Source organism: Venturia canescens, chromosome 6 (genome assembly GCF_019457755.1).
Source record: "Venturia canescens isolate UGA chromosome 6, ASM1945775v1, whole genome shotgun sequence".
NCBI classification, from domain to species: Eukaryota; Metazoa; Arthropoda; class Insecta; order Hymenoptera; family Ichneumonidae; genus Venturia; species Venturia canescens.
In genome coordinates, this window is record NC_057426.1 from 12,326,503 (window position 1) to 12,786,411 (window position 459,909).

General features: G+C 40.0%; 39 protein-coding genes and 3 long non-coding RNA genes across 103 annotated transcripts; 20 read left to right on the forward strand and 22 right to left on the reverse strand.

Annotated features, from left to right (window-relative positions):
- Window positions 1-20,598: 20,598 nt before the first annotated feature.
- LOC122411826 (chymotrypsin-1-like) lies at window positions 20,599-23,879 on the reverse strand. Its single transcript, XM_043420874.1, has 4 exons — window positions 23,454-23,879; window positions 22,985-23,298; window positions 22,264-22,524; window positions 20,599-22,111 (listed from the first exon to the last, which is right to left on the reverse strand). The coding sequence occupies exons 1-4, from the start codon at window positions 23,590-23,592 to the stop codon at window positions 21,944-21,946; spliced, it is 882 nt and encodes a 293-aa protein (XP_043276809.1). The 5' UTR covers window positions 23,593-23,879; the 3' UTR covers window positions 20,599-21,943.
- Window positions 23,880-23,965: 86 nt separating this feature from the next.
- LOC122411828 (chymotrypsin-2-like) lies at window positions 23,966-36,581 on the reverse strand. Its single transcript, XM_043420878.1, has 5 exons — window positions 36,052-36,581; window positions 25,004-25,404; window positions 24,603-24,913; window positions 24,253-24,510; window positions 23,966-24,170 (listed from the first exon to the last, which is right to left on the reverse strand). The coding sequence occupies exons 2-5, from the start codon at window positions 25,047-25,049 to the stop codon at window positions 24,024-24,026; spliced, it is 762 nt and encodes a 253-aa protein (XP_043276813.1). The 5' UTR covers window positions 25,050-25,404; window positions 36,052-36,581; the 3' UTR covers window positions 23,966-24,023.
- On the reverse strand, window positions 26,026-30,127 carry LOC122411825 (chymotrypsin-2-like). Of its 2 annotated transcripts, XM_043420872.1 has the most exons (5): window positions 29,841-30,127; window positions 29,103-29,413; window positions 28,397-28,654; window positions 27,627-28,314; window positions 27,244-27,383 (listed from the first exon to the last, which is right to left on the reverse strand). In XM_043420872.1, the coding sequence occupies exons 1-4, from the start codon at window positions 29,893-29,895 to the stop codon at window positions 28,168-28,170; spliced, it is 771 nt and encodes a 256-aa protein (XP_043276807.1). In that variant the 5' UTR covers window positions 29,896-30,127; the 3' UTR covers window positions 27,244-27,383; window positions 27,627-28,167. The 2 variants fall into 2 exon arrangements, with proteins under 2 accessions (XP_043276806.1, XP_043276807.1); XM_043420871.1 differs by lacking the exons at window positions 28,397-28,654; window positions 29,103-29,413; window positions 29,841-30,127 and adding exons at window positions 26,026-26,442; window positions 26,725-26,979 and having other exon boundaries at window positions 27,064-27,383; window positions 27,627-28,114.
- On the reverse strand, window positions 30,245-34,283 carry LOC122411827 (trypsin-6-like). Of its 3 annotated transcripts, none has more exons than XM_043420876.1 (4): window positions 33,954-34,283; window positions 30,934-31,244; window positions 30,600-30,854; window positions 30,245-30,473 (listed from the first exon to the last, which is right to left on the reverse strand). In XM_043420876.1, the coding sequence occupies exons 1-4, from the start codon at window positions 34,009-34,011 to the stop codon at window positions 30,309-30,311; spliced, it is 789 nt and encodes a 262-aa protein (XP_043276811.1). In that variant the 5' UTR covers window positions 34,012-34,283; the 3' UTR covers window positions 30,245-30,308. The 3 variants fall into 3 exon arrangements, with proteins under 3 accessions (XP_043276811.1, XP_043276810.1, XP_043276812.1); XM_043420875.1 differs by having other exon boundaries at window positions 30,934-31,247; XM_043420877.1 differs by having other exon boundaries at window positions 30,934-31,241; window positions 33,954-34,282.
- stmA (Protein EFR3 homolog stmA) lies at window positions 34,729-43,065 on the forward strand. 2 transcript variants are annotated; one of them, XM_043420869.1, is made up of 15 exons: window positions 34,729-35,080; window positions 37,254-37,330; window positions 37,709-37,824; window positions 38,003-38,165; window positions 38,377-38,529; window positions 38,732-38,838; window positions 38,965-39,108; window positions 39,191-39,269; window positions 39,390-39,525; window positions 39,620-39,891; window positions 40,221-40,393; window positions 40,626-41,186; window positions 41,323-41,422; window positions 41,816-41,971; window positions 42,052-43,065. In XM_043420869.1, the coding sequence occupies exons 1-15, from the start codon at window positions 34,999-35,001 to the stop codon at window positions 42,202-42,204; spliced, it is 2,472 nt and encodes an 823-aa protein (XP_043276804.1). In that variant the 5' UTR covers window positions 34,729-34,998; the 3' UTR covers window positions 42,205-43,065. The 2 variants fall into 2 exon arrangements, with proteins under 2 accessions (XP_043276804.1, XP_043276805.1); XM_043420870.1 differs by lacking the exon at window positions 34,729-35,080 and adding an exon at window positions 36,959-37,111.
- Window positions 43,066-43,913: 848 nt separating this feature from the next.
- Window positions 43,914-46,387, reverse strand: Fkbp12 (peptidyl-prolyl cis-trans isomerase Fkbp12). The gene is made up of 5 exons (XM_043420879.1): window positions 46,237-46,387; window positions 45,986-46,041; window positions 45,707-45,754; window positions 45,289-45,475; window positions 43,914-44,471 (listed from the first exon to the last, which is right to left on the reverse strand). The coding sequence occupies exons 2-5, from the start codon at window positions 46,020-46,022 to the stop codon at window positions 44,414-44,416; spliced, it is 330 nt and encodes a 109-aa protein (XP_043276814.1). The 5' UTR covers window positions 46,023-46,041; window positions 46,237-46,387; the 3' UTR covers window positions 43,914-44,413.
- A 971-nt stretch (window positions 46,388-47,358) lies between these two features.
- Window positions 47,359-62,854, reverse strand: emb (exportin-1 emb). Of its 4 annotated transcripts, none has more exons than XM_043422123.1 (13): window positions 62,720-62,854; window positions 59,573-59,817; window positions 58,440-58,985; window positions 56,587-57,312; window positions 56,127-56,361; window positions 55,786-55,949; window positions 55,525-55,659; window positions 55,027-55,170; window positions 54,529-54,675; window positions 54,158-54,406; window positions 53,391-53,643; window positions 52,675-52,925; window positions 47,359-52,122 (listed from the first exon to the last, which is right to left on the reverse strand). In XM_043422123.1, exons 2-13 carry the CDS (start codon window positions 59,768-59,770, stop codon window positions 51,976-51,978), a joined length of 3,195 nt encoding a protein of 1,064 aa, XP_043278058.1. In that variant the 5' UTR covers window positions 59,771-59,817; window positions 62,720-62,854; the 3' UTR covers window positions 47,359-51,975. The 4 variants fall into 4 exon arrangements, with proteins under 4 accessions (XP_043278058.1, XP_043278060.1, XP_043278059.1 ...); XM_043422125.1 differs by lacking the exon at window positions 62,720-62,854 and adding an exon at window positions 61,773-61,805; XM_043422124.1 differs by lacking the exon at window positions 62,720-62,854 and adding an exon at window positions 61,504-61,753.
- Window positions 57,679-58,445, forward strand: LOC122412533 (uncharacterized). Its single transcript, XR_006261375.1, has 2 exons — window positions 57,679-57,789; window positions 58,254-58,445. It is a non-coding gene; the product is annotated as an uncharacterized lncRNA (long non-coding RNA).
- On the forward strand, window positions 62,837-76,512 carry Rab3-GAP (Rab3 GTPase activating protein). 4 transcript variants are annotated; one of them, XM_043422118.1, is made up of 19 exons: window positions 62,837-62,955; window positions 67,754-67,824; window positions 68,083-68,148; window positions 68,255-68,365; window positions 68,797-68,878; window positions 68,959-69,085; window positions 69,201-69,402; window positions 69,633-69,969; window positions 70,213-70,641; window positions 70,894-71,273; window positions 71,536-72,502; window positions 72,694-72,788; window positions 72,899-73,147; window positions 73,225-73,398; window positions 73,635-73,816; window positions 73,992-74,213; window positions 74,386-74,676; window positions 74,797-74,949; window positions 75,175-76,512. In XM_043422118.1, the coding sequence occupies exons 1-19, from the start codon at window positions 62,843-62,845 to the stop codon at window positions 75,325-75,327; spliced, it is 4,404 nt and encodes a 1,467-aa protein (XP_043278053.1). In that variant the 5' UTR covers window positions 62,837-62,842; the 3' UTR covers window positions 75,328-76,512. The 4 variants fall into 4 exon arrangements, with proteins under 4 accessions (XP_043278053.1, XP_043278054.1, XP_043278056.1 ...); XM_043422119.1 differs by lacking the exon at window positions 62,837-62,955 and having other exon boundaries at window positions 67,612-67,824; window positions 67,900-68,148; XM_043422121.1 differs by lacking the exon at window positions 62,837-62,955 and having other exon boundaries at window positions 67,612-67,824; window positions 67,900-68,133.
- On the reverse strand, window positions 76,284-79,941 carry LOC122412532 (acylphosphatase-2). Of its 2 annotated transcripts, XM_043422126.1 has the most exons (4): window positions 79,791-79,941; window positions 79,539-79,703; window positions 78,649-78,775; window positions 76,284-77,002 (listed from the first exon to the last, which is right to left on the reverse strand). In XM_043422126.1, the coding sequence occupies exons 2-4, from the start codon at window positions 79,603-79,605 to the stop codon at window positions 76,888-76,890; spliced, it is 309 nt and encodes a 102-aa protein (XP_043278061.1). In that variant the 5' UTR covers window positions 79,606-79,703; window positions 79,791-79,941; the 3' UTR covers window positions 76,284-76,887. The 2 variants fall into 2 exon arrangements, with proteins under 2 accessions (XP_043278061.1, XP_043278062.1); XM_043422127.1 differs by having other exon boundaries at window positions 79,539-79,854.
- A 2,131-nt stretch (window positions 79,942-82,072) lies between these two features.
- Window positions 82,073-99,891, reverse strand: fusl (fuseless). 2 transcript variants are annotated; one of them, XM_043422129.1, is made up of 7 exons: window positions 98,550-99,891; window positions 98,114-98,322; window positions 96,496-96,732; window positions 95,852-95,990; window positions 88,289-88,441; window positions 84,120-84,470; window positions 82,073-83,022 (listed from the first exon to the last, which is right to left on the reverse strand). In XM_043422129.1, the coding sequence occupies exons 1-7, from the start codon at window positions 99,057-99,059 to the stop codon at window positions 82,855-82,857; spliced, it is 1,767 nt and encodes a 588-aa protein (XP_043278064.1). In that variant the 5' UTR covers window positions 99,060-99,891; the 3' UTR covers window positions 82,073-82,854. The 2 variants fall into 2 exon arrangements, with proteins under 2 accessions (XP_043278064.1, XP_043278065.1); XM_043422130.1 differs by lacking the exons at window positions 95,852-95,990; window positions 96,496-96,732; window positions 98,114-98,322; window positions 98,550-99,891 and adding an exon at window positions 92,197-93,728.
- A 3,685-nt stretch (window positions 99,892-103,576) lies between these two features.
- LOC122412179 (START domain-containing protein 10-like) lies at window positions 103,577-110,983 on the reverse strand. 2 transcript variants are annotated; one of them, XM_043421548.1, is made up of 7 exons: window positions 110,639-110,983; window positions 110,070-110,237; window positions 109,579-109,726; window positions 109,244-109,396; window positions 108,538-108,662; window positions 108,332-108,454; window positions 103,577-108,215 (listed from the first exon to the last, which is right to left on the reverse strand). In XM_043421548.1, the coding sequence occupies exons 2-7, from the start codon at window positions 110,223-110,225 to the stop codon at window positions 108,111-108,113; spliced, it is 810 nt and encodes a 269-aa protein (XP_043277483.1). In that variant the 5' UTR covers window positions 110,226-110,237; window positions 110,639-110,983; the 3' UTR covers window positions 103,577-108,110. The 2 variants fall into 2 exon arrangements, with proteins under 2 accessions (XP_043277483.1, XP_043277482.1); XM_043421547.1 differs by having other exon boundaries at window positions 110,597-110,980.
- A 997-nt stretch (window positions 110,984-111,980) lies between these two features.
- Pgm2a (phosphoglucomutase 2) lies at window positions 111,981-119,371 on the forward strand. 7 transcript variants are annotated; one of them, XM_043421612.1, is made up of 11 exons: window positions 112,408-112,562; window positions 112,920-112,986; window positions 113,076-113,161; window positions 113,448-113,704; window positions 114,151-114,613; window positions 114,885-115,072; window positions 115,450-115,627; window positions 115,907-116,130; window positions 117,177-117,282; window positions 118,389-118,615; window positions 119,093-119,371. In XM_043421612.1, exons 3-11 carry the CDS (start codon window positions 113,084-113,086, stop codon window positions 119,193-119,195), a joined length of 1,824 nt encoding a protein of 607 aa, XP_043277547.1. In that variant the 5' UTR covers window positions 112,408-112,562; window positions 112,920-112,986; window positions 113,076-113,083; the 3' UTR covers window positions 119,196-119,371. The 7 variants fall into 7 exon arrangements, with proteins under 7 accessions (XP_043277551.1, XP_043277547.1, XP_043277545.1 ...); XM_043421609.1 differs by lacking the exon at window positions 112,408-112,562 and adding an exon at window positions 112,592-112,833 and having other exon boundaries at window positions 112,920-112,992; XM_043421611.1 differs by lacking the exon at window positions 112,408-112,562 and adding an exon at window positions 112,764-112,833.
- On the reverse strand, window positions 119,360-123,879 carry LOC122412379 (minichromosome maintenance domain-containing protein 2). The gene is made up of 10 exons (XM_043421852.1): window positions 123,693-123,879; window positions 123,298-123,565; window positions 122,412-122,656; window positions 122,153-122,321; window positions 121,204-121,330; window positions 120,765-121,017; window positions 120,220-120,391; window positions 119,993-120,122; window positions 119,700-119,827; window positions 119,360-119,617 (listed from the first exon to the last, which is right to left on the reverse strand). The coding sequence occupies exons 1-10, from the start codon at window positions 123,877-123,879 to the stop codon at window positions 119,389-119,391; spliced, it is 1,908 nt and encodes a 635-aa protein (XP_043277787.1). The 3' UTR covers window positions 119,360-119,388.
- Window positions 123,880-124,721: 842 nt separating this feature from the next.
- LOC122412233 (uncharacterized) lies at window positions 124,722-133,250 on the reverse strand. Of its 3 annotated transcripts, XM_043421649.1 has the most exons (10): window positions 132,838-133,250; window positions 131,891-132,135; window positions 131,182-131,736; window positions 130,473-130,710; window positions 130,069-130,262; window positions 127,267-129,979; window positions 126,281-127,164; window positions 125,641-125,882; window positions 125,224-125,473; window positions 124,722-125,134 (listed from the first exon to the last, which is right to left on the reverse strand). In XM_043421649.1, exons 3-10 carry the CDS (start codon window positions 131,692-131,694, stop codon window positions 125,009-125,011), a joined length of 5,160 nt encoding a protein of 1,719 aa, XP_043277584.1. In that variant the 5' UTR covers window positions 131,695-131,736; window positions 131,891-132,135; window positions 132,838-133,250; the 3' UTR covers window positions 124,722-125,008. The 3 variants fall into 3 exon arrangements, with proteins under 3 accessions (XP_043277584.1, XP_043277582.1, XP_043277583.1); XM_043421647.1 differs by having other exon boundaries at window positions 126,281-129,979; XM_043421648.1 differs by having other exon boundaries at window positions 126,281-129,979; window positions 131,182-131,771.
- Window positions 133,251-133,430: 180 nt separating this feature from the next.
- On the forward strand, window positions 133,431-175,800 carry LOC122412708 (frizzled-9-like). Of its 10 annotated transcripts, none has more exons than XM_043422451.1 (8): window positions 135,920-136,133; window positions 136,279-136,493; window positions 136,569-136,748; window positions 171,769-171,988; window positions 172,117-172,295; window positions 172,739-173,023; window positions 173,612-173,816; window positions 174,823-175,800. In XM_043422451.1, exons 3-8 carry the CDS (start codon window positions 136,701-136,703, stop codon window positions 175,413-175,415), a joined length of 1,530 nt encoding a protein of 509 aa, XP_043278386.1. In that variant the 5' UTR covers window positions 135,920-136,133; window positions 136,279-136,493; window positions 136,569-136,700; the 3' UTR covers window positions 175,416-175,800. The 10 variants fall into 10 exon arrangements, with proteins under 10 accessions (XP_043278389.1, XP_043278390.1, XP_043278393.1 ...); XM_043422452.1 differs by having other exon boundaries at window positions 136,579-136,748; XM_043422453.1 differs by having other exon boundaries at window positions 136,279-136,347; window positions 136,579-136,748.
- Window positions 175,801-176,591: 791 nt separating this feature from the next.
- On the forward strand, window positions 176,592-183,490 carry Usp16-45 (ubiquitin specific protease 16/45). Of its 3 annotated transcripts, none has more exons than XM_043422443.1 (13): window positions 176,592-177,073; window positions 177,207-177,367; window positions 178,233-178,417; window positions 178,507-178,714; window positions 178,855-179,022; window positions 179,099-179,320; window positions 179,441-179,703; window positions 180,206-180,426; window positions 180,508-181,105; window positions 181,260-181,554; window positions 181,680-181,949; window positions 182,193-182,368; window positions 182,706-183,490. In XM_043422443.1, exons 1-13 carry the CDS (start codon window positions 176,983-176,985, stop codon window positions 182,776-182,778), a joined length of 2,931 nt encoding a protein of 976 aa, XP_043278378.1. In that variant the 5' UTR covers window positions 176,592-176,982; the 3' UTR covers window positions 182,779-183,490. The 3 variants fall into 3 exon arrangements, with proteins under 3 accessions (XP_043278378.1, XP_043278380.1, XP_043278379.1); XM_043422445.1 differs by having other exon boundaries at window positions 180,206-180,411; XM_043422444.1 differs by having other exon boundaries at window positions 180,209-180,426.
- Window positions 183,491-183,554: 64 nt separating this feature from the next.
- On the reverse strand, window positions 183,555-238,064 carry LOC122412707 (endoribonuclease rege-1-like). Of its 3 annotated transcripts, none has more exons than XM_043422446.1 (6): window positions 236,331-238,064; window positions 188,503-189,218; window positions 187,963-188,248; window positions 187,542-187,881; window positions 187,136-187,430; window positions 183,555-186,845 (listed from the first exon to the last, which is right to left on the reverse strand). In XM_043422446.1, exons 1-6 carry the CDS (start codon window positions 236,916-236,918, stop codon window positions 186,500-186,502), a joined length of 2,571 nt encoding a protein of 856 aa, XP_043278381.1. In that variant the 5' UTR covers window positions 236,919-238,064; the 3' UTR covers window positions 183,555-186,499. The 3 variants fall into 3 exon arrangements, with proteins under 3 accessions (XP_043278381.1, XP_043278382.1, XP_043278383.1); XM_043422447.1 differs by lacking the exon at window positions 236,331-238,064 and adding an exon at window positions 234,251-234,423; XM_043422448.1 differs by lacking the exon at window positions 236,331-238,064 and adding an exon at window positions 200,689-202,441.
- A 181-nt stretch (window positions 238,065-238,245) lies between these two features.
- On the reverse strand, window positions 238,246-243,293 carry LOC122412710 (fatty-acid amide hydrolase 2-like). Of its 3 annotated transcripts, none has more exons than XM_043422462.1 (7): window positions 243,155-243,293; window positions 242,306-242,514; window positions 241,944-242,170; window positions 240,024-240,742; window positions 239,636-239,794; window positions 239,235-239,417; window positions 238,246-239,152 (listed from the first exon to the last, which is right to left on the reverse strand). In XM_043422462.1, exons 2-7 carry the CDS (start codon window positions 242,488-242,490, stop codon window positions 239,063-239,065), a joined length of 1,563 nt encoding a protein of 520 aa, XP_043278397.1. In that variant the 5' UTR covers window positions 242,491-242,514; window positions 243,155-243,293; the 3' UTR covers window positions 238,246-239,062. The 3 variants fall into 3 exon arrangements, with proteins under 3 accessions (XP_043278397.1, XP_043278395.1, XP_043278396.1); XM_043422460.1 differs by lacking the exon at window positions 243,155-243,293 and adding an exon at window positions 242,891-243,124; XM_043422461.1 differs by lacking the exon at window positions 243,155-243,293 and adding an exon at window positions 242,720-242,810.
- LOC122412714 (uncharacterized) lies at window positions 240,965-241,743 on the forward strand. The gene is made up of 3 exons (XR_006261424.1): window positions 240,965-241,086; window positions 241,189-241,406; window positions 241,509-241,743. It is a non-coding gene; the product is annotated as an uncharacterized lncRNA (long non-coding RNA).
- Window positions 242,112-245,825, forward strand: Chmp1 (charged multivesicular body protein 1). 4 transcript variants are annotated; one of them, XM_043422464.1, is made up of 4 exons: window positions 242,112-242,248; window positions 243,802-243,852; window positions 244,542-245,007; window positions 245,279-245,825. In XM_043422464.1, the coding sequence occupies exons 1-4, from the start codon at window positions 242,179-242,181 to the stop codon at window positions 245,391-245,393; spliced, it is 702 nt and encodes a 233-aa protein (XP_043278399.1). In that variant the 5' UTR covers window positions 242,112-242,178; the 3' UTR covers window positions 245,394-245,825. The 4 variants fall into 4 exon arrangements, with proteins under 4 accessions (XP_043278399.1, XP_043278402.1, XP_043278401.1 ...); XM_043422467.1 differs by lacking the exon at window positions 242,112-242,248 and adding an exon at window positions 243,296-243,426; XM_043422466.1 differs by lacking the exon at window positions 242,112-242,248 and adding an exon at window positions 243,324-243,605 and having other exon boundaries at window positions 243,789-243,852.
- A 13-nt stretch (window positions 245,826-245,838) lies between these two features.
- On the reverse strand, window positions 245,839-246,902 carry LOC122412713 (uncharacterized). Its single transcript, XR_006261423.1, has 3 exons — window positions 246,776-246,902; window positions 246,522-246,691; window positions 245,839-246,403 (listed from the first exon to the last, which is right to left on the reverse strand). It is a non-coding gene; the product is annotated as an uncharacterized lncRNA (long non-coding RNA).
- Window positions 246,903-251,956: 5,054 nt separating this feature from the next.
- On the forward strand, window positions 251,957-253,992 carry Ist1 (IST1-like protein). The gene is made up of 4 exons (XM_043422572.1): window positions 251,957-252,388; window positions 252,513-252,957; window positions 253,053-253,244; window positions 253,476-253,992. The coding sequence occupies exons 1-4, from the start codon at window positions 252,120-252,122 to the stop codon at window positions 253,650-253,652; spliced, it is 1,083 nt and encodes a 360-aa protein (XP_043278507.1). The 5' UTR covers window positions 251,957-252,119; the 3' UTR covers window positions 253,653-253,992.
- A 44-nt stretch (window positions 253,993-254,036) lies between these two features.
- Obp59a (Odorant-binding protein 59a) lies at window positions 254,037-258,724 on the reverse strand. 3 transcript variants are annotated; one of them, XM_043422577.1, is made up of 5 exons: window positions 255,942-256,086; window positions 255,436-255,698; window positions 254,965-255,154; window positions 254,450-254,683; window positions 254,037-254,156 (listed from the first exon to the last, which is right to left on the reverse strand). In XM_043422577.1, exons 1-5 carry the CDS (start codon window positions 256,005-256,007, stop codon window positions 254,130-254,132), a joined length of 780 nt encoding a protein of 259 aa, XP_043278512.1. In that variant the 5' UTR covers window positions 256,008-256,086; the 3' UTR covers window positions 254,037-254,129. The 3 variants fall into 3 exon arrangements, with proteins under 3 accessions (XP_043278512.1, XP_043278513.1, XP_043278511.1); XM_043422578.1 differs by lacking the exon at window positions 255,942-256,086 and adding exons at window positions 257,302-257,443; window positions 258,606-258,724 and having other exon boundaries at window positions 254,119-254,683; XM_043422576.1 differs by having other exon boundaries at window positions 254,119-254,683.
- On the forward strand, window positions 256,518-259,343 carry LOC122412760 (probable ATP-dependent helicase PF08_0048). 2 transcript variants are annotated; one of them, XM_043422574.1, is made up of 4 exons: window positions 256,518-256,617; window positions 257,312-258,048; window positions 258,823-259,029; window positions 259,165-259,343. In XM_043422574.1, exons 1-3 carry the CDS (start codon window positions 256,600-256,602, stop codon window positions 258,983-258,985), a joined length of 918 nt encoding a protein of 305 aa, XP_043278509.1. In that variant the 5' UTR covers window positions 256,518-256,599; the 3' UTR covers window positions 258,986-259,029; window positions 259,165-259,343. The 2 variants fall into 2 exon arrangements, with proteins under 2 accessions (XP_043278509.1, XP_043278508.1); XM_043422573.1 differs by having other exon boundaries at window positions 258,823-259,343.
- A 143-nt stretch (window positions 259,344-259,486) lies between these two features.
- Window positions 259,487-264,616, reverse strand: LOC122412758 (1-acyl-sn-glycerol-3-phosphate acyltransferase gamma-like). Its single transcript, XM_043422570.1, has 7 exons — window positions 264,393-264,616; window positions 262,397-262,646; window positions 261,911-262,083; window positions 261,530-261,691; window positions 261,016-261,354; window positions 260,430-260,649; window positions 259,487-260,255 (listed from the first exon to the last, which is right to left on the reverse strand). The coding sequence occupies exons 2-7, from the start codon at window positions 262,575-262,577 to the stop codon at window positions 260,167-260,169; spliced, it is 1,164 nt and encodes a 387-aa protein (XP_043278505.1). The 5' UTR covers window positions 262,578-262,646; window positions 264,393-264,616; the 3' UTR covers window positions 259,487-260,166.
- Window positions 264,617-265,265: 649 nt separating this feature from the next.
- cpb (F-actin-capping protein subunit beta) lies at window positions 265,266-269,354 on the forward strand. Its single transcript, XM_043422575.1, has 4 exons — window positions 265,266-265,831; window positions 266,273-266,484; window positions 267,792-268,164; window positions 268,697-269,354. Exons 1-4 carry the CDS (start codon window positions 265,829-265,831, stop codon window positions 268,928-268,930), a joined length of 822 nt encoding a protein of 273 aa, XP_043278510.1. The 5' UTR covers window positions 265,266-265,828; the 3' UTR covers window positions 268,931-269,354.
- A 2,992-nt stretch (window positions 269,355-272,346) lies between these two features.
- eEF5 (eukaryotic translation elongation factor 5) lies at window positions 272,347-280,003 on the reverse strand. Of its 3 annotated transcripts, none has more exons than XM_043422579.1 (4): window positions 279,914-280,003; window positions 277,976-278,271; window positions 276,798-276,932; window positions 272,347-276,666 (listed from the first exon to the last, which is right to left on the reverse strand). In XM_043422579.1, the coding sequence occupies exons 2-4, from the start codon at window positions 278,249-278,251 to the stop codon at window positions 276,595-276,597; spliced, it is 483 nt and encodes a 160-aa protein (XP_043278514.1). In that variant the 5' UTR covers window positions 278,252-278,271; window positions 279,914-280,003; the 3' UTR covers window positions 272,347-276,594. The 3 variants fall into 3 exon arrangements, with proteins under 3 accessions (XP_043278514.1, XP_043278517.1, XP_043278516.1); XM_043422582.1 differs by lacking the exon at window positions 279,914-280,003 and adding an exon at window positions 279,784-279,907 and having other exon boundaries at window positions 277,976-278,269; XM_043422581.1 differs by lacking the exon at window positions 279,914-280,003 and adding an exon at window positions 279,361-279,473.
- A 491-nt stretch (window positions 280,004-280,494) lies between these two features.
- On the forward strand, window positions 280,495-281,118 carry LOC122411941 (proteasome assembly chaperone 4). The gene has a single exon (XM_043421065.1). The coding sequence runs from the start codon at window positions 280,671-280,673 to the stop codon at window positions 281,067-281,069; it is 399 nt and encodes a 132-aa protein (XP_043277000.1). The 5' UTR covers window positions 280,495-280,670; the 3' UTR covers window positions 281,070-281,118.
- A 669-nt stretch (window positions 281,119-281,787) lies between these two features.
- Window positions 281,788-389,778, forward strand: LOC122412007 (midasin). The gene is made up of 16 exons (XM_043421215.1): window positions 281,788-282,023; window positions 282,257-282,492; window positions 283,037-283,279; window positions 283,364-287,193; window positions 287,339-287,440; window positions 287,750-288,131; window positions 288,395-288,770; window positions 289,084-289,935; window positions 290,033-290,161; window positions 377,405-377,552; window positions 377,748-377,971; window positions 378,493-378,704; window positions 379,269-380,263; window positions 380,530-388,636; window positions 388,822-389,062; window positions 389,492-389,778. Exons 1-16 carry the CDS (start codon window positions 281,943-281,945, stop codon window positions 389,672-389,674), a joined length of 16,341 nt encoding a protein of 5,446 aa, XP_043277150.1. The 5' UTR covers window positions 281,788-281,942; the 3' UTR covers window positions 389,675-389,778.
- Window positions 291,242-354,139, reverse strand: LOC122412008 (uncharacterized). 3 transcript variants are annotated; one of them, XM_043421216.1, is made up of 10 exons: window positions 353,730-354,139; window positions 332,929-333,526; window positions 331,061-331,684; window positions 303,366-303,567; window positions 301,440-301,692; window positions 300,255-300,509; window positions 298,819-298,932; window positions 296,516-296,698; window positions 294,952-295,260; window positions 291,242-294,614 (listed from the first exon to the last, which is right to left on the reverse strand). In XM_043421216.1, exons 3-10 carry the CDS (start codon window positions 331,068-331,070, stop codon window positions 294,438-294,440), a joined length of 1,503 nt encoding a protein of 500 aa, XP_043277151.1. In that variant the 5' UTR covers window positions 331,071-331,684; window positions 332,929-333,526; window positions 353,730-354,139; the 3' UTR covers window positions 291,242-294,437. The 3 variants fall into 3 exon arrangements, with proteins under 3 accessions (XP_043277151.1, XP_043277152.1, XP_043277153.1); XM_043421217.1 differs by having other exon boundaries at window positions 332,718-333,526; XM_043421218.1 differs by lacking the exon at window positions 332,929-333,526.
- Window positions 389,779-395,021: 5,243 nt separating the features above from the next.
- LOC122412727 (transmembrane protein 70 homolog, mitochondrial) lies at window positions 395,022-396,907 on the forward strand. 4 transcript variants are annotated; one of them, XM_043422508.1, is made up of 4 exons: window positions 395,022-395,413; window positions 395,594-396,024; window positions 396,146-396,502; window positions 396,664-396,907. In XM_043422508.1, the coding sequence occupies exons 2-4, from the start codon at window positions 395,911-395,913 to the stop codon at window positions 396,856-396,858; spliced, it is 666 nt and encodes a 221-aa protein (XP_043278443.1). In that variant the 5' UTR covers window positions 395,022-395,413; window positions 395,594-395,910; the 3' UTR covers window positions 396,859-396,907. The 4 variants fall into 4 exon arrangements, with proteins under 4 accessions (XP_043278443.1, XP_043278444.1, XP_043278445.1 ...); XM_043422509.1 differs by lacking the exon at window positions 395,022-395,413 and having other exon boundaries at window positions 395,502-396,024; window positions 396,146-396,355; XM_043422510.1 differs by lacking the exon at window positions 395,022-395,413 and having other exon boundaries at window positions 395,508-396,024; window positions 396,327-396,502.
- A 132-nt stretch (window positions 396,908-397,039) lies between these two features.
- LOC122412716 (dentin sialophosphoprotein) lies at window positions 397,040-402,105 on the reverse strand. 5 transcript variants are annotated; one of them, XM_043422476.1, is made up of 7 exons: window positions 402,011-402,105; window positions 401,019-401,294; window positions 399,899-400,755; window positions 399,167-399,795; window positions 398,046-398,922; window positions 397,441-397,899; window positions 397,040-397,365 (listed from the first exon to the last, which is right to left on the reverse strand). In XM_043422476.1, exons 2-7 carry the CDS (start codon window positions 401,044-401,046, stop codon window positions 397,186-397,188), a joined length of 3,030 nt encoding a protein of 1,009 aa, XP_043278411.1. In that variant the 5' UTR covers window positions 401,047-401,294; window positions 402,011-402,105; the 3' UTR covers window positions 397,040-397,185. The 5 variants fall into 5 exon arrangements, with proteins under 5 accessions (XP_043278411.1, XP_043278413.1, XP_043278414.1 ...); XM_043422478.1 differs by having other exon boundaries at window positions 401,019-401,281; window positions 402,011-402,087; XM_043422479.1 differs by lacking the exon at window positions 402,011-402,105 and adding an exon at window positions 401,810-401,989 and having other exon boundaries at window positions 401,019-401,281.
- A 751-nt stretch (window positions 402,106-402,856) lies between these two features.
- LOC122412721 (coiled-coil domain-containing protein 6) lies at window positions 402,857-406,734 on the forward strand. The gene is made up of 6 exons (XM_043422500.1): window positions 402,857-403,362; window positions 403,542-404,082; window positions 404,244-404,379; window positions 404,456-404,583; window positions 404,668-404,777; window positions 404,860-406,734. Exons 1-6 carry the CDS (start codon window positions 403,141-403,143, stop codon window positions 405,037-405,039), a joined length of 1,317 nt encoding a protein of 438 aa, XP_043278435.1. The 5' UTR covers window positions 402,857-403,140; the 3' UTR covers window positions 405,040-406,734.
- A 139-nt stretch (window positions 406,735-406,873) lies between these two features.
- LOC122412728 (protein GET1-like) lies at window positions 406,874-408,183 on the reverse strand. 2 transcript variants are annotated; one of them, XM_043422512.1, is made up of 5 exons: window positions 408,048-408,183; window positions 407,522-407,687; window positions 407,334-407,401; window positions 406,983-407,177; window positions 406,874-406,952 (listed from the first exon to the last, which is right to left on the reverse strand). In XM_043422512.1, the coding sequence occupies exons 1-4, from the start codon at window positions 408,117-408,119 to the stop codon at window positions 406,989-406,991; spliced, it is 495 nt and encodes a 164-aa protein (XP_043278447.1). In that variant the 5' UTR covers window positions 408,120-408,183; the 3' UTR covers window positions 406,874-406,952; window positions 406,983-406,988. The 2 variants fall into 2 exon arrangements, with proteins under 2 accessions (XP_043278447.1, XP_043278446.1); XM_043422511.1 differs by having other exon boundaries at window positions 406,874-407,177.
- A 228-nt stretch (window positions 408,184-408,411) lies between these two features.
- On the forward strand, window positions 408,412-410,314 carry LOC122412722 (EARP-interacting protein homolog). 2 transcript variants are annotated; one of them, XM_043422502.1, is made up of 7 exons: window positions 408,412-408,549; window positions 408,661-408,708; window positions 408,808-409,036; window positions 409,158-409,369; window positions 409,465-409,646; window positions 409,763-410,071; window positions 410,151-410,314. In XM_043422502.1, exons 2-7 carry the CDS (start codon window positions 408,667-408,669, stop codon window positions 410,311-410,313), a joined length of 1,137 nt encoding a protein of 378 aa, XP_043278437.1. In that variant the 5' UTR covers window positions 408,412-408,549; window positions 408,661-408,666; the 3' UTR covers window position 410,314. The 2 variants fall into 2 exon arrangements, with proteins under 2 accessions (XP_043278437.1, XP_043278436.1); XM_043422501.1 differs by lacking the exon at window positions 408,412-408,549 and having other exon boundaries at window positions 408,566-408,708.
- l(1)G0004 (lethal (1) G0004) lies at window positions 410,314-411,653 on the reverse strand. The gene is made up of 3 exons (XM_043422504.1): window positions 411,301-411,653; window positions 411,103-411,192; window positions 410,314-410,973 (listed from the first exon to the last, which is right to left on the reverse strand). The coding sequence occupies exons 1-3, from the start codon at window positions 411,454-411,456 to the stop codon at window positions 410,446-410,448; spliced, it is 774 nt and encodes a 257-aa protein (XP_043278439.1). The 5' UTR covers window positions 411,457-411,653; the 3' UTR covers window positions 410,314-410,445.
- A 174-nt stretch (window positions 411,654-411,827) lies between these two features.
- LOC122412726 (mitochondrial fission regulator 2-like) lies at window positions 411,828-414,743 on the forward strand. Of its 2 annotated transcripts, none has more exons than XM_043422505.1 (5): window positions 411,828-412,187; window positions 412,643-412,837; window positions 412,923-413,068; window positions 413,137-413,365; window positions 413,496-414,743. In XM_043422505.1, the coding sequence occupies exons 2-5, from the start codon at window positions 412,644-412,646 to the stop codon at window positions 413,641-413,643; spliced, it is 717 nt and encodes a 238-aa protein (XP_043278440.1). In that variant the 5' UTR covers window positions 411,828-412,187; window position 412,643; the 3' UTR covers window positions 413,644-414,743. The 2 variants fall into 2 exon arrangements, with proteins under 2 accessions (XP_043278440.1, XP_043278441.1); XM_043422506.1 differs by having other exon boundaries at window positions 411,828-412,023.
- Window positions 414,744-419,991: 5,248 nt separating this feature from the next.
- Window positions 419,992-450,064, forward strand: LOC122412715 (uncharacterized). 6 transcript variants are annotated; one of them, XM_043422470.1, is made up of 13 exons: window positions 419,992-420,302; window positions 421,844-422,888; window positions 441,039-441,096; window positions 441,322-441,602; window positions 441,702-441,765; window positions 442,221-442,316; window positions 442,506-442,606; window positions 443,213-443,344; window positions 443,453-443,626; window positions 443,763-445,730; window positions 445,796-445,937; window positions 446,166-446,702; window positions 446,887-450,064. In XM_043422470.1, the coding sequence occupies exons 2-13, from the start codon at window positions 422,250-422,252 to the stop codon at window positions 446,928-446,930; spliced, it is 4,236 nt and encodes a 1,411-aa protein (XP_043278405.1). In that variant the 5' UTR covers window positions 419,992-420,302; window positions 421,844-422,249; the 3' UTR covers window positions 446,931-450,064. The 6 variants fall into 6 exon arrangements, with proteins under 6 accessions (XP_043278405.1, XP_043278409.1, XP_043278408.1 ...); XM_043422474.1 differs by having other exon boundaries at window positions 419,992-420,193; XM_043422473.1 differs by having other exon boundaries at window positions 419,992-420,114.
- A 1,329-nt stretch (window positions 450,065-451,393) lies between these two features.
- On the reverse strand, window positions 451,394-454,979 carry wcd (U3 small nucleolar RNA-associated protein 18 homolog wicked). The gene is made up of 7 exons (XM_043422484.1): window positions 454,461-454,979; window positions 454,136-454,372; window positions 453,804-453,984; window positions 453,446-453,631; window positions 453,171-453,362; window positions 452,919-453,087; window positions 451,394-452,388 (listed from the first exon to the last, which is right to left on the reverse strand). Exons 1-7 carry the CDS (start codon window positions 454,829-454,831, stop codon window positions 451,925-451,927), a joined length of 1,800 nt encoding a protein of 599 aa, XP_043278419.1. The 5' UTR covers window positions 454,832-454,979; the 3' UTR covers window positions 451,394-451,924.
- Window positions 454,980-455,033: 54 nt separating this feature from the next.
- Window positions 455,034-456,424, forward strand: Rfk (Riboflavin kinase). The gene is made up of 4 exons (XM_043422514.1): window positions 455,034-455,319; window positions 455,550-455,698; window positions 455,825-455,927; window positions 456,015-456,424. The coding sequence occupies exons 1-4, from the start codon at window positions 455,226-455,228 to the stop codon at window positions 456,131-456,133; spliced, it is 465 nt and encodes a 154-aa protein (XP_043278449.1). The 5' UTR covers window positions 455,034-455,225; the 3' UTR covers window positions 456,134-456,424.
- A 118-nt stretch (window positions 456,425-456,542) lies between these two features.
- LOC122412730 (40S ribosomal protein S11-like) lies at window positions 456,543-458,570 on the forward strand. Its single transcript, XM_043422513.1, has 6 exons — window positions 456,543-456,680; window positions 456,868-456,983; window positions 457,414-457,539; window positions 457,682-457,887; window positions 458,135-458,268; window positions 458,479-458,570. The coding sequence occupies exons 2-5, from the start codon at window positions 456,972-456,974 to the stop codon at window positions 458,256-458,258; spliced, it is 468 nt and encodes a 155-aa protein (XP_043278448.1). The 5' UTR covers window positions 456,543-456,680; window positions 456,868-456,971; the 3' UTR covers window positions 458,259-458,268; window positions 458,479-458,570.
- Window positions 458,571-459,909: the final 1,339 nt, after the last annotated feature.

The window sequence follows — 459,909 nt, forward strand, 5'->3', positions numbered from 1 at the left end:
AAGAAAAATCCTGCGAATGTTTGTAGCGAATCGATGGCTGCGCTAAAAAAAATGAACACACGCGACGACTGATTTTTGGTGGCACTTGAAACATTAAATATTTTCATGGGATTAAGAAAAATTGTGAATCGAAAAATGTAGAGTTGAGGTGAAACGCCCCATGGGGATGTATACACGTATACAAAGCGCACTGTAAAGTGCACGAGTGTACGAAACACTTACCATCGCCTGGTGTTATATCTGTAGAGAGTATGAATATTATGAGCAAGCATGTTATACCCCGTCGGCTCGAAGCTCAGGAGTAAAGAGAGAGGAGCCAGATCTTTCGCTTCATCTCGCGATTCCTTTCGTTTCTTCTTTGCCTTCCGAGACGAGATAATCGAGAAAAAACTAGCTCGATATCAAAAATCGTCATACGCTTCATTTTTTCCAATATTTATTTGCAGGTAAGTTTCCTTCGATTATCGATCCTCCCGATATCCGAAGCATGCTTTTACTTCGGAGCCAATGAGCCATTTTGAGACGTCGAATGAAGTGCAGCAGTTTTTACGAACCCAAAAGAAATAATTTACTAACAAACAACTAGAACGAAATATTTTTCTTTAACACGTTTGAGTTTTATCATAAAATTTAAACAGTTTCAACAACTGTAATGAATTACGATGTACAAATATAATTGGACGATTTTTCACAACCACTCGAACCAACCTTCTCCAATAATTTCTATAATTCAAATGAACGAAAGAGAATAAATTGAAGAAAGATATAATAATTCATTTCACTGGGACTGACGCAGGAAGATTTGTTCTTCAATATCGCATAAAACTATACTTACTTATTCGTATATCTCTGCTTACCTACAGCAGCGATTTCCTTTAACGATTTCTTTATCTCCCCCCTCCTCTCGTCTCCAGGACTGTCGTGCATCATCAGCCGAACGTATACGTATATAAGCATGGCAAAATGCGGCTACCATGAACGTAGATCACGCATTTGCCACGCTACCACATATCACACCCGAGCGCACGTGTGTGCCGGAGCACACACGTCGTTGCATCTCTTCGAGGTGTCTTCGGGTACGACTGCATTCAAAAGAAAGAGAAAAGCGAGGATCTCGCGACTTTTGTCCGTCTCTTTCTTTCAGCTGCATCTCCACTCATCAAAGGAAGCAGAGAGCGTTTTGCCACGCTACTGGGGTAACTGCTCTTCTGTGTATTTATCGACAACTGAAAGTCCGAAGGGCTTATCCGACATAATTCAGTGTACAAAACGATCGAGGTTAACTCCTTTTAATTTGTTGCACTTTATAAATTATCACGCGCGATGCACTCGAGTGAAACCATTATTGGATTCCGGATCATGCTTTTTTCGGGTGGGAATAAAACGTTGGAATGGCTCAGATTTGAGCAGTTGAATATATCGAGTTTGTAAACTTCGAATGATAATATGGAGACGGATCAATTCGACTACAGAGCTTTGCATGCCGAAAATAAATAAAGTACAAACTTCAGAGTTCGAAGCACGTTATTCACAGCGAAAATGGAAACGGTAGAAAAGTGAAATAAAACGTTGGAACTTTATTCTTTTTATTTTATTAATTAAAAATGTGTTATCAATCTAATGAAATATGGAGAATCGTTAAAAATCTGGGGAATCAATTGAAAATATTCTGGTCAATAAATTTCGTAAATGAATTCAGGAAATTAATGAAACAAAAATGCACTTTACAGCGCATGCGCAAATCGAACGTTCTAAAAATAATGACGACGCAAATCGGTGTTAAGTCAAGCTGGGAATAAAAACTTTTATTCCTTTTTTGGAAAAAATATAGACCAAATTGCAATATCGAGAGAAAAAATCATTTTCACAATTTCCATCGTTTTTGTTCCGCTGCCCCATTTTGCCCCGACGTTTTCTACATGCGCCTTGTATGTCGTCCTAATTTCGATCGAATTCGATTTATTACCAACATTTTAACACATAAATTGGCTTGTGCATGTGATTTCGAATCGTTTCCAAGAAGGCGTGACGTTTTATTTTCCAACGCGAGAAATCGCGTTTCGTCGTGCTGTAGAGCGAATTGAGGAGAGAGAGGGTGGAGTCGCGAGAGAGTTGGAGAGAGAGAAAGTCCGGGACATTAAGCACGATGTCGACGCTAACGAAGCCTCATTATTTATTTTCATTCAGAGTTCTCCGCGTCTCTTTTTTTCACATCTTCCCTTATTCTCGTTCCCCATAAGAAGCGCTTCAGTCGTCACTTGAACACTCGCACGTTTCAGTGTGTCGTTAGTGTCTTTCGGTGCGCGGATTCTCGAAAGGAAGACAAGTTGCGTGTGTCCCGTTCACCCGCGAACGATTTGTCGATCGCACAAAACTCATTACGATACGAAAATTCGAATTTCGCGTCAAAAAAGAAGAAACCGGACGGCCGAAAAGAGAAATCCTCTCTCAATAATTCCAACGGACAAAAGTAAAAGGAAGTTCCTCGCGGGAAGTTCAATTATCATTGCAAACAATCATCGATTCGAAAGGATCGACCGACTCACATACCAACGATAAATTACAGGCATTATTTATTTATTCGAACAATTTGAATATTTACAATCTATTTCCATGTAGTATTACGATTTGTAAGTGATCTATATGTGTTTGCTTGGAGTGTAGACCTCCCTGGTAGCACGTGGAAAGCCTCGGGGCATCTCGGAGTCGTCGGTAAGCCGCCAGCATCACCGCGCGATCGAGAGCTTTGAGATACAGAAAGAAAACACGGTCTCGGCAAAACTCGGTGCCACGGGTATTATCCCCGGTTGTATACGTCACGCCCACTGCAGAACTCTCACCCCATAACGCTGCGTATTCCTATAACACTAATTTACCTTTTTGCATGCATTAAATCGATGAGACAACTGCGACTTTCGTTTAATTGAAAAAAAAAGACAAACGCGAACGCGTTTGTCGAGGTCGAAGTTCCGTGTTATTTTATCGATTATTATGATTCTCTAATGACGTTTTCACGAGATCATTAGCAATTGGCTTGGCTCATTTTCATCAACTTGCCCGTAGGGCTAAAAGACGGGAGTTGTGCGTTTCAGTGCGATCAGCGAGTGGAGGGAATTCCTTTGTCGCTAGTTTCCTCGGAAAGTATGATAATTGTCTTGACCAATTTTCGGCATGACTTTCCACATACGCCGGGCAGTAAGTCAGAATTCGCCGCGAACTTTTTTTCGGTTATTTAACTTTAACGTTAGGCAAAGTTTGAACATTTGGTAATATGGCCAAGTGTGTCAACTCTACGTAATATGAAGAGACGCGGCAGCGGCTCGGGGCCAAGTATTAAGAGAAAAAACGAGAGTGTATGAAAGAAAAACCAGCGCGAGCCCTGCCGCACTCTTGTATACGCGAACATACCGATTTATGACGTCACAGCGTATTTCATATCGTTCTCACGGATAAACTGTTGCGGTTAAAAATGTGAAAATTGGTGACGATCTTTTGTCGATTTTTCTCTTTCAATTAGTCTTTGTTGCAAGTATAAACTCTTTGTCTTTGTCGTAATCAGAAAGACTTGAGTATTGAAGATATGCGCGAACAATTCGGTGTCGAGTTGACACCGGGCCGGTTTTTCTCATTAAAAAAATGATGAACTCTACAAAGTGTGAAATAAAATAATGTTTTAAAAAAACATAAAAACTCCCGACTGAAAAACTCCTTCGCTGAAGAAAAAATAATAGTGAACTTTAAAAAGTCTGAAATATAAAACAGACGTCAGGATTTTTGAAGTTTACTACTATTTTTTTCTCAAGTGAAGGAATTTTTTATATTGATACGACAAATTCGACAAGTTTTTCCTCGGTCTTTATGATTACTCGTGCGCCCAATGTATTTTTTTTCAACTAATTATTTCGAGATCGACATTAACCTTGAAAATGCGATGTAACAAGTAAACACACGAATTCCGTCTGTGAATGTCGGGGCCGGGGAATTCAGAGGACGATTTCGTTAGCTAGCTTTGGTAGAAAAAATAATGTAGAGTGTGACGCGTATGCGAAGAGCTGCACGCGCGTGTGTATCTGTGTCTCGATCTCTCGTTCTCTCATAATTAGGCTCGAGCACACACCCCGGCACTCGGATAATTCGTAGCTTCGTTATGGCACATAAGTTTAATCTTTTGAAATAAATTTGCCGAGTAAAAAAAGGAGAGGACGGAGGTCTCTTTTATCTCGTTACAAATGTCATCGCCGGGGATCTTCCTCCTCGCTTTTTCGTTGTCTCGTCCGTTCTTCGTTAGTATACGTTACTTTTTGTAATTGTTGCTGCACGTTGTTTCGTTGTTCGTAACCACGTAGCTGCTCTCGCGCGTCCGCGGTTTGTTCACAATCCGCGAATATTTCTCTCGCCTCGTGACCTTTTCAATCCGAAATTATTCGGTCATGTCTCTCGTGAATGGTGGTACGCGGGATCACCGGCGAAGTGTGCGAGGGTAGATTGTACTGTTACGTCGCGTACCTTCACTCCGGAATAATATAAATTCCTGAGCATCAACGTGTCGATCTTTTTTTTCTCCCTCTCGATCTCCTCCCTCTCGCTCCGTTCTTCCTGTTCCCCTCTCTCGCCATCCTTCTTTCACGCTCCTATAAAAGGTCTCGATCTTCTTGCAAACGGCGAAGAAGCCTCGCGAGCATCTGACAAGCCAGACGCTACCGCGAGAGCTCTCCACCAATATGTGCGCACAAAGAGATCACCGTACGCAGAGGGACACCTTGATTGACGCGAGGCTCTATGTAACAAAAGTTCCTTGACCCCCTCCCCTCCCCGGAGCCCGACGCCAACGTCGCGCACACAATGATCCCAAATCGAGTCGAAAATTTATGAGCAACTTCATTAAACGTCCGCTCGCGTATGCACGTGCTCCGCGACAAGCGACACATTTGGCTCAGTGACGCATCACAAATATGCAGCCTAGAAATTCGTGTCGCACACGCGCCTTTTCAATCGAACGGAGGCAACTCGCGTCGCGCTCGTCACTGCATTACGAAATTTCACTGGTGGCACTTGAATCTCATTTTTGAGCGGAAGGTGAGAGTTAGGATCATGGAAATTGGTGGGACGGTCATCGTCCTTAATTGCTGAGGATGTAAAATGTTTTTTTTTTTCAATTTTCTAATTTTTTACTCGCTAGTGATTGAAAAAGAAGATTTTATTATTCGAATGCGTTCGACTCTGGCTATTGTTCAACTGATCATGAATTGAAACATCGATATATTCGAGGGTCTTTTTTTGATTGGTTATTAAACGGAAAATTGAAAATTTGAGTGAAGGATTCGACGGATTTTTCGTTTATTGATTATCGGTATTCATTTATCGCATAATTAGCCTGTTGTGAATCAATAGAATGAATTTTTTGGAAGAAATCAAGAGTACGATATCGCGTGCACGAAACGTTAAATGGCTGGACGCGTACTAAAGAAATGAGAGGGAAAGAGAAAAAAAGAGAACTGCGAAGAGAGTTTGCCCTCTCGCGATCGTGTCTCGCCCGCGAAACGAACGTTTAATGGAATATCGCTCCGACGGTTTTACTCTCTAACGTCTCGGGTCCATATGCACACCCCTCCGAGGGCACAGGCGTGCATGTGTGCTTGTTTCGCGGTGTGCATTAAAGAGCCTCCCTTTCTTTTCGAGCTTTAGTATCATTGGCGGCAAATTAAAAGCGGAGCCTCAAAGCGACCGAACGAAATTGAAAGCCGCCACTTCAATCTCCTCTCACACTCTCTCTCCCTCCTTCTTATTTCTTTCGTTTTTTAATGGATCTTACAATTCGCATGATCGTACCTTCTGCACTTTGCTCTTCTGCTCCGGGTCACTTGGACCCTTCAATAAACTTCCCAAACTATTCCTCCTTACTTTTCCCACTGCGGCGTTCGAATAAATCAAAGCGTGCGCAATCGACTTGCGACTCGATCAGTGTACAAGCGATAGATCCAAATGAAGGAGCAAGTTAAATAAAGTTTCGTAAACTCCCTGAAACTTTTCCGCAGTAGTTCGTAACTTCGAATCGAAAAAAACGATTCCAAACAATCTCGCTTAACCCTACACCTCATGTGCCTCTTTTCATACCCTCAACCTCATGACCGGGGTTTGAACGCACCCCACTCTTTTTCTGCCTATAAATCCGGTCCTACGATGCTAAACTGACTTTATCCTACACCATTTTCTTCGTTTTTTTATAACGAAAAGAATGATGTACGATAAAACTAATTTCAATTGAATTTATATATTAAAAAATCCGTCGATAATCAGTCGATAATGTCGCTTGTTAGGACGGGAGCGTAGTTTGAAGTTCGCGTGGGGTGTGCTCACACCCCAGTCATGCGAACTCAAAAGAATTCGAAATCTACGCGATCCTTTGAAAAATTCCGAGCACAAAATAACGCGACGAGAAAATAATCCTCACGGGGTATAATCCACGTGCGTTTTCATTGACGAACGAAAGATATAATACGCGTGATACTGAAGAAGAGGAAGGAGCGAGTTGTTGCGCATAGAAATTCCAAAGACTATCAGTTTCAGAGCGGGGCTTTGAGTGCATGCATCAAAACCGTTACGGCGCGCGTTTATTCTCATGAGACGAGCTGGCGAGGTGAGTTTATCTCGGAAGTACGAATTAGACGCTTCCATCTTTCTCTCCGCGCGCGTCTCCTTCGCTCTATCGTTCTTCAGCGCTCGCAGCCTCTCCGATATTCCGTGTTAATTTTAAATACGCGCATTTTGACCCGACCCAGTGACTCTGCGGCGAATGTTGAGCGCCCGCTGGCGAGCTCTTCTTTCCCTCTTATCCTCACAAGGAAGAGGAAGATTGTAATAAACGATGGGAATACATGCCCGATACACGGTGCTACGCAAAAGGGGGCGAACGGAGAACATCTGCTTCGAGAGACGATCGAGCACGCGGGCATATACATATAGTTATTGATAGGCTATTTGTATTAATTCGTATATATATATACATAAGCATGCACTTTATTTATCTGCACGTAAGCGTACGCAGATAGATATGAATGTTGTGTGTATTTTCTATGAGAACCCTTAAGAACTCAGCCTCCCCTCTTTTGATTTATAACTCATTATGGCCGTACAAGAATTACTGGACTCGTCGTTTCGCCGGTCCGCGGCTCTGCACTTGTCGAAGTAACGGAGCATGCGATATTATATTTCCTTCCCCTGCTCTCCGTCCCTGCTAGAGACCCTTTCCTCTGTACGGCGTATTCATTGACTCGGTAATGCACAGATACCTCTGGTAATCGTACAAGAAACGTGGCTAATACGTATAATATTCCACGACTGTGGCCACTCTTTTGCATACGTATTCGTATGTGTATGGTGTGGAGCTGCGCGAGGTGTACTTTGCATCCGCGCTGGGCTCCGGGCGAGTTATAAGCCCAGATTCACCGCAAAAGATTGTCCGGTGAAGTAATCTCAGTGAGATTCTCTTTATCCAATTTGTTTTGACATGGCTTGATGGAAGATTGTTTGATTTGTTTATAAAATTTATTCGAAATGCGTCTTGGAAGGTTTTGAGCGGAATTGCTGCGCGGCGGCGTTTGGAAATTGATTTTCATCTTCGCGTCGAGCTTTACGGGTACAATTAATGCGCTGATTTATATCCGATTCAAGTACGACGGGGTTTGAAAGCGAGTTTTAAAAGTGAAAATGTAGAGGAAAAAGCAACGAGATTTTTATCACGATTTTTTTGCCTGCGATCCTTCGTGATATCGATTTCTATCGATATATTTATTTCAAGCGCACCGCCGCGCACTCTCGCTCTCTCTCTCTCTCTCTCTCTCTCTTCGGGCTTGTTTGAGCAGAAAATTCTCGGATGAAAATTACAAAGATTAGAGGGAGAAGAGATCTCCTCCGGAGGACATAAATCCTCGGAATCTTGCTCCCTCAGTTTCTCTCGAGGGTGCGAGAGAGCGTAGCAATCGTAAGCTTTTGCCTCACGTGCCACGGTAATATATACACGTATACGGATCGAGCATTTATGTGTGCGGGGCTGTGTCCGCTGATGCACACGCTACGAAGCATATACAAATGTTATAGAAAGACTGGTTCTCTGATCCAGATTATGGAGTTGCGCGAGAGAACTCTGCGCCACGGAGCTCAAGATCCGCCGATCGGGAGTAATGATCTAGGACGATCGAGATGAAAGATCTTCTCCTGCGCTGCAGATTCTCCCCCTACTTTTTCCAGAGGCAGAACGCGACTGCGGCAGAGTTCAATGATTAGTTTCAACCCTTCAACGATAACGTGGACGAGAAATTTTACGCAGAATCGTTCGACTTGCAGATACCCGAGGATCCTTAACATTACAAAACCTCATTCTTGAAAAATATGATGAAATATGAATGAATGAGTAAATGATTGACTATTCAGCAGATCACGTTCCTTCTTTGAATTCGTAACTCGAAAATATATATTTCGATATTTTTTATTTCGAATGGAATTTTAACAGGCCAGACAAATGTCAAAAGTTCATATTTTCGAATTCAAAACGGAGAGCAGTTGTTTTATAGACAGGCCACAATATAAAGTAGAAAGAAATTGAAAGTGAATTTTTCGAGCCTGCAAAACTTAGATTGCAGAATAGCGATATGGCCTGAAAAGGCGAAAGTCAAAATGGCGATGTTTGAAATTGGAGATCACTGGTCTGACTAAGTGAGCGAGTGAGACGCGTGTATTTTGAGCTCCTCTGCATTTATTTCTTTTGATCGGTCGACTTTCTAACGTTTCGTCATCATTTTGACAGTTCGACTTTTTGGTCTTTCAGTATTTCAACCTCAGTAATATTTAGTCTTTCGTTATTACATTTCCGAAATTGTGAATATTCACAGTATTGCTGATTGTACTATAATTTATGAATCGAAAGAGCGTGATAGTCGAATTTTCGAAAAATCGATATTTCAGTCGTCCTTCTATGGGCAATCGCGTTACATTCTATTTTCGACGTAAGCGTGCTTCTACCCTGTAGTTTCTACTAAAGTTCTGTCCGAATTGATCTGTCTCCGTACATTATCATTCGAAGTTTATAAACTCGAGATTTTAGTCATCCTACCGTTTTATCCCCACCCATCCACGATAATAAGAGAATTTGCTGTTACACGATTGAATATTTCGAACATTCTCATAAAACTGTTTTATCCTTGGTAGTCAGAATGCAGCGGTACCTCTCGTTCACTACGCATCCCTGCGTCTCGTATAATATGCACACGAGCACGAGATTCATAAAAGAGGGCGCGCGTGCGTGCGTAAAATGTGTAATAGAGGCGCTCACGCTCTGATCTACGATCTTGCTAGAGCGGTCTATAGATCAACGGTGCAAGCCGCACAGTCCACGGCTCTCGTGTGTTCAGCAGCCCCCAAGTAAAGTTCGTACATATATGCACTTTGGCAATTTGAACGATGATCGTGAACGGACAAATGCATGGCAGACTGACGAACCATGCACGTGTGTGCATACAATGAAGCGATCCGCCGTCCGAACTCTCTCTCTCTCCCTCGCCCTTTATTCCTCTCTGCTTATTTCTCTTTTTCTCATCTCTACGTTCCTCTCGCGAGATCTAGTCTGCCAAGCAGCAATCACCAGGAGCAAGAATCCCAGATGGATCTTCTGATGCTCCTGCTAGATCAAGCTCCGGGATTAACTGCATCTCCGCGGTGTGGAAACCAACGTTTTTTCCCTTTTTTCCTCTCTCCTCTTCCCGTCTCCCTCCCTGCCGCCCCTCGCTTCCAGTTTATCCCTGTACGAGCACATCTTCTTCAGAAGTGTTTCAACTTGAAGCCCCAACTCCACGCAAGGGGGCCTCCACACTCGTCCTGGCGAAAGAACATGGCGAAAAGTTGAATTTTGAATTTGAATTTGAATTTGAATTTGAATTTGAGTTTTGAATTTGAATTTGAATTTGAATTTGAATTTTGAATTTGAATTTGAATTTGAATTTGAATTTGAATTAGAATTTGAATTTGAATTTGAATTTGAATTTGAATTTGAAATTGAAATTGAAATTGAAATTGAAATTGAAATTGAAATTGAAATTGAAATTTGAATTTGAATTTGAATTTGAATTTGAATTTGAATTTGAATTTGAATTTGAATTTGAAATTGAAATTGAAATTGAAATTGAAATTGAAATTTGAATTTGAATTTGAATTTGAATTTGAATTTGAATTTGAATTTGAATTTGAATTTGAATTTGAATTTGAATTTGAATTTGAATTTGAATTTGAATTTGAATTTGAATTTGAATTTGAATTTGAATTTGAATTTGAATTGAATTTGAAGAAAGAGAAACAACGTGAGAAGGGAAGGAGAAAAAGAGTTTTCTATACTGAAGCAGAATCACAGATTGGAACCCGAGCTCCCTGAAGAAGTCTTCGGGCGCAAGGACGACGAGGAGCTTTACGTAAGGGGAGCGTTACTAAATTTTCGAATTTCAGGACTGTGAATTTGAATTGTTCAGACGCACGAAAGAGGGAAACTCCTTCTCGGACTTTTGTCCTTCATGAAAAACTTCCCCTCGAAGTAATTATTGAGGATGACATTTCGATGAAACGATATTCGAAGGTAAAAGCTCGAAAGGATTTGCTCTCAACGACTTCCGGTCGGTTTCTTTTCTACAATATCGATTCCAGCGACCTGCTCCGAGTCCTCACATGCCTCTACCCACACGTACATTTTCGTGTGCACATGCACGGGTCCCTGCATATTGAGAAATTTAACGACCGGGACGTAAAGAGGAAGTTCATTAATTGATCGAGCATCGGCATTCGATTATGCACATCTTTAATCGCGTACGCAGAAATCCGTAAGCGAACAGGAAACAGCTCTCATTGTTAAGCGAAAACAATTATTGAAATATTTAACGCGAGGTGCGATGCCTAACCTTCGCAATGTTTTCCTCGCTCGATCCACTAATAAGGCGAGTTTTGCTCATTATCGCGTACCAGAAATACCATTTTTCTTTTCGATATCCTGCTCTCTATGCCGGATCATTAAAACGGAATAACGAACCGTCGATGTGTGTCTAATGGAGAATAAAAGGTCGGAAAGATTTCCAGGATAAATTCTTAGCCGTACGAGTCAAATCAATCGATCGAGGCTAATGCTGCAGTTTGCAAAACTCGATTCATTGTATCGAATGATATTTTGTCTCGTTCAGTTATTTTGTCTCAATTGAATCAATCACACGCGTGTTTGTCGAGTTCGGAATCCGCTAAATCATTCAATTTATCCACCTCACTTCCTCGTCGTCGCACGACGCAGTCTTAGAAGATGAAAAATACTTTTCCAGCTCGACGGACACGCGCCATCTAGATTCCGCAATTTTAACACCGAAGTAGAACGGCAAGAAACGGTTTATGGAAAATTGCTGATGGATAGCACTCTCGGTCCATCCTGACGTGACCATTAACGTTTAATTGTCGCAGAGTCCTTGACGACGAACACGTCGGCGATGCTGTTTGGAGGAGAGCCTATCTCGAGGGCGTTACGTTTACGAAATAAGCGTCGAGGACGTTTTCAGAACGCGCAGAGACAAATTATTCAACCGAAAGTTGTAAAAACTCGTATTTATTAAACCTCTTGGCTGAAAATTCGACGAAAATGGTTGAAAAAAGCGACGACGAAAGGCAGCTCGACGACCGGACGATGCTCAAGCGCGTACGAGATTAAGACAGTAACAGAGCACGAGCTACGTGTAACACGAGCCGTAAAAGTTGCGTAACGAGGATCTAGCCAGGAGGTTAATGAGAATCTCAAAGGAAACGGGACTCGTTTATTATCTGCAAATACGAACCGCACTCCACTGCACACACACATAAATCTCACGTCAATGAAAAAGAAGAAATATGCATGCACGATTCTTGAGGACGATTGCAGCGAAAGAACACATCGCTGTTTCTCAATAGCTCAAATAAGCCAACGAGGACTCCGAGAGACCTTGCTTTCCTCCCACGTCTCTTCCTTCCTTCGTGACATATATAATTTTTTATTCTCTTCTTCGATCCAGCTTTTGTCTACGAGAGCTGCATGTGTACACAGGCACTTTGAAGACGTAACGAGTGTTATCGGTAACCCAGACGTTTGGACGACTCCGCCACTAGCACGCCATGTACTTTTCCATAGTCTACATACCCGTGGATATCTGTACAGATATACAGCTCGAAGCAATAAATCAATTACTCGATAATATAGCAAGAAGATCGATCGATTCTTTGAGCAGTACGTGTGTGTACACGAGGCTTAAGGTGTTTTAGTAGCAATACAAATGCTCCATGTAAACCGGAGGTTGGTCGAAAAGGATGTACACGAAAGGAGCACGAAGTCTCTGGGAGAGAGAAAGAGAAAGACGAAAAGAGGAGGGGGAGAGAAAGAGAGCGAGATGTGGTGGTTGATATCATGCTTGATTCCTAATACCAACGTGAATAATCCGCGTCTACACGCTTGTAAGCTGCCGCGACCGTACGCTGATAGAGGCTGTGAGTACATAAAAGTGGCTTTACAGTAATATTGCTTAGTTAAAGAGTGCAAGAAGGCTGTAAGAGAATCGAGCAATCCCGGCTAGATATTCACGATCCATGAGTCATGAGAATTCTCCCATGCTGTCTGCTGGATCCACTCGCTCGCGGAGATGCAGCCCCTGCGCGCAATCCCCGCAGTCGAGAAAATATTCCCAAGTGCACCGTCGCACGCGCATTTTGCCAAGACGCGAAACGAGATCTTCGTCTCGCTCTTCTTCTTCGTTTTCCTTCCTCTCTCTCTCTCTCTCTCTCTCCCCGTCTTTAGCTACATCCCATCAACGAGCAATAGCGATTCCTCCTGGCTCCGTGGATCATGATGTTTCCTTGAAATATCCTCGTCAGCCAGAGGATGAAGCTGTCATTGGAGCCAAGTCCTGATGAAACCACCTCGGGTACTAATCTCCCGTTGTTTTTAGAACGGGAGTCTAGCCCCGCCATCGAGGATCCTTTCATCGTCCGCTTTGATATCTCCGTTCATGAAGCGGCTACGGTCCTCCGTGTACGGAGACGAGAAGGGGGCTTTTGTGCCAGAAGTATACTGAATTCGCCCTCGGCTTATTCGTCTGCGTTCAATCAAAGCTCCGTTTCTAATGCCGACGAAATGAACTGCAAGTTTCAAGCTCGAAGGCATTACCCGTTGAAAGTTACTTTTTTGTTGTACTCCTCCATCTTCCACCAACTTTCATCACACTTTTCGCCCAGCCTGGGACAGAATTTCTTTCCTCTGATACAAACTCCATGGACAGTTTACCCAAAACGTCAAAGTTTTACGGATCGTTAAAATTCAGCGGAAAAAGCTCGTTGCGCAATTCATCTTGGAATTTTCGAAGCAAGGGATTAATATTTCAGCAGTTCTTGGAGCAAAATATATATTCGAACGAAACGAAAAAGAAATGATAGAGATTCAAAGTTTTTTGCTACTTCACAGTACGAGTTAGAAGCGAATTTCTTTCGCTGAATAAAAGCTTTGCAATCGGCCGAACGAGTCTGGAAGCGTGAGGATATCGGATACACGTTCCTGCCCGTTGGCACATGTTCTGCGCTGTTAAATAGCAAAATAAAACGCATGCGTGCGCGCTCTCGAATGAAACGAACATCGCAATTTAAGCGTGCCAACAATGAGTTAAAGATTTTCAGCTCCAGAATACAAATGGCTATAATCACGGATCGATAGATCATAGAATACCGATAAAAACTAGGACATAACTGAGGGCCCGTGCGCGCATGCGCGCGGCCCGAACTGCGGCGCCCTCTCTCGGTGGCGTCCCCAACTCCGAGGCTCGCGGGCGTCGAATTCCATACGCGAAAGACCTTCCCTCCTCAATGCATTTATTTTTTGATGTTACACACACTGAAAATATTCTAGGATAAGAATCGAAAGAGGCGCACTCGTGTACACGGGCGTGAACACGGTACGGGTTGTGCTCGGAACGTCCGGGGAACGAGACGTAAGTATACGGACAGGAAGTGTATACCAACCTCTATAGACAATGACGATTGGAAATTTGTTGGCTCGCTAAAAAGGAAGAACATTCCATTCCTATTTGAAAACGATTATTTTTATGAATGCGATTGCTGCATCTCCGAGAATCTCGATGGAGCAAACGACGCAGAAGAATGTATTCAACTGAGGATAACTTTCCTCCCCATTTTTTTCCGCTTCCTGCTCTCGTGCTCCATTAGAAAAATTTTCTCCGGCACCATAAACTTGCCGGCGAAAAAGATTCGGAGGTAAGACGCGAAGATTTTTAACGAGTCGATTTTTCACGCGTTCGTGAGAGTACCAACAGCGGAGTTCGAAATGAAACGTTGTCGAGGCTCGAAAGTAGCGCGCATTCTTATTGTTCCTTTGTGGCGTGTTGCACTCATTTACACCGACCCCATAAGTATTATATCTGCGAGCATCGCTCTCTCGCTACTTGCTCTTCTCAAAACGTTTCACGAATGCGCATATACGATTTTAAGTCCGCGTGAATGCTTCCTCATACTTACTCTGGGCTCTCAACGTCGTCGTGCTTCGACCATCGTATGCATTATTCAAATTGCCACGCCGACGCCCCGCCGCCGGCACGTATCTCTTGCGAACGCCCAACGTCGATACACTTGATACGCAACTATACAAAAAGGTATTAAGATACGCATTACTTCAGCATAAGAATCTCCCGCGAGGCCCATTGAATTCAATCTAACTTTCAATTGCCTGTGCTTCAATTCTATCGCGTGCACTTTTTTCTTTCGTTTCTTTCGTACTTTTCAAATAGCTACTGAAAATATCTTGAACGACTTGAAGTGAGTTTGTGTACGAATACAACGATAATGGAGAAGACACATTCGTCTCTACTCATTAAGTCATGCTTTAGAAAGTCAAAAAATCGATTGTTTTCGGGACTGTTTTTGGACTGACGGAAATGACTCGCCGCATAGCGCACTTTTCGGTACGGTTTCAAGAATATTTAAAAAGTACAAAAACATTTGTTTTATGTGGGAAATAATAATTTGTTCATGATTTATGCGCAAAGTCGGATTGCGGGAGTTTCTCAGCTGCGTACAATGTGGAGATTATAATTATTTTTTGCAACAAAATTTCCAATGTTTTTTTTCCATTATTCATAAATTTTTCTTCCACATGAACCTATAAGAACCCGAAAAAATTGCGAAATTCTATATTTTTAGCGAGTTCGAATAAAAACGCTTAAAAAAAGAAGAATATTATCACTTCAACGCGCTTTAAATATAGGACACAAAAAAAATTCGCAAATTTTTCGGGTTTTCATAGGTTATTCATATGGCGAAGGAAAGTGCATGAAAATGGAAAAAGAATTTGGAGCATGACGTTTTGCAAGCTGTTTTCGTTATTTATGTTGAATTTAAAAAAATTTTATTTTCTATCACCCAAAAAGGCTGATCAGACTTTTAATCGGATGTCTCCAAAGAATTGTGACAACGTGCGTACAAAAACGTAACGATCCCACTCAATATACAAGAAGATCAGTGGGCTCTCATCTTTCTCCTCCCCGCCCCCCCCCGCCCTTTTCTCTCTTCCTCCCAGTCCCTTCTCCTTACCTTGTATGCTTGTCCATCCTAAATCACTTACATCGCTATTATCCAACGTGGAGCTCTCGCGCGCGTGTATGTAATTACCTGAAATTATCATTACTCATCATCAATTCGTGTTGCGCGGGCCCTTCTTCCCCTCTCCTTTATTCTCTTTCCTCTTTTTCTCTCTTTCTCTTGCTTTCTGTTGGTCTCCCTCAACCTCTGGCGAATGCTTCTCGTTTCTCGTTCGGCCTGGTAACGCGGTACGCGCGGGAACGCGAAAGCGCGTATCGAAGCTTAATAGTATGGCGTCGAGGAGGAGAGGAGATCGAGAGGCTTTCTCGAATGCACCGAGAGAGATCATTGATCGTTGTCACGACGAGAGGGATATGGAAAGTGATGCACTCTCTTCTCCCGACAATAAGTATACGCTCTTTCGATGTATCCACTAGCAGTTCAACGTCGCATCGCCAAATTTATTATCTCAGCGAATATCTCTCGTTAATTATATCAATGACTAGGATATTTATGAAGCTTCCATCGAATACAATTTACATGCACAACATTTTTGCTCGGTTCTGATGATGAAAAATTTTCATTCAAACCCCTTAATGATCGTTGAAATCGTTCGATTCGTTGGTCCAGAGACGATTTTTCTTCAGGATATTCAGTTTGATTTCTGAAATGTACGAAAATGATGTATTGTACGACGCCAGTCGAGGCATTGTCGATTTGGCATGAAAATTCCCCTACGTCAACTTTTCGCTGTGTCCGCAATCTCTTCGCACACACTCTGGAACTCGTGAATTATCCTCATACCCGATGTATGCGCCGCGAAGCGATCCTATCGATCGATCGATCGAAACTCTACATGCACGTAGCCTCGTAGTCACTCGGTTTCTTCTAACCTTCCGGTTTTCGCGTTTCCATACACGCGTGCAATCGCAATATCAAGTCGCGAGACACACAGTCATGCGCTGGAGTCTTGCCTGCGACTTGGTCCGAGTTTCATTGCTGTAGTAATTCAAACGATACCGAAATAAAGTTAAACTCCGGTAGTAAAACGAAATCCATGTGGAAACCTCGATGTTTCCGGACTCAATTTTATTCATGACCGTTCAAGATTTCTTCGATAAATTGGACTCGATGAACCAGACACCGGAGCTGCATAACAGGAGCGACGATTCTTTACCTCCATGCGATTCGGAAGTTGGTGGTTTTTCTATTTTTTTAAGGCATTGCAGCGTACACTTTCAGCGGGCGAAAAAACGCGATTTTCTTGAATTTTTTTCGACAAGAAAATAAATGTTTATTGAAAAACTGTGAACGACATTCATTAGTGCATGTGTTCATGTACTTGTACGATTTTTTTTTATCAAAAAATTTCTCAAAATGGTGCAACCCCAGCTGTATTCCAGTAGCACCTTGTTTTGAGCATCAGCTGCGATGGACATGATAACTAAAATACTATTAATCCGATCGGATTGTAAAAATTTTGATTGAAAAAAAATTGCGACAGTTTTAACAAAAAATTCATTTTTCGAGGTGCTAAATTTTCGGTTTTTCGTTACAACTTTGTTTCCAACAAAATACGAAATCCTTCGTCCAGGCCCTGGCTAAAATTATAATAAATAAGTGGTATAAATTTGGTATGGGTCGGATCAATGGTTTTTTAGTAATCGTGTCCACAGCAAAGCTACTTTCCAAAAAATACCCACAGCTACGAATCTAATGCTCCGATTTTTATAAAATTTGGTGAGAATATTCTTCATACATTGTACTCGAGGAATATCTAATAAAAAAATTTTCGATTTTTCGACCGATCACAAGTGTGTATAAGCCTTAACAAAACTTGCCAGAGGCATGTGACTTTTAATGAATTTAACAGGAAACGCTGTAGCATCGATTGCTTTTGGGGCTGGAACTCCATCGGAAGCTCACTCGATTCGATTTCGATTACTTATTTAAGTAGCAAACTGCTGACTCGTAGACAAATCTTTTTCCCCTTACAATCGATGAATCCTGTTCGCTTTTTCACTCCCACTTCTCTTTCCTCGTCTCCCTCTCTCGAGCCACGTTGAATAATGAACGAAGGGCTATTTGCCTGGAGATACACCGTGTGCGCTCTCGATTGGCTATACCGCCGGCAAATACTCTCGCAAAATACATCCTCGCTGAAGAGAAACGAAAAAAGCGAGGGAAAGAGAGCGCGATCTCGCGACTTCGACAACTGCACTTTATCCTCAACGCGTACGGACCTCTACGACGCGAACATTCATGCACATTTATAAATGCAGAAAGAAAAATGGGAGACAAGGGAAAAGGAACAAAGTGAGAAACAACCACGTATCGACATGGTAAATTGCATGCTCTTGAAATACCAAGAAAAAGAGAGAGAGAAAAAAACAGAGAGAACGAGAACGATGAGAAAAACTATTTTGAGTATCTCTCGAAAATCCTTTTAACTTTTCATTATTTCCGATAGAAAAAGGATATGAACAAAGATTAAAAAGACTCTGCGCACCTGATGCAAGCACACTCGCGTAAAACCGTAAATACATTCGTAGAGAATTAAGGTACTCCTTTCGCATGACCGTGTTTTTTGATAGCACTCGAAATTTGGACTCTGATTCATAACCTCTGAGCTCTGAGAAGTCACGCGGCTTATATAGAAAAAGCTTCTGCTTCTGCCATTTTTCCGACTTTTATCGTTAATGTCTCTTTTAAGCATTCGGTAACCCTTTATTTTTATCGTCGCTATGGATTCCTTACATTTTTTTATAGCTGTGAGAAAGTTTGTACCAGGAATTTATAATTATTTAGTACATGAATTATTGAATAAAAATGTAGTGATGATGGAATCTCCGTAAGCTCCCGTATAAATTTTACGACTTTTGAAATTATAATTCTTCATTAAATAAATGTTCGATAACCCGAGGTTAAATTTCGCCGATCTATTCGCATGCACTTTTAATTTACTGTTATTTAAAATCAGTTATTTGTAGAATATTCTGGTTCGTGGAAGGAATACCTCAAAATATAAACGTATTGATGTATGAATTATGTTGAGAGCGTTGCGATGAGTGCGAGATGAAAGGAACTTCAAATATTGTTTCATAAAAAGAGAGAAAGCGAGAAAAATAAAAGAGGTTACGCACAGTCGTGACAGAAACGCGCCCGTCAAAGCATCATTTTTTGTGTCGTAATTAAAGAATGTTCTTGTTCCAATAAAATACAGTCGATCGACATTCTTTACTCCAATTTATTATCCCAGAAATTTGTAATAGAAACGAGTACAGTGACCCGAGCGATTTCTTTCCCGAGCGCATAATCGAACAGAATCTACCAAAGAATCGTTAGCACACGCGCGAGAGTGTCTCAATTCAGAGCGCGTTGAATCGCTCTCGATATTCGCCAAGAATCCAGCGACTTCCTGCGGACATTAATAACTCGAATTTTAATTCCAGAGAAGCGCAAGAAAAAGAGAAAATAAAAAAATAGGGCCATTCCCCTCGCGGAGCTGCTCGTTTTCAGGCCTTTTTCCTACTCCTTTTTTCTCTCACTTTTCTCCCCCATGCATTTCCTCGCGCTCCGTCTCTAGCCTATTGGCATACAGCTAAATTGGCATTCACAGCTTGTCGAATGCGTGCCGCCGCTCCGTTTTCCTGCCTCGTATGTACCTGCGTGTGCGCATGTACATCGCGCTCCGTACGACGATAATAGTCCAACGCCTGTATTAATACGCCAACAACTGCTGCATTGATAGACTGTATCGTGTTTGAACATTCCGCTGATTTAATTGCCTCTCATATATCCGCGCGCACACGCACTCGCCTTCCAATTTAAAAGTAATCCGCGCGACGAGAGTACCCGCAGCGCACATCGCATATACTGTTTAACAATAAATAATGCAGGTGCTCGGCAGTTGATTAATCGATTATTAAATTTGTTTGTCACGTCGATGAAAAACCCATCCTCGATTCAGTGAATCGCGTTTTTTTTTTTAAACTTCTGCAAATGTCACATAATCGAGGATCTTTTACTGAACGCATGATGTGTCCGCACGAAAATCAATCTCAATTCAAGAGAACTTTCTGTCTGTGGATGCTGGTCAATGGGACTTTTTGTTGGGCTGAACAATTTATTCATTTACGATTCTGGCTAATGCAATAAGCAATGTTTATCAAGGCGTTTTGTCTCCGTAGTGAGTTCATCGTTTGATTTTACATTTCATACAAATTTATATACGCACAGCTTTTTCCATAGCCTCGAAAGGTTAATCGTGGAAAGAGACGACGGTTATTGATGTATTTCACTTCGATTCATTATGTCACGAACATATCCATATAATATGCTAATGGAAAGTCTGCGATTGAAACTCTGACACACGTTTTAATTAATGTAGGATCTGTTGGCATACAGCAAAAATAAATAATCGATGAAAAAAAGACAGGGAGAAGGAAAAGGAAAGGAAAACACGTTTTTTGTTTGAGCCTTTTTTTAATTAAATTTATAATCGAGTATGGCATTGGCAAAAATCCCGAGTCGAGTAATAATTGCGTCACTATATTCGTTCTTATTTAATCAGCTCAATTTCACCTTCTGACATTTCGCACGAAATTTTTCGAGCTCCTTTCGCCAATTTTTGTTATTTTTAGTTTTTTTGACATAAACATATACGCATGTGTCAAGGCATTTACATAATTCGGATTGGTATGCTTACCGAGTTTATTCGTATGCCGATTTCTAGAAAGGTATAATATTGCGCGCTCTCTTGCTACAACTCGAGAGCGAACCGGACCCGTTTGAGGCGCGATATAAGTGACTGAATTTTACGATCGATTATCAAACAGCTCGAACTAATCCGGCGAAGCGTGAATTTGAAATATTTTACTCCATTTTTTTTCGTTCCAGCTGTCCAAATACGCTTTCGCCGAGTATTTGTCCAGAGGAAAAATCGATAAATTATGCATTGTTTCGGGCGCTATTATAAATTATTCATGGAACGCGGTTGAGGGAAAAAACAATAAAGCATAATAAGCATTTATGAATTTTTATTCACTGCCGTTTTCTCCGTCGTAAAGTACGCCGCACATTTTTCTTCCAGGCTCGAAACTTTTGTAAACAGCTGTCGATTTGATGCTTTTCTGCCATCGAATTGTACACGCAGTCCACGAGGAATAAACGCTGCCATTTTTATCTGATGCTCGAGGATGAATAACGTGCATCGCGTTCACGTCAGTTTGCACCTTATTCGGGAATGATCGTCGGCTTTCTCTTCTCAATATTTTATACGAAGATTTTACGAATTAAGGCTGCAATGTACCGAAACTGCACGATCGAGAGCACATGCTACTTTGGATGCAGCCAGTAAGCGTACAGCCAATTGCTGCGCTCTCCAATTTATCCCAATTTCTCGAAAGATAAAATCCCCGGAGGAAATTACACTCGTGAGAATCAACGAAATTCTCTCGTGTGCTGTTGCATCATGAAATATCGTATTATTACGTTGCTTGACTGATTCTCCTCCTTCACTAGCATTCGTCGTTCGCAGTTATAATTCCTGTGAAAATTATCACGAAAATTACCGTCCCTGAAAATCACGTTATTAGCGACAAATGTTTGTTCGACTTTTATTACGATTTTGACCAAATTTTAAGCATTTTCGAGACCGTTTCTTCCATCGATCACCGAAGCTGTTATCGTCGATTTATTTTGTCAGAATATATTGCTCAACCGACGAGCTCGAGGACAAAACCATTAAGAATTCAACGTCGCGACGACCGATTTGTCAAAAAATTTATTTTTGGCGCGCTCATGACTTTTTGCGAATATTTTACATAACGAGAAAACCACTTTCACATAATTCAGCGATTTGGAAGGAAAATATCGGTGAAATATTATGCTGAAGATCGTAAAATCATCGAACCGGATGAACTTCGTATCTGTCGTTGACAACATCTAATTAAAAATTTGATTATTGGTCTCCCCGAATAATCACATTGATGGCGATCGTGAGTAGAGTGACGTTGAAGCACTTCGACTCGTCACGGGTCAACCAAGTTGTTTGCTTGCGCCACGTACACGCGACTGAATAATGCCGAAAACGAGTGAATCGAAGTGCGATGTTCCATCGCGCGTTTCACACTGCGTTCTTCGCGAGTTGAGGTGAATTCAAGGTTTTTAAAACCGGAGATAATCGCATTGATTCGATTTTTTTCACCCACTTTACGCAAATTGATATTGTTCATTCAAAATTGCTATTTTTTTCGTTTAATGAGATGAAAATTTATTAATCCAGAGTCAGAGAACAAAGACAAGAGTTTCCGTAGCCTTAAATCCTTCTGGAATTGTAAAAACCCCTGCTCAGGCCTTCCAAAATCCAGTCATAGTAGTGATGCACTTCGGTGTAAACGTCCGGCAATCCGATCGCGCAGGGATAGTACCAAGACACGATTCCGATTAAGGTGTCATTGAAAACCAGAGGACTGCCGTCGTCGCCCTTAAATAATTGTATAATTAAAAAACCAATTAAAAAAAAAATGAAACAGAAAGTCAATCGTGAATCGATAACGAGCCCGGCTCGAGTGAAACAATTCAGTCGAATAAAAGAGACTGAAAAATCATTGGAAATCCAATATTTCGTCAACCCACCGAGCAAACTCCAGAAAAACTGTTTCTGAAGCCACAAATGTTGTCTTCGCCGATCTCATTGAGTTTGTGAAGTTTCTGGCACTCGTTGTGGGTGAGAACGGTCATGTCGGATTTTTGAAGTATCTTGGAATAATCGCCGTCTGGAAAATCATCGTAGCCCATGCCCCATCCGCTGACTGTACCCACCACGTGGTCGACCGCGTCGCTCTCAGGTAAAACGACCGGGGCCTGGTAAGTGTTCACGTCCATGTCACCGACGAGCTTTATTGGAAGAAAAGTAAAGTGAGAAATTTCGTTTGCAGCTGAGAGACTCGGCCCTGTGCAACGACGAGCAACGATTCCATCGTGAATAAAATTCGCGCTCGGACCGTTAAACACGGCGTGATAATCAACGAGTCATTGAATACCGACGAAAAGATAAATTCGATTCAATAACTCCTGGTTCGTTTAATCGGGCATTAAATTGCTACGAATCGCTTGACGCGCTCGAAGCGCTTGACACGATGAGGATCAAAACTGAAATCACGAAAAAAGTCGCTGATCGCGTAATCACTCGGATTTGAGAAAGAAAGATGAGAAAAGGCCCTGGAATCTTGAAGCCCTCGGACTTTAGCGTTGGAAGGCCGAACGTCACCCAAACTGAAAGGATCTTGTACCATTTTTACACTTTCAAAATGTAACAACTCTGGGAAAATAATTCAATTCACAAAAAATAACGCACCGTTATCATCGCAATGTCGTGGGCGTACGAGCCGTCGGGGTTGCTCGTATAATTCTCGTGAATGTCGATGTCATCGACTTTGAACACTTCGCCACCTTTCTCAAGATTGTTCGATCCAGTAACGACTGTTAACGCATCGTAAGGAACTTCCACTTCGTAGAGACAATGCGCTGCTGTTAAAATGTGTCTCGTGCTCACGATGGCGCCGCCACAGTGATGTCTCCCGTTCAATCTCAGAGACGCTTGGAAAACTATCTCTCCAGGGGCTGCGTCTGATCCGTCGATCAAACGTTGTGGCGCTCTTGCAGAAACGTCTGTTCAAGTGAACAACACAATTTTTAAGACTCGAACAATGAACGTTTTTCTATCACAATTGAGCACCAAAAGATTTTCAAATAGTCTGGGATATTATTTTGAGAATTTTTCTGAAAACTACGATTTTCAGGCTTTCGCAATTTTAAAAACTCACCAATTATTGCAACGCTTGCGATAACGAGGAACGCGAAAATCGACGGCCGGTTTAAGGCCAAGTGCTCTCGCGCCATGGCACTTCGTGTGACGAACGACCAACTTTCCAATTTCTTTTGCGGGATCAAATGTGCAATCATGTTTTATATACGGGCAGAGGGGTCGAATCACTGGGCGTTTAACTCCGCAGCTGGCCATGTTGACTCTCGTTCAGATCGATTAATATAACGTCGACGTGTCCTCGACCCAGTGCACGAACAAAAACGCTCTTTGCTTTTACTGGTTTTATCATTTTTCCAGTAAGCTTCTTTTTGGTTCTTATCGCTAAGAGACTTTTCTCGGTTTTAGAGATTGAACATCCTGCAGAAGAATTTCTTCTCCATCGAATGAAGACTCAACGCAGAAACGTCGCCAATCGAGTTTTTTTCGTAACCTGAGCAAAAAGATCGATTCGAAAATCAACGACAACCCGTGCAGTGATCGTTACATTTCCATTAATCGTTGAAACCCGTTAAATAATTGTTTATTGTCGATAAAACGATAAATACATGGGCATAGTACATCAGTCATTTCACAATTTGTTCGTGACGCTTTTAATCCAATCGAGATACTCGAAAACCCTGGTAAACACGTCCGGGTAGCCCAGGCCACATTTGTATACGAAAGAAGCGATGCCGATGACCTTTCCATCGTAAACCAGCGGCCCGCCACTGTCGCCCTACAAACAAGCGTTCGTTCGCAATTTCTTCAACAGAATTTCTTTCGGGTGAAAAGAAAATTTACAAAAATGATTGAAGTACCGTGCAAAGACCGGAGCCCCGTTTGAAAACAGCGCAAAGTTGACCGCTGTGGACCTGCAGATTTCTGGGCAAAGTGCAAGAGCCTTTAGGAACGACGCGCAGTTCAATTTTCTGAAGTTTTGCAGGTATTTCATTTTTGGGGTTCGGATAAATCGAATCTCCCCATCCACTTGCGACGGCCACCACATCGCCGGGGTCAGCGCTCGTCGGCAATTCGACGGGCTTCGTACGCTCGTTGAACTCGACGTCCTCAGTTAACTGCATTCAAGAATTTTCGTACTTTGATATTGATTCGAACACTCGATGGAAAATGCTCACTGAAATCGTTGGGGAAACCAACGAATCCTCACGGTCAGGATCGCGATGTCATTCCTCCAGGCCGAAGGGGCATAGGAAGGATGCTTCCAGACTTTCTGAATGTTATAAGCGACCCCATCCCCAGAGAGAATGTCATTCGTTCCGGTGACGACGATCATCTCCTTGGTTGGATCGACGGGCAAATCGTGGACGCAGTGAGCAGCAGTCAAAATATGCCTCGAGTCGATGATGCTGCCCCCGCACAAAACATTTTTCCGGACTTTCAGGCCAACCTGATACGGGAATTCGCCCTCACCCGCTTCCGATCCACCGGTTATTTTCTTCGGGACTTTTCCATCGACGTCTGCAATTCATTAAGGTTAAATTTAGCGAGAATATTCAGCGAGAACATGACCGTTTGCAAGAAGAGAAAAACGAGCTTGCTCGCACTTACTTATCGCTGCAATGAGCAGTCCTGTGAGGCAGAGCAAAATTGACATTTTGGTGGAGGATAAATTTGAACGAGAATTACTTTGGCTGCGGTTGCTTAATGAAAAGAATTATAAGACCCTAATCCTTATATATAAGAACCTCTTGTTTCGTGGAAACGTTAAACATCTGGAATTATTTAATTTGTCATTATTTCAATATTGTTACAAATGATCGAGAGTTTACTCGCCTTATGAAAATCGCAATTCACCTCCGATTCAAACACTCGTTACGAAACAGTCACAGCTGTTTTTAGAGTTTTTCGTCGATAAGCGGGTCGTGTTGATGGAAACCTTCCACATTTCACCCAATATGAATGAATGCAGGCGACTTTTCTCCTGTGCATATACAAAGTACACCGAAATCCTGCACAAACGATTGCACAAAAGAATCAGCATTATTGTATCCTACGAATTCACAATCGACTAAAACCATCCAGGCCCATCTATACCAACAGTAATTAAGGGCTATGGACAGTGTAAACGTTGGAATTTCAAGTGCCTTGTTTATTTCATAAATAAAAATTGGTTGGATGGATTTACATAAAACCTTGTGCTTTTTTATTCAAATGATAGCCTTTTTTCTAAACAATATTTTGAAAATCCCCTGCGTCGTGCAACAGCTAATGACATATATTTTAAGAATCTTTTTGGTTTTTTATCCTCAGATGTTCCATCTTAGAGATTTGCTGTCAACGCCGCGATTCAAGGAGTGCCATTTTCAACACATCATTCGACGAAAACATACCGTTAAAAAATTGCTTTGCAATATTTTCCAGTACTTATTCTGAGTATGTAAAGGAAGATAAATTTTTATTTATTGAATAAACCAAAAACACTTAAAACTCCAACGTTTACACTGTTCATAGCCCTTCATGGACTATCAAATGAAACGAAAAGCTGCAACGATGCTGTAATCGTTTTGTTCGGCTCACATTCGTTCCAGGGAATTCCTACGAAGTGATATTTCCTTCGACACTTTGTTCGAGCAGTTCTCATACAATTTGTAATTTACGTTATGAAACTTGACTTGTTCGGTTACACTCAAAAAACAAAAACAAAAGCATCCCCGAAGGCATGTTCGGTTATGTGTGAATGTAACACGGGCTCGCAGTCTCGAATGTTATTTCTGAGGAATTACGGAGGTTCTGGTACCAAGAATACTTCTTCTGTTGCTACAAGCACGAGTATGTTCCTTTATTCACATAAAACGTAAAAAATTCGAGCATAAGAATACTTCGGAGGGTCCTGCTACAGTTTATGTTTGCGCCATAACTTGGTGGATAAAATTTACATAAGAGTAGACTCTGGTGAAAACGTCAGGGACACCTCTGGCACATGGCAAGACGAACGAGGCGATTCCAACGACGAAACCATCGTAGACTAAAGGTCCACCACTGTCACCCTGTCGAAAAAAAAAAATTAATGAGAAACTGGACTAAGGTGATCAAAACCCTCCATTTTGAGTGGCCTAAAATGGAGGTCAACGAGCTTTCAATGAAAAACTTTGGACGAAAATCAAATAAGAAGCATCGATTAATTGAGATCACGTTTGATTAACACAGATTCGAATTCAACTGGGAGTTAAAAACCAGGCCAATTAGTGGCTCGTCGGAGCGTCGCCGCGTGAAGTTCAAGAATTTTCCACAGACTCGCTTCAGCGAACTTGATGTTCATTCAAACTCACGGAGCAGAGGCCAACTCCAGCAGTTTCGTAGGCACACAGATGAGTTTCAAAGATGTTGAACCGGTTGCCCTGGAGCCTGCAATCCTCGTTGCTCAACGTCGTCATTGGCGTTTTTCTGATGTTCAGAGGCCGGAGCCCTTTGGGATGTGACATGTCGCCCCAGCCGCTTGCAACGCATCTTAACTTCCCAGGCGTGTTTTCTTCCGGCAAACGTACCGGTTTGGTGAACATGTCGAAAACGATTTCTTCTGTCAGCTATGAGCGAGCGAAGCACCGAATTAAAAAAACAGCCACACTCTAAAAAGTCAACGACGCTTTTCTATTTCGTGGTACACTCACGGCTATAACTGCGATGTCGTTCTTCCACGCATCCTCCGATCTGTTAGAATATTGCGGATGAACGTTGACCGATTTAATCGCGTGAGTTTTCCCTGCCCCCAGAGCGATGGCGTTGGTTCCAGTTACGATGCTCATCTCCTTCAAAGGGTCGCTGGAAACCCCATGGAAGCAATGAGCTGCCGTAAGAATATGGCGGCTCCCAATTATCGAACCTCCACATATTTGCTTGTTTTTCTTGAATACCGCTGCCGAGTATGGGAATTCGCCGATGTTTGCATCCTCACCGCCGACTACACGACTCGGCGCTTTCCCATTTGTACCTGAAGAAATTCAACGATCGTTGTACCCTCGTCAAGCGTCGGATTGAAACGTTACCAATTTTTCTGGGACTTCCGGGACTACCAATTTCATCGTTCACTCGACAGGAGTTCGAGCATTTCACCTCTTCGAAGCCAGCATGAAATGACTGGAGTCTGAATGAGTAACCGTTCCAGCAAAACCCCAAAAATATATAAAATTGAGATATTGCTGGACAGAATAATTCACAGCTGGTCACTTCTTACCTACAAAAACACTGAGGATCGTAGCTGCGGAAAGAACTAGTTGTGAGAAATGCATTTTTGTCCTCATCTGCCTGACTGGATGAAAACCAAACGCGATAATGCGCAGTTTACTCGAGATGCTACGAGCATTTATATACGGTCCATTCCGAATTTCGTATTTATCCAACGCACTTGCGTTCCTCCATTCCATATTGCATCCGCTTGGGCGATGAATGTTTATGCTCGATATTCTTCCGAGGTTACGATAACTGGACGTAACGTAATTACGCGACGATTCGATGCTCGATTTGCCTCCAGAAAGAACTCGAGCCCGCGGCATCAGCGGATATTTTTTTATTTAGATTGCTCATTTATCACCCGAAATTTTGTTTACACACTTTCGGGTGTGAGATCGAATATTTCCCGTTGAAATTGAGCGGCTATCGCAGCAAGAGATTATGACGCTTGGACAAACCGACGATTTTGTTTTTCAGTTTTATTACTCCACGAAAATTGACGATATAAATGATAAAATGAAAAAACTATTGCTAAATCGCTGGAGTTAGTGCAGTTTGATGGCTTTATCAATCCAATCGAGGAAGTGATAAACGCTGGTGTAGACATCCGGCAAGCCTTTGGCGCAAGGAACGTTGAAAGAGACGATGCCAACCAACTGATTGTTGACGACGAAAGGACCACCACTGTCACCCTGAAGGTAAAACCACCACGCGAAATTCAAATAAAAATCGTTGGAGGAGGAAGCAGTAGTTTTTAAAGGAAAAGAAACCAACCTGACAGAATCCACGTCCCGGCATGCCGAGGCTACAAATCTGTTGTGGATGAATCTGCGCCATTCCAGCAAAAAGGCTGTGGCACTCGGAAGCGCTTATGGATTTAACCTGGAGCTTCATGAGATCCTCCGCAGTCACGAGAGCACCGGGAGCCAGGTAGCCCCATCCGGTCACCGTTCCCATCATCCCGCCGGGCGTCGGCAACTTTGGCAACGCAACTTCCCTTTGGTTTGCATCGAAGTGCATATCCCTGGCCAACTTTAGACAAAACGTTAATTCTTTTTATACACGCGCCGAACACTCGGTCCGTTGCATTTAATCAAAATCCAATCTAATCCGTTCAAATCAATCGACCCAAACAAATGGATTCGATGAGATCGAAATCTAAAACGAACTTATCGAAATAAGCTACGACGAAGCTGCGGAAATTCAGCGATTTTTAAAAATGAAATGAACAAATAATCGAAAATCATTTATAAATATTGAGAGAGATGAAAAATTATTGCGGATTAATATGATAAGATAATTGTTTGCTTGATTTTTAATGAATGAATAACATTTTTTTTGTTTATTCGTCATGAAAAATGAATGCTCGTGACGTTTTGCTGATTGTATAACCGCCTCTTTGTGCATTCCGAGAATGGCTGGATACCGAAATTTCGATCAAGATCAATAAATGGCTGACGAATCGAATTTTTATAATTACCTGAACAATCGCAATGTCATTCGGGATACCGACAGGTCCTCTGACCCAGAGGGGATTATACATAACCGACTTCACAACGTGAGTTTGGCCGGCTCTACTCTTTACCGATCCGGTTACGACGACGATATTTGTATAGGGCTTTGTTGTGACCCCAACGACGCAATGAGCAGCGGTAAGAATGTGACGTTTGCTAATTATCGCTCCACCGCACATGTGTTTGCCATCGATCCTCAACGAAACTTGATACGGAAATTCACCAGGAGCGGCTCTTTGACCACCGATTATTTTTTTCGGTGGCAAAGCATTCGTCACTGGATTCGAATGGAAGAAAAATGAACGAAATTTTTGTAACGCACTAAACGTGAATGGAATAACCAAGAAATGGAAAAAAACGTGCAATTCAAATGTGCAATTCACTGCATTAAAAAACGGGTTTGCTGGCCCAACGAAATCTTGGGAACGAATCCCCAAGGAATCGTGGCGAACAAATTGAATTCTCGGTTCGTCAAAACTTTTGTCGATTCAACAATTTTGCTGTCGTGTTTTGTTGTCGGTTGTTCGAACCATTCGTTCGAGCCACCAAATTGACGGCTGGAATCAACCGAATTTTCGTGTTTGAGTCGACGAATTTCGTTTTGTCCGTCACGGCTCGTCGATCCGACAAAAATATTTTTGAATGAGCGATTTTTTGTTTTACTGGACAATAATAAATCAAACACCCAGATAAAAATGCTTCACCTGTTCCTAAGAAAACAACGGAGGCAATCAGTAAGAAACCATATCGAATAACCATCTTGAATCCCGGATGAATTTCGATTGTACAATTGTAATAACGAAAAACACTTCGCTCTTTTTATACGAAAATTTTCCACTTTTATCTCCGGCTGCAAGCCAGCCAAATATTGACGATTCGAGATAAAAATCTCTTGCCATGATGTAGTGAGGAAATGTCTTATTTAATTGTCGCAATCTTTAATTGGTGAATTGCGTAAAAACACTGACGATATTCTTAAACACTCAAAACGTTTTTCACCTGCTCCTTTCTCTTACGAGCTAATTAATCAACGCTCTGACAGTCGTTCTCGCAAAATCGAAGTATCGCAGAGTGGGTTGAGGATACTTTCCATAATTTTAACGTCAAATATCAACTCTTAAATTCTTTATTCACAGAGAGGAAGGGGAAGAAAGCGAGGGAAAAAGTGTTCGTCAAGCTCCATCCGGAACGAGCCCACTTTGTGTCTTCTTTCGTATGAAATCGACGTATCTGTAGACGTTGGTGTAGACGTCGGGAAATCCCAAACCACATGGAATATTCCACGAGGCTATGCCCACGAGTTTTCCATCCTGGACAAGCGGTCCGCCACTGTCACCCTGAGACAACGGAATATATGTTAAAGGGCAAGCCCGATGATAGAGACTGATAAAAAACAATGCTGCATTCGAGCTGTGCATTCCGCTGGGAAAAGTCACCGTAAATTTTCAAAAAAGTGGACTCACCTTGCACAAACCGATGCCTTTTTGCTGAACTCCACAGATTTGATTTTCCAGTATTTCTGCATTTTTTATGAGCTTTTGGCACGGCTCGCGCGGCCACAGAGTCGTCTCGAAGTTGCGGAGGTCTTTGGACAGAAACGGATTTTCGGATTGGGTACGACCGAATCCGCTGACGATTCCGGTTGCGTTAATCCGGGGCTCTGACTCGGGCAAATCCACTGGCATTTGTTTCTCGTTCACGTCGAGGTCAGTGAGCAGCTGTAAAAAATGTGATTTTGTTCCCTTGAAAGTAAATGAACTCGCGGAAATTGGACGTTGATTTCGCCTAATTTCTTACAGTCAAAACAGCCACGTCGTTTTTCCACACGGACTCAAGCCCATTCTTGAATCCTTCGTGGTAATCGACGCTTCTAACTTTACTCGGAGTTCCTCCAGCCAAAATATCGGAGCCCGTGACCACCGTCAAATCTTCGTAAGGCTCGGAGAAAAGCTCCGCCACGCAGTGCGCGGCGGTGACAACGTGCCTCGGACTTATCAATGCGCCTCCGCATATGTGATAATTCTCGTACCTCAATGACGCGTAGTACGGCACATTTTCTATGGCCGTGGGTTGTGCGCCTACCAAGCGCCGGTATCGAGCTCCAGCTGCTTTTGTTTTTTTTTGTTGGCATAAAAATCGCTAGTGACCAATAACACATGGAAAAATGCTTTCTTTATCCAACAATTTCGAACTTTTCTCAATTATCATTATCATTTATAATTATAATATTTATAAGAATCCATTCATTCAGCTTCATTTATTTTTTAAATTACTGTTATGAATATTACAATTATTAAATTAAATAACTGTGAAAAATTATGTATCGAAAATGGAGGTGTGCTACACGCATACACACTAGGATGCTTGAAAAGGATATTTGATTTTATTTTCTCACTCTTACCCCCTCAGATTTTAGTATTCGATATTAAAAAATCGTATCAAAAAATGAGCCCTCTAACTAATTTCTTAGGGGTAGCTAATCTCACTTGAATTTCCCGTTTAATTAAGGAGTTTCGGTACAGGCAATACAATGTTGCCATGCTAAACCATGCTAAAAACATAAAAAATTTCAAAAAGTTTAGAATTTTATAAAATTTGGTGAACATATTCTTTAGTGCCAAATTTGGCAATACAAATTTTTTAAGATTTTTCTTCTACACAGTTATCGAGTAATTGATCACTAAAGTTCACGTGTATAAGCATAGCGTTTTCATATATATAGGTATACATTCCGGGCATAAGAAATCTGCTTTAATGCGTAATTACTCGATAACTAAGTAGAAGAAAATTTTGAAAAAAATTGTGTTTTTGCACTTGATGTTGAACAACATTATCACCAAGTTTGATCAATTTCTTAATATTTAGACTTTTGTAACGAAACTCCTTAACATGGGGAAATTTTACTTTTCGGCAAAAGTGAAAATACTCGTAAGCTACTTAAAATTTTTGCGATTTATGCGTAGTACATTGAAGCTTATTCTTTAAGCTTTCCAAAACCTTACGATAGAGCATAATTATCAACTACTGTATAACAGGCATTACAGCCACCTGAAAAGTAAATTTTTTTTTACTAGCAAAAAGATATCGATACGTACCAAAACTTATATAAGAGTAGCTCACGAGTGTTTTTACTTTTGCCGAAAAATAAGATTTCCCCCAAGCTATTTAAACGGGTAATTCGAGTGAGATTAGCGGCCTCTAAGAAATAAGTTGGAGGGCCCATTTTTCCACACGATTTTTTTTTTTCATCGAATACTAAAATCGTAAGAGCGTGAATAAAGAGGGGGTAAGAGCGAGAAAAAAAAATCAGATTTTTTAAAATGAAGCATCCTAATACGCACACGCGCAGAAAACAAAAAAACAATTTAGCTTTTTTCTTCCCAACTCCATAAAATCTCGGGAAACGTGCTTATTGCGGGCGTGCTTATTGGGAGGTCAGACGTATCTCGATTTCGAGACGGTGAATAATCGGCATATTCCGCCAGAAGTTTAATGCTGTCTTAAACTTTCTGTTTGAAAATTTTCATTGTGCAATGTTGGAAAATAATTTTTCCATAAGATGCGCTTGAACTCCCTTAAGGAGGTTGGATCACGAAATCAAAATACTAATCAGAATGCGAGAAAATTTCGTGAACGTTCTTTGGCATCAAGTATACAAATACAATTTTTTCAACATTTTTTACCACCTGGTTATCGAATAATTGAGCCTTAAACCGAAGTTCTTATGCACGAGATGCATCACTGTATATAAGTAAACTCTATGCTTATACACGTGATCTTTAATATTCAATTACTCGAGAGCTATGCAGAGTAAAAAAATCTAACTAAATTTATATCGTCATTTATATTTTGAGATTTCAGAACAATGTATAAAATCGTGAATAAAATCATAAAAATAAGACCTATCTGTCAATGTAAAAATTTGTATGTGGCAAGGTATGCGAGTGTGAAAGCTGCGTCATATTTAAAGAAAACAAGATACCTAGAGCAGTGCAAATCAATGGATATGCCCTCTAAACCAAAACATTGTAACAAGACAAGACAACTATTTAATGCTATATTGATAGCAGCTTATATTTAAGGAGGGTGGCTACACTCGTCAAAATGATAAGAAATTTATCAAATTTGGTGATAATGTTCTTCAACATCAAGTGCGAAGACACAATTTTTTTCAAAATTTTCTTCTGCTTAGTTATCGAGTAATTACGGATTAAAGCAGATTTCTTATGCCCGGAATGTAAACCTATTTATATGGAAACGCTATGCTTATACACGTGAACTTTAGTGATCAATTACTCGATAACTGTACAGAAGAAAAATCTTTAAAAATTTGTATTGTCAAATTTGGCCGTAAAGAATATGTTCACCAAATTTTATTAAATTCTTATCATTTTGAAATTTTTAATGTATTTAACATGGTTTAGCATGGCAACGTTGTATCGTCGGTAGCCACCCTCCTTAACGCTGGAAAAGTTATAATAAAAAAAAAAATGTATATTTTTAAAGAATACATTTACCAAATTTCATTAAATTCGTACAATTTTGAAATTTTTCATGTTATTTTAACATGGTTTAGCATATGACAACATGGTATCGTCGCGATCCAGCCTCCTTAAAGGAAGAGGTAAGAGGAAGCCTGAATAGAAATCCGTCAAAATGGGGAGAACGGAGATGAAGAGCGCGCAGTGGAAGAAGCAGGAGAAGGGCAAATATGGCAAAGGATAAGAGAAGGTGAAACAGCAGTGGTGGAAAATACAATAGAAAGGATAAGACGAGTTGAATTCAAAAGAATTCTTGAGTAATCTCAACGCACTTACCCCCGACTGCGAGGAAAGCAACGAGAAAAAGAATCTTTAAAGCGCCGACTGCGTTCATTGCAATTCCACCAGGAACGTGTGTAACTGGGAAGTGGATTGAAAAAAATGCTCTTTTATATAAGGCTCGAGTGCGCGGTTGTAGTTGAGCGTTAGTCAACTCAGGTGGCACTGTGAATGGTTTTTCTCGTGATTCATCGCACACGTATCAATTAAAACTTGCGCTCATTTGTATAGAGTGAAGCATCGCGAGTATGGCCTTAAAACCGAAAGCAAATTCGGTCGAAAAAAAAGCATTACGAACGAGAAAAATGTATTTTGACAGTTAAAAAAGTCAAAACAGAAAAAGAAAAAAAGAAAAAAGAAAAAAGAAACTTCGTCGGATTCGTTTTTTCATTTTTTAAAATAAATTACTTTTATCAATGATCTTCAAAGATATTTTTTAATGGATTTTCCATAATAATTTGTAGCGTAAAACTTTTAGAATAAAAAACTGGCAAAGTCCGGATTCTGGAAAAATGTTCAAACTCCTCATCATCCCGAAAGTTCTCCCTTAATGAAAGCCACGTGCCGCTCTCAGAATTCCTCATGCGAGGGGGGAAAATAGTGTTTGTGAGCCTGCGAAGAACAGTCTTATCTCGCTGGAGAATTTCTCTCGATTTCAACCTCGTGGGGATGTTCTGCACAGGCGCCTATTTCCTCGCTGACGTAACGCTGAAACTGATACGGAGGGCGGCCTGAGGGGTAAATCCGTTGTGCTATGCGGGTCAGTAGAGCACGGGCGTCTCGACGCCGCCGTGGCTCGCTTCTTCCGAAACTATCCTTTTTCGTAGTAATCTCCGAACTCGAGAAAAATGAATTGCAACGTCTGCCGAGCATCAGTTTCGACAGTTCTTCCATCGACGAAAACTCACGGACAATTGCGCCGAAAAAATAATGCAAAACGACTATTTAATTGTTGACGCCATTTGTTAGTTGTACGTTGAAAGTGTTGTTCACGATTGTTGAAAAAAAGATCTTAAGTAGTCACTTTTTTACTCGATTTATTATGGCACTTATAAAGTGTTGTTTCGAAATCGATGCTCCCGAAGTTTTCGAAACTGTCGTTAGAAAGTGCACCGACCCCGGCTGTGAGTATTTTATTTACTTTAACTCTGACCACAAAATATTTTTCACGTTAATATAGCTTATCGCATTCGTTATGGTCTTTCAGGAGAATTCATTAATTTTGTTGACTCAATAATACCGAAGAAATGTGCACCGAACGTTTTTGAATCACCCGCGTTCAAATTGCGTTCCCATTCGCGTAGGAGGGCAATGTCTGATCAATCGTATTGAAATGTCTCAGTCAATTTGTCGTGCGGCCTCTGGCACTTCTCACGTTGAGGCTTCAATGTCAAACGTGAACGTTGAGATTCGAAGAATGTTTTTATCCAGCAGCTTTTTGTATTTAGTTATTTATCGTAGGATTTTATCACTCGGTTTACTATCGTCTTTTGTAATTCACACAAATACTCGTTCACATGTTTTCTGATGGAAAAAAACATCGACGAACGACTCTCAAAAACAATGGGGATATCGCACCTTTCGATGCCTCGATATATTGTTGACTCAAATAAATGTATGCACACAAGAAAATGGCTCAATGTCAGCACCTTTGCTCGAGCATACATCATCAGTAAATAAAAAATACATTAAACGAGCTCCGAATCGACTTTCGAAGTCTTATCTCTGCAGCTGCGTTATGTCAGAAAAATGAGCGAAGCAAAGTAGGCTAATAAATAATACAAATAGCTATTAACGTGAAATATTGTGGATGAACGAAGGTCCGAGCTCGCGCACGATTATTGATTAATGAATTTTGTTTATATAAATTGTCCAGTGATGAAATTCATTGATTAATTGTCGATACGTTTGAATGGTCGTAGTTGAGGTTATAAAAGCTAAATGTTTCGAAAGTAATATTTCGAAATAGGTTAAAGGAGTTTCGAAAATTAAATTTGAAGTATTTCTCAAAAGGTTCGTCACAGATTAAAATAATGAACGTTGTGCTAAACGATTTTTTTAGTTTGGAATGCAAACTTTTGTGGGAAGAACTCACGCTACTGGCTCGTGTTGACTCGAGCGATATTTTCCAAAAGTAGCCAAAACGTTCAACCAACAATTTTCACTCAGTACCCTCAGTACGATTGACGAGATAATTGGATGACGGTTTTTTTATTAAAAAACTTTTTCAGGAAATTTCGATTTTTTTTAGGTACAATCTCTGTTTGTGTTTCGTCAACTGAACACATGAAAAAAATTTCGAGAAAGAACGATACAAAGAGTAATATACTGATGTATGCATCGATCTAATGAAACGTTCTGATTAGGAACGATTTATGAGATACACTGTATTTATGGAACTATTCATCACTGTCCTTGCCACCGGTTCCCGTCTGAAAAATAGAATCTCTATATGCAAACAAGTATAAAATTCATGTGGTTCAAATATGCCTTTGTAAACGTTCAGAATGTATACAAACCCAGTGGAGGGGTTTTATCATGGACGATCTTGAAAGATACATTCGCTGCCATCTACCAAAAAAATTTGAATTTTTATTACCGACGGTAGATAAAAACAGAGATTAAATCCTTCGCTTTCGTATATATATAAAAAGAAACCTGATGTGCTCTTACATATATTTATATATGAATGAAATGGATATATATGAAATTGAATGACAGTCCGAATCAAGTATATCGACTCACGTGTCGATTCTACATCTCATGATTTTTGTATTATTTATTGAGATTTTTTTTCGGAATAAAATGGTCTGTTTAGTATATTAGTCAATTCATTTTTGTTTTTGATGATTCAACTTCGCCGCCACCATTTTTGCAGTATACTGACTGCATTAGCTGAAACGGCTGAAACAGAGTATGCTGTGCTGTGCAGTCAATAATTGTGGCCAGGCCCCTATATATATAGGAGCCATGCATCAGTGTTGCGCATAATCCCAGAATTTTCATATCCAGAAGACTCAGAGCCTCGATGGGAACATCAATAGTTCAAAAATAGACTGAATGTAATGAAAAAATAAAGAAGTAGTGTAGCAAAGGTCGTTCCCTTGTATTTTTTGTGCTTGTGCTCCGAGTGACGTGACGTTCCATCATGTTCGGTAAATTTAGTTATTTTGTTATTTCTTGTTTTTTTTAATTTGATTCACTTGTTGAAAATTCATTTTGCAAGGCTACAAAATTCCAGCTGAGCAAAGTATTTAGATTCCTCTCTCTATGTATATTCGTTTCGACTCTTTTAAGGCTGTTGCTGGTGCTGTTCGGCCTTACGACCGAGGTACAAACGACTCGTTGACAATATATTTCCAGTAAATCCTCAGGTATGTGTTCATTATTTCAAAAATTTAAAACAATTTCATAATAAAATAGAAAAAGCAACAATTTGTTTTTTCTTTATCATAAATCTGTAAACTTTCAAAAAAAAAGTTGATTCGTTTATAAGATCTATGGATCTATCAAAAATTAATACTTCTAATTTTATACAGAAAAACACCCAGATGATAAAAAATTCTTTCGATTTTCTTTGAGTAGAAAATGAAAAAGAAAATTTTATCAAAATTTCTGTTGACCATGACATTGTAATGAAATTATATTCCAATTGCTGAATTACATAACTCTAATAGACTACGAAGTTAAGAAACTATAGAGTACTGAAGTTCTTATCAAAGTGACTGACATCTTAATTACAACCTTTGTAGGATGGCTTGGTCAAAAACAATATGGAAAAATTGACGTTCTACTCGTTGAGCAGCCCAGAAAAGCTGGATCGAATCGGAGAATATTTATTCCAGCGGGCATCCAGAGATATTTACAGGTTTGAAATAATAATAGCATTGAATAAAAAGGATGTTTCTATCATTTCACAATTAATAAATTTTCAAATGAAATACTGATTCAGTACTTTTTCCTTCATTTGTTATGTATACCTCAATAATTTTGCATTTGCAAATGAACTAGATAATGAATTAATTTATTGAATCTTTTGTCAACAGGAGGAGAAATGGTTTTGTAGTAATTGCAATGGAAGCGATGGATCAATTATTAGTGGCATGTCATGCTCAAACGTTAAACCTTTTTGTGGAAAGTTTTTTAAAGATGGTACAGAAATTGCTGGAATCGACAGACCCGCAATTGCAAATTTTAGCAACTCACTCGGTAAATTTCTTGGCAATCACCAATCAGATCCGTTTGCAGACTGGCATGAATTTTTCCTACTTAACGGACTGACAAAACAGAGTGTTCCATTAAAAAAAACGTAGCACCCCGACTGGCTTGAAAACACTTTGCTACATGAAGATTTATAAGTCAGCGAACTTCTGCATTCAAACGATTAATTTAAGTTGAAAAAATTGCTTACAACTTCCAGTTTGTCAGATTTGCCAACATCGAGGAGGATACGCCATCTTATCACACACGTTACGATTTCTTTGTATCAAAATACTCTGCAATGTGCCACTCCAACAACGACGAGTTGGGAATCCGCAAGCAGATTCGACTCGCCGGCATACAAGGGTTGCAGGTAAATGCTTTCTTCTGAGATATCAAAATTCAGATATCAAAATAAAAATTGTTATTTTCTATATAACATTTGATTTTTACCTTCATTTTTGAAATATGCAAGAAATTTTTGAGTAGTGATGAAAGAATAAAATGTTTGCCTTACCAACAATGGGAATTTCATTATATTTTATTTCCTTGATTATTTTTTTCCTGTTTCTTAGGGTGTCGTAAGAAAAACCCTTTCCGATGATTTGGTGGAGAATATTTGGGAACCCGTACACATGGACAAAATTGTTCCATCATTACTGTACAACATGCAAAATGCTATGTGAGTTTCAAAAATATAATCCCAAAAATTTATCAGATGAACAACAGCAAAGGCATATCTCTCTATTCATTTTCTCGAATTGTCTTGACATCAAAATTCTAATTTTTCATGTTTTACTTTCTGAAGGTACGCCGGGAAAGAAGATGCAACTCCCGAAAGTCCAACCGAGGAAAGATCGGATCCTCCTCAATTTGCAGAAACTTGTATGCGCGAACTTGTCGGACGTGCATCCTTTGGTCATATTCGTTGTGTAATAAGACCAGTATTAAGGTAGGTCAAAGACCAATCTTTTCATAGCTGTTATATTTTTCTTTATCGCTAATGTAACATTTAAAAAAACATAAAATTTCAGGCATTTAGATAATCACCAGCTGTGGGTTCCCAATTTCTTCGCAATTCATACATTCAGGATCATTATGTTCTCCATTCAAGTAAGTCTCATGCAACATAACGTTGAATTTTTCGTTCCTGCAAAATAACATGAGAAACTGCAATACTTAGAAAATAATCTCTCCACGATTTTTTTTCTAATTTATTTCATTATCTTGCAGTCGCAATATTCATATACAGTCGTTGAAGCATTGATGACCCATTTAGACGATCATTCCAAATCGTCTCCGAAAATACGGACTAGCATTGCAGACACGTTATCGAAAATAATATCGATTGCTGCAGGCGAGAGTGTTGGCAAGTTTCAAAAACTAAGAATCTACTATGACTTTTACTTCCTTCAATTAAAACTGAGCCAGCAATTGACCTTTTTTTATATTTAATTTTTCAGGGCCTTCTGTGCTGGAAATAATAAATTCCTTGCTCTCTCACCTGCGCATCAGCGTAACAACGAATCAGTATTCTAGCAATGACGAACAGTTGTATCAAGAAGCTCTGATAAACGCTCTTGGAGAATTTGCCAATCATCTTCCGGATTATCAAAAGATTGAAATCATGATGTTCATCATGAGCAAAGTTCCGTACAGTCAACCTGATCGCATTGTTTCGGTGGGCAAAGGAGATGTATTGTTACAAAGTATTCTCCTCAAGTCACTCTTGAAGGTAAAACTTGCATGCCGATTCTTTAATTCAATTCTACATGGATCCGTTACTCACTTGTACGCATTGGGCCTCCAAGAACCGATGAGCCTTGGATTTAGTTTTCCAAAAATTAATTCTATCTTAACTCTATTTTCACCTTGCAACTTTTCCTTAAAATCAAATCGTTGCGACGAAAATTTATAGGAAAAAATGAAAATGTAGGAAGATTTTGATTGATTTCCTTGAAGATTTTTCGCAAAGATCGCAACCGAAAACATTGCGTTCCCTCATAAAAGATATTGAAATACATGAAGTGATACTTAACGTTATGATTGGTTTTTGATTTCCAGGTTGGCACAAAATATCAAACAATACATTTGAACACGACATTCCCACCGAGTTTCTTAGAACCACTACTGCGAATGTCCCTCGCACCGGACGCCGAAATGAGACTTTTGGTCCAGAAAATCTTTCATACTCTCATCGACAGACATCGTAATATCGATAAATTGGCCGTTCCATCGTAAGTATTTTTTAACACGAAAACTCGAAAACTTACAGACTTTTTGAAGAAGCATCTCACTTTGTGATATTTTTCATTTTTAATCTCTTAAACTTGCTTGAAAAATTTTCAACTACTTTTCACTGCGCATTCAAAATGTAACTGACTATAATTAAAAATTCATTCGGTCTCAAACGAAAATTGCATACTTTTGCGATATCTCACTGATGGTAATAATTGTCTTTTATTTCAGAGTCAATATGTCAGAGTTGGACCTCGTGATCGAGAAATCCTCACGTCCTGATCTTATATTCATCCGTAAACACGGTCCTGAAATATATTTAGCTCTCTACGAATCGTTAGAATTACCAAGCAATACGGTTGACAATATAAAAGCAATATACACGACCCTGGCTCTTTTGGCAGTGGAACTAGCATCCGAAGAGACTGTTCTCGAGCAGTTACGATTGGTCCTGAGCCTCCAGGATCTCGCTCTTACGAGCGGACAGATAACACCGACCCTGAAGTTCAATTTGCACGCAATCGTCGTGAGTCTTCTCGTCCTTATATCTTACGTTTGCAACATCACCTCGCTGATGGATTATGCCAATAAAATCGTTGACGGACGTCGCAAAGAAGGCAGTCATCTTTTGCCAGCGTTGAGAAAAAATTACGAAAGCGAGTTGCCCACTCGTTTCTCACCGGCACTCTTGATCGACCAAGCTACTGTAACCGAATGCTTGAAAAGTGCTGGACTCGATACCGGCAAATTCCAGCAGGGCTCTGGATATAGCAGCAACTCTTTGCAGCATAGGTATTTCCTGAATATAATTCAGTAAAGACAAGTTTGTTTATTACCGGTATTGTGACCAAAATATTTCAAGTTTTGTCAGGTGTTCAATTATTTTATGTAAAATCACAATTCTTCTGAATGTTTTCTGGCTCCACAGGCATTCGTGGGTTGACAGCGCAGGTCGCAGTTCCATGGCGGACATCAACACTGGAAATACGGAACTCGACAGCGGTGGATCTTCGCCCGGAGTACAAAAAGTATTTCCTCAATTAGTTTTCTCCTCCTTCGATATACCTACGTTCCTACTCTTTCAATCCCTTCCAAATTCCAATGTAGGTTCTCAAGTTATGGGTTATGGAGAAATTTTCCAAATGGGTTCCTGCCCAGTCGACGAACGATATGAAAACCAGCAGCTCCTCGATTGACCCGAACATTCACGTTTATTCAAAAGACCATCCAGTCAGTTTGCTTACAAGAAATCCTCGAAAACGAAGTTTCTCTTTTATATTGATAAAGTTTGAATATTGTTAAGATTCCCATAATCGTAATTTTCAATTTGGAATTTCTTTCGAAAATCCTCAGTTCCGTATTTCTTTTTATCGGTGACAAATAATTTAAACGATTCTTTTCTCTTTTTCTTTCTTACTCAGAAATTACCAGGGGAAGAATTGACTTTCGATAGTATGAAGAGAATTTTGACAGAGTGTAACAACAACCAAATTCAGGTTGAAGAGAAACGCGTCGAGCTGTCCGAGTGTTTCAGAAATGCGCCGTTCCAGGATCTCGTTACGAAGACCCAACCGAAAGTAAGAGCTTCAATTTCAAAATTATAATCTGTGATAATAGACGAGAGTATAACTTAAAAACAATATTTCCATCTTTATAGCACGATGTTCTGCAGACGAAACTTTCGGATATCTTCAATTCATTGACGATCGAAACGAGAAATATATCGCAGCAAGGAATTCAGCCAATTGATTCAAAGCCCAGTCAAATACCCTCGTACGAACTGCACTTTCCCGAGTTATTCGTTTACTAAATCATTTTGCAGATGATTCCTTGTGCAACAACGCTCATTTATGTAGACGGGAAGACTCAGGACCCACGATTTAGGTGTAAACATAATTTCAGGATTCCAGAAGTTAACTAAATTTTGAGAACTTGCGTTTTGCTCGCGCATCCTGCCCAAAGCGTTGGAAGTAGCGCTAAATGACGTAGAGTCCCTCGTGTAAAGCATAAAATATTCTACGATAATGTTTTTCACAACATTTTCTTATATCAAAAAACTTTAGCTCTTGGCGGATTCGAAAAATACCGACAGAGCTTTATTGTTGGACATAAAAAAATGTCATAAAAAGCTTTTTTGTAAAAAGGTTTATGCTCCTTCAATTCGGTCCCTTCGAGTTTTGCTTCACTACCAACCGTCTCGTTAGTATGAGCGATAGAAAAACGCCAAATCTCTAATTTTTGCAATTAATATCTGATCAAGAGTCTGATCGGTAAACATCAATAAACTTCTCGGCTCGGATTTCGGCCTTGAATTTATATCAAAACTGATGAACGTCAATTTTTGGGTCATCCTGTAAATATTTATTCCGAAGATACGCTAACACGCGACAGTAAAAGTATTTTTTCGTTCGCATTTTGTGTCTGAATTGTTACTGCACACACTTTAACTCGCGATGGTATTTTTATATTTATATGATTTTATAGTGATGAACAAAGCCTTACACATGTTACTTTAATTTATTGCTTACCGCCTTCATGGTTTTTCCCCTGTAAAAAAGGCCTTGTCGGGAAATTGAATCATTGTTAAACAATTATTTAGATGATGTGCTTTACGTGAAGAAAACAATAAATACCGTTGAAAAATCGATCTAGAAAAGATCGATTAATTGTAGGATTGAATTTTTTTATGAAAAAATCCACCAACTTGCGGATGCCGTATCCGAAGTCTTTCCAAAACAAACCATTTCCATCATTTGCCCCAACTAATTAAAAAATTACTTTAAAAAGAACCGTCAAGAATTTTACAACACTATGCGTGCAAAATTTTACTTCATTTTTGTGACTAATACTTAAAATTCTCGTCACTGATTAGAAATTAGAATTTTATATTGCTCTGATTAAAACAAAGCGTCTAAATGATTGTACATATTTTTGTAACAGCTTACGTGCAAAATCTGTATTTATTTTTCACTATTATTTAACATTTTTGTAATAGTTGAAAAATTATCGTTTCAATTCGATTATGTTGATCTATTTAAAATTTGAGTTCGACAGTTAAATCTTCTAGCGACTGAATGAAAAATCTTGGAATTCCGATAGTTAGGAAGGAGCACGTTCGTTTATAGAATTTCACTGTTAGGTGACATTAGCAAAGTTGAAAATATGATATAAACTTCTATTTTGAAACACGAATAAATTGCAATGTTTAAGATTCGAATGAACAAAAATTCTACTATACAGACTTCGCCTTCAAAAGTTCGAAAGTTCGTTGATAACTGCAAACATTTATGATGTTTTCTCCCAGCTGCGACTGCTGCAACTTTTGCAGCTTCTAATCTTTATGTAAAACGTATATGAAACGATCGCTGGATGGGTCAGCAAGGTTTGTTTGGCTTCACAAAAGGAAAAATGCGATAAAGCTGTCATCGCATGATCGTCACAAAGTTTCTATATACAAATAGATAAAGATGAGGGATATTTTTTTGACATGAGATGAAATACATTGAATGCAAATACAACTTGTGTTTTTGATATTTAATCATTGCTGTAATTCAATCGCTCAGTGGGTTATTAAAAAAAATGAAAAACAAACATTTTACAAGTTCAACACGTAGTAGAGATACATGGTGTAGTGTAATTTCGAGTTGTGGATTTATATATATATAAATATCGAGAAGTAGAATATAGTTTAAAAAATTGGCGCCTTAAATTTGACATCAATATTGAAAAATGTTCCCGTGACAGAGAGGGTTTTGAAAATTTCTTTAGTTTCATTGGTTTTTGTTTCTTTGCTTGTTCAACATTATTTTGTATATATAATTAAAGAACGAGCGATTGAATCAAGTTTTCATGTGTACATTGTGCCGTATTTTAGTGATTAACGATAACCAATGATTTTTAGTCACTCGAAAATGAATTCATCAAAAGCGATTCTTGGGTTTTTTATCTCTTTGTTTCTTGTTTGTTTGTTTTAAATGCACGTAGTTTGGTCAGTTTGAAGGGATGCTCGCTCAGAACTCTCATGGCTGAACCTTCAGCAGCTCTACGTCGAAGATGAGAGTAGCATTTGGCGGGATAGTGTGCTTCTGTCAAGGAATCCAATTTTCTCTTTAGTTTTATTAACATATACTCGATTAAATTAGAAAAGTGTGAATCGCCAAATTTCTATTGCATTATCTATTTTAGTTTCATTGTTAGATCCAATTTATGCTGGTATCAAACGCAACTCAGAAATTTTTCTGTTCACAAGTTGCGATACTGAACTGCTCATTGTTTCTATACTTTTGCAAATCAACCGAGTCTTCTCCAATTTTCAATTCCATTAAATTCAAATACTAATTCTATTTCGAACATCTGTTATTTCAAGATACAAGATGATTATGACTATTTAGAAAACTTTTATCATTCTGGGTGGCAGTCAAATCACAGTTATTTTATTTTGAACTTTGGCAAGAATTCCAGCACATTGTCTACAGTGAGAAGACTTCAAACATAATTAAATGAAGAAAAATAGAATTGAACATTGGTTAATTGACAATCAAAAAGATAAAGAATTGAAAATGAATAAGGAAAAATTAAGAAATTTGGTACTGATAAATTTAAAAGTTGTCTATACATTTAAAGACAGTTATGGAAAAAAAATTCACGATGCTGAAGTTTCCAACGTTGGAGTTCAACGAAATGATCTAAAAAACTATCCAATAATTCCAGTAATTCTTCAATTTATTTCCAGTCGAATTTGTACTTTGTATTTTTTCAATCTACACAATTATGATTCGTGAAATAAAAAACTGATGGATAAATCATTTTATTTTCATTCATTTCGTTGGACTCCAACGTTGGAAACTTCAGCGTCGTAAAAAATTCAACATCTCAGAATAGCAGTAAAGGATATATTCCAGGATGGCCTCGACTGCCGTAAGCAAAATCGGGCGAGCAGGTGAGTCGGGCTCGTTGGCCGACGCACATTTGTGCTACTCCTTGATCCCAGCCTTTGATGACTTCACCCTTGCCAATTCTGAACTTGAAAGGAGTGCTACGATCTCTGCTGGAATCAAATTGCTTTCCATTCTCCAAAGTGCCTGAATTCAAAAATGAATACATTTTATTTTCCATTTAGAACCAGAAGAAATTCGAGTTAAATATTAAGCGAAGACATCTTATTAAAAAAAAAATCACATTTACGACTGAATGAAGTTAAATTTATTTTTTGTCATAGAAAATATTTATTCACGATCGAATGAAAACGGACTGTTTCCTTCGGATGAAATACTTCAATTCACGATCGCGAACGAAAAATTTTTTCAACTCACCTGTGTAATGAACGACGACGGTTTGTCCGGTTTTCGGGTAGGTTTGTCCTGTATAAGAAATGGGCCGTTAGCAATATCGTCCAGTCAGGAAGAGATTTAGAATCAACAAAACGAATGTTTTGGAGGTTAACCAAAGAAAAGAGAGGATCTTTTTTGAACGCGCACTTTGGTGCACGAGATTAAACAAAAAGAAAACGAAATGGTAGTGTTTCGTTGTCAGGGGAAAATTGAGTTGGATAGAAAACATGAGAATGTAAACTTTGCAATGAATATAATTACCGTCCCCGGGAGAGATGACTTCTACATCCACGCCCATTGCTGCTTATTGTAGTTCTCTGTGGAAATAAACAAATTCACAAATAATCCGGTTACAAAAAAGCTGAGGAAAGACGAATAGAGTACAAAGTGTGAAGAAAATTGTGCGCAGAATTGATTATCGCTGAAACTTGTGTGTATATTCATCAATTTACTTGTGCGAAAAAAATGCCTATCAAATATAGATATATGTTGGAAATAACGTGAATCTATACCTAAAGAGGATGCGACCGAAATGCGGCTTGCTTGAAAAATGAGGTTTGGCGAGACCACAGTCACACGCACACCACACACGTTACGATGAAAAAGAAAATTCAACTGGAAAAGCCACCGCCAGGATCGCTATTGTATAATCGTACTTCCGGTTGGGTAACCGTCCGTACCTACCGGCCGATCGCGCTATATACGCGCTACGCGCGTTTGTATACCAGCGTATACATATATACACATTGAGTTTCACCTGCGCTGTTTACGTGCGTCTTTTTTTTTCTCAATTTTCTTCGAACACTATTGAAATTAAATTTGAAATAAGTTTTCTGAATCTCCTAAAAAGAAAAAATCATTGTTCACTGTCCCCAAATATTGAAATCCGTCTACTAAGAACTATGATTCTTGCGTATATTTAACAGATTCGCTACCGCGTCTAATATCAAGCTACTCCTGCCCCGCTTTTGATTCGAACGTGCATTATTGCTAAAATCCCTAATTATATTCATAATTCACGAATTCAATGAGTTCGCCCGGTTCGCACCAAAGCTTTTGTATCTGTCAAAAATGTATTGAGTTGTCTGGTAAAGGGCAAGATCTGAAAAAGTTCATCTGTCGTTGAAAATTTGAAAAAACCTTACGAATAAGTCGTAGAAGCCAAATCGTTCGACAAGAAACATAGACTACGTTTACACGGCCTTATTCCGGTTTAGTTGTGTCAATATAGATATACAAAATGCATATCTGTCAATATATATAAATATACCCGTCTGTATATACAAAACCGGAATAAGAGAGCCGTGTAGACATGGTCATTGAAACAGCGATGTCGCATGAAATTAGAATTGCATTATATGCTGGGGCTAACGTCTTTTTGCTGTTAAAATATGAAAAAACTTATTTTCGCTATACTGACAATCGCACATATCGATGTTGCGTGTTGATTTGTGATTACCGTGATCGTGCAGTCGTTGGTCATCCCTTGCGACGAGAGAACTTGCGTAAAATTTGAAAATTTCAAGGCTTGGAAATGGAGAACTCGTTTTAAGCTGCTCATATGAGATTTATAGATACGAAAATAACAACAATGAAGACCGATGTGAAAATGGGAAATCGTGCAACGAATTTCATTGACGTTGTTATACTTTTATGCGTTTTTTTGTTTTCTTTTTATTTTATTAGTAAGTATTATTAAACTCTTTACATACTTTTTCGTTTTTCATAGTAATGATCATAACTGATAGAATTCCTTAACTTATACACCCACACACTCAGACATACATGACACACTATTCCATATAACTCTGTGTACCATCAAACGCGTACACGATCTTTGAGAAAAAAAACATTCGTTAACCTAATGCCAGTGTGTTCTGAATCCGTTGGGCTTGGAAAAAATTATGTCAATAATAATCATAAGAATAATAATTATAATAATGATGACGATTCACATCTCCCTTTATCATCGTCAAGTCTCTCTGTAGTATCGAACTGTAAATTCTACCACGTGCTCACATACGTAGACAAAGCTGCATTGAAATGATAGGATTGGAGGAAAAGAAGATCCGAGTTAGCAAATTGATTTCGGTGTATAATTGATTTTAGGAAAATTTTATGTCATTAAACGTTCTCTGTTCACCCTAATTGATCATTTTCGTCGAAATATCGATTTTCAATCGAACGAATTTGTATCGAAGTTTCTTTTTTTATCTTTCAATTGATCAATGTTGCTCCAAAATAATGAATTTATTAATCAAATATTCAAAGTTTATTGATGAAAATACGATTTTACTATTCTTCTAAAAATTCAAATGTACAAAATGCTTGAAAAAAATCTTCGACGAGAAGTCGTCGGAGAAACATAAAAATAGAAGCTTCCGGTTCAACGTGTCATACGTTTTCACTGTATTTGAGAAAAATTTTTAAGATCAGTCGTTCGTTAATACTTTGAATGCCTCGTATAAAACTGCTGCCTCTCTACTTTTAGTATGTTTTTCCCCATGTGTTAACGTGTATCCATTGTTGCTTTCGTCTATATTTCTTTCATAAAAGCCGAGCAGCTCATTCTTTTGTTTTTCCCATGTCTATCTATGGCATAAACATTTCATACGCATCATATTTTTCTTACTCTCTCAGCTGTGTACTCATTAGCCACCGGCCAACATTTATTTACATTTCACATTCTTCTTCATTTTTCTTGCTCTCTTTCTCTCTCTCTCTCTCTCTCTCTCTCTCTCTCATACACGATCAAACTCTTCACATTGTCAATCGTTGTGTAAGGTAGTAAATATCGTATCAACGTTTAAATTCATTAAAATATGTGATAGCCCGTGAATTACTATGATAACTAGTCGATAAAACAACGGGGATTTTATGGATGATAAGAAATAAAAAACGAATACAGTTGGGCGATTCGACAATATGCCACCGTAACCAGCAAATATAAAGGCATGTTTTGACGTTTCAAGTAAATTACATACTCACCCGATAGAATCACGAGAACGAGGGGATTGCCACCACTTAAATTATGAAAAAGGGTCAAAAACGTAGAAGAAATGAAAAAAAAAAAAAAAAAAAAAAGATCGAATGGGTTGCGAACGAATATTTAGCTTACAACAGAGAATTAACATAACGACGTTGCTTTTGTTGGGTTTTCTTTTACTTTTGTTTTTTTAAATCTAAACCCACGAAAGAGCTTTGTTTGCCAGTGGCTCGTAACCGCGACGCAGTCTCGGAGTCGCATGATGCCCAAAAAATTGGTAATGGCTCGAAACCGCGAAGGGTGAACTACTGACAAACTACAAGTACAGTATTGTATAAATATATTCCATAGAGTAACCAAAGCGCGAGAGTATCACTATCTTAATGAAAAAAGAGACCTAGATTTCACAATTTGTCCAACGGAAAAAGAGAGATCGGGAAAAATAGGCGACGAGAGGTATTTTTTCATGAACGAAGTTGATTAAGAAAACAAAAATGGGGTAATTATACGCGAAATAATGGAGAGAGAGAGACAATAAGAAATTCTGTTTAAATGATTCGACTCGATCCCACGGACAATCGTTTGATTCCAAATGGGAACAATCGTGTGTCGAAAGGAAAGACAAAAATCCTGACATAATGTAGTACAAAAGTCAATAAACTAAGAATTTCTTGGCTCTCTGTGCCAGTAACTATACCGATTTTCGTACATTATGATTCACCCTTGAAATATATTCCAATAATCAGAAACCGCATTCGCGGCTCGGCGCAAAGTATTTAAAAAAAGCCATTACGAATCCTGCCGCACCCTTGTGCACTTGAATATGAAGGTTTTCGTACTCGTCATCAATCTTTACATTTACATTAATATACATAATTTTCCATGGTCATTTTATACACGGAGTACTCAAAAATACCATCAGTTTTTCACTTTTTCAAAGTGATCCGATTGGGCTAATAATAATTTTATGAGAATTCAGACTCGGGATTCCTGACACGAAAGATGTCAGGAGCTTCGATCGAATCTCACTTTCCGTGACGCTCACTTCTCTGAAAATTCTTTCAAATCTGTCTCCGCCCAGAAACTTTGCATGGAAATTTAATTGGAACAAGCAATTGTTTTTGAGACTTTTCATGGCATATTCGACCAATCTGTGTTCAGATGCCACGAACGAAATTTACCCAAAAGATAAGTTTCCCATTCGTGTATCTCTATGAATAATTTTTTTTCTACTCTGCGAATCGAAATTCCTATTATAAAACTTTGTCTAACGGAATCGGCGTATCAAAGTTTAAGGAAAATCGTCAATTGTTTGTATCGCCACGTCGGTATACCCGAAAAAAGGCTGAATCTTCAAATCCAAATGTACTCCATGTATAAAATATTTTCAATTGAGAGTGTTGTTGGTGAAGGGAGGCAAGCTCGAATCTGAGAGCAACTCATATCATCTCCGAAGTGTTAGAAGGATATTGAGGTCATCATCGGTCAATCAAAGATTAAAGATAACTTTTTCAATTCATAATCGAAATTATTATTATTTTCAATTCTAACAATCGAGACTGTATCCAATGAGTGATCAAGATGGTTATTAATGAATAACCAATTTCATCTTAATCATCAAGATTAACTTCAAAATTACGTATAACAAGTGATTTTGCCAATCTGGATGTAATTTACAGGAAAAGAAAAACGAAGAAAAAAAAGAAAAGAAAAAGATTATCCAACGTTGAGATGTTACCCGTTCGATGAGGACTCACGTTTAACGACAATGGACATACATACTTTATGATACAAAATTTCGCTCATGTTAAAAAAATACACACGCATACACACAAAGTCCCTTTATGTATTCTCTTGCACTCTCGTCCCTCACGAATAGTCAGCGAAGACGAAAATCGAAGTTTTGCGACCGTTTGCGTTGTCAAAAATGGGGCAAAAAGTAAACGAAAAACTACAAGCGAAATTTGTTTCAAGTTCTGAGAGTGAATCAACGTTGAAAAACGCTGTTTCTGCCAGATTACGAATCATCAAGTACCATAATTGAAAGAAGAAAAAGGCGAGCAATCCACGAGTTTGTATTTCTTTTTTTAACGTAATTCCCGTACTGTTTTTCCTTATTTCAGCTCGATAAATGCTACGCTCCCCACTAATGATATATATTTATACATATATATATATGAAGCACCCTTCAGGATATGAGAATTAAAAGGAAAACCATTTGATGGATGCGCATTTTGTTTTTTCTGCCCTCTTCCTCTTCTCGTGTCTCATAAGCTCGGTTTGTAAAAGTAAATTGGCAGCTGTATAAACGGTTAATCAGTAACGTATGTCTATCTCTCGTTCGCTCTTTTGTCTCGTGCTCACTGGTTCATCTCGCTTTCATCGAATTAAGGAGTTATTTGAAGGAAACATTGAAATACAAAGGTCGCATCACAGATACCGACTATCGTCAGATGTACATGAACATGAATGTTCAAACGGAGGTAACTTTGATCCTCTCGTAAACGCACAATCGTTAGTTTGGGACAATCGTGTCTATCAATCATCTTACCAAGTACAAAAAATTCATCTGCCCTTCCAAAATATACGATTTACTTGAAAATAAAAAAAAAAAGAAGAATCAGTTTATTGGCAGTATACCTCTCTCATCATCAATAGCTTGGTACTCTACTGTTTTTATATCGCGTTACTTGTTGTTCTTTTTTTGTTTTTTTTTTGTTTAATTTTCATATCCGCGTACTTGTAAGGACTAATTTTCCATAAGAAACATAGTCTTTCTAGGGTACATTCAAACAGCATTATAAAGCAGGCACTCACATTTTGCACAAACATAAACTTCGTTTTACTCTGCTTTTTCATGCTCATTTTAATGGATTTTGTTTAAGGTTCTTCTAACTCTTATAGCAATCAAACAGTCACCACGTTTCGGGCTTACCTCCTGGTCAAGGGCATTTATATTTTACACTCGTTGGGCTTTACTTCAATGTTTTTCTCTTTCTTTTTTTTTTTGCTTTCCTTTGTTCTCTTTCTCTCTCTCTTTGTTCTTCGTCGTATCATTAATGCCACGTGTATCGGTATAGTGGTATAGTCTTCGTGTTTATGATTGAATCTTTCGTTTTACGTTGCGATTGTGATTCTCGTGGATTTAGTGGTGAGGATGCTTGCAGGCAAAAGGATACGATTGTATCTACGACGTTAGTTCGCAAATAAACGCACGTAGTTTTGTTGTTTTTTCCGTAGCTTCTTTGTTTATATCGATGTCGATTCAGTCCTGCATCTCCTCGGGCATCTCGTGAGGATTTAGAATTCCCGGTACCGCCAATTGTTCCTTCCTCTTCTGTCTCTGCGCCTTTTTTTGAGCAGTTTCACGCTCGTCCAAATAAAGGTCTGAATCATCCTCTCCTGTATACTCCTATGGAATAAATTCAGTCATCGTTATTTTATTAAGTATTTTCAAGATGGTACTTGAAATTTATTTTCATTACTGTCGTAGGAGAGAATAAACATGTTTGTACAGCGAAAAGGAAATTGGGAAAAATCAGAATCAATCTGGCTGAACTTTTGGCATTGGAATGCACCGAAAGGTTTCATAATTCGGAGAAATCGTATGAGCCGTTACTCTCTTATTGTTCATGTTTGCCGATTAACTATATCGGAGATTTAAACGAAATCGTTGGATATTTGCGAAGAACTGCCGCGCGAAAAGTAAACTTATTCAAACGTCTTTTACAAAAAAAGTGACTTTTCTACACGAGATTTCAAATAATTCGAGATTTTTAGTCTCCCCAATCAAACTACGGTCCATATCATCCGGGAATGAGTATAGGAGTGTGAACCAGTTACGGTTCAGATTTCGAAAAAAGAACTAACGGACGTGGACATTTCTTTTCAGCAATGTAGACACGAAAAACAAAAAAATCGACATAATTGATGTCAAGTATGAATAGAAAAAAGTTCGACTTACTCGAATTTCGACGAGGAAGTCTCTGAGATGTTCTTTGAAGGCGGGAATGTCCTGATCGAGATTAAACAATCCTTGCACCGTTATTTTTATTTGACTGTCCGACAAATGTGGGAACGCTGCTTTGAGCAATCTCGCAACGAACTCTTGAACGTACAGGGTATTTTCAGGTAAAGGACCAAGAGGCACCTGAATCCGATTCGATTCGACAAGTGTAAACATGTGAGCCAAAATTGTCGCGTGCATCGTTAAACCTGTCAAAAAGTAATAGAAGGGTTTAGGCGTAGAATAACGATATATAACATGAGTCGATAAATATCAATTCTTCCGTGACACACTGCATCAACTTGACCCAGACTAATTTTTCAGTGTTCATTATCCCTGCCCCATAGAAAAAATTCTAACATTTCGTTCTGCGTGATTTGATAGAAATCACCAGTTCCAGGTCTATTTTTTCAACAAATAACATGTAGCGTGATCACATAATAAATTGTTGAAATGAAATAAGTTTGAAACAATTCAATGCGGTCTTCCCCGGATATTCAAAGTGCGCACGTATCGAAGAACGCTTAGAGCGTACTTCTAATTTTTTGTGAACGAGGAGCTTCTAATCATCGGTGAATAGAAAATGCTTTGAGTGAAGTTGAGTCAACAAATCACTACGACAAATAATGTCGAGGAAAAATTAATTAAAATGGTTTTTTTCATTGGGGAATTACCTGCCGTATGCGACGTATCTGTCACGACACTGAATATGTGTTGAAGAATGTCTGTAAAGTAAGTTTGATAGAAACTCTGTGCTGCTTGCTCGTGTTGTTCAATATTCTGCAAAAGCTGGTGGAGAATTTGCAAACCGGTGTCCGCTACGTTTCTCATCGTGTGTTTAAAGGCCCATATTATGGAATCGAGAACCAGCTTAAATTGAGCAGGGGGTATCGAGAGAAACGCAGGGAAACAGTGCCCATTGACTGCCTAAAATAACCAAAAAGTTTCATTAGAAAAACTGTCAATACTTTTAAGAATGTTAGTTTTTTCGATTAGTTTTAGAATCGTTCGAGCCCTTGGTCGTAAAAAATATATGTCGATATGAAAACCGACCCCAAAAAAATGCTCTAAAGATTAATCAATTTATCAAAAGCGAATACTTTAGAACATGTTATCTTGGAATACTTCTAATATTCGTAGTAAATTATTCACAATTCGCCATTTTTAGGCAGTTTGAATCGAATTCCATGTGTCTCAATGTAAGAGCCCTTTAAGATGAAAAAGTAATAAAAATGCCAACATATTCTTTCAAATGAGAAAACATCCATTGAGATCGATGAAAAGTATGATAAAACTCACTTATTTTAGGAAACATTCATTGAGATCAATTAAAACAAGGTAAAATTCAATCATCTCTGAGATATTGGAAGTTTTAATCGCAATGATGGAATCAGGAAATTATTAATATACTGTTAAAATTCATAGATTTCTTGGATCGTACCTGCAATAAGAGGAAGAAGTTTGTCCTGTGCTCGGGGAATTCTTCGAAGTCCTTGTTTATCATCTCGAGGGTGCACTCGAAGACAGCGTCAAATATTTTGGGCACTTCACTCGTAATGTGTTCTTGTAACTTGTTAACAATCGTTGCCATTGCGCTGAGAACTTCAGGCTCACGGGCACAATGGACATTCGTCTTTTGGTAGTCCAATAACACAGCGTCAAGCAACGGTGGAATAAAGTTTTCCAAGACCTGAAAATTAATTTGCTTATTCAATTCAAGCTTATTCAATAACGTTTTCTATCACTCAATGATAAGTTTTTAATCATTTCAATAGAACAAGTACATAAATCTTTTGACAGCTCAGAACCTACCATTTCATGATCATTTGATCTACTGACCCAGTCCGATATTAACTTCAACGTTTCTTTTTTTACAACCCTCATACTCTTGATTAGTGGTTGATTCATCACTGTTTCGCCGTTTAAAGCTATCGCAGCACTTATGTTCTCACTCATAACCTGTGAAAAAAATGGTATTGAGTCGAAAAACGATCAAACGAATCCCGAAGGAATCGAAATAACACAATGTGTTGCCAAAGCACGAATCAAATGGAATCGTTTTTCAATAAATCTGTCCATTCTTTAGCTCACTTACAACAACATTGAGCAAGACTTTTAATAACAAATATTCAATGATTTGCGACATGGATTTGCAAGAAAATAATAAAATTCGATTCGTTTCAGTAAGAGTTTCAATAAGAATATAGAATAAAATGTAAATAATTTCGAATGAAAATGTAATGTCCAATTTAAGGTGATCTCTCAGTTGTAAAAAAAGAAGAAAATAGGAAGAATAAAAAACAGACTCACCTTATAAACATTCAACATGTCCAAATATATCCTTCCCAATTGCATGACATACGGATGCCCGAGGGCCTTGCACGCTCTTACGTTAGTTTTGAGAATACTCGCTAGTTGCTGAATAGCCTCTTGATCCTTCAGAACGTCGACGTTCTATGGTTTCCATCGAATAAAAAAAAAAAAAAATAGTTCTATGAACATTTGTGAATGATTGCATAACCATAAGCAATTTAAATAAATTGATTGAGGATTTAACGTTTACGTGGGCATGATTTTATCAAATAAATAATTGGTCTCCGGTAAAATTTGAAAACTTGTGTTTTCAATCTCCGTTTTTTAAAGAAAGGGCTCTACAAAATGGCGGTGTTAGAAGTAATACAACAATGATGCATAAATTGTTGTTGAAAAATTTGTGCACAATCATTTGCAAGTATTACGATCGTTTATTCGGTTGCCACAACAAAAGAATAGTTTCACAGGAAGAGCCAAGTTTTTTTCACTAAATACCTTGGACGCTTGAAGGATAATGTCGTCCCAGACTTGATTAGGCAAAACCATGTATTTCTCGATTAAATATTGCTGCGCGACGGCATCGACCTCGGCACTGATCATGTAGCCGACAGCTTCGTAGAACGTGTGAACCTGTGGGGATTAACAAAATTCAGACGCTTCAGTACACAAACATAGGTAAAATATAATGCACAGATATGAAAACGAGCGTCACCATAAAGAATTATTATTGAAGTGAGTAAATGCGTCATGATATACCTGCTGGATTTGCAGATCACAGATTATACTGCTAATGGTAGGGAGAATATTTTCAATGAACGGCATAACCTCGCCGACCTGGGTCATAACAAAGTGTCGCCTGCACTTCATTGCGATTTTAATAAAGGTATCGCAAGCCATGTCCTGAACACCGTCATGAGTCTCTGCAGCAACAGCAGCAGTTACATAGTCAGTATTTGCATTTTTATTTCGATCGTATAGCTCATATTTTCAATCTCTTCGTCTCGTGAGATCAGTTTCGACGCATGTGGTATAAACATTAAATAAAAACAAAATTGTGCAAGGACTGTTACAAAATTAGTAAGGATTAAACCTCTCACCGTGCATAAACTCAAACAGTTTATTTACAACTGTCTTCAGGAATTTCCAGTGAGCTCGCAAAAAGCGTGGATATTGTCCAACGACATACATGATGTTACTCGCAATTATAGCCTTGTTGTCTTTCCCTTTTTTCTGCTCGCACAAACCCAGTAACTCCTTGATAACCGTAACGAGGAAACGTTTCTCATCCTCTTCGTGCATCGCTCCGGAGATACTGCCGATTGCCCAGCACAGCTGAACCGTGAGAACAAAAACGGTTTCGGAATTACATGATTGTGAATAAACATTTAAACTAGTTTAACATTTCCCCACGCAAGCGGTATTCGGTTAAATAATTTTTCTATTTTAAATTGTTTTGCTTTCGCGCACAAATGAGAAATTTATTATAATAAAATATTTACATTTATCTATGCTATTCGGGTATTATAATTAAAAAAACGTGACAAAACGTGAAAATACCGTGTTAAGATTCTTCCAAGACCATTCCAAGCCGTTTACTTGATTCTGTAATTTTTCTGTCATGACTCGCTCTGTATCGACATAATCAAGATGCGTCAGATAAACGAGGGTTTCTCTCATGTTCTTGTACAAGTTAATAGAATCCGTGTCCTTCATGAATTCTCGTACGACTTCACCATTCTCATTTTCCACGACCAAAACTTCTTCGGGCTTGGCCATTCGGCTTATCATGATGTAACGAACCTTCGTCAATACAGGACAGTAGAATTCTCTTCTCTGCGGTATTGCCAGGCTGTTTTTCGGCATGAACAAACAAGGTGAATTTTGTATAAACGGATTTTCCTTGTAGAGATCGGCGGCGAGACTGTTCCAATATTCCAAGCATATTTTGAATATTTCGACGTCCTCGACTTCGGATATCAGTACGAGATAATGCAACGCTTTTATTAGAACTTCGTGCAACTGTTTCTTCTCGACCAATTGACCGTGCTCCTTTAGATAAGTGCAAAGGAACATAGCGAGGTTTTGAATGAATTTTTGCTCTTGATCCTGACCCATCGCGTAAGCCTCGCGTATGTTTGTCTCGAGAGACAACATTTGTTCCAATTGTTGCATCGTGTTCACGAACAAGAGTACGAACATCTCGTCGTAATTCGGGACGGTTACTGCTGCTATTTCCGTGAGACATTTCAACGTCACGTTTCTGAAGATTGGAACGTTCAAGAACTGCAAAAAATTAAACGTGTCAACGTATCTCCAACAATTTGAAAATCGATTATTTGGAAATGTTTATCGGTTAATGAACTTTGTATCGTTCGGACTTTGTATACAAATAATCATGAATTTCCTTAACTTTTTAAACTGTTCCATTTTTGCCTTAAGCCGTCTAAATTCTGGTTACGAAACGAGCGCGACCGATTTATTTATCTAAATCATAAGTGGTGCATTGTAACTATAAAGTATTCACTGCCATCAACCAGAAATACAGAAATCTGCTGTAATAAATTTTCCATCCCAAAAACACTTCAAAATTTTCGATACTAATAATTATTAACAAAAGCTGGCATTTCAGTTGACAGGACGTTATAAAAAACTGCAAGCTCGAAAAAAATTTGATGACGTTCGCTTTGATATCAGGCAAGCTCTCACTCAATTTTTCTCAAACAACCAAAGTGGAGTTGTACAGCATTGTACCAACAAAAGGTTAGTTAAAATTTCTTCAACGAATTCATGACATTTTTCAATAAAACTAAAAAATGATTTCAAGAGATATTATGCTGAGAAAATTATCTATCAAATATCGGACATTTAAAAACCACAATTGTTAAAAGAAAATTGTCTAGATTAGTATATTGTATTCTATATATTACAGAAAAAATATCTTTTTGAGTTCGATGAAACTCACAATGTCTAAAGTACGCTCCATGAATAATGTAGTCAATTTTTAATAAACGCAAAAGAATTGGAATCATGACAAAAAAATTAATAAATTATATTGCTTCGCCTCTTGTATTTATGTACAAATGTGGGAAACTTGAATCATTTTTTCCAAAATATTCCCCTGAGAGTTTGACATTAGTTTCTTCCCTTATCTATCATACTTTTTGAGGAAAATACATTAGAAAAATAAATAATCAAACTGGAATGTGCTTTCCTGGTTTTTACAGGACGGTTCAAGTTCCGAGACCAGAAACTAAGTCTCGCATTTTCACGGGAGGCCAACATAGCAGCATTAGTGCTTTTGAATATTGAATACTGCTTCTACATCATGGACTATCTCGTAAATGAAATGAGCAAAAATGGAAACTTTGCTCAATAATTCTTAATTCTAACTTAATAAAAGTATTGATTACCTTAAATATCAGAGTTGTAATGAGTTTTGTTTCGAAAATGTATCCGAGTGGAATCCAATTCAGAAACCTAAGTAGCGTTTCGAGGGTAACAGCAACGAGGCGGACGTTAGGCGACATGTCCATTACGAACTGACAGAGCTGAAATATCTGTGAGAATTCACTGCACATTGTGTCCTTCAAATGTTTAGCTTTGCTCTGCGTCATTTGTCCAATTGAAAAATCAAAAACTTCCTCCGACAATAGTTTAAGTATGGCCATATTGTTCTGACATAGACTCTCGTTGGTCTTGCTCGCTCCTACGATGTCGCGTATGAAAGATTCCCAATTCTTTGGCCACTCGCGCTTTAATACTTGGACGAGCGTCATATTTAACTTGTTCAAGTAAACCTGCGACGCCTCCATTGTTTTGGGATCGCTGCTCGTGTTTATAATCAGGCATACTATGTACTTTTTTATACCTTCGCACTGATTTCGCGGTAGTACTTTCCATCGCGTCTTGATCACTTGCTCAAGAATTTGTAGGGCGTAGAATTTTGTGCTTTCATTCTGTATGTGAAATATAAAAAAAAGAACAACCAACATATTACGACGTTATTTAAATTTTCAACATCGCTTAATCAATACTTTTCATCTCCATTTCCGTCAACAACTGTGCTTCCAAATTGATTCAATTGTCATTGTTGCAAAAAAAAATGTGTACGGTGTGCAAAATTTTCATCACTTTTCTCAGATGACGCAAAAGTTTGCTACGTTCGAGTCTAACGAAATGAACGAAAAACAAAACCTCATAATTCTTCAATTTTTCACTCCACGAATTATTTGTATAGATTTAATAAAAACTATGAATTGCAAACTAGATGGAGAAAATTGGAGAATAACAATTTTTTTTTTAATTTCGTTGAACTCCAACGCTGCAAACTTCAATGTAATTTTCTTCGTAAAATTACTTCTTTTCCTTCATCATACTCGAAGATATACTGCTCGTTTTTTACATTCAAGTTAATCAGAAAATTTGTGGTGTCTGTTGAGTGAAAATCATTCAATTTTGATTTATGGGTTTTCAATGCAAAAACACCATTTTTATATTATTTTTGTTTCCACTCTCATGCCTTTTTTAAAATCCAAAAGCTTACCTGCGAGTACTCCAGTATGGTGTCAACTCTCGTCCAAGCATCAGGGTGCTCTTTGAGAGATGTGAGAACTTCCTGAGCGAATCTTTGCTCTTCGCCGACGCCGTCATACATACAGGTCACCATGCTGTCGAGTAGCGTTATATCCAGCTTCTGGTTGAAATCCAGCAGCTTGGATGCTTGCTCCGTCAAAGCTGTCATTATGCTGAATTTGATAGGATTTTTCCTCAGATATTCGCACACTCAATCTGGAAAAAATTCACAAAATAGGAAATAAAATGAGTAAAGTTTGGAAGCCATATGTTGAAAAGTTTAAGAAACTCTGAAAAAATGTTTGGCTCGATAGTGCAAAGAGATTTTTTTTAAATACAGCTGCAGTGTAGGTGATCTTGTAAAAATTTTGTTTTAACTTTTTGAAAATCCAGACTCCTATTATGCTTTCAAAGAAAAAATTACTAGTCTTAAAAGAAGTTTTAGCAACAAGAAGTCGAATGGAACCATTTCACTGCTTAAAACACGATGGTATCATCCAAATCTTTGCAACGGTTGTTTAGCGGTAATAACATAACGGTATAAGATTTTTCATTTGGAACTATATGAGTTTGTAAAAAAGTTACTTTACAACTATTTGATAGAATCAAAAAGCTTTGTTAATGTTTTGAGAATGTCTTTTGTAAGATAGAGCTAAACTGATTAAATTTTTTTTAGTAAGTCTCTTAGCCAGAAAATTTTCAGTAATGTGTCATTTGTGTTTTAAGTAAAAAAAATAGTTAGGCGTGAATTAAGGTAGCGCATGAAGAATCATAGGCTCAAGAGAGATTTGGATATTTTGGCCCGCAACAACAATGAAACTGGTGAATATTCTAGAAAGTTATTCTGCATTTTCGAAAACTGGGTCTCTGAAATGTGGCAACAAAACTGTGGATCTAAAAAAGTCAGAGTCATGGTTTTTTAGGTCTACCAAAAAGATATAGAAGAAAAAGAGAAAAAAACAGGCACCGAATGGGAAGCGTCTGCCGAAAAATGTTCGCCCGCCGTTTTAACCTACATTTGACAATCACCTCGACGCGAAAAACAGGTTATGTTCGCGATGTAAAGAAACTCTACTCCTACAAAAGACGAGAGAAAAAAGAGTATTTTTCCAGTTATAACACAGTCGAAATTCAATATCCGCGTGAACTTTACAATTTCACAAAAGTTACGAATTATTCAAATAATTTACGATCGTATCAATCTCCTGTGGAAATGAATTTTTTTTTTCATATCCTCAAAGAGAACCTAGCGAGGTTACAGCAGAGCGGCGGTAAGGGGGGTTCATACTCAACGTTTTGCGTCGCTGGGCCAATTTCCCTAATCCATGTAAAACTACATATCTAGCGTGAACGTGGGACAAGCGAATTTTTGATTTTTTTTACGGTTAAAAAACGTACCGTAATCGCACACCTGCCAAATACACACATACGCACAGATTCACGGCTCTCGGCGGTAAAAAAAAAACCACAACACATATATACCGATTATTCGTTTCACACGCACCAAGGGTGAAGAAAATACACGCGATGTTTGATTTAGTTCCCGGATCAAATGTGTCGGGGAAATAATTCACGAAAACGCGTAACGAAAAAAAAGGATCAAACACACATTCGACGAGCTTCCCGCGCGCGAGAACAACTCTCTTCGGTTCCCTCGCTTCACACACTCGTCGTTTTCTCTCGTTGTCGTCTCTCACTCACTCTCTTTCTGTCGCGTACGCACACACACAACACACATCTACGCACACGCACACACACTTGCTTCTCACTCGTTCTCTCTTTTCACGGAACTGCTCTTTCGCCGTTTGTTCGTTCTTCCTTCAATCTTTTTCCTGATCGGCACCGATGGGCGCCGATATGTGGATAAACGCGTATACATTCAGCGAATATTTGAATACCCACCGAGAGTGAACGCGTTGTCTCTCTCGTTCGCTATATATCTTTCTCCCGCACTATCACACGATTTCATATATAGGTGTATATACTATCCTTCTCTATATAATTTTTATTATCCTTGTTATATATTTTATTTGCCCACTCGGCCGTCCCTAGTATTCCTTTTATTTGTTTGTTATGTTACTTTTCAACAAAGAGAGAAAGATAGAAAAGAAGAAGGAAGAAAGGTTGCTATCGAATGTGTGTAAACGCGACGATCCACGGATATATTACACCTTTCCTACGTCGTTCTCGGCTGTTCGGCCTAAAATCCAACCGATCCAACCTACAAAGATTTTCGAAAATAATAAACAAGATGGCGGTCGTAACATTTTACACACACACACACACAAGCACAAGAACACGAAAGATCTCATCAGCGTGAGAGAGACAAGCCACGAGATTGGCTCTAACGCGGTATTTCGACCAATCACGGAGAAGATAAGCGGCAATTTTTCCTTGACGACACACGCACGACTTCTTGACGTCACGTTAAATACACGTGTGTGTACTCTGTGTACTGCCATTTTTTCATCTCGAACAATATATTTCAACAGTGCTAGCTATTCAATTTTCTTTTTTCTTGAGAGCTAGACACTTCAAAACGGTTTTTTCTTCTCATATTTACCACTACAATGTTTCATTCTGCCGTCCATCCAACGCGTTTGTTTTATCAATTCATTGGTCCAACTACCAACCTCCGTACAAAATACTATTTTCTCACATTTATAACCACGCTTCTTCGCAATCAAGTTTGTCCAAGTACCATTTATGAAGATTGAACTTTAAGATAAATGATGGTTCAAACCAAATCGCAATTGAAGTCAATGTTTATTGATATAGGCAAACATATTTAGGTTAAAAATTCAATTAGTAACAGCTTAATCTGACTGGTCATTTTTCATTACAAGTATTAAAATATTGGGCATATCGCGAAATCAATTTTGAACCCAGGGTTTATACTCGATATGTGTAGACGACGTCGCGAAGCGAACTCAAATATTTATCATTTCAAACTTTCCATGGCAATTCGATATTTGTTTGTTATCAAAGTTTATGTTGTAGTAACGCTATATGGTGATCATCGCAACGACGTGACTGACAACGATGCACGAAGTGTCTACGCAGCGATATATACACACCGCACTATACGTTACGAACGTATTTATAACGTAATACTCACAAAAAGCTGATAAACGTTAGATGCAACTTTTAAAACGGCATTTTGTATTTCATTCCTCGCACAATATCATTTGTGATAGAATAAATACTGTGTGGCCTTAGATATACGATATTCCGAATTGTTATGGTTTTCCACTTCCCGCCTGCTGACTTAACCTCTCTTTTCCCCCACTCTTTGTCTGTGTATGTTGAAAGGGAGGGAGCAAAATTTCTACACGATCTTTTGTCAGTGGCGTGTATTTGTGGCAGCACAGGCCCTCTCGAGCACAGAAGCAGCGAGATTAGCCGGTAAAGAAGAGAACGAGAAATGGTTAGATGGTTACCGCCTCAGCTGTGGAGTTAGTCGGTGCGAGAGCGGGAAGCCGAATTGGTGTGTTTTTGTAAGAGATAAAATAAATGTTAATTAGTGTTAAAAAGGCCTCTCTATTTCTTCTCCCGTATTTCCGGTAGAGATTAGGACCTAAGTAACCACAGTGGTGACCCCGACGAAGAAGACGCAACAAAAAATAGCAATAGAAAAGAGTAGTGTGTTCCCGCGCAAAAACAGCGCAACACATGGGTTGTGGCGCCGAGTCATAACCTCTTTTTCAGACATTGAGAAGCGATTAGCGCAGAACAATTTTTATCTCACTCGCAGCGCATTAATATCCTAGCGCATTCCGAGATGAACAATTTGGTACATACGCCAAACCGGAGGCTAGACGGACTTTCGCACAGCACCACCGCCCGGAACACAGTTCCGCAAAACGCGGCCCCTCCGCAGAGCACGATCCCATCGCCGGATTCACACGGCTCGCAAACACAAGACGATCCCCTGAATCAGTCTCTCATTGATTTTGAAGGAGCAGATCTTTCAAATTTCAACAACGACAACAACAATCAAGTCATGGACATCAGAAGTGCTCGGTTGGAACCCTTTTGGGTCCATGCGCCGAAGCTTTGGTTTATGTCAGCAGAAGCGTACTTTCAACAACACAGAATAACCTCGGACACATCCAAATTCAACGCAGTTGTCACGCATTTGGGTTCAACCGTGATGCTTCAAGTCTCGGACCTCGTAGAGGATGCACCAGTAAACGATAAGTACCTTACAATCAAACAAACTCTTATTGAACGGTTCTCCGACTCAAAACAAAAACAACTCAACAGGTTGTTAACGGAGATGGAACTGGGCGACAAAAAGCCATCGCAGCTGCATCGAGAGATGAAGAGACTTGCGGGCGATAGCCTCTCCGCTGAAGCCCTGCGTACCCTTTGGATGCAACGTATGCCATTTAATGTGCAATGTAGTCTCGCAGCGTATGAGGATAATCCGCTGGAAAAATTAGCTGCAATAGCAGATCGCATGACAGAGCTCACACCATCACCGCACAATCACAGTTTCGCTGTCAATGCGATACACAAACCATCGGCAGGCGGTACGGCAACAACCGACTACGGTCAGCGATTGGGACGTCTCGAGAAAGGCTTAGCAGAAGTGACAGCGTTACTAAAAAAGAATCTTAGCGTGTCCAATACAGGAGCTAAAGACGAGGAGAGTTCCAGGCAAACACGCACACGAGCAAGAAGTCGTTCCAGAGACGCAGCAATATGTTTCTTCCATCGACGTTTTGGGCCAGCGGCCAGACGATGCGAAAAACCATGTGTTTTTGGTCCGACACCATCAGCAACAGCAAATACAGCGCCACAGGAAAACTAAACATGCCGCCGTCAGTCAGCTCGGTCAGCGACGGCATTCCTTTACAGTTCCGGCTGCACATCACTGAAAAACAAACGGGATTGCGATTTTTAGTAGATTCGGGTTCCGATGTTTCCATAATCCCTCGTCACAGTATAAAAAACATCTTGAAAGCGGGAGATTTCAAGTTATACGCTGCAAACAACTCAGAGATACGGACTTATGGAACTAAACTGTTCGTTCTGAATCTCGGTCTGCGTCGAGTTTTTAAATGGCATTTTATCATCGCAGAGGTGTCCCGCGCTATTCTGGGAGCAGACTTCCTGTCGCATTTCGATCTCTTGATTGATTTGAAAAGGAAGCAACTCGTCGACAACACGACGGGTCTCACATCTCGTGGGAACGTAGTGAAAACGACAGAGTACGACGTGTCGACCATCGACCAACAAGCAGATTACAAAAACATTCTCACTGACTTTCCTGACGTCATCTCGGCCTCAAAACCGCGCACAGGTATCAAACATACGGTCGTGCATCATATTGTCACGGAAGGGCCACCGGTAGCTTCTCGTCCACGACGCCTGGTCGGAGAGAAGCTGGTTGCCGCACAGAATGAGTTTAAATACATGATGGAACAGGGATGGTGTCGACCGTCAAACAGTCCATGGCAAAGCCCTTTACACTTGGTGGCAAAAAAATGCGGAGATTGGAGACCATGTGGAGATTTTCGACAACTCAACGCAAAGACTATCCCAGATCGCTACCCAATCGCGCACATCGAAGATTTCGCAAACAAATTGCACGGAAAAACAATTTTTTCCACCTTGGATCTCGTTCGAGCGTATCACAACATTCCGGTCGCCGAGGAGGATATACCGAAGACAGCGGTAACTACACCTTTTGGGTCTTTCGAATTCGTCGTAATGCCGTTTGGATTGTGCAATGCTGCGCAAACGTTTCAGCGGTTTATCGACACGGTGCTGCGGGATTTAGATTTCGTCTATTGCTACATTGATGATATACTTATTGCCTCAAGCAGTGAGGAAGAGCATCAGCGACATTTACGAGCCGTTTTCAAACGCTTGTCAGATTACGGGCTCACGATCAATCTTGCGAAGTGTGCCTTAGGAAAGTCAGAAGTGTCCTACCTGGGCTACACAATTTCGGGAGACGGCACCAAGCCACCGAAAGAACGAATACAAGCCATCGTTGATTACAAGAGACCAGAGACGATCATCGAACTCCGCAGATTCTTGGGCGTGGTAAATTTTTACCGACGTTTCATTCATCGGGCAGCCGACATGCAAGTGCCGTTAAACGAATATTTAGTCGACTCGAAGAAAAACGATAGACGAGCAGTAAAGTGGACGGAACGATCGGAAAAAGCATTCGAAGAATGCAAGAAGAGCATCGTAGAAGCAGCATTGCTCACACATCCTACAGAGAATGCACCCCTTTTACTCACTTGCGACGCATCGGATGTTGCGATTGGGGCAGTTTTAGAGCAGCAGGAGCAAACAAGCTGGCGACCTTTAGGTTTCTTTTCGAAGAAATTAACCGAAACCGAAAAGCGTTATAGCACCTACGACCGGGAATTGCTTGCCATCTATAGCGCAATCAAGCATTTCAAGCATATGATCGAAGGACGAAATTTTGTGGTGAAAACTGATCACAAACCACTTACCTTTGCGTTCGCGCAGCGTCCCGACAAAGCTTCCCCTCGGCAATTGCGGCAATTGGATTTCATTGCACAATTCACGACGAAAATCGTGCATATCGCGGGATCCGAAAATGTAGTAGCGGATGCTTTCTCTCGGTTAGAGGAAATAGACATGCCGGTCATCATCACCACTCAGGAGCTACAGGTGGAACAAGAAAAGGACGACGAACTTCAACAGCTTCTTCGCTCCTCGACTTCGTTGAACATGAGCAAACATGAAATTAACGAGCGCGAGTCGCTATACTGCGACACTTCATCAGGAAATATACGCCCCTACGTTCCAGTCACGCTTCGGAAACGGATTTTTGACGCGGTCCATGGACTTTCATATCCAAGCGGACGCACAACAAGCAAAATGATTAAAGAAAAATTCGTGTGGCCAGGGATGCGCAAAGATATTTTGCAAATGGCGCGTACGTGTCTGCCTTGTCAAAGAGCCAAAATACAACGACACACGAGAAACGCGGTAGGTAAGTTCGACACACCGGATAACCGATTTGACCACGTGCACATCGATATCGTCGGTCCGCTACCGCCATCACAGGATTATCGATATATACTAACGATGATCGATCGATTTTCTCGATGGCCCGAAGCAATACCTCTACGAGATATCACCGCGGATACGATAGCCACCGCATTTTATGTGCATTGGATTGCGCGCTTTGGCCCGCCTCTGACGATCACGACTGATCAGGGGTCGCAATTCGAATCAACACTTTTCAATGCACTAGCTAGACTCGTGGGAGCAGAGAGAACACGAAGTACAGCGTACCACCCAACAGCGAACGGTATAATAGAGCGTTGGCATCGATCGCTCAAAGCGGCGCTCATGTGCCACGAGTCGTCGGCATGGGCAGAAACGCTTGCGACAGCGCTGTATGGGCTTCGCGCCTGCTACAAGGAAGACCTGAAGGCGTCCGCCGCCGAACTGGTGTACGGTACACAGTTGAGACTGCCAGGAGAATTTTTCGGAGAGAGAAACACAGCGGTTGGAAATCCACAAATTTTCGTAGAGAAGTTCAGGTTGCAGATGCAACAGCTTCGCGCTACTCCCACGGCACATCACTCAAAAAAGAGCCTGTTCGTGCACAAAGATCTGCATACTTGCTCCCATGTTTTCCTGCGCGAAGACAGAGTCCGCCGACCTTTGGAGCCTCCATATTCGGGACCATATGAGGTCGTGGAGAGAGTAAGCGATTACGTTTTTACCATTAAGGTGAAAGGGAAAAACATCAACGTCTCAACAGAGAGATTGAAACCTGCATTCACTATCAATCAGCAAGAGCTGGATATAAACTTCAACGCATCAGAAAAACCTCCGGTGATACCGGACAGAGCTGTCAAGACGTATCCAGGCAAGAAGAAAGTCAATTTTGTGACGCCTCCGCTCGGGGGGGAGTACTGTGGCAGCACAGGCCCTCTCGAGCACAGAAGCAGCGAGATTAGCCGGTAAAGAAGAGAACGAGAAATGGTTAGATGGTTACCGCCTCAGCTGTGGAGTTAGTCGGTGCGAGAGCGGGAAGCCGAATTGGTGTGTTTTTGTAAGAGATAAAATAAATGTTAATTAGTGTTAAAAAGGCCTCTCTATTTCTTCTCCCGTATTTCCGGTAGAGATTAGGACCTAAGTAACCACATATTTACTTCGCCATTTTCTATAACGGAAATTTAACTCTACTTGATTCTACAGTGCAGCTTGACAGCTACCGTAAGCAATCGTATAAAATTGTAAACGTCAAACAATAATTTTTAAAAATTTAAACAATGATAGTAATATTGGCAGGAACATTGAATAACGTTGAGAAAAAAGTTTGAGTGCGCTAGTAGTAACGTCCATTGTTTTGCACCTACCAGCTGTTCTCTGCCTCGTCTGCTATTCTCCAAATCGAAATGGTCTAGAGAGGCTTTCAATTATTGTGAATTGGTAAAAAAAATATACGATGAAAAATGTCCTGTTTAATAAAAGGGATTGCACATCTAGTTGATCCACAAGACGTCAAGGAAAAGTTACTCGCAGGTGAAGATGTCAAACGTAAGAACCAAGAGAGTTGTCTGCTACGAGTTTCCTTTGTTTTTTCCTTCTTATTCACAATTACGGATATAAAGTGTTGTATATACGAATTTATTGTTGTTTACAGTTGATCATGTTCCCAAGGATGAATTGCCATTGCAAGACACACTCATATCTTTGTCATCCACCGGTGACATTATGGCAATGGCGATCAATACAAATATTGTCGTTTTAGCCTGTGAGTAATGTTTTTTTTTTTTTATTTTTTATATAATACTCATCTTCTGTTCGACTTCTCATTCTTCTATATATCTTCTCTTATGTTTTTTTAATTTTTAAAAATTTCGATTTCTAAAAAACGACTTTTTCATTACATGATTTCTTTAAAAAATATCGAAACATTTCTGTCTAGATTCATAAACTGAAGGCTGGATTATATCTGGTTTATGTGTCTTGACAATTATTAATAAGTTATTCTTTACTGACACATGCAACAATAATTTTATTTATTATTGTTATAAAAAAATGTTCACTGCGATTAATTTTTGGCATAATCTGGCACTATTTTGAAATGTCGAATTAACTCTAGTTGTTTCCCTATAATTGCATTGAACGCGACAATAAAAATCAATTGAAGAATGTCATTATGTTTACTATTCTGATTTTTAGCCAAATGGGATTCGCAGGAAACTGGAGAAGTAAAAAATAAATTTTATACAATTTGGAATGAAAGTTTGGGCATTAAGGAAAAGTAAGTTAAACCATGCCTAGTGTTAATTATTTCCAACACAATCGGTTTTCTAGTAAACCAATTGAACAATATTGTTGCAGCGAATGGATTACGAGTCTCGCTTGTCTTCCACTCATATCCCTGGCGAAAGCTGGTGCAGTCAACTCTCCTGACTGGACTTGCATTGTCGTTGGTTTCAACACTGGTTTTCTTAGATTCTATACAGAAGTAAGATTTCATTCATTTTATCAGTCTTCAAAATAGCATTAATTCGGTGTTAATATTATTTGTCCCACACTCTGGAGTACAGGATGTTTCACTATCTTTATTGCATACGTTGCAGACAGGTGCTCTCTTGATAGAGGAACAACTCGAAAACGAGCCAATTCTGGGAATAAAATGTCAATCTCATTCGCCTCCTCGTCACGTGGGTCAACCAGGAATCAGTGAAGAAATTCACATTCTTTACAAGAGTGTTGTATGCGTGCTGCCTGGATTCGCTCTATTTTCGACTCTCAGAGCATGCAGAAATCATTTGGCAAGAGGTATTCATTTGTGAATATTCATGACAAATAATGTTTCCAAAGGAGATAGATTCATTGCATAATTAATATTTGCAGAACTTTCAGTTTACTTTTATTCTTCATAAAAATGAATCTGTGATCTGATTTTCTTTCTAAAATGTTTATCGATTTAACAAAAAGAACATCCGCAGACATAGGAGTGCTTTATTTATTACTCATTTACCTATTCCTTGTTTTTTTTTCTCTAACAGTTCAGGCAAATTGCAACGACAAGCGTCCAGCATCGAACCTTGCTTATAAAAAATGGGGTTTCAAAGATCAAGACATAGTAAACGACTGTCAAGTAATTGGTACGACAGCCGTGAACACATTCGATCATCTGATGACTGCTTCGATTTGTGGAGGATACAATGCTTCTTATCGCTCGAGTCCTCCACAGCATAATCTGATAATGGCTGTGGGAAAACGACCGTTCATAGGTTTTCATTACGCTCTCGAAGGTGGCGCGGCACCGGTTTTGTCGGATGTTGCTCTCGCAATGGCCAATACCCTTGCAAATGCCATTGGGAAAATTGGAACTGCCGTTCCGTGAGTACAACAAAAAATTAGGACTTCCTTTTTCCTTTATTTTTTATTTTCAATACAATCATTTTGCTCTACTATCATTTTTTCGTGAGCGCGAATGTACAACTTGAAAATTTTCAATTCTTTTTTTACTCTGGAATTTTCGACTTTCTCAATATAGAAAACTCGTTGTTCGAAATCGAAAGAAAATCAAAAATACAAATTACAGTAATGTAAATGTGATGAAAAAATGGTTTATCATTCCAGTTGGTTTCGTTCATCATCCAAACAGTCTTCGATAAGTGAGAAATCTAAAGGACCGGAGAAAGAACCGGCAGAATCCATGACTTGTCGTTTCGGATTGAGCGATGTAATGCGAGAAGGAGACTGTCTGGTAATTAGTCCGAACAAAGCTCTTTCTGTCGTGAACGACGCAATGGGACGAGTCATCCTGGTAGACAACAAACGTGGTATAGCTTTGAGAATGTGGAAAGGTTATCGAGACGCTCAGTGCGGTTGGATCGAAGTTTCTGAGGATCATCATCGCACAGCCAGCGGTCACAAAGTGCATGCCAAAAATCATTTAAGAACTGCACTATTTCTTGCTATTTACGCTCCTAAAAAAGGCATCATTGATATTTGGTCCATTCAACAAGGTGCAAAAATCACCACGTTTTCAGCGAGCAAAAATGGCCGGTATAAAACCCAGTTTTTTCAAATTTTCAAACTACTCTCAAGTTTATTCTGTAGACAATAGCAATTCACTCACTTCTAAAAAATGTCTCCCCGTCAAAATATTTTCTAGATAACTTTCATTATCTTTTTACTCCTAAAATTCTTCTGATAATTATTTGAGGCATAACTTTTGTATGTAATTTATAAGCCTAATTGTAGAAAGATATCGACCGATTCTAATGAGTGGGCTATTTTGATCGCTGCTTTTTACAGGCTCTTGTACACGAATTACGGTTTGTTGGGCTTAAACGACGTTGCTCTATCGTCAGAAAATCGCGCCCAGTACGGTTGTGTCTTCATCGACCCAATCGGTGGATTGAAAGAAATTCTCGTGCCGTTTCACTTCGCACTGAGCAGCAAAAATGGCAAGAGAGCTCGCGATATACATCTGCTGAAAAAATTGAAAACATTCATCAGAGAAGAAGATTTCGATGACGAAAAACTGATCGATCAAGTCACTGAAGTTTGCACGGAGATAAAAACGAATGAAATAAGATTACAAATCTTAGAGATGCTCATGCACAGCAAACACGTTATTCCAGAAGCTTTACAAGTCGCTGCTACTTACTTCCTTGGTGCATTGTCAAAATACGGTTAGCCCTACAAATTGATTAAATCTCTATTTTTGATTCGTGCCCAACATACTTTTGTTTACGGTCGATCAAGTTTCTAACACAATTTTCAATCTCTCTATTTTATTTTGTTTGGTTTTTCGTATAAATTTTTTCATCCACCTGCTTTGCAAGAGTAGAAACACTTATTTTGAGTATTATCGTGATTAAAAAAGCCTCAATTTGAAGAAGCCACTCAATTTACTGTTTCAACATTTTATAACTAACGATAAATTCTTTTTAGATGAAGCGGAGTTTGAGCCAGTCGTAAAAACTCTCCACCAAATGGCAACGCATTTGGACCGTGCAATAACGTTCTACAAATACACGAGATCTCAATTCGATCGTCCACCAGAGTACAATACAGTGGCTTCCGAGATAATACCAGACGCGAAGCATTTGTCACGTTTATTGTCAACATCGGAGTCGGAGATTGAACGAGTGTTGAAACTGTCCAAAACTTTGAGCGAGTTTGAGAGTACGAAGCCCAAAACGAATCGCGTGACTTTCAAAGACGATGGAAGCATGTTTTTGGAATTTCTCTCTTGCTTCGATTTTGGTATCCAAAATTCTCTGAGTCTTCAAAAACTTGTTAACGATGAGAAAAAATATCAAATTTCGTCGTTGATATATCAGGGCTGGATGTACTCGAGCGACTCGACGATTCAGTGGAAAAAAGCTGCGGAAGCAAGCAAAATTCGTTCGCGAACGATGATGCATTTGGCGCTCACGTATTGGCTTAACAAGAGACCCGGGGCGCCTTTAGAAATCGAAATCAAACGGTTCACTCACCTTTTACACGCAATATGCGAATTGGCCAACGGCGAAGAACAAATTTGTGTCGAGTACAACGAAATTTCTTCCTGGTGGAGCGATGTACGTTTCACTCTCGCAGAGTCAAACAAACCTTTTCAAGCACTGACCGCCGCTCTTGCTTGTCGAGCTGTGGCAACAAATTTCCAAAGATCCAAAGATTCCATGGGCAAAAAAGTCACTGATGACAATGGTAACGAACGTGATGAAGATCTCGTTAACAATGCAAATGTTAGTGACAAAACACCCAATCCTCCAGTTCCCGAAGGCAATTCTTCGCCGGAGGATGAAATGTTCAGCTCAGCGAGTGAGTGGGAAAACATGAGCAGAGACGCTTGTCAATTCACAGAACTTATCGCGAGTCTCGAAGACATCACTATTTTAAACGCTGTTCTAAGGTCAGCATCTTGTTTCTATTTTGCTAACATTCGGAACAAAAATGTTCTGCGTCGTTTAACCTTTAAAATGAACAGGATGACTATATTTTCCATTTGATCATTTAAACGCTTTTCGTATGCACCAATGACGAAGGAGTTATTTTAAAATGAGAATTCGATGGGGTTCATTGTATTTTTAATCATAATTTCAGTCAGCCTCCACTGTCAGATGAAACCACACAATTTTATGCTCTGCCATTCGAAAAAATGGATATATCTCTGGCTGCGATTCTCGGCAAAGGCAGAGGTGAGGAAAAAACATCGTAAATTGCAGTTGGTTATATAAATTGCGTTAATTTTATTATACGAATGTGTTAATTTTTTAAAAAATCTCGATCAAACGAACAAATTTTGAAGGTTCCGTTTCCGAGACCGTTGCAAAATGGCTTTCTGCAGCTGCGGTCGATCCAGCTAGATTAATTGACACAAGAGACGTGGAATTCGATCAAATGCAAAATTCTGTCGATTCCTTACAAGCAACGGGAACTCTCGACGAAGCAGCTGCCGTCGATATTCCAAAAGATGAAGAGCTCAATTTACTGAAAGTCTCGGTAGAAATCGGAAGCGAAGCAAATACTGACACAACTGCTCAGACTCATATTTTAGGTAAAAATATTGTTTCAATAATATTTTCAAAACGTTTCGCCGGCTCTTCTTTGAAAAAACGATATTCTATTTTGCAGAGAGAATTTCGATGCTCAAACGTCATTTCCCGTACAGTTTAACAAGCAGTGTCTTACTCGCTAATTTGTGCTGGGAATTTGTAATGGCGTGGAGTCGCGATGTTACAAATTTGGAAGCCCTAGAAGCAGCTCTTGCGGTTTTACGACAAATACCGATGAAGCCGATGCGTCAGGGTAATTTTTTCCTAGAATTTTCGAATTTTCGAATTTCAAGTACACAAATGAATTAAAGTCTGGGCGAATTTCGTACGATGAGAATTTCAAATTATCAACAACACATTCAAAAAAGTTTCCTAAATTATCTTTGGAACTAACGACCCGAATTGCAAAAAAATGCACCACTGATTTGTTAAATTCTTTCAATTTGGTAAATATCGAATTTTTTTTTAATTACTCAACCCATGAATCAGGGGTCTGCTGTCTGTTGTGGACACTGCACGTGAAACGGAGAATGCAAGCTGCTGCGAAGCTGATGAACAAATTGGGAAAATTGCCAAAAGAAAGACTTTGTATGCAGGACACTGGATTGTCGGATATTCAGCTCACAGTGATGTTACAACATTGCGTCACATTTTTGGACATTTTTCTCGATGTATGTTCAAAATATTTAGTACTTATTAGAACAATAGTTGACCATTCATTTCTTACTTAGTACAACGTGTACAATTAATACGATGATCGAAAATGAAAAATCAACAATTTCATTAACTTTTTTCAATAAGCTTGATTCGGTGGTATTCTAAAAACCAAAAAATAACGATTGATAGGCAGAAATAATGGAAGAAGAAAGGAATTGCACGGTGAAGTTCGAGGAAATTTGGGAAAGTCACGATGTCGGGCCCCAGGCATTTGCGACACTGGCGATTTCCCAAACGCCAGCGTGGTACGAACTAATTTTACTGCATCTGCAACTCGCTAACGTTCTTCACATGATGGCACATTTCAACATAAAGCTAATGAAGCCGATGAACAATCTTTTTGAAACCGTGGTAAGATATTCACTGAAAATTACAGTTTGAATGTTACAATCAGATGGAAATTACTGGCAATACGTTCGAACGCCGAGCGAAAAATATTTTAATACTCCATCAAACATTTTTAACATTCAAAAGTTCGTGAAACGAATCCCCATGAGTGAATGAATTTCATTTTTTTTTGCAGACATCTCGACACTTTTTTCAAGATATCACGGACAAGGTTATACTCACGTGGTATCACGACGATAGACGCGACAACATGAGAATCGAATTCCTCTGTAGGGTCATCACAGCTTCGATGGAATCGATACATCAAGAAACGAACGAAGGAAACGCATTGAGCTCTAGAGAAGCGATTCATTGGATGAGCAAGTGTCAAACACTCGCCTCAATATGGAAAATAAACAACGACAAACTGAGAATGCATCAAGTCTGTCAATTATACATCAACGGCTTCGATCGATTAGCCGAGGAGGTAAAATGCGATGAATTTAATTTGAATTTTTCTGACTTTAACCCGCTCGATGATTTTTCAATTGAAAAACTTTGTACATCTCCACGGATATTTGAGTAATTTCTAAAATTTGATTCGAAGGTCGTCACTGCCGTAAACGATACAGAATCCTTAGGTGCTGATTTACTACCGATTGCTGGACGGAGAATGATGGACTATCTCTCCAAAACACCGAATCTCCTTGAGGAAGTCTCCAGGATTAGCCCGAACCTAACGCAATATCTGGAAAGCTTAGTGAGTCTTCTCGAAATCTTTCATAACTTCCTAAAGTATGTTTTATATTTATCTTATTCCAAATTCTCATATAAACATTTCCTGTTTCTTCACAAACAAAGCTTAATCGTCGTTTCAATAATTATGCCCAGTTCTTCTAGTTGAACGAAGTTCAGGGTATCCGAGGAATGACAGAATACCAGAAACAAAATAATAAATAAGAATGACAATGACTTTTATTTCCAGAACCTGACGGGAATGGTGATGACCGGATCGTCGAATGAGGACACGGTCCAACTGATAAACAGGATATCGCGATATTTACCGGAGACGCACAGTCATTACCACTTCGCTCAACAGATGCTCGATGCAACGTTCATTTACGCCGGAAAGACGTGATGAATAATAGAAACACACAAATTATAAAAACAAAAAAAACACGGATTTGCTCTCAATTCTGTGATAAGCGTGAACGATGTCATCCTTGGCGATACAACGAGAGAATTCCATGTCGTGAGAGTACTCTAAGCGATAGGTATTCTCTCTGTAGAGTTTAATCAAAAGAAAATTAGAAGCAGTTCGTTTGAAGAGGTGAGGAAAGATATTGTGAAGTAAAAAAGTATTTGCACAGTCTCCGTTATCGGCAAGACTCTTCGAAACGGAAGATTTTTTTGATTATCTTTTTCAATTAATTTTTGGTTATTCCGAAGATCATCATTTGAACAAAGTCCATGGAATTTGGGCTCAATTTTCTATGTTCATGTTTTCTATGATGCGCCCCGAAGAGTCACAACCTTGGCTGCCCCTCGGTCGGTTTGTGGCAAAGAAGTATGCTTCAAACATTCTTCAACATACTGCCATTGTAGAAATATACAAAATGTCAAATGAAATTGATTTTAAAAACTATTAATACCCTCGATTTTGAAAAATAAGAATGTTTCTCAATAAAGATAGTTTTGTCGATTTGATGTTTTGAAAAACTGCTTTCGAAGGTTTCGAACCGAAAATATGCCTGTCAAAGATAATATTTTTTATTTCTAACACAAACAATATCTTCGTCACAAGAAATGCTGAAAAAACTGAAAATTTTCAGTTGGTATCGATGCGTCGAGGGTTGGTAAATTTTGTTGGTCTCAATCCGTCAGTAAACTGTCACATTAAAAGTCCAGATTTAAGGATAAACTTATAACCGTAGGCTCTCGAGAGACACAAATTCTCAAAAGCAATTGTTAATTTTTGGAGATCATTTTAAGACGGGCGAGAAAATGTGCAAATACTTCGTTATCCGATCAATCAGAAATCGGCATTGGGATCTACGAATCATCCTGTATAGTCAATATTTAAAAAAATAGCAATTTTGTTGTTATTTCATTCACTACTCGTCGTTATATTTACCTTTATGTACATATCTATTCATACATATGTAATTACATACATAAAATATCGTTAATTGACCAATCAGTCGTATACGCGTTTAATCGTTGCGGAGCTACGACATTTTTTTCGTGAATTTATTCAAATTTTCAATAATAGTTGTTCAATAACACGTATATATATATTAAATACATGAATATATATAGAAAATTTCAATGAATTAATGGATTAATTACAGTGGGAACCGAGGGGTAGATCCGTTTTCATTTAAAGTGCTCTCCTCCGTATCACTCCTTCCGCATTATCTGTTATTTCTGTACATTATAATGAAATTTACACTATATACTTGTTTTTATCGCAGTGTGAGAGTCAAGTTTACTTCTGGCTGGTTCGGAGCCTCGAGAAAGACAAAAAATGGTCTTTTGTGGATTGAGGCTGAGACGAGCAGCTGTTCGATTGGGATTCGTCGACGTTTCGCTGCCCGCACGTCCTCGTCGGGCATCATCCTCCTTTCACGCATCATTTCGATCGGATCGATTGAGCTCATCGTTAAAACCAAATGAGGAGAGGTACAGTGGTATCGCGTCAGAAACGTATGGCAAATCCTCGATATCCGAGCCTCGCTATTGATTCGATATTCGTGAGTTCGCAGTGATGAATTTCGGAGCCTGGACTCCCTATGGTGGTCAGCCAATGCTGCCTGTGAAAAAGCAAGTTTTTATTATCGATGGACAAATCGAAGTTGTGATCGCCAAGAGTCTATTTTCTATTTTCATGCCTTTAAGCAATAGAGTTTTAGCTTTTCTTTTCAATGACAATTCACATGTTTTATCTTCAAACGACATTGACTACAAACGTCGTTTAAAACACAGACAATCTCTTTATTTGATCTTCCGGATTATTTATTTGTAGCGACTTTGGCAGAAGCGATAGCCAAACAAGATATAACTGCAAATACTCTTGTATTGTTCTTGAAATATCTCGAGATCACTCAGCGCGAACTTCCAATTGGGGACAAGCCAGGCAATTTGATTTGAGATAGAGCCAGGGGAAGCCGTTTCGTCGGTCAACCTTGAGCGGCTAAAGATTATTCACTGAAACACCTAACGCTTTAATGTTTTCTTATGAATCGGCTGTTATCAAATGTCGCTACATTCATTTTATTCGTTGTACAAATTGTCAGTCTGCGTAACTCTGCAGTGGAAATATACCAGCCGTACGATCTTCTATCCTGACAGAAGACAGACCACTGCTGGAAAGTCAGGCGTAGCTCATGAGAAATCGCACAAATAAAAATTTTGAATATTCGCATTCGGTGAAATTCATTCAAAGTTTTATACTCCAAACAAATATTTGTTCGATCTTCGCGATTATCAGTAAACGAGAAAGTTTTGTTACACTATGATTCGATTTCATGAAAAAAAAGGTTTCGAAAAATGACTGTTTTTGGCCGTAAACCAAGAAATTTTGGCTTCAGAAGGCTGTTTTCGGTAAAAAATGTTCATCTCTCCAAAAACCGATCATTTCGTAATCTGTCACGAGCCAAGGAAAGTTTTGGTACTCGTTTCAACACAAAACGATTAAAAAGTGACGTTTTTTTCCCGAGTCATCGTGGGAAAAGAACAGCAAGTATGCAATCGTTTCAGGCATCGTAGATCGGGATACAGATGTTGGAGAGAAAACAGAGATGATGATATATTTTAAATGGATCAGTGGGACCCCGACCCAATTCCCTTGGAAATAACTGTGGCACAATTGAATACTTTACTTTCGTTTACGTGCAGCCTACTCGAGATTGTTTTTACACGATATAGATATGTGTATAATATTCTATGTATGAAATTAAATTGAAATTATTTTTCAGCCGATACGTAATCGAAAAAGAAAAAGGGTGCAAAGGAAGAAACGCCGAGTGCATCGTCATCTTCATTCATGAGCGTTCCTGTCCGTGAACGCTTGACGTTTGCGACCACGTTGACTTGCATCTTTCAAAGCGATTCGAGGACTGCTTGGTGAACGCGAAGGAGAGGAAAAGAGAGAGAAACGCTGCTCGTCCACCGGCTCATTACTTCATTAAAGTTTGCTATTAAAGTCAGTCTTTGACCTAATGGCTTCGACCTAACGCTACAACCATTTCGGAACCGAGGCCACGTTTCGCAGTCAGTATCGGTACGAAAAGATGTTCCTCGTTGTTCTCTTTGAAACACCTCCAGATTCGTCACACCATTTATTCCAATGCGAATCATATTTTATTCAACAAATTATTACGGGATTTCAGCACGAAAAGTTATCTTCGTCGACTTATTTCTTTCTCTCTTCGCTTCATGCGGGAAAAAAAACACTCACATTTGCTCGACGTAGGGTTTGGGGCCCTGCATTTTCCCCATTATCGTTCCACAAGGACTATTTTTCACCCAACCAACGATACCGAGCTCGTTACACAGGTCTCTCGTAAATTTTGGAAAATAACAGCCTGTAAGTTAAAAGTGACATCTCTGTAGTAGCAACGTACCTGAAGGAAGAGACGGGGAAACAATTTTTTTTCACCACACTATTCGTTCGATCAGGAAAAAAGTTTTTATGAAAAAAAATCTCGAGTATCCTCTATCCAATTGCGGATAATTGGATATTGGATTATCGTAGGATTTCAATATAATCGAAACAAAGATAGAAACTAGTGGATCGTGAAATTCATTTATTTGACGTTTGCTTTGAAATTTTCATTTTCAATCGATACGATTTTGGACAGCTCCATGTTTGCATACATTGAACAAAGACTCAATCAACATTTCAACAAATGAAAGACAAACGACAGAAACATTTGGAAAGTTTCGTGTCACTCAAATTTTTGTTTAAAAAAAAACGAATCCGAATTTGTCATGCCATCTCTCGATGAATTGATTATGTAAAATCGGGAAAAATCAAGGTAGGGATATTGAACGGCGGAGGAGAATTGTCTCGAGTCGGCTATAAACGACTAAAATGTCACGATCCTGTCGATTTCACTCGAAGCGTTTATTAAAGTTTGGCATGATTCTTTGAAACAATCGAATGAAAAAAGAGAAACAAGGAACTGAATAAGGGGACAAGTGTCGACCGAAAATTTTTCAAAGTTCACTAAAAATATGAGAAATGAAAGTTTTTAAGCACTTTCCGCTTCGTTAATGCATTCGTTGGTTGTTCCATATTGAAGCAATTCTTCCTGCCGAATTATTTTCCCTCGAGGGAAAACTTACCCTGAACTTTGCCGAAAACTTCAAATTCGACGGAAAGTAATTCCGAAAGTGGATCACCTTCTGCCATCCTTATTCCTAATTAATCGGGAGGTCACCTTCAAAAAGTCACCCACCACCGCACAACCACCAGCACTAGCACTTTCCAAAATTTGGATATCTTTGCTCCTGAATTAGGAAAAAAGGTTCGTGAGAAAAAGAAAACTTGTACACTCGTCTAAACCGATCTTGTTTTTTTCTGTTCTTTTTTCGTACTCCTGTCTCTCGTTCCTCTCACGTCGTTGTCGTCTCTGGTGTTTCCTACTTGTGCTCGATTAGCCTCATCTTAACGTCGATAGTAGTGTAGCCGAGCTGTGATTCTCATTTTGCACTACGACATCGACGAGCCCCAAATAGAATGCCCCACTCGCGGTCATAGGGCCAACAGGCCATTGGCGATTGATTGGCAATCGATCGCGAATATTCAACCTCTCATCATCCTACACGAAATTTTATTTTCTCTACTTTTCCTCGTAAGCGTATCGCCACTCTCGTTGTCCCCAAAAATTTAGCTAACTCGAGTTTTCCTCTCATTTTTTTCGATACCGTCGAACTTCTTGATGTGAAACCGATTTCATTTTTTCGTGGTCCATCGCGACAAAATTTGACGTGACGTTAGTCCATCCTTGTTTAACTATTCGAAAACGCCAAATGCGTCGATCCTCCGACTAGAAACGCGCACACACAATTTTCGTTTCATTTTCAAAACGACACAATTGCTTCAACGTACGACTGCCCTGCGGTCATTTCTTTCAACTCGATTACGGAGTTATTTTTTGGTAGATTTTAATCAACTGAAATCGAACAAATGTCAAGGAATACAAACTTCCATAAATATAAAACAGCATACGTAATTTCGTTAGACCGAATCTCTTCCCTGAGGATCAATCGGCCCCGGAAGGCAAATACATAAAATCTTCGAGCATGATACAACTAATTTATTATTTTTCTTTATCAGCAGTTTTAATTTCTATTCCATCGAAATAGGAAAGTTCAATAGGCGTATAAAAATGATGTATTCGATGAATATTTTCGGTTCGCGTCACTACCGTTGACCGCGGAATGTCGCACTTTCATTAAAAAGACGAGAAGAGTCTTCAAACTTGACTGAGAGTAAAAATCTCTCAAAAACAAACCTCCAAATTATCCTATTCGATGGGTTCACCCAAAAATCCAAATTTTCTGTACAAGATTGAGAAATCCACCGGAGCACAAACTTCGATATCAGTTTGGCCCGGAAGAATGATTGGAGATCGAAAAAAATCGATCGCGATGCCGGAGAAGCTTGCGGAATAATCTTGAACGGATTGAACTTGATTGTCTGTAGAAATGAGGGTATTATATATAGCGACGAAATATTAAATGTAGGCCAGAAGGGCGCCCGCTCATTTTCCGAACTAAGCACTTCCCATCGTATGCTGTAGACCGCCATTGTACCGTCATTATTCTAGTTAATTAATTATTATTACGTCGTGACGTAGGATAATTGCCGTACAAGAGGACAAACTATCTGCAGTTTGTCACAGGATGCGGGGGAGAAGGTTACGCCAATTCATAAATGAATCTCCCACTCTACTTATCGGGTGCAACCCTATTACCATTGTTTGTATCCAAGGTCTTCGCGTCGTCAGACGCGGAGGAATCCGATACACTTTTAGCTATTTTCCACCTGTCTCGATCCTCCGATTCGTTCCTCGATCGTCTTAAATCGTGTATGAAAATTCAATTCTGTTTTTCAGTTAGGAGTAAATCAAAGTGAAAGTGGCTTCAAAGTGTGGTGAACCAAAATTTAAGAATTTCCATATTTTCTGTTTCTGATGATTTTCTTTCGTTTTTTTCAATTTCAATTTCTTCGATTTCTTCGAATTTATAGGATCTGACATTTAATAATCAAGTGAACGAGCTCAAGTTCGTTTACTGACATTCATTTGGACCCATCTTTGGTTGAGAAAATGGAAAATTGTATCAAAACTTTGAATCGAATTACGTTTTCTTCAATTACAATTAAAGCGTTGAGTTTGGAATGTCTCGCAAAAAATATCGATTGACTGAACTCTGCCACCGCGTTGACCTACCGGGTCACTATGACCCGGACTGCTTCGTCCGACTGTCTCTGGCAGTTCTCTGATCAGTTTTTATTGAAAAAAAGTCTGAATTACATTTCTAACATTTCTCAAGATATGTGCGTTATGAAAAATCGAAAAAACGAAACCGAATGATTTCTAAATGTGATTGGAAATTTCGATATTTCGGACAAACGAGAATGTTACCAAAAAAAATCAGACTTTTCCATTTTCAACGTGCATGACCTTAAAAATCGAGAATCTGCTGACGAAAGATGACATTTTTCGAGCAAAGAGACTCGAGCACTGCGAAACGTTTGTTGTAATAACCCAGAGATTATTCGTGAGCTGCTGGACAACGCGAATAAAAATATTAAAAAACCCTTGTAAAGGAAACTTTGTAAGGAGAGGGAAGAGAAGAAAAAATCGAGCAGAGACTTTGAAACGATGAAATTTATTTGCTCAAACGTGACAATTAGTCGACAGCACGTAGCGCCGCAAATGCTTTTGTATCTTTCGAAATATTTGAATATCTTTCGTTGAAATGGGAAAACAAACTTTTCGTAAATCAACTCCATAAATAGAGGCGATTTGTTGAATGGCGTCGTGCGTTATCGACGTACCTAGGTACATAATCTTATTTCGTTTGGCCTAAAAATAATTGAATCTGTTAGGAATAACTGATTAAAATGTAAATATATCGATAGGTTTAACATTGTTGGTGCGTTTTTTGTTGTCTTTCTTAAAAACTATAGACCGGCGCCAGCGCGTGCCTGCCCGCGATTATTATTTACAGGAGCACTGTTATTCTCAATTCAAATTTACCGGACCGAAGTTCTCCGTTTATCATTGCTTTTTATTGAGTCGGTGGATTTTGTTCAGTTATTGCAATGCACTGGCTCGCTCGGGAACACATTCGCGCGGGCTTCGAAGTCTCCTCTCTTTAGTTTTCGTTACTTTTTACCGCAGCGTGCAAAACTATTGACACATGCTTTCATTTGAAAAAATAATTTCCTCCCACTTTCTCTTGCTGCTGCTGCTACTGTTCGTTTCACGTCGAACGACACTTTTTCACTGTCTTTGGTAGCTTACTGTCAGGTACACCACGATTGTCAGTAACGCGCGTCGTCTCTTCCTCACTGTCGGTCACTTTCATTAAATCCCAATGAACTTCATTTTAATACGTTTCATTTGTTCGCTCTCGTTTTATTATCTTCTTACACAAATGACTCGGGATTCGCTGGAATTATCGTCGGCATCGCGTTCGTACGGTTCAACAGAGTCTCGCTCTCAACTTCTTTCTCGTTTGCTTCGTTACGAGGTTGCGGTTCCTTGCTCGATGCCACGAGGTTTTGTCTTCTCGCCTCTTTTTTCTGGCGTTCGATCTAGAAATGGAAGAAAAATTTATTCACATTTTTCATTGCTTTCAACCTCAAATACAAAAACAACACAAATTTTTAAGCTAAAAGTACAGCTAAAAGTTTGGTACTATTCCTGAGACCATTTTAATAAGGATTGGAACGCGGTTGAGATTTTTGCTTCGTTCACTCATATAATTGATGGGGATTCAAGTTATCCACTGTAGTGGAAAATAAAAATGAAAGATTTTCTTCTATGAGTAAACTCGATTGTTCGATTGTGCGAAATCATATATTTTTTTTCAATATAAATTTCTCGTTCCCTTCGGGATTGCATATTGGAATGTCAATTCAATAATTTCTATGGTCGCACAACTTTAAGGTAGATCATGCCCAAAGAATCGTATTTTATGGGTATCTAAATTGGGTCGATTTTAATAAAAGATATAATAACTTTAAATTCAGGTCAGAGTTATTAATTCGAAATTGTAAATACGCTTTTCCAACTCATCTTTTGGCGAATGAAATTATAAGCCATTAATTAATGGGGGATCCGTCACTGACCGAACCCGAAATTTCATTTTGAGAGCGCATAAGGAAAACACAAAGGGAAATGGATCAAGAAAAAAGTGTTAATAAGAAGACAGAAGGCTATGACAGGAATGACCAAAGCCAAGAAGAAACAAAATGCCGAAATAAGCAAATGTGAGGTTATCGAGTGCTCATTACCAATTTCGTTCAATTTTTAACGATTATTACTAATAAGACAATGGCCTCGAATTTTTTCCCAGCCCTTTATTATAACTTTATTGTTATTGTGCACTTTTTCATAAACTTTCTAAGAAGCGTTCTTTCGTAATATAGAAAGATAAACGATTTTTTATGCACAGTCCCTATTTCATATTTAAACACGTTTATCTCAATAACGAATAATACGAATCCTTTAAAATTTGATACGCGTGTCAGTCGACTAGCCATTTAGTGTAAATTTCAAGACTTCTTCAAGGGAATTGTTTCGTGCACGGACTAGCTTAATTTGATCGTTACTCAACGAATCAATCACGATATTGTGTTTCGAAAAATCTGTTAAATTTTTAATTCGATTTATTATTGAAGTAACGTACTTTGAAGAAGAGTCGTAGATAGTGACACGGGAAGACGACACATCGACCTTCTTCTTCCTCAGCGTCGATGTATACACCACGCACGAGAATGGAATTACTACAGTTTAGAAGTACGAGGAAGACGAAACAGCCGACGTGAGTTATCCAGCACGATAATTCAAGGTTATCTGGTAGTAGCCACAGATCGAGAACGGTCCATATACCTCGCCACACGTTTACAGTGCCGAGGAAGCTCAGCAGTAAAAAAGCATCAGCTGCTAGAAGACGAGCGAGACCTTTCAGTCTCGCACAAGTGTATCTCATCAATGGTTGCAGGCAGAATGTCACGGCTACTATGATGTATCCTATGACCTGTAACGAGAACGACTCCTCTTATTTCGTTTCGTTGTAATCAACAAAACTCAACGAAACGATTGTTGCTGTGATCTGAAATCCAATTTTTTCATTAAATTCTCAGGATCGAATAGAGTGAAACTTGGACAAGTCTTTTTTCACAATATTCGTTCACTATTTGATGGCATTTTCAAAAATATACATGAAAAAACGAAGTAGGGGCTCGAGGCAAAATATTTAAAAGAAAGCTCCAGCGCTACGATGAACCTCGCGAAGTTACAGTTTTTGGATTAGGCTTCGGAGAGGTTTTTACAAAACTATGGGAAGAAGGAAAAAAATGAGAGAAAAGATCGTTCATCGCAGTTGATCCGCCATGTTGGCAAGAAACAAATGTTCTTTCTGGTTCTCATGCGATTGATTATAACCTTGATAATAAAGGTTTAAAATACTTTGGGTTTTTATTATTCCTCGGTTGCGTCCAGGACGCTCTTCGCACTTTCCCATGCACAGTTTTCCTGAATCCCACTGACTGAAATGGCAACGAATTTTTCTTTCTGACTTTCCGGCTCAAAAACCACCTCCCAAGGCAGCGCTCTGTGCAGAAGTAATTATTTCCTGGATTTTTATTTCGCGTCTGATTTTGTCTCCAAGTAGTAGAATCCATTTTTTTCTATCGGCTTGAACAGTCTTTGGACATGTTCGCAGATGTGAACAAAACATTTGCCAGCTTATCCTGTCCTTAAGGAAGTTGAGGCATTAGAATGAAAATGATGTCACCGCTTTTAAACCGTTTGCATCTTATAAAGTGAAGTGTAAAAAAAAATCAGTTAAATTTTCAGACAGTTTAGGAGCGTCGTTGCTGAGAAAAATCAATAACAATTTGGGCCAAATAACATGTAATCTTATGGAAGTCAAGACACATTCGGTGATATCTCCGTTAAAAATGATGCTAAAAATATGAAATTTTTTGGGCAACATGAGCAAGGCTTGCCGAATAATGTCAATTTTTTCAGATTTATTAGGAGATTTGCTGAGATTATATTAATAATAAACTGTTTTCCGTGCAGTTTTTTGAGGCTAGGATCGTCACTGTTCGTGTTTTCGACTGAGCTTTCACCAGTTTTTCGTCTTTTTTTCCCCAACTTTTCTTTAACTTTTGAAAGGTACAGGTCATCACTTTTGGGTAAAAAAAATGACTGTACAACCTCAACTTCCTTAAAAAATAGCAGAGCGAGTAAAATAATTCTCAGTTACGATTGCAGCCAGATCCTTGGAAAGATTCCAAATGAATTCTTCGATGTTTGAGAAACGATTACTTACATTTGGACAAGTCAGATTTGCCAATGGCGCATTCATGAGGCTCTGGAACTTAGCAAAATAACTTTGCAAATAAATATTTGATTGAGCAATGAAAAAATACCTATTCGCGTTGATGCGTAAGCGTAGAAATGATCTAATTTTTGGAGTGACCCCTAAAAATAGAGCTCCCATGATTCAGGACGTAATTCGCGCGTGTGTCTCAAGTTCAATGTGACTCGATTTAAAAAAATGTTCTCGCGCCCACGCTCGTGAGCCGAGTTTCTTGCGGAGGCCTCCGAAAGACAGTGTACACACTCAATTACATTCAACCTACTTGGACAGTCTTGAAAGGACATCGTGTTATTTGATAATTGCTTCGCTGCAAATGGATCATTGCACAGTGCTGAGTGACGAAGCGATAAAAATTCGTGGAAAGGAAATTCCACCGGCACTTTTAGTAGGAAAGGCTCAAACGAAAATTAATCTTCCCGGGGAAGAATTTTGCATCGAAAACAGTCGAGCTTATTCCCTCCAGTTTTCGTTGGCCCTCGTCCTGTTGCAAAACGTCCTGTTGCTTCGTTGTCAGTTCTGAAGACTACAATTGGCATAATCTGTGCTGGGTGACGTAGCAAACAGCGGATGGTAAAATTGGCCGAACCCTCCCGAGGCTTTCTCCTTCTCGGGCTCACCGAAATAAGCACGCCGTCGCTCGAAGATCGAAATAAAGAATCTCCCGCCGAGGCGAAACCGCAGGAGCAAATGATTGCGGAAAAAGAAGAAAAATCGATCGCTGCTACCGGGTAACGGCAAAAACAGAGTCCACCGGGGTGCGCACAGCAGCACAAGCCCTCCGTATCCGGAAGAGTCGCTTCGGTGATATTTCATAATGGCAGGGCATTTCGTATCGCTTCTCTCTCTCGCGCCCTTTTCCCTGTCTCTTCCTCTCCCGCACCGATGGCCCCGAGTCAGCACAGGAATAATGCGTGCGGCCTTTCTGGCACGTGGCTCGTTTCCGGTCAACGCATCGTCGGGAGTGAGGTCACGTACGTGATATATGAGTAATAAGCGTTGTTTAAGACAAGTCGTTTGGATTCTTTGAGAAGAGCGTTCGTCAGTCCTCGCCTCGGCCGAAGCTCGAACTCCTCTTTATGTGTTACAGTGTCAAGTTCGTTGAATTTTCAATGTACCATTCTGTGGATCAATTCTCCCAAGCTGACGATAAAAGAGTAACTCTCGGTACCGAGGTTTTTTCGCAGTTCAACAAATCCTGGTTAACTTCAAAACTTATTTATCGATTGTCATTTTAAAATGAATCGTTAGCAATGAAATGGAATTTCGATGCTCTCCGAAGCTCCCTTTTATCGGAAAAATCATATTTTCGTTTTATTTTTATATTTTCAAAGAGTGATGAAAATTTTGCGATGCTTTAGCGCACAGCTTCATCGACTCGAGCTCACCCCGCGAGTGGAGCATTTTGATCCGAAAGCTTTTGCCATCGCTCGCAGGAGGCGAGGATTCACTCAAAAGTTTGGTAACAAAGTTTCTTGGTTTTTTTGACACCTCGAACCCGGTCGTGGGGACGAGGGCTTCTTTCTGCTACGTCTGACTAAGGGAGGCTCTAAGGGCAGAGGCTCTTCGAACACGTGAAAATGACCGGAAGGACATTCTCGTTTCTTGAGAATTTTTAGAGCCTGACAGCTCAGAAACTGGTTTTCAGCACTCGGGCAGGCTGTACTCTTGTAAATATATCAGCTGTGTGTATATGCTATATAACGACACGAGTTGCCCCGGCGTATTGAGATACGGGTCAGTCGTGCGCCTCAACAATCATGCAATTGGCGAATATTCAATTATATAATCGAACCATTAGGTTACTAAACGTGTTGTACTTTGTGGATACTCGTGTAACTGTGCACGTGTAGAGGAATTTCGTTGGCGGATTCGAATTTTTTAGTCTCCTGCGCTCTCGGTTTTTTCGAAGTAAAAACTCCTGCATGTCGAATGAAAAGGTTTTTGAAAAACTCGAAATTCATCAATGCTTTTCGGACTGACGAAAGATTTTTTGCTTTTTCTTCTGGCACGGACCTTTGTGGAGTTGGTTGCCTTTTGGTCAATGATTTGGAGCAACTTTTTAATCCTAAAATGTGATCATTCAATCAGCGCTTGGAGCGTACCTTCATTTTTTTTCCAATGGGAATATTTTTGTCTCAACTTGGTTTCCATTCGAACAAAGATCAATGACATAGATTTACTTCTATTTGTTGGTAAGCCAAGGCTATCGTAATCGATTTTATTGGGACAACACCGAGCGTGAGTCATAAGTGAACGAACCCCGAAAAAAAGAACACGAAATGATTTCTTAACCGAGTTGATTCAACCTCAAATTAGTCTGGCACTGACAAAAATAGCTTGAAAAATATACTCAAGTCAATTCGTCGTCGCCGCTATTCATCGATGTTTTTCGCTGGCTAAAATAATCGTTTGTTATTCGCTGCTTTTTTTTAACGAGTTCAACGCATGGTCTTACAGACTCTTACCAATGAACCGATCGCAGAGTATTCACGATTCTCCGGAAACAAATGAAGCTCGAAAAGCACCCAAGCTCCTCTCCAGACGAACACCACGAGACTGCCAACCACTCCAACACTGAATGCACAATCTAATATGTACAGAGACCAATCCCTCGTATTCTGTAACAAAAAAAATCAAAGTCACGTTGCAATTATTCTGATCTTTTCCCACATATGCAGAATTCCACGAAGGCATAATCATCGATTCAACTTTTTGTCTCTCTCTTTCGAGAGAGACCAAAAACGTTTTGACAAACGTTCGCAACCTCTTGCTCCCAGGAAAAGAATAAAAAAAGCTCAACGAAAATCTTTAGTGAATCAAAATCGTGGGATTGCGGAGCCAAATCTTTGGGGTTTAACCCACCACAAAAGTGTCACCAAAAAACAAAGGATCGAGCGAGGAACCACCAGATAAAATCAGAAAAGACATTAAGGCAGAATGGGCGGAGGGGGCAGCCGAATCGAAGGCCGATCGGTCCGCTGCAGAACTGACTGAGCGAATGAGCGAAATAAACACCGAATCAATCATGATTTAACATTTTTAAATTACGTGTCCGAGAAAGGTAAAGGTCATTGTCTCGCCCCCTCGTTTTTGGTCGGCACTCGTAAGCCGAGCCCTTAATCTTCCCGTCATCTTTTAACGGTCGACCTCCCATAATCCCAGATGTAGCTATTTGTAAAACGCTCACGAATGTTGACCTCTTTTAAATCTAGTAGAAGTGGTTGTTCAACCAATCGACCCCTTCTGGGAAGCCGTGTGGAAGCTACGAGAGAACAAACTGTGCGAGGGACACTTGAACTTTCACTGGAGCCTGATAATCCAGGCTGCAAAAGCACAAACGCATTTGCCACGAGTTCGGGACTCGAATTCTCTCATTTTTTCAAACTCTTCTCCCAACGCTCGAGAGCGCAAAAAACGTGAAAGATCCCTCGAAAATGAATCCATCCACGAAGTCGAAGCCTCGGTGAATATTCGTCGCGAATAACTGATTTTAGCTGATTACAATTTATCGGGATACGATAGTAAGAGCAATATGCATTGAGATTTAAGCACAGACATCATTGTCGTCGGTTAAATGCAATTAGCTGTTCCATATTCCTTAATTAACGTCGGATTTTGCACATTTGAGTTATGAATCGCGTTCGATGTATGCAAACACGCATCATTTTGCTGTGACATTACCAGCAATATTGCTCGTATTTGCATATTTCGTGCACACACGTAAAGACGAGCTTATGAGTGTATCAATGCAGGATTACGGAGGTAGTGGGTGCGACGATCGAGGGAGATAGCCGGAAACTTCTCTTATACCACAGTATAATAATATGGAACACATGACGCGCGAGCCTGCGAGCCCAGAGACTCGGCCTGTCGTGTCAAAAGAGTTTCTCATCGATACGTACGAAAATCGATTGAAAAATAGAGGCACGTCGGGGCGTACTCGCACTCGAAAAATGAAAAAAAAAAATGCTTCATGTAAATTTGGGGGTTCGAATAATTGTTTGACGTCAAATACTGTCGTGGGTGATGCGGCAGTGTCAACTGAATTTTCAGTGCGCAAGCGATCGCTAAGAAAATCGGTGATTGGAAGTTTTGACAGTTGAAAGGCACTCGACGTCTTCCCATTCGATGGATTTTTTTGGTTAAATCGTCAAATTCGAGAGCACATTCTTCGTGTGCAGACACGGACACTTTTATATATCGTTCATTTTTCGAGCGAGAACCTCCAAAACGAAAGAAAAGTTGCTCCTTCTTGTATAGATTTGTGCAGAAGTAAGAAAATGGATTAATGAATAAATCTATTTCGGGTATCATATAAAGATGTGGAACGTTGTTTATTTCTGTGACCTTGTGACCCTTCTTGATTGAATTCATTTTATTTTGTGAAATACGAACCCATAGAACGGATCTGCGTATCAATTTTTAAATTTTTCGAACTCCGATTCTTGGGGACCAATCGAGTCTTAGTAAAAATGAAAAATTTCAGTAACCATCGAGCTTGGTAAGGATTTTTTCGATTGTAATTGAATTTTGGTAAAAATTCTGATCTTTTCGTAAAAAATTCGTACTTTTCTCAAGTTCACTCCTAAGAATTTTTATCCAACTTATCGCGAGTTCAATGAATCCCTCAATTGTCTTTTTCTTGATTGAGGATTCCTAAAAAAAAGGGTTTTTATTTGAATAAAGTTCAAATGAATTTTCATGATTAAACTGGAGATGCGATGAAGCGACAGAAAACAAAATCATCATTCAACACTGCCTCGAATGAGACGAGAAAATTAAGTGTGTGGCATTTGAATGTCGTCCCATTAGAGAAGGCATAAAAAATTATAAATTGGAAAAACATTCTTCACAATGTTTGCCGCAGCAGTTTATTTGCTCCCTCCATAAAATCGAGTTCCCAATTATTTATTCTTTCGTGTCAAGGTTGTTGACCGCCATAGAACGCGATGCATGACAGTACGTAACGGCACCACGACTCTGCGCAGCTCTCGGAATGACAGAGTTCCGAAAAAATAGTCACGATGAGAAAAATGCTTCTTGAAATTTGAAATTGACACAAAGCGTTTCAGCGAAACAATTTTACGTTAATTCGCTTCTTTTTTATCTTTACGACGTGTAAGTGAAATGTACATTCGTACAAATCCTGCGCTCATGTGTGGTCTCTAGTAGTAATAAATTTTCTGTTAACGTTGATTCTAAAAGCTTTTTCTGGGAATAAAATAACAAGATGATAAACCAATAAATTCCGTCGTCGCATGAAAATGGAAATTAATCGCTTTTTTCCTTCTTCATTCCTCAGAAGAGAATCATTTGTTTTCACCGAAAAAATGACGTTCGAGAAATCACCTCGAAGACTAAGTTTCGCTTGTCACCGTTGACTCGATTAAAAAATTCGATTACAATTATGAACTTTTCTGTTCTTAAAATAATGATTGAACCGAATTAAATTCGTTCTCGTAGGCAAGGCAAAAAGTTTCTTGAGTAGAAACGAAATTCTGCCGGAGCGTTTAGTCAATTTTTATCCCCTTGAAACGTGCAGGCAATAAATTCCAAAACCGTGAGATCCGAGCGATGATTTATTGCCCCGTGTCTCAAGAAATCTCTTTGAAAAAAGTGTCGTTTTAAGGCCATCGAATACTATTTCGAAACATTGTACCAGCCCCACGCAAATTTCAAAGCTTCGTGGAGTCGATTCTTCGGTAAATCCTTTCTAGTTTTGCGCCACAAATAACCGTTCGATTCTCCCCGGACTATACGAACCCTTTCCAAGCGTTATTTCTCTCCAAGTTTTCGCGGTTGCAGTAGCAATTTATCGAGCGTTCCTCGACTGAAATACGACGTTGGAGTTCAACGAAATGAACGAAAAAAAGATTAATAATTCATTATTTTTTTATTTCACGAATTATTGATGCGGCTTGAAACATGACGAATTGGAAATTCGGCAGGGAACAAAATTGGAGATTTACTGGAATTATTTGAGAGTTTTTTTAGACCATTTCGTTGGACTCCAACGTTGGAAACTTCAGCGCCATACTGAAATCCATCTCCGAACTTCGTGAGTTTATCATCTCCATATAGTTGCCATTGAAGGCGTCACTCTCGATTCGACTTTTCCGAGTGAACCGTCAACTGAGCCATAAACTATAAATCCCCGAAATCGTCCAATTCTTCGTTCTTCGCCAGAACGGACGCATTCCCATTGATTTTTCTGACGATCCCCGCTGAGGTTGGTCCCGAAAACAAGTGTTTACCAGGCCCGCGCAGGACACAAATACTCCCACGCACAGAATCGATTGAGAAACGTTTTGTGGGAGAGCAAAAAAAGCGATTGACCAGAGGGGTGTGTGGGTCGAGACGGTTTTGTACTCACATTGACACGAAACATGGTAGGAACTTCGAAGTATCCAGCGGGTGAGTCGAGGCTGAGTGAGAAAGGTGGTGCGGAAATATTTCTAACAGTTCTCATGATGGCGAGCGCGAGTAAGCTAACGGCGGTGGTGGCAAAGACAGTGCTGGTAGTTTGTTCGGTATAAAGATCGAGAGCTTGCCACGCGCCTCGCCAGGCGTTAACGCAGCAGAAGCCAAAAACGGAAGTGTAGATTCTCGATCCGATGTAGTAGACGAGCCGGTGTTTGTCGGGATGTAAAAATTCATCGAGGAGATGTTGAATAAGATTGAAGATGAAGAGGCCGGTGAAGCCGATTAGCACGGAGGAGACGTAGCTCAATACTCGATCGCCAGGATAAATGTACATGTCGGATAAGCCCCACGTGCCGCGCCAGTAGCCAACGACGGCGGGTGCAGCGACGGTTGCTGAGAATACGGCATCGAGAATAGTTAATATTGTGTAATGAAATCTGCTCGATGTTGGGCCAGGATCAAGACCGACAGCGGCCATGCCAGCTCCGCCGGCTCGGAGTTCGACCATTCTCCAATTTTTTTTCTTCTCTTCTTCCTCCTCCGGGCTGCTCTCAATACCGAGTTTCTTTTTAACTTCTGCACAGCTCATTGCTATTCATCTTTCCAGAGCTTTCATCGAGATCCACTATCATCGTCTGTTCATAAGTTAAATTTACGTATGCGAGTGTCCTCGGTCGATGACGGTATTTTTACATCATTTTATACTAAAGAAAAGTCTCTGCGATGTTTCCTTCCCATTCCTTCGATCGGCGTCGAGTTGACTCGTTATTCCGATGATTTATCACACAAGAAATGACACTGCATTCACGCGCACTCGCGTTTAATCGAGCACCCGCGACTTCCTCTGATTTTTATCCTTCTTATCGCGAATCACACTTTCCGATAGAAATTTTCAGGCCTTTGCTTCTCTCCAATACTCCCCGAGTCTCTCCCCCGGAAGTGCGGTGTGTCTTCCGTCTATTCCGATGGTACGATCCGTCTAGTAACTTTGTTTAGCGAGGAATAAGTTCGTGGCAAAAGTGGCAGCTCGAGCCGACGTACCGTCAACGGGGACCACGCTGCAGGACCAGCTCAGGAGTAGCCTGACCGAGCTTCCCATCGTATCGCGACAAGAGTCGATCTCCTGGCTGACGAATTCGACGGTACGCGTGCTGCCAGGATTTTTCCGTCAAGACGGGGCTTCGTATTTTTCTCGTAACTTTGGCTTGAACGGGGTGCGCAAAATCGATCGCATAGTTCGCCTCTCGTCGGTGCAGCTCCGTGCTTCACCCGGCGATCAGTTACGGTCCAGGATCATTTTGGGTTCGGACGCTGCGACGAGCAGTCCCGAGCAACTTTTCCGAGGACGGGGAAAACGATTCGAACAAATCGACTGGAGCCTCGGGACTCGCGACTCCAGAGAGAGAAAGACCCGAAAAAAACGAAATGGAAAAAAAGGGAGCAGAGACGAGCGACTCGCCACGGATCGGCCAACGAATCACTACTGAATCCCCGTGTCGGACCAGCTCTATCTTTTATCAACTGTTCGAGCTGCTGTACCAACACCATTGCAAATGGTACACGCGACGGTGAACGACATCATCGCTCAGAGGTATACATGACGGCTGTAGCAAAGGACAGAAGAGCGAAGGACCCCTCTACCCTTCGGTACCCCATCTCCAATTCCTCCCGGTAAATCTCATCCACATACACGTATCTTTATTAACGTGTATACACGTCTCTCGTAATCTCCATCTTCGTCGTTTTGTACCTCTCCGTCTAATACCAGAGGATCCTCTATGTGTCATTTTTTTACTACCTATAAAGCCCAAACTAACTCTCTGTACGTACATGCGAAGACGTGTGCGTACATGCTCGCTTCTCTACGAAGCTTCGCGAGGCAAACTATCCTCCCACACGTCCGAGCCTCCATCAACCAGTGTTTGTTCACTTTGCGTATGTGTTATCGTTTGAAGCTACTCTATACCGCGTGTTAACACGTACCCCGAGCCCGAAACGGGCATCGAGTTTGTTTTATTCCTAACCAACGCGGAGCATTACCTTTAAGTCGATCGAAACCTTTTGCCGCAGAATAAGTTCCGACTGAGCCGGGCACGCGAGGAAGCGCTCGGAATTCGACGGAGAGTACTCCAATCCAAAATCCCATTCTTTGAACATTTCGAGGCTTTTCCTTGAGGAATCCGAGGCATTCTGGGCACATTCGAGTCGCTCTTTGTTCGAGGGGGGACACGGGATTCGTTCGGAAAATCAGATGAAATTTGGCAACTCGAATAATTTCTCTATTTCGGTCGAAATTCTCGAAAATTCATTGCATTTTGCTCGGATTATTTGACTTCTGTTGAGGTACTCGATGCCCCGAAATGGTTTCGCGACGCACGTGACGCGATTCGGTGATCACGGGCGTGAGCAGTTTTTCGTGGTACAGTTGAGACACGGAGGAAAAGAAAAAATGAGGAATCGACGAGTTCATTTCTGCCGCTGCTGTTCAAAGTTACTTGAAGAACGGATTTTTGAACAGTTTTCGAGTAAGTCGATCCACGAAGCTGCTCAATTCCCCATGAGCAACGTGTCGAGCACTGGTCTCGGGTTCAGTGTCTCTGCAGCAATGAACCAAGGTCGAAAGTTTGCTTCGCTTAATTTAATAGTGAGCAGAGATGATTATTTTTGCAGGCATCAAATAATTTTGGCTGCACCTCAAAATTTCGAGTGCGAACTCATTTTAAAAAATGGTGGAATGATGAAAGATCCTCGATGGTTCGCATAACTGAAAGCGATTCGTGGCTGCTCGGGCAATGAAAAACGGCCGAAAACTGGGAGAGTAACTACTCGATCGAAGGAGGAAAAGGGCAATTTCGCAGAGACCCATCGAGACCGAGGGCGAAAGACGAGCTTCTTGCAAATATGATTCTTAGCTAAGTAGCTCAAAGCCCAAACGGCTACCTTGAGCCATGATTTTTTTGAGTGGCGTTTCCTGCCGTTATATTCCTTGCCTTTGTTGGTCCAAAGTCGACACTAATCATCACCTTTTTGTCACCCAATCAAGCTCCGGTTTCAGCAATCTTCTCACCTTGACTCGCCACTTTTATGCTCGTTCAGTGTATCGAGATCGTTAAGCGTACTAAAGAAGCTCGGGGTGCCCTATCGCACCGGTACACGCGTAAGCACGATTGAAAATCTGATACGATAATATCTCGTGTCACACACCATTAACCATTAGCATTTATGAAGTTGTTCCTTAATTCTTCGTAGCGGCTGGCGCCAAAGAGCCGAACCACGTTTCTTCTGTGGATCCGTTTTATCATTTATTTATGCTGTGAGTATCACCCCCAATAAAAGGATCACGAGTTTCTTAAGTCATTCGCTGGTTTTTCACGTACGAATGATTCGATAATTACGCGGCTTCGAGGGAGTTTCCTCCTTCGAGACGATTATGAGATAAACATTTAAAAGTGAAATATGTTCGGACGACAAATGAAGTTCCTTCCGGGATTCATTACGAGCTGTTTTGAGAAAAATTTTCAAATGCCTGATGAAAAAGTGGGAGATCGCCACCGTGTGATTGTCGCGGGTGGAGGAAGATCGTGACAAGAGAAATCTGTACTCACCACGTTGTATCTCGTCGGAAAATGAAAGACGCGCTCCGGTCGATCGATTACTACGATGAAGGGTGGCGCTAGAAGATTTCTAAAAGACCTCAAAATCACGAGACCGGCTGCAAAAATGATGGTGAAGGAGTTCGAAACCCTGCGGCAAAAATCATCGATTTTTAATTTTCACTCGATCGAGTGAAAACGAATAAATATTCATAATAAAACGACTGGAAATGTGGCAAATAATTGAATTTATTTCTGAATTGGATACAAAGATTTTTGACGGATTGATTGACCAGTGTTTTTTTCTCAAAAGAAGCGTTTGTGTGCAGTTTCAAAAATGAATCTCAAAAGAAAAAAGATGAAAATATGTACTTGGTAAAATAATGTGAAATCTCCAGACAGCTCTTCGTCGATTTTCTACTCCAAAACGATCTTATCGCCCGTGCAAACAACTTAATGACGCGTTATAAATATTTTCAAGCGCCGTTTTTATTGTCTGAGCGCATTATTTATTCTACAAATATCGCGTTCGTCTCGCAAAGTAGATTAAAGGCCAACATTCCCGTCTAAAAACACTCGAGCGATGGGGTTTAATACTTCTTCACAGCACGTGCATTGACGTTTCATTAGTTCGATGGTATTCCGAGCTGACTCACCAGATATTGGTGCCGCAATAACGACTAAAAATTTTCCAACCACCTCGCCAATGGGCATTGCAGGCGATGCAAAATATGTATATGTACATCAAACGCACGAGATCGTACGCCACACGTCCGGCTGTACCGTGATTTATTCGCAGCTTTTCAACGAAACGCCCGTGAAGACCGTCTCTGCCAATGGCAAAAAGTACGTGCAGACCGGTGCCAACGATGAAACAGAGCCATTCTGAAAAACTACGAATACAAGAAACTCGTGATGCTGAATCAGAGCCGAAATCATTCGCAAATTTGATATTTTTAATTTTTATCTGTCTGGATTAATTTTTACGTGGATTTTCATTTTATCGAACCATCAAATCTTTTTCGTCCCATAAACTATCTGTTAGCAACAATTTTTGTGGGGTAAGCATTCGTCATTCTACGAAACGATGTTTTTTCGCGGGATTTATTGGTCGAAATCTTGCCACAACAAATTTAATTCCCGATCATTTGGTCAATTGTTTGCAGCGTCTCGTTCTTTCGGGTTCACAACGGAAGGAAGATATTTTTTTAACTTATAAATGACTTCACAGGATCGGGAAGATGATAAAATGCAAATAAATTGGGTTTCTGTAGCGCTCGTCTTACTGAAATGCATTTATTTTATCAATTCTTTCAATGCTTCGTTGAAAAAAAAGTTCAAAGCAAAATGTTTTTAAAAAATGACTTTGGTGCCCTACCAAACTGGAATTTTCAAAAGTGTGACAAAACTTCCATGAAACTTCCGCTCTCCATTTTCCCCTGCAAACTATTTTCCACTATTTTTCTACTTGTACACTCAAGAGAGTAAAAAAAACTCGAAATTCTCGACTATCAGCAACAACGAACAGTATGTACCAAGCCGAACGATTTAATCATTGAAAGAGCAGACTGGCAGTGCGATTTGTTGATTAAACCGACGACTCAGACGTCGTACAAATCACTGTCGAACTATATACAGATATGAATATGTATATTCGGTTGTAACTACAAGGATACGCAAGGAAACAGGTGTATTTTTTGATCGATAGATCCTGATATGTATATTGCAACAACGAGGTGAGTTTCGTTGTGATTAATATCCGGTTGTATCAATTTTTCATGGTTTTTTTTTCTCTAATTTACGAAAATAAAAACTCGACGAACCGTAAATGGCGACGCAATTTTTTCTTATCTGCAGCATAAACATGAAAGTATTTGATATTATGTTAAAATATATTCGATAGAAATGAGTCAGATGTTTTGTCAGTGTTTTCATTTTTTCGTGGGTAAATTTAGGAACATTAACGTCTGCTCAATTTGAAAAATTTCTCATGGAAAAGTTTGGCATCTAAGAATTGCTGGTATGAAAAGTTTGAATATTTAAAAAAATTTCTCAAAACAAATCTTACGAAAACAGGCAGAAAGATTTTTGTCTGATTTTTTTTTGGCTATTTGTTTTTTTTACAAAATATTTTTTTTAACTAGTTTTTTCAATATTGGCTAAAAGAAATTACCGTAATTTTTGTAAAACGATGAAGTTTACTGTTTGAGAATCTTTTCGGATTTGCTGAAATGCTTCGTCACGATGTAAAATTCGTGAATAAGAGCTACTTACTATTCGTTGTAAATATCCATCATGGTCCAGATGCCACGCCACTGTCCAATCACGAGCGGACCCACAACGAAAAGTGATAGCAAAGTGTCGACGAACGAAATGGCACGTTTCTTCTCAAATTTTCGCGGACTTTTGCCAGGCTTTTTCACCAGCTCTTTTTCACCATTAGGGAGGTCCGTTTTGGCGACTCTCGTCGACAGATCATCGGTCTAATTAAAACAAAGAATTTGTGTTTTATTTAAAAACGTGAAAATCAATATTTCATTGAGCTCGAGATAATGGACTGAATGAAAGTTACCATTCGAAGCTGTTGACTGAAGTCTCTTCAGATAAAATAATAATTTAAGGGGTGAAAACGATTGATTTGTTTCTCCCGAAACGATAAATTTCGACAATCGAAAGAATATTTTTAAGGCAATTTTGATCTGGTACTCACACTTTCCAGACCGCTGCTTTTACGTATGAAAATACTTTTGATTTTGTTATTAAAGAGTCCTGAAGATTCTTCTTCGTTGTCAAACTCAAAACTGTCGTCTTCGTCCATTTTTTCGCTTTCTTCGATCTCCATTTCGGTATTTTCGTTGGAATTTTTCTCGTTGACGTTGCATACATTCCCGTCCGTTTTGACCGTGTCGACGATGACTTTCTCGTCCGCGGATTGAATGATTTCATTGATTTTATGAAGATTATCTCGCGGAATCTCGTCACGGTCGACAACACCCTTCGTCAAGCGAGATTCTTCCTCGGTTTTCATTTTTTTTCCAATCACAACAGCCTCCTCGCTTTCTGATAGCGACACGTTTGCGGAACTCGTTTTAACGGATTCTTCAGTATGTAAAAATTTAGCGCGAAATGCATAATCAACGAGTCGCACGAGCGAGGATCCGATACCCTCGCGATCGTTGGGCAAACTCTTCTCACTCGTCTCAATTTGTTCGATATACATAATTGACTCTCGTCGAATCTCCAACGATTGACGCTTCTTCGATTAACGAATGTTATATTAATTGGCTTTTCCCAAGAAGCTGCCCTTGAGGGGATGCAAATATACGAGACGGAGGAGTCTGGGTTATTGAATTATGCGCTACTGCGCATCTTGCAATTGTAATTGTTGATTAAATTGCGGAAGTAAAAAAAGGCGACGTTAAAATTCATCGATCAACGATAATCAATGATTTTCTCAGCACTATCAGCGTTTTCTGTGTCTCCTTTGCAACGCATTTCCACGACGACGAGCATGGAAATTTCGTTGGTTATACGATATCATTCGATCCGATGCATTGAGGAGCCAATCGATTTATTGCCTCTATCAAGTTCGTGCAAAATTATAATAATTTACGTCGCGGCTCAATTAGGCATCTCGAACTGAAACTCTAAATCTAATTCCTCCGATTGGATTACTTCGTTAGGCTAATTCCAAGGGAAATAACTTGCCCTCAAGAACTTGACTGACGGAGAGCTTCACAGTTTAAAACCGGACATGATAATTTCAAATTTCAATCATAAAAAAAACTATCGTTCACTCAAAACAAACATTCCAATGGAAGTTTTACTGATCCGATAAAAATCTCAAATTCTGTGTTATCTGAATAATTGAGTTGTGATTAAGTGCCATGGCAAACAAGCGAAAGGTAAACTTTACTGGAAAGTGTGCAGAGACCAACTGAAGTCGTGACTTCCTTTCGTTATTCTTGATATTTTGCGATTTTTGATTTCCGCAATCTGCCAGAAATTGGTGACGCCAATTCTTCACTATTTCACGCGGGATCGAGTATCAAACTGTTAGAATCAAACAAGTGCCGAGGATTCAAGAGCCTCCGGTATAACGAGGCGGTTACCTTGGGCCACGCTTGCGCAGAATCATTTGGCTAATCCAGTGGGACCGATATCAGTGTCGTGTTAAGTCTCTGTATCATTAATAATGATGGTTATAAGCAGTTGGAAGGCGAGACGAATGATCCCAGGGAACGCGGTAAACCGAGGAAGCGCGTGGCTCCCCCCAACTTTATTCTTGCTTTAGCGATGTTTCGAGCTTTTTTTTACAGCGGGGATTGAACGACCCTTAAATTACGACGACTGACCAAGAATCAGTCAATTTGTGCAGCAAAAATGATCGGACCGTGAAAAATAGTGCTCGTATGAGAAACAGGAAGAAACCAGCAATAAAAATACCTGAGAACTGAATTTTTTACAGGGTGTCTAATTTTGACCAGAACAGAAATTTCATGACTTTTAAGGCTTTTTAAGTCAAGGAACAGGAATTTTTCATGACTTTTCTTATGGTTCTGATACTTTTTATTCATCTTTTAATTATAAAAAAATTCAATAAAAATAACAAAGAAATGATATTTTATTTTGAAATAAAGAATCTTTTTTTCTTACAAACTATTCATTCGATATTCGTTTTTATATCGATGATGAGTATTGACGAACCAGACATTGTCGCCACCCCGCGAATTTTGAAATCATGTTGAAGAAAACCAAAAAATCGACAATGACAATGAGCGTTGCAGAGATCTTAAAAAATCAGGTTGTTTGGTCATTTTTCATGACATTTAATGATTTTTTCAGGTCCGAGTGTAATTTCATGACATTTAAGAATTTTCATGACTTTTCAGGTCGTTAGACACCCTGTTTTTAACACATTTTTTATTTTCTTTTTGCACCAACATCGATGACTGGGATCTCTTGAATGAAGCAGCCTCGGGAGCGGTCAGCACTTGGATAGGTGACCGTGTAACCGTTCTCAACTGATCAGCAATTCTTAAGTAAAGAAAAGTCCTCATTGGAACTCGGGACTTGAGTCGATGAGTGAGACCCAAGTGAAGGAGGATGGATCACGAAATCAAAATAATCACAATTTGATAAAATTTGGTAATACCATTCTTTGGCATCAAGTGTAGAAATACAATTTTTTTCAAATTTTCTTACCACATGGTTACCGAATAATTGAGCGTTAAATCGAAGTTCTTATGCACGAGATGTATAACTGTATATATGTAAATTCTATGCTTATACACGTGAACTTTAGTGTTCAATTATTCATCGAGAGCTATGTGGTAGAAAGATCTAAAAAAATTTATATCGTCTTATATATTTTTAAATAATACATATACCAAATTTTATGAAATTTTTATTATTTTGAAGTTCTTAATATTTTTAACATGGTTTAGCGTGGCAACATGGTATCGTCGCGATCCACCCTCCTTAAGAGGATGGATCAGTCGGTATATCGCAACCGTTAGTGCGAGAGAGATAGCTGCGAATTTCGAAATCAAAACTCTTTGACGCAGTTTGACCGATTAAAAAAAGGCTCTGTCAGTCGATTTTTGCCATCGTTCTGCGTAGGCTGACGAAGCCTTTTTTTAATCGGTCAAACCGTGTCAGAGAATTTCAATTTCAAAAATTCCAAGTGAGGTTAGTCGACTGATCCATACTCTTAAGAATGTGAAGTCTTCAGTACCGAATTGGAACGCGGAAACTCGAATGGGGTTTTTTGCGACTGACACTTTTGATGAAATTCCCTATTCGAGTACAATAATTAGAAAAAGTGGCATTTGGAACTCAATTTGGGTTTCACTCGCCCATTCAAGCCCCGAGTTCGGAGTTTCAATTGGGAATTTTTAGAGGGACTCTAGTGACTGCGCATAAATCACTGGAATTTTTAAAAAATGGCATGTGCATCGACCGGCGTTTTCAGTTTCCCTTATAAATAAACTCTTAAATGAAAAAATCGAACAAAATTGTTTTTTCTCTTTGGTTCATAACCATGTGAATAAACATTTTTATAAGAAAAACCGGTTTTTTTTTTAATTTATAGTTATTTAGTTGTAAAACAATTGGAGAGTTTGTCCACTCTACTTCAAACTTCTAGAAGCAATGGGTTCATCCACATCATAAAAATAAAAAGCAAAGAAAAAAAAAAAGAAACAAAAGTTTTCTAGAAAAAAAATAAAAAATTTGACGTGCGTACTTTTATTTTTCAGAATTTGATGTTCATATAAAGGAAATAGAATTCTCCCTAAAGTCGCTGCTGGCAGAAGCATATGAGAATTTCTTTGCCAAAATTGTTTCAGAAATTCATTCGTCTGAAATCTGAAAAACCATGTACGCCAAATTTTTGTTCAGAAGCTAAAGATTTTTTTCTCAATTTTTCCAGAAAAAATGAAAACAAATAGTTCTTCATGTGTGAAGAAACAAAATGAATATTATTATAGACAAGGTTGCGACTTTTTAATACTCGGCGTTATTTTTTCCACTTATAAAAGTTTTTGCTGGGAATATCATTTTTTTTTTTTTTTGGAGAAGGACAAACTTCGTGATCCTTCGGAACTCGCGAAGTCGTAGTTTATGCGTATTTTAACGAATTCGCGGTTTTTCGCTAATTTATTCGCGGTGTCGCGAGGTCTCAGATGAACGGGGTCCGTCGTATCACGGTTCTTTCGAACTCGCGTAGTCTTTTATGCGTATTTTAACGAATTCGCGGTTTTTTGCATTCATCTCCGCGGGAATCATGACGGATCTGAAACTTGTCATGGTTAAATTGAAATTCTGATCGTCATACTCGGGTGGCTGGGCGTGAGAAGAACGCGTTCTCCTGTGGAAGGGGTACGAAAAGTAGACACGCATTTGTGTATTGTTGAAGAAAATTTTCGATCGTGAAATCCACCCGCCTAACTCTTACGACTACAAATTGACCCATTTCCGAAATTCGCAACAAAAAATTTTTATCTTCCGAATCATATTTTCTTATGGGATTTTCATTTTTTTTTTTATCCGGCAAATTCTCTACAAATAACGACCACTTCAATTCCACAAGTCAGAGGAATTCGCCCAATCTCGAGGTATACGTACGCTGCCCGTATTGGCTTGCTTTTTTTTTAATACTCGACTACTATTTTCAATACTTGGCCTCAAGTTTCTGCAATGTTTCTAGATTATACAATTTAACCGCGCAAATAATGCGAGAATTTCTCAGCAGTTTGAAAAATTTATTGCAAGTACGATCATTGGGAATCGAGTGCTAGAGATAAGGAAGACATGTCGTTATACGACGACGTAGAGGAAAAAAGTAGGTTCGTAGCGAGACCAGCATTCTATCTCGTTTAATGAGCAAGTTATGCTTTATCGAGTTTGTTCGTTTATCAATGAATACGATTTTCTAACGGAAATTATGAATCGTTCAGGGATCGATTATCGACTAATTGACTTCATTAATACAGTAAGAGATCAAATAGCACGTGAGTGATTGTTTTCGTAAAGTTCGTACTATTTCATCAGCTTTTGTCAGAACGGACTCACATTCATTTATGGGAGGATTGAAAAAGAATTGAAAGAAAAATCTTTTTTGGTATCCCTTCGACAAGATTATTCCATATGATAAAAATACAAAAACAAAACAAAACGATTTATATTGTTGCTTTTTTATGTTTGATATTAATAATCAACAGGCGAAAAAAACAGTTGAACTTTTTAACAATGCAATATATTTCGTAAATAATACTATTCGTAATATATACAATGTGCCATTATTCAATATAAAATAAACGCCGAATTTAATGGCCCTTGTTATCCCATGAAAAATTAGGGAATCACGTTTAAAAGACATTTGCAAGAATGTTTGATGTCGTGCTCCGATCGGAAGTCTTATCCTCAAAAACAATAGGCATTTATGTATTTTTATGTATGTTTTCGTAAATTAGAGTCATAGTCTCTCTTACGTGGACTAGAGATTGAAACGGCGTACGTACATTAATGAGGCATTTCACAACACTGTAACATCCTCATTTTATCAGGCTCCAAAGTCATCGTCGATACATGAGGCTCTGTTACTTGCTCGGTTACAAAAATCGTATAAAATTCTGCAACTGGAAAGCAGAAAGGCTTCAAACTGTGTTCCAAAATATGGAGAAAAAATCAAATCGCCATTTTCAATGGTCCCAAAATCATTGAAATTTTGTTGGTGAAGAGAAAATCCAAATTTTTGAAAAATTTTTTATTCAATGTTTGAAGAAATTCAGGATTTTCGTTAATTTCAAGTCGATTTGAGAAATTCCTTTAATGGTTTTAAAACTTTTTCGATTGATCGATTTTCATAAGAATAACAAGCGATGCGATGAGCACTCTGACTGCAGTTTGACTGAAAAATGAAATCAATCAGCTCGTGAAACTTTGTACGATTTTTGTAAGGAAAAAGCACGTCTCACTTATTTTCACGTTTTTCTGGAAAGCCCTGCAAATTCGGATGGCCGAAATGTCGCAGTTTTATATACATTACAGTGATTCGTCATCGAGTCGTTTCTCACCGGGTTGGACAGACTTCATTTTGCAAAAAATCTCTATTGAGAAGTAAAGAAGATCAAGATTGAGAGATAAAAACAAGTGAACGAATTCCCTCGACTAATAAATTGTCGAGATTTCCAGTTTTTCAAACGTCTTTATTTTGAAAGTTTGAAAATTTCTAAAACGTCAAAACCTACAAAACTAAATTTCATGAAAAATCTTAAGTATTCAGAAAAATTTTACAATATCATTGATTTTTTTATCATTTTTATAATGAAAAAAAAAAAATTCTGATCGTATAAATCGAATGACTGTAAAAGAGTAAACTTATCGTGATTCTTGGCACGAATCTTAAGAGAGTTGCCATTATCGAGTCAGCATTGAATTTTGGAATTAAGCATGTCGCGTGTACTTGAAAAAAAAGAGAGGTCAAAATCACACGAATGAATGTAGCAATGTATATAAAATTACGACATTTTTTTATAATTTACTTAGATTTCGATATAATTGTTATAATGAATAAATACCAGATCGTTTAGGCTTATGTGCACTGTACAGCGCGGTACAGTTATTAAACGTACTTGTGTGTATACATAATAACAAGAACGAACAGCAATTAAGGCGAGCCACGAGACGATTTGCTGCTTTTTTTGTATTTGTTTTTTTTTTTTGGTTTTTCAATATTCTTGTTTTAACAGCTAACCTTACAGCGTTTGCAGTGCAAAGTACAAAACGCGAATAGGCAACGTAGATAGTGTGTTCGAGATGAAGTTTCGAGTCCCGACAAACTTTATTTGGGAATTTGATCAAAGTCCTTGGCTCTCTGTAATAAATATTTCATTGAATAAAATGACTCCACATTCCGGAGTAGAAGAGGAAAATTGAGACTTTTATCCATCAGACAATGTCTCGTCAGTAAAAAGATATTGAGATTGACAGTTTAAGGAGTGAGTTGCAAATCGCAACCTTAAGTATCGATGAAAATGATAAATCAGTGCATTTCAAATTCACATATCAAGTCTGTCGGTTTCAGAGCAAAGAGGTCGCTGAAATATCGAAGTAAAATCTTCAGGAGTCATGTCCAATAAAATCAATTTTCAAAATACGTTCTACGGGTTTCAAACGTTTGCCCAGCAAATATCCACCGAAAATCGATGCCTTAAAAATTTTCGTGGATCATAAGAGCCAAATAGATGTCAGAGTCCAACTCGGGCATCGATGTTCACTTGAAATATTTCAACTCCTCGGAAAACAAAAGATAAAGCGATTCTTAAACAAAGTTTTTGAGGCGTTCTAACTCAAACGCGATCTTTCAACAGTTTTTTCAATCATTCAATCAAATCTATCAATTGACAGAGTGTATAAAATACGTTCGATAGTGCACACACCACTTTTTTAGTTGAAAAAAAAAAAAATCAAAGGATGTGTTAAAAAATTCTTTGAAAATTGATAAAAACCTTTTTTTTATTTGGTTTTAGATGACAATCCACGTGATAAATGCCATTTACCCTTGGCTTAGTAATGATACTTTCTTCATTTTACATTTTAAAATGTGTATTAGAATTTCCGATGCACGTGATTCTTCGTTAGATCATGAATTTCATGAGAAAAACTGTTGAAAGCACTTTGACGAGCCATGACCTCACGAATGATTCATCTTAAAATGCACACGAGCGAAGCTATGAAAGTTAGTTATAAGTCTTATGGATCAGAATTGATAATTTCGTACAAACACTACCAAATGGACAGATGAATAAATCACTCCGTTATACAAAGGAGGACAGAGCTCAGATTTTACTTTCATAAGATGGTAACCAGGACCTTGGTAATAAGGACCTTTTCATTGAACCTCGTTCAGTCACAATTTCTTCATTTTTTTAAATTGTATGCACAGCCCAAATTTTCAAACTTGCATCACGAAACTGTCCAAAGAGAGTACTGGAATCCACACTTAATAAAATTTGTTTATACTAACGCTTCATTGTTCATCTAAAACGAAATTTCTGGATGAAATAGTGGGAAGATATTGCAAGAATAGTGGAATGTTTTTCTCCTAAAAATTCTAGACAAAATGTGATCGTTTCGAAGTTAAATAGAGTTCTACGTCACTCAAGTTGGTGCTGAATTATAACAACAAATTTGTGCAAATTTCAATGGACTTGTCAGATGAATTGATGGTTAATTCGAATAGCAGCGTGCGGTCAATCGAGAAAAATGTTAAAAGCGTTACAATTTTGTAAGAGCATCAATGAATAAATACGAAATTCCAGAATTCTCGTGTATCTTCTTAGAAGAGCAATTCATATTTTTCGAGCGATTTTTTTTTTTTAACTCGACTAATTTAAAATGAATTTATTTGTTAGCGGAATATTTTTTGGCAAACTTGACTCTCAAAAATGAATCAATAAAAATTATTAAAAAATCGAATGCGAAGAAAAAATCAGTCGAAAAATAAGAATTTTTCTTCTAAAAATCTCCACCGGAATTTGACATTGTGAAAATCGATCGTCAGCAGCTGATGCTTTTTCAAATCTGTCTTCATTGATGTTTCTTCAAATTGAAGACACGGCATAAGAAAAATAATCTTTCGATACTTTCCAATAGTCCATCACGAAACCTCAAATAAAAGTGTTGTGAAAATTCAGCACTCATACAATTGGTGCAAAAAATTGAAGAATAAATAATACAAAAAGTATTGTAACTATGAGAAGATTAATTAAAATATTTTCACAGGGTGACACGGACTCTTACAATAGCCTATGATTTATGTTGAAAGTTATAACATTTTTTTCTTCCAGTGTAAAATTGGCTTCATTTATGCGGCGGAGCACCATTTACGACCATTAATGAAAATGTTTTAATGGCATTAAGCAGTATATCAATTAATTATACCAGTAGGAAGACGATAAAATGTCGTATATCAATAACGAATCTATTATTTCTGTCAACTCGTTTTGTTTTTTTCCTTTTTATCCAAATTATCAAACGTGATAATTCAACTGATCCGATGATAAATCGGCAAAAGAGTGCACGAGCGTATAACGATGTTGTAATATGAACGTAATTATCATAAAAGTATTTTTTATATTCCGTAACGCACGCAGACCACTTGCTTCTTTCTCCTGATAACAAACAACTTATCTCCAACGAAATCATTGACGAATATCGAGAAAATCAAAGTGTAATTGCTCGGTTCAGATTCTTTTGCCATAGCATAGAATGATATATTTTTTTATTACTTCCTTCGAGCTGTAGAAAGTCGAAAAAGTATACTTTGTTTCCAACGGTTGAAACAACATTTGATCTTATTCGCAAACAACGAACTTAGAATAATTCAAAACTGTCAATGATCTCTTTAGAGAAACTTTATAAATGATTGTGTCATCGAAAAAAGAGATACGAACCTCACCTCACTACCTAATCTTACATGAAAGCCGGTTCTTTGTGTAATACTACATACGAAGGGTTGGTTTTCATGTCTATATACGTGTGTACTATTTGAATCGAACTTTTGATGCCCATAAAAATGCCTTTGTCATCTTTCTCACTCACTCGGTTTACCAGACTAGAACGAACCCCACTCGCGCTATTCTCAAAGATTAACCAAGCGATGTTTTCTTTCGTAAAACCCCTGGGTCTTACCAAAGTTTATATCCGAGTGGAAAAAACAAATTCTACCAAATGTTTTCTACAAGAAACGTGAAAGAGCCAACGATTAATCACTGTCCATACTCATAATATCCTTGTGCGAAGATTCTCTGAAATCAGACTCGTCCACGTACATGTTCTTCATGTTTCGCTCAGCCACTGACTGAATGCACTGAAAATAATTATGAGCGTTTACTGATATGCTTTTTTTTCGTAATCTCCGAGCAAATCCTGATTTCGAAGATTATTTAAATATTTGTCTCGCTTTTTTCGCCACTCAATACTCACGTCCTCAACTCTTATCCGAGGAGCTGTTATCTGCTCGGGCGAGTGCCAAGGTCGATGATTTGGATTGTTCTGCTCTTTCCAATCAGGATAACCGATCGATGCCTTGTGTAATCTTTTTACCATCTAGAACCAAAGCCTTTTTTCATTTACATCTTCATCTAAACCGTCACAAATATTTTGCTATTCCTCTCCCTCTCATTCCTCACCTTCGGAGCTAAGATTTGGGTCACTTTGTTCACCAGCCAAACAGGCAGTTTACCGTGTGGATCTGTATGCGAAACGTAACCCAGCTCCGAGCCATCTCCGTTTCGAGAAGGTCGGACAATGTACCCTTGGAAAAACATTCATTCATTTTCCATTATTTCAGGTTTATTCTGTATCAACGAACTTTTCAAAAATGTCATTTTTTTATGTCCAACATAGGAATCAAAAGTATAAATAAACTCAAATTATTAACCACTTGAGGAATGAATTTATTTAAACATATGGACAGTAAAAATCGTGCTTTTGTAAAAATCGATTTTCATTAATAAAACTATTATTACAGCGGACAAAAATTTGTTGATACATCAAAATTATCACCATTTATGAGTGGATAACATTCACGAGGGTTTTTACCATTGGAATTAAAAAAATGGTCAGTATGGATTCCTCAATATCACAACATACGAAAAGATAGTGAGCAAAGGGAAATATTTTTAACGCAATGAAGAAAACTCACTAGTAAAAGTTGAAACGGGTTCTATGATTTAATTAGACTACGATCAATGAGTTCAAATTTTTTGTAAGTGAAATTCATTGGCAGTTAGTTTTCTCTTGTTCTAAATTCATTTAAATTTTCAATACACATGTATGGGAAATTCTCCCATACACATGAAACAAAATATGTGAAAATATTTTTTAAAATCTCACCTGTGAGATAAGACGTTGCCCTCACATAATGTTTCCGTGGAGGATAATCTTTGTGAAAAACGGAATGATTAAGAATCAACTGTTCCAAGCCGGTGTCCAGCCAAGAGCGTTGAAGCACAAAATCACGATTTTTCAATGGAGATGGACAAGCCACTGAGAAAAAATTGAATGCTCAATATACATTGGATCCACATAAATTAAACAAAGTTCGAAAACAAAAAGGACAGTTGAATTTCAAAATAAGTTTGTAATTGATAATAATTGTTAGAGGACTTCAAAATTATTATTGATGTTATGAACCAATCTTGCAATTCTTGAAAATGTACTATACTCACTTGAATAATAGCCAATATCATTATTAGGATTGAAAAAACCTATATCTTTGGATTCGATCATGTGAGTGTCCCATACTTTTCTATATTCCGGGTCATGTAAAACATCGTACAATGTTTCTGGCATGACATCAGAGAACCTTGTTCTTATCTGTGAATGCAATGTTTTAATTGTCATGAATTGTTGTTGCCATTCCAGATTGAAACGGATTGTATTCTAAATGATCATTTTTTCATTATTCTGAAGACTTTGGATGTAAAAATATTTGTGATTTAGAATTTAACTAGTAGGTTTTTTTACAAACTCAGAATATTTGTTATAGTATGGAAAAATTTGAATATCCAAATATGTATCGATAGTGTGAGGCAATCTTTCAATTCGAATTATGCTCTACATTAAAATATTCAACTCAATTGGAAACAATTATTTTTGACGACGATCCCTGTATTGTCTGGAAACAGCATAAATGCTTGAATTTAGACAAAAAGTTTACCTTGATCATACGAAAGCTTATTCCCGGCACTGACTTTGTCCAGACGGACAAATCTGGTTTGTTATAATCCAGTCTCCAATCGTTGTTGTCGTCATAAAGGCGCTTCAATTTTTCAAAATCATTATCCTCTGCAATCTTTATAACACCGATATCCATTTTACTAAAGATCTAGAATCAAGAAGATTGAAAAGAATGACTCACTACTTTCCTTATGTTAAGCAAAAATTTGAATTTTTTCTTAAATTGTCATATGAAATTGGTATATATATTCGTAATATTTTGTAAGTTTTTCTTGATTTATCGTATTAATATAATGTATTGATGAATGGACAAATCTCACAATTATTAATAATACATATTGGATTTTCTCGCGACTATATATGTACTGTAAATTCCATTACGTATGGAGAATTCAGAGTATTTGATGTGTACAAGGATAACAATCGTTGAGCACAACGATCCATTGTTTGTGAAATGCATGATAATGACAAAACTTGGTTTTGTGATTAAAATTAGTTGATACAAACCGTCCAGAACAATATAATAGTGCTACGATCTGGGACACGTACACACCGCACTGACAGGTACTTTGAACGAACACCACACTCCACACGCTCCAATCAAATAATAAACAGTGGCCGACTCATTTCGAAAATATAGGGACGGAGGGAATGATATGTCCCAAAATTTCAACAAGGTAATTTGGCTTTCCGTAGCGAGCAATGCTTTAAAGAATTAAAGTTCGACAATGCCGCTATTTTGAGAACCATGACTCTTCCTTCAGGAGGTCAAGGAACACTGATGCTTGCCAACTGATAACTGATTCGCACGACCACGACTGTGGACTGTGTCGTATCGGTCGAATCTCGTGTTTCATACTATAGCACTGTTGTGCTGACCGGTGCTGCTGCTGGACAGCAATTATCGGAAATCCTCGTGTCATGTCCAGACGACTTTTTTCATTTTTAAACACGAATTTTTTTATTCACCCAGTTTTTTCTGAACCACTGCCAAGAATAGTACAAAACATCTTTGAACAAACATGCATGAAGCTATGAGACACGACTTATGTATACTCATATATCGATATTTAATAAGTCTAGTCTATCAAAATTTCATAAAAATTTTATCGAATGACCTGCTTGTCAAAAGTGTCGCGTTTGTCCAAAATAAGTTATCATCAATTTTACGCTACCGATTTTCCCGTAATCATCAAGAGACTCGGTAGAGTCTCGGGACAAGTACATTGATTGAATTTTCTTCTCATCACTTCCGTATTTTTGTACAACGCTTATGAAATTTTCAAAATATTCTCTAGTATACTTTTTCGATAAATGATTCAATTAGGCGACTTTTCCAACTCCCGGGTCTCTCGGTAAAATTTATCTACTCATAATCAAAAGTTGTCAGTCGATGCGCTATCATAAGGAAAAATTTACCTAGACCAGGAAGACCAACCAGCCTCTTGTGTAGGCAGGATGTCAACTCGACACCGAGCAACTCTCACCACCGCATTGTTCGGGTGTATATATAGATAGACGTGAATAATGCAGTGGTGAGTTGCCCGGTGTCGAGTTGACACCCTGCCCTTGTGTAATATAAAATGAATTAGCAGGGTTGGCGGGGTAGCAGAGCTCAAAGATTCCCGCGTTGATACATGATTGCGCCGCATTTTGGTATTCACTGCCGGTACTGCTAGTTTATGGGATCATTATATTTATTCATATACAGTAGATTAAACCTCTACGTGCATATATGCAGGACTGTCAGTAACTTGGAGAGATAATATCGAAATAGGGCCATGATATGATTTTGGCCAGCCTCGGCGAGATCGCGAAATAAAAAGAGCTATATAGTCTGGACTGTCTAGACATAAAAGAAAGAAGAAAAAAGGTCTCACGTACGCAGAGATATAACAAGAAATTCGAGTATGTAAGTGTGTTTAAAACCTTGAAAAAATTATTAGTACATATCATGTCAGTAAATATATATATAGATCTAATACTCATAAGATAAAACAGTTTTTCTCCTACGCAGTTCAAATAGTCTCCGCCACTATGGTGGTGCAGCCGGTAAGAACAAAAGACATTATTGATCATTCTATATATTTATGTCGTCAAATATGGAATCAAAAAATCAATAGACATATTCCAGTTTTGATGTCCGCTCAATTTTTTATGAATATTATAAATACAAAAATACATATAGAATTATTTAAAAGTAAAACTGAATCACTGCTTTCCCGCCAATTCTATAAATCCGTATCATCACTATGCCCACTTTGCGAACTGTTTTGTGAGGCTATCTACCTGTCAACCAATCTGCGGGTATAGTTTCGTAGCGGACACGGTAGCGGATTTTGATGCAAGTGGTTTATCAGTATATATATCGTATCACTTGACGTTAGTTAGACCGCGCAGACCGGTGCGTGAGAAGTCGAATATAAACAAAGACTTGTCAGTTGTCAGCTGATACGATTTTGACGATAATTAGGTACAAACACTTCTGTGTCTATTTTTTTTAAGATAAATCTGTACATTTTTGTCATTCGTTTTGATATTCGATCGTGAGCATTTCGCTGAAGTTACGTCAGTCAACATATATTGATATCGTGTTTGTGTCGTAAATGATGTGAAAAAATCGTATGCTGGATGCTCCAAATCCAACGCCAGATAATCGAATCTCTCATCTTCGTCCTACACGTATAAACATCGTCGAAATACTATTCACCAGCCTCGATTCACTCACTTCCATCAAACAGAAGGTCAAACTACGCGAGATAAATGACATCAAATTATTTTAACTCTCTCCTCTCGTTGCTCAATAACGAGAGAGCATTTTTCGTTTCAGGCAGCGTTTGACTTGTCTGCTTCCACAACTTTAAAATATAAATTGAACAAGCGCACACCTCTACAGTGTAATAGTAAACTAAATAATAAAATCTGCTCAGACAGAATAAAATTGCAACAACTTTTTGTAGTTCCCAATCGTTTTGTGTTATTACAGAGTACGGTATGGCACTCGATGAACTAGTGAAGACTGGAAATACGACTCTCGACGAAAAAATCAACGAATGGCTGGCCTGGAATAGGGTATGATATTAAGACTAATTGAATATTGTAGGTGACCAAGTTTTTTTTACCAATTCGAAAATGTTTTCTTGTGTAAGTGAAGCAAATTTGTTTTCATGCGTAAGTTAAGTCAAAACAGATCAATATTAAAATATTACTTTGCACAATTCTGAATTGGTTTCATTCATTAAGGTCCGATGAAGGTGTACTAGCTACTTAAACTTAATTCAAATTCTTTTGAGCGGGATTGCAAAATGAGTTCAAAATAATGGTGGTACGTTGTTTAAATTAATCAACAAAATTTCAGGACTCTGAAGCTGACAAAGAAGTGAGAAAACTTGCAAAGGATGGAGAAATCAAAAAATTGTCCAATCTCTTTCTCAAAAGAATGGAGTTTGGTACAGCAGGCCTTAGAGGTAAAATGGGGCCTGGCTACAATCAAATGAACGATTTGGTCATCGTTCAAACGGGTCAAGGTCTTCTAGAATACCTGTGCAACAGTTTATTTGATCTGGAAAATAAAGGAGTCATAATCGGATACGATGGCAGATACAATAGCAAAAGGTACCCCGAACAATAATGAACAAAGAATATTATCAAACTAATAAATAAGAAGATATTATTTTGAAAATTTCTAAATGGAATCATTGACACACACATTGGATATCATCATTAAAATACATCACATCATACAACAAAAGTTAGCATGTACGATAGGAAAAGTTGGGAAGATACAATAAAAAATTCTTTCTCAAAACAACGAGAGTAACTAAAGAACAAAAAACGAATGAATTTTCAGAAGATAGAGAATTTTGAATGAAACATTGTCAAGTCAGAGAAATAATCGTTTAAAATAAGACATTTCTGCTTTTCCTATTAGCCACTTAAAAGCAGGTGAAATATTTGTTGGATTTGTTTAGATAAAATGTTGTGGGTGGTATTTGAATTGAAAATATGCCCCTTTCTATTCTTATTCTTTTATTAATGAAATATTTGAACTCATCATCTAGGTACGCAGAACTAACGGCAGCAATTTTCATAAACCGAGGTATTCGCGTTTACATGTACTCCAAAGTATGTCCAACACCGTTTGTGCCATTTGGAGTATCCAAGTACAAGTGTGCAGCTGGTATCATGATAACAGCTTCGCACAATCCCAAAGAAGACAACGGCTACAAAGTTTATTGGGAAAATGGAGCTCAAATAATTTCGCCATACGACAAGGGAATACAAAACTGTATTCTGAAAAATTTGGAGCCTCGGGACAGCTCTTGGAAACTAGAAAATGTTTACAATAGCCCGCTCTACCGGGATCCTCTAGAAGACGTCATGAAATCATACTTTCCAATAATCAAGGATAATACTTTGTATCCTGAAGTCAACCAAAATACAATTCTCAAATTCACCTACACTGCTATGCATGGTGTCGGGTACAATTATATGGTTGCTGCATTCGATAACTCCAATTTCAAGGTACACGCTACTCGTATCACTAAAATCTTTTTTTTTAAAGAAAACTCCCCTCTGTTGAGTCGAAAAATTCGATATTGAGTACTAAACTTTCCTTTTACAATTTCTAAAGATAAATACTGAAATAGTTGAGTATGTGTTCAACAAAGTAACGTTTATATTTGGGTGAGCGAATTTTTGAAAAATTGTCCTTTTTTTTGACTGGTTGCTATTTCTTCTTTTTCCAAAAATATCTTGTATAAATTCGACATAATGATTTTGTTTTAATTTTCAGCCTTTCATTGTCGTGGAGGAACAGAAAGAACCGGATCCCGAATTTCCTACAGTCAAATTTCCAAACCCCGAAGAAGGCAAAAGTGCTCTCGATTTGAGTATCAAAACTGCAGAAACCAATGGGTCAACAATAATACTCGCAAATGATCCTGATGCAGATCGACTCGCGTGTGCCGTCAAAACTTCCAAGTGCGTCAATAACGATGAAATTAATAAACGATTCGTTTCTTAATACCACGTAGAACACACATTGACAGAAGCAGCCCTTCGATTGGTTGTTTAGAAAAAGGATTAGAAATTTTGAATTTCAACAATTTCACAATTAACGACAAACAAACAAAATTTTAACGAAGGAAAAAATGGGAATCTTTTTCAAATCTTTAATGAATATAAGATTGAAAACAAAGAATTTACTCACGAATATTGCTCTCATGATGGTTCTAGCGTTGGGATATTTGACATCAAAAGTGTGTCAAGAGAGAGTTAAAAAACCCATTAAGATTGAATGACAAAAAGTTCAAAAATCTTTTACTTCGTGTATACTTTTATTTTGTTGAATACTTTAGGGACGAGTGGCACGTTTTAACTGGGAATGAACTCGGGGCATTATTGGGTTGGTGGATGTTGCATACGCACCGCGTACGATGTCCCGATGCTGATTTAGCAGACTCTTACATGTTGGCTTCGACAGTTTCGAGTAAAATACTTGCATCCATGGCTAAAAAGGAAGACTTTCAATTTGAGGTTTGTAAAATAGTTCAAAAAACAATCCGATAAAATATGACGATGTTACATTAAAAAATCGAATTTACTTACAAATTATATGCAGAACCTGGTACACAAAATCACAAGAAAGAAATATCATATGAGAAATTATAACTCTTGGATCAGTTTATCATCGAAAAAAAGATAACGAAACTGAATTTTTGAAATATTTGTACAATTGTATATGTTGCTTTTACACGATAAAAAAAATTCTTCTATTGAATGATTTTGAGAACATAAATTTTCATGAATTTCAAGGAAACTTTGACTGGATTCAAATGGTTGGGGAACAGAATCGTCGAGCTAATGAAAAATGGTAAAAACGTGTTGTTCGCGTTCGAAGAAGCGATTGGTTTCATGTGTGGGCCCAAGGTACTCGATAAGGATGGCATAAGTGCGGGTGTTAGGGTCGCAGAAATGGCTGCTTATCTGGAAACTATGGGGCTCACGCTTATCGACAAACTGGAAGAAATATATAACGAGTGAGTCGGAATCGTTAGTTTTCTATTTTTACGTACATTTTTTTCTATGAAAAACATCTCATATCTTCATAATCAGAAACGTTTTCGTTAGTCTCTGCGACTGTTATTCGAGTTACCGGATCTTTCAAAAAATTTTGTCCAACCACTCTTTTGATGGATTCACATTTTGCCACCTTTTCTCTGGTAAATATTTCTCAGTGTCCGAGTTTTCTTTCTGAAAAGTTCTATTCAATGTCTAACTTATGATACTTTCGAACGTTTCGACGACTGTTTATTTTTTTTTGTTCGTTTTTGGAGCAAGGCATTAGGAGACCGAAAAATTTTTCCGTTGCGCATACACTTCGCTCGTAATTGAACAAGAACCCATTTGAGCGAAGTAGTTTGAAAATGTCTACGTATATCTTTTTCGTATCAGGTCTAAACCGACTATAACAATTTTTCGGAATTTTCCTCGAGGTAGTTATTAGGCAAAAAATACTTATCAGAAAATTAATGGCCGAAAAGGGTATTCAAAAAAACTTCGAAGATGCAAAGATCCAAAACATTGTCAATGTTGTTCTCACGAGATTTCTACTCATAAAAGTGATGATCTGATTTAATATGAAATTGATTTCCTCTCTAAATCATACATTTTTCTTCAGTCTCTGACTGCTTTCACAATTCCCTTTCACAAGTCCCCTCATTCGTCACCTCTTTTATAAATGAACTCATTACGGGGCTCAGACAAGAGTATCGATGCTTGTTGACTCGAGTTCACATTAATTATCATTTGACCAGAGACCTCCTTGGTCAATGAAACATATTTACAAAGTAAATATTTGAGAGAGACAACTTAAAATAAGTCGAAGTTTGGATCCTTAGAACTAAACGATAAATTTTCTTTTCTGTCAAACTGAAAATTTACTTGAAATTTAAGGCGGCGAAAATAATTGAGATTTTTGTAAAAGAAAATGTCAGTGCGGTCGAAACGATAGGCGTTGCATTCCGACGATGCAAACTTAACTACCATTCTAATTTGTAAAACTAATGACTCTTTTTCTTTGTAGTTATGGACGTCACATAAACGAAAACTCATACTGGATATGTCACGAGCCCGAAACGATTAAGGCCATCTTCGAGAGATTGAGAAATTTTGAGGGAGTTCCAAACACGGTATACCTTCAATGATCTTATTCTGTTTCCATCGTATTTTGATTTTATTTCGTAATAGCTCTGGAATCGCGAGCATAGATCGCCTTTAGATTACAAGGTCGTCTGAGAGCGTTGTATGATATCGCAACGTACTTGTCTACCAGCCGCAATGAAAAGGCATTGAAGAGAGAAAGGAAAAGTGTGCGAGCGAGACAGAAAAAAGCGAGCTCCGACATAGAATGGCATTTAATTCCCACCAATGCTTTATCTTGTGAAATTAAGCATACAGCCAATCCACGATAAAGCTGCGATGACGAAGCAACCTGCGCGCATTCGCTATTTTAAGTAGTGGTAGTGTCGTTGTTTTTCTCCGTACGACGCGACGTTCCCAGTTTAATTTTTACATTTTCCTTTGACTTCGGTATCGCTTTCGGAAAATTTCGGTATCGATTGACATTTTGAAAGGCCAATGTACGTGCTTAATTAGCTAATTACTTCCTCGAAGATCAACAGAAAACACGTCGGCATACAATTTCATATTCGGAACGACAGTCTCGAATTTACGCTGATACAATCAACGGAAATAATTCACTCCGTTCAACGAACAATGTGATTCAATAAAATTCATCAAAATTACTAGTTTGACGAGATCTACGCGAATTTTGAAACATGTCGAAAATCACGAGTGGCTATGAAAAACTCGCGAATATGTTTTTCACAACTTTGACACTTTTACCTTCGCTATTACTCGGTTTACTTGTTATACCCGTTGTAAGGTCCCTGTATTTTCTCACACCGTTCTTTGAAGAAGTTTCGCCTCTTTCGGAACCGTAAGCGATCACTCGAATATTAATCATAAATATTTCTTTCCATCAATCGTTTTTAAATAAAATAGTTAATGGTCGAAGCTCAGTCGATAGACTAAAATTTAATAAATGTTGAGAGAATAGAGAAATTGATTTTCCATTGATCGTTACGAATCAATTCAATTTGAAAATTTTATTTTTCCTATATTTACTCTCGTGTTACAGTAATAATATGCGTTTTAAGTAAATCAAATTTGATCTTTTCTTTTTATAAATCTTAACGTGTTTCTATTGTCAATTTTTTCTTTACCTTAATTGCAGTATCCAAAGAGCATCGTTGGAGGAAAATATGTGATAAACGGAGTGAGGGATTTGACGAGCGGTTACGACAATACGAAACCCGGAAACAAAGCTGTACTACCAATATCGAAAACCAGTCAGATGATCACGTTTAGTTTCTCAAATGGTTTAGTAACAACACTGAGAACAAGCGGTACCGAGCCTAAAATAAAATATTATAGCGAGTTATGCGGAACGCCTGAACAACAGTGAGTCGAAATTTCTTTCCATTCGTTTGACCTCTTTTTTCCTTGTCTTATCAATATTTCCAAAAAAAACCTTGTTGCAGTTGCTTATCGTATTATTGCGCTATCGCAATCTTATCGAGTGTCATTTGACAGCATTTACTAATGAAGATATTTCTAACTTTACTCGACTATGTAATATTCAACATGGTCCGTTCCCTTGTTTTTTTTTCATCTTTTTCTCGACAAAATGGATTTAAAAAAATTCACTTATTTAATTTTGCACGTAGCGATTCCAATTTATCTTTATTAAAGCCATTCTGTTGTCTGAATTACCCTTTATAGAGTCGACTTTCGAGATAGAACCACAATTAATAATAATAATAATAATAAGTTTATCAATAAGTTTTTTGAGTATTGACGAATGATAGCATGAAAGATGGTGAAGACTTTTTGGCATCAATTGGATTTTTGTAGTCTAATTTTTGCTTCGATTTCCAGAGATTTGCAGAAACTAAAGGACGTTTTGAAGGAAATGATAACAGCGATCGTCAACGAATTTCTTGAGCCTGAAAAGAACTCTTTAATTCCTCGAAGTCCATGAATATAAGGTTAAAAAAGTGAACCGATTAAAAATTCGTTTTTTAAATGAATGTACTTTTTAATTATGTGTAAGTGGCATGTAAAGTACTTTGCACTTTTGTATTGCTACAAGCAAGACTCGTATTTATCTCGGTAATTAATATAATATGCGAAATAAAAAATCAATATGAATGAAAATCTTCTGCGGAACCTTCTTATTTTTGGATTACGCTAAGTACGTACAACGTCAACCAAGCTTTGAACGACTCCATTTTTTGACCAATTTCGTTGACATCGTCACCCATAAGGGGACGGAGAGTCGGAACTGGATAACCGTACAAAAAACACAGCGATTTTTCGTACAGATAAATTATTATCACGACGTCGTCGTACGTTACTTCGGTACGCAAAGAAAGTTTCGCGTGAGCTTGAGCCAAAGTTGTCCTAAAAAGATAAACAAACAAATAAAGAGCCAGATGCGACCCTCGATTGATCAAACGTAATTTGGACGATTCAAAAAACTTACATCAACGAAATCGACCGGGACGGAAACGTGTTTGCTCTCCATTTCATAGAAACGGCGTAATAATCCTCCAACAATTCCATTGCAGCCTCTTCCATTTTGACCTCACGTCCGTTCACGATTCTCAAAAACTTTGTATGAAAATGAAATGAAAACAGACTATTGTCAGTTTCTTTGCGGCCAAGATTATTATTCATTTGAACATAAAAGTGAATTCTTTTTCTACGAAATGTCCAATGAGTTTGTCGAAACTTTTTTTCTAAGTCTAAATATCTTGAAAGTAAAGGTAAAAAAACCTCGATCATTTGATTCATTGGTACTTTTCGTGGATTCGTCGCACCATCATTAAACATCAATTCGCAGCTCTCGATAATGGAATCATCTGTATCTTCATCAACATCGGCCAAGAACGGTACACCAAACATACTGCAAACGAGTTGAGAGTGAAAGTACATGAATTTCATAGAACTCCGATCAAAACTTAAATATTAATCAATACCTAACAATAGCTGGACATACTTACTTCATAAGGTCCTGTGGAATCGGTGAATTCGTTTGACCATTATTATTTTCACATTCCAAATGAGTCCAAATTGCAGTTTTAAGAGGTAGCGGCGATGAAAGGAAATTAATTTCATCACTGTCAGTCAATTTCATATTTCCCTTTGATTTTATTATATAACCATCATCCAGGGCTGACATACATGAAAGAAAAAATTTCAATTGTAAATTCAGTTTTTTTTTAACCAACAAAACGAATGATTTTCTTCTCCGTTCATAAGCAAGAATATTCACAAGCGGTAAACATATCTAATGCATGTAATTAGATTGCTCGCATAAATGACTGATGGTGACTTTCATTATTTATTAAGATTCAATCGCAGGGATTGAATCACGAACAAGTTTTACAGAATATTCATATCCAGGTAAAAAAATATTCAGAATCGAAAAAATATTTTTTTCATGAATGATGAATGGTATGTGTGGCTAACATGGGGGTCCGCCTAAAGTTTTGAGAGCTCTAATATTTATTTAAAAAAAAAAAATTAAAAAAAAAATATTCTGCACCTTTCAAAATATCATCTTGCTGGTTGGTTTTGAGGCTGTCCCAATCGCCCACAACGTAGACCCCTGTTTTCGCTCTAAGGAGTGCCTCGCTATGAAGCCAAGTGCGTTCATCACTCGTTGCGACATTTGCATGAACAGGAAAATTCATATAGACGTTCCGATTTGCACAATTTGCTGCATATTGTATAACATCTTCCTCTAATTCACCAATCTTGGGACCAACGCAAAGGACTGATGCATATGTAGCGTTTCCCTTTTGGAAGTTTAGTATCCAAGTAAAAAGAAGAAAAAATTGTAAAATCAAGCTTTTCATTTTCTGTTTTGATGACAAGAAAAACTTGTATAAAAAATTTGATAATTTAATAAATCATCTTTCGTAGAATTTTCTTTCAGCAAAACTCATCTTTCGGATATTTGTCAGTTTGAATAAAAACCTTACCACACTAGCCAAACTCAATAGCAATCCCATCTTCAAAGACATTGCAGCATGCTTTCTATAAACTCTTGAACCAAATTCAAGGGAAAGAGCCCTAACGAAACTCCAAGGATCCTTGGGTCCAGTTTCTCTGATAATATTTTATTAAGTAAATCATCATTCGATTCAATTTTCTAATAGTTTCTCAGATATAGTTGGTGAATTACGCATACAAAGTTTGAAATAATGTCAGAGTGAGATTGACCGAATGGAAAATAGAATCTCAACTTGTTTATTTTGTTAATTAATGTTTATTTTATTAAAGAAAAGTACAGAAGTTTATATTCTCACGGCAAATATTACGTTTTGCTGCAGTATACATGGTCACAATTATGTAAACAAAATTTTCACATTCAACGTGATCATTGATATTCATGGAGTAAAAAAAAGCAACAAAAAATTTAAACGTGTTACTTTGAAGCAACTGTTCTCGACTCTGTCTCAAAAGGACTCGAAGACTAATGAACGGATTTCAGTTTCTTTCTTCCCTAAAATGCGTTGTTATAGTGGCTAAAGTTGTGTATAGTTGAAATTTTTAGAAATATTCTTTTTTGACATCATTGAACAAAAAAAGATCAAAAAATCGAAAAAATAATAATATCCATTTACACGGTATAAAAAAATTGAAGCCAACAACTACATTTTAATAGAAATTAAGTTCAAAAATTTTTTTGAAAAGATATTTTTTTCACTGTCTTGTAAAATCCTATAATATTGTTAACTAATATTATTTCTCAGTTCATGGGAACATTCTTCACAAAATCCTTGAGTAATTATTTGAAATATAGTGAGAATATTAGCAAAAACAGTTTTTCGTCTACCACAGCATCATTTTTTTTCAATGAATCATAGATCAACTGAGCGACAGCATGAAATTAAATAAAAAATGTGAAGATAATTTGATCGTTCTTACCCGAAAGACATCCAAAGTGTTCGAATACTTTGTGGCAGAGACGTAAAATCAATATCTCCCTTTACGAAGAAACTTGTTTTCCTCAAACCCCATATTTCATACTCGGAGACATCATGACGTCCCCAAATATCATACATTTCTCCAAGCTCTAGTTTATCAATCAAAGGATCTGAAAAGATAATCAAAGAATAATGTGATGTGCATGATTTTTTTATTTCTTCTGGTAAAGTTATCATCAAATTGATTCATTTATAAAAACCTGAAATTGAGCAGCACAATGCAGTATGAAAAGCTTTTTCATTGCGACAATTGAATGCCTCAACTGTAAAAAATTTTGCCAGAACCCTTTGTATCACTCCACGTCCTGCAGGGTCTTCGTAACATTTTTTCTCACAATATTTACACTCAATGGGTGTTATATCAAGCGCTGATTCTTCTCGTGATATAGACTTTCCCGAATGTCCATAACAATGAGGATCAGAACAATGATACAATGAACAAATTCTAGAGAAAATGTAAATAAATTGATGTAAAAAAAATTTGCAAAGCTTGAAATGAATACAAAGATGAAATAAAGGTTATCTTTTTGGATGGTCATAAAGAGTATTCAATTCAATCACAATTATAAGAAATGACTTAATACTAAGTTCATTTATGGTTCAATTATGATCGAAGAACATGCGGAAACAAAATTAACCTATAAATTAATATAACCAAAAATATACACATTTTGCCACGAAAGTTGAAAAGAAAATACAATGTAAAAACATCTTGAAGAAACTGCGTATGATCATAAACTGTATGGATGACATGAATTAATTAAAGTCAAGAGCCAGCAAATTATTGGATTGACGACAAATATCTTCCTTTTGCTTCATGCTTAACACAATAGCTATATTCTTCTATTGAATTTAGTGATTCTTGTAATAAAAATCTAACAGTTCTCCGTCGAATAAAAAATGAAGTCATTAAAATCGTCCGAGAGCTACGAGAGAACGCTGCAAAACAGTGTGTCAACATTTTCGTGTAAAGAGATTTAGTCGAATAATTTTTAAAGTCTCCAAAGGAAATCATTCCAATTTTTGTTTGAGGATTTTACCGAAAATTTTTCACGTGCTATAAATTCAGAAAGCAGAAAAATTTACGTGAATAGATTGTCCTTGTCGGAGCGTGAAACCGTCACACTCGTGAGAACATACTGTCGGAAGTAACTCAGGCAACGATCAACTTTTGATGACAAGGTTTCCCCGTTTGCGAGGGCACATGAAAATTGACAGCGTAGAATCAATTGTACCGAACTTATCGGTGGCAGTTTCTTCCGATGTAAATGTTCTCCGAGATAATCGTTTAAAGCTTCCCGAAAAACGCGGCGTCCTTCAATTGGATAGTCCACGATTTTTTTGTACAAAGCATCTGCGATTCGATCGTTTACCACAGTGATGTTAAAAGATTAGCGCAAAAAGTGGAAATCTCAAGAATTGTTTTCGTCGAGCATAAACTCAATGGGGACATGAACGGTGATTAGGTACAGAAGACTCACCGGAAAACACTGAAAGAAGATCAAGATTTATTTCCAAATCGATTATTAAGGGGGATGATAACGAAGAAATAGAAGCTCCAGAATTGTTAAGCGAGTGTTCCTCGGCGATAGTTTCAAATTTACACAAAACTTGCAATTCTTGCATGAATTCCAAAGCGAAGGATTTCAGCTGACAACAACTCATCATTTTTACTCAAACTTGGTTCGTCCCGGTTTGAATATACTCACGAGATAATAAAGATTCGAGCCATATTCGAGCTCAAATTCTAGGAATTCCGGGCAACGCGATTGGAGCTTCAAATTCCAAGTATTTTTCGCGAAGCGATTCGAGCTAAGGGGAAAACTTTGCCGTGCAAGGGGAACGGAAACTAGACATACATATATATATATATATATTGTTGAAGAAAATTTTCGATCGTGAAATCAAACCCCTAATTTTTACAACTGACTCGTTCTGCCTACATTTTTTTTATTTTTAATACTTGCCGTCAAGACGCTGCCGCGTCTCTATTAGTTAACAATATCGATCCTCGAGGGTTGGAGGAAATATTTTCCCCTCCCCTTTTCCCTCACCGAGAAAGTTCTATTTTCGAGAAAAAATAAATCTTCATTGAATAGACTGATTTTTTAAAGGAAAGCAATCTCCGACGACCATACAACCAAAACTCAAGTCCACGGAATGACCAAAACTCAAATCCGCAAAACAATGGCGCCTCAACAATTTAGAACAATCATGCAATCACGAAACGTGCTCGGGAGCAAAACGCTGAATCGCGCTATCATTCATATATTGAGCATAAATCTCGTTTCTCAATAACAGGAAAAGGGCAAAAATAAAAATGAGTTTTAACCCTTCGATAGTCGCGCTCTCACACATTTTTTTAAGGTACAGCAGGAGAACTACCTTGAAAAATGGGAGAATTAAAATTTTTTTTCTACTTGTCAAACAATTAATATACTTTAAAATAGTGATCAAAAGAATAAAAAAATCTGGAAAAAATATTATTTTCTTCCGAAGGGTCAATGCAGTTTCGTATTTATAGAGATGTATTTAAGTCAATTATACACTTAATAACAATAGTATTGTACAAAAAACAGAAAATGAAAATTCTATCCTAAAAAAGGCGATCATCTCTTCTCCAGCACTAATATATGCACCCATAAAAAATATATATTTATTTTACAATATTTACACGACTGAATGAAACAAAATAAAAAAAAGGCACAATAGTGAGTGTTTTTTTTAAATTTGTTCTTCAATCACGTTGTTGTTATTTCGATAACGAAAGAGGAAAAGTGTATCCTTTCCTTAAATTCTAGGTGCGGCTTTCCGCAGCTTTGTTTTTATCGCGATTTTTATCTTTCCACTTGGAACCGGTTTTCCCATGGTTTTTTCTTGTTCTGCTCTTGCCCGACTGCGCCAGTACTTGGAACGTAATACACTGAAAAATAATGCAAAAATCGTAAGTAACATCGTTGTTTGGGAAAACAAGAATCGATAATAATCGATGAATTTTTTTCGTATACCGACTTCTTCGTCCAAGAAATCCATCAAATCATTTTGTTTGCACTTTAGGCCCTGTGCCTTCAACGTCGAATACAATGTTTCGAATGGCAACGGATCATAAGTCAGCACTTGAGCGTGCAACTTTTTGTCAGTCTTCATCAGCTCGACGAAAGCTTTTTTAATGCTGATCGGCTCAGCTACTGCTTTCGGCGATCCATTTACTTCCGGGAATTCTACTTCTTCGGGTATAATGGACGAGCCCGAACTCAACAAACTGAAAGTCATTTTGAATCTTATAATAAAGAGGTAAATAATTATAGTTGTAATATTAACGTAATTGCACAATCGAACACAATTTTATATACTTTTACATGCTTTCTTCATAATGGACATTCATAAATATCGAAAAATGACAATTTTTTTTCTAATATTGAAAAATACCTCTCTTGCGACAATGCAATATCGCGATCGGATTCCGAATCACTTAGGGTATGAGCACTTATCCTTCCAGTTCTTTTAGGCGGAGGCTCTTCGTCATCGTCTTCTTCTACACTGTTGTCCAGTGCATTTGTTGCCGGGCTTGTGGCTGGAACTTTTTGATGCAACTCATTGTAGATATGCTTCAATAACTGTCTGGCTCTTTTTCTCTTCTGCGGTTTTATGCCATATTTATCTAGTTCTTGCTGTAAAATAAACGAAAAACTACGAATAATATATTTGGAAAAATGCACATTCTCACACGGGAGATCAAATTCTGTCGAGTCGTTCAAAAACTTCGGTGAATGGATCTGACAAAAAAATGTTACTTTCAAGTAACCCAGCTTCGTTTGACAGTGTCAAAATTTCATAGGAAAATTCAAAATTTTTATGCATTCACGAAATTTTTAGTTTCAAAAAAGCTTGTTTCCAGTGTAGCTGAGTTTTGCATGTTCTCAAAAATGTTCCACTATTTTTAAGATTTTTCCTACATTTCGTTGATGCATAACAAATTTATAGAATTAATTTTGAATTTAGATTGAGAGTTTGACCATTTTTAAAATGGGATCGAGCAGGTGAAAAAAAATTCGTTCGAAATACGTACCTTCAATTCCGGTGTATCCATTTCATCATAATTCCTTGGTGGTGTGAGTTCCTGTGACACTGTCATTCTCGACTTTTTTTGCGGTGTTTTTTGTCTTCCATGATTGTTCTTACCAACAGAAGTTCTTTCGGGCATTGAAACGGAGCGTGACATGAGTTTCCTCACAGAGTTCGACGAATCATAGTCGAAACACGGCGAATACCTCTGACGACTAGTGCAAGGCTCAGGACTATGTAATTCCTCGAAATGAATGGGTGAAAATCGATCGAAAAAATTTTCCTCACTTTTCTGTGAATGGCCAGGACTTTTATTATTCTCCTGTGAATTTTCTTTGTTTAAAGCTCCTGTGTTGTTCATGGAAAGTTCTCCAAAATTCAAATTTGGTTCCGGGCTCGATGACAAGATAATTGGACTTCGAACTCTGAGCGTTTCTTTGTCCGACAGCGGGGATTCAGCTCTCGAATGCTCATCCTGATTTTTTAAGCTTTGAGTGAAAATTTCGTCGTTTCTATGGCAATAATCCGATTCCGGAACTTCTGGAGAGATTTGCGAATGATTCAATTCCGGGGATATTTCATGAGTGCAAGATTTTTTACGATCTTTTCGTTTTTCAAAATCCGACGACGAAACACTCGTGTCACTTGATCTACGCTTTTTTGATCTTTTTTTCGATCTACGTGACTTTCGAGAAGAATAAATCTCGTCGTCTGACGAAGGACTCGCGGTTGTCTGAGAAGAAATATCTACGTTTTTGGAGCTTTGCGTAAAAATTTGTGCATTTCGTTTGAACGAGTCGAAACATGGGGGCTCCGGCGAACTGTCTCCACTTGCCTTTCCCTCCTTGTCCGTCGAAAGTTCGTCTTCGTTTTCTGTAACCAAATTTTCTATACTCGAGTTCATCGATTTTTTCACTCTAGATTTTTCGTCAACTCGAGAACTTTTGAGTTTTCGAGGTGAAGAGCTCAAATTCATACGTGGAAACTTGCTCGAATTCAACAGACTCTGCGTAAATATTTCCTCATTTATTTCGAGCCCACCCGAGTCCTGATAATAAGAATTTGGACTTCTCGTATCCTCGGATGATGTTGCTGCAAAATGATTCGAACGTTTCTCCTTTTTTTCAGTGCTTTTAATCCCTTCGAGGTTCACCGATTCGTTGTAGGATTGCATACGAGGAGTCGACTTCCCCGACAAGGGGGAACAATTTTTTGACGAAGGGCCAGCCACTCGCTCTGGAAAAATATTCGAATTGGAGAGTAATTCTTCGTCAATTTCAAACACATCGAGATCAGATGAAAACAACGAATTTTTTAGACCGTTCTCCTCATCGTGATAACTGCTAGGACTTTTTTTTCTACTTTCGTTATTCTGATCGCTGATGCAACCTTTGGATACGTTTAGATCCTTATTTTCAATAACGATGGTTGATTGAACTTGACAATCCTTTTTTATTAACAGTGAATCATTAGAATCCGTATCGAGAATTCGGTTGATCGGCTTTCGAGAAATACGAGGATTTACACTCGAGGAAGAACTCGGAGGGAATTCGACGTCTTCGTCTGATTCTTGGGTCAAATCTATGGGAACGCCGTGTGTGGAAATTTCACTTTCATTCTTTTCATCTCTGGTTGTTTCACCTCGTGGTTTGTTCGTTGCTTTCAACATGTTTCGATAGTTTGCTATGCTGTTGTCGTGCTGATTTTTCTTTCTGTATTTCGAGTACATTGAAACGTCTTCGTCGCACGTAGAAGAGGTTTCATCGATTGAGTTTATTTCGTTGTTGTCCTCGAATCTCGAGGATTCGTTGATCGAAGATTTGTCCAAATTGGCTTTCGCGTTTTCATGTTCCGAATCTTCTTCCGTGTTCTCGTGACTCTCGTCACTTATTTCTTCGTCACAAGATTTCTCTAACTGTTTGCTGACGTTCTTGACATTGAAAGGATTGCGGAATCTCCGACGATCGACAGCAATTCCCAAGGAATCTTCTTCAGTGTAAGATTCCGAAGCTGATTTTGAATTGATTTTCTGTACTTTTTCTATAAATAAACTCAAATTGCTTTTTTGTTTGATTGGTAAACATTGAGATTTCGAGAATTTTTCGATTTCAGACGTTCTGGGTAAGTGGTCGCAGGATTCCAGGGTCTCCACGTGGTTTTGTGATAAACTTTTGCATTTGTTTGTTTCCTTTGAGAGCATTGAGTTTTCTGTTTTTTTCTTTTCGGTGCTCTCGAAAACGTTATCCTCTACATTACTCAGGTTAAAATTCGGCAAATCGGACGTGTTAAAGGTTGGAAAATCGTTGCTCCAGTGATCACTCGAACATTCGTTTCTCGACTCCATCAGTACAGCGGGAGCTTTGTTTTCTATTTTACTCTCGAGAGGCGTTGGAGGGGCAAAATTTTCACCACCCTCATCGGAGGATGAATCATCTTCGGCGATCAATTGAGCTAACACTGCGAGATTCGAATTCTCTTCGGTCGAAACTTGGCTCGCCACATTAGTCGTGGCCTCCACGTTTTTTGCTTCCTCAGCCTCTTTTTTTGTTTCGTAGATTGTCTCGTCGAAGAGATCCGGTGACATTGTGCTCGTCCTGTGGCTACTAGAAATCGAAACAACTTCCATCGTTTCAATCTCTCGATCAGCGTCGTTTTCTTGACTCAAAACATTCGATTTTGGAGTGGGCGATTCGAGAAGTTTTTTACGAGGTGAAGATCGCTCTGGAGAACTTTCAAGAGTCGTAGTCACGGCCATATTTCCAAGAGGATTGTCGTATTGGACATTAATCTCCGGAGGTTTTGAATTTTCGATTTGGATTTCACTGGTCTCGTTTGATGCAACAGGAGTTTGTCGACTTTCGACAATTCCTGTTAAGTTTTCAGGAGTTTCTCTTCTTTGAAGATGGTCTTCTTGGCCAACGGTAACTCGATGATTTCCCACTTCATTGTGAAACTCATTCGCATCGACTATGATCGGCGAACTCAAACCTTCTCTCCGGTTTTCCACGTTCGAATGATCACTCACTTCCGTTTTTCTCTTACGAAGATAATCGAAGAGGTCCTTAAGACGATATTTTCTAGCCAATCGTCTAACACCAGCAACCATACGATTTTCATTGAAGATTTGGGAATTTTTTTCGATGACACCGCTATAAATGAATTCAAGGAAAGCCATTCCAATGGTGAAGTCGACATCGAGCCACTGTACACTCTCCTTGACGTGGCCAAATTTAGTGTCTTCGTTAGACTCACAATCGAGCAAAATGTCGGAACAACGTACGTGAAAAACCAATTTGTGTGCCCAGATGTGGTTGTTTTTCACGAGGATTACAACGTCGCTCATTGAACTGACGTTTAGTGTATTTGACCAGTCAGTGCTCAGAGTACTTCGATATTGGCGGTCAGTTACGTAAATATTTCTCGTTTCTATCAGTAAATCTTGTCTGGTTTCCTCCACGCAATTCATTGATGAAACAGGCGAATTTATGGCGGCGTTCTCATTGTTTTCCGATACTTCTTTTTCCATTTTTTCTGGCGAATCTCTTTTGGCTTGTTTCATTTCAGAATCTTTTTCATTTTCGTTATGGTTCGAAGCCCTTCGTCCGTGACCATTCGCGCAGGACAAAATCACCGGTCCAAGATCTTCGACGTAAAAATTGATGACCTCCGGCGACAGCTGAGCACTGTCCCAAAGACGCTTGGTCTTTGGATAAAGTACATGGAATTTTTTTATTATACAAATTGAAAACCTTATTGTCAAAAAGAATTGCGAGCATCTTTCATTCTACTTACGGATTGATGGATTTTCTTCAACAGGTGACTCTGCAATTTAGTTTGAGATTTGCAATAATTGTTGAAATTTATTTTTGGTGAAGCTTGCGTTATTGCCTCATTTCCCATGAGAATCTCTGCTATTCTTTCACTCAGGAGACGGTCTCTGGACTCCTGGGTTCTGGTCTGAAGGACTGTTGGACCTAAACGTTTTTCTGTGAAAATTGGTTACGTTAGAGATTATTCCTTTGTTGCGGGGAAACCCTTTTGAGGAAGAAAACTTGGTTTTTCTATGAATCGATAAACGTTTGAAATATTTGATCAATTTATTGGAGAAGTTTTGGACCAATTCATTCCAACCAGCACTCGAATGAAGAGGTGTAATTCTTCTCTATTTTTCTCGCAATTTTCTCAATGTTACTTACTTTTTCTCGACTTTACCGGACCTTCAAAAACTCCGGGCGCAACTGGCTTATTAGTTGAAAATCCGAAACTTTTCAACGTTTGACGTTTCTGAGAATTCGTTATCGGAACGATTGGATCTTCGCCCCGATGTTCGACGGCGAGCAATAGAGCTTCTTCAAATTCTTTCTCCAACTCATTTTCCTGAAGAGATTCCGACAGGGCGAGAGCTAATTGGAGGTCGGGATCGACATTTGAAACCTAACAGATGATTAATGCTAACGTTACATAAATCGTTAAAACTCTTTGCAAGAAATTCGTTTGTGTATTTTTTTTCATCTCATCCTACAATTCATTAAACAACGAAACTATAAAATTACTACTTGGAAACTGAACGAAATAGAAAATAATCACAATCACCTCCGAGATGTTGAGATCATAAATTTCTAACAATAAAATAATATTACTAAATACCAATAACTAAATAAAAAATGAGTACAAATACAAACACTAAACAAATGTTTTTCGTGCATTCAGTTCAGAAATTTTTTAAATATTGGTTTTAGATAGTAAACTTTCCTGAGAACTCTTTACATGAGTTCACTTTTTAAACAATGTAAAAGTGATTGAAATTCAATATTTCCTTTCATAGTAGAAAAAAATAATATGAAAGTACGTATACTGACTTAATACGTGTAAATTCTCAAGTATTAATGAAATCTGAAAAATTACCACCAATTCTCGACTCCTTCTGGGAGTTTTATTTGTCGGTTGTACAAATGGACCGGCGGGTAAGCCAATAGCGATACGTTCGTGAGCCTGGCGTTCTTGGAGAGCTATGGCAGCCAACAATTTTTTAGTGGAAACATTATGTTTGGAAGCACAATTTTTCGAGTGTGCAGCTCCGGCGACTTTATCAGCAAAATACTTCATACACAAGGGACAAGTGTGCCCGCTTTTGAGAGAACTGGTAGAAGCTTTGAAAAAGGAAGATTCAATGGATGGTTGAACTCTTTCATTGTCAGTTCGACGACCAGTCGCAACGCTATCTTTTTTCCGACTCGTCGCTGCAGTTTTGTTTTTAGAGCTGGATTTTTTCACCCTTTTATCGTTCAAAATTTTTGGTTTATTGATTTGTACAGTTGTTTTGATTTTTGGTGATTCAAAGTCTGCCAAGCTATCGTCCTTGCTTGGAGACGAATGACGCTTCTCACATTTCTCTTTAACTTTATTCTTTTCATCCATTGCTATCGATGTTAAGCTTTCAATGCTACCAGCATCCAGTTCCTGTGACAGGGAAGGAAAGGGACTAATAATCCATTCTAAGAACACACAGAATTGTCAAATCAGGGGGAAAAAAACACAATGAATTTTGTACTGCAGTTTGTTTAATGAATTATACTACATAACAATCAGTTTGAAAAATTGAAAAATAATCTACCTAGCGTCAAAAATCCTTTAGCCGCAATGAACAATCCAAACTATTTCTTGAAATTTATAAACTCCTCCAGTATCTGTTGCTCTTCAGTTTCTCCAACTGCTCGTGAAACTGCTCTTTCATTCAGAGCCTCGGTAATTCTTATCATTAAAGGATCTTTATTCATTTCTCTGCGTAGATGTTCCTCTTCTGTTGGTGCAAGTTTCTTCTGAAGACGCTCTTTTTTTACTTGCACTCTCGGATCAGTCCTTATGAAAATGAAAATAATCATTGCAAAGATCATTGATAAAGACTGTGCAAGTTTATCATGTTTGAACGTACACTGTTATATTTTTGTTTTCTGTTTATATTTTGAATTATTTTCAACATCATATTGTAGTTACATTCAACTTTGAACCGTTACCTAAATTCTCATGGAGAATATTCACATTCGTGCCCAATTATAAACCAAAGAAAATTAATTTTGGGAAGTTTTGATATTTGAGCTCCAAACGTGAAAAATCTACATGAAAATATATGTGATAGTAGATTTTTATCCTCCACAAAAAAGGTTTTTAGTTATAAAATGATATTTTCATTATCACGATAGACCCAATTTTTATCAGAATGTTTTTCTTTTTTTTCCAAGTTTATAATACACAATAGCCCAGTTCAAGAGCCGAGTAAACTCATGACCATGAGGTATTGGTTAATTGAGCTATTGTTGATGGCATTTTGGACTGAATTGTTTTATCTTCATTCTTTCATTTCATCTGCACAATTATATTGATATATTGGTCTAATTGTTTTTGGATTTTTATTCAAGATCTCTAAGCTAGAATGAATCTGTACATATGACAGTTACAAAAAATATTAACAAATAACCAAACTGAATTGTGGTTTGATTCAAACGATCTGGAATTGAATATACTAATTTAATGATAATTCGTTAACTCATGAACAATACTCACGAATGGGTCCGAGCCAAGATTAAAGCTGAAAATAAGCTAACGAAAGAAAATGCTAATAGATTAACGACTTTATTCGCCGGTGTTCCTCTCAATCTACGAGGTTTTCTTTTCGTAAGATCGACTGGATCTTTCCACATCGCACGTCGAACGGCGAACCGAGGGCACAGCGATTATATTAATATATAAATTTTTCGCTCTTTATATTATTGTTTTGAAGAGAATTGTTACTATTATCATCAGGAATGCGTATGCTTGACCATAGTTTCTACGAGGGTTTTTATTTTTCGTTATATATACGGTTGTTACAGTATCAGCAGTACATGACTTAACCTCAATTGGGCCAGCGAGGGGATGGGAATTTTTATTTTCATGTTTTGTTACTAGGTGGTTCCTAGAGACTCTGTTCAAATACCCGTACCCGAGCCACGTAGCGGCCACGCGGCTATAAATTTAACGACAATACATATATATATCGACTACTATTTTTCAATCTTACTGACAGTCGGTAAACTGATTAATAGAATAGCTTCCAAAGATCACCGCGACAATCGACTGGCAGGAACAGTTGCGTTTCGTTTCGGAACTGTTATAAACGCGTCAACGGACGCGTCGAATGAAATGTAAATACAAACCTTTGAGCTTACCAGGAAAACTATTGCTAATTTCTTTGTTTTTTAAATCTCTCGTTCAATAATTGCTTTTTTCGCATTGAGATTAACCATAATACGCAAAGTGTCGTTCTTTTTGGAATTCGAAGAAAAAAGTATGCTAGCATTCTGGCGGGAACTTGTCGAACGCAATATCGGAGATAAGGGACTGATGTTTATTCCGATGCAAAATTGGGTAATTCTCGGATAACCTTGCAAATTGATCTTCAAATCCAAATTAACCGTAAGTATACATAATAAAGCTGTACAGAACTAAAATTTTTCGATTGTATTTAAAAAAAAGGGACAAGGCAATTGTCTCTCTATAGTGTGCGTCAGATTTTTTTGTGCGGTTCGATGCAGTAAGAAATTGACCACCAGCGCGGGTATTACGGTACGGACGCTTAGAGCCCTGGGATAATGGACCTTTCTTATATGTGTTTATAAGTGTGTCCGAGCCGGCCAAGCGTACCAAATCTTTCCTTCACGCTTTAAAAAGGTCACCGACGCCACTGACATCACATATATATAGTGACACAGGTACAACACACGAAAGAGTTTTGCTCAATACACCCTCTGCGCGCTTGCGAAACCATCCATTTTTTACCGCTTTTATTTTTTTGACGCGGCACAATTTTTTACCGACTATACTCAGCGAGTCCCTATATAATACTGATCACCCTAATGATTTACTGTATTCAACTACCTCGCAAAGCACGCTGGATTATATCTGTAGACCGCTGGACGCGGTCCGTAAAAATCGCAAACAACTTGTGAATTCTAACCTGCTATGCTTGAGAGCCCTATTTTTTCGGTACCTTATTTTAAAATCATCGGTGTTTCTTGTAGTTTCACTAAAAGTTTAATCGTGCAATGATATTAACCATAAAATCAATTTTGTAGTTGTTATTCGTTGGAAAAAACGAACGAACCTGTTGTTAGGGAAACTGCGTCGTTGCGGAGAGGACTCGAAAGCTTGGTTCTTTACGGGGATTATTGCAGGAAAATTGGTGAACGGTTTTTAAGTTTTTAAGGAATAATTTTGACTACTCTTTGTCGACAGTGAAAATTTGTATTCACTGTGAAAAAGTGAAAAAAATATTCGTGAAATTAAATTCGTGAACAAGGCGTTTGGTACAGTTTTCTTGTAGCTGTAGGAAATGACTAAATCGGACGAAACGTCCGAAAATTTGTTACTCCCACCACGGAAGCTTACTTTAGCCTCTCCAGCAAGCGGACGACAAACAACGTTTTATTTGGTACTGATGTGAAGATGCCCTTCAGTTTAGCTCTCCAGAAAACAATACGGACTTGTACGTTTTATGTGAAAAACATCGAGCAATATTTATACTGTCCTCGATGATCAAATGTCCCAGCAGAAAACTTTAATTATGAACTATTCTCGGTTACTTATAAATAAATAGTGAGCATATAAAATCTGAGAAATAAAAATGAACACAAAAAATGAGTGTTCCATCGCATCATTTGCGATAAAAGACAGCACCCTTTTTAATCTTATTCTCGAATGACGTTATTTCATTTGACCCTTACCGTTCACTTTCCTCGTAAAACGATCGTAATCGCGTTCGCGTCCACGTCAGGCATGTGTAGTTGAGCGCGGATTCGCTGTTTACTATGCTGGGCAAGGTTTCTTTCGAAGCACGAAGGGAATGTTGCACGACCACATGTCATCCACATGCCACAGGTTGTGTACGCGAAACATTTCGAACTATATAGCCGCGTAATAAGCACGCCGGTTAATTACTTGCCGCTTTTGTCAATTAACGCTACCGCGACTAATTGATGACGAGAGAAAGAAAGGACGATCCCGTGGAAGATCGAAACGGAAAACAACTTGAGCTACCAAAAATTATTAGAGGAAGAGATCGATCGGCACCTTCTCACCGTGAGTGTAAAACAAGCAAGACTAAATTTCAAAAGCAAGATTTTTCCGTACCGCTTTTTTGATCGAAATAAAAACGAACCCAGCCTATATCCGAAGAAAAACTTCAGCTTCGAGAATTTGAGATGGCATGAAGTACGAAGCGTGGTACGAAGTCACTTATCCATTCCATAGTCTCAAGCTTCCGTGAGCCGAGTTTAGGTGGAAGTACGCTGGGGAGTCTGGGGTCCCGGATTTTTTAAACAAAGCGAGTCTGGCTTCACGTCACACTTGCCGGTCAACAGGATTGCGCACGGTTCGTTTTCCCATCTCTGTGATTTCTTACTCGTCAATTCTTTGTGAGCATGAAATTAATCGAATGTAATGAAATAAATGTGAAAAGGGTACGTGATTTACAGAAAGGACAGAAAAATGATAAATGATTCGCGGGGTAGTGGCAGAAATACATTAATGCAAAGCTTCATCGCATGGTGGCGTGGTATCTCGGAGTGTGGCGACTCAGTCGTTCCAGTACTTCAACGCTTTACTGCTGTCTTTTGCTGCTCTCTCTCTCTTCCTCCCTTTTATACTTCTTCCATTACTTGTGAATCGGTAGTTTTTACCTCCAGTTAGTGAGGGAACTGTCCTTTTTCGTATAGCGTGTGCGCAACAAACTGACGAATGAAGAATCTCGCCAAATTTCAGCAGAGATGAACCACGTCAACTTACGCGACGTTGCAAAATTCTCAACTCGGAGGCGTTATTTTGTACGTAAAACATAATATACACACATCGCAGAAACGGAAAAGCGAGCGACGAGACGAGAGGTTGCGCTTTGAAGATGAGTCTGCGATCTCCGTCTATCGCTTTATCTCTCTTTTCTCTTCCTTTCTCATTCTCTGATCCTCTTAGGTCGCCACGTTAAAAGTGATAAATCTCCGTGGATCTCGGCGCGATTCTCCATGCTCGCAGAGCCGTGAGGTATATAGCAACATGTGAGAAGAGTAGCTCTCGCGGGCACTCGATTTATGCCGCGGTTTCTTGCCATCGGGCATCACACAAACCCATATATACGCGAGCGGACGGAGACGAGCGCTTTGCGATAACTCTCTCCTTTTTTTTCTTATGTCTGTAGCCGTATACACAAGCACATATAAATATATCTATACGCATTCGTGTTAATATATATTTATGTACAATAGTCCTTTACAGGCACAGGAATTCTACCATGCAGCGCGGAGAGGAAATCGCACCGTAATCGCCCGGACGTACAATTAAAGTTGCATTAGCTATATGACCCTGTTTCTTGTGACTAATCGACAGGATACTGTTATATGTGTGCTTCTATGCTGTCGGAACGGAGGAGAACGGGGCAAAATGAGGTATTTAAAAATGAGTTGAAACTTTTAAGAATTTTTTTATTTTAAATCGAGAATTAAGAGCATATGGATCAGTCGGTTATCGCAACCGTGAGTGCGAGAGTAAATTTTGAAAGTGAAATTTTTCCATACCGTTCGTCGGATCGAAATAATAGAAATGTCTGCCCATTTTTGCCGTCGCCCTGCGTGGTCTGACAGAGCCCTTTTTTAATCGGTCAAACTGTGTTAAAGAATTTCGATTTCGAAAATTCCAAGTGAGTTTAGGTGACTGATCTATTCTCTTAAGTGTCACCCCTGATCTCTGGTGGCCAAATGTTCAATTGCTCAAAACCAGAGTCGCTGCTCAGGCCTTTTTACAACTGTGTATATCAAAAAAGAACGTGCATTCTTAGTCAATTTCCTAAACCGCACCCACATGATGTTCCTCAATAGTTTTTTCAACTTCGGACAACGATAACTGGATAAAGAACGGTATCAGGATTTTTTTTTTTTTTTTTAGAGAATTCAATTCTTTTCATCAGTCGTGTTCGCTCTAATTTTCTTCTCAAGGATGTAATTCAGTGCTGAGATATCTGATAATTTTCCTGTACTGTTGGGGTAGAAAATCTTGAAATTTATACAGTGGTATGGTGCACGGTCCAAAAGCCTCATTTTCAAGTTTCCTTCTCGGAAGCCTTTTTCTTTTAATTCATCAAATCCCTTTGCCGGATGCAAACAGGAAAATCGAATTTGTGCATCATATTTATATTTAATGAATACATTATTGTATTTACAAAGTTATTGCTTTGACGTATGTAACAAGATTTAAATCGTTGGTAAGCTTCCCCATTCGCTGCCATTCGTTTCACTGAATTCTGACCTGTCTCATCGGATGTAAAACAATCTTGCTCACCTGGCAGTATTCTCTTGATCTTTAGGATATTAAAACTCGTACACGTACTTGATTGAGTTCTATCTAATTAAGAATAAAAATCCCATGATTTCAGGCTTTAAACGTTTTTGAGGCTGTGGTTCTTGAATTCTTGAAGAATCATTTTCATTTTTCGAATCCATTATTGTGGCGAATGGATTTCGCAGAAATCACCTGATACGAATATTTCGCCACTTTGAACGAAATGTGTGGTATTCATGTTTTCCATGTACGTATTCGGTGCACACGTGTACGAACGACGTAGCACAACAACAACGATTTGACTACAGTCCATGGGAGTTTTATTGTATCATGAATACAAGAACGAATTCATATCGGCGAAGGAGAATTGAGAAGGGCAGTAGAAAATGGCAAAGAACGTGTATATAAAAGGCCCCGAGGGGTCACACCTTCGAGCCGTACGTGATCCTCAGACCCCTTATTACGTTACACTCGCCCAGAGCCACGAGGCTCATCCAGCTTCCCAATAGGGATTGTACTATGTTGTGCGATCTCTCCCTCATTCCCTCGCACGTTACAACATATTTCGTTTTTTATTACATGCAACTCCGCATGTGTATGTATTTTCACGATGAACATAACGAGCAAAAAAGCAGGTCAAATTGAGAAATGACTTGAAGATTATTTTACAATTCACGATTAATTCATCACCGACCGTTTTGAAGCGTGACCTGCTCATCGATCTGGCACTTCCTTTCAGCAATAAAAAAAATGATTAAACTATTTTCACGAATCGATTAAATTCAGTACAAAGGAGATCGAATTCAGCTTTCGATCCAATTGGAACGAAACCTGTTTCGTACCCTCTGGTTCAAGAAGTACGTCATGCATCAAGTATCTTATTGGCTTTTCACTCATTCATGGATTCCTCGAGCTCAATTGTCTCCAGAATCTCTGAACTTTTTAGTGCTGAAATCAAAAGACCCTCCTCACTACTCGTTCATTCTGCAGTGGATCCACGCAGTTTCGAGGTTGGATGATCGGTGCATTGATGTATTTACATTATTATTTTTTCAGCCAAAGTTTGAGCAGGTTTTTATGAAATAAGATTCCAAAATTCGACGTTTTCTGTACATTTACGGCCGAGGAAATGAAAAATGAAACTGCAAATTTTATCAAACTGAAATGTTACAATTGGCTGGGAAACTCGTGCACGTTTACGTGAGTTAGCACAAAAGGGAACAATCGATCAGAGAAGAGACGCTCAATTCGTTTGTACTGGCGAGGGTTTAATCGTTGGGCTCTTGTATGGCAGTCCAAGCCTAATGAAACGTTCTTGTTTTTATATCGAATCCGCAGTATTGTTATTCCCCAAGTGATTTTGTCGAGATCTCAGAAATAGAAAGCAATTCGCGTATTGCTGTTGATGTAAAGATGATTATGTATATTCGTGTGCACATACAAACACACATAGATACGCACAATATATATCAACACATACATTTACGTAAACGGCGCAAGGGGCCTCTCATTACCGGGTAATGACCTGTAATAACATGGATTTAATGCTGGTGCTGGTCTCGGCTCGAGGTACAGGCCATAAGCAATCGTTCGCCGCCTTCGGCGGTTCTAATGAATTGCTCGCTGCTCACTGACCGCTGCTCTCCTTCTCCTTCCCTCAATCCTTCCTCCGGTCTCGCAACATCGCGAAAACGGTCATTCCTCATCTCGCCGCGATACATCCGTAATCGCGAATCTCCTCTTTTTTCTTTTTCATACTTTAACTCTGCTTCCTACCGATTTTCAAACACGATCCTTCGGCGAGAGAATTTTATGCTAATCTTGCCGAACTTTCAAGAATCGTGCGATAATACTTCGGTTCTCTTGTGAGAAACCTCGAAGCATTCAGGTTCGAATGTGGCCTCTCGTGAGAAAAAACAACAAAACGTCGCTGTTTCAACTTGACTTTTCAAGACAAGATTTTCACTTACACAAACGAAGCCGGACGAAGATGAAAATGAAATAATTGAGAAACGAAACTAAGCTCAATTTCAGCACTTCAAAATCGACTTCGTTCAAATTGTATTACCGTAAGTATTGGAATATGGGCAAAAATAATCCATCAGCATAGTAATAAAACTTGATATTGATTCAATCAACACGAGAGCGTGCTCGCAGTCCTATAAGTTTGTTTATAACACGAATATACAGATCAAGAAAGAGGTCGACACCAGAGGAGGGTCCTCCCCCTCCTGTCGTAGACTTTTTCTACCACTGCAACGGTCAGGTATTCGATAGATCTCTTAGAGCAAAGTTCATTGAATAAAATACATAATTGCTCTGCTTAAAGTTCGTGCCATTTATTTCGAAATCTGCTTCCATAATCCAATAGCAAGTTCCAAATTGCAACATTCAACGTCAGTAGTCCTCGTGCAAGCCCGAGCATAATGATCATTCGGTGGGAATAAATAATTGTCAATTTCCTTTGAGAACGATTCCGCAATTACGTCGCCATAAAATATGCATCACTCGCGACGATTAGCATCTTCCGAATGAGAGTTCGTTGCCGACGACTGCTGCCCTCGCTCCTTTGAATCGAGAAAATATCAAGAAAATAATGTGAAGAGCGATATGGAAGGTTGGGATCACAAAGATCTCGAGCCTGGGAGTCAAGATATAAGTAACTTGAGTAAGCTCGCGTGTTGAGTTCAATAATGCATACTTACGCTCATAGATCATATATATAGATCGGCGTTATCGCAATAATGCGAGGCTGAGCAGTGAGAGGGAAAGAGAGAGAGAGAGAGCGAGCGAGAGAGTTGAATAGTGAGCGGTTCGCGTAATGTGCAGCTGCAACTGCATCGGGAGGGTGGTTAATGCTTCTCTCTCTTTCTCTTTCGCTCCGTAGAAGCCCCGAGACGGAATGAACGTGCGCGACGGGTGATCGTGTGCCGGGAGCGAGAGCGAAAGAGTGAAGAACCGTGCGATGCACGGGCGCTCAGCGAGCGAGCGAGCGAGCGAGGGAAAGGAAGGGAAGCAGCAGATATGGTACAAAAAAATATAAAGAAAGGAAGCACAAGGGGGCGGAGGGCCAAGCGGCGGCTCATCAAAGGGGATTGTAATTAGCCGCGCATGTGCCGCGCGCTCACCCGCTCAACCGTCAGCGTTCACAGTGAGCGACTAGTGCACCAGTATTAGTACATGCTCTCCGCCGCCGCGCGTCCGGAACAGCGCCGCCAACGTCGCCGCACCGACGTTTCACGTGTACAAATATATTACGTACGTGTGTGTATTTCACCCTCCACATTTTGCTCAATTCTTTTCCTCTATTTTTTGCTTAATTTTTCTCCTTCAAACGAGCACTTTCCGCTTGAGTCCTCTCCCGTTTTCTGGCGTACTGCGCTCTCCGTCTATTCTTGACAATAAGTCATTTCTGGGCCAACGTTTTTTTGAATAGCGCAAAATAAGTTGAAACAGCCGATCACCGGAGAGCGGACGCTCTCCGGTGATCGGTTGCGGTACGCAGGCACGACAAAGTTCCATGTTTCATCAAACATGGGGACAGATTTGGGCTCAATGGGAAAATAAGGTACGGATTTTAAGGGGCACGATACTCCGGTAGTCGGCTCCCTTGAAATTATCTATTCCTGGAGCAGGCAAGCGCACCAAAACGTGCCTTGTCCACAGACCAGAGGATTTCATTCATGTCGAATACGAAGAAACAGAAACAATCCGCATCGCTGTATATGTTGGTCGCAGGTACTTTTTATAGTTAGCGTCAATTCTGTAGAGTTTGAACGCCCTTAATTTTCTACCCCTTGAGGTGCGTCGTCCCCGTGAATTTGTTGACGAAAAAACTTTGGGATTCTCGCAGTTCCTTTGGCAAAGAGGGACGCTGATGGAGTTTCTACTGTACGACGGAAGGATACGTGGCCCAAGTGAGGGATCATCTTGTAATCCGATTCCATGAGGGTTTGTTGAGCCCATTGAGACACACGGGCCAACGACCGAGAACGATTCCCACAGCTGATAGGTATTTTTCGGTACCTTAAACGATTGATCTTAAACTCAAAGTAATCCTGGGCTCGGATGCTCGCACTGCAAAATGTTTTTATTCCTTAATCCAATAACGAAGTTCTGGGTGATGATTAAACGTGCTTCCAGACTCTGGGACTACACCGCATGATAGTAAAATTGCTCCACAAACTCGCCACTGCCCTTTCTTTCTTTGTGTAGCGATCACTAAAGAGCAAATGATTTATGTTTTTATTGTTTTTCTCGAACATTCGAATCCAGCTGCAGGAATGCGCAGCTTTCAAAACGAAAGGGCGCACCTGGATATGCCTTGTTTTTATATGGAAATTGTTATACCTACATTCCCATCAAAGCGTGCGGCAAATTATTAAATTTCGTCCATGCGCTGCGTATATCTCTACAAAACCTTGGAGAATCGCTACCCCTGTATGAAAGGGCATTCCGGGAGATTGGAATCTGGAACTAATCGGCGCTCGCCTATCGTTCGACCGACAGCGTTGTGAAGGACCCCAACCATTCAAAGCTGGGGTCCCGCCGAGAATAATAGAAGATATATGTACAGCTATTTAGAAGAGAGGTTTTGAGTATAACCAGAAATCTGGCCGATCGGTTACTAGAATGGATACCGGTGCTGGCCCCGCGCTTTTTTACTTTCAGTTAACTCGGAAACAAAATATACATGGCTTTTTCTTCAAATACACTTTCCGGCCCGGTGTGAATTACACACCGTTAAAAGCATTGTACGTAGTTTTTGAAAAATGCTCCTCTGATCTGTTCTGATTGGAAAGCAAAAGCTATAAGTGTACAATTTATCGAATATTAAGGTAGATCATGCCCGTAGTATCGTATTTTATGGGTACCTAAATTGGGTCGATTTTTACTTCCTAATTCAAAATATAATCACTTTAAATTAATGTCAGAATTATTAATTCGAAATTAAAAATACATTTTTTCAACTTATCTTTTGGAGAATGAAATTACAAGCCATTAATTAATCGGGAATCCATCATTGACTGATCCCAAAATTTCATTCGGCCCTGGCTAAAATACTACAGTTTTTTAAGTAAAAAATCGCTTTAGAAAGCGCAGAGGGAAATGGATCAAGAAAAAAGTATTAATAAAAAGACAGAAGGCTATGACAAGAATGGGCCGAGCCAAGAAGAAACAAAATGACGGAGCAAGCAAATGTGAGGTTATACGAGTGCTCCTTACCAATTTCGTTCAATCTTTAACGTAATATATCTTCGTTGCTAGTAAGACAATCGTTTCGAATTTTTTCCCAAAATTTCCTTATATACTTTTTCATAGACTTCGTAATAAGCGTTCTTTCGTTGTATGGAAAGACAAACGATTTTTTACGCACATAACCCTGTATATTTTTCTTCATATTTAAACACATTTATCTCAATAACCAGTAAGACGAATCCTTTGAAAATTGATGCGTGTCAGTCGACTAGCCATTGAAGCTCTGTGTAAATTTCAAGACTCTTAAGAAAATATTTTCATGCATGAATTAGCTTAAAAAGAATAAGAGAATCAAAATGAAAATAATTATGCAGTTTGAATGATTTTCCGAAAAAACAACGAAGAAATTTCTTCACCATCGAGTTATTTGGTCCATTCCGGTGAGTGATATTCCATCGGGGGGGGGGGGGGGGGGGGGCAGACATTTTTCTACTCTACAGAGCAAGCTAAATTCGCTGGATAATTACTTTGGATTTTCAAATAGTGTTGGGGCAAAAAACCGGTTGTTCAAACGTATTTTCGTCGACTGGTAAAAACTCTTAGAATCATCCATTTCTCAGGGATCAAGATGCATTGAATTTTTGAAAGACGACGCAAACTCGGCCGATGTTTTTCTACGGTTCACATGCGGACCGCGTCAAAGGATGAGCGAAATTTTTATCGAAAATCCTCAACTTTTCTTTCGTTCGGTTTGCGGGCGCGCATTGATAGGCCCACAGCTCCGCGACAGTCTTTCGGATCTTTTAGTGCATTTGCGACAAAAAAGCTTTTGGCTCTTTCTTCGGTGGTGAACCTTCTCAACCAGTCTCGTCCGTGCAACGATTCCAGACTTTTTCATCGTCTGTCCGTCCCGGCGGAATACGCTCGAAAAATTTCGATCCGCGCATCCTCCTTTCCGAACCTCCGCTCGGGGAGCACATGCGTCCACGGACAAACGTGTTTTTGGAGCTGAACCGTCGCGATCCAGCTACGATGGAACAAGGAGTGCGGTCCCGTCATCATCGCTCTTCTCTTTCTTGTCCACTTGTCCGTCGCTGTCCGCTTGTTCTTTCGTCACGTCGTTTCGCCTGCTCCGAACGGCAGCGATAGAGCGAGGAAGGGCAGAAAGAGAGAAAGACAGAGCGACGGCCCTGATTCCCCTCTCATTGTCGGATTTCTCGCGAGGCACCAATGATCCACAAGGAAAACGATTCACAATGTGAAAGATCCTCAGCTGCTTTGTTTCTTTTGCCCCAGTCATCGTAGCCAATGCGAGATCGACTCGCCGCTTGAACCAATCAGGAGGAACAAATTTTTACGCTTTTTGCCGTTGCTCTTCTGCCGAGCGGGGATTATAATCTTTGCGGTGTCCATTAAAACGAAATTAGAATTCGGCGACGCTTTTTTCCGTATACACCCTCCGGGGATCGATTCCGTAAATTTTTAACTATACCCAAGTAGCAGTGACGCCGTTCAACAGACCTTAGACCAACGCACAGTAATACAAACACTCGATTATTCGACTATCAACTTTCACTCATAATGCAACATTCACACAAGTCGGAACAATGCCAAAAAGACTTGCACGCCGAGGCTTTTACATCATGAACCCAACTTTTGCCGTCTCATAAACGAAGCACTTCGTCCAAAAATTCTCTTTTGTGTACAAGGTCTTCAGTCCTTCGTACCCTTCAATTTTATAATTGAAATAAAATCATCTGACATTTGATAAGAATGCATCCGAACAACAGTCCCAGACAATACGTGTCATATTTCGAACTCTACGCGTCGGATATATCAGCACGTCACTGCGAGCAACTCGAACGATAGTTGGATCAGCATGGGACGTTGATTTTTACTGGAAGGCATCTTCGCTTGCAGTTCTTGTGCATGATGTGACTAATTTGTTTTATCATCTTAAGGAGGGTGGCTACATTCGTCAAAATTATAAGAAATTGATCAAATTTGGTGATAATCTTTTTCAACATCAAGTGCGAAGACACAATTTTTTTCAAAATTTTCTTCTGCTTAGTTATCGAGTAATTACGCATTAAAGCAGATTTCTTATGCATGAACAATTGAAATAAAAAAAATCAACTATTTGATCAGGCAGAAATTTAGTTAGTTAAAAAATAAGTAAATCCGTTTAACTAAATTATACACAAAATATACTGAGCTTTCTTTCGAGGCAGACATCTGTACAGACAATTGATTTGGTTCGTTATCGATAAAATTTAGTTAAGCCGCACGAAGAAAAAATCTGACTATCAAAATTATTTGTTATTTTCCACAAATCATGTTGGCTAATATAATAATATATTTCGACAAATTTTGGGTTATATTGAACTGACCAGTATAATTCGATTTACAAAATATTTATCATTCTTAACAAAACCGTTTAGATACATCAGTACTTCAAATTCAAATAAAAATATCATAAAAGTGTATGTGAATTGAGTAAAAATAAACAAATATTTTGAGTTCTTCGAACAAAAGATTTGGTTTCACCCGTTTAGTTAATTCACATAAACAAAAACTTAGTGATTCGGTTAAATGAACTATTTCTTATTTATCGTAAGCGGATGTTAGTTAAATCAAGCAACAAAAATATCAACTAAAGACATTTAGTTGTTACAACGATTTTTTTTTCTCAGTGTAAGATTCTTATCATTTTTAAATTTTTAATGTATTTAACATGGTTTAGCATGGCAACGTTGCATCGTCGCTAGCCACCCTCCTTAAATCTTCGTCAGCACATTATTCTTGATTATCCTATAAATTGTTTATGAAGACTGAAATCTTTGGTTGAGGATGGGACAAAAGAAGGAAAATGAGAGAACTCGACGATGAACGTGATATTTTGCTCAGGTGAAATGAACAAGTGCAAAGGATGTTCAGGAAATGGTTGTAATACTCGGATGCAGGGTTCTCGTGCTCGAAGACGCACGACCGAGGAAAGTTTTTGCTGTAAATGAATTTTCGAATCGTGAAAACTTAAAGTTCACTAGCTTTTCGATTCTATTACAAAAACGACGCTCGAGTGTCTGCATTTTCACATCGACTTACGAGAATTTTTCGCCCTGCCAAAAATAGAGCAGCGAAAAAAACCGGTGAAGAGATTCTGTCACGAGAGCAAAGTGTATCCTGTGACGGGAGCGGAGAATCCGCGAGGGAAGAGCATCAACAGGAGCGATGGAAGCGTGGAGTTGCACACATACGCACGTACGGCAGGTCTCGGCACGGGAGATCCAGTTTTTCTTGCAAAGGTAGAGAGAAGCGGAGAATAAAGGGAAGACGCAAGGGAGAGAAAAGAGACAAGGAGCACTGCCTTCGGACGGGTAATAAATGCGTAAGGAGTCGCGCGGTGGCAAGGCCCGGCAGAGCTGCGGTTGCGAAAGAGCGAAAGAGACGGAGGCACTTTTGCTTCGGAATACCAGGGGCCTTCCTGCGTGGCCGCTCCGCAATGCTTATTCTCAAGAGACGATCTCCGTTGGATCTGGACATTTATCTTCCTTTCTACGCTCTTCTTCCGCCTCCGAGCGCTCACCACGTTTCTTTTTATATTCTTCTGATTTGCTGCTCTAACTGATGGGAAACTGAGTGTCATTGAATTGTGTGCTGCGTCGATGCTTGAACCTTTGTTCTAAAGAGATCATGGAACTACGATCAAAAGAGATTATTTAACCAGAAATGAGCTCTTTGGCCAATGAACTTAATCTAATTTTTATAATTTAGTTCTAAACTCAAAATAACGAGAGTTCTATTCAGTTTTTGTCGATCCAATGGTCTTCCTTGCCTGATACCAAAACAACTTTAATCGCACGCAACAAAACGCTGTCTGAGGACTTCGCCTGTTTTTTCATATTTATCAATACCCTCCGAGCTGCCCAATGGGATCTCCAAGAAGCCAAAACCCAACCACTTACGTAATTCGAAGATTCCTGTATCGATGAGAGCTAAACTACATCACTATTGGATTGTTTGTAGAAAATGACTCGAAGGATATACTGAGTTGCGGAAGATTTGAAATCACTGTCTCACTCATGCACTTGGTACGCTTGAGTTAACCCCGTGACGGTAATCACTCACTGACAATAAAGTGTTGTTGACCAAAACGAAGTTGCGTTCCTTTTAACTAGCATATTGAGTATCATTCAAGCAAATTACTTCAGTTTTCCATGATAATGGTTGTGCGTCTTTCCATTAACCGCTAAAACGTAAATTTCGAGCATTGGAAGGAGAGCGATTTTTACTGTAAAACACGAATATTCCTGTAAATGTCCCTTGGGAACTCGGTGTTATTTCATGACCAAATGTAGCCAATGTCACTCTCCGTTTTTTCAACCATTTCTATGCCAAAAATCAAATCGTTTGGTTGGTTTCATAGGACGCGAAGAAAGAACAATTTTATGAATATTCCTGTAAATCGCCCTTGGGAATTTGATTTTTTCCAGGACCGAGAGTAGCCTGTGCTACTCTCCGTCCTTGCACTAACTCCGTGCCAAAAATCTAGTAGATTGCTTGCTCAGTCAGGGCGTGAAGGAAGGACAAACAAACAAACATTTATTTCGCATTTATAATACGAGTTAGGGAGTTAGCATAAATAATATAAATTTGAAAAATGAAACAACTTTTCACCGAGGAATAAAGTTTGGATGATCTTTGCCTCCGAACGTGAAAGGACGAACATTTTTAGTATTTCGAAGTCAGCTATGACTCGATACCTCTGCGCCTTTGGCCCCCTCGTATGTGAGAACGTTCCGCTGTTACGAGGGAGCGTTAACACGATTTTCGAGGTATACACGCCAGGGCAGTATTTCTTCGGCGATTCTTATACAGAGTTGGCGGTAGTTTTTAGGGCTTGTATTTTTCATATTGGAGTTTGCTTCTTTCTTCGCTCGGTGCTGGGTTCGCGGCTTGTGGGCTCTGTCAGATGCCGTGCCACGGTTGCGGTCTGTTACGCCCACCGATGGACGTCGGTCGGGGACCGTCCAACAGACCGATGGGCTCCGACAGAGATTCCACAACAACGGCGATCGCGACGACGACGACGACGACGACGACGTCGTCGTCGTCGACGATGCGAGACGAAAGAGCAACAGGAGTCTCCGGAGCGTGCTAGGCTTGGAATAAAGAAGAAACTGGTGGGACAGGTTGGGAGACCGATGCACCGGGAGAGGGACACGAGACAGAGCATCTCTCTCGTGTTTTCTGAACCTTTGATGCCTTCCGCCTTTGCTGGACATAACACTATATTTATAATTTTCACATCTTCCTCCATCCCATTTGCTCTTTCCCATCTTTTTCCTTCCTCCTCTTGCCTCGTAGCTTCGTTTCATTTTTCCTCAGATGTGCAAAGTGCTAATTACGAGTTTTGTACGCTTTGGACCGCGACTAACATCGCCGAAGCTCATGCGAGTGTGTATATACACATTATTGTACGATCATCCGGCGCTGCGAAGTTTTTATTCCTTCTTCGTGTCTCTTCCTTTTTCTCATCTCCAGACAAATTCAGTCAGAGTAGAGGCACAATGCTTTGTGTTTATATATCGTGTTTGCTTCTGCCCAAACGTTTCCTCGAACCCGGATCGAGAGCTGGGAACCACAATAAAAGAGTGAAGCTCCTCGGTGAGGTAACTTTTTAACACCTACCGTGGCTCCGAAGCTACGAATTTTGTGTATCTTCGTTTCGTCATGACTCGAGCCTTCTTCGCTCGGTTATACGTTGATGAAACTTTTTCAAGCATCGTGACTTTCCATCCAAGATTAATGGATCTTGAAAATTACTTTTATTTTCACCCTGCAAGAGCAAGCCGAAGAAAATCAACGCAATTCCAGTCGTTATTTATACGTTTCGAGAAACCCAAATTATTGCTCAACATTATCTGAGCAATTCGGTTCGGATCAATTATCGAAGTTTGCAGAATATTGAATCGGTACAAACGACAAATGCCTCCCTAAACTAGATTCGTTTGACGAATAAATCAATTTTTTCCCCTTTTTTCAATCATTTTATCTACAATCGAACCATCCGTATCCACGGGCAATGATTTTTATATTTGATCCTTTGATTTATGATCCCAAGAGAGCGCCAGAAAAACTTGAAGCCCACACTCGCCAAGTTTCCTGTAAAAATTCGAGCACGGACATACATATATTTATGTTTGTTATGTACCTTTACGGTGTACCTACATGAGCTCGTACGTGTATGGTATAATAGAATTTATTATAACCCACTTGCCATTAAACCATTATATTCACCCTTCCTCCCCGTGTATATATGGATCGTTCTTTGACTGGCTCTCTTTCTCTTCCTTTCTCCGTGCGTACCCCGTAGTTGAGAGGTTCCATTGTGCATCATAATGAAATTCGTACAAAAGGGGTTGTAGCCCACAAAAACGTGCTCGCGAGGACTTGGCATTTCACTAAGCTCGAGCGCGAGGCAGACGAGGAAAGGAAGAAGGGAAGGAGTGAGAGGAGGACTGGGACCTGGGTACATTGTACTATAATACCTTCCAAAAATCCCCTCCGCGGGTCTTCAAGGGGGTAATTCGATCCCCCGTGTGCGCCAGATGGGTAATCAGAGTCCGCGGTTTATTTACAGGGTGCGGACAATAAACACGAAAACAAAATGAAAATAACTCTTTGACAGCTATTGAAAAAAAAAGTCACGAAATTTCACGAGAACTTTGGAGGCCAATTTGCCTCGAACGGGCGACGGAGCTGGCCGAATTACTCCAAAATTCTGAGCTTTTTCATTGAGGAAAGAAAAAAAAGGAAAGAGGAGAAAAGTTGAATGCGATTCGACTGAAGCGAGGCATTTTAGTTAGTCTCAATATTTGAGTTGAAAATTTCGTCAGGACAATGAATCCGATGAAAATAAAGAAAACTTGACATTTCGGTAAAGTCCGTTGCTGCTCCGAAGGGTGTTGTTTGTTGGTCCGATGTAGCGTAAAAGCATCATGGGTTTTTGGTGCACACAGCCGCATACTTGGTCGCTCCCTTTGTCCCTAATTACGCCCGCGGGATTGGCCCCATCAGCCGCGGCGGTGGGCCCAAAATAATAGGGCCCAGGAGAGAGGCAGAAAAAGGAAGGAGAAAAAAGGAGAAAGGTAGCTGCGGCGAGATGGCGCTGGTGTGGCTCCGAGCCTCGGCAAGGGGCCGCGGACGGGAGGGAACGGCAAGGGATGAGGGAACGTAGAAAGCCTCGTGCTGAGGCCCCGAAGGCCCATCCTCGCCTCTTACGGACGAGATCGACGCTCGGCTTCACGAGAACTCACGAGGCACGACGGACTATCGCGAAGCCTGAGCCGCGCTGCAGTCATCTTCATTCGCAGTTTGCTGTGATCGCTCGAGCTGTTCGGTCGTCGTCTCTTTCGATCCCGCTGATTCCGTTTGGGACACGCGCTCTTTACGCGAAACAAGAGTACAATAACAATCAGCTTTTCGTAACTTTAGTGACAAAAACCATCGATCCAATTGTTGGATTTAACGATAAATTGCTCTCTTCATCGATCCTTTTTATAAAACTTTTGATTAATCATCGTTAATTTGAAATTTCGCGGTGTGTGTTGTGCTCGAACGTATTTATTGTGACAAGAGTTCCGCTACGAGAGATTTTGACATTTGACAAGAGTTTCTTCCGATCCTCGAGTCGTGGTTGAAAACTAGACGAATTTGTATCTCCATCGGGATGCGGTGCCGTAAAAATATTTGCTCGGGAATGCTGAGCAATCTGATGAGAGGCTCTTAGCCAGGGAGTTTGGCGAGTCTCTCCTCTCACAAATATTCGAGGCTCCCCCGCGAGTTCTAGCGTCTTCGTCCATCAGCCTTTTGTCCCATTTCATTCGTTTATTTCGAACAAAATATATCGCGAGTAATCATGAGTTCTTGGATCGTAGCCGCGATAACGCTCGTCGCGGTAATGGCCACGACCACCGACACCGTCGATGCATGGGGTATCAACCACTCCGGAAATTCGGGCACCGGAACCAAATGCGAGAGACTCACGGTCTCGTTGTGCCGCGGTCTCAGATACAATCTGACCGCCATGCCCAATTTCATGGGCCATACCGATCAGCTGCAAGCCGAGCGAGGGGTAATTATTATTTTACGCATTCGAATCTAGTTCCCACTAATCCTTACCGAAAAGTCTATGAAAAAACAGGCAAACACAGCTCCAGTATTTTCTACAAATCACTTCCTTCAACGATCTCCTGGAAACGTGCAATGTGTGCTCGGGACATTTTTTACTGGGCTGGTTAAGAGATTGACGAGCGCCCATTCGCTTGGAAACAAAAAAATCGATTTTCGTCGACGCTCGTTCGAAAAAAACGTATTTTTCTCGTTTCTTGCTCCAATATTTGTCTGCAAATGACGCGAATAATTCGGAGAGCGCGTACGGTACGAGTGCAATCGAACGAGCTCTTGCTTTTCTCACACACGTTCTATGGAGGATCTATGGGAAGGTCGATAAACACTTGGGGCTTTTCCGGTGGAAAATCATACCTCAACTGCGCACGTGTCAGCATCGATATATATCTCTGGATATTTATAACGTAAAATACAGAGTGTCATAGCCCGTTGAGTGGTGAGAGACACGGCAATAGATCAAACTTTATCAGTGACAAAAATCGGATCCCTCGGAGGCTTTAAGCCCCCGCTGAAGATCCGATTAAACGAGAACGAAAGAGGAAGGCGATTGAGAGAGAGTGAGCGAGAGGGAGGAAGATACACGAAAAAGCGAAAGGCTCGATAACGACAAAACGAGCTAAACGCTATCTTTGACGTTTATGGGATTTAAAGCGTTGCGCTCTTCACGTAGCACGAGAAAACGAGAGCTTCTCTTTCATGCGAACGATTGGCGGCTTCGAAACGACACCGCCACTCGCAGGTGCGTCGTTCACTCACATCGACGTGTACGCACGTACGTACGTACAGATACAATAAACCTCAACACCTTCATGCCTACGTGAATTATCGTAACTCGTGGCTTCTTTTATTTTTTTCGTTACTTCTCTCCGTCGAGCAGGATTCATCGCGAGCGTTATCAAAGAATTTATTCCCGCAATAAATGTATACGATGTGCAATAAAGCTACGCACGAATATGGCTATAAACTCGGTGTGGCATTTTTTTTCCTCGAGGTTTATTATTATTCGGCTGGTTATCGGGGAGAAAATTGTTGAGCTTGTATGGGTTCGTTGATCTCCCGTACACTCGTAATTAATCGCTCATAGACGGTCCGACACACAAAATATTTTTTTCTCGTCGTCGTGTAAAACCTCGCTTTTACTATCCTCGTTTTTTCCAATATTCTGTGCGTATATCTGATTTTGAGGAAAGCGAAGCAGAACTGACGAGAGCTTGTGTTTCCGGCTGAATCTTCGCGACTTTATCTTAATTAGGCTCCGAGATGGTCGGGCTTTTTCCGAACTATCGTTGGGAAGAGGAAACGCTTCGGGAGAACAGCAAATTCGTGATTTTTTAACTTCGCACAAAATATTCGAATTGTAAATACGCTTCGGGGGACAATTGTTTTATGGAGTAAAAGCGATTTCGATGCTAATTCCAGTTACACGAAGCCCGCAAACGGACTGCTGTTCTCGTTACGAGTGCATAAATCCAAGACGAGCCGTTTCCGGCCCTATCGCGACGCAACATCTTCCTCCAGTCGAGATATATCGTTCCCGCATTTTCTTTTGTTTTCGCCTCATCGCGGCGAGATGAAAAAACGCTTAAATTAGCGTTCGTCAAGCTTTCGGGGCTTCTCGGGAATTCGGGTCCAGGTCGACGCCACTGAGGTCGCGTACCGAACGCTCCACGGGGGTCCAACCACTAACACGTGTATCTCTCGTCATCGCTGGTACGAATGAATGGGAAGACGAGAGAAAGAAAAAAATCGGTACGAGACGAGCCTGCGACGAAGCGCACAAAACGTAAAATAAAAATAAAATCGACGCCAACCGTATTTGCGTACGTGTGCGCCGCGCTCACTGTGTGTGTGTGAAATTGGCTGCTAATTGCGTCTCCCGCAGTGTGTTCCCTATCTCGGCGGTCTCTCGCGAACCGAGCCTAAGACTTACGAGCTCGCTTTTCCCTCTTGAGGGTCCTTTGACCCCTCGATTAAGAAATACACTTGACTCAATCAATTCAAAAATTACATTTTGTTGTTATACTATTTTCTGTCTCGTTCCTGGGACTTGATGGATTAATTCAATGGCGGATGATCGAGGGCACTTGATGCTGAACGTTTCTAAATTGCTCCTGCCAATTTGGCAGAATTCTAGTCGAAATTCAGGCTTCTTTAGGTCCATCATCCGGGGATTAATCCCGAAAACGCATTTGAAGAATAAACGTCTTCAAAATTTTGAATCGACGTATGCAATGAAGGAAAGCACGTTGTTTTGGATCGATTTTGCAAATTTAACCGTAAAGAGGACGGTCGTTATTCTGCCAATGTTTTCCGAGAAATGAGCTTCCGTTATTTGCAATAAGGCAAATCGACATTCGTAATTCACAGTCGATTAAAAATTTAAAAAGCGAGCTGCTCTAAAAATTCAAGTTGTTTTAAAATCCGTCTAATAATATATGTTCGTACAGAATTGCTTTCCGTCGCAGCGATTAAAATCCACGCATGATTCAGAATCGGGAGGCTTACATGCAGCAGACTGTGCGAGTCTGTCAGGTATTAATTTATGATTTATGCAACCGGTATGTGATCAGGTGTATGTCGTCGTAATCTTGTATTCCTGGAGCACGTGTGTAATGGGGTTTCGTAAAAAATGAATGTACAGGGCATTCCGGAACGATGGATTCCGAGTCGTCTGGCAGTTTTGCGTACTTTAAGTTAAATGCATTGCTTTCTCGTCAATCTCGAAACGAAAAATCCTCAGAGTACGATGATTCTTCCGGGAAAATACTCTTCAATTTTGCATCTCCTTCTTCGTCATTATTTTTCGAAGGTTTCTCCACGTCTCGGTCCCTCTGTTAGATTTCGGAGCTCCAATTTCCGTCCATCATTTTGTAAATGAGAAAAGAAAAGCTGGAGACTCGACCGCGGTGGGTTTTTCAACGGAGAATCGAAGCTCTGATCGACACAAAACGTCCCGTGCCCCTGTGCAAATGGAGGCGCACACCTAACTGTGAAAATCTCATAAATTCGACTGGTGCGAAATAGCATTGCGAGAGACGAAGGGGAGCTAACGAAAAGTGCACGTATCGTGGCACAGGTACGACGCGGCGTTACATATAAACTACGGTAGGCATTATGTGTAACACGAGAACAGGAGGGAGAAATGTCGTGCCGGCGAAACTTATAACGAGGTCGAGGTAACACTCGGCTTCTATACCTTTTACTTCGGTAGCCAGCAATACGCCGGGGAGCTCGTGACATTGTCCTTTATGGTTTTCTTTCAAGTACGCTTGCACACGTGTGTACAACACACGGGGAATTTATTCGTGATCTTATTATTCAATCATGATGAATATCAGAATTTTCGGCAATCGCCAATTAGCCAATTAATTCCGTAATTAATTGGGCTCCGAGATTCTAATCGATTGATCGACTGTGCTCGTCCTTCGATCGGGCGTCGATTCGAGAATGCAGGTCGGGGCTCGATGGAACGGGAGACCAAATTAGAAAACGGAATTCCCCGTGAGAATTCCCAAAGTGACTTTTTTCCTACGTTTCGTCGAAATAATACACTTGGAATATAAAAGTCATTTATCGTTTGGGACGACGCTGAAGTTTGCGGCGTTGGAATCCAACGAAAACGAAATAAACATTGGTCATTTACTCATTTTTTATTTCACCAAATCATTGGGGCAGCCTGAAAAACTACGAATTGCAAATTCGGTAGGGAACAAAATTGTAGAATTACTGAAATCGTTGGACAACTTTTTAGACCATTTCGTTGAACTCGAGCCTTGCAGGCTTCAACATCGTTCGTTTAGGACGGAAAAACCAATGTTTTGTTGTGCTCGTATTTTGAGTATCGGAGCCATCGCGAACGGTTTGTCCGCATCTCGATGTTTGTGGAACTCGATCCGTTATGTGTCGATTCAACAATAAATTGCATATTCCAAAGTCAGAAAAATGCTTGGCGAGTACTTTTGATAAAATGGAGTTTTTTTTTTTTTAATTCAAATTGAGAATTTCCTTTCACGAGACTAAGTATTGATAAACGCTAATAAAACGCTTCGTACTTTGTACGGTATGTCGTGTTTATCCTCGAATAATGACGATAACGAGGACAACTTTAAAGCTCCATAAAGAGAATTTTATATATTTCTGGACTTAATCCGTACGGCACATGCGAGTTTCGTGTGTAACAGCCCTCGTGTATATACATTTGTATATTCGTAATAAATGAAGTTTTGGAGTTGAACCGAACAGTCGTAAAAGGCCTGTTTTAATGTTTTTCTCTTTGTTTTTTCCCCGCTGTATACGAATTGCGGCTGAGACTTGGCCGTGCTCTCTGAGCATTCGGGCTTTTTACGAGCAACAGTTGCATCCGTCTCTGGGACATCCAACTGGCATGCTCGAACGTTTCTCGTTCCCTTCTCCGTTGCCTTTCGTGTGCCGGAGCGACAGATCTCGCCTCGATCGGCTCGCTCTCGTCCCGTTTTTTTCCCTCAGCCTCTTTCGTCCTCTCCGCATTTTTTCTTCCGCATCTCCGGCACGAAAAGTCTTCCTCGTCGACCTCCACTCGACTCGAGATCATTACGAGGCACTCATCGACTCGGAAACACGCGGATCTCAAAGGACTTAAATATAGATATGCTTTAGGCTGTGTGTCGTGGACCTTTTTTTGGCCGAGGAAATCGTTTCCGCGGATTGGTTAACAGACCTCCGAAATGACGAAATCAAAACGAAATATGGGCGTTTTACATTTCGGAAATACTTTCAGGGACATCCAAAGCTGCTTTGTTCCGTCGCCATGCGCAGGGGGACTCGATTTTTTTGGCTACGATTCAAAAAAAATTCGGCATCACCGCGATGCATCAGAAAAGTTTGTGTGGCTGTAAGCACTCGCTATGAAATTGTTTATAGTTTCAGCGAGAGTATACTTCGGTGCGCGCTAAATCACTGTCGCATTTCGTTGGAAGCTGCTTCTTTCGCTTCCGGGAAGAGGAGGAAATGAAACTCTACCCTCGATCTCGTCAGGGATTTGAAAACGCCCCAACTTTTTATCATGCTTTTTGGAAAGCATATGAGAAAAGCCTGTGTGTTTTCGCTTTATGGAAGTTCAGGTAGAGTGAGTAGCAACGAGGACGTAGATATTCAAAGGACCTCGAGGAAACAGACGTCTGTCCGGGCAACTAAGAGAAATGAAAAAATATTTCTTGCCTGAAAGCGATGTTTACCCGGGGCGGTTTTAACCCCTATCCAAACTAAACGCAGCTTTGATCTTCCGGTGGTTGGAATTCATTTTCGCGCGGCGTTGCGATCACGTATTTGGTGTGGATGAGGAACATTCAGTGAAACGAAGGATGTTCGAGTTCCTGGGCAGTTTTTTAAAATAGAAACTCCAGTGGGAATTTTATACGAATTGCAAAATTCTCAATAAATTTCGCTTCCTTACTTCCGACGTGGTTCCTCCAGGTTTCTCGACGTTCGATTAACACGCGTTTTAACAGCGACGAAAAAAAACTGCGCCCGCCTCACTCCGCGATTTCGACTCGTATGGAAAGTCCCATTTTTAAAGAAAAACTTGACGATCGAGCCAATTGCGTTTAAGACGATTTATTTTTACGGGCTCGCGTGAAAGGTGAGGGGCAAAGAAAAATGATGGATGACGCTAAGAAATCTCGCGGACTTATCTAATTAGAGAAAATTTCTCTCTTTGCTCGCGTAACGAGAGAGAGAAATAAAAAATGAGCCAACTGCTAACGCCTCTTTTCGAAGATGAAAGAAACACTGAAAGAGATGAGGGGGTGTCGAGGACTCGTCGGAAAGCGGCACCACGCACAGATGCGAAAGAAAAGTGCTATTATATGCCGAGAATAGATCTCTCCTAAGTGTTGCCTCGTTTGCTTGAGCAACAGCGATCGCGCACTGTCGGCGTGTGCCTTCGCTTGCAACGCGACGATGAGTTACGACTTTACGGATCATCGTTTTCGAGCCTCTATACGGACTCGGGTTCCTTTTCATCCTCTTTATGGGAGTCTCGAAGCTGCTAGCTTCTCGTTCAAAGAGGAAAATCGGAAACGGAAATTCCTCCGAGTGCATTCGTACGAGCGCTCGAAAACGAGGGGGCCGGAGAAACAGGAAGTTTGTAATAAGCTCGTCGAGAGTGTTTTCCGAACATCTGTTTTATTATTATCCGAGTTTTTTATATCGGAAGCCAGTAAAATAAATACAAGATCGAAAGTTCAAAGTACTCGGGCGACGCTGAAGTTTCCAACGTTGGAGTCCAACGAAATGAATGAAAATAAAATGATTTATCCATCAGTTTTTTATTTCACGAATCATAATTGTGTAGATTGAAAAAACACAAAGTACAAATTCGACTGGAAATAAATTGGAGAATTACTGGAATTATTGGACAGTTTTTTAGATCATTTCGTTGGACTCCAACGTTGAAAACTTAAGGCAGTTCATTCGAAAAATATATTTCAAGTAAGCCCAGCGATCGATAAATCGCCCAAGTCGTTTTGTACTCGTCCTCAAATACGAGCTTTGATTCCAAAAAATGTGACTCCCGATGCGAATCATTATTGTCCACACGCTAAACTTCATTCATTACGGAGTCGCGGAGCAAACGGCAAAAAAATTCAACGTAATTACGGACGAAAGTCTCGCCCGAAAAAAGCGCAATGCAAGATATGAGGCGATCTCGTAATCTCGCAAACATCTTGACGACGCTGTGAAGTCAGGAGAAAGAACGGATATGCACGGAGTCTCACGGGGTATAATAAATATAATGTTGTCTGGCGGCCCGTTTGATCCTTGGCGGGCGATCAATTAACGCAAAGCCGTAATTACGATCCAACGCGACGAGCACAGGGCAATATATACCGACGTGAACACGTATTTCATACTGCGCACGTAGTGGAAGGAAGTTTCGCGAGAGAGAGAGAGAGAGAGAGAAAGAGGAAAAAAAGAACAGCGAGAGAGCCTGATGGTCTGTCGTGTGTTGCATGGCGAAGTGAGATAATCCATGCGGAACGTCTGCGAGCGTGGATGAGACACGTTTCACGAGCAAAACTATACTTTGGCCTGATTGAATACAAAAATCGAGGCTTTCGAAAGGTTTAATACCGTCAATTAAATACGTCATTCTTTATAAACAGTAATATATACTTTTTTCGTAAGAAATGAAAATGTTGCGAAGTGCAACGAATGCAGTTGTTTCTCTCGGGCGATCGCGCGTGCCACGAATTTCACTGGTTTCAATTAAACTTGGTATGTTTATTGATTAATTGCTTATTCTTGAGTCTTATTCCGAATACAAAACATTTGGAAAACTCTTGTCCCAGGTTTCGTCGATGATGACTGCATTGGAACGCGAAAAAAGCGTTTTTCGATATCCGAGAACTTTGTTTCCGAATAACGTGTGTGCCGCGTGTGCTAAAAGAATGTTCAAGCAGCCTCGAAATTTCTGGATCGACGTAGAATCCACGATTTCGATACTCCAATGATTTCGCCGGAACGACGCAGTGCGTTGAAAGTTCTGACAGGGATGAGAGTCGCAAGAGACATAAATCCACGCATTCCGTCATAATTATAATGAGAGGAGTTTATGGCGTGCATATACTTGCTCATTCGCGTTTATCGTTTATTTAAGTTCTTCGGTTTTTATCTCTCGTCTACATCGAGTCGTAATATCCGAACGGATTGTAAGAATCTACGTTGGTGTTCGTCAGTTCTCTCGGCTCTTTCATATTTTCTCTTTCTCCCGTGAAGCAAGAGAGCAAGAAGAAGCGCGTGAGAGCGCTTCAAAAGCGACCGCCTTAATGTTATTACGCTAATAAAACCGAGCGAGCGAACCCCTCGACTATAATAAGAAGTAAGAGGTATTATTCCTCATCGCATCCTTCCCTCATCCTCTCTCCTCTTCTTCCTTTCGTGCCAGCTATTCGTGAAGAGGTTTTGACTTTTTCGAGAGCGAGCGAGCCAGACCGAAGGAGAAAGAGAAAAAACTAACGCGCGCACGCACTCGTCTCTCCACACTGTGTCATGTATACAAGATATATATGCGTAACCCCTTTACACTTGGAACGTGGAACTTCTTTCTCGAGGAATATTAACGTCTCTTCGACGCGCAGTCTTCTTTTTACCTCCTTAATATGCCAACGATAACCGTACTAATTGAGTATCTAAATTGATCCTCCAGCGATCCTTTTTTTGATGTTTAGAAATTTGACCAGAAAACTGTGAAACTTCCTGATTTCGACTGGAGTCACGTATTATCGTCGTCTCATCTTCGAATGGCTTTGAAGATTTTTTGGAAAAATGTTTGCAACAAACGAAAGCCGCGGATTATCGAGGCATAAAAAGCAGCGAGTCCAAAATCGCGGCTGAATCGAAATAAGCAATTTTTATCATTCCGAGAGATAATGCGGAGCGTAAACGAGAAAATGGATACGAAACGCTGAAAGTATTTTTTAAAAGGGAAAACACGAGGTGTGTATCTCCCCCGGCTATCTCTGATGCGCGATCATCAAACGCGAACCGATCCGATCGGCTTAATGTGCTTTTCGTGTATAACCTCGGTGTGTTAATGCACGCTGTACAGACGCACTAACACACCGTCAGAATAGTCGAGATACGGAGCGACGGAGAGAGGCCCAGCAGCGAACGTATCTAACTGGCTGGTTCTCCTGCTTTCGACTCGAGAAAATATTCAGCGTGCTCCATGCCCAGGACCAAGACAGAAGCTGGACGAGTTTAATGACTCAAGGCCCACACACTTTCCTGCCGAATAACTTCAACAAAGCCGGACCAGAAAGATCTTTGAAAGAAGCCAAACCCCTCCAGCCCGAGACCATATACGCACCATTCCTCAAATATATATTTTCAGCACTATTTCCCATTTGAATATCTACATATTTTATTTATCGGGCTCAAGGCGCTTAAGGAGATTCTATGAATATTCATTTTCGATGGAATCGGGACTAAAAGCACGATACTTTTTTACTGTCGTTCAAACTGAAATTCAGCTTCGTACTTGTGTGGGCTTTGAAAATGCAAATTTTTCATATTTTTATCGAAAATATGCGCACGCGAGTGATCGCAGCACACGACCAATTTCATGGGTTTTATTTTAAGAATCGGAGTAATGTGGAAACGGAACGTGAAAGAGCAAACGTATGCGAAACGTGATATGTACACATTGTGAAAAGCGATGAACAGCTCTTTCTTAAAAAATCATTGAAAGTAAAGAAAAAGAAAAGTATGAAGAAAAGTGACACTTTTGTTCGTGAATCTCGAAAAATATCGTCTCAAAAAATATTGTAATTCGTTTGTAATTGAATTTGAAAATGAAGAATTTCGAATTTATTGTACACGATTCTATGTTACAACCTTAAAAGTGATTAAGCTTTGTGGATTATGAGGAAAGAATGTTTAACAACAATTAGTCGTCAAGTAGATGGAAATGTGATTCATCTCGTCGCTCACAGAATTGCTTTTGATCGAAGAGTAGATTAAGTTTGTCGCGAATAAGTGATTGCAGAAAAAGGCAAAAAATGCGTCGTTCCTTTTGAAATGAGGAAACTGTAGGAATTCGACTGAAATCGTGCCGATATATAAAAGCTGCATAATCCAAGCATTAAAGATACCTTTCTGCGTAAGAAATTAAAGAAACAAAAAATGATTTCAAACGCATTAAAATCGGACGAGCGTTTAATCAAGCGAAATCCGCTCGGTGGCTGTTTTAAATTTTTCTACAACCGCGCGCCCTGACGTATTCAACATTTGCAGGACATCGCCGTTAATTAGCGGAGTACACGTATAGATAGTCCGGAGTAAAGCGCACGCATAACTTTGCTGATTGCGATGCGCGGAGAATATGAATACTGTGAAGATAAAGAGGGCCGATTCTCTCTTTCTCTCCCTATCTCGTTCCTTCCCTTCTTTCTCGTCATGTCTTGCGAGAGGATAAAACTCTGAGCGGTATTCAGAAATAAAATCAAACCGCGTGATAATGAATGCGAGAAACGAGGCCGATGGAGTGCCGAGTGAGACAGAAACGCGAGAAAATCGAGTTTTTTTTTCAACTTATAAAGTGGATGTCTGAAAGGAAAACTATCGGAGCGCTACCGGTGCTGGTAAAGCACTTCGATTCGCGGCGTGCTGCCTTTTGATGAAGAAAAAATAGCTCGAGCGAATGTCTATCAGTTTCATTATAAGAGCACGCTCAAGTCTTTTTTATCTTTATCGATATCTTCGTGGATTCAAGGCTTCCCAATTTATCGATTTATTTCAAGCTCCGTTCCACTTGTCCTGATACTACGCTACTTCGATTGACGATTATGAAGTTTGCAACTTTGGAGTCCACGAAATGAACGAAAATAACATTTTTCATTGACCAATTTTTTATTTCGCGAAGTCTCGGTGCAGCTTGAAAAACTACGAATTGCAAATTCGTTAGGGAACAAATTCCGAGGTTTACTAAAATTGTTCGAAAGTTTTCATCTCGAAGCCCTTGAAAGTGGATGTCACTGTGCGAGCCGAATAGTCGACGAGTCCATTTGGACGAATCAATTTTCTCGATTCATCAAATTCAACGAATGAAACTGTGCATCGTGATTATTCAATTTTCCATGAACTTGAAAAGTGCCCCACCGAGTCGAGTCAGCGTTTCTTCATCACTCGAGATGATCGAAGTTTTTTGAAAACCTCGAAAATCGAGTCCGCGTAACCGAAAGATCGATTTTCCTCAACGGGTTTTGTGTCCGGACTTTGAATCAAATGTTTGTCGGCAAACGAATAAAAGTAGAAGGCTTTAAACGACTTCAAATAGAGACGAGAATCCGAGCTCGGTTTTCGCGTTTATCTTCTGCGCTGTTGAAAATCTATTTCAATCATCGTCCAATACCGCCTTCTCCGGAGTTATTCGCATGTGTATTTTAGCTTACGAGCGCTTACACGCTGCGAACCGAACAGATGACGCGAGCGGCGAGGATCAACGATATTGAATATTTTAAGGAGGGAATCGTATACCGTAGAAAAAAGACACAAAACGTCGATACAAAATGATCTCGGTTTCCAGGAAGTTCCTCATCATTTTTCCTGAGTTGAAAACTTTTTGGAAAATTCGATCGAAAGTTTTGAGCAAGCGGAAGGAAAAAAGCGACAGAAAAAATCGCTCGGAATGCGTATCGAAAATAATTCGTGTTATGCACACTCCACGGTGCATTTTATCCCTTAGAAAATGAACTGAGTAGCGTAGCAGCTCCGGGCAGCGAGATGCTGCGGCGATTCGTACGCGGCCTGGGCGTATTACTGTAGAGTTCAAGCTCGCCGGGACTCTTGTTGCTTCCATGCCACAGCGGCAGCAGCAGCAGCACCGCTGGTCCAAGCAAAATACTTTGAGCGAAAAAGAGAGAAAGAGGAGCAAGAAAAGCTGTTCTTTGTCGGCTTCCATTTCTTCCTCTCGTTCTTCTCCTGCTTCTCAACGGTCTCCGTCTCTTGGCTCTTTCTCTTGTTTCGCTCGCTCGCTCGCTCCGTTCATCCCATCTCGAGGCTGGCGAGTGTTCGCTTCAGCAGGCCCTTCGACCGCGATGGACCGTCTTTATCCTCGACCCTCGCGCCTCCTCGCTCGTCGCTCCTCCGTGCGTGCCCTCTTCATCTTTTTATCTCGCTCCAACTCGAACATTTCCACGCTTCTACTCCTTCGTCTACGATTTTTTACTCCCACATCCTCTCCTGCTGGCTCATAGAGAAACCATTGTTTTTCTCAATATCGTTCTTCGCGTCATCCCATATCTTCGTGTGGTCAGGCTCTTCCCAAATGCGGAGGAATCAAACGGAGAGAAAAAAGGAAGGAAACGTAAAGGGGGTAAAGCACGGAATTTGGTTATCAAAAACTTTGTGCTACGTTTCATCTTTCCCTGCGTTTCAGTGCGGACCGAATAAACTGAAAAAGGGAAGAACCGCTGATCGTTGCGATTCACACAAAACGTTATTTCCTCTTCGAGTTTAACTAACAGTCCGTGAAATGAGATACTCTTGGGCTTTAACTCCCATCGATGCGGGCTGCAGACTTTCTTTCTCACTTTCCCTTTCTCTCTTTCTATCTTACACTCTCTCATTCGACTAAAACCGTGTAAATGAGTGAGCTGCGTGTAGTGCCACATTCTTTCTTCCACTCGGAATTAAGTTGTTCTTAAAGACTTGTAAAGTTTATTCCAAACGAAAAACGACTGTTCGAAATGCGTTTCTCCAGTGCAATTTCAATCAGCGTCTCTTAAGGGGGCCATCCCGCATGGCAACCGGATTTTTTCGGGTTCTTCGCAATTGTTTTGTGGCGAGGAATAAAAACATGGGCTTTTGAAATTTTAAGGGTTTGCAACTACTTCGCATGAACGCGTATATGAATCACACAGAAATATTAAAAATTGAAGTATTTTCGCGCGTTGAAAGATTTCGGAAAATTGGAATTTTGTGTCTCGAAGCTCGAAAAATCTTCAATTTTTCATATTCCTGTATGATTTTAGTTCGGGCGATTGCCAATGCTCTACAAATCAAAACGACCTTTGGTTTTTTTATATCAGGCAAACCAATCCCCCGGAATCTTTATACCGAATTTACACGAGATATCGGAGTCACAAAATTCTATCATAGAGTTGAAATACCAATTGATGAACCCTTAAAATTTCAAAAGTCTACGTTTTTTTGGATCGCGGCAAAAAAATCGCGAAAAAACCCGAAAAAATCGGGGGTGACCCCCTTAATCTTTTCGGAAATCTTAGTTTTAGATTCTCTTGGAGATGGGTGATGGACGGAAACTTAATTGACGACTGATCTCATTGGAACATTTGCCAAAATGTGACACGAAGACTGCAAACTTCTCGAAACTTTTTTGATGGAGCACAGTGAAAAAGCCATTCATGAGAATTAAGATCCGTCAAATTGCAATTGCCGTCGAACCAATATTTCTAAATGGATTCAAAAATCACTTTCGCTATTCAGATCTTTCAATATCTGCAAGTGAAATGATGTGTTAATCGTGAATAAAATGGATAGCCGAATATAATTCATACGTTGTTCGCGTGTTCGCCGCTCATTGCATCAGTTCGTGAGCTATTCAAGCTATTTTATCGTCGCATCAAAGGCTCTCGCCGCTATCGCTTTGAACCTTTCGCGAAAGAGCTCGAGGGTAATCGCTCTTTCTTTTACTTTCAATGCTCGCGCGCCACCCGCGCAGTTTTCTCAAAAGTACTATGTAAACCCTCTGGTGATTCTCCTCGCTCGAATATACACGCGTTCGTTTATATATTCGTGCGAGACGTCGAGTAATACGGCGGATTAAGCATAATAATGAATCCGTTACTGTTACGAGATGCGATAATTTTTGACAGATAAATTTATCCTCCAAGAAACGTGTGTTAAGGTAGATCATGCCCGTAGGATCGTATTTTATCGGTGTCTAAATTGGGTCAATTTTAACTTCCTAGTTAAAGATATTATCACTCTAAATTAATGTCAAAGTTGTTCATTCAAAATAGTAAATACATTTTTTCAACTTATTCTTTTGGCGATGAAATTACAAGCCATTAATTGAACGTGGATCCATCACTGACTGAACCCAAAATTTCATTCGTCCCTGCCTAAAATACTATAGTTTTTTATTTAAAAAATCGCATCAGACAGCGCAAAGGATCAAGAAAAAAGTGTTGATAACAAGACAGAAGGCTGTGACAAGAATGAGTCGAGCCAAGAAGAAACAAAATGCCGAAATAAGCAAATGTGATATTATACGAGTGCTCATCACCAATTTCGTTCAATCTTTAACGTAATGTATCTTTATTACTAGTAAGACAATGGTCTCGAATTTTTCCCAGTCCTTCATTATATACTTCGTTGTTGGTTGTATATTTTTTCATAAACTTCGTAAGAAACGCGTTCTTTCGTCATATGGAAAGATAAACGATTTTTTACGCAGTCCCTATACCCCTGTTTTTCTTCATACTTAAACACGTTTAACTCAATAACCAATAAGACGAACCCTTTGAAATTTGATATACGTGTCAGTCGAGCCCATTGAAACTCTGTGTAAATTTCAAGCCTTTCTCAAGAAAATTGTTTCGTGGATGAACTATCTTAAAACTAATAGCGATATTCCGAAAGTTTTTTTTATCCAAATAATGGAGTTATCAGAACTTGAAATTCGTCGTTAGTTCGAGTAAATAAAACAAATTAATAAATTGAACCGGTTCAGTATCAAGATAGATTTCGAATCAGTTTTTCGTCTCCTCGATCGTTCGTTCTGAATCCCCTCGCGGTTCTGTCATATCGCGAGTTTTTTTCTTTGTATATGTATTCCCATGACACGAACCTTATGTACCCGATATGACGCATATGATACAGCACAGAAATCTATGTATTTAGTTTATCATACGTTTTGTATACATATAGAAGCAAACGGCGAAGGCGTTTGTCGGCGAGTTCTGTCGACTAAGAACCTCCCGGCGAAACGCAGTCTCGCTCCATCTCTCTCGGCCGGTTTTATCAAGTTTACACTGTATATACACAGCGCATGCAATGTGTACTATCGATACAGGACCAACAAACCACGTGCGAGTCTCTCGTCTCTCTGTGCTTGGACATGCCGACTCTCGGCTTCTTTCCCCCTGGCGACAAAACCATAAAATTCTCGCATTATGTACAAAAGCCTCACTCCGTTCCTCCTCCTTCGCATGGGAGCATCCGTCAGAAGATTTTGCAATTTGCAAACAGCAGACGGTCGCTTCGTGTGTCGTCGAATCGTTGGAAACGTCGTTTGTTCAAACCGTTTTCTGGCCTGAAGTGAGGGCTTCGAGACACCGACGTCGAGACCATGCGCGGTGCCTTTTTTCAATTTGCAATGCCGCTAATGCCGGGAAGCGGGGAAATGTTTTTTGTCACTGTCCTTTCCTCCAGTCGGCCGATCAAATCCGACTTGATTCATCTATAGAAACCTTCACGGAGAGAAAATTTCACTAAAAACTACTATATGGTGACAGAAGTAGGCTTCTATGTCGGTAATATTTATTAAGAGTATGGATCAGTCGACTAACCTCACTTGGAATTTTTGAAATCGAAATTCTTTGATACAGTTTGATCGATTAAAAAAAGGCTCTGTCAGCCTACGCAGAACGATGGCAAAAATCGACTGACAGAGCCTTTTTTTAATCAGTCAAACTGTGTCAAAGAATTTCGATTTCGAAATTTGCAACTATCTCTCTCGCACTCACGGTTGCGATATACCAACTGATCCATCCTCTTAAGATGATGGATCAGTCGGTAATCACACCTCGAATTTTTGAAATTGAAACTTTTTGACATCGTTCGTCCGATTAAAATAATAAAAATGTCATCGTACGCAGCACGATCGCAAAAATCCGATGACATTTTTATTTTTTCGATCAGACGAACGATGTGGAAAAATTTCCTTTTCAAAATTTGCAGCTATCTCTCTCGCACTCACGGTTGTGATTACCGACTGATCCATCCTCTTAATTCTTACGAATATATATGGTAATTTTTGGTGAAGCGACTCGATGAAAATTGATGAGTGATGTCAAAATAAATACATCGGTACACAGCACGCATACCGGTATATTATCGTACAACCGTGAATGAAATTCTGTCATTTACCAGAGTAAATTTCTAAACACTTTGTCGTATGATCGATGCTTGGGTTCGAGCTCCTCAAATTTTACTGTATGTTCAACTGTAAACTTCAATTGTGGAAACAGTACTAAGTATAGCAAAACGGCATAATAATTCTACTTGACAGTTCATCATTGAGTCAACATAAATTTCACAACGTTTCCTTGGTGAACAATGTTAGGAAAAAATAGCACAGTTTAAACCTTTGTCACAGCAAAGTACGCAATTGAAAAATTTTCATTCAGAATTGACTCGGAAATGACAATATTTTTGGTAAAAATCTTCAAAATGGGCAATACAGAACCGGAATCGTCTACGAACAATTGATTTTAAATAACAGTAAAGTAAAAGTGCATGCGAATAGATTGGCGAAATTTCAGGTCGGGTTATCGAACGTTTAACGAAGAATAAAAACTTCAAAGGAACAATTAAAACTTATTCAGAGGTTAGAAATCAGTCCAAATTTCGATTGCCCCAATTCGCGTCACCAAAAAATACGCTCATGCGGAAGGAATACCTTGAAACGATAACAACGAGGAAGCGGGTTTGAACGGAGAGCTCGGAAATCGAGGCAAATTCTTTTTCGAACAATCTCGCGATAGACACGTGGAGTTAGAGGTATATCTCAGTATGAGCGAGCCGGAGAGAGGGCTCACCGAAGTAGAGTGGTGTATTCACGAGCGCTAGAAAGTGCCTGGGCCACTATAATTTGGGAAGAACCTTCCGGGAATAGACAGGACGCGTATAATTGATACTGGCGCCCACAACTTCTTCGGCATTGCGTGTAACCAAGAGAGACACGAGATGAGCGGAGTACTAAAAAAGACGGAGAGAGAGAGAGAGAGAGAGGAAACGACTCGAAGTTTGTTCTCGAAGATGAGGGAAAGATGAAGAAAGCGAGCAAACACGAGAAATTATACAAACTTTTCTCTCATCGTGCTGCACAACTGAAGAAAAATGAGGAGGAACGAAGAAACCAATTTATTTTTTATCTTTTTCTATCTTCATAGCAGTTATTTTATTTTTATCTTCCTTTTCTCTTATTCGATGGTAATAGCCGTTCTCTCGGAGCGGTGCCAGACCGGATGTGGTTTTCGTTCGGCCGGTACTGCGATCGAATTTCTCGGCTATAAAATTTTATAATGAAGAAGATTGCGCGGGAAAAAAAGACGAGAAGAGCCCAATTTTCTGGTGACCACGTAATATAATTTACGTTCGATGAAGCTTTGTCTCATTTTGCAATATTAAACGAGACGAAACGAGCGCTGAGACTTCAAGCACGCGCAAACTGGTGAATGCTTGTAAAAGTCCGAAACGCCGAAACGAGGAAAAAACGTTGATTCTTTTCCCATCGTGCTGGCTCGACGAATTTTTAATCTCTGGCTGTAAAAAAAGGGCGGAAACGGGATTTCGTAGTCTTCGAAAAATCGGGACGGATGAAATCATGAAAATATTTAGCGACTTCGAAAATATGATTAGAATCGGGAAATAGCACGCGGAGTTTCCTAACTTTGTCCTCCCGTCATTCCCAACTGAAAAATCGTCTTCGCAGTTCCACTATTCGCTGAAGAAGCGAAAGGATTTCCCAAGCCGAGGTGAAAAACCAGGCTGAGGTTACGACAACCGGTGCGCGTTCCAACATTAATACGTACAAAGAGGAAAAAAATGCAGGAGAAACCCAACAGCAGCTGCATTGGCACCGCGCGGTGCACATAAAACGCGACGCGAGCGAGCACGAGTCGCAGACAAGGGCATAAAAAGGAGGAAGTGAAGAGTAAAAGCTGAAGATAAGAGGGACGAGGACGATGCCGAAGAGAAATAAAGGGATCGCAATTCGAGGAAGAGGAGCAAGAGAAACGGGAAGAAAAAAGAATTGAAGGGGGAGGCATCGAGCATCGCGAAGACGGGGTAGAAAGAGAAGGAAAAACAGAGATGCAAGAGCGAATCTCGATTTTTTGTTCTCCGCTTCTCGTTTACCCTCGTGCCGAAGACTTCTTGCACTTCTTCCAAGCGGAGTTCTTGCACTTTTCTTCAAGACTTCTCTCGTCGTTGCTGTCCCCAGAGTTTCTACTGCGCTCGCGGTTGTCCGTCAGACACGTCCTGGAGGACTTGAAAAATAGCGAACGATCGTATATGGAACAGCGTCCTTTCTCGTTTATTTCAAGCCTCTCCGGGCAATCCTTGTTCCCCCTTTTTCCCGTCGATTTTTTCATTTTATTTTTGCCCTTCTCCTGCTCTTCTCTCATTTCCTTGAGCTCTTACTCCTCGGCGTTGTCATCCTCCTCGCTGTTCCGTCCTCAATGTCCCAGATCGTTGTACAAAGAGGAGGAAAAACGGGCAGTAACGATGAACTCGATGCCGAAGAGCGTCTCTCGCGCGATTCTTAGGAAACTCTGCGCTAAGAAAGATCATACATGAGAAAGCGGAAACCGGTCCATACAATGCGATACAATGAGAGGAAGAGAGCCGTTTTTCTCCCTCTCGCTCACTCCCACCGTTTCGAAAGGCTGCGAGCCATTTTCTCTCTCTTTTATTTCTCATTCTTTCTCCCCAACAGCCCCTCTTCGCGTGGGGATTCCCGTGAGTACGTGCAATGAAGCATCCGCGATTTTTAAAAGCACGCTTACGAGGCATGAGCGAGTTATTGAATTTTTAATCCGGGAGGAAGCGAGTGAGAAACGAAAACAGAATGAAACTAAAATAAGCAAAAGTTCCACTTTTTTTTGATAGTTTGAGGTGCCCTGATAACGGAAAGCACACTTCCGGGGACTCTTACGCGGGATAAAATTTTGAATTTTATTTCATTTAGAATTTTGAGTTTTTAACAGGGCACTTTATGGGAAAACTCACAATAATATTAATTGTGAGAAAATTGTACCGTGTTCGAGCTTCGGAAAAGTTTATATCGCGAAGAAAATTTATCCCAGATTCCGTTTCTTTAAAAAAAAAAAACGTTAACGGGGCTTTTAAGGAAGAAAATGTGAAAAAACTTCAGTTTTTGACGCGTCGAAAGCGGGTGGTAACAGCTGATTGAACTTCGGGCAAATTTGGGAATCGCAGGAATTTCATTAAATTTATTTTTCAGACTGCCTCGCGTGCTTCCATTCGTCCAGTAGCTTCGCCCTTTTTCACGAATTGACCGTTCCTTTTTCTCTGTGTCATTACACCGATATGAACTTTCTTTCGCGCGATAAAAAATGTTTAACTAGTCAAGTTGAAGTATAAATTTTATCTTTAATCGTATTCTCAAAGCATTTGTTGCATTCTTTTGATAAGAATATTCTCAAAATAAGTGTTTATTAATTTAATGAATAATTTGGACTCGAATTTAACGGCCGAACTACTTTAAGGAGCAGTAATTTCGATATCAATGGCAAAAGAACACGAGAAGCGATCGGTAACAGCGAGATAATAATGATTTACTGTACACTGTTGAGTTGTAGCAAATGTGAATGAATGAATAGCACGCGAAAATCCAATTTTCGTTATGCGACGAAGAGCAAAGAGCCAAAGAGCGGGGCTCGAGCAAAAGGTGCGAATTCCGGCGGCCATGAGCTTCTCCGAGTGCAACTTTCACATTGGAGATTCGCACACGCACGGAGGGAATAGGAATCCGTGCATTACATCCATATACGAAGAAGGGATATTCTCAGATAGTTGTTTGTCGAATTTGCATCGCGTCGAGGGAGAAGAGCGAAAGAATGAAAGGAAAGGAAGGCGAAGATAGAGAAAAATGAAGAGAAAAGTGAGAGGGCGCGGGGGGGATTGGAGGAGTTGGTAAGGCCCCGAGCGAGCTCGCGGCGTTATACGCTTCTACCACGTTATTTCGTGGGGGCTATAATTTGGGGGAGCGCCCGTCGAAGAGAAGGAAGAAGCAAGAAACAGAGGAAGAGAGCCGCGAACGCCGATCGGTCGGGCCCCCTCCCTCTGGACGTTTCTCCATAATGGGCTATTCTAAGGCCCACCGAAGCCTCGCGAGAGACCCGTCCGGAGAGGCGGGAAGAATGGGCGGGATAATTACCCCTGATGCCCACCGCTCGTTATATCTCATGCCCATCACTCTCTTCCTCTCTTTCTCCCTCCCTCTCCGTCCGTCTTCCTCTCCCGGTTTCTTTCTCCTCCTTTTCATCATTTATACCACATCGAAGCGCCCTCTTCGTCATTTTCTTCGATGCTTCTGATCCCCCGTACTCGATTCTTTCTTCTCTCTCTCGCGCGCGCGCGCGCGCTCGGTCTCGACGCTCCGGTCAGACGATTTTGCTCTCCGCGTTGCCTCTTTCTCCAGCATCTCTCTCCACATCCACGTACGTAGCTTACTTTTTCTTTCCTATATCTCTGACATTGTTGATGCATTACCTCTCCCTCGCCTTCTGCCTTTTGACCAACTTCTATCCGGCGAGATTCAGCCCGAATTGAGGCGACGAACACAGCACATTCGGGAACATATGTAGCCCCTGGCTCCGGTAAAAAGTTTTACAATATTTTCTCATCCCTTTTGTCCTCCACCCGCTCTCCTTACCATTTTACATTTCGGCTCGCGCACGAAAGCAAATGAAATGTTGCACGACCCGACACGGAAATTACTACTTCGGGGAATATTAACTTTCGCGTCATTTCCTTTGAAAGAATAATTAGGGACGGGCTACTAGCATGGCTCGTGGAGGTTTTTAATGTAGAATATTCGTTCGTCGCCTCCAGCTCGAAAATAATCGAAAAAATGTCTTTTCACTCGTGTAGTCAGCTTTTTCTTGAAATTTCTTTCACGAGTTATCGAACGACGCTGAAGTTTGCAACGTTGGAGTTCAACGAAATGAACGAAAAAAAGATTAATAATTCATTATTTTTTTATTTCACGAATTATTGATGCGGCTTGAAATATGACGAATTGGAAATTCGGCAGGGAACAAAATTGGAGATTTACTGGAATTATTTGAGACTTTTTTTAGACCATTTCGTTGTACTCCAACGTTGGAAACTTCAGCGCCATAGTTATCGAGTATTTTGAGTATTTTTTAAAAAATGATTTCAAACCCATGGAAAAGTTCACTAATTTGAATAATTTGTTGACAGCTCGCAGCTTTCATGCCGCTCGTTCATTACAATTGCTCGAAACACCTGAGATTCTTTCTCTGCGCTGTATTCGCGCCGGTTTGCTCGGAGCACGTCGCGATGCAGATACCGGCATGCAAACCTCTCTGCCTGTCGGTCAGACGAGACTGCGAACCAGCTTTGACCAGCCTCACTCTACCCTGGCCGCACTTGCTCGACTGCGATAGATTTTCTGACAGTGGTAAGTACTTTTACTCTCTTTTCCCCCGCCGCTCGATATTCCTCGCTCTCAACGTCCAAGGATACGGAAGATTTACTTCCTACCTCACGAACACTACGATCAGTCATTTTGACGCGTGCATCTTACAGGCAATGCACTTTGCGTTCAACCGCCACCGGAAGAAAGCTTACCGGAAATGATACCGCCGCCGGCTCTACCGCCGATTCGACAGCAGTGGCAAATCCTCAAACCACTCCAACCGAGCATCAAAGAAAATCAACATCATCAATGTCCTCCTCACTTCGTTCAAACGCCTTTCGTCGACACGGTAAGACTTCGTGAATGTATATACAAGTTCGTCTTTCGGTGTGTAGAAAAATATAGGAAAATATCTAAAATGGTATTTTATTTAAAATCAATGATTTACTTGATTTATTATTGTTAAATTGTTCAATCGGACGTTAAAACTGGCACTAAAAGTCCATCGAATTCGTCAATTCCCAAATATCGTTCTTGGGCTTTTTGTAATAAAATTAGTGAAGAAAGAATCGTGTGAAAAGCGGCACCAGCGATCATTTTGCCATCGACATCATTGACATTTCGGTTTGTTTGAAAGTTCTATGAATATTTTGCAACAATTTACTGGAATGACGTACGCAGCGTCGTTCTTCGAGTCGGTGGAGAGGACACTTTGATCGGAAGAATGAAAAATGCAAAAAATTGGCATTTTAATTCGCTTGATTCGCTCATGAAAGGAATTTTTTTGTGCAGGTTACCTGCGCACCCCGCTGCGGAGCTGACGCTTATTATCGTGGCGAGGATAAGAAATTCGCGGTTCGTTGGATGAACGGTTGGGCATGGTTGTGCTTTCTCTCGACTCTCTTCACACTTCTCACGTTCTGGGTCGAACCTTCGCGATTTCGTTATCCCGAAAGACCGATCGTTTTTCTCGCTCTGTGCTACAACCTCGTCTCCATTCTTTTCATCGTACGAGGCGCAATTGGTCCGGAGAATTTGAGCTGCGTGGGTCAGATCGAGGGACCATCGTATGTACCGGTAAGCTCGAAGGGTTCGCTTCGACTCGATTCGAAATTATTCAAGAATCGATTTTTTTGTGACCTTTATCTTCAATTTTCTTTGGGAGGCTCGCGAACATTTTCTCGAGAATAAAAATGTTTAATGAAAAATCTGCCACTTTGCCCAGCTCCAGTTGCTTTGAAATTCGATAAACCGCTCGCATGACTCGATTTTTTTGAATACGTTCAACGAAATATTTCGTCTACTCGATAAAATTTTTTAGCCTTTCTACAAAGTTTCGTTTCTCTATATCAAGCTACATTTTTCATTGGAACGTTTCCTCTGGCAAAACTGACCGGTTTTTTGTATTGATTACCGAGCCCTCCGATTGAGAGGGGCTCGGCCCATGATTTTTAAAAAAGGGCCCTCAAAAATGTTTTTTAACGGAGTTATCAGCTCGCAAAGTGGTCAGGGACAAATGTGCGGGTGTAGATTCGTCAGTATATGGACAAAATTCGTGGAGGAGAGTCCAAAGTTGACGTTGCTTACTCTTTCACTTTAATCGTTATTATTACAGTTGTCTCCATCAAGATTGACTGAACTTTTATTTGTGAAATTCTCATACAGGTCCATGACGGACTGAGGAGTATTCCCTGCGCCATGTGGTGGCTGATGAAGCATTATTTGAGCCTTGCCAGCAGTATGTGGTGGACCATTCTTTGCGGATGCTGGCTCCTGAGCGCGAGGAACGAATGGAGCAGCGAAGCTCTTCACAATATTGCCGCGTACCTTCATGCAATAGCTTGGGGCCTGCCGATATTATTGACCGGAGGTACGCTTGAGTACGACAAAACAATTATTTCGCTGAAATTCTTGCTCCGCTAACCTTGGCTCTTGAGGGCAGGAAAAAAGAGGGTTTAAGGAGTTTCGGTACAGGCAATACAATGTTGCCGTGCTAAACCATGCTAAAAACATAAAAAATTTCAAAAAGTTTAGAATTTTATAAAATTTCGTGAACATATTCTTTAGTGCCAAATTTGGCAATACAAATTTTTTAAGATTTTTCTTCTACACAGTTATCGAGCAATTGATCACTAAAGTTCACGTGTATAAGCATAGCGTTTTCATATATATAGGTATACATTCCGGGCATAAGAAATCTGCTTTAATGCGTAATTACTCGATAACTAAGTAGAAGAAAATTTTGAAAAAAATTGTGTTTTTGCACTTGATGCTGAACAACATTATCACCAAGTTTGATCAGTTTCTTAATATTTAGACTTTTGTACCGAAACTCCTTAAGAAAAATTTTCATTGACGAACTGTGAAAAGTTGCTTGAACAACTTGACGCCGATCACGACATTTGTTCAAAATTCTTTTTCAATTTTCGAGGGAGATTTCTGCCGGGATACTGTTGAGAGCATGACCTCACTTGGAATTTTCGATATCGAAATTCTTTGACACGGTTTGACCGATTAAAAAAAGGCTCTGTCAGCCTACGCAGAGGACGATGGCAAAAATCGGCTCACAGAGCCTTTTTTTAATCGGTCAAACTGTCTCGAAGAATTTCGATTTCGAAATTTGCAGCTGTGTCTCCCGCACTCACGGTTGCGATATACCGACTGATCGATTCTCTTGAAACCAAAAAATCCTGCCCCTGAAAGAACAATTTTGACAAGACCCAAGCAACGGGAAAACCTTTTTCTACATTCTTGTTATTTCGATAGTTTTTCAAAGGAGCTTTTTTCAATTCCAAGAGCGTAAATGATGAGAAAAACCGAAAATTTGTTGGCCCAACAAGGTAGAAAATATTTTGAAATAATTTCTTTGTTTCCAGGTACTCTGTTATCGCGAAGTGTTTCAGCGGACGAGTTGACCGGTCTTTGCCAAGTTTCGGACGAGTCTGCGATATGGTTGGAGGTTTTGCCCCACGGAGTGCTGTTATTACTGGGCTGCGTACTCGGGAGCATAGCTGGTAGCGCGTTAATAAGAGTGAGGCGAGCAGTGAGAGCAGCTGGTCGGAGTGCAACGAAGCTCGAAAGACTGATGACTCGTTTAGGAATATTTGCTCTTCTCTACGCGCTCCCCGCGTTCGGCGGTCTCGCTTGCGCCCTCCACGAAGCCTCGGTGCGACCGAGGTGGCGAACCCTCGCACTTTTGGCTGCTCTCGATTGTCGGGCGGCTCAAAACTGCGTGCCAGGGCCTGTTTATCGCGCTTCTGGACTCGAGATCGCCCTCTTGAGGCTCTTCCTGTCGCTGGTTGTCGGGGTTACTTCCGGCATGTGGGTATGGTCCGGGAAAACTTGCCGCGCGTGGAGTCGACTCCTCGCCGCCCCGAGCAAACCGCCGAGACCACCGCTCCCAGGACAACACATCAATGCCCACAATATGTTCCAAAACTACAAACCCGAGGCGGCGAACATCGCTTAATTTACCGATCTCTGATGACAATTGTTCTTCGATTAATGATGACGCAGTTTACGCGTCACCGCAGTGCGACTGCAGTGCAAAAGAACTTCCGGTGAACCTACGCAAAGTGCGCGCAGCGCTCTTTGCCGGTGACCGCCATTAATATGGCGAAAAATATTCCAAGGACCGTGTGTAAATACATGAATACTTCTCCTATATTTTGTAAATATTGTACATTTTTTTCATTTACGCGGAGAGTCAGCATTTGTGTGACGCAAAAAAAGGACTATTTCGAATTTGACTGTTTCGCGTCGTTTAGATTAAGGACTAACTTTTAAGGTGTACATAAACAATGTGTGTTATTAAGCTTTGTGTTTTTCAAATACAACGGTTTATAGAAACATTTCAGGTTCGACTTGTTTTATTCCCCAAAATCTTTTGACGTATGTCAAAATCAAACGAGATTCGTAATATGTACCATGCGTGTACAAACGCTGTGTTTGAATCGATCTTTCAATGGTTTTGCTGTCAAAATTCTCCTTATATATTATATTCTTCGTGTACAAACCCCTTCATTCTCTAATTGCACTTTATAGGACTGTACCTACGGACACCAAAAGGCATTTATAAAGAAAAAACATTAAATGATCAGTTTAAGAATCTTCATCCTAATTAATCGACTTTTTTCAATTCGTTTGAGAGGGCTAACCTCAGGGGACGTCATTACGAAAACCGACGCTATACCAAAGGAATTCATGATGGTCGCTGTTTTTCAATTGTAGGTTAGAGAGCTCACCTTCTAATATAGTCAATTTTCTCACTTGTCACGTTACCACGAGTCGGTTTTTCTCACTGCCCAATTCGGCTGCTCCCATATGTCAAATTCCCCGCGACTCCGACTAATTTTTTTGAAACATTCTTTATATAAGTGTAGCGTTGGGCTTGCACTGTCTCGTTGCCAGCAGGCTTGAATATGGAGTGAAGATGAAGAAAGGGAACGTGGTGATACGAGGAAGCTTTTTTGGTCGAGTTGACAGGTAGGAGAGACGACTGCAGGTTCCTTTCTAAAATATACCTCGACACATGATCGCGTACGCGTGTTGTCGGCTTGTCGGTATTGTCAGAATCGCTCATCGTCAGTACTCAAAGTAATCAGACCCAGACGACGGTCAAGCCGTCAAGCTGCCATCGTCAAAGCCATGAGGTTGCAGTAAAATAGGGTTCGCTTTATGTTCATCTATATAGTATACAAGCGCTTTTTTCATCTGAACGATTAACGTTCAAAACATTATAGTAACTAAAGATCGAAGAACAAAAGGAAAATACTTATCACGATAATACGCTGTAATCTCTCGCGAGTGTCAGCGACCTGTGAATCAACTCCGGATTTTCTTTGCACACACTCTTGTACCTCCTCGCTGCAACACGCACGAGACACATTGTTGTTCCCGAGTATCGAACGTGCAGGCTGTCTAAGGCAAAAAAGAAAAAATGTGTTAACACGGAGCATGTTCGGGAGCTTGTAGTTTTCGTTCCAGTATAATTCGTTAGGAACAGATAGTCCAATTGTAAATTTAAATCGTAAAAAATGGGTGGAAGACGTCGAAATCGTCAACCAGATGCAAGTGTACGCGACGCTAGTGAAGATTCCTCGGAATCCGGAGACAAAACGAATTCAGGTTAGAAAACTTCTTAGCTCACTCAGTCAGACTGTTTGAATTCCATCGAAACTCTTAAAATATGATTCATTTTCAAATTATTGTAAAAACATTGTCCCGTAATAACAATAAAAATATTGCTGTTTTGCAACAGGAGACAATTGTCCTGCCCGAGGGAAAGAACTTTGTCCACACATCAAATTAGCTGTGAGGAAATCTAAAGTTTTACTGAACAACAAGAAATCCATTCTCCAAATAGAATGCGAGGACTGCAAGAAGCTCGGCTGCGACAATTTGCCAACCGATGACGAAGAGGTTTGTATGTTTCAAATTTTTAAACCAAGTTCCATTTAAAAACTAACACTCATTATTCGTACTCTGGATTGTTGGAACAAAAATTGATCGTTCTGCTCTATACAATGAAATTCAATAAGCAGATCGCTTACCAAAATATCATGACTTTATTGTAATATATGAAGCAAATATACTAAATTGTATATCTGAAAATCATACAAAAATTCTCACAATTTGAAGTGAGGATACTGGCATCCTCAAATACATGAATTTTGTTTTTGAATGGTAAAACTATAAAAAGTATTTGACAATGAGTACGTTATTTCTCAAGGAATAGTTGTTGAAATTTTTTCAATTTATGATATAATAATTTCTGAAAGTCTAAATTTTATGAATTGATAAATGAAACTTTATTTATCTCTTTCAAAAAATCAGATCTTTCCTCAGTTTTTAAAATTAGATCCCATAATTAAACCAAAGCCCTTATTCTTTGTAACTTATCAAATTCACTTGTTCACTTGGGATAGTTTTCAGTTATTTTTATTTTTAAGACTACCTGTCTCATAAAGTTCATTCTTATTTATAAACATAAGGAAGCTAGATTAATTGTAACCTTTTTTATTCTATTCTATACATAATTTGAAATTCAAAACAATAACATAAATTTCGTTTGGTTCTAATTTTTGATATTACAGTTGACAATCGAATTGAAAGAAAATTCCCATAGACGGTTGTGTCGTAGAAGTATTAATTTATTTTAGAAAATAACTATGAATAAACTGGTCAATATAACAATGGTCTATTTTTACATGATTTTGAATAATGGCTTAATAGTGACTGGAAAAGAATGGGTCAGAAAATGATGAGATATTTGAAAATTCCTCAGTTGTCACCAATGCCGCTTTGGATGTGTTTATACTGTGGTCATCAAGCATGCGGCAGAGGTCAAAAACTTCATGCAATGGAACACTACAAATCTGCCAGGGATGGACACCACAGTGTAGTAGTGAATACCCAAAAATGGAACGTCTGGTGCTATCCATGTGACACAGAAATTACTGGCCCTCATAGGTCGGTACGAAAACTTTCTACCACCTCTTTCTTACATTCATATATTCAATTCTGAAAATTAATCCTCGTTTTTCACTCTTGTGCTTCAGTCGGAAAATACGTGGCTTTCTAGATGTACTAAAAAAATTTAATCCAACCTCGTTGACCGCCACTGTTAGTGAAAACTCAAAAGAAACAGGTACCCTGTTATCACCGTTGTCTCAAAGAGCTATACCATTGCCGTTCATACAGACGAACCTAGACAACGAAAATGTAGACAAATCAAACTTACCTCTCAATGGTTTGACCAAAGTAGTGGTAAGTTGAATTATATTATAATTCTAAAATAGTTATAATCCATATGAGTACATTTTACTCATCACTAGAGAACATTTTTTTAGTTAAACCTTTATAAGTGATATAACTGAATAAAAATTAACCGTCTTTTTGAATTCCAGGGTTTGTCCAATTTAGGTAATACTTGTTTCTTCAACGCAGTACTCCAGTGTCTTGCTCAAACACCATTCCTCGTTAAAGTACTCGAGGATCTGCAGGAACCAGGGGAAAAATTCACTCTACCAGGCGGAAAGTGCAAAGTTTCCGAAGATTCTGAAGAGATAGAACTGGTACCGAAAACAGTGTTCAATAGCACATATCTTAAAAATAACTGACACAGTAATAATTGTAACCGTCTCTTCATAGCCACCAATTGAGGGAACCCTCCAGGGCTGGGGTCCATTCACATCGATACTCTGTAAAACACTTAAGGCAATGCAAAGCATGAAAACTCGTCAAGTTTACGTGCCCAACGAGCTTCTAGCGAGTTTTAGGAAAAAAACTATACAATGTATGGATGGTGGTCAGCACGATTCTCATGAGTTGCTCAGGCACTTATTGGAAATTGTTCGAAACGAAGATCTTAGGGTAATATTTAAAGAAAATAAGAAATTTCAAAGTGATAGGACAAAGTCGAAAGCAATCACTGTGATCAATTTTGAAGTTAATATAGAATCGAAAGAAAAATAATCACAAAATACTTTACAGAGGTATCAATCGGTAATTTTGAAAGAAATTGGCATAGGAGTTTCTATCAAAGCAAATTGTGCCAATGATTCAGACAAGGCTCAAGTTAAGTTTTATGGAAGACAAGCAGGTTCGAGACTACTCGGATCTGAACCAGTTTTCCGGGGTGTTCTCGTCTCTACACTTAAGTGTCTCGAGTGTTTTCACTCGTCGCAGCGCACCGAAGCTTTCTTGGATCTCAGTTTACCGGTCATGTCTGAAAAACCTCAATCACCGGTTGTCAAGTAAGAATTATTTTATAACGTATGCATTGATCTCCGGTCATCCTTCATTTATGCCCTATCAATCATATCTACTTGATAATCCCAACTTGCTATAATTTTTGAAGGTCTTACTAAACAATGAAAATTCAAGTGCTAAATCTCGAAGGGGAATGGATATTTTTTCATCCTTTAGACAGAACAAAGTCCTATTGCAATTGAATTAAATAAAAGAACTATAAAAAACAGTAATTTTTAATTGGAACATACATTGCTTCCTATTTGCATTTTTCTCGGAAGTTTGTTTGGATTATCTCTGTTACTGATAGTCAATCTGAAATCGACATCCAGAATGAGAGAAAATTTTTCATCAATGTCTTGACATAATAATCTTGACGTAATGAGCCGTTGAGAATCAACTTTATGAATTACGTTAAAACTCCCATCCAATCACATCATTCAATTATGTTCATAAGTAAGGTGTACGATTTCTGAGAAGTTTCTAAGTACGAAACCCTTGTTCTAGAAGAAAGCACAAAGGTTTCGACGAATCGTTCGATTCCATGGGTAATACCATATCAAGTGTATCTCCGATGAAAGATCAATTTCGAAAAGAAGAGAAGCGTCCTGAACTAACGAAGAAACAAATGAAATTACGAATGAAGGATCGAGGAAATAATCACTGGGGCTATAAATCAAACGCGAATAAAATATCTGAAGAAAAACAATCTAGTACGCTGGAGTCTGGTAAAATATATGAAGCGTTTGACAAAAAAAATATTAATCTCGCTCGATAGTAACGTCATGGTGTATTATAAAATATTTCAGAAGGCGATGCTGATGTCGAAGATAATGTATCGGCACTGGAAGTCATTGAATCCGGTTACAGTTCTGAAAAAGCATCAGCTCTTACGAGTCCAGCTTCGCCGGGTGACGACGATTTATCGAAAAGTTCTTTCAGCCAATCGGATGCAAATGTGACATTGTCGAATGGAAATTTACCTTCAAGTCCTATTGACTCTTTTCCGGAACCTATGACACCCAGTTACGACGATAATTGCATGAATCAAGAATTTAACGGACTTAATCGTACAGACATCTCATTGAATCTCAATCAGGATGTTTTTCCTCCGTCAACCTCAAATTGGGCAGATAGTCCAATAACCGAGGCAACCAACGAGATCGGTGATTACGCCGGTGTTTCACCTTCTACGTCATTGATTGTCAACTCGGAATTGAGTCCTGAGGGAGCAACGATAAGTTCTATAAGCAGTCCCATCACCTCTAAAGACAGTCCTACGCCTCCACCAACTGGAGCCAGTCGTGAAAAAATCGATGGATTATACGATCTTTTCAGAAATGCAATAGACGACACTGTACCAACAGTTTTAAACGAGAGTGAATCACTTAACGATACGTTATCCAGGTATCGTTTTCCTGTTTTTTTTTCTTTCTTCAAAAAACAGAATTTTATAATATCTAATCCTTGTTCGATTTCACCTAGAAAAGACTACTCTGTCGGATGAATTTTTTCACTTTTCTATATTTGACAAGCTTTTATTGAAAAATGTATTTTTCAGAAAATTAGAGATGACTGAAGTGCATACCCCGGAGAATCAAATGCCTGACAATCAGGAAGGGGAGTCGACAACGAGTCTCATTGAACAACCGGAAATCAAGTCAGAAAACGGTGTGACCGAAATCACAGAAGGACTAGCGAAAGTTGGAGTTTCAACCCATAGTCATTCTCATGGTTATAATCTTAAGAGCGGAGACTGTTCGATACAATCGTGTCTCAATCAATTCACGGCGGTCGAACTACTAAGCGGTAGTAACAAAGTATGCTGCGAGGCTTGTACTGCTCGCGAAAATAAGGTAAAAATCTATAATTAGCGACTTTTACTTACCCTTAGTATCCTAAATAGACGTAAAATAGTCGCATGAATAACAACTGAATAATATTTTAAGATTATAAATGTTCTGTGCCTGGATTCTCATAGGGCAAGGAAGGTCCGCCGAAGATGGTTTGCACATCAAGTTCTAAACAGTATTTGATATCGCAAGTCCCAGCCATTCTTATTCTTCATCTCAAGAGGTTCCAATCGCTGCGAATGAGTTTCCGTAAAGTACCGAAACACGTGAAATTCCCATTGTTGTTGGATCTTGCACCAGTCTGCACAGAAAGTGAAAGACGGAAAGTTTATTCGCTTTATGGAATAGTCGAACACAGTGGAACTCTTCATGGTGGTCATTACGTGGCCTACGTTAAGGTGAACAAAAAAGGCTCATTGTCATTGATAGTGGCATTCCGCAAATCACTATATTATGCGAATACCACGAAATTTTTGTTAGAATTTTGCAGTACATGATGATATTATGTTTCATTTTGATATAAAAACCAGTTTTTTGAGCAAAATAAAACAAAGATTCACTTTATACTTTTTCTCTTTGAGTGAAAAATATTAAAAGAAAATGTTTTCGAAATAAATTTGAATGAGTCTTTTTTTCCGAAGACGAGAGCGCCTCTCACACCGGACGACCCTAGATGGGCATTTTTGCCATCCAAAGACAGCACGGAATCAGCAGAAAATTCGAACGTCGAAGCCTCCGAGTCCGAAACCGAAGAGACAAAAGCGAATAGTGAAGTACAACCTCCCCCTGGTCACTGGTATCACATTTCCGACTCTAGGTAAGATTCAACATAATTTTTCTTACTTGTCAATTTCTTGCAGTTAGAATCCAATGAAAGTTGCTCTTGTTAGGGTGCAGTTCAATCAATTCCTTAATCCATGACATTATCTTACTCAAGTTAGAGGTTCGAATTGTAACGTGTCCTATTCAATCCTTTGCCTTGGATGCATTCAGCTTCGAACTTTACCTTTCATAGGGAGAAACGATGATCAATGTTGTATGAGATTTCAGAGTTCCCAAATCAATTGGGAATTGTCATGTTTGAGGAAAAAAGAATTATCAGCTACCGTGAGCTGAGAAAGATCATATTTAAATTTCATTGTTCCTTTTTTCAGAGTGGTGGAGGTTGATGAAGCGACTGTACTGCGAACTCAGGCTTATATGCTGTTCTACGAGAGAATACTTTGAGGCTGGACATGAGTCAAATGATGAATATATATATACAAAAATATATATATATATATATGTATGGATATGTATATTTTTCCTTTTAAAATGAGGGGAGGGAAATCTTGGATGAAACGTGTAAAATCGTCATCGTGAGATGAATATAAATCATGAAGCAACATATTCCTGGAGTGTACATCGAAAATTTCCCTTGACCTTTGAATAACTAAATTCTTGGTACTGCGATTATTCATGAAACGAAATTTATGCGTATATATATATATACATGCACACACATATTTATATGTATATTCGTGATTGTACCGTAATATTCTCCAGAATAAGGGGGCGCTGATCCAGTTTTGCTCACAAAATACCGATTGAGATTACTCATAAGAATAAAAATGATAACCAAATAGCAAAGAAGAAAAAAAGTGACGTACCTGCGCATTGCTTCGTGGCCTCAAACGAACCAGTGCATTTTGTTCATCAAATTACGTGTTAACTATGATCATCAAGAATCACTCGCTTACCTTTTTTCGACAGTTTTAAGATAAGAACTTTACCATCTATAAAATGGATCATTGTCGTGAAAATAATTGAACGTCGAGGGGTTTTCGGTCTAAGTGTAATATTTCCCTGCGAAGAGTACTCTGATTTTTTTAACGAATTTGTTCTCTTATTGAATTTATATAATCAATTTTTTAATTAAAATAAATGCCAAACTCCTCGATTTCTGACTCGGTCAAGGCTTTTCCTTACAACTTTATCCCTCAATTGTAACCATCACTCTGCGGTAAGTAGAAAAAAAAACATTTATTTCACAATCCATTGGCAATAACATTGATACAATTTTTTCTATATATATTTATATATTCATATTTATATATATAATATTCCATGTACTATTAACATAATAATATTTTGTGGTCTGCGTCGCATATGAACGACGGTAAAATAATTATTTGTGAGTGTAAATTCACATGTGTAAAAGAGATTCGATAGATAAAAAAAAATAAGTTATATCGCTTCTCAACGATATATATATATATATACTTTATGTTTCTGATTTTCCATCAAATTCCAGAGGCATCGCACTGTTAAAAATCATTCAACGTACTTTTTTTTTTGTTAAAAATAACGTACAATATTAGAAGTTACTATGAATTTACTAAGTAACTCCTATAATTCAACAATACACAGTATTGTATTGGCATACATTCCGAGTATACAGACATGTATCTTTTAAATATTCAAAACACTACAAATAGATATATCAAATTTTTTCAAATTCTCTAGATAGAAAAAATATCTGATCATAAAAAAATTGTTTCAAGCTTGATGTTTTCGAGAACGGTCCCTTCTCACATTTGAATGTTTGTCGTTTGGCACATGCATATTCATACATATCTATCAACTTTCTATAGAACCTGTAAACATGGAAGAATGATGCTTCTCAAAGTTATCACAATCACACTGTGTATAAATCGTTTGATTTCATTTAAACTAACTCCTTGACTTCGGTGCAATGTGTTTGATAAATTTGTAAAAAATCAATAGCTGTTTGAACACTTTTGAATCGAATACGCAACTCGGGGACGTTTATTTTTTAATTCAAAATTTCTTAATTTTGGAAATTGGGCCAGGAAGAAGAGCAGAAATTTTATTTTGCATAGAAATTCGTTAAAGATAAATTTCCCCCTTTCAGAACTGCAAATTTTTTTTACTCGTATTCAGAGGGTGTAATATGATCACTGTAGATAACAATGTCCATGCATTTTTCGTCACATGCATTCGTAATTCACAGCCGCAGAATATTCCCAATCAATTTTATAGATTTTCCGAATGTGATCTTCCATCCACGTTAACGAATTTTTGCGAGTTTGTGTGCATCCAACAGGAGCGGCTGTATGAAAAATCATATGAAAACATTTTCGTTGAATACAAAACTAGAAAATCACCAAAAAAAGATGACGGACAAATGGAAAATTTTTCGATCATGTTGCTGGCTATTTTCATTCAGACCAAATTCTCGTGACTCATTAGTAAAATTAAACTAATTCTTTAAAAAATGCCATTTTTTAGACTATCGAAGAAGGATTCTCCTTATTTTTTTTTTTTTTTTTTATAAAAGGATTGGCGAAAACGCCTCCTTGAGGACTCAATGTGAGTCACTAAAATTTCATCTCCGCCTCGATTCACCGTTCTTCGTAACACGTAATTCGGAGGAGTTTTTAAAATAATAAGAATAGAACAAAAACAATTTGACGTTCGTCTGTGCTGTATGTAGAACAATCATTTTATACAGAAAATAAAACTTAATTTTTATCATAATGCCCTGGTCTGTCGCCAGCTGTGATAATAATACAAAACCATTATGAACGTGCATATTCAAATAATTAAAATAATTATTACAAAAATGAACGAAAAATATTTAGGGATTAGTTTCGAATACGCAGTTGTACTCTCGCTCGATGCTAACCCAAGTTTAGCTAGCCGGGAGAAAACAACGAAATACGCAACAGAAATCTATTGATAGTAAGATTTGACAACAAACTTCGACTGGACCACGATATTGTGGTACGTCAAAGAGAGCAATCTTTTTCTCTACACCGACATCCAAACTTTAATTTATTTATATCTACTATTTATAGCAATATATACACAATTTACGAAAGACACTGCTAGTTGAACAATCACTGACCTTCTTTCTCATTTTTATAACAGACAATATAGCATTCTTCGATTATCAAGAAATCGAGGTTGCAATTACATCATTTCCAGTATTCACATCGAAAAAATGTAAATTTTTTCTCGTTATTGAAAATCAACACTGATAAAGTTTTGAAAATTGTATAATTACTTGGATCATTGTTGAATTGCAAATTTTTTCGACATCAAATAATTATTTTCAAAGTGTAAAGTTAAACTCGAAGCTTTCAATGAATCGTTCTCCAAAAAATTGAGGAAAAAGTTCTGATACCTCAACAACAATAACGTCACCACCGAAAATTTCTACAGAGAGCAAAAAAAAAATTTATGAAAAATCATTCCTGAATAGAAATGATCGTGGCTAAAGTTTTAAATCGGATCGACTTCGATATCGTTCTACAGTACAAGAGAAAAGTGCTTTGTTACTATAGAATTCGGGAGTTATCGAAATGAAAAAAAGTAGTTGACGTATAAACGTCAACTAATGCAAAGATATTGAATCAATATTGAATCACTTTTCCCATGTCGCTTATAATAAAAGTAATAACGATAGTATTCCACTGAATTTTCAGTTCATGGAAACGGAGTGCCGATCAATTGAAAGTGGAAGCTTTCGCGTGGAGAGATTGGAATCGCCTACTCTCTATTACATGAAACCGAAAAAATATCGTTCATGCAATTCTCGAGTTAATATTCGTCACTCTCATGGAGAGTGTGTCTTAACAAATCCGATGACTCTTCGGTATCACATAGGACCGTATTAGTCCGATCGAAGAATCATTATAATTACTCGTCCTCACGAAAAACTCTTCCCGATGGAAAATCATCTTGAAGAGTTTTTCGCTTTTATCGAATGATCAACATCGTGAATTCTCATTTGAGATGTAACTATCCATAATTATTTTTTTCATTTATCTCCTCTCAGTCAACCTTTTTTCTCTATTGTGAAAAAAATGCTCTTCAGATGAAAATTCATCCGAAAATCTATCCGTTTTTATCGCTTTCCCAAAATAGTTCTCTTTTCGCGTTCCTACGGTTTAGGGAACATGCCGAGGATCGCAGCACAAATTTGTTGAGGATCCGTCTCGTGTGGGTTTAACGCCATCGCAGCCTGAACCTGTTCTTCGGGAAATATATTTGCGAGGTGATAATGAAGACGCCGACGTGCATCCAGTGCTTGCGCACCCCAAGCAGCGTGTATACTAGCCCCAGGAGGTGATGGCAATAAATTCAATTGTGGATCCGAAGTGCCCAGACGATGACCTCGCGTTGGTACCGTAACATTTGTTCCTCGAGGTGGCCAACCCCGGTACGAATCTGGAGCTGATGCGATGCGTGTTACGTGCTGGTGATTTGGATGATCAGGGCGTTCCCATCTTTGGAATCGAACAATATAAATTCAGTAATTAGTTTTCCGCAAATTGAAGAATCGTTGCGTCCCCTGTCCTTTGAGGAGGAGAGGAAGACCGTACAGCTCGAAGGTACATCGACCGTACATTGATCGGAATGTAATTAAAGGTATGGACAGATGGAGCGAATGAAAATATTGACGAATTACAAAATGTTGCAAAAAATTCTTTCAATACTATTGAGGAGTATTGAATTCTTTCAATACTTTGAAATGAAAGTGAACGTGAATTTTGCTGAAACATTTTGAGGCACTCACTTCATGCCAATTGAATAAGGTGTCTCATTGCTGGCGTGCCTCGCTAGTGGTCTGTGTTGTATATTTGAAAGTGACGAATTGATGATGGACTGCTGTGGTAAAACTTGTTGCTGCTGACTGGTCGCTAATTGAGGTGGTTGTTGGGGCTGTTGATGATATCTTCGAAGCTGATACAACCTCGGATCACATGCTGGATTGAGGGTCAATTGACGTTGTAGTTTTCTGTGCATATTGGCCGGTTCTGGATCCGGGTTGTTGGCTCGTGGAGCTGGCCAGCCTACGGCCGACGGATATCCTGTAGCAACAAAGATTATTTTTTAGTCCATCAATTTCTTATTGTAATCACTTTCGTTTGGATTCTAGGAATTTTCATTCCTTACAATAAAAATAAATCAGGACTTGGTACCTTGTACATTTTGGCTCGTCGTCATCTGCTGACCATAGACAATGTTATTTGACACTATCGTCACATCCGCGGTAACATTTTCGACGGATCTGCTCTTCGGCACCGAGGAAGACGATTTTACGATGTTTCCTGGCAATGCCGACCTGGCTTTGCAAAGAGGTTGGTGCTGGGAATGAACATTGGTCGCGGACGTCGCCGATGGTAGCGGCAGACTGAGGCTCGGTCCACGAGCTTGAAGATGACGCTGAGCGTGCTCCACGAGACGTTCGGTCACTGATTTGTGAGGGTGAGGGCCACGCTCCGGATGACGAAATTTACATTTGTTTCCATATGTGCATTTCTAAAAAACCAAACAAAAGTAAGCGATCATGTTTTGTATTCAATTTGATAAATTAATGTGAAAAATTCTTTATTAATTTACCTTGGCATAGGGACACGGTGGCGCTGGGTCGGTTCTCCGTGGACCTATTCGCAAAAAATTATCGAGTGTCGGTCCGCTCCTTCCCAAGGGATCATCAGGTGGCATAAAACGATCATTTACGAAGCTGTACATGAGAATTCGTTCCTCCACGACCCTGCGGAACTCCGGAGTTTCTTGCGCTAGATCCCTGTAATTGTCATTGCTGACGACGATGCCATCAACCTCCGCTGCTAATCGGAGGATGTAACGGTCGTCGTAACACACCATACGCTTGCCTCCGACGAGTCTAAAACGAAAAAAAAAAAATAATATTGTACTGTATTGAGCCTGCTTGCGCGCGAGGGAAAATCGACTATGAAACTTCGACTCCGAAAGCTGCAGAACGAAATTTCACACTTCATTGGTATCCCGCTTAAAATTTGAGCGAATATTTTTTATTTTCATAATCCGATGATTAAATTTCAATATTTGGCAGGAGGCTAATTCTACAGTATTTTTGCACATTAAACTACATTCATTGTATTAAAATGAAGTTTATACCTGGACGGTGTGAAAACGAGAAGTCTATCCCTCTCCAATTCGCCGAGTATTTCTTGATCGGCGATTGGGTTGTCCGGTCTGGAAGCTTCTTTTCTCCATTTGGGTACAAAAACCGTAATTTCTTTGTGTCCTCTGGATCGAAACCATTCGACACAAATTTTGATGCCTCGACACGAAAATATTTCTTTATTGCCGTGGCTCATGGCGACGTTGCTGCCGTCGATGACGACAGGTCGAAGGGCAACGGGGCTGGAAGTGAACGAATGGCCTGGATCATCGTTGGTAAAATCGTTATCAAAAAATCCATCGGATTCGTCCGGCGTGTCGGCCAATTTGGAGCTACTAGCGCCGAGCTTAATGAGCTCGGCGAGCAATTCATTCTGGCCGGGATCGGGCCCGAGTTTGTGCAATGCCGCTTGCACCAGACGCTCCGTGTAGCCCAGCTTAAGGGCAAATTCAACCCTCGCCGTGTATCCAGGGTTCTGGATCGGCGAGGGCCCTTGGACGGTCACGTATTCAGCGAACTCGGCTGCCAACGTATCCGACGCTGTTCTAGAAACGTCGGAATGTGACGAAGAGGAAACCTGCGACTCTAGTTGTGCGTGGACGTTACTCGAGCCGATCGAATCCTCGGCTTCGTAGTCACTGTCGTACGACGAATCCTCAGCTTCTGCTGTTCCGCTACCGGAACCCAGAACTGTGCAATCGACATATCTCTGTAAATAGACACGTTCGCTATTAATTTCATTGGAAAATACTCTCAAATCGTAAAATTGACTGAAATTCTATAAATTTTAGAAAAACTCTTTCAATCACGCGCTGGCTTTCATTATTTTCATTTTGTTTTTCGATCGGTAACAGCAGTTTTCTTTCGAACGGTACTGTTTTCCATTTCCTTAGAATCATTGCCACGAGGAATGCTAGAAAAGCTGGCAGATCCGCGCGCCTGAATTTCAATCCAATTTAACGTGACGAGCATCGGAAAAGCGTTTAAAGCCCAACCCACACACTTGATTCGAGAGATCGGCGGAGCCTGGTCTTTTCTTGCTTCGTCTTAAGGAATAACGATCCGTTAATTATGACGCAAACACATCAATTGTAACAACTGTAGCGAACCGTGAAAATCCCACGTACCCGATTAATTGTCTTGAAAAGAAAGATCGGTTCCCTAGGATGGATCGGTGGATTGATAATCGCCGAGATCCCGACGTCCAATTAATCATTTTTCTCAATCGATTTTCCGATCGTTGGCACAACTTGAGTCGTTTTCCGAAGGGGTTCGATACGCGATATAGCGAAATAATTGAATGGATTTATGTGAAAATGAATCTAACGACCAAAAGGATCGATCACTCGATCGGATGATGAGAAACGAGCGTATGGAATAATGCACGAAATAAATGGTCGTGCGATCGGAGGCTATCGATTACGAAAATCTCAGCGATTAGTAATATTTTCTTGCGTACAAGAGTGTTCGCGTCTGGATATCCCAGGCAGTATGTTTCTTTGGAATAGCGGATAAATCGAGTTTCGATATATCGCAGCTTCGTTACATAAAGACCACGAATTTCACACAGTCTGTTATGATAATTCGTATTGTGGAGATGCTGCTCGATGTTAAATCGCGTGGGTGAAAGAGCCCGAAAGAAGGGAGATGCATCAAGGTAGATGAGTGCGTGGATATTTTATTGCGCGCTCCGAGCGATAGATGCACTCCGATAAATGTAAAGCGATGCGCGGGGACGAGCGAGAGCCTGATCGAGCCTCACTGAACCGCGTGGGCGAGAAAGCTGCGAGAAAGAACACGCACGTAGCGCGTATATCTTGGCATACACGTGGATGAAAAATAGAGAAAGGAAAGGAGCATTGGAACAAGAAATAATGAGACGGAAAATGAGAAGCGGAGGGAGGAAGAGGATGGAAAAAGGACGAAAACGCGTCAAAGGGAAAAAATAGTTTCTGCTGGCCAGCATCTCCGCTCTGCCGCTCCCTTTCGCTCTCTGACACCCCGCTATCATCCTCCCTATCTCTCGTTTCATCTTCGCGATCCTTATCGCATCCTCCGCCTCGCCCTCCCATTCGTGCGAATGCTGGCCCGCGAGGAGTGCGTGCGCAAATTCTCCTGATTCTCTGAGCGCACGCATTATACGTGTACTTTTAGCGTACCGCTTGCATGGGAAGTTCCAGATCAAACGATCGAGAAACCCGACGGAATATCGTTTCGTTATTTACAATTTCGAATTAATCACTCTGACATTAATCCAAAGTGAGCATATCTTTAATTAGAAAGTCAAAATCGGTCCAATTTAGACGCCCGTAAAATGTGATCCTTCGGGCATGATCTACCTTGAAAAAAAAGATAAAAAACGACTCCTCATCTTTGATATTCAATGCCAGTTGTTACCCTCTGAATTTAGGCTCAGAATGAATAATGTTCTCGTTTCAACTTGAGACAGAATGTCCCGTACTGTGCCAAGTACGGAGAGTTCCTGCGACCGAAGATTTTTTAGTTTTACTCTCGTGCACGCGGGTGTTCCTCATAGCGTAAATAACGAGTCCCGGATTTATCATCGGGAGACACAGAACGACGAGCACAACGGCGTGTATTCCCTCTATTATGAATATAATGGCATGGACGTAGCGGCATAAGAAACGAGTGGGTGGTTGATCAGAAACGACGTTTTTTTCTATCATACAAATGTATCTTTGCAATATATATATTTTTTTTTTCATATTTGAGATTGAAAAATTATTAGAGATGACAGAGGATATGGAAAATGAAGCGTTGCTGCACTATCGTTGGGTCGCGAATCCGCGATTTTGGGGATTATTTTCAATTTCCACAATTCTCCAACTCAGCTAAGAATGGACGGAATGAAAACACGACGACACGGTTCACAGTCCAATGGAGTTCTCTTTCTTCTTTCGTCTAGTTTTGGTCACCAGTCTGAGTGGTGCTGGAGGATGACGCGACGAAGGTCAGGGTCAAGGTTCAGGTCGAGAATGAAGAACACAAAAGAGTCTCATGGCGACAACTAAAAAAATGAAGTTAATCAAAATACGTAGTTGACAGAAGAAACGAGCTTGGAAATATGTAAATGCGTCTGCTAAGCTCCGAAACGGTGTGGCTTCGACGTGAAGAAGCAAAGATGATCGGTCTCTCCAATGACAAATTTTGTCCATTCGTTAGACGATGAGAAACGACATGGGAGTAATCAAGAAAAGGAGAATCGATGCGGATACTCGAAAGAGAAAACGATGAGAATAGTTGGCTCCGCGCACTGAGAAAAAAAATGATTGATTCAATAGAAATTGATGTCATTGGAAGAGTTTTCTTTTCATTCAACTGCAATGTTTTCGGGGAGAATAAATCAGCAGTTTGATCTAAAACAATTTTGGTAATTCAATCATTTCTGACCTTGTGATGATCATATATTTCACTGGCACTCCGTAATGCCGTATTTCGTTGTTGCAATAACTTTTTCTCTCAGTGCGAAAAAAATATAATCGACCAACGTTTTTCTCGAGCACGTAGAATAAAATTCAACCGAATTAGAGACTAATATAAAGAACCCGAACAGGCCAAGCCTACTTGGCCGCGAATTCTCTTCTGACCACAAAGATAAAGCGGTGGAGGTTTGAGACGAGCGTATTTCTATTGCATAACAAAAGTCTTAAATCTTTCGCGAGCAAAGCAGTTTTAAGTACAAGTGGTTACATGTCTCTCGTCAACGCGGCGATTCGAGGCACACGAGCATATTTTTAGTACGCAAATAAGCCCATAAAACCGTCACGAGACTTAATAATCTTCTCGCTGTCGTTGCGAGTGTTGTACTTCGATAAATTAGCCAGCACGCACGTTAAAATACAACCTTCCAACACCGTGCTACATACATTTCCCATGCATTTGAGCCTGTGTACGGAGAGCAAATTAAATTGTGATCCAAGACGAGCTCGAATCACCGCTGATAAGGCTCCTCGCTCCTTCTTCCTCTCGTCTCAATCTCTTTCATTCTTTCCCTCGCGTTACGCGAATAACTCATTCGCCCCATACGAATAGACCTTTGATATAAATTCTCTGATAAATCGACCTTTCCCTCGCGCAATATCTCGAGCCCACATCATTTATCCTTATAAAATGAAAAATAAATGAAAAAAATAAACGTGTCTATTATCTGTATTACATTTCAATCCACATCTATCCCACGATGCAGCTACTGTGGCACGATAAATAGTGCATGGTCCGTAAGAACGTCGGTATGGTTACAACGAGCATCGAGATAACGAGAATAGATCCTCGCGAAGAGGCTCACGATACGTTTCTATCGATACGAACCTTCGGATTATCTCAATTTACAATCACACTCGAGTCCATAAATATATATGTGATGCTGTACGCGCGCAGTTGTACGGTGGTGCTGACGGGCGAGAAATTAACTTAAATATGGGGCATAGCTCTCCCAAGTTGGCGGATGTAACCATTAGCGGGGAGATTTCAGGTGAAAGTAGCTCTCGCAGAGAAAGATAGAGAGAAAGGCGAGAAAGAGGCTGCGCGCGGAGAAAGATGTTCCGGTGGACCTGAGGTTTCGATCTGTTTCAATCGCAGCATCATTCTGTACGTACGTATATAATAAAACTCGTTTTGGATCGAATGATCGTGCAGCGAGCTTGACTTCCGGTTCGATTTCAAATCAGCAAGTTCGTCAACGTTTTTAATCTGCAATAATGCCGAGACGCTCGCTATCCCTGAGTGCAGCAAAATTTTTGCTTCGCTCAGGGTTTTTTCATTCGAATCGATCGTGCCTTTTCCGCTCAACCTTTCCGACTGAAATTATCGTATCGAAGTCTGCGTAACATATTGAATGTCGTTTCCTGTATGACGACTTTTCGAAATAAAGCCGTCATACACAGCGGCACCGATTGGAGTCCGACAACTGCGTACTTTGACGAGAATCCCCAGAAGACGAACGAACCTGCCGGGAACAAATGTCGCAGTAGTCGGACCCAACGTATACACCGTTTTCCTCAAGAGAATCATCTCGACAAGGTCAAGGTGAATATTTAGTCTTTCTGGCCAATGAATTTGACGGCGATGAACGAAAGGAATGCCTATGCCAATTCTATTTCGTAAGCAAATAATTTTAGAAGCACACATGACGTTTTCAATGATATTAACCTTTCAAAAATGAATTGGAATGCTGCCCATTGACCGATCTGTTACAAGATCCGAATTCATTCAGCTGTCGACATTGCGAGACGAAGAAAAAAGCAGACCAGGAAAAGCAAAGAAACAGATAGACTGATTGTATATTTCCGCCCAAGCACGCTAAAGGACGCAAGACAAAATGATAGTGCACTAGGATTTTTTACAATACATAAACAATATAGAAAGAAAATAAAATAAAACTAAAATGAGAATCATAAAATATAACGAGGAACAAGGACAGTGCACAGACAGTAAGCAAAGATCGAAATAAAACTACAGCGAATACGATTTGGAGTATTCTCGTGAGAGATCGATGCAGTATAAACAAAAGAAAAATAAAATAAAACTAAAATAATAATCATAGAATATAACGAGGAACAAGGATAGTGCACAAATAAGTATGCAAAGAAGCTAAATAAAGAGAAGCATTATACAGAGTAAGATAAAAATAAAGTGTGCAAAATAAAACGAAGAGAGTAAAGATAGCGAATACAGTTCGGAGTGTTCTAGTGCGAGATCGACACGAGTAACGCCATAGTTTTTCGAGCACTAGGTGACAGTTTGGAGCAATAGGAGCAACAGAGAGAGAAAGAGAGAGATAGGAAATTTTCTTCTCGCCATTGTGCCAAGTAGCGCTAATTAATGTTAACCGATGTCCAAGAAACACGGTTCTCATTTTGTACCTCGCACCTTGCTATCAACTGCACCGGAGGATTCGCGTGTGCTTCTGTCCATATTCGCACTGCATTTGGCTCGAGTTCGGAAAGGCTTACGACCAATTACTGCGGAGTAAACTTCGCGCCTGTTTACCCGCAGGGAATCGGCTCCTCTCAAGAGAGAGCTCTCGTGGCTGCTCCTCGCGAGCGAGGAGCAGCACCGGAGAGCACTTTGTACTAGTGTACGTAGGGGTCCAGCCAGTTCTCTCGTAGCCGGCGAAGGTCGTGTGTCTTACACGCTTCGCACCATCATAGATCACCTCTCACGAGCGGAACGCGCGCCCGTTCATCCGTCGAGGGTCCCGCGAATCCAAATCACACAGAGTGGCACGAAAAGCGCGCCAGTCTTTCGAAGGGGAAAGTAGATTGTACATTTGGGAGAAGAAAAGTCCCGAAAGACTTTCGCCTTCGATACACTGCGCGCTGGTGGCACGTTCATTCGGGCAAGGGATCGCACGACCCTTCGGGGAGCTTAGCAGTGGGATTTTTGAAGCATTTCAAACTCGAGAAACGATGCCGAATATGCTTACAGGCACTATCGCCCTTTTTCCTCTTCCCTCCGGACGTCTTTTGTTCGCCACTTATTTCATGACTCCACGCTCATTTTATTATGAACGTGTATTAGAATAAAAAACGAAATACAAGTTGACACTTCAATTGACATTTGATTTGGTACAGTTACTCTAATTTTTATCACCAGCGATCATCGAACTTTTCAGACCTTTTTTCCCACTAGAAAAAGTGAAAAAATATTGTGAACCGAGCAGACCTATTTCACTTTGAATCCTTACAGATTTCTCCTCGATTCTAAACGACGAAAAATTAGAATGAAATAGTCATCCACGTGCTTCCGGTTTCGCGAACTCCAGCGGGAGGAAAAGGCAGTAGCGCAGTATGTTGTAATACAGCGAAGATATTAGTGATTGAGCTTGTGTTGGTTGTTCACTGATTGCAACGTTGGTGTACAACGTCGATACATCGGGCATCGTTACGTCTTAAGAAAGACCTCTCACACCGAGGGTGTCGATTGATGGGAATTTCTGATAACGATAATTGCGAGAGAAGACGAATATATGAGAGAGGAAGAGAGACTGCAGCAAAGACACCCCGTTGAGGATTCGGAACACGATCAGATATGGAAGCATCAACGTCAAGCAATCTTCGACGCACTGACACTCACTACTAGTCCTTTTTCCTTCGAATCATGAAATTGTGGAGGCGTAAGTCCGTGGAAAATGTCACGCGGGTTTATCGCAGTTGACGAGCGAATTGTTGGAAAAGATCTAAAGAAAGTGAGGAATGATACAAAAACATGAAGGAAAATGAAAAATTGAATATTCAAGAAAAAAAAACGTTCTGCGTATACAAAATTCACGGGCGTCCCAGTCGTAACTTATCCGAGAAAATCCTTAATAAACGTATCACGAGCACAATAATTTTGGAGTGCCCGTCACTTCAGGCATAGCCGTTCCGACGGGTGTGCGCAAGAGGTAGAAAAAAGATGTATAACGTTGTCGGAGCAGGAGACGGTGGACCTTGAGGCTTTTTTGGGTGCTGTAGAGTCGGAGAAAACGATCGCGAGCAAACTGGTTTCGAGTCTCTGTCTATGCCCTTAGAGGAAGAAAAAAGGGTAGAGTTAAATGAGCCACTGCATTTTGTGAGAATGAAAATAAGGAAAGTAAGAAGCAGTTTTGTCGGAGCTCGACGGTACCCCGAGGAGAAAAGGCGGGGGGAACGAATATTGCGAGATTTTATTTTTCATTACGATGAGATTACGCCTTATTATTTCTTCCCGAGAGAGAGAGAGAGGGAGAGGAAGAGAGAGAAGGTGGGAGGGAATGAGGTCTCGAAGCATATCCGGGTCCCGCGCGGGATCGGTGGCGATACCGGAACTCGTGGGCCCCGTGCTTCGACCTCGCGCACCTTGGCCAAGCGAAAGAGAGACGGAGAAAGGCAACGGGAGAGACTCTACTCGAGAGAGACCGTGCTGGTATTAAGCACGGTGTATAGCGGAAAGGGCCACCTTGCTTGAACATTCAGAGGCTGGCATGTACGTCGACGTGGCATGCGCGTGTGTCTGTGTCTGCTTCTACAAAGTAACTTGGAGTCTACACCGATTACACAGCGTCGAGTTTCGAGTGGGCGTGAATCCGTGATGCTCGTGGCCGCTCGAGAGACTGCAGACCTCTTACGTAAAAGTTTCACTCAATTCGAATCCCTGCTGACCGCTCATTAAATCAATATCTAATGAAACAACGATCAAGCGTTATTACGGGACAATTAAATCGCCGATTATATGTTCTTAGCTAATTTGCTATCTATCCTCATTCGATTGGATTCTGCGCTCCGATTCCCGGATATTGACGCGCATTTTTGTCACAAAACTGCAGCTTCTGTTACTGATGCAAGTCAATTATTGCGATTCAGTGCGCTAGAGAACCGAAAGATCGCGACGAAAGGGACACTCGGGCCTACGTGAAACTTGCCAAACTCCGAGTACATTTATGTCATGACGAGTCGCTGCCAGAGAGGGTCTTTATACCGGAGCGATAGCGTTTTGTATTATTTTTCAAGAATTTTCAAACTACTTGGCCACCGATTACAAACAGCATAGTATTTTTTGAACTTTACTATTTTTCGTCCCTTCGATTCCAAACAGCTCTATGTCGATAGCAAAAAGTGATGCTAGTGAGAACTATATTTCGTTTTGTTTTCGAGTGTTATTCATCGTGTCAAATGTAATGTTCTATTTTTTTATTTCTTTGTTTTAGAGTTTTTACAAGAAAAAAATTCAATTGTTTTAAAAGATCGAACGAAATTTATTTACAGGTTTGTTCTGGTACAGTTCAAAATAATTATCAGGAGGAAGAAGACTTATCTGTCGTTTGTCTTTTGCCTCGAATCGTCCTTTTCTCTAATATCGGACCTATTTGTTCAAGCGTTCGATTCCAACTGCCTTGCTTGAAACACCTCTCTCGACACTTCAAAATCTTGAGAGGGGAAAATGTGTCGTAGAAAAACATTTTATTCGAATTATTCACTAAACTTACTCTTAGGCCAGAACTCGTGTTTCAATTTCTCGTTACACAAACTAGCACTTACTGATAAGTGGAAATGCATTGTAAATCACAAATTTCGACTGTCAGCATAGTTCATTCTATGATAAACACACGAATATAGACCGAATACGTGTGAAATTTTACCGTACATACAGCTTTTTTCAGGGTTGCCCGAGCAGCACACTTAACAATACAAACATTTGAAGCGACTGAAAACATTTTTTACTATGCTTATAGAGAAAAAGACTCTCGAGTCTTTTGAATAAAAGGCATGGGTATTGGTCATTTTACTATGGTGGATAAAACAATTCTTATTACCGCTGCAATGCAGTACGTATATACTGTCCCCGAGATGCTGTATTGCTAGTACTCTCCTCTAGAATTTTCGGCCTCGTTTTCTCCGTGTATATTCATTATTATTATATCGGGCCCGATGAAACGATCGTGTCCAATTAGCGTACAACGTAATAGGAACGTTTCGTTCTTGCCGGGGGGACGATAAAACGAGCAATTAATGCACGATATATTTGTTTTTACGATTAGAGTTTAACAAACCACGACTCTCTCGTCGCTTGATTACTTCTTGGATAGAATAAATATAACAGTGCGGATTGAACAGGTGGAAAGTGGGTTGTTCGATCCGGTATTCAGCATCGTTTTTGCCCTATAACGTCAACTGTGTTCATCAACAATGTCGATACTATGTAAATGGGAGTGTTCAATAGCAACTTAATCGCTTCGGGTCGTGATTTATTCTCTGTGTTCTCAGTATATTGAGCGTTCGTTTTTCAAAACTGTCACTCCATTTCCGCAAACCATTTTTCAACGAATCCGGATCTATACGGACCGCTACCGATGACTTTTTGAACGGAACTAAAATTCGTACGAACGGAAGTGCCATTAAGTACAAGTTAACGCGGTTAGAAGGGAAGTCGATCGAATGAACCGAAGTAATGAAAATTCGACTAATAAAGAATGAAAGAATGTTGCTCCCCGAAAGATCAACAATCGCGGACGTTCTCCGGTGGACTGAAAACAAAATGATCGTATTACGAAAGTTCACATCGATCCTTGCTACAAAGTTCTCTATATTTACTTAAAATGCTCATTTGAATATAAAAAAATGAAAAAAATAAATAAACGAAATAAGCCAAGTATCGAGCAGTGAAATCATGCACTTATTTTCCGACAGGTACAACCATTTCTCACGCTTTGAAGATAGAGAAAATGCTACCATGTTATTAGTACCGATAGACATTACGAACAAGTTACTTTACATGCACGTTGTACATGTGTATCTTCATGTGTATAATACGAATGGAGTTACGCCGATTTCTCGATCTGCCTGTAAGTGATTTGAGAACTGCCATATAATATCGTGTTCGTTTCTCCATATTTTCCCCTACATATTTTTAAATCCTCATTACGAAGCTGGAAGATAATCGCTCGATACACGTGTCAGCACGAGCATAAACTTATCGGAAACTCCGACAGCATTATTCTTCTCGCATATCGCTGTATGGGAAGGAAGATTATATCCCAATGACAAATTATCAGTGGCGATTTAACGAGCGAGTCAGAATAATCGTCGATCAAATAATGATTTCCTATATAATTCAGCGACCTCAGGGACAATTACACAGAAATTTCATTCATTATCCGGAGACGATGAATTTTTCAGACTTAACCTGACATACGAAGAATCTTTTTTCCCCGTGGATTTGGACAGGAGCGGTGGAAAGTTTAACGACTTTGAACATCGGACGTTGAAGTTTAAAAACAAAATGACCCTGAATATCGGTCGACGGTTTTATCCAGAGAAGACCGATTTCCAAAAATATATGTTAACATACTCCGAACGCCGGAGGAGATTCGAGATTCGAGCACGAATATTATGAAATAACAGCAAAGGAATATTTTTCGCTTTTGCATACACATACGTGGCAATCGACGTAAAATACGACGTGAGGACGTACACGTGTACACGAGAGAGCGTTAATTATTTCGTCGGTGGATGCGTGTATGTATTAGCCGTGTTTCGAAGCCGCGGAGGAATCTCACCGAGGAAACCGGTCGAAAGTGCCGCATGAAGTTTCTCCTTCGTATACACATGTATACATACATATGAATGGGGATATTTTGCTGAAGCGGAAACTGTGTATCCGGTGACCTCGTTGCTTCGTCGTCACGCGCACCGGCATCATACAATCACCTACATATTTTTATATTTCTGTACATATATTTACACACGGATTCGCCTATCGTCAGATGCTGCAAGATTTGCTGGTTCCCGAGCATCCTAGACCGGCGGTGGTACTTTCTTCGCGAATTTCTCAACTGCAACGTGTGAAGCCGGCCGGCCAACCGGATGTCCTGGTCGAATAAAAACAGGTTCCTGGACAATTATTACGACGGAAAAAAACATCGATACGATTCGATATTCCAATCATTTCGTACGTCGAAGTCAGTTACACTTGTTACTTATTATCCGACCATTCACAGCTACGATAGGTCCGCGTAGGCTACGTCGTTGAGCTATTTTATGAGACTTCATTCCCGGAGGTGATAATGAAATGATAAAACAAGAGGGATTCGATTTTCTTTGTGTTCATGTTTCATTATGTTCAGCAGATTTTTTGAGAGCGACTGTCGCACGTCTATGAGCGTTGCAAGATTTTTTATTCGTTTTTCGATTTTTCATAGTTAAGAATTGAGATAGTTTTTTGAAGAATCGTTCTCCAGGCGGAAATTCGTTTCGCTCTATTCTCGGGCTGAAATAAAATTCGCGATTCATGGGAGCGCATGAGTTTTTGTTTAACAAAGCTGATTACGACGAAATTGTTATTCATGCTTAATTCTACCGCGTCGTCTCGCTATCGCTGATTTGTCGTCTCGGTAGATTCGTTTTACACCTGATTTCCCGCAGGCGACATATTTTTCGAAGCGATTTCCGCGATCGATACGGATTCTGTGTGAACTTTTAGTCGGGACGCATAACGAGTACGCGAATATACGAAGATTTTGTTGATTCTGATAGCCCGAGGCTTATCGGGGTCACCGGAAAGATTGGATTTAACAATAAAACGATTCGAAAGGAGAATCGATCGAAAAACGTGCACGGTCCGCATCGTAATGAAAAAGCATCGCGGGGCCGTGTAAATTTCCAAATTTGGCTAAATAATTATCTGGAATCTCCGTTGCTCACCTTTCCAGCCACGGTCATCCTGAATCCTGTTTCTTCGTTCGACGGCAGCGTTAACGACAAAATCAACGAAATGAGGATCCCGAAAAAGAGACGGAAAAACCGGTGCACAGAAAGAAACGAAAAAAGAAAAAAACGAAAAAGGAAAACAGATAAAAGAAGCCTCGGAGTATTTCAATCGGCACCACTTTCACAACGGAGGCCGGTCACACATCCTCGGGCCAGAAGAGCTATCTTCGGCTCTCCTGCGTGTACGTATCAACGTATACAATAGATTATTATATATATGTCCATTTATCCATACACATATACATATACGTATACTTTTTTAAGTCGTCACAGAACCCGAGAGAGATCCCGTCGACCACTTCACGGTCACACAGTCGAAAAACTCGTTCTCCCACACTCGATGTAATACTACATATACATATTCACATGTGCATCGTCACGTATACTTTATGGACGTGAGATCGACGGAGAGAGTGCGTCTGCTTCGGGATCTTTCGATCGACCAGGCTCAAAAATGATTTTTCTTATTATTTCCGTCACTCGGATATCGATTAGCAGGGAGCACGCGACACTTCGGAGCACTCGATTATGCATGGAGCACTGGCAGGAAGCGATGGCTCATTGCTTTTGAGTCATATCGGTAAGAAACAAAAGCAGATCGTGACGCGAAAATCTCCGTTTACATTTCAGGGGGAGGGAGGGGGGAAGGGGAGAGCGTATTTCGGACCTGCGAAAATCCACGATTTCGAACTTGTCGAACAACGCATGCGAATAAGCACTGCACAGAAGTAGGCAAAGTTAAGGAAAAAGTGAAAAATCGGAAGACTCCGCTCGTGAATCTCGGCAGTGAGAGCGCCGAGAGAGAACTGAAGAGAAATACGTAACCGCGAGTTTCGTCGGCTTCGCCACGAGTCTGAGCTCGACGAGTCTCCGGATCCCTCTACTTTGCCGCGGCTCTTTTTGCCCCCGTCTCGGCTCCGCGCCGCGGTACCAGCAGGTAAATAAAATATGGAAAGACCGAGCAGGGGGCGAGAGAGAGAGAGAGAGAGAGAGAGAGAGCGAGAAAGGAGACGAATACTTAGGAGGAAAGATCGTCAGGCAGGTAGATAAATGCTGCTATATCTATGAGCCGAAAGGCACGAGAGGAAAAAGGCGTATGAACCGTGAAAAAGCGCGGTACTTGGAGCCTTCGAGAGCTCGGACGCTGCGACGATTCGACGCCGGCTCGCACCGAAAAGGGCTCATGTCTTTGACATCGGCCCGATCGCTTCGCCCTTTCGATTTCAAACGATCCGCCCCGATCGATTCCCGGCATGTATACAACGAAAGAAATGAATGAGGAAGAAGGAGAGAGAAAATGTGGAGCTGAAGAGGGAGGGACGCACTCGAGCACATTGCTCACTCCGTTCAGCCCGCGGAGAATGGAAATAATTCTCCGTGTGTTTGAGTGAGTGAGGGATAAGAGGAAACGACATACAACTTACATCGCGAAGTTTGTACAGCCGGAGAAAAGCTGGAGAGGGAAGCGACAGAGACAGAGTTCAAGCGGACCCGCGACGACGCTGCGGGACTGAGAGGGAAGAGCCAAAACGGTACAACCGGCGAGCCTCGCGATCCAACTCTATAGTCAGCGAGCCGCAACAGCGCCTCGCCACTATGGAGTAGCCGGTTAGTGAATGGAACCCGCACCGGAGATCTTGTGCACCGTGGACGAACGTCACATGCTGCGAGAGAAGCAGGAATCCCCTCCTCGCCACACCACTATTTCTCTACCTTAGCCGCCGAGCCTCGCCATTTTCGACTGACCAGCTTTCCGAAAGCATAATCGCGTCAGGTTGGAGAGCTCTCTGGAACAGCAACTTCGAAATCGACGGCCAGTACTCCGGGGAGACTCGGTCGCGTTAATAATTGCATGGAAATGAGCATTTCCGACCAATATTTCTTCCAGTTTTGAGCACCTCTCTACGCGAGTGCGAGGAGACAACTGGAAAGCTTATTCACTCCTCGGAGATGCTCGATATTTCGGGGAAGAGACAAGTCACGTTTTGTTCTCTGGTGAAGGCGTGGGCGGGCGTGCAGCAAGATTTTTACGGACCAAAGAAGGCAGCTGCGAACGATTTTTTTTCAATTTTGCTTAGTATTTTTTCAAAATCTTGACAAAGAACTCGAGCCTTCCAGGAGAGATTCGTTCCTCCTCGTAAACCTGTCGAATTTTCTCATCCTTTGGCCAAATTCTTTCAACAAACCCTCCTAAATTTAAACGCAGTGATTCAATATTTTAAAAACTAGCAGAATACCAAAAAGGAATCGTTACCACACGTGCTTTCATCAGCCAACAGTATTCCAGGAAGCTCAAATAAAATAAAATCGCATCGAGCATCACGTTCGACGACGTTTAAATCAAATGGTCAAAAATCGAGCCAACTACTTTGAACATTCCAATTGTTTTGTTTTTTTTTTTTTTCCATTTCGTAATAATTCACTCAAATGAAATGTTCTTCTTGTCGAGGAAGAGATTCCCACTGGAATACTTTCCCCCGAAGAGCTTTGTCAGAGCGAACAGGCCAAGAGCAGCACTCGAGAATCCACTGGGCACGTACTACAACGACAAACTTGGAAGTATAACACAACCACAGATTTGTACAGTGTGTAAAGCATGAGAGAAGAAAAGTTTTCGCAAACGATTACCCCGGAGCTCACGATTATAGTCTCGTAATTACGGGTCATTCCCGAGCGATCTCAGACGATATCAGGGGAGACTAATTAACTCGCGGCAGGCTAACATACAGTGGCTGACTTTTGCAGTCTATCACGTATCTGCGCTGCCCTCTCGACTCGATCGATCTCATTTATCCGTACGCTCGATATTATTATTGTTTTACGATTGTTATTATGATCTCCGTCGCCCGAACTGCATCGATTTGCATACTTTTTTTTATTCGTGAGAATGATGAGACGATGGAGTGTTAATGGGATTAACAAATTGTGAGCGATCGTTGGAGCAATAAAAATCCTGGAGCTATCGGTGCTCATTCGGTTTTAAGTTGCAACATCAAAAATGTGTTTTCATCACGTCGCTTCTATAAATTTAATGCTCGATGTGATACCTCGTATAGTATTAAATGCTAATTCAAACATCAATCAAATTACGCTCGGTTCGAGGATAGTCATCGGGCTTATTCTTCGGTTCTAAGAAACCAATGAAAAAAGGAATTTTGTGTACTCGTTCTCAGTCCGCTTTGCCTGAGTAACAGCCTCGACTGTCTGTAGCACCGGGACGTCAAATGTCGCCCACGAGATCGCCCAATCATGCGTCCATTTTCAGGCGGGAGCTGCGGAACCTGCAGATCCGGGTGCGCGCAATTTTCGAGCCGGAAATTTTTTGTTGTTTCCATCGAAATTCGACGCGACGACGAATAAACCTGAGCGGGGATGAATTATTGAAAAATCGTTGTTTTGAAAAATTCACGATCCTGGATTCCATTTTTATATGAAATTTGAAATTTTTTGTTCCGTGTTTATTTTAGATAAAAATAGGAACGGAGAAGTACCGATCGCGCCTACGAACAAAGTCTTTTGAGATTCGCTACGCTTCGATGAACTGAAAAATTGAGAGAATGCAACACTTTTGTTCGCTCTTTGCCACTGGTGCGCATCAACGAGAGCAGCATTAAGAGGAAAAAATCGAAATTACATCTCCGACGATCACTCGCCGAGGATTATCGGACATTCGCGTCGCAGTGCAAAGGCCTCATCTCAAAGTTCGTCCTTACGCTCCCTGGAAATCGTCAGCACGATCCCGTTCGGAACGATTATTTCAGTCGGTTTCTCGCTAAATCATTATCGCTGCATTGCACCTTCGGGGGAATAATGGTCCGACGAGGATTGCCAATAGCCAAGAACTCACTGACTAAACCGCAACTCGGTCGTGTCGCGAGTGTAAATTGTTCTTTCTCAATTAACAACAAGTATAAATCTGTATTGACAAATAGATTTTTTAAATTATCAAATCTTCAAGCTTTGTTTTCGCTTTTCAATAAGATTTTGAAATTTCACAGTATAAATACAGTTTTATAGAATTCAGACCAATGAATGGTTGCGTGGCTCAGTTTTCGAATAAAGTTCCGCACTCAAGTGTTCTGGCAAACGTGTCTGGGGAAATCAGAAAGTGTAGAAATCGAGAGTAACAAGGTGAATTTTCCCGAATGAGTTCGAAGTCATTTTCTCAAAAGGATAAGAACGCACTTCGTGTATTTTCCAAGTACAATCTTCGGGGAACGACGCTCAAAATTTTATACATCAAAATTAATGAAAATTTCGTAATTTCCAAAAGTCGATCATCATTTTGACACAACCTTAATTTCATGCAGCTGTCAAACTCTACTTACCGCTCGAATACTCAAGTGCAGTATTTACCAATTAAACGAATTGTCCATTAACTAATTATTTGCTTCATTATCGATGATAAACGCCGCTAGCGAAAGTAAATCACTCGAGTCGATTATTGGACCTATTTATAGCCGCATGTGCACGGCGCTCCATAGATATTCACTCGGAGATTTATATTTTTGAGCTCCGATGAAACGTCGATAACTCCAAAATGAGGTGGCGTGGAGTTATCACCGTTTGCTTCGTTAGCGCCACACACATTTGTGTGTTACATAAATACGAGATTATCTCGTAATAGAAAGGTTCGTTGCAACACCTATACTTTTACAGGGATTCGAGGCCCCAACATCTGTAGGTCCTCAGCGTCACATTAGCCCCTTCCAGAGCTGCATTTGCACACTTCAAACACGCGATTTATTACATTTCTTTTTCGCGAGTTATTTTTTTCGTTAACATTGCTAATTCAAGTCGACCAATCAAGCGATTTAATCGACTGAAACATTATTAGAACCTCTCAATAACTTAATCAAAATTCTGACGATGAAGCGAAAAATTGAAAACTCAAATTTCAGGAAAAGGGACTGAGTGGACCTATTCGAACAGCGATTTTGATTTCTTTATATTTTTCATTCCTCGAAAAATTTAGTGTAAGGAAGACGAAGCTGTCTCTGCATTTTCAATTTTTACTTCTGGAATGGGAGATATTCAGGAATTGATGGCACATTTATAATCTTTTATTAAATAGAATTGTTGTCAGGGGGACGTGCCCGATTGCAACCATAAAGTTAGCAGCACAAACTCTAGTCGTACGTTCGAAAATCCGGATATTTTTTGGAAAGTCGTAACCACGTCGGAAACGTTGCGATCTTTATAGTAGATTTCTTATGTTTGCATAATGATTTTGGATAAGCTGAATTCGCTTGGAATGTCTTATGGAGTAGACACGTACTGCTGTGATTGTGTCGATGTGATACGAGTTACCCTCGATACGCATGACTTGCGTTTTAATTTATATCGGAATTCACATGCATTCGCGGAGAGACGAGAATAATTTATATTGAAAATAGATTATATGCTGGTGATTGCTGAAAATTATTTAACGGGGATTTCGCAAACCGTAGTACTCGATTAAGCTTTGCTGATCAAACATATACTCGATGGGCTCGATGGTCCCATCCAACAGTGTCTGAATCTTAGTCGACGTACACGAAAGTCAATTTCAACTTGTTAAAAACTTCGTTTAAAGCTAATGAAACGGGGATATGTCGATGCTTGAAGCTCCTTAATGGGTGATGTTATTGGTTGCTTTCGAAAGCTACTTTCAACCGATGTGAGTGATTAATGCAGTCAAGAAAATTCTCATCTATCGGCTCCTTATCAAATTAACTTTGGGAAAAAATGAGGGACGTTCAATGCATTTTGATGGGCCTTGAGAGTCTTGATGATCCTGCAATTTTCAATGGAATTGACCGAAGCTAAATTTCCTGGATATTCGATTGAGATCGAGTCACGCGATTGTTCACCGAAATGTCAAACGTGCGACAGCAATTTTGGGGACTCTCGTGCACCTGCTCGACAAAAGCGTTCTCAAGAACATCTCGTCGAACGACGACTCCATCTCATAGGGACCCATTGTCCTGCGGGACAAGTCATCTTCGGTTTCGTTCGTCGTCTGCCAACCGATTGATCGTTATAGTGCAATCAAGCGACATTACGGCATCGTATATTTGAGTACGACATGTAACGGACACTACAGCCCTGTAATAAACAACTCTCGCTCTCTTGCTCAATCATTGACCGACGTTACGTCAGTCGATCTCGAGAACTCGTCGATCGTGATGTCTGCGTGAATAAATACAAAACATAAAAGTCGTTTCGTCTCGAGTTTTCCCTCGAGTGAGAAATTCCTTGGAGCTACAAATACTGAAAGCGCCCAAAAAGATGGCGTTCCAATCGCCCGGAGACGCGGTTATGAATCGACGGTTCTTTGAGAATAAAGGTAATCCCGACGAAGCCTGAAGTAGAACGAACAAAACTATACGTCCTATCCGGTGAATGGGAAAAAAATGAATGAAGAATAACCGCGCGGCTCCAACTTTCGATCACATCGAGAAATTCCTCATTCGATTCCCCGAAGACGCAGGTAGATTTGCCACGGAGAACGTCGTCCATGGGTTTGTCGACGCATTTTTTCATCGAGTTTCATTCGACCAAACGAGCTTGCCTCCGCGCCCCAATCAGCGAGGATTTTTCTACAGACGTGGCCAATCGAGGTCCCCCAAACACTGGACATCGATTCCCATGATGAAATTAATGTGAGAAGGCAAACCGGAGAGAGGTCACTGACCCCCTTTGGCGTTCGCCGTTCGTCCGTGCACAAGTTTTGCGAGCAAACTAGTCTCGGATAACCGATATCCGAATATATAATAATGGTATACACGCGGTAGCAGCTACGGAGATGGTATAAAATCGAGTATATTACGACGCAGTATAAGTAACGCGCGTTTGCTACCGCGCGTTGGTCCGCGCGCTTGTGTTTGTTCGCGGTACCTGCTATCTGGCGAGCGACCACACTCGCTATATATACAAGAGAAATAATAAATGTCGATTCGATCGGCGGAGTCCACCGTGGATATAAAACCGTATACACAGATGGAAAGCGACTCTTTGCTGCGGAGAGAAAGCCACACACGGGGTCCGATCCGCAGCTATCTCGAGTCTCTTGGGTGCGGAATATCCTGCTCTTCTCTTTCGCTCTCTTTCTCTGCGAAATGAAAATATACGAGCATTTCCTCGGGACGCGGAAGAAGCGCCCAATTTTCAGATTTTTCATTTTATTTCCTTCCATTCGAGCTCCGGAGAACTGAAGCGAGCAAGGTGCACGCCACGAAATTACAAAATCGTGTGTATACTTTTGCTGCAGGTACCAAACACCACGGAATTGGCTCCTAGGACAGAATGAATAGATCGTAAATCAAGCGTGATTAACCTGAGATTCCTTTTGTTTGTTTTTTTTCTGTACCGGGGTCTTGCGTCAATAAGAGTCTCCGGCCACTTGGGGAGCCGTGCAGCTCTAAGGAAAATGGATATTTGTGTGGGGATTCCAACAATTGTACAATTCCGCAACAGCGGAATGCCTCGGCGACTCGTGAGACGAGGAAAAGAGCGGGGAAACTCACTTTTCGGGTAATCGGAGCCACCGAAATTTGAATTGGCTGAAAAACGCGACTGAAAATCATGCAAAAAAGACCAAATTCGATCTAGATTTGCGCTCGTTTTGAATAACGATACGAATTAAAAATCCGAAACATCGACCGCTGGGATTCGCTAACACTTTCCAATTGCATGCAAATTCTAATTCGGGATTATGTTTTAGGATTATTTGGATTATATTTATATCGGGTTTTGTGGGATTGAGGTTAGTTCCAGATTGAGTTTAGGCTCCGTTTCACTATACTGAATCTCAATCGAGTCTCCGAATATAGATTTCGATCTGGAACGGACCTGGATGTCATTCAAGTTGACGTGGGCTCCATTCGGCTTCAATGGGAGCTCGATTCGCATATGAGGTGACCGAGATTTAGGACAGACAAAACTCAAAATAAACTACAAAGATTTTGGGCACACTTTTGCGCCGGGTTTCATCGATGTTCTTCCAGTTCCCGAGTGGTCAAGGATCGGACCTGTTCCTCTTCGTTTTCATCTCTATCCGTACGACGTCGTTGATTTTCATTGCGTTCCATTCATCCTGGAATTCCTAGTCTTCCTGCTGCGTCCTTCTCTACTCGACGTAAATCTCTCGTTCGCTGGTTTTTTGCACGTCCAAGAGGATATTGCGGCTACTTTCGATCGGCAGCGTTTCGTCTCGCACTCGCACCCAGAAGACGCTGTTGGCAAAGTGGTCCCAAGGAGGCTCACTCTTCTCGAAGCAAAATCGTAGAAATGTATTTCAAAATCATAAACCTTGTACTGCTTTTGCGTTAAAAAAGTTTTTCAATATGAAAAACGAGCAAGCTGCTCAATGACTTTCACGGAACGCTTCGAAACAATGAATATTCGTATCTCGTAAAGGTAACGAAGTTCTGCCATCGTTACATGCGCGATGATGATAATAATTCGACGATGCCATTCGTTTCTGCGACACATGCACACAGTAAAATTGCGCTTAGGGAGTTCTCCACGTATATCGCCTAGCATTATACGAAGATAGAGAAAGAGGAGGAGAGTGAGAGAGCAAATGCAAGGGGCTATCACCTCCCCCGAAGTGTGCGTGATCCCGGATACGACCGAGGCGAGAGAAGAGTTGGAATAACGCACCACGTACCATGTATATCTCTCGTCAAACAAACTAGTCTCTTATTTTACTCATATTGCTATATGCATTACTATAAACACGTCTATATCACGTTTTGTATAGGAAAACACGTATTCCACGTGCATATTATGTATACGAGATATTTTCCAATCCGATGATCAATCCTCACGAGTGTATAGGTATTTTCATACGAAATCGATTTTTTATAATTGCTCGAGCGTGTTTAGAGACTAGAGAATGGCGCTTTCGTTTTACAGTTTTATTTCGTTTCATCGTAATTTTGAAGCTGGTTTTATGCATTTTCGAGGGTGGACTGTACTCGGTTGTTTATATTTATGGAAAATCGAATTTAGATCAACGAAATTTTTGTACTGAGAAACGAGATTCGCTCATCGAACAAGATCCATTCGGTCGAACCCACCATATTTTAGTGCAACTAAATATAGGATTCCGTTCAACGAACATAACATTCTTCTGTCAGTTAACGAGCGCAAAAATGCTAACAGACTTTTTCGATATAATCAAAAGATTTCGTAACATATGATTTGAAAAAAATGAACTGTGTCGTTCAATAAATGCAATTTTCTTAGTTAAATACTCGAACCGTAAACCAGGATTTATCCACGTGCATAAATAAGTTGGAAAGAATTTTATCGGAGTATATGTCAGGTTAAGCGAACGCATGAGAAAACGTGCGCTATCGGTTGAGCCCACGCGTGACTCGAGACGTCCAAGTTAAGAAATATTCTTCAGAAGAACGAGAAGTTCACGCGAAGAGAGAATAAATGAGAGAGATAGAATAAAGGAGGGGAGGCTCTGGACACCGGACTTTGTCGATCGGAAGGTCCGAAGCGTGATATTACGAGTAACGAATGTGACTAATTACGAACCGATTAAGCTTCTCTCTCTCTGCCCCCACGAGCCTCTTGGTGAGGAGTGAAAGAGCGATGCCCAACGGGAGTAAATTAAACCGAGAATAAGGATTTTTAGCTACGCGCATTGCTCCTTCGCCTGGGGTACGCGAGCAGGGCAAAGGATTCGTCGTGAGAAGAAGACCCGCAGGAGTGCGGGGCGAGCGCGAGGAGATGAGATTCGAGAAAAGAAGAAACAAAAAAAGCAAAAGACAGTAGTATAGATCCGGAACTCAGCGCCGACTGATTATCTCCGCGAGATCTCTGGCTACGGTAAACACGAAAAGGATGACCCGGACCCACGTATGTGCTACGCGAGTATTGTTATACCTACGGAGTGTCTCAAAACTCTCGATCAGCTTTCGACTGAGATCCACCTTTGACCTTTAGCTCCCGAGTCACGGAGGCTTCCAAGCCCTGGCTTCGTAACCAAAAAATGAATGAATCAATAAAAATCCAAATAAGCGACGTGAAAATGCCAATCCATATAGGAATTTTTTCTTCTCTTGATGAAATCGTTCTCAGGCTCGGATCACGAAAAACTGTCGGACTTTTGGGTTCATTAGAGCAAAATTCATTACGACTCTGGTCTCACCCGATAATATTGCTTAGACATCCAACTAATATTGCGGGGAGCATGAGCACAAGTCTGCGATACTTTGGCCAAGGGAAGGACCTAACCCGCACAATTTGAAGCGCAACTTTATGCAACTCGAACCTTTTTTCTTGAGTACACGATTCACACAATTATACGTGGCTGCATAGCCGTGCTAGTGGCCACGGATATGTGTGCAGGCATACGTGAATGCATGTAATCGATGTTATATGTGTGAATCACGATTTTAGGGTTACCGGTTCTACAGATAAGGAGGATGTCGAGAAGGCACAACAATGTTCGCAAGACCCTCACTGGCAAATCGTCACGATTTTTCGTGTGGTAGACCCACTCGAGCCCCTTCCTTTCTCGCCGTTTTGAACCTTGACCCCTGATCACCTTCTTACCATTATTCTTTATCCCTCTTCACTCTTAATTCGTCTTCGTGACGAATTATTTATATTTTCTCGAGCCGCTACGCCTCAACGGGCATTCGTACGATGAGAATAAAAAGTATCATTTAATGATGTGTTTTGATGAGCAGCCGATTTACAATGAGGCCGAGAGACTTGTTCGATCTCACGAGACCGGGTTTCAAGCAATTTCGACGATCGCTATATAACTAGACTAGCCAAGAATTTTTATTGTTGGTTCCGCTAATTGGATTTAATCTTTCTCGACTCGTTTGAAAAAGTTTTGTCCCAAATAGCGTCTAGTGAACAAAAAAATTGTGAGATAACGCTGACTTGATGGATGCGAGGACGGAAGAAGGCCCTTGATGAATAAAGTATATATGCGGGCACGTACAGCAGTGGCAATGGAGAGCGGAGAGAAAGAAATACTATGGGAGAGAGATAAAGAATTATGCCTTCAATATTTATGCTTATTGCAATCCATACGAAAGGCTGTGGCAACGAGACACCGAGATATGGATACCAACTCTCAATGTATACCTATACACGTAATTTTAATCTTTACATACGTAGAAAAAGAGAGATGGAAAAATAAATTCATGCGCAATGTGAACCACGGCACTAGCGAGAGCGTACATAACACGATTCAGCTCCCGTGTGTTATTTTGCATTGCCAGTAAAACGCTCGATCGAGCTACGGTGTAAAGTCGTAAATGACATCTCAAATATGTATGTATATATAGAGTAAGCGGTTATGTATATAAACACACGTTATATATTATGCAGTTGGTAGCAACGAGAGAGACCTTTGAGCTCTCGCAGAATCTCTTTTTTGTTGCAATGACTTCTCATTCACTTTTCATGAAAGTCATATTGCAGTCTGTACAGATCGATGAAAATTGCATCGCTCGTGTACTGCGCACTCTCTGGTGACGGGTACTAACTTGGGAAAAATCTACTTTGGTTACTTACCGCTTTTACGATAATCAACGTGCTCTTATATGCTCTGCGAGAGGAAACTCGCGCGATTGACTTTTTCATGACGAACGTTGAGCACTCTCGCGTCATTCCTCGACTCTCGGTGAACCCGAGAAAATCTTTCGCAGTCACGACAAATCATTCCAAAGCTCAAAAGTTGGAAGGAAAGATCTGGATAGAGAGAGAAAGAGGACGAGGAGTCACGATCCCTCGGTCTCGTGTGTTTAGATATTGCAAACAATACAAAGCCCTCCCTCGATCTCTCTGGCCCTCCTGTTCTAATTCTTTTTCTCACCTACCCGTTTCCATAGTCATTATACTCTGAATAATATTTACGTTCGTATTTATCGTCTCGGATATATTATGTGAAAAGACGAAAAACTGTTGATACTTTGCGGCGAGCCGCGAGCAGCCGCTACCGCGTCTCTTGATTATCAAACCTTTTGTTAAGCTAATATTTACTCAGCAGTGACAAACCACTGTTCCCTTCTTTCCTGTTTTCACTAAACCAAGGATACGCGGTTTGGTCGCGCGGAGTAACTAAATATTTTGAATTTGATACACACCGTTAAAAGGATTAAGAGTCGCGATCGATCGTTATCCACGGATCAAATGTGGTCGTCGGCTAACTGGATCGTATCTTCGGTTTCAATCAGTCAAATGCCTGCTGTTGTATAGTTTCATTAGAAACTCAGAAAAAAATTGTCCGTTGTAAGCAATTGCAGCATTTTCTTCGATCGGTTTTTCCCAAGAGCCTTGTGCGTTTTTCAGAAATTCTATCGGCACATCGGCTTGGAACGAATTCCAACAAGAAAACTGGAAAAGTCATTGGGACTCGGAAAAAAAATAACGAAAATCTGATTCCTGCTCAACTAAAAAATAATACGAAAGCTGCATGCAACGAAGAGCGAAAATCATTGTTGCGCTTTTTAAATCAGATAAGAATCAGAAGTCGTTTGAATTGACACGGAATATCTGATACAAAGATCACGAGTCCGTGCCTTTCGACCGACAGTACATTCAATATCATGATTAATCGATAAGCCGGTATAATTTTCAGGCCCCTTTATACGAAACGCATTTATGACATATCGTCACGTGCCTGTATATTTTAGCCACAATAATGTAGCGACCGGAGCTTGTCGCAAGTCGGGACATTAACGAGCAGCGTTGTGAAACGTTGCTCGATGTTTCTCCAACTCGAGTGCAATGTCTTCCTGGTTCGCTATTGTCGATACGCTATATTACCGTTCGCTTATTACGATAGTGATTTATTATTAATTAATATGGAGAATGGTGAACTCGGGAAGCTGTGCTAGCGTGCTCTGAAACGCCCTGCTTCGATCTTTTATGACAAGGGGTTGAAACGCACTACATTAAACCAAATCCACATGCATATTTACCACTTACACGTATATTATCAACACGAATATAGGTGTTTAGAAAATCATCGATCCGTTTAATTGCTTCTCTCGTTCCGCTCCGTGGAATGCACCAAAATATGTATGCATACGTGACCACGAAACCAACGCTTATTAGCAAGGCTATACTGATATAATTATATAAATGTATCGAGATTACTGCTCACCATATAATGTAAATGTAAACACATTCTACTAGTGTTAGAATGCTAAATTGTGATCAGCGATAAGGACGTGAAGGGGGAATGAAAAAACTGCGAGGAAGGCAGACTTATTATCGATCGAATTGTTTCACGAGGATAATTCAATGCTTCGAGTATTATCACTTAACTATAATTTGTGTGATAAACAAGGTGACTTTTGTACTAGAAAATTTATCATTTGAATTTCGATGCTTCGACTGTTTGTAAGGCTTTTTCGATCGACCATGAAATAATTTTTGAATGTTTCTTTGATTTCGTTGAAGGTGGATCGAAGAGTAATGTTATTGGTCTATTTTTCCGGTTGATGAAGTTAGAAAACGTGTTCTTGACTCTAGGAACTTTCATGACACGTTTACAAAGTCACTGCGCTCGCTAAAATGTATACCGTACACGGGGAAAGCTCGACACCCACGCTCCGCTGGCCGAGTGAAATTTAATATTCACCTTGCAACGTGGAAATACGTCGTGAAAGAGACTGTGAATCGGACACATCAGGATCTTGCCGTGAATTAACAAGACTCTCGAGTTTTTCATGATTGCCAAGCTTGCAGGAACGACAATTACAAAGAGAACGGCGCATTCCTGATTTTTTCTCGACTCGTGTATACCCCTCATCACTAGAAAAAATGGATGTAAATTTTGTTACCACGTGCTTAAGCCTGTGATAAAATCTTTTTATATTTCTGTATCAAGGAATTTGCACAAAATATACGGACATCCGTTTGCAAATGAGTTCTATGAGACGGAGGAAAAATAATTTTACCTTAAGAACGTGTATAATAAAAAAGGAATTGAGAGAAAATGATAATGATGGGCATAAAATGACAAGAAAGTTTGAACGTTATACGTGATTAGTGAATAATGCTATAAAGTGAAAAATCGGTGTTTCTGGGCCAGGGGAAATCATGATCAGAAATGAGCGAGATCGTGATTATCGTTCGTGAGTTTAGTCCGTGTTGTAGAGGTTTTAACAAAGAATAGTATACGAATAAAGTGGAAAGAGTTGGTTTTCGACGTGTCGAAAGTAGTGGGCGAGGCCTCGAGAGGAACTGAGAAATCTTGAGGAGCAAGAGGAGATATCGCGAAAGCTTGCGATGTTAAAAGTCGAAGCGTGTGCACACGCGAGTTTCATAAATAATCGCGTTGGGCCATTCGTCAATCTTCGCACTTTCCTCGCCAGCTCGAGTGAGCACGGACCATGCGATGGTCGATATTACGGACACAAGTTCCCGAAGGTAAATCAACACGCGAATTTCACCTCCACTTTGCTCATTCAGCTCCGGGGGCCCCGAGAGCAAAAGAGAGTGCGGAATAAAAGAGGGAGGGAAAGAGACGAAAATCGATGCAGGAATTACGTTCCTGTACTGTATATACGACCACACGGATCTGGTATAAACGTTCACGATAAAATATCGAAGGCGCTAGCCCGGCAAAATGCTTGATCGTCTCTCACCTCTCTTGCCGATAATAACAAAGATCAAGAGACCCCGGGAAGTCGGAGGATAGAAAAAATGAAAAATAGAGGGTGGGGAATAATTCGTTCGTGGTCGAGGTATCTGCACGATTTCTATGCTTTGGTAGCCAACGCTCGATTTCCTCATTGATCGTGTCCAGGTATGAATTTCGTGTACAGCACTACACCTATAAATACGTATTTGTAACATTGACTGTCGATCGATCAAGAATAATTATCATTTTCGAACAAGGAACAAAATCTTGTGAAACATAAAACGTTGTCGACATATAGTTAATAAAAAAAATATATTACAATCCAACTAAACTCAAATTATTTTTCTACCTCATCATTCCACAAGAAACAATAATTCGGTGAAACGAACAATTATTTTCTGCCATTAAAACGCAAAAACTCTGCATCAACATCAAAATCATTTTCTCTGCAAAAGTTACACGAAACAGTACGAAGTGTACACATTTTTTAATAAAAAGATACACGCAGAGTCTATAAAGCACACACCGAAGAACAGTATCCTGCAAACGTGGCAAAGTACTTTAGAATTTGAAGTACACATAAATTTGCGAAGCGTGCAACTCTCGTTTAAATATATTGGTCTTTCTGATCTATGAAACTTTGAGATCTCTTGTTGAGGGCTCGTACAATACGCTCTACGGATTCAGATTGGAGACCCGAACACATACTTTCGTACCATTATAAATTATAATACGTACATTATTCCACTATATTCAAGAATTATCAATATATATATATCGATGTACTCGCTCATATCGTATATTTGTTCGAGTCTCGAGGTACCAACAGAGACAAAGATGGAAAGAGAGAGAGAGAGAGAGAGAGAGAGAGAGAGAGAGAGAGAGAGAGAGAGAGAGAGAGAGAGAGAGAGAGAGAGAGGACTATCGCGAATACGAATCAGTTCAGTATTCTGACCTTTACGTGGTGTAGTTCAGATACATTTTAATATTGTTGTATATACATGTACATATAATGTATACAATACATACGAATGGTAGTTACTTCTTCCACATTTGCATGAGCATTCGTACAGCCAAACTAAAAGCCTGTGTGTATGCAAATGAAACATATAAATATATGCTCATGTTGAAAATATGGGGGATCAATGGTAGGTACAACAATGACAAATGGCTCTTGCACGCAAACTCGATTGGCAATGCAACGGTCCACACGGACAATGCGGGCACGAACGAATATATTTAGATTCATCCATATATAGCGTATCTTTAGTCTCGATACGTACTAGGAATAAACTACTGTTCTTTCCTGTTTTGGGTTATATTTTCACTTTGGTTCGCGATGCTGGAGGGCGATTCTCGAATTCGTATTCCGGATGCACGATTCGGTTATTTTGGGAATTTTTTTTTCCGGAAATCTGTGTCATCAGATGGTCGGTTGAGAGCTTTGGGGGAATTCAGTTTTCCGAAGATTTTGTAACGAGAGGAGCGCGCTGATCGTTTCCAGCGATCTGGATTCACAAACGCTCATTTTATAGTAACAACGATCAATTTAAGGTTCGATGGTTTTAGCTTCACAGCGTCAGTATATCGCGAAACTAAATTTAGTTGAGTTATCTACGATAAAATTATGAAAGAATAGAAAAAACTGAATAATTTGAGACTCGACAAAAGAAATTGTTGGCTCCACTAATTTTGTGCCGACCAAAACGAATTCGATTCGATCAACAAGTTTGTTTCCAAATCTCCAATCAATTTTCCTACTCCACTGCAACTTATCTCTCTCTCTCTCTGTCGTTCCTTGTTTCTAAAAATTTACAGGCAATAACAGAGTGAACGTCCGGGTCATACGACACTTTTAGAGGGAATGAGACTCGAGAGCTTATCGATTTGCAGGATCGAGATCGAGATACGTTGACCGAGCTTTGCACACTCTGATCTAAATCTAGCGATCCGAGAATAGTGTTGTTAACCTGACGATGAGAGAAAGGAAGGATACGCAAAAGCAGACGGAGACTGATCGGTCTTTAGATGTTTCATGTGCACAAGCGTGACGTGTCAAAATTTGTTGAGGAATTGAATATTGAAAAAAGAAAATAGCAGCATGTATGAACGTTAAATGTTGCTGCATGATTAGTACAAAGCAAGAATCTCGGTGCAAGAGAAAGATCGACGATTGAAACCGGTATTCTATTGCAGATTTATTGTTTGTTTATCACACAGAGCAATTGAAATCGCTGCATCGTATCGCATGTTGCACGTATCGCGCCACATTATCCTGGGATACATGAAATTTCGTAGCTGCCAAATAAAGCTTACCGGACGAACGATAGTATGCGAATGCAACATCTGAATAAATTGAAACCAATTAAAATGAATGTAATTGGATTAATATATCGCTTCATTGGAATGGAACAAACGGTGACGTAATTCCGGGACTGTTTCCATGCAGAAACAATGAATTACTGGATAAAATGGTGCGATAAATGTTGACCAGTGTAGCGATATACATCGCGTTCATTTATCCAAAGAATTTTTTTATCCTCAGTGCCAACATGTATATATGGAATATATATAGCTCTGACTACGGACATTAGAAGCGGAGGGAAAAGCATGCAGGTTCATTCGATTTGTCTTGGAAGAAATATATTTATATATTTGCAGCCAGAAAATCCATGATCGCGATAACGAATAGCTCAGTCCAATGCATCGGTGTGATGCTTCCAAGCACATATTAAATTATACGCATACACATTGCTTTATTTATTTATTTATTTATTTATATGTATATAAACATATTGTTGAGAACATAGAATGCAGGTGAGAGGTGGGGTCGAATTCCTCAATCGATTATCGATTTCTCGACGCAGCGCTATGAAGTCATAAACGAAAGCAAGTCATTTTTCGTTTTCATTAGATCCGTGAGAACGGAGCAATTATTTATTGTCAGCGATATAACGTCATGGGACTTAACAGACCGCACCAACCCCGGATACATCATTAAACGTTACGTAATTGAAGAAAAGGTATGACAATGAATCCTAATGCGCGTCGTGCCATGTTCTGTTGGTTTCAACTCGAAATAATCATCTCCAAGTGCTGCAGGTACTAATATACTAATTGGAAGAAAGTATTTTTATTTGATATTCGTGATACGAAATCGGATGTTCTTTCCGCATATGTGGATCGTCCATCGAGAAGTGTCCATAAATCGTCATCAACGTCGGTGAACAACAAATGAATATTGCAATTAAGGAAGTTGAGGCATTAGAATGAAAATGATGTCACCGCTTTTAAACCGATTGCATCTTATAAAGTGAAGTGTAAAAAAAAATCAGTTAATTTTCAGACAGTTTAGGAGGGTCGTTGCTGAGAAAAATCAATAACAATTTGGGCCAAATAACATGTAATTTTATGGAAGTCAAGACACATTCAGTGATATCTCCGTTAAAAATGATGCTAAAAATATGAAATTTTTTGGGCAACATGAGCAAGGCTTGCCGAATAATGTCAATTTTTTTCAGATTTATTAGGAGATTTGCTGAGATTATATTAATAATAATCTGTTTTCCGTGCAGTTTTTTGAGGCTAGGATCGTCACCGTTCGTGTTTTCGACTGAGCTTTCACCAGTTTTTCGTCTTTTTTTCCCCAACTTTTCTTTAAAGTGTATGCAACATTGACAAACTGTAAACTGGCCTAACTTTTGAAAGGTACAGGTCATCACTTTTGGGTAAAAAAAATGACTGTACAGCCTCAACTTCTTTAAGGAATTTGCATTATCACAGACGTCTGTAAGCAGGACAATCGGCTGGACGATTGTATGCGTTAGCAGACTTACTAGAGACTTCATTCTAGCATTTGGCGACGAACCAGAGTCCAAGATCGACTCGTTTCTCATGTGCGTGGGTCAAACGACCAGAATAGTGTGCGGATGAATGGACTCTTCGTTAAAAAATGATGCGTAATCCGCGGCTGTACTTTGTACGATTTCTTCTCATACAAAAGTGTCCTGTGCAGAGGCTATTCGGCATTTTCTTATGCGCCAGATTTTTTTTTTTTTTTTTCTTTTTTCAAACACTATTTTACCTTCGAAGTTCGAAGGTTATTCGACAAGGAAATGAAAAAATCTCATGCCCCTTGATTTATTGCTCCGTTTACCCACCACGCGTGCACATTGGGCGATCCTGGTTTTTGGTAACCCGCCGACAGACCCAGCATTCTCTGGTTCGTACTTCATTTCGATCGATCAAGGTGCGTGCACCGAAAACCCACACCCTCCACCATCCACCAGCACGTTAATTCGAGTCGGTGTCAATCTTTGAGTCGACTCGAATGATGCACGTTGTTATTCATGTTCGCACGAACCCGTCTCAATAAATCCATCGCTACAAGTCTCTTTGATGCCAGGCGTATCCATCCGAGGTATTCAATAAAAAAGAACAATTCAAATGGACGTATGCGCGTGTGTAATCTACAGAGCCGTGAAAGCGTCCGCGATCTCCGCTGTCAAATAACTATAATCGATGTCGACGTGCAAGTTTCTCTCTCTCTCTCTCTCTATCCCACGAGATTCTTTCTTTCTCTTGAACTACACTTTCGTGCTATTTGATTACTTGTTCTCCCGTCATAGAAAGGGATCGAGAGAGATCTCTTATCGATGAATCAAGAAGATGATCGATATGGCATTGACTCGACCTCGCACGACGAGAAACAAACGAACACCTGTCCTACGGACAAATTATGATAATAGTAATAATAGTAATAATAATAATTACTTTATAACCATATTTGTTGTAGCCGCATGTATTTTCATGAGCTTGGAGTATTATCGATCCGTCGAAATGTACAGGACATTCGATAACGAATGGGAGCGAACGGCCATCGGATTCGAGATCGGATTGATAAATATTTTTATAAGAAAAGTGAACACGAGAAAAGCGTGTGCAGTTGAGAACAGTGTCGAGCAAAAAAACTTCAATTCATAACTGTAGGATACTTTACAACCGAAAAATGTATTTTCGTACTTTGGAAACTCAACTTTGGAGTGTTCTCATACACAGCTGTTCGTTTTTTCATGACAAGGAATGAAAATCATACGCACAGCTGTGAGAGAAATTCTGTGCCAGTTTCAAGAGGGCTCGATTTACTAGAATGTTGCTTGTGAAAATATGAGAAAAATCAACTAAAGATGGAAGATCTCGTGTGTAGACACTTGCAGAAAGTAAATGTAAACACTCGAAGATCGCCGCCACTTCGAAGTCTTTCACTGTCTACGGGTTTGAATGAATGAATTCCACGCCATTTCTCGTCATCATTATCACGTAAGATATATCGTGTTTACAAACGTATATGAACGTATATTCATACGTGTTTTAGTAATCGAATATATATAGCGACAAAGTACGTCACAACCGTCACTTCGACGTCCGTCATCGTCGTCCCAATTATAACGCTGAACGATTAATGCACGAGGATTTTTACAAGTGATTAATCGATTGAAATACCAATGAGAATTTATGTGAGAAAATCCGTCTCGGCGAAAGCGTAGTTGCTCGTGTGCGGCACGTAATTATGAATAAATTATTGTATCTCCTTTGCTCCATGTTTCTCATGCTTTTCGTCACTTTTCAATGATTTAATTATGATTATTCTCAATAATGACATCACCCGTTGCTGCAGAGTTACCATTTTCCGTTATGCTGTAACGGAGGGGGGAGAGCGGGCAATAACTGCTCAAAAATAAATTTCCAACAGCGAGTTCACGGACCCGAAGTTCCAGTGAAGAGAATCGCAGGGAACCCGAAAGCCTGGTAAAGGAAACAAAAACGTTGAGCGAAAAACAGCCGGTCATGGGCAATCAACCTGCTGACGTAGACACATTTTTTCTAACCCAATTAATATTCCGATAATCATTTATTTAGCCACAGAAAAGTGTTAACGCATCGTTGTTTCTTTTGACCATCGATCCTATTTTATTAATTGCTTCATAGAATCTTCCTCAGGGTAAAAGAGACCGAAAAATCCAACATTTCACCGGTCGAAATTCAAGATTACATTTTTAGTGACGTTAAATCTGCGTATATCATCGAAACCTCACTCCATAAAAGCCTGGACGAAAGATGAGGAGAGAATGGCGCTGAAGTTTCCAACGTTGGAGTACAACGAAATGGTCTAAAAAAACTCTCAAATAATTCCAGTAAATCTCCAATTTTGTTCCCTGCCGAATTTCCAATTCGTCATATTTCAAGCCGCATCAATAATTCGTGAAATAAAAAAATAATGAATTATTAATCTTTTTTTCGTTCATTTCGTTGAACTCCAACGTTGCAAACTTCAGCGTCGTGAGGAGAGAAAGGATGGATTTTCACCAACAAGGAAATTACTGAGCAGGATATATTTTCTCTCGAATAGTACCGTTCCGTTTTCGCAGAAAGGCACGTGTAGCAGCGCGAGCGTTCTCGAACGTTTTTTCGAATCTCAGCGTGGACGGGTTTTTCGATTTTTTATGGCGAACGCTTGGGTTCGGCGTAACCTGTGGAGAGAACTCGAATTCCATTGCTGACGTATTACTTTTTCACCGATGTGAATATAGATATATATATATATATATATATATTATTTTTGCGAAGAGAAAGACGAAGAAAGAAAAGAGCTCGGCTCTGTAACGCTTTGATGAGACTGGTCGGCGCACATCTCACCCGGATGTCTCGAAAAGGTCACGGTGATACACGTCACGCCACACTGACGATGTTATATTCGTACGAATATATAATTAATTAACGACGACGAGAACGGAGCGATATCGAAGATCTTTCATGTGTATAGACATAAAAATATAAGCGTATTTATATGTGGTAGTAATATAGAAACAGATTGTTCCAAAAACAAAATGAATAGCTAGAAGTGAGGGGCGTACGTCACCGAAACTCCGCGCCTCTTATTATCCGAGATCTGTCATTATTTATGTCATCTCATTAGCAGCCTCGGAGTGATACAATTTAATTGCTAAATCCGCCGAGTCCCCATGACGCATGCTTTTTGACGCAATCCCTACTCCGATGACCGATGCTTTTACATTTTTACTATGCTTTGTTGATAAATCAGCCATATCTCGTGACGCAAATTCGAGTTTTATTTTGCTCCTCGGAGCAAAACTTTTGAAATCACCAACGATAATTCCGCAGACCCGGAGAGATCGGATTTCTTTCGTTTTTCATTCTATTCCAGCTTTCAAAGGAATCGGAGAACGCACGAGAATCAGAATTTTTTCATTGGACTGATTTTATTTCAGGGAGATCGAAGCCTCACGATTGTTCCATGCCCGACGACGATAAGGATTCTTCATAATAATCTTTCTTCCGTTTCTTGCCCATTCCACATTCCACATCCCAATTTCTCATAACCAAATGACCAGCTACGTGTCATTCATTGAATTGCCTTTTTAAGCTTTCCTGCCCCATGGAAATGTCCCTGGAACAAAGTAACCCCGAGAGCAGTCCTAGTGCCTAATTCAAATGCTTCCACTTCGACTACAACCCTCACCAAACTCTCATCAAACCAAGCGAAAGGATAGATTTAACCTAACCATTTTCTCGCCCCTTCTGAACGTAACAACGGCCTTCAGTCTTCTACAAATCTTGGAACTACAAGACGATTTTTCCTTTTTCATAAAGTACAAAGGTAAAGTGAAGCGATTGGACTTTTGATTTTTTATCTCCTCACTTCCGAAAGGAATTTCGGTTCCTACATTGAAATACTTTATATACAATATATAGGTACATGCACGTCTATTTATACGTGTATTTTACGGATGTATAAATGCGAAGTGCAGTTATACGTGATAACGGTGCATGACGGACGAGTTTCTCAACTCCCGTCGAGCATCGTTGACTTCTCGAGATAAGAAAAAGAATCGTGTCAAAAGAAATTCCTTGCCAATCACCGTATCTGCAAAGGAGAAGGAAAGATAGACGGTCCGAAAGGTGTTCCTGAGAGGTTCCGTCATAGATCTTTCGAGTCGTCATCGCCGTCGTCCTTTGCTATTTCGCTCGCTCTTTAAGACTTAAAGTCAGTATACATCAGACACGAAGCGCAGGTGAAATAAAGCATATAATATACGACATATATAGGCAATTCTCTCTCACTATATACAAGAGCGAAGGTACACGCCTGTTCGGAGAAAAGGACGGTGAGATAGATCCTCTCGAGCTACAAACGCTTTTGCACTCGCCTTTTACAGACTACTCTCTTTCTCGTCCCGCTTATATCGCACATGCATTTTCCTCGCAGGCTCCGCTGGTGCATGCGGTCGTGAAACGGTGCTCTTAGCTGCGTATGCACCTGACTTGTTGCACCCGCTTTTGCTTCATACTTTTACACGCTCTATGTATGTATTTACGTGAACTTATGGGGTGTCTGAAATTGCTTTGCGTTTACGATCTATCCTGGCGTAGATTTTTTATTTCCAGGCTATTGCAAGTTTGGATCGTCGAATGAAAGACTTGGCAATACATAAATAATCAATGGAAAGTAGAACGTTCTGCGTAAAACTCGTTACATTTCTTCGTTAAAGAAGCACAAACCTCATTTCATGGAAATTTATAACGTCATATAATTCCTTATCGCGAAGAAAATGAAGGGCCACGAGAAAAGGATCAAGCGATCCAAATAATCTGACTCATCCGGAACCTGGTTCGTGGTCGAATTCTCGTGATTTTTTTCTCCCAACGCCAAATACCGAAACGCCGACAGTCTTTGAAATATCGATAGCACACAAATATTACGAACGCTGCGTAACTCACATTGTTGCTTCAACGCGGATAAAGCAACTTTCATATTATTTATCTTTCGAATACAGATTTTAAATAGACAAGAACAAAGATTATCTGAAGCTCCCATTGACGACTCATTCTCGACAAAGGTGGCATGAATTTGCGATTTTATCGATCTCCGGTGCTTCAACCTTTTTCCTCCTCCACTCGAAAATGTATTTCAATTAACTTTCTATAATGACCAAGCAGTGGAATGATGCGTGACAAAAATGAGATGGAGTATTCGAAAAAGACGATAAGTAACGTTGTAAAAACGGACACGGAGAGTATAATTAAATGGAAAAAGCAACGTCAATACTGGGAGGAAAAAACTTCGAATTTTCGTAAATTTTACTAACAATGAGCAAATGTAAAACCTCGTACATGAAACTGCAAATTCATTTCAGTTTCTTATGTTAGCAAATGTAAAACCTCGTACATGAAACTGCAAATTCATTTCAGTTTCTTAAATTATCAAATTTTTCCTAATAAAAGTCACTAATCCGGAGTTTGTTCCTTATTCGTACTGCTGCATCGGTTATTTTTCAGTTTTTTTCATTTACTCCGTGTCCCAGGCTTCGATAACCAACGAAGAGTTTCTCCGAATCAACGACTCAAGAGGTTTTCCTCGATATTCGAGGCTCGTTTTCACGACACCCTGTATACGAATATTTACGTATTTGTATGTACATCTATAGTGAACTGTAACCACTCGTATCTCACGTTACTCTGCCCGACGATGGCACATTCCATAACCCCCTCCTTCATCGCCATAAAGCTAAAATTATATATTCCTTTTCTCGACAGGAAGATTGCTAAGGGGAGAATTAATCATAGTTCGCGAAGAATTATGTACTTCGATTTTTTCGCACACTGCATTTGTTTGGAAGAAAGCCATTGAGTGTGTAGCTTTTTATAGGATGATGGAAGAGCGATCGTTGGGAAAAAAGATCCACTTAATCCAGTCGTACGATTGAATGTTAATGAGTCGGTGAAACGATCGCAATTACTTAATGTTAATGACAGTAGATTGTTAACAACTATCCATAACTAGACTCGTGATTTAGATACCAATAAATAGAATAAATCTTGCTGCTGTTGTTAAATCGATAAAAAAAAGTAAAAAATCATGTAAAAACCGTTAAATTCATCGGAAATCGATCCTTCCCGAGTCCTACAACGAGAAATCCTCCAAGATTAGTGCTGCTCTGATTATCATCGTTCAGGATGGTCGTCCTTTCGATGCCACCACCTGGTAGCACCACCATTTACACGCCCGGAAGATCTAGATTAGCCGGAAATATTGCCGGCCGCCTCGATCTCGACAAATGGAGCTGCCGGGTGTATCGTGCGAAATGTTCTCTCTTTTGCTATGGTGTTTGCTGCTGCTGCTTTTGCTCAGGAGTCTCTACTCTGCTCCTCGGAACCGCACGGAGGCTCGTGCTTATACTCTCTCGTCCTTTGTTTTCTTTCTTTCTTTCTTTCTTCCTCACTAGCACAGGCATGGAACGAGTTGCCGGAATAATCGTCCGACTTCCATGCCGACATACAGAACATAAATTCCACAGGGAATTTCGTGATCGAACGCTCATCCTGCGAGGAACTTGCAAGATCACTCCTTGTTGGAAAATTCGCGTTCCAGACGTTTCATCACCGTGATCTTTTAAACTCCAATTAAAAACTCGCGAAATTTCAAATTTGTCAAAACTTTTGTGCGACACGATGAGGCTCCATAGCTACAATCCCGATGAATCGTCAGATTTTTCGGTGAAAGTACGTTCTTCGACCATCATTGAAGCATAAAATTTCACGATTCGGATTATTCGGAAAACCTTGGGTGTATTTGATACAGAAAACACCGTATCCAACTCGCGGTTTCGCACGTACAAGAGGCTCCACCATCCGTGTTAGATGGGAGAACGTATCGGAGTGACCGTATCCACGAACACCGGTTTAAAAACCGTAAGTACGTGCCACACTGACTCGGTCTGTTAGGCAAAAGTTCCCGGACGTAACCCCGTTGTGTGGGCACTATTGTACTCCGTTCAAAAATAGCAACATTTGCACAAAATTCAAATACACTGAGCAGCATATTCGAGGCAGCTTCGATGTATGGAAACACCAAATTCTGCTGGAGGCAAGACAAATGTGTGAATCGCGGAGACGAAGAAACGACTTTTCTGTCACGATCACTTTGCCAAACTTGTTATATTTTCAATGTAAAAATATAACAAATTTATTCATCGACTCGTGCTATTGATTTATTAATGTTTGAATGAATACAGGAATTATGGAGATGATTTTTCCGACCGTCAGATTCTCGTGATTCGGTGTCTTTTCTAATTTTCAGCTTTCAAAACAATGACATTTTTTATGCATTAAAAAACTCATCCCTCCACGAGTCATTGTAGGACAGAGATAGAAAAATCTTCCCGTGCTTTTTCTCCTTTATATCCATAGTCATACGATTTCCATTGCATGTATATAGAATACAAAAGGTTGGCGTCGGTGCACCGGAACAATCGTGTAACTTGCTGTATCGAAAAAGGATATCCCTATTAGCGTCACCTTATACGGTACGAGGCTGCGTAATACGTGTACAACAGTTATGTAATTATTAAACTCTGCCGTGTAACAAGTATGAGGATTACGCAATCCGTCTGCCTCTATTTTCTATCCAGATACACGAGTCATTCCAGGCTATTTCTAGCAAACCGCGAAAAAGGAATTTTTTAAATTGCTATATAATTTCAAATGCAACATCGAAAATTCCAGAAGCTTCGGGGACACATGGTCCGATGAGGATAACCTTTAGAAATTTTGCGTAGACAAAAAATTTTTTATTTGAAAATGTCAAATGTCCTGAAAGTAGTAACTGAATTTAAAGCAGAGTTCTGCAAACTCCGAGTCAGCGTATTCTCTCCCACGGTAGTAAAACAGACGAATCGGATTTTACCACGTTTCTATAACTATTTTCAATTGTAGGAAAGTAGAATGTAAAGATCGCTTCATAAATACAAATTACATTTCCTTGAAAAAAACCTTGAGGAAACGTCGATCGTTTTCAAACATCCGATAAATCGATCTGTATAACCCCAAAATTGTACAGTGAGAATCCTCTCGGGAAGTGGGCTGAATTTAAGAATATTTTATATCCGGAAAATAGTCTAAAAATATCACGAGTTTACTGAACGTGTTTGTCCTCGTAAATCGGGTGCCCGATAAATCACTTACTCCGTTGCAAAGGTCCAATACGATAAGAGGCCTCTCTCGCTTTATGCTCGAGTAATTGCACACTTCTCGATCGTAATACACAGATATATACCAATTTCCATTGGATTTTCAGACGTCTTTGAGGCGCGTGTACTTTGGCCCGAGGTCCCTCTGTAAACGATGAATAATATACACGCGAACTTCGATTTCACACTCGTTGCCAGTCTTTGGTATTCCCCGCAAAAAACCTTGACTCCGCGGTATGGCGATAGGAGGAAAAATGATGCGGTAAATGAGTGGTATTTTGCAGAAATAACATATTCCGATTTTTCTATCGGTTTTCGTTTAATTGGGAATATTGTTTATTTCATTTCCGCTGAAGCCTTTCACTTTGAAAGTCCTCAGAATCGACTTATTCGCACTCAATTTTTTCCTTGAGATTCAGGTTTCTTTAAAGGGAAATCTAAATTAACCAAAAAAGTATTTACGATACTAAACATCTAATAGCGAAAGTATCTTTTCGCTCGTTCAAATATTGATAGTTTTTCATGATACGAGCGTGTTGAATTATCATGATATAAGCATGATGAGTGTTCGATTTATACGTGCAAATTTGGAGCTTCTATAACCGTGAAAGGAATTCTTAAGAAGCGAAAAATATTGAAGTCTGCCAGGAAAACGAAGCCTCGGAAATGAATGAAAATTATTTTGTTTTTGCTCGAAACCAATTGGTGGAAAAAATGTTGTAAAAAATATCTTTGTATTTCATTGAAACGTTTTAAAATATCATTTTTTCCTATTCATTTACGTCAAAATATAATTGAACACCGTTTCTGAAACTGCCTGTAAATAGAATATGCCCCGAGGCTATGTACGCACGAGAGGAGGCTCTGCGTATACCTTTTACGCACGTTATGTACGTAAAACTCGTACCTGCGCGACTTTCTACGAATTGCGTAAAGCCTTGTGGAATCCTGACCCGGTGTTTTACGCGCTACGCCTTCTTTTTATTTGTTTCTTTTTTCTTTTTCTCCTTCTCGTCATGCTCTTACATCCGCACGACAGAACAGGTATTATTCGCAGAACTGCTGCGAATAAACTATTCACACGTTCATTTTGCTACGAATGAATTGGTGAAAAAAGAATTAAAAGAAATGGTATAAAGTCGTAAATTTCATCAATAATGTACATTCGTAGCGTCACTAATAAGAACGATTATCACTACTTGTTCGAAACCTACGAGAACGGAAAAGATCGTGAATGCTCGGAAACGATTCACACCTGAAGAAAAACCGAAGCCTTGTTTTTTGAGGAAATGAAGAACATCGTGCAACGTTTGTTTTCCTCAAAAATTTCACTATGAAGAAGGAAGGTGTGTTACAGGAATCTTACGAATCGTAAAACTGATGGATCGCCTCCATTCGCTAGGAATATGATGAAGATTTAAAAAACCGTTGAACAATTTATTAACTTAAAAATATTACAAATTTGCTATTCAGACCAGTAACGTAAATTCGGAGCCCGACAAAGCTGCCACCAGATTTCGGTTCTAACTCGACATCCAAAATGCCTTGGGCGCAATGAAAATGGTTCATTTAATATAGCATTCAACACAAAACGAGCAATTTTTCATGACGATGAAAAATAAAAACAGAATAATATATAATAAAGTTATAGAAAGTGAAAAAGCCTGTTGGAATCGTACTCGAAGTGAATTATGTTTCATTATGATCGCTTATAGATTAGGAAGCCAGACCAGAATTCCGGCTTCACAAAAGACTATGCAATATTGAAACACAGTTACAGACCAGAAGAAATCGTGAGTTGAGAGCTGATTTATAAAGTGGTCCAGAGACAGAGCAAGAATGCAAATAAGAATAGAAATTGTGAGAATTCGGAGCGAGAGAGAGAGAGAGAGAGAGATTGAAATCTGTAAGAATTTTTACATTTTTTGAATCTTCAATCGAACTTCTGAAGCAGGAATAAAAAAAAATACTGTTTTTATGAATCGCGGGTTTGTCTCTTTCATTTCGACATATTTGCTGTCGTACTCGTTGCATCAAAGCCTTCGGCTAATGCAACAACTTCCAGCGCGGTGTAACCCGCCACTCTTCGGGCTTGTTACAAGAAATAGTATTTTCAAAAACTTAGTTTACTGGAAAAGGTGAAAACAGTTTTATTATGGGCATGATACAGATTAACGTTGAATGGTACCCGATCGTTTGAACTGTCGCTGAAATCTCAAGCTCACCCACTGCTCAACTGAAAGCAGTCTTTTGAGTTCCTGATAGTGCTGATCAACTTCGACTGGATGTTCAGAATATCAAAGATAAGAAGAAGAAAGTAATAAAAGTATGTAATGTAAATTCATCGGGAAACTTATTTTTGATATTACTCAGGCCTTTTGCAGGACCTCACAGAGGAATGCTTGTTACAAGAGAGTGACCCTTTATCAGAACTTCCATTTGAGGGAGTAAATATACTTGTTTCAACTTTTGTTACAGCATCCATACGGTTTACCTACAGAGTTCTGTGATACAGCTTTTACGAAGAGATCGCGGATAAGAGACCAACAGAAAAAAAAATTATCAAGAAAAAAATGTTCTTGTTCAAAAATCCAATCCATATCCGAGGTTCTACTCAAGTTTTGAAAAAGTGCCTTGATTATGAGAATTATGTTCAAAGCACGACAGCAAAGTTCGAACATGATTCACCAGCTACCACTCAGGATGAAAAATCATGAAGATACTTCAGAACTGCACGATCACAGAGAACCGATTGATGTTAGTACAAAGGCGGAAAAGACTTAAAGATCGAATCGATTGATCGAAAACTTCAAAAATAAAATTTTTCAATGTGAAAAACATGCTTGATCAGAAACAGAGCAAACGAAAAAAGACAACAGACGCCTTACGTTCGTCTGTTGTCTTTTTTCGTTTCATTTTATTTTTAATCATTATATTTGCATCGATTGATTGGTAGGTACGCCTACAAAACGACAATCCAGGCAACCCACTTCTTCAACGGTAAGCTAACCAACAACCACGACTAATGTGCACTTGGACGAAGTGGCGTGTAAAAGCGCGCCTCGTGTCAAAACCTATACGTAGGCATGTAACACAGGCCTGCCAGAATCCACATCGAATTGATTTACTCCTTGTCCCGGATGCTAAGACATGCGAGTAATGAAACAAAAAAAACATTAGAGAGGGGTGGACTTGACGTTTCACTAATACGATTTAATTTACGCTATTTCTCTCAATATCTGCCTTAAGTATTCGTTACTCCCTCCGCTGGTCACGAATACCAATTAATCCGTAATCTCGGATCTTGCCACTCGGAGCACTTAAAATGAGCCTGACAACCGCAGCACAGGCGTAAGAGTCTTTAGCAGCACTTTCCCAACAATAAAAATGATTATTCCGAGAAGGAAAACATTGACAACAAACGTTATTTTGTTGCGGCTCATTTCAGTCTGGATCCATATCAGAGATCACTTCTGCCGATTTCTTTCCACTCGAAACGTCTCTAATAGAATTGAATAGCATCAAATTGTTGTGCATCGTTTCGAGGCGAGAGAAATTATATTTCTATTAGTCACAGCAAGTTGGAATTTTTCAATTCTCACTTTTTTAATCTCAAGTAACAGAAAGAAAGGAAACCTACAGCTCATTATATGTTGTCATTTTGTAAGAAAACGTGTTTTTCGTTGGTTCTGATACAATCATTTCCAACACTGATACAGATCAAGCTTCGGCTTTTACACTTTGTATGCATGCAACGTCCAGCATGCTGGTCATCAATTAGGATTTCAATCCGTCCACAATTTTATTCGATCATACAAAACTATAAGGTGGACTTTTGTTTTTTTTCCCTTGATATTTTTACTAGTTTTCAAAAAACCCATAAACGTGTGAACAAAAAATTCAAAAAAAACCTCAGTATAATATCTCAACGTGGATTGAGGTCCTTCGTGATTCCAACTTTCATGGATTATCCATTCAATCTTAACTGCATTTTAGATTGACGTCTTTTCCTGCATTAGTTACAAGTTAGTAATTTTTCGTTCGAATGAGCCATTCTATATAATATACTTAGAAGGCATACATTAAAGCCACTGCGCAACGGTCTTAAAACGTCACTAGATCGGATCGAAGATCGTCTGTTCAAGATTGCCATTTCACAGTAATGAACCCATTAAGGCGGTGAACTGATCCATGAATTCTGTTCAAGCAAAGGAAAGGAGGGGACAGAAAGATAAAAGGAAAAGGGAATAATCAAAAGAATAGAAAAAGAGAAAAGGAAGGTTTTTTCAAAGTCTACTGCGCGGGTCGAGACGATAGAATCGTGTAAGTCACGAAATGAGATCCGGTCACGCGCGTTGTTCTCCAAGACCGTTATGATGCACTCCATCATGTATGAAAGTGTTCACAACCTAGCTAGTCTGCAGGAAATATTCTTCGAAATGGATAACATGTCTAAATATTTTATCGAATTTCAACTGGACGATGCAGTTTTCATGTTTAAAAACAACTTACATTTTAAAACAGAAAAGAGCAAACGTCATATTTCGTTATTTCTTGGGTAGAAATTTCAGAAAATAACATTTCGGAATGCAATCATCCCCGAACGGTAGAGTTTTGGCCATCTTTGGCAGAGTCGAGTAGCTTCGGAGAAAATTGAGTGTTCGACCTCGCCTATCCACCAGTAAGAGAGGCAGTTGTTTCGTATTTTCTATTCCATCGATAGCAGAAGATATTTGTTTGAATTTTAAAGGAGTGAAGTATTTTCAAGAGCACAATAACCGAGTCTGTACCAAATGAAGTATTCAGGTTACGTGCATCCAGGTTACGAAAATTCAGGACTCTATCCTTCAAAGTTCTCCATCAGTACGAGGTTGTTGATGGAGACTTCATTTGTATCAAGATACGATACAATCTTAGAGTGTCGTTGGTAATAGCACCCTAGATAGATCGCAGTCACGCGTTTGCGGATGAAAAAAAATGGATGCGGTCGTAATGTAAAAGGGAGTAACAAGAAAAAATGAGGTCGTTTGTGATTCAAGTCAGATTTTTCAGATATGAAAACCGAGTGGATGACGCCGATCATTGGAGAATAAGGCGATAACCGGATTTCTGCACTAAGCGCTTAAATGGCGTAGGGGGCAATCCGGGTTTGATAATTATCGGAATATTGTTCAAAAACATGCATAAAAACCCGAGCTCAGGTGAGACTCGTTCACGCAAGGAATGGATGTTTGTTAACTGTATACACGTAAACATAAGTACTATGCCTTGCGGGGGTGGTAAATCGCAAGACATTCCAGGTCAGACCAAAAGAAAAGTCGCTCTCAGATTTTTTGTTTTTCCTCGTTTCCACGAGATTGCAACGCGGCTAAGTATTACGTAAATAAAACTTCTATGGAAAACTAACGCAGGCGAACACACATTTATAAATTACTACATTTCTACGAAAATAGGTTGATTAATTGAAAAATGCAATGAAGAATCAACAATTCCCATTGGATTCATCGCTCACAGTAAATTATCGGAATAGGAACGAGAAGCATCGCGTTTCACTCCCCCCTCGACCTCCCCATTCGCTCTTCTTCAATCTCTCTTCTCTTTCGGCCTATTCGTTATAACCTAAAGTGCAACAATTCAATATCGCGAATACCAAGAGGCTGCTGCTTGTCGCGTTTGCTCACAAGGTGCGGCCACAGCCTAATAACCCGAATGTAACCGGACATACGCGGGCGCGGGAGGACGTGAAGGAGTTTATATAAGGTGTCCTCAGAGTTAAAGTCACGCTCGGAAGGATCGTCGAGTCATTACAATTCTGCACAAAAATATCCTTAGCATCGTTATCCTTCCGATTCGATCAAATTTTCGGAGGATTTTATTAAAATTCAACTCTTTAATATAAACCAAAGAGGGAAAACCATTCAGTATTCATTTTCGCAGGATAACAGCTTGGACCTTCCAATGAGATAACTTTCCATGTTACTTGAATAAAAATAATCGGTTCCCAAATGCAAACTCAAGAAACCGATGATTCATCGTACATCGCGACAAGTGATTGAGACAAATTATACACACCGCCCGCAGGTGCTTCGAACAGACAAATGTGTTGGTCACCTAAGGCGATAAAACTAAATTTTGTAGCGCTCGTTCGAAAGAATTACCAATGTCTTGGTTTCTCGTTCATTTTATTTGTCACCGGTGAAAACTGGATGTGCTGACGTGCGTGTGATGATTAGGATCATTGGCATAAAGGAGGTCCGAAGGGAACGATCTTCTAAAAATTGCTGGCGCAAATAGAGATCCGGGTACAGGAGGCGGACGAGAGTGTTCGGGCATGAATGGAACTCGTGATCGCAGCAGGTTTTTGTGCTCAGCGAAAAAACGAGAATGGAAGGAGAGGAGATGGTGAAGGCGAAGGAAAAAAGGAAAGATGAACGAACAATGAAAGATGGCATGGCGAAGAAGAATGAGGGAGACGCGGCGCGGAGAAGAATTATTTGAGGAAGAAGTGGAGCGAGCGTAAACACTCGTCGAAGCATTGAAACCTTTACGAACCACCGAGTATATATTCATCTATATATGTGTAGGATAACCGACAAGATACCGGTGGATAACCCAGACAGAGAGAAACGTAAGTACCGCCGCCCACGAGACAACTCGACAAGGCGGAATTGTGAGGTGTGTGGGTACGTGTGTGTACCGGACTTGAGTATCGCTACTCGTTCATGCAGCAACTCTCTCGCACATCATAAGCTTCGACGTATATCGTTACAGAGTCCTTTGCTGTTGGTTCATGTAATAAATAAACATGTATATTAATCGATGTAAATACACATACGCAGATACATTTTTGCATTGAATTCTCCAGTCCGAATTGACGCTTGAGCGTAGTCCCCATTGACAGGATGTAGGATTCATTGGCATCAAGTTTCACAATAATTCCTTTTTCCAATCATTCTTTTCCTCAATGCGAAACTTCGTTGTTGTTTGGTGAAGATTCAAACAACTCGGCCTGGAATCACCGTTGAGGTATTCTGATATTCAAGTCAGTCAAAGTTCACTAAAACATTCAATCAACAAATCAGTAAAAAAATTTCTTTTCTATACTTGGCGTCAAGATACTGTCGCGTCTCTATAGGTACTAACGATAATGATAGAAATATTACGAGAGAGCAATAGTGCTACGTTAAAAAAAAAGCACTGACGTTGGTGAATCTATTGATTTTTCATTTCGACAGATACATTTTTAACCCTTAAAGTGCGCACACTGGGTCGTTTTGACCCCATGAGCATATGGATGACGCAATAAGTGTGCACTCGAAGGGTTAATGTAAAATCCTAGATCCTCCGAGCTATAACATAAGAGTAACATATACTTGGGCTCTTTCAATAAAATTTTGAAAAGGTTCCAAATACTCACCGATGAGATTTAATGTTTTTCCGATTGTGAGAGATACCGTTGTTTTTGTATTCACAATTTCTGACGAAAAACTAGTTTCACTGGGATTCGTTGTATCTACTCGAATCTACTTGAAGTATCTACATATTTATTTTCACGAAAGATCTTACAAAGAATCGTATGTAAAAGGAGGGTAGGGAAGATGATGAACGGTGATTTCGATTTGATGAGCGATGCTCCCATGGTATACGGAGACGCCAATAGGCGATTATAATGGATGAGAGGCAGCTCAGAGTTAGCGCGAGCAATCGAACGAGCAGCGGCATATACAGCAGCTTTACAAGCAAGCAGCAATGGCAAGCCGTGCCAGATTCAGGTTTGTTGACACGGATCTCTCTCCGTTTCTTCGTCCGGGTGGAAAGGGGGCCCCAGTCGCTCGCACAACTTCCAAACGACGCTGAAGTTTACATGCTTGGAATTTATTGAAAATTCTTTCCATTTTTGTCCGCTTATTTTCGATCTGCAAACTCTTATTTCGATGCGAGTTCTGAGTCCCTAACGCGGAGAGCTTGACATGTATTTGTAGCCTGAATTTGAACAAACGTACTTAATACACAATACAAATTAACGAGATTAAGTTTCGATACAATCGAACGATGCGGACTACGACCTTGGTTTAAATTCTTCTTTCGACATTCATATAACAAAATATATGCGTCTACGGTCGCGAAAGACGTATGATGTAAATACGCATATACACAAGAGCTAATATCCCACTAAACTACTCAAGTTATACATTTATTCCGTTACCTAGCACAAAACATAAATGTTATTCGAGAAAATGGAAGATGTACGCTGTAGTATCGCGATTGGTTACGATTCGGTATTTCAACATGAACTCGAATGATAAAACGAATAAAAACCATTGGTTTTCGTAAAAGTGGAAAAAGAATTTTCTTGAGTGTCCAGTGTGCAATCGGTGACAAAAAAACCAGTGCGGTTCATTCTTACGCGTCAGTCATACTGATGAAAAAATAGAGCACAGAGCACGAACGGCATAATTTTCTCGTCGCAAACAATTTTGCTCGAATACGCAGCGAAATTCTTGCGATGAAAAAGTTTCGACATGACAGCAAACCAAAACGATTATTTTATCAAAGTATTATCCTGGAAAACATATGCCTGCACAACTCAATTTGTTTGGGTATTTAGAATTTCGTGCAGAAAAAGTACGGAAAAAGGGGAAAAATCACAGCGCTCCTAACCTAAGCTTCCTCCCAAAACGTTTAATTTATTGCTGGCAATTTTTAGTTTAAACTCAGCACATCTTATGTTGAAACTATTGACGAAAAACGGCCATAATTATTTTACAAATGTATTCAAGTTTGAGCACTCGTGGAAGTACCCGAAACGAACTCAAAACGATTCACATTTGTGTAACAATTGATATTTTATTTTTATTGCTTAAAACGTGAAAAAAATGTTCAGTTACAATCGACGAATGCAATTCCAAACTCACCTGGACCCTAGCAGCAATGTCGGAGACAAAACGCGATGATATATCGCAACCCTTTTCCGCGGTGTTTCCGTGCTCCTCATAATCGCAAATGTCTCCGTGCTTGTTTTTACCACCACCACTGCCATCATTACCACTGCCACCACTACTATTACAGACTACACTCGAAGTCGCGAGATCCGAGAAATAGCTAGCTCCACGGCTAGCTCTACAGGCACACGGCAATATCTCGAGCTCGAAGACCACTTCATTCTCATGCCGTCTGCGCAACGAGCCAGATCTCTCGACCGTCCTCGTATCACAATTATCCCGCAACTCACGATGGATCCCACCCGTACACTCGTCACTTCTCCTGTCACACGAAACGACGAGCAACTCTGACAACAAACCGCTGCCACTGCCCGCGCTACCCTTATCATTATTTACGTTTGGTGAAGAATTTATCGAGCCACAGCCGGTTCTCCGAGTCTCTGATTTCGTTTCATCCTCCAATGCCAAACGAACCCCGAATAATCGCGTTATTTCGCTTGAATATTTTTTTAACTGTTCGAGATTACTACGATCGACGCGAATGCGCGCTACCTCGCCCATCTCTCTGACATTGCAATTTTGGCGCTCACTATAATTTCCGTCTCTCTTTCCCGTTCTTTTTTTCCTTTTTCTTCAGTTTCTCTCTTCATCCGATGTCCTGTTTATTATTATGAGTTTTTCCTAGCTTCGAATCATCACACGAGTTGCTCGAAGCACGGTTTTACCAATACAACTACACTAATTTCACTTCACATACCGCGATGTGCGTGTGAGCTTTGGCGCTCCCGCGAGGCGGACGCCCCCACCGGCGAGAAAACAGAAGCCCCGCAGAGCGCGAAGCTTATAGTCTCTCTCTCTCTTCACCGCCTATGCGTAGCTACTTCCAATGCGCGTGTATATCAGCGATTTTTGAATACATCGCAACCCCGCGATGTAACGAGCGTTGAACCACACGAACGAGTTGAATCAATCGCCCTTCAACGAATCCGGGATAACAATTTTTGCAATTTTAAAACAGTAGAGAAAAAAACTTCTCGCACTAAAAAACCGCGTGTATCGTGTGAATCGTTCCGAAATTAAGTTTTATTTACGACCATTCGAGGTTTCTTATTTACGAGGGAATCAGTGATTTACGACACGAAATTAATTGCGACAAATTAGTGTGAATTTAGAACAGCGAAAAAAGGTTTTGATCTTCGAGACATTCACCGCTGAGCACTTCTCGTCAAGATAGACAGACGCAATCCGCGTAGTTACTGCTCAATGACGATTCTCGCCTCCTTCCTCGCAATACAGTGTCTTGTTGACGCGCGAGTCGGTTGAACAACGAACCGCTCGTGCGAGATTGCACTAGAGCGAGAAAGACACGTGCGATTGGAAAAAAAAGAGAAAAAACGAACGGCGCCAATCCGTGATTAAACTCGAGCAAGCTGATTCGGACTTGTAAAACATCATTATAATATCATTCTTAGTATCGAGAGGGGACGATTCGTCGTTCAGGTGTCCATGCATGGGGAGAATTCAACAGACGGGAGGGTTAATATCAAGGATAAATATTGTACAACCGTAATACCTTTCTTTCGTAATGAATCACAAACACCTTCCTTCGATCATTGTGCTTGGGAGTCTGCCTGGGGAAAGGAATTTTCAATGTTAAAATACGTTCAGCTTTCGCAGCCTCATTCCGTGTGTTGTGTAGTGCATTGAAATTATCGGCTGTCGGTTAAGACGGTTTCTATGATTTTTCGATGCACGGGAACAATTTATTTCCCGTTTTTCTCATCAAATGTGAATATCAAAACTAAAACTTTCAGAAAAATGGTGAATTCCTGTCGAGCTCTTGTTTCTACCAAAGTGTAATATCAAAATTAGCAAGGATTACAATTCATTTTTGTTTCCAATGAAACGTTCCAAGAATCGATATATTCTTTTATTACTTAATAAATTATTTTTAATTCGTTAACGAATGTGAGTCGAGACTCCCGGAACAACGTGTAAAAAAATAATATTACAACCAAAATTCAATGATCGTGCTCATTTCACTACGCTCTTGGATATCCAGCACCAGTAACTAATTAATTTCAATAATACAGACTATTCCAAGTTAAGTAATGAACTTTCGTAACTTTTAATCAGATCAAATTTAAAGTAGAAAAGTCTAGTTCCATTTTTTAGATAAACTCCTTCCTGATAGGTTCCCAATTATTGAACCTGTCGAGTACACACGCCTTTGTCGTAGATTAAACGGTGACAGAAGAAACAAAAATCTTCACATCTAGTTTAGTGAAATTGCCTATTAAAAATCAATGATGTTTCTCGTTTTGTTGGTTTCCAGAGCAGATGGGAGAACAAATCGAAATAATGCTCGCTCTGTGCGTAACTCTTAAAACTCAGGGTATTTTCGAAAACTTTCTGAAGCAAATTACTGGAGCTAGAAAAATACTGTAGAGATTCATTATCCAAAAATGTCATACGCACAAGTTATTTCATTCGCGATAATTAACTTCGGAGAAAGATCGATGAAAAAATGCCACTACATTTCTGAGACGAAATAGTCTAGAACTGTGACTGACGGTATTACGAACTGAATGTACATTTTTTGCGAGCACAATGCGATTTTATAATATCCCAATCTCATTGCTACGAAGATGTGAAATTAGCTGATTCAATGGAAAACCGAAACGACCCAGGCAGCGTGTTGATTATTAAGAAGGTGGTACCCAACCACCGAATGTTTTTTCCAGCTCTCGAGCCACCGCGATGCAAAGATGATCGTTGAATGGTGATGCAACGACCTGTTGATGATGTTTACATGAACACGCGAATACACGGAAAAATAAGACAAACCTGATGATCGTGAAAGAATGATATACCGACCTGAACACCAACTGGCAATCCTTGTGAATCTAGACCCAGCGGCACTTGGCAAACCGGAAGTCTCAGAACGTTGAAGATACACCAGTAGCCAAAATTGAATGGCCTCAAAAAGTACGAGTAGTGATAACTAGCCGGGAACGGAGCAGATGGATAAAATAACACTCCGTTGTCACCGAGTTTTTCCTATTATTGAAAAAGATTACTATATTTCATCATGCATTATTCTTTTCATTTTTCAATGAAAAAGTCATTGATCGATACGATTTTGATCAGAAACTTTTGAACAATGTTCCAACAGTTAATTCCAGCCCGATGTACCATGATTGTTCTGAAGTTATCGAAAAAACGACTAACTATATTTGACAATCGATTAAACAAGGAACAAAATACTATTGACTTACAAGAAGAAATTCCTTCATGGCTTTTGTAACGTTCGTAGCCCATTGCTCTTTCTCTTGGGGAAAGAAGTCGTCACTCATGAGTTTCATCAGTACCGCGAACGTGATTTCCGATCTGTTTGTCAGGAATTTTTTTATTTCTGCAACGGCGTTCGTACGCGACTGAAACGTGAAAAAATTGGTTCATTGTAATATTTTTATCAAGTTAACGAACACTTTTTGATGAATCAATGCTCCATTTGATTTGCTGAATAAGTGCCTTATCCGAGAATTTTCGAAGCTGGCTGAATATAAGTGAACTGAAAAACGATTGATAATTTCAGCATTTTTTGTGATAAATAAAGAACCACTTGTCTGTTGAGAATAAATTTTGAAATATTGTGGCTCAAACCTTTCGGTTCATAATATCTGATTTGAAATCAGCATCTTCTTTCGTCATCCAGTATCTCCACAATCGGAAGCTGTATTCAGAGCCGGGTAATCTTATTTTTTGTGCAGAGCCTGTGAGTTCACGGAAATGTTCGACGGCTCTGGTAAGAGCAAGCCTCATTTCATTGTTCACTTTGCTGGCTCTCAAATCGCCGGAGCCTTCCTGATAAAAAATATTTAAATTCTTGAGGTTAACGGGAGTGTCGAGTTTGATTTTCGAGACGTTGTCTCCGATAAGAACTTTGAGCAGAGGTATAAGATCGTCTCCTTTTTTGCACATCGGACCCGCTTCTGCCATCGAAGATGAAAAATCAACTGATCTCATGCCAATGCCTTTGAGTGGGGAAAGACCTTCGGACGGTTTGTGGCCGAACACGCCGTTGAAAAAAGCTGGCATTCTTATCGATCCACCGATATCGCTACCGATAGAAATCGGAGCACCACAAGCCGCTAGAATCGCTCCTTCTCCACCGCTGCTTCCTCCTACTGTTCTTGTTGTGTTGTAAGGGTTATTCGTCTGTCCGTAAACGTGGTTACGCGATTCTACCCAAAGATTCATCTCTGGTATATTCGTTTTAGCTATGAGAATTCCACCGGCTGATTTCAAGTACCTAACCACTGTCGCATCTTCTGTTGATATGTGTCCTTTTCGACACGTCATTCCCATTGAGTGCGGCAAACCTGTTTAAATTCATCAAGCAATTACAATCACTTAAAAACAATTCATATACAGGACAAGTTACCAAAACGTAATAATTCATGAGCGATGAGTTTTTTTTTTAATTATAAAAAACAACACTTTTTACACAATTTCGTAGAGGACTTTCTTACTGTGCTGCATAGTAAAATTTACTTAGGCTCATGTAATATTTTGAAATAATCGTTATGTGTAGGACACTTTTCCAAGGACATTGCTTGAAAAGGTCAATTGCATGTCTGTAATTATTCATTTGTTTTTCATATGATTGTCTCTTCCCGACGCCATACTGCAATCTTATACTAGTATAGAAGATTTAAAAAATCACGTAAGGTTTTTTAATATTTATGACTTTAATGTTCCTGCAATTGCACAGTGGCTCACAAAATAAAATTTTTCAATTTGATTTTTTTCATTTTGACTCTTTTAGGTGTGTACATGTTCTGTTAAACAGATGTGGATGAAGTTGAGTAACCCTGACGGTTAGCATATCAGAAATCAATCAATTCGTTATGGACTATGCTAAACCCTTTGTGGAAAAAATGTACACCGCCCATCAAAAATTTAAAGGTCTCCTCCAAAATAAGTGGATTAAACTTTCACACTGAACATTTTTCCATTCAACAAATATTTTAGAAAATATTTCAGGTGCTAAATTTTTTCTCTCATCTATACCCATTAATCTTGTCATAATGCTTGTTAGAATTGGACATTAAAAAATGTGCTGTGGTGTTGAAAAAAAAAACGCAGGTATCATGTCTCGGAGCTCAGAAAAACAGGATGAACGATGATCAAGAAGTGAGGACGGGTAGTTTTTAATGAGTGTGAATTTACCTTTTGGATTTTCAAAAGTATGTTCAATCAGCGGTAACAAGTAAATAATTTTGATATAGAAAATTGCATATTGAATTGTTATTCAATCGTTTGTACAAATATTTTCTAAATTTATAAGAAAATGAAATCTACAAATAATTTTAGTAATATATCATCAGCCCCTGAATGTTCAGCATTCACATTTATTTATCAGACTTTATTGTAGTTTGTTAAGAAGATAGTTAAAAAAATATATTTATAGGCCTAAGTTCCTTGTTTATGAATATTTTGTCCATGATGTCTCAAAAATGTTGATTCCCTGAATTGTCCTTAATGGTGATATCATTTTTATAAAAGCCTCATCAGTTTTACCTTCAGTTTCGTTACTCTCTTTTGTTGTGAAGGGTACACCCAAAAAGGGTTTAGTTTTCTTCAAAATTTCCAAGTCAGGCTTGGAGTGCAGTAATTTATCAACATTTTTGGCTTCTTCTATGGCTTCCTCGTAACGATCGATGACAACTGCATTCAGTAGTCCATTAACCTCTTTACAGCGCTCTATGAAAGCTTTAACCACATCCTCAGAAGAAACTTCTTGATTCCTACATAAATGACTTTGCTGGTTGAACTTTTACTTTTATTCGTTTTCCATGAAGAGGAAAAATTAAAAACATTTGTCCGTAAGTAATAAGAATTTGTAAAATCATTCATTTACTATCTTGAATCAAATTTCCCACCTTATTTTTTCTGCTAATGATATTCCACTCTCCAGCAATAAGGAGTTTTTCACAGCAGGCACTTTTTTTTCTTTGCCGTCATAATATATTCCAAATAGAATATCAATAACATAATCGAATATACAATGCAACTGGACAACCATACAGCAAAGTAATTTGAAGAGAAGTTGCTTTAAATTATCCATTGTGGTTTTCTGATGTTGTGATTTCTGTATGAAGAAGAAGGAAAAATCTGTTCATCTTATTTTGAAATAGCATGTCCAGCAGTTTAAAAAAATTTTCAATTCAAGAAAAATTTTGCAACATTTAAGAATTGTCCATGTAACAATCATGGAAGGTAAAATTTATGTTGAAAACAGTTCATAAAAAAATATTCCTAATGATTGAGCAAATAAATGGGAAACGTGCACAGACACAAACTGCTGAGAACTGTTGCCTCTGCTTCGCTGAACCAAGTGTACTGACAGTAATCTTGGCAAGGAATACTATGTAAGAAGGAAGGAGAAAGAACCAAGCTAAAAAACTTTATCAGCTTTCTTTCGAATTAATGATAATGACGAGGCGATAAGAGAAAGATTAGCTTACCTCGTTTGTCAACGATGTGCACATGACTAATACAACCGCGAAAATTTGATACAACTGCTATTCCGATTCCGATCACAGCAAAACAAATGAACGCTCAATTGGCTCAATTGTGAAAGATAATGAGTAAAATTTTATCTCCGATTAATCATACGTGTCATCAAATCGGAAAATGACGTCCGCAAATTTACCGGTTCAGTGTATTATTATGATGGAGCAACCAATCATGTTGTGTAAAGGAATAACAAAATATATATATATACATACACAAAAAATATATTACATCGTTGAAACTGCATGAACAACAGCGCATAAGATCGAATTCCTTTGCAGCTTTGGTTTGTTAACACTCGCACCGCTCAAATCAACTCACAACTTATGCACTGTCATAATGTCAGTACTATCAGTATAGTTTAAAGAGCAGTTTATTTAGCTTAATAACTCGTGGTTTAACTCGTTTAACTGCATGTCAAAACCAGTCACCGATGATCTCATATCGTTTGTATCTTCGGAATCTTGAATTGATTCTCTGACAAATGGTAGTGCTGGTCGAATCAACATATATATAAATGAAACCAAAATTGATCAATCCGAAATTAGGACTTCTTAGAGATTAATTTACGAAATTCTCAGGGTTTTTTTGGATTCTCGAGCATTAAATAAAAAGGCTCAAGAACGTGAGAGATATTGTTTCTAAAATTCATTTGAAAAATACAATGTAAGTTCGAGTATATTGACAATCGTCCTTGAAGCTTTAACCCCCTCTCCATGTATGCGTCATAATAACACCGTAGACCGTTACTGTCAAAAAAGAAAAAAGATCTGACAGATAAACACTCCCAAGTCGAAATTGCTGGTTAACCACAAATTTCATTGTTTCTGATATTTTACTTAATTCAAGTCTGTTTTAACAGTCAGCACAACGGGGGCCGAACAGTCAGCCATGTCCGTCTCACAGATGGAAAGTATCCTTTTTTTTTTACATCGACATGAACAAACAAAACCAGGAACGACGTTGGGTTTAACCTCAAATGTAGTCAACGGTGGAATTCTGATTGATATTTTTTGTTAGAACGTTTTGGTACAAGTGTTGATTTCTGTTATTGTTTTTTCATTGATCTACTGTATTATTAGAACCGAATTTGGATCTCCTCGAATTCTAAAACATTTATAACCCGTGGGAAGCTAAGGTTATATTTTTAATATTTGCAGTTTTTGTACAAAAATTAGTTATGCAATCTCGAGTAAATTAACTCTGAAGCGGGAGAACGGCGATTGTTCCATATTTTGAAATATTCAAATTTGTTGAGGTCCTTGTCCAATTGGATTTTGAACATTTAGGAAGATGTTTAAAATAAATATTGATTGTTCCTAATAGCAATGAAAAAAAAAAAATATCGTCTCTAATCATTTACAGTTTCACAAATTTTTTGTAAAAACTCAACTTACCATTGTTTCATAACTCATATAAATTTCTTTTCAAAAAATTCCTTCCACAGAGAAATGTATAGTAAATATCAAAAGCAAGTTTATTGTTCCTTCTATCATTTTGGATGTATGGAATGACGGTTGAAATTTTAAGTTACGAAATAGAATTATAAATCCTTTTAGGAATAATTTTTGCCAAAAAAGTTTCCTTAAAAAATATTATCAGAGAACTTGTTCAATCTAAAGTTTGCAGTCAAGGAGCTGGAACGAAATTCAAAAAAATGCGAGAAAGAAGAAAAAGTGGAGAAAGCAAAGGTGAAGAAGGCGATACAAAAGGGAAATATGGAGGGAGCTCGTATTCACGCTGAGAATGCCATAAGACAAAAGAATCAAGCGTTGAATTACTTAAGAATGAGTGCTCGTGTTGATGCTGTTGCAAGCCGAGTGCAAACAGCTTTAACAACGAGAAAAGTCACTCAGTCCATGGCTGGAGTTGTTAAAGCTATGGATGCGGCTATGAAATCCATGAATCTTGAAAAAATATCAGGGCTCATGGACAAATTCGAGAGCCAGTTTGAAGATCTTGATGTACAAAGTTCATACATGGAAAATGCCATGTCGCAAACTACCACAACAAACGTTCCTCAGAACGACGTAGATACATTGATGCAACAAGTCGCTGACGAGGCTGGGTAAGTTTTTTGTTATTCCAATTCAAATTATGTAAAAATAATTGCAATGAAATATTATATTAATAATATTGCCTTCTTCCTTAAAATTGTGTTCCCATTTTTCAAATTGTATCTTTCATTCAAGTCATACTATTATTCTTATCCTTGTACAAGATTTTCTTTGACTGTGGGCATTAATTTCTATATTGGTTGAACCACCCTGAACTACTTATTCCTCTTGGTAATTTTTTTAGTTTCCAATTGTCAAAATTCATTTTTTTCTCCATTTCAGCCTGGAGTTGAACATGGAGCTTCCTTCGGGACAAATGGGTAGTCTTGGAGCTTCAACCGCGGTTAGTCAAGAACAGGATGAGTTGACGCAACGGCTGGCTCGACTTCGAGAATAAAAATAATAAATTCCAAAAAAGTTTTAAATATGAAAAGTAAAGTTAAATACTGACCACACGTGTAATATAATTTATATATATATATTCGTCTGTGCACAGGCGTTTTGCTTGTCGAATCGCTGATTCGCACACGATTGGAAGATAATGAAAAAAAGCCTTGTCAACAAATTTTGTGTTATTTTTTTTAACATTGCAGCATTAAGCTCTTCAATGAATATTTCTATTTGCTGAATAATAATTGAGCAATGAGTTTTTAGCTCATTTGCGAAAATACTGAAAAAATCAAGGTTGCATAAAAAGTTTAAAGCTTCAATAGATATGTGTAATATAGCTTTTATAAATAAAACCAACGTTGAATGAAATATTCTCTAAGAATGCTTGCAACGTTACGATATTTTCAAGATGTAATAAAAATTTCAACACTCGGCAAAATTGCTTCTAAAATAATCGTTTAATTTTGTTACTTTTCCTTAAAAGATGTCGAAATTAACATAAAATCCCAAGTTCACGGGACTACACATTTTCTTGACTCCATATTCCACATGAATATTTATATATAATGAATTTTAATATTAATATCATCCTTATAGAGTGGATATAAAAACTCCTTTGTATGAAAAATCTTGAGAATACGTGGGACATCCGAGATTTTTCTGTTTCAAATTTTCCCAAGCAATAAATTTTCCTTCCTATGGGTATTTAAGATTAAGAGAAAACCATGAAAAAACTTTAAAACATTGAGACCACGTGAAATATTCGGGGTGCATAGATTCTTTGATTTACCCCACATATTGAATTTTCGTTTTATGTAATCAGTCTTGAAGAATTATTCAAAAAAACAACATTCAACTTGAACATGTTGAGATCGCGTAAAATATTCGGGATGTATTGTTACTTTCATTTATCCTGAACATCGAACATTCGTTCCTTGGAGTTACCCTTTTTATAAATGTAAATATCACTATAGAGTTCCTCTTGTGCCAAATTCACTTTTCCGTCCTTGTGGAGTTCTGAAATATTGAAAATATTCGGTTATCGAAATATTTCATAATTTTATCTCATTTTATTAGGTTATTTTAAAAATCATGTGTCGATTAAACATAATCGTTTCTTTAGATATAGACTTACCAAGAAGCAGAGTAAAACATACTGCTGCATCGAGTTTTGTAGAACTTTCTGGTGGTACTAAATCAGTAAACTTCAAAGCTCGCCTTTCACCGTTTTGCTCCCAAAGAACTGCAAGAAGTGCTTGCAATTCCTTGTAGTCCCAATCGTTTTGAAGGTAACTTGCTCCGGAACTATGAAAAAAATATAAATATTCAAAATAGAAAGTGCTCTACTTTTTCAATGAATGAAATAGCTGAAAAGAGTATATTTTCAACCTCACGGATCGAGGAGATTCGGGAAGATCGATTATCGCTTCCGGTAATGCACTTTTCTCATAGCTGCTTTTCTTCACAACATTACGAACTTTCAATTGCGGTGGTAGGAAAGCATCGATATCCCCAGTGTCTGGGGTCTCCTTACGAGTTTCTTCTACGTTTTGGCCTTTGTTATTCTCCTCTTGACCAACCGGGATTATATTAGATACCGGCTCGTCCGGAATAATATCGTTTTCCATCTCTCTGTAAACGTTCAAATATTAATCGAGGAAATATTTTAGCATATCATTAAAAGCAATCTCATTAATCGAGACAAATGAAATATTTTTGGTCTACTTTATACTTATATTTAATATTTAGGTACGAAGAGAAATATATTCAAATTAATTTATCCTATGCACACGTTTCAAAAAAGTTCGTGGAGACCTTTGGTGCTTTAAGATCAATCCACTCGCATAAAAATAACGGTTTCTTCTTAAAATATTCAAGCATAAATTTGGAAATGAGTATTAAACTTTGCATTTATAACCTTTATAAAAATGAGCTAGCGGAAGTAACATTCCCAAAAACGTATCACCTTTGTTCAAGAAAATCATTTTTCGATAAAACAGTATTCTCTCCGTTATCAAAAAAAAAAAATGTTTTTTCAAGCGGTCAAAGACGTTGGTTTTGAAGCAGTTACAGCTAAATTAATAGCTAAGTCTCTCAAGAAGGAAATGCTATATCGAAACATTTAATTTTTGGTTTGAAGTTTCTTTTCACCCGATATCTTCGACAGTTGGCTCGTGAATGTCGATGTGAGGCATTGGCGGTTGGTAATCGTCCGTGGTCATTTCAGGAATAGATGGAAGATTCGCGATAGTATTATCCGTTTTATTACGAGAAGACGAGTCAGTGTCCATCCCTTTTCCGAGGCCCGAGGAAGTTCCATCTGTATTTTGCTGATCACGTTCCTCCAAAGCTCGGACCTCTTCGATAGCTGTAAATGATATTAAATTTCAAGTAATTTGTAATTCAGAGATAAATTGATGATTACATGAGCTTAAGAATTTCTTTCATTTTGGGTGTTGATAAACTTGATAAAATTTTCAATGATTTTTTCAATTTTCTCTCTCAATCTTATTCAAGTAAATTCCGTGATGCAATGAGAAATTATTTACTCACGCATGGCGTGGTCATTTTCAGCTGTGAAAGGACCAATGGTCCGAAGTTTGAAGGAGTCCCGCAAACCAAGTGGCCATTTATCATATCTCGGTCTATTTTGAACAGAGTTTTTAAGAATCGGACGATGAGATTTGGAAGGCAAGACGAGCAGCAAATTTGCGGGAACTAAGTGCATTCGTATGGGTCCGATTTGAGAGCGCTCCATGGGCTGTGAAAATATAATCATTTCAAAATTTGCTACGATTGAACATCCTGTTAATGTACATTGACATTAAATTTGATTCAGTTTCTTATACAGAAGTTTCAGTTAATTTTTTTTGCAAAATTTTCCTCGACAATTGTTTTAAATAATTTTAGTTGAAGAAATCACCAAAAATCACTGCTTTGATGAGGATTGTTTGGTAAATGTATCTATTCATTACGCATGGTCGCTTTGCAAACGATTGATAGAAGACCGTACTGGTAAGATTTATGAAAATCCTTTTTCTTGATTAAAACATGCTAAATAATATCTCGGAATTCACCCACAATTGTATGAGCCAATGGATTAGCGATGAATTTTTGAAGCTCTTCTTGACGCAGTTTCGTGTGTTTGTCGATTACAATTCTACGAAGTCGTCTTCTTTGCGGCCCTATCACAAAGTCGAGGTCCAACGTATCCAAGTGAATTTCATTGTCTTCTGGACCTCTGACACCTTCAGAATCATTTGGCTGGTGAACGGTCGTATCGACAGGGATATCACTCGGTTCGGTGCCTGGTCCGACGTCGTCAGGAATATCTGGCTGATCATCAAGTAAGTATTGTTGATTCTGATCGGCCGGTTGTATCATTTCTGAAGCCTCAGAAGTGGGCTCATCTTGTAAGGTCGTCTGCTGCGGCACTTCGCTCATTTCGGACTCCAAATTTCGCTTGAAATGAAAATAAGATGAAAAAAATGGGATTAGCGATGTATTGAAAAAATGACTATCAGATGATAGATGCTGTGAAAATCATGAACAAAAATTGTCAATTTGTAAGATTGTTTCAAAACTTACTAATAAAAATTCAAGTCAATTTTATGAATAATTTTTGAAACTCATCATTTTTAAGTACAAAGCTGCTGTGTTGGGGAAATAGAAAATAAAAAATATTAACGAGTAATTTCAATGAATAGGACGTTTACTCGACGTCTTTTAGTTGGTGTATCTGCGCTGGCAGTTCTCGATTCTCTCTTTTTTGGAGTTTTCAACAATGAACCAGTGTTTTCGACTGCAACTGTATCCTCGGTATTTTCTGAGCCATTAGTTGTAGCCAAATTTTCGATTCTGAGAGCGGAAGGTGCTGCAATGATAAGAATAATAAAAAACGGGAAAATCCAAAGTGAGCGGAGTTGAAATTAAATCATTGAAAACAGAAAACACTAACACGAAATCGGACGTTGGTTCGCGGTCTGTTCGTCGTAACGAATCGGTTGATTCAGTTCATCCATATCAGGGCCCGCAAGAGTTCTGAATTAGTAAAGAATTTTCGCTCTATGTTAGTATAATATTCCTCGTTAAATTTGACAGAAAATGCAACAGAAAAAATGCCAAATAGCCAAAAAAAAACGTGCGATTTTTTCTGCAGGATTTCGATGTAGGAAACTTTGTGATAGAATTTAAAAATGAACTAACTGTAGATCCCAATTGTCCTCTGTCAGAAAAAAATCGACTTCTTCTTCCGTTAACTCACCAAATGTTGGTGATTGCACAAACGCCCTCTGAATTCCATTCCAGAAAAATAAACATGCTTAATACAACTCAAAACACCAAACATTAAAGCACAGAAGAGTAGATGTTAATGGAAATTCATACCAGAGAGAAAAGAGTAATGAAACCAAAGCTTTGATTAAAAAGCAAAATATTCCAAACTACAGAAAACTTACATTTCGCCCTTTTGTTATTGCTTCCAGATTTGCTTCAGGCAAAAGATGTAAGTCAGTTCGCAAATGGAGACCTTTGAATGTTTCCTTAGGTAGCGGTATTTCTGGCAGGTCAATTTCCAAGAGAGGTTGTTCCGAAGAAGTGCTATAAGTGTTTTACCATTGTTCATATTCTGTTTTCTCGTTCCAGTAACAATACGTGTGGATGATCTTTGTAATTGAAGTTTTCTAACTTCAATTATGATATTTGGTTGCTTCAATGTATCAGAAATTCCAAAATTCCACAAATTGTCTCAATTTTATCTCATTCTTGAATTTTGTAAAAAGTTTATTAGCGAGTGAAGAGATCCTGACAAGATTTTTCAAAACTTGAAAAAGGAAAAGTATGATTGCACTCTCTTACTCCGATTGAAGTAAAAAAATTAATGTGAACCAATGTTTATAAGAGTAAAAAAGTTGAGAAAATTTATAGTTTTTAGACAATAGCATTTTCACAATTCTAACAAAGCTTGTTTATTCAACATGGTGGAATTTTTATTTCCACAAAATCTGAGCATAACATTTAACACATAAAAGTTCTCATCCGGAAAATATAATTGGGGCTTAGAATATACCTTGTTCCCTTTGACTTATCATCCATTGGCTTCAATGCATGGTCAATCTTGAAGAGGGAAGCTGTAGAAATGAATTTGTTGTGAAAAATAGTTTGAATGAATAAGAATAACATAACGGTTGTGAAGATTGGACAAATTACCTTCAAACATCTTTGTTTGGTAGCTATGCAATTTAACAATTCCATACATTAGTTGTGACGACAAATACAGACTAAATCGTTTGCTTTTGAATTGTCCACCGGATACTAATATACTTAGTATCTCATCACTATATTTGAATACAATAAAAAAATTAATATGAAATAAACTGGAAATAATATTTTTCTAAAATACAGAGTAGAAAAAAGTATGAACAATAAGCTTGATAATTGCTGCAATTTTTTTACAATTCGAATTGTTGCTTAATTGAGAATAAAAATATTTTGATTTCCAAAATGATTTTTAAAAACTATTCAAATTAAAGCTGATTTGTTTCCTTATCAAAAACATAAAGATTACCAATTCGCTTCGATATCAATGGCCAACAATGCTTTGTTGCTGACAGTTTGCTTAAATAAACGTTCGCTGAGCATTGCAGCGAGCCAAACCCGGGCGAGTTTGCCTTTTTTGCGCATACACAATATTTCGGGTGTGTAAAACATCTGAAAAAAGGGATGTAAAAACAAAATCGGTTGAGAAATGAATCATTAAAAAAAAAAAAAACGATCCATGCAGGGGAGCACTTCGATGGAGGTTCTGGAAGATATTTCTTCATTTGTCATCTCATAAAGGACCCGAATAATTCGATGGGAAGGATAACATGACATGATGACAAAATTAACCGCATTATTATTATGAAAAAATCGTACCTTGGAATCAAGATTTTATTACTAATTAGTTTTAAAATGGCTGCGATAAAAAAAAACGGTTGATTCTTCCGAATTTACCACAGTAACGGTTTTTCTTGAAAAACTTTCGCAAATACATATACAAAAGAATACTTCGCGCGAGAAAACGTACGGTCGATTGCAGCGACACAGTGACGATTACTTGTATTAAATTTGAATATATTTTTCTTAGTCACTACAGTAATAATAACAGTAGTATATATAAAATTTCAACATCATCTGCATACATTTATTTTACAATACAATTATTTTTTTGGGACTCATTAAATATTTGTAGCTGAAAATATTCAATTTCAACCCAATAGTTTTGCTTTATTTTATTATACATGTCCTAACTCATATTAAATATAAAGTGTCAATTTGACCAAAGATGAATACCCACATTATATAACCGATAAATATGGTTAGTTCTAAAAACATAAGTTTTATTTTAAAAAATTGTAATTCAACAAGTGATGGAATTTTTTATTAAAAATACCAATGGAAATATAACTATTGTAACCGAAATATTCTGTTGGTCATTTGACTAACGGTCACGATTCGAAGCCCCGCCTATTTTGCACCTACACATTATTATCTATACGAGTGTGAATGCGGACAATGCGGACGTGAGGGATAACAATCCTTCCTGGAGGGAGAAGGAGAACTGTGAACTGTCATCCGCTCGAATTACATTGGATTAGTCATTATTGACGAAAAAAAAGTTTCAATTCCACTGCTACTTATTTCTTTTCCATTCGGCGCTGTTAACCGTGATAAATAAATACAGAGCGTAAAAATGTTTTCAAGTGGACCGAATTATACGAAATTAAAGACGAATCTTAGACTCGCTATAAATAGGTTAAAGCTTTTGGAAAAGAAGAAAACAGAATTGGCGCAGAAAGCGAGAAAGGAAATTGCCGATTATATTGCGGCAGGCAAAATCGAGAGAGCCAAAATAAGAGTTGAACACATTATTCGAGAAGATTATATGGTCGAGGCTATGGAACTTTTGGAAATGTATTGCGATCTGTTGCTGGCAAGATTCGACTTGATTCAGCAAATGAAGTAAGTATAGCACTCAATACTCATTAACTTTTTCAAGATTATAGCTTACTAGTTCCTCAACTGAATTATTCAAACTGGTAGCAAAAACTACACTATTTAAATAAAATTTGATGACTGTTTTCAGAAATCTTGATGATGGACTAGCCGAGGCAATATCAACGGTGATATGGGCTGCGCCTAGAATTCAGACCGATGTTCAGGAGCTAAAAGTCATTGCGGACATCCTAACATCAAAGTACGGTCGTCAGTACACTGAAGCCTGTCGCGAAGAAGCCGTACAAAGTATTTCAGAGAAACTGAAACACAAAATGAGCATTCAAATGCCCTCCAAACTTTTGGTCGAAAAGTATTTGATTGAAATTGCTAATAATTCGAATTTGGAGTATGAGCCAGATCCCCAGGTTATGGCCGAAGGTCAAGATGCTATGTTGATTGATGTTGGAAGCAGTGGTGGAAATCTTCCTAATAATCTGGATTTAGCTAGCGGTGGAGCACCACAGCCTTTGGGTTTCATAGGATTCCCACAGCCTCCGCTATTGCCTGACCCTTCGTCAAATCTAAATGTTATGGTAATTGAATGACTTTTTTTTTGACTATTATTGGAATTGATATTCTTTCTATATTACTTGTGAACTTCGTTACTCATTACACTTCGTTTTTTCAGGGCCCTGATAAGAATCATGCTCCCCTGGGGTTCGTTGCTCCAGCTTCAGGTCCAACGACTACAAAAGATCAAAATGTACCGTTCAATCCAGCTGCATTTTCGTACAATATTCCACTGGACAATGCAAACGCGAACAAAGAGGATGACTTACCACCTCCGTATTGTTCATTTCCACCAGACCTCAACAAGCAGGTTAATAATCCAGTCTGATTCATAACCACTATTATTTGATAGATTCACACAAATCAATGACAAATTTATCATATAAATGAAGGATCAAGGTATCTGGACTCTCATTTATTACATCAAAAAATGCATTTTTACTCACGCATCGAATGCCCTTCCGTACTAAAAAAAAATAAATGGTTACAAGATTACAAAATACTTTTTGATGCTGTAATCATGATTCTCACTCCTTCACAGTCTGATCAAAAGCCGAAGCCTCAACCACGATCAAAAATACCAATGAACGATTTCCAACTACCCGATTTACCAGCTGTTCCATCGGACCAGGATCCGACTCGGAATACCGGTGACAATGATGACATTGATTTTGATGACCTCATGAAACGTTTCGAAGATTTGAAGAAACGAAAGTAACCTCGCCACGGGAAGTACATTTTTTTTACAACGAATGGCAAGAAGGGAAAAATGAAGAGGAATAATATAAGTAGCGTATTCTACAACTTGAATATGAAAGGGTAACTCCACGTTTTTTATCACCTACGCTATGAATCGAAGTTTTAACTTTAATAAGGTGATCCAAGTTCCCCACAAATGAGAATGTAATGCGGGCATACACACAATGTTAATTCTAAATACATAACAATTATTATTATCATGTATATAAGAGCGTATGTACAGAATAAGTCTGACTGATGAAGTGCTTTGAATTTTTTTGCTTTCTCTTTAAATAAATATAATGAATATTTTGCTTTCACGAATGAATAAATCTTAATCATGCTCATACATGTTCCTTGTTTTTTCAGTTGCAAAACAATAATATTTATTCGTACTACGTTTCATACAGTTTTTTCAATTTTTTTTAGATCTCATTGTTTCGTCATTTTTTGTTATCTATTGATCTTCCCAATCCTCGCATTTCTGAAAATCATAAAAATCTAATGTTGCAGAAGTTCCAACGAGATGCTATAGTACAACAGCCAATTTTGCCAAGTTTCATGTTAATCATGCATCCAAAAAGTAAAAATGTAATGTCCGATCCCATCAAATCTGGGAACGTTTTTGAATTTTTTTTCTTCAAACTCAATATTTAAGTATCTTCTCAAGTTTTTTCTCCCATCGTAAATGAATTTTTATCAAATTAATATTTTCATTCTGATTTTTCAACAAAAGAATATTGTGAACAGATGGATTCTCATTTTTCTACAACTCACGTCTCGTCCTTTGTCCGCAAAGCAGTTCATGAGGTTGTTCGCGAAGGTGCATTTTTCACGATTATTCGGATCAGCTTTCAAGTAATGATAACATTCGGAAATCGATTCCTCGATAAAATCACGTAGACTTGGATCTTGTATTTCTCGAGTCATGACTTCTATGACCGAACCACGCTCAGGAAATCCTCGCTGATCGACCATGTTTAATTCGTCAAAAAGACACTGAGTCATACACTGTAACCGATGTTATGAAACATAAAAATCGAAGAAGAATACTTTTAAGAATTCTTTACGGATATATTCGCAGCCAAATTTTCTTCGACGAAAGTTCGTACAGCTTTTTAGCTATTTTAAATATTCGAACCATTCATTCTCCGTTACAATAAAGCTATGAGTACAATAAAACCACGAGTATTCAAGTTTTCAAAAACAAAATTATAAACTAGAAATGCAGTGTGATACATTCTGAAGCAAAAAAGCATAAAAGTTGGAAAATATAAGGAAAATGTGAAAACCTCTGCTCGATCTCGACGATTGTTGTTGTTTTCTTGATTTTGAGATTGCATGGCGTTCTGGTAATAGCGGTTTTCGTTCTGATTTGACATACCACTGGTACGCTCGTTCATCCACGTGTAATTTGACGGATTTGACATTCGATTATACACGTTCGTGTCTTGTTTGTGCCGATCATTCCGACGATTTTCCCTAAAATTTTACCAATTGATATTTTATCTTTTTAACCTTCATGCTTTTATTTTCGTAGAAAAATTGGGAAATCCTCATTGAAAAATCTCAGAATCGATGGAGATTCGGAATCTGCTGATTAAGGTCCGAGGATGACAGAAATCAGGGTGAAATTTGGTCCCACACGATCATCCACTTTTGGCTTGATTTGGAACTCGATCGAAAAATTATTGAATTTCATATCACCGATTTCTTGTTCCACTAATCTCGAAAGTGCTCTTGCAACACGCATCCAAATTTACCCATAATTGCCATTGAGTGATTGACCGTTATTTCCACCGTGTCTCGAAGTATTTCCACTGGATCGTTTGTTGCTATTGCCGAAAAATAATTCCTCGTCGAGACTCATACTCGAAGTTGAGTCTTCATCGGAGCTGTCGTTTTCACCCGACGTGTAATCGTTCTCATTTTTATTTCCAGTTGAAGAATATTTTTTTCGACAAGTTTGCATTATCTTGTGCATTTGATCATTCGATTGCTGATTTCCGGAACGGCATCTCAGCGACTATGGGATACAAATTTCGATAAAGCTTTGTTTTCAATGCCCTTCAAATTGTTGCAAATATACTGTTAACCGGAGTAAGTTCAATAGTCTGAAATCTCATAGATCCATTCACATAACGAAAGAACAATATTTGGTGAAATAACAAACGGATAAGACGTCCGATGTGAAAATAATACTCCGAAAATGAGATTCGAATCGAGAATGAAACAGTTTCTCTAACAACAATCCGTTGAAGGAATTTACCTCGCCCGAGTCGACAAAAAGGAAGAAAACCACACAGAAAAAGACATTGAGCGAAAGAATTCTCATGTTTGAATGAGCATGAGCAATGGGAATCGCTACCTATTTAGGGGCATCAAAAAATACTCAATTTATAGAGATGAAATTATGATATTGATTGACAGGCGAGTCTCATAAAGAAATAATGATTTTTCCGGTGATCATGTCGACTCTGATGGGATAGTAGCAGCATTGTTGGAGGATCAAGTTCGATTGTATAGGTTGCCGGATGGTGATACGCTTCGTTTAACAACTCTTCGCTCTTTTTATTCTCATCTGCACAATTTTCGTGTCTCGCTCGAAGTTTTAATTGTAAAATCATTCTCGAGCAATGAGAAAATCACTGAAGCTAAAAAATCTCGGTCACTCGCTTCAATCACTTGCAATCGACTAATACCTGTGGTTTAATAAAGTAAAAGTAGAGCGTATCTGTACTACGCCAACAAAATTCGACAAAACAAATAAAAAGAAGCAAGTGTATATACTGTTAAGTAACTAAAGCGAATCTATCGAAGCGAATTATTTACGATATGGGGGAAGAGAAAGTTCCCGATCGAAGAATCGTATCAAACCACGGATCGTCATCTCGTAGTTTCATTTATATCTTCCCAAAGCGAGCAGGATGAGTACTATCAAAATCGTGAGTTTTTTTAAATTCCTTACGTTTTTCTCGTTCGTTCTGTTTCGATAATTCTTCAAAGATTGACTCGAGCAACTCAATTTTCCGAATTTCTTTCTATAATTTTTTTTCCGAGGAAATTTTTGATGACGATAATTTACAAGAGAAGAAAGTTTATTGATTCACAATCATTGTCAATCGAAGGAGAACGTGAACCGAGCAGGATTTCAAACAAACATTAAAAATTATTTTTTTTCATATTACAAGAGTAATCAGAATGTTTCGGACACGAAAATATAAAATTCAGAATTTTTTAATATTCGTTCATACTTCAGATTTTGTTGTACGAATAGTTCAATCAGAACTATACGCGATAAAAAAATCGAGGATTCTCTATAATTTTTCAATTTAATTGTCTTATTATCATTATTTCAATATTTTTCTCATTTTTTCTTTTCAAACTTGCGTGGGAACAAAAAATTTGAATATTTTTGAACATTTTCCAAGTGGTACTGATGACAATCAAAGTGGGTAAAGTTGTGACTCCGTAGAAAGCAATTGGCCATTCTTACACAGGGTTACCGGTCTTGATGTAGTATTTTTGATAACTTTAACGTGCACTAAAAAAGTGTACGTGAAAGTAATGGGAATTTGAATGCACCCGCGAATTGCACTGATGAGTCATCATTTTTTGTCAACACTTGCATTTCTCTAGCTAATTGTCGTTCTCGTCTCGATCCTCGAAATCGATTCGTCAAACGTTCCGCTGAGTCGTCAAACACTTTTGTGGTCACCTTCGTTGCATCATGAAGCGGGAATAACGATGTTGCCTGAAGGGAATTCTTACCTGCCAAAATATAAAAAAACGCCGAAAAAATTTATTCGTACAATAAATCCAACGAACGATAATTACTATCATAGACGAAAAAATTACTTCTGGTTAGATCCACACGAATACAAAAAATCGCGATTCCACAAGAAATCAAATTATTTGAAAAATTTGAAAAAAAAATATCCCATCGAGAATTGGAATTATCAGATGGGAGATACTCGGAATTCGAACGACGTTTATTTACCTTCGTCGTATTTGACGCCACCCAAGATAGGGAGCGATAATCATCAGTATTACGAGAAGAATAAAAAGTTATCGAAAGATCGATCCGAGGAGTCGACTTTTAATCGTACCACGACGGATAAACCAAAAAATCATCGATACGGAAATGAAAATTTAATGGGTCAGGACGATGATAATGATCGGCCCGTTTATATCAGAGATCATGCTCCAGAGCAACAAGTAGACGCGACTCATGATGAAGAAACCAATGAAAATAACGTACGGAATGACGAAAAATCAAATGATTCTTCACAAGGATCGAAAGACCGAATAGAATTTCATATACACGGGCACGCAGGTCCAGAAACGTATATGTTCGGATTCGACACTGGAGACGGGTAAAGAAATACATGAGATATTCTTTAACTCATAGGAACAAATATTCTCGACAGTTTTTTCATCCACTCGAACTTGTCTGCTGCTTTGACTCGCTGGATCATATTGATCTGGAACTCGCTCCATGCTTTTGTTGTTTTCGGATGAGAAAAATCAAAATCCCACTTTGAGCATTGTCCAATATGAGTGCATCTTGAAAAATTAGAAAATATCACTTTCAATTGTCTAAACAAAATAATAATTTTGATCTGTCAAAAAATCATTATTTTATTCTAAAAGAAATTTTTCTCAATTTTTATGGTATTTGGAATTAATAGTTGGAGTTGTATTCATAAAAGATGCGTCGGTTTTTTCGAATGATCTTGTGATCAGTCATTTTCATTTGTCATGTACGAAAAATTGGGCATGAGAAATCATCGGAGGGATAATATTGAAATGTTTAATTCGGAGTAGGATATTCTGGGACAAAATGATTCAATGTGTGAACACAGGGTCAATTGTTAATTAATAATAACTAAAAATAAAGGTTGGAAAAATACCGAAAATGCACTTTTCATACCATCGATAACTGTCGGAAGTAAAATGCTCTTTTCGAACTTTCAATGTGACTGATTTTGATAAATCAATGAAAAAATAGCAACGACAAATGATTTCCATTGTGTACGTCGTTGATAATATATTTGACGAAAGTTTTTGCAAGTTTGAATACTCTTATATTTTACCTGCGCAAAGTTCGAACTACGATTGACGTCATTCTTTTTGTTCCCCCTCCCCAGTGATAACCGACAGTACAGAATGGAAGAACGTCACGGAGATGGCACGATAACGGGACATTACGGCTACATCGATGCTCGAGGAAAGCTACGAAAGGTCCGATACAAAGCCAGCCCGACTCACGGTTACGAAGAAAAACATCACGAAACGCAGGGATCTTCGTAGTTCATGAACTCCCGATGGAATCACTGAACAATATGACAGAAAATGTAATAAAGAACATATTGACCATTACTACTAGCTTGAATGGAACCAACGTTTGTTGAAAATCATTGATTTTTCTTTTTAAAGAGCATGAAACTTATGGCAGTACAACTTTACTCTTCCCTTCTATTTCATTTCAGTGATTTACGGTTCGCAAAGAATCCGAAAATATTCAGCGATCTCCAAGGAGTTACAAACATTGAAATTTTTTAAACTGAGAATCATCAGCAATTCAGCCTTTAAATATTTTTTAAATATTAGAATGTGCCGGTATTGTGGAACGTAATTATTGAGTAAAAGAATTTGCGAGCTGACCGGCTTTGAAATGTTTTTTCTGTGGAATATTCGAATGAATATTATGGGATATTTATTGTACTGCGTGCTATATTAGTGTAATCAATGCTCAAAATCAACGTTCCTAATATCAGCATTGAAAAATAAAACCGAAGTGTATGTTACGAGTTGTGGGATTAATTGGCCGTTTATTCAACAATAACAATTGCTATTGATACGAAATAAATGTGAAAACAAAAGAAAAAAACATTTTTATAAATCTTATATAATATCAAATCGATATATTAATAAAATACAGAAAGTAGCGATGAACTAGTGGTCACAAAACTCTATGATTGATTACTGCTAAACGATTTTCTATCCTTCATTCGGTGATTTTTACGCGGAGTACGTAAAATTTATTAGATCGAGAAATTTGAAAATATAATCGTTGAAAGTCCATAGAATATAGTAAAAGTTTAAGTGTTTGTAGGTTGAAATGATTGATCATTCGTGACTCAATAAGTTTCATCGCTGCATTCATTCTTGTTTGGTTAATCTAGATGCAAAAAATATTCAAAGTCATACATCTCTCACGTGAAAACGTAAATCATTTTCTGCGAGTTTGTTCAATTTTTTTTATTTCTTTCTTCTTTTTTTATAATTAAAATGAATATCTTCACCAGTGTCAGTTTTGACAGTCAATTATCGGGATTTCCATCGTTATACGTTTATACCGAAAGAATTTACAGATGCGTTTCAAACATCGACACAGTTCTCTCTCTCGCTCCCTCTTTCATACACTCACAAATATTTTTTCTTCCCCTTGTACGTTTTGTATTTTCATCTTGTCGCTTCAATTTCATCACTTACTTATCCTTTTTCACATCGGCAGCTCCGTACGATGAGCTCTTGCTTATCTCGGACATGCCGATCGTTTTGTGCATCATCAAGAAAACTGCAAAACCAAAAAAATATCAATTATTCTTCATTTTTTGGTTGGAAAATTAGATAAATTTCACATAAAAATTAACAATGTTGTAGTTTCGTTAAAACAGAAATGCTGAAGATCTTTTGAATTATAGCGAAAAAGAAACAGAAAAATCGCCAGTGACAATATAGAAATACTCACATAGAAGTATAATGCCTACTCCGATCGAAAAATAAACAGTCGAACCGGACAAAAATAATTGTACGATGTAATACAGCATAGGGACGAGTACGATTACGGCCCAAAATATTGTATTTATTAAAGAATAATATCGTCTCTGCAGCTTGAAAGTATCAGTTCTTGGCACACCGCTCGTCGCGAAGAAATCTCCGGTCTGCATGAAACTTTCGGCCAATCGATCCTACGACGAAAAATTTTCTTAATTTTATTACTAGAATGATTTGATGAAAAAAATAATCCCTTAGGATTGAAGTTGTGCAACCGTCGTATGAAGGGTGGGAAGATGTAATTTTCTAGAACATTTTAAAACCAATTTTCAGCATCGCGTACAGTAGAAAATGATCAAAGAACCGAAAATATGTCGAATCATCAAAAGAACGGTAAAGAAATTTGCAAGGTTAACAGAGTTGAACGAATACTTTTCTCAGATCGATTCTACTAGCGTTAAAAAATCTTCTATTTGATATTTGTACAATGGAAACATTACCAGGATTCCAATTTTTTTTGACCATTTAGTTATCATCCATAGAAAGAATAAATAATAGACCTTTTGTTGATATATCTGGTGTAACCATGCGGCTGCTGCTTCTTCACCATCGGGTACTTCCGAAAGTGGGATTCGTTGGAAATACATGTGCGCTTCGACTTTTTTACCGTAGAGTAAATTCGTCATTGTTGGTTTGACAGGATCGCTCGGTTTGAAAGCGATCTGTATGTCATATATAGCTTCGACTTTGCCTCTCAAATGTGGTATACTCGCTGTAAAGCCTTTTGTGCGGGGTGTCAAATGGTGCTTTAGCAAAGGCAAGCCTTTTTTTTTTGCAAATTCTTGACTAGCTTCGTGTTTCTCAGCTGTGAATCGAGTCCCCTCTGCGTACAATAATAGCTGCAAAAAAACGAAGTCACCTCTTTTTTTGACACTATTTGAAATACCATTTTATTTTTAGCATTGAGAAAGTGGTAGCGACTCAAGACAGAACATTTCCATAATGAAATAAAAAAAACTCGATAATAAAGCACTAATAAAGCATAGACATGAAAACTAATAATCCCGTACTAACCCACATAGTATCGGGATATTCAGCCAATTCTCGAATCTGTTCGCCGATTATTTCTTTATCTTTTTCCCAACTTCTCTCGAGAAATACACTTTCAGCGAATTTCCATGCCCAGCCGAGGGTAGGAATATATTTGATCGATTTTTTCGCGTAAGCTTTGCAGTTCTGAAAATTTTAAATATATTTAGTAATGGGATTTGAACGATAAAATGTTGAAAATTTGAAGAACTGTCGAGGAGATTATAGTAAAACATTTACGCTAATATGAAATTTTACAAACTTCGTAAAATGAAGATTCTTAATTATGTCAAAATAAATATGAGGAAAACTCTACCAATAATTTTAGATCTAAAATTTGATAATTTTATACGTTGACTCTCTTACCCCTAACATTCTAATTCGATCGCAGAAAATCCATCCCATCAACCAATCAATTTCGTAGCTATGATTCATCAGAAGATATCCGTGCTCGTTACCGTAGTATTTGTCAAATTCATCTTTGTGCGCATAAACTACAAGTTCTGTACCTGACCACCATTCAGCCATAAAGACTAGCTCTGAAAGTTGGAAACAATAAATTAATGTAAGAGTACTTTTCTTGTTCTAGAAAAATCAATTCTGTAAAAAGTATCTCCATGCTTGAAATAAATGGTTGAAACGGAATAAAATATTGTAAATTCGAAAAAAAAAACCAGAAAACCTGGTTGGTTTCCATAATTTATTTTTCAGTGCTAATATTGCTTTCAACGCAATACTGAAAGTAATTAATTGTTAGAATTCTAAACTTTTTTCAGTTTTAATGTATTTTTTTGTAACGAATGATAATATTTGCTTGAACTAACTATGCGTGGATGAATAGTCAATACTTACGGCTGTAGAATGAATAGCACAAGTAATAATTAATCTTGCGATAGAGGTACTTTGAGAAGGGTTTTACTGCCACATACAAAATGGCCTGGAACAAATTTATAATCAATCCCGAAGTGAAGAAAGTTATGGCGAACATCAGATGAAAAACAGCCGACTGTTTCATAGACTCCAAAAACCCCATCTTGTTTGTTCTGGTGTTTGCCTTTGTGCGCTATTTCAAAAATGGTAATTGTTTATTTTTCTTTTTGATCTGAAAGTAAAAGCAACAAAATTATTTTTTGAGAGTAATGATGAAACTAATATTTTTTATCCTTAAAATTTATCTCGAGTCAGTCTCAAGGAAAAATCTTTGAGAACTGAATGAGAAATGTAGAGCACATAAAAAAAATTTGAGCAAAGTATTCTCAATGATTCAAAGTCCATAAAGATAAACAGATTAGAGTCCATACACATATTTTATAATCAATTTTAGAAGTTATATAGTACTTGAAAATTGGGCATCCTCAAAACAGGAACAAAAACTTGAATAACCATTGCTAGTGTGAAAAAAAACTGTTGCAACTCAAATTTATATGCTTTTTATATCAATTTTTTGAGTACATGAATTGCTAATTTAGAATTTAGGGTTTTGTTAATGGTAGCGAACACGCATGAAAGCATGTTCTTGAGAAATGTTTTAGGGTGCTGCAGAAAGAAAAAGTTGATGACATAAAAGCACCGTTTTGTATTTACAAACATAAAAAGTAAAAATTTTCCATGCAGTTGCAATGAAAAAAAAAAATCAAATCTATGTTTGCAATCATTCAGTGAATAACTTTCCAATATGAATTAATTGGGCAGTTGGAACGTTTTTTTGTGAAATAGAGAGCCAGAAAAAAATAGGAATATTTGCAAGTTTGACATTCCATTTTAATTAAAAATAAAATAAGCAGCAAGGTTTAATTTGCATACTTCATTTGGCAAACTTAATGACTAAGCATTTTACAGTCAAGAATGTGCTTTAGTTGCAGGTTGGAAGAAAAATCAAGAAACAATAAAAGTTACAAGTGACCTTTGGATGGTAGCCATGCCTGTTCGTCCAATACCCATTGAAATTGAACTTTAACCCCATTCGAAGAATTAGCTCGTAAAACATAAGAACGTGTTAATGTTTCAATAATTTGAACACTATTTGTAGAGTACAGCAGAAGACGTTTCATTTCCATTCGTTGATTAAAAAAATTTTAAACAAAATCATTGTGAAATGGAAAAAAAAAAATTGGTCCTTCTCCACCAAAGCTTAATCATATGTAGAATAACTTTCCAATGTGCTCAAATATTTAATAAAGAAAAAATAGATGGACTAAAGTATAGTTCGTAACTATAAATATAACTGATAAATGGTGACCAATCGCCAATATTTAATCTGATTTTGAACTTACGATTCCATGGTTATAATTAAAATGATGAGATAACAATTGAATTATATTTTTGACTAACTATTTTAATCACCATACTTAGGGCCAAAGATAACAAAGGTCAATTGATCAATTAATGTGTATCAGTATGAAAGATCGATTGTAACAAATTGCAGCTCTTGTTGATTGAATAACATTAGCACTTATATATGTCTAGGAGTAGAACAAAACATTAGTATTTATGTTGAGAAAAAATATTTTGAAAGATGAAGTTTAGTCATTAAGATGGATTGATTAAGAATTTGATGTAAAAAGGATAAATTGAGGAGAGAAATAATTCAATGTAATGGGTCTACCAAAATGATAAACTAGGTCAGCTGGAAAATGGTTTTTGAGTTTTGGTTCAAATACAGTAATAGAGCCTTGGAAAGCGCTGGATAATCGGGGAACGAGCAAATGATATAGAGCTTGTTGATGCGTAGCGCGTAGACTATAGGACCCAAATATAGTTTGAACATTATTTCATTCCGTACCTCAACTTGAATGTGTTTTGTTATAGACAGAATAAAAAAAACTTGGTGTGTAGAAACGAAACTCACCTAGATTTGCATTTTTCAAGATATTTACTGCGATAGTTTACTAACTACCGTAACATTATTGAATATGTAATTTAAAAACTTGTTCATTCGTTATTACGCACAATAAAAATTATTCGGTAGGTTTGATCGGTGAGAAAAAAATTGAAAAATAGAAATACAAAACGAGCCGAGAGCCGAGTACTGAGTACTCGCCGAGTCCTCAGTTGGCTCGAAGTGTGTGCAGACTGCGAGATAAAAAGAGAAAAAAAAAACAAGTGACTGAAAACTGTATATATATATAAGAGTTTACATTGTAGTAGAAATTGCTTACGGTTGAATCTGGACAAGTAATGAACTTGTCAACGCAGCAGCGCTATACTCGTATTGTGCCTGGCGTACAGTGACCGCGGAATCCTCGAAAGTAGAGTTTGCCAATCCTTTCTATCTTCAATAGCTTAATTTTTCTCACTTGAAGATCTGAATTTTCTTGAAACTTGAAGCACATGAATTTTCAATTTTCAAATATTTGAAAGAGTTTAGCAAATAAAAAACAAATTGGAAATTGAAAATGGAATAGTTGGTATATTACAATCTGCTGCAGAATATTTATATATATTGTCCAAAACTCAGTCGATAAAACGGACACTATTACAGTCTGATTGATTTTTTTGAAACTATATATTGTTTCATAAGTAAAAAGGTTTCAACTAAAAAAAATCAAAAGTCAAAATTAATCTTTAAATTTTAACGATTAAAGTCAAGCAATTTCTTCCGGGAAAAGATTTTAACATATATGTATAATTCTCTACTCATGGATTTAAAAAAATTAAAGTTTACCTAGTCGCCCTCTTGTGACGTGTGCGGTAATTTCTCGAAGTCGCGTCACGTGTGGATGTGCAGAGTCAGTGCACCTTTGAGCCAACGGGACGGGTGTAGAGAACGACAGAAGACAGAAATAGAAGAACGGAGAGAGATAGAGAGAAATATAGATGAAGTCCAAAAAATAGACTGTAAACTTTTAACCATAATAAAACAGTATTATAATGGATTGAGAAGTGTGCGTGTGTATGTCTGTTGAAAAATGATTGATTTTCGGATTTTTAATGGATCTATGAGATTGTGAAAAAAAACTTTTCGTCTCTCGAATACTTTGATACGATGAATATAAATATGACAGTGTGTGTTTAGGAACGCTCATGCATGTTCACCAATCACTGCTCACTCTGACACACCCTTAAAGTGTTCGGATTTTTTTTTTTTCGTTTTCGAATGCAAGGGACACAGTCAACAATTGAAATTACTCAGTCGTCGCGGAGGAGCGAAAAAAACATTTACATTTTTTTTACAGTTCGTTAACCTATACTATATACAAAGTTTGTTTTTTTTTGTTGTTGTTTTTTTAAACCCATTCATACGAGCATCATCGACACGTTAGCCGTTCCACACACGAAATAACCATGGTGAGTCATTTTCTTTGACCCGTTTTCGATCTTTTCCTTTTCATGTTTATTTTTTTATTGAGATTTTTATTTTTTTGATCCCGTATCCGAGAATGAAACTTTACCTTTTCTCTGATGACGAAGAGAAATGTAAAAAAAAAAAAAACAAAATGTTGAAAACCTCTTGAACGAGCGATCATGAAACATCGCACTTGAAATTTTTTTTAACACAGGAAATCTCGTCACCTAACCCAGAAGATGGCAAATGTCACAATGGTGAACGGGATGAAGAGAAATTCGACAAATCCCTTGTAAATGATAGTTTATTGGCTCAACTTTATGTACAATATTGTCTATCTTCAATCTTGTTATGGAAAAAAAAATTCTGTCTGTCACTTTGTATTAACGTAGCGTTTTTGTTATTATGTGCATTTTCTTTTTACGTTCTTTCCTACCTTACAGACGGAACAGCAAATGGACTGTGCTCTTGATCTCATGAGAAGACTTCCCCCTCAACAGATTGAGAAAAACCTTAGCGATCTCATTGATCTGGTACCTTCACTTTGTGAAGATTTGCTTTCATCAGTTGATCAACCACTCAAAATAGCCAAGGACAAGGAGTCTGGAAAGGACTATCTCTTGTGCGACTATAACCGAGATGGAGATTCTTACAGGTCAGTAGAAAATACAGTGAAAAAGAGCACTCGTCGATCACAAAACAGCCAATAGAAAGTTATGCTTGTAAATTGTGTTCTGAGTCCAGTGAGTGAAAGTCTTAAAAGAAACCCAATTGCTAAATATCGGTCAGCCATGTAGAACCTAAGATTCACATGGGATTAACTGCTGGTTCTCAGGAATGTTGTTGAATAAGATTAGTGAATCTTTCTAAAATCGTGTGAATAACCACGCAGTAACTCGACTATTTCTTTTGATTTCCAGAAAAATTGTTTAAAACATTTTGGTTAGAGAACAGTTTTAAGTTGTGGCACAAATTTGATTTTTCAAAATTGTTCAGCCGAGCAAGAGATTCTTTCGAGAATGAATCTGCACACTTCAGAATGGATGAATTAATGACAGTAGGGAACAATTTTTTCCCCATTTTCTGTGATATTTTTTATCATTGGTTTTGTAAAAACTATATGTGTTCAACACATTTAGTTTTCCTGCATAATATATGCATATTATTAATTCCCCTACTTGTTGCAAAATTTTGGTTGTTCATGTTTTGGAAATAGAAAGGGTTTTCTAAAAACGTTCACAGACAAATTTTGAAATCCATGTAATATGAGCTCAGTACAAAAATAGTTTCGAGCCGTCTGAAAATGGCCATTGAAAATATCTATCGCACGATAAGAGACATTCAGTTTTGTTAGCATAAAACTTTAACTTCAATTTTCAAGTAATGACAACATATTTTTCATGTCCAGATACCTAAAATTTTCAATATGTAGTTTCATGATCTTTATAGCCTTATATATTTTGAAATAGTCCAGAAACAACATTTGCCTTCACTTGCCTCGTCGAATTTTTACACTAAAAACAATTGAATTTTAATAAATTTTAATTACTTTTTTAAGTAACTTAATAAATGCCCAAAATAAATGAGTCAATTTGTGAATTCTTCGATCTCAGATGTATTCGGATGACGAATAGAATGAGGTGATGAGTTTCTTAACTACTTTAAATTTCTATTGTTAATCGAAATAAGTAATTCATACAAAGTCTAGATATTTTGTTATTAACTTGAAATCGTTGAATTCTTTCTTATTTAAACAGGATGGCGATAAAAAACTAGGAGAATTAGCATTGTCGCTTTAGGTTTCGTACAGGCCATATAAAGTTTTAGTTGATTCAAATTCGTCCCTGTCAAAATCAAAATTGGTCAATGTACCAAAAGTTGATAATAGATTTTTTCAGAATAAATCAAATGTAAGAGTAATGAGAAAAACTGAAACAAAATAAAATGATTTGTCGTTTGCAGATCTCCATGGAGCAATACGTACGATCCTCCGCTGGAAGATGGCTCGATGCCTTCGGAGAGATTGAGAAAATTGGAAATTGATGCAAATCATGCGTTCGATCAATATCGCGAGTTATATTTTGAGGGCGGCGTTTCTTCCGTCTATCTGTGGGACCTGGATCACGGTTTTGCGGGTGTCATTTTAATCAAGAAAGCTGGTGACGGTTCGAAGAAAATCAAAGGCTGCTGGGACTCGATACACGTTGTCGAGGTACATGAGAGAACTACCGGACGCATGGCTCATTATAAGCTTACTTCTACTGCTATGTTGTGGCTACAAACGAATAAACATGGCTCGGGGACCATGAACTTAGGTGGAAGTTTGACCAGACAGGTAATGTACACTTTTCATCATTCGACTTTCGACTGTCTTTTATTTTCATTTATTTTCTCAAACGACGAGTAAGTCGAATTTGATAAAAAATGTACGATAACAAAAACCCAAACAAAGCAGTTTTTTTGCCGCAAAGGGTTTGTCATTATGGAACACGAATGCTAAAGATTCGGGTCAAAATCTGCGTCCGATAATATTCTAATATTTTTCGTCAAAAAATATTCGTCTAATATTTTTCCTTTATTTTATATTTTGGCACGTTTATGTGTTGGTGTTAAAAAAGGCTACTCATGATTATTATTATTAGTCGTAACGAGAAAAACATTTTTTATTCAACGTCACGTCCTGAAGAAGTAAATTTTAATCGAGCACATTTAAAAATATTTCGTTGACCCTCGGTATTCGCGTAGAGCGATAAAAATAGTGCAAATTCATTTTGTTACATGGTACGAACCAGAAACGAAGAATGATTTGAACGAAAAAAAATCATTGGTGATTATTCATAGTGATAAAGTGTCGTTAATTAATTCAGGTCGAGCAAGATGCAACGATAAGCGAAACGTCGCCGCACATCGTAAACATTGGTCGTTTGGTGGAAGACATGGAAAACAAAATTCGAAACACCTTGAACGAAATATATTTTGGTAAGACGAAAGACATCGTGAACGGCCTGAGATCACTGCAATCGTTGGCGGATCAGAGGCAGCAAGCTGCATTGAGACAGGATTTGGCAGCGGCACTTCAAAGGCGAAATGCGAACAATTGATCGAATGTAACGCAAGAAAACTTCGATTACGATTGTGATTAGGGGCGAATGATGGGGAACGGGGCGCGAGGGAGGGTGACAAAAATAACGAGAAAAGAAAAAATAACACAGAAAAACACGAAGACTCGAAAACATCTAACCCATTAAGTTGCTATACACTTTGTTACTGTCTAGATTTAAACAAAAAATGAAGAGAAAAAAATGCAGGGAATTTATTATGGGGCTACTGAAGAGGACACTCTTCAATTTTCTTTTCTTTTTTTCTTATCTCTTTCTCTCACACACTCCTTTATTATTATGTTATTGTTTGTTCGGAACTTGCAATCACTGCTGCTCAGACACTCGCTGGCATTCAACATGTTACGTTACGAAGTGAATAGAAAATGTATTTCTATAAATAAATTTCATTTTGTTACGAAGACGACATCCACGTTATCCGTATTCGGCGCAAATGTTTGTACTTCATTATTCGGGGGTTAACTTTCACGGTTTCTTTTCTTTTTTTTTCCTTCAATTTTGCTTTTACTTTAAATTCTCGTTGTTGTTGCATACTTTAAATATATTTTTTTTAAAAGTACTTATGTTTCGTGTATCCTCTTGAGAAGCTCCCTAAAAGGCCTTGGGTGCCTTGGTTCGTTGGTCAATATTAGTTGCATTAACGCGGCCCAAATTTTCTGCCTTCCGTTTATCATTATTATTATTCACATCGCAATCACTGACGCTTTTTCGAAACTCTAAACTTCAACATTTTTACACGCTATCGAATTAGCGAAATAGTAATTATTATCGTCGTTATCCATGAACTTCTAAATGGTATACTTTGTTGAAAGATTATAAAGATGTATACTGTCGATTCAAGGTGAAGATACTGCGGATCGTTGCTTGTGAATATTAAAGTGTTGATTTTTTCAAAGTCAACTAAAACTCATAATCCGTAAGAAATTTTCAAGAAACTACGGAGAAGGGGGCGGAGAAGACAAACAAATTTTTCAATCGGTTTATTAATACGAATGAGTCAGTATTGCTGAAAGAATTTCTGGTCTCCGCCGTCATTAGATATCGTAACAATAAGCCTTTTTTCAACTGAATGGAATACGCATATGTATACATGTACATGTATATGAGAGACTTTTTCTGTAGGCCTCTGAAACAGCGATGAAAAAACGAGCAGAAAGTCATTCAAAAGAATTTTTCTTTAAGGGATTAAGAGATTTAAGGGTTCTAATTAAGGGATTCAACGATTTTAAGGCATTTTTAAGGGATTGTTTTACTATCTTCGTCTAACATGATCGATGCCTCGAGAAAATGGTTTTGAATGATTTTTTGTTCAACTTTCACACATCGTTAACTCAAGATATCTTTAAAAGATACGTGTAGATTACTAAGGCCTCGAAAATGAGACGACTCGTTTGCATTAATACACAACATCTTGGCTCGATACTACCGACTGATATTGAACTTCCCTATTCATTTTTTTCATTCTGTAGATTCTTAAAAACGCAAACTCATACTATAATTAATAATACTTATGAGAATACAGACGCAACTCTATAGGAAACTATATATAAAAATGTTATCCTCATTTTGAAGGGTATAGAAAATTTTTTTCATAATGCTTTATATCGAAATTCAATTCTCAACAGAAATGGAGCTTTCTATTACTTATGTTAACGAGGAAGGACAAGAACATTTCACTTTACGGGTTTGCGCCAGGTAAGCGTGAACTTTCCGTGTTTTATCGGAATATATATATATATATATAAATATGAATATATAATTATATATATATAGCATAGATTTCTGATTTGTATTATGAAAAAAAACGAAACCAGAGGATGAAAGAAAACCATGTTATTTGCTACTATTTGTAAGATTATACTTACTTTATTTGTCCTCGACGTAATTTCGTTGTTCCTGAATCGCGTATACGGCTTTTATTGCCTTTTGTTTTTTTAACTCACGACTGCCGGCAAAGGGCAGGAAACGGGAGTCATGCGTTTGACCGCGATCAGCTGTTTTCAATATTTTTTTACTTTTCTTGGCGAAAAAGCTTTTATTTAAACTGATTAAGGAATTTTCGATTCGCCTGCATGAAATACAAGGAAGGTGAGTGTCGCATCGATTTTTATGGGAAATTAATATTCAGCTGACACGCAAAAGGTGACTTCTCAGAATTCCACCGAGAATTTGAAGAGGGAATCTATAATGGGTGATCTAACTTCCCTTCCGTTCGGATCAGACGCAGATTGAGTGATTGGCAGCGAATAAGTTGGAAAAAATCTAAAGTGCATCGTTGAGTCTCTTTGTTTCGGAAAAATATAAAATGGTAATCCCAATATGTCCGCTGCATGATTCGACCCACCGAGTTTGAAATCCTGACATTGAACGAACAAATTTTGCTTCCTCCCACCAGCGCCGGTGGAAATCCTTCAGTTATTCCCCGTGTGTCGATGCGAGTGACACCAGACTCGTGCAATCCACAGCTGGTAAATTTGGCCAATACCAGCAACGAAGAACCTTCATTGCTGCCAATATTGAATTTGCACCGGAGAGCTGTGATTCAATTAGAGACGACTGTAAATCATGCCACAAAAAAATAAACATTCCTGTGACCACGGCAGACCACGGTCTCGTGTCTGAGACACACGCACGCACACACACGAGCATGTGCGCACGCACATGCACACACTCACTTGAAAGCATACTGAGAATATTTTGTTTCAAGAAGTGCAGACTCATAAAAATTAAATATTCCCATGGACGTGCGGGATTCGTACGTGAACGTGGGTCACGAGTGTAATGTCTTTTTAAGAACTGCAAAGCTTTTGCTCGCCAAAACAAAAATTCTGTATTTCGATCTTGAAACGAATGCGACTTTTTTCTTCGTCCATTGGAATTCGATATCCCTACCAAATCGTCAATCGACGGCCACGATCGGTCAAAAGTTCCTTGAACTTCATTTTTCGTCATTTTCAACATCGTGTGAATCCTTTCGACGATTTTGGCTTGATTAATCGATCGTTCGGAATAAAAGTCCATGCGATTAGCCGGTGTATGTGGTAGTCAGGAAAAAAATTGAAAGCCAAACATAACACTCGTACCGAATAAGCAATATTTTTTGTCAGCTCTGCACCATAGAGACAATATTTCCCAGCTCAAGATTTCTTTATTCGTTTTTTATCTTGTCGAATACGTTTGGAAAAATTGTATACGTCACAGAGGAGCGTGTTTTCGGAAACACGTGTAAACGAAGGCATTTTCAGGTTATTGGGTTAATTGTTTTCAAAATGGTATTCGCTTTAAATGACCCACTCGATAAACGATGGTGAAGCATGTTTGTTGGTCAATTAGTTGTATGTTCGAGGAGGAGAATAGCGATGACGTGCCGCTATTGTTGCAAATTTCAATAACGCATCGACGATTTAGATTTTTTATTTTTCGACGTCAATCATATTTTCGCACCGCAGAAGGCATTTTTCGCTGTGTATAGCAAGTGTTGCGGGGGTAACGAAAAAAGTCCGATATTTACTGCGGAAATAGTATTTTAAAACTACATCGAAACAATTGTGTAAATAAATTATTTCTGTACTCGCAACGAAAACAAAGAAAAAACATTCTTTCGTTATGAACAAAAATTAAAATTATCGCACACTTTTAATTCGGTATTAGGAAGTTTTTTTTTTTTCGTCGATTATGAAAACCAATTTTTCGTTGATGAATTGCAATGAACGTGCGGCTTGGTAAGTATCTTCAATCTCATTATATCTAGTATTCAGGCGTTTTATCTTCAAACCGGAAGTTGATTTTCATTTTCCCGATTTGTTGAACGGGCGTTGCAGCTATACCGTTTTTCGTACAGAACATAATTTTTATCCACACACTTGTTTTGTTTTTTTTTTTTTTTTTTTCATTCATCGTTCGTGCTTATAACAAGAAAAAGATTATATTGCGTATCTAAGAGTAAATTTGTAATATTATTTATTCAATATTACTCGACATTGAAATGCGAAACTGTGATAATTGTTGTATTACTCGTATGATTTTTTCCCCCCTCCGATCATATGTCGCTTCCTGTTTTCTTCGTTTTTTTTTTCTTCATTTTTTATATAAATTCAACTTCACAGTAACATATTTGTCGCACGCAAGTTTTCATCGTTTACGATCCTGAGACAGTATTAGTTAACTAAGATACCGATCATTTCAAATCGGTTACACCCTGAATAATAGCGTTTGTTAATTGATTTTTTTTGTTTCATTCGTATTTTGTTCTTTGTAATTTGAGGCGACGACGCGTTATCAACGCTTTACTTTTATCGTTTCGAAGAAACTTTCGGGACTAAAGGTACGTAGAAAAAAAAAGAAAAAGAAAAAAATAAGAAACTTGCGCTCCCTCGAAATCGCTACAAGCGCTTGTGTGAAAAAAAGTTTTTTTGCGCTTTACAGTTTTTTGTTTTTATCTAAGTTCTCTAAACTCAATTCTTTCACTCGTCTTGTTTTGTTTGTTTGTTTTAATCTCTCAGTTATTAAAGCACTTACGCACTGTCTTTCATACGCGCTGTTGCACACCCGATGTGCCATTTTTTCTTCTTATTCTCCATCTCTTCATCTCTTTTTGTTTTTTTTTGTTTTTTTTTTCGTAATTCTCCTCAATAATCGTCTTACAAGTCCATAACAAAGCACATTTAAATTATTTGTACCTGGTCCAACATAGCACACGTGTAGTACAGACGCTGATTTACTTTGTTTCTCTTTCGTTTTTATGCTCTTTCCTTTCGTTTGTTATTTTTTAGGTATTGTGTTCACTTAGATTATAATTGTTAAGTTTAGATCTTTAATTCATAATCGCATATCAAAGAGTTTCGAAGGAAATTACAACGGGACACACATTATATTGAACGATTTACCGAGTGCTTATTTCAGATTCAATGATCTCGACTCTTTCCCCACACCTCAATGTGCTGGAATTGTTCTCTAGGTCTTTTTCAAAATCGTTTACACTTCAGCAATTCAGGTTTGGCATTTTCAGTCATTAAAACAAGCAAATAAAAACTGTAAAAAAAATCTTTATTCTCTGTCCCTCGATACCTCAAAAATTGGGAATAACTTCCTATGAAAAGCTCAGGATGTACACCCACTTATTTATATAAACATTTTGTTGTCATTGTTTTTTTTTTTTTTTAGTTTCCCAATACGTTACACTTTATTCAAATATTTCAGGCTAGCGTGTGAAACAATATTTCTTTCTTTAGAAACATCGAAGATTTTAAAAGAGACGCAATCAAGGGAGTAAGAATTGTTACGGGACGGAAAAATAGATCGAGATTTATAGATAAATGAAAAAAGGGTCGATCATAGTGTCGAGTAGTTGAAACTGGTAAAACCATTTCATTAATGAGGAAAAAAAACGTGACGTTTTGAATATTGTGATTACTTGCTCTCGCTCAGACTCTTAAGCACTTTCTTCCTACTCTCTTGTTTTTTTATTTTTATCATTTATTCACTTGGGACGTTTAATTCGATGTTGTAATCTCGCTCCAAACTTTCAGCCTCGAACCCGTGATTTTCGTATCAAGAGACACACGGTTGTGTCTCTCGACACAAATTTATTTTTCTTTCTCTCGCCTCTCAATGATCGTGCGTGACTGTACTTCGTCACTTTTGAAAGAAAGCTCACGTAATGAGAATAAGTACGACTTTCTTCGGAATAATTGGAAAACTACTTCGACAGATTATAATTCATTCGCAACAACACACTTTTTTTCCTTTATCTTTGATTTTTTTTTTAATCTTTTCCAAACTGTCCCCGTGTCGAACAACCATACATTTCACATAGGTTACGTTTGAAGTTACATGTAAAAATATTCATTCGAGAAACGCGATGTGCTATTCGTCTGAACACCGCGTCGGAAATGAAGACTTGAAAGTATATTTTTTTATCGTTTCTCATTATCCTTTGTCATGTTTTTTTTTTCTTTTTTTTTTCAATGTGTAATTTTATATAGGCCAAGGGACTAATCATCGGACCCGGTAAAAGCGGGTAATATATTATCGTAATATACTTTTTGTTTTTTTTTTTCGTTTCATTCGCTTCTCATTTTTATCAGAGTTTCGTTAATTCATTCGCTTCGCGTGTGTATTTTCTTTTTTTTTTTGTTATTGTTAATACGAATCGAAGTCTTCGCGATTTGCTACCCAAAATTATTCTACTCATTGATTTCCTAACTTAAAGAAAATTCACGAGGCTTAGATTTTTTCTCGAAAGTACATTCGTTATATGAATCAGAAATTCAATTGAGAAAAAAGCGGCGTAAAAATCAAATATCTACGACAGAACGTTTCCATTAGCGAATCGCGTAATTGCTCGAATCAACGAATACCCTCGTTGTTCCCTCATTTATTACCGTTCTTTCGGTCTCAGTAATCAATTGTACGATCATTTTTTTCTCAAAGAAAAACGAAAAAAAACTACAGTATAAATTCACTGCGCGCATCATGTAAAAAAAAAAAAAAAACAAAAAATCGTTATCTGCTACGGATTTGTTCAGACTTTTCGCGAAAACGTCAAGTACGGAAAAATAAACGGCAAGAGTAAACAAAAGAAATTCCTTTTTCATCTCGTTATTACCGACAACGCACACTCGCGACATCAGTCACTTCGCATTTTGTCTAGACTTTTTTTTTGCAACAGTTAGCAAGATAATTTTTTCACCCGCAGTCCACCGATGCACGAATCTTGGTATTGATGGCCACACGGGGTTTAAGAAAAAAAAATTATGCATTTTTCTTTATCTCGTTGCCTCATAGTAACACTTTTTGAAAAATGTGAGACCAAAAAAACTATTCATTCTCGCATTCTCCCCCGCGCGAATTCCGTTTATCTTGCGTTTTTTTTTTTATTCAACTCGAAGAACGCGGTTATATTTGTATTTTTATTTTGAGTTTGTAATCAGAAAAATGTCAGCAAGAAAAAAAATCGAAAAAAGTGTAGGAAATGTAAAGGCTTTTCCAATTTTTATTCTTTTTTGTTTTTGTTTTTCTTATTTCAATCAACCTTTTTTGATGAAAAGTTTTCGCCATATTTCTTATATAACAAACAACATGTGTGTTTCTTGTTTATGTGTGTACGTGTGAATGTGTTATTTTTTTGAGAGAGTTTGTGTTTGAAAACCGAGACGCAAGCACTGCGCTACGTCGGGCCAGTTCAACGTTTTCTTTTCCTCCGTTTTTGTTGCTGCTTCGCTTGTTTTGTATTTTGTTTTTTATTACTTACATTACTTAGAAAGTTTATAGCGCGTATAGTTTGTTGTTGTCGTTGCCGCGGTTTTTTGCTTCTCGCTGTTTCGGATAATAGTAAATAGTTACTTCGATAAAAAGTTGTTTGTTTTTTTCTAATGTTTTGTTTTATTATTAATATTATCATTCTCCGCCGCTGAGTTGCTGTTGGTTTTATTATTTGGAACTGTTGTTGGCTCGTTTCATTCGTTTTACGTTCTTGATGTTTTTCTCAAACTCTGCTCTCTATTTCTCTCTCTTTTTTTCTCTCTCGCTCTCGTTTTCTCACTTTTTCACCCTCCCTCCCCCTCTTTCTTTCTTTGACCAATGATAAGGTGTCGATTGGTTATTAAGCGGGTTGTGAGGTTGTGTACGGTTGCAACTGAACACAATTATTTGTCGAGGGCAGTGTTGGTTTTGATGGCAATAACCACCTCTTCGCCACAGGCTTTCAGTACAGTGCACTGCAAAGAAAACAGATTCGTGCTTTGAGTTTATGATTTTTTCATTAATTTCTTAAGAATCATTATCATCAGACACGCTAATCTTATTCATATGTCGAGTTTTGAACATCGGTAGATATTCGGTAACCCACCAGCAGTTCTTTTCCAGCGTCATAGTCGGAACGCAACTGGGCCCCCAACTCGCCATCAGGGATCTTCAGGTCCTCACGAAGGTCCCCGTTGTCAGCCATCAGGCACAAGTATCCGTCGTCAGATATGTCTGTCAACTGAATCGTCACACAAACGTTAAGATTTTATTTAAGCTGGGGAGAGTTTGCAAACATTTTTACAAGAAAGACTTCTAGATGAACAGCGAATGAGTCTTCTCAAGTTTTTACGAATTTTATTACATTTCATCCTTTATTTCCATGAAATTCCTCCATTCGGATTATATTTTTATAAAACTGAAAAACTGTGTTAGCATTTCTAGCTCAATTATTCAAAGGATTTGTTAATCACGGATTTCTAATATTAATATCGATTAATGGTCATGGCAACTCGAAAAATTTTGGCTGGGAATTTGTATTAAGTATCATCAATTTTTCAAATACTGTTTATGATGAAAAAATCACACATATATTGTTTTTTTTAAAATAATATTCATTCATTTTTCAATAATAATAATTACAATGAAAACAAAAACGCGGATAGAATGTGTGCTTAGATTAATGTGTTGAAATCAATGCTTAAAAAAAAAGTTGGGAGTTAACAGCGTCAAAACGAATCTGTTTTCAGGACTATTTGAAGTTAAAATTATATGAGGACTTGAATGATATATTTTTACCATTTTCATATTTTTCATGTTTGTGAACTTGCATATATTGACGATTTTTGAATATACAATGTTGAATAGTAATAAAGAATTTCGATCAATTGTGTGCAAAATGATTTAGTAAGCATAGCAAAGGGAGCGAATGAAATCATTCTAATTAATACTTGGTATATATATTTTGATAATTCTCTCTATATTATTTCACATGTTCTTACTTCCAGTAAGAGGAATTTATAAAAAATTAATATTTTTGCATTCATGAAATGTATCAAAATCTGGTACTTTTTCACTACTTATCATTTTCCTTACAATTTTAAGCAAAAACGATTCAAACGTTGCTGATTCAATGCTCAAGATTGACACATTGTATTAGTAAAGAAAATTTTTGTGTTCTTGAAAACTATTTGGATCAAGGTCTTGTTGCATTCAAAGGTCATAAATTTGATTGCTATTTAAAATATGATTAAACTCTGAGAAATAAAAAGATAGGGAGTTCACCTGATAGTCCTCTCGCTTGACAAAGGGGACGTCCATGTTGTGTGTAGATGGGCAAATATCCTCATACTTCTTAGATGAGAATATGTCGATGCCGACAAGGTGAACCTTGGCGTGACCGTGCTTGCCTGTCTTGGAAGTTGACATTTCAACAATCTTGCAAGGTCGAGCTTTCAGCATGACAAAACCGTTTTTACGCAATGCTGAACATTGCATGGGATAGGTAACTGAAGCACCTGAGTCACCGGTCTCGAAATGAGTGTCCTCGATATCTGCCATCTTTTAATTTGAGGCTGTGTCTATAAAAAAAATTTATCTATAAAATATCATACTTCTAAGATTCTTCTAGACAATAAATGTTTTCTTTTCTAAGCATAGAGAATAATAGATTTTGAAAATACGCCGTGAACATTAACTTTACATTAGAGGTAGGAATAATTTTCAGACTTAAATAAGAAAATCAGTAATTCAATTCCAAAGTTTCCCTCTACAATCTATTCCTTTATGAATCTGTTATTTTTAAGCATTTATTGTTTCTTTTTAAAAAAAGCATGAGTTCTATGAATCGTGGCAACAAGAATGTTATGAAAACTACAAGACTCGAATTGACGAAAACACCTGCTTATTTAAATTCAATATTTTTTGCAAAATGTGACGTTTTTTTCCATCAAAGGTTTAAAATTTATTCTCAAGTCCCCTTCAACAAACGCCTTATTCCAATGTTCAGTGACGCTACTTCAATCTAACATATGTTTCAGCACAAAAACCTCTGGTAAACTTTTTTCCCTGCACATTCGAATATTACATTATATGCTTCATTGTTGCTTGTGTTTCAACCAAAAAAATAGGACTTATAGCATAGATACACAAAAATGGCTGCAACAATAGAATCTTTGAAAAATTCATTCTCTGTTTGTTACGAGTAAGAATATTGAAAATTTGGCATTAAATTATTCAGAAACAACGCTTGTGGTATTCAAACTATGAACACGGAAAAATATATCTGATTTCTTTGATGTAGCTTTAGAAAAAGAAGAAACACTACGTTTTTACGACATGTGCACGTCAGTACAATATACAGGGCAATAATTTTACAAAATTTGCGATTTTGACAATCGACGAAAAGTGGGAGAAAAAAGCGAACTCGAAAGTCAATTTAGATTCCATTAATACGATCGTGAAATTCGCATGATTGTTGAAAAATACGTGTGACCCCTCCGGGTAGTGGCCATGTGGCACATTGACGGCGAAAGATATTTCGTAGAGTTGATAAAGTATCGTAGCCACGAAAATAGCGAGGACCAATGCAAAAAAGTAGAAATGGTCTAGAAGAATGAAAAAAAAGGGATTGCGGAATGAAAAATAAAGAAGTGGAGACAAACGCGTGCCTTGTAATTCGCGCACGCGAATAGTGTAAAGAAAACCCGATGACCGTATAACCCAGCGGCTAACCAAATACTGTAGTTTCCCCCCCTCCCCCGAGTTTCCAATGGTTCAGACTCTGGCGCGAGAAAGTTTATCGGAGGTTGTACGAACTTTCGAAATTTGCGTACCGGCTGAAAATGCTTCAAGTACAATCGAGGAGTACCGTAAGGAAATAAATAAAAACGCGTATTTCATTAATATAATGGTCGAAGATGGCGCGAAAGATCCGGCCGAAGCCACATTGCTCCCCCCGATATCGTGTGCGCCCATTCGTTGTCAATCGTGTGCCGCTGTATCACGACGTTAATTTAACCCTCGTTGCCAGGCCCGTCTCGCTCCTCTTACGTTTATCGCACTTATTCTTATTATGAAAATTTTTTACGAACCAGACTATTATTTTCACTCTCGTAATCTCAGTGTTCCTCGGACCGTTTATCTTTCCTTTTCTTTTTTTTCAAGCTATTAGCACCATTAGTTTTCACGGAAATATCGAGGACAGTCTCGGGGTATACTCACATGTGATCAAAATGGATACTCTTACCAGAAGATTGTGGCACGCGCTTGCGTACTCTCCGGTCAACTGAAAAGGGGTCTACCAGACTGGAAACACGGAGCGGGAATGAATTTCACTCCTTTTCGGTCAACGTGCTACCGCGAGGGCGTTATGCCCATCTTTTATTCTTATTTCATTCCTCTTTTCTACCTATTTTGGGAGCTCTAAACAAATCATTCATTCCAAAATTCATTATACATCAGATAGCTTTATTTTCAATTGCAAAAATTTACCATGCGAATCACATTTTTATTTCTATACTTTTTTGTCCAATAACGCAAAGTCTCTCAATATGTTAGTTTCTGAACTTTTGTGATAACTTTCTATGATAAATTTTATAGTTTTTCGTAGTATTACCCAGGTCTCTAGCGTTCCGCACAATATTATTACGATTTTGAATTCTTTAATTTTATGATTCCAACATTATCGTTATTTTACCGTAAAATTACCAGGCGGCGCAACAGCAGCGACGCGTGGACGACGCGTTCGACGGTACGACCATATTTTGGATGAGTTCTCGAACGCCGTGCCGGGCACCGGCCCCGGTCTTCTTTAGTCTCCACTTTCAGTTCTTTCTTACTTGATCGGTGGCTTTAGTGACACATGTGTTTTGCTAGGAAACAAAACAAGAGAAGTTATTGTTGTCACCAATTCCAAGAACGGCTTTTAACGTTTTCGATATTTCAGCCAGAAGTTTATATACATTTTTGGTCATAAATAATGGCTAATGAGCTCGCTGAAAGCGACATGATTGAATTACGTCCGAGTAGCTTCAAATTTCACGATTTCTCGACCAGCGTTTGCGAGGTTAGGATCAGCTGTCGAATCATAAAAATGGAAGATAGCCTCTATGTCTGGGTAGGAGATTTCGAAGATTCCAAAATGAATGATTTGACCGTCGCCATGCCTTCGAAATACGAAAAACTACCGGTAGCTACAAAAATAATGGGAATGACCGAAGACTCGACTTCCACGAGTTTGGCCAAAAGGCTCACCAAAAAATGTGGGAAACCGGTCTTTGTCAGCTTCAACGTTGCTGTCAACAACCTTACGCTACCTGTCATCGAAAAAGCTATCCAAGACGAGTTCAATACGCAAAAACACTTACTTGTATTTTAATTTTGTACAAATAAACTAGCTTTACTTAATAAAACTCTGTAAAAAATAAGCATTCATATGTTGATATTAATTTCGTCGAAAAACTAGTGAAATATTACAGAACGAGTCTGAAGGTGTTATATTGAAAATGGCGGTCGCTAATATTTTTCGTACGATTGTTGTTTACTATTTATGCATTTTATTTTCTGCTAATTTTTCTATAGATGTCATCATTCGGTCAATAAATTTTTATTGCTTGAAGAATTAAATTCCCAAGTAATTTGTAAAAAACAGTTGTGCTCAAAGTACAATAAGTCATCACCGTTATATTTGTGGTTGTTTTGCCGATCCTTATTCCTGCTAAAAAATTACTGAAAAATTGAGAAATTCTATTTTTTGATAACTTTGATTTTCATATCCGATTGTGAGCGAAATTCATCGAAAGTTTAATCCATTTGAGAAATAAAAAGTGAAATGGGAATATGAGAAAAAAGGAAACAGAGGGAGAATGATGATTATTTTTTGAATATTTGACACTTCATAATAATTATCTATGCAAGCAACTTTTTTGTGCATGCAATTCAAGTCAGAGATCAAAATTGTCTCAATTGGGAACCCGCGATTCCGTTTTACCTGTTTCGCAAACGTGGCTGCTGCTGCCGGGAGAAAGCACGTTTCGAGTGGGGGAGCGGCTTTCTGATCTGAGCACATGTTTAGTTCTCGGCGCGACATGCGGCAAACGGAACACGTGCTCGTGCAACAATAGCTCTAACCTTTTTCGAATCATTGTGAGATCAGTGGCATTCGCCAGATTTTTGTGACGACCCGGTGAAATTTTTTTAAATCTCTGTTAATAAGAATTTTAGGTCCTAGTGGCCGGCAAAACATTGCACAATGTTGCACGACAATCTTGAAATCTTTTGCGATCGAAGTGACAAGTATAAACAAGAATTTGCGCGCTATCTGAAATCCGAGGTACATCGTCATTCGTTTTTTCGCTTTAATTCTATTTTTCGATGGTTACATATTTGATTTTTTTGAGTAATTCAATTTTTCGTTACATTACGTTGAAATATTGTTACTGATATTCTAAATCTTCCAGTCCCGATTTATTATCGTGTTATTGTATATGCTACGGATTTTTGATATAACAATTGTCAACATCTTCACATTACATATCCTCCAGTAAAATTAATTTTTTTTTATAGGATTTGACTGAAAATGAACGCAATACTGTTCTTCAATCGTTGTGCCGTTTTTTGATGGAACCTTCCTGCACAAAAGATGTTGCGGAATGTTTCCCACAGTATCTTCTGTTATTAATGTCTCGAGTTATACGAACAAACTTTTCCAAATCGTACATCCCCGGTGGAGTGTCTAAGTTGCACAGGCTGAATTGTGTCGTCATAGGCTCATTGGTGCCTATTAATCCTGATGTTCTTGGGTAAGCGCATGACTTTGTAATTGTTTTCCCTCAGACTTAAGGTCTCTTATTCTGTCCGAAGAATTAAGGGCTTTTTCCACAGATTTTACTTTACGAGCTGAATTTTTGGCAGAAGAGATGTTCTCTTTGATTATTAATGAAAAAAAAATGATAACAATGAAATCCTATGGTGAGGATTATATAATTGTATTAATTGCACTGCACTAAATTGCACCCAATTCAATTTTTTAGTTTCCGAGACATAATAGTTATTTTCGGAGATTGATATTTAAGAACATTCATTCAAGTTGTAGGTGCCCTAGAAACTGAGATAATTTGTTTTTCTCGTATTGACTGAAATTTCTTAAAATTATCAAATTATTTTCATTAATTCATGACAAAGACTTGTTAGCAAAAAAACTCTGATTTCTCAAGTATTTTTTACTCACCCAAGTGATTAAAGTCATATGAATTCACATTGGAACACAGATAAATCTACTGGATTTTGAACATTGTTATGAAAAAATATTAGTAAATATTCTGAAAATCATTGAATTCTGTTTAGATTCTCTCTGCATTATTTCGAATCGAATCCAGCACCGTTTGCGTCTCTGGTTGATAATTTGGCTATGATACCGAAAAGAAGGAGGGAAGACGATTTTCCTTTTGAAGCGAGAGAAGTATCTACTTTAGAAATAATAACAGCAAGTTATAATATTTTGGAAGCTGCCCCTGAACATTTTACTCATAAATGGAATTGGTCAGAGTTTTATGACTTTTTGTCCAACGACGACGACAGCGTTAAATGGTAGATATTTTCAATTGAATTGAATTGCATATTTTTAGTAGTTTATTACTCGAAGGTGAATGAAATGAAATGATTTTTATTCAGGATTGCACTAAAGTGCATTGGGATTGTTCTGCAAATGTCAGAATCGACTCGACTCTCATGCGCAAAATCATTGTTGAAAGATCCTGAGCGTTTTCTTCTGGAGCAACGAAACGAAAATTCACTCGCAGTTTTGACCAGCTCAAAAAATCATCTCATCGAAATGACAGAGGTGTCGAAGGATTCTGATTCCCTCGTAGCGATCGCAGGTGTGCTTTTACCGGTTTTCAATTCCAAAGAACGTCCGAAAAAAACGAATTTGATTCCGGTACCTTCGACGGAGTCAAATCTGAGAAGTCTCGCGTTGGCAGTCGCCTCCAGACGCTGCATTTGTCTTCAAGGCTCTGTCGGATGTGGCAAAACTGCCCTTGTCGAATATTTGGCCGACATAACCGGGCATAGGAATTCGAACTTCGTGAAAGTTCAATTAGGCGACCAGACGGACTCGAAAATGTTACTCGGAACTTACAGGTGCACCGATATACCCGGTGAATTCGTTTGGCAACCGGGAGTACTCACGCAAGCCGTCATTAACGGGAAATGGCTTTTGCTCGAGGACATCGACAGTGCTGCTCTCGACGTCGCTAGTTGTCTGAGCAACCTCATAGAAACCGGGACCCTCTCGGTTCCTGGTTATCGTGACACGATTTACCCTAAAAGTGGATTCCAACTATTTTTAACCCAAAGACTGATTCCAACAGCCTCGGGATTTCATCGTCAGTCGACCGGGGCTTCGAATCTTTTGGAAAAACATTGGTTCTGCGTGCACGTTGATTCGCTTACGCGCGAAGAACTCGTAATCGTTGTAAAGAGCCTTTTTCCACCTCTGACAACCATAGCCACGAGAATGGTTGACGTTTTTCTGCTCTTTTCTGTAGGGCATCACGGAAACACGGAGAATATCACGAGAACGGGCAGATTAACGTCGACCAGAGACCTCATAAAATGGTGCACTCGTGCGATAGACAATTTCGAAGTTTCCTCGCCAGATTCAGCCTTGAAAATCTTCCAAGATGCCATTGATATATTCTGCTGTTCGGTAAGCGACCGAAATCTGAGATTGGAACTCGCAACCGCGATTGGACACACCCTCGGTATCGTAAAAACAAAAGCTGAGTATTTTTGCAACACGCACAAACCGACGATCAACTTGTTCGGAGAATTTTTCCAAGCCGGACGAGCAAAAGTTCGGAGAAAAAAATCGAGTCATGCTCAGTTGGAACAAACGAGAGTCAAATTTTCGTTCACGAGACCATCCGCGACTTTGCTCGAGCGTGTCACCAGTTGCGTCGCTCAAAGGGAACCGGTGCTTTTGGTTGGTGAAACCGGAACCGGAAAAACGAGCTCGATACAGTATCTCGCAAAAAGCACAGGCCACAAGCTCGTCGTGATAAATATGAATCAACAGAGCGAAAGTGCTGATTTACTCGGTGGTTACAAACCAGTGGATTTCAAATATTTGATAACGCCAACGAGGGAAGAATTTGAGATGCTTTTTCGTTCGTACTTCGCTCTTGAGCCGAACAAAAAGTTTCTCGAGCATATTGCGACGTGCTACAAACAGCAAAGGTGGAAAACTCTCGTGGGCCTCATGTGTCACAGCGCCGGAGCTGCGGTCAAGAGATTGAGAACGAACGTCGAGGAGGGAACGAAATTAACGAAAGAAAATGTTGCCAGACAGAACAAGAGTTTCGAAACGACGGGAAGGAATGATCATCAAAGCAAGAGCGAATTGCTGATGAAGTGGCAAAAATTGCTAGTCAAATTAGAAAAATTGAAGAGTCAAGTAAAGACACATTTTTCTTTGGCTTTCGCGTTTCTTGAGGGAAGCTTAATAAAAGCGCTTCACGAAGGTCACTGGGTATTGTTGGACGAGATAAACCTCGCTTCGTCCGAAACCCTCGAATGCTTGTCCGGTCTTTTGGAGGGCGCGACCGGTTCGTTGTCGCTGCTCGAGCGCGGCGACAGCGAAACGATTGAGAGACATCCCGATTTCACGATTTTCGCTTGTATGAATCCTGCGACGGATGTTGGTAAAAAAGAACTACCGATCGGCTTGAGAAATCGATTCACCGAGTTTTACGTCGATGAACTCACCGAGAGAAACGATCTCGAGCTGCTCGTTAACTCGTATCTCAGCGACGCCGATTTGACGACGGAGAAGCAAGAATCTATCGTTAAATTTTATCTCAACGTACGTAAAGAAGCTTTGCTCTCATTGAACGATGGAACTGGACACAGGCCGCATTACAGTTTGAGAACGCTTTGCCGAGCCTTGAGCGTCGCGTCCGCCAACCCGTGCGCAAACATTCAACGCTCCCTCTACGAAGCCTTTTGTCTCAGTTTCCTCACCCAATTGGATTACAACTCTTATCCGATTGTGGAAAAGCTCATAGGACGAGCGATCCTTGAGGTCAAAATGGCTAAAGCAATTCTTAGCACACCGATACCGAAACCAGGCTGCGGCGAGAACGAGGATTTCATCAATTTTGAGGGCTACTGGATCGTCAAGGGTAACCTCGAGACTGAAGTACCGAAAAATTACATTCTTACGAATTCCGTTAGAAGGAACTTACGGGATCTCGTTCGAGTTGTTTCGATTGGCAAAATTCCTGTGCTTCTGCAAGGTGACACTTCCGTAGGAAAAACGAGTTTGATTACTTATCTCGCTAAATCATCGGGTCACACTTGCTTACGAATAAACAATCACGAGCACACGGACCTTCAGGAATACGTTGGAAGTTACGTGGCCGACGGGGCTGGCCGATTGGTTTTTAAGGAGGGAATATTGGTCGAGGCAATGAGGAAAGGCCATTGGATTATTTTGGACGAATTGAATTTGGCGCCGAGCGACGTTTTGGAAGCTCTCAATCGTGTTCTCGACGACAATCGGGAATTGTTCATTCCCGAGACCCAACAGACCGTCAAAGCCCATCCGAATTTCATGCTTTTCGCTACACAAAATCCACCCGGTCTCTACGGTGGACGGAAAGTTCTCTCACGAGCATTTAGAAATCGTTTCGTCGAGCTCCACTTCGACGAAATACCCGCCGATGAGTTGCAAATCATTTTACACGAAAGATGTCACATGCCCGTTTCCTATTGCAAGCAGATAATAAATGTGATGATCGAGCTACAAACTCGACGAAAAAGCACCGCAGCTTTTCAGGGCAAACACGGATTCATAACGCTTCGCGACCTCTTTCGATGGGGGGAACGATATCGTTTGGCCGGAGATGTCGGTGAAGGATTATACGATTGGAGCCAACACTTGGCAGACGAGGGATATCTCGTGCTTGCTGCTAAAGTCCGCAAGCCCGAGGAAGCACTGGAAATAAGAGAAGTCATTAAAAAGCATCTCAAGAAGGACGTCGATCCCTCCAGTTTGTTTAGTCTTCACGAGAAAACTTCTAGCGTGACGAAATACATTCTCGAGGAAATTTTGCGAGGCCAGAATAATTCGACCTTCGGACACGTCGTTTGGACCTATCACATGAGACGAATGGCTGTCCTCGTCAGAAAATCTTGTCAATTCAAAGAACCCGTTCTCCTGGTTGGTGAAACTGGAGGTGGAAAAACCACCATTTGCCAATTGATCGCCTTCATGAGCAATCAAAGTCTTTATTCTGTCAATTGCCACATGCACACTGAATCCTCAGATTTTCTCGGCAATCTCAGACCCGTCAGAGATCACTCCGATTCCGAGAGCCATAAACTGTTTGAGTGGGTCGACGGTCCCCTTATCCAAGCCATGCGCAAGGGAGATTTATTCCTCGCTGATGAAATTTCACTCGCTGACGACAGCGTTTTGGAAAGACTTAATTCTCTTCTCGGTATGTCAATATTCGATCATTACCTTTTTTTTTATTGATTCTGCGCATGAATCTTTGTGGGTTATCGTGAAATAATGTCGTCAAAATCGACAATGTCTTTGGAACTTGATATGAAATTTAATTCAAATACAAATATTTTTTCAAGAACCCGAACGAAGTCTTCTTCTGGCTGAGAAAAGTTCCGATTCCACGGATTCTGGAGAGTCTGATTGCATTATAACAGCGAATGAAAAATTCCAATTTATCGGTAAGCTTTTATGCTAGCAATAGTTGTGAGAAATTTATCAAATTCAATGAACCTTATTATTACGAAGGTGACACAAGTGATCGAATTTTTTGTGTCTCACTTTATCGCCGCTTTGAGAATGAAAAATCTTGACTTGTCTCAGAGAGAGTTTTCAGTTCGAGTCCCAGTCAAAAGGAAAAAAAGGTTTTTGGTGATCCGAGGACAGTGAAATGTTGAGATTTTCTCCAAGTTTTCAAAATACTTGAAATACCGAAATTGTAAGTTTTTTTTTTTTTTTTTCAAATTAATTCAATTTGTTGTAATCAACAGGAACTATGAATCCCGGCGGTGATTACGGCAAGAAAGAATTGTCACCGGCGCTGAGGAATCGTTTCACGGAAATTTGGTGCGAAGGTTGTGCCGAGAGATCCGATTTGCAGGCGATTGTTGAGCACAACTTGAACGCAAACGTACGAGAAAAACGTGAAATAATTTCGACTTCGATGCTGACCTTTGTCGATTGGTTGAAAAATTCCGAAGTTGGCAAACGCTTTACAGTCAGCATTCGTGATATTTTGACTTGGGTTAATTTCATGAATTCTTGTACCGGAGAAAATCAAGTTTCCAAATTAAGTTTGGCTGATGCCTACTTACATGGCGCTTGTCTCACTTATATCGACAGTCTTGGATCTGGACTCACAGGCATGGAAAGGTAAAAAAGAATTGTTATTGTTACAGATTATAAAAAGTTAACGAACCGTTACGGGTTTGACTTATTGGTTTTTTATAAAGTAAAATACGAAAAAACGGTATTGAGAAGTTTTAGACCCAAAATAGCTTTGTCCATTCATTAAAAAACAGTTTAACACTTTTCTGTGTCGTCGCTTTTTAATTCATGTCGATGTAATTATAAAAGTTGGTATCGAATTCTCGTGCAATTGAGTTTATAATCGATATTGAATTTTATGCTTCTAGCGTTGAAAAGTTGGAGACATTCCGTAACAGCGCCGTAGGAATTCTGAAGAATCAAGTGGTCGATGCAATGTCAGAGCCAAGCGGTGTCGAAACTGCGCTCGAAGTTGACGAGACAGTGGACGAAAGTTCACGAAACGTGTTCGGAATAGCGCCATTCTTTATTCGGAAAAAAGTCGATAGCGGAAACGACGAGCAACGTTTCACGTTCGCAGCCCCTACAACTAGATCCAACACGTTGAAGTTGTTGAGAGCTCTCCAGTTGAAAAAACCTTTGTTACTGGAGGGCAGTCCGGGAGTTGGAAAAACCAGTTTGGTCGCAGCTTTGGCAAAATCATCCGGCCACCGTTTGCTTCGAATCAATTTGAGTGATCAAACGGTAAATATTTGTCACAGTTAGACGTTTTTTTTTCAATTTTTAACAGCACACATTCCGAAATACAGAGAGGCTCTTTTTAGAAGCGTTTCCAGAAGAAATTCGAAAAACTTTGTAACAAGGAAGTTTGCAAAAATGGTTTTACCCTCATGAAAAACTCTTTGAAATTAATCGAATGCGTTTTGAGTGCTGAATTTTGCCTCCCTGTTTCCTTCCTCATAGAAAAAAAACTTGTTAGACCCAGATTATCGGAATTTAAGTGAGTGAGCGAGCTCCATTAAAGACAAAGACTCACATTGTTTTCTCTCATCGTTAGGACGTTTCGGATCTATTTGGAGCGGACCTTCCTGTCGAAGGTGGAAAAGGTGGCGAATTTGCGTGGAAAGACGGGCCATTTTTGCGTGCTTTACGAGCGGGTGATTGGATTTTATTGGACGAGCTGAATCTCGCTTCGCAATCGGTTCTCGAGGGATTAAACGCTTGTTTGGATCATCGAGGTGAAATATACGTCCCCGAGCTCGGTCGTACATTCACGGTAAAGCCAGCGACAAAGCTGTTCGGCTGCCAAAACCCTCTGAGACAGGGTGGGGCCAGAAGGGGTCTGCCAAAGTCGTTTTTGAATCGATTCACTCAAGTGTACATCGATGCCCTGACTGACGACGATTTGAAGCTCATATCGAGCAATCAGTTTCCCCAAATTCCATCGAGGACGCTTGAAAAAATGGTCGATTTTAACTCGAGGCTATCCAAAGAAGCTGGCACTTGTTGGGCTCACATTGGATCACCCTGGGAAATGAATCTCCGGGACATAACTCGATGGTGCGAAGTCGTCGTTGCAGCGGCTCGCAGCGATTCTACGGATAACGAAGTTTCTTTCAATCCCGGGAATGGCGTTGAATTAATATACGTCGACAGAATGAGGACTGAGGAAGATCGGGAGAAAGTACGACAAGTTTACCGAGAAATTTTCTCCATTGAGGAATTCCCTGTGAGCCCAGCACAACCGATCGCTCATGTCACAGAGAAAAAAGTTTATTTCGGTGACGTCAGCTTAACTCGAGAGGAATATTTCAACGGCTACGATCACAATCTGTTGTTGCTTCGCGATCAAATTCCTGCTTTAAAGAGTCTCGCTCGATGCGTACAGATGAACTGGATGCCTATTCTGGTAAGTTTATAGAAAGCTCCTCCAAGAGCAAAACTTCTGCGATCTGTGAGAAGTGCTAAGATGTGCGGTTTTACTCGACAACAATTGTATTTTGTAGGTCGGTGCTCCGGGATGTGGCAAGAGCAGTGTCGTCCGTGTTCTGGCTCAGTTAACAGGACAACGTTTGAGATCGATCGTAGTCAATTCGGCGATGGATACAACGGAGATTCTCGGCGGCTTCGAACAGGTGAGTCACAGTCGTAGCAATATTTAACAATTAAACTTTATCGCACGTTTTTTTAATTGATGGATGAAAAAAGCCCTCAGCTCGGTCAATATTCTATCTTGAGAATCTCGTGGAAACAATGACGAAATTGGTCATTTCCTGAGCAAGCGTTCGCTCATTTTATTGAAACTTTTCGCAGAAACTTTGGAAAATGCAGCGAGGTCACAATTTTATGTCAACTTGGTTCTAATGTTAGAAATCGGTCATTCTCCAGCCTTCGAAGTATAAACTGTGAAAAAAAACGCAGAGAGGACGAGCTGGTAGATTCGACCAAAGTGTTTAGTCGAATTAAAAAGTTCGAAGTCCATTCCAAATCCAGTGGGTCGAATGTCGAAGATTTTGAAGGATTTCTTTGCTGTTTTTTTTTTAAAAAAAACTGTGCCTCGAACATGCTTGACGTTTCATCGAGCGAATGATACTTTTAAGGGCACCGTGTAAGTTTATATTTTCTCGAGTATTAATTGCGGTATTTACGAGAATAGAACGAGAAATATACATTTTGTCTTCTAATATATAGCGGACTCGTTCAAGATTAATATTAGAGCCATTTCTCTTGTTCTATTCGCGCGAGGGCGAGAAGAGCGAGTTATCACTGTCCAGGAGTTCAAACGAGCAATTACTCATCCAACGGGATTCCCCTTTGTATTCTCATCCCCATTGTTTTCCGTGTGCACGCGTCGGCGCCTCCGAAATAGACACAACTGTGAGAGAGGGCGTGAAAATCCGCTGCTTCAGATCTCTGAAATTTCAGCCGTGTTCGAGGACCATTGTGCTCCAGCCTTCCCTCATTTATCATCGTTCAAAGTTTTCTTTGATCCGAATGGACGTCGGAAAAAAATGACGAGAGAAATGTCGCGATTGCTTTGTCAATTTTCTTTTTCTCATTATTTTCTCGACTGAATCCTTTTTTAATTACGTTTTTTTTTTCTCGTACCAAACATTTTTAATTACCATAAATAATTCATTGTCACAGCGATATTGGGACGATCAATTTTTTATATATTTCAAAAAGACTTTCAAGGATTAACAAACGGAAAGAGGTTCTTTCGAAATATGCAATTCGTTTGCACATTTTTTCTTCTTTTATTATGATACACCAGTTAAAAGTTTCATATACATTTTTCATATCATTTAACACACGTCTGATTATTCAAACGTTAAATGGTTGTATTTATAGACAGTTTGAGGTTCGATGAAATTTGATATTTTTCTTTGTCAACGTTCGAAGAGAAAAACGTTGAGAGGAGATGAAAAAAAAAAAAACAAAGAAATTGTCCGTCTATGAATACAACCGAATGACTTTAGTTCATTCCACACCATCGCAATCTCCAACAAAATCACACTTTTCACATTCGCACAATATTTCTTTCGTTTCTTTAAGCTTTTTTTAGTTGGCTGATTTAATGAATTTGGCTTTTTCTTTCTCTAGGTTCTCCTTTGCTTTTAGGAATGAGTCTCTTTTAGGCACGTTTCGTTTATACATTGATTCAATATCGTATGTGTAATAAATTTATACAATGACGTTTTTCGAGTTTCACATCGAATCGTCGTTTTCGTATCTTCACTTTTTTTCAAAATTTCTTTTACCATCTACACACGCATACAAAAATGTTCCTGTAATTTTATTCGTTTGGCAATCAAAGAGGGCGATAGATATTTTCGAAATTTCCAACGGAGATATACGAAAGAGAAAATTAAATGTGAAGTTACTCGATTTACGATTATTTCTAATTCTACGCGATTATTTAAACCGTACGACGACACCGAATAAATTATTTAATATCGTATGGACCCGGAAGATGAATTTCAAAGTGCACTTCTATAGACGTAGCTGTGGTGTAAAACTATCGGGTTAATCGAACGAAAATATGACTTTTTCTCTCCAAATTCCTTGGACCTTAGCAAAGTAAATTTTCCTTTAATATATTCTCGTCTCCTCTCTTCTTACATTCATTATGGCCAATGAAAAATTGGCTTCTGATAGTTATTTATCTATTATTTTTTTTTTAGACATCTCTTTTACAACGATCTATTTTCTAATTGACAGATTGGGTGTTTTTATTTTGTTCTTTGGCTTAAGGGCTCCGGTGGGCGGAATACATTTTGTTTTGTTTTTTCTTCTTCTTCTTCATTTGTATTTATTACTTTGATGAGCAATTTTTTCGATCTTTTACGGGAGATTTGAGTTCGTTGAAGCTCCGTCAAAATTGGATCTACTTTATCGTCTTAGTTCTCTTATTATTCTTTTTCGTTTTCGTTTACACGGTTGTCACGATGAAATATGTATTCGTCCTAATAGCGTTGAGAAAAATGATGAGAACGTGCGAGACTTTCGTTTGTTCACTCGAAGAAAAAATCATGAAAAATTGATGCTACAAATGCTCGCTCATCAAAGACAGAGTTACGCATTGATATGGCCTCGCCTCAGATTCGATAGCAACGATTCTCTTCAACTACACCAGTCGTTTTTAGATTTTTGTGCTTTGTCAATCCTCGAGTGACCCTTTACCCTCTGACTCCTATTTCTCTGAGATTTTTTTTCCATAAAAAGCTCGCACTCCCTATTTATCGTAAGAATTTTCAAGCGTTTCTCGTACTTGGCGAAAATTTAAGCGTTGGCTCTGGCTGTAAGGAACTAATTCGAGGAGTTGCTTACTATTTCGCTAACTACACGTTCGAAAGCAAAGAATATAAGTGCGGATGTCAAATACTTTCAGTCCATGGGATATCCTGCGCCAACTTTGTTATATTTTCCAAAAATATTGTGCTAGAGACAAATTTTTGACTGTTGTTCGTAACGAAGAAATCGCGAATCTTTTTATGACAAGTTTTTTTCGTTTTCAACTACTTTTGGATCACATTTTTTTTCCTTCTGCCCTGGTTTCGTAAAATGCGAATATAGTCGCACATATTTCTGACGTTTCACCCAATAAGCAGGAAGATTTCACTCCTGACCGGGCGTTCTTCAAGTCGGCAAGGAACACGAGTCCGCACATTTGTATTTAGACACGACGCAAAATAATCGACATTCAGGCCACATTGAACACTTTTGAAAAAAATGCTACATTCACACGAACAGGATTCTAATGATAATGTGCAACCCGAAAATCGTTTGTTATTTTATCGATAAAACACAATAAGATATCGCAGATACATCGATTGATTTGTCGATTATATTAGATAGTTAATAACGTTTCAGTCTGTGAGGATTCGTCACGTTGATCAGTTCGATATTGAGTGATGCAATTTTATTTTTTCTGAGCATTTTTAAAACAGCAAACGCACGAATTCAAGTGAAATTCTTACCGTTGAGCCTGTTGAGTCGGCGCTTACATCGAAAATTAATCATTCGAGCTTTCTTAAGAACTTTCTTAAGAATGTGTGAGCCACGCTTTGAATCTTTGTTCGTCTGAAATGAAGTAAAAAACTATTGGGACGTGGATGAGGAACTTTCGATACTTTGACACTCGCCGTTTATTTCTCGCGTGGAAAATATTCAATTTCGTTTTTTTTCTCTTCGATTTTTCAAAGGAAATTCTGAAGACGAAATTTTCTTAGAAGTTTTTGGCGCTTTTGGTTTTAGAATCAGGAGATTTTGGTTGATCAAACTGCTGGAATTGTTAGTCGGTTTTTCACGAAGTTGTTGGAGTGAGTTGCAAACAGTATCTTAGTCTGAAAATGGACAGAAATAATCGCTCGGGAATGGTCGAACGGTAACTCGATTATTTAGTGGGTACTCGCGCAGTTATTGAAGAACGACGAGAAATCCGAATTTTCAAAGTAGGGAAAGCGTGGGAATCTACGGGAAAAAGGGAATTTCTGTCGACTTTATTACGTTTTATTTGATTGACAATGGAATCGTAACGAAATCTTAAACACGAAGTCGCCAAGATTCGTATAAATAAAAATGAAATTCAGTATTAGTGACATCGAAGTATAGACGTTAATTATTTTTCGTTACATCGATCGTAGGCGAGTACTTTTGTTCCGATCGATTTCTCGATCACTCGTCCAGCTACCACTTGAAAGTTAACATCGTAAAAAAATATCCTGCATGAAATTCTGCTGTTTCGGTATGAGTCAAATTCGCTTAACGTACTTTTTACTCCGCTCCTCTTCTCGTTCTCATTTCTCTTCTGCTCGTGGTATTTTCATTGCTTTTCTTCTTCATGGACATTGTCATGATTATAATTATCAATTTTTTCATCTAAATATATGCCGCGGATGAAACGGTGAATTATTCGCTAGGCAAATCGCTGCTCGTTGGGCTGATAGTCGTTTGCAATTCGCTTAAGTCAGGTGGCGGTGGAAGTAAGAGACTCGGCCTTCTCGATAGTTTCTCCTCGTACAGACTCGGGATGCTCTTTGGTCTCGTCAGAATACTCCAAGGATCCGGCACCGCAATCGCTTCGTCCTGCATTCGATAACGGAAGAGAAAAAACAGAGAAAACCAAAATTATTGTCATTCAGAAAAATGTCCTTTTTTTCGTTAATTTTTTAACGATTTTCGACTCTTTTCGTTTGCTTGCGTTTTCGAACGATAAAATAAGTAATGAAATGGCCATTTTTTTCATTTCAATGGGAAAAACAAAATTGAATCGTCGAAGGTTCGTCACGATTCGAGTGAAAAATCTATAAATAGCGGATTATCGTTTTTCCCAAAGAAAAGGAAAGTGAAACGAGGTGAAATGGTTATCTGGAAAGAGTGAAATTCGTTTTAACTTTTCGGCGATAAAAAAAGACTTTTTTACCGGAAGAAAATGTTTGGCGATCGGTGGTAAGGGCGGCTTGAGCATGGCAACGTCGCTGAGATCGCAAGAGGAAGTCGCAGCTGGTATCAGGGGTGGATCCGGTGGCGATGGCAGATTCATGGGCGCCTCGTATCTCGGTGGTTGGGCGGATTGCAACGGGCTCGAAGTCGTCGAGCCCAGTATCCATCGCGCTATGCTCTCGCAACAGCCGCAACAAAACTCCGATATACCTTGCCTAAGGCCTCGATGAAGTGCCAAAAAAAGAGCAGGATTCACGAAAGCGTGTACGTAAGCAATGTGCAAAGTCACCTGTAACATTACAGTGATCGAATAGTTTCGAGTTCTTTAAATCGAGGACACACTCGGTGGGAATATTCAGTAAATATTTGATAAAGGAACTTTCGTTTCATTTTTTGTCGACAGAAACTGTGGAAACTCTTGTGACTCTATTTTTGTGAGTTTCACTATCCAGAAACTCGGAAAAACTGACTTTCACTCAGCGATCCAATGCGCTGACCCTGCCCCCGACGACTTTTCCTCGTCACCCTGACTCATTTTTATTAGAACCAATTCCTCGACGTCATTTATCTCGGGGGAGGAAAGGTTTCAAGGTCACTTCATTCTCTCAGTTTCCCCAGCATCCGCTCCATATATCCTGAGACAAAAAATTCCCTGCTGAAATATCCTTCGAATAGATTATCTCAAGACAAAATATCCGAATGGAAATGTCGTGGTGGTGGAATGTCCATCATTCGAAAACATCCCAACAACGTTGCATTCCAATGTGTCCAGTATTTTTGTTCCTTTCTGAAATTGACTAGGAATATACATTCTTCGAGATTGCCTTGGGGATATATTTGTTCTTGAAGATATTTTGTCTCAGGATGTATTCAGGCGGAGGCTCGAGCTCTGGTGTATTCTCGTGTGACCGTTTTTCCGAACAAGTGCTTTTCCGAGGCACTTTCAAACTTCCAACGTTATTTTCTTGCCGAGAATCAATAAAAATAGGATGCAGTAAAATTATTTACGATTTTGAAAAATAAGAGCACTGTTAGTGAGCAGAAAACCAGTTACGAATATCGTGCATCCTACGGATCGAAATATTGATTCTTTGCTCAATAAAATTCCATGTTTTTATATTTTTTTTTCAACCTTTACTTCGACATTTTCTCAATATTTTCTCATGCACTCGTATGTCAAGGAACGTTTGAAGTGCACTTCTGACGTTTCCGATCGACCGCAGACTGCTGATCGTGTGCAGATGAAATAGACTCCGGGTCAAATCGACCCACAGTACGAACGCAGTGACCGAGCTCTCGTGCTCGCCAAGAAAACACGAAATCGATTTTCCGTACGAACATTTCCTTATTTTGAAGAAAATCGTTGAGATCTTTTTTACCTTCCTCTGGATTTTCCGACAACGCTATATTCGGAGTTCGGGCTTTAAATTTTCGTATTATAAATAGGGAAAAAGTGAAAACGATTAGGTTAAGAGCCAACGCGACTCGGGATTCAGATAGGGACGAGAGTTGGGGAACTGTTTGAAACTCTATTACGCGTATACCTCGTAGCCGGTGGCGTTTCCGATTACAGGGTGATGTACCAGAGTCACGAAGAACAAGGGTCCCCAGAATATAACGTAGGCAGCCGTTATTACCAAGAACATCTTGACTCTTTGTACACCCTCGCGTTCCATTCTTCGAAGATAATTTCTCATTTTACGATGTTCCTCGAGGGCACCCGTTCGCTGAAACAAATTTCTCAAATTTACGATTCGTAAAGATCCTCGAATTCGTTACTTGCCGCTTTCGCTGAGTTTAGTGTCCTCGACTGACGTCGATTATCAAACTATTTTTTATACGCAGCGACGATTTCTAACGAATATTCATCGAAAACTTCAACATATCCAATTTCAAAGTATTTTTTTCCGTACAAAACATTCGCTGGCATTCGAAACGCTTTCATAAGTTTGTACTTCGCTGCTGGAAAAAGTTTGCTGTTTTTCGAGCGATGTACATTCGCATTGTAATTAGCGCGAGTTTGATATAGAACAGAGCAAAGAGAGAGAGAGAGAGAAAAGGGACTTACGATAAGTAAGTAGAGAGCTTGTGGCTTGAGCCGACGAGTTTTCGTACTTGTTAGACGAGAAAAGGGAAGTACAAACGTATAAATATGAGGGAGGCGGACAGAGATCGAATTTTCTCGGGGAGTTGCCGCGTTTCTGGGTTTTCTGACTAAGCTGGGAAATTGGAGCGTGACGAACAACAGTTTGTTACCTTTTTTTTATATTCTTTTTCCCTGAGAACGAAACGTAACTTCGTTATTTTTATTTTCTCATCGCCCCGTTACAGTTTTCCTTTCCTCCGGGCTCTCACATAACGGATGTGAACATTTCTCGAGAACCGTACATTAACAGGATTTTTTGTCTGTTACAAAAAAAGGTATGAACTTCTGAAAGGCTTCTGGCAAAAAATCTGCTACCAACACAATTATAATGAATGTTATCCCCACCGGAAATAATTCAGTCGAAAAGTATATTCGTATCTGGAACATCCTCGTTTACATATCATCGTGGTGAATAACTGTTTAAAAACCGGAGGCAATTTGAAAAATATCCATAAAATAATTCACGAGGAAACTCGCATCTCGCAGCTCGTACCACGAAACATCATTGGACACCAACACCGGCTTATCGAACCATGATTCAAGCCTTTTTTGCATTCAAACGTTCATAATTTTAAAAAATATAAATTTAATTTAATATTTAATAAAAAAATTATAGCCCAATTAATTGATAACAGTTATTTAATTATAACAATATAAACAAATGAATGTTCTAAGTAAGAATTGCAGAAAGCTTGAAAATTGTCAAATTACGTGGAGCTGTTTCCAAAATTCAAAATAGCGGATCGAATATGGCGGACGACTTTTTTGAAAATCGATTCAATTGCCCTGAAACTTGTTACTCGATGGGTTTTTGGGATCACCGATTACGAATTCGATGTCAGATTTTCAAAATTCAAAGTGACAGATCCAATATGAAAAATCTTATGAAAATTGTGTTACTCGAAAAAAGTCGGGACTGAAAGGGTTTTTTGGGAATTAGTTGATTTCTAGTCATTCGTAAAAATATGTCATCGCGGGCCATTTGATATTCGCAAATCAGATTAAAACTTTTTCAATCGTTAATGAACTCCGTTAATCACGGACTCGAATCTATCCTTTCATGCAAATCATTTCGCGTTGGGTATCACGAATATCAGTGGATGTTAGTCACTGTGTCATTATTTCATTTTCAGTGGAATCCACTGAAAATATGCTCCACCGAAATTATGTTGTCACGGGTTTTCGAAGTATTTATTCGACGACAAAATAATTCAGGATTTCAATGATATTTCGTCTTTAGTGTACATCATTTTAGAAGTTTTACGTTTCGTTGGAACATTCGAGTGGATTTATTTTTGATGAGAGGTTTCGACGAAATATATTCAAAGCAAAAAGTATATATCTGGAACACGTTGAAGATTGGATGGAGTAACATGCGTCAGTGAAAAATTAGAAACCATTTACCGTCAATTCGTGCGCCAAGAACGATGCAACGCTTTCGAATTTAACTTGTCCTGGTTCAGTCGAAGCTGGCTTCCTACCTTATTTTCAATCACGTAATGAAATCGGTGACCCAAAAGCCAGAGATTTTGAAAATCATTCGTTCGTTCTATTTATTTATCATCTCGTTTGCCCTCCTCCTTAATCCTAGCACCATTTTTATATTTTTTTTTATCTCCATACTTTTATTTTTCTCAACTTTATTTCGCTTTTCATATCATTATTTGCATCGAAATGGAGTTCTTAAAATTTATGGCTCACCTTGGGGGTCGTGCCGTTTCGCGCCTCGGCGTTTCCACCCTCGACCATACCGTTGGTTCCACCATGTCCACCGGTCACGTTGACCAGAGTCGTCACCAGCCCGGCTACTCGTACCTGCGTATGTGGGTGTATGGGGTAAAAAAATATCGATGGACGTGACTAGTTGTTGAATCTGGATCTACACGAATATTTATGGAGGTTCCCTCGAGCTTAGTTTTATTCTAGAGCCGGAAAAACGGTGATTTTTGTTTCTAAATCGGTTTGGAGCCCTGAAGTTTGATTAAATTTGACTCGTATGTTTTTTTTTTGCTAAAATTGAATAAATTCTAGTTGATTAATGAGATCATGGCCACTATTTAAAAATCTGCAGAAAAATCTAATTTTTTTACACAGCATAGAAAAATGTTCGAAAATTACGGTAAAAAAAATTGATGGGAGGTTACCGAACATCTAAACAAGAAAATAAGTATTAAAAATTGGACATCGTAGTGGCAGTAAATGGGTCGTGATTTTTCAATCAAATTTAAGGGATCGTAAATGCTGGAAAAAAAAAATTAAATCATATACGTATTCGTTGAACATTTATCTTGTTAATGGCGTTATAAAAATATCAGGTCACCGAAACTTTAAGAATGAAATCATAAATTAACTACGATTATCGCTCACGATGAATCGTTGAATACTAGCGGTACGACATCGGCAACACCGCTCTATCAGCTGTTTATATATATGTATATCGACGTATATCGTGTTTAGTTGTGACGTGCTTACATTAGTGTATCGGTACTGTACAGGCGTGTATACTTTCTCGGTATAATTAATAGAAAAATGTTTTTTGTTCATATTTATACGAATATTGTGATAACAAAAATATTTGTAATCACAAATAATGACGTAACCTCAAATTCAAATAAATTGTTGGTTATGTGTATCAAGTCATATGTGAGTGACAAGCTATCAGTTTACCGTTGGCAAGATAGATATATCTCTCCACCAACAACAAAGTTGCCAAATCAAAAAGTTAACCAGTCAAATTTTTACTAATAATGATATTTTTTTTATATAATTGATAATTACAACGGACTAATTGATTAGTTATGTTAATTTTTAAATCTATAAATTTTGAGAGAATATAATAGCACCAATCCCTTATCATGACAAAAAATTCAGTTGTTCAACGCTCGTGTGGTGGGCATGATCTCATTAACTTTCAGGAATCAATGGAAGTGTATGAATTCTAACGAATTCACTTAGTTTCCATTGCAAAAGTTCCTAGCACATGTTTGGTTCGCAATTGTGAAATGGACGCGAGTCATGAGCGAGCGTTTCAACGGCAACTCGATATCCTGTCGAGGAACAATGAACTTGGCACTCTGAAAAATTTACGATAATTTTGTGAGCGATCGGTGGGAGGGAATAAAGTCGATAAAACTTACCGCCTCGACGTTTGCTTTCGTGAGATCACGATGCAATTTTCTCAGATGAAAAAGCGTGAGGGCAACACATATGACGTTTATGACGATCCATAAAACGTTGAGAATGTAGTGACGAAAAGGCCCGTGAACGAGTGGACAACTTGGCGCGTTGTGGCCAGTCTCCGTATTAGCTGCGAGTGCTCCGCTCAAAAAAGTCGGTCCAAGATTTATCGTTATGCTCGCAAACCATATCATAAATGTGCCGAAAAGTACGCACTGCAACATCAAAGCGTCGTGACGAAAAAAAAACGTCATCACACGAGAATTCAAACCCACACGTTTTTATTGGGACGATCTACGATCGAAAACACGTGTCGGGAATGAAATTTTATGAACAGACATGATTTATATATGGGAAAAAGTGAAGTGCGCAGGATTTTTCATGGCAATTTAATCTGCAATTGAATGGGAGTAAATCGACGATCGTTCGATACTCTATTGTCAATAACTCGACAATTTTATCATTGATAATCTATTTGTATGTTAAAACATTCGGTTTTAAAAACTTGACAAATGATTTATCGAACGTAAAAACATAAAACAGAGTGACACAAGCCAGCTGGTTCTTGTTGTTATTTGACAATCGAAAGATAATTGTCAACGGTTTTAATTGAAATGCATAATTCATGCTTGCTATTAGGGTGGCCCATTCTCTGGGGGTTTTTAACCGCGAAAGCCCATGCCCGTGGTCACGTGTCTCGTTCAACAGGGTTAACCGCAATCACCCAGGGAACAGACACCCTTGCCACAGATTACTCGTTCGTTTGGCCATTGCAAATGTCTGTCAGGAATCCGATACATGACGTTTCGCCATTAAAGGGGCTCTCGCTGCTCCATTAGCTCTCACAACTCGTTCGAAATGCGAAAAATTTGCCCACATTTCAAACACATTGAGTTCATCATTCTTGTGATCCATTCGTCGTTTTTCTTTCTGAGAAATTTGTTTGGGATTCACGAAATCGAACGAGTTTTGGTAAGTTAACAAAAAAGGAAAAAATTTTAGTAAATTTACCAAAATTTTTCCTTCTTCTTCGTTCGTCTTGAAGATTCTTTTCGTCCCTGGGACCGCTGTGACTAATTCGAACGAGCTTCGATAACGACTCCAAAAAATATGATGCAAGTTTCGACTCGATTTTTAGTTCTCACCTGCGGCGAGTCCATCAGCAGCGGAGCTGTCAGATCGGCTTCTTCGTCGCTTTCAGGAAACACGGGACTGTCGTTGAGGACAGTTGTCAGCATGTTGACCGTCGAGACAGTGACCAATAGTAGAAAAGCCGTTTCGACGAGTGAACATTTGTTGACTGGCTGACAATTTAATATGCTCGATCCGAGGGGCAGCAATATCGCTGCTCTGGCGCAGTCGACCATCGCTTGATGAAAAAGCAATCCCTGGGACCATCTACAAGAATTTTACGAAAACATTTATCCTGAATTCTTTCATTGCTTATCTCAATGATAAATGAATCTGCTCTGTTACGAAGGGAACTTTAATTTTTTTTCACGACTTTTTAAAACTTTATGTCCATTTTTATTATCTTTTTCGATACGTTATAAAATCTCGGTTGCAATGGCTCACGAACATCGACACGAAAATTCAACGAACCCGAGTCAAAATTGTGACTACTTCAATACGCTTGGGAATCTTGTTGTTCAATCTGAAAACACGAACGAAACGAAATTTTCATTTATAGACGAAAACTCCTCTTACTTCGTGTTCTATCTCTCGTGACCTGTCGAGTCTCTCGGGACGTTTTCTTCGTTCACTTGCTAAGTGTAAATATCGCAGTAGCTTTTTCCAAGAGTGGGATCCCTGTCAGGGAAGATGGTGCGAGGAAAGGGTTGAAAGCTTTCACATTAGAGAAATCGCGTTACAGGGCAGTGGAAAATGGCATTAAAAATGCTCGTTTTTTCTTCTATTCCCATTTTTTTCTTCATTTTATCACAGACTCGAGTTCCAATTTTATTCCAGACGCGAACGTCTGATATTTGGAGCTTTTACTCGAATTAAAATAACCCGAGAAGGTTGTTGTTTTTTTTTTCCGATTCTTACCCAAGTGATATCCGACGACTTTTCGTCGCCACAAAAACGAGATTCAGTTCGAAAAAGCACGATTATTGTATGAATTCGCGATTGATTCCGTTCGAAAATTACGAATCGAAATCCCCAGAGGAGGAATTGATTTTTGATTTTTGTACGAAATTGATCAACCGTTGAAAAAATAGTTGCTTTACAAAATGCCATGAGCTTGTTATCGAATACTCGATAACAAGCTCATCATCCAACTTGGCAAATTTGCTTTAACCTTGCCCAGAATCAAGTTCTCTTCTTAGCAACGGCAATATTTATATTCATGAATCTCGCTGGGAATACGTACAAGCTAGATTGGAAATTGGAGCTGTGCAATCCGTCGACATTATGAAAGTTAACGTGTAAACCAGACGTTTGAGGGATGAGGTATGTAATTGGGAGGTAATGTCTGGGATATATCAACAGGACGTTTCATGCTATCGGACTTGACGCATTAGCCCGGATCCTCGCTCGCACCATTCTCGGTTAAAATATCGAACGTCACCTTGGGCTGTGTATAGGATTAATAGAAAGCGTTTCTGATGGACTGTTACTGACACGGTTGACGCAACCCTGAGTCATTTATTCTTCGATCGTTGCAAATTGTTATTTGCGACGAATTCAGAAGCCAAAAAGTCTGATGTTCGTCGTGCGATGTGATTCGCAGATTGAATTTAAAATAAAATGAGAAAAATGACGGTTGCGTGGTACGTAACCGCAAGTATTTTTACTAGGAAGTAACTGGACGGTCGAAATCGGTCTGGAGACGTAATTGGATTCGTTCGAATTTGGATAATTGGTAGTTGCAATGAACTGCTTGGATCGGAAACTCGGAAAAAAAGGAAATGGAAATTTAGTCAATATTTGAACGTTTCGACAACATTCGTTGATCAGGAAATGTTCTTCAAGAATAACTTGTAAACGCTAAAATGTGCAAATTTTTCAACAAAAATTTACAGTTCGTGCTTCAAAAGATTTTCCGCTTCGATCCACATTGTTATTACCTTCTCAACTGCCGCTTCGCGAGGATCAGCGTCATGAGAACAATGTTAGCTCCCATACCGAGTGCCCCGAGGCTGAATATCACCGTGGCCTCGGTCACACCGCCGGGGTGACACTGGAATACTTTGGTAGCATTCGAAGTTACGTTGCCCGAGGCCCCGATGCCGAATCTCAGATTGGCACCTATCATGGCAACCGCCGAACCTGAAAAGAGAAAAGTAATGCTATTTTTGTGATTGGTCAAAACTTTTTGCGCGTTCGCACTCTCCTGAGGAAAAAAAATCTTCACATTTCATCATTACATTTATGTGCTTAATCCGAACGAAAGTTCTATTAGACGAACAGTTATATCCTGTTCGAAAAAACTGCACCCCCGGAATGGTAAAAGAAAAATTCACTCGGCAACTTTTTGCCGAAAATATTTAACTCCGGAAAATGGGTTTGATGCGTTCTATGCTATCGTTCAATCCCATTCATCGCATTGACCGTTTACTCCCGCGATTTCGACAACTTTTGTCCTCGGTGTCCTCGTAAAGGGGAATCTGGTCCAAAAAAATGGTTCAGACATTTTCTGACGGATCCGTTTAACGCAAAAGATTTGGGTGTCGCGTCGATGGTCTGTCGATGATTCTTTAGGTCGATAAGTCAAGGGGATCGCGATCCCGAAGTTCTCATTATTCTTGAAAGCCGCTGCTTCTGTGCTTCTGACATTGGAGGAAGACACAGCGATCGTGACTGCAGAATTGATTAGTTTAGAACGAAACTAAAGCGATCAAGAAGCGCATCGAGCTCTGAAGGTTCTTTCATAAGTTGCGGATGTCCAAGAACGTCGTTAAAGTTGTGGCTGAACTTGGCCCGACTGTAGTCGATTGTCAGCTTTTATGATCATCAAACTTATTTGCTGTTTATTGGTGACAGACCAGGCCATGCCTCAGTCGATTGCTTTTCCTTCGGTTTCCCTACCGATAACGGATGAACGAGGGTGAAAACGAGAAGTCGAAAAAAGCGAAGAAAAATAATGGGATGTACGTGACAGGTAGAAATCTTAGAGGAACGTCTCTTCTTCAGGGACGTGACCTCTTTCTTCGAAAATTCTTCCTCCGGCTTCAACAAATTCTATAGACATGCGAGTAACGATACTTATACAGGGTGGAACGATGACATTTGGCGTTCAAAGTGTCTTTGAATCGATCGAACATACAATTTTTTGCTCCAGCGTTAACGGTACCGAATTCGAACGCAGAATGCTTTGAATTTTTTAGAATTTCGAAGAATCGTTTTCCTCGTATTCGGGTTCAGGATATTCTTTGGAAAAGATGTTTGTAAGGGAAACGCTCCAGCAGCAAAAAGTAGTTTTCACAATTGAATGTTTCTTTTGAGAACTTCAAACTTTGGCAAAAGTGCTTAATTCTAATTTTCATCAATTCGCAGACATTAAGGGTTCGAGGTCTCGTCGCACCTCACACCCTGTACGGCGGCATCGAGGAAAGCGGAGCTTTACAAAAGAACGACTCTTCCCATCCATTCGAACACCGCTCCATTTGTTTCCTCCTCATGCTTCGCGTGCTTCGCGGCCGTCTTCGTACCGCAATCACCGCAACTTCTCTTTTTTCATTTGCTTCTATCAACCCTTGTCGCTAGCGGAGCGTTCTCGTCAAACCATAAACGAAGCTCGGGTCCGAAGAATTCGCTGTGTATAACGAGATTGCTTCGGGCTTGGAAATCGTCCGAAGTCGAGTGAATCAAAATATGCATTCGAGGGAGATGAAAAGAAATATTGAAAACGGAACTTCTGCGTGGCTTGTTCGTTGTTTTTTCTGCTGAATTCCTGCTTTACGAGCAATCCACCGTCCTAATTTTTTCCCCTGCGCGAAGCCAGTTTTTCTTACTGAATTCCTCTTTCACTGGAATATTTTTAAGGAGAAAATACAAATTTCCACGCTTCTACGTTTGCTTTCACAGGTTCGTTGAATCGTTAAAAAATGTTGCTTCTTTTTGGTAGTTTTTTACAATAAACGTGAAAAATTCTGTTCGCTCGAGTCTCCGCATGAAGCCAATTGAAAATTACATCGTAAACGAATCAGGATGCCAGAAAAAGTGGCAGAATAGCTCTCGCACAATTAGTGAATTAGCAAGTCATTGATTTCGGTTATGGGATCGTCTCGCGCTTCGTTTCAGATCTCATTCAGTATTTCGTGTTACCGAAAACTTTTCATTCGTTATTAACGTGTAAACAAAGCTGCAAACGAGTCAAACCACGAGAGAAAAGTTTGGCGTGTTCCACCAACCAAGTTTAACGAATAAAGCTGCAGAGTCTGATGGCTGAAAATTGTCGTTCATTGATGGATATGTTCGTAATCGAAAGGGCGCTCGTATAGCTTCGAAGCTCCAAATTTCATCTCGTGTTTGTCATTTTTAATCGATCGACGATCGAGTAAAAAATTCGTAATCGAAACCCTACTCCTGCGTGGGATTCCGCTTTTGATGAAAATTTTCTCTTGCGAATTGACGATTAATTTTCTGTGCGACGTCGAGGGAAAAGTTTTGAGGGGTATTTTTTTTTGCGGACATTGCTAATGTTATTATGCCAAAATAATGGGTGATACTCGCGCAGAGAAATTTCCGCAAGGTCGACTGCGCATCACGTACTGAAGCACGAAACTGAGAAACTTTGGAAACAATGAGCAGGTGATTGAAATGCTCCGTGTCAGAGTTCGTTTGAGCGGAAATCCGATTCCCCTAATTTCCGTGTTTGTTCCAAACTCGTGATAGTTACTATCATCTCATTGCGAGTCACAAGACTGATGAACTAAATTCTTCCGTAATAAACCGACACGAAATAGACGAAGAATTAAGTGGCGGACGAAATATCGACGAATCGGGAACTGCAACTCTGACATTTTCGTGTAGCTTCGAATGTATTTTTCAACTGAATTTCCCCACGGACATTTAAACAAAATATAAATAAACTCCATTTGTTCCGGCATTTGAGTTCGACACTGAAAAAGCAGTTACGGCTGGCTGTGAGTTTCGTCGAGCATTGCCGCAGATTATAGAAATTCAAAAAATATTTCGTTCCGTCTACAGTTTTAATCTCGCGCTCCATGCAACCGTTTCATTTTTATCGTCCCGATGGATATTTTGCTTGAATATTTATTTCATTTTTTATCGATCTTCCAATTGAAAAAATGAGAAGCTCCATCGCGCGACGACGAGACTGTAAACTGATTCCTATGAATATTCGACGTCACGAATTGGAGTGTCCGAATGCAGTGTGTAAGGGAATATCACGAGGTAATTTTGTGGTTGGGAAGGTTTTCCAAACACCGAAATATTACAAGTTATTCGACTGTACGTTCAGGCAGAGTTTCGGTGAAACTAAAAGGACGAATAATTTGGTGGCTTCTGTCCTGTTGAATAAACATTCTCCTTGGCTTAAAGGGAAATGTCCGGACGAGCTTTCAACATGAGCCGCAGGGGAATACTCAGTCTCGCCGATTCGTGGCGAACACGTATCAGAAGTGCTCACATATAAAGAGAGAGAGAGATGGGAAAAGGTGTAACGAGAGGAAGAGACTGAGCTGAGCTTGCACGCTTTCAAGTTTATGTACATCGATCTTCGGCCAAGGAAGGGCGTAACTCGTGTAATTTACCCTCGAACGGATCGCCTCGGAGCCCTTTACTCGATTCTCGATTCAACTGTGCGTCCCCGGTATATTCTGGCGCAGGTTAATCGTGCTTATATACGGAGACTGCCAATGAGTTGCTGCTGTGTGGAGCATGCACGTACAAACGTACAACGGTCCGCGGTATGTACACAGCGGAGAAAAACCTTCGGGCGTTTAGTCAAAGAGGCATGCACGGATATCCAACAACGATATTACGAATTTTACTCTACGAGGGACACTCTACTTTGTCGCTCGAAGTTCTGCCCCCTGGAATCGCAGAATGCGGCTAAGCGCAGCCTCACTTCCCCACATAATTTGTCAGCTCAATTGAATCCAGGAGCATTCACTGCTCTCCTTTCGAGTCAACCGTTGTCCACAAAATCACATTTTTATAGTTTGGAATTTAATGGAGAATCGAGCCGAATAGTCGAGTGCTTTCAGGGGATGCTCCAGGAATGCTTAGCACACGACGCTGAATTTTGCAACGTTGGAGTCCAACGAAACGAAGGAAAAAAACATTTGTAATTTACCAATTTATTATTTCACGAAGCATCGGTGTAGGTTGAAGAATAACTAATTGCAAATTCGACAGAGCCGAAATTGGAGAATTATTGGAATTATTGGAGAGTTTTTTTTACATCATTTCGATGGACTCCAACGTTACAAACTTCAACGTCATCTTAGCACTAGAGCAGCAAATCCACAGTTTCTAGACTGGCGACCGAGCATCGAATCGCGTAGCATTTATGTCCCTCCTGCTTCATTGGTAGATTGTTTTTTATTGACATGGCGTTTGTTCGTCCCCAAAGGAGTGCATTGGGCACGGTAGTGACATTTTTTCTGGGTACGATTGTAACGCGAGCTATTAAATTTTTTCCATGTAACAAAGCTACAGTGGCATGAAAAGTAGGATCCGTGATGTTTTTGGGGATACTGAAACAGAATTCAAGCCCCGAATTGGGAATTTCTGGTGGTTGAAACGTCCCCAGCTTTCGTTTCTGTCGTTGCCAAGTTCTAATTGGTTTCTCAAATAGTTTTATTGCGTTATGTCGTATTACGTTACACATATTGCTTGCAAAAACAGTGATTTCCAATCATATTCGAGTATTTTTTTAACGTTTCACTACCGGCCCCAGCTACTGTCACAACCGTCCTAGGGGAGCAATTCTAATTCGTATAAGTGTACCAACGTACACATTAAAATGGACAACACTTTTCGTTATAAGCTTACTAGCACATTGACAGAACTGTGTGCGATCAAACGAAAATCGCCACAACCGTACCCACTTTTCCCAAAGATCACATCGACCTTGTTCGAACTCGATGTTTCGCATGATTCGGCTCATGAATATTTTGAGTTGCCATACAGCGGTGAAAAGCAAAAAGGAAACAATGGCTAATTTGTGCTTGCAATCGTATATCTCATGCGGGCGGGCGCGCGCGATGTCAGCATAATTTTCAATCCCTCGGATTTAGCATGCGAGGGAAAAGCAGCGAGCCCAGGCTACCAGTGACTCTGTGCCAGTTTCTCATCGGTTAGTATACCCAGTGGCGCTCCGTATGGGACGTGTGTAGCGGAAAACACACATGGAATATCGGCGGGGGTGTGGGTGCGTACGTAGAGAACACGGAATAATTGAAGTCGTTACCGATGTCCCGCCCCAAAATTGAATTATACCGTCAGCGTCGCATGAATATGCAGAGGATCGTACCGGGGCAGCCTGCTCGTGGCGGTCCGTGGAATCCCTTCCCTCCAGCATCCGCGTTCTCTTCCATCATCTATCCTCCGTTCTTCGCGTCATAGCGGCACAAGATATGGGCGCAAACGCCCCTCCGTGGCGGGCGGCACCGCACACTTGTGTGTTTCACTTTTCGAGCTTTTGCGACCGCCGCCGCCAGGAGAATCTAAACGAGATATAAAATGTGGAGAAAACGAACTCGCAAGCAAACACGAGATATCCCGAGAGATCCGGCGGACTGCTGCGGTTCTCATTAAAAGACCCTCAACGACTTAGAACCTTGAACCTCTTCTCCACTTGTGTCCTCGTTTCCCTTCACCCACCTTCGTGTATATGAACAAAAAGGAAAAGTCGTTCGTGATGAAACGCTCACAACGAGATAACACCAACGGCTCTGATGCACGTCTGTGTAATTGTACGCGAGATTTTCTCATTGTTGCTTTTTTAAGTACCGGTTTCCTTCAATTTTTCACGTCCATTTATCTCGCCCCGGAGGGAATATTGTCCTCGTAACTCTTTTACTCCCGACTCGATTTAATATTGTCATAGAAAGTGGCTTTAAAGATTTTTGCAGCGGTTGATACTGCCCTGGCTACCCTGACGTCTTCCAACCAACCTGTCCACCATCGTTTTTTTTTCAAGACTCACGTAGAAAATGCCCCATATGGACTCCTTCGTAGAAGGCTTTCTGGATAAAGACTGGAACTGAGCGCGATTCGACGAGGGGATAATTATCTTTAATTTACTCCAGAACCTCGAACCTTCGGCACAAAGTGCGGTAGTTTTACTCAATTGAAAAGCTGCGGACATTGTTCCATCGAGGTGGATTGAAGCAGGGAAAATAGGTGAGGCTCTTGAATTCGCATGAGAAATCAGGTTGGAAAACAACGGAAATTGATTTTTTCGAATTGGCCTCGCGTGATTGGATATTGTACGAGATCGCTCTGATTTCTTTGACTGTGAATTGAAATGTTGGAACGATTCGTTTCCTCGTCGCGCTCTCAATTCGCCTCTCATAATTCTTTTCTCACAATCTCGCTGCGGTGCCTCGAATCTCCAAAGTGTTGAAGACGTTGATTTTTTTTGATTTTCCGTTGACAGAAAGGGCAGGAGGGTGAGAGCTCAGCGAGGAATAACTTTCGAAAAATAATAAATGGGTAGCCGTAGGCGCGGTTAAATTGTTTTATCCTTGAGAGTCTCTCTGCAAAATATTTATTGTTCTACACATGTTGAAACCTCGGGATCGTTAGGGGTTCAGTTTCTCGCGATCTTTTGTCTCGTTCGCGACGATGAAGGATCCGGAGATTTTCGCGGTGAATTCGGCGAGGATAAAAGCGTCGGAATTGCTGTAGAAAATGGTGGAAGATGCTGAATGAAACGGTCTCAAAGAATTCTTTAGTGCGGGAAACGCGCGGGAGCAGAAAAAAGAGATAAAAAAACCGAAACTTTGAAACGTTCGTTAGTCTCCGAAAGTCATTTTCATTCCCGTCTCCCTTACCTCGTAATAATCATTTCTTTTATACGTTTAAGCAATTTCGCATCAAATTATTGCCGGATTTTTAAAAGCGAGAAAATAAAGCTTCAAACCACTCCGGCGCGACAATTTTAGCGCGAGGACCGAGTTAAAACGTTGCTATTCTCCTCTGAGAAGCCTTTTGAACTTTTTCACCGCGTTCGCTCGAAGACGAGAAGGTGGAGCGAGATTATATCGCGCTGGTGTACCGACGAGCTCGATAAAGATAATTATCTTTCCAGGATGCTTGGCTCATTCGATTAGCTCGGCTGAAATCGAATGGAACCTCACGTGTACATCGCACTGGTGCGTGAAGCTTCACTCTCGTCCTACCAATCCCGTTACCATAATGCTCCCGATGTATTCCGGGTTATAATTATATGGATTAAGCCAAGTAATCCACGGGATAGGAAACACCCGTAGGACGTCGTTTCGCACGGTATTTCGACATTCCGCGATTGTGCTATACCCTCACGATCGATATTAATCCTCAGGGTTTTTAAAAACTACGATTTTGTTATCTCGTGCAATAAAATTTGCTACGAAGTTTTCTCTGCTCCGCGATTTTCATTAAATCATAATTTTTTTTTTATTTTTCAATTTTTCATTGTGCAAAACGATAGAATTAGCTGTAACGGTCGCGCGTTGCCTGGGTTCCGTGTCCATTCGAATATACTGACAAATTGGTAAAGACGAACATGCCCGAAACGAGCTTTCCAGATTAATTAATGCTGAATTGGAGTCGCGCGAATCCGGGCGAAAGCATAAAAAAATTTGAGACACACTAATTCGTCGTGTAATTTTCGTGTTTGCTAAACATTTTTTGGAAAAAGAATCTTTCATTATTCCCCGGCGCTAGGCCAATATATATCCCGACAATAATAACCCAAACAAAAATAACCTGTTTAATATTATCCTCGGTAAAAATAACCTACGTCAAAAATATCCCATGTATTTAATAACCAGCCTATAAATATCCTACGCAAACACAAACATGTGATTGCGTATTTATGCGATACGGATAATATTGCATATTTCAACAAAAGCATATGTGACGCCATGCCCCAAAATATTGTTTTCCGATCGGGATAAAAAAAATAAAAAAAATATTAAAATATTACTCTTGTTTTGATCCCGGTGCTTTTTCTTTTGCACGACCATCACGACCTCCACGAACAATAATTTGCTTCACTTTTACTTCTGTGAGTGATTCATATAATAAATAATCCATAATAATCATACACAGAAATACACCTCGGTATCAGCACATCCCCAAACTACAGCAAACATTTTGTATCTTTTATTTGATAAATTTGTGTACGCGGCGATAATTTGTATTGGGTTATTTCGACGTCATGTTTGCGCATGGGATATTTCAACATGGGATAAAATAACAAGGATATTATTGCTGGCAATTATTGCACGGGATATTTAGGTCGGACCTCTTATTCCCCGAGTATAAAGCTGGATCGAGTCGTTAGTTTTTGTGAAATTTCAAGTTCGAAATGTTGGTTCTTAGTGATATTGAATTTTTCGGGGACACGTGTGGGCTCTGCGGAATAAATTTCGTGGGAGGAATAATGGAAGGGGAAGTGCGAGGTGCGACGGGATGCAAGTTCTCGGTTAATGGATCCGTAATACTTTAGTCGATGGCATCAATTGCTTCCACGCCGGAAATTTCTCGCAGTGGGAAATTCGCCAGGTGCAAACATCGACGCGCAAACATCGAGATAACAGGGATAGGGAGATGCGGGGCGGAGGCGGAGGCGGAGGGGAAGAAGAAGAAACGCGGTGCGGGATGAAAATGCCGAGTGTCCCGGTGATTCGGTCCTTGCCAAGATCCAATTATGCCTCTGCGCAAATAAACTCGTTAAAACGTGCTACCGGTTCCAGAAAAGCAGCCTCGAGGATTGAGAGGGGGGGGGGGGGGGTCGTCCCCCCTTCCACTCGCCCGCCATTTTTTCATCCACGATTTTTCATTTTCTCTCCTTCTTCTCAGACCCCGTTTTCCCTTTGCCCCCCATTTTTTCACCCGATTCGTTTTCCCTTCGGCCGTGGACGCGAAGATGAAATTCACCGGGAGAAAGTTTCGTTCTATTCGTCGATGAATGAGACAGGATTTTCAAAGAAAAAAAAAATAGTCCGCGTCGCTGAACCGGAAACCCAATAGCTATCGAATTAAAAGGAGCGGAGCGATCCGCCCTGCAATGACCCTCTACTTCTGTTTCCCCCTCCTCTCACTCCCATTCGCTCCCGTGTGCAAATCAATTATATATATCCACAGTGAGAGAATGCCAGCGCGAATATGTATACACTCGAAAGTAGTGGAGGCAGAAAAGACGAGAGTTTGAGAGCGAGTCACCGTGTCTTAATTTTATTCGGAGAATTTGCAATGGCTATCGGTGATAAAAAATTCTCGGATCAATTCCCTCGACCCGGAATTTATACGAACGCGTCTATGCAGCGTCGCATTTATTTCGCTCATTAGTAAGTCCGTCCGATCGTGATCTTTATTACACTTGACGATTTCCGCACGAGAAAATATATTTGATTGGATTTCCAAGAGAAATTCAATGACGAGAATCTCTTTATATTTTTTTCTTCTCGACCGTCGACGACGTTTCGTTGACTACTCGCCCGCATCGACGATTCTCCGTCCATTTCGAATTACACGGCGAATTAATTCGCGTCATTTACCCAAATTATGCCGGGCGATTGCTCCTCATTTTATAGACGAAATCGCGTCCCGATACTCCGCCGTTGAGAGCAGATTATTAATAATTAAAAATGTCTTCGCAGGCGCTCTCGATGGCTCACGGATTTTCAGTGCCTTCGAAAACCCTTTGACAGCTCCGAGATATTAATTAACAAGGAGAAGAAGCTTCTCGATGTAGATGAAAAAAGTCTTTGATAATTTCACTCCCTTAATGACGTTCGTTGCGATTGAAATGCTTGAAAAAAGTACTACTTTCCATTGAAGATTCGCTCCGTGCATCGCGAGCACGTTGGAAAAAGTATGTCGCGTGTGTTACAATGGCATCCAATTTGCACTATTGATTCGATGTGTACATTTTGCTGATGAGGCTCTCCTCGCACAACGCACGCGTTCCAAGACTCCGTCGGGGAGGGACCCGCCGGCAATCGGGAAAGAGAGAAAGAGAATGCGGATAAAAGAGGGAAAGAAGAAGTTGAAGAGAAAGGAAGGATTATCAAAAGGAAAGGGATTGCGCGAAAGAACGTGAGCTTCCTGAATTATGGAAGTCCGTGCTCCCCTGCTCTCCCTCTCTCTCGTTAATGTCAAAGGTATACATCGATCGTGATGCTTAATAAATTACCTCGTGAATTACACGTGTGTACTTTACGTACTTTCTCGTCTACGACGAAACTCACTAACGAATATTTCTGCTCGGTGCGCGAGCTTCGTCAACTTTGTCCTCATGAAAGATATAAAAATGTACGTATAGGTATAGACGGGTTGGGACTTCTTGGGCGACTTTGCCGAGGGCGACCGGGACTTCAAAGCTTTCTAATTGCGCAACCGGCAACCTTATATATACCGTTAATAAGGTCTGGTTGCTCGACCTCCCTCTGTGGCTCTCGCGAGCTCTTGTTCGCGTTTTTTTTTTCTGTACAATTTTTTTCGTTCTTTCAACGTGAAGGAAAAAACAAAAAAGAATATATCGATGGAAGTTGACAAAGACCGGAGTTTCGGAAACCTTTTAACTGGCTCAATCGAGCAGATAAAATATTTGTTAAAAAGAAGTTAAGCTTGGCCGTTGAGGTTCACGTCGATTGCGGCAATCGACGATGCGCCCTCGATTCTCCATTATTTCCAACTCACACCGCAACAGTTGTTACCGCCGTGAGATTCCATTCGATTTTGGCACATTGAATCTGTATTTGGTGTGAAAAAATGTGAGAAAAAAACGTATTGCGCTCCTTTTTTATACTTTTGGCAATGGTCCCGTGAACGCGAGGATTACGGAGGTCGTTCTCCGTGAGTTCACGTGTCGAGTTCTCTCGAGACCCAAAGTCGTCCAATTCCCCGCCGTTTCTTCTCTTTTTCGTAAGATTTCGTTGCTCAGAGCCCATTTTCCAGAGCTCTGCGGCCATCCTGACAGACGATTTTCTGCTGGTGCGCGCTCCAGGGTCGAAATTCCTGAGTGAAAATCTATAAGTTCGAGAATGGCCACGCGCGATACCTCATAAAGTTTCATATTGCTCGCTCCTCTCACTCCCACCACAAATCTGTAGGGATTCTTCGACCTCTTCGCTCCAGAGAAATAATAAAAAACGATACGGCAGGGTCAGCGTTCGCTGAAAAGCTTGCGCTTTTCCTGGAAAACTGTTTCTCAATAACCGTTGAGGGATCACGAATATACGGTGAAGGCCTCCCGCGAGACTCATCGAAAGTTGAAAATCCTTTCACTTCAATCTTCCGACCGGGGCGGCGTTAACGTCACCCAACTTATTGAATTTTATTTCGCATGGTCACATCCAACTAATAGTTTTCGTGAGACATTTCGCTCCCGGAGGAATGTAATTCACTTTTTTTCATCAAATCTCAGAGCTTTTCGATCTGCTGTTGTCTTCTATATGAGATTATTTTTAAGGTGGTTTTTTAGCGTACATTGATAACGAGTTAACGAATATTCGATCTCGGAGTTGTCGATTATAATCGAAACAGTGTTGAGGAGTTTAAACTTCATTGAACTCAAGTCTTTCAACACGTTTACTTTCAAGCGAACAAGCTAATTCAGTAGGCAAGCCGAGTAATAACTCTTTGAATACAAAGAAGCTCAAAACTGTACGAAAACGTTTGAATCAAGTTTGTACAGGCGAAAATAATTTTGATTTAATTAAACAAACTTGGCGTCATTAATTGGACCCGGAAGTTGGTTTATAAAATTCGATAAAAATATCGAAAATTTTTCAAAAATATTCCGTCCGCTTCCTTTTACCGGTGGATCTTGGCACATGATATTTTTCCTCTACAACGCGGGAGTGTTTAAAGTATCGATATTTTCGATGAGATTGAGGTCGAGTGGATGGAAAAATGTCGGCGTCACAGAATTCAGATCGCTCGCAGAGTATTCTCAAACTGCTCCATCAGGATGCAATGAGTGACTGCAAATTCGGTAGAACTCGTTCTCGTATCTCCCGACACACCGATCGAAACTTTGAAATTCATTTAAATGCGATAGAGCATGTGGGGAACGTGCGATACCAATGTGTACATAGGGATTCGGTACTTTTCACTTTAGATCGGCCACTTGTGGCTTTACCTATAATTTACATATCAAAGAAGGTGACGTACCAGATGGTTACACGTTAACCACTTTGGACGTTAAAACGCGAATGGAAAAGCGGCTTGTACGGTTAAACACGAAACTCGCTATCTTGTTAACGTTTCGTTAGGTCAGACTGCGAGCACCGGAACGAACAACAAAAGTCAAAGAAATGTTAACCCTTAGTGTGCATCCGGGGTCAGGTTGACCCCAACATTTTTTCTCACATGAATAGCATTATTACAGATGAGCATCTCATAAGTAAAACCCCCAATATTAAGAAATCGTAATCCCCTCTCTAAAAGTGGGGAGCATAACCGCTTCATACTCCAACATAAATACACTTTTTGGAACGGTTGCAAACGTGGACTATTTTTCCCTTAAAGCATGGGCCCTTGTCTCTAAAACTCTGTAAGGGTTTTTTTCAAAACTCAAAATTCAATTTTTTACGAGAGATTTAAACGAAAAAGTGCTTTTTACGCGCACTATCAACTTTGAGCAAGTTTTTGAACAGTGAAAAAAGATTTTTTTGGAAATCCGACTTTGCAGCCTTAGAGTTGGATCAATTCACTGCAAAAAGTGACTAAACCTTTTATTCCGAAAAGCGCATAGTTACCGAGATATTCGGTGTCAAAAATGACCTGGGGTCAAAGTGACCCCATGTGCACGAAATGTCTCGCTGCGAAGGTGTGCACACTAAGGGCTTGAGCAGTTTCCAAAAAAGTTTCCTCGCAGATTTATAAACATCGAGGAAGCTTGAGCTGCTACTAATTCTTTACTGCATTAAAAAATACCAATTTCTCGTGGTCTTCGGTAATGGAGATCCTTCAATATATAATCGGCATACCGTCAACTTCCGACTACGAATCCGAGAGGCGACTTCGGAAAACGTTATTTCATGGTTGGCGATGCTGGCACGAGCCCGACAGTTTTTGGAGCGCGTGGACTCTTCGCCCGGTTCTCCAAATTTCACCATGTTTTCTCATCTTCTATCTTTTTTTTTTTACTTTTAAACCAGTTTAGTCGAGTTTAGTCGTTCAAAAATTCGAATGCAAGTCCGTTAACTATTGACATGCAGAAAAGCGAGCGGTAAAAACTTCCACCGGGGACCGTGGTGCTCGCATAAGTGACGGAAAGTGAGTACTTGGAAAAATTGAGGAGCGAGTTTTGTGGTGAAAAGTTAAACGGTAACGGAAAGTTGCTGTGTTTTATTCTTCCATCACTCAGATAAATAGCCTGCAATGAGAGTAAAATATGAATATTTAAGTTGGAATTTTGACAAGGAGCGCTTGGAATGTATGCGCGCATAAGCCCCAGTGGAGATCTAAATTTCAACGAGTTTCGAAGGTGCCTTTTTCTCTCGTCGCGCAGCATCGAATATTCGTGGGGTTTTCTCTACAACGTGCACGAAGCTCGAGGTGTTGAGCTCGCTGAAAATATCGATTCCACCTGAATTTATGATACGATGTTTTCGACTCCCTGGGCGTGAGTTTTCTCCTGTATATGCGAGAGAAAAAGATATTCCAAGGCTTTTCTTTGCTCTCACCAAATTGGTGTTTGTTTAGCAGTCGCAACGATAAACGGACCGATAGCTCGAATATGGAAGTTGAATCGTGCGTCTTCGTGTTTGTTTTATTCTTCAATCCTAAAGTTATAGAATAACCATCCACCCAAAACTATTGAGTATAAGGGAGGAAAAATGATAACAATCGAGAGTCTTTTACAGAGTCCCCTTGAATGGGCAGATCCGAAGAGATTTAATCGAGTTCTATTTTTCCATGTTTCACATTCGTTGCAATAACAATAATCCAGGACAATAAAATTTCGTTCTCTTCCATTCGCTCTGTTCTATTTTCCATTTCATATCTTTTGCTACATCAGAAATTTGTATCTCCAGAAAGCCACGATTTTATGAAGTATTTATCTTTTCTGAATGTTCAATCACGTCGATAAGTAAGAAAAATACTTTCCAATCTAAAGTCATTTTCTTGGGAGCTCGAAAATTTTTCTGTTGAGGAGGAAACTCCAGGAATGAGTTTTTCGTGTTTAGGAGTGAGTCGAACGTTCAAAAAGTTGCTTTATCTCCTCCATACACATAAGCCAATCGGAGAGTTCTGGCCCAAGTAGATACGGTCAATATTACGTCGGACTGAGAGAGTGCGAGACATTGGAGGAAGTAGTTACGCTCAAGGGGGTATGAGCTCCAGGCGCACGCGGAATTCTCCTCGGACGACCCCAATTTCCAGTCATTTTTTTTCCATTCAATCTTTCTCAAGATGTCCTCGAGGATTTTTTGTGGTCCTTTGCGAGCCAGAAATTCGTCCGGGATTTCTGTGCCTCGAATTGCCCAGCAACGTTCCAAGTGCATTTGCCAAAGTTGATGATTTTCCAGGACAAAAAAACGTTTCCCAGTTATTTGTTTTAAATTCTCTCCGGTCGATTGTATCTTTTCATTAGTTCACGGTGATCGTAAACGCCTGAGCAGCAACACAAAATTTTACATTGTAAATAGTTTTTTATTCTTCCATGAAAATACACGTAGAAATCTGCACAAAAGCACCGTTGCGAGAAATCGTTCCGCGAAGCATCGCTCAATGGCTGCGCACGTTGATTTATCATTCCTCGTCTCCTCTCACGTTTTCACCAACTCAACTTTTTGACCACTCTCTTTCTCTCTCTCGCACTGTTTTTCTCTTGGAATTTTGCAACTTCTTTACTCATTCTCGCTTCCGATGCCTCCGCCGGCTTGAAAATTTATTCCGATTTATTTCAATTCTCCGATGCACTCGCGGTGGATTCGCGAATACCATTTGAGGCGTTGAAAAGTGCTACTGCTACGCTGCGCAGAGCCTGAGGTCGAGAGGATTTATTCAAAATCTTGAAAAGCTCGATTGTTTGAACGCTAAAGGTTTTTGGTGAAAAGCCAGTGAAAACGAAACGTGCACTCTGCGCTACGAGGGCGATTGCAACGCTGATTTTATCATCTTATTATTCATTGAGGCAAAAAATATGTTTCCTTATAACCATTTTCATGGCGGGTACCATTGTTCGATGTTCCACGAAATTTCAAAGGTGTTCCATGACTTTTTGCTCCATTCCATTTCATTTTTTGTCTTCAATTAAAAATTCAATTACCGAACGTGCTTACATGAGCAAACGGAGTGTCGATGTCGACTTTTTCGGAAGGTGATGAGAAGTTTGAATACCGAGTGCCCGAGTGGAAAAACAAGTTTGCCGAATATCAGTTAATGAGCGAGCGAGATGAAAAGTTGTTGAACTTTCTCTCCCCCTCACACTTCGTCTCTCTCTCTCATCAGACTGCGCAAAAACTTGAATCAACTATTGGAGCACCTGGGAAGGTTCTTTTTTCTCCTTTACATTTCTCTCCCCGTCGCATTCACAGCTTCCGAACACTTTTTACTGCAAAGTTCATCGCGATCAATGAAGCAGAGTGCGAACCTTCTCTAAATCAATAATTTTCTATCAGCAAAAGATGAGGCGTTTCTCGCTCCCTTCGAGCGAACATTTGCTCGAAGGATGCAATCATCGAAGTCTCCGATAAAAAATACAGCAAACTAACGGACTCGAATATCAATGACGCAGACGTTAGAAGAATGCTAGAAATCACACTTGTCAGTCAAGACACTAGTGATGTCATTCGTAGTTTCAGATTCGACCAATTATTCATGAAATTAACTCCGAAGCTATACTGGGACACAAAGTAGGTACATACTTCCGTAATTTCCTCCATCAACGTTCTTGTTTCTAACATCCCTCAGCACAAGCATTTCTCAGTATATCCGTGGGCTCGAGCTTCGGTGGCTTAGGATTTTGGCTTAAGAACATTAGTGGCCCCTTTGCCCCTTTTCTCCGCGTAGTTTCGAACCCTCCAAAAGTTTTCATGTTCCGGTGAGCGCTGTTTCGTTCACCCAAGAGAACGATAAGAGCCACATGGTACATCAGAGCACTATGCCAGCTTCGTATTACAGAAACGACGACTATCTCGGGTCGTGACTCGATTCCTCGTCGCATTTCTACCCCCTTAACTTTCCTTCATTTTCCTCATACAGCGTGAACCAAGAGCGGCTGCGGTCCAGCTCAAATGTATGTTTCTTGCATCCTCATCTCTCCCCTTCGAGCCCTTTTCTTCTCTCGTTCCCTCTCTTCCGCTTCCATCCTTCGCCATCCATTTTCCATCTCTTTCTTCCACGCTGCTTCCCCATGTGTTCTCTCTTTTCATCTTCCTCGAGGAGCTGCCGAAGTGCAAACCGCAAAAAATAGCTCCTGGGGGACTCGAATCATGAACCGGAAGTTAGTTAACCCGAGTGTACTGTCGCTCCCGGGAACATCCAAGTTTTTATGTAACGTGCCTGGATCTTTATATCTGTAGATGCTTTTTCTATCAACGTGTACGGCGGAAAATAATTTAGTGGAAATTTAAGCACGGTGCACTCAAAAAACAGCCCGTTTCGAAGTTTTCATGAAATTTTCATTATTTATATTTCGACATTTTGATGGTGTTCGAGAAAATATTTAATTCTCATTAAGTTCCGTGCTGAATTATTCTTGTTTTCGGTGAACGCTTTACCACAAAACTACTTCTGCGATTACACATTCTTTAATGAAAACTTTGAAAGCTCCCGGAACAATGCTTCCCGATAATAATATTCTACACCAGCATTATGCCGAATTAACATTCTAATTCGTATGCAAATTTAATAGCATCGTGACCTAAGACACTCCTCGCTCTCTCTTTCTCTCTCTCTCTCTCTCTCTTTGCAAAATGAAGTTCACCGAGCTGTTCCGGTTCGTATTCCACTGTTGGATCGTTTAGACCTCGACGCGAGCTGTCCCGAGCAGAACTTGACGTGTAACGAGAAGATAATGGGAATTTGCTAATGATCCCACTCACATGAATTTCACTCTGTTTTTATCCTATGTTAAAAAAAATTCAGGCTCTTCTACTAATTAACCATCTTATTTTTGGCTTCATGACTGAATTACGCTCCAGTTTTTTCTATGAATCCGTCTTCTCGATTGCATTACCTTTAATGACAGAAATTTTGAGAGAAATCTTGAGAAATAATTTGTTTTTTCACACGGTATTATGCTGCTCCTGCTTAATAATTGCGTCTTTCGTCGTCGGTCTGTGGAAATTAATTAGTGAACACTGCACGTGCTTTTATGTCGACTACCGTGAAGCTCGATGCAATCCCTTGCCGATGTAGAAACACTCGTATTAACGGGGATGACGTTTTCGATAAGGGCGACTACGTTTCCTGTGCTGGAAGGACGGTCCTCCTGCACATGACGCTTTGCTATACCTCCCGGACATCGTCGCGACTGAATTATCCCGGTCAGATGTTCCGCTGACTCGCTGGTCCTCTAAATATTCACACAGTTAAGATTTTTTTCCTGCAATCGTAGATTGCAATTTAGTTGAAATTTATTTCCTCGTGCGAGCGTTCATTCGAACGAGCAACTTTATCTCGCGTTTGAAAGCTTAAACTTTTCGGATTTTCATTTCGTTTTATTCAACCGTTCAATCCGAAGCGAGATAAAAAACATTCGTTGTTCAATGAGCGCTATTCGAGGTCCGATTCCCATCTTTGTACACGTTATAATTTCATTATTTCTACATCCCCTCGTTTTATAGTACCGACGCTCTCGTACGAACAACTTTCCATAATTACTCATTACAGTTTATCCAATTTATTCGTCCGGTTCACCGAACTTTGTCAGAAGGACTCTTGAAATGCTCGCCGTTTTGGAATAACCGATAAAAGAGATACTCGACCATCATAAATGCCGCTAAATGACAGTCTGGTGAAAAAACGAAATACTTTAAATGACGCGATCACTTCCGATCGCACGCTGAAACAGCCCAGAGCTCGGGAACGCATTTCGCAATCTTGGCCTACATTTCGTTCGACTATGTGCTACATGGCAGGGGGTTTTGTCCGTAGAAGTTGGCGCCAGTGGTGAAACAGTGGTGGAACACCGTTATACCGCCCAAAGTAAATCTGGGGTCTCGCACAGGCGGGAGAGTTTCGGGTCAAGTGGATAATGTAAGCACGGACATCGTTCTCTATACCCTGCGCAAAACTGTGTGCATGCACGAGTTTTGTGGGTGTATATGACGCTCAAACTTCCATGAAAAAAATCTCTATCGGTTTCCATACGTATCTGTGGCTCGTTGCGAGAGTGACAAATCCTGGGGTTGCGTGTGCTGCGCTCGGACAATTTTTCTTTTCCGAGCACCAAATTCGTAGCTTGAGTTATTGAGTGCTTCGTGTGAAGTGCTTTATTCGCGTTTTTTCCCATATTCGATTCCGTTATGGGGGCGTGAAAATGAACCTGTGCTGGGGCATGGCTAATGGAAAGGTGAAGAAAATGAAACACTACGCACTTGAAAGAGAAATTCTCTCAGCTTTGTTCTCGAATGCTAAGAGATCCAGTGCCGATATTTTCCAGGCGAATCTTTTAAAATCCTACAAAAATATTCGTTTCAACGAAAACGATGTTCTTGAGATTCCATGAAGTTTTGGGTACTCTGCAATGCGAATGGAGAGGCATTCTTGAAAATGCCTCGCAGGAACTTTTGTGGAGGTGCATTTTTCCGAGGGGATTTGTTAATAAAAGTACAGAATTTCATAACCGTCCGAGAGAATTCACCGTTTCTTCGCACAGTTTTCCTTCTATTTTTGACTTTGGTACTCCATAGTAGAAAATCTGAAACGTTTTGCCAACACAGTGAAATAATCCCTCTATTCAGATCAGCGATTTGTTTTATTCGATAAAGTTCTTTGGTTGTAATTAAAAGTCGAAAAGTTCCTCTGCCATCATCGGTTTCTCCAGCTTCGGGATCCATCGAAAAACTTTTCATTACAGGTCAATTGTAAGGTTTCAACCTATTTGCTCATCCGTCGAGAGGGGATCGTCGATAACTTTCAGCAAATTCAAATGCATGAGTCTGTTTACAAAGATTCATTTCGTTCTATGAAGAAACTTCATGCACGATGACATACGTTCCGACGAAACGAATCGGTTCAATAATTCGACGTGAAATTCGAATGGGGGATGGAAAAGAGCGTTTGTGTCAGCCCCTCGGGGAGGCTTCCCTTAAAAACGAGAAAACTTGAAGTGCAATCTGATGCCAGCTCTTTCCAGAGCCCCCCCGACGTGTCTCCACGAAATTTCATCTCGATTTTGATTAGTCCCGAAAATTACCACCGACAGAAAAAACGTTTGTCCGAGGCCTGCGGTGGGAGGTTTCCCACAAAATGATCTCACGTTTTCAAGAGTCCTCGGAGACAAGGGATGCGCTCAGACAGGGAGAGAGAGAGAGAGAGAGAGAGAGCAGTGCATCAAACGTTGGGGCTGAAAGGTTCCCACGCGGTTCGGTGAACGCAAAAGAGGTTGAGGCTTGGGAACGCGGAGGCGAGGGGTCCGTTCGATATATTCGATCTTTGTAAAGTTACATTTTTCTCAGACCGATTCGAGAGTAACCTGGTCAAAGAGATCAAGAGTGACTGCCACTAGGAAATGAATGCTCGTGTGTGTAGCTGACGGAAGAGAATAAGAGAGAAAGAGAAAAAGAGAAAAGTAGAAAGAAAATGAGAGAGAAAGCGAGCGAAAAGGGCAAGAGAGAGAGAGAGAGAGAGAGAGCCAGAGCCAAGAGGATTGAAACAGAGGACTGCTGACTGAGAGAGTCGAGTGTTAGCTTCGTGTGGAGTGTATGGATAGCGTGTAGGGTTGACGAGTGTGATCCGAAGGGGGTGAGACAGACGAGACGTGCTCTAGCGTGCAGGGAGAGGCAAAGTGGTGCTCTGTGCATCAGATCGAGTGTTCCCATCTCCGTACACCATTCACCTCTGTACTTTATATATGAGGCAGCATATAGATAAACATATATATAGAGAGGGTAGTTATCTCCGATTCGAAGCCGATACAGTCATTGGTAAGCCTGCTCGTCGATTGACGTTATTCCTCGTAAGCTGTGGAGGGTGGAAAGTGATTCAGCTCTGCCAATAACTACTTGCTCATAATTCTCTGCAACTTGGCCAATGATGCTCTTCCAGCGCTTCGACTATGCACGAGCTTTCGATGTTCTATATCGCACCATACTCGATTACCTTTCACCTATGGGTGTTTCTCTCTCACCCTCTTTTTCTCTCTCTCTCGTGTCGAGGGAATTGTCGGAGTGTGTGTATGTAGATGATCGAGGCTCCGTCAATTCAGACAAATGCGAACGGCTCGGTTCGCAGGCGGACATCCGAGGCGGCAGACGAGTTATTACCGAGGACAAAACAATTCTGTGGCACCAATAGAAAATCGATTTTTCCTTTTTTACAAGACGAGATCGCTGTGTGCGGATAAAAGTGGAAAAATCGACGAGAAAAACTCGCCTTCTTGTTCACTTGTTTCAACCACATTTTCGGGTGTCAGTCAAATAAATTTTGGTACGAATCGCTCTCGTGGTCGTAAGTTACTCGAGTAATGGTACGAGCTAAGCAGTTATTTTTACTGAGCAAACATTTGGGCTGAAACGAATTCGATCTTTTTTCCTGTCCTCATATTTTTTCTTGCGACGGCGATGTCGACAGAATAAGGATACGACAAGATTCGGAGGTCTCGCGCCAACTGCTTGGTAAACGCCGGCTCGCCTCCGGAAAAAGCCAACTTCGGGGAAGTTCGAATTACGGACGGGAATTTCGTCGCAGCTCTGCCTCATGACAGTGAGAAGTTATCACGTCCATTTGTGCTGTACACTGGACCAGCGGAGTCAGCATATTTTGACGAATGAGCGAGCCAGTCGCGGAAAAATCATGGGAAAATAATGAACAAATTTTACTCTCTAACAGTTCGACGTAAAATACGAGCGGAAATGAGCCCTCCTATATTGAAGGCGGGGTAAAAAAATTTAAGATTTTTTTTATATGATGAAGATTTATATATTTAATATATGATGAAGATTTCCTGAATTTTTAAAACTCGAATATCAATTATTAACTCGACGGCAGCAGAGGCATTTTGGAAAAAAGTTGTCCAACGGTGGCCAGTGTAAATCGAAATCTACCCGACCGATCCTTTTGGAATTTGGCATGTTACTTCCTTACACAATTGACCAGGTATCCGCGAGAGCTTTTTCCCAATTTTCGGTATTTTTATTCATTTTACAATAACAAATGGGCTCATTTTTAAGGCGAAAATCAGTGTTTTCACTTCCAAGTGTTACAAAAAATCGAGAATAAATAATCCTTTCGTAGATACCTGGTCAATTGTGTAAGGAAGTACCATGCCAAATTTCAAAAGGATCGGTCGAGTTCAATTTACACCGTTCACCGATGGACAACTTTTTTCTGAAGTGCCTCTGAAGATTTGCTACCATCGAGTTAATTATTGATGCTCAGGTTTCCAAAATTCCGCAAATATTGTTCATCCATTGTAATATGATGTCACAATCAATAAAATTGATTTGTAGCGTCTAAGAAAATTCTTAAAATTGATCTTTTTTCCACCGAACAGACGTTACCCCGCCCTCAATGCTATTAGTATTCCATTCGACGATATAAAAATGGAGAAAAAAATCGCAAGTATTTCGAACATTATTTCGCTACCGTTTTGAGCTCCTTATCAAAAGCTCTTCGAAAATCCATCAACAAGAGTAAAACGCGATTTTCTTCGTTTTATTACGTTACTTTATCCCTTGAGCATTCATCCATACACGTTTGTTGTTGCCTCGCTCTTCCTTCTTTCTCTCTTTTGCCTTAGCTCACTCTCTATTCGTCTTCTGTAAGCTTCCATCGTTATTCTCGCTCAGATCAAGTGCACACAGAGTTACCAGGACTCATCCCTCCTGTTACGTTAACCCGATGGATACACCCTTGAATTTTTCATCCCCGATTTATAAAGTATGCATACACACACGTAAGAAAAGGAGGAAAGGAAGCATTCGGATCCATCTCTCGTTGGCTCTTCCATTAGGTGAACTTTTCCTCCTTTTCGTTGCACTTAAAAAATTGGAAAAACTCCTCCAATACTTTGCACGTGTTTCATGAACGCGAAATTTTATACCCCGCGGATGACTCCTAAATATTCTCAACTGCAGTATACAATGAACTCCGTAAACCTGAGCTTTCGCTACGTTGCTTCTCCAAACACACACACACACACACACACGCACACGCACATAAATATGAAACAAGACGCATATACGCATAAACAAGCTGCACCGTTGGTGAAATATTCGTTTTGAAATTGGCGAAGCAAGCCTCTCTGCTGGTTAAATTTATGTAACGGGCGCAGGTGCGACGATATCGAAACTTCAGGCACGCATAAGCATTTACCCTCATCCGCGTATACAGGGTGTTCCGATGAGAATGAAACCGGGTCTATTAGACTGGAACGAACGAGGAGGAAACGTCAGTTTGACGTTTCCTTAAGAAAGGAAGTGGCCAGGATGGGCCGGGACTGTTTCCTTTCGATCGATCAAACGATGTGGAAAAAATGGAATTTCGAAAATTGCAGCTATTACCCTCGCTCTCGTGGAGAATCCGTTGATTTGGCACTATCGATTTGTGAGGAAACAGCAACTTGTTGATTTCCGATGTGAAGTGTTGATAACTGTTTTCCAGAAATCATTTTTTGTGAGATCAAAATACGGAAGACTGTGAAAGACGATAACGATGACTTGCGTCTGCAGCTGCTCTTCCGGAATTCTCATTTTTGTCACTCTAATTGGAGTGAATCCAGCCCATTTTATTTTTATTTTACTGGGCTTATCCGCGAATACTCTCTGACGTTGTGCACACTTTGATGGAATGATTAATCGATAGCCCCTCCAGCTTCGTGCTACAATAAATTTCATGAAATTTCATCTCGTTATATGAAGATTCATTATAGCTTTTCATCTCCATTCGAGAAAGTCGAGTCTCGAATTTTCGCTCTCATTTACTCACCCGTAATACTTGTCTCTTTGAATTTCCATACAGAGGTCTCGTTACCACTGAATTCGCTTTATTATTAATACGGTTTGAAAAAACGAGAAAATATTTCTTTAATTTTGCATCGGGCTCTTGAAAGAAACGTTTTCCACCTCTCTTTCGAGTGGTTCGTGCCCTTTTTATTAACGTCTCGTAGAGAAATGAATTTCGATGCAATTCCGAGTGTTACAGAAAATATTGAATGAAGTTTTTTAGTACAATATTAGCTGAATGGTTGAAATCGCGCGATGCTCGTCATTGAGTTGGAAATAATTATCGACTGAGGGGCTTATTGTTGTGCCCGTATCGGTCTTGGTATCACAAATTTTAATGCTTCTTTTCCTCCTGTAGGCAGAGATGAGTCATATTGTTCTATTTATGAATGTATAAAACGTGGAAAATTTAGTGGAGTGTTCTCGCGGAGCTCCGGTGTAATTATAAAGTATTGAAAAACTGCGTGCGAGAATAAACTTCGGAAGCAGATACGCCCTCGTGGTGTTTCATAAATGCGAAAATTATCGTTATTACTCTGGTAGCGGCGTGGCAGTTCCAATAATGGCTGCAATTACAAGCCGCTAGTTGGAACTAATTAAACGCGCGTAAACACGAGTTCTCTATTCAATTGTTCTTCATTTTTTATCGCGATACACACGCACGAACACTTGCAATGAAAAACATTGCGAGTATTCACGTGATTCAGAGTCGTAAAAAATTCGCTGGCTTTAATATTTCACTTGAATTAATGCTTCATGATAATTACGCAAATGAGCGTGCAGCCTTGATACGGGGGAGTGAAAAATGATTTCAAAAGCCGGGGCTACTATCTTTTAATTGGGCGAGAGGCGCTGATTTCGGGGTGAAAAGTGGGGAAATGCGTTCGTTAAATAACGTTGAGTCGGAGTTTGCGTTTGAAGATAAAAGGCGTCTTGATTTTCGAGCTTTTTTCCGTCTCTCCGTGTCCCCGCGTCTTCGTTTCTCACGCCCTCTTTTTATCTTCTGTCCTGACGTATCCATTTTTCGTCTCGCGACTCTTCAAAAGAGCAAGTGTAAAAAGTGGGTTATAACTTAGTTTCGCAGAAGAATTAAGCGGGTTAAAAAAGCAGCTTTTCCGGGTACTCGACTCGGCGAAAAAAGAGACATGGTTAAGTGCGAAACTTTTTTTCATTACGCAAGAAAAAAAACGAAACTGTGATGCACTTCTGTTCCCATTCGTTCTCCACACGTTTAATCTCCAGCGAGACAAAGTAAAACGTTATAAAGCGTTCTATAACGAAGTAGAAAAAGTTACACCGATGAGCACTCGAGAAAAGCTCGAGTCTCAAGCTGGATACGCTGAAATAAAATCGATCTTCTGCTTCTTCTTCTTCTTCTTCAACGTGGGAATGCAAAGCAAATTGGAAGCGTGTAAATCGCTTTATCTCGTTTCATCCCGCGCACGGGGCTCCGTAGCAACTTTGACTTCCCAGATTACGTTACGTCTTGTCCTATCCTTTCCTAATTCTACGTTCCAACAAGACATTCGCGACACTAGCGTGATCAATGCACGAGCGTGTGCCACACCCGATCAAACGTAGCAGCCAGTTAAGGTAGGAGTCGCGCGACAATCGATATTAGACGAACTCGTGATTTTTAAATTATATCATTTTTACGTGATAAACTTTCATATGGCTAAAGGATTTAATAGGTTACCGAAGATTATATCAAGAAATTTACGAGATACGAAAAATAAAAATATAACACGGCGTCGTATGAGAAACCCATCCCGCCAACAATATGATTGCAGAATTCATTTCCTTATCGATTAGATATAGTTTATGTTAAAATTGCTCCTCATAGATTATATTATAAAAATTCTAATGTGACCATAAAAATATAGGGCCATCGACTAATTCAAAGAGAATTTTTTAAGGTAAGAGTCGCGCGACTCTATGGCCAAATGACTATTTATTAATCGTCGAAATAAAATAGGTTATAAGAAAGGTTTTCTGTATTGAATAAATCTTGGGGCAATTTAAACTGGATTCGTCTAAATTTATACAAGATCATATTTAATAATTTATGATTAAAAATATCTTATGATTGCTTATTTGACCCGGTTTTTCAATATATACATATATATATCGGTTCTCTTCTCACCTGACAGTCGAGAGATATCCTAGCCTCCAAACTCGCCGGCTATCACGAAAAGTATATATATATGTATACATTCTTAACGTTGCCAAGTATATCGAGCCACTTCATGGCAGTCGAACTCCTTCCATTTTCTGAGTTTTCATCGAGATTATTTTAAAAATTCTCTTCGAATTAGTCGATGGCCCTATATTTTTATGGTCACATTATAATCTTTATAATATAATCTATGAGGAGCAATTTTATCATAAACTATATCTAATCGATAAGGAAATGAATTCTGCAATCATAGTGTTGGCGGGATGGGTTTCTCATACGATGCCGTGTTATATTTCTATTTTTGATCGTAAATTTTTTGATATAATTTTCGGTAACCTATCAAATCCTTTAGCCATATGAAAGTTTATCACGTAAAAATGGTATAATTTAAAAATCACGAGTTCGTCTAATATCGATTGTCGCGCGACTCCTACCTTAAATAATCTCGATGAAAACTCAGAAAATGGCAGGAGATCGACTGCCATGAAGTGGCTCGATATACTTGGCAACGTTAAGAATGTGCACATATATACTTTTCGTGATAGCCGGCGAGTTTGGAGGCTATGATATCTTTCGACTGTCATAGGTGAGAAGAGAACCGATATATATTATATGTATATATTGAAAAACCGGGTCGAATAAGCAATCATAAGATATTTCTAATTATAAATTATTAAACATGATCTTGTATAAATTTATACGAATACCGTTAAAATTGCCCCAAGATTTATTCAATAGAGAAAACCTTTCTTACAACCTATTTTATTTCGACGATTAATAAATAGTCATTTGACCATAGAGTCGCGCGACTCTTACCTTAAATCGTTCTCCGAGGGTTCATTTTTTCCAGCGTTCGTACGATTCCGCCCATTCGTATTCGTCGTTCCATTGAAATTTAGCGATTATGTTGATGTGTTAGTGGAAGGACGCGATCGGAAAATCTGGGCCATTTGCCGGGCGCCGCGCTCGGAAATAGACAGAAGAAAGGTTCGCCGTGATTCTAGAACGCGAGGATAAAGCAAGTGGATAGAGCGTGTCCCGAGTGGAAGACTGTGAAAGAGAGAAAGGTGAAGACCGTTGTGCTTTCGTGCTGGCGGAAAGCTTTGAATCTTTAATCCCCCTTCGCCCTTGGAAAGCAAAGCATTGGCAAGACGACGAGAACCAAGAAAGAACAGTGCGATAAGGTCCATACGTAAACGCATGCACTCGACTTTCACGAGTATCCACCATTCGCGTGTGTGTGTATATACAGAAACGCTCGTGGGAATGCGAATCAGTAGCTTTCATTGTCCTTGCGAAATTGTCTCGTGTAGTGCTGCGCAGCTAGTTTGCGGTTTGGCTAATACAGTACCGGAAATGCCCGGGTACTGTGCCGGCATCTGTCTGTCTGCGTATGCACACAACGCTCTCTACAAAGCACAGTATTGTTGCCGAACCTCATCGACAAACACTGGTCAATGTATAACGGATGTCCCAAAAGGTGATTCTAAGTGATGGAGTTCCATGGCACTTTGGAGGTTCGCTCGATTCGAATGAACGATCCGTAGTGCCGATAGAATACGAATGGATTTTGTTAGCATGCTGTAATGGTGCTGCTGTGGCCCATTATTCGGACAGTCATGAGGAATGAAGACCGCCGCAGAATCTTTTGACTTTACTATCACTTTGCTTCGGCTATGACTAATTAAAGTATGAAAAACGGTGCTTAAGAATAGAGAATAGATACGGGCTCCCCCCAAGAGAAATTTACGATGCATTTGCTGCTTCTTTGATCTTGCAGTAACTTTGAGGACATGGCGTATAAGTGCGGGAGCTCCGATCCATAATAGCATCGTGTAATACCCTGCTACTTCATCCTATTGGCTACACGCGCTGTGGGATTACACGTGTCGTCGTGCACACAAGCCCGGTACAACAACATCCCTCTGGTTATTACAACCCGAGTAGACGAGGGCTCTCTCCGAGTGTGCTCTTATAACTTATGTTGCCATCCACATGGCGGCCTAATGAGGATCAAAAGCGTTCTGGTACGGCAAGCCGATTGTCTGGGTGTACTTCGGCTTTCGGCTTGGAATGAATCATCTTGAATATCATCGCGGGAATCCGTCGCTTTGGCCGTTATAGGGATGCTCTTCGTTTGCCAGGACGCTTGCTATGACGTTGCTTAACGAAAAAGTTCCTTCGTGATTTGGCATTTGGAATGCTCGAAGCTTTGGCCAGGAATCTCGTTGCAGGACCGGGTTCGCCAAGGATGATGATAACTCGCGACTAGATAGAGGGACTTGTTCGATCGATTGTTACAAATGAATTCGGATTGAAACATCGGGCTACTTACCGGCTGCCATTTCTTTTGCCCTTCTCCGCGCCGTTGTCGCTTTGTTGTTGAGGTCGATTTGAAGTGTCCTTGTCTCGTCGTCCCCTTCGTTTTCTCGTCGCTTCGTTTTCTCCCCGCTCTCACAGTTTTCCTCTTTCTTCTTGGGGCTTATTTTTTTCTCTTTGTTAGGAAAAAACGTCAGTCCGTTGGAAAGAGCTTCGTCTTACCCGAGGCGAGCTCTTTCTTGGCCTTCTAATTGGCCCGGAGTCCCTGGGCACTCTTAACGAATAAACGGTTCTCTTTGATCGATCCTTGCTGGCCTCGGGTGTCCCGTTGTCGTCGCAGTTGTCGAGGCCCTCTCGTCTCGTCCTCTCAGCCCAGGCCTCGGGCAATCACGCGATTTGACCATCTCAGCCTAAGCCTCCTCTCTTCCTTAATCTCTCTCGCTCACTCACTTCCGCTCTTCCACTTCCCCTTTCGATAACCCAGTCTCTCTCTCTAAATCCAAGAGCAACCGAGAGGGATATTGTTCCAGACTAAAAGCACTGAACGCTGAATGACCACCGAAGACAGATGAGTGGGACGACCGTTCACATTTTTTCTTGCCTTTCGTCCAATGATGTTCACGGACGAGAGCTGTCGGTACTGGAAACAAAAACACATTTTATCAATACAAATCCCACGCTGCGTAAGCGACCAAATGTGAGAAAGTTAAAATAAAGAAAAACTACAAGCGGGACTCGACGATAATTGACAGTGCATTCATCACTGACGAAAAATCATCAACTTATTTTTTGGAGGCTTTTCGGAGTTCCCCCATAGAGCGATCACTCCCCATTAATGTCAGACGATCGTGAATATTCATCAGAGTGTTTTGATCGATGGAGGATTGTTCACACCGACAAGGGAGACTTGAGCCATAACGATATTAGATTTTATAATCTCCAAGATGAGATTAAAAGTATCTGGTGATGAAAGTCGGAGTAGAAATGACAAAAAGGCTTGGAAATGGTGCAATTGATGGGATTCGCATGGTACGAAGTGAGCGAAAAAATATTCATACGAATGTTCCCCTTCGCTGGTTTGCGGTTGTGTTTGATCGATAAATTTTCAATTAAACTAACTTGATAACCAGGTGGCTTGATCCGAGCCTCCTGAGAGTAGGATCTTTCTCTGTTGTCAGAAAACTTTAATCGTTGAGAGGTGAAGAAGTTCCTAACGGGAAAATCTCGGAGTGGAGAAGTGCGGTGAAGTTTTATGGCGCGTCTTTACGACGGTACGGATGAGACGAAATAAAAAAAAAGAGCCAAGTACCGCATAGCACGCGTAAGGCCAAAGGTCATTCAAGTTCGTTCGTAATGACTTTTCAGTTCATCCGAGCAATTATCACCGACTGCCATTTCTCCTCCTCATTATTCCGATCGTATTTACTCGAATTTCATTGAAATAATGATCATGCGCAAATTAGGCATGCGGAAGAGATTTTGAAAGATCGACTCCAAGGGGACGAAGAAAGCTGGAAGATTTATTCACCGGGTTCGGATTTGTGTGCCTGGACGTGATGAGAAAACAAATGAAAGCGAAGACGAGGAGCAAAAAGATGAGGAAAAGTAAGAGCCCGGGATATCAGCAGCAGGGGAATGAGCAGCTCTACAGTATCAAAGAGTGAAAGACCCACGCAAAATAACAAGTGCCGATGCTCCGAGCCGTTCTCAGATCGACGTTATTCGTTCAATGAGTCAGTCAGTCTTTCCCTCAACTAGCCATTTATTTTTGTCGTCTTGCGTTTTTTATTTATTTATTTTTTTGTTCTTTTGCATTGTTCCGTCCACTCTTTTCTTCTTGGGTCCAGCTTTTGGTGTACGTGACGGGATGAAGAGAAAACTCACGACACGTTATACTCCCAAGGTTGTTTCACCGCGTACGTCAGAGAGGAGCCTGGAAATTCCTTGTATTTTTCCTCCTTCTCCCAGTCCCTTTTTTCGTCTACTCTCGTTTCTGAGGCGAGAACTTATCCACCTCGGCGTCTCCTCCTCCTACGCCTCCCGATGCTCCTGCCTCCTTCGTTCCTCTTTCTTTTTTTATCCCCTGCACGGATCGACCGTTGCCTCGCTCCTCGTGCGCGCTGCACTACGAACTCCTATCCAAGCTGCCGGACTCGTCCTCCGCATCGTTCGTCATTTCTTGTAGAAAACGCCCTCGCCGAGGTAAGAATAGAAGAGAGAGCAGGAAAGAGGTCCCTCGTTGCGCTTCGCTGATGTCTCTTCGATCGCGCGTGCTTCACCTTCTTTCCCACGCTTCTTCAACGTAGCCGCAGCTCTGTAGCTCTGTACGAGTCTCGTATCTTCTCACCCGGGACAAGCGTATCGGACGAGTCAATGAAAAAGAGATCCTCGATTCGGAGCAACTCGTTTTATCTTTGCCGGAGTATCCTCGCCGCGGAATCGAGATCGTTAAGTTGTAAGCGCGAGCTTAGACGCGATGTTTCTGAAACAAAATGTGCGGTCGTGAAAATTACGAAATTCTCGTATATCACGAGCTAACTTTGTCACGAAATATGCCCCGAACGCCAACAACTTCATTCTCGCTTTTCACTGCTGTTATTTTACAATGAGTTTGACAAAAGTTATCACGTATGAGCGGATGCTAAATTGCCAACGTTTATACCGACAGGTGCTTTAATAATACCGTGGAAACCGAGGTCGTGCGTCACCAGACTACTTCGAGAAGCTCCACATTCGTACACGCGTTTGTGAACGTGTGGCTTCCATGTACGCGAGAAACTCAATTATGTACTGACAAGAGCAAGAACTGCCGAGTGCGATGCGTACCGAGTCTCCCAAAACACGTTCTCGTGGTTTAAGGCATTACGTACACTTGGAGCGGGCGAAAAAACGGGATTTTTATCGACAATAAAATAAATGTTTATTGAAAAACTGTGAACGACAGTAATCGGTACATCTGTTCATGTACTTGTACAATTTTTTCATAAAAAAATTTGTCAAAATGACGGAACTCCAGGTGTATTCCAGTAGCACCTTTTTTTGAGTATCAGTTGCGGTGGACATGGTAACTAAAAAACTATTATTCCGATCTATAGCAAATTTATGTCATTTATTATGTTAATAGCTTGGGCCTGGACGAAGGATTTGTAAAAATTTTGATTAATAAAAAATGACGAGAGAGTTTTAACAAAAAATTCATTTTTCGAAGTGCTAAATTTTCGGTTTTTTGTTACCATTTTGTTTTCCAACAAAATACGAAATCCTTCGTCCAGGCCCTAGCTAATATTATAATAAATAAGTGTCATAAATTTAGTATGGATCGGATCAATAGTTTTTTAATAATCGTGTCCACCGCGAAGGTATTTTTCAAAAAATACGATTCTGAGATAATCGCGTTTAAAGATTCAGGTACCAGACGACCGGGCGCACCGGGGATGAGAAAATTCTTCAGTCACTGTACTCCAAGAATATCTAATAAAAAAAAAAAATTTAATCTTTCCACCCATCCTTGAGATCCCAAAAATCCTATGAAAAAAGCCTTCGCTAGTTTTCTTCCTCGAGTAGGCAATCGACGGCTCACCGATCACGCCGGAAGCCCGTTTAAGTACTATAATTTCAATCGTTGCCCAGAATCGACTGCATATTTTCACTTTCACAATTTATGATACCAATTGTGAGTCGGCAACGTGATTTTTGAAAGAGCATGTAGACCGTCTCGTTCTTTCTATGTTTCCATAAAATCCTAGGTTTATACAATTTTCATGACAGTCGTTTCAGCTTCGAGAAATACTGACAAACACCCTCGGTTCCCATTGTTACATGTGTGTGTGTGTGCTAAAAAAGTGTTAAAAATCTTTATATCTGCAGTAATCCATGTGCGTATATATACGCGCGTGTGGATGTATATAATTCTGAGAAGTGATAACCGGTTTTTGGTTAAGCTCCGGTATTATAAAACCGGTGGGAGCAATATCGATAATCCGCAACGAGAAGCTCCTCTCGCTTGGCCAAAGTTTAGGCGATCAATCGGAGATTTCAAGCACGCTATAACGCCTCTCTCTCTCTTTTTTTCACGCTCACCGTGCACATATACCGATATATAGGTCCTCGCGATATACTTTTTCGTAAAGCCTTCCTGTGAAAACTCGTACGTGGCTAAGATTTTAATAAGCTCTCTATACCTACGTGTTTATCTTAGCATAAATGTGAGGACCCATAAAAACTTAAAATGCGGCGAATCTCTTGGAATTTTATGGAGCGCAATGCATTTTCAGGCTACAAAATTCAACTTGATCGAACATTTTGCTTTGCCTTTTTTCATCACGTGCTTTCGTATCCTCGTTCACGAGCGTGTCGTTTAAATCTACCAGCATAGGAGACAAGCTCGGTCGAGTCTTATCGAAAGGCATTTCCGTAATGATTTGAAAATCTTCAAAACAACTTTTCCGAATCGGCGTGACGAGTAATCCTGTTAGATTAGCACTTAACGAAAAGAATATTTTTTACTTTAAACCGCAATTTCATCATTCGACAAATTTACTCCTTCGCGAAACAGCTTCGATATTCGTGACAATTTATTCTGAAGATTTCAACCTTTTCCAAATCCATGGCGGAACGTATGATGCGCGCCATTTTTCTAATTATGCGATTTCCGAGAAGCTCTCAGCCCCTTGAAAACACTTTATCATTTATTTATCGTTCAACCACCGAGCGAATGTGAATTAATGAAAACCAGGGCCCTGAAGATCGCGTCGTAGCTTCATTATTCTCGGCTAATTTCTCGTCCGAATTTGCCTAATCACTCCGCCGGTGTGGTTGTCCTGGAGGAGCCGAGTTCTGTGCAGCATATCAACGGGTTTGCCCACTGCGGACGTTAGTGTTCCCGGTTTCATTATCCCGGACATGATATAACCAGGAGAGAAAAGCCCACCGAACCTTGTAACAATTATTATCACAGTTCCCGCGCGAGTTCGTTAGAGGAATGATAGCGGAAGAGCGCTTCGTACTCTCCATTATTTCTTCGCGTTTCATACCTTTTTCTCCTTTCTGTTAGCCCACGAGATTAACTCTTCCCTTTCCTTTCTTCCTAACTAAATCCACGAGCGTGTTCGAATTACGATTCGCAGCCACACAAGCGGGCTCGAAAAGCCAGAGCGCACAATATTCATTCGCAGGAAAGTCTGCGGAGGAGGGGCGTGTGTGCCCTAATTCGATTGGGGCTCTCTTCGGCTCTTTGAATATTCGTTATAAATATTATTGCTCCGCACATTTCCATTAGCATATTGGACTTCCCTTCGCGTTCTTCCTCGCGGATTTATAATCGTATAACCTCCACAGTTCCCACGTTTTATTTAGCTGAGTATCATGAAAGTTGGACGAAATAATTTTTCCTTGCTTAAATATTGCCGTTTACGATAATTATCCTTCGAATGATGTTGAACGTCAGAGGATTTTTTTCGCCTCGAATAGCTCTAACGATATTCGATGGATTATATTGAACGATTATCGACTGACACATAAGAAATCGCCAACAATGTATTTTGCTTGCGTTCCAATACAGCGTAAGTTTCGAGCGAACCGCGAATGAATTTCGAGCTCTCTTAACAGTGTTGAATAACACGACTGTTCTCGTATCGATATCGACTGTAAATCATTCCGAATCGATGCTATCGCGTAACAACACATGCGGCAGGAATGAAGGCTGCGGAGGCCATGAATTTTGTCGTAATTGAAGCGTCGTTATCCCTAATATTTTCGTGTGGATGACAAGAATAAATTCACATGAATTGAGTGGATGTGATGCTTTTACGACGAATGTGTGCATGCGCTAAAAGCGAAACGAGCTGATTGCCTGTCGCCAATGATTCGTGCACTCACTCGGAGGAGCGAAAGCCTCCTGAACACACATCCCTCGAGGAATCTTTAAAATCGAAAATATTAAAATGACGAAAAGAGTTATTAGCTCGAGATAAAAACGAATTTCACGACTCTCGTTCGCAAAGAATTCGTTTATAAACGAACGGGGGCTGGGATAATCCGTCGCGCAGTTCCTCGAATTCCTCGAAACGCGTGTGCTCAAAACATACGAAATATGAGACAAACGCGAGTTAATATTCGGTGCATATAAACAGACGATGCTGCTTCACAATGATTGTGCATTTAGGCACGAATCCGTACAGCGTAAGTGCATAAAATTGAGGCGAGATGAGCATCGCAGTTCGGTTAATTGCGTATATTCACCGGGTTGTTTGCATGTTTAACGCCCGTTGCAATTATTCCCTGTTTACCTGTACCCGTTAGCCTCGCGAATTGGGGGATAATATTTCGAGGCGTATACGATTCGTCAATCACGCGGGGACGAATCATCTACGTTTGGTGTCCCATAAATCCGTTCCCGTCATATTTCCTTCACGAGGAATCTCATCTCCGTCTCCCTTCTTCCTCTCTCTCTCTCTCTCTCGCTGTCTCTTTCTCCGACTTTCTCGCGTCATATTCGTATTCACCAGAAATTTCGTAATTTTTCTCTTGTTCTTCGCCCCCGTTCCACTTCTCTGACGAGGATGTTCTTCAAAACTTTTCAAATTAGCCCAACGGGATATAGTCTCGAAGAGGAGATACTTTTATTTCATTTTTTCCCACTCCCAGGATCCCTTTTTTTCTCTTTATTTTGTTCTTCTGTCAGAGATGGAAATTCTTTGGAGAATCCTCTCTGCTTAGGTTAAGAGAGAAAGGGAAATAGCATTCTGGCATGTTTCTGACCTTTTCGCGACGCGGCTCATGCTGGTTACGCCAGGCTAAAGGCCAGAGCAGTCCCGCCGTTACAAAGTTACCCCGCGGGCTACGCGAATCAGATATGAAAGATTCACGAGACCGAAATTGGCTGGGGGAGAACAACCGCGCGGAGAAAGGGGCCTTGAATGCAGAGAGGAAGACATGTTTTTTGGCATAAACAACTCGAGCGAGGTTAAACTGATGTAGGGAAGCAAAAGTTTGGATTCCTAATAAAAAACAGGGTTTTCGGTAAACGTTGCTGGTTCATACTACGTTGATTCTATTTTATGTCTGTACTTTTGCATGGAACATTCATCACGATTGTCTAATTAAAATAATTCAAAATCAAAATAGCTCATGACAAAAGCGTTTTAAAAGTTCCGCGTGTGGAGCAGAAACTTCTTCCATGAACTTTTGAAATAAGCTTCATAAATTTTATTTTAAAATCCGCCGCTCGATCTTTCATCTGCTCATTGCCAGGCCAAATTCCAGGCTCAGCTTTTGGGTATTTGTGCCGCCCCGCCCCGGGTACCAAGACTCCATCAACGAGCCAACAACAAAAATTTCATCTCTGTTTCGCATCCGCAATGTAAAATTCGCTCCGGGGAATTAGAATATTATTAAGAATTAAATAGAAATCCAGTAGCGATAAATTCTCCCGCTGAAATGGCATCGTGCCGAGGCGCGTTCGAGCTCGAACTTTCACGGGGGCTTCGTGCTCTCACAGATCGCGGGCAGCCGTGAAAACACAGGGCACTAAAAACTCACGAAATGAATATAGTTGAAATAAGCGCACGGGGGAGCAATCATGCGAATTCAGAGATAGGATCGGTCGGCGGACAGCATACGGGCTCGTACTACTTGCGAGAAGAGAGTGCGATCAAAAGCGTGCTCTCGAGTCAGGGACAACGGAATTTCCATGAGCTCGCCCGAGGCAAAACTCTCAGGACATGCGACATGTTGCGCGAAACGTTGTGTCAACGACAGAGAGTTCTCGAAAAATCTATGTACATGCATACACGAAAATGCATATTTATATCCACCTGTTTACCATGCTGAAATAAAGGTGGAGCAATTATTTACGAAACTGAAAACTTATTCTTTCGGAGCTTTGGAAACTTGACGTTGCTCGGGGATTTTTTAGGGGCTTGAGGAGTATCCACGGAGAAGGAAATTTTACTTCATTATTGTTTTATCCTCAGAAATACATTGGGGTCATTTTTCTTCGAAGTTAAAAATTGGCATTTTTTGGGGCCTCCGGAAACTTTTGAATCTCTCGAATTTCCATATTTTTAGACTTCTCTTTTTTATCAGATTTATTTTCATAATGAATGCGAATATGAGAATTCTTGATTTATTTTCTGCGAGAAAAAAATACAACAATGCCATACAAATTTATTCAAAAAGTTTCTTTTCCGCATGTCCCTCATTGAATTTCGTTCCTTTTGCATCCCTCGTCAATGTACTTTATACAGAGTTCTTCCTCCACGGTCTCCTCACTTCACTGTATCCATTTCATTCTCTTTACCATCGTTATCTCTCCAACTCATTCCCCACCATAGTTCATAATATACTTTCATGTTTATATACGAATATACGTCGCGTTTGCTTTTCCTGTCAGTCTTTCTCTTTCAAGTTATTTAAAGAAAACGACACCAAAACCACTCGTTCAGACTCATACAAAAAAAAAAAAGAAAAAAAACAAAAAACTCGGAGAGAAACGAGACCGACGAACCTTTGACAAATGAGGTCTGCTGCGGAGTTTTTCGAGCTTTTCACAAATTCACAAAGTTCCTCGCCACAATGGAATTTGCGAAAAGCGTCTTTTGTCTGTGCACAATAAAGGAGAGCTTTCGCCGAATAAAATTGTTCTACAATTGAAAATTCGCCGTTGGAAAACGTACCAACGTTTTATGAAGAATAATCAAACGCTTAAAAGTCGTATTTTGTGTATCGCTGAAATTTGGACCTTCGGCGGGTCTTTCGATACACACTAATTGGCGACCAACAGCGGATCTACATTTCGGGCCCCGTATGAGAAGAGTGGGGAAGCAGGCACCTCGTTTTCTATCGTCCGCCGGGATCTCACGAAAGCATAGAGACTACCATCTCGATCGTCGTCGAATTACCATAAAAAAATCCTCGTCACTAGTAAAGCCTGGAAACCTCGTCAATATATAATACTCGAATTAATACTCAATTTATTATAATATCCCTCCCTCGTTTTCATTTTTTAAAATTTCTTAATTAACACTCTTGTAATACTATAGACCTTGGTGTGTTCGTAACCTTTTTTCAACGACGAATTTCCGATGAAATCGAAAATTACTGTTATTCTCCACGGTTTATATCGCCAGTTGCTAAACGCAAATGGAAAAAGAAGCTTCTTCCAACCTCGAGTATGTTGACTTTCGTCTCATTCCGTCGGCGACGAAGTTGTCCATTTTTCGTCTCAATCGCTCCCTCCGCACCGTCCACCTTTCCATTTCCATCTCCCTTCGTCCGCTTCGGTATACAGCAGTTATTCCTGACTGATTAAATCGTGATTCAAAGCATCGAGAAGCTTCGATGAGCGTGCGGTTGCCGGCGTGTTCCGAGCCATTGAGCGTGAACCGTGTGGGGAGCATACTCCGATTGTCCAGAGAATATAGCGAATCTCTCCTTCATCCTCTGTGCTTGTTCTCAGAGCCCTTTGGATTCAGCCCCGAAACGATGGGATTCCAATCCATCAAGTGGTGCATTTGCATTAGTAATGCTTACATCGATCGTCATTCTCTCGCGTTACGTAAATATCCGTTAATACATAGAATCCAAAATCGCGAGGATTTCACTCGTAGGTGCCCCCGTACGGGGATGTCTATGTCGATATTTTTTTATGCACTGGACAAACGTAAATTATTTTTTGTGAGCTTGATCAATGGCTCGTGAAATATTCAATGGAGTTGGTATAAGTTGTCAGGATTTATGAGCCTCTTTTTGTACTTCATTTCTCCCATTCCCGATTGAATTTCAAAGCGTCTTATCTCACAATAGAAAACACATTTATTGGGTTTAAGAGACAGCTCGCTTATATACCTTCATCGATAAAGCTGTGCCGATATACTTTTTATGGGGAGATAAATATTTCATTAGTTCGTGGTAAACAACTTAATGTTTGTTGGAAAAGGAAAATGGAGAGAGGTGGATAATAATTGTTGCAATTTCTGGATTCGGTCGTGAAGGAGTGAAGAAAATCAATCGGTCGACGGGCGAATACGAATTCGATTTTTTAAGCATTGGCCTCCGAAGTTGGGACTGTTTTGACAGCACGCCTGCAGCAGGATTAAGTGAGTTGAGTCTGTTGAAAATGTTCGTGTATTTCAATTGTTGCATGGGATTTTGAGACTTTTTCGTGATCCTCGAAACATATTGAGCGAGGCACATGCGTCACGCTGAAATGAGTTGTGTCGGAAAATTCGAAAATTTTATTTTCCTTCGCAGCGAGGAAAAAGCACCACTCCGGCGAGGTATTGTATTTTGGAAGTAACTTCAATCAATGGCTTTCCATCAGTTCCATCTTCGCTGAGCAATACTTCGGTCTCTTTTATTCCTGACCACTTTTTCCCCTGAACTTTGCGACCTCCAACGAAGCGAAGGGAGAACCGCCCATTCGTCTTTTACTCCCGGAGAAACTTAAATTTAATTTTTACCCGACGGTCTGCCGCCACCAGCATTTTCTTTTATATTCTTTTTGTTTTTACTTTTTTCAGCTTCCCTTTCTCTCTCTCTCTCTCTCTTTCTCTTTTCCTCACTCGGGTTTTCTTTTACCGTGTGCATTCACTGAATTATCTCAGTCCTCTTTAGCCTCAGGCTCCTCTCTGCAAAACCTTTTCAAATATATTTATACAGCTCGACTCTTTAAGTTCGCATTCTTTTCAGAGCTGAAAAACTCTTACGAAACAATTGTACGGATAATCGCAACCTCCGTGGTTATTATTCCAGAAAGTGATTGTTGAAAAAAACCCCGTCGGAGATTACACTTTGCTCGTACCATCGAAAGCTTTTGGGCGGTCGGAATTTTTCATTATTCAGCCGAATTCATAACTTCGTATTCGAATCGAATATCGTAAGAAATTAGCCGGCTAATCGCGATGAAGAAAAAATTTATTCCGGCATGAAGAGCATCCGCAAAATAGTTTCTTTTTTTCGTTGTTTCTCTAAAGATTTCTGTTTTTTTTTTCCCCAAACTGTCCAACTGTCTGTCATCCGTAGTAAAATAGACAATTGTTATCGACGGTAAAAAGAGCAATTGCTCGCACGTCCTGTTGCTTATCTGGGCGTAGCTGTGTTAAGTGTGCAACGTTTTGCTCGTAAAAGTAAGAAGGCTTTGCATTGTTTATTCCGATCGGTGCAGTATGGAATGCGATATAGTCACGTATCTCCGAGGCTCAGGGGAGGCCGACAATAACGTCGTTGTCAATGACGACGATGAAAAACGTGAGCGAATTTGAATTCCTTGAAGTATCTCCGGAAGAATGGATACTGTAAAGGAAAAGAGATATTTCTCGCGATGCTCTCCACGTTTGGGTATAGAAGCATCGAATACGTGTGCACGTAAATGCGGGAGAAAATTCGATGCGAGGGAAACATGCACATCCGAAAATAAAGCGAGTCTTCATGGGTACAGTACACGCGCGTTTATGTTTACGCATATAGGTTTGTGTGTATTTTTTTACTGTAGACATTTATGAAGAAAGATCCATACATTTTGCTCGGTTGAGCGGGAAAAAAGAGGCGGAAGGACGCTTATCGTTTTGTTCCCAATCGAAAGCGTGAACGAGAAACGCTTTGCCGAGTCCCTTCGCTCTAACGATTCACTTCCTGCCTTTTCTGCCCTCCCGATTCCTTTATCTCGGTCCTCACTCTCGAATTTCCGTGTTAAATTATTCCCCGGAAATTCGAGAGCTCGAATACCCGCCCTCGCGCATATCGCCACTTCCACTTACCACACTTTCCCATCGCACCGCGATAATTAAGGTAATAATATATAATGACGCTCGAGGTTCATTAATCACGATAATTTCTTCGATCGTGCGCGGCAGTATCGTACCCCGATTTATGAGCGAGTGTCACATCGGTTACGAGTCCGTGCGAATGGGTCGGACGTTTTCCATACGTTTTTTCGAACCCGTTTCGACATCGCGTTCGAAATCTGTCCGTTTTGACGGCGCTGCGTCGGTTTTTTATCATCCGGTACATCCGGTGACCGAAAAACGAATAACAAAGCCAACAAAAAGCATAAGCTCGAACGAAAATCAGACGTTTTTCCTACGAGTATTTCCCCAAACGTAAAAGTTGAGAAAAACTGAGCGAGAACCAAATACAATTCTGCCTCTGAAAGCATCGGAGATTCGCTCCACTCAAAAAACACAGGAAGAAAGTCCAATACAAAGATTCCCTTGGATCCAATTCAATGACAGCAAATTACACTACGGCGAACCAACGTTTTTCACCAGTTAATGTAATTTATATTTTATATAGCACTCCGGAAGTCCGTATGTATTACGTGTGCGTGGATTCAACATTTCGTTCAACCCTCTCAAATCGAATTAAATCCGTTCCTCGTACCGTAAGAGTTTCTTCAATGATATATACTGTACATACGTATATAAAATGCGCCCAAGTTAAAATATAAAAAAGGAGGTGAAACTTCTCGATGTAATCTCATCAGGTTCGATAAGAAAATAAAATGAAAAAAAAAAAATCCGCAGAAGCTCGGTGAAGCTCTTCCGTTTTTACAGCATCAATATATATCTTTTGGGCGTTTCGAAAGTCTTAAAATGATATTTCCCTTGCTGCAAGTCGAAAGGGCGGATCTGGAATCCTTTTTGATCGTGAATAAGAGCTCGTTGGTTGCGAGGGTATCGACAGCAGACGTGTGTATAAATATATTTATAGAATCATCTCACATACATGCATTCGTATACACATGTCTGATTGGAAGAAGGAGAGCGCTGGCTTCCGGCCGGATCTATGAAGCTGCGGTAACATTTTTTCCATCCTCCCCATTCGGGGTATCACAAAAGCCAATAATTTAGGTTACAGAACTATAGGAATTCCGATATGGAAGAAAGATCACGTCCCTCTCTAAACGAGCATCGATTTCACCTTTCTACAAACTCGTAGGTGCGTCGAGCGGAGAGCGAGGGGTCAAAACGAGCCTGTGCTGAGTCGCGGGGAATCCGTGGAAAACGAATAAAGTTGATGTTTATGAAAAAAAAAATACGCATAAATGGATTCGACAACTTTTGTAGGGAATATCGAATTGAAGTTTCAGTGGAAGTCATTGAGCTCTGAATAATTTGAGAGCGACGCGCAACGTCATTGGGACGAGGGTTGTGAAACCGGGTCGATCGAGGTGCGTTTTCGTTCGACGAATTTTTACTACGGCACTCCAGACGGGTGCTGTGGCTCGAAAAAAACGTTCGTTCTTCTCTCATTTTTCGATGGGATTGACGTGAACGTAATGGAAAGTTCTCCGAATTGAGTTCCAATGAAAATATGTTGAGCTCGACGTTGTTCCAAAGGCTTCCTGGGCTGCTGCGAGCTCAGGAAAAGTTGAATTGTTTGATGCACGGATACTGAACGAGCGATGTACAACAAGGGAAAACGTCGTTTGACCGTGTTTTCAATCCCTCCGCCATAAACGACTTGGACTTTCGTAAATTGTCACCTGCTTGGTTGTGCCAACGTATATACACGGTCTGAACGCTTCCCATAAGTTAAATCCACACCCTCGTCTCTGACTGAGCTCTTAAACCGAGTCACGAATGTAATAAAAACTTCGATGAAGCTCCAGCCGGCTCGAAAGCGTTTAGCCGCTCTCTTTTTCCATTCACCTTTCTTCACCATCCCTTTTAATGTCTCGCCACCCCCTCGTTACGCTCGCGCGCCACCCTCCGATAAACCCGTGCCCAACCTGCCAAAGAATAATAATTTGGACGGTTTTTATTCCCCTCCTCGCACCGTTCATATTCGCTAAATTACTCTCGGCCAAGTCCAGCCTCATTATACTTTAACGCTCATTTTCCCACCTGTATGCCATTCTCTTTTTTTATGCTCCGATATTTCACTCCCACAATAACCTCGTCTCAACAGCCATGAAGACAGATTTGTTCTAATTAGATTGCGCTCTTTCCTCGCAAATTAATTACCATTAAATCCTTAGCTTTTGGCACTCCCCGCACTCTCTCTCTATTTTATCGTACCGAAATCTCCCGCAACATTGAACGCGGCGTGTTCAATCCAGCATCGATATTTCAGATAAATTCTCCACGAATTCTCGTACCCTCGTGTGACACTAAACGCTCTGCAGTTCCGCGACTGTTTCCCTTGTAGCGAAATATTTTCCCTAGAATTAACCATGCGAAACGCTGCGATGTTGGGCAACCCAACTTCCCCACTATCATACAACTGGACGCAGTTCGATTCGAATTTTTGGCTCGTTGAGATCAATCCATGAGATTAGTTTTTCCGACCGGAAGCAGGTCGGAATATAAAAAGCAACGCGTCCAATATATTTTTCCAACATTTATCGTGCTCAGTTTTCTCCGCGTTTGTCTCCAATGAATTATAAACAGAAGCCCATGAAAGTCTCCAAAAAATATCTTATCAGGCCTGTATCTTCCCAGAGGACATAAAACGCTCCGTATTTGACCCTCGCACGAGGGCTGTAGCTCATCGAATATTCGAGATTTTTTTAGGGTCCTCGGCTATCCAATATCTCCGAACGATCCAACGAACTTCCCCTTGCCCTTTGACTTTTCTTTCTTCGCACTTCTGCTCTCTTCTATATTTCTCTTCTTTCTCCTTTGTGTGCCGGGATACAAGCGGGATGATTCGCGTGAAATACGACCAGTCCGTCAGTGGCAAATAACCACCTGTGAGTGCATATTCGCAGTGACATTTCTTAAACGGGACTTACGAGGACATTGTGTCCCCGGAAGTGTGTCATTCAGTTGTAGGAAACCAGCATTATACGAGCATAAAGAACAAGTACAATAACGATCCGTCAAACTCATTTTTTTCCCGGACATCTGGCACGTGTTCGCTACCAGAAATTCCGTCTGTAGACAGCTCATCGAGCTGTTCTGCCGTATAATTTTGCATTTTATTAAATTTGAATTTGAGTTCTGAATAATCAATGCGAGCTGATGGATCGGTTCGATTCCCTTCGGCGCTCAATCAATCGCGTTAGCTCCCGCAAAAAGTTATAAAATAATGGGAAACATGCAAAAGGCTTTGCAACATCGAGCCTTGGTATTCGCAGTGGGAAGAGTCGCTGTTCTCTTTCAGCGAGCTTCAAAAGTTAGGAAATCAGTCACTTCTAATTTGATCCAAACTAAATTATGGAGTAAGCCGCGCTGTTTCGCTACGGTAACCCGATTAGTGATCAGTTTTGCTTCGCATCAACGTTCGGTCATTGCGGTAACCGGATTAGTGGTTCGGGTTGCCACAGTTTACCTATCAAGTGTCAGCCCCGTTTTTTTTTCTAATTTGCCTACAACAAACACACTTTGTTTCACCGTAGCTAATTCTGCTGGATAAACTTTACGGTGGATTTGAAATTCGTTTAAAGTATACCCAGTCTCGCATCGATGTGAGAACGTCGAAAACGATTTGCCGCAGCGCACAGACGATGTTTTGACCGAAAAGTTCTACGACCTCTTCGTTATTCATTAAGGCCGCAGTACGCTGCCCAAAATGCATTGAGAACGCTGTCGAAAACACTCGAATTTAGCAGATATACAGGCTGCATTTCTTCAACGGTGGTCCGGCGACTCTAGTGCATGCGATCTTTCATTCCATCCTCCATTTTTCTCTTCGCAGGAGGCCACAGAATGTACGAGCTCGGGCCAAGACAATCGCCGTTGGAATGCGAGCTTTCTGTCGTGACCTCTCTCCGAGAGTTCCCGTTTCGCATTAAAAAGGATTCATTTCAACAAAATTCTTCAAGATCTTTTCTCTCATTCGAAAAAGTTCATTCCTTTTTGGAAAAAATGGAAAAACCTCGATCGAGTATTGCTGGCAATATATACTAAAAACAAGATTATTCGATCCTGTCTTGCGTGCGCATTCGTTGTATCCATCGAGCACGAAATTTCAGTTTTCAAAAACCCTTCGAAGCGCGAAAATCCAGCAGTTTTTAATATTTCTGTATGATTTTTAGTTCTGGCGATGGCCACTGCTTTACACGTCGAAACGCTCTTCGGTTTTTTCGTCCCAGATAAACCAACAGAGTTGAAATACCAACAAATAAACCCTTCGAACTTCAAAAGTCCATTATTTTTTTTCCTCGTCGCAAAAAAATCGCGAAAAAAGCCCAAAATATCCGGCTGCCCACGGGGTGACCTCCTTAACTGTTTTTTTTTTTTTTTTTTTTTCGTATATCGAGTTCAATCGAGAACCAAAGAAAAGAAATTTTCGCAACAAAAATACAGTGGAAATGGGACTTTTCTATGTAGAATTGATCGAACCTTTGGCATCCTGTTTTCGTTGAATTTGACACCCTGCCCGAAGCATATCTCAACAAGCATCGAATGACCTTATCGGGTTCAATGCTTCGGGGCGCGAACCTCATCGATTTAGTTCAAATATCATGACGCCAATTATTGAGCGCGTGGCCGCATCATATATGTTGAGTGCAAAGATAGATAATTATGACGTGAGCATCTCATCGTCGAAATTATAGTACGAAAATTGCATGAAAACTGAACAATCGGGAGCAGATAATTTTGGCAGAGATTGCGCCAGTTTCGTGTGATCTTCGAAATATGAATTTATATAAAAAGTGCATTTCCACCCCGTTTTTTGGGGACGATGGTGAAAAATATTGAATAAAATTCGAAGGCCAAATGCAAGTCCAAATTATTTCGTCGTCGGACCGAAAAGCTCTGAAATTCTGTGCAAAGCTCCCATCACAACAATATACGCGATAAGTATTTTTCTCCGGCGTACATTTTTTAGATGTTCCCTTTCTCCTTATCGTTCCTGTCACAGCGTTGGAGAGCAATAACCCGTAAACCGAATATCTCACGTTCTCCCTAGATGTCGCGTCCACCTTCGTTGCATACGAAACGAAATATTTATAAAGTCGTGAGATCAGATGTTCCCGGTGTGAGAAAGAGAGCGAAAAAAGAATGAGGAAAAATTCGTGTCACGTATGCGCGGATGGTCGGGCTCCGTGGCTTTGAAAAATCTACGTTTCGCGATCGAGCCCACTTTCGTACCTTTTTTCTCACTCAACCTCAACGATCTTTTACATGCACGTATGCCCAGAGGCTTGTTCGTTTTTTCTTCACCGTTCGCTGTACGTAACGAACTCGTGTCGTCGAATAATCACGACGTCAAGCAGCGATTAAAGAAATTTTGTTTCCTTCGGCGGTCCTTGAACATTTGAGTTTCGACTCGTGTCTCTGAATTCATTGACTTTCTTCTAATTACTTAATGAACATTTTTTTTTCAATGAATTCACTGTTAATCGTGTCGGAATATGGAACTTGTGATGTGGGAGATTCGATCTTGCTTATGGGGAGACGATTCGTACGACTTTTACACCAGAATTTTTTCATTTTCACTTGTCACATTATTTTTTATGGACTCTCATTAAATTTTAGCGAGATTTCAAGACATATCTTTGGAAAAGATCTCCATTCGCTCGACGCCTTTCTTCAGCTTTTCTCTAACCTATTTTTTCGTCAGGTACTCGCTCTCGATCAACCAATTACTTTCCTCTTGATTAATGTTGAACTGCTGCTATTATTTATATGGCCGAATAAATTGTCACGTTATTATGTGATAAAATTATTGAGTTTTTTCGTATAACCGAGAATTTTCCGTCGATTTATTAGAAACGTTGGAAATAATCTCTCGTAAATTTGCGATGGGAGAACGATCGGGAGATCAGCGACAAATTCATGGTGGCCGTTATTTCGCGAGAAAAATAAGGGCCAAAATCGACATTTGTAATTGGAATTTCTCGCTTTATTCCCTAAATTCGTATTATTTTGAGCCGGGGATCAGAATTTTTTTCCGTTCTCGAGATATCAATTGGTCCGTCTATCAAATTATTTCCGTACCACTTTATTGAAGGGGAAAAAATTCTGTCAGTTTTCTCGGGAAGAAAGAAAGTTGTGCGCGTTTTGCTGCGCGAACTCACTTTCATCGCCACGAATAAACTCACGGCGGCTCCCGCGAGAGCATCGGAGACTTTATCGAAAATAAACTTTGTCGTTTGCCACCGCGCACAATGAACTTTTCCGGAGCAGCTCGTATTCCCTGGAAAAATATATGTCAGGATTGTAAATCTAAAGTGTTGACAATCTCAACAACCCTTATCTCGCATGCTCGAAGAACCGAGAGGGCTTATAGAGAAGAAGAGTCTCCCTTGGACCGGGAACTTTTGCTATTCCCAATGACAAATGTCGCGCCCCCTCCCGCGGAGTTGTACTTTTTAGTATTTCGGCATGTCGCCCACATTCCGAACTCTTTTCACTCTTGCAAATCCGAAAAGGATAAGCCTTCGTGTGCTCTACTGCGTTCCCACTATCGATGTGTACATTCTTTTCCGCAGGTTCTCCACAGCAGTGAAATACTCCGAAGTAAATCGGCTTCGTTCGCCACACAGTGGGTGTAAATCCCACTGCGTTTTCTTGTAGCAAACAACTGTATCGAATTGTAAGCGATACTCAAAAAATTAAATGGCAAAGTTAATAGATGCTGGAAGGACCGATGGAAAGCTCCGAAGCAAAAGGCATTTGGAAATACGTTAATCAATATTTCTCCTATTAAAGAAGCATTGAAACGAAAATTATTTAATCTTTGCCACACCGCCGATCGAGTCCTATAGAGTTGAGTGGAACGAAAGTGGATGCACTTTCAAGAGAGCTCATTGCTGAGAATAATCAATAAAAATCTATGCTAAAAAACATTTCCAGTTATAACTCGAGATAAAAGTTTTCAAAAATATCATTTTTTTTTTTTCCAAAAGTAACGATTCTTTATTGTCGTCCATTTTTTCTGGTCCATGAGTAGTCAAATTTTAAGAATTTTTTCGTGCTTGCACTCATTGTTTATTGCTGATACTTTTGTAACAGTACAGAACTGACGCGAGGGGGACACACGCAGCAAACCCACACTTTTCACTCCCTTTGGAATCGTACTTCCAGGGGAAAAATCACTTTCCAGGGGAAAAATGACTTCGTCCAACTGCTTTCGATCCTCATCGAAATTCTATGATATTTTAATAAAAAACTACTAAAGTGCCTTTGACTTCATGACTAAATGTCACGTTTTCCTTTTCCCCTCACTTTTGTTCACTTTTTTCCTCTTTTTTGAAATTTCCAATGTAACAGCCGAGCGAATAAATGTCCACGGAATCATTCAGCAAATATCTCAGACAATAAGAGCGTGTCTGACGTTTACATAATTTCTGTAAATTATTAGCCTGGCCTTATTTCACATCGTGAAGTGGCTGCCTCCTTTCGCTCAGTTTCCCTGTAAGTGGATTTCGATCCTCATAGAGAGAGAGAGAGAGAGAGAGAGAGAGAGTGAGTGAGTCTGAATAGGCTTTTCAGCTTACTAAGAGGCTGCCAAGTAGTTTGGACACGTCTAAGACAACGATAGCCTGGGAATATACGTATATTTCGTGCAGTTTTAGCTATCAATAAATCTGCTTCCTGATTAATTGATCAAAGTAATTTGCAGATAGTGCCAATCCTCCCCTCATATATGTCAATGGGGTTGCCCCGAGAGTTGACACACTTGACGATAATAGAGAGTGACGTTGGCACTAAATTAATTGCGACCTTTTATCGCGTGCCTTCAATTAATAACGCGAATGTCTTTCCACGATTGGTGCAGCGCTCCCCAACTTCTTCTGCCATTTCTTCCTGGATTTTGACATCGAAACGGCCTCCCGTTTATCTGGGAATGGAAAGCGATAAAAATTGTTTTCATAATTCGAGTTAACAAGAGTTGCGTTAAAAATATTTCGAAGAGGAAACGATCGGAGGGGTTTGTCGTAACGCGGTTGTTCCCAGTGAAATATTCGGTGAGCAAATACCAATCAGGAAATCCGGTTCGACTGCGAATATGTTTGATTTGCTGTTTCGAGTTTTGCAAATGAATTCCCTGAGTTAATAATATTTAACGAGTCCCGGAATATAAATTTCGGGGGAGTTTATTTTTCAGTATAAATATGGATGGGAAATTGTTTTTCGTGCAGCAAACTTTGTTAGCTCCATCAAAGACCTCGTTTCGGAGGGATGAACGTAATTCTCCTGTTTCATCGAATAATGACGCTGGCTGAAAACTCGAATAACTGAAACCTTTCGATCAATAGCATTACATAAAATTTTGTTTGTTCCCTTGCAATAGAAATTCGAGCGGCTCCATATCAGTTTTTTAAGTAGCTGAATATTTTATCAGCGAATGAATTACCACTCTCGCTCGATCGCTACTCAATTATAGCTCATCAGGCAAAGTGTATACTTATTCGTTCGGAATTTTTAATCGCCGAACCCGCGAGGCTCTATTTACGTATTTCGAGATCGTGTGTGCTCAGCACTAGAGTTATCTGCGAGGGGGCGTTTATTCAGGCTTGATTGCAATTGGAATTGACACGACAGTCAAATAAACTCACTATTCGCCTACTCGGAGCTCCTCGCGACTTGGATTTCACGGAATTTTCTATAGACGCCCTCTCCTTTGTTGAGCGACGCCCGGCTGCGTTCCACCTCGTTATTGAGCCACGTAGACGCTAATTCCGTAAATCTTTGCCCGATAAAATCAAACACTCCAGTTCGCCATGCGTCGAGCTTCAGCACTGAACGCGTGTTTCAAGCAAAAAGCGTCCGATGCCTCGTACGACATCGTGGAAACTGGATCCGTCGAAACGAAGCTCAGAAATGAGCTCGCTTAGAGTTTTCTTTCGATTTAACGCGAGAATGGAGGATTAGAAATTCATGGAAAAAAGGAGCGACGGGGTTGTTGCCTTCGGCGAGGACGGCCGGTCCGACTCTCTGGCCATTTCCCGGGTCGAGTAGCTGCTCTGACTTCAACGGGTGACCGCTTAGCCATGCATCGGTCCGCGCATCGATCGCTCAGCTTGATGACGTTTTTCTAAGTCTCGATGTACGGTGAAGACACCGCCGCTCGTGCCGAGACGGGGTTTTAACAGTTGCTGCGAGCTTCCGCGATTCAGCGATTTCGTGTGACTTCAGGAACGAGTTACGGTGGGCAGACTTCTCGGGGTGGGTTGGAAAAAAGTAGAAACTGATTAGACGGGCTAAAAATTGAGAGAAGCGAGGTCTTCGAAACTCGGAAAAGGAATTTCTGCAGTTGTGAATCTCGCAAACGAATAATTAGCTGAAAAAAAAAAACTGCAACAATCCGGCCACGATTCAGAAGAAGAAATGAGTGAATAATTTAGGATCTTTTCATTTCTCGATGCTCTTAAAAGTCCGCAAGGACTTTACGTCCGTATTGCAACGTATGTACGTATCGACGAGAACATTAATTTCCCCTTTTAAAATGCGTGAGCTTGTTGACGTTTTTTATGCGGTTCGCGGAGGATGTAAAAAGCTCCAACGATCCGCGGCATCCCTCGTACATCGTCATCTCGCTCGTTCAGCTCGTGAAACATGGACGTGTACGGGGGCATTGAAAAAATAATGTTCGAGTATTCAAATACAGCCGCACATTTATGAATATAAGAGCTAAGGGCCGTGGGCGTAATGCCTCTTAGGCCATTTTTCATGCCTACGTGTGATTCTACATTTTCCACAGTTATATTTGAATTTTTTATTTTTCCATCGTTCCTTTTCGACGGTGGCTTCCCGCCATTGGATGCAAGGCAGAAAGTTATGAACCGATATTTTTCACTCACTGTCGCAGAAGCCTCTACTGAAAATCCTCATTTCGTTCGTAGTGCAACGAAAATTGTACCGGAATTGAGTTTTATCGAACCGTTTGTGGTTCTGCAGCGTGCAAAAACTAGCGGAGCATCATTTTTCAGTCGTTTTGTAATAAAAAATTCTCGTGCCCTGTGAAAAGCAAATGGAGTCGTAGTTCCGAAGGATAAAAAACTCGGGAAACTTGGCGCGGAATGTTCATTTTTTTCCAACATGGTTGCAAAGCTTCGTCTGTTTGCAAACGTCGTAAATGAAGTCGGGACGAAAAAAAAAACGCTTGAAGCGCGTCTGTCTCACCGCCGATTCGGCCTAACCAATTCGGTTAACCATTAACCCTTGCTCTTTGCTATTCCTCCCTTGGGGCTCTAATATACTCTCATTAAGTCGACGGAATGAACGGACAAAGATACATGGAAACGCGCGCAACGGGTTAAATAGCACAGCAGAGGGGGATGCTGGCAAAGAGACGGAGGAGGGCGTGTGCAGACGAGCGCATAATCGCGGCGTTAACCAGAAAGACAAACTCGGCCCACCACCACTAACCGCTAGCACAAGAGCGTCCAAAATAGCTGTACCGTGCCCGCGTTACTCGCGGAAGACTCGCCCTGGCTTTTGCTTCTCTTCTTGCTTTATTGTGCCCCTTATTACTGTTGACTAAATCTTCTAAAGTGTCGATGACTTAGATATGGGAGTCAGACACGCCTAAGGAGTTGGCGAAAGCAAGTGTTTGGTAGGGCGAGTGAGAGTCTGGGCGGAAACTATAGTGAAAAGGGCATTTTCGCTCAGCGGAAATATCAGAAAGCATTCAAGACTCGTCGCCGTCGTAAATGGACAACATTCAGAAATATAAATTCGTGGTAACGTAAGTTTGGATCATTGAAAAGAGGAGGGACGTGGAAGTAAAATGCTGAGACTGAAAAAAATGTGTGGAATCCTGCTGAGATACTTTGCAGTGAATCTTACGTCAACTTATGCCCCTGAAGCCGTATGGGGGTTGGTCGTATAGCAAAAAGTAGATGAGAACTTGCGCTCGTAAAGAGTCCGATGAGAGTGAGAGCGTTGTCCGAATTCGAACGAACGTCACGAGATTTTTCTCCGCTGTTTTTGATCGTTTTTTCGAGAAAACCGAACAAACAAATGATTCAACAATCGCGTGGCATGTTTTTTAATTATATTACAAAGTGAACGTGAATGGAGAACGAATCGCGAAAAATTCGCTTGCTGGTTAATCGTCGCCGAGCCGCTGTCTCATATCGTACTTTATCTCTGTCATTCACTTTGCCCGCACACGAAATTCCAGCCTTCGCGGAAGAACACGGGGTCGGTCCGGGACGAGGAGACGATACGTGAGGATACTCTCGTCTCGTTCTCTCGGGTCGCGAGGCGAGAGAGCACTGCCGTACTCCTCGGAAAGCAAGCCCCAATTCGAAACTAACCCGCCCTCTTTATATATCTCTAACCACCTCCTCCTCCCCCCCCCCCCCCCGCCTCTTTCATCCCTTCCCTTCGCTTTCATGTCGCCCCCCTTGCCGCCACTCCGTCCTTTTCTCCCTCGTTGTTCGTTCCTCCCCGGTGTTTACTCGCTTTTCGCACTCTGTGCACTAAAGTATCTTCAATTCTCGTGGGATTCGCGTTACAATGGGACGAGCAGGATGAGGAACAATGCCGCGGGAGGTAATCGGCACGCGCGTAGGCTCCGTGGCGTCATCGAAGCCACTGAAACGTAGATTCATCCCTTAAAATTTCGGCGGATTCAACCCCGCAGCCCCTTAATTTACTTTGCCTCTCTTTCGGCTGGCATATTCCCCGAGAAAAAGCACCCCCGAGCCTCAACGTCGAGTTATCCCATTACTTACAAACGGCTTCGAACAATCGTCCCGTCAGCGGTGCAGATATATACAAGCGCGAGGGAATTTCACTCGGTGTACGTCCCATAAAAAGCTCCGGACCACATGATTCTTCCACATAAATATCAGTGAGTACGTTCCCCTGCGCCCTGCCAGTTGATAATGTGAATGATCGATGCAACATTAGAGGAGATGCGGCGACTCGCCGAATCGTGCACTGCGAGCACGCCCTACGGTGAAAATAAACGACGTCAATTGTTCACTCGGGGACAATTTGTTTATTTAACGATTAATTTTTATGGTGATGGAAAACAAGCTTCGTCTTTTTCCACACTGTCGGTGCGACTCCAGCCGACTCGTGTCGGGGCAGTGCCGGTCGTCGCTGCCCGTATTATCAAAACATCGTTGGGCCTTTATTCCCTTTGAACATTCACGTTCATCGGAGCTCGATCGTTATAGCGGAGGAGCAGTAAAATTCGCAAATGTTTGATTGATGTCGCGAGGCAACATATTTTTAAACAATCGCGTTGAAGTTTATTCGGATTAATATAAACAGAAAAAATGCTCATTTTATTAGCGGCTTTCCTCACTCTCCGTATGCCGTAACTCGAAACTCCATTTCGGCAATGTTCATTCGAAAATAGCATCAACAAAAAGTGTTGAGGCGGATAAACCGGCGGGGCTCTTATTTCCTTTACGGCTCAATATCGTATCTCCTTTTTATTTGTACGCTACCGCGAGGGCTCGAATTTCAGCGCGAGGCCAACACCGGCATTCCTCCGAGAGTCTTTTCTCGCTTCTCTTTTTCTTCGTGATCGTTCACTACGCGCGACAGTGCACTGTGTCGCGATGCTTCATAAAAGACGAGAGATTTCGTCCGGAGGGGATGAAGAAAACGACGTAGACCAGCACCAGAAGCGGCTACGATGACGTTACGTCTCTACCCTGTCCCTCCACATATACGGACAAACACACAAATCCCCGTAGTCATGCGCTCCCTGTCGTCCTCATCGCGATCTCCTCGCACTCGCTATTGCTTCAACTCTGTCTTCCACGGGAGAGCGAATCCCGTGTTGTCACCATTACGTCCGGCGTGTTGCCATACTACCTTTCCGTTTTAAAAAACGCGAGAGACCGCAATACCGGAAGTACGTCACTCTGCATTAATGTAATACGTGTGTATGGAACCTTCCAACCTCGCATCACCAAATCCGATGATTTTATTCCTCGCGGTATCATCAGGAGCACACACGAATATTTTCCATTGTGAGTTCATTCTCTGCGATGAAGATTTTTTCATTCACTGACGAACTTTTGTCGTTCGTCTGATGGTGAAAAAATGTGAGAGTGTGAGGTCGGATTTTTTGGGGGTTACGTGGACTCGCTCATTAAATTGAAAATGATTTAATATTGAACTTGACCTGAGCTGCATCGCGGAATGTCATTTTCCAAAAGCGAAACATCCACTCGCGTTTTAACAATTTCATGGAATGAAAAACAAACGCCAATTCACGCAGGGACTTCAAATGTCATACCCTGCTTCAACCTCTCGATCGTGTTATTTGACGAGGGGATCTGCGCGCGTAGCCGAGCTAGGATCAACAGTGCAAATATTCTCTGTCAATCGGACTTTCGCCCGTATCGATTCTGCGCTCGATACATTCGCGTTGTTTTCATTCGCTTTTAACTGTACGCAGTACACCGATTGCGTTGGGACACCGTCATTGTCGTTAGGGACTGAAATGACGTTCGACTATATTCATCCAAGAGCTCTGCAAGAATCCGGTTTAACCCTTTCAGATCGAGGCCTATTTCGCGTCGAAGGAAAATTATTCCGTTCCATAAGTGACGTTTGGAGTATGAAAAACAAATGTGTACTCACTTTTATTTTGCGATAACTAAAGCACGTTTTCACACAGCGTTTCCGCCGGCTTCGCGCATTGACATTTCGATGGATTAAGGCAGTTCATCTCTTGGTCTAAGAGTATTTATGGCGCATTCGAGATTCCTCGGGTTTCTTTGAAGAAAAAGCGACCGAAAATCACCGCTGACGATGAATTTCAGAGAACCTTGAGGGCCTTTGAAAAGGTGTGGCTGAACCATTTAAACACGGGAGTAGCAGCTCTTCGACGTCCCTAAAAAAAGTCGTTCTCGAATTTTGTCAATGCAGTTTATACTTCAAGCCTCGTCGCATTGGAAATCGATTAATTGATGGGGGAAGACAAAACAAAGGGAAATCCTCTGACGTTTTTTCGATCGTAAAAAAACAACCAAATCGCAGACACAAAAATTCTGGGGCACTGAATAACTCGCTCGTGCTTGTATTTTATGATCGTTGATTAACGTAATGATATGAAAACTAAATTCCTGATGTTACTGATGAATAAGTGAAGTCTGATTGACGGGGCTTTTATTCGTAGAAAAGCTAAGCGTTCTTATCAAGGAAATTTGATTATTTCCTTTTGATCCGTCATATTCTTTGAAAGTTTGCTTCCGTAGAAAATTTGTAGCACTTGATAGTATTCCGCATATGCATAGAACAGCCCATGGAAAGACACGTGAGCGCGAATGCGAAGAAACGCGAAGAAAGCTAGACGAGGGCATGACACGCCGTCCTGGCATCGAGTTTCACGAGAGTTTTAACCCGGAGCTGTTAAAACTTTTTCTCTATTCAGTGATACGCTACGACGACCACGAGTTTTACTTGCACGTTCCTTAAAGCTTCATTCTCCTCGACAAATCACACCTTCAACGTTCCCAACTTTATTTCTCCTCAATCCATCTTTTTATAACTGCGTGCATATCGACGAAAAAATCAATCATAATTTCGTTGTAAGTTTCCTCCCGAGAAAAAATTGAGACACCAATTAATTTTGTTGATGGGGGAATTTAAATGGCGAGAGAGCAATTTTTGAAATGGAGTGTTCGAAGGAAATTTTTCAACGATTAATTTCTCTGACACGCGCCATAAATTCATTGTCATACGTAGACAACTTCTGTACATTTTTTCACATTAATTTCGAATTTATTAAGGGACAACCGCTGAAATAGTCGGTCCTACAACAATTGCAATGTTTGCCCATCAATAAAACTGCTGTCAGTAGCTCATTTCCAATCCTCTCGTTCAGAAACTTAAAGATTAATTATTTAAAAAGTCACTAATGCGCAGTGCAGCCCAAGAATACTTGGACTGCATTATTGATCCAATATTATCGTCTCTTGTTCACTCAATTTGTAAAATCAATTCATAAAACGAATGAATCGCTCAGCGAAAATGGTGATTAATCAGAGTCGTCTCCGCTCGATTAAATTTCAACTATTTCTGATTCCATGACGGATTCGATCTCCTATGAATCGATAATCACTGAAATATTTCACCTCGCAATCCTCCGATAGCTTTCATCTCCCTTTTCTCCACTTTCTAATATTTCTTTATTCAACCTTTTTTTTTCTATTTATTCCGAGCTAATATAAATTTAGATACATCTCAAAACAGTAGGTCGTACTCGTGCAGTATGTCACAATGTACAAACACTATCAAATCGAAGGCTTTTGGCATTGCCAAAGGGAAATTGATCGTGTGTGTTGTGTGTGTGTGCGCGCATAGAGATTCATTGTTTTCCAATAACAGGAGATAGCGCCACCTGGTGTAAACATCGTCCAGAGTGTTCCTGAAGGGCTACATTTTGCCGACCAAGACCGCGAAAACTATATGCGAGCAGGCTGAATACCATCGAGAATTCCTGGCTCGTCCGCCAGTGAGAAAACGTGACGCGGACCAAAGTGTTTCCCCAAATTCGTTTTTCTCGCGGTATATACCAAAAAAGCACGCCTCACATTCCATATCGCAAAAAGTCCTCTATATTAAAAGCCCATTTCGGCGGTGGGTCGATTTCGTTTCACGTTGTCTGTACAGGGGATACAGCGCCTTTCCAAATGTCACAGTGAACTTGGGGAGGGAATAATAAAAGTGAGACTAGAGCAGGACGAAAATGACGTTGAACGTTTTTTTTTTTTTTTTTTCGAATTCCGATACTCATTGAGCCGAGGGAATTTTCTATTTTTATCCCGTGAGACATCGCTCTTTCATTTACAAATACGCGTTGACAGCGTAATTTATATACAAATTCGGAGAGGGCGAAAGCTCCCCTGACGCGGCTCCGGTGTCTGCTCGTATATTCGATGTGAGATCCCATTTCGAGAGACATCAAGACACGAGGAATAATAAGATATCCGTTGTGAACACGAGTCGTATATACACAAGGTAGAGAGCCGTTTCGTGTTATGGTATCCGATACCCGTGAGCATGAATTAATTTTCGAAGGTTTCGTACTATTTCACAATAGCGAATAGATCCTCCTAAGTGTTTGTCGCTGTTTTCTCTCATACACGTGCTGGCAGTTGCCAGTACGTTTGTTCCTCGTTATGCATAAGCAAACAGAGTCGGTGCAATTATATATCGGGTATTTTGACTCATTTGTGACGTGGGCGATTAGTATTATGGTATATCCCATTATAGTTTCATCATTGAGTAGTTGGAGATGCTAATGGAAGTGAGAAATGGAAAAGTTTTTAAAAAATCTGCTTAGCAACTTACGCATTCTATTTTGGATGTCAATTTTTTTCAATGCGTTACTCTCGATATTTTTTTTCCCCGCCAACTATTTTTCAACCTCCGACGTGATTATTTATTCATTATTTTCGCGTTCGTTATCACGCCTCGTAGCGTCGAGGCCAATGAAGAACGCATACGGCCCGATGTTGGCTTCGCCCCTATACCTCCTTAAATTACCCAAAGATTTTCCCGGTGAGGCTCCAGCGAGAAGCCCAGGAATACAATATTTAAGGAGAATAGGGAAAGAGTGGAAATTGGGGGTGGTTGAAAAAAGTCTCATTATTATCGAATGCAGTATAACCAACGTGAAATATCGTGTGCGAGGTGCTCGTGACAGATGTCCCCGGAAACTTCAGCTCAGATCCAAACTTCGTGAGTCAAAGTCTCACACCGCTTCTCGGAGCATTATTAAATATTAACGTTGCTGGAGCTCCGCGGCTCCGCCACACGAGCTGTCGAAGTGATTACGCATGGGGCAAAATTACATAGGATTTGCTTCGCGAAGCATGAAATCTTACGAACAAATGTGATTTGGTGTGATTCCTCGTCACTGGGCATTTGGTACTACTGTAAATGAACAGCAGCCCGTCGAAGTGGCATTTGATGGATAGCAAAAAATGTTTGGCGACATGATTTCCAGAGATTTACTCAAGGGCTGGTACCATTCGAGTGACACTAACGGCATTTTCCACCCTCTTTTTGTCTCGAATTGATAAACCTGTCAAATATTAGATTTTTCATCGAACAGCTGCCTCAACTGTGTCAACAATATTTCTAGGAAGCTGCGGTTACTTCGGATTCCCAGAAAAAGTGTATATAATTGACTGATTATAACTTGAGTAGGAAACGAACAATCTTGAGTGTTGTTTCCTCTGATTGTCTGACGAATAGTGTGAAAAGTGCTTCTGGATTCGGTCCAATAATTATTTATATTCGAATTTGATGAAAAATTTGAAAAAAAAATATCATCAGAATTCTCTCAAAGTGATGGAGCATTTTTCTGGGCATTTTTCAACCGTTCAGTTCCCCGTGACAATAAAAAAAAAACGAACAAAAAAACAGGGACGTTTTATCGAGCAGTGGCTTTAGGAGAGCATTTGCCGGATTGCATCAGCCAGGTTTTATCAGGTTTTACCTTAAAAAAAATCGTTGTATAAAAAGCATACTGAGCGTTTCCATTCAAGTGGGTTTCTCCCAGCAAGATGGAGTTTCAACATTAATTCGAATTCCGTCGTAGCACGCATAAAAAGCGAAAAACCGCGTAAATTATTAATGGATGTACATAAAATATTTTCAAGTATCTAACGCTTCTCTTCTCCCCGTGGTGAGTCAGTAAAAAACGTAGAGCTCATTCCGTCGTAGCAATAGATACGTAACTCGGGTTATGTCCTATATAGCGGGTCGACGGCGTAACGAGTAGTTATGGCCCGCGTTGGTCAGACCTCGCAACGCTGGAGGGATCTAACGATCTCAGAAATTTTCTCTTCTCCGTTCATTTCTCATGCAACGGCGGTCATTCAAAAATAATCGTATTCATTGGGTAGCACATACGTTTTTTCTTCAACCCCATATCCCAGCTAGATTGATCAGTTTCCTCTGAATAATCATTCGCACACAACAAATTACTATTGCTGCTATACGTTTTGATTTCGAAAATTCGGGTGCCTGGGATTAACGTCCAGAAATGGTGCCCGCGACAGGACGGAACTGAAAAACAGGGCAGTAAAATAGTAAAACGCTTGTGCAAATAGCCCGAATTTTTTCTCCTTTTTCCAACAGCATTTCTGCTATTCATAATTGTGCTCTGGAATCTAAATTTTGTTCCAAATGTGGACTTATAGCCAGGAAGAGGTCGATGGGCGCGCAGCAATAAGGAAGTAGAGTTGGCGTGTAACGCATGCAAGTTGAATGGGGCTCCATGACAGAATGCCAAACGACAAAATGCCGACACGACTCTACTTCGAGCGACGATATCACAAAAATAACACTCTCCCTCTCACACACACACTTTTCATCATGAACTTTATTATCATCTATAATATAATAATATAGGTATAAATAATCGAGGTACATACTTTTCACAACATTCATTCTCATTTGTAACTTGTATATAGAATGTAATGAGAGCGACAATAACATAATACATATTTCGAGCTAGAATTATGGAGCAGGTCTGGAATATCTTTCGATGTGTGCGATATTTAGTCGTTCGTCGTTTCGTCGTGTCACCGGTTGAACGGAGATGCGAAGACGATATGAAAATATTGAGAACAGTAAAAGCGATAATTAAATGCAGTAACCAGTGATTAGAATCCCCAAAAGTTTACGAGACTCAGGGGTCTGAGAACCACAAATTCTCCAACAAAGATAACTACATCCAGGGATTTAAGGAGCTCCGATATATTTACACATATGGGAAGCAGTGAATAGGACGTCGCACGGAGGACCCGAGGCGAATCCGCGTGAGAATATTCGCTCGGACAATGCAAGATGTAACCCAGTTGTACGAGTAGAATAAGTGACATAAATGGAGAGCAAATAAAGAGGGGGAGGAAAAGGGACGCGGCGGGAGGAGCACTGAGAAATGTACATGGATATAGAATTTGTACAGACCTATATTTATTAACGGATACTCGTGGAAGCCTCAGCTTCGGTCCTAGTATCGGCGAATTAGTTAGACTCGGAGAGAAATTATTCTCGTCCGATTGTGGTTTGGGGACGTGATAACCCCGTCAGCACAGTGGTTCACGGAAACCACAAATGTCTCTGAGATAGTTGAGAGACATTCACGGCCGAATCTGTACGATCGCCACGTATGTTTAAGTGCTTAAATGCAGATGGGCGTTCGGAGGCTCAGCTTACGTGACAGACGTGCTACGCAATGCCTTTTGTAACTAGAGTTCCCCAAAGCTATGGCGATCAACCTCGTGCCAATTGTCGTTGTTTTTTGGATAACTTATTCGCACCCTCTTTCCGCTCTTTCAGCTACACTCATCTCAATCCTGATTTTTTCGCACTCAACGAATTTTCGTGTTTTCGTGAGACCCCCGAAAATCGTTGCCCACACGGGCGAACTTGGCGACGCAATTAGGCGAGGGGTCGAGGAAACTGTGGGGAAGTCTGCTCACACAGGCAACTGTATTCTTGCCGAGCTCTTGTTGGCAAACACCCTTGGTAACACAGAGAAACAGCCTCAAAGGCTAACCAACTTCGCTCTCGAAGCTTCATTCAGAAAAGCGGCACATCTGACTCTGTCGCTGATGGTGAGCCCCCGTCAAACATTTACCGGTCATTCGCCTTTGACGTCGAATTAATTGGCGCAATCAGTTGATCTGAGAAGATAGGAGAATCTATAAAGTGATCTTCGTATCTGATGATATGAGGCTGAATTATCCACCAGCCTTGTCGTTTCCTAGGAATTAAGGAAGTTGAGGCTGTACAGTCATTTTTTTTACCCAAAAGTTATGACCTGTACCTTTCAAAAGTTAGGCCAGTTTACAGTTTGACAATGTTGCATACACTTTAAAGAAAAGTTGGGGAAAAAAAGACGAAAAACTGGTGAAAGCTCAGTCGAAAACACGAACGGTGACGATCCTAGCCTCAAAAAACTGCACGGGAAACAGACTATTATTAATATAATCTCAGCAAATCTCCTAATAAATCTGAAAAAAATTGACATTGTTCAGCAAGCCTTGCTCATGTTGCCCAAAAAATTTCATATTTTTAGCATCATTTTTAACGGAGATATCACTGAATGTGTCTTGACTTCCATAAGATTACATGTTATTTGGCCCGAATTGTTATTGATTTTTCTCAGCAACAACGCTCCTAAACTGTCTGAAAATTTAACTGATTTTTTTTTACACTTCACTTTATAAGATGCAATCGGTTTAAAAGCGATGACATCATTTTCATTCTAATGCCTCAACTTCCTTAAGGAAATGAAATATGACAAAGTCCTATTTCTGTACGCATAAAGATAAAAAAAATCACTAAAACGAGATTATGCGGAGAAATGAAAGTGAAAATTGAGGTCATTTCGTGGATATTTAGTGGGTTGAGCTAATAAAATAGATCTGGAGTTTCTCGATTTGTATTTTACTCGAAATGGCGCACGTGAGTAGCGTTTTCAGTTTATTGGAGTGACATTCTTCAGCTCGTTTATTTTCTAGAAACCTAAATGGTCCGAACGATTGATTGAATGTCAAACTAGAAGAGGTTTTGGCTAAAGATCGTATAATTTTCACCGAATAAGATTACCGGGAGCCGTAAAATGACTGTTGTGACACGAGTAGAAGCGTGTGAATCTAGATTCTGTTTTTACAAGGCGCTGGAGAGAGCTCAGAGAATAACACAAGAAGGAGCTTTACAATGTTCAAGCCATGTTATGTATCGACCGCTGAGATACGAAAGGGCGTAACTTGTTTGATATTACGAGTAGAATTGACTCGTCGAAGGGTCTTTACGTCGGCGAGGAAAGCACTGTTGTGGGTTCGCCTTTAGCGGAATCCCCGGAAGTTTCGTCACCTTGGTTCCTTCGAGCAAAACGTCCACACCACTCTCCCTTTCGGTCTCTTTACTCTTTCGTCGACATCGTGGCTTTCATCCCTCCGGGTCTTGAGCAAAACTTTCCCTCGACTCTTAAACTTGTTCCTGTAGCCGCGGGCGCGGTATTCGTGTCCATACTTCTCTGTACGCTCTCGTCTGGGTGTGTTTATGTATGATACTCCAGTGATATTCCTATGGCAATTTTTTTCGTCATATAGAGAAACCGTTTCCTGATAAAAACGGCTCCCTGGTGACCAAGAGACAACGCCTGACAAACCGAGCTTTTTTATTTCTTTCTCTCTCTCTCTCTCTCTCCAAAACGACTGATTTTTTTTCTTTCTCGCTTCATTGCGGTATTTTTCTTCACACACAACTCTTCGGGAGACACCGACTCGAATCTTTCCGTGGGGCATACACACACCGGCGCGTTTCACATTTCGAAAAATCGTCCTCGATTCCTTTTCACATCGACCATTCCTATTTGTCACGATTTTTCGAGAGGCGAACCGAAACTTTGTCTACGTGCTATTTTTATTCTTACCTTTGCGCAATTTTATTATTATCATTCCAGGGATCCACCGAGACAAAGGAAATTGACGCTTTGTTCAATTTACTATCGCTGCTGAAACTTTTTTCGTTTTCTTTCCTCAGATTCTTCATGATTTTATCGTAATTCGCTGAAAACATTGGCTTCGAACAGCATTTCGATGGATTACTTTCGTCGATTCTTTTCACAGATGATTATCCGGTGTCCGGCCCAAAAATAACCTCGCTCAAAATAACCTGGTAAAATAACCAACGAACAAAATATAACCGCGAGAATAATAATCGTCATTTGAAACGAACTTGAAGTTTTTAATTACTGGAATATGTAAAATAATTGAAATATTCATTTGAAATATTGATTGCGGATAAAAATAAAACCTTGTGCGGGATTTTCATTACTATAGATTCGAAATGCTTCATTATAAATTAATTGTTCATTGTTTTTAAAATGTTCAACATCTCGAGACCTCTCGAGAACATCCAACCTGCATTTTATTTCCTTCGTATTGGTAGGTTCGTGTGTGTATTTTTGTTTGTTTATGTTTGTGTGTGTGTGTTTGTTTGTTTTGGGATAATAGAGTCACTTTGTATTTCATCTCGATTATTTTGTTCGTTAGTTATTTTACCACATTATTCTGAGCGAGGTTATCCACATAATTAGTGACCGATACATTTTTACTTTGACAGTCTTTCGTCCTATTTGTCGGAGTTCAAACTCTCCCATGTTTGCACGCATATGGGTGATAATTCTTTTAAAATGTTTCCCAAGAACATTCGACTAACGCACCGTTTATACGACGTTTCTTCATAATGAATTCTCCTCTCAACGACGATATATGCAAAGTGGGGAACGAACACGCCATGCAGTTGATACTTCCTCACTTCCGTAGGGGTGGTAACGCGTGTTTTTTGTACACGCGAGTGTTGACGTATATAAAAATACAAAAATTGTGAGCTGCACGAACATTACGAATCTTTCTTATCGCCTCGTCGTCGTCGAATCAACAAAAAGGTGAGAGCGCAGCTTGACTGATTCAGCAAGAATCGAGGGTGAAATGGGAAACTGGCACGAACTTTGACAATCTACGCTCAGACGTGACCTTAGAGCTGCACCGAGAGCCACGGATAAGAGGACGAATATTGAAAAATCGTCGTTCGATTGTCGATCGATAAAAAAAGTAACGATAGGAATAAAACAGCGGGGCAGATCGAAATATTATTCGTAAATGTGTTTGGTACGGTTGGTTGATTCAACGAGCAAACAACAACAAAATTTGACACAATTTCCAAAGCGCGAGCGACAGTCGAGATATCCAACCTCCGAATCTTCTCCTTCGGATGTGCAGTAACGCAAAGCCAATAATAATATAGAAACGCTACCGCGAAAGCTCCTCTAACGAATGCCAATTATGCCTCAATCTGAAAAATCTCCGGTCCGAAATATCGACTCTTCCCATCGGCGTTATTCTCAAATTTCACATTTGTATATTTATGCACAGCTCTATTTCTGAACAAATGTTTTCCTCGCCCTAAAGCTGTGGAATATTTTATGACCGAGCTTGCGATTGAGGGTAGACATTTCGGAGTTATTCTGCTTTGCTTAACTATATATAAATGTGGAACTTTCCTCCTATCGATTTTGATCGACATATCTGTCGCTCTCGTCCAACTGCAGGGGCTGGAAACGAGTCATTCACCCACAAATAACAATTGCAGTTAAACATTATACACTGAACAATTGCGCGCCTTCGCCGAATGACGGGAAAGCGCGCAACGGTTGAATCGAATGAAAAGATAAAAAAAAACGATAAAAACATAGTTCAAGGCTTCCAACGACATCAATGTCCAGAGTTTTCATTTAAAATTCTTGTCATTCAACTATTCCTTTCGTTATTATTCCTATCGTGCGTTATTTAAACTGACGTTTCCAACTCAATTATACAGTAAACTACCGAGACAAATGCGAGGGACATTTGTTGATCCTAACAGGAGGAAAATGGAGCATGGACGAGATGCTCGAATCGCAAGAAAGCTCGGAGCAGGGCGGTTTTCGGGTAACGCAAAGTGGTTATATCGTACACCGGAGGAGCAGCACAGGAGTCGAGTCGTTATAGCAACCCCCGGGGTTATCTTTACCGAAGTGCGAGAGAGCCATTCGAAGTTCCGGAAACAGTTCAATTGCCTCGTAACGTTTCAGAGCAACCTGAGCACCGGACCTGCACACCCCGAGATCGAAGAACTTTCTCATCTGCTCCAGCTATTTCTCCCGCTTCTCTTTTCCCCGGCAACCTTTCGAGCACTCAGTTCTAACCGTCCGAAATAAAGAGTGCAGATTTCGGAGCGTTAATTCGGTGTGAGCAAAAATTACGGTCCTTAATTAACGGATAATCATGGCCGGAGGGGCTCCTGCACAACGCACAGCCCCCGCATTTTGTCCTTCCCATTGGAGCAGCATTCAACGGAAGGGGCGATAGAGTACAAAGCGAAGCGATGAATACACGAATGACGAGTTGATCAACCGAATTAGCCGTCCACGCCGCTCGACAGGAAAAAGGGTTAATTAGGTCAAACGAGAAAGTTAGCGCTGGAACATCGAGCCGCGGATGTTTGTTATTCTACACGGACTTCTATATCTGTCCTACAGAGACTCTCGTTTCTCTCACTTCGCGTTTGCCCTCAAGCCACTATTTTTATGCGACTATTTTCATCGACTATCTACACAGCTATAGATCCGGCTACAAATGTTGAACGAATGTTCGAACGAGAACAATGCTGCTCGGCTGCGATAGCGAGTGATTGATGACGGGGACGCTACACAAGAGTATCGTCACCGAGGACAAACAGTTCTTATATGGCCGACTCCACTGCGTATATGGATACATCGCTGACTACGAGCAAATACGGATACGTGTGGAGCGAGCAACTTTTTACATTTTTTCATGCTTCCGCATTCTTGAATGACTGCTTTGTCCAAGGGTAGAATAGATCCGGTTGAAAACAAACGTTGCATTTGGTCCAGCCCCCGAGAAGCAATGCTCCGAATCTGGCAGAAGGTTTAGACGGTCTTTTCAAATGCTGCCAGGCAATTGTGTCCCACCTTCATGCGCGAATTCGTGACAAACGTAAAAATGTTTGGATTAATATTTTACTTTCGATTCAAGGCGTTAAAAGGAGAAACGCTTTAATAGGGAATTTCGGGCTTGGCTGGCTGCGAAATTTGTAAGGATCCACGGGAAAAGTAAACGTAGCTTTGCCCGAAACATCCCTTAATCCTGGGTTAAGCGAGAAAAACGAGGCAACTCCGTTCTAGAAAGTCCCTGTTTTTTTTACAACGGCTAACCGACAGTCATTGGCACGTTTCCACGCTTTTACGAGCAGCCATTTTTCTTCAATATACCTTTTTTCGTTATGGAAGGGCTGCCAATGTCTGCAACGTTTCCGCTTGCATCGAGTCAACGAAACGGAAAAACTCACGGGGAAAAGGATGAAAAAAGTTTTTATGATTCTCGGATTCGAAGTAACGCATTCTGCCTTCATTCGGCTCATTTTTAACGATTTTTTTTCTTTTTCATTAGACTCTATCCGAGGAATCTTTTAAAACTTAAAGTTTTTATTAAATATATTGTTCATTTGTTCATTCATTATAAATCGAGTTCATCGTTATATCGCCATTTATTCGCAAAATATGTAAACTCAATTCCGTCATTTTAATTGTAAGTGCTGCAACACTTTGGTGAATAATTCATCGGAACTTTGCGAAAAAAATTCTTCCCACGGAACATATTATGTTCGTAAAGTATCAGCAAACAAATAATTAATTCCATTTTCACGCCTAGCCGCATACCCACGTCGATAAACCCGCAATAAACTTCTGACATTCGGTTGCGTCATTGTGCTAAAACTTCGCAAATTTTTATCCAGCGAACTTTGAAAGTAAACTTTTTTACCATAGCGAACTTTTCTATTCGTAGGAAATTCACGGCTTTATGAAAGGCGGAAACGGTATTGAAACAAAAGTTGCTGTCTTATATTGAGGGGGATCGTGACGCGTGTGAGGTGGAAAAGGTCGAATCCTGTGCACGGAATAAAAGATCAGTGCACGAATGAATTGTTAAAAGATCAGTTTTGTTTCCGTGGATTTGCTGTTTATTCCGAAGGGAATATTGAAATCGGAGCTGTCGTGAATTCCAAGCAAATTCTCTTGTCAAACATACGATTTTACCTATTTCTCAAAACTATTACGAGTTACTCCGCGTTTTATTTGCTTATTCCCTGCTTCCTTTTCATCTTTCAACGTTCATCTCAACCATGAAGAATGAGTATTCGTCTGAGTTTCTCTCACTATTTTATCGTTTCCGAGTAAACGTAAAAGGAATCTTCATAATTGAGGGACACTAAAAATCATAAATAAGGTAACTCTTTGTCAAGATCGAACTGTCATCAAATTTGTATCGAAGACGAATAACGCATGTAGAAACAGCCAATTGAATTGAGCGAAACACTTTTAAGGGGAAAGAAAAACAACGAAAAGAAGGAAGACAAAAGCGAATAAACTTCCACAGTTTCGATGCTGCAGAAGCCTGTCGGAGCCACCAATTTGTTACCTGGCTATCGTCTCTTCATTGTACGATCCTTTTTGTTCCTAGTGCTTGAAACACGATTTGTATAAAACCAAAAGAGTAACAGCAACGGAGAACTTGTCCGCTTTTCATACAGTTTCCATTGAAACGTTGACGCAAAATCCGCAAACGCGAGATAAAAAAATAAATTACGGATTCTCAGTCCGACCCTCCGAACGAAGAAGATCCTAATGAGCTTGTCACTGAGGTTCAACCCTGACGCGTGACGACCGAAAGGCCAATTTCATGAATATGAAAATGATGGCCAGGGGAGTGCAAACCTTTACGAGCATTGGAATCCAAGGATTATGAAAGGGACTCCACGAGAAGATGAGACGAAAAAAAATTCTCTCGCTTTCGTGATTCTCAATTGCATTCAGAGGACTCTATCGTAGCGCGGTGAAGAAAAAACGTTAAAAGAACGCCTCCAACTCCCGGATAGATTCTTCTAGCTTAACAACTGGTCCGGGACAGTCCGGATGCTGTGACCGGAAAAATCATATACAAGAGCGCTAGTTTTTCATGGATCGAAAATATATAAATATCGTTTAATGCATACCTTAAGATTCAGGGGTGTGTGAAGGTATTTCTCCAAATCATATTTTGGGGAGTGCAAACCCCGGGGTCGAATTTCTCTAGCCTACTAGTTGATTTATACGCTGCCCGATTCCACCGAGTTACGAAATTTCTCTTGAATTTAACTCTACGAATTTTCGTAGCCTGTCTGAAGGATCCCCAATTTGTGAAAAACACCTTTTTTCGGCGTTTTATCTTTCTCGTTGAAATATTCAAATGAATTTTTCGTCCTTAACTCGCGTATAGTCATGCAATCCCACTAAAAATTGTACGACGATAAGAATTCGGAAATAACTCGCGTTAAAAGCGAAGCGTATTTGGACGAGAAAGTAAACAAATAAAATATCACCGAATCGCAGATGGCCGAGGGTCGTCTTTGCTCGAGGTTTGGATCGCAGGCCCTATAAATACTGTACGTAGTAGAGAGGCGAATTGATCGTTCTACAGGGAACAGAGAGAACAAAGGGAATATTTCTCCAGCAAGTCGGTGCTTCGTGAGTTCGAAGAGTCCGATTACTCGTGTCCTGGCCACTGTCCTAACGTCCCAGGGGCTATTTCCGTTTTACCCTCAATCGCTCTTCGCCCTAAATCCTTTCTCAGGCTATTGATAGGAATAAGAGTCGAATCGATCGAAAAGATCTCGGTGTACATCAAACGATTCTCATTCATACAAGCACCAAGCAAAATCGTTGACTGTGACGCAATCTTCGAAGTATCCGAGGGTCAGTCGAAGTCTGCAATTGCAAAACTCGCTTCTAAATGATGATTCCATTGTTTCTATTATTTAAAATAAAAAATTTCGAATAAATTTACCAATTTAAAACTCAACGAGATTTTACGTGCGAATACATTTTCGTTGATTCATATGCTGGTAAAGCTACACACGCACAACAAATTTACGAATGTTTTTTCGAACGCCACACGAAGCAATTAATATCGTGTGCGGAGGGTCCATTGCAGGAATGAGATCCAGGCGGATCTAATTTCCAAAATTACGTGATACACCGCACGCGAGCATGTTACGTAAAAAATTTCTCGCTCTAACAACTTTTAATTAGATCTCGGATGTTCCTCCGGACCAGAAATAAACAAACAGAGGAGCCCAGCAACTTACAAATACTTCGTGTTTGCCCAAAAAGAGCTCGGAACAAGACGAGATTCTGCTACTTTCCGTGGCTTTTTGTTCAAGTTGTTTTCCCTACTTACGCGTAGATATTTAAGGGAGTCCTCGTTGGTCGATTTTTCCAAAATTTCATCAACACCGAAATAAATTTCATATCAATTTTCTTCATGGCCAAAATTTCGGCCGATTCTGGAGGGCAGACGAAAAATGTTGTATTCCCTTGTTCTACAACGGTTCGCATCGTGTACTTTCCCACAGTCACGACAATGTCCTTCGCACAGGTCCGATGAGCTCCGTCGTTCGAACGCAGATGATACAAAAAATTGGGTCTCCATACAAGCTCGATCACCGGCAACGGCTGCTTTCGTACAGAATAGAATTTCGAGTCGAAAGGTTTGATTCGATTCTCCGAGAGGAGAATCACGCTGCATTTCCTCGATCCGGATCCGCTCGAGTAAAACAGTGACCCGAAGTGATTATTTCTGATTGGACGTAGAAACTTGGTACGATTCTCAATGAAAATTCGTAATTGAAGTTAAAATTGTCTATGAAATTCCAAATTTCTTGATGGACCTCTAACCATTCTCATTAACGAAAGTATTGAAAAGCTCTTAAAATCAGGAAAAAAAAAGTGAACGAAAACATTGCACTTGGGCACCTAAAATAAATAAAGTCAGAAAAATAACGTGTTCGTTCAAAGGAAGTTGAAAAAAATTTGGTGGACGAAACGGAAAGATTACGCAACGTTTTATCGCTGTTTTTCTTCTCTGCCGGGAGATATGAAGCAGATGAAATAAATTTGTTTTTTTATTGTTGTTTTTCTTGGCGGAAACGTGGAAGAGCGAAGAGACGGAACGACTTTGTTTCTTCGCCCAGCAAAAAGGATTGTGTGACGTCGCGAAACTCGTTTCCTCTTGGCGTATTTGGGAAAATCCCATTCAGAGGCTTCCGGTTATTTTTTATTTTTAATCCGGAAGCATGCTTGGTGTCATTATCCGGCGGAGCTTAATGAGACACGGCTGCGAGGGCGGGTACGAAACCGAGTGCCACATACTAAGTACCCTACACAGTTCTTTCGCATGGGCTCGTATACTCCGAATGTGTGTTTCACGTCTTTACCAGGCAAACGAAAGGGCATAAACACCTTACACAACAAGCGCAATCACTTGTTCTGCGTCTTTTTGTTTGTTAACCTATATTTACTTTTATGCATGCACAAGCCACTTCAGGCAACCTGAAAAGGTCAGTGCCCGAACTCTCACTCTTATTTATTCATTCTCCTTCCATATTCCAAGGTACAAAAGAAACTTTTTCCCATTTATTTGCACTTTTCTCAAAAATTCTTTCCTCCTTGTGTCAGCTTTGCTGGCGAGTCTAATACTTCAAAAAAGTTTTTAAAATTGAGCATTCCCGGACCCTCTGCGATGGTGCTCTTTTCGCTGCTGGAGTTTAAACTTTTTTGTGTTTGCCATTGATTTTCTCGTGATTGAAGTGAGTGAGGCGAGGGCGTTCTAAGATCTCTCTACTTTCAAGCTTCTCACGAGAAGTCATTTTTCTTCAGGGAATCTGTGAAAGGAGAAAGCTCGATGTCCGGTCCAGTCGATATGAAATGCCCCGTGCAAATGTAATAACGCAAAGCACACACAGACACTAATGGAGTAAGGCTTGCACAGAGAAGTTGTCGAGCGGTCGTTGACACGTGACGTGCCCGGCCAAAAGTCCGCTCCCGAAGACAAAGCTCTCGGTCGCGGGGAATCCACATTTGCCTAATCCAGCCTCGATATAGCTCGGCAGAAGTCGAGTTTTCTCTCTTGCGCGCTTCCATTCCACAATTTCCGGCGTACCGCTCACATATTGACTGCCTTCTGAATTTCTTTCCAAGCCCTCTACAGCTTCAATTTATTCCGAATATTTTTATTGTATTCATAGCGTGCTTCGATGAAACATTTTTCGAATAAACCTTTCCCTAAATTCGATCAATGAGTTTTTGGAGTTGTTGCCTTTTTATCCATTCTTCGCGTATACCTGCAGCATCGCTTCGGTCAGTGTGAAATTAATGTCGTAAGAAATCATCGTCGATGCATGGAGACCGTTTTTTGTACTATTTTTTAAGATACATCATTAAGGTAGGATCGTATTATTTTATGGGTGTTTAAATTCGATCGATTTTTTGCGGATAGCATATAAATTGCAGCAAACATATTTGTGGTAGTTCATTTCGAAACGAAATCGAAAAAATGCATGTAATTTTGAATATTCCAAATTGTATTCATCATCGGTATTTCAAAAAAGCATCACATTATAACATCTTAACCTTAATTGTAAAAAAAAACCTCTTATTTTTTAACTGACGAATAAATTAACGTGAAACGATAAATTGATACACTATGTTGGATATTTTAGACGATTCGTATATAAATTTAGCACAATGGTTTGAGTGATCGAACTTGATAGGATTCTTACCGAAAAATGATGCACATCAACGATGTTTCTACCTTTTAACGTTGTAAATAACAACAAAGCAGCTCTTCCTAATACCTCTCACTGTTCAGTAGCCATATTAAGTTTAATTTTTACTTCCTAATTAAGCATGTAGTCACTTTAAATTAATGTCAGAGTTATCAATCAAAAATTGTAAATAAATTTATTTCAACTTATCTCATGGCGAATGAAATTACAGGCCATCAATTGAACGGGGATCCGTCACTGACTGAACTCCAAATTTCATTCGTCCCGGGCTAAAATACTATAGTTTTTTACGTAAAAAAATCACTTTATTAGAGAACGCGAGGGGAAAACACAAAGGGAAATGGATCAAGAAAAAAGTGTTGTTAAAAGGGCAGAAGACTTCGACAGGAATGGGCCAAGCCAAGAAGAAACAAAATGACGAAATATATGCAAATGTGAATTTATACGAATGCTTATTACCAATTTCGTTCAATCTTTAACTTTAATATATCTTCATTACTAGTAAGACAATCGGCTCGAATTTTTTCCCAACCCTTCAATACACATACTTCATTGTTATTATGGGAAAGATAAACGATTTTTTACGGACAGTCCCTTGACCCTGTATATTTTTCTTCGTATTTAAACACGCTTGGGGAAATAACCAATAAGACGAACCCTTTAAAATTTAATATGCGTGTCAGTCGACTACCCATTTAAAGTCTGTGTAAATTTCAAGACTTTCTTAAGAAAATCATTTCGTGCATGAACTGCTTTGAAGATTAATTCAGTAACGAAACACTTTAACGACTTCCAACTTGAAGGGATCAGATTTTGAGTGGAAAATTTAAGGTTTCCTCTCGTTGACTCACATTTCCCGTAAGTTCGAATCAAATGTACACATAAATATGCGGAATATACATTATCATCTACACGCAGGAGGAAATCTATAGCGATGCAGGAAAATTTCGTCAAAGGCTGCCAGTATAAAGCTATGATCCGAGTTTGGTAGGACTTTTCTCGATAGCATTCGGTAGTGGCTCGGTAGACGAGGACTTTTCGTATTCGTATATGTCGGAGGAGGATGGGAAGCTCATGTGGAAAGCTCGAGGCCGACGTTGAACTCTTCGTCGAGCCAACAACTGACGCTCTCGCGGTGGACTCGCTCGCGAGATCGACCCCGTCGAAAAAGTTTCCTTCCGCCGGACGCGCCCTTATCGATCTCGTGGTTCGCCGCAGCCCCTGTGCCGTGCGAGACCTTTTTTCTTATATATGAGCTTCTTCCCAACTCGCGATGCAACTTTGGCACGGCCAGTATCCAGTCTCGGAATAAATATATTTCTCGACTCTTAACATGGACGTTAATGAAATGAAATCAGTAAGTTTCTTTCGAGTTTGACTTTTCGATCTTCCAATCGGAGCTTCTTTCGTTAAACGAAAAATTCCGAGCTGCCTCTTTCTCTCCATCGTTGTGAAACTGTTTCAACTAGTCCATTTTATTTTATCTACATTTTTGTCCTTTCAAATCCCATCTTCCGACTGCACTCCGAAATGTCAGGCTGAATGTGACGAGCTTTTTGGCTCGGATTGACGAATTTGTGGCAAAGAGAAACGTGCACCGAGAGAAGCAAGAGGGGAGGGGAGGCGCCCTTCTTTTTGCCCGTGTGCAAAGCTGTCGAATCTATTTGCCTTTCTCAAACAGAGAAAATGAGACTTATGTTAGAGGATCGCTGTTATTTCGAGTCAACGGTATGGCTCGTTCGTGAGTCACGGTCCAATGCTCCTCGACTACGTGCCAGAAATACGAAAGGATCCCAAGGAATTCTAACGTATATTACATTCACTTGCAAAAGATTTTTGAAATGCGGAAAAAACATGAACTTTTTCAGTTTCACTCGTGGGATACAGAAAAAAAAAAAAACACACAGAAATTTCGAGAATTTTGGCTCACGCAAATTTACCGAGGAAAAAGCCTTCGGAATTTGCAGTGTTGTGTCCAAAGTTGTCTCGTAATATTCGAGCTCGGTGTCTAGCGAAGGAAACTTTTCTTGGAGCATGTGGCATACTTTTTGCTAAAGAAATGTCGCACGACCGAGTCCCGTTCTGACCACAAAACTCTACACCCGAGTGAAAAATAATGAAAGAATTCATATCTTTGCGTATATACATACAACTTGAGAAGGGTACAGCCCCAACGTTGAAACTCTTCTTCGACCCCCTCGTGTTGTCGGAACGTTTGCCGATGAAAAATGAGTTACGTAAGTGTCAATATATCGGAAAACGCTTAACTGTCATGATATTTCACGAATTTTTATCGACCAGAAAATGAGCACTTATGAACGCATTGCCATTTGGAAAAAGCACTCAATTTGTTTACATTTTCGACATTGAAAATAAACGCGAATGTTGGGACCTTGTTGGGTCACTACCCAACAAGGTGGATTCGTCTGTTGTTAGATCGTCGGCTAATAAAACAGGCTAAAGTGACAGCGAAATTTTCATGTGGTCGTTAAAGATCGCAACTCTGAACGGTGGTCCGTTTATTCCCCGCCGTGTACGGCACTGCTTAATATTCTCAACAGTTTTATTTCTATAAACAAATATTTAGCTCTGTTTTTATTTATTGAAAATTTGATCGTCGTCGTTTATTGTTTAATGAGTTTCGAGAGCAGAGAAAAGGTATGCGAATCGTCGCTGAATATCGCTCATTATAAATGACAAAACGTTGGCGAAGTTCGTGGCAAGCTTTTAAAGCAAAAAAAAAATAGGATGATGCGAGTTTAGTTGCGTTCTTCGAGTTCGAGGAATCACAAATTTTATATTTTGGTGCAAAATCGAAGCCTGGATAAAAGTGGCACGAGTAAATCGTTCAAGGGGTTTGCACTGCTGTAAAATATTTCACGAAGATAGTTTTTGGACCTGATGAAGGCAGTTTCCTGTTTAATGCACGCTCACTAAATAATTTTTCATGATGAAATTCTTATGAAAAGCAATCGGATTTCCTATTGCTACGCGGAATCCGTTCGGAAGGATTTTAATTCACAAGAAATCTTCAGAGGCGAGAAAAAAGTGTGAAAGATCGAGTGCGAATGTAAAAAGAGAAGAAAGTGGAAAGGGAGTAAGCCGAAAATTTGAATCCCCGGGGTACATGGGAACGAAAAGAGGAAAAAAAAGTGGAAGACGAAAATGGAGGATTGTACAGTGAGGATGAGACTATCCAAAGACCCGTATCAATCATTTTGATTCATGCGGGGATATCGTATAGGTTCTCTCCTTCCTGATCCGCGGATTATCCTTCGACGAATATCCGTGTCCCTCTCTCGCCCAGAGGCAACTTTCGGTCTCTCTTTTCCATTAAGAAATAACGCCTTCTCATCGTCCAAAAGCAGCTCGATCGCGGAGTCATGTAAAAGCAGCCTATGGACTGTACCGGATGTCGCTACGGAGGGAACGAGATAGTATTTAATAGAGCTTCCGACATTTATTTTTTCTTCGATGTTCCGGCAGTCCAGGAAGCCCTCGCGGGTAGTAAAATTCACATTGGAGGGTCCTCCACAATTTTTCCGTCTTCTGACGGACCCGGACCCAAAAAAACATGAATAAAACGGGGGGAAATGCGGAAGAGACATTTGGCGAGAGCCAATTCGCGATAATGCAACCGAGAAGTGTCTATCAATAGATTTACAAATTTCTGGGATGGAACTGGATCGTTGTAAATAGAGAATCCCATCGTGGAATGTGTCTCAATCGATCCTACGAAATTGGCCCTTTCTATATTCGAGCCAAACTATTCGACGTTGCTTCACGTTGGCGAGGAAAATAAAGTAGAAACAGGAACGAAAGGGAGGACTGAGGGGACGTTTTCGTTGAAAAAAGCAAGAAAATAAAAAATAATACAACTTTTGTCAACGTTGCTTTCATACGTTGTATAACAGAAATAACGAAAATGCTGCAACTCGTATCACGTATTTGCCATGAACTGTGTGGATCACAACATTAAAATTCATGAGCATAAGAGATACGAAAACAGTGTTCCGCCAGTGGTACGTAATACTGGCTGGTTCGCCTGCACTTTGCATGCCAACTTGAAAAGTCTTATGAACTTTATAAGGCGAAGAGCTTACAACAGCCCCAGAGGAGTGAATGTTTTCACAGCTTTAAATTTCAACAACATTGTTTGGAATATTTTTACTCCTCATTTTCAATCTGATTTTTTTTACTCGGTATTCACGAGTACTTTGATCATAATTAATCGCATTTCGATCAACAATATTATTGTTCGATAAAAAATACAAAGGAAAATTATCTTTTTGCAGACGGACTATAATCGACACTTGGAAAATCTTCTAGACCAGGTCGAGAGTCTCCTCGTCGAATATCTTAAACGGAGATTGAACGACAATGGCCTCAAACAAATGGTCGAGTATCACAGCTGGCTGGAAAGAGTCCAGAATCTTTCGCATGGTAAGTCACAGAAGAAGAACCGCGTCATTACTAGACGAATTCATACGTCGTTGTCGGCTTTCATCATCATAATCGATCGATATTTTCTCTATGAACCATATTCATAGCAATACACCATGAATAAAAGAAAGAATTGTGCCAACAATATAAATCTCATGAAATAATAATACGATTGAAAATCTCCTGTACGCACAGACGAAAATCACAAAGTTACAATGGCTGCCGAAACGGAACTTTTTCTTCGTCGTACAAAAGAATTGTGGAAGCTCGTTACAGCGATGAAGAGCTTGGTCGATATTCCGACTTCAGAACTGCAAGTGATTGACGAACAATTGAAAAAATTGGCGCACAACGTCAAAGAAGATAAGTGCTTGAATGCAGGTGGAAAATTCGAGTGGGTTGACAGCATTCTCGTAAAGGTAATTTTTTTTGCTCCTTTCTTACCACCAGCACAATTAAAATTTAACGAAATGTCAGATATTTTCAAGTTAATATTTCTAATGGATCATGAGAGTGAACTTTGCATGGAAAATTATTTAAAATGTCATTTTTTAAACTATTTCCATCGTTTTTTTTCTTAAATTTGTAGAAAAATGTTGTGGCTTCCTCCAATTTCGAAGATCCGAGGCTTTAATATTTCAACTCTTTTTTCGTACAATTTCAATCTCGACAGCGCTGTATTCTAGTAATTTTTGTACTCCAAACTAAAATAATAAAATTCGTCTAAATGTCAATTTTTCTGGAAACTCACAACACAAATTCAGAGCCTGTGGTCTCGATACCCGAGTATTTGTAAGGTTCACGTTTGCGCAATTTTTGAAACTACAAAATTGATGATTATTTGTAAATTACTTGCAAAGGGTTCTCTCGTCATTTTTTTTTTTTTTTTTTTTTGTGGCGATAACGTTTGGACTCAAGTTGGAACGTATAAATTTTGCAGTGTCTTCAGGAAGGCTCTTGGCTTCTGTTGGACCAAGTTAATTTATGCAGTCCCGCAGTATTGGACAGACTGAACGGGCTTTTAGAGCCTGGCGGTGTTCTCACTATCGGAGAACGTGGAGTTGCCAACGACGGTGATATCTTAACTATTAAGCCACACAAAAACTTTAGGCTTTTCTTAACGATGGATCCACGCTATGGAGAGATTTCGAGGTGAGTTTAAGTTCTCTCGATAAAAATAAAACAACTCATTATACGACGTTGGATAAAAATCATGTAAAATGAAAAATAGAAAAAAAAACGTCGCACCGCACATTTAAGGAAGTTGAAGCGATATATATAGGACATCATACGAAAAATACATTAGATTTTATTATTCCAAAATAATGAATTGAAAATTTACGTGAATTTTCTTGAATAGCGCTTAATTATGTGTGAAAAATTTGAGGAGGTTTCACCGCCTGGTAATCGAGATATTCATTGTCGAAAATGACAAGGTTAAACATGGGCTCTTATGGAAGCTTTCAAAAAATTGCAAACTTCAACAATAAATATCTCAATTTCACGACGGTGAACCATCGGCATATCCCGCCAGAAGTTTAATACTGTCTTAAGCTTTCTGTTTAAAAAATTTTAATGTGCAAAGTTGGAAAATAGTTTTAACATGAGATACGCTTCAACCTCCTTAAAAGAGCTTTTGTCCTTGATTATGCAAGATTCAAATTTTTTTCTCCAGTTGACCCGAATCACTACATTTTTCACAATTTTCAATTACAGAGCAATGCGGAACAGAGGAGTAGAAATTTTCATGCTCGGTCACAGGGAGAGATGCGAGAATGACGTTCTAGATCTGAAGTCTCTTCTTCACAGTCTTGGCCTCGAGAGATCGAATCATCAAGAAGCTTTGTTGGAAATACACGAAAAAATATCTTCTGAGGATGTGACATCGGATAAGTTGAGTGTCGTGCACCTTTTGCATTCGGCATTTTTAATAAATCAACAAATATCGCGAGGTTTTCCAGCTTTCGAGGCATTCAGGATCTCTTGTATCGACGTTTACGTAAAATCGCGCTGCATTCAAGGAACTCTTGCCAAGGAACGTCTGAAATCACTGATCGAAGAGGCCATCAATCGTCACGACGTTTCTACCTGCACGACCAATTTCTTCGATCTCGCTGCTGTTACTCCGAAGATACGCGATTTCCAGGATAATTCAAGACTCACGATCGTCAGGCAACAAGGATTCCTCCTGGATGCAGCATTGCGTATCCACGAGTCTGCAGTCGAGAAATATGGGACGAATCTGAATTTGTATCCAACTACCTCGCTGCTGAATGAATATTTGAAAATATCGAAAATTCGGGGGCCTGAGAACGATTTCCATATCGTTAAAATATTGCCCTATTTGTTATTGAATTTCTACGAGAATTCGTCCTTGAACGATGTCCAGTTAAGAGAGCGTTGGGTTGGGCAAATAACGTCGGAAACGAGAGACCAATTATCGAAGACGGTAAAAGAACGGAGTGAATTGTTAGCTCGAGAAATAGCTGGATCAAAACACGAATTCGGGCTCGATATATTACCCTGGGATCCTACAAACTTGCCAAATGTCATGGATAACGTCGCCAACCTTGACAAAGCAAATCGTTTGGCTCTAATTTTGTACTTGATCGCTATGAATATGCAGTACGAAACGATACTCGACGATACGTGTTTGGACAAGGATGAGAAAATCATTACCGTTTTCCAGTACTCAAACTCCGTCTATCATGGTGAATATCGTAATCGAATGAATCCAATAGTCATTTTTTTTTTGTATTTTGCACAAGAACTCGTTGGATTTTGCAAATTCAAAGTAATATTCACAGGTTTTTTAAAACGAGAATGCCTATGGAATGATAATGGCTATTTTAATATTGTTTTAGTCATTGAATTATTAATAATCATAATTTAGATCGATTTCTAAAAGGTCGCAAATCACCTTAAATTCAGTAGAAAATGTGAATAGAATTTTGATTTTTCATTCACTTATTTTCAGGGAAACTAACGTCACACTTGAAAAATCAGCCGCTGATAACGAATTTCGTGATGTTTATCGCTCAATTAAATTCTTGCGTGAATTCAATATTCCGGGATGATTCGACTGTGGTAACGAGCGAGGAATACGTAGAGCTCCGAAGAAACCTTGCTTGGCTGGAAAGATTCTACACATTGGGAAAATTGCCGCTTGTCGATAGAACGGAAAAGACGTCAAACATTTATGGCAGTCTCGACGAGACGATCCTCATGCTCAGAGTTCACTACAAGTGGCTCGTTAAATTCGTCAAAAGCTTATTCGCGCTGAGTGGAAAATTCAACTTGAGCAATGAATCTAAAGGGGAGATTGAAAGATTGACTGTGATGATTGAAAGCATTAACGAGAGCGTCAAATCTGTTGATGACCCTTTCAGAAAAATAGCTAAGCGTTTGAAAAAATACCTCGTTATGCCACTTCCTTTTTCATCGGAAACCGGAGCGTTGGTTTATTCACACGTGAAAAAATTGTCCAACGAATTAGGACTCTGCGCGACGGATCGTGGTGACAGTACTTTGAAGGCCGAATTGAAAATAATTCTTTTGCAAAACGACGAAACGGTCAAAATTCGAACAGGACTAATGAACGTTTGGAAAAGTTTCTACGACGATCGTGATTCCGACGAGTCGGTCCTACAAATCTTACACGATACCGAAGAGTTTTGCAATCGTTTGAATTTAGGACTACGAACGCCAGTCGAGATGTCTCAAGCTCTCGCACACATTCAAACATATCGCGATCGTGATCTCATCGATTTATCGATTAAGGTTCAGCTCTGGCCGATCTACGAGTACATATTTTTCGTGCTGGCTAACAATTTTCACAGAAAAATATCCGAAGATCGAGAGATCGAAACGAATAGTCGGGTTTTAGAACAACTGTCGAAAATTCCAAGTTTACCGATCAATTTCGTCGCGCTATTGAAAGCAATTGTTCTCCAAGAAAATGGCTCGAAAGAACGGGATCGTATGAAACACGAAATATTCCCCCAACTCGATCGTTTTATCGGAAGGTCCTGTGCTTTTTACGATTCGAAGAATTTCCTCCGTTGGCAAGGAATCAGCGAGATGGACATGGAAAAATCGATAACGGGCTTTGAGACTTGCAAGGTTATCAATCCTATCGATTCTCCGATTCTTGCGAACTTGGTATCGGAATTGATAATCAACAAGTGCAAAACGGTTCATGAAAAGTCGATTCTCGCGACAGCTCGTCTAGGTACATATAAATCGAGAATGAGCCAATTAAAAACACTGAACGAGGTGTTATGGCGTAACAGCGTAGCTCTCAACTCACCGGATTACGACAGATCTCGAAACGATCGTTTGACACTGCTCTCTTATCTCAAAGTTTTCTTGAACGCCGAAGAAAAAATGGCGAATGAACGAGATGTCGGTCTCGTTTTAGAAACAGAAATGGCGAAGCAGAAGGATAACGTTCGAATGGAGCTGGAGGAAAAGTTCAAGAGAGATTACGTCGAGCCACTGAACGAGTTGAAGAGAAAAACTAGAGAGATTTCGGAATCGTCAGAACCGCGAGATAACGAGCACCTCGAAAGAGCCAAAGCGTGGATCATTCTTGGATATCTTCAAGTATTTTTATTCGGAAATCTTGGCCACATTGATCCGATTCATAAAATAAGTCTGAAACTTCGTTACGTTGAGGAAGATATCGAGGATTGTAGAAAGACGATTTACGTGGCGAGCCTCCATTCACGAATTCGTGGTGACTTCTTCCCCAGTACGAATACATCATCCCGTACGCTTGAGACAAGAGATCGTCTCGTGTCACTGGAGAGTGAGAGGAACGAGCTCAAAACTTGCAAAGCTGTACGCCCATTGAGCACGGAATTCGTAGGATTGGCTAAGGAAACTCACAACTTTCGGAACAGCCTAATGTCCTGGCAAGCGATCACAAAAATAATGAGCAAATTATTGCATGCCAGTGAACAATTGAATACTCGAGGGACCCTCAACTCCGGTGTTATCTCACCAGCCAACGACGGAATTCAAGAGGCTGAAATATGGCAAGAATCCTTGCAAAGATTTGCCGAACAATTGGACAATAAATATTCCTCGGGTTATCCCGATATCGTAATTCCTTTCTTAACAGCAATCGCCCAACTCAGACACGGCGTTCGAATTCTCAGCGACGAAGTTAAAAGATTGATTAATCTTAGAACATGCAACGAGAATGGCGAAGCCGTAGAAAATCTGCTGCACAATCTCGTACGTTTTCCAACCATCGGTAACGGGCAAAGTGATCTTCTGAGCCTCGTAGAGGTTTGTACATCCCCCGAAACTCGTGAGATAATAAACAAAAGTATGAACAACGAGAGCAACGGTTCCTTCGTTTCACTGTGTGAGCAGTTCCGCATGGTGAAAGTAGGACTCTTCGAGCTCTACAATCGCATCAGTCTCGAGGGTCAACTGGACGTTACCTCGTGGCACAAGCTCAATGTTCTCCTCCAACAGATCGTCTTGATCTGGCAGAGCCAGCGGGATGAAAGTAAAAAGCGTGCTGCTGCAGAGGACAGTCTCTACGTGAACAAAGCAAAGATTCAAGGCAGTTGTCCCACCGAAGAGGAAGAAATAACTCGGGAACTTCGTACTTTGTTCCCGACATCGAGGGACGAGGATTTCATGGATATCGAAGAATCGAACTTACCGACGTTGGAACGCGTAGAAACTAATCGAAACGACGAAGAGAACAAGGATGCAACCAGTTCACGTTACGCTGGCCTCGTTACCGACACTGATGTTAACGAAGTTCGCGTCATACATTCCCAAATTGTAAATCACTTCGTCAGAGCCGCTTGGTTGAGGAAAAGAGTGGATAACATCGAGAGAAATTATGTTGAGCCATTGATACAGCGGTACAACACGTTTTCTCTCATGCTCGAGAACCTCTTACCGGCTATGGATTGTCGCTTGAACACCAAGCTCTACACAAGCTTGAACTTTTTGACAGCCGTCACTGTACGCACGAGCGAAGGCCATGCCGACAATCTTCGAGACGCTATGACGGAGAATGGATCAATCATTAAGGGTAGAACGTACGATTATTACAAAAGCAGCAACGTTGAAGAGGCCAGACAATGTTTGCCAATTTTGGAAGCGATCGTTGACAGAGTTGAAGGTTTCCTCAAAGAATGGCCAGAGCACCCGACCCTCGGATCCATCAAATCGATCATTCAGAGGATCCACGGGTTCTCGATAACTTCACCTATCTCGAGATTCCTAACAGGCCTCGAATTATTGCTCGTGAAAATGAAAGAATGGGAGGAGAATGCCCACAGCGGAGTCAGCTTATCCGAGCTGTCGCTATCCCTGACTCAACAAATAATATCTTGGCGCAGACTCGAGCTAGCCTGCTGGAAAGATTGCTTGAATTCTGCTCACGAAAGACTCGCCTCGAAAGCTTCCAAATGGTGGTTTTTCCTTTACGCCCTCGTTGAATCTTACGCAACAAATTCTTCCTTAGAAGTCGACGTCCCAGCAGCTGACGAGACTGTGGAAGTGCCTAAATCAGACGAACCCGTGACATCGAAGAAACTGATCGAATTGCTCGAAGCTTTCATCAGCGGTTCGTCACTCGTTGAGTTCCAGCCAAGACTGGATCTTCTTCACACTTTCCACTGCCACGTTTACCACATGCAACGATCTACCGAACGCGATCAACTGCTCGCCATATTCTGGAACGTTTACAATTATTACAAGCAGTTCAGTTCCGATGTAGACCGGAAAATGAAATCTATCAAAGCCCCGATCGAGAAGAAACTTCGCGATTTCGTGAAAATAGCTCGCTGGAATGACATCAACTACTGGTCGGTAAAAGAGACCGTTGAAAAGACCCACAGAACATTGCACAAATTCATCCGCGAATACGAGACCGGTCTCGGAATCAGCGTAGCCACTTGTCTGCTGATCAAATCGTCGAATTATAGTTCTGAGGGCGACAAGGGTGAATGGGACAGATCGAAAATCCGTGATTACTCCATAGACCCACAAGACTTTGCTTATCCCGGCAAGAAAGTGTTTGCTCAGTTTTCTAACGAAGAAATGAAAAGTCTTTACGAAGCTAACAATCTCATTGCACGAATGGAAAACTTGTTCGTCAAAGCGAAAAGTCTGAGCAAAGAGACCATCTTGATGTCTTCCTACCCAAGCTTGCGATCCGGTCTCGAAGAATTCATGGAAAACGTGATTTCTCATGCAGTTCATTTGAAAAACATGGATATCGATCGGACTCTACCAAAACCGAAGCAAAAAGCACACGCTAAGAGTATTCTTCAACAGAAAAAAATGGCGCTTGCTGATTACTTCAAAACGATGTCACACATCGGCGTTTCCTACAGGACTGGAACGCTCGCGTGGAAAAATCGACAAAATGACGTTATCGATCTTACAGTACCACCGGTCGATTTGTCCGCGCCCCTCCAACGTTTGGACCATGGCAAGGTCGACAAACAACTTTTGGCTCAGTGGGAAGGCTGCGAAAATTATTATTACAAATCTTTGGCACGATTGAACGCACTGAACCTTGCATTTACTAAGATGCAATCTGATCTTGGTATGCCGAACATGGAAAGATGCTCAGGTTACTCCAATCACATTATGCTCATGGCGCATCAACAGAAGAGATTGATCGCCGACTCTTTCGACTCGTACTTTTCGCTCAGGAGCCACGTTGCCAATTTGACGAATATTCTCGATTCTCCTACGAATGGTTCGGGCGATCGTGAATGCTACGATTGTGCCAAAAATCTTAAAAAACTCCTCACCACTGTTGGAAGCGGCTTGGAACAGTTGATGCTTTATCTGCAAGCTTGCCCTGCTGATCCAGGCCTGGATTCAAGCACGGAAGCTTTGACCCTTGAAACGAGCAATTTGGCAATTATTAATGCAACGAGAAACGATCCCGTCTGGGAAGCAGCTAATTCCCTTTTGCAACGTTCTCTCGTCTCATTGAATCCGATCACCGAGTCTTACGAGAAATTGTTTCACGTTGAAGTCACGATTCTCACTCCGGTTCATTATAAATTTTTGAACGAAAGCAACAAAACTTTGTTAAACGTGAAAAATTGTGTTCGGGATTTCGCCAATGTTTTCTCCAACGAGGTTGAGAAATCTCATCCAATTGTCCAGAGCGTCGAATTTTTGCAGTCGATTATAGACGAATGGATGGAAAAATTCCTGCTGTTGGAAGTATCTGACAATGTGTCTGAAGACGTTGGCACCAGTAACGAAGACAAAAGTGGCGAATGTGTTTCGGACATTGAAGTATTGATCACTACAATGTTACTTGCCATTCAGCAAAAATATAAGGAAGCATCGGTCGATAGCGAAGTAGCAGTTCCAGGGGCCGAAGAAAACACCACCGTAAACGTCGACGATGAAAATATAAACGCGAAAGAGCAAGGCGAAGATGCAGTCGAAGAAGAAAACGACATGGAGGAAAACAGTTTTCGTGAAAAATTGATAGAATCTTTGGCAAAGGATATCACGAGCCTGCGATTGCGAGAAGTGCATCAGTGCCTCTTGAACTCCTTAACAATAACAGCCAACGTGGATTCCTCGTCATCCTTCAAACGAAAAACTTTGCTAGCTCGATGTCTACCTCTTCTCAAACAGTATCTTCTCTTTTCGCAGTTTTATTTGAACGAGCAAGTCGGAACTTATCGTACAACCTGCAAACTGTTGAATCTGCAGCTAAGCGTTTTTCTCGATTTAGCCACGAATGGTTTCTGCATACCGAAAGATTTGGATCTCGAGGAAGGTGACGGGGAGGAGACTAAGGAGGGAAAAACGCAAAATGGTATGGGCCTGGGCGACGGGGAGGGTGAAAAAGACGTTTCCGACAGGATCGAGACGGAAGATCAATTGGATGAGGCAAGACCAGCCGATCAGGAGAAAGACAAGCAGGAGGACAAGGATTGCAAGGAAGAAGAAAATGGTATCGACATGTCCGAGGATTTCGAAGGTAAAATGCAGGATATTGAGAAAGACGAGAACGACGAGAACGAGGGTAAGAGTGAAGATGAGAACGAAGAAGATTTGGACAAAGAAATGGGCGAGACGGAGCAAGGAGCTGATGCGCTTGACGAAGAAATTTGGGGCGACGACAAGGATGAATCCTCGAATGAGAATGAGAACGACAAGGAAGAAGACGATTTGGGCAGAGGCGAGGAAATCGGTGAGAAAGAAATGACCGCTAAGGACGACAATAAAAAGAAGAACGAGGATAACGAGCGGCAGGAAGATGGGGATAGGCGCGAGGAGGAGAAGCAAGAAATCAATGAGATGAACGAGCCTGAAGTGAACGACGATCAGATCGATCCTTATCACGGAAATCAACAACCACCTCCCGAACCTGAGCCCATGGATCTTCCGGATGACATTAATTTGGATGGAGAAGAGGCCGACGATAAGCAGCAAGGTGACGAAGAAAATCCCTTCGATATCGACGAGATGAAAGATTGTATGCCACCACCGGAAAAGGAGGAAACGGCGGAGGGTGAAGACGAGCAAGACCAAAAAGAAGAAAACAACGAACCGGAGGATTCGAGCGACGAAGAAGACAACGCTGTGGAAGGCGGCGATGCGAAAGCGACGAATGAGGACGCAGCGGAGGACGAACCGTCGGAAACCGAGCCTGAGAACGATCCCAAGTCTCAAGTGCCGGAGAAAAAAGACGAAGATTCACAGGAAGAGGAAAATGAAAATAAACCTGATGACGGAGCTGAAGAAAAAGCAGCACCAAGCATCGACGATCCCAGCAAAGAACTGGACGCGGCTGATCAACCAGAAGCAAACAAGGATGGCACACGTGACCGAACCGCTGATCAGCCCAACGTCGATGAGCAGCAGGAATCTACAGCCGAGAACAACCAAGACGATAGCAACAATCGTGGAACCGGTAACGCGCAATCAGAACAGCAGGAAACTGGACATTCCGGAGATTCGATGCAAAATATAGCGCCCGTCCAGCATCGAGAGAACGAGAAACAACAGATCGAAAAGCGAAAGAATCCCGGCGAGAGCGATGAGAATCGTTCCCTCGTGGACCAACTTCAACCAGATAAAAAGAAGATGAAAATGATACATTCCAGGGAAGAAACGACTGAGGATAACCCGGAGGAAGAAGGAGCTGATTCGGATGAAGATACGAATGACGTCGACATGTGTCAGCATGTCAAAAGTTCAGAGAAACACAACGACCAAGCCATGGACGCAGCTACCAAAGAGCAGGTTAAGCAGCAAGCTGCCAACAAAGAGAACGAAGAAGAGAAGAAAGAGGATGACGAGTCCATGGAAATTGAGATGAACGTTGACGACGAAGAAGATTTGAAGGAAGAAAAAGACATAAGAACCGAAAAGTCTGCCGAGGTGCCTTCTGCTGGAGAACAGGAGAAGGAGAAAACGAAGAACGATACAAAGGGCAGCAACTCGGAGGACCCCCGAATCGAGAGTGTCGTTGAAACCGAAGGAGATGTTGCTCCAACCACACGAGTTGACCGGGGAGCTGAATCAGCTTTCTTCACCAACACTCTCGAGCCGAATATCTTGTCTTCCATCCAAGCATCCAGCAAACGTATGGAAGTTGAAAACATGCTGAGCAAATGGACTTACGTTCCTTCGACCGACGAAGCACTCGCGGCTTGGAATTGTTTGAGCAGCGTTGTCGAAGCTCCTGCAAGGGATTTGGCCGAAAAATTGCGACTCGTTTTGGAACCGACGCAGGCGACCAGGCTCAAGGGCGATTACAGAACCGGAAGAAGAATAAACATGAGGAAAATCATTCCATATATAGCTAGTCAATTTAGAAAGGATAAAATCTGGCTCAGACGTACGAAACCGTCCAAAAGAGATTATCAAATTGTTTTAGCCCTCGATGACAGCAGCAGCATGGCCGACAACCACTCGAAAGAACTGGCTTTCGAATCCATGTCTCTCATCAGCAAAGCCATGGGATATCTTGAAGTTGGGGAACTTAGCGTTATCAGTTTCGGAGAGACTGCGACTGTTCTTCATCCTCTTGGACAGCCATTCACGGAAAACAGTGGTTCGAGGTAGATTTTTTATTGGTTTTTTTTTATCTACAAGTTTTGTGATTTTTTTAACGTTCTGCGAGACCGCATGATTTTTGAGTTTGAATAATTTTTGAAAATTTCACTGGATTTTTCTAAATTCATATTTTAATAACTCAAAGAAAATCCCATACGCAAGTACTCAATTGATCTTTTCATTTTGGCAGATTAATCCAAGAAATGAGATTCGATCAGAAGAAAACTAAAGTTGGACAATTGGTGGACTTCACCGTCGACATGTTTGATAGCCAAAAAAGCTCAAACGACAATGCAAAATTGTTAGTCGTCTTGTCGGATGGTCGTGGAGTTTTTTCTGAGGGCTTGGATCAAGTCAACGGTGCTGTCAGAAGAGCTAGATTAGCTGACATATTCCTCGTCTTCATCATAGTCGATAATCCACTTAATAAGGTGAATTTTTATACTTTTATATTTTTTTATGAATTTGACCAAATTTTCAATTTCTCAAACTGGGTGATAAGTATTCATTGGCAAAGAATTTGTGCATTTTCAATACACGGTTCAATGACGTCTGAGAACTTTTTGATGCAAGTGTATAAACTTTTTATTGTTGAATGTATTTTGGAATTATGCAAAATTGTAATGAAAAATTGTGCGAATGAATTCGTTAAAAACCAGTTAGGGATGAAAATTCAAGCGAGTAATTCAATTAAAACTTCACACTTCAACGTTGAATTCTCGATTTTTAAATGTCTGAAAAAGTCCATTTTCAAAACTGAAAATACACGTCAACTCACTGATTTGCCATGAAAATACACAAACAACTTATAGAACTCTCTGATAGATATTGGATTCATTCAATGTTTGTTTATGTTTCAGGACTCGATACTGGATATTCGTATGCCAGTTTTCGAGGGAGGTAAACTGCTTGGAATAAAATCTTATATGGACAGTTTTCCATTCCCATTTTACATGATACTCAGAGACATAAACGCTTTGCCTGGTGTCTTGAGTGACGCCTTAAGACAGTGGTTCGAAGTGGTTGGAAAAATCGATTCTTGAGTATATTCGCAATTAATTCTTTTGCATTATTTCATGAATACAGTTTTTAATCGAAAAACAAATTCAATCAGTGTGTATAGTAAATAAATATGAATACAATGTAATACCCTTATTTTATTCTACGAGTTTCCAGAGACTGATATATCCCACGCAGACTTTTTCCAATGAGTGGGGAAAATCAGAATTCCGAGTCCGCGGAGGTACTTTTAAGATGATGGATCAGTCGGTAATCACAACCGTGAGTGCGAGAGAGATAGCTGCAAATTTTGAAAACGAAATTTTTCCACATCGTTCGTCTGATCGAAAAAATAAAAATGTCATCGGATTTTTGCCATCGTGCTGCGTACGATGACATTTTTATTAATTTAATCGGACGAACGATGTCAAAGAGGTTCAATTTAAAAAATTCGAGGTGTGATTACCGACTGATCCATCATCTTAAGAAAAATTGTTTCCGAGTGCCTTTATTCGAATTTTTCTGGTATAATAATTCCCCTCCATTGTAAACAAGCGTTGTAAACGCTACAAGCGTTTAGATGGGTGCGTTTAGAATTGTGTTCTCAACGCTCCCGACGTTCAAATGGTTGAACGCATCCCGCTGTCTTCACTTTTCGATGAATCCAGTGTTATTTCGTCGAGTAATTGAAAAAGAACAAGATCACTTGTTGGTTCCGCCATTTTGTAATCGCACCAAGTCGAACATGACGTCCCGTACAGCACCGAAATCGTAAAGACGTATTTAAGACGTCTATACGATGTCTTCACGTCTAAAAGACGTCTTAAATACGTCTTTACGATTTCGATGCTGTACGGGGTGAACGCAACCAGCGTCACCGCGTTCACTTCAAGTCGAACACGTTTTATGGCCGTTTTCTCCGACGCGGTTCAAACTTAGTTCAATTTTTTTCATATAGTTTCAAGATAGGATGAACCGAGTTTAAACTCAGATTAAAGTTTGAGAAAACGGGCGTTATTAACTTAACGCTATTAACGCTGTCAGCGTCCAAGTATAGAATGTACCCAAAAATTTAACCTAACATCCGAGTCTAGTTCCAAATATGTTAACACAGATGTGGCTCCGGTCGTTTTCTTCGATAAAGAAGAAAAAAGATACGACGACAGAGATTCTCAACTTTGTTGACAGTCGAATAGACACATTTACATGTTTACCAGAAATATAGCAACCAAAATTTGATTGCACAACTACCAAATATCAACTCTGCAGAACATTCTATTCGTAAATCTATAAATCGCAACGACTGTATCATGAAAATAAATAATACGAAAATATTATATCTAACGGTTCATTATTTGAAAAAAATACTTCCATGAAATATCCAAACGTCATCCTGACGTTCACGTGTTTTGATCATTCAATCGGCAGAATAATGTCTACACTTGTAATATGAAAATCATTTTTCATATTTCGCGCACCCATATTTTTAAAAAAATCGTTGGTGTAGTTACTCACGGTTACAGGAACGGGCCTCGATCTTCTTCCTACCTTTTTCTCCCGCGATCCTTGCGATCTCCGTCTTCCTCCACGATCCTTTCGCTCTCCCTCTGCCTCTACGGATTCTCTTATCCTGCTCCATGGTTCTGATCATAAAGAACTTTCCACATATTTTCAACACACTTTTCTTCCAATGTTTTTTCGTCCTCCCATGTTTGGAATTTATCATTTCACCTTTAACTTTTGTTATCACTTCACCGTATCGCAGAAAATCGTAATCGCGATTCATTATCACAAAGTTATATTTCCGCTGGTCTTTTTTTCGAGAACGAACTTGGGTTTTTATTCACCAAAAATTTAACTTTATACCGACGCGAGAGAAAAAAATCGTTATTTAATTGTACGACCGATTGAATACGAAAAAAATTAACATAAACGAAAAAAAATATCCCCATTTTCAGGCTCTTCTTTGCCTACTCTTCCCTAGGTTTTTTCCCTAGAAAACCGTTTTTGTTGCGCAAATAATGGATAAGCCAATATGTCGAGTAACAGAAACAATTGTAGTGACAAAACCTGTACCACCGTTTCATAGAGAATCGAGTGTGCCCGCGTGCGTGCACGCGTGGTCGGTTGCTCGCGTCCTATTGTTAGCATTTGACTAGTAAAAACTATTCGTAATGCTGTACATAGCTGCGGTTATACGCGTTGCGTGCGTTGCTTAGCGTGCAGCGTTTGCAACTCCGACTTATCTGCATGGAATCTTGCCTGCGCGACTTCAAAGTGATACAGAAACTGTATCGAGCTCGGAACTGTGTCAAACTATCCACTATGGAGTAGATTTACTGACTGTCCGTCTTCGCTTGCCGACAACCCCATGGCTTTAGGACCGTGCGTTAGGTGCTTTGCTTTGCGTTGCGTTGCTCGGGGTATGCTTGCATCTTAGCTCGCTTGCGGACACGCGCGCGTGCGAGCATACACAAGACTCTCGAAGCTATGTTACAGGCGTCACTAAACTCTTTCCGTTACTGGCCCTTGCCTCGATACTATTTTTCACGAATTACCAAAATTTTATAAATACTTATTCATGTGCAAATTTTGTAATAATAATAACATCGAGTGCGAGGACTTCCCTATCGGCTTATCTATAGTTGCGTCAAAAAAAGAAATCTCAGAAATTAAAGAAAAAAAATGTATATTAACAAGGTGCGAATCATTATTTTTTATTAAATTTCAACTTTAATATTTCGTTACGTTGTGTTTTCGTGTCTTTTATCGATTCGCACGATCTTAAGTTCTTTTATTTTGTAATTTGGATGACCGATCAGTTGCTTCAGCGAGATTGAATTTTATTTGTTTATCGATTGATTGAAAAAAATTAAATCGTAAAAAAAAAAGATTATTTTAGTCATTCAGGATAAAGTAGGATTCCACGTGTCGTATTCCGTGCCCCGTTTTCTCAATGCACTGGAATGTACAATGCGCAGCGATAACAGCACGCTCATGTTCCACGCGAGTCCTCAGTCCTCACTCTACGCCCGCCGGGCGGTGAGTGAAGCGAAACGTGTTACGTGTGAACGTGTGTGCCTCTCTCCCGTCCCGTCTCCTGTGCAGCGCTCGGGCCGGAGCTCCCCCTCCCTGTGCGCGCCAGCAGCGGTGTGAAGCGAATCATGTTGCGCCTGCGCCTCTCCCCTGTCTCGAGCTCCGCTCGGTGTTCGTTGCTTGCCGGTGTCCGTCCGTCTCCCCTCTCTCCCGCTGGCTGACCGAACGCCTCTATCCCCACTCCGCTCTGCTACTACGCTATAGCGAATAGTCCAAAGAGTCCGTCCAAACACGACCAAGCGTAAACGCGTGAAATGTAAACACGTGAAGAATAAACACGTGAAGAACGTAAACGAACCGAACGAATTATCCAAAATCCATTCGTAAATATTCACCGATTAATTGCCATAATTATCAATACACAAAATTGTATGTACCGAACCGTTGAATAAATTATGATCATCCATTAAAATTATACATTATTTGTGGCGCTCTAATATTTATATATTATTAAGGTATTTTTATCAAATTTTAATTAATATTTTTTTATTTTAACCTGGAAAACTACTTCACCAAAAAAAGTGAGGTTTAATATGATAGAACATTTTTGGAGTAGAAATATTTTCTGGTGGACATTTTTAAAATTATTTATTTTCATGGTACAGTCGTTACAGTTTATACATTTACAAATAGAAATGTTCTGGTGGAGTTGATATGTGGTAGCTGTGCAATCAAAATTAAATTTATGGTGCAGTTGGTAAGGGGTAGTATTTGGTTATGGTAGAAATATGAAACTTGATTTGTTGGGTGTAGATGAATTTTGGTATAGATGCATGTTTCTGGTAGAATTAAATTTTGGTAGAAATGTTTCTGGTCGAACTGTAATGTGTCGTTTAAACCATCTGAACTTGAATTCAATTACCAACAAAATCGAGAGAATCTCTGTCGTCGATCTTTCGAAGAAAACAACTCTAGCGACATCTGTATTGACATTTGGAACTAGACCCCGACTTTAGGCTAAGTTGTTGAGTTCTGCATAACCAAGATCGAGACTACGTCGAGAAAACCCGTGGTGCTGATCACTGAACAAAAAAAACAATGTTCTGCGCATTGCATACTAAAAGGTTGTTGGTATTGTTCAGTCATAAAATAAACGGTAGGGTGGAGATTGTCCGAAAAAACACTAGGACTCGAGAACCTAGCCTAACGTTAGAGCTTAGTTGCAAACGCTAAGCAGAGATGTCACCACGGTCGTTTTTGTCGGTAAAAACAGTCAGTCAGCAGGGGTTCTCAACTTTGTTGATAATTGAATACAGCACTTAATTTCGTGGTTAATTTTTCAGTCCGGAAACCATTTTAAAAATAGTGAATGAAAAAAATTTAAGAAATAAAGGAACGATAAATGATATGTGTGCGTGTGTGTAAATGTGGCAATCGTGTTTTTCCAAGCCCGTTCTTAAAAATTAAATATTTAAAATTCAATAAAAGAGCAATAACCTATTTCCCCAGCTGTTGATATTTTCATACATTTTACGACGTTCAATTATGTTTTTATAGTACGAGGCACTAAGGAATCTACCGAATTTACTCCGGCACCGAATAATCATTCAATAAATAGATATCCTCATCAATTTCCTGAATAAAACAAACAAAACATCACCAGGATGAGTGGTCGGGACATGGGTTCGAGCGAGCTTTTGGATTCGGCGGCTTTGAACGCGAAGACAATTGATTTTATGCACAATATTGGTTAGTATCCAATCAAAAACAAACGATATTCATGCTTTCATTGTCATTAATATCGATTTTCCACTCAGAAGTTCGATTTTTTTTATATTTTTTTTCTCTGTTTTCAATTCTCATATCTAGATGAAAAAATCTCAGTGCATCGAAAATCGATATTAATGACAATGAAAGCATGAATATCGTTTGTTTTTGATTGGATACTAACCAATATTGTACATAAAATCAATTGTCTTCGCGTTCAAAGCCGCCGAATCCAGAAGCTCGCTCGAACCCATGTCCCGACCACTCATCCTGGTGATGTTTTGTTTGTTTTATTCAGGAAATTGATGAGGATATCTATTTATTGAATGATGATTATTCGGTGCCGGAGTAAATTCGGTAGATTCCTTAGTGCCTCGTACTATAAAAACATAATTGAACGTCGTAAAATGTATGAAATTATCAACAGCTGGAGAAATAGGTTATTGCTCTTTTATTGAATTTTAAATATTTAATTTTTAAGAACGGGCTTGGAAAAACACGATTGCCACATTTACACACACGCACACATATCATTTATCGTTCCTTTATTTCTTAAATTTTCTTCATTCACTATTTTTAAAATGGTTTCCGGACTGAAAAACTAACCACGAAATTAAGTGCTGTATTCAATTATCAACAAAGTTGAGAACCCCTGCTGACTGACTGTTTTTACCGACAAAAACGACCGTGGTGACATCTCTGCTTAGCGTTTGCAACTAAACTCTAACGTTAGGCTAGGTTCTCGAGTCCTAGTGTTTTTTCGGACAATCTCCACCCTACCCAACGTATGCGCTCGAAGACTAAAATGACTAAAATGAATGAAAAGAAACAACGAAATTCTTGTTATTGTGTTGACTTTTCATATCAACAAATCCCTGCAATTGATAATTGATACCGCCGCCCGCCGCGCTGTTGAATGTTGACATCGACGACGACCGAGTAACCGACAGTGGCAGCGCGCTTGTGGTTATACCCTTAAGGTAAAGGATCAGTCGACTAACCTCATCTCGAATTTTCGAAATGAAAATTCTCCGCTGTCGTTTGACTAATCAAAAAAAGGCTCTGTCAGCGGACGCGGAAAGATGGCAAAAATACGCTGACAGGGGTTTTTTTTTTATTGATCAAACCGTGTCGCAGATATTCAATTTCAAAAATTGCAGCTATCTCTCTCGCACTCACGGTGGCGAGATAGCGACTGCTCCATTACCTTAACCGGCATAACCTCAAAAGGGTGTTGATGAGGAATGGTCGTTGGTCGTTTTATTTGTGTTCGATCAATCATACCTGCTTGGGTTTCGGCAGTTTCGGATTAAATGTAATATCAGATAGAACTATTTGCGAGATAGACAACTATACTCATTTTTTCTGTAAATAATCCTTTCACCACTTGGACATGGGATGTTTATTGGTCCAGTGCACTACAACCTATCGATAATACATCAATAAAGAAAATTTACTTTTACATGTAATAAAAATAATGACGTCCGTTCTAAGAGCGAGTTTTCTCAGCCGAGGACGACAATGGATTTCACTAACGAATTTTTCCAAAAGCAGACAATTTGCTTCTCTCGACTCGAGATACCAAAGACAGGTCGGTAGAGGGTTTTTGCCCTTTTTTTTTCTCGCTCTTCTTTTTACAAAATTATTGAATAATCAAGAGACGCGGTAGCGGCTCGACGCCAAGTAATAAAAGAAATATTATTTCTTAATAGGCGGAAAGAGAGATTCTGCCGAATCAAGCGAAATCATTCATCTCGTCAAAAGTTTTGGATAAATGTGAACGATTGTATGAAGGAACTCTTCACAAAAGAATACGTTCCGTAAAAATCTTTTCTCTTGCAACTTCGACCGGGAGCTTATTATGTCAGCCTTATCTCATATCAAAAGTTGCAGAAACAGGCAGTAGCGTGGGTGTCGGAGGAGTATGTCTTGTATTTGGATTCTTCGCTTTTGTTACACCGCTCCTGCTTCATCTCATAACCAAGAGATACGTCGTTTATGTTGACTACAATCCTCTCACGGACTCTTACATCGCTACTACTTATTCTATCTTTGTTCAAAAAAAAGAGGTGGCTCAAATATTTTGTAATTCTATCTAATCTAACTAGTAGCTTACTTGTCATATTTTATTTTATATCGCTTATTCATGTTTTTCACTTGCATCTTAAATTTGCTTACCTTGAAGAAAATTCCATGTCATTTGTTTTTTTGAATTATTCATTGATTTCAGATTGAATTCAAGCCGGAGGATGTAAAATTGCCTGAAATAAGTGAAATGTTGACATCGTGTTTCGTCAAAGGTATACCCATGTTCATGGATGTACAAAATTTTACAAATATTGATCATTACAAGCGCATAATGGGTTTCGACAAACCCATGGACTTTTCCTTCCCTACCGAAGACATGAACTCAAAAGGAAAATGATGTTTTTTTCTAACAATAAAATAATAAAAACTTGGTAGTTTAACGATTAGTCCTGTTCGATTTTGAGTGCTCGGAATGCAATATTATTGCTTTCCCTGTTGATTTTTTTTTTTTTTACTTTCGACACTAATAAAACAATCACAACGAATCATAATCAAGGAGCCGAGCTATACGCTGAAAATGAAAAATATAAGAGTAACCTTTTATTCGATGTTGAAATGTAATAATTACAAAGTATGTACAGTATCTACACGATAGAAAGGTATAGCCGAACGAGTCTTATTAAAATTTGGTTTGATGGCTGAAAGCCAAGAGAAGTTGAGAGAACTAAGCAGGTAGAAGATCGAAATCATCTGAGACATGGACCATCGGTACGTGGAGATCCTCAATTTGTGGAGTTACTTTGAATTCGCACAATCCAACTTCCTTCAACTTCCATTCCCAATCCATGCGTTGAACCGCGTGCAACGATTCTGCTTCGTTATGATGCCTCAATAACATTGCTTCCTATATTTGTGTAAAACATTCGAGTTATGAATCCATGAGATGAAAAATTCGTAGTGAGGGGAGTGAGAAACGTACCTTAATTTTTTCCCACTTGTCATCAACATCCTGAAGCCAACTCAGGAACAATCTACCGTTGTACCTGCTTCTCGCGTTCCGATCCTTTTCCTCTTGTTCCGGTGTAATGACGTTGTACACTTCCTCGTCTTTGAGAATAGTACAAACGGAAAAGGGAAGAGATTGATTGGCCAAGGCCCGAGCGGCTCGTCCATGCACTCTGAGAATTTCTTGTTCGACTGATAATACCAATTTTTCCTTTTCAACAACGTGTTGCATCCTCAAACGATACCGTTCCTTTTCTTGCTCTCCGTAAAGGTCTTTCATAGGGGGAGCTTGGAGGGTCGACGGCGGATTTATGTTTGGCTCTTTGTTTGCGTTTCCGGCGAGAACGTATGTACAACGATTCATAAGGTAATCCTTGAAGCCTTGTGGTGGTTTCGGCTGCACCGGGAAAAGTCCTTTCCTACGTCTTTCGATCTGGAAACACCAATCAATCATGCACGTTCATTAATCTTCATTGTGTCTTTCGTAATCCCATCGATCTATGGCTTAAATAAAAATTCAATCTTTTCGAAAATAGTACCAAAATTATGACGGTTAATAGTAATCTATCATAAACTTACCTGTTTCCTAATATTGAGGAACAATTGATAGCAATTGGTTATAGGTTGATCGTGTGGATGAACTTCCGGTCCAGTGTTGGTGGTCTCAATAGTTTCGTTCGTCACAGAAGCAGCCGTGGCTGCGGCTTGTTGAGCCTCCTTGTTCGGTTTCATCTTTCTTTTTCTTGGATGCAACTCGACGGAAGCGTTGCTTGTTATTGTATTGTTATTACTATTAGAATTATTATTACTATTGTTGTTATTGCTGCCGCTACTGCTGCTGCTGCTACTGCTATTGTTACTGTTGTTCGTCCCTGACATAGTCGACATCGAACTGGAGGAACAAGCCGGCTCCGTTGATTCGCTAGAGTCTTTAGGACTTTTGTTGTTAGAGTCAGCATTTTTGTCAGTCTTTTCGCCAGTTCCACTTTTTGAGGCGATCCCACCGCCGGAGTTATTACTCGGGCTCCCGCTCCTAGCCGCGCCGTTGTTGCCACTCACGTTGTTACCCGCAGCTGACTCGCTCGCGTTTGCTTTGCTCGATTCTGCATTCGATGCAGTTTCTGGACCGGGTGAATTGTGTCTCTGTTGCTGATGTGTTTGCGTTTGTTGTTGCTGCTGCTGTTGTGGTTGTTGTTGCGACTGCTGTTGTTGCTGCTGCTGTTGCGAATGTGTTGCCGTTTGTTGTTGTTGGACCAGCAGAGGCTGCTGTTGCAGCTGCTGCTGCGGAGAGGAATTGTTTGATCTATCCATTGTCGCAGTTGATGAATTTGCAATCACGGGGGCTGCGCTTGCCGTTGGAATAGGCGATGAATTTGCAAAACTACTGTTCAACGATCCACCACCAACTGACCCATCCTTCGCACTCAATGATGACCCATTCGCACCATTTCCACTCCTATAAAATGAGAAAATGACAGCATCGATAAATCTAGAATTCTAACGTTTGTCTATGCGTTTTAGAAGTGTTTAATGATTCAAAGTCTGCTAGAGATTTTAGCATGTTTAGAGATTTAGAAGCAAAATGCTCATCCATTGAGATTATTTGTAATAATCGCGATAAGGGTTGGTCAACGATAAAATAACATGAAAATGAATGAGTTCGACAATGATTAAGCTCGAACGAGTAAACGAATAAATACCTGTGAGAACTTCTGAGAACCCGCTGATGATGCGTGGACCGTTCTTCACCGTGCAGCACCCCCGAAAAATCTTTCTTTTCATCGTTTTTGGAAGCATTTGAAGTTTCAGTCGGACTCGTGGTGCCACTTGCCGACAGGGGTTGATCCTTATCGGCCGAATCGTTGCTGCTGCTACTGCCGCTACCGCTGTTCGAGCTTGGCACTACGTAAGGCAATTGATGATTGCGGTTTGAGGTATTCTTGCCGTTCCTCGCACCAAGCTCTTGCTCCGAGGTTGTACTCTGTGGTATAACAATTTTCAAGGGCGGCACTTTGGGTGCCGAGCTCGCATCAGAACCTTTGGGTACGTCATCCTCGTCGTCAGATTCTACTGGTGCTGGAGTCGAAGTTTTTGAGTTTGTTCCAGAAATCGAAGAACCGGTTTGCGGCGTTTTTGGACTGGCACTCGCCCCCATCGCGACCGCACCCGCCGCCGTCGACACCGATATTGCTCCAGGACTCTTCCGATCTGTGCTCGTTGAAGTTGTGCCCTGACCGTTGTTGCTGTTGTTCTTCAGTGACATCGACGATGACGTCGATGACGACGACGCGCTACCGCTCGAGCCGCTTTGTTTTCCGGATTTCGTTGACTGCACGGAAAACGATAACGTCAAAATCAATAAACATAAAAATCAATGAAAAATCATTGGAAGACGAAGCATGAAAAACAAGAGATTGATTTTTTCTACTGACTTTGTCGTTGAGGTTGGCTCCATTTCTGCCAACATTTTGTCTACTCGTTCCCTGGCCTTTGCCGCTCGAGTCCTTGCCCGTAACTTCCGAATCTTTTCTCTTCTTTCGTCTCATTTCATCCTCCTGCTCTTCCGGATTATCACTGGGTTCATGGGGACGCTTCGCGGACGGTGAGCCGGCGATACCAACGTGAGAATCGCTTCCGCCTCCGACTCCAGCCACATTCGCCATCATCAGATTTGCCGAATTTGCTCCCATTGTTTCGTTCTGCTCGATTTGTGAGCCACTCCCGCTGCAAATGGCTATTCCCCCGGCGTCCTGATTTCCGGAGGCCAGTGCTGCCGCAATTTCTTTATCTTTCTCATGGTCTTTTTCGGGATTTGGTGAACAACTCGATCCTCGGACGGGTGTCGCCTCTTTCGAACTCTTGAACTCGTAAACGTCGTTCGTCTCGTTCGTCGTCAAATTCCCATTTCCACCCGTACTCGTACCGGTGCCGCCACCGGCTGCGTTCGTTCCTGCACCCGCGCCTGCACCGCTGCTAGCACCTACGCATGTGCCCTCCGCAACCACTGAGCAAGTGGTAGTAACAGCGGCAGAGGCAGCGGCACCACCGGTACTTGCGCCGAGAGCCGTTGTAGAATTAACGCTCGACGAAATCGTCGACGACGATGATCCCGACGAGCCGCTAGCATTTCTGTTCGAAGCTTCCATCTGACTCGTTGCCGAGCTCGCGCTCTGCCGGGAAGTCGTTACTGCACCGCTCGTCTTTTTATCATCCTTCGTATTGCGCACCTGGTTTAGCCGAAGCGTCACTCGTGGCGAGCTTCCGGACTGCCCAGTTCCCGATCTCTCTACTGTCATCAACAAACAAACATGAATTTTAGCCTCAAATTTCTTTTTCCTCATCGACCTGACGACCGTCGTTGTAATAAGAACGTGTTCGGAGATTTCATTTACAAAATTGTGACTGAATGAGAATGAAAAAATTTGGGGCTGGACGGAGCGAAGCCAAGCAAGATTTAGATGACGCTGAAGTTTGGAATGCTGGAGTTCAACGAAACAAACAAAAATATTTCTAATTTCTAACAAAATGGAAAATAAATAACAGTCAACATACGTTTATTTTGCGGTGACGTTCTCCGCATTTCACAGAAAGCTCCACTGTCTTCGGCGACGGAACTCGTCGAATAATTCTTCCCTTCGCGTTTGTTGTCACGATCGTTTGAAGCTTGACTCTGTCGCCACCGACCCTGGCACCGGTTGGAGCCTGTGAGCGTTGGCCTTCTGTTTATTCCGATTGAACAATAGTATAACCTCGTTTTCTTCCTCGTTCCCTAGTTAATTCTTCTCTGAATTGAGAATACGCGATGAATCCGTCAACTACAAGCATCGACTAATAAATAGACGAATATAAGTATATAAATGCTTTTTAATGTTCTTGGTGCTGATTATTATTCAACAAACGGTGACCGTTTCGATTTAACGAGTAAAAAAATTTTTTTTAAATAACGGGAGGATTATGGGTCGGCAGCAGCGTCGTTTATCCACCATTTTTTTCCACTCCCAAGCAAAACTTTTCCAAGAAACTGTCACTATGCATGATATATTTAGTTTGTAACCTCTAGTATCGTTGTGTTACGCTACGAAAATATGTCAATTCATTTGTGATGACCATGAGCAAGAGGCTGAAAAATTTGCAAATTTTTAACAAAGTTTGTGAAGTATCCCGACGACGCATATTTCGTTTACAGCAGCAGTCTGAAAATTGAATCGACGCCAGGAAAGTGTCGAATTTGAGGTGGCAAAAATAAAAACTCAATACTTTAGTGGGACAACAAATATGACGTTTCACGCGCTGCTGACCTTTTATGCTTCGGTATTGCTTTCCTTATTTGTATTCCTACGTACGGTAATTCAAGCTCCGTTGTGAATGAATCCTGCGTAACGACGGTTCAAGACGAACCGATATGTCTAGCGTTTTTTCCTATTTCATCTTTATACGTTTATCTATCTATATGGATATCCGCACACGTATACTTGATGTAATTGCATAAAAGATACTACTTTTTCCCGATGAATGGAAAGAAAAAACGTAAAATGAAAGATCACCTTGTAGGTTGTTTAATTATTGAGTGTCAACGGAAACGGTGCAGCAGCAGAACGCGATGTGCGCGCCAACATGAACATTCGCAAACTGACCGCCATATTGAATCGACGCTATAGGTTTATTTTTTATTTGTTCTTATTGTTGAGGATGAGGCTTGGTGGTGGACGGTCACTACCGCCGCCACCGTCGCCACGACCTGCCGTTGCCGGGTTGCCGTCGCCATGCACATTGTTATTGTTAGTTTACTAAGCCAACTGCAGAAGCTGTGGTGGAGGCCGCTAAAGCTCAGCTCGAGCATCGAGCAGCGGCTGCTCATCCATATGTTTTTCTTTTTTACACACTGTCCGCTTCTCGGTTGTTCGATGATGCGCATCTTCTTTTTTATATTTAAATTCTAACATAAGCAATCTCTATAAAATCCTATTGACCTCTCAATCGCACATCCACAAATGCATGCATTCAATAAGCACGTACTTTTGGATCAACTGGAATCAATGAAATTTTTTTTGTTTACATATTGAAAGCAATTTTTTTTGTCGAATTTTTGGGCAGGGTCTCGGTTCATCATTGCTGATCTTTTGGAAGAAATTTTACGATTAGTTTAAATAATTATTGGAATGTTGGAGAGGTCATCAGTTTCCAAACACGATGGTTCTTTTAACGAACAACCATCGTGTTACAACAACAACAGTAAAATTAAAATAACAATAGTAACAACGATCAAGCTAGGTTTTCATGAGAACGAAATGGAAATGAAAAAAAAAGTGGACAAACGATATACGAATGATGAGAGAGGAATTCTCCACTGGAAACACAGCCTAACGATATATGCTCCCGTCGCCGCGATGGAGATGAAGGGATGAAATGGGACCGACCAGAACAGCTGATTCGTTTTGTCGCGTTGAGACCACATGTTTGAGCCGCAAACCGTCTTACAATTTCGTTCAGCAGTTCTCTTTATTCGTAAAGTGATAATCGAGAAGGTCCGAGTGCATTGAGGATTAACTAGTAGCTTCTTTTTTTTACTCGAAGTAGTGTTTACGGGAGCAGTGGTAATTACGGGATATGATATATCATCGTCAAGATAAACCATACTTTTCGTCAACTTTTTGAGACAGATATCTATAATAAAATGGCTGACCGAGATAGCGCATCCGAAAGCGATTCAAGTTCGATCGACGGTGGACCAATTATGATGCCACCGTCACCGGTAACTCGAGAACAATTACAAAAGAGGATTGAATCGTTGCAACAACATAACCGCGTCCTCAAGGTCGAGCTCGAAACTTACAAGCTTCGCGTTAAAGCGTTGCAGGAAGAAAATCGAAGTCTACGTCAGGCTTCTGTAAACATCGTAAGTATATTTTCATCTTTCCCTTTTTCAATCACGCGTATGACGTTGATTTGTTTTTCCCTCTGAACACTGTCAATTGTTCAACACTTCGATTTTCATAAGCCCTTCGGACCCTGCTGTAGCTCGCACTCGTATGACGCTAAGAGCGCAAATAATGTTTAGGAAAAATTAAATTTCAGCAAGCCAAAGCGGAACAAGAGGAGGAGTTCATCAGTAACACTCTGCTGAAAAAAATTCAAGCTTTGAAGAAAGAGAAAGAGACTCTGGCGCATCATTACGAGCAGGAAGAGGAGTGCTTGACTAACGACCTGTCTCGGAAACTGAATCAATTGCGCCAAGAGAAATGTCGTTTGGAACAAACTTTGGAGCAAGAACAAGAATGCCTGGTGAACAAATTGATGAGGAAAATTGAAAAATTGGAAGCTGAAACGTTGGCGAAGCAGAGCAATTTGGAACAACTGCGCAAAGAAAAGGTCGAGCTGGAGAATACTCTTGAACAGGAACAAGAAGCGCTTGTTAACAAATTATGGAAGAGAATGGACAAGCTGGAGGCTGAGAAAAGAACGCTTCAGATAAAACTCGATCAGCCGCTTTCCGATCCTACATCCTTGAGGAACATCAACAACGGTGACACCGCTACCAATCTGAGCACACACATACAGACTCTGAGAAGCGAAGTTGCCAGATTGAGGCACACTCTACTAATGTCGCAGCAAGAACGTGAGCCTTGAATATATGCTTGATCCTTTAACTGTCAATTAGCCAAACTGTGTGTGTGTGTGTGTGCATATGAGAGAAAGAGAACGAAACAGGCAGAGAGAATGACGCTGATAACAATGTACAGTTGAATGAATAATGAATGCACCTTTATTGAAAAACAGATACGGAGAAAATGCAGAGATACGTCAATGAGGAGAGGAATATTCGTGAAGAAAATCTCAGACTCCAGAGAAAATTGCAGCTTGAAGTCGAACGTCGCGAAGCCCTGTGCAGACATTTGTCTGAGTCGGAATCCAGGTTGGTACTCCCGCTCATAGCCACGATTAGCTACCGATAGGATCGGCGATGCTTACCCTAGTCTTTTACCTTTCAGCCTCGAGATGGAGGAGGAACGTCACTACAACGAAATTGTCATGTCCGGTAGCAGTATCAGAAACCGCACCGTTTCCAGCCCAGTTCCGTACAATCCCTCGCCGAGTTCCTCCCGCCCTTTGAGTCCAGGTTAAGTACAATACGAAATACAACATGAACGAGTGCTCGTTGTCATTTATCAAGCTTCAATTTCGACAATCGATATCGTTGCAGGTATGAATGTAGTGGGCTCAGGGTCTCGGGAAAGTTTCACTTCGAACCGTTGTTACGCTTGCGGCCAGGCTGTCATACTTCCATTCTCTGGCTCTCCTCCGCCGACATCGGTACAATTATTGATTGAATCAAATTATCAACCAGAAATGCGATCCGTCATGACTGCGACGTTACAATGAGCTTGTTTTTCAGGGTCATATCGTGCCTCCCTCTGGACGACGAACATCTGATCGATTCGTCAAACCTGCGATTCCTCCGACCATCGTGAGTCCGATTGTGCCACCGATATCGACACCTTCGATACCCCCGGCGATGCCCACCGTCGGTGCTGGTGGGGGTGGTGCTTCGCCCATGGACATTGCCAAAACGTAAACGACAACGAATCAGTCAATTTACCAGTCGCTCTCGTTGTCGTCGACTGACCATCATCCGATATCGATTCGACGCTAAACGACCCTATCATTTCCTCATTATTCCGAATATATAATATTGGGCTGAAGATGAAAGGTCTCTCATACATTTACAATAATCAACTCGGTATAAATCAGTATTCATTCAAAATTAACTCACTGGTGTTAAATATTACGAATGTTGCTTTTCCTCGGACTATTTGAGAGGTCGAGTTTACCATTCGAGCTTTTTGTTCCTTATTTTTTTTCGCCTCCAACGTTTTTCATTTTTATCTATTCTCGTATACTTTTCGTCGTGTTTTTTTTCGAGTTTTCTTTTTTGCTTTACGTTTCGATTTTTCTCTTATATTTCGCATGATTGCAACGGCGTGATTACCGAGGAATGATGGAAACGTTTGTGATAACGGGATTTTCAAGGATTTCGATATTGATGTAGTCCTTGGAAAATGTCCAGAAGCAGCACGAAAATATTTAGAAATTTTTCATTATTCTTTCGGTATAACGCCTTTACGCTTTAACTCTTATGCGCCCGTATACGCGTTGATACTGTTATCGGTAAACTGCACGAGCTCTGCATGAGCAAGAGGGGATGGTCCTCCGGTGGTCCGTGGATACTTGAGATTCTGGAGAGAGAGAGAGAGAGAGAGAGAAAGGGCAAGCTATCAGGGAAAAGAAAAGCAAGATACTTTCTGACCCTTAATGAGCGAAAAATGAAAAAATAGAAACGTAAAAGGTATTGGCCACGGAGAAAGAAGTATTTTGACCGGGTCTCAATTTCTTTTGTATTTCTTCTCTAAATATGAATCGACAGGGACAAATAAATTAATCCTCAACTTTTCTGACTCGTAGCTAGCTGTTGCCGGCTTTGATATAAAAAACTAATCTTCTCGTAACTGCAGGATGGTTAACGAGATTACCCCGATCGTATAATCTCGGAAAAATAAACTTCACCATTAGAGCTTGACTGAATTAACGTTTTGGGACAAAATACTCTGAATTTTTTCCTTTTTTTCTTTTCGTTACTTCAATTTCTCGCAGCGTTTTCTCTCTGTCAGAATCCCAATAATGTTGTCTCGATGTTGCGCAACAAAACATGAAAAACAAACAATAAAAAAAAATATCTATTGGACACTATTGCTTCAAACATATCCGTACAGTTTTTGCGCTCGGCTAAAGAGTTTTAAAAACAACATGAATAAATGATCCAACGATTGTATCGTTTGAAATCGCTATTACCATTATTGTTACTATTACTGTCACCAACTATCGCCACCATACTGCTGCTGCTGCTACTACTATTACTACTACTACTACTACTACTACTACTACTACTACTACTATTACTAATCCTATTACTACTATTTACTATTACTACTACTAATACTACTCCCACTACTACTATTACTATTTATAGATTAATAAAATTGTCATTTTTATGAGGTGAGCGGAGAATAAAAAGCAGCATTATGACGGTTTGCAAGCTGTCCGACACTTTGATCGTTGGTATCTTTAAGCTGCATTGATTGACGCATTATACGGTAATAAGAAATGAAAGAGGTAGCAATGCCGGAGTATGTATGCGTAAAGCTAATAACCCTGTTACCCGGCCTGTTCAATGAATAGCACAAAACAATAGGCAATAAAAGAAGAGAAAGTAGCTGCGAATCCTTGATTATTTTGGTTGATCCATCCAAAGATTTGAGTAGGAGCGAGGGAGTGAGACTCATCAAAATACAGAAGATTTTTGAAGCGAAATGTTGTAGAGGGGTGGAGAAAATTTTCTATATTCATTCGGATAGATTCCATACGCTGTGTTTATTTGGTTTTCATACATTGCATTTACCATTCGGAGGGAGACGATTCTATGATTTTAATGAAAGACCGGATGGGTTTTTATGGAGTGATAATTTGTTAGAAATAATCCTGTTTGCAAGTATCTATGACCGTTCTGACGACTATCATCCATACAGTCAAAGATATGGAATTCCGATGCGATGCCGGCCAGCTTAATATATTTTCGAACGGCCAAATGAGTTTATGCGGTAAGACGACAACCGCTTCTTTTCCATACGAGTACATCAGTATCAAGGTTATAATAGCCTGGAAATTAATATTTTTATCGGATCATAACAGTCTCATCGCGCTACGTGCCGCGCAAATACCTATGCTTCGGCTGAACATGTAAGATTGTGCACAAAAGTTCGTATCAGAAATAAAATAAAAATTTAAAAAATAAAATAAAACGAGTATACCAACTGTTATGAGCTTATTTCCATACGTCAGGTACAGTTGTGCCTTGTTCCGCGATGATAATCTTTCGGAAGCTAAAAAAAATTCATTTCATTCGTATTTAGTGATTTTGCATACCCGCGAGAGTGCAAAATTCACGAATATTATTATAACAAATAACAGCGAATCGCTGGAAGAAAATTCATATAACCGACCGTTTTCCCTCAATTCGTCCTTTATCTTGGCATATCTCCTTTGTATTCTGGTGAATTTTGCAAATTCATTTACAACAGATACTTCCGACATTTCTCTCTCCAATCTTTTCATTTCTGAACGCAATGTTTGATCCGTCTTGTTCCTCGAATACGTTGCTTGCAAAACCTACGCGATCAAAATTATTTGTAAAATCTTCAATAGAACTCAAGACTAGTACGCGTACACAATTCAAAATTGGAAACGCTTTGTAATGTTTCTATGATACGATACGATACAACAGGAGTAACGGAGTCTTCAAATTGTAAATAGTTTTTCAAATGCACTCGTATATGAGCAATAATGCACAGGCGGTAATGACACACACTTTTAAGTATATGCGGACAACAACAAACAAATACGCCGCCATTTTTTATATACTCGACCGGGTAAAATGTTTGTAAACCCGGTCAACAATAATTTAAAAATTTCGCATAAATTTAATTATTCGAATCTCAAGAGAGTTGAAATATCGCTTGAGCAACTCACATGCTTGATGAGGATCGGAGTTAAATATCCAGAGAGACAGACGATAGTCGAAACGATCAGTAGAGAGCCCATTATTTTTCGACTATGATGTACAAAATATAAATATGATGACGTTTCGATAAAATGTGTCGTAATTTTATTGTTATAAATACATAACTAGTATAAAGTCGTTATGACGAATGATCGAAATAGTCAAGGATGTGGGGTAAGTAACTTGTGGCTCATCGCGTGTTACGGTGCTTTTGTTGTCGCGTTATCAGCAGAGATCGAGTAAGATTGAAAACATATCGAGTACACAGCGACGGCGGATGACAATAAGTACTGACTAGCGCATTGTGAGCTGTGAGAGACCGAGACAAGACCGAGAGATGCAAGAACACTGACACTGACGGAGTATTTTTTTTCTTGTTCAATTTGGCTAGATCCACGCCACACGTCAAACGACCATAACCTCCCGAGATAACAACAACGGCAATGGCGAAGACAGTTAACTACTAATATGGTAACTACTGGCCGCTTCTAAACGTCACATACGGAGCTACCGGAATGTTTTTATTTATTTAGTTAATCCGAGACCAAGTTGTTCCTGAGTTTATGAAAATTTCAAAAACAGTAAATCATGGACAACGATAATCCTGTGATATATGGATTGGAATTTCAAGTAAGTTGGACACATTTTCAGTAGGAAAGTACATGATTGATATGTGAGTGAGATAAGTTCATGAATGGGATGTATAATAATAAATTATACACATTTTAGGCTCGTGCGCTTTCTGCTCAAACAGCTGAAACGGAGGTAGTGCGTTTCCTTGTGGGAACTCAGTCCCTTAAATTTTCCAATAACCAAGTACACCTGGTAGAATTAAACGAAGAAAACTCGAATGGACCAAAAACACAGGTTTACCGGCATCCGGTAGGAGAAATCTGGGGTCTAGAAGCATCGCCGACGGATCCTTCAAAATTTATCACTGCTTACAATAGTTTAAATGGTAAAAATGTGAGACACATCAATGTTTCAATGATCAGCTCCGGCAAGAATAGTCTGTGATTCCAAGAAAAACAAGAAACGATTATAATTTTTAACACAAATGTTATTGGTTTGGACCACAGCGGAAGGGGCTTGCGAGATGCGAGGAGCGCTTTGGAAACTACCCACAGCGGGTGAGGAGACGGATCAATTACAAAAGTTAGCAGATATAGACACAACCTCTCATGGAGTTGACCTCAAAGTCATAACTTATAATCCGACGGAAGAGTCAAAACTCGTTTCAGTTGTGGATGATCGTTTTGTTCTCTGGGACATGAGTTCCGAGAAAGCTCAGGTACGTCTTGCCCTTGAGTTTTCTCAACTCTACCAAACTGAATACAAAATTCCTAGTTATCAAATTTTTCAACAATTTTACAATCACACCTGAAGGAGGTCAGTGTCGGTGTACTGTCGAGCAAGGGTCAGCCAAGATTCACCAATGCCAAATGGAATCCTCACACAGGCTGCAATCAGCTGGTCACTCTCGACGACACCAACATTCGTGGTTGGGACCTTCGGGATCTTTCACGGGAGCGTTGGCTCATTCCATCCGCCCATTCTCAAATAATCAGGTTCACATTCAGAGTCGATGCTTCGGCATTCTCTTTTTTTATGTGCAATACGTCTAATGCGCGCTCCAACGATATATCGGTATATTAAAGATTTATTTATCATTAATTGCCGACAGGGATCTGGATTTCAATGCAAACAGACAATACTTTTTGTCAACCTGCGGAGATGATGGATTCATGAAATTTTGGGACATACGTTCGACCGCGCAGCCGGTTTATTCACGTATGGAGCATTCTCACTGGGTTTGGTCAATCAGGATCAACCGCTTCCATGATCAACTCGTGCTTACCTCGAGCAGCGACTCGAGAGTCATATTGAGTAGCATAGCTTCGATATCTTCGGAGCCATTTGCACACGCGGCTATCCCAGAGGATGAGGGCTCTGCCGATGTATCGTCTGGTCACCACCTTCTCGTAGGAGAAAAGTAAGTTTGAGTCTGAGGCGGTCCTACCCAGTTCTCCGATCGTGAAAATGTTTAACGCATTAAAAAAAAAACTTTTCAGGCTGGAGGACGGTGTTGTAGGACGTTACGAGGAGCACGAGGACAGTGTTTACGCGGTTGAATGGTCCTCGGCTGATCCGTGGACTTTCGCCTCTCTCAGTTACGACGGTCGTTTGGTTTTAAACAAGGTTCCTCGTAAATATAAATATAAAATACTTTTATAATTATCGTACCATTTTTTTTCCATACTTTAAATATTTTATTCTCAAAACGTAGACGCATTGCTACATTGGCAATATCTCACTTGACTTATATTAAGGCGGCAAGGGGGGGGGGGGAGGAAAGGCGACAAGGATTCAGAAACGTTCGGCAACGCGAGAAGCAACGTTTCTGAGTTGACCATAAACTTTGGATGGAGGACTGCCCATAATTAAGTTACAAATGGCTCTTCTAGCCAGTTGAATATTTTGATACGAGCCGAGTATGTGAATTTTCGTGTCAGCCAAAACTATACGAGTTTTCGTCACGTTCTCGATCGTGAATTTCGTTCTTCCCCCTTTTCCTGCTAATCTTCCTATTGCACGTGAAAGATGATCTCCCTTGAGCGGCTTTACATCTTCAGCTTGGAACGTCTCAACGAATAGATCGTCCAGTCTCAATAGCGCCAGAGCATCCTCCACTTCGAAACCAAGAATAAATGCTTTGACAAAATCTGCTCCTTTCTGCAAATTAGAAATGTCAGGAGTTTCTGGAGCTGTGCGGATCTCCACTTGTCTCGATTTTAGATTGAAACGAATCTGCAATTGTAAGTGTTCCACGACCGGAGTGAATATTTTCATCCAGTTCTCTTTGAGGGGCGAGTATCTGTGGGCTGGCACTGAAATCTGAAAAGTACAAAATATTTTATTTCATTGTGAGCCAAAAACAAGAAACCTAACTAAATGTAATGAATGATTCATTTTATCGTGCGTTGAAGTGCAGAACCAAGAGCAAAAATTTATAAGCACTCTAACCTTTCGCTGTTCACCACCTTGGACAGTTTTCGATCGTTTCGCCAGAGGTTTTGATGAAACCTTTCCTTCTATACCACTCACGGTATCTACCTAACACCGAGCCACCGCAAAATAAATCACTTTTTTAATATTATTTTTATTCAAGCAGCGAATGGATATTCATTTCAATCGAGCATCAAACATAACCTCGTACCGTACCTCCATTTGACTGTCACTCGTCGCCGCTCGCCTTTTGCAGGTTACCATTTTTGATTGTTTCAAATCGGTCTCTCGATTAGTGCGGTTATTCGTTTTTCGTGATGTTACCTTTTTCTCTTCTGTCATCTTTGCATTTGTCGCCACTTCCTCAACCATTTTTATTTATTCTTGAATCAACAACCTCGTTTTCAGACAGAAACATGTGGCCCGTGTGTCGCGTTCTGATTCCTGCTGTTGCTACTTGCTACTCCTCCTCTTCAGAATCTAAAGGAGAGGGGAAGATAGAAAAACTCGATCCTCAATCGGCACTGTCGGCACGGTCTCGGTTGATAAGCTGCGATTTCACGCGGAAACAAAAAAAATTTCGGCTATTCGCACTAAAATTTTTTTTCTCCAATTATAAAATAACTATAGTGACTACTAAACATATTTTAATCGTAGAATTGATAACTAACTACTGAACGGTTACCAGAAGATATTAATAAAAAATTTGACGACTGAAAAAACAAAATGAGAAAGGGATCCACACTTCCATCTGCTAACAACCAACGGCAGTAGGACAGAGCAGTGCAATACGTCTCCCATACACACTCGCACGATTATTGTAGAACTCTGACAGAAGTGTGGGAGGAAGAGAAGAGACGAGAAGCAGCAAGAAGCAGCACCAGCGGTACCTACCCCTACCATCGGCCAGCAGCAGCAGGAGCAGTGCAACAGTGGCAGGTTATGCTCGTTATGCTTTACGTGATTCGTAGTACTTTTTCCAAATTGCAAGGCAAATAATCGCGGCTGTGATAGCTAAAACGGTAACCTTAGCAGCATCTATTCTGATGTCAATTATACATTTGCGAAGAGCAAAACGCCTGGCAAATAGAGGCTAAAAAGAGGTGAGTCTTTTCATCAAAAATGTTTTTTCATTATTTGCGGAAAATTTTTGCCTGTCCGTGATATAACCGTGTTAGATATAAATTATAACCTCTCATTCCATGGGTCGCGTAGAGAGGAAAAGACATCAGTTGTGGCGCGAGTGTTAAAGAACTATCTCGATCATTAGTTGCTTATTTATATCGAACAGCAATCTGTAGTCGCGGAACGAGCATATTTCTGTACATTTTACATTGCCCATGTAGCCTCGAAAACTTCCAGTTCTCTGTATTTTATTGGTAGTAGTAATACTATATTATTGTTGAAAACCTTTTCGACATTATTGCACGCACTACATATTTCGAAAAACGGTAGTACGTCACACACCCGATAATGTAGAATATATACGGAAGCGTTTGATCCAATTCCTGTCTCTTGTACTAAGTATACTAGTTGCTGTGTTGACATTCTTTTTTAGAATGAGTGAGACTGTGCCAAAGTACTATGGAAAAAGACGAAGCATTGTCCGTCGTATAGGGTCGTTTTTGCCACTCAAACCACCACCAAAGATTTATGTCAGAGTCACGGCCTTGCATTCTATGACAAATTCAATGATAAATGACGAGACGACCAATGATTTTGTTGATACGAACGGCACTGGTGGAGCAGCATGGTAAATATGAAATTTGCCTTGAATCAACTGTTCCAAGGAACTAGAAACTTAACCAATTCTGTCTTGGTTTTGGCTGTCCTTTCAGTGGAATACTATCTGGCAGTAAACCCGATTTGTTGGAACCCATAAGCTTTGGTTCGGAAGTAAGATTACTGGCTCTGGAGCAAGAACTTCAGGAACTGAGAACCCAAGTGTCGATGATAGTTAAAAGCTCTGTTCCTCCCCAAAGCAGTAAGATCAACAACAAAGGTTTTTCCACCCGGCTAGACTTATAATAATATTTGGGAATTCTTTTGCAGACAGTTCAGCTGTATCTTTGTCGAATGGCGGTAGCCCGGACTCTGCACGTGGCCAGCGGTTTCCTCCGCCTCCCCCTCCTCCTCCGCCACCCACGACGCCCCACATAGCAAGGAGGGCCAGTCTTCAGGATCACAAATTAGAGGAGCGGAAAAAACCTCTGACCTCTCAAAAATCAATGGGCGATATGCTCAAAGATATTGATAAAGTGAAACTCAAACCGATCCAAAGGTGAGATATGCCTCTGCACTTTTTTACTTTTTTTCTCCCCCACCCTCCTCTCCTACTCAAAACGTATTGATGACGAAGAGCAGTTAGCCTTGATACAGTTTTGTTGATTCGATGTTCAAATAAATTTCAGATCACCCGGTGGTCGACCGTTGAAAATAAAACGTGAAAATAGTCCATGCAACGATTTACAAGAAATTCTGCGACGACGATACATAGCGATGCGGTCGCCGGAGAGCAAGAATTCATCGATTAACTTCGATCCGGATGATTCCTTCTGAAAACGGCGTTCAGGTTCGATCTCTAAGATCCTGAAGAAACGGATGGGCCTACCCGTTCGGTATTAATTCCGACTGATTTCGAGGTCGTCCATCGAATGAACGAATGCTCGCTCGCTCAAATGGTTCTTCACTATTTATTCTCCGGTGGACTATCGCTCGCTCACTCGCACCTTGCACCAACGATATTCTCACTTTTATAATCGCTGCGGTACCATTCGAGAGATTATCGAGAGGAGGCAGCGCCAGAAGAAAATGGAACGAGAACCAACTGATAGAGAGAAAAAGTGTTACGAGGATGATGAAGATGTTCCGGCGCACGATGCGTCCAAGTTTTCGTTGCCATTATAATATTTTAGTTTTATTTTCCACTCTTTCGGAGTGCTGCCATACGAGATTGAGTCCATTATTTTTCTTCTTTTCTCGAACGAGAATCCCACCTGATCAAGTTGCAGAAAACGATATCTAGTGCGCTAGTTCCTAAACAATAAATTCCCATTCCTCCGGAACAATAACAAATCGATTACACGATTTGAAGCCTCGATTCATGTGCGTAGCAGGTTCGTGCGAGTGGTATGAATACATACAAATAGTATGTACAGGGACAACATTCGGCGTTTGTTCGTTGTCTTAAAAGTTTATTTTCTGTCATTCTTTGCCAATTTTATTTATCGTACCGGTTACGAGACGCCGCAATAATCGTTGTCACCGAAAAAAAACAGATTCAAACATATTAATCTCTTTTTGTTCACGTACAATTATACCCAATTCGTTAGAGAATAACAATGAAGTGTAACAACTTTGTGTTTCGACTGGCCCACGGTTTCTGCGCCCAATTTTGGGTACTGTGCATTCGTCACCAACGCGACACTAGTATCGTGACTGCCGATGCTCGAGTCATGATATAAATATATCTCGAGGGCGCATTTTATCGTGGAGGCTTGGCGAGCCTGCGCCCTGGTTTCTCCTTCATCAAGAAGAACGGAAAAAAAAACAAACGAACCAAGCTAACGGGGCAACGTACTATACAATACGATGTTTTATACGTCAGGCTTTTACGAAAAAAAACTTGGAAAAATAAACGTTATTGTTGAAACAAAAAATCAATCATTTCCCGTTTCAACGATCATGTGATCGTAGGTGACATCGCATTCTCACTATCCCGATTGGACCAGCATCCGGAAACTCTGCACAGCGTTTTAACGCCTTAAAAATAACATTTTTTATTAGCCGAGTTAAGGGACTCGCAGCGTACTTGGGGTGGTCGTTTTCCCCTCGCTTATGAACTCGAAGTCGTTGCCGTTGAAGGAGATTCTGTACACGAAACATTGAAATTCGAAAAATATGCAGGCCTCTGGAGCTTTCCAGGAGCTCTCGTGACTCTGTCTCGCTGGAAAGCTTCTCTGAAACTTAAAAAACGAAGCATGACCAATGTACATTAAAGAATATTTATTTCTAAAAAAAATACAACTACACGTAAGAAGAAATATAAATTTTAAATTGATGGTGTAAAGTGTGGCACACATGTTGCTACAATGAAATTGTTACGCAACGTCTCCATACATCATAGAATGAGTTATTCCACACAGTCACTTTCAAATCTTCTATTTGTTCATTTCGCCCAAACTTTTATCTCTCCTTGTACCCAGTAAAAGAATTTTTGTCCATGGATTTACGAGATACGATTTTTTCGAACTTTCATGAATCTTCATTTTATCAATTCCCTGACAGAAATTCGTGCTGTCAGTATCGAGAGAACCGTAGCCTGGTGTCATTGTACCGGAAACCATTTGTCAGAGGTTTCGTGAAGTCGTTTTATATCGTTGTCATTTCGAGCAAGCGTACACGCTTGTATTTGACGGTATATCCAAAGTTTTGTCACTAAATTTTTTTCCCCTGCCACTATTTTCTTGCCCGAATACTCTCCATAAGAATCAGTCAATCGCTATGCGATACACACATGCAATTCCAAGTTCTTACTTTTCTAGGCAATAGGAAGTCAACAATAGAATAAAAAACGAAGAAAAAAAGCACGTGATAGTACATGATGGTTACGAGATAGAGTCAAATTTCACTCTGTCGATTAGATATCGTTTTTCTCATCGCCTTGACGTTATTGAACGAGATAAATACCCGCCCGCCCTCACTCGGTAGACACACGCAGCTGACACACTTATGCACACATGGAATCGAATTGAAAAAACACTTGATGGTTGGTCTTTTGACAGTTTTGACACTTGCATGAATTTTATAGTTTTTGGGTATCTGGAGTCGCGGCAGCGACTCAGAAACGAGTACATTTCTGTATAGGACGAATCGCTGCCAGAGTCTTTACCGAAGCGATAGCGTTTCCAATAATTTTCGAAAATTTTCAAAATTTCTGTCTAATAATTAATTAATTACGCGCAATAGTTCAGAGAATACGGTAAAAGTTGACGTATTTTTTCTTTTTCGCATGTACATACAGGCTCAAGCAGCTTTAATTATTTCCCATTCACTGGGCTCTGCTAGTGCCTTCGTGTGAGCGGTTGTATATTTACATTGACGGTTCTAAATTGTGTGCGGAGTTTCAATAATTCGAAAATGGTGGTAATGAGTCGGAGTCGGTGAAAATGTCGACGAGGAACAGCCTCGTCGACACCGGGATTCTTTGAGTTTAGTATACGAATGTAAAATCCGAATTTTTCGTGAAATGTCAAGTAAAAGTTTGGATTAGTGGCGATACTGAACTGGACTTGGTTCATTAAAAAAAAATTCAAAGTTTTGTGTTTTTTTCGCATTTTACGACTGGTCCGGTTCGTAATCGATCGTCTCGTGACCGATCAGTACGTGAAAATGAGGTTATGAAAACGAATCGCCGTCCGCGTTCGGCGACGACTTTGTCATTTGCGATTCGGTTAATCCACGTTCGAGATCCTCAAAAGACTCACTGGCCTGTTTTATGGGAATGCGAGTGTATATGCACAGACGTTTAGGAATGGGGTAGACCGCAGGCAGCATCGTGAATCCACGTGTGAGTTGACGAGAAGCGACGGGACGCCCGGCGAAAATCAATACAGAGTGCATCAGCCGCTCGCATATGACGCTCGATGGCGGCGTAGTCGCGAGTCTCTCGCTTAGCTCGCCGGGTGTATGGTGCACACTTCTCACATTCTCCATGGTTTAGCTCAACCGCCCATTATTTTTCACCGACTAAACCTGGCCGCCGTCGTCCATATGCAATATTAAGTAGCTCGCGCGATCTCATCCGATCTGATTGAACTTTGAGGAGGGAGGGAAGCATTTTTAGGTTTTGAAGTTTCGAACACAAAGACGCGAATTTCATGATCGAGTTGGACAGTTGAGGCACCGTTAGAATCCGCAGCAATTGACAACCGCGTCCACGAGACTCCATTGGACATTTTTTCCCCTTTGTTCTTAAGGCTCCTTCGGCTATTCATATGTTTGAGATTTTTATCTTAGTTTGAAGGAGGACGAGGGCACAAGAATAGGGGCAAGTCGCTGAGAAGCGGACCGAGCGAGAGATGAAAAGGCCTAAAAAGTACGAATCGAGCGTTGAATACGAAGTCATTGCTAGGAGATAAAAAACTGTTGAGACGTCGCATACGTCAGTTCGTTTGAATAAAGGTTTTTGTGGAGTGGTCATAAAAAATTAATTTCCTCATCCCAGGCCCTAAATGATAATAAGAAACGAAGAAAATATTTGCAGGAGGAAAAGCAAATACGCCATCTTATGCAAGAGGCCCGAGGCACTGCTGTTCTATCATTTTCATACGAATATTGTCTTATAATTAATCGTAATTGACACGCACTGGGGAAAAAAGAAGTGCCGTTGATGGGCGGCTTCAAAGGGGGGTGAAGGAAAAATGGTTTTAAGTCCATTCTCACCTAAAAAAAAAAAACTCTAGCCCGCGAATTACTATCGACCAGTTATGTCGGACTCGATGGATCGAGTGCTAAATTTAAGCCCCCATGAGTGCTTTATTAAGGGCTGTCAACAGTGTAAACGTTGGAATTTTAGGTATTTTTTGTTGATTTTATAAATAAAAAATAAAATTTTCATGGTATTTTTTTGTACAACGGTGTGTTGAAAGTGGCAAGCCTTGAATCGGCGTTGACAGCAAATCTTAAAAATAGAACATCTCGGGACAAAATACCAAAAAAAGATTCTCAAAATATGCTATTAGCTGTCGGACGACGCAGGGGATTTTCGAAAAATTGTTTAGACAAAGAATGGCGACGATTTGAAGAAAAAAATCACAATTTTTGTATCTCAGTAGAAAATTCTTTATAAGAGAAACGAAAAAAGTGATAAAAAACGGCTACGTCGTGCCGAAAACGTACGTTTTCCCTGCAAAATGCAATTCGCATCGAGCCGCTGGGATAAAAACTCTTTCCGTTTTGCTGCCAACGCCAATTCAAAGGGTGCCATTTTCAACACACCATTGTACAAAAATATACCATAAAAGAATTAAAAACAAAAAAATTTTCTCCGAGTACGTAAAAAATATGTACAAGGCTTTACGCAAATCCATCAAACCAATTTTTATTTATAAAATAAACAAAAAAAAACACCTTAAATTCCAACGTTTACACTGTTTATAGTCCTTAAAGTGAAAAAATCGTTACTCGTAAATGATGAAAATGTTATGCACGACGAGAATAAATTTGGTGAAAAGGTGAATCCATAAACGAGAAGAATAGAGACTCGTATTGTGTGGTAGCAGGTGGCCGATCTGAAGTGATCATGAAGCGGAAAAGTATTGTACTATTCGAGTTATCGTCCGTTATATTTATATATATATATATACACGTTGGAGAAAATGTGTGGAAAGTCTGGGGCTATAAGAGGCAGATTGCAGGTCTGCCAGGCAATGGCAATGGTGCCGCTGTTAAGGGTTTATTATTGATCTTTTTGGACGAGCGACGACATCGCTGACATCGTGGGGGCGCGCGCAATGTAGAACGCCCTTTCTCTCTCTCTCTCTCTTTCTCTTCCTCTTCCTCTCCGGTCCTTGACACTTGGGGCCCACATTTGTACGTACGTGAAAACACCCACAGAAATCGAAAAAGAAAAAACGGGGACGCGAGAAAGATGCAGAAAAGGCAAGAGTCGTAGTTTGCTTAGAAAGTGTCGTTCCTTTCAGAACATGCAATTTTGGTGTCTCAATTAATAAACTACTGCGGGAGCTGAGCCGTTAGAAAAAAAAGGAAAAGTTGAAACTAACGGTATTTTATTTTGGTACATGGAAAAGCAACGATAATCCGACTAGGCGTTGAGAGAAGAGCAATTATGATAAATTCATCTGTTCCACCATTTTATCTATGATCAACGCAGGAAATAATAATTCAAGCGTCATTAGACGAGGATTGATATAGACGACGGTGCTTATAGAGATTGTGATTGTCGAGGGGTTGGCGAGAAGCTCTGAAAAGAGAGGAGAGAGCCCTTTTTATCGTGACGTCGACACGAATAAAGTTGTATCCGAATATAACTATTAATCGAGGAAATATTGAGGGCTTTCCGACAATTATGCTTTAATTGAAATGCACTTTTGTCGTGAGACGCGTCGCGTGTTTTGGAAAGCTCCCCATTACGTATACATTTTTGGTAATAGGACCCCTCCCCCCACCCTTCTCCCACAACTTGTTGCGAACGAGAATTCATCGTAGCACGGAATCATAACCTAACTCTCTGGTGAAAACACCGGGTGAACCGTTGAATATGCGAGAATATTTGCTCCGAGAATACCTCGATCGTAGTTCATTGCACTTTGTCAAAATAATTCAATTCGGGAGGCATCGAAATCACGCACACAGCCAGGAGTAAGAGCACGTTTGCGGAGATGTGTGTAAACGACACTCGCGACACGCGTGTAAATTCGAAAAGTGGGCGTTTTCCGTTACGCTTGAATTTTGAATTTCGATCGGACGATCTCTTTGCCTCAAAACTCTTTCGTCCCCCGGGTCGAAATTCTTCTGATTTTTCCGTCTTTTTTCGCGCTCTCCTCTTGTGCGTGCACACATTTATATTAAGGTCGTTACTAAAGTGTCTTTGTACAGAAATAATTGAGAGAGCGGGTTAGAAAAATGATTGGCAATGAGCAAGAAATTTGATGGGACCGTTGTATTGACAAATGGGAGAGTAAACTGTACGAAAATGTACACAACCGCGATGGTGCGCTAGCAACAGCAATAACATGAGGCTGAGGGAGTGGGGAGCGAGCAACTGAGCAAACGCTCGGCGCTGGCTCGCTTCCTCTACTCGATATTTAGCGAGGTGGGGCGGCGGCAGTTACTATTCAGCGACGATGGCGAGACGAAAGACGGGGGAGTCAGTGCGTGCACAGCGGCCGGCCGGCGCGCATCGTCGGCGTGTCGTTAAACGCGCGCGGGTGCTCGTCGTCCAAGTTTTTTTTCCCTATTGTATGGATTGTTCGCTCACTCGCTTGATCGCGTACCAATCCCACACGTGTAATTATTGAAACAAGAAAGCAGTGGGGCAACGGTCTTTTCAAAGAGTTGAAAAATCATAGGCGCGCAGTTTATTCTCGTATTAATCGCAATGTTATGATACAGTTATTCTTTCAATTCCCGTGTCTACGAGACTCGGAGGTAGAGAGAGGGAGGGAGAAAGAAGAGAAGGAGAGAATTAAATAGCGGTGAATAGACGCTTTCCAAAGCGTGTTTTTTCATCGGCCTAAACATGCCTGCGAAATGATCGTGCTTGCGGATCAGACCCGGAGCCAGAAGTCGAGCTCGAACCGAACAAATGGAATGATGCTGTTAATTGTTTTCACCTCACTTTAGTCGTCGTGTAAAGAATTTTTTAATCATCCAACAAATATAAATCATTAAATTTTCGTCCAGTAAAGAAAAATCACTGTTGCAAGTTTCGATTCCTTATAAAAAATCTTGGAGAATGTTCCAGCGATTCTGCAAGGGGATATTTTTTTTTCTTTCCCACAGATTTTTCATGTACCGTTGTTTCTCTCGGTAGAGAGACTTTTACGTCTCACTCGATAATAGGTCGATATCAATAGAATGCAAAAACGATCGTCTCGCAGTCCTTGTTTTGGCAAAGCAACAAAATAGGACTGCACTGACTGACTCGATGATTCTAGAGATAGAATGGTTAAGAGCAGCATGTAACTATTGTTTGAAGGACGATAATACGCTCGGACTGCGCTCGGACGACATATCGCTATATCTACATATCTCATCCGGGGATATAAAGTGATGGTGTGTACGTCGTCTTTCTCCCTCTCTTTTGCAAAGTGCTCGCAGCAGCAGCAGCAGCAGCAGCAGAAAGCACAAGGCTGTTGACTCGCGGCGCGCGTGCTCGAAATGCGCGGGTGAATACGATTTCACATCGACCTCACGCAATTGCGAGGCTGTCGTTTTGAGCGTCTCAGCACCGGCCTCAAGTCTCGGTCTCGTGTCCCGGGCGCGATCGCTCTTTCTATACATTCGTTTCGTCAATTTATTCTTGACGACCGCGGATTCGCTCGCTCTATTTTATCCGCATCGTAATTGCATTATTCCAATTTTAATCCATACATTTTTCATCTCTTATGAAAAGACGATGCCGCAGTTAATCGAGTGAACATTTTCACTTCCGTATTCGTCGCAGACGTTCTCCTTCCGTCGTTATAATTAAGATATGAGAGTTGGAAAAAATACGATAGAATTTCTCGATTTTGTACAAAGATCAAAGGATTTTTCAACTCCTTGTCACAAGATTCGAATAGAACGACACATTCGTTTCACTGTTTCTGTTAATCACTGGATTATCACTTTTAATCGATTTTAAAAATCTATGCGCCCCTTCGGACCTCAAAATATTGATTCGAATGAGTTGAGAGGGGGGGAGAGGGGGCAACGACGAAAAAAAATGGAGTGAAGAATTAAGTTGAAACTCTGTGAAAAGTCTGAGATGACTCGGTCGGCCGTCATCAACAACCGGCATAATCGATGGTCGCGGTAGCGGCTCGATGACGAGCTTCTCAAGAAAAAGTCAGTTCAATACTGTCCGAACCCGTGCATAGGAATATTAGACGATGTGAAAGATGTCAAATTTCAAGAACTTGCGAGTCCTCGTGTTTCTGAATTTTCCAAGAAGCCCGAGCAGCTTTCCGGAACAAAAAAAAATGAATCGACGTTTGAAATCGAAGCTCGAGATGTGATTATATTTTGATTTCAGCCTAGTCGGGAAGGGAGACCGCGGAGAGTTTCCCCCGGGAAAATAGGGCTCGAGAAAAAAGTGGCATGGATAAGGCGAAGGAGGAATACGAGGAGAATAAAATAAAAAGGGGTAAAAAGCACATAGTTGGTGTCCGTGGAAGTGTACGTGTGCGTGTGGCTCGTAGAACGACCGGAACCGTGGCGAGCAGGCGTGCGCGCGCTGCATCGGATACGAGAGAGCGTGAAGAAATTCACAAGCCGATGATTAGAGACGGTAGAACGAGTGCGTTGTGGTGTCAAGATAAAACCGAACGTTCAGCTCGTCACGATATGAGAAAATAAGTGTGCGCTCGCTCGGAATTGTGGAAATAAGTGATTTGAGAGGAATGTGAAAGAAAATAAGAGAGAATCATCGAGCGGCGTCGATGGTTGAGGAAAAATGTTGTTGGGATACGGGAAAAGGCTTCGGGAGGCATCAGCATCGACACCATCGTCAGCAGCAGCACCAGTGGCCGAATGAAGGACGATGCGGTGAAAAGACCTCGGGCAATTCGAAACTGAGCAAAAGGTCGGTGAAGTATTGGTCGTATGATAAAAAAATAGGCGCCAGCAGCGGCGTTGCTCGCGGGGGCGGGGCCGGGGCCAGGGGCAAAGGTGCGAGTGATTCAAAGCTGGCGTCGGAAAAGCAAAAGCATGACGGGTCCCGCGGGGCTAGGACCCGTCGTCACCGTGGAAACGGCGGTGGGTCTCTTTCGAGCCGCGGGAGTGCGGCGACCGGTGTGCAGTGCGGCCTGTGTACAGTACTAGCCAGCCTTTTTCGACGCGCCATGTGTATCGCCGGAAGTAGACGAGGTTCCGGCGAATCTTGTTATCAGGAACTCGCCACCGAGATGCAACAGCACCACCAGCCGCGCTTGCAGTCCTCTCAACAGTTCTCGCACCAACGATCGCCCGCTGGCTTCGCTGGCTCTCCCCTTAAAACAATCCTACCCAACAGTTGTTCTACTTCCGGCTCCTTTGACGGATCGAACAATCGGCTCGATGACGAGTCCCTTGGACGGGAGGTGAGCGACCAATTATTCAGAGTATCATCGTTAGCTTTTAAGGGGAGGAACAAACAACATTTTTGAACGTTCGCACCCCGAGAAAACCGGCGGCACTTCGACGGCCGATGTCAGAACGCACGATTCCTTCATTCAAATTCAATCAAACGATCCTTCATTAAAAAACTCTTTTCCAGTCGTGCTTCATTGCGCCTCGAGAAAACATTTTTTTCCAAAACAACATTCGTCCCCGTCTCCCCTACGCTTTCGTCAAATTCCCGAATTCCCTCTTCAAAATTGCAATTCCCGAAGATCACTGCATCCGCGTGCATTAATGTAAATTGGCCTTAAAATGCGAACTGAAAATCAGCGCATTCGGACCTCGATACAGCCTGAAAAAAATAAAACATAAAAAACAACACGGAAAGTGAAGTGAAAAAAAGATCGCACGTAAATAAGTGGGTTGACGGGGGAGCCGTGTAACGTGCACTTTCGTAGCGCGCTCACTATATACGCTCCCGTACGCGCATGATTCGAGCAATGAACCGCAACTCCCGACGGGGGCGATTCCCGTGTACCGTGTCTCGGAAACTGTACGCGCACATACGTCGAATAAAGGCTCGACGGTGAATAGCCCTGCGGACGTAAATGTCGCGAAATCGTATATTTACTAATCCGGTGTGAGATATCGAAGCCTGTAAACAGAGTCATCTTTCGCCGGGGCTGTATACGTAACATTAAGGAGTTTCGCTACAGGCGATGCAACGTTGCCATGCTAAACCATGCTAAAAACATAAAAAATTTCAAAAAGTTCAGAATTTTATAAAATTTGGTCAACATATTCTTTAGTGCCAAATTTGAAAATACTAATTTTTTAAGATTTTTCTTCTACACAGTTGTCGAGTAATCGATCACTCAATATTCCATGTAAATAGGTATACATTCCGGGCATAAGAAATCTGCTTTAACGCGTAATTACTCGATAACTGAGTAGAAGAAAATTTTGAAAAAATTAGTGTTTTCGCACTTGATGTTGAAGAACATTGTCACCAGATTTGATAAATTTCTTAATATTTAGACTTCTGTACTGAAACTCCTTAATCGAGAGCCAGAGCGTCGGAGCGACTCGAAACGAAAGTAGATTCGAAAACGGAAGCCCGCTGGGCTCTTGCGCCCGGAAAATCCTGTTTCTAACTCCTGTTAAGGTGGTTCCTCCACGAGACAGTTAAATTAGGAAATTATTTAAATTTGGCATACGTATTGTTTAACATATGAACAACACCTCTATAAAATTTAAACAAGTTTCGCCATCCCGAACCCGAGATATATGTAATTGAAGTTGACTCAATTAACACGTAACATACGGACCGTGCATAGGCAAACAGCACATTATTAAATGACGCTGAAGTTTCCAACGTTGGAGTCCAACGAAATGATGTAAAAAAACTTTCAAATAATTCCAGTAAATCTCCAATCTTGTTCCCTGCCGAATTTCCAATTCGTAATTTTTCAAGCCACATCATCAATAATTCGTTAAATAAAAAAATAATGAATTATAAATCTTTTTTTCGTTCATTTCGTTGAAATCCAACGTTGCAAACTTCAGCGTCGTATTATTAATTCTACCGGTAGTACTAAAATTAGGAAGTTTATAAAAAACTAGGAGGAGCTAGAGCAGGATTCACAGATGTTGTGAAAAAAAATCAAGGTGATTGACCATCTAGTTTGACAGATATAGTCTCGAGAAGTACGAAAGTTTAGGATGACGCTGAAGTTTTCAACGTTGGAGTCCAACGAAATGAACGAAAATAAGATTTATAATTAATCATTTTTTTATTTCACGAATCATTGATGTGGGTTGAAAAATAACGAATTGCAAATTCGGCAGAAAACAAAATTTGAGATTTACTGGAATTATTCGAGAATTTTTTTAGATCATTTCGTTGGACTCCAACGTTGCAAACTTCAGCGTCATTACGTAACAGTGCTGAAGTTCGCAACGTTGGAGTCCAACGAAATGAGGGAAAAAACATTTTTAATTCACTAATTTTTTATTTCACAAAATATCAGTGCAGGTTGAAAAATGACGAATTGGAAATTCGACAGTTAACGAAATTGGCCGAGTGAATTATCAACCCTTTTAATATGCAGACGGTACATAACTTTTGGTTGGGGCTGTCGCAGGGGATCGACTTTAAGGGGGTGAATTGAATGAAAGAAAAAAAAACACTTTTCTCAGGTTAAATTCGAAATGATTTCTTTTGTTTTCTTTTCATTTGAATTTTTTTTCCTCTCCAGTTTATTCTGCTCGAGTTGAGCCGCTTCCGCACTTCTTTGCAATAAATTTCGATCGAGGGATTCGAATTTAGCATCGACTGGGAAAATGAAGAAAATCAATATCGATCGGGCGCTTTTGTCGGTGCTTAATTATTTTTGTAGTTAGCAGACCTCGCCCATTCCGCCGATTGTCAAGCCTGTCAATCGCTCATGTATCTCCGTCGCTTCGTCTCTCGCTCTCTCCTTCGCTTTGGCGAATTGTGTCGCTTCGGCGACCGCTACCGAGCATACAAACGTTTTTTACGTCTTTAAATAAAATAAGCATGAAATAAGAAAGCGAGGGAATCGAGTTGTGGGATTTGAGAAAATTTCCGTCACGATTTACGCTCCTCGTACGACGTGCAAGTTTGCAACGCTCGAGTCCAGCGAAACGGACGAAAAAAATGGTGATTTTTCGATTTTATTCCCTCCTTAATTTGCAATTGGTAGTTTTCCAGCCTACACGAATGATTCGTCGGTTGAAAACTGCGGAATCACAAATGTGCTTTGTTCGTTCGTCTGGTTCTGCGACTTCGATGTCATTTTCTCACGAGGGCCCAAAATAACGAAGAAAATAATGAATTGTACGAATGAGTTTTATTCGTTTATCAGTAAACAGAGTTTTTGTGCTCCAGTCCACGAGAGTCCATCGTTGCAAAATCACCGCGCGCTGAAGCAACGTTGCAGTCCAACGAAATGAACGAAAAAAACATTTACAATTGACCAATTTTTTATTTCACGAATCATTGGTTCAGGCTGAAAAACTACGAATTGAAAATTCGGCAGGGAACGAAATTGTAGAATTACTGGTATTACTGGAGGCGTATTTACATCATTTCGTTGGACTCCGACGTTGCAAACTTCAGCGTTGAAAAAACAGTAAAAATTGGAGTTGACGATTATCGAGGCGTTATGTAAAGATGTTGAAACAAGAGTATCGTCATCATCGATATCAACACACGAAACGCTGTTCCTGTTAGAGCTGTCATCGTCGTCCAACTGTAATTATTATTCCCCTCTGTAGCTTCGGATGACACTGAAGTTTGCAACGTTGCAGTCGAACGAAACGAGCTGAAAAAACTCTCCAACAATTCCAATGATTCTTCGATTTTGTTACTTGCCTGATTTGCAATTCGTTATTTTCCACTCTCCAACAATGATTCGTGAAATAAAAAATGGTGGCTCAATTACAAATATTATTTTCGTCAATTTCCTTGGTCTCCAACGTTGCAAACTTCAGCGTCGTAGCTTTGCCTGCAAGTTTCGTAGCACGTACTCACATGCTTGGTAAAACGAGTCACACTTGGAGAGCAGCAAGACGAAAGAGCTGACGAATCAGGTCAATGACGCAATTGCGCCTCTTCGATCTGTCGTGTGTTGGACGTGCATTGTGTTCAGAAATATTTTTCCTCGCTCTTCCCCTCCTTACGTTCCACTGCTGTTTTACCGTGTTAACGTTCACGCGGCGTCCAATCGAAGAGCAATTCCCTCTTGCTGTTGACGAGTCACCGAATCTCCCACTGGAAACGAATCTTTTAGGACAAATTTTTGACCCTCACAGACGCATTTACAAACGCGGTGTCTTTTTTCGTGCTCTTTATCGCCAAAAATTATCAACTTCCCTTCGCTTACTCTCACATCAGTCGTTCCCATCCGTTGTACCGGTTGCGCGCGATGCGTTCGACCTCGGCCACCATTAAGGAGGTTCTTACCAAAGCTCTCGAAGCGGAAGCTCCGGTAACAGTAAATCTCTGACGCTCAGGCTAGAACTTGCTCGACGCCGAGCTCGCATAACGATAGATAAGAGAAGCGGGGGCGATGCTTCCCCGCTCGTTTCATTGCAGCGAGAGAATTTTGAGAGGAAATGGTTGACCTCGAAGGGCCGAGTTCCTTTACCAGGCTTATGGGGTTTCATATCGTCTTTCGTGGAGCGGGGGCGTCTAAATTCATATTTTTTTTCTCGTCTCCCATCACCGGGGTACCGGAGACGATTTTTTTTTTTTTTATGCTTATACAAATATTGATATAAATCCAAATAATACGATTTTTTTTTAATTTTACGACGTTTAATCACTTTGGTCGACTTCGGGATGATCGTGGGGATTGAAAATGCTATGAAACGAATGACGCTGAAGTTTGCAAGGTCGGAGTCCAACGAAATGATGTAAAAAAGCCTCCAATAAATCCAGTAACTCTCCAATTTTGTTCTCTGCCGAATTTGCAATTCCTCAATTTTCAAGCTGAACCGATACTTCGCGAAATAGAGAATAAAAAATTGTTTCTCATTCATCTCGTTGAAGTCCAACGCTAGAAACTTCATCCTCGTTGTCTCATCTGACTCGAGTATTATACAATCATTCGATACGCGCTATAACGATGTTTCAAAATGATCGTCAAGCGTCGTGCACGATCTCGAGATGTGTAAGAGGTGTCGGGTGGGACGTTTCGATTATATGGGGACGAGCCTTGACGTCTTGTTCGCTCGGAGGGGAATTGCCAAGAAAACCAGGTCAATCGCCAAGTTCGATCTGCCGTACGTGCCCCGATTATTAACTCTACACCGCTCCATCTTCTTTTCCACAGCACTATGCGAAATAAAATATTACGAATTCAGTAAACACTGAAGTTTGTAACTTTGGACTCGAATGAAATGGTATAAAAAAACTCGAATAATTCCAGGCGAATTTCCAATTTTCTTTCCTGTCGAATTTGCGATTCGTAATTTTTCAACCTGCACCGATGATTCGTGAAATGAAATAAAATGGGGGAATTACAAATCTTTTTTTTCCACGACGCTGAAGTTTGCAACGTTGGAGTTCAACGAAATGAACGAAAAAAAAGATTAATAATTCATTATTTTTTTATTTCACGAATTATTGATGCGGCTTGAAATATGACGAATTGGAAATTCGGCAGGGAACAAAATTGGAGATTTACTGGAATTATTTGAGACTTTTTTTAGACCATTTCGTTGTACTCCAACGTTGGAAACTTCAGCGCCATTTTTTTCCTTCGCTTCATTGCAGACTTCGACGTCGTGTAAACAAAAGAGTTTTTCGGAGTTTTTAGTTACGATTCATCGCTGCAAATGTTCGTTGAATGGGCGTCGATTTTCTGCTGAAAATTGTCCTCTTTTAGACGTTTTTTCAAATTCACGATTGTCCAATCAGGCCTTTCGATGCCTCGACGAACGTTCGGAGAATTCAAATCTAAACGAGCATTATTTATTGAGTCGTTGGTCCCTCCAATTATCACGCGATCGAGTGCTACGCCAGTTTTTCTTTTCCCTTAGTCAAACCCCGCATGCCTACGGGTCGTAAAATAGTGTTCGCCTCGCATGTGAATATTGATAAAAGTTTTGGAGCCATCGCTTTTGGCAATATCGAGATTTATCCAGAAGAATCGAGATTCTAACGAAAAAGGTTGACTTCCTGTAATTTTCATGGGTGTACCTGGCCAACGGAGGATTTTCCATTCCCTCGAAGAGCGAAGACTGAGCCGAAGGCCGTCCAAATTTCAAGGAGGTTGGAGGATCGTGCGCCCGCAGATTTGTTTTCTGCTGCAGCACGAAAAACGCTGCCGCAGCGGGCGTGAGGCTGTTCTTTTCTAACGGGTGCATGAATAAAAGCTCCGAGAGCCCCTCGAATTCGCGTATGGAATTGTGCGGCATGCCTCGCACCAGTCAATAAATGGTGTCGAACTGCCCCAGCCTTTCTTAAGTGTAGCACCGAATTGGCGCACACTCGACACTCGTAATCGTTGATTATTTGGGACGAGGGCCAGTCGGAATGTTGGCGAGTCGGGAACGTGGCAATGACGCTGAAGTTTCCAACGTTGGAGTCCAACGAAATGATCGAAAAAAACTCTCCAATAATTCCAGTAATTCTCCTATTTTGTTCCCTGCCAAAATTGCGATTCGTAGTTTTTCAAGCTGCACCAATGATTCGTGAAATAAACAATTGGTCAATTAAAAACGTTTTTTTCGTTCATTTCGTTGGACTCCAACGTTGGAAACTTCAGCGTCGTACGTGGCAGTTTGAGCGGGCCAGTTGAATCGGAGGCTCCTTGCAGCGGGCACACTTGCGCTATAAACCGCGCCGAAATAAAAGGTCGGGAAGCTTGTGGCCACGTTGGGGGGTGCGCTCTGCTCTGACTCGGGAACCCTCCCACTGTGGCTGGCTACTGCCGGAACTGAAGCCCTGCCAAGGGATAAGGATAAAACCTTACAATGTGCTTGCGCAAATGATTGATGCTATTTTCCCAACGAATGTACAAATTGAGATAGGATTTTTGAAAAGGATTTGAATTTATTCTTGCCTGGATCCCCCCTCAGCCTTTAAACCGAGCTTTGAACTCTCCTTGAAAGCTCGAGATTGCATGGACTCGGGATCGGTGCTGCATAGGATCATGCTGGGTGGGGTTAGATGAGCGAAAAACCTGCAGGAAGTGCTTCGGCTGTTCTACACGGAGAGAAAATTTCACTAAAAACTACCATGGTGCCATAGAAGTAGGGTTCTCCTATCGGTAATATTTTTATTAATTCTTACGAACATACATAGTCATTTTTTGTGAAGCGACTCGTTGAAAATTGATGAGTGATGTCAAAATAAATACATCGGTACACGTGCACACCGATATATTATCGTACAATCGGGAATGAAATTCTGTTATTTACCGTAGTAAATTTCTAAACACTTTGGCGTATGATCGATGCTTGTGTTCGAGCTCCTCAAATTTTATTATGTTCAACTGTAAATTTCAATTGTGAAAACAGTACCAAGTATAAAAATAGCACAGTTTGAATCTTTGTCACAGCAAAACACGCAATTTAAAAATTTTCATTCAGAATTTACTTGAAAATTATAATATTTTTCGGTAAAAACATTAAAAACAATATTAATAAACATTGAGAATATTTTTGTCACAAGAGTGCAATAAAATGCTTTAAGAATATGACAAAAGATCAAATTTATTCTTTAACTTGACTAGTCAATGATTGAATCGGTAACGGTGACACTTTAAATACACGTAACCTGGGGAACATTTTTATTGAACGAAAGAAAGTTTATATCGGTGCAATATAGCACCGAGAAAAAGGAATGGTTGATTCATTAAAAAAAGCAAAGCTACTGGACGAATGAAAGCACGCGAGACAGTCTCAAAAATAAATTTAATGAAATTCCCGTGTGATTCCCGAATTTGCTCGAAGTTCAATCAGCTGTTCAGAGAAATGTAGAGCAGCTGCAGTCCAATGTAATGACTGGCGTCCGCTTTCGACGCGTCAAAAACTAAAGTTTTTTTTGTCTTTTCTTTCTCAAAAGCTCCGTAAAGTATTTTTTATTTTTTCAAAGAAACGAAATTTGTGATGAATTTTTTTCGCGATATAAACTTTTCCGAAGCTCGAAGATTGTACAATTTTTTTACAATTAATATTATTTATTATTAATATATCATATTAATATTAATATTATTAATCTCGTCTCGATTGTCGTTCCAAACGTTTCCTTTGTGGGAGGAATAAAAAAAATGAAGAAACGCCCTCGAAGAAACCGATTTAAGTGAATGAAAAAACGGCGCAGACGAGGACGATCGCGAATCTTCGCACGTCTCATCGACGTGATTTTCGGAGTTCCTGAAAACGAAGGCTCTCCGGCTTTCCACATGATCGAAAAAGAAGCTCGGAATGCAGGTCGCGGTGCGATCGTCGTCAAACGGACGAAAATAAATGCGAGACTCTCGCCTGCCTGTTTGTCTCCCTGCCACTTTCCATAATTATAGAGGCCTATTTTTATGTACGGCAGCTTTGTCGATATTTATTCATCCCGATCTTATTTTCGGCCTCGAGCTATTTATATTTTTTAGACAAATTTACACACGAGGGTTAACACTTTCGAGACTAAATTGCCAACAAGTCTTGGAATTATTTTCATCTTTTCACGTGATGAAGAGAGTCGAGACAATCACCGAGGAACCTCAAATACTCAAAACAATACCGAGAACCTTCCTTCGAAGACGAGACGAAATTACGACCCTGAAGTTTGCAACGTCGGAGTCCAACAAAATTAATGAAAAAAACATTCGTAATTCACAAATTTTTAATTCCTCCAATCATTGGTTCAGGTTGAGAAAACTACGAATTGCAAATTCGTCAGGGAACGGAATTGAAAATTAACTGGAATTATTCGAGTCTTTGAGAAAACTCACTCGGCTCCTCTGATTCAGAAATTTTTAAACAAATATACAAAAGTTTGTTCGCTAAGGGGCAAGAAATCTGGACCACAAAGCGATTCGTACTTCAAGCATTTCCTCCATTCTCACCATTTTCGTTTTCACTTTTTTCTCACCGAATAATAGACTTCGAAATAGTCCCCCGACGATGAGTTTCATTCTAGTCCGTGGACACCGACAGAAAACTTAAGAAACAAGGAAGGAGGGGGCACAGAATTGCGCGCGTTTGTACGCAAACGAAGCGGGGCATAATTATAGTAGGTGCGTGATCGATATTTTTATGAGATTCTGAGGCCGCGCACGCATTCGATACGAGCCTCTGAGACGGGCGGATGAAAATTTGCTACGCTCAAGAGCGTGCACAGATTGCGCACCTTGGCCAATCGGACGTCGTGCGCGACACTGACAGCCAGGAGCACACCAGTATCGTGACGAGGCGAGGTATTGAAAAGGTGATTTTCAAACTCGGCTACAAAGTGCTCGCATTCGTTCGTTTGATCGAATGTTCGATCAGGCAGGAATGAGGGAGATCGGGAGGCAAAAATTTGCACGAATTTAGGTCGGGTGTAGCCTTTTTTCGAGGATTCTTCGTAAATTCCGATTCCCGAATCGTTAGACCGATAAAACCAATAAATTCTCATGCTCGTGCGGTTTTGAAGGGTACTTTGATTCCGAAGCGTCGACTGCCTGCAATTTCGATGCCGGGAATTGGGGGTTTGTCGGTTTTTCTTGTTTTCATGGAGGACGATTCCCGAAAGAGCAAATAACGAGTATTCGAGTTTGCGAGACGTTTGGAAAAATCGTTTTGTCCAAAGGGGAATGTATGGCTTCAGAAAACTTGGATTTACGTGGAAGAACACAGGGCCCGTGGAAGCTTTTGAAACGGCTAAGCGAGCTCCACTTTCTGGCTGCGGAGCTGGCGCGTATTTCGATGCGCTTCACACATTCGGAGCGTCGGCGAGCTTGGAAAACTCTTGTCAAAGGACATAAAAGCAGATTATTTACGCACTTTTCGATCATCTCGAACTTCCGCTGGGCTCCGAATTTACAACGAAATGGTAAATTAAGGAACGAGAGTCTCGACGCATTGACGCACTTCTGCGGAGCTTGGATTCTCCAATTATCTCGATCATCCTCCTAAAACATTGAGGGGCGTCTCCTGCTCTGGAGAGTCGAAAAAATCTATTGTTTTCGGGAGTGTTTATCGATGGACGGAAATAACTCAGCATAGCGAACTTTTCGGTATGGTTGCGAGGATTTTTCAAGAGTACAAAAACATTGTATTGTATTGTATTGTATTTGTCTTCCAGCTGTACGACGCCATGCGTTTTTTACATCGCCCCGTCTTACATACCTCCGTATCTTATCTTAATATTAGAATCTCACATTCCAGCATTCATTTACATTATTTTTATACCTTGTACACTCATCCTTCCATACTCGCTCTCCTATTTCCACATCCTTCCCCCTGTCTCTTGCTATGCATCTCCTTCCCAATCCTACTAACCGCTTTCAAGTATTGACATAGATCTGTTCTCATTTGTCCTTTCAGCGTTTCCACCGTCCATAACCATAGCTCGCTCCCTATCTTTTCTCCCCTCCATTCCTCGACTTTTCTGACCCATTCCTTCTTGACTTTCTCTCCGACTTTCCTGCACCTCCACACGTGAGGAAAGCTATCCTCTTCCTCGCACATAACACAAGTCCAATTGGTATACCCTTTTTTGCCCACTGTCCCAATATTTCCGCACCTCATCCTTGCCCGCTGTTCTTTCAAGTCCCCCCCACCCTGTTTTCTCACAATTCCAATATTTCTCCCTCCCCATTCTCGATTTAATTTCCTTGTAGAAACTGTTGTACGTGGATTTATCAGTCTTTAACCAGTCGCTCTGTACGTCCTGTTCCATCAGTCTTTCTTCTCCTTCCTTAAGTAATTTTTCCGTTCCTTTGATGCTTTCTCCCTTCCTAAGCCACTCTAATACTCTCCCATCGCTTCCTTGAGTTCTTGTCCCCATTTTGATTGATTTCCGTTTTTTAACCCTCTTAATTCTTCCTTTAGACATATTTTAGGCCATCTTTTTCCCTCCATTTTTCCTATATTAATCAGGTACCTTCCCGCTCTCCTTCTTGCTTCTATCTCTACGCTATGATGCCTCCCTGCTTCCAGTTTCCAAATGTAATCCGGGGTATTTTTCGCTATCCCCATAATCATTTTTACAAAATTTCCTTGCAGTTTCTCCATTATTTCCCTTCTTTTCCACCCCCAGATTTCAATTCCGTAGAGCGCTCCGGCCTTCACTAGCGAATCCATCAATTGTTGTCTATCCTTCAGTTTGTCTATTCTCGCTCTTTTCATCACTGCCCAAACCGAATTTATCGCTTTTCTGGTCTTCCCCTCTAGAATTCTCAGATGTTTTCCCACTGTGTTTTTGGTTGAAAACCAGAAACCTAGGTATGTGAATTCTTTAACTACCTCCAGCTCTACTCCTTTGTACTTCCACGATTCACTTTCTTTCCTCCTTCCCCCGCGTCTGAATACCATTATTTTAGTTTTCTTCTCATTCACTTCCAACTTGTTTTTAGTTACATATTTTTCCAGTGCTCGAATCATTCCCTCCAGCTCCCTAGCGTTTTCTGCTAAAATTGCAATATTGTCTGCATACTTCATTACGTAGAATTTTTCACCCCCCGTGATCGTACCCCCTTGTTTCTTTTTTCTCATATTTCGTCTATATCATCCACCATAAAATTGAATAATATCGGGCTTAGTGGGTAGCCCTGCCTCACCACCCCTGCTTCCGTTTCAAATCCGTCACTGATTCCTTCCCCTGTAATTACTTCATTTTCCGTTCTTTTGTATATCCCCCTAATCATTCTCCACATATTCCCTCTTACTCCCCTACCCCATAACTTTTTCATCAATATTTCTCTATCAACCCGATCAAAAGCCGGCTTGAAATCGACAAATGCCACATAGAGTTTGCCCTTTTTTTCTTTCAATCGATTATTTATTAGTGCATTAAGCACGAATATATGATCCCTCGTCCCCCTCCCCGGCCTAAATCCTCCCTGGCTTTCCCTGAAAATTTCTTTTGGTATTTCCCTTGAGGTATTTCTCCTTTTTCCCAGCAATCGTTTAAAATCTCCCTTAGCTCCTCTCTCCTCTTTAGGCTCATTCCTTTAATGAACTCCGCAGAAATCCCATCTTCCCCCGCTGCTTTTTTATTCTTTAATTTTCTAATGACTTTGTCTAACTCTTCCTTTGTTATTACCCCGTCCAATTTTTCATCATCCGATTTTTCCAGCTGACTATCTATTTTCGTCGTGTTCTCTTTGGTACCCTCTCTCTTACCCAGCAATTGTTCAAAGTGTTCCTTCCACTGTTCTCCACTGATATTTTCTCCCACCCTTTTTCTTTTAATTCTAAAGGCCCCTACCGCCTCCCACCATTGCGACATGTCCTTACTTTCCCCCACTTTTTTCCATTTTTCTTCGAACCACTCCTTCTTCTCACATATCTCTTTTAGTTTCTTTCTTTCTTTCGTCAGCATCCCCTTATCTTCTATATCTTTCGTTTTCAAAAACCTCTTAAGACCTTTCCAGACCCTCTTCTTTTATTCCTTGCACTCCTGGTCCCCCTGTCCCCTCTGATTTCCCTTCCGCCCGATCGTTCCGTTCTCATTTTAATTTCAAATGTTACCGGTAGGTGGTCAGATTCCATTCTGTCTCCCACTTTTATTCTCACTACCGCATCATTCTCCTCATCATCCATTTTTATTATATAGTCTAGTACCGATTCGCTCCCTCTTCGTCCCACATAAGTCAGTCCGCCATTTTCATCCCCTTTCACTCGCCCATTAAGCACCGCTAGGGCCATTCTCCCGCAGAACTCAATCAGTTTCCTGCCCCCTGAATTGATCTGTTTGTCCTCCGACCTTCTTTTTTTTCAACCCCTTTTCGTCCTCTGTATCTAGCATTCCCATTTCTTCCCCTGTTCTAGCATTGAAATCCCCTGCAATTATTATTCCCACCCCTTCTTCCATACCCCTGTTAACCCATGCCTTTAGCTCCCCTTCCACCGCCTTAAAACCCGCATTATTATAAATTTCTGTTATCCATAATTCTTTCTCATATGGTTCTCTATTTAATTTAATAATCATTCCAAATTTCCACTCACACACTTCACATTTCCGACATATATTTCTTTTAATTCCAATCAGGTGCCCCCCACTCGCTCTCCCTCTTCCCTTTTTTCTTTCCGCCGGTTTCACCCACCACTGGAAGTCCCTCTTCAAGTTCCTTATCGCATTTTTTTCTTTCCCTTCTTCGAACCATGTTTCCTGAATCATCGCCATGTCGAAACCCCTTATAAAGTGCGTTAGCCTCCTTAATTTCCCACCACTCGCGATATTCCACGTTAGCGTCTTAATAACCTCTCCTTTCCTCCCTCCGAAATGTCATCTTCTCTATTTTCCCTTCCAACTCAACCCACTGCCACCACACCCCATTAACACACAGTTTCAGATACCCACTCCTCACTACTTTCCCCGCTCTTCGTTCTTCTTCCGCTTTTCGATCCATCCACTCCTGTACCTCGGTTTCCCTCGCTGTCAAGTCGTCGTGCATCGAGATTCCTGTCCCACGCAGTTCTGCTCTCCTTCTCATAATCTCTTTTTTTGTTTCGACGTTTTGCACCGTCGCCACTGGACCTCCTCCCAGCCGTTGGACTCTCACTATCTTGGGGTCTAATCCCATTCCTGCTCTTATCAGCTGGGACATTTCCTCTGCCACTTTCGCATCCGAGCCGCCGCAGTAGACGCCTCTGAACCTTATGTTCCTTTTCCTCCCAATTCTTTCCTGTCTCTCCCACTGCCACTCCCTTTCCGACAAAGCCTCCGGTTTTTTTCCGTTGTCTACACCTTTTCCTCCCTCGTTCGCTGCTTCCTCTCTTTCTTCCCCAGACTCTTTCGTTTTCCGATTTGCTGTCTCCAGTTTTCCCCTTTTCCCTTGCCCCATCTTCCTCTTTCCCCTCGCTATTTTGTAGCTGCTCCAGTTCCCTTGAGCATGTTCCGCTTCTCCTATTTGTCCTTGCTCGCGTTTCCTCCTCTTCAACCTCATTGTTGTTGTTGTCCGAGCCGAGCGATTTGTCCCATCCGCATGCCCCCTCACACTCTCTGGCTTCCCTTCGTTTTTTCAGTTCGCTGTTCTCCTCCTTCAGCACTTCCACTTTTGCTTTCCACTCCCCCAATATTTCATTCATTTCCTTCATTCCCCCTTCTAGTTTCTTTTTTCCTCCTCCCATACTGCTTTGTCTCGGTACATACGCATCTTCCGCTGCTCCGTCTCCGCCAGCAGTTCTCGTACTATCCTGCTCATGTCTTCACATGGGCATGGCAGCGGCGCGATTTCTTTTTTAATTCCCTCGGTTTCTTTTTCAATTATTCCCTTTAATCTCAACTCCGTCGCTCTCAACACTTCCTCCATCTCTTTTAAAAATACCTTATTTCCCTTCTTCTCCTCTACGTTCCTCCTCAATGCTTCCTTTCCTTCCTCCTCGTTTGCCCCGGCCCGATCTGTTTCCCTCTCCTCGAGATTTCCATCCTCTTCCTCCGATGTTGTTATAATGACACTCATCTCGTGTATGTTTCTCGGCTTCCTTTTTTTGTTCCTCCTTTCCGCCTCTTATCAGGAAACCTTCTAGACCACTCTTTCCATCATTCCCCTCTTTTTCCCCTTTCTTCTGCTGAGTATTCGGCTTGTTCCCGGGTCCTCGCTTCACCTTACTTCCAGTGCTGCCCCCTGTAGCCTTTTCCGCGCACTTCGTCTCCCTCTTCCCTTCCCCCCTTGCTTCCACTGCTTTTGGCGCTACCCGTAACGGTCGACGCCATGCTCACACTTCCTAACCTCACTTTTGCTGCTCGATTCCTATGCCCGATTTCACTTCTGATTGTGAGCGGAAGTGTGAGCTATTGCCCACACTTCCACTTGCTTTTCACACCCAGCGCTTTCTTCCTAATCACTTTTCCTTTATTTTTCGCACTGAATCCCCCAATTCGCCTTCCTCCGAAAACCGCGCGCCCGAGCTTCGTCTTACCTCAACGAACCGGCAACCGGAAACCAAGAGTACAAAAACATTTTTTTAATCTGAGAAATACTCATTTGTACATGGTTTATGCGCCAAGTCTGATTGTCGAAGTTTCTCAGCTCCGTACAACGTGGAGATCGTAATTATTCAAGAGTTTTTTTACATCATTTCGTTGGTCTCGAAGGTTGTAAACTTCAGCGTTGTAAAAATTGCGAAATTCTATATTTTTGGCGAGTTTGGAAAAAAAACGCTTCTAAAGAAGAATATCACTTCAACGTGCTGTGAATATCAATTTCACTATTTTTTCGGGTTTTATAGGTTCACGTGGAAGAAAAATATATGAAAATGGGAAAAAAAATTGGAATTTTTGTTGCAGGCAATAATTACGATCTCCACATTGTGCGCAGCTGAGAAACTTCGACAGTCAGACTTGGCTCATAAACCGTTTACAAATGAGTGTTTCTCGCATGAAAAAAAAAAACATTTTTATACTTTTTTCATATCCTTGAAACTCGCGCGAAAATTTCGCTATGCTGAGTTATTTCCACCCTAAAAATATTCCCGAAAACTGTCGATTTTTTTGACTTTCTAAAGCAGGACTCCCCTTAACCAGAGTTGGCTGCATGGAAACCCAAACAAGACAATCGGCATGGTGAATATTTACCGAGCCGCAGTGGCGTAAAAACCGTAGCAAAATATTCGCGTTCGTTTATTACTAGAAAAATCAACATAAATCGTTTCATAAATCCACGAGTGCTAAAAAAAAACTTGAATCCGCACACGTATCGTTGGTTCAATGCTTCTGCAATGAGAAGAACCCGAAATATTTATTCGCTCGAAAAAATCGTTGATCTGCAAGAACGAGGATGATGTGTACGACGAAAATCGTATCCCTTCCGCCTCCCGGTGACCCGGTTGCTCGTTCGTTGAGGGATTAATCTTGATAGGTTGAAATTTAGCTTTCGTCCGGTATCGTAGAAAATCGCAGTCCAACAATTTCGTCCCTATCTTGGTCAGTGTAGTACATTCGTTGGCGTTAAAGCCTCGGCGTTAACGCGAAGCACGGGTTTCCCCTTAATAAACGCCAATCACCGCTCGTTTCAACAATCAGCTTCTGCGCCTTTTTATTTTCGAGTTTTCACAGTTCCTACGAACGATCCGTTTAGCTCAAATTCTCGTGTCCCGACGTTATTTTAATCGCTCGATTCTATTCTCGCCATCGTAGCACGTTTTTCGTCTAAAAATAACGAACAAATGCGCGAAGCTCCTGTCAGTTATAACCTCGCATCGTATACACGAAAATAGTAACATTGGCCAACAAAATTGGCTACTGTTCGCACGAGAATGGGGACGAGAATGAGAATGAAAAATATTTCGAAGAATAAGCTCAAGTTTTGAGAGCATGCAATCCACTCGGTTTGTCTTTGCTCTCCCACGAGAAATCGACAAAATTTTTATCCGAAAAATATTATTATAAAAATGATTGATTTCTCCCTTAAGCGAGAGCGAAATAGGCTAAAATTCAAGTCGAAAAGTCCTTCGCAAACGCCCTTGATAACTCGCTTCTATTTAATGTTGAGATTGCTCACAATTCGTGCCGTTGTAATCGGCGTGCATGGTCACTAAACTACAGAAATACTGGAACGCGCTCACGCTCGCTCCGCTATAACCGTGTTGAGGGAAACCGTCTCGTGGGGCGATCCGTATCTGCCTTATACAGTCGATAAAAAATTTTGAGGATAGCAAACTTTGCATACGTCGATTGTTTAATGTCGGTCTGGCCAACGCAGTGTTCGGCATGTGTGCGTGTCGTCCGTCAGACCTTCACCTTGCTTCCGTAGCGTTGATATTCTGCACTTTTAACTTTTCGTTTTTCATCTGAAATTCCCGCTGGACAAAGCCAAAACGAATTTCTCGGGTTTTTCTATTTCGTTCGTTCCGTTTACGAGTGACTAAGTTTCACTAAAATGATGAAAAAAATAACCGTCGAACGTGAGAAAACGATTTTCCACTCCGACTGTGCAGTGACGAATGCGCGTGCGTAGAAGCATGCGCGCATCGTCGAGAGAACGATAAAAATCCTTCTGCTGCTCTCGCTCTCTCGTGCGCCTCGTTCGTCAGAACCTCAAATATTCCCTGTGAAATATCGTTTTCGATTATTGTCGAGGACTTTGCAAATAACGAGGTCACCACTTATGCAGCATTGGGAATAAGGTACCGGAGGAGTGGGGAGCCCAATTTTTTTACTGATATTCAAAATTGTCATCTCCGATGTTGGCGTGGACCGATTCGATGCTCTGCGTAATGTGATCGCCGATGCAACGAGCACTGATGGAAAGGGAAATAAAATTCTTCCCGCAATGGGCTGTGCTTGCTCTCCAGATCAATTTCGAGCTAAAATTATTTGGTAAAACGATATTAGTAGCTCCGAAGGGAAGGAGGGATTGATGGAAAAAAAATTATAATCGCTAAAACTATGAAGTTTGAGAGAAAACGCAGAAGTGAAAGTAAAAAACTGCATAAACAGTGAAGGAAGAGAAAATAGCGAGTTGTGACCAAATCGACTGGGCAGCATTACCAGAATTTTGCATGCTTTTTATTATTTTTTTATTTTTTTATTTTCTGGAAAGGAATTACCCGAATTTTTGAACATTTTTATCCCAATGAATTGATGCAGTAAAATTGGTTCAATAATGTTCATTTTCTCTCTGAAGTTATTGATAACTCTACAAAAACTCGAGCAAATCGAACAAATGATAAAATATACACGAATTGAGCTCAAGGGTTCTACCCTCATTAGACGGGCAAAAAAAGACTATTTTCAGGCATTTTTTTAATCGGCATTATAAATGTGGATATAAACAGTGTTAGGCATAAAAAATACACTTTTAAATACACAAAAATTTGTTTATTTTTATTTTACTCAGTTTTCGTACAGAAAAATGGGGGAGAAGACAGGTCCAAAAAAGAGATGGGTGCGTGCGCTGTTGATAGGACGATCAGAAAAAAAGTCGTTTTAGATTCAATTGGCAAATGGCTTTTGATTTTTAAAAAAATGACAAAATAGCAGGCATTTTTCCAGAAATTACGAAAAAGCACGTTTTTTTCAATTGTTTTTTGTAAAACAAAAATAGATCCACTCAAAATTAAAAAATTCGTATTATATGCGCTATAGATACAGTCACGAAAAACATGCAGTAAAATTCTGGCAAGGATCGGTCGAATAGTTGAAAAAAACGCGTTAAACAAAGACAAAATTTTAGTATGATGCTTTTAAATATTTATTATACTTTAGGAAAATGCAATTTGAAAAAATCGATTTTTTGAAAATTTTTATTGGGGTAGACCCCTTAAATTGTGAAGATTCAAGTACATTCACGTGTCGAGAGCGACGTCGATAAAGACGAGTGCTACTAGAGTTTGCATCGCTAGCAAAGATTCTTCAAAAATGATGACAATGTTATTATTTTTTTATTCTCTAACATAAGATCACCTATTAAGCTCTGCTTGTGTACAAACTTATTGAATTTTTTTTTTTACAGAAACCAGTGAGTGGCAGATCGAGTCAACACGACGATGCAGTCTTCGTACGAATTTGCGGTCAGTTTCGTCAACTCTTTTTTTCTTCCGATTTTTCTATTTCAACCCTCAATGCGGGACGATATTTTTTCCAATCATTGAAGCATCGTTACAAGTCGCTCCGAGTACCAATTCCGTGAAAGTTCAATTGCAAATATTAAAAAAAACTTTAGTTTCCTACAACCTTGAGATCTGAATTTAAAAGCTGTATAAAATGTGCTCATTTTTGTTTTTTCTATATTACAGAAGATACGAGCGTGCCAGCAGTGGACACTCCGCCCGTGAGTTCGGAGCCGCTTCATCCACCTCCGGTCGATACCGAATTATCCCCACCGGATCCTCGAGCAAGACTCTTGTCCGAGCCTGATTTTATTCTCATCGAGAATCTCGATAACGAACGTTACTCCAGGGCAAGGCACACCGGCCGTTTTCTCACGATGCACAAGAGAAGACGCAAGCGCCTCATCACCCGATCGCTCAATCAAGAACACGCTCTACTCGATGACATTTTTCACGGACAAGTTCAGGTATCTCGACGTGATCCGTTTTTTTTTTGCATTGCCATTTACACGAGGATGGGAGACAATGAGCGATGCGGTGACATAATTTCATGACTTACTTTTCAGTGCATGTTGATGAAAGCCAATCATTGGAGATTCAATGCCTTCACTTTGGAAACGGTGACCGGAGGTGATCCTGATGCTACACAGAATTTTGCTGACGATCGAAAACGATCGAAAATCTTTAACCCGTGGACAGCACGCTGGTGCGAATTGGCACCCACGAAAATAAAAAAAAAAAATAAAAAACATGTTTTCAAAGTTCTTTTCTTCAATTTGGCCATTTCTCTATAATACATCTTTCAATTTTTTAAATGATTTTTATCGTTTACTAAGGAATTGTTGCCCCTAAAAAGCCTCGTTAAAAGATTAATTCCATAGATCCATGGATGGAATGAAAAGTTTTGAAAAGTCCAAGTTCAAATTTGCATCAGTGTGGTGACCTCAAAGGGAGTGTGGTGTCTACGGGTTAATTTTAATTTTTTGTTGTTTTGTTAATTGTTTTATTTTATATTTGTTTATTTTTTCTCGACCAAAGAAAAGAGAATGTAAAATTGTTAATTTTTATATTTGCCCTTGTATCAGGTCGGTCACTGTCAGTTCTCTGTGTTCATCTGTTCCAATTTTACGGACTCTTCCACCGTTTCAATCTCGATGTCGTACGGGCTTGGAAGCTCTTCGGTATGTTCGACAGATTTTTTGACTTTTTACCTATCAAACTCTGATTGAAAAACATTTATTCGTTTCGAAAGAAACAATCGTTAAATGTTTTTCCAACGAAGCCTCAACGAAGGGGCTCACGAGGCTAACTCGGCCCTCAATTTTTTTCTGATTTATTTGAAAGCGTTTTTGCTATGCGATCCGTTGCAGCACTGATTGAGGAAGGCTATCACAGTACAAATCCTTACCACAACAGTATACATGCGACCGATGTGACGCAAGCGATGCACTGTTTTCTGCAGGAAGAAAAGGTGAGTTGAGCTTCTCACAAGGCTCAGTGCTACGTCATAATTGAGGAGAAAAGTACGGGGAGGGGAGAAAGTCCGGGGAAGAAACTCGAGTTTGACAGGTCGCTATGAAATTTTTTGATTTTTCGTTGGTAAAATTCTGTTGAAAGAGCTACACGATAAAAGCCCTTTTTGGGAAAAGTATGGAAGTTTTTCGTAGACCTTGCGGATGGCGGTTACTTCCATCTGGTAAAGCAGGAGGTGAGTCGAAGAACATTTAAGAGGGCGGAAGAAGGCTCGTTGCTTCGGGAAGTTAAACGATGAGGGAGCTTTCAGAATCGGTTTTATTGAAATAAGAGAAAATTCTTTATCCGCCTCGTGGATATCCGGCTGAAGGAGCAATTCCACACGATGGAGTAAGAAAAAAGTATTTTTTCAATGGAGCCTGTAGATTCGAAGTGAGCTAATGAGAATGAAAATAAAATCGATCGACTCTCATTAATGGCTTTGTAATTTCAGATTTGTAACGACTTGTGTCGCTCGCCACAGTAAATATGTGGCTGGTCATTGATCCTATAGGGTTCTTGGTGTTTGTCAAAAAATCATGTTTTGATGAATGATGATTTTTAGATAAAAAGGCATCTGAGCAGCCTGGAGATAATGGCGTCGTTGATAGCAGCTGTGACCCATGATCTTGACCATCCTGGTGTGAATCAACCTTTCCTCGTGGCGACCAGCAATCACCTGGCGACTCTTTACGAGGCAAGTAACTCCATTGAAAGAATGTGCAACGAAGAGATCGGTGGTTCACGGATATCTCTTAGGCGGGGAGCTGTCGATGATTGTCTTATTGATACGACCCCTTCGTAGAACACTTCGGTCCTTGAGAATCATCATTGGCGTTCGGCCATCGGATGCCTTCTCGAAAGCGGAGTCTCTGAACAATTGCCACCTCAAATACGCCCCGAACTCGAACGTCACATAAGCTCACTCATTCTCGCAACGGATATAACGAGGCAGCAAGAGTTCCTGACCCGATTCAAGGTATAGTTGCCAATGTTGTTTTTGTTCGAGTAAGAAAAATCGAGTGGTTGAAATTCAGCTTTTAAGTAATTGGTGTCAAATGACAGTGCCAAGTCTCTGGATGACGATAATCGATCGTGAGCATTCTCAATTCCAGGCGAGTCTCGATGGGGAGAGCTTGAACATGGACGATCCGGAGAATCGTCACTTCATCCTCCAGATATCGCTCAAATGTGCGGACATTTCGAACCCGTGTAGACCGTGGGACATCTCGAGAAAATGGTCGTACAAAGTGTGCGAAGAATTTTTCCGTCAAGGGGATTACGAGAGGAAATTGAATTTGCCGGTGACACCGCTGTGCGATCGTCAATCGATGAGTATACCGAGGATCCAAGCGGGATTTTTCGAATTCGTCGTGACGCCCTTGTACGAGGAATGGCACAGATTTTTAGGCGACGGTCTGAGCGTCTCCTTGATGTCGCATTTGCGAGAAAATCGAAAGCGTTGGGAGGCCCTGATCGCTCACGAAGCTGCTGAGGAAACGAGAACCGAAGTGTCGGATTTGGAGCAGTTACCATCGAGCACGTCGACGCCCTCCGAGGGAGAAGAAATTCGCGGAAGCTCGAACGTCGGCGCGACGGGATGTTGCGAAAATTCCGACAGTCTCGACGTCCAGACGATGCCGGCGGCGGTATCCGAGCTACGACGACCCAGTTTGCCTGGTGAAGCGGCCGTCGGTCAGCGGTGGGCTGACCGGAGACACTCTGTACCGCTGAGCGTCTCCAAATTATTCTGCATTTTGCCAATGATCGAGGATACTGCGACTGCCGTCGATACCGCAATCAGCGCCAACACCAAGGCCAGCAGTACCGTCAGAAGAGAATCCCTGCCCAGCGAGCGCAACGTCAGACTCCCCCGTTATCCTGTATTTTGTCTAGAAGAGGCAAAGCTGGTTGACGAGGCGCTACGCGAAATGAGCTCTCTCTCACTGATATCCTCGAAAAGCAGCATTTACGAGTCTGCGGGGAACGCGAGTTTGTCCTCGGAGCGTCCGGTTAGTGCTGAAAATCTCTTACCCGAGCCGAGCATCGCGAGCATAACGAGCAGCGCCGCTGCAACGAGATTGTCAACCGTTCTTCAGTCGGAGACTATGAAATCGGGTTGCCAAACGACGCGACAACATCTCACCCGACAACAGACTTTCCCGCCGCTTCAGCCGTACGTGAGAATTCGGTACATGTCGACGACCGCCGAGATGTCCAAGTGCCAGACGGAAGCTCTCATCGAGGCTGACGATAACAGCCTTTCGAGTCTGGAGGACGCTATGATTGCGGAAAGTAGCAAACCGGAGGCTGGAAGCCGACCGGCAGAGCCGTTCGAACGATGTCCCTCCGTAGGGAGGTTCTCGCTCGAATCCAGTTTCGTCGAAAATCGCGCAGACTCCTCGAGACGACCGAACCAAATCAACTTGACTGAAATCACCGGTTTTCCAACCTCGACGACCGATCACCCAACGAGACGACACTCGATTCAAACGGTGAGCACCGAGAAATATGTGACTCGTTCGGCCCATCAAACTTCTACAAAGAAATGCACGGAGCCCATCCCCGACGATGATCCCTCATTCTCTGATCCTGAAAAGCTCGAGAAAAGGACGACCAGAAAAATCGAGTTGTCGGAGCTGAGGCGACATTCGCTCACCCCTTTGACCAATGAGACCGACGCGACCAATCCTACAATGACGACAACGAGCTCGTCCTCCAATTACCTAACCGTCAGACGTTTTACCGCGATCCCTCTTCTGACTCCGGTGCTCGATCCGACGAAGAAGTTCTTCATCGGAACTCCGCCTGGATCACCACCCAGATTGATAAGCACCGTTTCATCATCGAGCGAAAGTGCTGGCAGCGATCCTAGGCCGCTGAGCCTCGCTGATTTCAATGAAGCTCATCCCGTTGGTGTTAAACGAGATGGTTCGGATAACCCACGGCAAAAGAGCTCCAAAATCGCCAAGCTCGCCGACGATGCCGAATTGAAAGAGAATTTTGATCCGAAAGCAAGCGGGGATGAATCGAACAAGAGCTGTGGTGGTGGCGGCGGTTTCGGGCGACGGAACAACTACCAGGTATGGTCTACTTTTTTCAGGATCGTTCATTCTCGTCGTAATTAACGCTTATTGCTTTTTTATAGGGCTGGGCACGACGACGTGGTTCAGCTCCAGTCGGGTTGCTCCCGAAAGTTGATGATTCTGCGATTCTCACGGTAGCTCCGAGAACTGATCTTCGAAATACGAGACGAGGTTCGGTACCAACGGACATTATTGGGCACCAAGGTGGTTATTACTTCATCGAAGATTTAATGCTTTTCATATTTCATGATACAAACAATCATTGATAGGATCTCGATGTCTCTGAACTTTTTTCCCCGTTTCTTATTTCCACATTGAAGTGAGCAAAAAGAAATTGATCAATTGAATAATCGAATCGAACAGAAGAATCGATCGCGTTTAACAATTTGTATTGGCCGATTTTTAAAGCAATCTTGTTTTTGTTCTGCGTAGACGAACGCGACAACTTTTCATCGTACATCAACAACAGCAGCAGCATTCATAATAACAATCACAACAACAATAAGATCAATAATAAAAAGAAGAGCAACAACAATGGTAGTATTGCTTGTGCCAGCAGCAGCAGCAACAAGAATAACAATAACGGGAGTCAAGCCATTTGTGGCAGAACCAACAATAATGAAAGTTTCCGGGGCAGCGAGGCTGGCCCAGGAGGAGGAGGAGGAGGGCGAGATTTCGGTTTAATAGGATCACCACGCCGAGGTTCGGTACCGGCTGATATATCGGAACTTCGACGCGATTTGTTTGGGCGCAACAGTGTCAACGGGAAAACGCGCAATCGTAAAAAAGTCCTGAGGCGAAGGAGCAGCGGAGGCCCGGAAATGTTTTCCGGTCGTAATCTCGACGATAACGAAAATGGTAAATCTTCATGGAAAAAGGAAATTGCCAAAAGAGAACCGTCGATTCCAGAGCCGTCGATCAAGCGTCGCGGCAGTCTTCCGGTTGAGATGGTTCCTATTTTCCATCCTGGTTAGTAGACCTCCGATAGGATGCCAATAAAAAATAGTTCTGCTTTCGTCAGACAAGGTGTATTTTCAGTTTTCTTAAAATATCGAGTGCGACCAAAGAAAAAGTGAATTCATTCATTCGACACAAATCACTACTCTCATACCCACGTAACTGATGAGACAAAAAATTTTAATTTTTATTACAGCATCAGCAGCCAACGCCCGACGGTCCAGTCTATGGCGTCTGTAGCCCACGTTCCAGACAAGCGGAACGTCGATCAGTGAGTTAATGGTCGTCGCAGGGACCTCGGAAGCTTTGCCATCGATGGATCTCCAGCAAAGTCCGACGACGGTGCAGGGGCACGAGCACCAGCACGGCCAGCCAGGGAGCTCGGCAGGTGAAGGAGCTGTTCGCAAGGAGGGATGAGCACCGAGGAAAAAATAATGACGTATATATAAGTGCGACTAACCGAAGTGAAGTTGAAAAAACGAGAAACGACGGAGAAACTCCCTCTTCGAATATTTCATCAAAGAGGTTTTCACGAGCGAGCGCATCAATGGCAATGAAAACGAGGATTATTCGATAGAAGGAAACACGGCGAAGCAAAAAGATCTTTCGTACTTACTGTCTTCCGCTAAAAATTAACGGAAACTTACGAGGAATATATCAAACCAGCCGCAGCTCGGGTACGCCAAATAGATTTGTGCCATAAACTGAAGGAAAATAATTAAGGGGGGATGCGAATGAGAAAGAAAAAAAATACAAGCTCTCCTCCGTCGAATTTGAACGAGAAATTTTGAGACCAGATTCTCGACTCAAATTTGAAGAAAAAACAAAACACAAAAACAACAATATCCAAATGTATGTATAGTTGATTTTTTTAAGAAACGGACAACAAATGTAACATACGCTGATGCGTATGTGAACGTTAGCGCGATATAAAGCCGCGACGTTATTCACGATGATTTCGATGACAAAAAAGAAGAATGAAAATAAAAATAATCGAGTATAAATGCCTACGTACGGGAGACGAAAGAAAAAGACTGGTAGTAGAAGGAAATCGTGCGACCGTAGAGGTATAGAACGGCTATTGTTTAACCACACACGGAGTACTTTCGGGATACGAAATCCATGCGACAATTTGCTCATTATCTAGACAAGAGATGATAAACAGCGAAAAAAGAAAAAACTTCAAATTAGATAAATGAATAAATTAATAAATCAAGTACACGAATTTGTGTGTGTTTTATAAAACGAGTGTTTTGAATCGCTAAGAATATCGGTATTCGGTATTGCGCGTGGACATAGCTTACGTGCATGTTGATATAGCATTTCGTATCGAAAGACTAAAATCATTCGTAAAATTAGGCGAAAAATCATCTAATCTCTGCGTAAATAATATACAATACAAGGAACAAACAACGTGTACCATGTTTCTCAAGATTCACACGAAAATTTATACCGTTTGGCTATCTTCATTTATATTTAATCACTGAACTATAAGTATACTGGGACCTACACTGCCATGTGAAAGGCTCATTTATTCGCGGGGCCAAGAAACGTAATTTCATTCTTGCTTTTGGGTAAATTTCTGTCACTTTCTATCGTTTCTCATCCCACACGTGGTTAATGCAATGAAAAAGCAAATTTTATGACACAACTTTTTGCGTACACCGAGATAATCGCGGGCAGAATTCACCGAACATTTTGCACCGCTCTACATCCAAATAATTAAGTGTTTCGTAAGATTTTATTGTTTGTTAAACTTAGTTTCGAGCCTCATACACTTATTTCGATATCGACTGTGTCCCAGCAGAGAGAGCGAAAGAGATGACAGATCCCTCGGCGACTATATTTCTTGTCCCGCTTAGTGCATATTCCAGAATATTTATATTTCAGTGTATTTACGACAAAAATCACAATATTTATGCGTTTTATTGTTCTCTTCCATCTTTGTATTTATTATAATTTTCAATGAAAAACCGAAACCAAGGTTCGTTCTCAATACATTTTATCTTTAGCTCGATCGATTAGAATATTAATTAGTTATAGAAGGTTATGCACTAGGTGCTCATTATTATCGTTATTATTATGATTATTATTATTGTTGTTGTTGTCGTTGTTGTCGTCTTCATCGCCGTCGCTGTTTGGCATGGATGCAAAATGGTGAGGAAATCGAATGGAAATTCCGTTGGAAAATTCGACAGTAAATTTCTCACTGAATGAGAAGCTGTCAAATTACTTTTGTCGCACGACGCAGCAACACGTCTTCCCGAGAGCGTTCGAGTCGTGCAGGGTTATTTCTGGGGAAACTCAATGGCGAATCGGTGACCGCGAACCCCGGCACGAGGTTTCTCCCACCTTCGATTGGCTCACTCAACAATATCGCTAATGGAAAAACAGAACGTGAAAATAAAAATGGTCAACCCTAAAATAGTCGTGCAACGGATTCGAAAGATTGACCGACTGAGCTTGGAATAGCATTAAAATAATGACAATAACCACAGCAACAACAATGGTTGTTCGAAGCTCGTTATCTGTTCTATAAGAACCGTCGTAATTTTGAATGTTGAAAAATCTGCAGGGCTGCTTAACTCGAAAAGTGAACTCGCGTAACGTGGATTTGATCGAAGAAAAAAAACAAAAAAAAACAAAAAAAAATCACGATAAATATGATTACGACCAGGAAGCTGAACTGGGATGGCGGTAAAAAAAAAGACATACGTTTAGACATTCCATTTCTTGTTAGATACTGAAAGACGCATTGTCGCGTTATGCATGTATACTCGATGTAACGATACGGCTAATGAGCGTTATAACGATATTTTTATCGTTGTCAGCTAGGATCGTCCGATTCACGACTCCTCATTAATATCATCACATACACACAGGCATCTGATCATCGTTGTTGGAACAATGATAGTCATGATATTAACAACAACGCTAATATTAATACTAATCAATGAGAATGAGAATAATAATAATGATAATGATAATGATAATATTGTTAGTTAGGTACAATGCGGGAAATGACGAATAATCAGATACAATGCGGAGTCAAGCTCGTGGTATTGAAAAGAAAAAAATAATAAAATAAAAATTTAAAAATTACGATATTTAGGTGGACGATAGTATTTGAAAGTTATAAACAATGGGAGAGATGAAAAAGGAAAATGGAATGCGCCACAATTGCGAGAATGTGTGAGAAGAAGAAACCGTTAAGTAGAATGTTAATTGACAATGTGTACCATAAATGTTATACTATTTATTTATTACACGAAGAATAGAGACGCTCAGACTGTGTGTTTTAATTAGATATAATAGCGTTACCATATAGGATGAAGAAAATAAAAAATTGGCTCAATCGAGAGAGCAGTAATGGAGACTGTGTGTATAAAAACGATAACGACGAACTGATTACACTCAAATGTATCTTCTTCAACCCTGTATCCGATGCTGACTCGTTTACTTTCAGGGCTATCCATCCAGTGACGTTGAACCGCGCAACCTCATGCCCGCTGCCATCACATATTTTTCTCATTTTCTTCCTCGGCGTTATCCCCATAGAGTTCTCTCAGCCTCGAGTCGTTTGTCAAATTTCCTGTGCCGTTGCTCCAAGTGCAAAGGTGTAAAAAATTGTTTTTTTTCCATGGCACATGTGAATTTTTTTTTTTTTTTTTTTTTTCTCGTAATTTTTCTCTGTCGGTCGCAAACTTGATCTTGAACGACCCGTCACATGACAAACGAAAAGTATAATAGCAATAGTAATGTTATAGAGAAGGGAACGAAATTCAACACCATAGTTCAGATAATAAAACAAAGTAATATTCATTGAGAAAATGATATTTATATCAGTAGACGTCGATAGAATGACGACCCCGGTAACTAAATTGTGCGCTAGAATTGCACAAAGATTGCGTTCGCAGCGACGCGTGCTGTTTCATAAGTTAAGAGCGCAGCGCGTGTTGAATGTGATAATGAAAAATGGAAGTGATGCGTCGGGCGGTCCAGCGTCGAGTGAGAGATGGGAACGAAGAGTGTCTAATGAATGTCCGCACAAAGATGAGATCGATAACCGTTCGCGGCCGCGTTTACACGTTTTCCATATAAAGCGTTTTTGCACGTGTTTACAGCACTGGATTGAATTCACTCACTCGAAAATCCCGAATGCGAAGTCCTTGTAACTGTTCCGTCCAAAATTATCTCGACACCGAAATTCAATTTTCACATTCGCAGGATCCGGCTCGAAGGACCATGTCTGTGTTTTTTTGAAGAGTTCTGAATTCCTGGTTTAGGAATGGGAACGGTGAAAATTGAGGCGGATTAAAAGTCGATCACAGACTTTATTACTCGTGTGAAGTACAAAATTGTTCGATGATTCAAAATTACGCTAGGCCCGCGAAGCACACCGTTGTTGAAGCGAACCGAATCTATGAAATCGAAGAAAATAACTGGAGTGCGAAACGAAATGTATCACAAATACTTTCCGAAAATGCCGTGGGTGTAAATCGCGACACTCCCGAAAATATGACTGGGCTCATGAAAAAAATTAAAGAGAACATTGCAGTTTTTACGAAACACGTGGTGCGTGGTATCGATCCGACACGCAACACGATCCGAGGCAAAGAGAAAAAGCCGGCTCGTGTCCGGCGTGAAGACCCCGAAGGAAGGGAAAGCGCTGAGCTCCGCTCGAGAGATCGACGAAACATCCATCACCTTTTCTGAACAGCTCTAGTCATAACTAGATCAATTTTATTCTGTTTTAGTTGATTTTCAGATTAAAATTCAATTTCGTTGAACGGGAAAGAATTTTTTTTCCTCATTTTCAAAAAACGGTTTTCTAAATGATTTGTCAATGATTGGAAACTCGGTCTCTCTGATAACGAGTCTTGGAACTCTTCATGAATGGGCTAACGAATTTTCGTAATTTAATTTGATTTTTTTGGTTTTTTTCAGGAAAATATACAGAGTTCAAATCAAAAAATTTCTTTATCTGTTCTGTCACGGTCACACTGCCTTAACACCTATCCATACTATTAGTCATTGTGGAGGCACGCCATTATTTTCATTCGTTCAAGACAAGTGTAGGAGACTCAGAGTACTACGAGTCTCACGAACATTTCATGTTTCATCGTAGCCTAAATATTCATCAATATTTTTTCAATGATCATTCGTTTGGAGGCATTCCAGCGATGATAAAAAATTTCCCACATCAATAGTATTTTTCCGATTGTTCATTTGAATTAATAATTGTTATAATGTTTCAACCTGTACAAATAAGCATAACCTTTATCGTTGGTCAGTCCAAGGTAGCCACTGCCAGGTGAAAAATCGATGTCTAGAGGATGAAACATTTTCGTTTGAAACGTTGGAAAATTTGAGAAAACAGTAAATGTTGGTAAGTGCATCATTTTAAATGCATTTTCTTTGCATTTTGAAGCCATCGACAATATTTCTGAGGCTGGATTAAACTTCAATTTAGTTATCGGTGTGACAAGATTCAAAACAATCTTCAATGGTTTTGGATATTTTTCTCGGAGAACGGTTTCGGTCTCATAAACGTTGACTACTCCCTGTTTGCTCCCAGTTGCCAGGAATTGTCCGCTAGGTGAAAATGTTATCGCTGAACTCGTGATACACCCATCATCGACCGCTTTGTGAATACAGCTTCGACTCTTCAAATCCCATATGTACATTTCTTCACCATCTGTGCACCAAATATCGAAATATAAACGTCAATCATTTTCGTGTCAACGTTTATTGACCCTTTTGCCAATGAATTGATGAACAATTGAACTTGAATTTGAAGGTAGATACTTTATTCCATGGTAGCTGAATGAGTACTCAGTTTTTTACTGTTTTTATACCCAGCATAACGAAAATAGATAATAAGATACATGAAGCTTGGCCCGAAACATTTTGTGAAAATGTAGCACTCATTTAACTAGAATGCACAAGAATATCTATCTTAAAGAAACTAATCAGCCTGTAGGACAATATAATGGTGTATATCATGATATTTGAGCTGAAATTCGTCAATATTTTGTATTCTTAAAGGAAATAATGAAGTCGATAAGTACTGTGATAGCAGGATAATAACTGATTCAAAAGCTTTCAGAATGATTGAAACACTTGATCGTGAAAAGTAGCACTCAAGTTCACATTGATCATCAATCTGTTTGTGGCAATTTGTATAAAACATAAAATGGAATAGAAAAACTATCAACTTTAAGTTACCTCCATGAGTAATGAGTTTATCGCTGTTTGGGCTAAATCCTATTGCAAGGCATCTTCTGTTCATTTTGAAATTGGTCACTAGTTCTTTCGTCGAACTCAACAATAAATGAATCACACCTCTTTTCCCAATCACAGCGATGAATTTCCCATCAGGAGACGTCTCAAATTTCTGTAATGAAATGTTGTTCTGAATAGCGGATCTTCTGTGATTAACGGAAGTTTCATTTTGGACTTAAATAACTGATTCATCACCTGCATATTTGTAACACCATGGGGCAGTGGTATTTTGTGAGTTTTACCACTCATCAGATCGTAAGCATGACTGTACGCACAGTTGCGTGAGCCTACAATCACTTCGCTCCCTTGATGCAAAAATTTTGCACAGTTTATAGGGAATTTTTCGAAGCGAATGCTTTGCAATTTCGTGTTTTCTCTACCGTCAATCTGAAAATTACAGTGGCTATGAGTATGGGTTCAGAGCAAAAAAAATGGACAGAAGTTTGAAAAACGTGTATATGAAAGCTTACTTGAAAGAGAGATAAAATTCCAGATAACCCTGCTACCATAGCTACAGTGGATGTCGGATGGAATTCAACACTTGTAACAATCGGACCCTCAGTGTGCGTAGATTTGTTTATATCCGTTAAAACTTTAATATCGATTGTACCCTTACGAAGTTTTCTTGTTGTTGGGACTGTTAAATGATTGCTGTGCTGAAACGATATAATTAATTCGCACGTAGTTTGACTTTGTTTTAGGGATCCGTCAAATGAAAAATTTTAGTAACTGATCGATAACTTTAAAATCCATTGCCTGGGACCAAATCTAGCTACACATTTTGCTCTAATGGTACATACTATTGTAAAATTGTAGATTTGAATTTACCCGTAAAATTTCAGAGTCCGAATCTTCATCATCGTCGTTATTTTTTACTTGGGTATTCAGTCGAGCCCATTTTGGACTCCCAACTATTTGTGTTAACTTGTTCTCCAGCAATTGGGTGTACGTCTGTTCTTGTCGACCTTTGGGCAATCTCCGTCGTTGAGTCTTCAGAGCAGCCGCTATTCTAATAGCACAAGACAGATAATTTATTAAATTTTTAGAATTGGCCTCGAGATGTGAGCTTAATTTGTCATAAATTAAGTTAATGCGAATCGGATAGTATAAGTTGAATTCATTCCAAAAGCTGAATTTCATACATTCAGCACGAAACTTACGAATAATTTTCGTCATTATCGTCTACCCATGCAACTGTCTTAGCAGTCTTATCCATTCCATGATGGTCATCTTCTGAATCAGTCTCCATCTCAAACCGAACATCATCTTGGTCAGATTCATCAGTTGAAATACTTGGGCCTTCAATTCTTTTTGCGATACTTTTTTTTGTCGAGTCATCATGTACAAGCAAATTTTTGATGACATTGCCAGGATCTCCAAAAACTAGTTTTTCCAACCTAAAATAGCAGAAAATGTTTAGATCACACTAACACTTTTGTTCAAATAATGAAAAAAGTAACGGGCATCCCGTGAAGATAAACACACCGAGTTTCTTCGGCAGAATTGTATTTTGTTTTTCTCGTCTTTGTTTTGGCAGCTTGAATTTCAGTTTCTTCATCATCTGTTATCCTCTTCTTCAAATCATCCTCACTGAAGTCGGTTGTATCGGCTTCTTCATCACTTTTATTTACAGTCTCTTCCTTATCCAAAACATTTTCATCACTGCTGTCTTCAGCAACCATTATCTCACCCTCGTCACAACTACTTGCTTTATTGGCCTCTTCGCTTACTTTTGCCTTTGCTTTACGTTTAACCTCATTTTCATGTTTTAATTTTCTTTTCCTTGTTATACGATTATTATTCGTCCTATTGATAACACCATTATCTTTACGAGCGATTTTCACGTTTCTATTCATCTTGACTGCAATTATTATTTATTTATTTTTTAAACTATTGTAGAGAGATGAGCGATTAATACTGAAACGCACACTTTCTTCAGGTTTTATATTTGATATTGGCCCACGTGCATTAATTACCCTCCACGGAGAGAAGACTCAGAAGACAGCAGGCAGAGCCGAACCCGCAGAACCCGCGACATGTCAAGGCGCAGGCGCATTTGATATTGTACAGTCTGAATAGAAAATCGTTTTTTTGGTCTCCAATCTTCCATATTATCCATATGTGTGGTTAATTCTTCTGGCTGTCCACGTATCTATCCGAAAATTGCATTCCAATAACAGTAATCGTGCGTCAATTATAATATCCTTTCTTTTTTCTTGTAAATTTTTGGGATTAACGCGCACGCGTACTATGACTTGTTGCGACGCAGCATTGCCACATTTCGTTTCTGGACGAATTGTCAAAGGTTTTGGCAGGGGATCGGAAGCCCTTGGTATACCAACAGGTACGCAACAATATAATCAGAGCGATTTTTGTATACGCAATTATCTTATCGCAAGACCTCGGTCATAGGATTACAATAAAAAAATCAAAGGCGTTGCATCAGTTGCTTAAATGGAGTAGGAATAGACAGGTTTTGAATACAATCATTACTATGAATCGAATAGCTAGGATCATTTATTTTCTTTGTACTTTATTTGATATCGTCTTTTTACGTTAAATATTTATTCACAGCCAATTTTTCTGAGGATGTCGTCGAAAAATTACCGGAAAATTTAGCGCCCGGTATTTATTACGGCTGGACTTCGGTCGACGATCAAGTCTACAAAGGAGTCTTGAGTATAGGCTGGAATCCTTTTTACAAAAATGAAAAAAAATCAATGGTAAGGAAAAAAATGCAGATTCAAATCCTCGAAGTAGGAAAAAATACGGTAAAAATAATTTGGAACTAAAAAATATTATAACTCGAGAAAATTTGGAGTTGAAAAAAAAACGAACAAAAATTTCAGGAAACTCATATTCTTCACAATTTTCATGGACCTCTGCATGGCAAAGAACTTAGAGTCGTTATAACGGGTTTCATAAGACCGGAAAAAGACTTTTCGTCCGTTGGTGCGTTTGTGAAAAGCCTTATATTGAAACCATTTTTCTTATCAAGTGCACAGACTCATGTTTATTTCGTGATATTTTTTTTTACAGACGAATTGATCAAGGAAATAACCAACGACATTGAAATTGCTAAGAATCGTCTAGAAGAGCCAGAAATGTTCAAATACAAAGATCACGAATTTCTTAAGGGGAAAAAAGAAGCGAGTTAATCCTGAAATTGAATATATGAGCTCAAAAAAACAATAATGTAAGAATCCAAGTGAAAAAACAATTCCCCAAAGAATAGTAAATTGAATCGATTATCGAGTAATCGGAAAATATTAATAAAGTTCTATTGTGACGTAATAATAAATTGGCCGCAGATTCGAGGATATGTCGCGAGGTCACGCACAAGGACAGCACAGTTTGTTTTTTTCTGAATAACATAATTTGCAGTGTAATCATAATTATGCAAAAATCGAAAAGTTTGTAATATAACACTTCGAATCATGTGGCATCCAGTTTCATGAGTTTGATCAACGAATCATTACTATTTATATGAACACGTGTCGAATGATCGATACTATTATTAGAGTAATAATTATTAGCATATAATGGACGGCCGGCAGTTGACAGAATAAGAGAAACGACGCACGCACTCTTTATCGCCCGTCCACGCCTGTCGTGTCTGCTCGTACTTGTCGCTTGTCGCGCCAAACGGTGCGACAGCCCAACCAAGCCCAACGACGGGACTACCGTAGACCGTGTCCAACTGGGGTAAGCGCGGGGGCTCTGTAAAACATAAATATGTTAAATAGTCTCCACAATCGTGAACAAACCGAACGAGTTCGACAATATTCAATCGGAAATATTTCTATGATATATTTTCACGTTCATGCAAATATTTCGTTCTATTTTCTCATTTTATAAACACACGAAATTGAATTACTCTCAAAATCAACAGCTAAGAGAAAGCGCCCTCATTATGGAGCATGCGCATTCGAATAATCCAACTTGAGCTCGTCGTTTTGGACATCCGGCATTAGCTCGTTCTTTCAACGATTCAAGATGGCTGATCAGGTACGGTTATAATATTTACTGCTGTTTGAAGGTTCTGTTTTGTTGGATTATTTTTTACTTTCATCATTGATAACATTGCAAAAGTATTCAACTTTAATTTAATACCCTTTTCCTTTGAAATCCATAACTTATGATGAAAATATTTTTAAACAGTCGTCGGTACGAAGAAGCCACGACACGTGGTTAGCGCGTCCCGACGCAAATTGAGGAACAGCTTTTTTCTTTAATCCCAATAAAATACCAAAAAATTCTATTTCATTACTATTCTACTACTGTTCAACTAGTCGGTCAGATTTCGTCGTTTTTCCCCTTGTCAAAACTAGTATTCAAAACATGAACTTTGCCCTAACTTCAAAAAAGAGTTTGTTCCATGTTTCAAGCTTCTCATCCCTTTCCATACTTTTTTAACAATATTTCTGTCTCTTTTCAGACCGAACGCTCGTTTCAAAAACAGCCAACGGTATTTTTGAACCGGAAAAAAGGACTTGGTCCCAAGTCCCGTAAACCTGCCCGCTACAGCCGAAATGTCGGGCTAGGGTTTAAAACACCACGCGAGGTAAGGAATTTTTGTTCCATTCCTTCCTTCAACCTCCGTCTCTTATTCCTTGAATTGGATTCCGCACTTTCCAAGCAATTGATCAAGGTTTCTTCTTAATCTTCTCACGCGTAAGCTTGAATGTGATGATTTTATATTCTAGGCCATCGAGGGGACATACATAGATAAAAAATGTCCCTTCACAGGGAACGTTTCAATAAGAGGACGAATCCTGACTGGTGTCGTCCAGAAAATGAAAATGCAGCGAACGATAGTGATCCGCCGGGACTATCTTCATTATATCCGCAAATATAACAGATTCGAAAAACGCCATAGAAACATGAGCGTTCATTTGAGCCCCTGCTTCAGGTACATGGTTTTTATACTCGCTTTTCCTCTTTGAGTTTCGATCTTCAATAAATGGAATTTCCAATGTGTTTAATCTTGAATTTTCACATGATGATATTGACGACGGTCTTCTGAATACAAATTGAAGTCAACTTAATCGTCAACTGACAACAATTCAAATCTGTTATTTTTTCTAGCAAAAATTATTGAATAAATTTTAAAGAATTGCTCGATCCATTATATTTCATTGCCAATTCTATCATTACAGGGATGTTGAAATCGGAGATGTGGTTACAATTGGAGAATGTAGGCCATTGAGTAAAACTGTTAGATTCAATGTTCTCAAGGTCACCAAGGGAACTGGATCGAAAAAGAGCTTCAAGAAATTTTAGAGCTCTTCAGGTGAGTCAAATAAATTAGTACATTAAAATTCCAATTGATAGTTTATTTCCTTTTTGCATTTTGTTCTTAAATGATGAGTTTGACGACGGTCTTCTGAATACCAATTGAACGACATTATCGTCCACTGAATTTTAATTGAACAAAAACGATGGTTTTCCTAAGCGGTATTCTCTTGCACTAATATCAGGATTTTTGTTTCAATCTATTCAGATTTCATTCTAAGTATGGAGGAAACATCGGGGAAAAATCATTGGAGGCGCCGTTGAGGAAGAAGTTGAATAAATTTCTTATCACGGATTAAATGGTGTAATTCATTTACTGAATAATTTTTCACGCCTCCCAATAAGACCAGTTACTGTTCACGAAAAAGGATATCTTTGAGTTACTTCCAAAGAATGACTTCTGATATGATCACTTGGAATGTAACGAAATTTTTTCTTTTCGTTATTTTTCATAAGTGGTTCAATTTTTCGATATTCAAACTTTTTCCCAGTTCATTTTTAAATTGTTTCGAAAATTGTGATAAAAACTAAGGGGAGGACATCATCGATGCTTTGGAGCTTTGAATAAAACGGTAATTAACCATTTTCCAAACAAAACTGAATTCTAACGAAGGAGTCATGCTCGATAGAACATATATTTTGCTTTTTTGATCATATTTGGGGTATGCAAGCATTGAAATTGATAAAAAAAAAAATTTGCTTCAAATGAAAGTCAAAAATTAGAATTTTTCAAAACTCAAGTCTAACTGGTTGCAAATAATTTTCAATCTACGACATAAAAAAAGAAAAAACCGCTTCTTGTCATCCACATTGAATTGATGGAAAAATCCAAGTTGACTCAAAGTGAAAATAGTTGTGAAATAACGAAATATCTGGAAGTAATTGATTCGATGTGAAGCAACGAAGTTAATTGATTGGAATTTGCCAATTTCGGTTAGTGATATTTCTAGGCGAGAGCCACAAATCTCCACTGGACCCTGACCATCGTTGGGAAAGGACACAAGGTGGAGATCCACGACCGTCTGCAAATCTTTTTTCCATCTCGTCGTTGCAGTCATCGTTATCTGTAATAACTTTGACAAGCTCTTCGGGCAGAGCGTTGATTGCTTTTTGAATAAAAGCATGGGAATTCGCCGAGACAGCAGATTTCACACCCATTTTCAAGAGCAGCTCAGACTCTGGATTTTCAGTGTCGACATCCAACGTAGTTTCCTCAGGCTGGACGGTAGTCACCCGTCCCGGAAGACTCGTTGTCGTGTTACATTTTTTAGTACTTCCGGTCCGAGGACGAAGATACTTTCTAACAGGCGTAAACTTGATTTTTTTCGATTTTTTCGAGGTTTTTCTGGCATTGCCAATCTTAGCATCGCCTCTCGACGCACCAAATTTCGATGGCTTCTCAACTTCGTCGATAACTTGATTCGATACGTTTCGATCGATCTCATTTTTCAATCTTGACTCTCGCAGATTCGACACTGCAAAATGTACCGGCACCAAATCTTTTATCTCCTGCGGCACTTCCCAGATTTTACGGTGTTCATATTGCTCTGACGACAACGATTTTGCCTCTTGTGCACCGCTGTTCTTCACAAAAACATAAATAATTTCAAAATGCAACATTTTTTTATTTCAAGCTCAA

Excerpts from the sequence above, each read along its gene's own strand:
- wcd (XM_043422484.1), bottom strand. The coding sequence starts at position 454,831 with ATGAATAGAAACGTGAAAATCGCTCGTAAAGATAATGGTGTTATCAAT. Across the intron at positions 453,632-453,803 it reads CGGACTCTGAAATTTTACGG|CACAGCAATCATTTAACAGT; the intron begins GTAAATTCAAAT and ends ATATCGTTTCAG. Across the intron at positions 452,389-452,918 it reads TAAACTCATTACTCATGGAG|ATGGTGAAGAAATGTACATA; the intron begins GTAACTTAAAGT and ends TTTGGTGCACAG.
- LOC122412715 (XM_043422470.1), top strand. The coding sequence starts at position 422,250 with ATGGTTGAGGAAAAATGTTGTTGGGATACGGGAAAAGGCTTCGGGAGG. Across the intron at positions 422,889-441,038 it reads ACGAGTCCCTTGGACGGGAG|AAACCAGTGAGTGGCAGATC; the intron begins GTGAGCGACCAA and ends TTTTTTTTACAG. Across the intron at positions 443,345-443,452 it reads ACCTGGCGACTCTTTACGAG|AACACTTCGGTCCTTGAGAA; the intron begins GCAAGTAACTCC and ends ACCCCTTCGTAG.
- LOC122412730 (XM_043422513.1), top strand. Across the intron at positions 457,540-457,681 it reads GGTTTAAAACACCACGCGAG|GCCATCGAGGGGACATACAT; the intron begins GTAAGGAATTTT and ends TTTATATTCTAG. Across the intron at positions 457,888-458,134 it reads CATTTGAGCCCCTGCTTCAG|GGATGTTGAAATCGGAGATG; the intron begins GTACATGGTTTT and ends CTATCATTACAG.
- Ist1 (XM_043422572.1), top strand. The coding sequence starts at position 252,120 with ATGTTTTCAAGTGGACCGAATTATACGAAATTAAAGACGAATCTTAGA. Across the intron at positions 252,389-252,512 it reads GACTTGATTCAGCAAATGAA|AAATCTTGATGATGGACTAG; the intron begins GTAAGTATAGCA and ends GACTGTTTTCAG. Across the intron at positions 253,245-253,475 it reads CACCAGACCTCAACAAGCAG|TCTGATCAAAAGCCGAAGCC; the intron begins GTTAATAATCCA and ends ACTCCTTCACAG.
- LOC122412716 (XM_043422476.1), bottom strand. The coding sequence starts at position 401,046 with ATGCGGAGAACGTCACCGCAAAATAAAC. Across the intron at positions 400,756-401,018 it reads AACGTCACCGCAAAATAAAC|TAGAGAGATCGGGAACTGGG; the intron begins GTATGTTGACTG and ends TGTTGATGACAG. Across the intron at positions 397,366-397,440 it reads ACAAGTGGGAAAAAATTAAG|GAAGCAATGTTATTGAGGCA; the intron begins GTACGTTTCTCA and ends ACACAAATATAG.
- LOC122411828 (XM_043420878.1), bottom strand. The coding sequence starts at position 25,049 with ATGTCAATTTTGCTCTGCCTCACAGGACTGCTCATTGCAGCGATAA. Across the intron at positions 24,914-25,003 it reads ACTGCTCATTGCAGCGATAA|ACGTCGATGGAAAAGTCCCG; the intron begins GTAAGTGCGAGC and ends AATGAATTGCAG. Across the intron at positions 24,171-24,252 it reads GGGGCTCCGGTCTTTGCACG|GGCGACAGTGGCGGGCCGCT; the intron begins GTACTTCAATCA and ends GCTTGTTTGTAG.
- LOC122412008 (XM_043421218.1), bottom strand. Across the intron at positions 301,693-303,365 it reads GCGAAGCGGCAGTTGAGAAG|ATGGTCCCAGGGATTGCTTT; the intron begins GTAATAACAATG and ends AAATTCTTGTAG. Across the intron at positions 300,510-301,439 it reads TGCTGATGGACTCGCCGCAG|TGCGTACTTTTCGGCACATT; the intron begins GTGAGAACTAAA and ends TTGATGTTGCAG.
- LOC122412727 (XM_043422508.1), top strand. The coding sequence starts at position 395,911 with ATGACGTCCGTTCTAAGAGCGAGTTTTCTCAGCCGAGGACGACAATGG. Across the intron at positions 396,025-396,145 it reads ACTCGAGATACCAAAGACAG|GCGGAAAGAGAGATTCTGCC; the intron begins GTCGGTAGAGGG and ends ATTTCTTAATAG. Across the intron at positions 396,503-396,663 it reads TCTTTGTTCAAAAAAAAGAG|ATTGAATTCAAGCCGGAGGA; the intron begins GTGGCTCAAATA and ends CATTGATTTCAG.
- LOC122411825 (XM_043420871.1), bottom strand. The coding sequence starts at position 27,945 with ATGCCGCGGGCTCGAGTTCTTTCTGGAGGCAAATCGAGCATCGAATCG. Across the intron at positions 26,980-27,063 it reads ACGACATCGCAGTTATAGCC|CTGACAGAAGAAATCGTTTT; the intron begins GTGAGTGTACCA and ends GCTCGCTCATAG. Across the intron at positions 26,443-26,724 it reads CTGGAGTTGGCCTCTGCTCC|GGTGACAGTGGTGGACCTTT; the intron begins GTGAGTTTGAAT and ends TTTTTTCGACAG.
- Chmp1 (XM_043422464.1), top strand. The coding sequence starts at position 242,179 with ATGACTTTGCTGGTTGAACTTTTACTTTTATTCGTTTTCCATGAAGAG. Across the intron at positions 242,249-243,801 it reads AAAATTAAAAACATTTGTCC|TCAGCACAACGGGGGCCGAA; the intron begins GTAAGTAATAAG and ends CTGTTTTAACAG. Across the intron at positions 245,008-245,278 it reads CAAGTCGCTGACGAGGCTGG|CCTGGAGTTGAACATGGAGC; the intron begins GTAAGTTTTTTG and ends TCTCCATTTCAG.
- Usp16-45 (XM_043422443.1), top strand. The coding sequence starts at position 176,983 with ATGGGTGGAAGACGTCGAAATCGTCAACCAGATGCAAGTGTACGCGAC. Across the intron at positions 181,106-181,259 it reads CTTAACGATACGTTATCCAG|AAAATTAGAGATGACTGAAG; the intron begins GTATCGTTTTCC and ends TGTATTTTTCAG. Across the intron at positions 181,555-181,679 it reads GTACTGCTCGCGAAAATAAG|GGCAAGGAAGGTCCGCCGAA; the intron begins GTAAAAATCTAT and ends GGATTCTCATAG.
- LOC122412726 (XM_043422505.1), top strand. The coding sequence starts at position 412,644 with ATGAGTGAGACTGTGCCAAAGTACTATGGAAAAAGACGAAGCATTGTC. Across the intron at positions 413,069-413,136 it reads CTCTGTTCCTCCCCAAAGCA|ACAGTTCAGCTGTATCTTTG; the intron begins GTAAGATCAACA and ends ATTCTTTTGCAG. Across the intron at positions 413,366-413,495 it reads AAACTCAAACCGATCCAAAG|ATCACCCGGTGGTCGACCGT; the intron begins GTGAGATATGCC and ends AATAAATTTCAG.
- LOC122412721 (XM_043422500.1), top strand. The coding sequence starts at position 403,141 with ATGGCTGACCGAGATAGCGCATCCGAAAGCGATTCAAGTTCGATCGAC. Across the intron at positions 403,363-403,541 it reads GTCAGGCTTCTGTAAACATC|CAAGCCAAAGCGGAACAAGA; the intron begins GTAAGTATATTT and ends ATTAAATTTCAG. Across the intron at positions 404,380-404,455 it reads TTGTCTGAGTCGGAATCCAG|CCTCGAGATGGAGGAGGAAC; the intron begins GTTGGTACTCCC and ends TTTACCTTTCAG.
- LOC122412728 (XM_043422512.1), bottom strand. The coding sequence starts at position 408,119 with ATGGGCTCTCTACTGATCGTTTCGACTATCGTCTGTCTCTCTGGATAT. Across the intron at positions 407,402-407,521 it reads GGACGAATTGAGGGAAAACG|CTTCCGAAAGATTATCATCG; the intron begins GTCGGTTATATG and ends AATTTTTTTTAG. Across the intron at positions 407,178-407,333 it reads ATGGAAATAAGCTCATAACA|GCTATTATAACCTTGATACT; the intron begins GTTGGTATACTC and ends ATTAATTTCCAG.
- LOC122412722 (XM_043422502.1), top strand. The coding sequence starts at position 408,667 with ATGGACAACGATAATCCTGTGATATATGGATTGGAATTTCAA. Across the intron at positions 409,370-409,464 it reads TGAGTTCCGAGAAAGCTCAG|GAGGTCAGTGTCGGTGTACT; the intron begins GTACGTCTTGCC and ends TCACACCTGAAG. Across the intron at positions 410,072-410,150 it reads CACCTTCTCGTAGGAGAAAA|GCTGGAGGACGGTGTTGTAG; the intron begins GTAAGTTTGAGT and ends AAAACTTTTCAG.
- LOC122411941 (XM_043421065.1), top strand. The coding sequence starts at position 280,671 with ATGGCTAATGAGCTCGCTGAAAGCGACATGATTGAATTACGTCCGAGT.
- Rfk (XM_043422514.1), top strand. The coding sequence starts at position 455,226 with ATGACTTGTTGCGACGCAGCATTGCCACATTTCGTTTCTGGACGAATT. Across the intron at positions 455,320-455,549 it reads AGCCCTTGGTATACCAACAG|CCAATTTTTCTGAGGATGTC; the intron begins GTACGCAACAAT and ends ATTTATTCACAG. Across the intron at positions 455,699-455,824 it reads AAAATGAAAAAAAATCAATG|GAAACTCATATTCTTCACAA; the intron begins GTAAGGAAAAAA and ends CAAAAATTTCAG.
- Rab3-GAP (XM_043422118.1), top strand. The coding sequence starts at position 62,843 with ATGGTTTTCCACTTCCCGCCTGCTGACTTAACCTCTCTTTTCCCCCAC. Across the intron at positions 62,956-67,753 it reads GATCTTTTGTCAGTGGCGTG|TATTTACTTCGCCATTTTCT; the intron begins TATTTGTGGCAG and ends TAAGTAACCACA. Across the intron at positions 74,950-75,174 it reads CGCAATATCTGGAAAGCTTA|AACCTGACGGGAATGGTGAT; the intron begins GTGAGTCTTCTC and ends TTTTATTTCCAG.
- LOC122411827 (XM_043420875.1), bottom strand. The coding sequence starts at position 34,011 with ATGAACGCAGTCGGCGCTTTAAAGATTCTTTTTCTCGTTGCTTTCCTC. Across the intron at positions 30,855-30,933 it reads ACGACGTGGCTGTTTTGACT|CTGCTCACTGACCTCGACGT; the intron begins GTAAGAAATTAG and ends CATTTTTTACAG. Across the intron at positions 30,474-30,599 it reads AAGGCATCGGTTTGTGCAAG|GGTGACAGTGGCGGACCGCT; the intron begins GTGAGTCCACTT and ends CCGTTGTCTCAG.
- fusl (XM_043422129.1), bottom strand. The coding sequence starts at position 99,059 with ATGTATATCGAACAAATTGAGACGAGTGAGAAGAGTTTGCCCAACGAT. Across the intron at positions 98,323-98,549 it reads AAAGCAGCGGTCTGGAAAGT|ACCGATGATCTGTCGACGAG; the intron begins GTGAGTACCAGA and ends TGTTTTAATTAG. Across the intron at positions 83,023-84,119 it reads ATCTACGACTCTTCTTCAAA|ATCGAACGCCAGAAAAAAGA; the intron begins GTACGTTACTTC and ends TTCCATTTCTAG.
- LOC122411826 (XM_043420874.1), bottom strand. The coding sequence starts at position 23,592 with ATGATTGCACATTTGATCCCGCAAAAGAAATTGGAAAGTTGGTCGTTC. Across the intron at positions 23,299-23,453 it reads CGCAAGCGTTGCAATAATTG|ACGTTTCTGCAAGAGCGCCA; the intron begins GTGAGTTTTTAA and ends TCACTTGAACAG. Across the intron at positions 22,525-22,984 it reads ACGACATTGCGATGATAACG|CTCGTCGGTGACATGGACGT; the intron begins GTGCGTTATTTT and ends CTTCCAATAAAG.
- LOC122412710 (XM_043422460.1), bottom strand. The coding sequence starts at position 242,914 with ATGTGCACATCGTTGACAAACGAG. Across the intron at positions 239,418-239,635 it reads CCATGAAGGAATTTCTTCTT|GAAAAACTCGGTGACAACGG; the intron begins GTAAGTCAATAG and ends TTTCAATAATAG. Across the intron at positions 239,153-239,234 it reads GATTGCCAGTTGGTGTTCAG|GTCGTTGCATCACCATTCAA; the intron begins GTCGGTATATCA and ends CATCATCAACAG.
- Fkbp12 (XM_043420879.1), bottom strand. The coding sequence starts at position 46,022 with ATGGGCGTGGATGTAGAAGTCATCTCTCCCGGGGACG. Across the intron at positions 45,755-45,985 it reads AGTCATCTCTCCCGGGGACG|GACAAACCTACCCGAAAACC; the intron begins GTAATTATATTC and ends TTTCTTATACAG. Across the intron at positions 45,476-45,706 it reads CGTCGTCGTTCATTACACAG|GCACTTTGGAGAATGGAAAG; the intron begins GTGAGTTGAAAA and ends TTTTGAATTCAG.
- Pgm2a (XM_043421609.1), top strand. The coding sequence starts at position 112,714 with ATGCTGGATGCTCCAAATCCAACGCCAGATAATCGAATCTCTCATCTT. Across the intron at positions 112,834-112,919 it reads TCACTTCCATCAAACAGAAG|GCAGCGTTTGACTTGTCTGC; the intron begins GTCAAACTACGC and ends TTTTCGTTTCAG. Across the intron at positions 112,993-113,075 it reads CACACCTCTACAGTGTAATA|AGTACGGTATGGCACTCGAT; the intron begins GTAAACTAAATA and ends GTGTTATTACAG.
- LOC122412007 (XM_043421215.1), top strand. The coding sequence starts at position 281,943 with ATGTTGCACGACAATCTTGAAATCTTTTGCGATCGAAGTGACAAGTAT. Across the intron at positions 289,936-290,032 it reads TGAACTGGATGCCTATTCTG|GTCGGTGCTCCGGGATGTGG; the intron begins GTAAGTTTATAG and ends TGTATTTTGTAG. Across the intron at positions 389,063-389,491 it reads TCGATAATCCACTTAATAAG|GACTCGATACTGGATATTCG; the intron begins GTGAATTTTTAT and ends TTTATGTTTCAG.
- LOC122412532 (XM_043422126.1), bottom strand. The coding sequence starts at position 79,605 with ATGGCAGAAGGTGATCCACTTTCGGAATTACTTTCCGTCGAATTTGAA. Across the intron at positions 78,776-79,538 it reads AGTTTTCGGCAAAGTTCAGG|GCTGTTATTTTCCAAAATTT; the intron begins GTAAGTTTTCCC and ends TTTAACTTACAG. Across the intron at positions 77,003-78,648 it reads AAACCCTACGTCGAGCAAAT|GCAGCATTGGCTGACCACCA; the intron begins GTGAGTGTTTTT and ends GCTTTTTCACAG.
- LOC122412708 (XM_043422449.1), top strand. The coding sequence starts at position 150,758 with ATGAGTTCTTGGATCGTAGCCGCGATAACGCTCGTCGCGGTAATGGCC. Across the intron at positions 172,296-172,738 it reads AAACGCCTTTCGTCGACACG|GTTACCTGCGCACCCCGCTG; the intron begins GTAAGACTTCGT and ends TTTTTTGTGCAG. Across the intron at positions 173,817-174,822 it reads GCCGATATTATTGACCGGAG|GTACTCTGTTATCGCGAAGT; the intron begins GTACGCTTGAGT and ends CTTTGTTTCCAG.
- LOC122412707 (XM_043422446.1), bottom strand. The coding sequence starts at position 236,918 with ATGGGCGAGGTAGCGCGCATTCGCGTCGATCGTAGTAATCTCGAACAG. Across the intron at positions 188,249-188,502 it reads CTCGTTTTCACACCGTCCAG|ACTCGTCGGAGGCAAGCGTA; the intron begins GTATAAACTTCA and ends TTTTCGTTTTAG. Across the intron at positions 186,846-187,135 it reads CCTTATTCAATTGGCATGAA|ATGGGAACGCCCTGATCATC; the intron begins GTGAGTGCCTCA and ends TCGATTCCAAAG.
- LOC122412760 (XM_043422573.1), top strand. Across the intron at positions 258,049-258,822 it reads GGATTCGACACTGGAGACGG|TGATAACCGACAGTACAGAA; the intron begins GTAAAGAAATAC and ends CCCCCTCCCCAG.
- LOC122412233 (XM_043421647.1), bottom strand. The coding sequence starts at position 131,694 with ATGGATGAAAAGAATAAAGTTAAAGAGAAATGTGAGAAGCGTCATTCG. Across the intron at positions 125,474-125,640 it reads ATTGCATTGTCGCAAGAGAG|TTTGTTGAGTTCGGGCTCGT; the intron begins GTATTTTTCAAT and ends AATGACTTTCAG. Across the intron at positions 125,135-125,223 it reads TGGATTTCTTGGACGAAGAA|TGTATTACGTTCCAAGTACT; the intron begins GTCGGTATACGA and ends ATTATTTTTCAG.
- Obp59a (XM_043422576.1), bottom strand. The coding sequence starts at position 256,007 with ATGAGAATTCTTTCGCTCAATGTCTTTTTCTGTGTGGTTTTCTTCCTT. Across the intron at positions 255,699-255,941 it reads TTTTTGTCGACTCGGGCGAG|TCGCTGAGATGCCGTTCCGG; the intron begins GTAAATTCCTTC and ends TGTATCCCATAG. Across the intron at positions 255,155-255,435 it reads TCACTCAATGGCAATTATGG|GGAAAATCGTCGGAATGATC; the intron begins GTAAATTTGGAT and ends GTAAAATTTTAG.
- LOC122412758 (XM_043422570.1), bottom strand. The coding sequence starts at position 262,577 with ATGGGGTTTTTGGAGTCTATGAAACAGTCGGCTGTTTTTCATCTGATG. Across the intron at positions 260,650-261,015 it reads ACCAGATATATCAACAAAAG|GATCGATTGGCCGAAAGTTT; the intron begins GTCTATTATTTA and ends TTTTCGTCGTAG. Across the intron at positions 260,256-260,429 it reads AGTAGGCATTATACTTCTAT|TTTTCTTGATGATGCACAAA; the intron begins GTGAGTATTTCT and ends TTGGTTTTGCAG.
- stmA (XM_043420869.1), top strand. The coding sequence starts at position 34,999 with ATGGCACTTATAAAGTGTTGTTTCGAAATCGATGCTCCCGAAGTTTTC. Across the intron at positions 39,109-39,190 it reads GTAATAAGACCAGTATTAAG|GCATTTAGATAATCACCAGC; the intron begins GTAGGTCAAAGA and ends ATAAAATTTCAG. Across the intron at positions 41,187-41,322 it reads AGCAACTCTTTGCAGCATAG|GCATTCGTGGGTTGACAGCG; the intron begins GTATTTCCTGAA and ends CTGGCTCCACAG.
- eEF5 (XM_043422579.1), bottom strand. The coding sequence starts at position 278,251 with ATGGCAGATATCGAGGACACTCATTTCGAGACCGGTGACTCAGGTGCT. Across the intron at positions 276,933-277,975 it reads TCAAGCGAGAGGACTATCAG|TTGACAGACATATCTGACGA; the intron begins GTGAACTCCCTA and ends GTGACGATTCAG. Across the intron at positions 276,667-276,797 it reads ACGCTGGAAAAGAACTGCTG|TGCACTGTACTGAAAGCCTG; the intron begins GTGGGTTACCGA and ends TTTTCTTTGCAG.
- cpb (XM_043422575.1), top strand. Across the intron at positions 266,485-267,791 it reads CGAGATGGAGATTCTTACAG|ATCTCCATGGAGCAATACGT; the intron begins GTCAGTAGAAAA and ends TGTCGTTTGCAG. Across the intron at positions 268,165-268,696 it reads GTGGAAGTTTGACCAGACAG|GTCGAGCAAGATGCAACGAT; the intron begins GTAATGTACACT and ends TAATTAATTCAG.
- emb (XM_043422123.1), bottom strand. The coding sequence starts at position 59,770 with ATGACAGCTTTGACGGAGCAAGCATCCAAGCTGCTGGATTTCAACCAG. Across the intron at positions 55,660-55,785 it reads GTGATCTGCAAATCCAGCAG|GTTCACACGTTCTACGAAGC; the intron begins GTATATCATGAC and ends TAATCCCCACAG. Across the intron at positions 54,676-55,026 it reads ACATGTTGAATGTTTATAAG|GTTATGAGTGAGAACATAAG; the intron begins GTGAGTCTGTTT and ends TTTTTTTCACAG.
- LOC122412179 (XM_043421548.1), bottom strand. The coding sequence starts at position 110,225 with ATGGATATCGGTGTTATAAAGATTGCAGAGGATAATGATTTTGAAAAA. Across the intron at positions 109,727-110,069 it reads TAAGCTTTCGTATGATCAAG|ATAAGAACAAGGTTCTCTGA; the intron begins GTAAACTTTTTG and ends TTGCATTCACAG. Across the intron at positions 108,216-108,331 it reads CTCGGATAAGAGTTGAGGAC|TGCATTCAGTCAGTGGCTGA; the intron begins GTGAGTATTGAG and ends AATTATTTTCAG.
- LOC122412379 (XM_043421852.1), bottom strand. The coding sequence starts at position 123,879 with ATGATGAGTTGTTGTCAGCTGAAATCCTTCGCTTTGGAATTCATGCAA. Across the intron at positions 122,322-122,411 it reads ATTGTGCTGCTCAATTTCAG|ATCCTTTGATTGATAAACTA; the intron begins GTTTTTATAAAT and ends TTATCTTTTCAG. Across the intron at positions 119,828-119,992 it reads CAATGAATCAAATGATCGAG|TTTTTGAGAATCGTGAACGG; the intron begins GTTTTTTTACCT and ends TTTCATACAAAG.